The 470,523-nt window shown below is 45.4% G+C and overlaps 11 protein-coding genes across 17 annotated transcripts; 8 read left to right on the top strand and 3 right to left on the bottom strand.

Moving 5' to 3' along the window:
- Positions 1 to 1,840: 1,840 nt before the first annotated feature.
- Positions 1,841 to 443,513, bottom strand: LOC143957207 (uncharacterized). Its single transcript, XM_077467351.1, has 21 exons — positions 443,345 to 443,513; positions 439,311 to 439,429; positions 439,065 to 439,187; positions 438,855 to 438,978; positions 438,633 to 438,730; positions 435,610 to 435,715; positions 395,964 to 396,061; positions 395,780 to 395,876; positions 54,016 to 54,113; positions 50,850 to 50,961; positions 48,300 to 48,391; positions 46,814 to 46,913; positions 39,348 to 40,615; positions 22,172 to 22,205; positions 21,593 to 21,690; positions 21,400 to 21,496; positions 20,202 to 20,297; positions 17,138 to 17,236; positions 15,404 to 15,495; positions 10,352 to 10,463; positions 1,841 to 5,016 (listed from the first exon to the last, which is right to left on the bottom strand). The coding sequence occupies exons 1-21, from the start codon at positions 443,427 to 443,429 to the stop codon at positions 4,184 to 4,186; spliced, it is 3,981 nt and encodes a 1,326-aa protein (XP_077323477.1). The 5' UTR covers positions 443,430 to 443,513; the 3' UTR covers positions 1,841 to 4,183.
- LOC143957103 (uncharacterized) lies at positions 110,203 to 129,719 on the top strand. The gene is made up of 7 exons (XM_077467247.1): positions 110,203 to 110,325; positions 114,111 to 114,809; positions 116,679 to 116,822; positions 119,058 to 119,195; positions 119,282 to 119,405; positions 123,288 to 123,689; positions 126,259 to 129,719. Exons 2-7 carry the CDS (start codon positions 114,117 to 114,119, stop codon positions 127,572 to 127,574), a joined length of 2,817 nt encoding a protein of 938 aa, XP_077323373.1. The 5' UTR covers positions 110,203 to 110,325; positions 114,111 to 114,116; the 3' UTR covers positions 127,575 to 129,719.
- On the top strand, positions 152,880 to 180,419 carry LOC143957108 (uncharacterized). Its single transcript, XM_077467254.1, has 5 exons — positions 152,880 to 152,967; positions 175,452 to 175,578; positions 176,076 to 176,258; positions 176,345 to 176,468; positions 177,633 to 180,419. Exons 2-5 carry the CDS (start codon positions 175,501 to 175,503, stop codon positions 179,579 to 179,581), a joined length of 2,334 nt encoding a protein of 777 aa, XP_077323380.1. The 5' UTR covers positions 152,880 to 152,967; positions 175,452 to 175,500; the 3' UTR covers positions 179,582 to 180,419.
- On the bottom strand, positions 216,528 to 226,990 carry LOC143957112 (uncharacterized). Its single transcript, XM_077467261.1, has 6 exons — positions 226,885 to 226,990; positions 223,018 to 223,163; positions 221,444 to 221,632; positions 221,235 to 221,358; positions 218,287 to 219,958; positions 216,528 to 218,142 (listed from the first exon to the last, which is right to left on the bottom strand). The coding sequence occupies exons 2-6, from the start codon at positions 223,093 to 223,095 to the stop codon at positions 218,136 to 218,138; spliced, it is 2,070 nt and encodes a 689-aa protein (XP_077323387.1). The 5' UTR covers positions 223,096 to 223,163; positions 226,885 to 226,990; the 3' UTR covers positions 216,528 to 218,135.
- Positions 230,380 to 241,832, top strand: MRPL16 (mitochondrial ribosomal protein L16). Its single transcript, XM_077467300.1, has 4 exons — positions 230,380 to 230,542; positions 232,707 to 232,778; positions 236,291 to 236,439; positions 240,649 to 241,832. Exons 1-4 carry the CDS (start codon positions 230,488 to 230,490, stop codon positions 241,132 to 241,134), a joined length of 762 nt encoding a protein of 253 aa, XP_077323426.1. The 5' UTR covers positions 230,380 to 230,487; the 3' UTR covers positions 241,135 to 241,832.
- On the top strand, positions 256,535 to 316,106 carry LOC143957099 (uncharacterized). Of its 7 annotated transcripts, none has more exons than XM_077467239.1 (5): positions 256,535 to 256,679; positions 273,976 to 274,152; positions 284,024 to 284,150; positions 308,659 to 308,772; positions 311,747 to 316,106. In XM_077467239.1, the coding sequence occupies exons 2-5, from the start codon at positions 274,084 to 274,086 to the stop codon at positions 315,178 to 315,180; spliced, it is 3,744 nt and encodes a 1,247-aa protein (XP_077323365.1). In that variant the 5' UTR covers positions 256,535 to 256,679; positions 273,976 to 274,083; the 3' UTR covers positions 315,181 to 316,106. The 7 variants fall into 7 exon arrangements, with proteins under 7 accessions (XP_077323365.1, XP_077323366.1, XP_077323364.1 ...); XM_077467240.1 differs by having other exon boundaries at positions 256,552 to 256,679; positions 273,979 to 274,152; XM_077467238.1 differs by lacking the exon at positions 256,535 to 256,679 and adding an exon at positions 275,985 to 276,160 and having other exon boundaries at positions 273,979 to 274,152.
- On the top strand, positions 342,158 to 347,908 carry LOC143957181 (uncharacterized). Its single transcript, XM_077467331.1, has 6 exons — positions 342,158 to 342,314; positions 343,947 to 344,060; positions 345,297 to 345,382; positions 345,479 to 345,581; positions 345,874 to 345,969; positions 347,805 to 347,908. The coding sequence occupies exons 2-6, from the start codon at positions 344,027 to 344,029 to the stop codon at positions 347,906 to 347,908; spliced, it is 423 nt and encodes a 140-aa protein (XP_077323457.1). The 5' UTR covers positions 342,158 to 342,314; positions 343,947 to 344,026.
- On the top strand, positions 349,564 to 382,838 carry LOC143957182 (uncharacterized). Its single transcript, XM_077467332.1, has 8 exons — positions 349,564 to 350,935; positions 374,000 to 374,145; positions 376,682 to 376,802; positions 377,234 to 377,395; positions 377,482 to 377,572; positions 379,249 to 379,334; positions 379,417 to 379,516; positions 381,994 to 382,838. Exons 1-8 carry the CDS (start codon positions 349,694 to 349,696, stop codon positions 382,626 to 382,628), a joined length of 2,583 nt encoding a protein of 860 aa, XP_077323458.1. The 5' UTR covers positions 349,564 to 349,693; the 3' UTR covers positions 382,629 to 382,838.
- On the top strand, positions 404,494 to 420,835 carry LOC143957136 (uncharacterized). The gene is made up of 4 exons (XM_077467289.1): positions 404,494 to 404,597; positions 411,221 to 411,399; positions 414,535 to 414,633; positions 416,534 to 420,835. Exons 2-4 carry the CDS (start codon positions 411,306 to 411,308, stop codon positions 417,535 to 417,537), a joined length of 1,197 nt encoding a protein of 398 aa, XP_077323415.1. The 5' UTR covers positions 404,494 to 404,597; positions 411,221 to 411,305; the 3' UTR covers positions 417,538 to 420,835.
- A 219-nt stretch (positions 443,514 to 443,732) lies between the features above and the next one.
- Positions 443,733 to 454,815, top strand: LOC143957133 (gastrula zinc finger protein XlCGF66.1-like). Its single transcript, XM_077467287.1, has 7 exons — positions 443,733 to 443,839; positions 448,430 to 448,548; positions 448,947 to 449,135; positions 449,222 to 449,345; positions 449,468 to 449,586; positions 449,708 to 449,798; positions 450,508 to 454,815. Exons 2-7 carry the CDS (start codon positions 448,438 to 448,440, stop codon positions 451,149 to 451,151), a joined length of 1,278 nt encoding a protein of 425 aa, XP_077323413.1. The 5' UTR covers positions 443,733 to 443,839; positions 448,430 to 448,437; the 3' UTR covers positions 451,152 to 454,815.
- Positions 454,816 to 457,094: 2,279 nt separating this feature from the next.
- On the bottom strand, positions 457,095 to 465,811 carry LOC143957135 (oocyte zinc finger protein XlCOF8.4-like). Its single transcript, XM_077467288.1, has 9 exons — positions 465,727 to 465,811; positions 465,204 to 465,337; positions 464,704 to 464,832; positions 464,494 to 464,617; positions 464,271 to 464,368; positions 463,249 to 463,357; positions 462,989 to 463,062; positions 461,748 to 461,829; positions 457,095 to 458,063 (listed from the first exon to the last, which is right to left on the bottom strand). The coding sequence occupies exons 2-9, from the start codon at positions 465,279 to 465,281 to the stop codon at positions 457,492 to 457,494; spliced, it is 1,266 nt and encodes a 421-aa protein (XP_077323414.1). The 5' UTR covers positions 465,282 to 465,337; positions 465,727 to 465,811; the 3' UTR covers positions 457,095 to 457,491.
- Between the last annotated feature and the right edge of the window lie 4,712 nt (positions 465,812 to 470,523).

The following is a 470,523-nucleotide window of genomic DNA, read 5'->3' on the forward strand; positions in this document are numbered from 1 at the left end:
TGATGTAACTTCAGCTCTCCACCCCCTGCTTTTCAGAGCTGAGAGATCCTGTGTAAATTCTGCACATTGAATGGCTGTAGGGGACAAACAACTGTAGACAAACAGATCCAACTTATGTAGGAGGATTTGTTTCATCTCTATGTATCACCTGAGGCCAGTCACTTCAATGGGTATATGCAAGGGGACTTCACTGGTTATATGGAAGGGTTTACAACCATTTTAACCACTTGCTGACCGCCCGCCGTCATTATACATCGGCTGTTTGAAGTGGAATATCCTTGTTATGGCAGCTGCCATAACCCTGGTATCCACTTCTTCAGCAGGCAGACATCTTACATATAAAAGTGGTCTCAGCGGCGGATTCACCGCAGGATCACTTTTATCGGTGATGGGAGAGGGCCCCCCCTCCTGCCGCACTCCAGTGCTCTCCGCCATTTACTGGGGGCCGCAAGCAGCAGCATAAGAGATCGGGTCCTGTCCCCTCTGTGGTATGGAGCTGAGTGAGGGAAAGATGGCCCCCACCTGGCTCAATACCATTGCAGGGCAGAAGCGACGTCAAAACGTCACTTCCGCCCATAGCTCTTAAAACCACATTTTTATATTATTTTATTGCATTTAAGTGTAAATATAAGATCGGAGGTCTTTTTGACCCAAGATCTCATATTTAAGAGGTCCTGTCATGTTTTTTTTCTGTTACAAGGGATATGTCCAGCCATAGTCGTATCGAAAATTCAGCTGGTTTAGCAGGAAGCAGACAAATTTCAATCCATCAGTGGGCAGGCTGGTTGTACTGAAATCAATCTGTCAATCAATTGACTTCAGTATAACCAGCCTGTTGGATTTTTCTTAGGATCATAGCCGCCGGCAGTGATCATTGTTTTCTGAGAGTGAGGAAACCTCCCGCTGTCAGAATACAATAGCTCAGCAGGAGAGATTCCCCCATCAATACTAACTGTTTTGATGGAGGAATTGGGCGATTTTCTTTCCATCAACCCCCAACTGGGGGTTTCATCTAGTTCGGCCTCTATGGTCAGTAGGCCAAGAGGAATTCTAGCTTAACCTTGCATGCAAGAGAGGGGACAGCCTTAGGTGATGGATGTGCCTACATATTTCTAACGATCTCTTTCTTAGCTTTAGTTCCCCTATATTTGGTCTGTTCCTAACACCCCTGATGAGGTAGAGCAGGGCTTCATGCAGATGGGCCGCTACGATCAGTAGGACAAGAGGGCCTGTACCCAAACTCTTGCATGCAAAAGCCCTGTGTGGCGCACCTGCCTAGGAGTGAATTGGGCATGCTGGCCCTGCTAAATGGTTTGGGGAGCTCCCCCGGCCTAGGTGGATCTGGTGGCAATCCCCCGATCTTTCTAGTGCGTGTGGGCAGCTTTTTTGGGCAGGGCACTACACTGCAGTTTTGGCGTTCAAAAGGTGATGATGACGTCATCTTGTGTGTCTGCACCATTTTACCAGCTCCCTTGGCAGCCCCTCCCACCAGCCATGATCTGTCTGTGTTGTATGGAGAAGCATGGGACCCAATCAGTAGGTTCAAAATAAGATGTAATGAAAATGGAAAGGTTTTATTTAAAAATGTCATTAGCATGTTGCTGAAGGTAGAGGAAGGAACCAGGCAAGACAAAATATGAACAGATTAAATATCAGCTTTAAAGTGTATCTGGCCCCCTGGTGTTTGTGGAAGGGTTGGAACCCTTGTCTGGTTTTTAATTGCAGCCTGTGTTCCGTTGGCATACCGCCCAGGTTTGTAAGATGAGAGAGAAAGACACCTTTCAACACAAGAGTCAGGAAGAATTAATACACAATAAAAGCACGTGGTTAAACCCACAAGTGTTTTTTTCACTACATTTTCTTTATGTTGGCTTTTCAAAATAACAAATACATTTTAGAGGTTGGAGTTAGAAGTTTGGTAGAGTATATAGTCCCATCTCATTTAGCACACCTCTACCCATCTTCTCCTGGCACCCGTTTGAGGCTTCTCTGTCCCAGGGGATGTTCTCCATACATTGTGGTCATGCTCTATGCTCTCTAGGTTTTGGACAAAAGTTCTTAAGCTTTTGCAATCATTGCTAACTGGTCCCTTCCCTAGAGATCCGTGGAACTGTGAATCCATACCAGTGCGACGCCCGACTGAGTGGTTATACCAGGATAATGCCAATCCACTTTATTTTATTTTTTTACAGCTGCCCCAGCACTTTCTTGTAAAAGCAATCCCAGCAGCTAAATAGCCTCTGGACTGCCTTTTACAAGCGACGGGAGGGGGTGGTCCTACCTCTTCCTGCCTTTCCCGCCTTTCTCATCCCACCGGAGGAACCTGGGACTGGAGCCGGCTAACCAAAGAGCTGATCAGGGACTGGAACCACCCCGATCATCTCTATGGTCTAAGAAACTGGAAGCGATATCACTTCCTGGTTTACTGATTGTTAAAAAAACATTAATGGTTTGTAAAAAGCATCAGATCACACCGATCTTGTATGATCCAAAGCTTTTAAAGGGCGGAGGAGAAATCTTGGGTCTAATAAACCCTAGATGTTTCAGTAAAGAGGACCTATCACTGCCTATTGTTAGCACAAGGGATGTTTACATTGTTTGTGATAACAATAAGTGATCAAAAAAATGTAAAGGTAAAGTGTAAAAAAAAAAAAAAAAAAAACTTTTTTTTTTTTTTTTACTTTTTTTAAATGTCCCCATACTCGCGCGCAAAGGTGAACGCACATGCCAGTTCCATGTTGTACATAAACAACAACCCCACATGTGAGGTATCACCACGTACGTAAGATTGAGAGAAATAATTCTTGTTCCAGATCTTCTGTGTAAATCTAAAGTGGCAACCTGTAAAGGCTTTTAAAGCGCCACCTATGGATTATATGACATATGTGGTTTGTCGCCATTGCGCGGATGTGCGCAATTTCGAAATATGACATGTTAGGTATCTTTTCTTATCTCTTCTACTCAGCGTAAAATCCTTTTTTATAGTTTACCAAACAGTTTTGCATTAAAATGTAGTGTGTAGTTTTTCCGCTGCACAAAAACCTTGTGACATAAAAAATTGCAACACTCGCCATTTTATGTTTGGGGATTCTAAAGCCCTATACACACTATCAGATTTTCTGCTGATTTTTTCCATCAGATTTACCAAAACCATATAATATGAGGTCAAACCTTAGGGGTTTCAATGTGTATGCAATCAGGAAGGCCCTTGTACTAAATGGTTTTGGTAAACCTGAAGGAAAAAAAATCTGCAGAAAATCTGATAGTGTGTATGGAGCTTAAGTAATTTTCTATAACAAAAAATACAGATTTTTACATGTATGTCAGAAGTGTCAGAAAAAGGCCTGCTCGTCGAGTGGTTAAAAACTTCCATAAAAATGATTGAAAGACAGAAGTTTGGTGGAGTATAACACTTTTGCTAGGTACATAGTACAATTATAGAGGTCCATACAGGAGATGAGCAAAGAGGTACAGAGGGACTTGGTTCCAATCAGGGACAGTTGGGAGCTATGCGTTGGGAGATTTAGCCTCAGTATTGGTACTGGTGACCACTGTCATTAAGACAAAAAGATAAGAAATCCAACATTTTACAGATGTCACCAGAACAGCAATCGAGAAAAAATTATCCAACGGAGACAGATATTCTCATGTCAAATATCTTAGACCAGCCTTTCTCAACCTTTTCAACACAGAGGAACCCTTGAAATAGTTCTCCGGGTTCGAGGAACCCCTGCTAAAAAAATAGAACTCTACAACTCATGATACATTAGTGTTATGGTCACTGAGAGGAATGGTCCTTATACTTGTGGTCATTGGGAAGAATTACCTCCTTGCAGATAGCTAAAAAGATCAATGGTGTTGGTGGGAACTTACTGAGAGGTAGAAATTGCCCAATGCTGAAGGAACCCCTAGCAACCTCTGGAGGAACCCTAGGATTCCATGGAACCCTGGTTGAGAATCACTGTCTTAGACAGTCACTTTGGAGAGATTTCCTCTCTTCCTGTTGTGTCTCCTGGACAGGGAGAGGAAGGTAACCTCTCCAAGGGGCACAGACAGCCGAAAAAAAAACTGATAAGGGTTTTAGCGTTTTTTTGATTCCCACCAATAAAAAAAAAGTCCAGGAGAAGTTGAGTGGTAAAGGTGGTAGGACTTCTGCCAGGCTTCCGTCCAAAGGCACGTCAAGTCACTTGTGAAGCTTCTGATGTTTGATGAGTGTGTATTTTTTTGAAAACCGCTTCCCACACTCGGAGCAGGAATAGGGCTGATACCCCGTGTGGATTCTCCGGTGTCCGGCCAAGTTCGATTTATTGGTGAAGCTTTTTCCGCACTGAGGGCACGAGTACGGCCTGTCACTGGAGTGAGTACTTTGATGAGTCACCAGTCCCTGCTTATCGATAAATCCTTTCCCACACACGGAACACGAGTAAGGCCGTTCGCCCGTGTGAATTCGTTCATGCCTAACGAGAAGCGATTTGTAAGAGAACCATTTGCCGCACTCAGAACAGGAGAACGGCTTTTGGCCCTTGTGCGTATTCTGATGAGCCAGTAGAGTTTCTTTGTCGGCGAAGCGCTCGGCGCACTTAGAACAAGAAAACGGCTTCTCGGGGGCGTGAGTCCGTTGATGGACGGCGAGATAGGTTTTCTGACTGTAGCGCTTGCCGCAATCGCTGCATGCATATGGCTTCTTTTCTACGTGCGTTATTTCATGGCGTGCTAGTCCTCCTTTTTGGGTGAAACATTTCCCGCACTGAGGGCATGAGAACGGCTTCTCTCCCGTGTGAATGGTTTGATGCCTCAGGAGACGAGATCTGCGGAGGAAACATTTGCTGCACTCGGAACACGAATACAGCTTCTTCGTCTGCGAGGTATTGGAGGACGGGTCCGAGCTATCATGTACTTGGAGAGATGGAGAAACAGGGTTTTCCCCTGAAGAGTCAGATGTGATGTCATCATCTATTTCGCCAACTGGAGAAACAGCGGGACGCTGTAGTGTGTTGTTTCTGATGTATTGTCCGTCTGGGGAAAAAAATTAAGGAAGGAGCAGTTAAAGACTTGAATAAAGGCAGGGATGTGCAAATCATATGCCCAACGCCCGGGCCATGTGGTTCTGGGCTTTGGACAGGTGTTTTTTTTTTTTTTTTTTATTACATTTAGCCTGGGCGAACAGCAGGATTAAACCTTAATTCACATATATGCGGTGAGATTTTCATGTCAGTTTTCAGTGCGATTGTCAAAAGTAGTTGTTCAGGTGTGATTCTGATACGATTCAGGGATGCGATGCGATTGACCCTTATCTGTATAATTTAGTGCTGCTGCGATTTTTGCCTTCATATGCTAGCAATGCCATCCATCCTCTTCTCTACAAAATCGCCCTCTATCCACTTCTATGCAAATCTCTCTTTTAGCCACTTCTATGCAAAATCGGCTATGAATCGCATCCTACGTGAACCGGTATCTAGGAATGCCATATACTCTAGGCCAGCCATTCTAAACCAGGGTTCCGTGGAACCCTGGGGTTCCTCCAGAGGTTGCTACGGGTTCCTTGAGCCGTGGATGATGAACCACCTTTTTGATGGTGCCTACATAGTTAAAGGTTCAGCATCAATTAGCAAAACCAGCAGAATGACACCAAATATCTTTTTATCTGTCTTTAAGGGCGGCATTCTGAGGACCACTTTAACCGCTTCCCGACCGACGCACAACAATGTACGTTGGCAGAATGGCACGGACAGGCAAATTGGCATACAGGTACGTCCATTTAAAATTGTTGCCGTGCCATCGCGTGCCGCCGACGGTTGGGACCTCCGTGAGTCCGACCACGGGTCCCGCGGACTCGATTGCCGTGGGGATACCCGCGATCGTCTCACGGGGAGGGAGAACGGGGAGATGCCAATGTAAACAGCATCTCCACGTTCTGCCTAGCAGCAAGTGACATTGATCTCTGCTCCCTGTGATTGGGGCAGAGATCAGTGATCTATAAATCACAGCCACGCCCCCCACATTTAGAAACACGCCCCTAGGACACACTTAACCCCTACACTGCCACCTCCTGGTTAACCCCTTCACTGCCAGTGCCATTTACACAGGAATCAGTGCATTTGTATAGCACTGATTGCTGTATAAATGACAATGGTCCCAAAAATGTGTCAAAAATGTCCAATGTGTCCGCCATAATGACATGCCGTTTCAATAAAAAACGCTGATCGCCGCCATTACTAGTAAAAAAAAAATATTTATAAAAATGCCACAAAACTATCCCCTATTTTGTAAACGCTATAACTTTTGCGCCAACCAATCAATAATTGCTTTTGTGATTTTTTATACCAAAAATATGTAGAAGAATACGTATCAGCCTAAACTGAGGGAAAAAAAATGTTTTTGTATATATTTTTGGGGGATATTAATTATAGCAAAAAGTAAAAAATAATGTGTTTTTTTCAAAATTGTTTCTCCTTTTTTTGTTTATAGCGCAAAAAATAAAAACCGCAGAGGTGATCAAATACCAACAAAAGAAAGCTCTATTTGTGGGAAAAAAGGGACGTCAATTTTGTTTGGAAGCCACTTCACAGGACCGCGCAATTGTCAGTTAAAGCATTGCAGTGCCGAATCGCAAAAAGTGCTCTGGTCTTAAGCCAGCAAAATGGTCCGGGCCTTAAGTGGTTAAGTGGGACATTCATCCTACTGGCCACCAGTATAAGAGGCATTGTTCCTATTGACCCCTGATAAATTGGTTTTAGTAAGGGTTCCTCGAGACCTGAAAATCATTTTTGGATTTCCTCTAGGGTTAAAAGTTTGAGAAAGGCTGCTCTATGCTGCGCGAGTTTGGAAAGCATCGCTCCAAACTTGCACAGGACCTTTTTTTTTTTTAACCGGATCAAAATCGCACCGCACAGATGTAAACCACCTTCACAGAAATCAATGTGTTTTCAGGTGACATGCAAATCTAAGCCTTTTGGATCGCATCTCATCCGCATCAGTGCAAACGCAGACTTATTATTTTTTGCCCCTTAGGCTCCATTCATTGGGTGTTTTGGGGTCGCACGATCCTAAAAACACACTACAATCGCAAAACACAGGTTCAGATGCCATTTTGCAATTTGCACCGCGTGAAGCTTGTTGCCCAAACAGGAGCAGGCGCTTCTTTTGGTCAACAAACCAATGTGCGATAAATTATGTTTTGAAGGGCAGAGGAGGGATCTCTCAGTAAATAGTACCTGTCAATGTTGCTCATCCCTTGTGATAGCAATAAAGTTTATGAATTTTTTTTTTTAAATAAAAAAAAAAAAGAAGTTTAAAGTGCCCCTGTCCTCCATGCTCGCACACAAATGCAAACCACAGGTCGGTCCCGCACCCATACATAAACAGCGATTGCACCACGCATGTGAGGTATCACCGTAAAGGTCAGATTGAGTGCAATAATTCCAACACCATATTTCCTCTGTAAATCTAAAGTGGCAAACTGTAAAGGCTTTTAAAATGTTGCCTATGGATAGCTTAATGTACTGCAGTTTGTACGGGTGTGCACAATTTTAAAGCATGGCATGTTTGGTAACTAACTTCATGGCGTAACATCATCTTTTATATTTTAACAAACAATTGGGATATGTATTGTGTTTGTGTGCACTAAAATTCATATTTTTTCACAAAAAATTGCATTTGAAAACCCGCTGCGCAACTGCCATGTGGCACAAAAAATTGCATCATCCACCATTTTATTCTCTAGGGTCTCTGCTTAAAAAAATTATGTTTGGGGGTTCTTAGTAATTTTCTAGCAACAAAAATACAGATTTTTATATGCATTTGAGAAGTGTCAGAATAGACCCGGGTCTTAAAGTGGTTACCTAAAGGATCAATCCACTCAAATCTGTAATTTCAGCATTTGGTAGATTTCAGGACTCGATTGGTGAGACCTTTGCTCCGAGTTCCTGTGTATGAACAACTGCTGTTCCTGTTAAGTGGAGTTCCCAACATCCTTGCTGGATTTTTATTCATTTTATATAATGCAGAACACACAAAGCTGGATAGCAACAGAGTCAGGAATTCCTATCAGGGAGATCCCACTGCTGAGAGCATAGGCGTGCGCACAGGGTGTGCCAGGTGTGCCTGGGCACACACTAATCACCTTGTGCTACACAGATTCCCCCTGCCGCTTGGCTGCAGAGACCGGGGGAATCTCTGTCCTCAGTTCCTTTCTCGGTCTCAAAAGTGAGACATCAGGGGTCTGTTTAGACCCCTGATATTTCACCAAAGCCCCCCAATTGGGCTCCCCAAAAAATAAAAAGTAAAAATAAATAAATAAATAATAATTGTAAAAAAAAATGTTTTAATGTAAAGCAGGAATAATAAAAAAATATTAAAGATAAACTACTGACGCCGACCACTGCCCTACTGCTGTGGGTGTGTGTGTGTGTGTGTGTGTGTGTGTGTACACACACACAGTATCTCACAAAAGTGAGTACACCCCTCACAAATATTTTCTTCTATCTTTTCATGTGATAACACTGAAGAAATTACACTTTGCTACAATGTAAAGTAGTGAGTGTACAGCTTGTATAACAGTGTAAATTTGCTGTCCCCTCAAAATAACTCAACACACAGCCATTCATGTCTAATACACTAGCAACAAAAGTGAGTACACCCCTAAGTGAAAATTTACAAATTGGGCCCAAAGTGTCAATATTTTGTAGCCACCATTATTTTCCAGCACTGCCTTAACCCTCTTGGGCATGGAGTTCACCAGAGCTTCACAGGTTGCCACTGGAGTCCTCTTCCACTCCTCCATGATGACATCACAGAGCTGGTGGATGTTGGAGAGCTTGCGCTCCTCCACCTTCCATTTGAGGATGTCCCACAGATGCTCAATAGGGTTTAGGTCTGGAGATATGCTTGGTCAGTCCATCACCTTTACCCTCAGCTTCTTTAGCAAGGCAGTGGTCATCTTGGAGGTAGCACTCATGCCGCCCCAGACCATGACACTCCCACCACCATGCTTGACTGTAGGCAAGACACACTTGCCTTTGTACTCCTCACCTGGTTGCCGCCAAACACACTTGACGCCATCTGAACCAAATACGTTTATCTTGGTCTCATCAGACCACAGGACATGGTTCCAGTAATCCATGTCCTTAGTCTGCTTGTCTTCAGCAAAATGTTTGCAGGTTTTCTTGTGCATCATCTTTAGAAGAGGCTTCCTTCTGGGACGACAGCCATGCAGACCAATTTGATGCAGTGTGAAGCATATGGTCTGAGCACTGACAGGCTGACCCCCCACCCCTTCAACCTCTGCAGCAATGCTGGCAGCACTCATATGTCTATTTTCCGAAGACAACCTCTGGATATGATGCTGAGCACTTGCACTCAACTTGTCTTTGGTTGACCATGGTGAGGCCTGTTCTGAGTGGAACCTGTCCTGTTAAACCGCTGTATGGTCTTGACCACCGTGCTACAGATCAGTTTCAGGGTCTTGGCAATCTTCTTATAGCCTAGGCCATCTTTATGTAGAGCAACAATTCTTTTTTTTAGATCCTCATAGTTCTTTGCCATGAGGTGCCATGCTGAACTTCCCGTGACCAGTATGAGAGAGTGAGAGCGATAACACCAAATTTAACACACCTGCTCCCCATTCACACCTGAGACCTTGTAATACTAACGAGTCAAATGACATCGGGGAGGGAAAATGGCTAATTGGGCCCAATTTGGAAATTTTCACTTAGGGGTGTACTCACTTTTGTTGCCAGCGGTTTAGACATTAATGGGTGGTGTGTTGAGTTATTTTTAGGGGACAGCAAATGTACACTGTTATACAAGCTGTACACTCACTACTTTACATTGTAGCAAAGTATTATTTTTTCAGTGTTGTCACATGAAAAGATGTAATAAAATATTTACAAAAATATGAGGGGTGTACTCTGGTTAGATATTGTATAATATATATATTATAAAAAAAAATAAGCATATATATATATAGATAGAGATATATATATATATATCTCTATCTAACAAGAGTACACCCCTCATATTTTTGTAAATATTTTATTATATCTTTTCATGTGACAACACTGAAAAAAAATGACACTTTGCTACAATGTGTAGATATATATATATATATATATATATATATATATATATATATATATATATATATATATATATACACACACATACACACACATACATACTTTGGATGCACACCCCAATGCAATAGACTGCACACACGTATGGTTGGGAGTATACAAGACAAAAAATAAACCAGGGCTCCCCCCATCAAAAAATAAATAAAATATTTGGGTGGAATAACCCTTTAACAAGAAGAATCCATGAACCTTTTGTAAACTTAGCTTTTATTACTCACCTCGGCTGATCTCTGGAAATTCTTCGTCTTTGCATTGCTCGTCGTCGCTCGCATGGGACTCGTAAGCTTCTTCTTTAACTTCAACTTTTACAATAGTAACTAGATTAGTATCCTGAAATAGAGGACAATACAAAAGGTGAGTCAAGGCTAAACAAAATGTTGGTATAGGTAGCAGAAAAAAAGACAAATTCTTATTTTTTTGGCGTATATACACCACAATGAAAAACCAAGAATGGCGCAAAACAATTATTGTAGGTAGAATAAGTCCATAAGAAGTCCCTGTAAGAAGACACAGAGATGTAATGCTGAAAGGAGACCTTCACCCTTAAACCAAACAGACTTGCCAAAGGCCTCTTGCTAAAATTATCAGTGTACATAATTGCCCTGATTATCAGGCCGCGTACACACGCGCGGACTGTTTGCCCAACCTTGTTCGTCAAACAGTTTGGGCAAACAGTCCGCTCAAAATTTGCATGAGCGGACTTGCCCACACACGAGCGGACTGTTTGACGAACAAGGTTGGGCAAACAGTTCGCTCAACTTTTGAAATGAACGGACTCGCCCACGTAAGGAGGAGGCAAATCCGCCCATTTCGAGCGCGTGTACAGGTAGGCGGGGCCCGCGAAGGATACGTCGCGGGCTCCGCCGCCTGGAATGGGCTTAAAGGGGAACCCCAACGCCGAAAAAAATCGGCGTGGGGGTTCCCCCCAAGTCCACACCAGACCCTTGTCCGAGCACGCTACCCGGCCGGCCAGGAAAGGGGGGCGAGCGAGCGCGCCCCCCCTCCTGAGCCGTACCAGGCCGCGTGCCCTCAACATGGGGGGTGCCTTGGGGAAGGGGGGGCCGCGCGGCCCCCCCCACCCCAAAGCACCTTGTCCCCATGTTGATGAGGACAAGGGCCTCTTCCCGACAACCCTGGCCGTTGGTTGTCGGGGTCTGCGGGCGGAGGGCTTATCGGAATCCGGGAGCCCCCTTTAAGAAGGGGGCCCCCGGATACCGGCCCCCCACCCTATGTGAATGAGTATGGGGTACAATGTACCCCTACCCATTCACCTGTGAAATAAAGTACAATAAAAAACACAACACAGAGAAAAAATATTTTATTGCACAGCTCCGGGGGTCTTCTCGCCGGACTCCTCCGCTATGTGTGTGTAGCTCTTTTGCTAGCGGAGGAGTCCGGCTTTCTTCCTCCCCGCCGCCGGCCTCTTCTCCCGACTTCGGGGGTCTTGTCCCCCTCTTCGGTTCTTCTGCCGGGCCACCGCGCCTGGTCCGGTGGCCCGGTCTTCTGTCGCCGTCTTCCGTTCTTCTGTCGCCGCCTTCGGTTCTTCTGCCGGGCCACCGCGCCTTCTTGTAGCTCTTTTACAGGCGGTGGCCCGGTCTTCTGTCGCCGATGTCGTCGTCGCCGCCGCCTTCCGTTCTTGTTCTTCTTCTTCTTCTCCTGGAGATGTTGACTCGACGAGCTCTCCGGCCGGAATGCCAGGGACGCGCTCTGCTGCCACTTATATAGTGACAATGGGGCGGAGTCACATGGTATATGTCACATGGGTTGGTCACATGGGTTGATGTCACATGGGGACTATGACATCGTAAGGGGCGGGGTCACCATGTGACCAACCCATGTGACATATACCATGTGACCCCGCCCCATTGTCACTATATAAGTGACCGCACAGCGCGTCCCCGGCATTCCGGCCGGAGAGCTCGTCGAGTCAACATCTCCAGGAGAAGAAGAAGAAGAAGAACAAGAACGGAAGGCGGCGGCGGCGACGACATCGGCGACAGAAGACCGGGCTACCGCCTGTAAAAGAGCTACAAGAAGGCGCGGTGGCCCGGCAGAAGAACTGAAGGCGGCGACAGAAGAACGGAAGACGGCGACAGAAGACCGGACCAGGCGCGGTGGCCCGGCAGAAGAACCGAAGAGGGGGACAAGACCCCCGAAGTCGGGAGAAGAGGTCGGCGGCGGGGAGGAAGAAAGCCGGACTCCTCCGCTAGCAAAAGAGCTACACACACATAGCGGAGGAGTCCGGCGAGAAGACCCCCGGAGCTGTGCAATAAAATATTTTTTCTCTGTGTTGTGTTTTTTATTGTACTTTATTTCACAGGTGAATGGGTAGGGGTACATTGTACCCCATACTCATTCACATAGGGTGGGGGGCCGGTATCCGGGGGCCCCCTTCTTAAAGGGGGCTCCCGGATTCCGATAAGCCCTCCGCCCGCAGACCCCGACAACCAACGGCCAGGGTTGTCGGGAAGAGGCCCTTGTCCTCATCAACATGGGGACAAGGTGCTTTGGGGTGGGGGGGGCCGCGCGGCCCCCCCTTCCCCAAGGCACCCCCCATGTTGAGGGCACGCGGCCTGGTACGGCTCAGGAGGGGGGGCGCGCTCGCTCGCCCCCCTTTCCTGGCCGGCCGGGTAGCGTGCTCGGACAAGGGTCTGGTGTGGACTTGGGGGGAACCCCCACGCCGATTTTTTTCGGCGTTGGGGTTCCCCTTTAAGCCCATTCCAGGCGGCGGAGCCCGCGACGTATCCTTCGCGGGCCCCGCCTACCTGTACACGCGCTCGAAATGGGCGGACTTTCCGAGCGGGAACAGTCCGCTCATTTCGAAAGTACAGCGGACAGGCCCACACACGGGCGGACTGTTCGCTCAAACACAGTTTCAGCGGACAGTTTTTCGGAATTTCCGAAAGACTTTGTCCGTCCAACTGTCCGCTGAAACTGTCCGCTGAAAGCCCACACACGGGCGGACTGTCCGCCCAAACACTGTTCAGCGGACAGGGTTGGGCGAACAGTCCGCCCGTGTGTACGCGGCCTCAGTGTACATAATTCTTTCAGAGAAGCCAGTTATCGCCTCTCTTCTCCTTTCGCTGTCAGCATGAGGAAAGGAGTGCTGATAATCAGCTTCTGTTTACATCTGTGATCAGCTGTGATTGGACACAGCTGATCACATGGTAAAGAGTCGCATTTTGGCTCTTTACCTCAATCTGTGATCAACAGTAACCAGCTGCGTTGTAGCCGTCATTTGGCTATAGCGCGGTTGGCAAGTGGTTAACAGAAGAAGGTGTCCTGGTCTGAAGCATTAAATGATTTGATGAACACAGCAACCAGTCTGAAGTTTTGACTTGGCCTCCAAATTCTCCATATCTCAATAAAATCGAGTATCTGTGGGATGTGCTGGAAAAACATGCGCGGCCTCACTTCGCAACTTACTGGACTTAAAGGATCTGCTGCTGACAGCTTGATGCCAAATACCACAGTGGACCTTCAGAGGTCTAGTGGAGTCCATGCCTTGTAGATAAATATATATTTGTTCCAAGCACATGTAAATAAACTGTTTACTGACTCAGTTCATCTGCTGAAGGTCTGTTCCAGGCATCAGCTACTCTTTCAGTAAATTAATACTTTACAAATTTTGAACATGCCTCCTGCTAGTTTGAGGCCCCGTGTTTTTTATTTTAGCTCTACACTGAAACTCCTGAACCTGCCCTCCAGAACCTTCTCACACCCTTCATGTTTTTAAAGGTTTTGAATTGGCTTGTTCTGGGGTCAGTATCTGGAGCTAGAAACAGCCAGGCATCTAGCATTCCCAAGAGGAGCGTTCAGCAATAAGCAACCTCAGTAGCTCCTCCACTATAGATTTCCTTTCTACACTTCACCCCTGACATACATTTACCTTACAGGTTTTACAATGGGGTTATGGCTGAAGCTGTTAGCCATAACCCTAGAATTTTTGTCAGTGATTCTCTTTCATATAAAAGCAATCTAAGTGGCTGATTAGCCACTGGATCACTTTTTGAAGCAGCGCTAGCGTTTCTCAGGATTACCATTCTCACCGGTGAGCCTAGGAAACAATACGCTGATTTGTGCAGCTGGACACAGAGGTAAGGAGAGACCAGATCACCTCTCCTCAACTCTATGATCTAGGGCAGTGATGGCGAACCTTGGCACCCCAGATGTTTTGAAACTACATTTCCCATGATGCTCATGCACTCTGCAGTGTAGTTGAGCATCATGGGAAAAGTAGTTCCAAAACATCTGGGGTGCCAAGGTTCACCATCACTGATCTAGGAGGACCGAAGCAACATCATGACATCACTTCGGGTCTAGGGCAGATGTAATTTTTTTCTTTTTTTGATCTCATGCTTTCAAGGGTAAAGGAGAGATTTGGTTGTCTTATAGACCTCAGATATCTCTATAAAGAGGACCTGTCATCCCCACTTCTATCACAGGGAATGTTTACATTTCTAGGAATAAAAAATAAAAATAAAATTTAAAACGAAAATTTTAAATTGATTAAAAAAAATAAAAAAAAAAAAAAAAATAAAGCTTTTCTTAGTTTCTGTCCAAAATTTTTGTAAATAAGGTAATTTTTTTTGTTCACTGATTGGCACGGATAGGCTGCACTGATGGGCACTGATGAGCATTGATGAGGAGGCACTAATTTGCAGCACTGATGAACAGTGATAGGCGGCACTGATAGGTGGCACTTATGGGCAATGATAGGTGGCATGGATAGGCAGCACTGATGAGCAGGCCCTGAAAGGCAGCACTGACTGGCTGGCTTTACTGTTTGACATCACTAATGGGCACAGATTGGCATCACTGATAGGCACAGATTGGCATTACTGGTGGGCACTGTTGGGGCTGCACTGATAATCAGGGCACTGATTATGACGTTGCCCCAGAACAAGAGAGCCACCCTGCTGCCATCATTAGTCTATAAAGCGGGCAGGAGTTGGTTAAAAATTTCAAGGTCAGCCATTTTATTTTCTATGGTCTCTGCTAAAAAAAAAAAAAATTATATTTTATATATATATATATATATATATATATATATATATATATATATATATATATATATATATATATATAAATAAAATGTTTGGGGGGTTCTAAGTCATTTTTTAGAAAAAATACTTTTTACTTGGCCTGATCTTAAAGTGGTTAATACTTTCTTCCCATTTAAACGGGATAAAAGCCGATTTAATCTTCACGTGTCTTTGCCAACCTTCTGTGCACACTGTGTACGTGATAGGATCCTCAGCTCCGCATACCTGATATTCGTCTTCATCATCTTCCTCCACAGAATCCTGGGACTCCGATGGACTAGGACATCTCTCCGGTGTATTACTGTTACTAGGTCTACCTGGAACACACACAGTCATACATACTGGTGGGTCAATCGGAATCCGCCCAAGCTGCTCCTAGCATGTGTGTGGGGTCCCTGGATTGTAAGCTTCTGTGGGGACAAAGATGAATGGGAATGGTTCTAGGTATGCTGTACAGCAATACATGATATGTTAGCGCTATAAAAATCCAAGAAACAAATAGTAATAGAGTAAGGGTAATATGATGTGGGGGTATATAAGACAGCATTTTGAACTGAACTAGCAAATTCCTGCCTGTTCTAGAAATGGAAAGGTTGGGTATATTTAAAATCATATTAAAATGATCTGCTTTGGTAGGTAAGATGTGCGGGAGAGCAGTGCGGAGAGAATGAAAAGGGTTGGTATGAACAGGAGAGGAGTGTGGATAGTGTGGACAAGGGAATGGAGGGTATGGTGGCAGGGGTTTGTATAGAAGAGTGTGGATGGTATGTAGGTGGGTGGGTTGTATATACAAGGTGTGGAGGGTATGGTGACAGGGGTTTATACAGAAGAGTGTGGATAATATGGAGGTTGGTAGTATGGAGAAGGGTGTGGAGGAAATGGTGGCAGGCGTTTGTACAGAAGAAGAGTGTGGATGGTATGGAGGTGGGTGGTATATACAAGGTGTGTAGGGTATGGTGGCAAGTGTTTGTACAGAAAAACAGTGTGGATAGTATGGAGGTGGGTAGTATGGAGAAGTATGTGTAGGGTATGGTGGCAGGCGTTTGTACAGAGGAAGAGTGTGGATGGTATGGAGGTGGGTGGTATGAAGAAGTGTGTGGAGGGTATGGTGGCAGGCATTTGTACAGAAGAAGAATGTGAATAGTATTGAGGTGGGTGGTATGGAGGCAGGCTTTGTACAGAAGAGTGTGGATGGTATGGAGGTGGGTAGTATGGAGATGGGTGTGGAGGATATTGTGGCAGGCATTTGTACAGAAGAAGAGTGTGGATGGTATGGAGGTGGGTAGTATGGAGATGGGTGTGGAGGATATTGTGGCAGGCATTTGTACAGAAGAAGAGTGTGGATGGTATGGAGGTGGGTAGTATGGAGATGGGTGTGGAGGATATTGTGGCAGGCATTTGTACAGAAGAAGAGTGTGGATGGTATGGAGGTGGGTAGTATGGAGATGGGTGTGGAGGATATTGTGGCAGGCATTTGTACAGAAGAAGAGTGTGGATGGTATGGAGGTGGGTAGTATGGAGATGGGTGTGGAGGATATTGTGGCAGGCATTTGTACAGAAGAAGAGTGTGGATAGTATGGAGGTGGGTGGTATGGAGAAGTTTGTGGAGGGTATGGTGGCAGCTGTTTGTACAGAAGACTGTGGATGGTATGGAGGTGGGTGGTATGGAGGCAGGCATTTGTACAGAAGAGTGTGGATGGTATGGAGGTGGGTAGTATGGAGAAGGGTGCGGAGGGTATGGTGGCAGGCGTTTGTACAGAAGAAGAGTGTGGATGGAATGGAGAAGAGAGGAGGTGTATATGGTGGCGGTCAAACAGAGGAAGGCTAAAGTTCCCGACAGCTTTTTATATCTGTGTCCCCATAGGAGATTTTCCCTCACTTCCTCTCTTAGCAACATTATCAAAGTTTTGGCTAAAATGAATCTTTAGGACAATATACATTATCAGGTTTATTACTCACCTCTGCCTATTTCTATGGGAATTTCTTCTTCTTCTATCCTGACACGTGCCCCTTTCTCAGCTTTGAGGTCTCTCGGAGTCTCTCTCATATGTACAGGATCTGTGAATAAAGATGACAGTGAAGCCTCCTGTCCACTTTAAGGATTAACAGTCTATGTTCAGGGTGATTAGGTGTTTGTTGTATGTATTAGGTTAGGTGTATCTAAAGCCCCATACACACTATCAGTTTTTCTGCTGAGTTTTTCCTTCAGATTTACCAAAACCGTATAATATGAGGTCAAACCTTAGAAGTTTCAATTTGTATGCAATCAGGCAGGCCCTTCTACTACATGGTTTTGGTAAATCTGAAGGAAAAACTCAGCAGACAAACTGATAGTGTGTATGGGGCTTCAAGCCTAAAGTACTTAAAAAGCAATATCTTGCACTTTACCAGTCCGTAGATCTGGTGATTGCATTCATTTATTTTTTAGCTTTTTTTTCCTGATGATACTGCCAGCAAAACACTTCCTGTCCTAGGCTGACAATGCTTACTCACTGTACTGTATCTACTGAGGAGCAGCTTGGTCAACCTGGGACAAGAAGTGTGTTAGGACTACAGAACACCTTCTGCCTCCTCATCTCATTAACCACTTGAAGACCAGGCCAATTCTGACACTTTGTTTACATGTAAAAATCAGCATTTTTTGCTAGAAAATGACTTAGAACCCCCAAACATTACATATATTTTTTTTATTAACAGGGACCCTGGAGAATAAAATCACGGATGTTTCAATTTTTTACGTCACATGATATCTGTGCAGCAATTTTTCAAAAGCAATTTTTTGGGGAAAAAAACACTTTAATTTTAATGCAAAACACAATATATAACCCAACTTTTTGGTAAAATGTAAAAGATGGTGTTACGTCGAGTAAACATGTGATGCTTGACACGCTCGTAGAATGGCGACAAACTATGACACTTAAAAATCTCCATAGGCGACGCTTTAAAAATGTTTACAGGTTACCAGTTTAGAGTTACAGCGGTCTAGTGCTAGAATTATTGCTTTTGCTATAATATTCGCTGCGATACCGCGTGTGTGGAACATCATTTACATATGCATGCGCAACCTACCTATGAGTTGGCTTGCGCGCACAAGCACAGAAGGATGGGTTCACTTAAAAAAATAAAAAATAAAATTGTATTTGTTTTAATTTATACACTGTTCCTTTGATGTTTTTTTCAATAACTTTTTTTTTTCTCTATCACAAGAAATGTAAACATCCCTGATAGAAATAAGTAATGACATCGCTTCTGGCCTCCTAGACCAGGGGTCTCCAAACTTTCTAAACAAAGGGCCAGTTTACTGTGCTTCAGACTTCAGGGGGGCTGGACATTAGTGTCAGTGGGAGGAATAGTGCCCCATCATTGGCTTCAGTGGGAGGAATAGTGCCCCATCATTGGTGTCAGTGGCAGGAATAGTGCCCCATTAATGGTGTCAGTGGGAGGAATAATGCCCCATCATTCGATTCAGTGGAAGGAGTAGTACCCCACTGTTGGTGTCAGTCAGAGGAATAGTGCCCAAAGGTTGTTGACACTGGGAGGCGATTTTCTCAAAAAAAAATAAAAATCTGAGTTTTTTTTTAAAAAAAAACCTCGATTCACGATTCGAATCGAGTTTTATTTTTTGATGGACACAGCGCCGGTCCTGAGTAGCTGCGGGCAGGAGTTTTTAGATGAGGCCTCGGGTTCGGCCTAGTCCGTGGCGTCTGGCCTCGTGGACTAGGCTGAAGCCACGGCCTCACCTAAAAACTCCTGCCCGTAGCTCCTCAGGACCTGGTGAATTTTTTTTTTAAAAATCTAAAAAAAAAAGATTCAAATCGATTTTCCCCTGCCCTACCCCATTATTAGTGTCAAGTGAGAGGAACAGTGCCCCATCATTGGTGTCAGTGAGAGGAACAGTGCCCCATTGTTGGTAGTGGGAGGAATTGTACCCCACTGTTGGTGCCAGTGGGAGGATTAGTGCCCCATCCTTGGTGTCGGTAAGAGGACTAGTGCCCAATCATTGGTGTCAGTAACATGAGTAGTGCCCCATTGTTGGTGTCATTGGGAGGAATAGTGCCCCAACATTGGTCTCAGTGGGAGCAATAATGCCCCATCATTGGTAGTGGGAAAAATAACGCCCTATTGTTGGTGTCAGTGGGAGGAATAGTGTCTTGTATCACTGAGAGGAACGGTGCCCCAAGGGCTGGAGAAAGACAAGCAAAATGCTGCATCTGGCATTCGCGCCATAGTTTGGAGACCACTGTCCTAGACCATAGAGACCTTCCAGTCCTTGGCCATCTCTATGATAACCCAGCAGCACCAATGGATTGGATAGAGAGGCACCGGTGGGCAGCGGGAGGGGGACATCCCCTCCCACCACCTGTAAAAGTTAAAAAGTGCTTTAAGGTAGTAGAGCGTCGCCGTTTGAAAAAAAAAAATAAACGGGGTTATGGCGTACAGCTGCAGCTGCAGTGGCATAACCACTTTAAGCCAATCACGTACAGGTACATGATTAAGCAGCAAGTGAATAATAATAGAGGGGGGGGGGGGGTCTGATAATCATTGCTTGAGATAACATTTCAGAATGCACAGGAAATTAGGAGCTCACAAAATTTTGGCAGGATCAACAGGTATGTTGTGCATTTATCAAATAGAAATAAAAATATAATACTGAATGCTTAAAGTGTTACTAAACCTAAAAACGTCGGGGACCCCCAGGAGAGGAGGATCACGGCCACTCCGTGCAATACCACAGCATAGAACAGGTAAGTATGACATGTTTGTTATTTTTATTTAAAAAAAATATATATCTGACTTTAGTAACACTTTAATTTAATGTTAGCCATAGGTCATATTTTAACAACATTTGGAGAAATTTTGCTCTGTATTTGTTCTTGGTGATGTTCTTGGTGATGTTCTTGGTGATGGACATACGAGGGGCTATCAGTGGGCAAAACCAAATATCGAAGTGATTGTTGTAATGACTAAACAATTAGAATCTGGGGCGCTTTAGTGTTTAGTGGATTTAGTCTTTATTTCTCACCTGTGTTGATCTCTGGAGGGATTTCCTCCTCTTTAATCCTTGCAGGTCCTTCTTCCTCCTCCTCGGCTTTGATGTCCCTCTGAGTGTCTCCGGGGTCTGTGAATAAAGATGAGAGTGAAGACCCCTGTACTGAGATGTATGAGAGACCCCAGAGAGTGTGTGTGTGGGGGGAGACTGGTCACGTCTCTTGGCTGGTAACACACAATGACATGATGTGAGGAGGAGAGCCGGAGTCTAATAGAGGCTGATGGCTCCTGACTCCCCCACTGGGCACATACTGTCCCCCCATTACTGCCTACTGACAGAGGAGGGGGGAGGAGATGAGATTGTTGTAGGGACATGTAAGTGGGGTGTTAGTGCAGTAATTAATGCAAACAGTACGGTGGTGCAGGGAAAAACTTGTATTGAAATAATACAGCAACAGTTCACAACAAACCCGGTGGGAAGAATGCCCAACCCAGGGGCGCTCATGATTTTCAGCAATGTGAAGAGAGCGCCAGCCTCTGTTAAGAGGAGAATACGACCTGGGCATCTTGTGCCCAAATGGGAAGAGATCCAGAGGAGATGCTTGCCTACGCTTTCCCTTACCACTAGTCCCTAACAAGCAAGGTACCTGTCACTTCTCTACCAACTCACAAAAGCACGCCAAATCTGGGAGCCAGGGGCTTAAAAAGATGGCTGCCATGGGGTGGAAGTCACATGGGATGGCAGCATCCAATTGGGTGCTTCCCCAAGGACCCACAAAACCATAGAGGAACCCTGTTCCTCTTGACTTCCTCTCCAACAACAGTGCCACTGCGGAAGAGCAACATGGTAGTGATTAGGTGTCCTGGAAGCTGCACACATTGGGAGTAAGCTCCGGAGGGTGAAATTAACCATTTTGAGGGCATGGCCTGGCACGGGTGCAGGCTGAGACTGCCATTCACTATCATACAGCAGGTTTTGACTTGATGTGCCACTCCCAGGACACCTAATCCCTCTCTACCACTGTCTGGAGCAAAGACAAGCTGTATTCCTGGCCAGCACTCACAGCGGTGGGCTCAGGACTTCATTCCCATACAGCCTGAGAGGCTTACACATACCGTATATCTTGGTGCAGAAGAGCGCCACCTGCAGTGGAGAAAGTAGACTGCACCTGCCTACAGACTGAACAAGGAGAATCTGGGACTTTTCTCTGGATTTAGTGTTTATTGCTCACCTGTGCTGATCTCTAGAAGAACTTCCTCCTCACATGGATCCTCACCGCTCAGAGATGGCTCTCCTTCTTCAGATTTGACAACAATCACAACTTCATCCTGGATAAAACAGAAAAGCACATCATTTTACTAGTGTCTGATTTATAATGAAAGGGTAGAACAGCAATTTTGGTTTGGACCCTCAGTCCAATCTACCTGATCCTCCTGAGGGATCTCCTGATCTTCCTGTGTGGAGTCCCGGGAATACAGAGGACGGGGACATCTCTCTGGGGGATTTCTGTTACTGGATCCATCTGTAGGAAACACACACACTGACTGAATACATTGTTTCTATGTCTTTATATCAGAGGATGTGTGTATCTAGGGGGATCATCAATACTCTTCTCTCCTAACCTCTCCTCTTACCCGGTGATGTGAGGGGCGGCCGGTTCTCCATCATAACGTCCTTCTACAGATCCTTGTGTCCTTCTGTATACTCCCACTCCTCCATGGAGAAATAGACAGTGACATCCTGACACCTTATAGCAGGGATATGCAATTAGCGGACCTCCAGCTGTTGCAGAACTACAAGTCCCATGAGGCATAGTAAGACTGACAGCCACAAGCATGAGATCCAGAGGCCGAGGCATGATGGGACTTGTAGTTTTGCAACAGCTGGAGGTCCGCTAATTGCATATCCCTGCCTTATAGGAACCTGACATACTATGTCCATATAATGGGGAATGTGTGTATCTAGGTGGATACTCAATACAAGAAATAAAAGTCTCCTCTTACCCGGTGATGTGAGGGGCGGCCGGTTCTCCATCATGACGTCCTCCTACAGATCCTTGTGTCCTTCTAAAAGTTCTCACTTTTTCCAGATGTTTCAATCTGTACAATAGAGGCTTGTTACAAAAAAACAACAAATAACAAAACAAATATTTAAGGTGGTACAAAAACTATATATGTTTATTAGGGATGAGCTCGGGTGTCTTCAGATGCTCCTCTGAAGCCAGGTGGCCGTGTCCACCGGGAAGCCATCACCTGTGTTGGGCCAATCATCTGCACTGGGAGCAGTCCCTACCCGCAGCCATGCATATATAAGGGGCGTGCATTCGTGCAGCTGTGAGAGTGCCTTGACCATAAACGATTGGCGCGTTACAGGTGTTGGCTTCCTTGCAGACACGGCCACCTGGGTTCAGAGGAGCATCTGAACATAGCCATTGTCTGTATAAAGCAGAGGAAATGAGAACAGTGGGGATTTCCAGACACTTCTACAGCACTAACATATTGTTTGCGGCTTTCTGGAGAATTCATCCCCAGTAACAACACCTCCAGCACAGCCCCCTATCCAATGTTCTACACATCGCAGGACTTGCAGGAAGATGATGATGGGTATAGGTGTCATGATCCCCCCATCCAGTCCACACACAGTGCTGGGACCCCCTTCTCTCATAATAAGAAGACATTATTATTACCTTCTTCTCCTCACTGAACACACATTCTCCAGACTCACTCCCCAACCAGAAGGATTCTCACACTGCTGGAGCTCCTCCCTGTACTCTTCTGTGGGCTACAACAAAATGGCCACCAGCAACCTTCTGTCTGGGCAAAAAACGTAGAATTTTGTTTTCATCCATAATTTTATATCTTTGGTATCACTTTTAAACTTCAAGAAAGATTTTTAAATGCTGGTTTGAAGAAAAAATCCTGTAAAAAGAGCAATTAAAGCAAGCTGCTTGGACTACAAGAAAATGGCCCCCAGTTGCTGCAATGAGGACAATAGTATGGATAGGATTGTCAGCAATGCTTTATTTTTTACATAATATGGGATACATTACTACAGTTTATAATTGGGGGTTTGGAGAGAGATTGCTTTTTTTTTTTCTTCTTTCTTTCACTTTGCTTACTACTTGGGCTACAAAAAAATGTCTGCTTCTCCTTTTTTTTTTATTTTTTTTTTAAGGCTCATTATAAGTTCAAAGAGAACCTGTCTTCAGTTACACATTCATTGCACCTAGGAAATAAAAAATGTTGGTGATGTAAAGAACTAATGCCACACCCCTTTTCTAGTTCCGTATTGTACCCCAAAATGTCCTTTCTGCTGGATGATCCCTCTTTTTTCTGAGAAGTCGCACATTCCGTGGGGCCTGAGCAACGTTCTGCTAACCAGGAAAAAATTCAGACGCCAAAGCCAAGTTTGGACATCCTGCTTACGGTGGCAACTTGTGTGCTCCACTATTTCACATTAAGGAGAATGCAGCAGGAGGAGTGAGACTCTGCAACGGAATTTGCAACTTTGGCAAGGGGATCTCATTGCCATATATGCTGTACATACTGGGGAACAGTTTCAAATCAGAATTCCTGCAAATCAGGGTGGAGCAGGGATGGGGATAATAGTGGCAGGTTTGTGCACACCGCAGGCAATAGTGGGTGTGACAAAACTGTGCTAACAGTGGGAGGGGCTTAAAACTTGAGCCTACGTACAGAGTGCAGGAGTTTGAAGTATGTAACATACATAGTGCAGGGGTCTGGGGTGTGTAATGTACAGTACATAGTGCAGGGGTGTGTAATATACAGTACATAGTGCAGGGGTCTGGGGTGTGTAATGTACAGTACCCTAGTGCAGGGGTGTGGGGTGTGTAATGTACAGTACCCTAGTGCAGGGGTGTGGGGTGTGTAAAGTACAGTGCCCTAGTGCGGTGGTCTTGGGTGTGTAATGTACAGTACAGGGATCGGGTGTGTAATGTACATAGTGCAGACATCCAGGGTGGATAACGTACATAGTGGAGGGGTTTGGAGTAGATATCGTACATAGTGCATGGGTCCAGGGTGGGTAACTTGCATAGTGCAGGGGTCCGGTATCGTACATAGTACCGGGGTTAGGGATGAGTATCGTACATAGTGCAGGGGTCTGGGGTGGGTATCGTACATAGTGCAGAGGTCTGGGGTGGGTATTGTATATAGTGCAGGGGTTGGGGTGGGTATCGTACATAGTGCAGGGGTGGGTATCGTATATAGTGCAGGAATTGTGGTGGGGTATTTTACATAGTGCAGGGGTCTGGGGTGGGTATTGTACATAGTGCAGGGGTCTGGGGTGGGTATCGTACATAGTGCAGGGGTGGGTATCGTATATAGTGCAGGAATTCGGGTGGGTATGGTATATAGTGCAGGGGTTGGGGTGGGAAACTCAGTTAGTGCAGGAGCCTAGGGGAGGTATTGTATATAGTACAGGGGTCAGGGGTGGGTAATGTACATAGTGCTGGGGTGGGTAACGTACAATACATAGTGCAGGGGTCCAGGGTAGATAATATACATAGTGCAGGGGTCTGGAGTGGGGATCGTACATAATGCAGGGATCCAGGGTTGGTAATGTACCTGGTGCAGGGGTCAAGTGTGTAATGTACAGGGGTCAGGAGTGTAACGTACATAGTGGAGGGGTTCAGAGTAGATATCGTACATAGTGCAGGGGTCCAGGGTGGGTATCATACATACTACTGGGGTTAGGGGTGGGTATCGTACATAGTGCAGGGGTCTGGGGTGGGTAACTTGCCAAGTGCATGGGTCTGGGGTGGGTAACTTGCATAGTGCAGGGGTCTGGGGTGGGTATCGTACATAGTTCAGTGGTCCAGGGTGGGTATTGTACATAGTGCAGGGGTCCGGGGTGGGTATCGTATATAGTGCAGGGGTCTGGGGTGGGTATTGTACATAGTGCAGGGGTTTGGGGTGGGTATCGTATATAGTGCAGGGGTCCGGGGTGGGTAACGTATATAGTGCAGGGGTCTGGGGTGGGTATTGTACATAGTGCAGGGGTTTGGGGTGGGTATCGTATATAGTGCAGGGGTCTGGGGTGGGTATCGTACATAGTGCAGGGGTCCAGGTGGGTATCGTATATAGTGCAGGGGTCTTGGGTGGGTATCGTATATAGTGCAGCGGTTGGAGTGGGTATCGTACATAGTGCAAGGGTGGGTATCGTATATAGTGCAAGGGTCTGGGGTGGGTATTGTATATAGTGCAGCGGTTGGGGTGGGAAACTCACTTAGTGCAGGGGTCTGGGGTGGGTATCGTACATAGTGCAGAGGTCTGGGGTGGGTATCATACATAGTGCAGGGGTGGGTATTGTATATAGTGCAGGGGTCTGGGGTGGGTATCTTACATAGTGCAGGGGTCTGGGGTGGGTATCGTACATAGTGCAGGGGTGGGTATCGTATATAGTGCAGGAATTGGGGTGGGGTATCGTACATAGTGCAGGGGTCTGGGGTGGGTATCGTACATAGTGCAGGGGTGGGTATGGTGGGTATCGTATATAGTGCAGGAATTGGGGTGGGGTATCGTACATAGTGCAGGGGTCTGGGGTGGGTATCGTACATAGTGCAGGGGTGGGTATGGTGGGTATCGTATATAGTGCAGGAATTGGGGTTCCTAGGTGGTGAAGGAAACACACCTCTCCCGCACTGTATTCTGGTGTGAACCGCCTTAGGCTTTTAGAGATTAAAAAATAACAACATAGAAAAGAAAATGGTTTGCAGCCCACACCCATTCATGACTACATACAACGAATTTCCCAAAATTCGTTATTTGGTCATGTGGGGCCCAGGAGAACCGTGACATTCGTTCGATCCACCACGATCACAAGGGAAAAATGACAACCTTTATGATATATCTGGAGTCATTAAAATAGAACTAAAGCCAAAACTTTATTTTTTTCCACTTTTGATAGAGTAAAGGAAAAGCCACCTTTGTCCCATTGGAGAGATTTCCCTTCACTTCCTGCGGCATAGACGAAACAGGAAGTGAGGAAATCCCTCCGAAGTGAGGGAATCCCTGACTGTCGCCAGAACTTGTTTCCCTTTTGGAAGATTTCACCTCTGTTCCCTTTTCTGGGGACAACCCAATTTGGGATTTTCTTTTACTTTCACTCTCTTGCTGCGTGCATGCGATTGGAATTTTGGTCAGAAAAAGCTCCGATGGTTTTACCAACGGGATTTCGCTCAAGCTGTCTTGCATACACGATGATGTACAACACATAAGATGGGACTAGAAAAAGGAAGTTCAAAAACCGGTAGCAAATAGCTTCCGTCTCGTACTTGAATCTGAACATGCGTGAGTTTTTTCGCGTCGGTATTGCATACACAAGATTGGAATTTCCGATAGAAAATTTCTCCGTCGGAAAAATTGAGAACATGCCTTTTTGCTGGTGGGAATTCGAACAGCTAAATTACTATGGAGCCTACACACAGTCGCATTTTCAGATGAAAAGCTCTCATCTGTCTTTTCCTGGCCGAAATTCCGATTGCGTGTACATGGCATTAGTGATAATGGTAAGCAGGACCAATAGAGAGGATGAATCCCCCTACTAAGGCTGGATTCGCACCTATGCAGTTTTAGTGCTATTTGCATTTTGCAGATTTGCACTGCAGTCCATTTAACATGGCTTCCTATGGAACACGATCTGTAGTGCAATCCACTCTAAAGGGGGGGAGGACAGACACACAGGCAGCAATGAAAACCTGACAGGGGTTCTAATCCTTCTCCATTCTATACAAAAAAAAAGAAAATGTTTTGCCTTTAGTAACATTTGAAAGGAAGTACACGGCCAGTAACCCTGTAAGGAACTTTGTATGTTCTATTCCCTATTTTCTTATGTATGTGTATTGCAGAAGGGAGTTTGGTTCCTATGATGTTGGGGAATACCACCAAACTGACAGCAAAACAATCCTCTGCTGCCAACTGACTTGAGTGCAAAATTTGGTGCAGCTGTGCATAGAAACCAATCAGCTTCCAGTTTTGTTTTCTTTGTTGTCAAAGCTTAATTGAACAAGCCGAAGTTAGAAGCTCATTGGCTACCATGCAGAGCTGCGCCAGATTTTGCACTCTCCAAGTTTAGTAAATCAATCAAACCAATCTCAGCAAGAGCATGCTATTAAGTTCCTAAAAGACAAATGTGTTTACTGACACACGTGGCAGCCCGAGTCAGAACAATGTCTAATTTTTGTATGATTTAACAGGCGATTTTTAAATCGCGACCCCCCCCCCCAGCGCTAGCACATTACGACAGACTTACCAATAAAACGGATCTCTCCAGCGTGCCAGGGTTTCCATCTTCACCCGCTCTTCCTTCTGGGTTTGCTTGCTCTGGCCGTTTGAATGGCTGAGCCAAGATGACATCACTCCAACGTGACATCACCGGCTGCAGGCCTTGTGAATATTTCCTAAACCAGGGGTGCTCAACTTTTTGAAGAGTGAGGGCCAATTAAGTGATTTAACCACTTGCTTACTGGGCACTAAAAACCCCCTTCCTACCCAGCTTTCAGCGCTCTCACACTTTGAATGAAAATTGCGCGGTCATACAAAACTTACCTATATGACATTTTTATCATTTTCTTCCCACAAATACAGCTTTCTTTTGGTGGTATTTAATCACTGATGGGTTTTTTATTTTTTGTTAAAAAAAAACTAAAAAAAGACAGAAAATGTTGAAAAAAAAACAGGGCTGTGGAAATTAAAGATTTATTCCTCGATTAACCACTTGCCGACCGCCGCACGACGATGTACGTCGACAGAATGGCACGGGCAGGCATATGGGCGTACATGTACGTCCCTGCCTTCCCGCGGGTGGGAGGCCCGATCGGGCCCCCCCCTCGCGATCGCTCCTGACGAATGGAAGTGAAGCGTGACATCACTTCCTCTCCTGTAATGTAAACACAGGCAGAGGAAGTGATGTAATCTCTCCTCCGTGTCGGTATTTTTCGTTCCGGCACCGAGGAGAGAGGATCGGTGAGTTGCACCAACACACCACACGTACAGTAGAACATGCCAGGCATACTCTCACCCCCTCTTCACCCCCCCCAATCACCCCTGCACCCCCAGTCACAGTGACACCAATTGCATTTATTTATTTTTTTTGCATTGGTGTCATTTGTGACTGTAATAACTGTTAGGGCAGTTAGGGTTAGCCCCCTTTAGTTCTAAGGTACCCCCCTAACCCCCCCAATAAAGGTTTAACCCCGTGATCACCCCCCGTCACCAGTGTCACTAAGGCTGGGTTCACATTGCAGCGGTTTATGAGAACGGATGTGATTCGTACCGCACTGCAGTGCAAATCACATCCGATCTCTGTGCGATTCGAGTTCAGCCATACAGATAGTATGGCTGAATTCGCGTCGCACCCGCCGCAAACTCGCACGGGACCCTTTTTTTGGTCCGCAGCAGAATCGGATCGCATGGGTGTTCACACCATGCGATCCGATTCCTGTCCGAGTTTGCAGATCGCACTGCGATATGCGAACTGATCTGGGGGTGTCATTAACATTTCACTGACACTCCCAGCAGTTCGCATAGGGCAGTGTGATGCGGGAACCCGCCGCGGATTCGTGGCGTTCCCGCATCGCTCCAGTGTGAACCCAGCCTAATAAGCGATCGTTTTTCTGATCGCTGTATTAGTGTCACAGGTGACGCTAGTTAGGCAGGTAGGTATTTAGGTTCGCCGCAGCTTTTTATAGCGCCAGGGACCCCCATATACTACCGCATAAAGCCCCCTAATTGCCCCCTAGTTAACCCTTTCACCAGTGATCACCATATAACTGTTACAGGTGACGCTGGTTGGTTAGTTATTTTTTTATAGTTTCAGGGCACCCGCCATTTATTACCTAATAAAGGTTTAACCTCCTGATCACCCGGCGGGTGATATAAGTTTGAGGGTCAGATAAGGTCTGCGTCGCCCCAGGCAGTGTCAGGTTAGTGCCAGTACCGCTAACACCCACGCACAAAGCATACACCTCCCTTAGTAATATAGTATCTGATCAGATCTATATTAGCGTCGCCAGCAGTTTAGGTTTCCCAAAACGCATTGTTAGTGGGATCAGCCCAGATACCTGCTAGCACCTGCGTTTAGCCCCTCCGCCAAGCCCAGACCAGCCCACCCAAGTGCAGTATCGATCGATCACTGTCACTTACAAAGCACAACGCACATAACTGCAGCGTTCGCAGAGTCAGGCCTGATCCCTGCGATCGCTAATGCCCCGTACACACGAGAGGACTTATGTCCGACAGACTTCCAAAGGAGTTCCGCCGGAGTTCCGACGGAGTTCTGACAGACTTTTCGGCCGAACGGACTTGGCCACACACGATCACACTAAACTCCGACGGATTCGAACGTGATGACGTACAACCCGACTCGAATAAGGAAGTTCATAGCCAGTAGCCAATAGCTGCCCTAGCGTCGGTTTTAGTCCGTCGGAGTAGCATACACACGAGCGGAGTTTTCGAAGGGGACCGGGTCCGGCGGAGTTCCTTCGGGAAAATTTGAAGCATGCTTCATTTCTAAAGTCCGTCAGACTTTGGCGAATCAAAAGTCCGTTGCAGCCCACACACGATCGGATAGTCTGACGGACTCGGTCCTTCGGACTTTGGATGTTGAAAAGTCCGCTCGTGTGTACGGGGCATAACAGTTTTTTTTGTTTGTAGCGTTTTGATACAGTCGCTGACAGCCTAGGTGCTTTTTTACCTGTGAGTCTCACTAGTGTACCCCTAAATTTAGGGGTGTCTACTTTCCAAAATGGGGTCATTTGGGGGGGTTTGTGCCATCTTGGCATTTTATGGCCTTCAAAACTGCGATAGGTAGTAAGGAGTAAAATCTAAAAGTTACACCCTTAGAAATCCTGAAGGCAGTGTTTGGTTTTCGGGGCCCCGTACGCGGCTAGGCTCCCAAAAAATCCCACACATGTGGTATCCCCGTACTCAGGAGAAGCAGCAGAATTTATTTTGGGGTGTCATTTCACATATGCCCATGGCATGTGTGAGCAATATATCATTTAGTGACAACTTTGTGAAAAAAAAAAAAAAAGTTTGTAATATTCCCGCAACTTGTGGCAAAATATAAAATATTCCATGGACTCAACATGCCTCTCAGCAAATAGCTTGGGGTGTCTACTTTCTAAAATGGGGTCATTTGTGGGGGTTTTGTGCCATCTTGGCATTTTATGGCCTTCAAAACTGTAATAGGTAGTGAGGAGTGAAGTCAAAAATTCGCCCTTAGAAAGCCTGAAGGCGGTGCTTGGTTTTCGGGGCCCCGTACGCGGCTAGGCTCCCAAAAAGTCCCACATATGTGGTATCCCTGTACTCAGGAGAAGCAGCAGAATTTATTTTGGGGTGTCATTTCACATATGCCCATGGCATGCGTGAGCAATATATCATTTAGTGACAACTTTGTGAAAAATAAGTAAAAGTTTGTAATTTTCCCGCAACTTGCGGCAAAATATAAAATATTCCATAGACTCAACATGCCTCTCAGCAAATAGCTTGGGATGTCTACTTTCTAAAATGGGGTCATTTGTGGGTGTTTTGTGCCATCTTGGCATTTTATGGCCTTCAAAACTGTGATAGGTAGTGAGGAGTGAAATTACAAATGTACGCCCTTAGAAATCCTGAAGGCGGTGCTTGGTTTTTGGGGCCCCCGTACGCGGCTAGGCTTCCAAAAAGTCGACCACATGTGGTATCCCCGTACTCAGGAGAAGCAGCAGAATGTATTTTGGGGTGCAATTCCACATATAACCATGGCATGTGTGAGCAATATATCATTTAATGACAACTTTGTGTAAAAAAAAAAAAAATATGTTTTTTTGTCATTATTCACTCGCTTGAGGCAAAAAAATAAAATATTCAATGGGCTCAACATGCCTCTTATCAATTTCCTTAGGGTATCTACTTTCCAAAATGGGGTCATTTGGGGGGGTTTTGTACTGCCCTGCTATTTTAGCACCTCAAGAAATGAGATAGGCAGTCATAAACTAAAAGCTGCGTAAATTCCAGAAAACGTACCTTAGTTTGTAGATGTGACAACTTTTGCGCAAACCAATAAATATACAGTTATTGACTTTTTTTTTACCAAAGACATGTGGCTGAATACATTTTGGCCTAAATGTATGACTAAAATTGAGTTTATTGGATTTTTCTAATAACAAAAAGTAGAAAATATAATTTTTTTTCAAAATTTGCGGTCTTTTTACGTTTATATCGCAAAAAATAAAAATCGCAGAGTCAGTCAAATACCTTTAAAAGAAAGCTCTATTTGTGGGAAAAAAAGGACGCAAATTTTGTTTGGGTACAACATTGCATGACCGTGCAATTAACAGTTAAAGCAGTGCAGTGCCAAATTGTAAAAAGACCTCTGGTCATTGACCAGCAAAATCGTCCGGTCTGAAAGTGGTTAATCGATACATTTTTTTTGATCAATCGAAATTCTTTTCTCTCCGCCGGCTTCAGGGTCTTCAGGGAGTTCCGTCGGAATTCCGGTGACGTCACAGACATCGACGTCACCGGACTCCTCCCCCTTCCCCAAGTGCCTCCGTCTGCTAATGAAGGAAAGGGAGGGGGGGAGTCTGGTGACGTAGAAGTTCTGACTGAACGTAACGCATACGGGGGAGGAGCTACACATGACGTCACCCGCTGCTGCCCTATGGAACCAACACGATTGTCAAATTTACATGCAGTGTTTTTATCATCTTTATGTGAGTAGTTTAACCACTTAAGGACCGCCTCCTGTACATATACGTCGGTACTTTGAAGAGGGATATCTCGATAAGGGCAGCAGCTGCTGCCACAACCGAGATATCCCTCTTTACAGGAGGCAGTCCTGTATGCGATAACGGTGGTCTCTGCAGGTTCACCGCGAGATCACCGTTATCGGCGGCGGGAGAGGTGCCCGATCGGGTTCTTCTTGCTGCTGAGTATGGAGATGAGTGAGGCTAAGATGGCCCCACACTTGTCTCTATACCATAGGAGGGCGGAAGCGACGTCAACATTACTTCCACCCATACCTCTTAAAAGGTAAAAAAATTTTCAATGTCATTTTTTACAAATGACATTTTATTTTTTTATTGCATTTAAGTCCAAATATGAGATCTGAGCACTTTTTGACCCCAGATCTCATATTTAAGAGGACCCGTCATGCTTTTTTCTATTAAAAGTGATCCATTTTTTTTTTAAAACACTGTAAAAATAAATAAAATCAAGTAAAATAAATAAGAAAGCATTTTTTTAAACCCCCCCGTCTCAACAAGCTTGCGCGCAGAAGCGAACGCATACGTGAGTAGCGCCCGCATATGAATACGGTAGTCAAACCACACATGTGAGGTATCGCCAGGATCGGTAGAGCAAGAACAATAATTTGCGCCCTAGCCCTCCTCTAACGCAAAACATGCAACCTATAGAATTTTTTAAATGTCGCTTATGGAGATTTTTGAGGGTAAAAGTTTGACGCCATTCCACGAGCGGGCGCAATTTTGAAGCATGACATGTTGGGTATCAATTTACTTGGCATAACATTATCTTTCACAATATAAAAAAAAATTGGGCTAACTTTACTGGTGTCTTATTTTTTTATTCAAAAAATTTATTTTTTTCCCAAAAAAGTGCGCTTGTAAGACCGCTGCGCAAATACGGTGTGAAAAAAGGAATGCAATGACCGCCATTTTATTCTCTAAGGTATTAGAAAAAAAAAACAATATATAATGTTTGGCGGTTCTAAGTAATTTTCTAGTAAAAAAAAACTGTTTTAAATATGTAAACACCGAGTCTGAAAAAGAGGCCTGGTTCTTAAGTGGTTAAGAAGCGGTGAGCACTGAGATCTTTTCTTTCTACCCATGACCTGGCGTCCTGCTGAGATCTAAGGAGACGTGAGAGAAGTTTATGGTCCGTGTTAACCCTTTTGATACCCACTTGCATAAGGTGAGAGTGATTAGTTAGACTGGAGGTGGAGGGATTGTCACACTACTGTGGGAAAAAAAATTACTTACATCAGTTTGAATTTAAAATGTATTTGTGTGAACTGTGAAGTTAAGTCATGGATTGTGGAAACCAACCAGTGTCAGGTGATTGTATATAGTGTATACCACATTTACCACTGACTAATGCAGAGTTGCAATGCAAGGAGATCAGCTAAAAGGAGTTGGATCTGTATGTGCCTTATAATTAATCAAAATTAGTTGATTAATAGTTTAAAATAGTAGTTTAAAAATTGATTAATGATTAAAAAGAAAATCGATTAATCGAACACGAAAATTTTAATCAGTAACAGCCCTAAAAAAAATAAACAGTTTTATAATTTTGTTATAAAATTTTTAAAAAAGATAATTTTTCTCCTTCGCTGATGTGCGCTGATGAGGTTGCACTGATAGGTGGCACTGGTGGGCACCAATAGGTGGCACTGTTGTACGATTTATGATTTACGTTGCTGGGCACTGATGGGCAGCACTGCTAGGTGGCACCGATGAGCCACCAATGGGCACTGATTGGCACCACTGGTGGGCATTGATAGGTGCCACTGATTTGCACTGATATGCACTGGTGGGCACTGCCAGACAGCACGGGTGGACACAGATGAGGTGACTGTGGCTCTTCCTCTTCGGGACCGATGTCCCTTTCACAAAAAAAAGATTACCGATCTTCTGTTTACATCATGTGATCAGCTGTCACTGGCTGTCACAGTCGGTGATCACAGAGCACTCCACAGCACACAGGGGCGTGCAAAAGGGAAGACATCATATGACGGCATCCTGGCAATGTAGGTCCGCGCTGAAGCCATCATTCAGCTATAGCGCGCATGCGAGGAGGTTAAAAACTGGTTGAGGGGCCACAATGAAATGGTTCAGAATTTCGAATTTTTAATTTTGAGCAGCATAATGAACGTTTTCCTTTTGCAGCCGCTGAATACCGGAAGGAGGGCGAGAAGGAGAAGCCGCTTTTAGCGGTTGCAGGAGGAAAATGGAGAGGATCCGTTTATGTATATGCCACCCCCACAGCTCTCCAAGTGTAAAACAGAATGTGAGAGGGAGGCCACACGTGATCACCATTGTGACCCCCTGATGCTATGCCAGTGGTTGGGGGGGGGGGGGGTGTTAAAAACATGTCTCAACTATGGGGTTTTACTGCCTCCAAATTGCACATGTAAGCCCTTACTATCCTGAGCCCCTGATAAGGCTGCTTTCACATGGTTTACCTGCACCACGGATGAAGCGCAGTGCACCTGCCGCTTTCCTGCCAGTTAGCTGCACTTTTCCATAAGCGTCTATTATATTTTGCGGGCCTGGTGCAATTTAAAAGTGCACCAAATCTCCAGCATTCAGAAGTTTTGGTGCGCTTTCAGAAAGCACACCAAACCAGCAGGATAAAAGAAGTGCGCTTCCCTGGTTTGAGGTCGAGGGCCACATCAAAGGGCTCCGAGGGTTGAACACCCCTGTCCTAAAAGGTGCACATATAGCAGATATTAATTGTACCTACAGGTAAGCTTTATTATAAGCTTACCTGTAGGTACAAGTGACCAAGCAGAGTTTACTACTGCTTTAATGCCCACCTAGCCAGCATCACATACTCCCCTTTCCTTTGCCCCCATCACTCCGCTAAGCCACCTGTAATAGGCTCTGTAGGGTATTTATTTCCTTTTTTACTTACTAATATTTTATTTTTATTTTTTTTAGAAATATCTTTTATAATTCTATCTTTCTCACATCATAATTGTTTGTTCTACCTTACGAAATTCACGTCTATTAATTTTATTTCAGTCACTTGGTTTCTCATTTATTTTAAATTCATTTTATATATTGCACTAATAGATATTTCGCTGTTATTTATTCACTTCATTTGCATAAGCACATAGCACTTTTGTTTGCTTGGCCTGTTGCAGGTGACGGTGCTAAGCCTGTGTTTTCATGGTTATACTGCAGGCCACAGTTGGCTCTGCAGTGTGTTTACTTTTTTGATTAGTTTGACCACATTGATCTTATTTGTGTATCACGATTACACAAAGTCTATTTTTGGTTTAACAAGCACTATTATTCTTTGTGTGGTGTCCAGGTGAAGACACCCCTGTAGTGTGTTTATTAATTTTTAATTTTCTGGGTTTATTCTATTGTATGGTTGGCAATTTATATAAATATACAGTGCCTTGCGAAAGTATTCGGCCCCCTTGAACTTTTCAACCTTTTGCCACATTTCAGGCTTCAAACATAAAGATATAAAATTTGTATTTTTTGTGAAGAATCACCAACAAGTGGGACACAATTGTGAAGTGGAACGAAATCTATTGGATTTTTGAAACTTTTTTTAACTAATAAAAAAATGAAAAGTGGGGCGTGCAAAATTATTCGGCCCCCTTGCGTTAATACTTTGTAGAGCCACCTTTTGCTGCGATTACAGCTGCAAGTCGCTTGGGGTATGTCTCTATCAGTTTTGTACATCGAGAGACTGAAATTCTTGCCCATTCTTCCTTGCAAAACAGCTCGAGCTCAGTGAGGTTGGATGGAGGGCGTTTGTGAACAGCAGTTTTCAGCTCTTTCCACAGATTCTCGATTGGATTCAGGTCTGGACTTTGACTTGGCCATTCTAACACCTGGATACGTTTATTTGTGAACCATTCCTTTGTAGATTTTGCTGTATGTTTGGGATCATTGTCTTGTTGGAAGATAAATCTCCGTCCCAGTTTCAGGTCTTTTGCAGACTCCAACAGGTTTTCATCCAGAATGGTCCTGTATTTGGCTGCATCTTCCCCTCAATTTTAACCATCTTCCCTGTCCCTGCTGAAGAAAAGCAGGCCCAAACCATGATGCTGCCACCAGCATGTGTGACAGTGGGGATGGTGTGTTGAGGGTGATGAGCTGTGTTGCTTTTACCCCAAACATATCGTTTTGCATTGTGGGCAAAAAGTTTGATTTTGGTTTCATCTGACCAGAGCACCTTCTTCCACATGTTTGGTGTGTCTCCCAGGTGGCTTGTGGCAAACTTTAGACGAGACTTTTTATGGATATCTTTGAGAAATGGCTTTCTTCTTGCCACTCTTCCATAAAGGGCAGATTTGTGCAGTGTACGACTGATTGTTGTCCTATGGACAGACTCTCCCACCTCAGCTGTAGTTCTCTGCAGTTCATCCAGAGTGATCATGGGCCTCTTGGCTGCATCTCTGATCAGTCTTCTCCTTGTCTGAGCTGAAAGTTTAGAGGGACGGCCAGGTCTTGGTAGATTTGCAGTGGTCTGATACTCTTTCCATTTCAAAATGATCGCTTGCACAGTGCTCCTTGGGATGTTTAAAGCTTGGGAAATCTTTTTGTATCCAAATCCGGCTTTAAACTTCTCCACAACAGTATTACGGACCTGCCTGGTGTATTCCTTGGTCTTCATGATGCTCTCTGCGCTTTCAACAGAATCCTGAGACTATCACAGAGCAGGTGCATTTATACAGAGACTTGATTACACACAGGTGGATTCTATTTATCACCATCAGTCATTTAGGACAACAATGGATCATTCAGAGATCCTCGCTGAACTTCTGGAGTGAGTTTGCTGCACTGAAAGTAAAGGGGCCGAATAATTTTGCACGCACCACTTTTCAGTTTTTTATTTGCTAAAAAAGTTTAAAATATCCAATAGATTTCATTCCACTTCACAATTGTGTCCCACTTGTTGGTGATTCTTCACAAAAAATTAAAATGTTATATCTTTATGTTTGAAGCCTGAAATGTGGCAAAAGGTTGAAAAGTTCAAGGGGGCCGAATACTTTCGCAAGGCACTGTAACTATTATACCCATTCTAAGCTATAGGGCAGGGATCCTCAAACTACGGCCCTCCAGCTGTTGTGAAACTACACATCCCACGAGGCATTGTAAAACTCTGACATTCACAGACATGACTAGGCATGATGGGAATTGTAGTTCCTGAACAACTGGAGGGCCATAGTTTGAAGACCCATGCTATAGGGGAAGAGTTCTATATTGTGTTAGTGGATAATATATCCCAAATACCTCTCATACTATTCTTTAGATCTTCTTAGCTCTACATGACCTCCCCCCCCCCCCCCCCCTTCTCTTTTGAGTGAGAAACATAGGGAACCATCCCTTTCCGATTAATACCCCAAACTAGAACAGCGCGACACCAATTTACCCTCACGTTACAATTAAGTAGATATGGTTTGATCCATCTCGGTGAACGCAGCAGTTCCTCGATTTATCTTATAATAGTGGCAGCGCACGAATAACTACCCCTTTATTCTAAAGGAAGGTCTACCCTGTTTCCGGGAAAATAAGACCTAGTGTGATTGTCGGTGATGGCTGCAATATAAGCCCTACCCTGTTTCATTAAAAATAAGCCCTACCCTGAAAATAAGACCTACAAGGACTTTAACTAGGGCTTATTTGGGGGGTAGGGCTTATATTGCAGCCATCACCAATAATCACTCTAGGTCTTATTTTCGGGGGAAACAGGATACTTCAATGATGGTATCCCCAGTCTTCAGTTATGACGAATCATGAAAGGAACCCCAATGCAAGTTCTGAGTTGCTCAAATCTAAGTTTACACAGGGCTAAAGACTCTTTACTGCCCCCATGTGAAAGCACTAGGCCAATCATAGTGTATCAGTATGGACCGAGTCACATGCCCCTCTATACCTGGAAGTACTGTGCTTTCTTTGTCAGATGAATAGACTGTCAGGGAAGAGAAAGAAATCCATGTGCTGCTGGGGTAGGTGGCAATAAAGTGACTTTGATGCTAGTTTAAAAAATATTTAAAAAAGGAAGACTTTCCTGCTAAAGAATTAGTACCTACCCTCCCCACCACCCACTCTGCTGATCTCCACTGTGCGCAACAGCTACTCTGGCTGAAAAATCTTCCACCCCTGCAGGGCCGTATTTAATATTGATTGGACCCTGGGCATTAATTTTCTTATGCCCCCCCCCCATGCAGTTTCGCTCTCCACCTGCTCTGAGACATATAATAAGTAGCAACTAGACTCAAATTCAGTTTACAGAATCAGATCAGACAGCTATTGCAATTGGTTGCCAGTGGTTACAGTGTATCATTACCGCTCACTGACTGGTCGCCAAAGGCACAACACACATTACGGCTCACTGATTAGTTGCTAGAGGTAAAGCACATGATTTCTGCTTGTTGATTGGTTGCTAGAGATTACTGTGGATATGAACTCAGGGGGTCATTATATACATATCAGTGCCCCTGGCTGCCGCTATTTACATATGAATGCCACCGCTATTTACATATGAATGCCACCGCTATTTACATATGAATGGCATCACTATTTACATATGAATGCCACCGCTATTTACATGCAAATCATCTGTACACAGAGCTGAGCAGCATTAGTAGCAGCACTTCACACTGAGATATTGGGACACAGCACAGGACTAAAACCTCAAGGGACAAGGGAATTTAAACCAGGATATTTGGCAAGTATGAGGCAGCTGCATTGGGCCCCACAACAATGACAGGGCCCAGGGCAGCTGCCCCTTTTGCCCTGCCTTAAAAAAAAGCCCTGCACACCTGACACTTCCTGTTCAAGGTTCCCTCTGCGGGTCCCTATGTTATGCCACAACGCAGTAAAGACGCAGGGATCAGGAGAGGTAATTACAGCACCCAGCAGGGGACCAGGAATCTGATCCAGCCTGAAGTGTGTGCGATGCAGAAGTCAGCATAGTGGACAGCGGGGATCTTTTTCTTGGTCGACAGGAGGCTTAAACATTAACCTTGCTAGCAGCTACAGTGCACGACCCTTGCTCTCTGTGTAAAAGCAGTGGTCTCTCTGCAGAGGTCCAACGCTGCCCTCTGTGATGTCAGGGTCAGAGTTCTATGGTCTGCAGAGAACTTTTCTGAGAGGGTGTGTCGGACCTCAGCAGAGAGACCTCTGCTTCCCCACAGAAAGCAGGGCTCCTTTTCTGCAGCTGCTGGCAGGAGGACAGATTTTTCTACTTAGGCTGTGGCTGCTATAGAAAAAAAAAAAAAAATAATAACTAGTACACTGAAGATCTTTTGTTGTGTTTCACTTGAAATGTATTTTAGCGGATTTAAATCAAAGGTTCATTTGGAGTTTTCTTTTTATTCTGATTCCACATCCAAGTACACCTAAGCTTGCACGGCTTCCACATACTCCCACAGGAAGCGCTCGTCACTCATAATTACAGTTATTCCTTACAGTTGGGGTAAGAAAGGGGGATTGCCTGGATCCTGGGCGTGAACTCGTTTAGTATGCTTAACCAGATCTGATTTATCGGTAAAAGCCTTCCCGCAGTAGTAGCAGGAATGGGGCCGATCGCCAGTGTGAATCCTGTGATGTATGGTGAGGTAGGACCGATCAGTAAAACACTTCCCACATTCCAAACAGGCATATGGCTTCTCCCCAGTGTGAACTCGTTCGTGTCTGAGAAGTGACGACTTGCGGGAAAAACATTCACCGCACGCAGAACAGGAAAAAGGCTTTACCCCGGAATGAGTCTTCTGATGCGTGATAAGGTGGCCAATCTGGGTAAAACATTTACCGCATTCAGAGCACGAATAGGGCTTCTCGGCCGTGTGAGTCCTCTCATGGTTGGTGAGGTTCGACCTGTCGGCAAAGCACTTCCCGCACATGGAACAGGAAAACGGCTTCTCGCCCGTGTGAATTCTCTGGTGTCTAATAAGTTGGTACTTCCAAGAAAAACATTTCCCGCACACCAAACACGCGTATGGTTTCTCCCCCGTGTGAGAACTCTGATGTGAAATTAAGGTGTCCTTACGGGAAAAACACTCTCCACACTCGGAACAGGAAAAAGGCTTCTCGGATGTGTGGCTTCTCTCATGGGTGATCAGAGATGACCTTTCGGTGAAACACTTTCCACATTCCAGGCAAGAGTATGGCTTCTCGCCGGTGTGAACTTTTCCGTGCCGAAGGACGAACGATTTCTGGGAAAAACTCTTACTGCAAATGGCACACGAGTACGGCTTCTCTCCCGAATGAGTCCTCTGGTGCCTTACAAGATCTGACCGCTGCGTAAAACACTTCCCGCACTCTGAACATGAAAACGGCTTATCGCCGCTGTGCCTCGTTTGATGTCTCCGAAGGAAAGATTTTTGGGCAAAACACTTTCCGCACTCTGGACATGAATATGGCTTCTCCACCGGGTGCGTCCTTTGGTGCGAAATGAGTTCTACATGCTCTGCAAAGCATTCACCACACTCAGGACACTGGAAGTTTTCGCCCTCTTTATGGGCTGTAGGGTGGGCAATGGGGGGTGAGATGTCAGAAAAGCCCTCCTCACATGTAGAGGGATTGGAGGATGGATCTATACTGTGATGTAATGGGTGGATTTTTGGGGGATTGGATTTTTTTCCTGGATGACCTTCTGTGACATCATCATCTTCTATTTCACCATGTGGAGAGCCAATGGGATGTCTCCCTTTAGTGCACCTTTTGTATTGTCCATCTGAGGGAAAGAAGGCAAGACAAGTTATTTTTATCTTTTTTTTTTAAAACCAAATTGTGAATAATAATTCAGAATTCATGATTTCTTTGCCATTTTTCAGAGAATATGAAAGATAACGCAAAAACTTTTCTTTCAACCATGGTTAGTGTTTGGCTGAAGCCATTTATTATCGGTCAACTGTGTTTACTCTTTTTAAATCATAATGATAACAGAAACTATTAAAATTACATTGATCAAAAGTTTACATACCCCAGTTCTTAATACCGTGTATTGCCCTCTTTAACATCAATGACAGCTTGAAGTATTTTGTGGCATTTGTGGATGAGGCTCTTTATCTTCTCAGATGGTAAAGTTGCCCATTCCTCCTGGCATAAAGCCTCCAGTTCCTGTAAATTCTTGGGCTGTCTTGCATGAACGGCACGTTTTAAAATCTCCCCAGGGTGGCTCAATGATATTGAGGTCGGGAGACTGAGATGGCCACTCCAGAACCTTCACTTTATTCTGCTGTGGCCAATGACAGGTCGACTTGGCCTTGTGTTTTGGATTATTGTCATGTTGGAATGTCCAAGTACGTTCCATGTGCAGCTTCCTGGCTGATGAATGCAAATGTTCCTCCAGTATTTTTTGATAACATACTGCATTCATCTTGTCATCAATTTTTACCAAATTTCTTGTGCCTTTGTAGCTCACACATCTCCAAAACATCAGCAATCCACCTCCGTGTTTCACAGTAGGAATGGTGTACTTTTCATCGTAGGACTCCTCTCCAAATGTAGCGTTTATCGCTGTGGCCAAAAAGATAAATTTTGGTCTCATCACTCCAAATGACTTTGTGCCAGAAGGTTTGAGGCTTGTCTCTGTGCTGTTTGGTGTACTGTAAGTGGGATACTTTGTGGCATTTGCGTAGTAATGGCTTTCTTCTGGAGACTCGACCATGCATCCCATCTTTCTTCAAGTGCCTCCTTATTGTGCATCTTGAAACAGCCACACTACATGTTTTCAGAGAGTCCTGTATTTCACCTGAAGTTATTTGTGGAGTTTTCTTTGCATCCCGAATAATTTTCCTGGCAGTTGTGGATGAAATTTTAGTTGGTCTACCTAACCGTTGTTTGGTTTCAACAGAACCCCTCATTTTCCACTTCTTGATTAGAGTTTGAACACTGCTGATTGGCATTCTCAAATTCTTGGATATCTTTTTATATCCCTTTCCTGTTTGATACAGTTCAACTACCTTTTCCCGCAGATCCTTTGACAATTCTTTTGCTTTCCCCATGACTCAGACTCCAGAAACGTCAGTGCAGCACTGGATGAAAGATGTAAGGGTCTGTCAGGAGTCTGGAAACTCATTGACCTTTTATACACACACATTAATTACAAGCAAACAGATCACAGGTGAGAATGGTTACTTCTAATGGCCATTCAAACTCCTTTGTGTCAACTTGTATGCGTGTTATCAGGCCAAAATCACCAGGGTATGTAAACTTTAGATCAGGGTCATTTGGGTAGTTTCTGTTGTCATTATGATTTAAAAAAAAAGAGTAAACAGTTGATTGATAATAAATGGTTTCAGCCAAACACTAACTATGAGTGAAAGAAAAGTTTTTGTGTTCTCATTCATATTCTCTGAAAAATGGCCAAGAAATCATAAATTGTGCCAGGGTATGTAAACTTATGAGCACAACTGTATATAGACTCAATGGTTGTGTTTTACTACTCCTTCACACACGGCAAATCTACGAGTCCGCCGACTCACTGAAAACCATGCACTCCCTGTGTGGCTGATATCTTAGCAACTCTCAAGCAGGGAGCCAGGAATTGCATGTATGTCCTCCCTCTAATGCATTGGTGGTCAACTTGAAAATACCAGTGGGCCTCCATTGTGGCCCCCCAACAATTCCCCAGCAGTTCCCTATGGTCACACAATAGCAGCGTGTTTTTGTGCATTAGGCCTTGTTCACATTGGGCAGTTTAATCCGTGCCCCATGCAGGACTGTGTTTTACCGGCATGGGGATGCACAGGTCCCCTGACAACATTGGTCACAATGAAACGTGTAGGGCAGAGCCATTGGTGACACCATCACACCCGTCAGCTGAGTGCAATGGTCTTTGTAGGGGTTATCTCTCTGCTTTTCCTTGTGAGTACCCAATGGGTAAATGGCAGACCACGCCCCGGACTGAGTTATGCGAGTGTCCAGACAGTCAGCCTGCCAGTCTGCAGTGCCCAATCCCCTCTGCTTAGCAGTCATTAGTTGCTGAGACTGCTGGTTTCCCAGCAACCAGTGGAGTCACATGTGTGCCCTGCCCCCTGTATCAAGTTTCTCAGCCCAGCTCCTGCCCCCTGCAGCTCGTTTCTTCTGCCAGCTCCTGCCCCCTGCAGCTCGTTTCTTCTGCCAGCTCCTGCCCCCTCCAGCTCCTCCCATCTCCCACCCATGCCTGCCCAGCTACTGGACATATGCAGGTATGCCGTTAACTTGGATGGGATTGATAGATGCACTCTGATGGGCACATATGATGTAAAGGGGCACTCTGATAGTGACAGCAATAAAAGTGAAAAAATAAAATAAAATAAAAGGGAAAGTTAAAAAAAAAATATTTTTTTTTTTAAAGCGCCCCATCCCTCATGAACACATACGTAAGTCACGGCCACATATGTAAGAGATTTGATGAAGATTTTTAAGTACTGTAGCTTGTTGTCATTCCATCAGCGAATGCAATATTAAAGCGTGACATGTTAGGTATCTATTAATTCGGCGTAACATCATCTTTCACATTATACAAAAAAATTGGGCTAACTTTACTGTTATGTTTTTTTTTTTATTCATGAAAGTGTTTTTGCGTTTGAAAGACAGCTGCACAAATACAGTGTAACATAAAACATTGTAACAACTGCCATTTTATTCTCTAGGGTCTCTGCTAAAAATATATCTATCTCTATCTATCTCTCTCTCTCTCTCTCTCATATATATATACACACGGAGATTTTATATATATATATATAATGTTTGGGGGTTCTAAGCAATTTTCTAACAAAACATAACTTGTAAGCAACAAGTGTCAGAAAAAGGCCTGGCCTTGAAGAGGTGGGGGGGGGGACTCTGAATTGGGACACCTGATGCAAGTGGCACTCTGATTGGGACACCTGATGCAAGCGGCACTCTGATTGGGACACCTGATGCAAGCGGCACTCTGATTGGGACACCTGATGCAAGCGGCACTCTGATTGGGACACCTGATGCAAGCGGCACTCTGATTGGGACACCTGATGCAAGCGGCACTCTGATTGGGACACCTGATGCAAGCGGCACTCTGATTGGGACACCTGATGCAAGCGGCACTCTGATTGGGACACCTGATGCAACCGGCACTCTGATTGCATATGGGATCTTTCGTAAATCCAAAGAACTGATCACACCAGCGGCCACTTCTTTCACTCCGTGGCTATTTTCAAACCTGCATCCTGATTGGGACACCTGATGTCGTAACTGAAACTTGATAATAAATGATGTTGCCGTGCTATGGGAATTGTACATGTCTCAGTTTTTACATACAGTGACTACAATCTTTCTGAGTCAAACTTGACTGGACCTCCTTGAATTTTAATTCCATAGCCCCTGCTATACAGCATGGTTGACCTCTAATGATCTGGAGGTCCAAGAGTCCAGTAAGCAGTGTGTGCTACTGTTGGTGTTGGAAGGAATATCTTTAGCTTGGACTATGGCGCTTTACTTTACAAAGGATTTTGTTTATTCACTTTATGCATGTTTAAAATTTTATGTCCTCATTTTTATAGGGACCGTGCACCTTTTTTTTTGTATATTGGAGCACAGTTGAGTATACGGATGGCTTTTCCGTTTTATTTGTGATTTTCGTACTAAGTGCAGAGTCTTTTTTATATCATGCTCAGGTGTTCCGTGCATCCCCGTGCTGGTAATCCCATAGCTGTCAGTTGGGAGGGTGCACGAATGTTACATTGGGACCGGCCACTTTATCCATGCAGCTGCTGCATACCAAATGACAGCTATGGGACTGCGAGCATGGATTGTACGCAACACCTGTGCACCCCGTGCCTGTAAAACATGGCACTGCACGGGGGCACGGATTAAGACGCCCCATGTGAACAAGGCCTATACAGTATGTCACAAAAGTAAGTACACCCCTCACATTTTTTAAATATTTTATTATATCTTTTCATGTAACACTGAAGAAATGACACTTTGCTACAATGTAAAGTAGTGAGTGTACAGCTTGTATAACAGTGTACATTTGCTGTCCCCTCAAAATAACTCAACACACAGCCATTAATGTCTAAACTGCTGGCAACAAAAGGGAGTACACCCCTTAGTGAAAATGTCCAAATTGGGCCCAAAGTGTCCATATTTTGTGTGGCCACCATTATTTTCCAGCACTGCCTTAACCCTCTTGGACATGAAGATCACCAGAGCTTCACAGGTTGCCACTGGAGTCCTCTTTCACTCCTCCATGATGACATCACGGAGCTGGTGGATGTTAGAGACCTTGCGCTCCTCCACCTTCTGTTTGAGGATGCCCCACAGATGCTCAATAGGGTTTAGGTCTGGAGACATTCTTGGCCAGTCCATCACCTTTACCCTCAGCTTCTTTAGCAAGGCAGTGGTTGTCTTGGAGGTGTATTTGGGGTCGTTATGTTGGAATACTGCCCTGCGGCCCAGTCTCCGAGAGGAGGGGATCATGCTCTGCTTCAGTATGTCACAGTACATGTTGGCATTCACGGTTCCCTCAATGAACTGTAGCTCCCCAGTGCCGGCAGCACTCATGCAGCCCCAGACCATGACACTCCCACCACCATGCTTGACTGTAGGCAAGACACACTTGTCTTTGTACTCCTCACCTGATTGCTGCCACACACGCTTGTCACCATCTGACACCAAATAAGTTTATCTTGGTCTGATCAGACCACAGGACATGGTTCAAGTAATCCATGTCCTTAGTCTGCTTGTCTTCAGAAAATTGTTTGCGGGCTTTCTTGTTCGTATTTAGAAGAGGCTTCCTTCTGGGACGCCAATCATGCAAACCAATTTGATGCAGTGTGCAGGGTATGGTCTGAGCACTGACAGCTGACCCCCCCCCCCCCACCCCTTCAACCTCTGCAGCAATGCTGGCAGCACTCATACGTGTATTTCCCAAAGACAGCCTCTGGATATGATGCTGAGCATGTGCACTCAACTTCTTTGGTCGACCGAGGTCCTTTTCTGAGAAGTACCTGTCCTGTTAAACCGCTGTATGGTTTTAGCAACTGTGCTGCAGCTCAGTTTCAGGGTCTTGGCAATCTTCTTATAGCCTAGGCCATCTTTAGAGCAACAATTCTTATTTTCAGATCCTCAGAGAGTTTTTTGCCACGAGTTGCCATGTTGAACTTCCAGTGACCAGTATGTGAGAGTGAGAGCGATCACACCAAATTTAACACACCTGCTCCCCATTCACACCTGAGACCTTGTAACACTAATGAGTTACATGACACGGGGGAGGGAAAATGGCTAAATTGGGCCCAATTTGGACATTTTCACTTAGGGGTGTACTCACTTTTGTTGCCAGCGGTTTAGACATTAATAGCTGTGTGTTGAGTTATTTTGAGGGGACAGTAAATTTACACTGTTATACAAGCTGTACACTCACTACTTTACATTGTAGCAAAGTGTCATTTCTTCAGTGTTGTCACATGAAAAGATAGAATAAAATATTTACAAAAATGTGAGGGGTGTACTTTTGTGATATACTGTCGGTGCAATCTGTTGAATTATACAGCCCATTAAAAATGAATGGACTGCAATGCACTAATGCCTGAAAATGCCCTGCTGTGTTTTTTGCATCATACTGCACTGCGTACTGAAGAGAAAGCTGGAGTCATCATTGGTGTCAGCGGTGCAATAAATCCCCCCAGCAATGGTGCAATGGCAGTACTATTAAACCCTTCACCCCCAACATAGGTGGTCAGGGATAGTTCCATTCACCTCCCTCCTTCCCTAGTGCTCAGTAGTAGTGTTATTTAACCCTTTTCCCCCATTAGTGGTCATTGGCTGTGTTTTTATCCCCCCTGTCAACACCCCCACCACCACTGCATTGGTGATCAGTGCAGGATTTTTTTTTAACATCCCCTCCCCCAGCATTGGTTATTAGTGGCGACGTTTGTTTCACCCGCACAGATTTAATGTTTTTCCTCACCCGTTCCAATCTCTACAAGAATGTCCTTTTCTTTCCGCTGCTCATCCTCCTTCACATCTGTCTCCTCTTCTTTTACTTTAATACAAATGACTTTTTCCTCCTGTATAACACAGAATAAAGAATAAATGACAGGAAGTACGATGAAGTAGATGGTCCAGACCAACTAAACGCAGATATGCATCAGCATAAAAATATCCCTTTAACCAAAGAAATTTGGTGTTAAGCCGGCCATAGATGGATCGAATCTCGGTTGGTTCTGCAGGGACCGGCTCAGATTCATGCTATATATGGGCAAGCTGGTTGTACTGAAATTGATCCATCAATCGACTTCAGTACAACCAGCCTGTCAAATTGGTTATAATGTTTACATTCAGCAGCGCAAATTTTCACTACCCTGGCCACACAAGTGCATAGACTTCTATAGGGCTGTATGAAGTAGAAGGTGCAAAGCCAGCTACTCGTTCATCCAAGAATGATTATTTTATTAATGGAAGTAGAGTACAGCAGATACAAAGGTTTATGCATTTGGCCTATAGCCTTAATCTTAGCCATAGGTCTATGGTTATGATTAAGGCCATAGGTCGAAACGCGTAAGTCTTTGTATCTGCTGTACTCTACTTCCATTAATAAAATAATCATTCCTGGATGAAGGACTTGCCGGCTTTCCATCTTCTACTTCATGCCGTGTCTGGATGTTAGGAAGACACCACAGTTTAGGTCAGATCAGGGAAAAGGAAAAAAAAAAAGGATAAATGTAAGTATTTGGGAGATGTCCCACTACTTCTTCTTTAATGTTATCATTGACGACATGAACAGCAACAAAAACCTGACATCCAGCATATAGTATGCATATAATTGGGTGGATTTACTAAAGGCAAATAGACTGTGCACTTTGCACTCATTTTCCCCGGAGCTTAGTGAATGTGGTGAAGCTCTGCTGTTTTCCATCATCCAATCATGTGCAAGCAAAAATGCTGTTTTTTTTGTCTTGTACCGGATTGGGTATTCCTTACAGAGTGAAGCTTCGATAAGCTCTGGGGAAAATGTCATGTTAATAAATTTGCAAAGATTTCAAACAAACTTCTTTCACGTTGTCATTATGGGGTATTGTTTGTAGAATTTTGAGGAAAATAATGAATTTAATCCATTTTGAAATAAGGCTGCAACATAACAAAATGTGGAAAAAGTGAATACTTTCCGGATGCACTGTATTCTGAGCTGTGCATGCGCAGCTCAGTTTACATTCAGGCACACTTGCTGTGTGCCAGGATGGTTGCATTCCTACGCATGTGTGATGTAATCCTGCATTGGCCAATCAGCATGGCTGAAGACTGGCACCCAGAGGAAGCTGGGGACAAGATGCAGGCATCGGTGAGGGACCTTGTGGGTGTCAGACTGCTGGAACAGAGGTAAGTATCTTTGCCTTTAGTTAAGCTTTATTTGCACACAAAACAAACATGCATAACTTTCCCTACGTCCCATCTACCTGATCATCCTCTGATATCTCCTGATCTTCTTCTGTGGAATCCTGGGAATCCAGGGGACATCTATCTGGGGTATTTTTGTTGCTAGATCCATCTGTAGTGACATAAGGGTAAAATAATAACACTGTATTATGTATTGTAAGAAAATACATGCTGGGCTCTAAGGTGGTGTCATCTTTGAGACCCCAGAGACGTCTCATAGCTTTTATATTCATATCAGCAAAAAAAAAAAAAAAAATTAATTCGAACTGCTCAAGTATAAACTCTCCTGGATTACGATTAATGAGCGAATGTCAGCCATTTTGAAAGATAATATGTGGATGTTTGTGAAAGTTTGAAGGTCAAGTACCTGACTGGAGATCCACGATCCATACCCGATCACGGCAGTTTCAGGATGGTGGGATTCGGTGTGTGAGGTCATACCCTACTTTCCCTCTCCTCTTTCTCTCTTCTCTGTCTTTGCTCTTTTATTTCTTAGGTCTTCTCGCCTAGTCCCTCTAAACCTAGAAAAGCTACTACTAACTCAGAGGGAAAACCGGCTTCTGGGTGACGAGGGATGCGTCTTCCTTTTCCTAGAGGTATAGGTCCTCTTCCAGGAACATATACAGTTAAGGTCCTCTTTGTCAGGGCTGGCTTAGCTCTTCCTCCTCTGGGCGGGCTGCTCAGCTGTCGGCTAATTGCCAGCTCTCATTTCTCTCCACAGTTACCAGCTGTTTCTGATCATGCTCATCTGACCTGCCTACTTAAAGCTGTCCAGCTCACTTCACCTCTGCCTTCACCTTGGTCACATCACAAGAAACCATCTCCTGCGGTTCTGTTTAAAGACTGGCTTGCTGACATCCCTTCTGGCTCCTTATCCTGCTTGCTGTTGCTCTACTTGGATCCCTGACTTCTGGCCTTGCTGATTACCCGATCTGGTTATTGAACTCTGGCCTGGCTGACTACTCTATCCAGTTACTGGAATCTGGCTATGCTTTGACTACGCTTTTTCTATTTACCTTTTTATTTTTATTCAGTAAACAAGTGCGATTTAATTGTACGTCTGTCTCGGGCTGATTCATGGTTTCTGACACTCTTCCACAAAACAAGGGCATCTCCAAGCCAGTATGGTTTACGCTCCCAAGACCTCCTGCTCCCAAACTCCCTTGTCACCTCACCCCATGCTCGCCTTCAAGACTTCCCCAGAGCCTCTCCCATCCTCTAGAATTCTCTACCCCAATCTGTCCGATTTTATCCTACTTTATCCACTTTCAGACGATCCCTGAAAACTCATCTCTTCAGAGAAGCCTATCTGGTCCTCAACCAACAACGGTACATTTATCTTCTCAATCACCACGTCGCCTACAGTTATTACCTCTTGTATCTCTCGAACTTCCCTCTTATGCCCCGTACACACGGTTGGATTTTTCCAACGGAGAATGCTCGATGGGAGCTTTTTGTTGGAAATTCCGACCGTGTGTAGGATCTGACATTTTCTATCGGACATTTTCGTCACACAAAATTTGAGATCTGGTTCTCAAATTTTCAGACAACAAAATCGGAATCAAGCAGAAGAGCCACACTGGCTATTGAACTTAATTTTTCTTGACTCGCCGCATGTGTTGTACGTCACCGTGTTCTTGACGTTCGGAATTTCCGACAAGATTTGTGTGACTGTGTGTATGCAAGACAAGTTTGAGCCAACATCCATCGGAAAAAAATTAATGGATTTTGATGTTGGAATGTCCGATCGTGTGTATGGGGTGCTGGGCAGCGTGGCTCTCTCTCTGGCTTCCGCCCAGCACACTCCTCATTCTTTGTGCTGTAGAACTCTCTCCATCAGCTTTTTTCCAGGCTGCAGTCTCTCATCAATCTCTCTCTTGATCGAGCTGTAGCCTCCTCCCTATGGAAAATGGGGCCGCCAATCTTTGGGACTACATGTCCCATGATGCTCTCCTCTCCTAGTCTCCTTTGATTGACCCTCATTTATGGCCAATAGGGAAGGAACGGAGCGGGCAGGAAACCAGGTGAGAGCCGCCATCTCTTCTTCCTGACAGGAGAAAGGGGGGGTGGGGGCGAGCAGGGGAAACCTCTGATAGCCCGCAGCTTGCCTTTCTCCTGTCACAGCGATGCCAAGTTCTTGGAAAAGAGGCCGAAGTCACACTACACTGATGGGGGGAGGGGCCTTGACAGCACCTTGATGGTGCACCCCGCACCCCGATAGCGACGCAACCGTGCTGAATTTAAGATCCAATCCCTGATTCCGGGGGGGCACTGGACCCCCTTGCCCCTACCTACAGACGCCCATGCTGACAAGCTTGGCTGTGTAAAAGCCCCCACTATAAGGTCCCTACAAGGTACGAACCTAGCAGCTGCTCCCAGCCACCACAAGAGGGAGCTGCAGGGAAGACAAACTACAAATGTGTAGAACTCAACAAACGGGAAATCTGCCGAGTATGGCAAACCTGTGGATAATTTATAATTTATTAATATTTCTATAATCCACAGTGCTGAAAAGTGCAAGTTGGTGGATTTATATCCCATACGTCCAGTGTTTGGTGTTTATTACTCACCTGTGCTGATCTCTGGAGGACTTTCCTCCTCCTTAAAACGATCATCACCCCTCACATTCATCTCTTCTGCTTCTTCTTTCACTTCAACTTTGATGCTGTTAATATCTTCATCCTGCATGGCACAAAATAATACAACTGACACATTAAAGAATAATACACAGAACATTGGTTTAGTATAATACGGCTTTGTAAGAATCATCATAAAGAAAGGAGAGGTATTTTAGTTATGGCTGGAGCCCGGTGGTCTCAGTCACTTACACATGCGGGAGTATAAATACCTGAATTTGGCCTGGCAGTAGACATTTTCGTTTTCGTTTTGATTCGTTTTTTTGCTTTTATCGGAAATTCAGAAATTCTAAAATTTGGAAATTCGGGAATTTCAAAATTTCCATTTTTCGTATTTCCAAATTTAGAATTTTTGAATTTCCGAATTTAGAATTTCCAATTTTCAGATTTCCAAAATTCAGAATTTTCTAATTTTTCGGATTTCCGAATTTTCTAATTTTTGGAAATTCAGGAATTAAAAAATGTGAAAATCTGAAAATTTTGAAATCTGAAAAAAAAGAAAGAAAATCAGTTAAATTCAAAATAATAACCAACTATTAAATTATAGGTATTGGAATTTCCTTTCAGATTTGGCTATTAGTGAGCGTAACGAATACGAATTTATCCAAAGTTACGAATTATCTGAAATAACGAATGCCGCATTTAAACAAATGGAACGAAACAAATTAATAATAAATAATTAATAATAATAAAAGGGTTTTATTAATATTATTATTAGATCGTTACGTTCCATTTGTTTAGATATGGCATTCATTATTTCATATTTGTGACTTCGGATAAATTTGTATTCGTTATGCCGCGTACACACGGGCAGACTGTATGGCCTACTTAGTCCGCCGAAACACATTTCAGCGGACAGTCCGCTCGTGTGTGGGCTTCAGCGGACTTTTTCAGCGTGCAGTCCGGCGTACTAAGTATTTCGGAATTTCCGTAATTCTGTCCGTCATACTTTGGTTTCAGCGGACAATCCGCTCGTGAGTAGGCTAGTTCGACGGACTAAGAATGGCGCATGCTCAGAAAGGATTTACACGGCGGAAGGTTGCATTGCTGTGTATTGGACTTCCTATTTCTAGTCCCGTCGTACGTGCTGTACACGTCATCGCGCAAGCTTTCGACGGACTGTTTGTGCATCCGTGTGTGGTCAAGTCCGTTCATTCGAAAGTATGACGGACTGTCCGTCGGATTGTATGACGGACTAAGTAGGCCATACAGTCCGCCCGTGTGTACGCGGCTTTACGTTCACTAACAGCCAAATTTCAAAGGAAATTCCAATAACCTATAATTTAATAGTTAGTAATTTCGAATTAAACTGATTTTCTTTCTTTTTTTCAGATTTTGACTGAAGGGACATGCTGATAGGAGGAGACAACAGAGTGACAGAGAGATGAACTCAACAGCCTGCTTCCCTTTTTAACATCCAATCACAGGCTGGTATAATGTAAGGAAAATGGAAATTGAGAAGTCACACCACTGTTAAGAGGTCCAGGTACAACTTCATTCCAAAAAAAAGATGACAAGCCAAAGAGTATGCAACGCGTTTTGGAGGTTAAAAAAGCACCCTGTTCATCAAGGCTTGACTGAAAGCAATGTGGATGGACTAGAAGTGAAATGAACCTTTAATGTCATTTCTTCCACTGTAATTACAAGCACAGGCGTGGGTTTGGCAGTCAAGGCCCGTGCTTGTAATCACACAAGAAGACACTTCTCCATTTTATTCACATTGTTTTTAATAAAGGTCAAATCAAGCGATTGTTTTTGGACCCCCTGAAACCTGTTGGTACCTTTTGGATATACTTTTTGAATCGTCTCCTTGACCTTTATTGGAGTAAAGTTGTATCTGGGCCTCTAAGAAGCCGGGTGGCGCTGCAATTTAAAAATTTTCTTCCATTACACAACAAGCCAAGGAGACCGTGGAGATCCTCAGGGGTGTGGAAGCCACCTGCCCGGGAACCAGATCATTTACACCAACATCAATACTTTCAAGTGATTGTAAACCTCAGAAATATGAACAAAGCATATCCCTCTATAGTGTGTACTTGTCTCAATCCAGAGCACTAAGTGATGTTTCTGTCTGCTGCTTCATTCCTCAGCTATCTATATAAGTCACGCTTGACACGTTTTCCTGACACCAAGAGATAAAAGGTGACAGAGGAAGAATCTCTAGCACACAGCCAGTAACTGACATCCTCAGCTCTGTTTCTGTGTGCTGTGTGAAGGGGGGGGAGGGCAGAGACCCCAAAATTTGGCTGCAGCTAGGGGGCATCTAGGAACCCTTAACTACCGAGTTTGATGTTCGGGGGACCTATGGCTGCAAATGGGCACAGCGAGGCTGCAAATGGACATTGTTGACCCTCTTTTCCACTTACATTAGCTGCGCATTTCTCACCCTAGGCTTATACTCGAGTCAATAAGTTTTCCCAGTTTTTTGTGGTAAAATTAGGTGCCTCAGCTTATATTTGGGTTGGCTTATACTCGAGTATATACAGTAATCAGTAAACTTTGAATACATACAAAAGGCGGTACAGTGGTGTAGTGGTTAGCACTCTCACCTAGCAGTAAAATGGGTCGCTGGTTTGAATCCCAACCACGACACTACCTGCCTGGAGTTTGCATGTTCTCCCTGTGCCTGCGTGGGTTTCCTCCGGGTACTCCGGTTTCCTTCCCCACTCCAAAGACATGCTGGTAGATTAATTGGCTTTTGTCCAAAATTTACCCTAGTATATGAATGGGGACCTTGGATTGTGAGCTCCTTGAGGGTAGGGACTGATGTGAGTGTACAATGTACAGGGATAGGGACAATTGTAGACACTCACTCAGGTTGAACTGGATGGACTGGTGTCTTTTTTCAACCTTACTATGTAACTTTATGTAACTGTAAAATAGTTACAAGTCAAACGAAGAGTATAACAACTATTGCAGAATATATTTGAAGTCAAGCCTCCGAAGTCCCCGGGGAACTTCAAAACTGCATTGGTTAAAAGCAGATCTCCACGTGAAATGGAAATTGCCATTGTCATCAGGAGCAAGGATTGGTAGATGTGTGCAGATCAAATAAAGCTGAAGCACTATATTATTTGATAGGACCCTCAACTCAACGTACCGGATCCTCCTGAAGGATCTCCTGATGTTCCTGTGTGGAGTCCCGGGAATACAGAGGACGGGGACATCTCTCTGGGGGATTTCTGTTACTGGATCCATCTGTAGGAAACACACACACTGACTGAATACATTGTTTCTATGTCTTTATATCAGAGGATGTGTGTATCTAGGGGGATCCTCAATACTCTTCTCTCCTTTACAAAAAATTTAAGTCTTCTCTTACCCGGTGATGTGAGGGGTGGCCGGTTCATCAGGACGTCCTTCTACAGATCCTTGTGTCCTTCTACATAATCCTACCACTAGATGTATTTTTTTTTTACCTGCAACTGGGAGAAAAAAATTATTTTTAAGGATTCAAAGTCTACATATACATAAAGGATAAGAGACATAAATAATCCAAAGGCAAAAATGAGCTCTATGGAGATACAAGTAGAAAACAAGTAGGTTTTAGCTTTTAATATCCAATCAGTGAAAGACTTGTCTGATATCATACATATAAAAAAAAATCTGACTGTACAATTTCTAAACAATTCTGTTTAGGGCTCTTTTGTACTGGTGTGTTTTTGCCACACTAGAACGCACCTTTCCTTGGCAAGAAAAGCACATCAAAATGATTCCCCCCCCTAAAATCCTATGTAACTTTTCACATGGCTGTGCTTTTTAAATGCATCTTCCATTTTAAGTCAATGAAAAAGCACTATAAACACACCACGGGAGTGTTCTTGAGGTCAAATGACAATTTAAAAAAAAAAAGATGCCAGTTGCTAAGAAGCCAGCAGCTGCCGGTGTCCTTAACAACCAGTGAATAGCTGGTTTTGATCTGTTTCAGATTGAGAGGTGTTTAGGTCCTGGCTAAATATCAACATAAGTCAAGGGGCTTGCTGTATAGGACCCAGTCAGTCTATTGGCTCTGGGGAAGGTGTACCTGCCAAGCAGGTCCTTCTTATGGAAGCAGCGTGGGTTGGCACAGTTTTGTCTGGAAGCTGGTTTGTCTAGGTCGAGTGCTGTGGAGAAGAATTTGTTGATCCCGAGTTCAAATGCATCTCTCTCCTACTCTCTGCTGGTTGTTAAGGAGCTGCATGTGCCAGCTCCTTAACAACCAGCTATTCACTGGTTGGTAAGGAGGCCAACGGGTGCTGGCTCCTTAACGGCCAGCTATCCACTGGTTGTTAAGCATGCCTGTGGGTGATGGATCCTTAACAATCAACTTTTCACTGGTTGTTAAGATTGCCCATGGGTGCCGGGTCCTTAACAACCAGCTATTCACAGGTTGTTAAGTATGCCCGTGGGTGCTGGCTCATTAACAACCAACTACCCATTGGTTGTTAAGTATTCCCCCGTGTGCCGGCTCCTTGTCAACCAGCTATCCACTGGCTGTTAAGTATGCCCACGGATGCCGGCTCCTTAAGTAACACCAGTGGGTGCCAGCTCCTTAACAACCAGCTACTCACTAGATGTTACATATGCCCAGAGTTGCCAGCTCCATGACAACCAGCTATATAATGGTTGTTAAGGATGCCACGGGGGTCCGACTCCTTGAAAATTAGCTATTTAATGGTTAATAAGGATGCTGGCGTGTGTCAGCTCCTTAACAACCGGCTATCCACTGGTTGTTAAGTATGCCCACAGGTGCCAGCTTCTTGACAACCAGCTACTTAATGGTTCTTAAGGAACTCCGGTGGGTGCCCTGCTCCTTGACAACCAGCTTTTTAATGTACCAGCTCCTTGAAATCCAGCTATCCACTGGTTGTTAACCACATCAGCCCTGGAAAGGATTTACCCCCTTAATGACCAGGCCATGTTTTTTGCAATATGGCACTGCATTACATTTTTATTGACAATTTCGTCGTCGTATGACATTGTACCCAAACAAAATGTCTCCCCCCCCAACAAATAGAGCTTTATTTTGGTGGTATTTGATCACCTCTGCGGTTTTTATTTTTTGCGCTATAAACAAAAAAAGAGCGACAATTTAAAAAATTTGTATGCTATAAAGCATATCCGATAAGAATTTGTAAAAAAATACATTTCTTCCTCAATTTAGGCCAATTTGCATTCTGCTACATGTTTTTGGTTAAAAAAAATCCCAATTAGCGTATATTGATTGGTTTGCACAAAAGTAATCGCATCTACAAACTATGGGATAGATTTAGGGACAGGATTACGAATTGGACATTAAGTGACACTTTTTGGGGACTAGTGACACTAATACAGTGATCAGTGCTAAAAAAAAAAAAAAAAAATGCACTGACACAGTGTAAATGACACTGGCAGGGAAGGGGTTACCATCAGGGGCAATCAAAGGGTTAAATGTGTTCCCTATGCTCTCCCTCAGGTCCCATGTCACTGTGGCTGATGGTCACATGTGCTGTGACAATTATTATGGAGTCCCAGCTTTGGTCTGGCTTTTAGGTCATCGAGAGCACGAGAGATGGTGGGGGGGAGAGAGCACGCCATGCTGGGCGAAAATCATTTGCAGGTCGCACAGCAGATCCATATCACTATATTGGATGTCAGAGGGTAGAAGAAGACACTTCTGGGTGATGCAGCCATTTGATGATTGTAAGAAACAACAATAAATATTAATACAGTGATCAGGCATGTTGGTTGGACTGCCATTACAATATGTTATACTATGATAAGAGGATCATGATCATAATAGGATGTATAAACAATTTTAACAACAATCACTGTCCATTCACACACCACTGTCTGCCTTGTGTTTACATGGCAAGGTCACATGACCCCTACCCCCCACCCAGTCCATAGAGAATGCTGGGACCCCCTTCTCTCATAATAAAAAGACATTATTACCTCCTCCTCATTGGGCATACACTCCTCAGCCTCACACTCCTCCAGGAGGGTTCTGAATTATGATACTGTTACTGCTCCTTTACTCCTCTGGACTACAAAAACATGGCCGCCGTCCCCTCCTTGCACTGAGGACACTTCCTGCTCTCACACATCAGACGGTCGCCCCCTAGTGGATTCACCCTGAAATAGAGGGCTATGGATGTTTGGCCTCGTCTCTATGGCAACCAGCAAGCAGCCGTGGAACGCACACGGCAAGGGTGAGAGCCACAGAGCGGAAGTGGGAGGAGAATAGAGCTAACACTAGTCTGAGCTAGCTTAAAGAGGAAGTAAACCCTTCCAAACAACTTGGACCTATAGGTAAGCCTAGATTAAGGCTTACCTGTAGGTCCAAGCAATATCTCCTAAACCTATATGGTTTAGGAGATATTTGCCCGAAAATGGGCACCGCTGTCTACGGCGCATGCGCCGTAGACAGCGGCGCGCAGGCGCACTAAATGCGGCAAATCCAAGAATGGATTTGCCTAATTTGTCGACTCCCGTGCGCATGCGCGGGAGTGACGTCATCGCGGCTTCGCCGTATGGCAGCGGCGGAGCTGCGAGACGCGACTCCCGTGCGCATGCGCGGGAGTGACGTCATCGCGGTTGCGCCGCTGTGATTCGTCGGAGCTGCGAGACGCCACCAGCAACATGGATGCGGCGGACTACAGGGGACAGCGGCGACTTCGCTGGCTCCTGTGTCAGGTAAGTGACACATAATGAGCTACTATGCGATGCATAGTAGTCCATTATGCTTTACCTTTGCAGGGAAAAAAAGAGGAAGTAAACTCATCAGGGTTTACTTCCTCTTTAATAATTATGAGTGTATTACCAACTTCAGCTCTGGAAGGTTTACCCCCCCCCCCCCCCCCCTTCCTGACCAGGCCATTTTTTGCAATACGGCACTGCGTTGTTTTAACTGAAAAATGCGCCATTGCGCGATGCTGAACCCAAATCAAATTCATGTCCTTTTTCCCCCCCCACAAATAGAGCTTTCTTTTGGTGGTATTTGATCACCTCTGCAGTTTTTATTTTTTGCGCTATAAAAGAAAAGAAGACCGACAATAAAATTTTTATTTTATTTTATATATATATATATATAATATAATATAATGTAAAAATATAATATATATATATATACACACACATACACACACACACACACACATACATACACATATACATATATATACATATATATATATACTGTATATATATATATTACATTCTGTTATAATAAACATCTAACATAAAAATTTAAAAAATCTAATTTCTTCATTAATTTAGGCCAATATGTATTCTGCTCCATGTTTTTGGTAAAAAACAAAAAAACAAAACAAAATCACAATAAGCCTATATTGATTGGTTTGCACAAAAGCCATCGCGTCTACAAACTATGAGATAGATTTATGGAATTATTACTATTTTTTTTTTAATAGTAATGGTGGTGATCAGCAACTTATAACGGGACTGCGATATTGCGGCGGACAGATCAGACACTATGTGACACTTATTTGGGGACCAGTGACACTTATACAATGATCAGTGCTAAAAGTATGCACTGTCACTGTACTATGGTATTCTGCATACCTCGGTTGTAACGAGTAGTTATTTGCGGTACTGTTGCCTTTCTATCATCTCAAACCAGTCTGTCCATTCTCCTCTGACAACAACAGGGCATTTTCCTCCACACAACCGCCGCTCACTGGATATTTCTCTTTAATGGGACCTTTCTCTGTAAACCAGAGAGATGGTTGTGTGTGAAAATCCCAGTAGATCAGCGGTTTTTGATATACTCAGACCAGACCAAAGTCACTTAAATCCCCTTTCTTCCCCATTCTGATGCTCAGTTTGAACTTCAAGTCGTCTTCGCCACGTCTAGATGCCTAAATGCATTGAGTTGCTGCTATGTGATTGGCTGATTAGCAATTTGTGTTACCAAGCAACTGAACAGGTGTACCTAATAAAGTGACTGGTGAGTGTAATTAGATGATGTTTTAAAATAGTGTACAATAGTGATACATTAACCACTTACAGAGCGGAAGATTTGGCTGCTTAATGACCAGGCCATTTTTTGCGATATGGCACTGCGTCGCATGCGTGGGAGTGACATCATCGCGGCTCCGGCCAGTCACAGCACCGGAGCTGCGATACCCGGAAGTCACTCCGGGTATCATGGCGGCGATGGAGGTAGTGACCGAGGACCGATGCGGGGACTTTGATCTCAGGTAAGTAATTCATAATGAGTTAGTATGCCTTTGCCTTGCAGGGTGTCTTTTTTTTTTCTTAACTGGTTCCCGACCGGCGCACGCCGATGTACGTTGGCAGAATGGCACGGGCAGGCAAATGGGCGTACCTGTTCACTAAATGAAAGCCCAGCCCCAACAGTTAGTAACACACCCCTAGGAACACTTAACCCCTACACTGCCACTCACTGGTTAACCCCTTCACTGCCAGTATCATTTACACTGGAATCACTGCATTTATATAGCACTGATTGCTGTATAAATGACAATGGTCCCAAAAATGTGTCAAAAATGTCCGATGCGTCCGCCATAATGTCGTAGTCAGAATAAAAAAATAAAAAATAAAATCGCTGATCGCCGCCATTACTAGTAAAAAAAAAAATTATAAAAATGCCATAAAGTATCCCCTATTTTGTAAACGCTATAACTTTTGCGCAAACCAATCATACGCTTATTGCGTTTTTTTTACCAAAAATATGTAGAAGAATACGTATCGGCCTAAACTGAGGGAAAAAAATGTTTTTTTATATATATTTTTGGGGGATATTTATTATAACAAAAAGTAAGAAATGGCCAGCAAAATGGTCCGGGTCTGAAGTGGTTAAGAGGCTTTACTTCCTCTTTAAATTTACATGTAAGGTTTTCTGATTTACATAAGACAATCATATGTGGAGCACAGGCGCCATCTAGTGTTCTCTTTTGGTATTGCTTCAGTTCTGTTTTATTTGATTACTATGTGTATTACCCTATTATTATTACCCTAAAGTGGACCTTCCGCTCATTGGAACCCTCCCCCCCTCCGGCGCCACAATTGGCACCTTTCAGGGGGGAGGGGGGTGCAGGTACCTGTACAGTACAGGTATCTGCACCCACTTCCGGCGTAGATTCTGCAGAAGGTACGCCCCTTTCCGAAGGTCCCCCGCTGCCTGCTGGGAAACACACGGATCCCAGAGACAGCGGGGACCATCCTTATTGCCCAGCGCGACTCGCGCATGCGCAGTAGGGAACCGGGAAATGAAGCCGAAAGGCTCCACTTCCTGATTCCCATACCCAAGATGGCGGCGGCAGCACCCGAGAGACGATCGAGAGATCGGCTTCGGGTGCCGACATCGCGGGCGCGCTGGGCGGGTAAGTGTCATTATTTTAAAAGTCAGCAGCTGCAGTATTTGTAGCTGCTGGCTTTAAAAAAATTTTTAAAAAAACGGCGGACTCCCGGCAGACTCCCGCTTTAAGGAAGTTGTCAATAAGCAGGGACTTCTGGGTAGAATTTTCACAGGAAGTGAACCAGCCACCATTTTCACAAGATATTTCAAGAAGTAACATATGACTTTCCAATCCATCGCTTTGCACATCTAGTGACATTTTTGCCCATTCTTGTTTTAAAATGATGGTGCTTGGACTCCCACTTGTGTATTTGGAAATGAACTGCCCTTATATGTATTTTAATACATTTATAAGAACAAGGTTGTTTAACCACTTAACAACTGCCCTATAGCTGAATGATGGCTACAGGGCGGTTTCTTAACTCTGGGAGGCCGTCATATGACGTCCTCCCAGAATTCCGCTCCCGTGCGCCCCCTGGGGCACGCACTCGAGAGCATCCGTGACCGCCGGGCCCACGGTAAATGGCCACTCATCGCGGCCGTTTACCACGTGATCGCTCCGTCAAATGACGGAGCGATCACTTGTAAACAAACCGGCTTCATTTTATGACGCCGGTTTCTCCCTCCCCTCTCTGTACCGATCGGTACAGCGGAGGGGAAGAGATCGGTGTCAGCAGCGCTGTGGGCTGCATCTGCATTGCCCACATCGCTGCTCACCGAAATTTAACCCCTCAATTCACTGCCAATACTCTGCAATACCCCCCAATACTCTGCAATACCCGCCAATACTCTGCAATACCCCCCAATACTCTGCAATACCCTGCCAATACTCTGCCATACTCGGAGATACCCTGCAATACCTAGCCATAGACGTCTCCCCCCCCGCCCTCCGGTGCTTCCACCGACTCGCCAATATGATCAAAGCCAGAATCTTTTTTATTTTTTTATTTCAGGCTTCCCAGCCTAGAGGTGACATGCGGGCTCTTATTGACCCCATATCTCACTGTAAAGAGGACCTGTCATGCCATATTCCTATTACAAGGGATGTTTACATTCCTTGTAATAGTAATAAAAGTGACCAAAAAAAATTTTTGGGGGGAAAAAAAATTCAAACTAAAATAAATAAAGTAAAATGAACAATAAAAAAAATTAAAATTTTAAAGTGCCCCTGTCCCCATGTGCTCGCATGCAGAAGCGAACTCATACGTAAGTCCCGCCCACATATGAAAACGGTGTTCAAACCACACATGTGAGGTATCGCTGCGAACATTATAGCGAGAGCAATAATTCTAGCCCTAGACCTCCTCTGTAACTCAAAAAATTTAACCAGTAAAAAATGTTTAAAGCGTCGCCTACGGGGATTTTTAGGTAGCGCCGCTTGGCGTCATTCCACAGGCGTGTGCAATTTTGAAGAGTGACATGTTAGGTATATATTTACTCAGCATAACTTCATCTTTCACATTATGCAAAAATTGGGCTAACTTTACTTTTTTTTTTTTTTTTTTTAAGCACAAAACATGTTTTTTCCCAAAAAAACGCGTTCGAAAAATTGCTGCGCAAAAACCGTGAGTGATAAAAAGTTGCAACGACCACCATTGTATTCTCTAGGGTCTTTGCTAAAAAAACATATATAATGTTTTGGGGTTCTATGTAATTTTCTAGCATATAAATGATGATTTTTACATGTAGGAGAGAAATGTCAGAATTGTCCTGGGTGCTCCAGGACGCCTGATGGCGCTCCCTGTATGTTGGGCCTCTGTATGTGGCCACACTGTGTAAAAGTCTCACACATGTGGTATCACCATACTCGGGAGTAATAGCAGAATGTGTTTTGGGGTGTAATTTGTGGTATGCATATGCTATGTGAGAAATAAACTGATAATATGACAATTTTGTGAAAAAAAAAAAAAAAGGGAGAAAAAATCTTGATTTTGCAAAGAATTGTGGGTAAAAATGACAACTTCAAAAACCTCATCATGCCTCTTACTAAATACCTTGGAATGTCTTCTTTCCAAAAAGGGGTCATTTGGGGGGTATTTCTACTTTTCTGGCATGTTAGGGTCTCAACAATTGAAATAGGCCGTCAGTACTTCAGGTGTGATCAATTTTCAGATATTGGCACCATAGCTTGTGGACTCTATAACTTTCACAAACACCAAATAATATCCACCAATTTGTACTTATTTTTACCAAAGATATGTAGTAGTATAAATTTTGGCCAAAATTTATGAAGAAAAATTATTAATCTGCTAAATTTTATAACAGAAACGAAGAAAAATTCTTTTTTTTTTTTTTACAGAATTTTCGGTCTTTTTTCTTTAACCAGTTGCCGACCGCCGCACGCCGATGTACGTCGGTACAATGGCACGGGCAGGCATAAGGACATACATGTACGTCCCTTGCCTCCCGCGGGTCGGGGGCCCGATCGGGCCCCCGCCCGGTGCCTGCGGCGGTCGGTATTCGTGCGGGAGCGATCCCGGACGAGGGGACGGCCATTCATTCATGGCCACCCCCTCGCGATCGCTCCCGACGAATAGAAATCCCCGGTGACATCACTTCCTCTCCTGTAATGTAAACACAGGAGAGGAAGTGATGTATTCTCTCCTCCGTGTCGGTATTTTTCGTTCCGACACGGAGGAGAGCGGATCAGTAAGTTGCACCAACACTCACACACACAGTAGAACATGCCAGGCACACTCACACCCCCCCTTTACCCCCCGATCACCCCCCCAATTACCCCTGCCCCCCAGTCACAGTGACACCAATGTCATTTTTTTTTTTTTTTTTTTTTTTTTGCATTGGTGTCATTTGTGACTGTAATAACTGTTAGGGCAGTTAGAGTTAGCCCCCTTTAGTTCTAATGTACCCCCCTAACCCCCCCAATAAAGGTTTAACCCCGTGATCACCCCCCGTCGCCAGTGTCACTAAGGCTGGGTTCACATTGCAGCGGTTTATGAGAACGAATGTGATTCGCACCGCACTGCAGTGCAAATCACATCCGATCTCTGTGCGATTCGAGTTCAGCCATTCGCCGCACCCGCCGCACCCGCCACACCCGCCGCACCCGCCGCAAATTCGCACGGGACCCTTTTTTTGGCCCGCAGCAGAATCGGATCGCATGGGTGTTCACACCATGCGATCCGAGTTTGCAGATCGCACTGCGATATGCGAACTGATCTGGGGGTGTCAGTAACATTTCACTGACACTCCCAGCAGTTCGCATAGGGCAGTGTGAACTGCCGCCGGGAGGCATGCGATGCGGGAACCCGCCGCGGATTCGCGGCGTTTCCGCATCGCTCCAGTGTGAACCCAGCCTAATAAGCGATCATTTTTCTGATCGCCGTATTAGTGTCACAGGTGACGCTAGTTAGGCAGGTAGGTATTTAGGTTCGCCGCAGCTTTTTATAGCGCCAGGGACCCCCATATACTACCGCATAAAGCCCCCTGATTGCCCCCTAGTTAACCCTTTCACCAGTGATCACCATATAACTGTTACAGGTGACGCTGGTTGGTTAGTTATTTTTTTATAGTTTCAGGGCACCCGCCATTTATTACCTAATAAAGGTTTAACCCCCTGATCACCCGGCGGGTGTCATTTGTGACTAATAACTGTTAGGGCAGTTAGGGTTAGCCCCCTTTAGTTCTAAGGTACCCCCCTAACCCCCCCCAATAAAGGTTTAACCCCGTGATCACCCCCCGTCGCCAGTGTCACTAAGGCTGGGTTCACATTGCAGCGGTTTATGAGAACGGATGTGATTCGCACCGCACTGCAGTGCAAATCACATCCGATCTCTGTGCGATTCGAGTTCAGCCATTCGCCGCACCCGCCGCACCCGCCGCAAATTCGCACGGGACCCTTTTTTTGGCCCGCAGCAGAATCGGATCGCATGGGTGTTCACACCATGCGATCCGAGTTTGCAGATCGCACTGCGATATGCGAACTGATCTGGGGGTGTCAGTAACATTTCACTGACACTCCCAGCAGTTCGCATAGGGCAGTGTGAACTGCCGCCGGGAGGCATGCGATGCGGGAACCCGCCGCGCATTCGTGGCGTTCCCGCATCGCTCCAGTGTGAACCCAGCCTAATAAGCGATCGTTTTTCTGATCGCTGTATTAGTGTCACAGGTGACGCTAGTTAGGCAGGTAGGTATTTAGGTTCGCTGCAGCTTTTTATAGCGCCAGGGACCCCCATATACTACCGCATAAAGCCCCCTAATTGCCCCCTAGTTAACCCTTTCACCAGTGATCACCATATAACTGTTACAGGTGACGCTGGTTGGTTAGTTATTTTTTTATAGTTTCAGGGCACCCGCCATTTATTACCTAGTCTCACTAGTGTACCCCTAAATTTAGGGGTGTCTACTTTCCAAAATGGGGTCATTTGGGGGGGGTTTGTGCCATCTTGGCATTTTATGGCCTTCAAAACTGTAACGCCCTTAGAAAGCCTGAAGGCGGTGCTTGGTTTTCGGGGCCCCGTACGCGGCTAGGCTCCCAAAAAGTCCCACATATGTGGTATCCCCATACTCAGGAGAAGCAGCAGAATTTATTTTGGGGTGTCATTTCACATATGCCCATGGCATGCGTGAGCAATATATCATTTAGTGACAACTTTGTGAAAAAAAAAAAAAAAAAAAAAAAGTTTGTAATTTTCCCGCAACTTGTGGCAAAATATAAAATATTCCATGGACTCAACATGCCTCTCAGCAAATAGCTTGGGGTGTCTACTTTCTAAAATGGGGTCATTTGTGGGGGTTTTGTGCCATCTTGGCATTTTATGGCCTTCAAAACTGTAATAGGTAGTGAGGAGTGAAATCAAAAAATTACGCCCTTAGAAAGCCTGAAGGCGGTGCTTGGTTTTCGGGGCCCCGTACGCGGCTAGGCTCCCAAAAAGTCCCACATATGTGGTATCCCCGTACTCAGGAGAAGCAGCAGAATTTATTTTGGGGTGTCATTTCACATATGCCCATGGCATGCATGAGCAATATATCATTTAGTGACAACTTTGTTAAAAAAAAAAAAAAAAAAAAAAGTTTGTAATTTTCCCGCAACTTGTGGCAAAATATAAAATATTCCATGAACTCAACATGCCTCTCAGCAAATAGCTTGGGGTGTCTACTTTCTAAAATGGGGTCATTTGTGGGGGTTTTGTGCCATCTTGGCATTTTATGGCCTTCAAAACTGTAATAGGTAGTGAGAAGTGAACTCAAAAATTTACGCCCTTAGAAAGCCTGAAGGCGGTGCTTGGTTTTCGGGGCCCCGTACGCGGCTAGGCTCCCAAAAAGTCCCACATATGTGGTATCCCCATACTCAGGAGAAGCAGCAGAATTTATTTTGGGGTGTCATTTCACATACGCCCATAGCATGTGTGAGCAATATATCATTTAGTGACAACTTTGTGTAAAAAAAAAAAAAAATTTTTTTTTTTGTCATTATTCAATCGCTTGAGGCAAAAAAATAAAATATTCAATGGGCTCAACATGCCTCTTATCAATTTCCTTAGGGGGTCTACTTTCCAAAATGGGGTCATTTGGGGGGGTTTTGTACTGCCCTGCCATTTTAGCACCTCAAGAAATGAGATAGGCAGTCGTAAACTAAAAGCTGCGTAAATTCCAGAAAACGTACCTTAGTTTGTAGATGTGACAACTTTTGCGCAAACCAATAAATATACAATTATTGACTTTTTTTTTACCAAAGACATGTGGCTGAATACATTTTGGCCTAAATGTATGACTAAAATTGAGTTTATTGGATTTTTCTAATAACAAAAAGTAGAAAATATCATTTTTTTTCAAAATTTGCGGTCTTTTTACGTTTATATCGCAAAAAATAAAAATCGCAGAGGCAATCAAATACCATCAAAAGAAAGCTCTATTTGTGGGAAGAAAAGGACGCAAATTTTGTTTGGGTACAACATTGCATGACCGCGCAATTACCAGTTAAAGCAGCGCAGTGCCAAAGTGTAAAAAGACCTCTGGTCATTTACCAGCAAAATGGTCCGGTCTGAAAGTGGTTAATAACACAAAAAAAAAAAAAACCCAGCGGTGATTAAATACCACCAAAAGAAAGCTCTATTTGTGTGAAAAAACGGACAAAAATTTCATATTGGTCCAGTGTTGCATGACTGAGTAATTGTCATTCAAAATGTGAGAGCACCGAAAGCTGAAAGTTGGTCTGGTTATTATGGGTGTTTAAGTGCCCAGTGGTCAAGTGGTTAAGTAATAGTTCTTTCACATGCACTCTTTTTTTATTTTATTTACTGCAGCAGCCACTGATTAATCCTCATCTCATCCTCTGCTTTCCAGGGCTCACTTTCACTCATTTCCTGTTCATAAGATCAGCGTTCAATATGATGTTTTTTTTCCCCCTGGGGGCCACCGGTCCCTCATTAGTTCTATTACACAAGTCAGGCCAGGAGACTCCAGGTCTGTTTGGCCAATCTATACCTGCTTGCCATCTACACTATATTACCAAAAGTATTGGGACACCTGCCTTTACACGCAAATGAACCTTCATGGCATCCACATCTTAGTCCGTAGGGTTTATTTTGGCCACTCTTTGCAGCTATAACAGCTTCAACTCTTCTGGGAAGGCTGGTCACAAGGTTTAGGAGTGTGTTTATGGGAATGTTTGACCATTCTTCCAGAAGCGCATTTGTGAGGTCAGGCACTGATGTGGAAGAGAATGCCTGGCTTGCAGTCTTCGCTCTAATTAATCTCAAAGGTGCTCTATCGGGTTGAGTTCAGGACTCTGCAGGCCAGTCAAGTTTCTCCACCCCAAACTCTCTTATCTACAGTGGGGAGAATAACTATTTGATACATGTAGAGGTCTGTCATTTTTATCATAGGTACTCTTCAACTGTGAGAAACAAAAATCCAGAAAATCACATTGTATGATTTATTTACTTTCAAAGTATTTTATTTTCATATAACAGAGTACAGAGAAACTGAATCAACCAGCCTGACAAATAGTATTTGAATAAATACAAAGTGATGGTGACAGTCATGGTGGCTAACATATCAACCTTCTTGACAATTAAAGAGTGAGGAGAATTTATAACAAAACACATGTGAGAAAATAACAGCTCCAAAAGTAATGAGCATGGTTCCCTTCATCTTAAGGGGGGGGTTTAGTGACCCGGAAGGTCCGCCAGGGTCAATGCATAAATGCATTTTGTCTTAGCAAGGGAGTCTCAAATTCCCAGGTTGGGCCCAACCTGGGTTGGCTATAGGGAGTATCCCCATCCCTGCGCCCCTCTCGGGATCACACTGCACAGCGAGAGGGCCCCCCGCACATAGAGCGGACCCTCCTAGCCACCCCCCCATGGTATTCAAGATCGGTTATTCGAGAGTGTTGTAAAGGTCGACCAGTAACCCTGGGAGAATGGGAGGCTAGCCTTCCAAAGAATCAGAAAGAGGAAAGGAAAGATAGAAGATAGAGAGAGAGAGAATATTCATTAGGTTCCCAATAGTCAATCTTTGCTCAATGCGTGGGCCGGGGGGATCCCAGGAATGAGGGAGATCCCTACAAATTGGGCCAAGGGTTCCCAGGTCAGCTCAAATTTTTGCGAGGAATCATTAAGGGAACGCGCTATTTTTTCTTGGGTCACAATCCATGAGATTTTCCTTATCGCTTGCCTAACGGAGATTGTAGGTTGCTTCCACGCTTTGGCTAAGGTCATTTTCGCCCCCAGTAGGATGAAATGGATCAATTTCCGCTTATATTTAGAAATGTGAGGAAGATGTCCATTCAATAAGGCAATTTGTGGTAGCTTAGGGAGCTCGTATCCTGTCACTTTTTTGATGATGTTGAATAGTGTCTTCCAGTAATGCCTAATTCTGGGGCATTCCCACCATACGTGTGCAATTGTGCCTAACAGATGGCAACCCCTGAAGCACATCAGGGTCGGCTGTCAGGAACATCTTAGCTAGTCATGCGGGGGTTAGATACCACCTAGTGACTATTTTTATATTTGCTTCCATGAGGGAGGCGTTTATGATTCCTTTAAAGGCTGTAGATAAAGCAGAGTGCCAGGACTCAAGACTCCATTGAAATTGGAGATCCTCCTCCCAGGTTAGCATGTAGGAGGACTTTCCCGATGGTTGCGATAGTGAAGCATAGATGAGTGAGATCCCTCCTCTCTGCTCCATGGCCTGGCCACACCAGATTTCGTAAATAGAGAAGCGTGGAGGGTTCGATTTGTCTAGCCAAAGGCTGTGTAGAAAGTGGCTAATTTGTCTGAATCTAAACCTTTCCATTCGTGGAAAGTCTAGTTTGCTAAAGCAATGCGCAAGAGAGATGGGTCCGTTGGTAGAAAAATAATGTCCTATGCGGTACAGCCCTTTGTTTAGCCACCATTGAAAAGCCTGTATATCTAGCCCCGGAGGGAATTTTGGATTACGGAATATGTGGGAAAAAGGAGTTAGGCCTGAGGTGATGTTCGGGTTCAACTTTAATTTGTCCCATAACGAAAAGGAGTGGCAAAGTGTAGGGGCCAGGATTGGGGGTCTACTTTTAGGTGGGGTCCAAAGCAAGAAATCCAGAGTATTGTGTGGGACTGCTTGTCTTTCTATTTGTTGCCAGTCAGGTTTCTCCCCATTAAAGTATATCGCTGAGAGCTGCGCCAATCTGGCCGCTTGATAGTATCTATGAAGATGCGGGAGACCAAAGCCACCTTGTTTGTGGGGTAAGTATAGGATTTGCTGGAAAAATCTGTAGCCTGAGCCTCCCCAGACAAATTTCAAGATTTTGCTTTGAAAAGATCGAAGATGGTCAGATCGTATCGGGAGAGCTCTGAAAAGATATAATAATCTTGGCATCAGGGTCATCTTAATGGCATTGATTCTGCCCAGCCAGGAGATATTTTGTGTGGACCAAAATTTTAGGTCTTGGTCTAGCTTGCGAAACATGGAGGGGTAATTTTTCTCATATAGAGTATCGAATTTGGGGGTAAGGTTTATGCCTAGGTATTTAATGGTATGATCGTTCCATTCAAAACAGAAGTTCAATTTGAGTAGTTCTACCAGTGCAGGGGGGAGAGAAAGTTTACTTCCAGGCCAGATACTTTTGCAAATGAGGACAGGGTGTTACATAAATTCGGTAGGGAAGTAAGGGGGGAGGCGATATAGAGTATCAAGTTGTCTGCGAACAGTCCGCATTTGTGCTCCTGAGGCCCACAGAGTACCCCTTTAATGTCTGGGTTTGTCCTGATTGCAATTGCTAGTGTCTCAATCATTATAGCGAACAGTAATGGGGATAAGGGACACCCTTGCCTCGTGCCTCTAGCTATTTTGATGGGGGTGGATAGGTATCCCTGGGATCTAATAGCAGCTGTCGGTGTAGAATATAAAGCTTTTATGATTCCCATAAAGCGTTCCCCGAACCCCCACCTATCTAAGAGCGTAAAAAGGTATTGCCATGAGACTGAGTCAAACGCCTTTTGTATATCTAAGGAGAGCAGCATGCCCTGTTGTTTGGGTCCCCCCGGCCAATTCGAGTGGAGAATAGAAATGACATCTATAGTACGCCTGGTCTGGTCAGGTCCCTGTCTGCCTGGTATGAAGCCGACCTGATCTTTGTGAATATAAGAACGAATAAAGGAGTTTAGCCTATTTGCGAGGATTTTGGTAAGGATTTTGAGGTCGTTATTTATCAGGGAGATTGGTCTGTAATTACCTACTTCTTCCGGGTTTTTGTCAGGTTTCGGAAGTACGGTTATAAAAGCTGAGTTTAAACCAGGGTGAAGTGGGGAGCCGTTCACTTTTTCATTGAAAAAATTAGTCATATAGGGGGCTAGGATCTCGGCAAAGGACTTGTAATAGGGCACCGATAGGCCATCCGGTCCCGGAGCTGAGCCCCTCTTTAAGTTCTTAATTACCGCTAAGGTCTCTTCTACAGAGATCCTCTCTTCCATGGTGGCCTTGTGAGTACCTGAGAGGGACGGGATGGGTAAAGTGTCTAGAAATTTCGTTATAAGACTAGGGGGACCCTGACGGTCATCTTTGTACAGTTTAGCATAAAATTCCTGAAAAGCGGAAATAATTTTAGTGGGGTCAGAGGTGATTATATGGTCACGAGTCCGAATTTTAGGGATAGTCCTAACTCGTGTCTTGGGGGAGAGTTTGTTGGCCAGCATGCGTCCTAGTTTATCTTTATGAGAGTAGAATTTGGCCCCACTCCATCTTAATTGTTTCTCAGCTCTCACTGTCAGAGCGAGGTTCAATTCCAGCCTGGCGGAGTCCAGTTGGGAAGAGGGAATACTATGTGGATCTCTTTTGTGTTGGACCTTGAGTTCACCATAAGTTTTTTCAAGCTTGCGAATGTCGGCCTCTCTCTCTTTTTTGAGTTGTGATGCTATTTGAATGAATTTCCCCCTAATGGAAACTTTGTGTGCTGCCCATAAGGTCTCTGCAGAGATCCCTTCTGTTCTGTTGCGCTCAAAATATTCAAGCAGTGCGTTATGAACGTCCGTCACCCTAGTGGGTTCTGATAAAATAGACTCATTGAGTCTCCAGTGGTAGTGTTTAGATCTGTGAAGCGAGTTGTGCAGTGTGACAGTCACTATGGAGTGGTCCGAGAGGACAGTATCTATGATTTTGGAGTTTTCAATATTGGGCAGTAATTGCGTGGGCATGAGTACATGATCTATCCTGGCGTAGGATTGGTGTGGATTGGAAAAGTGGGTGAAATCCCTTTTTGTCGGGTTAGCCTCGCGCCATACGTCTGCCAGGCCATAGGTATAAATCAGTTTAGCAAATTTTAGGCTAGCGTTGGAGGGGCGGGTGAGCTTGCTTTTAGCCGGGTTTGACTTATCAAGTCCTTGGTCTAGGGCAATGTTGGAGTCTCCCCCCAGGACTGTGCTCCCCTCCATGAGGGGGTCAAGAGTGGACATCATGGACTGGAAAAACTTGTGCTGTCCCTTGTTAGGGGCGTAGTATGACACGAATGAGTATACTTGGCCATCTATTGTCCCTTTAACCAGAATGAATCTCCCTTTTGGGTCTTTATATTCTGCTTGCCAAACAAAATTGCAGGATTTAGCAAATAAGATTGCCACTCCTTTCGTTTTATTTTCGGTTTTTGCTAGATAAAACTGGGGGAAGTGGTGATGTAAGAAATTAGGGCTGTGAGTTTCTTGGATCAGGACAATGTCCAATCTTAGGGCTTTGTAATTATTAAAGAGCTTTCGCCTCTTGACAGGGGAATTTAGACCCTGAACGTTATGCGAAGCTACCTTGAGTATGGAGCCTGGGTGGTCAGCCATTGTAACATAGAGAGGGGATGCTTTCCATTCCTGCTTCACATACCTCTAGGGAGTCCCCGGAGCCTGCCGTCCTATGGTAGAATCCATCGACCGGGAACAATGAGCTATAAACGACCCTTTGGTGGACCTGGGGGGGAAAAGAGAATAGAGAATGACCATTGAGAACCATTGGATTATTGCGAGAGGGATAGTGAAAAGATCCAAGGTGGAAGGAGGAAAGAAAGAAGAAAGAGAAAAAGTGGAGGAGGCCTTAGAAGACATCCTCGGGTAAGTCAGGGTAACCCCCCGGAGACCATGTCGTCCCCTGGAAGCTACCCCCGCTGGAAGCACCAGCTCCTCTGAGGGCAGACTTCCTAGCCCACTGAACATTAAAGGTCCGTGGGATAGGTGGAGGCGCATGTACCGAGTCCCGCTCCCCGGCATTTTTATAAAACAAAATAAAATTATGCAACAAGCACCAAACATATGAAGGATGTAGTTGAAGCGAAAAATACTGTAGAATGCTCTTCTGAGCTACATGAATCAAATAAAATTCGAAATATTGAGCATGGTTGTGAAAAAACCTGGGAGAATAAAAAAAGAGAATGAAAATGAAAATAAAAACATATTGGAGATATCAGAGTCCAACTGTGGGCCTCTAGGTGGGTCCCGAGTCTTTACCAAGCTGCTTGGGGGTGGTTGTGATGAATTCCATCCAAAAAGTATAAATTCCATCAATAAGCAGGTATGCCTCATGGAGAGGTCTCCTGCAGTCCCGTGTTAAAGAAAAACTTTGCAAAAAACAGAAACTTGGTGCAGTCTAGTCTGAGCCCCCCTCCTTTAGGCAGGAAAAGGCCATCGAATGAACGGGTCAGCTAGAGGGGGGACTGGAGTTGGAGCACACAGTTGGAGGAAAAAAAAAACCTTCAGGAGAGGTTAGTGGAGCTGAAGCTCACATCAGGTGGGGGGAGGTTCCCCGGTTATACTCCATCCTGGAGTAGGAGATGGGTTAGAGAGGCCAGAAATTGTGGGGGGAACACGGCTTCAGGTCTGTGAGCGGTTCTTTGTCCTCTTCGGCAGTTGTTGGTTCCACAGGGGTGTAAGCGGGCTAGTTGGAGGTGGGCGCTTAGCCGGATTGTAATTCGGGTTAGAAGTGTCCATGTCTGATTCCGTTGTGATGAGCTTCAGGGATAAAAGGATCTTTTCTCCATCCTGGAAGCTGGAGGAGGAGTAAAATTTGCCCTTATGTTGGAACTTGACGGAAAAAGGGAAAGTCCACCAGTATTTTATTTCTTTTTGTGCAAGGACCAACAGAAGGGGTTTTAGGGCTCTTCTTCTTTGAATCGTGGAGGGGGAAAGGTCGGCGAAGACCTGGATAGGATGTCCTTGAAAAGAGAGTTGTTTCATTGCTCTGGACTGTTTCATGATCTCCTCTTTGACTAGGTAAAAGTGTGGCTTGGCAATGATATCTCTAGGGGTTCCGTCTTTTCTAGGGGGTCCTAGGGCCCTGTGGACCCTATCCAGCTCCAAACGGTGCTGTGGTTTGTTTGGTATCAAGGATTTAATGATGTCCTGGGTAGCTTGTGACACATCAGAAATGGATTCTGGGAGTCCTCTGATCCGGAAATTATAGCGTCTGGATCTGTTTTCAAGTTCATCAATTCTGAGTATGGCAGTGTCCAGTCTATCTTGCAGAGTCTGGATGTGTTCTGAATTTTGATTGGTCACGGAGACTGTCATGTCTAGTTTGTGTTCTATAGCTTCCATTCTAGCTCCCAGGGTTTGGAAATCTGTTTTTATGTCCCCCGTTATTTTAGCTGCAGTAGAAGCTAAGCCCCTTTCCAAGAGGGCTGACATCTTCAGGAGAAGATCATCAGTGTGGGTGCCAGACTCAGAGAGGGAAAAAGATGGAGAGGATCCCCCTGGTGGTGGGTTGAGGTTCGGGCCTGCTGGGGAGTATGGAGGATCACCAAAGTTTCTGCTGAGCAGAGATTCGGTGGAAGCCGGGGAGGGAGTGAGGTGTTGTACAGGTCCGCTGAGCTGAGGTGGGGTATAAGTGAGAGAGGCAGGGGCGAGTACTTGCCGCATCTCCGGGTGGATCTCTCTCCCTGAGGCATGATGCTGGACCGCGGCGGCCATCTTGGTACACCCCAGCGGCGATGTCCCGTCGAATTGAGGCACTAGATCTCTGCGGGTCGTTTTTCCAGGCATACGGCGGGCTTCCCCGGGTTGTCCGGGTGCCGGATTGCCCCGTTTTCGGGTCTGAATGAGCGGGTAGCGGTGCGCTGTGAATGCCATTGGCCCTGGATTCGGCGGAGCTCCGGTTCAAGCGGCCATCTTGGAAACTCCGCCGATGCGCACCTTGATTTATTTAAGTAATTCATTTGTATTTTATTGCCTGACATAAGTATTTGATACATCAGAAAAGCAGAACTTAATATTTGGTACAGAAACCTTTGTTTGCAATTACAGAGATCATACATTTCCAGAGAGTCCTGGAGCAAAATGCCAGAAGAAATAGGCGCAGGGACGGCATGACAGTGCTGGACTGCACAGTTGCCGCTTTAAACGGTTGGGACACTTTAAGAGAGGGAAAGGGGAGGAACTGGGGGCGGAGCCTGGGCTAAGGAAGTGAGATGGTTAGGGGAAGTGAAGTGCAGTCACAGAGCGGAGGAGGAAGCGTTTGGTCACATCACCCTCACCGCTCTGCTTCTCCCCTAATAAAATGGCGGCGGCGACAGAACTCCTGGACCAGTTTAGAGCGGCATTGCGGGCACGGGCCTTGAATGGGTTAGGCAGCAGGTGGCGGCCATTACAGCGGAAGGTGAGGTGGCAACGATGGCAGGGGGGGGGGGTCGGCTACTCCACGGGCGTGGCGTTTTCCGGCCACCTGACCGCTTCAGCCCTGACACTGGCCCCGGGGGTTCACAGAGGGGGGCGCAGCCGGCAGACAGATGGGCAGAACGGTGCGCGGCTGGGGGGTCACCCCAGGCTGGAGCGAGGAAGGCATCCGGGGGGGCTGATGTGGAGGTCAGGTCTCAGCGGGTGATGGACACAGCACAGCACATGGCTCAGCACCCCCAGCCAGGCACAGAGGTTTGGGGCAGACAGTGGAGACAAGGGGGGGCAGGCACGGAGGTCAGCCCAGCCCATCAGCAAGAAAGCACAGTTCAGCGAGTGGGGGGCCGGTCGGCGGGCAGGCCCCCCAGTCCCCAGCGCTTGGGTGAGACCCTCAGGAGGAGTGCCGGAAGACGAGCAAGTGATGGTGAAAGGCCTGCACGCAGTGTTTGGCAGGGTGACAGGCGCAGGAGCATGTCGCCGCGGGGGCAGAGCAATTCGGATGGACCAAGGACGAGCGGCAAGAAGGGGCAGCGTGGCAGATCCAGGGAGAGCGAAGCGAGCCCGGCAGCAGCTCCGGGGGAGGCAACGCATGACACGGCAAGTGGCGACAGATCTGAGGGCGAGGTGACGGAGTCCGATGGAGGTGACGATCCCGGCCGATCAGCAGCGGTGGGTCCAGTATCGGCGGCTGTCGTGCAGCCTGGTGAGTCTAATGTTTCCTCTACCATTTCTTCATTGTTCCATGCTTAGTTAGGACGACACAGCTCGACTGGGACTCCGGTGGCAGGGGGGTGGCTAACAATGGGAGGGGTGTCTACACCTCCGGTCTCCACTGACCCAGGGACAGGGACAGGGGCAAGCTCGCTGGGGTTAGGGGCCTTGCCACTAGGGCTAAAGGAGTTAGTACAGCGCTTTGAGCCTGCGGTGCCGGGTGGTCCGGCGCAGGCCTGGACACCTATTCCAGTGGTGGTCGTTAGGGACACGGCAGGGTCTGCGGTACCATCGGATACAGTGGCAATCACGGGGGTGGTCGGCGAGTGGGACATGCACGGTGACACCAACAGAGGGCCAGAATAAGACGGGGACAAGGTGGCTGATTCCGTTAGGTTGACGGACTCTGCTAAGAGTGAGGTATTCGTGTGCTTCGAGGGACCGTTGGGAGCGCAATTGAAGGCTGAGGTGAGGAACAAGATTTGGAAGGGCGAATATGTTGAGATATTCACCCTGCTGTCCTTGGAGAAGTTCAACCTGGATAGGTTGAAGCCGGAGAAGAGTAAGAAGGAGGACAGGGAAAAGAGACGATATCGGCTAATTCTGCGGACCTTCTCCAATTGGCTACCAGCCTTTGCGATCTTGGCAAGCGTGATAGGTGAGAATACGCCGGAACATTGCACGGCCCTGTTTGTGTACCTCGAGGCCATCAGTGAGGCTCATGGGACCTGCGGAGGGACGGCATGGCTCAGGTATGATGAGCAGTTTCATCAGAGGATGGTGGTCAGACCGTCACTCCGTTGGGACCGTAAGGACATCAGCTTTTTCAGTTTTGTGTTGTTTGTTTTTCGGGGGGGGGGGGGGGGGGGAAATCGGCGGTTCCACAGCCTCAGGACAACCGACCGAAAAGCGTTGGGTTTATCTGCTGGCAGTTCGATTAAGGGACCTGCAAGTTCGATTTAAAAACATGTGCTCCGGCTGTGGGGGAACGCACACGTTGTCAACATGTTTTAAGAGGGGGAAGGGTCGTCCCGGGGATTCTACAGGTAAGAAGGACGACACCAGTGCGGGTGGAAAGGATGCGTCCTTTCCTCAATAGATACCACGACCGGGTGGCAGATCGCCTGCTGGAAGTCGGTTTTTACTGACAGTTTTCAAATCCCCTGTAAGTTGACTACAGTTCTACCGGTGGCTAGAAATCTGAGGTCAGCCTTGTCCCACCCGAAGGTGGTAACTGAGAAGTTGGGCTAGGAGGTTGCGCTGGGACGTATGGCCGGCCCCCCTTTTCAGGAATTGCCGCTGCCAGATCTGGTGGTCTCCCCATTGGGGGTCGTCCCTAAGAAGGAACCCAACAAATTACAGCTCATACATCACCTGTCATTTCCTAAAGGAGGGTCGGGGAACGATTCGATCTCGCCGGAGTAATGTGCAGTATCATACATGCCTTTGGATGCTGCAGTCGCTTGGGTTAGGCGCTACAGACAGGGGGCGCAGATGGCCAAGTCTAATATAGAAGCAGCCTTCCGCCTTTTGCCAGTGCACCCCGACAGCTTTAGGCTGTTGGGCTGCACTTGGGGAGGGAGATACTATGTGGATAGGTGCCTGCCGATGGGGTGTTCAATCTCCTGTGCGTTGTTTGAAACGTTCAGCTCCTTCTTGGAATAGGCTGTGTGGGACGTGGCAGGCATAAGCTCGGTCATTCATTACTTGGATGACTTCTTATGTGGGGGCCCGATAGGTTTGAACATTTGCACAGTTCTCCTGGGGACGTTGCAACACCTATGGAACGATTTGGAGTCCTGTTGGTGCAGGCAAAGACGGAAGGTCCGGCATCCACCATGACATTCCTGGGGATAGAGATTGATTTCTTTGAGGATGGAATGTGGGCTGCCGGCGGACAAATTGGTTGGGTTGCAGAGGAAATGCGTGCAACCAGGGGGATTGCGTAAACTGCAACTACGTAGACTTCAATCATTGTTGGGTAAGTTGAACTTTGCTTGACAGGGCATGCCCATGGGCAGGGTCTTTTGCCACCGGCTGGCGGCTTCAACTGCGGGAGTCATTTCCCGCACGCATTTGGTGACACTGGGTAAGGAACATAGGGAGGACTTGATGGTGTGGCAGGAGTTCTTGGAATCATTCAAAGGACGAGCTCTCTGGATGTCTGGCCCCCCATTAGCAATTTTGATCTGGAGCTGTTCACAGACGCGGCGGGATCGACGGGGTTGGGGGACTTCTTTAAAGGTCAGTGGTGCGTGGCAAAATGGCCGGTGGAGTGGCAGGAAGCAGGGGTGTTGAAGAACTTTGTTTTGTTGGAGTTATTCCCTATTGTGGTTGCTCTGGAAATTTGGGGGGAATCCTTTCGCAATCGGAAAGTCCGCTTCAATTGTGACAATCTTGGGGTAGTGCAGGTGGTCAACAGGTTGACAGCGGATTCGGGACCGGTAATTAGGTTGTTGAGGCCTTTAGTACTGCGTTGCTTGCAAGTTAATGCATTCATATACGCTGTGCATTTTCCAGGGGTGGAGAATACTCTGGCTGACGCCCTGTCTCGTTTCCAGTGGGACAGGTTCTGGGAATTGGCGCAGAGGGCGGAGCAGTGCGGGGTGCCCTGTCCCGAGTGGCTGTGGAGTGTAGCTTTGGGACAGCAGCCAAATGGATGAGAGCGTCAGTGACTAAGGCCACCTGGAATGCCTATTCTAAGGTATAGAGGGAATGGTCGGACTGCTTAACAAGCATCGGGGTATCTTCGGAGGATCCAGGTATGGCTCATGCGGTGCTTTATTTTGTTAGCCTGGGTTTAGAGGCTGGCTTGTTGCCAGCATCGATTGACCGTAGGTTAGCGGGTCTGGTGTTCCTGTTTAAGTGGCAGGGGCACAGGGATTACACCAAGGACTTCTGGGGGAAGCAGGCAGTGAAAGGGTATAGAAAGGCCCGTCTAAGGGAGTGGCTGGAGGGCTTCTGGCAGGGGAGGTGGAGTGTGGTCAAGACTACATCGGGATCTGGGTCAGACGTTCCAAGATGGACCAAAGTGGACGGGGGGCACGGATAGAGGTGAGGAGGGTTTCTGGGTTTGGTCTCTGCCCTGTACAAACGGTGGCAACCTATTTGGAGAGACGCCCGCAAGGCGGGGGTTCTTTCCTGGTACATGAGGATTGGGGGTCCCTCTTAAAATTCCAATTTATTGCAGTATTCCGCAAATGTTTTGTCGTAGCAGGCTTCGACCACAAGAGTTTTTTCATCACATTCATTCCGAATTGGGGCAGCGACGGAGGCGTCAAAGGCAGGACTGAGTCAGAAGGTGGTCAGGCGCATAGGGAGGTGGGACTCGGACAGGTTTAAGTTGCACGTGCACCCACACATGTTGTAAGGGTTAGCACGAGGGGAGTTTATTGTAAATTTGTTGATACGTTTATGTGTTGCCTTAACGTATGTGTTTGTACTGTTAATCTTTTTTACAGGTCGGGAAGTCGGATTGGTGTGGATACTTGGCCACTTGTATGTGTACTGGCGGGCCAAGAGGTCTGACGTTCGGCCGAACGGCAGGCAATTGAGGATACCCTGGGCAGGAGGCTCTAGTCTGGTGGATCGGGGTACTGGGGATGCGGTGGAATAGGGTGCTGGGGGAAGTTTTTAGGTTCTCCATACTAAACCGTCCTCCCAATGTTTTGGTGTTACATGTTGGGGGGAATGACATGGGAGCGAGATCCATGCGGGATTGGATTAGGGACAAAAAGGATGACCTATTGAGGATAACAAGCTGCTTATCCTCAAATGGTGGTGGTATGGTCGGACATGGTAGGTTAGAGGTCCTGGAGATGGGCGTGGTCGGCTTAAAAGGTTGACAGGGCTCGGTAAAAGTAAATGAAGTAAGCAGGTTTTTTATTCGGAATGGATGTTTGGCGGTTCGACACAGGGAATTGGAGGTGGACACTTGGAGGTATCTCAGGAGTGATGGGGTGCACTTGACTGAGGTTGGTACAGATTTGTGGGCCCTGGGATGCAAGATGGGATCCAGTGGGGCCTGAGGGTTTGGAGGTGCTCGCAAGGGTAAGGGTTTACCCCTTGCGGGCTGTGGCAGCTCTTTGGGTTGCTGGGAGAAGTACATGTGTAAAAACATGCTGTACCCATCCATGTGATGGGAGTGGTTTATGGTACTTCCAGGTACAGGGGGTACCTGGAAGGGTTAAAAGGGGTAGGTCACTGCTAGGTTTGATAATGCCTCCGAGTCAGGGGATTCCGATTGGAGGCATAAGGTTGAAGTTAAAATAGGTGGTAGCAGTGACCAGTGGGTGGGCGTTTCCCCCACCCAACCAGGAACCAGTTTAAAAGTTGAAGTGTTGGTAATGTTAATTTATGTTATTTATTAAAGTTTATATTTGTTAATAAAATAAGGCCGGATGGCCATTTACTCCAAAGCCTAGTTGGGTCTTTTGTAAAGAGGGGTTTTGGAGGGTGGTATGTGGGCATGGGGTAGTAGGCATTAGGTTACTGGGCCTACTAGGTCATGTAGTTCTTGACCAGGTTTGCACACACTGCAGCAGGGATTTTGGCCAGCTCCTCAGTACAGAGATTCTCCAGATCCTTCGGGTTTCGGGGCTGTCGCTGGGCAGTACGGACTCTCAGCTCCCTCCAAAGATTTTCTGTTGGGTTCAGGTCTGGAGACTGGTTAGGCCATTCCAGTACCTTGAGATGCTTCTTACGGAGCCACTCCTTAGTTGCCCTGGATGTGTTTTTCGTGTTGTTGTCATGCTGGAAGACCCAGCCATGACCCATCTTCAATGCTCTCACTGAGGGAAGGAGGTTGTTGGCCAAGATCTCGCGATACATGGCCCCATCCATCATCCCCTCAATACGGTGCAGTCGTACTGTCCCCTTTGCAGAAAAGCATCCCCAAAGAATGTTTCCTCCTCCATGCTTTACGGTTTGGATGGTGTTCTTGGGGTTGTACTCATCCTTCTTCCTCCAAACACGGCCAGTTTAGACCAAAAAGCTCTATTTTTGTCTCACCAGACCACATGACTTTCTCCCATTCCTTTTCTGGATCATCCAGAGGCTCATTGGCAAACTTCAGATGGGCCCGCACATGCACTGGCTTGAGCATGGGGACCTTGCGTGCGCTGCAGAATTTTAATCCATGACGGCATAGTGTGTTACTAATTGTTTTCTTTGAGACTGTGGTTCCAGCTCACTTCAGGTCATTGACCAGGTCCTGCCATGTAATTCTGGGCTGATCCCTCTCCTTCCTTATGATCATTGATGCCCCATGAGGTGAGATCTTGCATGGATCCCAATACAGAGGGAGATTGACCGTCATCTTTAACTTCTTCCATTTTCTAATAATTGCGCCAACAGTTGTCTTCTCACAAAGCTGCTTGCCTATTGTCCTGTAGCCCATCCCAGCCTTGTGCAGATTTACAATTTTATGCCCGATGTCCTTACAAAGCTCTCTGGTCTTGGCCATCATGGAGAGGTTGGAGTATATTTGAATGTGTGGACAGGTGTCTTTTATACAGGTAATGAGTTCAAACAGGTGCAGTTAATACAGGTAATGAGTGGAGAACAGGAGGGCTTCTTAAAGAAAAAATAACAGGTCTGTGAGAGCCGGAATTCTTACTGGTTGGTAGGTGATCAAATACTCATGTCATTCAATAAAATGCTAATTAAAAATCATACAATGTGTTTTTCTGGATCTTTGTTTAGATTCCGTCTCACAGTTGAAGACCTGCAAAGTTGGCAGTGTATTAAAAACTTATTCCCCCCATTGTATGTCTTTTTGGACCTTGTTTGTTCACTGGTTAAGGCATCAGTATACCAAGACATTTGGACAATTTCATGCTCCCAACTTTGTGGAAACAGTTTAGGGATGGCCCCTTCCTGTTCCAACATGACTGTGCACCAGTGCACAAACAAGGTCCATAAAGACATACAGTGGGGAGAACAATTATTTGATACACTGCCGACCAATCACAGCCGGTCACAGAATGTCAACAAACCACGGTAACGAGATGTTACGGGTTCTCTTCCTCACATACAGTGGTGTGAAAAAGTGTTTGCCCCCTTCATCATTTCCTGTTCCTTTGCATGTTTGTCACACTTAAGTGTTTCGGAACATCAAACCAATTTAAACAATAGTCAAGGACAACACAAGTAAACACAAAATGCAATTTGTAAATGAAGGTGTTTATTATTAAAGGTGAAAAAAAATCCAAACCATCATGGCCCTGTGTGAAGAAGTGATTGCCCCCTAAACCTAATAACTGGTTGGGCCACCCTTAGCAGCAACAACTGCAACCAAGCGTTTGCGATAACGTGCAATGAGGCTTTTACAGCGTCCTGGAGGAATTTTGGCCCACTCATCTTTGCAGAATTGTCCTAATTCAGTTACATTAGAGGGTTTTCGAGCATGAACAGCCTTTTTAAGGTCATACCACAACATCTCAATAGAATTCAGGTCAGGACTTTGGCTAGGCCACTCCAAAGTCTTCATTTTGTTTTTCTTCAGCCATTCGGTGGTGGACTTGCTGGTGTGTTTAGGATCATTGTCCTGCTGCAGAACCCAAGTTCGTTTCAGCTTGAGTACACGAACAGATGGTCGGACATTCTCCTTCAGGATCTCTTGGTAGACAGCAGAATTCATAGTTCCTTTTATCACGGCAAGTCTTCCAGGTCCTGAAGCAGCAAAACAGCCCCAGACCATCACACTACCACCACCATATTTTACTGTTGGTATAATGTTCTTTTTCTGAAATGCAGTGTTCCTTCTACGCCAGATATACTTGGACACACACCTTCCAAAGAGTTCCACTTTTGTCTCATCGGTCCACAGAATGTTGTCCCAAAAGTCTTGGGGATCATCAAGATGTGTTGTGGAGAAATTGAGACGATCTTTGATGTTCTTTTTGCTCAGCAGTGGTTTTCTCCTTGGAACTCTGCCATGCAGGCCATTTTTGCCCAGTCTTTTCCTGATGGTGGAGGCATGAACACTGACCTTAACTGAGGCAAGTGAGGCCTGCAGTTCCTTGGACGTTGTTGTGGGGTCTTTTGTGACCTCTTGGATGAGTCGTCGCTGCGCTCTTGGGGTAATTTTGGGCGGCCGGCCACTCCTGGGAAGGTTCACCACTGTTCCATGTCTTCGCCATTTGTGGATAATGGCTCTCACTGTGGTTCGCTGGATTCCCAAAGCTTTGGAAATGGCTTTATAACCCTTTCCAGACTGATAGATCTCAATTACTTTCTTTCTCAATTGTTCCTGAATTTCTTTGGGTCTCGGCATGATGTGTAGCTTTTAAGGATCTTCTGGTGGACCTTACTGTGTCAAGCAGCTCCTATTTAAGTGATGCCTTGATTGTGAACAGGTGTGGCAATAATCAGGCCTGGGTGTGGCTAGAGAAATTGAACTCAGGTGTGGACAACCACAGTTACACTATGTTTTAACAAGGGGGGCAATCACTTTTTCACACAGGGCCATGATGGTTTGGATTTTTTTTCACCTTTAATAATAAACACCTTCATTTACAAATTGCATTTTGTGTTTACTTGTGTTGTCCTTGACTATTGTTTAAATTGGTTTGATGTTCCGAAACACTTAAGTGTGACAAACATGCAAAGGAACAGGAAATGAGGAAGGGGGCAAACACTTTTTCACACCACTGTACCGATCGTGTGTGAGAAGGAGATTGCAGTAACCTAATAAAGAGGACCTGTCACCAGCCATCAAAGTACCTGTCAAAGCCCATCTGAGTACCTGAGTACCTGTCAATGCCCATCTGAGTACCCGAGTACCTGTCACAGCCCATCTGAGTACCCGAGTACCTGTCACAGCCCATCTGAGTACCCGAGTACCTGTCACAGCCCATCTGAGTACCCGAGTACCTGTCACAGCCCATCTGAGTACCCGAGTACCTGTCGCAGCCCATCTTAGTACCCGAGTACCTGTCACAGCCCATCTGAGTACCCGTCACAGCCCATCTGAGTACCCAAGTACCTGTCACAGTTCATCTGAGTACCTGTCACAGTCCATCTGAGTACCCCAGTACCTGTCACAGCCCATCTGAGTACCCGTCACAGCCCATCTGAGTACCCGAGTACCTGTCACAGTCCATCTGAGTACCCCAGTACCTGTCACAGCCCATCTGAGTACCCGTCACAGCCCATCTGAGTACCCGAGTACCTGTCACAGTCCATCTGAGTACCCATCACAGTCCATCTGAGTACCCGTCACAGTCCATCTGAGTACCCGAGTACCTGTCACAGCCCACCTGAGTACCTGTCACAGCCCACCTGAGTACCTGTCACAGTCCATCTGAGTACCTGTCACAGTCCATCTGAGTACCCGTCACAGTCCATCTGAGTACCCGAGTACCTGTCACAGTCCATCTGAGTACCCGAGTACCTGTCACAGCCCACCTTAGTACCCGAGTACCTGTCACAGTCCATCTGAGTACCCGTCACAGCCCATCTGAATACCCATCACAGCCCATCTGAGTACCCATCACAGCCCATCTGAGTACCCGTCACAGCCCATCTGAGTACCCGTCACAGCCCATCTGAGTACCCAAGTACCTGTCACAGTTCATCTGAGTACCTGTCACAGCCCACCTGAGTACCTGTCACAGCCCATCTGAGTACCTGAGTACCTGTCACAGTCCATCTGAGTACCCGAGTACCTGTCACAGCCCACCTGAGTACCTGTCACAGTCCATCTGAGTACCTGTCACAGTCCATCTGAGTACCCGAGTACCTGTCACAGTCCATCTGAGTACCTGTCAGAGTCCATCTGAGTACCCGAGTACCTGTCCAAGCCCATCTGAGTACCTGTCACAGTTCATCTGAGTACCCCAATACCTGTCACAGTCCATCGGAGTACCCAAGTACCTGTCACCAGCCCATCGGAGTACCCGAGTACCTGTGGGGTGTTAGCTTTCCAAAATGGGGTCATTTTGTCGGTGCTCCAGGGCCTTCACAAATTTAATACATTGTTAGGAAATCAGAGATGTAATTTATGCTCCTAGAACCCCTGATGGTGCTCCCTGCATGTTGGACCTCTCTGTGTGGCCAGGCTGTGTAAAAGTCCCACACGTGTGGTATCGCCATACTCAGGAGGTGTAACAGAATGTATTTTGGGGTGTAATTGGAAGTATGCATATGCTGTGTGTGAGAAATAACTTGTTATTATGACAATTTTGTGGAGAAAAAAAAATTCTAATTTTCCCAAGAATTGTGGGAAAAAATTACAACTTCAAAAAACTCACCATGTGTGAGGGCTTACCTAGGTTGGTGACCATGGTGCAGAGATGTACGCTCACCCTTGCAAATACACACAGCCCACGGTAACAAAGAGATAAGCTACCTGGGCTGTGAATCTGTGCACGGGGGCTTGACAGGAATAGCCAAGGGATAATCAAAGTAAAGCCGTAGTCAAGGATTCCGGAAGTTAGAATAAACGATAAGCAGAGCCAGGGTCAGAAGCCGGAGTCAGTCTTGGAACGCTGTAACTGGAGCACAGGAATACTGGAGCACAGGAATACTGGAGCACAGGAATACTGGAGCCTTAGGCAAAACAGGAGACAATGAACTGACCCAGCCCTCAGAGTGAGACAGTGTTTTATACCCAGCTGAATAGGTAACCTGCCACAGCTGATCCAAGAGTGACAGGTACAAACAGAATTGCCCACAGTACTTTATGCAAAACTAGGCATGGCTGGAAAGCAGGCAGAATAGAACTGAGGTGTGGCTCAGAGGTAAAGAAACAGGAGCAAGAACAAACAGTCATTAGTTCAATACCACCCAGAGCCACTTGGGGCACGACCACGCTTGGCCATCTAAAAGACACGGTAGGGAACGTGACAGTTCCCTCCCCTTAGGAATGCCCTCAGAGGATGGAACAGTCTATTTCCTCTGGGCTTTCTTTGTTTTAGAAGTTGCAGCTGGGGAGACTTTGGTCGCTCGCAAGGCTCTTTCGAAAGTCTTTAGGTCCTACTTACGGACTATGGTGCCATTTGAGGCATACGTACAGTCAGGAGGTAGTGGGGACAACGACACAGGAACTTCAAGCGGGGGCACCGGAACTTCGACTGGGGACACCGGCACCAGAACTTCGACTGGGGACACCGGCACCGGAACTTCAAGCTGGATAGCAGGCAGAGATTCAGGGGTAGCAGGAAGGATCCTAGAAGTACCTACTTGGAGAACCTTTGGCCGAGGTGGGTGAATTGGACAGAGAAAGATAAGATGCCCTCTCCCTCCACAGTAAAAACAAAGACCACAGTCTCTCCTCTGCTCTCTTTCACCTTGTGATAGCTTGGGCCGGATGGCCCCAATCTCCATGGGTTCCACGTCTCCCAGGGAAGGTGTGTGTGTGACCTTAGGAGTGTCTAGGCTTTGTGGGGTAAGGACTTCAGCTTCATGGCTTGGAACATACTGTAATGGCATGGAGTCGTATCTGTACCGGGTACTCCTGTCCCTGGATACCCGCAGGCCACGTGAGCAGACTTGGGAACTCTGGTTTTGAAACAGGAATGTAAGAGTCCAGAGCAAACATGAATGCTTCCCAGCTATCCAAGACTGGACTCCTTTCCTATAAAAGCTGATGAGCCCATGTTTTGCATGGTCCAGTGAGCAGGTTGATGGAAGCACGAATCTTAATATAGGTGGCATAGGTCTTAGGCTTAAGGGCAAACAACAGCTCACAATCCATCTTAAAACAAAAGAAGGATGCACGATTACCATCAAACTTCTCAGGCATCAAAACAAATGGTTCCGGACATGCAGGTTCCAGGGTTGGGTGTACTGTGCCTCTAAACAAGCGGACTTCTTGCTGCAGCTCAGCAACGGTCTGGCCCAGGCTGGAGACTTGTAGAGCAAGGGAGGTGAGCATCCTGTACATCTCTGCGGACTCCATGGTGGTCAGTTCATTATGTGAGGGCTTACCTAGGTTGGAGTCCATGGTGCAGAGATGTACGCTCACCCTTGCAAATACACACAGCCCACAGTAACAAAGAGATAAGCTACCTGGGCTGTGAATCTGTGCATGGGAGCTTGACAGGAATAGCCAAGGGATAGTCGAAGTAAAGCCGAAGTCAAGGATTCCGGAAGTTAGAATAAACGATAAGCAGAGCCAGGGTCAGAATCCGGAGTCAGTCTTGGAACGCTGTAACTGGAGCACAGGAATACTGGAGCACAGGAATACTGGAGCACAGGAATACTGGAGCACAGGAATACTGGAGCCTTAGGAAAAACAGGAGACAATGAACTGACCCAGCCCTCAGAGTGAGACAGTGTTTTATACCCAGCTGATTAGGTAATCTGCCACAGCTGATCCAAGAGTGACAGGTACAAACATAATTGCCCACAGTACTTTATGCAAAACTAGGCATGGCTGGAAAGCAGGCAGAATAGAACTGAGGTGTGGCTCAGAGGTAAAGAAACAGGAGCAAGAACAAACAGTCATTAGTTCAATACCACCCAGAGCCACTTGGGGCGTGACCACGCCTGGCTGTCTAAAAGACACGGTAGGGACTGTGACACCATGCCTCTTACTAAATACCTTGGATGGTCTACTTTTCAAAAAGGGGTCATTTGGGGGGTATTTGTACTGTCCTGACATTTCAGAGCCTCAAGAAATGAGATAGGCCGTCAGTGCATCAAGTGTGATCAATTTTCAATGATTTGCACCATAGCTTGTAGACTCTATAACTTTCAAAGAGACTAAATAATATCCACTAATTTGGGTTATTTTTACCAAAGAGATGTAGCAGTATAAATTTTGGCTCAAATTTATGAACAAAAATGACTTATTTGCAAAATGTTATCATAGAAACTAAACTCGTTTTTTCCGCTCTTTTTTGACTTATGTCGCAAAAAATAAAAAACCCAGTGGTGATTAAATACCACTAAAAGAAAGATCTATTTGTATGAAAAAAATGATAAAAATTTTGTTTGGGTACAGTGTTGCATGACTGAGTAATTGGCATTCAAAGTGTGAGAACGCTGAAAGCTAAAAATTGGTCTGGGAAGGAAGGGTGTATAAATGCCCTGTATTGAAGTGGCAGGCTGAGTACGTGCCCTCAACTTGTTTGGTCGACCATGGCGAGGCCTGTTCTGAGTGGAATCTGTCCTGTTAAACCCCTGTATGGTCTTGACCACCTTGTTGCAGCTCAGTTTCATGGTATTGGCAATCTTCTTATAGCCTAGGCCATCTTTATGTAGAGCAACAATAATTTTTTTTCCTTGCCATGAGGTGCCATGTTGAATTTCCAGTGGCCAGTATTAGAGAGTGAGAGCGATAACACCAAATTTAACACACCTGCTCCCTATTCACACCTGAGACCTTGTAACACTAACGAGTCACATGACACCGGGAGGGAAAATGGCTAATTGGGCCCAATTTGGACATTTTCACTTAGGGGTGTACTCACTTTTGTTGCTTTAATGGCTGTGTATTGAGTTATTTTGAATGGACAGCAAATTTACACTGTTATACAAGCTGTACACTCACTACTTTACATTGTAGCAAAATGTAAATTCTCCAGTGTTGTCACATGAAAAGATTTAATAAAATATTTACAAAAATGTGAGGGGTGTACTCACTTTTGTGAGATACTGTAGATCGGTGGTTCTCAATCTCCTGTGCTCAGGACCCGCCAGGTTTGCAAGATAACTGAAATACATCACAGGTGATATAATTTGTGGGTCATGAGGACAGGAGTTGAGAACCACTGCTGTAGATAGAAAAATAGAAATAAAAATTGTGTTGGATAGCGTACTAGGCCAGTGCGCCTTCTGTGGTTATATATCTTTGCAGTGGCTCACTTCTGAGGGCAACCCCAGTCATAGAGGGCAGCAAGGCTGGAAGGTAATGATCCTGTTTCGGCTGGGCTATTACACTTATGCACAGGAGATTATCATTGTAGAAGCTTACTGAACACTGAGCATGTGCAGAGTTGCCACCCCCGCTGCAAAATCCCTGGCTGAATTGGGGGCATGGACAGAAGGGGGAAATAAAGAGCAGCAGAATGAACCATTTTTTTTGCAGAATACAGAAAACAAATCCCATAGTGACTGTGAGAATGGAGAGCATGTAATACACAATTTATTGATATTTTGTTATGATGTGGCACTTTAAATTAAACTTGCCCTGAGTTTGCTATTGAAGACCTCTTTTTGAAAATGCATGTTCCCTGGCTGTTATTGTAAGTCAGATGCTACAGTACAAACCTAGAACATAGGTCAGGAAAGTCATATGTTTTTATCTGTTCACATGATAGACCAAGGTTTCTCAACCAGGGTTCCATGGAAGCCTAGGGCTCCTCCAGAGGTTGCTAGGGGTTCCTAGAGCAATGAGCAATTTCTGCCTCTCAGATAAGTTCCCACTGACACCATTGATCTTTTTAGCTATCTGGAAGGGTGTAATTCTTCCCCATGACCACAAGTGTAATGCCGTGTACACACGGCCAGACTTTGACAGCAAAGGTCAGACGGAACTAATCCAGTGGACAATTCAATTGTGTGTGAGCTTCATCGGACCTTTGCTGTCGTAAAATCAGATGGACTTTTAGATTTAGCACATGTTTCAAATTTTTCCAACAGACTGGAGTCCAGTCGAAAAATGCGTTCATCTGTATGCTAGTCCGACAGACGAAAACCGACGCTAGGGTAGCTATTGGCTACTGGCTATGAACTTCCTTATGCTAGTCTGGTTGTTCGTCATCATGGTCGAATCCGTCAGACTTTGGTGTGATTGTGTGTGGCCAAGTCCGTTCGTTCAGGAAGTCCATCGAAAGTCCATCGGGAAGACCGTCGGACCTAGTCCGTCAAAGTCCGGTGGTGTGTACGCGGCATAAGGAACATTTTTCCCTCTGACCAGCACACTAATGTATCATGAGTTGTAGATATAGTCATTATTAGCACAGGTTCCCTAAGACCGGAAAGTTATTTCAAGGGTTCCTCTGTGTTGAAAAGTTTGTGAAAAGGCTCCAGGTCAGTGATTCAAAGTATTAGACCAAAGGTGACAGCAAGATGTAGTCATGCAAAATTAGCATTGAATAGCTCTTAAAGCGGAACTAAACCCTCCAATTGTTTCAGCCAAGGAAGCTGCCATCTTGACCTCTATTTGTTCTATCAATAGACAGGTATGGTTTGTTTTGTTCCGAATCCAAACTCGGACAAATTTTCGTTATTCAGAGATTCGGATGTTTCCAAGTGACAATAGTAACGAATTTACAAATAAAATTGGGAATGAATTGTGAATTAGAGAAAATCCCCACCCAAGAATAAGTAGGACTTTAATAGTAATGAATTTAGAAATAAAATTGGGAATGAATTAGAGAAAATCCCTACCCAAGAATAAGTAGGACTTTAATCGTAACGAATTTAAACAAATCCAAAATAACGAAACAAAATTGCGGACAAATTTGATTTGAATAGTTTTCAAATCAAATTTGAAATGTTTTCAAATTGAATTAGAATTTCCGAAGAGAATAAAATAGAATAGAAAATAAAGGCATAGAATAGAAAAGAATATAATAAAAAATACGATTATAAAAAAATAGAATAAAAAATAAAGGGATAGAATAGAAAATAAAGTACTAGAATATAAAATAAAAGAATAGAGTAAAACAGAACAAAATAGAGTAGAAAATAAAAACAGAATAAAATAGAATATAAAATAAAGGAATATAATAGAATAAACAAAGAATAGAAGAAAACAGAAAGGATATACCCATCTTCTGAAATTTGAATTTCAAGTAAAATAAATTTGAATAGAATAGAAAACAATAAAATAGAATAGAAATAAACAATAAAAAAGAATTTAACCTTCTTCCGAAATTTGAATTGCGAATATAATAAATTTGAATTAGAATAGAATAAAATAGAAAAGAATAGAATAGAAAAAAACAATAGAATATAATAGAAGGGGGTGATAATATGGATGTGTGACAAGCTCAAAAACGGGATCAACATCCCTGAACTTCAGTAGATACAGAGAGGTTTTTTGAGGGGATTTTTGGGTGCCAGCAATAATTATGAACAAAACGTATTTTATATAAAAACAAGGGTATTTTTTTTTTGTACAAAAGACAAAATAGGTAAAAAAAAAAATTCTAGAAGGACAAACATGGACATGCAATACAACTTGTCTTGTAGTGTGCCATCAAAGGAAAATTGTCTTGTCACATGGAGGATGACAGTTTTGTCTTTATCCCGACATGTTTTGCCAACCTAGGGCTTCCTCAGGGGATATATAATGACAAGACGTAACGCTAGATGGAAAATAGAATACAGTTTAGGACATCTACATTTACATCAACATTAAAGATTAGTTATACAGGGAAAAAAACTATTTGGAATATAGTTTTGCCATATTAATTCCTGCCACCACTCAAAATTTCCACTGTCTCCATCTAAGAGCCGACGACAGAGTAGTGCACACCGAGGGAGAGAAGGAAGAATGCACAAAGCTGCCACAAGGACCCAGGAGAAAATCAAAATGGAATAGAATATAATAAAATAGGATATAACATTTTCCAAAATTCTAATTGATTAAATTTGAATAGAAAAGAATAGAATAGAAAAAAAATAATAGAATAGAAAGTATATAACAATATAACCATCTTCCAAAATTCGAATAGAATGAATATGAATATAATGGAAAAGACTAGAATACAAAAGAAAAGAAAAAACAATAGAATGGAATAGAAATAATATAGGAGAAAACAAAAAAAAACAAAAAATGGAAAAAGACAAAATAGACCCAAACAGAGTTACCTCCAGAACATTTATTACGCCTGAGGTAGGACAACAGGCACATGACAACATCAAGAACCCACAGAGAGAGCTGAGCTATACCTCCCCAACAGCCCCCAGAAAAAGGCCCTAATGACCACCCACCCAGGACCTATGATGTCACCACAGCCCTTCTCTCGGCAATGCCACACCTTAAAGCCACAATGGGCGAACGAGGCACTGCACCAAAGTATTTTTTTAACAAATAAATATCTGAAAAGTGTGGTGTGCATTGTATTCAGCCCCCTTTACTCTGATACCCCTAACTAGGGATGAGCTTCGAGTTCGAGTCGAACTCATGTTCTACTCGAACATTGCCTGTTCGCCTGTTCAGCGAACAGTGAACAATTTGGGGTGTTCGCAGCAAATTCGAAAAGCCGGAACACCCTATACAAGTCTATGGGAAAACACAGTGTTCTGTGAGATGGTCAAAGCTTGGGATATTTTTTTTAACCTAACCCTGCTTTAAAACTTCTCCACAACTTTATCCCTGACCTGTCTGGTGTGTTTTTTTGGTCTTCATGATGCTGTTTGTTCACTAAAGTTTTCTAACAAACCTCTGAGGGCTTCACATGACAGCTGTATTTATACTGAGATACAATTACATACAGGTGGACTCTATTTACTAATTAGGTGACTTCTGAAGGCAATTGGTTCCACTAGATTTTAGTTAGGGGTAGGGATGAGCCGAACACCCCCCTGTTCGGTTCGCACCAGAACCTGCGAACAGACCTAAACTTCATGTGAACTTTAGAACCCCATTAAAGTCTATGGGACTCGAACGTTCACAATCTAAAGTGCTCATTTTAAAGGGTAATATGCAAGTTACTGTCCTAAAAAGTGTTTGGAGACCCGGGTCCTGCCCCAGGGGACATGGATCAATGCAAAAAAAAGTTTTAAAAACTGCCGTTTTTTCAGGAGCAGTGATTTTAATAATGATTAAAGTGAAACAATAAAAGTGTAATATTCCTTTAAATTTCGTAGCTGGGGGGTATCTATAGTATGCCTGTGAAGGGGCGCATGTTTCTGGTGCTTAGAACTGTCCCTGCACAAAGTGTCATTTGTGCAGGAAAAAAAGTCCTTTAAAATCACTTGCGGCTAAATTGTCGGGTCTCCGTAATACAGAGAACACTCAATGAGTGTTCTCTGTATTAGCCGACAATTCATTCATTCATTGATTAAAAAAAGCGTGGGGGGGAAACCTGCGTTACATCAGAGGGGGCGGGGTCACCCACACGTCACTGGGGAACCCCTGGCTTCCCTCTGCAGCGTCAGAGGGGCGGGGTCAGGTGACGGGTGGCCCCGCCCTCCCAATATAAGAAACGTCAGCGCTGTGCTCTCTGCAGTGTCTCCGGAGAGGAGACAGAAGAAGGATGTATGGACAGCGCTGGACTGAGAGATTCCCCCGTCGCTGGATATGATCATCCATCGCTGGACCCCGGAGATTCGTCGCTGGATAGCAAGAGTGGATTAGCACCGCTGGAATCTTTTTTTTTTTTTTTTTTTTCATTTTTAATAAAGGAATTTTTCAAAAGTGTGTTTGTCTTATTTAACCATTTTGACACTTTCTTTGTGAAATGGTAGGGGTACTTTTGTACCCCCTTACCATTTCAAACAGGGGGGGGCCGGGATCTGGGGGTCCCCTTGTTAAAGGGGGCTTCCAGATTCTGATAAGCCCCCCGCCCGCAGACCCTCACAACCAACGGCCAGGGTTGTGAGGATGAGGCCCTTGTCCTTATCAACATGGGGACAAGGTGCTTTGAGGGGTCACAGACCCCCAAAGCATCCTCCCAATGTTGAGGGTATGTGGCCTGGTACGGTTCAGGAGGGGGGGGGGCGCTCTCTCGTCCCCCCCTCTTTTCCTGCGGCCTGCCAGGTTGCGTGCTCGGATAAAGGGTCTGATATGGATTTTTAGGGGGACCCCCACGTCAATTTTTTTTTTTAATTTGATGCGGGGTTCCCCTTAATATCCATATCAGACCTGAAGGGTCTGGTATGGATATTTGGGGGGACCCCCACGTCAATTTTTTTTTTTAATTTGACACGGGGTTCCCCTTAATATCCATGTCAGACCTGAAGGGCCTGGTAATTGAATTTAGGGGAACCCCCACGCTTTTTTTTTTTTTTTTTTTTTTTTTTTAAATCAATGAATGAATGAATTGTCGGCTAATACAGAGAACACTCATTGAGTGTTCTCTGTATTACGAGGAGCCGACAATTTAGCCGCAAGTGATTTTAAAATACTTTTTTTCCTGCACAAATGACACTTTGTGCAGCGACAGTTCTAAGCACCAGAAACATGCGCCCCTTCACAGGCATACTATAGATACCCCCCAGCTACGAAATTTAAAGGAATATTACACTTTTATTGTTTCACTTTAATCATTATTAAAATCACTGCTCCTGAAAAAACTGCAGTTTTTAAAACTTTTTTTTGCATTGATCCATGTCCCCTGGGGCAGGACCCGGGTCCCCAAACACTTTTTAGGACAGTAACTTGCATATTACCCTTTAAAATGAGCACTTTAGATTGTGAACGTTCGAGTCCCATAGACTTTAATGGGGTTCTAAAGTTCACACAAAGTTTAGGTCTGTTCGCAGGTTCTGGTGCGAACCGAACAGGGGGGTGTTCGGCTCATCCCTACCCCTAACTAAAATCTAGTGGAACCAATTGCCTTCAGAAGTCACCTAATTAGTAAATAGAGTCCACCTGTATGTAATTGTATCTCAGTATAAATACAGCTGTCATGTGAAGCCCTCAGAGGTTTGTTAGAAAACTTTAGTGAACAAACAGCATCATGAAGACCAAAAAAACACACCAGACAGGTCAGGGATAAAGTTGTGGAGAAGTTTTAAAGCAGGGTTAGGTTAAAAAAAATATCCCAAGCTTTGACCATCTCACAGAACACTGTTCAATCCATCATCCAAAAATTGAAAGAGTATGGCACAACTGCAAACCTAACAGGACATGACCCTCCACCTAAACTGACAGGCTGGGCAAGGAGAGCATTAAAGAGGAAGTAAACCCTAATGGGTTTACTTCCTCTTTGTCTCCCTGCAAAGGTAAAGCATAATGGACTACTATGCATTGTGTAGTAGTCCATTATGTGTCACTTACCTGACACAGGAGCCAGCGAAGTCACCGCTGTCCCCTGTAGTTCCGAGCGTCCATCTTCTTGGTGGGTCTCGCTGCTCTGGCGCAGTGATTCACCGGTGCAGCGATTCGCCGGAGCAGCGATGACGTCACTCCCGCGCATGCGCACGGGAGCCGACACTCGCGGCATGTCGCCGCAATCTGCGGCTTACCCAGTGCGCCTGTGCGCCGTTGTCTACGGCGCATGCGGCATGTGGCTGTCTTCAGGTAAATATATCCTAAACCGTGTAGGTTTAGGAGATATTTCTTGGACCTACAGGTAAGCCTTAATCTAGGCTTACCTGTAGGTCAAAGTGGTTTGTAAGGGTTTACAACTACTTTAACCAGAGAAGCAGCCAAGTGGCCCATGGTAACTCTGGAGGAGCTGGAGAGATCCACAGCTCAGGTAGGGTAATTTGTCCACAGGACAACTATTGCGCCCCATACACACCTTCAGATTTTCTTCAGGTTTACCAAAACCATGTAGTGCAAGGGCCTGCCTGATTGCATACAAATTGAAACTCCTAAGGTTTGACCTCGTATTATATGGTTTTTGTAAATCTGAAGGAAAAACTCAGCAGAAAAACCGATAGTGTGTATGGGGCTTTGATCGCGCACTCCACAAATCTGGCCTTTATGGAAGAGTGGCAAGAAAAAAGCCATAAGAAGACCTGTTTACAGTTTTCGAGAAGCCAAGTGGAGACACAGCATACATGTGGAAGAAGGTGCTCTGGTCAGATGAGACCAAAATGTAACTTTTTGGACAAAAAGCAAAACGCTTTGTGTGGCGGAGAACTAACACTGCACATCACCTGAAACACACCATCCCCACCTTGAAACATGGTGGTGGCAGCATCATGTTGTGGGGATGCTTTTCTTCAGCAGGGACAGGGAAGCTGGTCAGAGTTGATGGGAAGATGGATGGAGCCAAATACAGGGCAATGTTAGAAGAAAACCTGTCAGAGCCTGCAAAAGACTTCAGCCTGGGTAGGTTCACCTTCCTTTTCTTTTACAAAAGTTTTTATTGCAGAGTAACAATAGTATGGAACAGTACAATAGGCTTACAGTGGGATGTCGGTACAGGTAGTTGCAGTTTAGTACAATTAAAGCAAATTACCAGGTAACCTTGTACACATTCCCTGGATCAAGACAGACCCTGGGTTTTCACATATATGTAACACAAACACGGCCTGGAGTATGCCTAAAGCTTATAATGATCATATCTGGTGTAGTTGAAGGATGATAAAAAAAAGGAGGGAAGGAAGGAGGGGGAAAGTCAAGGGGCAAGAGGAGATTGGAGGGGGCAGAAGGTGTGGAGAGCCACAGAGGGATAGGGGGGTCTGGAGGGAAGAGAGGGAAGCAGAAAGAGGAGGGGGGGCGGTGGGCCCACGGGGTGTGCCCCAGCAGGCTCCTACAGCGACAGCAAGGTGGTATCAAATCTGGGAGAGTGGTGGTACGCTATCCAGGGTTGCCAGACTCTAAGAAATTTGGTATGAGTGTCGGAGAGAAAAGAAGACAGTTTTTCATTGACCATGACATCATTCAGACGGTTTTTGACCGCCTCAAAGCTGAGGGCTGGGGTTCTCCATGCTCGCGCTATAGTCAGCCTAGCTGCGGTAAAAAGATGCTGTGCCAACTGCCGTTCTGAGCGTAGTAGTTCTGGTATCGCTTTCCCGAGAAGAGCCTCGAAAGGATCCCTTTTTAGGTTCACCCGGAGTAAACTACGGAGTAACGCGTAAACCCTGACCCACAATCTGCACACCCTCGGGCACGTCCACCAAATATGGGCCATTGTGCCCTCCTGGCCACACCCCCTGAAACAGAGAGAGGAGCAGGTGGGAACAAAGCGGGCCAAGCGCGTCGGGGTGTAATACCACCGGTATAGGACCTTATAGGCGTTCTCTAGGATTGTGACGTTGCATGAGCATTTTGACAAGGTTAGGGTCATTGCCTGCCAATCCTCCGGATCGAGCTGTTTCCCCAGGTCCCTCTCCCACTGTAGGTGATAGGATCGCACCGGGGGTTTCTTCCCGGAGATCAAGGCTGAGTATATTAAAGAAATCAGACCAGGAGAATGAGGCCTGGATCTGCAGATGCTCTCGAACGGTGAAAACCGGTGAGGGGCGTCCTGGGACTTGATGAGGCTTTGCAGGAAGTGATGAATCTGGAGATATCTAAAATACTCCCTCAAGGGTATATCGTGAGATGAACGCAAGGCTGCAAATGGCAGTATTCTAGTAGGAGTAAGTAAGGAATGAACGTCTACGAAACCATTGAGGGTCCACCATTTAAACTGTGCAGAGTCATCAAGACCCGGGGGGAAAAGGGGACAACGAAGGAGTCGCAGCAGCGGGAGATGGGGAGAAGCCAACCCCGCCGAATACTTCACTGAGTCCCAAACTCTCAAAGTGTGGAGCATGCAGGGCCCCGTAATCGTGGGGCGGTGTTTAGGAGGGAGCCAGGGCAAGGAGGAAATAGGGATGGGGTCCACGTCGAGTAGGTCGATAGCAGCCCACAAAGGGAGCTGGTACGTCTCGTGGAGATGAGAGAGGGGTGCTATGGTGGCTGCTATATAGTAGCTTTTTAGGTTCGGGACTGCAAGGCCTCCATTCGCTCTCTTAGCGAACATGATTTGTCTATTGATACGGGGGCAGGATGACCCCCAGATAAATTGTAGGACCCTACGCTGATGAATGTTGAGGATGTGTGAAGGAATCGAGATTGGGAGGACCCGAAAGTAATATAGTAGCTTCGGGAGATATGCCATTCTGATGGCCGATATCCTCCCGAACCATGAGAGGGGAAAAAATGACCACGATGTCAGCATATCCGATAAGCGCTTGAAGAGTGGTGGGTAGTTAGCCTGATAGAGGGCCTGATATGTGGAGGTGATGTAAATTCCCAAATAGGGTAAGGAGGAGACCCATTGGTAGGGAAAGGCCGCTTGCAAGTCCCTCAGTAGGTCCTGGGTCAGGTTGGTTGACAACGCTTTCGATTTCGACGGGTTGACCTGAAGCCCCGAGAGTGATGCAAAAGTCCTTAGTAGGGCGTGTAAATTGGGCAGGGAGGTTCTAGGGGAAGTGACAAAAAGGAGAATGTCATCAGCAAACAGGGAGATCTTATGGGGAGAACCGGCTATTTCAATGCCTTTGATGTCGGGGTGCATTCTTATCGCTTCCGCCAAGGGTTCCAGCGCCAGTACAAAAAGGAGGGGTGACAATGGGCATCCCTGGCGGGTCCCTCTACGAATATCAAAGATGGGGGATTCAAACCCGTAATATTTTACTCTTGCTCTAGGGGAGTCGTATAGAGCCGACATCCAGGACATAAACTGGGACCCGAAGCCAAAACGTCGCAGAACCGACATAAGATAGGGCCACGACAAGGTATCAAAAGCCTTAGTCATATCGAGAGAGAGAAGCATAGATTCGAGAGAGCGGGTGTGAGCTAGGTGTTGGAGTTGCACTATACGGCGGATTGCGTCGCCAGCCTGTCTCTGGGGGACAAAACCGACCTGATCTTTTTTTATCAGACGAGGGAGAAATGAGTTTAGGCGTGTCGCCAAGAATTTTGTCAGAAGCTTCATGTCGATATTGATAAGTGAGATGGGCCTGAAATTGGCCCAAGATGAGTGATCACGATCAGGCTTCGGAATCATTACTACATTTGCCGTCAAAAGATCCGGGGTAAGAGGACAGCCTCTCTTCACCGAGTTGTACATAGCCACCAGATGGGGCGTCACCACTGGTGCCAATTTTCTATAATATAGCGCGGTATAGCCGGCCGGCCCGGGTCGCTTACCCACCTTAAGTTCTTTTATGGCTTGTAGAACTTCTGAGGGTTGAATGTCCCTATCCATAAGGGTGACATGAGCCCCCGTCAAGGATGGGAGTGACAGGCCCACAAGAAAGTCCGCCGTTCTCTGAGTTGAGGCCCCCCCCAGATGCCGTATACAGCTTCGCTAGGCAGAACCCAAACTCTTCTAGGACATGTTTTGGGTTCCCGGACAGGACGTTATTGCGATCCCTCAGCGTAATCGGGGTCATTTTGGGGGCAAATGTACGGAGTCTGTTGGCCAGCATGCGCGTCGGTTTATTCGCTCTCTGGTACCATCGTTGGCGGGACCAGCGGAGTGCCCGCTCGGCCTCCTCAGTGAGGCACAAGTCAAGCTCAGATCTGGTTCGTTCCAGTAGCTTGCGGTTGCTCAGGGTAGGGAACTGCTTGAACCTCTCGGATATCTCTGCCAATCGGGACTCTATCTCCCTTTGTTTCTTCTCTCTAGTTTTCTTCCGGACCGAGGCTAGGCCGATTATACGTCCGCGCAACACTGCTTTATAGGCCTCCCAGAGGACCACCGACGAGGTCACTGAGCCCAAGTTTTCGCGAAAATAGTCCTCAGAGGCCTGAATAATCTCCTGTGTAGTTTCTAAATGAGAAAGGAGCGAGTCGTTCATGACCCAGGGGGAAAGTTGGGGTCTATCCAGGATAGAACGGCAGACAATCAAGACAGGGTCATGGTCCGACCACGGTACGGCCAAGACTGGGGCCTTTTCCACCAGTGGTAGGTGTCGCCTAAGCATGAACATGTGGTCAATCCGCGAATGAACCTGGTGGGGGTGGGAGTAATGGGTATAGTCTCTGCCCTGTGGATGACATTCCCTCCATAGATCAACTAAGTCCAGAGATTGTAGGGCGCGATTGAATGAAGTGGCGCTAGTTTTTCCCCGGCGGGTGTTTGTCTACTTTAGGGTCAAGAATTAGGTTAGAGTCTCCCGCCAGCAAAAGGGTGCCCTTGCCGTGGGAAGCCAGCATCGCGCAGACATGGGTCAAAAAGAGTCCCGGGCTCACATTAGGGGCATAGTACGTCAGTATAGTCACTTCTGTGTCATGAACAGTGCCTTGAAGCAGTAAATATCTGCCATCAGGGTCAGCTATCTGTTTAGCGCAACTAAATGGAACTGATTTGCGGAACGCCACGAGAACCCCTCGCTGTTTAGTAGCGGCATTCGCCATAAAGACTTGCGGAAAGTGAGCATCAAAATACTTAGGATGAGAGGTCGCAGAAAAATGCGTCTCCTGTAAGCAAGCAATATCAATGTGTTGTCTGCGAAGGTACTTAAATACTTTAACTCTCTTGTGGGGGGAATTCATTCCCTGAACATTCAGGGACAGCCATTTAATCGTCATTGATAGAGTAACAGAAAAACACTTACCTGGAGCCGAAGACCACACCCCGTGCGCCCGGAGGAGAGAGGGAGAAAGGAAAGAAGTACAGAGGGGGATAGAGAAGGGATAAAGAGCATCATTATAGCATGGATGGTAGAGACATGCAGTGCTAGGTACCAATATTTATTACACAGCAAGATTGCCATCGGTCGTGGGAAATAAAACCCACTTCGCGGTTGGGATTTGTCTCGGGCAGGAGTCCGAGCCAAGAACCAACACATGAGGGAGCGGTGGTCCGTCGGAAGCCACCTGACTTAGCATTAACAAATATTGCAAATGTCAAAAAACATGACAATAGTGGCATAACTGCATAAAACAAAAGTACAAACAAGAACAAGAATAAACAGAAAGAAAATACTGGCATAAGGAACATAGAGCCCACAAGCTAAGGCCTGTAAGAAATTGCTTTGGTTAGAGGGTAAGTCCTTGTGCAAACAAAAGGAAAACAAACATGCAACCTAAAGTTAGTGCCGTCTGAGTCCGGCCTTAAAGGCACCTGGACACGTGAAACAGAAAAAAAAAAACCCAAAATAAGAAACCTATAGGCCGGGCCGTGCCCTGTCTGGAATGAAACTCTCCACGCATAGGCCCACAAGGTGAGAGCGTAAGGCCGCGTACACACGCAAGGACTGTTCGCCCAACTTTGTCCGTCAAACAGTTTCGGCAAACAGTCCGCTCAAAATTAGCATGGACGGACATGGCCACACACGACGGACGAACAGTTTGCTGAAACCGTGCTCGATGACGTGAACGGCACGTACGACGGGACGAAAAATACGACGTCCTATACACTGCATTATAACTTTCGGCGTGAAAATCCTTTCTGAGCATGCGCGCAACTTTGTTTGACGAACAAGCCTACACACGCGGGGACTGTCCGCTGAAACAAGGTTTCAGCGGACAGTTTTTCGGAATTTCCGAAAAACCTTGTTCAGCGGACTGTTCGCTGAAACTGTCCGCTGAAAGCCCACACACGAGCGGACTGTCCGCTGAAACTTGGTTTCAGCGGACAGTTTCAGCGAACAGTCCCCGCGTGTGTACGCGGCCTAAGAGCAGGGACATAGTCCCCGGGTGGCCCACGGTGATAGACCCCCTGGACTAGTGATTCCCGGGTGGCAACGGGGGGTCCCGGTTCGTGAGGTTGAGAGTCATGAATTCTAACTGCCCATTACCTTGAGGGACAAAATAGGAAAAAGCAACAAAATAAAATATATAAATAAAAAATGAAAAAAAAGGGGAGGGGGGAGAATAACAAACAAAAAAAAATAAATAAAATAAATAAAAAATAAATAAATAAATATAAAAAATAAAAAAGGGGGGGGGGGTGATATACCGTGGGAAACCTAAGGGGAGCATACAGAGTAATAAAAAATACAAATATACACTTCCAGAAAGGTAATGGATAGACATGAGACTATATGTGAGAGAAAAAAAAAATATAAAAACAAAAGTAAAAAATTGGAGGATTAGGCTTTAGTTGCTGTGGGGGAAAAGAAAAAAGGGCAAGCGCTCCCTGAGAAAAAACAATGTTCATAGAAATGATGGGCTGCAGTAAACTGGAGTTGTAGGAAGCCCTAGTCCATCCAAGGTATAAAGGGGGGGCTCGGTGAGGCTTCCACTTGAGTCTTGAAAAAGAATACACGGGAACCCATACTAATTGCCCGGGCGTCTAAATTGCAGCAGACTCTCTCAATACCGGCCTGCAGGACGCGTGTCGGCAGCGTTTAGAAAAAAAAATGAAGAAAAAAAAAAAAAGGGGGGGGGGCAGTCAAGCAAGTCAAAGCAAAGAGACGGGATCCTTTCTGCCTTCTAGCGATGTCCACCCGAGGAGGCCTCTTGGAATTTCTGAGCCTTGAGGCAACGGAGGGCCTGAGATCCACTCTGAGATGATTGTGAGGAATGCAGTGGGACCCTGGAAGGGCCCGGGCGGGCCATGGCTGGCTCAGGCTGAGAGGGGGGGAAGGTCAAACTGAAGTTCCTGGAATTGCCGTCGCAGGTCTGGCAGGGAAGAAGCATGAAACTGGCGTCCCAGGTGGTAAAAAGAAAGTTTAAAGGGGAATCCCCACCGATAGCGAATGTTCCTGGTTTGTAAGATTTGCAGATAGGGCTTCATATTTCGCCTCTTAGCAATAGTGACCGGGGAAAGATCCGCAAATAGTTGAAGGGGATTGCCTTGAAACGATATGTCTGGTAGTTCCCTGGCGGCTTGGAGGAGTCGCTCTTTGGTCCTGTAGAAGTGAAATTTTATAATAACATCTCTGGGCGGACCCTCTGAGGGCTTGGGAGCGAGGGACCTGTGTATTCGATCGAATTTAAGGCGCTCGGTCGGGATATCAGGTGCGAGCTCCTGAAAGAATGCCGTTGCTGTACCCTGAAGGTCTATAACAGTCTCCGGGAGACCTCGGATGCGGAGGTTGCCCCTGCGGGCCCTGTTTTCAGAGTCCTCAAGTTTATCCTGTAGAACAAGGAGTTCTGCGTTAAGCTTTTCTACCTCCTCCTCGTGACCTTCCAGCACCGTGGTCGTCAGGTCCATCCTCTCCTCCAGCTGATTTGTGCGATGCCCCAGTTCCTTGAGACCTTTCACCAGTTCCGCAGATAATTTACGGGAAGCTGCGGGGATCTCATCCCTTACTATAGTGCGGAATTTCTGCAGCAGGGCTTCAGAGCCGGTGTCCGCCGGGCTCGTTAGGTTTGATGGGAATTGTGACAGACTGTCGTCCGAATGCTGAGTGGTATCGTCAGGTTCTGGGGGTTCGGGCGCCATCTTGCCTTTCCCTTTCTGATGATTTCTGATGTGATTTGTTGCGGGGATGATTCCGGGGCGTATTATACATCCCCGCCGCTTACTCAGTAGCGCACGGCCGGGGCAGTAGTGGCAAAGAAATATAACTGGGTATGCCTTATATGTCAGGTGGTACTTTCCGACGGCGCGACACTAAGGGACTACATTATCATCCTCCTAGCGTCAGCGCAAACACCCCCACACAAGTCCGTCAGTCACTGACATACATTGGGTGCTGTAGGTAGGTTATTGGGGGGGGGGGGCCTGGTCCCAGCCCAGGGAGCATAGGATGCCTGCAGTGATGTGGAGGGTGTACCAAGATGGCCGCCTACCTCTGCTCCTGTTACTGGTCCTCCTTGGCTGTTGTCTTAGTAAGGTGGGGCCGTCACCTCCGGATTGGGGCCTCAGGCCGCAGGGGTCCCCTGATGTCCGCAGCGAACCGATCGCCGTGCTATGGACGCTGAGCGGTACTCCCGGGCGGAGGCTCCGGCGCCGCCGCAGGCCGCAAGATGGCGGCCGGGGCTCGAGGACAAAAGTAGGCCGCAAGCCTGATCGCGGGGCCGGCGGCCCGAAAATGCGCCCAAACCACTCCAGGGATGTCCCGCTGGAGTTAATCAACGGGGCTGAGACTTCTGCCGGCCGAGAAACCGCCCGATGAGGGCGGATGGCGGTGGATAAGGATTCGGCCCGGGTAGGTTCACCTTCCAGCAGGACAATGACCCTAAACATACAGCCAGAGCTACAATGGAATGGTTTACATCAAAACATATTCACCTGTTAGAATGGCCCAGTCAAAGTCCAGACCTAAATCCAATTGAGAATCTGTGGCAAGACTTGAAAATTGCTGTTCACGGGCGCTCTCCATCCAATCAGACAGAGATTGAGATATTTTCCAAAGATGAATGGGCAAAAATGTCACTCTCTAGATGTGAAAAACTAGTAGAGACATCCCTAAAATGAATTGTAGCGAAAGGTGGTTCTGCAAAAGTATTGACTCCACACAATACACACCACACGTTTTAGATATTTATTTGTAAAAAAAAAATCAAAACCATATATCATTTTCCTTCCACTTTACAATTCTATACCACTTTGTGTTGGTCTATCACATAAAATCCCAGTAGAAATACATTTACGTTTTTGGTTGTAACATGACAAAATGTGGAAAGTTTCAAGGGGTATGAGTACTTTTTCAAGGCATTGTAAAGTCCTGGTTTTATCACTCAATGTTTGATGGTGTATATAACGAATCCCCCATATGATTGGATTTTAATGACTCAAAAAGCATATTGGTCTAAAAATAGTATAAATATTATTGCAATCACATAAAAGAGTAATTAAAAACCTTTTCATATATGAAAATACATGAGAAAAATATGCAAGGGTACAATATACGTATACTTGATTATACATAAAAAAAGCACAGTCAGAATCACTTAGAACTTCCGATGCGTTTTGGGTGCATTTGGCTCCTACCTCAGGGATAGTTCTGTGAGTAGTACAGAGTCAACTATAGTAAAATCAAATATACATTAGAACATACTACAAAAAAAACATTTATACAACATCCAATAATAGTGCACCATACTCACAAGGATAGTAGACAGGGAAAAGAGAATCTCCTTTTCTGGGGTTATGAAAAAGTTTCTCCTTCTCTTATGGAAGGAGCCAAATGCCCCATTAAAGTCTCATCATATCGGGGATCCTTTTCATGATATATTTCTGATATAGTGATGCTGGCTAGTACTACAGTGTATTTCTACTTGTGCATGGTTTGATGCTTATCATCATACTGGTTGGTGACTCCATCAATGAAACCTTAGCTCCTCCGCTCTGACCACTTGCTGCAACTAGGTAGTTGCTCTTTCTGTTGGAGTTAATATCATATTTCTCCTTGTCCAATTCCAGTCTTTAAAGTGGTTGTAAACCCTTTCATATACCCAAAGAAGTGACTGGTTTTAGGTGATACACAGAGATGAAACAAATCCTCCTATATAAGTTGTATCTGTTTGTCATTTTCTCTGCTGTATCTGTTGATCTGCAGTCTTCTCTACATCTGTTCAAAGTGCTGAATTTTAAAACTTTTCTTACGAGTTTAAAAAAGGGGGCTGGGAGCTGAAGTTACACTCTGCAGAGATCAGTGAGGAGAGCTCTGAGAGTGGATTGGTGGGAAGGGACACACCCCCCTTCACACAGGACACAGAAACAGAGCCGGGGCTGTCAATCAGCTGGAGGTCCCTCCCCTGTCATCATTTATCTCTTGGTGTCCGGAAAACTTGTTTAGAAGTGATTTATGCAAAAAGCAGAGAGAAATTACACTAAGTGCTCTGGATTGAGACAAGTACACACTATAGTTAGATATTCTTTGTTCATATTTCATGCCTGAGGTTTACAACCACTTTGACAACAGGTTTGGGATTTTTGTCCTAAAGGGAACCCAAGTCAACCCAAGTTTTTGGTAGATGCTGAAGTGTTAAAATACCTTCTATCTCTGGGGGACTCTGTTGGTGTGACCTCTATGATGAGTTCTGCACACCTGCTGTACCTTTTATGTGGTAGTCCTACTCTTCCTGCTGGGTTTTATATTTATTCAATTCAACAGAGAATGTAATGCTTGTGGTTGAAGCCTGCAAAAGTGGACAGGAGCACCCAAAACCCCCAGAAGGCAGGAACAGCCAGGAACTATGACACAGAGATCTCACTGTTATGCCGCATAAACACGATCGGAATTTCCGGCAACAAATGTTTGATGTGAGCTTGTTGTCTAAAAATCCGACCGTGTGTAGGCTCCATCGAACATTTGCTGTCGGAATTTCTGACAACAGATGTTTGAGAGCTGGATCTCAAATTTTCCGACAACAAAATCCGTTGTCATAAATTCCGAATGTGTGTGGATAATTTCGACGCACAAAATTCCACGCATGCTTGGAATCAAGCAGAAGAACCACATTGGCTACTGAACTTCATTTTTCTCGGCTCGTCGTACGTGTTGTACGTCACCGTGTTCTTGAGTCGTTCGGAATTTCCGATAAAATTTGTGTGACCATGTGTATGTAAGACAAGTTTGAGCCAACATCCGTCAGAAAAATCCAATCCAGGGTCCAGTAGCAGATATCAGTAGTCAGGCTCCGAGACCAGTAGCTTTAGCAGTAGAGAGGCACCCACTGACCAGCAGGATAGGTATACAAGCAGATAACTCTGGTGGATGATGTGGGCTCACCCAAGGTCAAGGTCTAAGAACTAACCGTTCTTCAACAGAGCTCCTAATGGTGGAGATGGGTTTTGCTGCATGTTAGTGTCAGGTTGCAGTCTGTAGGATCGCCCCACCGGGAGGTGAGCAATCCAGGGTCCAGTAGCAGATATAGCAGGTAGGGTTCAAGCAGAAGCGTAGTCTGTAAACAAGCCAAAGGTTGGTAATGAATGGTTGCAGGTTGGGATTAAGAGGAAGTGTAGTCAAGGGAAAAACAAGCCATGTCGTGGAAATTCCACTATACACTATGCGTAATCCATGTCTCCTGCGCTAATAAGCGCCCTTTCAGCCTCTTGGTATAATGCATCTTAGTACGACCCTGTTTCCCGTATTTCCCCAAGTAAACAGACATAGTCACCGTCCTCTTACATCTTACATAACAAGAGAGCTTGATGGTCTCACAATCGATCAATCAAGCACAGACATTCCTTCAAACAGGAGGCGTTATACAAATCTCAACCAATGAACAATGACTAGGGGAGTTTATGGGTGTGTGTACATGGATTTCTCACCCCCTGTACCTGGAAGCCAAGCTCTCCAGTAAGCTGCATGGCTGGCTGCAATCAAGAACACTGCCCCCTCACAAAGACTCCCGTTTTCACAGTTGGCGTGAATCCTTATTCTGCGTTGTTCAGAGATTATCTGCAGGTACATCCGCTCATAACCGATAATGTCTTTGCAGAGTGAACACATCCCCCCACATCGCACAGGGGCCCTTCACTGGCGGACATATCCCCACTCTGCAAACACTTCTCTACATCCTCAAGAAGCTTTTTACTACCAGACGGATCTCAACCAGGGTCAGGCTGCCCCAGTCCGCTCTTTAGAGAAGGCCTTGGGTGAACTAATGCCTTGTACACACGGTCGGAAATTTCAGACAGGAAAAGTCCAATCGGATTTTCCGACAACATAATCCGTGTGTGGGCTCTAGCGGGCTTTTTCCGTTGAAAAATTTGAGAGCAGGACCTAAAATTCTCTCACAACAAAATCCGATCTGACTTTTTCCAATCGTGTGTATAGAATTCCGACGCAAAGTGCCACGCATGCTCAGAATAAATTTGGGGGTGAAAGCTATTGGCTACTGGCCTCTACGTAGTCCCGATCTACATGTTTGACGTCACCTCGTTCGGGACGATCGGATTTTCCGACAACTTTGTGCGACCGTGTGTATGCAACACAAGTTTCGGACAAAATCTGTCTGAAAAAATCCAATGGATTTTGTGGTCGGAATGTCCGACTGTGTGTACAGGGCATTACACTGGGAGACACTGTGACAATAGATATTAAATACATCTTCATAAAATTTCCACAACACAAACAAGCCAGTAACGAGAGGTTGCAGGCAGGGCTGCTGTTAGAAACCATGGGGCCCCATACAGACAACCTGACAAGAGGCCCCATACAGGCAGTGCTTCCGTTATGAATGAACACAATGAGTGATCGATACTAATCACTCATTGTGTTCATTCAGGAAAGGAAGGGGCTGGTAAATATTACATATTTACCGGACCCTTCCACAACTCTCAGTCATTAAGGATCCTATTGTGTGCTTGCAGCTGCCCGCAGGAAGCCGGCACTGTGGGGTTGGGGTGGCTGGGCAACAGAAGGAAATTTTTGGTTCACATTGAGGGTGATCGATGTGTTGTGGGGGGGGGGGGGGGCAATTACTGGAACAGATCCTTTGTATGGCTCTCACCAATGGGAGGGAGAAAAGAAGCCAAATTTCAGCTCCTGCAGGGAGAGCCATACAGTTGGTTGAAGTAATTGCCCCCCTGCCACACCGATCACCCACCCTTCCTGCTCACATCCTATTTATCCTGGTGCCTTGGTCCCCCTGCTGGCCCAGGCCCCATACATGAGGACTGGTGGTACTTCCTTATCCACAGCCCTGGGTGCTGGTTGGGATTAAGAGGAAGTGTGATCAAGGATCAAGCCAAAGGTCAGTAATGAGTGGTGGCAAAGACACGGATGGCAGCAGGAGCCCCAAGAGCGAGATGATCGTGGGGTAGAGCACAATAATCTGGAAAACAGGAAGTGCAAAGGCATGGCTTAAATAGGAAGTTCGTGGAAGGAGAAAAAGGTTCAAGTGAAATAAGGCAAGGTTGTCTAAAAAAAAAAAAATTAGGGGTGGGGGGGATGCTGTCCAGCATCTTAGGTGGCTCAGCAAGAAGAGACACCGCCAGACACAGTGGAGGTTGCAGGTTCAGATTTGAGTCCTGACATAGACTTTTCATTCCTCAACAAGTCTATAGGAATAGAAGGAGGTCAAATGTATATTCAAAATAATCTCATAAGCATCTCAAACTGCCTAAGATCTGGTGACTGTGGAGGCCATTGGAGTACAGAGACCTCATTGTCCAGTGGTGAGATGATTGGAGCTTTGTGACATGGAGCATTATCTGCTGGAAGGAGCCATCAGAAGATGGGGACACTGTAGTCATAAAGGGATGGACATGGTCAGCAACAAGACTCGGGTAGGCCGCGACCTTTAAACAATGTTCAATTGGTACTAAGGGGCCCAAAGTGTGCCAATAAAATATCCCCCACACCATTACACCACCACCATCCTGAACCGTTGATACAAGACAGGATGGATCCATGCTTTCATGTTGTTTACGCCAAATTCTGACCCGACCATCTGAATGTTGCAGCTGAAATTATGATCATCAGATCAGGCAATGTTTTTCCAATCTTCTATTTCCTAATTTTGGTGAGCCTGTGCGAACTGTAGCCTCAGTTTCATGTTCTTACCTGACAGGAGTGGCACCCAGTGTGGTCTTTGCCACTGTAACCCATCTACTTCAATGTTCAATGGGTTGTGGGCGTGAAGCACCACCTCACTGAAATGAGTTTACCACCTCCCTGAAATTAGGTTTTGCAGGTTGGGATGTCTGAAATTGGTGCCTATATAAGTATCTTGTGACAGGTCTTCTTATAACATTTCCTAAAATAGGGACTAAAAGCAACATTCGAGCCTTAACCAATTGCTGACCGCCTCACGTAGGAGTATGGCAGCAGAGTGGCTCTCCTGTGCTGGAACATGTACCTAGCACATGATCCGGTACTTCCGGGTAGAGGGCACACCCGCTGTGAAGTGATTAGGCTGATCAGCAGATGCTGGCCAATGGATGACCTCTGACACCCGCTGATCAGCGAGAAGGGAGACAGGACAGAGCTCTGTCAATGTAAACAATACGGAGCTCCATCCTGTCAGCAGGGATGTGCTGGTTTTAGTTTCCTTGCAAAGCAGGGGATTAAAACCGGCACATCCCTTAGTCAAAAGCACCTCACAGGCACACATTTAACCCTTTGATCGCCCTAGATGTTAACCCTTTCCCAGCCAGGGGCAGCCCGTCCATTAAGGGCGCACAAGTGCCGCCCCCCCATCCATGCGTCCAGCCCCCCTGCAGGACGCCAGATGCATGGATTCCAATAGGGGGAGGGGGTTTGAAGCACCTGATTAGAGCCAGAGACTCTAATAGACTTCAAAATAGGGTGGGCTCGGGGCACAGAGCACTGCAAACCGAGCCCACCCAGGTGCGTTACAATAGCAAATTAATATTTATATACTGATCCTCCTCCCAGCCAATCGGGAAGCAGGTCTTGAGACCCGTCACCTGATTGGCTGAAAGAACAGGCGATCCTTTTGGATGCCTAGGTGGAGGGGAAGAGATGCACCGACGCCATGATGGAGGAAAGGACACAGGAGCCTCTGCCCAGTGCCCGCCACCTAGATATGGTAAGTGTTGAAGCGACCAGCAGACAGCAAGTGGGCAGGGTTGGGGTCGGTTGTTAACTGCCCCCTCCCCCCCGTAAAAATAAAACACCAGCCGCCACTGTTCCCATTCTGTGTTGTTAGTACCGTGACGGTGTCACAGTCCCGCTAAAAGTCGCTGATCACCGCCATTATTAGTGTAAAAAAAAAAATTCCAGTATATTGCCCATAGTTATAATAAACCAATCAATATACGCCTATTGGGATTTTTTCTACCGAAAATATGTAGCAGAATACATATTGGCCTAAATTGATGATCAAATTCGATTTTTTTTAAACTTTTTTTTTATTGAGGCTGAAATCACTATGACAAGCCTGAGTTCACAGAGGAGTGGTGGGGAAATCCGCTGGCGATTCAGACAGGAATCTCAGCGCGTTTCTGTTCACATAGCATGTGATTCTTTTGCAGTGCGATTTAAACGCATTCATTTTGTATGAGCGCAAATCGCCCTCCAAAGCACCTCTGCCCTCACCTACCTTCCTTGCCCCTGTGGACCTCCCGGATTCTGCAAAGAGCTTACACAGATTGTGATGCTACTCTGCGGTCAGTTCTGACTCCGGCTTAGTGATGTGCCGCACTGCCGTAGTGGGAGAATACAATTGTTAATTGAAAGTGTAAAAACATACAGCTTAAGAAGCCTATGGACCAGACGTAACGCGTATGGGGGCGGAGCTACATCAGTGAGGTCATGTGGTAGCCATCAGAAACTTTGTATTGATACTCGCTGATAACAAAAAAAAGGGTGTCGGCGGTGCGTCCCTAATAGTTACCATCATCAATGACACCCAACTTCACCACTGTCAGTAATAAGAATCATCACAATAAATACTAACAGATAATATATGATTAATCATTTCATTTTTTATAGCTAATTAAATATCATTATAAAATGAAAGAATGATAAATCCACTCTGATTACCTAAATCATTATTACTACTGATGACTGATCACAGTAATGATTGCTTTGCCATTCATTGTATTTTATTGTTTAGTATTAAAATGAATTTATCATTTATATAAAAATTAAATTGATGTAGAATATAAACTCACTGTCATACGATCATTACTACTGGGGGGGGGGGGGGGGGGGCTTTAATTTGAATCAGTCTATTACATTCAACGCAGAACACAACGCCTCCCCTGTGCATCTGTCAACCACTGACCAATCACAGCCCTGAGCCTTCGAATCCGTAGCGAGGCTTGAAGCGCAAACAAAAAAAAAATCCGGGAGGCCACGCCCACTACACCCAGCGAAGCTCAGCCTGGGCTTGGAAGGCGTTTCCGAAGGATCACTTCCGGTCAGAGAGAGGCTGCAGGACAGAGCTGAGTGGGCGGGGTTTGCTCAGTGCTGGTTCCTGGGGTAACAGGTAGGCTCCCCTCTTTTTTTTTTCTGTCATTATGAGAGGTGGACATGACCCCGATGGGCTCTGTGGAGGGTCACAGCCAGCTGTAATTAAGATCATGAGCTTTGTGCAACTCAGTGCCTGAAAGGAGAACTGTCTGTGCTGCCAGGGGAGCCAATCAGAGTCTTCCTTTTGTTATTTAGATGCCTGCTGGAACATGAATGGGAGAAGCTGATTGGTTGCTGTGGGTGACACAGTTCTCAGGGTGGAAAGTTTAGAATAGGCTGCAGATTGCCTGGGACAGAGGCAGAGCTGTTGCCAATGGCGGTGATGTTGGTGTTATTAAATCAGGGGATCTGGTTGCTGAGGACATCAGCTCCAGTGTTCATCATCAGCTCCAGTGTTCATCAGCTCCAGTGACCCCACAGATATAAAAGACAAAATCTAGCTAATTAAATGTGATCAGCGTACCTGACTGACTTGGTATCAGTCCCTGTACAGCAGGGCTGGAGTGTGAGGGGAAGAAGCAGCACAAGGAGCCAACCAGTTTATGTGCTGCCAACAAGCATGCTGATAAGAAGAGAGAGCAAAGAGATGAGCCAATCACTGTGCTGCTTCTTTGTTCACTGTCCAATCACAGGCTGGGGGAGGGGTCCAGGACAACCTGGGCTCAGAGGAAGTGGGTTGTATTATGCTGCTCATCAGATCGAGGACATCTAGTGGCAAAAAGAAATCATCGATTGACAGGTGAGTATTGCAGCAAGGTAATTTTTATTGCTGGAGTTCAGCCTTACAGTGACCCAGTATTAAATATAAAAAAAAAAAATCTTTTAACTCCCAGTTTGACTGTGTAGATGGTACCATCCTCTGCCGCCACTTACCTTCCTTGCCCCCGTGGACCTCCTAGATTCTGCAAAAAGCTTACACAGATTGTGATCCTACTCTGTGGTCAGTTCTGACTCCGGCTTAGTGATGTACCGCACTGCCATAGTGGGAGAAAAGTGTAAAAAAATACAGCTTAAAAAGCCTATGGACCATAATTTTTAATAAAAAACATCTTTGCCATTCTGAAGCTTCCCTCCGACCACTTTGCATATTATTTTATATATACTGTGATTCTGTACTTGCCAAATATGCTGCAGAAATCTCCCTCCACTGAATCTGGCTGCAGCCATATTAACTGTGGGCAGCTGAAGCTGCTGTCTGTTCTCTTCCTGGATTTACACAGACACACACCTCCAGATCTGCAGTTCTCATTGGCCCTCTTATGACTCACCCCCTCCCATCCTGGCAAACTCTTATGAAAGTGAGAAAGAGAGCTGTGCATGATGTCATAAGCCTAGTCTAATGACCAGACAAACAGGAAGTGGGCTGTATAATTGGACATAGGGCTCTTTTACACAGTAATGTCCATTTTAACGGACTCCATTTGCTCAGCAGGAATCGATCCGCTGATCCCCGCTGAGCCGGCGGATGACAAGTGTGTCTGTGCTCACTGTGCAGGGATGGACCTGTCAGAGCTCCGCTCTCCTCTATGGGGGATCAGAAGAAAACGGATCCGCCTGTCTGTTTTCATCCGATCCGCCAGATGGATGGAGAATAGGGTTTCCATCCGTCTGGATTTAGTGGAGTGGATCAGGGGTCAGTGGACATGTCACCACTGACATCCATCGCTCCATAGAGGTACATGGAGCGTCCGTTCAGGTCCACCTGGAAAACTGACAGACGAACAAGAATGGTCCGCATGTGTGAAAGGACCCTTAGTTCATTTTTTATTGGATGGAAAATAACTGTCATTTAAAAAATAAGTATCCTTAGCCTGGTGTGTTAGCTGACCGTTTCGAGTGGGAATTGATCAAAACTGGATTAGCCATAATCTGGAGCAGCTGTTTATGGTAACCAATCATCATCCAGCTTTCATTTTCAAGGCTTAAAGCGGAGTTCCACCCAAAAAGGGAACTTACGCTTTTCGGGTTCCTCCAGATACCTGTATAATCCAGGTAGTTGCTCCCACTTCCAGCAATAGATCGCCAAAGATTCCACGGCGATCTAGGCCATGTCCGGCCTCTCCTCTGTTCCTCCCGCTGTCTTCTGGGAGACACAGAGGTCCCAGAAGACAGCAGGGACCAGTGAGATCATGCAGCTTGACTCACGCACTCACTCAGTAGGGAACCAGGCTGTGAAGCTTCAAGGCTATACTTCCTGATTCCCTTAGGACCCTTTCACACTGGGACAGTGTGGGTGTCGGCGCTTTACCGTCGTTTTAGCGGCCGCTAGCGGATTTTAACCCCCGCTAGCGGCTGAAAAAGGGTTAAAAGTGCCCACAAAGCGCCGGTATAGCCGCGCTGCCCCATTGATTTCAATGGGTAGGAGCGGTTTAAGAGCGGTAAATACAACGCTCCTTCACCGCTCCAAAGATGTGGCTAGCAGGACTTTTTTCACCGTCCTGCCAGCGCACCGCTCCAGTGTGAAAGCCCTGCGGCTTTCACACTGGAGTGAAAGGGGCCGTTTTTTCAGGCGCTATTTTTAGTGCTGTAGCACCTGAAAAACACCCCAGTGTGAAAGGGGCCTTACTGAAGATGCCGGTGCCTGCACCTGATTGCCGAGGGACGGGTCGGCTTCGGGTGAGGACATCGCGGGCGCCTTGAACAGGTAAGTGTCCTATTATTAGAAGTCAGCAGCTACTGTATTTGTAGCTGCTGACTTTCAATTTTATTTTTTCGGCGGAACTACGCTTTAACTGAACAAGCTAAAGATAGAAGCTGATTGGTTGCCATGCTCAGCTGCGTCAGATTCTTTCTGCTCCCGTTGTGGTAAATTCCACCAGTTGTCATTTGGGATTCTGTCTTTGATTTTCAGATTAGCCTTAGATTTTCCCAGTAGTGTTTTCCCATGGTTGTGGTTACTTCTTTTCTATTTTGTAGCTTCTCACTATGGCAGAGTGTGCGTACCATTGACTGTTACTGAAGCAGTGTATTATGGGAACAAAGATTTACAACGGCGAAGGTAGCATGGGACAGTTGGGAGGAGTTATGCAAACGTCTAGACCAGTGATGGTATACCTGGAGTTTGCCGCAGGTCCCCCCGGCTTCACAAGGTTTCAAATACTGAAGGTGAGACCCCCTAGATGAGCCTAACTTGGTCTCCCAGTTGCTAGATCTAAAGTGGCTGAATTTGGATACACCTGGTTCCGCTGTGTAAGGTCTGAGATCTCAGGAAGAATAGGAGATTCTTGTGCCAAAGACTGTACTTTGAGGACACCAGAACATTATTGCCCTTACCACAGCTGTATGACTACTGATATTGATGAAGAGCTTGGAGGTCATTGAGTTTGGTGGTTATATAGGCTAACCTGCTGACCCAGCTGGATGTTAGTAGATCCACTGCTTCCACTTTTGGGAAGCTTCTCTTGCAGGAATAACTTCCATTCCTGACCATTGAGTTTACTGCCAAGTTAAGATTCGTTGAACTGCTTGTTGGTCTAGGGCAGTGATGGCGAACCTTGGCACCCCAGATGTTTTGGAACTACATTTCCCATGATGCTCATGCACTCTGCAGAGTAGTCGAGCATCATGGGAAATGTAGTTCCAAAACATCTGTGGTGCCAAGGTTCGCCATCACTGCCCTAGACCAACAAGCAGTTTAACGAATCTCAACTTTTCAGTAAACTCAATGGTCAGGAATGGAAGTTATGTATGTAGTTGTAGTGTTCCAAAACATCTGGGGTGCCAAGGTTCACCATCACTGGTCTAGACTCTTATGGTAAAAGTGAAGCTCTCCTTTAAATATTCTGCACCTTCCTTCATTAGGACAAGATGCCGTACTGCAGCGTTAACAACTGCCACAACCAAACGGGCAAGAACAAAATGCTGGATGGTGTAGTCATGCACACTTTCCCTAGGAAGCTCCACCGGATAAAACAATGGCTGCGTTCCATTGGTAGACATCGTATCCGGCAAGACGTGGAAGATTTGGACGCCGTGGCGCAGCTCATACTGCACGGAGGCAACAACAGCTCATTTCGCATCTGCTCCAGTCACTTTGCTCCGGAGTGTTACGTCTCGACGAAAGAGAAAAGGAGGTCTCTCCGACACGATGCCATGCCAACGGTGTTCACTGCTGACAATGAGAAAACAGACTGGTCGAACTTTCCGACAGAGACGGCGGTCCAGCACAATATGGTGAGCGTGGTGCACGCTAGCACATCTACAGACTGTCATGAGAACATGGAGGACAAAGGGGTTCAGTGGCCAGAGTTTGAGTTCAATGAAGGTGGAGAACCATGGAAGATTCAACATGACCATGTCTACCATACTCCGACCCCCACCGCCGCTCCTTCTTGCTCTGGGAAGGGCAGCTCCAAACTGAAGATTATCTGCATGGACTTGGGTCCATTGAATGACCAACCGCTTTCATCAAAGTTTGATTCAGGATATAAATCGTACAGGTCGGGGCATGACGAGGACAGAGATGGTTTCATAGATAGTCATGTGGAGTCAAGTGGGCAGGTAAATTGACAAAGCTTCTTGCTTTTCTTTTAGGTTTTGGTCAACATCTCTGACCTGGAGGAATCCTCAGCACTAGTTGGCTAATAGGCTCTTCTTGGTCCAAGAAGAGTAGTTCCAAACTAAGGGCTATCTACATGGACTCCAAGCCTTAGTGTCAATCTCAATTCCATTACGAGCCGCATCATTATGGTTGCCCTCAAGGGTTGGTTGTATCTGTAAGCCCTTGTACACATGGTCGGAGATTCCGACGGAATGTGTCCGATCGGACCGTTTTGTCGAATATTCCAACTGTGTGTGGTCTACATCGGACTGTTTCTCCGACGGGCCAAGTTTTCCAACTTGTTGGTAAAATTTTCCGACAAAATGCTCCGATCGGACATAGTCCGATCATGTGTAGAGAATTCCGATCGGACAAAGTGCCACGCATGCTCAGATCAAATTCCTACACCAAAGCTATTGGCTACTAGCGTGAACGTAGTCCCGTCCTAACGAAATAACGTCATCACGTTGGATTTTCCGACAACTTTGTCCGACCGTGTGTATGCAACAGTTTCGGACAAAATCCGTCGGATTTGGTTGTCGGAATCTCCGACCGTGTGTACAAGGGCTAAGACTATATAACTGTATTTACTCTTTATGATACCAGCGATGCGTAACCCTTCTTTTCACCTGGCATAGAATTGTATTATTCTCATAATAACTATAAGCAGATGTCCAGACCATCCCTCCCTGTCCCTTACATCAGATGTCAAGAGCCCCCCACGCTTCCTTACATCACAGTGCACCCTCCTTAACTTGTGATGCTGTCAGGAAGAAGCTGGGGGCATCACTGAGAAGCAAAAAGAGCAGGGTCTGGAGGAGGACTATAGGAGGGCTGGAGTCTGCTAAATGGTGAGATCAGGGGAGGAAAGGGTGAGGGGGTGCTGTAGAGAAAGGTGCAAGATTTTTTGTGGGAGGAGTTTTGTCCTCTCTGCTGCCAGCTGCTGAGATGGGGGCAAAGAGATGAGCCTCACTGTGGCTGCACAGTGAAGCATTGGATCTGGGGGAAGAGTTCTGTGCTCTGCTTGTGGAGGCACGGGGGTGCAGAGGTGAGCTTCTTCACGGCTGCATGCAGAAGCACAACATCTGGAGGAATCCTATTGTCTACTCTCTGCTGGCAACTGCTGAGGCAGGGTTGGGGGGGTGGGGGGCAGAGAAGAGCTTCATCGCAGCTGCACAGACAAGAACAGTATCTAGGGGAGGAGTTCTGTCCTTTCTGATGCTGACTGCTGAGATGGGGAGGAGGGGGAAGAGACAAGCCTCTCTGTGGCTTCACGAGGAAGCACAGGATCCAGAGGAGGATTTCTGTCCTCTGTGCTGTTGACTTCTGAGCTGGACGGGTGGGGGGTGGGGCTTGTGAAGAGACGAGCCTCACTGCAGCTGCACAGGGAAGCCCAGGATCTGGAGGAGGAGTTTTATCCTCCTCTCTGCAGCTGACTGCTTTGACAAGGTGGGGGTGGAGACAAGGGTTTTTTGCCACCGCTGGAGGAGAGGTGTGAGGACCACATGAAATGGCCTGGCGGACCAGGATTGGCCCGTGGCCCTTGTGTTTGACACATGTGCCTTAGAATACCCAACAAATTTCCTCAGAGAATGGCTCTTGATATAAACTGTACAGTTTGAAGTGTGCTTAGAGCTGGTTTTGACTGTAGCTTCATAGATGGTCATGAGGAGACCAGTGTTCAGGTAATTCAGCAGAGCACTTTGGTTATCATTTTTATTATACTTGCTATACCCAGTGGGGCCCCTTATTAGTAGACTTTATTTTTCAGTTTCTTCAATTGCACTTTATTTTGATATAATAATTTAAGATCTTATCACTAAACACAGGGCTTTCATGGTCAACATAACAAACTCCATCATCCAGTACCAAAATGTCAGCATCATCCCAGAAGATTGGAGACGGACAGGAGTCACATGACTGAGATTATATTAAACCTCACCCTGGAGATCATCTACCTGCTGACCGGAGAGGTGAGGAGGATTCTGGGAGGTCACATGACATCACTCTTATCTCTATTAATAAAACACAGACCTGACTGGAGAGGTGAGGAGGATTCTGGGAGGTCACATGACATCACTCTTATCTCTATTAATAAAACACAGACCTGACTGGAGAGGTGAGGAGGATTCTGGGAGGTCACATGACATCACTCTTATCTCTATTAATAAAACACAGACCTGACTGGAGAGGTGAGGAGGATTCTGGGAGGTCACATGACATTACTCTTATCGCTATTAAATATTTGCCGACCGCCCACCGCAGATATACTGTGGGCAGGTGGCTCGCCTGCGCGAACCAAAGTACCTGTTCTGACATCTGAGTAGAGAGAGATCTGCTGTTCCTAGTGATCCAGAACAGTGATCTCTCTCTGCTACCTGTTAGTCCACTCCCCCCACAGTAAGAAAGCACCTCCCTAGGGAACACTTAACCCCTTGATCGCCCCCTATTGTTAGGCTTCCCTGCCAGTGTATTTATACATCGATCAGTGCCTTTTTATAGCGCTGATCAATGTATTTGTGTCACTGGTCACCAAAAAGGGTAATTTAGGGTGAGAATTGTCCATCAATGTCGCCATCCCGCTAAAAATCATAGATCACCGCCATTACCAGTAAAAACAATACAAAAAATGAAAAGTCCCTAAATCTATCCGCTATTTTGTAGCTACAATAATGTTTGCGCAAACCAATCAATATACGCTTATTGGGATTTTGTTTACCAAAAATATGTTGCAGAATACATATTGGCCTAAACTGATGAATACATTTGTTTTTGTACATTTTTTTGGGGGGGCGGGGGGGGGGGGTATGTATTATGGCAAAAAATAATATATATATATTTTTTCAAAATTGCCAGCTTTTTTTTTATATAGCGCAAAAAATAAAAACCGCAGAGGTGATAAAATACCACCAAAAGAAAGCTCTATTTGTGAAAAAAAAAAAAGGACATAAATTTTGCTTGGGTACAGTGTCACACGACCATGCGATTGGCAGTTAAATCAACGCAGTGCCGTATCTCAAAAAATGGCCTGGTCAGGAAAGGGGGTAAATCCTTCCGAGGCTGAAGTGGTTAATAAACCACAGATCTGACCAGAGAAGTGAGGAGGATTCTGGGAGGTCACATGACATCATTTTTATCGCTATTAACCACTTCAGCCCCGGACCATTTTGCTGGCCCAAGACCAGACCTCTTTTTGCGATTCGGCACTGCGTCGCTTTAACTGACAATTGCGCGGTCGTGCGACGTGGCTCCCAAACAAAATTGACGTCCTTTTTTTACCACAAATAGAGCTTTCTTTTGGTGGTATTTGATCACCCCTTCGGTTTTATTTTTTGCGCTATAAACAAAAATTGAGCAACAATTTTGAAAAAAACGCATTTTTTATTTTTTGTTATAATATCCCCCAAAAATATCAAAAAAAAACTTTTTCTCCCTCAGTTTAGGCCGATACGTATTCTTCTACATATTTTTGGTAAAAAATCGCAATAATCGATTATTGATTGGTTTGCGCAAAAGTTATAGCGTTTACAAAGGGGATAGTTTTGTGGCATTTTTATTAATAATTTTTTTTTACTAGTAATGACGGCGATCAGCGATTTTTTTTATTGTGACTGCGACATTATGGTGGACACATCGGACATTTTTGACACATTTTTGGGACCATTGTCATTTATACAGCAATCACTGCTATATAAATGCAGTGATTCCTGTGTAAACGACACTGGCAGTGAAGGGGTTAACCAGTGGGTGGCAGTGTATGGGGTTAAGTGTTTCTAGGGGTGTGTTACTAACTGTGGGGGGCTGGGCTTTCATTTAGTGAACACTGATCTCTGCTCCAATCACATGGAGCAGAGATCAGCATCACTAGTTGCTAGGCAGAACGGGGAGATACTGTTTACAACAGCATCTCTCCGTTCAGCCGCCCTGTGAGATGATCGCGGGTATGCCCGATCGAGTCCGCGGGACCCGCGACCAGACTCACGGGGGTCCCGACCAGCATGCGACCGCGCTGCCGCCGGCGCATTCGCGATGGCAGGGCGGCATTAGAGATTGGACGTACCTGTACGCCAATATGCCTGCCCGTCCCATTTTGCCGATGTACATCGGTGTGCGCTAGTCGGGAACCGTTTAATAAAACACAGACCTGACATTTTTCTGTAAGGTGGTCCAGCACGGCCATGTAACTATTTTTTTTCCCTCTGAATTAGGATTTTACCATTTTAAAGAAATCTGGTGAGCGACTGACACCCAATTTAAGCCCCCATGTTTCCAGAAGATTGAGCAGAAATCATGATAAGAAGATCCTAGAAGTCACCAATAAGATCACTGAGATGCTGACAGGAGAGGTGAGCGGTGCCGGGAATTCTGGGACATTATCCAGTAACAGACAAGGGATGTGTCTGGATGGTGACTGTATCATTGTGTGTGTCAGGTTCCTATAAGGTGTCAGGATGTCACTGTCTATTTCTCCATGGAGGAGTGGGAGTATATAGAAGGACACAAGGATCTCTACAAGGACGCCATGATCGACAATCACAAATCCCTCAAGTCTTTTGGTAAAAGAAAGTTTGATGAACTGTTGTTTGTTTATTGTCACTTTGGGGTAAGATGGCCTCTCCTAGCTGTTTCTTAGGTTTTGACCTTCACATTAGGGCTGGAGCAAAACCATTAAAATGTGCTCACCACATGTTTTACTTGTTTGTGTAAAAAAACGGCTATAAATAAAATAACCATAGAACCCTTCCCAGAGTCCTCATTAGCTTTTCTAAGATTAATTCCGCTTCATGGGTATAGTGATCAGTGTGGCCCTTCATACCTTTCTTACACTCTGATGTCTTTTGGGATGAGGTCTGTACATAAATTAGCCATAGCATCTTGCCTAGAGTCCTTTCCTGAATTTAGGCTTTCTAATGCCGCGTACACACGACCGGACTTTTCGAGGGACTAGGTCCGACAGACTTTCGACGGAGTTCTGATGGAGTTCTGACGGACTTTCCGAATGAACGGACTTGGCCACACACAATCACACCAAAGTCCGACGGATTCGAACGTGATGACGTACGACTGGACTAGAATAAGGAAGTTCATAGCCAGTAGCCAATAGCTGCCCTCGCGCCGCTTTTTGTCCGTCGGACTAGCATACACACGAGCGGATTTCTCGGTAGGAACTGGGTCCGGCGGAGTTCTGGCGGAAAAATTTGAAACATGTTCCATTTCTGAAGTCTGTCAGACTTTTGCAAATCAAAAGTCCGCTGCAGCCCACACACGATCGAATGGTCTGCCGGAATCATTCCGTCGGACTTTTGATGTTGAAAAGTCCGGTCGTGTGTACGCGGCATAAGATTAATTCAGGGGTTCATAGGTTTGGTGGTCAGTGTAGACCTTCATACCATTCTTATGGTCTGATATACACTATATAGCTAGGCCATTGTTCATTTTTATTAAGTAGATTCTATTGACTGGCATGATACTAACCAACTAGCCAAAGTTCACGTAGTACAGGTACCAAATAAGGATTGAGATGTATGCCGGGAACTTCAGACCAGCCAGCCTTACATCGATAGTATGTTAAGGTATGGGAAGGCATGCTAAGGGACTATATTCAAGAATCTGTCTACGAAAATTATATCATACCTATTAACCAACATGGATTTATGAATGACCTTCCTTGTCAGACCAACCTACTAACACTGTATAAAGAAGTGAGCAGCAATTTAGAGAGGGGGAGGCCAGTGGACATGGGGGCAGTGTGGTTCCTAAGCCACAACTTTACGGCACATCTTCACACACGCAGTGGATTTCTGCACATTCACACAAATGCCACATTAGCCTTTCTAAGATTACTTTAGCTTCATGAGTCTGGTGGTCAGTGTGGACCTTCATACCTTTCTTAGGGTCTGTCTTTTGGGATGAGGGATGACCTGTTCTGAAATTAGCCTTTCTAAGACTAATTCAGCTTCATGGGTCTGGTATTCAGTGTAGACCTTCATACCATTCTTATGGTCTGATGTACACTATATAGCTAGGCCATTGTTCCTTTTTATTAAAGTGGTTGTAAACCCTTACAAACCACTTTGACCTACAGGTAAGCCTAGATTAAGGCTTACCTGTAGGTCCAAGCAATATCTCCTAAACCTATATGGTTTAGGAGATATTTTTCCCCGAAAACAGGCACCGCTGTCTACGGCGCATGCGCCGTAGACAGCGGCGCGCAGGCGCACTGAGCGCGGCATTCTCAGCGACGGAGCTGCAGCGCGTGTCGGCTCCCGTGGGCATGCGCGGGAGTGACGTCCTCGCGGCTTCGCCGAATGACAGCGGAGGAGCTGCGAGACCCCACCAACAAGATGGATGCGGCGGACTACAGGGGACAGCGGCGACTTCGCTGGCTCCTGTGTCAGGTAAGTGACACATAATGGGCTACTATGCGATGCATAGTAGTCCATTATGCTTTGCCTTTGCAGGGAATGAAAGAGGAAGTAAACTCATCAGGGTTTACTTCCTCTTTAAGTAGGTTCTATCAACATGAATGGTACAAACCAATCGGCCAAAGAACATGTGGTACTGGTACCGAGCAAGAATTGAGATGTATGCTAGTCAGCCATACATCGATAGTATGCAAGGTATGGTAAGGAATGATAATGGACTATATTCCAGGATTTGCCTACGAAAATGATAATCATAAGTATCCACCAGCATGGATTTATGAAGGACCTTTCTTGTCAGACCAACCTACTAACATTGTATGAGGAAGTGATCTGCAATTTAGTGAGTGAGGCCGGTGGATGTTGCTGCCTTATGGGATTGCTACATCACAGTTATCCCAGGAGACAGTGTGGTTACTAAGCCGTAACTTTGTGGCACATCTTCTGCACGTGTGCACAAATGCCACCAGGCGATGTAATGGAAATCCACCAGGAGCTGGTGGCGTTTGTGCATATGAGCAGACTCCATCATCCACTTGAGTAGATAGGCCGCCAGTCTCTGCCAGGTCCCAGATACCTGGAAGACATCCTCAATGCATCTGCACACACACCAGATTTTGTACAATTGTGGTGCAGAAGAGTTATGAAGGGAGGACATACACGTAGCAGTTAAAGAGGAAGTAAACTTCCCTTGCAAACTTTTATTTATTGCTAAGCCTATAATAAGGCTTACCTATAGGTATTAAAAATATCAACTAAACCTGTACGGTTTAGGAGTTATTTCCAGTGCATGCAGCGAGTGACATCACTGGCGCATTCTTTCTGAAGGAACGACCCACGTGTGCCGGTCCTTCTGAGCCTGTGCACGGCAGCTCCCACGCGCATGCGCGGGAGTGACGTCATCGTGGCTCCAGCCAATCACAGCGCTGGAGCCCACAAACCCAGAAGAAGCTCTGGAAAGATGTCAGCTTTGTTCTAAGGTAAGTACTTAATAATGGGCTGGGGGGGGGAGAGTATCTCCCCCCCAGCATGTCAGAGTACTCCCATAACAGAGTCTCCCTTCCCATCAGAGACCTACCTTAGTTCAGCAGGATGGCAGGGCAGGAAGAGGAGCAGGTCTAGACAGAGGTGCATGCCATACTCACCTGATTTCTGGAGGTGGCCTTGAATGGCATCTGCCCTGGATCGGTGTCCTGATTTACTATGGTGTAGGTGGCTGGCTCTAGAGCTTCATTGTTTTTTGTTTTGTTTTTTTGCTGATGATTGGCCCACACTATGGCAGAATATTATGCTGATCCAGGGCAAACTGTGTCCTATGTTCATGGCACCCCTGGGATACCCAAACAGCACCAAAGTCGAGTAACGCCTGTGTAGTATTACTACTCTAGTCATGCCCTGGGCCAGCTTGGGTGAAATGAGCTATTTGGGAGAGTTAACAGAAGAAACTCACAGAAACCCAGGCAGGATATACAAACTCCATGCTGACAGCATCGGTGGGAATTGACCTTGTCATGGCCAAGTGGTTGGGGCTAAGAAATCAGGTTCAGTGATAGTGCCCACCTAAAACATCACATTTGGGTGACTGATAGTATACATTCTGATTTTTTTTTTACCACAAAGACTCATGTCATCATGGCAGTATGGTGGTTTAGTGGTTTTTACTTCTAGCTTGCTGTACTGGGGTCTTCGGGTTCCAATCCCAATCAGGACACTATCTGTATGGAGTTTGCATGTTCCCCCTGTGCTTTCATGGGATTCCTCAGATTTCCTCCCACAATAATTTGATACTGGGACATGACAGAAAGGGAAATTGGCAGCTGCACCAGAGACAGCTGTCAATTTAGCTATTTCCTTCACTTTGAGAAGAGTTGTGACTGCAGGAGAGAAAGTGATGAGAATACCCCTCGATAGGGATAAAGATAGGATTAAAAACTTTCTCTATCCAAAAGCTAGTAAAAAAAAAAGTTTCACAGGTGTCCTACCTTTTGGTATTTACCCATTATGTTTATGTTACAGGAGAAGGGGATGACCATGAAGCAGATGCCTCAGAAGGAGACCATTTTTCGGGTGATGATGATGTGGAGCGATACAAAGCACGTAGTGTGGATGGACGTAGGTCAGATGTTTTCCCTGATGATGGTGATCATGCCTCCATATTTATAAAGGAGGAGGCATTGGATGAGGAGGAGACCAATGTGATGGTGATGGAGGAGCCAGAGATTGAATTGATGGAAAGTCCTACCAACCACAATTTTGACTTAGATCATCACACATATCCTGACGACCTTCCATCCTACAAATCGCCAGATCTTATGAACTCTGACAGTGACATGTGTGATGAAGGCCAGAACCTCTACCGCCGCAGATCACGATGTCAAAGGAAAGATAAGGGCATCAAACAATCAAAGGGGAAAGATGGTGAGACATTTTTTGCATGGAACTTTAGTAAATCCCAGACTGAGGGGTTCAGAGTCGTGTCCAAACTTCATTGCCCCTTACCAAGTTCAGTATGGGTCTGCAGGGGCAGGAAAACATTTGCAGGTTGTTTTATGAACTTCTCGATTATTTTAGCAAGCCATTCCCTTAGGCCTCTTTCACACTGACGTCCCGTTCAGGCCCGCCTGTCAGTTTTTCAGGCGGACCTGAACGGGTGCTCCATAGAGGTCTATGGAGCGTTGGATGTCAGCGGTGACATGTCCGCTGACATCCGACCCGCTCCGATCCGAAAAAGTGTAACGGAGGAAAAAGCTATTTTTCCATCCGTCATCGGATCGGGTGACGACGGGCACTGCGGTCCGTCGTCATCCGATCTCCCATAGGGGAGAGCGGCGCTGTGACAGGTCCGTCCCTGCGCAGTGTGCAGAGACGGAGCTGTCATCTCCCTGCTCAGCGGGGATCGGCGGAGTGATCCCCGCTGAGCAAACGGACATCCACGGGGCGGATCAGAACTGATCCGCCCCGTGTGAAAGGACCCTAAGTAGTATAAACAAGAATCCATGGTTTCCGACACGCGCTGGAAAAAATGGATTGCAAATAGCTTACCCCTGCATCGCATCTAATTAGCAGTTATTACTTATAAATTATTTATTTTTATCACCAGAACAGGAATAATCTGATAACGATACATGTTCCATCCTCCCAGGACAACAATAAAAGGAAAGATTTTTTCTTTATTGTTGTCTTTTGAGAAAGGAATTTTGCATTTACCTACTTACCGCCCTCCCTGTAGCTGTATGCCACCTCCTGTCCTCGGCGTTCGGACCAGTGCTGTGATTGGACACAGCACGAGTTTGGCAGCAGATTTCAGCCAATGATTTTGGCGGAAACCTGATGACCGGCCGTGTGAAATCACACACAGAGTTCTGTGTTTACAAACAGTGATCTGGCTGTTTCTTCTCCCTGAAAAACAGGGAGAAAAAACTGCCAGATCAGACATTACATATTGCTAGACACACAGTTAAAGCAGAGCTCTACCCAAAAGGGGGAGCTCTGCTTGTTTACATGCTCCCCCAACCACTACCACATTTGGCACTTTTTTTTTTGGGTGGGGGGGGGGGGGGCAAGACTCGTGGCCGCTCATTAAAATTAGAAGAAAAGAGGTTTAACCTTAAACTACGTAGAGGGTTCTTTACTGTAAGAGCGGCAAGGATGTGGAATTCCCTTCCACAGGAGGTAATACTGACATATAATCACACACATAGGTTGGACTTGTGTCTTTTTTGACCTCACCTACTATGTAACTATGTAAGTAGAAAACCGGCTTGAAAGCCTGAAGGCTTCACTGCCAGTTTCCCTTACTTACAATGCCGGTGCCTACACCCAAAGCCGATTGACGAATCAGCTTGGGGTGCTTATATTAAAAGTCAACAGCTACAGTATTTATAGCTGCTGACTTTTAATTTTTATTCTTTTACAGACTGGAGCATCTCTTTAATCCTTGACTGCCCCTAGATGCTAACCCCTTCTCAGCCAGTGCCATTAGTACAGTGACAGTGTATAGTATTATGACTGATCACTGTATTAGTGTCACTAGCAATGTCAGTGTCAGTTATTGACCCTCTCAGATAGTGTCTGTTAACGCCAGATTGGCCACCACACTATCACTGTCCAACTATAATTCGCTGATCACTGCTATTACAGTATAGCATTAATAGCTATACAGTATATATACCAGTTTAAAAAATAAAAAACCCAATGGTGATCAAATGGCACCAAAAGAAAGCTCTATTTGTGTGAAAAAATTACATACATTTAATTTGTGTGCAGTGTTGCATGACCTTGCACACAACCGTGCAATTACCAGTTAAAGTAGCGCAGTGCTGAATTGAAAAAAATGCCCTGGTCATGTGGGGGGGGGGGGGGGGACCTTCCAGAGGTCAAGTGGTTAAGCTCAACTCCAGCCATACTCTCAGTCTTGCCAATAACCACAAAAAAGTTTGGATATACAAGCTTTGGAGCAGATCTCACAACATGTGAACTTGGCCGATGATGTCACACACTGGGAGGTGTGAAGGGGCGTGGCTATGAATATCAAGCCCCTGATACACAGCCATGCCCCCTTCACGCCTTCCGGCGTGTGACTTCACCAGCCAAGTTCCCATGCTGTCAGATCGGCTCTAGAGCTTGTATATCTTTTTTTTTTATTGGTAGTTTCTATTTCCTATCATCTTTGCACTACATGTGAGTACCTGTCAACAGAAAGAACCACAATGTGTGGCTTGGGAACTGGTCTTCTACACATTTGAAATTGTGTAAAACACGCAGCGAAGAGGCGGCGTTTCAACATGCTGGAAATATAAATATAAAGTCTGGTCTTTTACAGTCTGTGCATAGCATATAGGTGATCCAGTGGTTACAAGCCCCTTTAAAGTTCTGTGGCTTTACATTTTTCTGTAATTTTTATATATACCCATATACATACAGTATATATATATATATATATATATATATATATATATATATATTTTTTTTTTTTTTTCTGTTACAGTGGAGAGTCGTGATGTAGAATTCTCAGCAGTAGATCATAGAAGTGGAGATAGCAGTGACAGTGATCAGGCTGCAGATTGTACAAGCAGAGACAGTTCCAAGACAAGACTGGGATCTCCAGAACGGGCTATGGAAGATGATCCAGACCAATATCTAAGTCCAGATACCATGCTGGTCATCAAAAAGGAGCCATCTTCCTCTGATGATGAACATTTTGAGACTATAGCTGTTAAAATTGAGGAGGATCTAAATTTGATGGAAATTAGCCCTTCATACTCATATGGAAACCATATGGAAACCATGTCTATTATCAATGCAGATGGTACGGTTACTTATATAAAAAAGGAGTCAAATTTGGAAGAAGATGATGACTACAGCGATGCGATTCCAGCGATTCCAAAAGAATGTATGACAAGCCCTCTAAGACAGGTCTCTGACTCTGGCCAAAAATGTCCTGGAGGTTCCAAAAGTTTGCCAAGTCTTCCAGAGACAAAGTCCCAAGACAATACAGGGTGGTCAAAGATATACCAAAGGGCAGCCGAAGCAGGAAATCCGTTCACGTGCACTCATTGTGGCAAATCTTTCGCTTGTAATTCGGCTCTTGAAACCCACAGGCGCGTTCACACGGGTGAAAAACCTTTCTCTTGTTCCAAGTGTGGCAAAAGTTTCATGAGAATCGCCGGACTGTGTGCCCATGAAAAGGTCCACACTCGAGAGCGGCCGTTTCAGTGCTCTGAGTGCGGGAGATGTTTTTCTTCCAATTCCCATTTTGTAAGGCATCAGGTGATTCACTCAGCAAAGATACAGGCTTCAAGTTCAGATTGTGAGAAAGGTGTTGATAGTGGTCCAGATTTTGTTGGTCAGATGAAGGTTCAAGCCCAAGAGGAGCCATATCCTTGCTTAGAAGGCAAGGCATTGGCCAGCCAGGAGGATTTAACCCGTCCCTGCAGAACTCTACCAGTGGAGAAGCCAAATTCATGTCTGGAGTGTGGCAAATGTTTTGAGTTAAGGTCCTCTCTACTTTTGCACCAGAAAACCCATAAAGAAAAGCAGCAACTGCCATGTCCATATTGCAGTAAATGTTTCCCAAGCCGCTCTCATCTTGAGCGCCATGAACGGATTCATACAGGGGAGAAACCATTCTCATGTTCCTACTGTGACAAAAAGTTTGCCAACCGGTCTTCTGTTGCAGTTCATCAACGAATTCACACGGGGGAGAAGCCATATTCTTGCTTGGTATGCGGAAGGTGCTTCACTGATCTTTCTGGCCTTGTCGTCCATAAGAGGAAACACGACCGAGTGATGGAAAACGCTTGAACTTTTTGAATGCATGAAATGTAGCCTTTAGAGGTGAACTGATCAGTTCACTGCTAATTGGGCAGATCTGATATTTTCTAGGCAAACTGTAACTCAAATATTCTTTGGATAGAGTGGAGAAGGTTTAGACCAGGGGTGTCAAACTCAGTTTCATTGCGGGCTGCATCAACACTGTGGTTCCCCCCAAAGGGCCGGTTGTATCTGGGGAACACTACATACAGAGTGCAGGGTTCAGGAGAGTGTTATGTACAGTGTGCTGAGTTCAGGGTTATGCTACCAACAGAGTGCAGAGTTCAGATTACCCTATGTGCAAAGTTCAGGGTTCAGGATTACGTTACGTACAGAGTGCAGAGTTTAGATTACCCTACGTGCAAAGTGCAGGGTTCAGAATTACGTTGCGTACAGAATGCAGGGTTCAGGAGTGCGTTATGTACAGAGTGTAGGGTTTAGAATTACACTACAATGTGCAGGATTTAGGATTAAAGCGGAGGGCCGGTTATAAAAAAAAAAAAAGTCAGCAGCTGCAAACACTGCAGCTGCTGACTTAATAAACACACTCACCTGTCCAGGGCGCCCGCGATGTCGGCCGCCCGAGGCCGACCCGTCCCTCGGCTCTCGGGTCCCGGCGCCGCCATCCCTTGTAAGGGAAACAGGCAGCGGAGCCTTATGGCTTCACTGCCCGTTTCCTACTGCGCATGCGCGAGTCCCGCAGCTACTGCGCATGCGCGAGTCCCGCAGCGCTTTCTGAATGGGACGCGCTGTGTTCTGGAACACACAGTTCCCAGAACACAGCGCGACTCATTACCCAGAAGACAGAAGACAGAAGATCTCCGCGGAGGAGGAAGAGGAAGATTAGGAGAAAGTGCCTAGCAACAGGCATTTCTGGTAAGTAAAAAAAAAAAATTTTTTTCATTTTTTTTTTTTTAGATTTTTTGTAATTTTTAACATTTTTTTGTTTTTCAGGGTGGCCCTCCCCTTTAAGCTACATACAGAATGCAGGGTTCAGGAGTGCATTATGTACAGAATGCAGGGTTCAGGAGTGCATTACATACAGAGTGTAGATTTCAGGAGTACTCTATGTACAGAGTGCAGAATTCAGGGGTGCACTAACTACCGAGTGCAGAGTTTAGGGCTGTGCTATGTACAGAGTTGAGCAGAGCGGAGGGTGAAAGCCAGAGCCAGACTAGAGTTTCTGACTGCAAAACTGGGTGGGAGGGCCACATGACAATGACTGGCGGGCCTTGTGTTTGATATATGTGGGTTAGGTCCTTCATAGCCTGTCACATTTTTATTGCCAGTTGTGTCTCCATAGGGTCAATCTTTCAATGGAGATACCTGGTTCGGTGTCAACTGTCTTGGAGGGGATTTCCCTCAATTTGGAGAACCATAACTGACAGGATCATTATGTTTGAAGAACGTCACACTCTTGGCCCAATCGGAATATGTGTAGGAATATAGGACAGCCTTAGACAGCTCTGCTCCACAAACCACACCCCCTGACGCACGGGGAAAACACGTCGGTGGGGGGAGACGTGGTTTCTGGAGCAGAGCTGTCCTATATTGATACACATATTCTGGTTAGGCTGGGTGTGCGGTGTTCTTTAAAACCTGACAGGGGTTATAAACAGGGGTGACGGGTTATAAACATCCCTTGCTTTGTCCAAAGCAAACAAGTACATGTTTTGGCTTTGAAATAATCTTTTTCTTGGAGAAACACAGACTGTCAGTACTCATTCTGCAAATTTTGTTTTCCTGGATGTCACACTGATCCTCTGGATTCAAAAGTTCACTGGCAGGCTCAACAGATATTGATAGGACCAAAAGTAGGAGCAGAAGGAGAGGTCAGCCATCAGCATCCTCAATATTCTATCATTACAGGTCCTCTAATAGAAGTGCACACATTTATTAATCTGCTTTCAGTTGTACAGTCTATGCTTGCCAGTTTGGATTCCTTCACATTGTGGTTTGTAAGACACGCCATTCCCAGGAGGGTTGCAGTTTGTGTAGAAGGAACCAGACCTGTCTTATTCCAGATAGATTCTAAATCGAATGTCTGATGTCATGACTGCCCATGTAAATTAAGATGGTAAAAAATATTTTATATAGTTATTAATTTTGTTTTATCAAATAAAATGCACAAAAGTTGGTTTGCAGAAATTATGTTGTTTATATCATTTTAGTTATTGATACAGTGATGTTATATCTTCAGGTAAGAACCAGAAACTTTCTCTGTGTATGTACTGTATATTGTATGTACAACTTGAGGAACACCTTCCCCATTCCTACCCTTGGAGATCTCCCATGTCTCCCCTTAGAGCACATCCTTTATTCCTCCTTTTGGAGTTTCCCCCAATTCCTCCCCTTGGTATACCCTATATACCCTAAACAGCAGCCCCACACCTCCAATTGGAGCTCCCCCATTTCTTTTCTTGGAGCACTACCCCCTTCCTTCCTTTGGCATTATCTTTCCATTGCTCCCTGTGGAGCAACCCCTTCTTCCCCTAGGGACACCCCCTCCCTATACACTCTTGGAGCACACTACCCCTTTCCTATTCTGAAAGCGCACACCCCAAGTTTCTCCCTATGGAGTACATGCCCCCTTTCCTCCTCTTGGACCACATTCCCTTCTCCCCCTTAGACCACACATGCCCTTCTTCCTCCTGGAGCATACCCACCATTGTTTTTTTTTATTGTTTTTTATTATGTGTATTCTTTTTTGGAGTTGTCTTTGGTTTGGTAACATGGCATCCCACATCCTCTTATTCTTGTGGCATCAGTGGGCAGTCCTCTATGATTTAGAGCAGTAGTCTCCAAACTGCGGCCCTTCACATTCCTTTATCTGGCCCTTTGAGCGCCATTCCATTCATTGACACCAATGATGGGGCACCATTCCTCCCACTGACACCAATGATTGGGCACCATTCCTCCCACTGACACAAATAATGGTGCACCATTCCTCCCATTGACACCAATAATGGTGCACCATTCCTCCCACTAACACCAATAATGTTGCACCATTCCTCCCACTGACACCAATAATGGGGGACCATTCCTCCCACTAACACCAATAATGGTGCACCATTCCTCCCACTGACACCAATAATGGTGCACCATTCCTCCCACTGACACCAATAATGGTGTACCATTCCTCCCACTAACACCAATAATGGTGCACCATTCCTCCCACTGACACCAATAATGGGGGACCATTCCTCCCACTAACACCAATAATGGTGCACCATTCCTCCCACTGACACCAATAATGGTGCACCATTCCTCCCACTAACACCAATAATGGTGCACCATTCCTCCCACTGACACCAATAATGGGGGACCATTCCTCCCACTGACACCAATAATGGTGCACCATTCCTCCCATTGACACCAATAATGGGGGACCATTCCTCCCACTAACACCAATAATGGGGTACCATTCCTCCCACTGACACCAATAATGGGGGACCATTCCTCCCACTAACACCAATAATGGTGCACCATTCCTCCCATTGACACCAATAATGGGGGACCATTCCTCCCACTAACACCAATAATGGGGTACCATTCCTCCCACTGACACCAATAATGGGGGACCATTCCTCCCACTAACACCAATAATGGTGCACCATTCCTCCCACTAACACCAATAATGGTGCACCACCATTCCTCCCACTAACACCAATAATGGTGCACCATTCCTCCCACTGACACCAATAATGGGGGACCATTCCTCCCACTGACACCAATAATGGTGCACCATTCCTCCCATTGACACCAATAATGGGGGACCATTCCTCCCATTAACACCAATAATGGGGTACCATTCCTCCCACTGACACCAATAATGGGGGACCATTCCTCCCACTAACACCAATAATGGTGCACCATTCCTCCCATTGACACCAATAATGGGGGACCATTCCTCCCACTAACACCAATAATGGGGTACCATTCCTCCCACTGACACCAATAATGGGGGACCATTCCTCCCACTAACACCAATAATGGTGCACCATTCCTCCCACTAACACCAATAATGGTGCACCACCATTCCTCCCACTAACACCAATAATGGTGCACCATTCCTCCCATTGACACCAATAATGGGGGACCATTCCTCCCACTAACACCAATAATGGGGTACCATTCCTCCCACTGACACCAATAATGGGGGACCATTCCTCCCACTAACACCAATAATGGTGCACCATTCCTCCCATTGACACCAATAATGGGGGACCATTCCTCCCACTAACACCAATAATGGGGTACCATTCCTCCCACTGACACCAATAATGGGGGACCATTCCTCCCACTAACACCAATAATGGTGCACCATTCCTCCCACTAACACCAATAATGGTGCACCACCATTCCTCCCACTAACACCAATAATGGTGCACCATTCCTCCCATTGACACCAATAATGGGGGACCATTCCTCCCACTAACACCAATAATGGGGTACCATTCCTCCCACTGACACCAATAATGGGGGACCATTCCTCCCACTAACACCAATAATGGTGCACCATTCCTCCCATTGACACCAATAATGGGGGACCATTCCTCCCACTAACACCAATAATGGGGTACCATTCCTCCCACTGACACCAATAATGGGGGACCATTCCTCCCACTAACACCAATAATGGTGCACCATTCCTCCCACTAACACCAATAATGGTGCACCACCATTCCTCCCACTAACACCAATAATGGTGCACCATCCCTCCCACTGACACCAATAATGGTGCACCATTCCTCCCACTAACACCAATAATGGTACACCATTCCTCCCACTGACACCAATAATGGGGGACCATTCCTCCCACTAACACCAATAATGGGGTACCATTCCTCCCACTGACACCAATAATGGGGGACCATTCCTCCCACTAACACCAATAATGGTGCACCATTCCTCCCACTAACACCAATAATGGTGCACCATTCCTCCCATTGACACCAATAATGGGGGACCATTCCTCCCACTGACACCAATAATGGGGGACCATTCCTCCCACTGACACCAATAATGGGAGACCATTCCTCCCACTAACACCAATAATGGTGCACCATTTCTCCCATTGACACCAATAATGGTGCACCATTCCTCCCACTGACACCAATAACGGGGCACCATTCCTCCACTGAATACCAGCAACAGGGCACTACTCCTCCCACTTACCGTATTTGGCGGCGTATAAGGCGGCTGGGCATATAAGACAACCCCCTACTTTTCAATTTAAAAAGTTGGTTTTGTGCTGTACTCACTGTATAAGACGACCCCCTTGTGCGGGACTTCCGTATGTTCAGAAACGAAGTTGGCGCCAGGTAACATGCTGTCTCACAGTATACATATAATATACCGCCCTGAGCCAATCACGGCAAGCTATGCCTTCTATTATTGCATACAATGCCTGCTCGGATTGGCAGAGGCTGTTACATCATCAGTCCGCGCCTCTGACTCTCACAGCCAATCCGAGCAGGCTGCAGAGGTTGTTACTCCAATCCGAGCAGGTGCTGTATTCATTAATAGAATACATCGCTCGCCGGGATTGGCTCAGCAGTGTATATTGTATGTATACAGTATAACCGCACACTCGGCGAGTATCCGGAGGGCTTAACATCCAGCGGACAGCTGGCATATGATAACCCCAGCTTTATATCTGGCGTATAAGACGACCCCAGATTTTTGCTCTATCTCTCTTACTAAAACCAAAGATGGGGCATGGTTTACTTCCACTGACGCCGGGGCATTTTTTACTTCTGCTGGCCACAATCTGGTTCCCCTAAAGCCTGCAGGACAATAAACTGGCCCTTTGTTTAGAAAGTTTTGTTTAGAAAAACCCTGATTTAGCGTACAGTGCCATGTAATGATGAAGGGGTCGGCTCTCTGTAATATTCTCCTGTGAGCCTAAGGGGCTTCATAATGCACCCCCAAGAAGTGTGTTCTTGATTCCCTGGGCTCAAAGGAAGTAGACTAAGTGATGCTGGGCATTCCAGGAGAGGTGCTGCAGTTGGGACTGGTGGAGGACAAAAGGCGCAGCACTGGAAAGTGGAAAGAATAAAAAATGCTTTGAGACTTGGGTTGGGTTGGGGAAATAGAAAAAAATTGGTCCAACCAACCCAGTAACACCGTAAAGAAATAGGCACCTCATCCCCTAGTATATATGAAATTACATGGTAGGAAGGGGAAAGGAGGGGAAAAAAGGGCAAGGTGGATTTTTCAGCGGTGCAGAAAATGACAAAACTAAAACAAAATATAATAAAAATTCATATTAATTTATTAATGTACATTAAAAAAGCATGATAGTATCAAATATAGTATACAAAAATACAAGAAGCAATGTGCGCATTATTACTGGACTAGAGGGATCCCAGCAGTAAAAGTTGACAGGCTGATCGCACTTGTTCCCAACATGTTTCGCAATAAGCTTCTTCAGGGGAAATGTGCAACTAACAATAAATTTAATAAAAAATTAGTATACAAAAGACAAAATTGTTATGAAATACATATCAGTGTACAATATAGTTAAAAGGCTACATAATCACAAATAGCAGACCCAGTGTGTGTGATCTAACAAAATGGCGCTTACCGCCTATCGCCAAGCAAACCGCAAACCAGGGATTGACAACAAGATGGAAATATTTGGGTTTATTTTTTTTCCATTCTTTGGAGTTGGACTTTATGCATCCAATGGATCACATTGGATACAGGTAAATAATTGCAGATCAATGTAATCTTCAGCATAATCAGTTGTCCTGAAGAGCTCATTGACTAGCAATGCGACACTGCTGGAGGACACCTCTCCAATAAGTTTGTATATTATATTTCTGTCCTGTTAAGGCCGCCTGAGGTAGGAGTATGAAAAATGAATTGGCCTGCATATTGTTGTGACCAAAACCCAACAGCACACCTCCTGTATTCCCACCATGTGGGAATACTTAAAGTTGGGCTTATTTGCATAACATCACTGGTCACCTCACCCGAAGCCTTTCTGTATCAGCATCAAAGGGTTAGTCAACCCAAAACGGATGTTTCACTCCACCCAACAGAGATGGCATGGTTTGCAGTGTTGAAGCAAAGGCTAAGTGGTTAGCACTTCTGTTTAGCAGCACAATGGTCATCGGTTCAAATCCCAACCACGGCACTGCCTGCCTGGAGTTTACATGTTCTCTCTGTGCCTGCGTGGGTTTCCTCCCACACTCCAACGGTTTGCTGTTAGGTTACACTAGATTACACACACATGAACTTTAATGGCGTCTTAGTCTGTAGGGTTCAATATTGAGTTGGCCAACTCTTTGCAGCTTATAACAGCTTTAATTATTCTGGGAAGGCTGAACTCAACCCAAAAGAACACCTTTGGGAGGAATTATAGTGGAGACTGTGAGTCAGGCCTTCTTGTCCACATCAGTGCTTGACCTTTACAAATGCACTTCTGGAAGAATGATCAAACATTCCCATAAACGCACTACTAAACCTTGTGGACGGCCTTCCCAGAAGAGTTGAAGCTGTTATAGCTGCAAAGGGTGGGCCAACTCAATATTGAACCCTACAAACTAAGACTGGGATGCCATTAAAGTTCATGTGCCTGTAAAGGCAGGCGTCCCAATACTTTTGGTAATATAGTGTATGTATAAATTTGTGTTAGGGATCTTAGATTGGAAGCTCCTTGAGGGCAGGGACTGATCTGAATGTACAATATATATGTAATGCGCTGTGTAAATTGATGGCGCTATATAAGTATCTGAAATAAATAAGCGGGTTCCAGCACTTGGTACCCTGTTGCCCATCTACACTGATTGTTGAATGCTACAGGACAATGTCCAATATCCCAGGACTGCCCCACAGGATCTGGAACAGTTGACAACTATAATAAATATACCACCAAAAGTCTTTTTTGTTGCTTATCAGAATTTACGTCCTGCGATCCTACTGACCGATATTTGCCTCCAAGAAGGGATAGTATAGACAAATAGACCGAAGGCTACCAAAATTCAGGTGCAAAAAAAGTACCGTATTTATCGGCGTATAACACGCACCCCAAGTTTAGGAGGGAATTTTAAGGAAAAAAAACTTTTCGGAGGGAAGTTTAAGGAAAAAAAATTACATTTAAATGCCCATCAATGCAGCCTTATCAGTGTCATTTGCAGCCTTGCATTGCAGCCTTGTCAGTGTCGTTGCAGGCTTGCCGCTTAAAAATGGCGCCCCCGAGATACAGAGCGGATGTCCTGTGTATCTCGGTGGCGCTCGGTAGCTCTCGGCCGTTCTCTTTCAGCTATTTTCAGCGGCATTCGGCCATTCTCGGCAGCTTTTGGCTATTTTCAGCCTTTCTCGGCGGCTTTCGGGCCGAACTCGGCCGTTCTCGCGGCTTTCGGGCCGAACTCGGCCGTTCTCGGCGGCTTTTGGCTTTCTGAAAGCCACCGAAAGCAGCCGAGTGCGGCTGAAAATAGTCAAAAGCCGCCAAGAGCGTCTGAAAGACGCAGAGAAGCTCACAATCAGCGGGGGATCAGCGTATAACACACACCCATAATTTTCCCCTGATTTTAAGCTTGTTTCTGGCTTGAATCAGATCTGAGAAGGAATGCGTCGCCTGCGACATCTTGTGTTCTCTCTCCAACTTGTGGATTTGAACAATCAAGGCGTTAAGAAGTGCTCGTCGTTCAAGTCTACGCTTGGCTGATAGGGCTATGAGTTCTCCTCTCACCACACATTTGTGCGCTTCCCATTTAATTATCTGGGAGGTATCAGGGTGCTCATTTTCTGTGAAGTATTGGCGTAGACATTTTTGTATCTCATTTACCAAGATGGGGTCAGTGAGGAGAGATGGGTCTAGACGCCAGAGTGAAGAGTGGGTGGAAGAATCTGGAATTCCTAAGGACAGGATCAATAGTCGCACGGGAAAGCATTGATAAGTCTTGCTGGAATATGAAAAGGTAATCGAGTCTTGGATGACGTTGGTGTGCGGCTGAGAAAAACGAATAATCTTTGGTATGCGGATTTAGCGTGCGCCATACGCCATGAAGTGTAAGTTCCTTCATGCATGTTTTAATGGCTTGAAGAGCTTTGTAGGGAAGGGAGGACGCACTATTTGACGTGTCCTAAAGTGGATTCAGCGCAGCATTGAAATCGCCCCCCTAGTATCAGGATGCCCTCTCTAAATTATGCAAGCAGGTGGGTAATTTTACAGAAGAAGGTTACTTGGTGTGAATTTGGAGCATAAATATTGACATGGGTAAAAGGCTTCCCTCTTATTTAGCCTTTTAGAAAGAGGTATCTACCTTCTTTGTCTGACAGTGAATCTAATATCGCGTACACACTGTCGGATTTTCCGATGGGAAATGTTCGATGGGAGCTTGTGGTCGGAAATTCTGACCGTGTGTAGGCTCCTTTGGACATTTTCCATCGGAAATTCCCACACACAAAATTTGAGATCTGGATCTCAAATTTTCCAAAAAACAAAATCCATAACGGAATTCAGATTGTGTGTACACAGTTCCGACGCACAAAGTTCCACGCATGCTCGGAATCAAGCAGAAGAGCCGCACTGGCTATGGAACTTAAATTTTCTCGGCTCGTCGTACGTCACCGCATTCTTGACATTCCGAGTGTATGAAAGACAAGTTTTACCCAACATCCGTCGGAAAAAATCCCATGGATTTTGTTGGCAGAATGTGCGATTGTGTGTATGCGGCATAAGGTGTGAAAGGGACAGTTTTTGGCCATTAGTATTGATACTCCATTAGATTTAGAGGCTAAGTTGCATGCACAACTGTGGGGTAGTGGGGATTAGTCCTTTTGGGGACATCACCTTTTTAAAGTGTGTCTCTTGTAGAAAGACTATGTCTGCTTTGTTCCTTTGCATGGATAAGAATAAGCGTGATCGTTTTTCTGGTATGTTGAGGCCAGGGCATTGAGAGAGATCATTTTTAGGTGGAGCTTGTGGTCCTGTTGCTGGGAAGATGCAATATTCGCAGGACTGCAGGGGTGGACTGACCATTCAGCAACTCGGGCACTGCCCGAGGGCCCCGGGCCACTAGGGGGCCCCATCAGGGTTGCCAGCCGCAGTAAAACCAAGGACAGTATGTAAAAATCTGTGTTTTTTTTACATCTGCCATCTGAAATGTCCCTTGCCGACATCCTTTTGGTCTAAAAATCCAGAGATTATAGCTGCTCCACCTCTCCAGTACCTTCTCAGCCAATAGAAACATATCTGTGTATACCGTGTGTACATGTATGTGTAACCTGTGTGATTTTATACTGTGTCTGTTTGTGTATAATGTGTGGCCCCATAATCTCTGATTGCCTGGGGGCCCCATAATCTCCTATTGCCCGGGGGCCCCATGAGTTGTCAGTCCTCCCCTGCAGGACTGTTATGCTCACTGGGTCAAAGTAGTGTCAGAGGCGGGGGGGGGGGGGGTCCCTTTCTATGCTGTGAATTAGTCTTTGTGTCGTCAGAGGAGAATGGAGGGGGGTAGGGGAATGGGGGGGGGGAGGACTTGGAGGTGTGTTAGAGGCGAGAGATTAGGTAGGTGGGAAGAGGGAAGTGTATCGGTAGCGGTGATTACCAGCAACAGGTGAGAACCAACTCACTTGTATGGGTTTTCAACATGGTTTGCGTACGTAGATGTCGGGTAGGATGAGTGGTGTATTCTGAAAGAGAACGTGCCTACTGGATTCACCACTCTGTGGGAAGCAGCCTGGGAAAAGTGGAAAGTCAGTGAGTGATCTCTCCAGACAGATGGTTAGGTTAGGTTAGGTTAGTCACTTAAGTGGACTTTTCATGGGGTGGAGCTAAAATTGTTGCCAGGTAGGGAGATAGTTAAGTTTGCCTACGTATATTACGGGCTGAGAACAGGTATCTACAAGTACAAAGATGTCACACAACTGTATAGAACACAATTTTTTTTGGGTGGGGAGCAAAAATAATCTTGAGTGAGCTCTGGAACTTCGTAACTAAGTGTCGTCATATAACTTTCAGATAACCTTTCAATTAAGAAATAAACAACATTCCGGAGAGGTACCATGTGGAGGAGAGTGGGAGAGCTAAATAAAACCATGTTTTCCCAGGAGGGATGTAGTAGCCAATTGGGGTTTGGTAGTATTGCTTATGATATTAGTAGTGCCCTTTGGTGCAGTTAGTGATAGTTGAGACCATATATATCATGTTACCTTTGTTACAATCTTCTATGGGATCTGCGCTGTGTTCTGCCACTAGGTCTTACAGGTCTTATCCTTGGTAATGTATCACTCCCTAGAGGCTAATAACACAGATGTAGGCTTCCCTAGATCACATGTAGAATTTCATGAGCTAGGCCTTGTATACATTCCCGTTAGGGGATGAAGATAAGTTATATAATATGCATTGCAGATGACTCAGAGGAGTGTACCAGGGTCACATTGTTAGTAAGAAGTAAGTCCAGGTATCTGGAGTGGTATTATCTGGGATCATATGGAGTAGGGTTTGTGATGCAGTAAAGATAAGGCAGGGTATGACCTATGGGTGATGTGTCTGGATAGTGTTTCGGTGTTACCCAGTATTAACTTCTGTGAGTCATCTTGACCGTTCACCACCTGTAAGGGAAGATGTTTACATTAACATATTAGTCTTTGAGATCATTATCCACACTACCAACTGAACGAGGTTCGTAGTTGTGAGGGTGTGGGCATATGGTAGAGCAGCTCTATTTCTTATCGAAAAAAAAAGGGTTGCTCTAACCCCATTTTCAGTCAGAGAAAGAAATATCAGTGGGTTTTGGGTTAAGTTTCTCTAGCACAAGGAAGTGTATTTTAAGTCCCGCAGGTAGTGTCTAAAGACAAGCATCATGTCCAGGAGAGGTGTGCACAGGTGTGAGGAGCACATATGGGTTCTGCTACCAGGAAATAACAGCCCGTGTTCTGTGCCATGTTTGGGGTATACAGGGTGGTCAGTGATAGGACCTGAATGTGGGTAAAATTTGTAAGGGCTTTTAGTTGGCTTAGAGCCCATTTTCAAAGGGTAGGCTGCTTCTGTTTAAAGGTAGGTCAGAGACTCATTTGAAGTGTCAGATTTCAAGTAGGTCTGTCAATGTTAATTTCCAGGGTTGGGTTATTAACAGGCGATATAAGGTACTTAAGGTAAGTAAGGTACTCATCTCATGGTTTGAACACATCAGGGGTTCCATATCAGTATTCTTGGCAAGCCCTTCGAAGTTGCGGAGCTTTCGTCAGGCTTGTACCTGGATATAGGCCTCAACCAAGAGAGATCACGGGTTATAGATGATTAGCGGTGGCGACATGTCCTCTGCTCTTGAGCATCCATAGGTTCTTCTCTAGGAGGAGCGGTTCTCCGGTAGGTGGGTCAAAATGCTGCGTACCAGTTCAGGACCTCTACTAGTGGAATTTTGAGGGTGTCACAGAACTGTGGGATATCTTCGGGTACCCTTAATGATGCTGTTCTGCTTTGGTAAGTTGCGGATAGGCAGAAGGGGAATTTCCAGTTGTAGTGGACTTCTTTTGCACATAGAGTTTCCAGTAAGGGCTGTATGACACTGCGGTGTTGCAGGGTAATAGCAGAGAGATCTTGGTAGATTTTGACGTCGCTGCCAGCATGGGAGATTTGAATTCTATTGTGGGCTTTCTGCAGAATCTCCTCCTTTAACCAAAAGTCCACTAGGCAGCATAAGCGTCTTTGGGTGGGTCTGTGTCTCTGCCCATGGCCTGAGAGCTCTATGTATGTGTTCTAGTGCTATTGTCACGATCAGGGGTCAGACTCGAAAACCAATTGCTATAGCAGTTGCAGGACTACCACTAACCAGCAGGATAGGTATACAGGCAGTCACCCTGGCAGATGACACAGGCTCACCTGAGGTGCGGAGTCTAAGTACTAACCGGTTTTCACCAGAGCTCCTGATGGTGGAGATGGATTTAGCTGCGTGTTAGTACCAGGTCACGGTCCTCAGGATCGCCCATATCCTTCCCATTGAACCAGATATTGCAATTTGTTCCCATAGATCCTGGAATCAAGAATTTTCTCCACTACATATTCTTCTTCACCTTGTACCTTAACAGGTGGAGGGGGTGGAAGAATTCTCTCCGAAAAAGTATTTTCGTGAAAAGGTTTGAATAGCGATATGTGAAACACAGGGTGAATCTTCATTTTGGCTGGAAGTTTTAGGCGAAAGACGAATGGGTTGATCTGGGCCGAGATCTGGAAAGGTCCCACAAACTTTTGTCCCAACTTTGCCGATGGAACTTGAACCTTCAGATTTTTAGTACATAACCAAACTTGATCACCCACATGAAAGGTAGGAAGTGCTCTGCGATGTCTATCTGCAGCCTTCTTGTAACTTTCCTGAGCTTCCCTCAAAGTCTCGATCAATTTATCCTGGATCTCCTGTAAAGCAGTTAATCTGTTGGTAACAGCAGGGATCGGAGTTGAGATAGGGAGATCAGGGATAAAAGCTGGATGATGCCCAGTATTTAGGAAAAAAGAGGTCTGAGAGGTGGAGCTATGTTTAGAATTGTTATAAGCACACTCCGCTGTAGGAAGATAGTCCACCCAGTCATCCTGAAGATAATTAACAAAGCATCGAAGGTACTGCTCTAACATTTGATTGGTCCTCTCGGTCTGACCATTAGACTGAGGATGAAAAGCAGAAGATAGATTGTTACTCCTAGAGCTGAGCAAAAGCTTTTCCAAAATTTTGAAGTGAACTTTACTCTTCTGTCAGAAACTACATCTTCTGGAATTCCATGTAGTCTATAGATTTCTCGAACCATCAACTCTGCAGTTTGTTCTACAGAGGGTACCCCCTTGACCGGTATAAAGTGAGCCATCTTCGTGAAGCGGTCAATAACAACCAAGATAGTGGTAATTTCTTTAGAGGGGGGTAAATCGACGACAAAGTCCATAGTAATTGATCCCCATGGTCTTGATGCGACAGGGAGTGGCTGGAGCAACCCCAAAGGAGAAGCTTGGGGTGTCTTATTGCGAGCACAGACCAGGCACGAGGCTACATAACCTTTGACATCTCTGTTGTACCCAGGCCACCAAAAGGAACGGGATAAAAGTTCCCCTGTCTTAGAAACTCCAAAATGTCCAGCAAGTTTGGAGTCATGAACCAACTTGAGGACTTCAACCTGAGCAACTTCAGGTACATAGAGGCGTTGTGCTTGTTTCCAGAAGTCATTTTTGTACTCAAGGATGATGTCCATAGGAGGATTTTTGAGGAGTGGGTCATTCTCATACCCTTCCTTGAGGAGACTCAAGAGTGCTTTAGAACTTGGAGCACCTAGAAAGTTCTTTTGTGGCAGGACTGTGTATTCAGAGTTGTTTACATTCGTGATAAGGCCTTACCATTCCTTGACCCAGGTCGATATGAGATAATAAAATTGAACCTGGAAAAGAACAATGACCAACGTGCTTGTCTAGAAGACAATCTCTTGGCAGAACGAATGAATTCCAGATTCTGATGATCTGTGAGAACGGTCACAGGATACTTAGCGCCTTCCAGCAAATGCCTCCATTCAGAAAATGCTTCCTTAATTGCCAGTAACTCCTTATTCCCAATATCATAATTTCTTTCGGCTGAAGACATTAAACGAGAGAAGTAAGCGCAAGGATGAAGCTGCATCTTTTCACCACGTTGTTGAGAGAGGATAGCTCCCACGGCAGAGTCCGAAGCATCCACTTCCACTATAAAAGATAATTCAGGATTGGGATGTACCAATACTGGTGAAGAAGTAAAAAGAGTTTTTAACTTTCCAAAAGCAGCCTGCACCTCAGATGTCCACACAAAGGGCACCCCTTTCTTTGTTAGTTGGGTAATTGGAGCTATCACCTTAGAGAAGTTCCTTATAAATTTTCTGTAAAAGTTGGCAAACCCGACAAATCGTTGGATTTCCTTAATGTTTCCAGGGGCAGGCCAATCTACCACTACTTTAACCTTCTCGGGATCCATGCTCACTCCAGCTGGAGAAATAATATACCCTAAGAACTGGATCTGGGCTTGTTCAAACTCACACTTGTCCAGTTTGATGTAAAGTCGATTCTGCCTTAATCTTTCAAAGACAGTGCAAACATGCTTGCGGTGCTCTTCCAGGTTGTCGGAAAAGATAAGGATGTCATCCGGATAAGCAATGACAAATTGGTCCAACAGATCTCGAAAAACATTGTTTATGAAGTGTTGAAAGGTCGCAGGGGCATTGCAGAGACCAAAAGGCATGACCAAGGACTCAAAATGTCCATATCTGTTTCTATGGCGGTTTTCCATTTGTCTACTGGACGAATACGGACCAGGTTATATGCCCCCTGTAGGTCAAGTTTTGTAAACACTTTGGCAGAATGAAGTCTTTCCAACATATCCGAGATCAAGGGCATGTGGATAACGGTTTTTAATAGTGACCTTATTTATGTGCCTGTAATCAATGCATGGACGCAAGGTGAAGTCTTTCTTTTCAACAAAGAATAGGGCTGCTCCTGCAGGAGATGTTGAGTGTCTAATAAAACCCTTCTCTAAATTTTCATCAAGCCACTCCCTGAGCCCTTTTAATTCAGGTTCTGACAGATTAAAAAGGCGGTCGAAAGGTATTTCAGCCCCTGGGATCAGCTCAGTGGGGCAATTGTATGGGCGGTTAGGAGGTAATTGATCTGCATTTTTCTTATCACAGACATCCCGGAACGCATGGTATTGTGGAGGCAAGTTGTGATATGACTGTGTAGTTACCACACCAACTTGCAATTCCTTGACCAGTGGAGAACTTGTTTGGTAAGATTCCCTACAGTGTTCCTTGCAGTGGGAAGATGTGAAATCCGTGTTCCCCAGTTGATAGAGGGATTGTGAGTGGAGAACCAAGGAATGGCCAAAATGACGGGAAATTTGGGTGATGTGATCAACTGAAAGCTGATGGTCTCACGATGGTCAGCCTCAAACTGGGTTACCAGAGGAACTGTTTTATGGGTAACAGGTCCTGAGGATAAGGGGGAACCATCAACCGTCTCCATCTCAATTTGAGCAGATGTATTTCTGGCTTGAATGTTATTGCGGTGGGCAAACTCTATGTCCATAAAGTTTCCTCCAGCCCCAAAGTCCAGCATAGCAGAGCAGTGGATTTCACAGCCCTCAGAAATAAGCTTAATAGGTATGACAAAATGAGACAGTGGAGAATTTACTTTATTTTCTTTGAGAATCAATGGGGAGATAGACTGGGTAATAGAGTTGATTTGTTCAGGCAGGATCACATCAGTCACCGCAATTGTTCTTCTAACCTTGTTAGGACAGTTAACTGCGTAATGCCCAGAGTCTCCACAATATAGACAGAGGTTCTCCGAACATCTTCTTTCTTTCTCCTGAAAAGAAAGGGTTCTCTTAATTGCATCAACCTGCATAGGTTCAGCTGTGTCAGAATCTGGAGAAACTCTGGGATCCTTCTGAACAAATTGACTAGCAGAGAAACGAATGCCACCATTACTTCCAAGCATTCCCAGCCTCTCCTTCCTCCTTTCTGTAAGCCTCTGATAAACTCGGATATATAGTTGGATGAAGCCTTCGAGATCATTAGGAGTCTCTACTCTGGCAAGCTCATCTTTTACCTGTTCAGAAAGCCCTTGGCGGAACTGACTTTTTTGCGCTGCTGGGTTCCAAGTGGTGTCTGTCATCCAACATCTGAATTCAGTTGTGTACTCAGCAACAGAGTGTTTACCCTGCCGTAAACTATGCAACTTTGCTTCAGCCATAGTGCAGCGGTTGAGATCATCAAAAACTTGATTCATTGCATCCTCGAAAGTCTGGAAATTATTCAGCATGGCACTGTCTTGTTCGATATAGGGGGAGGCCCAGGCTAGAGCTTCCCCAGTCAGGAGGTTGATAAACATTACCTTCTGTCTTTCAGAAATGAATGTGGGTCGCATTTGGAAATAGATGCGACACTGGTTAAGAAAACCTCTGTAATGGTGGTGGTCGCCATTAAACTTGGGTGGGTGAGGCATATGTGCGTTAGTATAATCTCGGGAATGTAGATCCAGCAAATGTTTTGTCAGAGCACGGATCTCTTCGTGCTGCTCCTTCACCACACCTTCCAGTACGGAGAATTTTTCTTGGTAAGTGACATCGAACTCCTGCAGCTCTGCAATTTGCTGCCTGAACGGAGCCACGGCATTTGCTATAGCGGCCTCCATGTTTTGGGTCAGGATATTCTGTCACAATCAGGGGTCAGGCTCGAAGACCAATTGCTATAGCAGTTGCAGGACTACCACTAACCAGCAGGATAGGTACACAGGCAGTCACCCTGGCAGAAGACACAGGCTCACCTGAGGTGCGGAGTCTAAGTACTAACCGGTTTTCGCCAGAGCTCCCGATGGTGGAGATGGATTTAGCTGCGTGTTAGTACCAAGTCACGGTCCTCAGGATCGCCCCACCAGGAGGTGAGCATGCCGGGGTCCAGTAGCGGATGAGCAGGTAAGGATCAAACAGAAGCGTGGTCAATAAGCAAGCCAAAAGGTCGGTAATGAGTTGTTGCAGGTTGGGTTTAGGCACAAGCGTAGTCGTGGAACAAGCCAAGGGTCGATAATGAGCAGCAGCAAATATAAACGACAGCAGGGAAGACAGGAGCGAGATACAGGTTGGAGATAGCACAATATTCTGGCAAGGAGGAAGTGCAGAGACATGGCTTATATCAGGAAGTTCATGGGAGGAGCAAAGAGTTCAAGGTTCAGCTGAAATCAAGGTACAAGGCAGGGTTGTCTAAAGGATCTGACAAGGCACTGTCCAGCATCTCAGATAGCTCAGAGAGAAGATTCATTGCGCAGACACATTTGAGGTCCCAGGTTCAAGTCCAGGTTGCATGTGGTCTGTCTAATAGTTTGTTAAATAGACTCACCACTGTTTGCGGCAACTGATCTGGTTCTACTGTTTCAGATAAGCCTCTCACTCTGAGACTGTGACTTCTCCCTCTGTTGTCCAAATTTTCCATGTGGCGGTTCATGTCTCTTAGCTGCAGAGTGCCCACAGCTTGGTGCATGTGTCTCAGGGCTGTTCCATAGTGGGCTCCTGCACTCTGCCTGTCAGTGCTAGAATATCATGGCGGAGGTCTGAGATTACCGCTGACAGCATGTCTTTAAAGTTATCTGCAACCACCCTTAGGTTGTTCAGATTAAGCTATGGCGATTGTGGAGTAGGAACCGCTGGTGGGGAGGAAGGTTGGCGAGAGGAGGTCTGGTGTGCAGAGTCCGTTCCTGCTGTGCTTGTGGCTTGGGAGGATCCGTGATGGGGAGCCGCCATGTTTTCTGTCTGAGTGCAGAAAATCTCCGAGATTGGGTGGCACAGTTGCCGTTGGAGGCAGTGCCCATTGTATCTGGGTGAAAGTCTCTTATTTTACCGAAGAAGCAGCTGTCGGAGAGAGATTTCAGGCTAAGCGGCCATCTTCTCTCAAGGTCAGACCACTCCCCCAAAAACGTAAATGTATTTTATTGGGATTTTACGTGATAGACCAACACACAGTGGCACATAATTGTGAAGTAAAAGGAAAATAGTAAATGGTTTTCAACATATTTTACAAATAAATATGTTAAAAGTGTGGCGTGCATTTGTATTCAGCCCCCTTTACTCCGATACCCCTAACAAAAATCTAGTGGAACCAACTGCAAACCTACCAGGACATGGCCGTCCACCTAAACTGACAGGCCGGGCAAGGAGAGCATTAATCAGAGAAGCAGCCAAGAGGCCCATGGTAACTCTGGAGAAGCTGCAGAGATCCACAGCTCAGGTGGGAGAATCTGTCCACAGGACAACTATTAGTCGTGCTCTCCACAAATCTGCCCTTTATGGAAGAGTGGCAACAAGAAAGCCATTGTTGAAAGAAAGCCATAAGAAGTCCATTTTGCGAGAAGCCATGTGGGGGACACAGCAAACATGTGGAAGAAGGTGCTCTGGTCAGATGAGACCAAAATTTTACTTTTTGGCCTATAAGAAAAGCACTATGTGTGGTGGAAAACTAATTCTGCACATCACCCTGAACACACCATCCCCACCGTGAAACATGGTGGTGGCAGCATCATGTTGTGGGGATGCTTTTCTTCAGCAGGGACAGGGAAGCTGGTCAGAGTTGATGGGATGATGGATGAAGCCAAATACAGGGCAATCTATAGAAAAGGAAACCTGTTATGCTGTGTATACACGATCAAAATTTTGGTCTGAAAAAGCTCTGATGTTTTTCCCGATGGAATTCCGACGGGATTTCGCTCAAGCTGTCTTGCATACACACGCTCACACCAAATTCCGACCGTCGAGAACGACTAGAAAAGGGACGTTCAATAGCCAGTAGCCAATAGCTTCCGCCTCGTAGTCGAATCTGAGCATGCGTGAGTTTTTGCATACACACAATCGGAATTTCCGATAGAAACTTTTTCCGTCTGAAAAATTGAGAACCTGCTCTTAATCTTTTGCTGGCAGAAATTCAACCAGTTTGTAGCTGCTGACTTTTTTCTTTAAAAAAATTGCGGCCGGAACGCCCCTTTAATGGCTACATAACAGTACACAACAGTAGCGCATTTCGGTTACAATAGCCTTCTTCATAGCAAAGGAAACGCATTTGGGTGTTACTGTTGCGTTCTATTATGTAGCTAGTAAAGACTTCCATTTTATGGATGATCTTACTACTACATTCATAAACTGCACTTTTAATTTAGTCTCCGGGCAGACTGTGTTAAAGCTGACCTTGTTGTGCTCTGCATGGTGATATAAAAGCTTACATTTCCTGCGCATGCGCCAAGACTGCGTTTCCACGTGCCCTTGTCATGCATTGATCAGGTGCAGAAAAACGCCAGATGCAGCGCATAGTGTGAACCAGCCCTGACGCCTACAAAAACCATGTAATGTAAGAACCAACTAACCTACCTAAGGCTCAGTTCACACTACTGTGTGTGCGACGGCACGTCTGCGTTTTTGTGCCATACCCAGTGAGGTGACTGGCCTCAGGTGATCCACAGAGATGAAACAAATCCTCCTGCATAAGTTGTACCTGTTTACCTGCGCAGCTGTTCAAAGTCCAGAATTTATAAAGCTTGTCTGAGCTGTCAGAAAAAAAAGGGGGCAGAGAGTTGAAATTACACACTGCAAAGCTCAGCAAGGAGAGGTCTGAGAGCTGATTGGAGGAAAGGGACACAGCCCCCGTCACACAGGAACAGGGCTGAGGCTGTCAATCAGCTGGAGCTCCCTCCTCTGTCACCTTTTTTCTCTTGGTGTCAGGAGAACTCGTTAGAAGTGACTGATGCTGACAGCAGAGGAAGGAGACAGCAGACAGAAATCACCCTGAACTGGTACTAGTGTACTCTTCGGTATGCAAGCAGTACTTTTGGTGTGGACTGATGCATATTTATTTGGATGCACATTGCGCTCTTGTTTTGATACCACCCTGAACTTTTCCAAATGCCGCGACCACGTGGCAGCTGCAGTCTGGCCCCAATCACTTCAATGGATCCTGGTGATCATGCAGCCATGAACCACAGTATTGCAGCCAGAGCATTTACACCCCCTTCCACTTCAGCCGCAGCTAAAGAAGAAGCAGTTTGGGAAAAGGGGAGGTAAAAACAAGGCTCAACCACATGGTTTTACTGCCAACCCCCCCCCCCCCAACTGCAAATGTAAACCAACAAGCCCTTGGGGGTCTGTTGATGAAGCTGTGAATGTGACTTTCACCAAATTTTCTCTTGCGGAGAATCAATCACTGTCCTGTAAAACACATGTACCTGGAAGATTCCCCTGCAGAGAATGTTTGCTGAATGTCACGTTTTCAGTTTTGTACACACAGTGTGTGGCCGCGTACACACGGGCGGACTGTCTGCCGAAACTAAGTTCGTCAAACAGTCCGCTCAAACTTTTGAATGAACGAACACGCCCACACACGGCACTTTTTGAGCGGACAAATACGGCAAACTTTGTTCGTCGTACTAAGTCCGCGCAACTTTTGAAATGAACGGACTCGCCCACACACGAGGCAACAGTCCGCTCATTTCGAGCGCGTGTGCAGGTAGGCGGGGCCCGCGACAGAGACGTCGCGGGCTCCGCCGCCTGGAATGAACTTAAAGGGGAACCCCCAAAGTCCACAACAGACCCTTGTCCGAGCACGCTACCCGGCCGGCCAGGAAAGGGGGGCGAGCGAGCGCGCCCCCCCTCCCGAGCCGTACCAGGCCGCGTGCCCTCAACATGGGGGGTGCCTTGGGGAAGGGGGGGCCGCGTGGCCCCCCCACCTTGTCCCCCATGTTGATGAGGACAAGGGCCTCTTCAATGGGGCGGTGTCACATGGTATATGTCACATGGGTTGGTCACATGGGTTGATGTCACATGGGGACTATGACATCGTAAGGGGGCGGGGTCACCATGTGACCAACCCATGTGACATATACCATGTGACACCGCCCCATTGTCACTATATAAGTGGCCGCACAGCGCGGCTCTGGCATTCCGGCCGGAGAGAGCGACGTGTCAACATCTCCTGGAGAAGAAGAAGAACGGAAGGCGACCGGAAGGCGACAGCGGCGACAGAAGACCGGGCCACCGCCTGCAAAAGAGCTATAAGAAGGCGCGGTGGCCCGGCAGAAGAACGGAAGGCGGCGGCGACAGAAGACCGGGCCACCGCCTGCAAAAGAGCTATAAGAAGGCGCAGTGGCCCGGCAGAAGAACCGAAGAGGGGGACAAGACCCCCGAAGTCGGGAGAAGAGGCCGGCGGCGGGGAGGAAGAAAGCCGGGCTCCTCTGCTAGCAAAAGAGCTACACGAAGATAGTGGAGGAGTCCGGCGAGAAGACCCCCGAAGACGGAAGACCCCCGGAGCTGTGCAATAAAATATTTTATCTCGTGTGTTGTGTTTTTTTTTTTGGGTACTTTTATTTTACAGGTGAATGGGTAGGGGGTACATTGTACCCCATACTCATTCACATAGGGTGGGGGGCCGGTATCCGGGGGCCCCCTTATTAAAGGGGGCTCCCAGATTCCGATAAGCCCCCCGCCCGCAGACCCCGACAACCAACGGCCAGGGTTGTCGGGAAGAGGCCCTTGTCCTCATCAACATGGGGACAAGGTGCTTTGGGGTGGGGGGGCCGCGCGGCCCCCCCTTCCCCAAGGCACCCCCCATGTTGAGGGCACGCGGCCTGGTACGGCTCGGGAGGGGGGCGCGCTCGCTCGCCCCCCTTTCCTGGCCGGCCGGGTAGCGTCCTCGGACAAGGGTCTGTTGTGGACTTTGGGGGGACCCCCACGCCGATTTTTTCGGCGTTGGGGTTCCCCTTTAAGTCCATACCAGGCGGCGGGGCCAGCGACGTCTCCTTCACGGGCCCCGCCTACCTGGAGACGCGCTCGTAATGAGCGGACTTTCCTCCGAGCGGGAACAGTTTGCTCATTTCCAAAGTGGCCTACACACGGGCGGACTGTTCGCTCAAACAAAGTTTCAGCGGACAGTTTTTCGGAATTTCCGAAAAACTTTGTTCGTCAAACTGTCCGCTGAAACTGTCCGCTGAAACTGTCCGCTGAAGCCCCACACACGAGCGGACTGTCCGCTGAAACACTGTTCAGCGGACAAAGTTGAGCCAACAGTCCGCCCGTGTGTACGCGGCCTGTCTCTTAGAGCTTGTTCACATGTGTGTCAGGGAACGCCGCTCCTGTGAAAAGCGATCCACGCTTGGATCTTTTTTCAGAGGCGCTTGACAGACGGTGAGGAGGCAGCCTACTACCGCACCACAATCACCTGCGTCGCAGTAGTTGCATTTGGTGGCGGCACTGCCGGATTTGACTTGCATTGCATTCCCTTTCACACTTGTGTCACTTGTCCTGTGACTTGGGACTGCAAAGTTGCATGACAAATCATACCTCATGATTTCCAATGAGTACCATTCATATCTGTGCGACTTCAAAGTAGTCTCTGCCCTACTTTGGTCCGACTAGGATGCGAGTTGAGGTCCGTAGACCTCAAGTTTACACAGGCGTTCCCTGAAATCGCATCAAAACCGCACAATTCTCCAGTCGTGGCAGTGTGAAAGGGACCTGAGTCGCATTCGGTGGTGGTGCTGCCTGATTTAACCCTATAATCCCCATACTAGTGCGCCACTATCACCTGTATTGCATTCATCAGTGGCGCTGCCTGATTTAACCCTATAATCCTTATACTACCACACTGCTATCACCTGCATTGCATTAGCGGCGTCTGGTGGTGGCTCTGTCTGATTTAACCCTATAATCTCCATACTACCGCGCCGCTATCGCCTGCATTGCATTTAGCGATGCCGCTGCCTGATTTAACCCTATAATCCCCATACTACCGTGCCCCTATTGCCTGCATTGCATTAGTCGCATTCGGCGGTGGCGCTACTTGATTTAACCCTATAATCCCCATACTACCACGCCGCTATTGCCTGCATTGCATTAAACGCATTTGGTGGTGGTGGTGCCTGATTTAACCCTATAATCCCTATACTACCGCGCTGCTATTGCCTGCATTGCATTGGTCGCATTTGATGGTGGCGCTGCCTGATTTAACCCTATAATCCCCATACTACCGCACCGCTATCACCTGCATTGCATTTAGCGATGCCGCTGCCTGATTTAACCCTATAATCCCCGTACTACCGCGCCCCTATTGCCTGCATTGCATTAGTCGCATTCGGCGGTGGTGCTACCTGATTTAACCCTACAATCCCCATACTACCACACTGCTATCACCTGCATTGCATTAGCCGCATTTGGTGGTGGTGCTGCCTGATTTAACCCTACAATCCCCATACTACCATGCCGCTATTGCCTGCATTGCATTAATCGCATTTGATGGTGGCGCTGCCTGATTTAACCCTATAATCCCCATACTACCGCACCGCTATCGCCTGCATTGCATTAATCGCATTTGGCAGTGGTGCTGCCTGATTTAACCTTATAATCCCCATACTACCGCACCGCTATTGCCTGCATTGCATTAATCGCATTTGGTGGTGGTGCTGCCTGATTTAACCTTATAATCCCCATACTACCACGCCGCTATTGCCTGCATTGCATTAATCGCATTTGATAGTGGCGCTGCCTGATTTAACCCTATAATCCCCATACTACCGCACCGCTATCGCCTGCATTGCATGATTCGCATTTGGCAGTGGTGCTGCCTGATTTAACCTTATAATCCCCATACTACCGCACCGCTATTGCCTGCATTGCATTAATCGCATTTGGCGGTGGTGCTGCCTGATTTAACCCTACAATCCCCATACTACCATGCCGCTATTGCCTGCATTGCATTAATCGCATTTGATGGTGGCGCTGCCTGATTTAACCCTATAATCCCCATACTACCACGCCGCTATCGCCTGCATTGCATTAATCGCATTTGGCAGTGGTGCTGCTTGATTTAACCTTATAATCCCCATACTACCACGCCGCTATTGCCTGCATTGCATTAATCGCATTTGATAGTGGCGCTGCCTGATTTAACCCTATAATCCCCATACTACCGCACCGCTATCGCCTGCATTGCATGAATCGCATTTGGCAGTGGTGCTGCCTGATTTAACCTTATAATCCCCATACTACCGCACCGCTATTGCCTGCATTGCATTAATCGCATTTGGTGGTGGTGCTGCCTGATTTAACCCTATAATCCCCATACTACCGCGCCGCTATTGCCTGCATTGCATTAGTGGCGTTCGGTGGTGGCTCAGCCTGATTTAACCCTATAATCCCCATACTACCGCACCAATATCACCTGTGTCTTTACTACCCCTCAGCCGCTACCACCTTTAGCTGCTTGCTTTGGCAAAAGCAGGAATAATAGTCACTTTACGTGGATGGGGCCACTCTGCCACTGCATGCAACGCTAGTGTGGCAATGAAGGGGTTAAAGCAGGCAGCTTTGATTGCACTCTGAAGGGCAATCCGAATGCAAATAGCTCTTTAGAGGCCAAAGCTGGCGTGAAGGAGGCCTTCGTGTTTTATATAAGGAGCGTCTCAGGTCTCTGTCCGATCGATTGAGGCAGTTGGATCGAACTGCTGTAGATGAGCGTAGAACACAAAATGCCTCCAATGGTATATTACACATGGTAGATCATGGTTGGGGTGTACAGCTGCCATATCAATACATCAATCACAGAATAAAAACCCTCTAGCAGAGACTTTGGCGCAGTTGCTGCCAATAAAGAACGCTGGGTGCTACAAAGCTTCTGTTTGTAGGATTCTCACTGGCCCTTTAAATCTAACAAAACTCCAACTCCCAGAGTTCTCAAAGAGCAGCACGAGTGAGAACGAGGCTTGGAACCCGGAAACAGGAAGTAAGGGCTTGGAATGCACCCTCCCAGCTCTCTGATTGGCTGAGAGGGACAGCACCCTGTGACTTCCGGCCATGGAGGGCTCATCCTGAAGAAAGGAGGACAGAGGGGCTGTTTGCAGGTTAGTGGAGGGGGTGGTGGGTGTGTGCTGGTTATATGATGGCTCTGCTGGCGATCTGCAGATTCCTGGTGTCTTTCCCTGTGTCTCCTGAGCCCCCCCTCCATAGAATGTGTGGAAGGGGGACACACATCCTGGTTCCTTCTCCCAGGTCCATCCCAGAGGGACCACTGTGCATGCACAGCAGGATCCTAACCTTGCTCACCATGGAGAGGTGACCAGGAGGTGGAGAGTTGTTATTCTCTTGTGTCCCCATCTCCTATTCACCATCCACTTCCTGGTGGGGGAACAGTTCTGCACCCCTCCCCCCTTCACAGAATGTAAACAGAACAGTGGATCCATTGGCTTCACATGAGCGATGGTGTAGGTGTATATAAATGTGTGCAGTACTCTCCAGGGCGAGTTCATGTTGTCTCCATAAAGTTGCATTGGGGCGTTGACATCCGTCCTGCGTCTGCATCCTCCTCGAAGCTGCGCACAGGACACCTATACAAGTGGATGCAGCAACGTGCATTCGGACCCGTGCACCCGCATGCCAAATCTTGGGCTGTGCGGTAAGGAGTGCTGCTCCACTTTTCAGAGGTTCTTGACAGGCAGCAAGGAGGCAGCATGTCACTCCCGCACCGCCGGATTTAACCACATTATCGCCGTTGTCAGTTGCTTCGCGCCTTCATAGAAGTGCATTTGGCGGCGGCACCGCCTGCTGAAAGTGAGATTCTGTTTGAGTTTTGCTGTATGTTAGTGCGAAGCAGGGGGGGGGACTCTAGTGCCTGGTTTTACTGTCCCCCACACTGGCCGCATTTGTAAATGAAGCCTTAGGGCATGTATGTCAAGCACAAGGCCGAATCCGGCCCTCCAGGTCTGGTCATGTGGCCCTTGCACCCAGTTTTGCAGTCGGAGCGCCATTCCCCCACCTCTGGCTCTCATCCTCCACTCCCCGCTGTCGCTTGTAAACATGGAAGCCTTCTGTGTTTACAAGGGACCACTTTGCTCTCAGAACTAATAGATCCTGCATGCACTCACGGCGGGGACAGATCTCCAGAATCTGAGGGAGAGAACAATCTCCCTGCAAGGTGAGGCAGAGTCACCTACGCTCTGTACTCAACTCACAGCTGAACTCTACACCCTGTATGTAGTATACTCCTGAACTCTGTGCGTAGCGCGCTCCTGAACTCTGCGCCCTGTGCGTAGCACACTCCTAAACTATGCATCCTGTACATAGCGCGCTCCTGAACTCTGCGCCCTGTGCGTAGCACACTCCTGAACTCTGTACATATCGCGCTCCTGAACTCTGCGCCCTGTGCGTAACGCACTCCTGAACTCTGTACGTAGCACGCTCCTGAACTCTGTACGGGCTTCTCCTGAACTCTGGGCCCTGTGCGTAGCGCGCTCCTGAACTCTGGGCCCTGTGCGTAGCGCGCTCCTGAACTCTGGGCCCTGTGCGTAGCGCGCTCCTGAACTCTGGGCCCTGTGCGTAGCGCGCTCCTGAACTATACTTTTTAGCTAGCTCACTCCTGAGCTCTGTACCCTGTACGTAGCATACTCCTGAACTCTGGGCCCTGTGCATAGCTCTGCCCCATGCATTATTGTCTGCTTTGGAGGTCATAGGGCTCTCAGTGGCTACTCTCGGTGCTGGGCTCCCAGAGTTTGTGTTGTTCCAACTGCTACCCCTGGGACTCCCCGCATCTGCGGTGTACCAAGATGGAGCCTAATACTCACACGGGTGCATGGATTTTGCTCGTTTTGATTTGTGCACCCGCTCCTGCTGGCATGTTAAAAATTCACATGTGGCTGTGACCATGCAGCTGCTGCATCTGCTGTATAAGCTACCTGCCTGCAGATCTAAGCCAGATGCAGAAAACAACGACTTGGCATACAGGAGGGCTGTCTGTCAACACCTGTCAGAATGAGTCTTTAGGCTTCATTCAAATGTACGGTTGGGGGGGGCAGTAAAATCAGGAGGTTGAGCTGCAGTTTTTACTGCTCCCCGACCTCCTGCATGAACACTAAACAGCTGCTAATGACTTGAAGACCAGTCTTTTTCTGCCACTTTTTGTTTACGTGTAAAAATCTGTATTTTTTTGCCAGAAAATGATATAATATATATTTTTTTAAAGCAGAGGCCCTGGAGAATACATTGGTGGTTGCTATTTTTGTTATGTCACATTATTTATTTGAACAGCAGTTTTTCAAGTGCAATTTCTTTTTTTATTAAAACATTTTTTATTTATTTTTTATTTTATTGTACAAAAACAAAATGGAATACCCAATTGTTTGGTAAAATATAAAAGACAATGTTCTGCCAAGTAAATAGATAACATGTCACGCTTAAAATTTACACGCGCCCGTGCAACAGCGACAAATTATGTAATTGTTACTATCCATAGGTGACTCTTTGTAAGACTTTACCGGTTACCACTTTAGATTTACACAGGGGGATGGGTGCTAGAATTACTGCCCGTGATCTGACGTTCTCAGAGATACCTCGCATGTGGGATGATTGCTGTTTGCGTGTGAGCAGGGGGGGACAGGGGTACCAAAAAAAAACACATTATTTTTATTTTTCTATTTTTACACTATCTCTTTAAGCCATGACCAGTACTCCTTTATGGAGAGATCTGGGGTCTATTAGAGCTAAAATCCCTCCTCTTCCCTTAAAGGCATCTGATCACACCAAGATCATAGATCAAGATCAACAGATTTTCATGTTTAAAAATGTAGCCATTTACATCTGGGATAACTAAGTAATATACCGTATTTGCCGGCGTATAAGACGACCCGGCATATAAGACGACCCCCTAACTGTGCAGGTTTTTAAAATGTTTTGCCCGTACTCACCGTTTAAGACGACCCCCCATTCCGAGGCTTCCGACGCTTCATATCCCTCTTCTTCGTTCTTGCTGGAGCCATTTCCTTCTTCCTTCTTGCTGGTGCTGGAGCCAATCACGACGAGCAATGTATTCTATTAATGAATACAAAGCCTGCTGGGATTGGCGGAGGCTGTTACATCATCAGCCCGCGCCTCACTCTCAAAGCCAATCGGAGCAGGCTACTGTGTGTAGCCTGCTCGGATTGGCAGAGATTGCTACTCCAATCCGAGCAGGCTCTGTATTCATTTGAATACATCGCTCACTGGGATTGGTTCAGTGGTATATACTGTATGTAGCCGAAGCTACATACAGTATTACCGGACATCCAGAAGGCATCCCAGCAGCTGACCCGGCGTATAAGACGACCCCTCCTTTTTGCTCATTTTTTTTAAGTGTAAAAGGTCGTCTTATACGCCGGAAAATACGGTAAGCTCATCGCCTCTGGTTTCCTTTAACCACCTCAATACAGTGCACTTACACCCCCTTCCTGACCAGACCAATTTTCAGCTTACAGCGCTCTCACAGTTTGAATGACAATTACTCAGTCATCCGACACTGTATCCATATGAAACTTGCGTCCTTTTTTTCACACAAATAGAGCTTTCTTTTAGTGGTATTTAATCACTAGTGGGTTTTTTATTTTTTGTGCTATAAATAAAATAAAACGTACATTTTGTGAAAAAAATGCCTTTTTCTTTGTTTCTGTCATAAATTTTTGCTAATTTAGTAATTTTTCCTCATAAATTTTGCCCAAAATTTATACTGCTACATATCTTTGGTAAAAATAACCCACATTAGTATATATTATTTGGTCTTTGTGAAAGTTATAGAGTCTACAAACTATGGTGCCAATCACTGAAAATTGATCACTTCTGATCAGGCCTTCAGTACATCAGGTGTATCTCATTTCTTGAGACACTAACAAGTCAGGAAAGTACAAATACCCCTCAAATGACCCCTTTTTACAAAGTAGACATTCCAAGGTATTAAGTAAGTAGCATGGTGAGTTTTTTTTAACCACTTCCCGACCAGCGCACGACGATGTACGGCGACGGAATGGCATGGGCAGGCATATTGGCGTACAGGTACGTCCAATATTCAATGCTGCCCTGCCATCGGGAGCGCGCCGCCGGCGGCACGCTGCCGCGCTGGTCGTGAGTCCGGTCGCGGGACCCGTGGACTCGATCGCCGCGGGCATCCCCACGATCGTCTCACGGAGCGGCCGAATGGAGGAAATGCCGTGTAAACAGCATTTTTCCATTCTGCCTAGCAACTAGTGACGCTGATCTCTGCTCCATGTGATTGGAGCAGAGATCAGTGTTCACTAAATGAAAGCCCAACCCCCCCACAGTTAGTAACACACCCCTAGGAACACTTAACCCCTACACTGCCACCCACTGGTTAACCCCTTCACTGCCAGTGTCATTTACACAGGAATCACTGCATTTATATAGCAGTGATTACTGTATAAATGACAATGGTCCCAAAAATGTCCGATGGGTCCCCCACAATGTCGCAGTCACAATAAAAATCGCTGATCGCCGCCATTACTAGTAAAATAAAAAAAAAAAAAAAAAATTATTAATAAAAATGCTATAAAACTATCCCTATTTTGTAAACGCTATAACTTTTGCGCAAACCAATCAATAATCGCTAATTGCTAATAATCGGCCTAAACTGGGGAAAAAAAATGTTTTTTTAAATATTTTTGGGGGATATTTATTCTAACAAAAAGTAAAAAATAATGTGTTTTTTTTCAAAATTGTCGCTCTATTTTTGTTTATAGCGCAAAAAATAAAAACCGCAGGGGTGATCAAATACCACCAAAAGAAAGCTCTATTTGTGGGAAAAAAAAGGACGTCAATTTTGTTTGGGAGCCATGTCGCACGACCGCACAATTGTCAGTTAAAGCGACGCAGTGCCGAATCGCAAAAAGTGGTCTGGTCTTTGACCAGCAAAATGGTCCGGTCAGCAAGTGGTTAAGTTGTCATTTTTTCCCACAATTCTTTGCAAAATGAAGATTTTTTTTTATTATTTATTTTTTTACAAAATTGGCATATTATCAGGTTATTTCTCACACACAGCATATGCATACAACAAATTACACCCCAAAATACATTCTGCTATTCTTCCCGAGTACGGCGATACCACATGTGTAAGACTTTTACACAGCCTGGCCACTCACAGAGGACCAACATTGATGTAGTACATTCAGACGTTCTACGAGCAAAAATGACGCATCTCATTTCATCTATTACACTTTTGAAGTCCCTGGAGTACCAGGACAATGGAATTTCCCATAAAATGACCCCATTTTGGAAAGCAAACACCCCAACGTATAATCTGTGAGGCATAATGAGTCTTTTGAACGGTTAATTTTTTTTCCAGAAGTTTTTGGAATATGTGGAAAAAAATTAAAAAATTTTTTTTACACAAAATTGTCAATTTATAAGATATTTCTAACACATAGCATGTATATAGCAAAAATGACACCCCAAAATACATTCTGCTACTCTTCCCGAGTACGGCGATACCACATATGTAGGACTTTTACACAGCCTGGCCACATAGAGAGGCCGAACATTGAAGTAGTACGTTCAGGCGTTCTAGGAGCATAAATGACACATCTCATTTCATTCCTACCTATCACACTTTTGAAGGTCCTGGACCACCAGGACAATGGAATTACCCACAAAATGACCCCATTTTGGAAAGCAAACACCCCAACGTATATTCTATGAGACATGGGCTGCAAATAGGTACTCGGGTACTCTGATGGGCTGGAGATAGGTACTCTGATGGCCTGGTGACAGGTACTCGGGTACTCTGATGGCCTGGTGACAGGTACTCGGGTACTCTGATGGCCTGGTGACAGGTACTCGGGTACTCTGATGGCCTGGTGACAGGTACTCGGGTACTCTGATGGCCTGGTGACAGGTACTCGGGTACTCTGATGGCCTGGTGACAGGTACTCGGGTACTCTGATGGCCTGGTGACAGGTACTCGGGTACTCTGATGGCCTGGTGACAGGTACTCGGGTACTCTGATGGCCTGGTGACAGGTACTCGGGTACTCTGATGGCCTGGTGACAGGTACTCGGGTACTCTGATGGCTTGGTGACTGGTATTTGGGTACTCTGAAGGGCGGTGACAGGTACTCATATGGACGGTGACAGGTACTCGGGTACTCAGATGAACTGTGAAAGGTACTCGGGTACTCAGATGAACTGTGATAGGTACTCGGGTACTCAGATGGACTGTGACAGGTACTCTGGTACACAGATGGACTGGGACAGGTACTCGGGTACTCTGATGGCCTGGTGACAGGTACTCGGGTACTCTGATGGCCTGGTGACAGGTACTCGGGTACTCTGATGGCCTGGTGACAGGTACTCGGGTACTCTGATGGCCTGGTGACAGGTACTCGGGTACTCTGATGGCCTGGTGACAGGTACTCGGGTACTCTGATGGCTTGGTGACTGGTATTTGGGTACTCTGAAGGGCGGTGACAGGTACTCATATGGACGGTGACAGGTACTCGGGTACTCAGATGAACTGTGAAAGGTACTCGGGTACTCAGATGAACTGTGATAGGTACTCGGGTACTCAGATGGACTGTGACAGGTACTCTGGTACACAGATGGACTGGGACAGGTACTCGGGTACTCAGATGGGCTGTGACGGGTACTCAGGTACTCAGATGGGCCGTGACGGGTACTCGGGTACTCAGATGGACTGGGACAGGTACTCGGGTACTCTGATGGGCCGTGACGGGTACTCTGATGGGCCGTGACGGGTACTCTGATGGGCCATGACGGGTACTCGGGTACTCTGATGGGCCGTGACGGGTACTCGGGTACTCTGATGGGCCGTGACGGGTACTCTGATGGGCCGTGACGGGTACTCTGATGGGCCGTGACGGGTACTCTGATGGGCCGTGACGGGTACTCTGATGGACCGTGACGGGTACTCAAATACTCTGATGGACTGTGACGGGTACTCAAATACTCTGATGGACTGTGACGGGTACTCAAATACTCTGATGGACTGTGACGGGTACTCAAATACTCTGATGGACTGTGACGGGTACTCAAATACTCTGATGGACTGTGACGGGTACTCAAATACTCTGATGGACTGTGACGGGTACTCAAATACTCTGATGGACTGTGACGGGTACTCAAATACTCTGATGGGCTGTGACGGGTACTCAAATACTCTGATGGGCCGTGACGGGTACTCTGATGGGCCGTGACGGGTACTCTGATGGGCCGTGACGGGTACTCAAATACTCTGATGGGCCGTGACGGGTACTCAAATACTCTGATGGGCTGTGACGGGTACTCAAATACTCTGATGGGCTGTGACGGGTACTCAAATACTCTGATGGGCTGTGACGGGTACTCAAATACTCTGATGGGCTGTGACGGGTACTCAAATACTCTGATGGGCTGTGACGGGTACTCAAATACTCTGATGGGCTGTGACGGGTACTCAAATACTCTGATGGGCTGTGACGGGTACTCAAATACTCTGATGGGCTGTGACGGGTACTCAAATACTCTGATGCGCTGTGACGGGTACTCAAATACTCTGATGCGCTGTGACGGGTACTCAAATACTCTGATGGGCTGTGACGGGTACTCAAATACTCTGATGGGCTGTGACGGGTACTTAAATACTCTGATGGGCTGTGACGGGTACTCAAATACTCTGATGGGCTGTGACGGGTACTCAAATACTCTGATGGGCTTTGACGGGTACTCAAATACTCTGATGCGCTGTGACGGGTACTCAAATACTCTGATGGGCTGTGACGGGTACTCAAATACTCTGATGGGCTTTGACGGGTACTCCAATACTCTGATGCGCTGTGACGGGTACTCAAATACTCTGATGCGCTGTGACGGGTACTCTGATGGACTGTGATTGACGGGTACTATGAGGGGTGGTGACAGGTCCTCTTTATTGGGGTGGGGGGGGGGGGCAATCAGTGTGCTTCATGTGTACTGTAGGCGGTAACGAGATGTTACCGCAATCTCCTCCTCACACACGATCGGTGTGTCAGGAGGAGAACCCGGTAACATCTCGTTACCGCGGTTTGTTTACATTTTAGTGATCAGCTGTGAAAGGATCACAGTCGATCACGTGGGTAAACAGCCGGCCAATGGCTGTTTACCAGCATCAGTGATGAGCAGTGTTCCCGGGGAACACGCCGCCACCGACGTGCACGCGCAGCGCGCTCACGATCGCGCGCATGCGCCGTGCACAGTCGGGGTGTGACCATCTGTGATCAGCCGTGACTTTATCACGGCCGATCACGTGGTAAACAGCCTTAACCAATGGCTGTTCACCCCCTTCGGTGGCGAGCGGTGTCTCCGTGACACGCCGCCACCGAAGAAACGGGGGTGCGCGCGCATGATCGCACGCATTCCCTGTTTAAACGGGAGGACGTCATATGACGGCCTCCCGCCACAATAGGTGCGCTGCCTGGCCGTTATTTGACGGCCAGCGGTCAGCAACTAGATAATCACAGAAACGAGCAGAGCCGTTTTGGTCTCTGTTTGCCTCTATGATCAGCGGCAGAAGCGCCGGCTGGTTGATCGGGTCTCCCGGTGGTAAAAGAAAGCTGCGGGAGGGCGACGACGTCTCCTCCCTCTGCTTGTAAAGCAATCCAGGGACTAGTCAACTGCTAGGATTGCTTTTACAAGAGAGCCAACCGTCGGCTGCCTCTCGGTATAACAACATGAAGGCGCGCTAAAACCACCAATTGTGTGTGCGGCGCTACAGCATTTGCAGGGTTAAATCAGGCGCCAAGAAGGCATAGATAAATATGGAGAAAACGATTGATTTTAGTGTGTCCTGTTTACATCATAATGCTGCACTGAGATGGGTCACAGCGTAAAATTGCAGAGATACGACCTTTTTTACGCATCGCAACTTGCCGCATAGACTGGAAGGAAGTGTTTTTTGTTTTGTTTTGTTTTTTTAACAGTAAACAGTGCCTTGTGTTGTAACAATGTAAAGCTTTGGCTCTTACCGCCACTACACAATGGGCTCCCACTCTCGTGTTTTAGCGCGCCGGCTGGTGTGAATGAACCCTTACAGGTATAAGGACTGATGCATGCAGGCGGATTGTCTCTAGCCAGCAAGATCCAACAGGGCTCGGTGATGAAAAAGGAATGTTCCTCTCGGTGTTATTTTTACTCATCGATCAAACAATCAGAATGTATTCATAAAAACGTACTTGCTTATAGCTACATAACAGGAATTACAGGTTCCTACAAGAAAGGCTTCACCTTCTACTTTACCAGGAGGTCAAATGTAAACTACGGGAGTGTAAACACTTAATAACAGACCGCAGTACCCTTCTGGCAGGAGCATTGTAAGGCCCTCAAAGAAGGACCCCTGTGACCCATATTTCCAACTTTACGGGACATAAAGTCACAGATTCTCATCGATCGTCCAGGTATTACAGCGCTTTTATCACCAACTATAGATTCTATATTTAGATATAGATATATATTTCTATGTCTTTGTCCTCTCGATCTAATTTTAAAGTCCTCTAATATAAAGTCCTTGGGCATGCCAGTGCTTCCTTCACAAGTCGGGGAGGAACTAAAAACCCCTCTTACAGGAGAAGAACTAGAGGCAACTATCCCTTTTTTCTAAAACTGGAAAAGCCCCGGGCCCTGATGGACTACTTCTTGGTTATTACAGAACTTTTCAGGAGACCCTCACTCTTTACTTCCTACGTGCATATAACTCTATCGCGACTAGAACCTTCAGGGCCCCGGTGCAAGAAACTGTGAAGGGCTCACTTGTCCTGCTGGTCCCGGGCACCTTTATTAAGGTCCTGTGGCAGGACCTTTTCACCTGCCGTATTAGGGCCCCTCCACAGTGGCAGAACGCCAGGACACAGTCACAAGTGTGACCTTTGTGACCCCAGTACATAGTTACATTGTAGGTGAGGTCGAAAAAAGACACAAGTCCATCAAGTCCAACCTATGTGTGTGTGATTATATGTCAGTATTACCTTGTATCTCCCTGTCTGTTGCGGTCTTTCAGATGCTTATCTAATAGTTTCTTAAAACTATCAATGCCCCCAGCTGAGACCACCGGCTGTGGAAGGAAATTAAAGTCATTTAAAGGGATTGTAAAGTTAATCTTTTTAAATAACAAACATGTTATACTTACCTCCACTGTGCAGCTCATTTTGCACAGAGTGGCCCCGAACCTGCTCTTCAGGGGTCCCTCGGCAGCTGTCTCGGCTTCCCTCCGCAAGTACTTCTCACGTTTATGCAAGCTCCCTCGCATGGTGAGAAGCACTTACAGGTGCACTCCCGTGATACAGCCGGTGGCTAGAGCAGCTTGCTGTATCACTCGGGCCCGCCCCCCAGCATGCCGTGCGAGCCAATGGCTGCGCTGCTTTCAATCCACCCACTCTAACCAATCAGCGGCCAGGCTGAGCGCCGAAGAGGACGTTGGGGGCGAGCGCAGGACTTTCGAGGGGGTCGGGAAAGTAAAACGGGGGGGGGGGGTTGTCAGATGTTTTTTCACCTTAATGCATAGAATACATTAAGGTGAAAAAATATTTACCTTTACAACCCCTTTTAAGGTTAAACCTCTTTTCTTCTAAATTTAATAAGTGGCCACGAGTGTTTTTAAACTCCCTTCCGTAAAAAGTTTTCTCCCTATTGTGAGGTCACCAGTACGGTATTTGTATATTGAAATCATATCCCCTCTCAAGCGTCTCTTCTCCAGAGAGAATAAGTTCAGTGCTCACAACCTTTCCTCATAACTAATATCCTCCAGACCCTTTATTAGCTTTTTTGCCCTTTGTAGTCGCTCCATTTCCAGTACATCCTTCCTGAGGACTGGTGCCCAGAACTGGGCAGCATTCTCCAGGTGAGGCCGGACCAGAGTCTTGTAGAGCGGGAGGATTATCATTTTGTCTCTGGAATTAATCCCCTTTTTAATGCATGTCAATATTCTGTTTGCTTTGTTAGCAGCAGCTTGGCATTGCATTCCATTGCTGAGCCTATAATCTACTAGGACCCCCGGGTCCTTTTCCATCCTGGATTCCCCCAGAGGTTCTCCCCCTAGTGTATAGATTGCATTAATATTTTTGCCATCCAAATGCATTATTTTACATTTTTCTACATTGAACCTCATTTGCCATGTAGTTGCCCACCCCATTCATTTGTTCAGATCTTTTTGCAAGGTTTCCACACCCTGTGGAGAAGTTTTTGCCCTGCTTAGCTTAGTATTGTCTGCAAATACAGAGATTGAACAGTTTATCCCATCCTCCAGGTCATTTATGAACAAGTGAAACAGGATTGGTCCCAGCACAGAACCGTGGTGGACCCCACTACCCACCCCTAAATATTCCGAGTACGCCCCATTTATCACCACCCTCTGAACTCGCTCATGTAGCCTTTCAATCCATGTACTCACCCTATGGTCCATGTCAACGGACCTTATTTTATACAGTAAACGTTTATGTGGAACTGTGTCAAATGCTTTTGCAAAACCCAGATACACCACATCTACGGGCACTCCTTTATCTAGAGGGCAACTCGCCTCTTCATAGAAGATTAATAGATTGGTTTGGCAAGAACGATTTTTCTCAAGTCATCTTCCAGGACGGCACACCTGAGAGATGAGAGGCTCCTCCCTACAGGAAACACAATCAATCGACAGCTGTTTTAAGTCCCCACCCTTCCCCTTGATCCTCAGTTTTTGATTGTGTTTCTCCCTACACAGCGAAACTGTTTGTTTTTTTCCAAATGACCCGAAGCCTGGGGCTGGTGGTCTCCCCCTGGGAGCCGGACCACAAGCCTGGGAAGCCTCTGGGTCTGGTAGGATATTCTTGTCCTTCCTGGGGGGTTCCCCTATCTTTTCCTCAGGGCGGGCAGCAGAAATTGGAAGAGCCCCCCTGAGAGCTGAAGGACCCTGGGTACAGTGGTGTACCCAGAACTTCAGGGGCCATTATCCTGTCTCCCCCCTCCTTACCTGTACAGGTGGCTGTTCAGACGGGGGTGCTGGCCATCGGTTCTTTCCAGGGGGCTTGTCCCCGACTCCTGGGTCCCCGGTAGCTCGCGTGGGCTGCCGGAGAGGGCGTGGCAACAAGCACCCGCGTCATTTTCAAACTTCGGGAAAATGGCAGCGGCGTTCTTACCCAGGAGGGAAGGCTGAGAGTCAGTAGGAGCAGGCGCCCACATCCTCCTTTCTCTAGAGCGAGGAGGCACCAGTTTACTACGGTGGATGTCTGCCTTAACCACCTCAGATATGAAGATGGGAATGAGGAATGGAAGGCATTGCCCCCCCCCCCCCCATGTATATAGACTGACTTCCCTATGGGGACAGCAGTTGGGGGGGGGAGCACTTTGGCGGCTATCCTCCTTGCGTGTGGACCATAAGGATGGAAAAGCAAGCCCGCTGGCTGTGGCAAAAAGAGGAAGACGACAACGGTGAGTACTTTACTTTCCTTTTGCCGTGGGAATTTAGCTGCAAAATCCCCAATTCCAGCCAGAGGGTTCCTGGGCATTTGAGATCTCACCTGGGGTCTGGATTCAAATAGCCCTTAAGCTTCTGCTAAAAACACCAGCCGCAGCTCCCTCTTACATCAGAGAAGCTGTATGGTGGACAGGTGGTGCAGAGGAACGAGTGTGCCTAAACCACTTCAGATGAGAAAGAGGTAGGTAGGCCATTGCTCCCCCTTCCCCGTGTATATACTGACTGGTGCAGTGCAGAACCTGGGGTCGGGATACAAATAGCGCAGACGCCACTGCTAAAACCACCAGCCACAGCTCCCTCTTACAGCAGAGACACTGTGGTTATCGCAGCAGTAGGTTGCCAGCCTCTCCCTACATGCCCAGTTGTGGTACATTTAGTAGGGATGAATATAGCGTACAGAGGGGACCTGGTAGATACAAAGTTACTTACAGGCCAGGTATACCACTGAACAGGTTATTAATTGGGCAGTGGTTGGTGGATTCAGAAGCTCCCCTGGTCAGCAGGTGCACTAGGTTACCGGCCCTATTAGCCCAGCTGCTAGGAATCTGAAGTTGCTTCACAATGTTTAAAAGCTGACCTAACATTCAAGGATGGGCAGAGACCAAGCTACTGTGTGGCACAGTAGGGGTTCCCTTGTCACAGATCCTCCTTTTGGGGGTTGCCTGCTATAGTTAACTTTCATAAGCTCCAACCTCCCACTCCACCTTTACACTGTGTTTATATTATAGTGTAGGAGGTAAGAAGAAACTTTTTTTTTTTATTGGTTTGGGCTACAATCCACGCAGTGGCAGATCTAAAGGCGATTCACCATAGATCGCTCCCTACATCCTTTTAATTGAGGATTTTCTGTGCAAACCTATGCAAGAGCTACATAATTAATTGTTTGAAGCCTGCAAATAGCTATTTACCTCCCAGGCTAAACTGGTAACCACCTCTTCTAGAGAGGTCTTAAATTGGTCTCTAGGGCTGGGCTCATTGAGACTTTAGTTGCTAATCAGCACCACCTGGATATGTGCTGGCTAGCGTTTGCTCAGTCTATGGAGGTAAGGTAGGACAACAACTACTACTAATAGTAGGGTGTCCAACCATTTTAGGATCTGTTCCTTCTCTGGTGGTGAGGTTTAGTATCTACAGCCCAGGCTATGCCTATGAAATAAATTGCCTGTTGGTTATTTCATAAAGGGATAGACCATGACTCCTCATTGGCTGCACACCAGTAGACCTCAGTAGTGAAGGTTTGTGCTTGCTGGGATGTTTTTGTGGCACAGCAGAAATACACATTGAGATTTGTGACATCTCTGCTTATAAGGGCTATATTGCTGTACATCAGAAATGCACTGCACTGAAGCTTGTTTGCTGTCCTTTATATACTAAAGGTACTGCTTTGTTTGGCTACAGATCAGAAGAATACAACAGTGAAGGTGGTCTGTACTTTCTGGTTTTGTGTTGCACAGCAGAAATGCACATCATTGTGTCTGGTGACATCTCTGCTCATAATGGTTATATTGCTGCACATCAGACATACACAAGATTGAGGTCTGTCTGTGGGGCTTTGTGTCCTGTTTTACTGCCTTGTTGGTTACTTATCAGAAAGGCAGCAGTGAAGTCTGATGGTCCTGATTTGCAGGGCGCTGTGCTGATTCAGACAGTGCTATTAACAGCAATGGCTGCCGAGTTTAAACATGCGATTTGACATGTTGAGTCGCATGACAAATCATTTCAATATGGATGTGCTATCTCTATTCATAGTGTTTTATTGTTGCACATCAGATTTGTACAGCATTAAGGTCTGTGAGGTTTTGTGTCCTGTATTACTGCCTTATCAGAAAGGCAGCAGTGAAAATTGATGGTTCGAATTTGTTGGGCTACTTAGTAGAAATACAAATTGAACCCCTGCCAGGTGTAGTACATATACTGCCTTTGGTAATCCATGTAGCACCACAAAGTGGTGTTGTGCTGATTTTAGCCATGCGATTTGACATGTTGAGTCGCAAGGCCAAATCGCTTCAATATGCATGTGCTATCTCTATTCAGAATTGTTATATTGTTGCACATCAGACATATACAAGATTGAAGGTTGTCTGTCCTTTTATGTCTTGCATATTCTGCCTTATTGGCTGCATATCAGGACACAGCAGTGAAGGTTGCTTGTCTTTTTCTGATTTTGTTTTTGCTGCTCAGCTGAGAGACACATTGAGGATGGTGGCCTCTCTGCTCAGTATTGGTATATTACTACACATCAGACATACACAAAGATTGAATGTTTGTGTCCTGTATGTCCTATATTTACTGCCTTATCGTTTGTATATCAGGCTAAGCAGTGTTTCTCATGGATCTACCTTTCTGCATCTTAGGGATACACAGCAGGGGTTTGTTGGCTGCAATCCTCCAGGGAGTCACAGCATTGGGGACCCCTTACTGGTTCGACCTGAAAATTGCTATTTGTTTTTTTTTTTCCCTGCGACCTGTGTAATCTTGAGGTCTGTGGATCCAGGAATCAGGGACTGCTGGTGTCGCACAGACACAAATGGTACCCATTGGAAGCCATAGTATATGACTTCTCATGCGTCTTGCAGTCCCAAGTCGCAGGTTGGGTCGCACGGGTGTGGGAACCCTAAACGTATCTGTCCCTTCTGATTGAGGTTTTGCTACACAGCAGGAATACTCATCATGGCGTTATTGTTTTATTTTGCAGCAGACCAGAAAGATTGCAGCTGTAAAGGCTGTCTGTCTTTTTCCTCAGTGTCTGCTTTTATGTTGTTGCACAGCAGAAATACTCAAGATTGAAGCTGGCTGGTGCTTTCTGTTTCAGAAAAACACAATGCTGCAGGTTGCTCGTGTCCTTTCTCAGTGTTGGTTCTATCTGAACTACACTACAGAAGTGCATGACAGAAAGGATTGTCTTGTGTTCCATATTTTTCCCTGTGGCATAGCAGAAATGCACAACACGGGAGTTGGTGTTCATATTAATCTTATAACTGTGGTGGTTTGTCAGAAATACACAACATAGAAGTTTGGGTCTTTCTGTCTTTATAGCCTTGTTTTGCTGTACATAGGTAAAGCACAACAGTAAAGGGGGTTCCTGTCCTTTCCGTATTTATATATCAGTTATGACCTAGCTAGCTGCACTAAAGAAATACGCAGCATTTAGGGTTTGCTTGAGTCTTAATGTTTTTACGTCTTGGCAGCACATCAGAAAACCAGACTATGAGGACTGTTTGTCTACGTTGAGGTTCAGATTTGGGTCTCTTCCCATATTTGATATATTGGTTTAGCTAGTCACACTCAGGCACACAACATTGTTGTCTATGCTTGTGTCCTTTCTGTCTAAATCTATTGTGCCGTGCCCACAATCTATGATCATTTTATTTGTGATATTAATAATGCATGTATCACCTTTTTGTATTTCAGCCTTCTTTTCCATGGAGGGGCCAGGAGTTCGGGCTGCCGCTGCCACATGTCAGAAAACCTTGACCACTTGCATTCAGGGATGCCAGAACCATTTCCTAGGGTTGAAGCCCTGTAGGGTTATGGGACACTGGAGGAAGGGGATAATGAATCGCCCTGTTTAGTAAGAACTTGGAGAGTTCTGTTCAGAGGAGTATTAGGGCCTGAGGATGAAGTATAAAGATGTATACCCGATCGAATAGGTTTCGGCTTGGTGCATGGCCTTCATTTTGCCCTTTTAGCAAAACTAGACATAGCAATATGGGTAGTCTACTCCTGCTAGGGACTTTAATCTCCTGAAGAAGGCTCTCAGGCGTAAGTAAGGACATAGATTGGGCATGCCTTAAACCCAGGGTTCAAGCTTCTGTTAATCTATTTCCCTTAAGTAGGCTTCCCTTTAGTCTTTTGCTGACATAAAGATAAAAAGGAAGCAGTTTTATTTCCCTCAACAGGATAGTGTTAAGACAGGCCCTCTTATTGATTAATGTAGTGTCCTTGTCTTACACAGGTCTCTTATTTATCTTTTTAGTGGTTCTAAGTAGCACCTACAGGCATAATAGGCCATGGTTGTTAGATGTGTGAGATAGGTAACATTGCTAACCTACAAGTTTAACATGTTTTCTGATTCCATTTTTAAGAGCCCATTTCACCTAGATACTGCATCTGAAGCGGAAAAGGCAGGAACATCTGTGGAGCAGACCTGCAGATCAGCCGCATGATCCAGCTAACATGCCTTCATCAAGCATATGAGCGTATGGAGTGGAGGTAAAGCTCACTGCAGAGCCAAGGTTCGCCAAGAGGGTTTTGCAGTGGCCCCACCCTAAGGTAGGCCTGAGGTACTTGTTTATCCTCTCAGGTGTGCCGTCCTGGAAGATGACTTGAGAAAAGTACCAGTTACTTACCGGTAACTGTCTTTCTGGGAAATCTTCCAGGACGGCAGGCCTACTTCCCGCCCGTTGGAGGAGGGAAAATTCTAGAACACTAGAAGGTGAGTACCTATGAGGAATGATTTCCCTTGTGAACCTGGTTCAGGAGTTACTTCTCTACAAACTGAGGATCAAGGGGAAGGGTGGGGACTTAAAACAGCTGTCGATTGATTGTGTTTCCTGTAGGGAGGAACCTCTCATCTCTCAGGTGTGCCGTCCTGGAAGATTTCCCAGAAAGACAGTTACCGGTAAGTAACTGGTACTTTTCATGAATCCATACATGCATTCTTAAACCATGATATGGGTGGCCAGCAGCCTGTCCCTGGGGCCATCCTTCACCAGTGGCCTATAACACACATACACCTGGGAGCAGAGCCTCACCTGTGGATTCTGACCTCCATCCTGAGCTCTGTCTGGGAACATGCAGCTCTCTACAATCTGGATAGATGGTCGGCAGGTGGCTGGCACAGCTCCAGCATCCTCCCTGGGGTTTACACCCCGGTCACAGCTCTCCCTCCTCCTGGCAATCGCGGACTACCAGCAGACACACACACAGCCAATTCCCCTCTTCCTGCCATTTTGTGGAGTCCCCATGGTGGCCGAATGCCAGGGCCTGGTCACAAGTGCTACCTTTGCGACCCTGTAGTTCCACCACTGTGCTAAGGGCACATATTAGTGTCATTCCAGAACCCCCACAAAAAAAAAAAAAGATCTTAGTGTAGCAACTGTAGACCAATAGCCCTATTAAATATTGACCTCAAGCTGTTTTAGAATATTCTAACGAATAGAATACACAGTGACCAGGTGGGCTTTGTCTCGCAATGAGAAGATGGACAACAGGCATGGACCTCATTCACTTCGCCTGGTCGAGGACTCAACCATTCATACTTTTGTCCACAGATGGGTAAAAGACCTTGGACTGGAAATTTGTTGAGGTGTACTTTGACCTGGAAAGCACATGATGGCATGGATGTCATCCCTGTACTCCACTCCACAAGTGGCAGTAAGGGTCAATGAGCCATGGTCCACATACTGTCCCATTTCCAGAAGAAACCCGTAAGGGATGCCCTCTATCCCCTTTGATTTCTTATTTTAACACTAGAACCCATATTATGCAAAAACAGATCTACCTCATCTATCCAAGGTTTGAAGATGTTAAATACAGAACATAAAATATCAGCTTACACTGAATCTCCTTTGATTTATTTCCAATCCCGAGTCATCCTTTCCAACCCTCTTGGATTCTATTAAACACTATGGGCACCTATTTAAAGGTCAAAATTAAAACTAATTTGAAGCATTGAACATCAATATGTCATTGGATGGGATGACAGGATTGAAACTGATGTACAAATTACTTTGGTCTCAATCCAATCTTAAGTACTTGGGGACCTCAATTACGCCAGATCCAAATAAGCTATTTGGGACCACTGTTGACTAAGATCTGCTCAGACCTCCATAAGTGGCAGCCACTGAACCTTACCTATTTTGGGCGATGTAACTCCTTTAAAATTATAACTTTATGCCAAATCTTCTACCCAATTCAAGCGTTGCTTATAAAGATACCTCAGCCATTCTTTGCACATTTGCGCTAGCTGCTCTCCACATACCTATGGAATAATAAACCTGATAGAACACGAATGTCCTTACGCATGACAACCCAAACACTACTATAAAGCGTTACAGCTTTTCAAGTAGTGACCTGGTGTTCCAGCTGAACAAACTAATTGTGGGCAAAGGTAGAATAACTCATCACTGGTTGCTCGTTGTTCTCTTCCGTGGCTATTGGTCAGAAATTTTAGAATGCCTCACCCAACCATTTGGGGCCACCATTGGGGTTATTCATCAAGTGTTCCACCTATAAATGGTATTTCCTCATCCCTCCCCTTTGATCTCAGTATTAAGTAACCTGGAATAATTCTGCTAGAACATGAATGTCCTTACTCATACTCCTCAAACACCATGGAGGCTTAAGGCTACTCTATATATTACGAATACAAAGCATTACATCTTTCTTGGGTAGTGACCTGTTGTAACAGCCCAACATCCAAATTCTGGGCACAGGTAGAACAACACTCGTCACAGATTGCGCTGTCTTCTTTCCTTCGTTATTGGTCAGGCATTACAGAATTCCACAACCAACCATTGAGGCTACCATTGGGGTTATACATCAAACATTCCACTTATAGACGATATCTCCTCATCCCTCCCCTTTTGATTCCAATATTAAACAACCCAGAGTTTCCCCCAGGAATTGTAAATAAATACCCTTTACACCTCTTAAAAATAGGTAAATCTTGTTGTAGCCATTTGATGACTCAAACTGGCTGGAACAGCAGGAAATACCAAATCTGCTCCACCCTCCATGGGCAGCATACAGAGGTAGGCATTTTTCAAACTCTATACCTGACTATAGAATTTACACCAGCCCCCATCTCCATTTGAGAAATGCTCAGATAGAGGCTAAGTTCCCCGCATGCTATTACTTTCTAAAGTTCTTAAGGCTCTATCTGAGGGCCACCATCGCTAATCACTTTCAGGAACAGGGTTACAAACTACTTTCTCTGTGGTACTGAGTCCCAGTGATGTTAAAATATATCCTCAGGTCCCACAGATCTGAAGTCGATGCCAAAAGGATCCTGGAACTCCCTTTTGCACATCATCCGAGGTCCACAAACTGATCCTCCAATTGATATCTGTAAACCTGGATACAGACCCCATTTGTTACCTATTGCATGTTAAAAAGTTAGATATGAGACACAATAAACCCTCTCTGTTCATCTGCTGAATGCAACCCAAGCATGTATTCCAGACCTATGAAAGCAAACTGTGCCTCCTTCTCTCTGTCAATGGTTTGCCACAATTAGGTTAAATTCCGAGTTACTTGGCTCATGTGGATAGCGTTTAGCAGCCCCTGGAAGTTGGAGGCCATTGAAGTAGACACGTATGCTCCCATGATCTCCACTTGCTTCCAGGTCAAGTGCTGAGCGGCTGAAACTCGTTTTCTAATGGGGGGGGGGGGAGTAAAGCGCTTCTGATTGGATGAGGTGGAGAGGTAGGACAATGACAGGCCAATCACCTGAATGTAACTATGCATAAAATACCCATGCCTGAGATTATTCTTATTCTTATAATGCGAAAATATGATAAAATATATTCCCCTAGCTGAGAAGAACACAAGGACTAAACTTGAATCTATTATTTATTATGAAAAAAAAAAGGAAAATAATTGCGCAAAGAGAAAAATTTGGAGCTGCCAACACTCCACTAGACACAAAGTGCTGAAAAATCTAAAAACCAAATGGTGTGGTGCTCAGTGAAATGAAATAAAATATGACGCAAATATTCAAGGGGAAAACCAGCAATTTGTGAAACAAAATAATAAAAGGATGATTCAACCACAATAAGAAACAACAATAGATTACCAGAAGTCATAAATAATCCATCTTGAGATAAGTGAGTAATAACAGTGATAAAAGTGAAAAGAATCCATCTGTTGTTGATCAAGGTAGATATACTTGGTAATAGGTGAATAGACTTGATGATAAGTGAGCAATCTTGATTGCACCTTTAATCAATAAAAAGTAAGGTTGACACGCTTACCAGATGGGGTGGACACATGTATAGTATAGTAGATGGGGCATTGGTGAGGAGATAACCTCAATGGGATCCTCCGTATGGGAAATGGCGTGTGAACAGTTCCAAGTATGTATATAGAATGATCCGACGTCAATGAACGAAATCCATGGTAGACAGCAAATAGGTCTCTAAGGTTAATAATCCATGGCGTTGAACATGGGGGGGGGGGGGGGGGCCGCACATAGTGTAACTCTGTATAATCAAATTTATTGTAAAAAGGGAGTGCGCACTTGAAAGAAATCCAGCAAAACAGGCTTGTATGTAAAAACGCCGGCGCGCTCCCGACCCGGTCCTGAGCACCGTGGCCACGGGACCAGCAGACCCGATCGCCGCTGGTGTCCCGCGATCGGGTCACAGAGCTGAAGAACGAGGAGAGGTCTGTGTAAACCTCTCCCCGTGCTTCCTACTGAGCCTGTCACTGATCGTCTGTTCCCTTTTATAGGGAAAGACGATCAGTGATGTCAAATGCCAGGCCACGCCCCCCTACAATAAAAAAACACATGACGTCATACATAACACCTACACTGCCCCCTAGTGGTTAACTCCTTCACTGCCATTTACACAGGAATCGGTGCATTTAAATAGCACTGATTGCTGTATAAATGACAATGGTCCCAAAAATGTCCGATGTGTCCGCCTTAATGTCGCAGTCACAATAAAAATCGCTGATCGCCGCCATTACTAGTAAAAAAAAAAATATTAATATAAATGCTATAAAACGATCCCCTAGTTTGTAAACGCTATAACTTTTGCGCAAACCAATCAATAATCACTAATTGCGATTTATTTATTTTTTATAATTTTTTTTTTTACCAAAAATATGTAGAAGAATACGCATCGTCCTAAACTGAGGAAAAAAATGTTTTTTTTCTATATTTTTGGGGGATATTTATTTATAGCAAAAAGTAAAAAAATATTGCATTTTTTTCAAAATTGTCGCTCTATTTTTGTTTATAATGAAAAAAATAAAAACCGCAGAGGTGATCAAATACCACCAAAAGAAAGCTCTATTTGTGGGGAAAAAAAGAACGCCAATTTTGTTTGGGAGCCACGTCGCACGACCGCGCAATTGTCAGTTAAAGCGATGCTGTGCCGAATCGCAAAAAGGGTCCTGGTCCTTTGGCTTCAAATTGGTCCGGGGCTTAAGTGGTTACAATTATTTTTTTTTTTAAGGAAGACATTGTTTTTGTATGGCCAGCATATAATATATTACAGTTCTGTTTGAAAATCTGCAAAACAAAGGTTATTAAAGGTTATTAACCGATTAATCAAAAAAACTAATCAGCCAACTAATCGATTATGAAAATAATCGTTAGTTGTAGCCCTGGATTACTACTTTTGAGACCTTTTTGCTGTCTACCATGGATTTCGTTCATTAATGTTGGATCATTCAATAAATATTTTTATACAGAGTTATATTATGTGCGGTCCTTTTTTTTATTTTTTTTTTTATTTTTACTATGTTCAACGCCATGGATTACTACCTTTTTGGAGACCTATTTGCTGTCTACCATGGATTTCGTTCATTGATGTCGGATCATTCTATATACATACTTGGAACTCGGTGTTCACACACCATTTCCCATACGGAGATCCATTGAGGTTATCTCCTCACCAATGCCCGTTTGACTCATCTACTATACAGTACATGTGTTCATTCCATCTGGTAAGCGTGCCAACATTACTTTTTATTGATTGCACCTTTAATCAAGATTGCTCACTTAGCAAGTCTATTCACCTATTACCAAGTATATCTACCTTGATCAACAACAGATGGATTCTTTTCACTTTTATCACTGTTATTACTCACTTATCTCAAGATGGATTATTTATGACTTCTGGTGATCTATTGTTATTTCTTATTGTTTTTCATTTTTGCGCTTATGTGAGAAATACTCACCTAACGTGGCTGAATCATCCTTTTTATCATTTTGTTTCACAAATTGCTGGTTTACCTCTTGAATATGTGTGTCATATTTTATTTAATTTCAATGTTTTCACTGAGCGCTACACTTTTTTTTTATTTTATTTTTTTATATTATTTATTCTGATTCATGTATGTTAATTTTTTGGTGTTTCACTTTAAGGTCATTGCCATTTTTTACATACTGAGAACATCCGACTGTTTTACTGAGGATGGATAAAGACCCGAGGTGTATAACTGAGATGATACTGAACCTCACCCTGGAGATCATCTACTTACTGACCGGAGAGGTGAGGAGGATTCTGGGAGGTCACATGACATCACTCTTATCTCTATTAATAAAAGGCAGACCTGACCGGAAAGGTGAGAAGGATTCTGGGAGGTCACGTGACATCACTCTTATCTTTATTAATAAAACACAGACCTGACCGGGGAGGTGAGGAGGATTCTGGGAGGTCACGTGACATCACTCTCATCTCTATTAATAAAACACAGACCTGACCGGGGAGGTGAGGAGGATTCTGGGAGGTCACGTGACCTCACTCTCATCTCTATTAATAAACCACAGACCTGACCAGAGAGGTGAGGAGGTCACATGACATCATTATTGTCTCTATTAATAAAACACAAACCAGAACAGGGAGGTGAGAAGGATTCTGGGAGGTCACATGTTATCACTCTTATCTCCATTATTAAAACACGGGGAAGTGAGAAGGATTCTGGGAGGTCACATACCATCACCAGTCATGCATTCTGAGATATAACACTAAAACACATTTTTGTTTAGGATTATGTACCTGTGAAAAAGTCGTCCAACCAGCATGTGACACCCAGCAGCCATAGAAGCATGTCAGAATGGAGCAGAACTCAAAGCCCCATCATGGAGCCTCCACCCCCCTCCCTGAGACCGGAGAGAAACAAAAAGATCCTAGAAGTCACCCAGAAGATCATTGAGCTGCTGACAGGAGAGGTGAGCGGTGCCGGGAATTCTGGGACATTATCCAGTAACAGACAAGGGATGTGTCTGGATGGTGACTGTATCATTGTCTGTGTCAGGTTCCTATAAGGTGTCAGGATGTCACTGTCTATTTCTCCATGGAGGAGTGGGAGTATATAGAAGGACACAAGGACATTTACGAGGATGTCATGATGGAGGATGAAGCGACCCTTAGAACAAAGGGTAAGTGGATATTCGTGAATAAGAAGTCGTTAGTTGCTTGCTTATAATTTTTGTTGTCTATCAAAAAATAAAAATTGTGGGTTGCAATTTGTACATAAGTTGACACCCCTAACCCCCTAGGCAGTAGTATTTGATCTATTGGTGGGAGTTCCTGGGTTTGCATACATGCTGTGGCCATTATGAGGGGCTTCCACCATCCCTGCTGGATTTTATTTATCTTTTGTTATGGAAAAAGTTAAAGAAAGACCTGTAACACACAAAGTTAGGTGCAAACACTTCTAACTCCCAAGTGGACAGGTACAGAGGTGGGAATTATGGTATGGAGATCTCGCTGTTGGGGGACATATAAGGAGCCAGGGACTAACTCGGCCCACAAGGCATCACCTCTATCTTCGTTTTCAGTTGTTCCTAAACTGTGCTTTTACGTAGAGTGCAGAGTTCCAGTAAGCACTAAAATCATGCACACAAAAATTCAACCACTCCAGCGCTCAGACAGTAGAACATCTAAATGTGTCGCCACAATGCTTTGCCCAATGCAGTCCTCCTCAGATCGGGAAATCTTCAACTAACTGCAAAAAACACACAGGAGAACGCAAAGGCCTAGTGCATTACCACCATAAAAATGTATTGGCTCCAAAAGACATATAAATACTCAGAAACATGTTAAGGAACAAGCTTATTCAAATAACAACTCCAGCCGTGAGGTGATGGTGTCTGACCGTATAAACCACCATTGGAAGGCTAACGGGTTTCGGGGGACATGCCCCCTTAGCTCTGAAAAAAGGGGGCATGTCCCCCCCCAAACCTGTTCCAACTATGGTTTATCTAGTCGGACACCATCACCTCACGGCTCGAGTTGATATTTGAACACGTATTTTCCCTATCATGTTTGTGAGAGTTAATTTGTCTTTTGGATCTAAAATGTTTATGGTGCTATTGCACTAGGCGTCTGTGCCCTCCTGTGTGTTTTTTGCTGTTTAATAAAATCATGCAGCCCAAGTAGGTAGAAGTTTGGATAGAGGACACTATAGTTTTATGGTACTATGTCCAATAAAGACTTACACTTCTTGCCCACTGGTGATTTTATTTTTGCCCTTCTCTTATGTAGGCAATGATGTTTTGATTGCAACACAATAACTATTAGCATTCTGTCTTTTCCCATAGAGAATGAAAAACCTGACAGATGCCCTGTTGATATTATGTTATCAGAAAATGGAGGACTTGACAAAGGCTCTTCCAAGACATTCCACCCTGAAAATTTCCAGGGTGTCGGTAAAGATCTAGCCAATATAGTGCACGGTCTGGAAACCGTTTATAATCATAGGAGGAATCCATCACAAGGCCAAAACCTACCTCTAGCCATGAGAGATTCCACTTCCCTGACCAGGGATAGACCAGACACTTGTGTTAAGGAACATGCTCTTTTTCAACCAGGAGAGGAGTCCTCTTTGCTTAACAATGTCACATTTAAGGCTACGGAAGAGATTGACCAAAACTATATTGAGGACAAATTAGCAGACTTGAATTTATATCTAAAAACAGACTCTACGAACGGAGATAATAAAAATGTAGAAGAGGGTCACGATGTTGTAGATGCCGATATGTGCCCAAACCTGGTTAAAAACGAGTTTCCTAGTAACACTGACCCTTTTAAACACATGAGTCTGATGGAGAACAACATTAAGTCATCGCCGGACCGAGACATTGTGGAGTACGAAGATGTGGAAACAGATGAGGATGTACAAGGCCTAGCTGACCCTTATGAGGATCCAAGTTTTGCTGAGTCATCTTTTAACGAGGTGATTGTGTTTAAGCTGCAGGATACGAGTTATACAGGAGAGAAACCATTTGTGTGCAACGAATGTGGCGATTGTTTTCACAAAAATTCACAGCTGGTGGAACATCATCGCCTGCACGCCACAGAAAAACCATTTGCTTGCCCTGAATGTGGAAAACAGTTTGCCAATCGTGCAAATGTCATTGCCCATCAGATGGTACATGTTAAACATCATGCGCCAGCGAGAGAGAATTCCTCCGGAGAGGGCCTTATTGTATGTGCAGAATGTGGGTTGACTTTTGTCAACAGCTCCGCCTTTGAGGAGCATCAAAAAGTTCACCGTCAAGAGAAGGCTTTTGTGTGTCCTGTTTGTGGTAAAAGCTTTAGCAGGAAAGGACATCTTAGTAACCATAAAAAAATTCACAATGGAGGCAAGCGGATTCCCTCCTCTGAAGGGGGCAACAAATGCTTCCCCTACAGCGGCTACACGCGGAAGAGATCATTTTCATGTCCTGAATGCGGGAAATGCTTCCCAAGCCGTTGTCACCTCGACAGGCACCAGCGTGTTCATACCGGAGAGAAACCATTTTCTTGTTCAGAATGCAACAGACGGTTCACTGACCGCTCAGGCTTGGTCATACATCAAAGAATTCACACAGGGGAGAAGCCATATTCATGCGATGACTGTGGAAAACGGTTCAGAGACCGCTCCGGGCTTGTGGTCCACCAAAGAACGCATACTGGCGAGCAGCCATACAAATGCCTCCAATGCGGGAAGTGTTTTCACAACCGGACACGTCTCGAGCACCACAAGAGTACCCATGCTGAGGAGAATGTCTTCAACTGTCCACAATGCGATCAGGTCTTTCTGGACGTCGCTGCCTTTGCTTTGCACCACCGGACTCATTTTGCTCAGCTGCCGCAAGTTGCGGGAACAAAAAACTACCCTCCACATTTGTTTTCCAATCAAAATCATGAAACGCCCCAGTTGTTTTTGTGTCCGGAGTGTGGGAAAAGCTTTGAAGATCCATCTGTTCTCTATCTACACATAAGAACTCACCAGATAAGTCAGACAAAAGGTTTCTCTGAGCCACAACAGGATGAGCTTTACCATCAATCAGAAGCCCAGAAGTCAAGTCAGTTTGCCAGTCAGAATGCTCAGAGGACAGATGGGCCACATTCATGTTCCCAGTGCAGTCAGAGGTTTTCTGATCTTACAAGTCTTAGGGCTCATGAAAAGCAACATTCAGAAGAGAAGCCCTATAAATGTACAAAATGTGGGGAATGTTTTGTGCTGAAGGGCTATTTGATGAAGCACTTGGAGACTCATGTGTGATGGGTGTGTGTGGGACACTTATAAGGCAATTGCTAAATATGTTTGACATGCATGCCGGGGGAAACTGAATCTCAGTTGGAAAGCCAATTGGTGACCAGAGAATAGGTGTAGACAGCCATGGTACAAGCTAGATTTGGTGGGAGCAAGCTCATGGGCCTGGTAGATGTCCACAAACTCAGCCACCACCTTCAGGAAACCAGAGGGTTTGTAAAACTGAAAAAAGTTATGCACTCATTTGCTACTTTTACAAGGGATGAAGTTGTAGGTTGTTCCTGTGCAATAGTGAGGGGCCATGCCAGTACAGACTGTGCAGATGGGGAAGGTTGCCTGTGCCTATTGCAATCCTTATCAGTCTCATTCAAATGGATGGAAAGGCCAAAGCTGCTACCTTGCCTGGGGACCCATTCTGCCTTAATTCATCTTTTGGTTGAGAGTATCTGTATTCCAGAGGCACCCGGCAATGTATAGATAATGTAAGTCTTAGGGCAACAGACCACCCTTTGACTTCAAATGTTCCTCATAGAGTTGTGGACCTCTCTTGTATTTTGTCAAGTTGTCTCTTCAAAGGGCTGCAAGCTGTCCCTTGACTAGTTTTCCATGTAAAGTTGACAAATCCACATACTTGCCCATGGGGGTGGTATTGGCTATTCCTGCTGACAGGGCAACTAATCACAGTGCATTAACAGAGAAATTCATATTAGGGTACTCCAGTATATTAGTAATATCTCAAAGGGAGAAGTATTGATTATTTAATATTCTGTTTGAGGTTTTCTGTAACCTCTTCTAATATGTGTGTCAGGTGTACCAGTAAACTTCTGTTTGGGAACTTTGAGTTTAAAACTGAGTGTCAGGTATCACAATATCTGCAATAGCCTGCTGTCATTTAAATAGGTTGCTCATACAAAGTGTGGGAGAGAGGAAACGCACTAGAGACAAACACTAGTTAGCCAATCAGCCACAAGGCAAGGGTTTGAGCATATGCAATATTAGGGAAAATTGCTTCATGGTTTCTAGAAATAAGTGACTAACACAAGCAAAGATTTAGAGCCAGAAGTGTTGAGACTTTTACAGAATTTTGGCAAGTGACTTGGACATGTTGGAATTCCAGTAGGCCTTATCGAAACCATCTCCAACTTGCTTCTTTTTTTTTTTTTTTTTTTAGAATGAACCTATGTGCAAGCGAGAGAGCTCTAAGCCCTTGTACACACGGTCGGACATTCCGACAACCAAATCCGTCGGATTTTGTCCGAAACTGCTGCATACACACAGTCGGACAAAGTTGTCAGAAAATCCGATCGTACTTAACGTGATGACGTTATTTAGTTAGGACGGGACTAAGTTCAGGCTAGTAGCCAATAGCTTTGGTCTAGGAATTTGATCTGAGCATGCGTGGCACTTTGTCCGATCGAAATTCTCTACACATGATCGGACAAAGTCCGATCGGATCATGTTGTTGGAAAATTTTATAGCCCAGCTGGAAAACTTGGTCCGTCGGATACTCCGGAAACAGTTCGATGGAGCCCACACTGTCGGATTATCCAACAACACGGTCCTATCGGACATTGTCCATCGGAATGTCCGACCGCGTGTACAAGGGCTAAAAGTGGGAGATGTATGTGCCAATGTAACTAGGAAGCTAATTAAAAGGTTAGTCCATCAGGCGCAAGTGAAGTCTGTTAGTCAAAGTCACATGGTGGTGTTTCCAACACTGCTGCTGGCACAATTCCTGCCATATAATGTAAGATAATCTTTGCAATGACCACAACAGATTTGCAAGCCTGGTAATAGCAGCTTGAAAAATACTCCAGAATTCCGGAGAACAATAACAATTGTTCTTTTTTTTTTTTTTTTACTCCAAAAAATGAAAGAGTTTTTGGTGAAGTGCCTGTTATATTGTACGGGGTAATCTCAGCCTTGGGCATACTATTTTCAAACTGTTTAAACTGACCAGAACAACTCTTATCAGTCTAAGTCCTATACTAACTAGCCTATGGAGGAAAGATGTCTACACTCACTGTACCTACTCTAAGGCCACTCCGGTCCGGTCACGTGATCCAGTGCCGGCTTCAGGGGAGAAGAAAGATCATCGACAATGGCTACCGAGCCTGGGCAGTGACGTCACCCATGGGCTTACTATGGGACATCTGTTGTCGGCTGTCCCTCCTCTCCCCTGAAGCTGGACCTGGAAGCCTTACACGTGATCAGACCAGTGCACTCTCTGAAGCCAGCAATGGGAGCTAATCAAGTGACTGGATTGCAGCACCCTGTGAATCACTCCCATTGTAAGTCCTATACTAACTAGCTCATGGAGGAGAAAAGTCAATTCCTATTTTAAGGTTGACCCCCACCCCCCATGATAACATAATCGGCTTTCAGTGTCAGCTTCGGGGGAGAGGAGAGATCACCAACAGCTGCAGAGCCTGGGCAGTGATGTCACCCATAGGCTTACTATGGGGCATCTGTTGTCAGCTGACCCTCCTCTCCCCTGAAGCCGGACCTGGAAGCCTTACACATGACCAGACCAGTGCACCCTGTCAATGAGTAGGTATAGACCTCTTTCCTCTACAGGCTAGTTAGTACAGGACTCCAGTCCTCAAGGCGCCCCAACAGGTCATGTTTTCAGGATTTCCATGATTTTGCACAGGTGATTTGATCAGTTTCACTGCCTTAGTAATTACCACAGCCATTTCATCTGAGGGAAATCCTGAAAACATGACCTGTTGGGGTGCCTTGAGGACTGGAGTTGAGAAACACTGGTACAGGACATAGAATGGGAGTGGGAGCTGGTTTGATACATTTAGACCGGACTTCTACTTAAGGTTGATGCAAGGTAAATTACATACCAGTGACCCACTTTGTTATTGATGGTTGTAGCCTAAATTTGGCTCCTTGCAATCCACAACATGAGATGTTCTACCGCTATGAGAGTCTGTTATGAACAGCAGTTCTGATATATTACTGTAAGAGATAACATTGTGCTTAGCCAGATGTTTTTGCTGCATAACAGTCATCTTAACACTACTGAAGGGACTCTACTCTACCTTAGTTGCTTGCCCTCCACCATGCAGGAAAAATATAAACAAAAGGAGGTGGTTCAGTTAAGCAACAATTGATTTGGTTTAAACCAGGCTAACTTACCTTTCACTTAGATCCATAGCTCTGTTCAAGACTGGCCTCTCTTATACATGGACATCCTGGGTCCTGGCCATTGTAGTCCACCTGCACGCTCCATTAAGAATACGAATAAATGTCAGCCACACACCTCTTAGCTCCTGTTGCAGTATTTTTTTAATAATCAATGAACTGACTACATACAGTAAGGCCCACACCCAAATATCAACCTTCCATGACACGTTTCACCACTTCTGTATTGCTCACAAGGATAGTGGAAGTTCCCTATCCTTCGTGGACACAATTTGACTACATCCAGTAATGTCTCCATCCAAAAACCAACCTTCCTTGACATCTTTCATCACTCTTGGCTTGCTCACAAGGATAGGGAATTCCTCTACCCCTGTGAGCAAGCCAGAAGTGGTGAAACATGTCAAAGAGGTTGGTTTTTGGGTGGGGATATTACTGTATTTAGTAAATTCTTGTCCACAAAAGATATGGAACTTCCCCTATCCTTGTGTGCAAGCCAGAAGTGGTGGAACGCATAAAGGAAGGTTGTTTTTTTTGGGTGGAGACATTACTGTATGTAGTCAACTCATCAATTATTAAAAAATACTGCAAGAGGAGCTAAGTGGAGTGCGGCTGAAATTCCGCTTAGTACTTGAGCCAGTACTTTAGGGTGCAGAGGAACGGATGTAAATTCTCTTACCTATAATGGAGTTCTTCGTGTCTGAGATGCCAAAACTAGTCCCAAGTGCTGCCGCAGGTTAAATGTGTTGGAAAATACAGTGAGGTCTCAGCACTGATCCAGGGTGTTTTAGGCTACATACAGTAAGATGAACCCGTTACTTTGACCACCATGGGTAATGCGGTATCTAGGAGGTATCGTAGCAAACCCATCTAACCTTTTCACATTCATGGCTAGGTAGTTTTTTAACTTTCATATGTGGCATCGGTGCAAGATATTTTGACATGTTCTTAGCCTAGGTTTGTCCTGCAATTGGCACTTTTAGCGCAAAAGGATATTTCAGCACTTCAGTTGTAGTACGGGTAAAACCATTTCACTAAAGACACACTCAAGTCTAAATTGAAAATGAATCCTTGAATTGCACACAACCTACCTACTCAGTACCTCCATTTTTAATCCAGGTGTCATCCTAGTACCACTGTCCATCCCAGTCTCTTTAGTGGTCTGAAAACTTTTGCTTGTGATACAGAAGAGGAGTTCCTAAACAGACCCACTGCAGATTTGTTTTGTTATCTCTTACATGAAGTCTTATGTAAAACAAAATCGGCACTTAGACATTTCTCCTAGTCATCTTTCGGATTCAAACCCATGTTTACCTGTGATCCATTATAACCATTGGAAGCAAAAAGAGAAGGTTGCTCTGCACAGTAATTAAAGGCAAAATGTTATTGTCCCCACTGGAAGATTTCCCCTCTATTAGTGTTCTGCTGTCAACCAATAAATATGTGATTTTACTTTTATTATCTTTCAATAATAACAGTAAACAAGATGTAAAGAGAGAGGAGGAATCTTCATATGGGGGGGGGGGGGGGGGTTAAGCTTCATAAGGGGGGGCCCAAGACAGTAATAAAAACGGACTCTATACAAAACGAAAATAAAAAGTTTTGCCTTTAGTTACACTTTAAAGGAAATACACTCCCAGTGACCCTGTAAGATGCTTTCTGTGTTCTGTCTCCAGTGGATTCAGGAGAACTCTGAAGCTGGCCATACACTTGAAAATTTCCAGTCAATTTTGAACACTTTCCATTATTGGAATTGGATGTTGTTGCCAGAAACAAAGTGATTTTCTACCCATGGGTTTGATCACCCAACCAAAATTTCAGTTCAGTACAGTTTAGTAGGAGATTAAATTAAAAATGGAAAAGAAACCGATGGCAATATTTTCAAACAAACAAATTATGTTTTTCTGCCGTTTTGGGGGCAGTTTCAATTCCATCCCTATGTGGTTTATCGAAAACACCAATTTATGTCTGATTCCTTTGCGATTTCCACAAAACATTTAATCAAACTGCACATACATGGCCAGCTTGATTAAAGTTTTTGATTGTGGAGCATCTCTAGGGTTTCGCTGGATGTCATACGGTGCTCAGTGTATGGCCAGTTTAACCATTCACTCCAAAACAAAATACGAACCCTGGAACTGAAGCGTAACTCTAGGTCAGGGTGCTTAACCTTTTGAAGAGTGATGGCTGCTTAAGTAATTTGTTAGCCAGCTGTGGGCTACAATGAACTATGGGGCTTCTCTGCCCCTCAAACCACACTGATGTGCTGTGGCTTATCCTCTCCATGGGTGAAGTGCACTTGCGGCTTTCCTGTGGGTTAGCTGAGCTTTGCCATAGGCTTCTATTCTTGCAGCTGTGGCACACTTTGTGAAAGGGCACCAAAACTTCTGCATTCAGAAGGACCCGCAGGATATAATACAGGGGTGTCAAACTCCATTTCACTGCGGCCCGCATCAGCATTATGGTTTCCCTCGAAAGGCTGGTTGAATCTGAAACACTAAATGTCCAGAGCACCCCACCCCCCCCTTACATCAGATCTCAAGAGCCCCCCACCATCAGAAGTCTAGAGTCCCCAAACCTTCCACCCTACATCACAGTGCAACCCACTTATCTGCTGTCTGGAAGAAGCTGAGGTAGGAGCTGGGAAGCAAAAAGTGTGTGTCTGGAGGAGGACGGGAGTCAGCTGCTTGAGTCTGCTGAATGCTGAGACCAGGGGAGGCGGATACGAGGGGGTTCTGTGGCTGGACAGAGAGCTGCAGGATCTGTAAGAGAAGATTGGTTGTCCTTTCTGCTGCCAACTACTGAGACACGAGCAGAGAGGACCCTCTCCATGGCTGCACAGGAAAAAAAAGCAGGATCTGGCGGAGGTCTGTTCTCTTCTCTACTGAGACAAGGTGGAGGGCGGCGATGAAAGGGATGCCATAGCTGCAGGAGAGGTGGGAGGGCCACGTGAAATGGCCTGGTGGGCTGGATCCAGCCTGCGGGCCTTGTGTTTGACATGTGATATAATAGAAGTCTATGGCTCAGTGCAGATAACCCACAGGTTAAGTTGATTCATGCACTCTAATGGTAGGTCTGCAACCCTTTGATTGTGATCTGGGCTTGCCAACCCGCCATCCCAGAGCATGGGCATGCGCTTCCCTGGATTGAGGTCACAGGCTGAGCACCCCTGCTCTAGGTCCTTGACCTAACTAACTGAGCCTCAACCCTTGTCATACTCAATCATGTTTTTGTACTATAAACTAGCCATCAAGCAAATCCCAAATTTCCTTTTTTTTTTTTTTTTTTTTGGATAGAACAAACTTATATCGTAATGAATTGACAAACCATTGCTGCTTCCTTGGACTAGGCCACACAATTGTCACTGCAAACCAGTAATGATTCCTCTCTCCTGAATACAAATGATCTGGATCTGACCGAGAAGTACTTCATCTTTTGTTTTGAACACTTCTACAGCTGACAATGGAAGAGGTGTACAGAACCTGACCTTCGTTATGTTTGGTGCTATTTATTTAAGGTCCTCCGACGGATTGAGGTTTGGGGTTTTGGTTATGACAGGGCCTGGCTGTGTATGTTTTGTGTGATAAATGGTGTGCTGGAAAAATAAATGACTGGTTTGCAATGAATAACCTTAAATTAAAACCAGTTAAATGTATTCTGTTTCTGTTTTCTTTTGTCCTTGATTCATCACAAATGATTAGGGTTGCACCGATACTGGTTTTTATTTGTTTTTTTTATTGGCGAGTATGAGTACCTAAACTTTCAATCACGTACTCACCGATACTGAGTTCCGATTAACATGCGGTACGCCAATACAAAATAAATGGGTGCAAATTGCATGCGAATTGAACAGGAATGCGGTGCTATTCCTCCCACTGCTCCTGTGTGTGTAGAAAGGGAGAAGCGCCATCTAGTGGGCAGTTTATTAAAAATGTTAGAACTCACATTTAAAGCAGAGCTTCACCCAAAAGTGGAAATTCCGCTGTAAGCACTACTTGCCCACCCCCCCCCCGCCCACCTCAATGCCACATTTTGTATGTAATTGTTTTTTGGGGGTGGAGCAGGTACCTAGTTTTGACAGGTTTCCACTCGGGCAACTTAGGTGATCCGAGCGGGAAGTTCTCCTCTCCCCCCCCCTGCAATCTTCTGGGACACATAACAGGTCCCAGAAGATTGCCCGACCATTGAGGCGCAGTGCTACTCGAGATGTGCAGTGCACACCTGGCTATGAAGCCGCAAGCTGTCACAGCCGGGTGCCCACACATGTAATGTCGAGGAATGGGAGAGAAGCGAGGGTTTGGGCAGCCATTTTGCTGGATCCTGGGTGAGTGTGTGTTTATTAAAAGTCTACACTTTTTGTGGCTGCTGACATTTAATAAACACAGAAAACGGCTGGAACTCCGCTTTAAGTACATATCTGGCCAAATACAAAATATGTATAGGTGTCCCAGTCCCGCCAATGATAGCAAATCATCATCAGCGGCTAGGGGGTGCTCACAGGGCTAAAGGAGAAGTTCCGGAACCCCCTGGCTATAGGGCAGAAGTGATGTCAGCTTGGGAGTAGACGGCCTATACATCTCTTGCAGTACTTTGAGCACCTCCAGCAGCCGTGATTTGCTATCATCGGCGGGACTGGGACAGCTCTGCAGATTTTGCATTTGGCCAGATATGTACTTGAAGTGTTAGTAAACCAACAACAGTAAAATCTGTCTGTATGTGCAGAATACCATGCTTGTTATACTCACTGTGGGACTTAAGTGATTAATCCTCTGTATTGTGTAAAAAGGCTCTTTGATCCTGTATGGACAGATCCTCCCCCTCCTGCAGGGTCTCGGCAAGGCCAGATAATACACAGTGAGGATGGTACTGCTGTACATGCTCAGTTTGGTCTCTATTGCTGTAGAACAGGGGTCTCAATCTAGCGGCCCTCCAGCTTTTGCAAAACTACAAGTCCCATCATGCCTCTGCCTGTGGGAGTCATGCTTGTAACAGTCAGCCTTGCAATGCCCCATGGGACTTGTAGGTTCACAACAGCTGGAGGGCCGCCAGTTTGAGACCCTTGCTGTAGAGATTATTCCCTTGTTGAGCTGAGCTTTTCAGGTCACATGGTATTGACATCACACATGTGGGCGTGTATACAGATCCTAAATGAGAGCCCAGTCCTTCCCTCCTCCTCCTCCTCCATGCCCATTAATGAAAAAAAGAACACAGTGGGTGGGATGTCACATCTTGACTCATGGATGATCCGCCTCCCATAACAGCATGAGGACACAGGCTATAGCGAAAATCTCCTCCTACCTGAACACTTGGGCAAACCCTGCAGTTTATCATGTGACCGTGGTATATCTCGTCATTGGGAGGAATTATACCTCGTCATTGGGAGGAATTATATCTCGTCATTGGGAGGAATTATATCTCGTCATTGGGAGGAATTATATCTCGTCATTGGGAGGAATTATATCTCGTCATTGGGAGGAATTATATCTCGTCATTGGGAGGAATTATACCTCGTCATTGGGAGGAATTATATCTCGTCATTGGGAGGAATTATACCTCGTCATTGGGAGGAATTATACCTCGTCATTGGGAGGAATTATATCTCGTCATTGGGAGGAATTATACCTCGTCATTGGGAGGAATTATATCTCGTCATTGGGAGGAATTATACCTCGTCATTGGGAGGAATTATATCTCGTCATTGGGAGGAATTCTATCTCGTCATTGGGAGGAATTATACCTGATCATTGGGAGGAATTATATCTCGTCATTGGGAGGAATTATACCTCGTCATTGGGAGGAATTATATCTCGTCATTGGGAGGAATTATATCTCGTCATTGGGAGGAATTATATCTCGTCATTGGGAGGAATTATACCTCGTCATTGGGAGGAATTATATCTCGTCATTGGGAGGAATTATACCTCGTCATTGGGAGGAATTATATCTCGTCATTGGGAGGAATTATACCTCGTCATTGGGAGGAATTATACCCCGTCATTGGGAGGAATTATACCTCGTCATTGGGAGGAATTATACCCGATCATTGGGAGGAATTGTATCCCGTCATTGGGAGGAATTATACCTCATCATTGGGAGGAATTGTATCCCGTCATTGGGAGGAATTATGGCTCATCACTGGGGGGAAATATATCCCATCATTGGGAGGAATTAGACCCTTTCATTGGGAGGAAATATACCCCATCACTGAGAGGAATTATACCCCGTCATTGGGAGGAATTATACTCAATCATTGGGAGGAAGTGTGCCCCATCATTGGGAGGAATTGTGCTCTGTCTTTGGGAGGAATTATACCCCATTATTGGGAGGAATTATACCCAATCATTGGGAGGAATTATACCCAATCATTGGGAGGAATTATACCCAATCATTCGGAGGACTTATATTCTGTCAGTGGAAGAAATTATGCCTCATCGTTGGGAGGAATCGTGCCCTGTCATTGGAAGGAATTGTACCCTGTCATTGGGGGGGAATTATACCCCATCATTGGGAGGGGGAATTATACCCCATCATTGGGAGGAATTGTGCCCAGTCATTGGGCAGAATTATACCCCATGATTATGAGGAATTATACCCCGTCACTGGGAGGAAATATACCCCATCATTGGGAGGAACTATACCCCGTCACTGGATGGAATTATACCCTGTCGTTGGAAGAAATTGTGCCCCATCATTTGGAGGAATTGTGCCCCGTCATTGGGAGGAACTATACCTCATCACTGGATGGAATTATACCCTGTCATTGGAAGAAATTGTGTCCCATCATTGGGAGGAATTGTGCACTTTCTTTGGGAGGAATTGTGTCCCATCATTGGGAAGAATTACGAAGTGGAAAGGAATGTAGAAATGGCGCTTTCCCCTTTTTTCTTGTAATAAAAAAGGTGCTATTCAAAAGCGTTTTTTGTATTGAATCCTAAAATGAGTCTGTGTAAAATAATGATGACTAATATAAAAATTGTAAAAATAGTGAAACCTTGTGTTAGACCCTCAGCCGGGTGTTGGTGGACAGTGATTTTTATGTATTGGACCCTCTGGTGGATTTAATCGACAAATTATCTAAATGGTTTAGACAATCTGTGTACCGTGAACTGTGAAATGATTATAATCATACAAAAAGTGACTGTTCCTTCAAAAACAATACAAAACACCAAGGGCAAGGCATCTGGTGAGTGCAAAATCACCACTATTTGCACGGATTATCGCGCGGGCACCTTCCTTCCAGCATATAGAAGATTAGCCATAGCACTTGTCACTTTGGGCACAAGTCACTTTTTCACGGACTTTAATTTTATTTATTCTTAGTATATTGAATAGATACGTATTTGTCAATTTAATTGTGTATTTTATATTTTGAGTATCTGTGTGTATATATATTCTATATTGAAGTACATTTATACATAATTATAGGTTTTGTTTTTTTTTTGTTTTTTTTCTTTCACAGTTTTATTCACATTTTGATTTCCCAAATTCACACTACTAAGTCACCCCAAATTTTTTTAGGGAAACACCACATAGGGTTTTCTAAGACCCAAAAGAGGGTCAAGCACACAAAAACATATACGCCTTTATTTTTTATATATAAACACTTTTATTAATTTATTTTTATATATATCTTTCAACGTAATCTAATGAGAACAGCTGGGGACACAACCTTCACCCCACAATTATTAAAGGGAAATTATATTTCAATTTCACATGCTATTTGGGTGCCAATTTTATTTAGGTATTTTGTATTGTTTTTGGAGGAACAGTCACTTTTTGTATGATTATAATCATTTCACAGTTCACGGTACACAAATTGTCTAAACCGTTTAGATAAGTTGTCGATTAAATCCACCCAAGGGTCCAATACATAAAAATCACTGTCCACCAACACCCGGCTGAGGGTCTAACACAAGGTTTCACTATTTTTATATTAGTCATCATTATTTTACACAGACTCATTTTAGGATTCACTACAAAAAAAATGCTTTTGAATAGCAACTTTTTTATTGCAAGAAAAAAAGGGGAAAGCGCCATTTCTACATTCCTTTCCACTTCCCGTGGGTGGAACAAACTGTAGAGGCAGCTCCAACCCCATAGTATATAAAAAGGCAATTTCATGGCCATACAAGTCCATAGCGAGGCTTCATTCCCTTTTCATTGGGAAGAATTGTGCCTCATCATTGGGAGGAATTATACACCATCATTGGGAGGAATTGTGCCTCATCATTGAGAGGAATTGTATCCAATCATTGAGAGGAATTATACACCATCATTGGGAGGAATCGTGCCCTGTCATTGGGAGGAATTGTGCCCCATCATTGGGAGGAATTGTGCCCCATCATTGGGAGGAATTGTGCCCCATCATTGGGAGGAATTGTGCCCTGTCATTGGGAGGAATTGTGCCCCGTCATTGGGAGGAATTGTGCCCCATCATTGGGAGGAATTATGTCTTGTCATTGGGAGGAATTATATAACCCATCATTAGGAGGAATTGTGCCCCATCATTGGGAGGATTAAATAACCCGTCATTGAGAGGAATTCATTGGGAGGAATTGTGCTCCATCAGTGGGAGGATTAAATAACCCGTCATTGGGAGGAATTATATACCCCATCATTAGGAGGAATTATGTCTTGTCATTGGGAGGAATTATATACCCCCATCATTAGGAGGAATTGTGCCCCATCATTGGTGTCACTGGGAGGAATTGTGCCCCACCATTGGGAGGAATTATACTCCATCATTGGGAGGAATTATACCCCGTCATTGGCAAGAATTGTGCCCTGTCATTGGGAGGATTAAGTACCCCATCATTGGGAGAAATTATACCCCATTGTTGGTGTCAGTGAATAAAATAGTACCCCAAGGGCCAGATAAAAGCATAGAAAGGGCTGCAATTTGGAGACCACTGCTGTAAACTACAGATAGAAGGTAGAATATATAAAAGCTAAACTCCAGACAAACCGCTACATTTACAGATGAAATATGTTAGTGAGCTGTGTTGCCTGTGATTGGCTCCTTGTGCATTTTCTCCATCTCCCATTCTGAGCTCTGCTGTATGGAGACTGCAAGATGCTGATACCAAGTTAAATTCAAATACTGCTAGAGAGCTCAGAGATGAGGAAGAGGAAGTTTCCTCGAAGCACACCCCGCTGCTGTGCATGCTTCAATGGCGACATCATCAGAGGTGTCGGAACGATTGGGGTTGAGGATACCAAGCTGTTCTCCTGCCATCGGTTTGCATGACAGCGATCTGAACAATGTTTATCTGCTCCATCAATGCGGTCTTGGCTATCAGAAGTGATCTAGTGGCTCCTGTACCTGTCCCCATATCTTTCAATGCTCCTTGATGTTCAATCATTTATACTCAAAGAGTATTCAAAGGCGACCCTACACTATTGTCTTTACGCTGTCTCCCCCTTACACCCTTTGCGTTTTATGTACAGGTGGAGTCCTCTTCCATGGCCGGCAGCAGCATACCTATTAGCAGCAGTTGCCCGTGTTTAGGTTATGTGCTTCCCATGATTTTCCAGGCTACTAAACACTGGCGACAACCTTACCCTGAGTTTAAGCACCGTGTGCTAAGCGCCGTTTTGGCATTAGGCATTTTGGTCAGGTAGATTTCACCACCTGCAGTTGGCCAGCTGACTAGTCTGCAGGGCAACCATTAAAACACATCTCTGATGCTGGCAATGAGATCTGTCCCTGCTTTTGGCAGATACTGTATATCTTCCAAACAATAAGCTCCATTCACTAAAGCATATGTGGTATTTGATTCAGGTATCACATTTTCCCCAAATATTGTGGGGGATACCCAGCTGACAGTAGAATGTAAACAGAGCCAGGATTTAAATAATGTAAAAGAAAAACAGCGTGGGGGTCGCCCCCCCTCCCGATTCATACCAGGCCCTTCTGGTCTGGAGTTTGAGGGGTGCCCCATGCCAAAATGAAAAAAATGGAGTGGGGTCCCCCCAAAATCCAGAGCATGCAGCCTGGCAGGCCAGGGAAGGGGGGGTAATGAGAACCCCCTCCCTCCTGAATTATACCAGGCCACATGTCTTCAACATGGGAAGGTGCTTAGGGGAAGGACTCGCACCCAAAGCTCCTTGTCCTTATGTTGATGAGGACAAGGGCCTCTTCCCCACAACCCTGGTGGTTGTAGGGGTTCGGGGGTAACTTATTGGAACTTGGAAGCACCCTATAACAAGGGAACCCCCAGATCCTGCCCCCCTCCGAACCATACAAGGCTGCAAGCCCCCAAAGCACCCTATCCCTATGTTGATGTGGGCAAGTGGCTCTTCCCCACAATGTAAAAAGGACAAGTTGCGCCAGACTAAATGCAGTGTGAAAGGAAAGAAATGTATTAATATGTCAGCCAAATGGCTACTCACATAATGTCTGTTAAAAATGGGCTTGTAACTCCAAAGAATGTCTGTGGTCACTGTGAGAGTCCCGAACTGGGTCCATAATAGTGTCCCAATGGGCTGCAGTGGTGTGACAGCTAGAAGTTTAGGGAAAGCTGGCCTGATTACTTCATAGTTTCATAGTTAGTAAGGTTGAATAAAGACACCAGTCCATCCAGTTCAACCTGAGTGAGTGTCTACAATTGTCCCTTTCCCTGTACATTGCACACTCACAACAGTCCCTACCCTCAAGGAGCCCACAATCCAAGGTCCCCATTCATATACTAGGGTCAATTTTGGACAGAAGCCAATTAACCTACCCGCATGTCTTTGGATTGTGGGAGGAAACTGGAGTACCCGGAGGAAACCCACGCAGGCGCAGGGCATGCAAACTCCAGGCAGGTAGTGTCATGGTTGGGGTTTGAACCAGCAACCCTTCTTACTGCTATGTGAGAGTGCTAACCACTACACCACTGTGCTTCCTTGTGGTGTACAAACCAGTGTGGAACGCACTCAGGGAAGTCTGGAAACTGGAAGTGAAGACAGGACGTGCCAGTTGATGCGTTTCAAAGCTTCTGCTGCTTTTTCCTCAGGTCTGAGGAAAAAGCGGAAGCTTTGTAACCCATCATCTGACAATTTACAGTAATCCATTGAACTTATGAACTTACTGGGACTCTTTATAATAAAAAAAATTTAACACAATTTTTTTACAAATGTATTCTTATTTACAGTTTATGATTGTTTCTAATTGTATGTCCTACCTCTTATATCATGTATACCCCAATCCCTGCGCCATCTTTCCTTACATATCCCAATTTGCCGACCGTTGGGACTTTCCCCAACTGTGGAGGGGTTATAGATAGGAAGCAAGTCCACATTGTGCCACCACCCCATTTGGGGGTCTTACTATTATAACTATAAGGGGTTTAATAGTATAGTGTTAATGGCGGTGGTGTCAGCACAATATGAGTTCCTCTATGTGGACGTGGGGAAGAATGGCCGGATGTCGGATGGAGGAGTCTTTGCCCAGACAGAGTTTTACCAGCGTCTCCAGACTGGTGGCCTAGCATTGCCACAATTTTTTAAGGAAAAATGCCCAAAATTATATTGCCTCAGTTGGGTCTGAGGGCCAAAGTTCCTATTAAGCCCCTGAAGGGCCTAGACACTGGCTTGGCCCCCCAAAGCGCCCGTAAAGTTCGGCAGAAATATGTAAATTATTTTATGGGTAGGGGGACCATTGCTATGCCAGACAATGTAAAAAAAAAATGTAATAAAAAAAAATATCTGATAAAATCTTGATTTTTCTTTATTGCTTGTGTTTGTTTTTGGCTGTCTCCTAGTGCACTTGTAGTGCCAAGTGGATTTTCCTTTAGTAAATAAGACCCATTGTCACTGTAAACACAAAATGACTTAAAAAATTGGTATTGACCATTTAAATCAGAAGCCACACATTGTTGATGAGCAAAGTTTTTACTCTGTGCACATTCACACGTGTGCGTTTTCAAATTTTTGGGTAAAAATTAGTTTTTGTATTTTTGTATTTTTTACATTTTTTTTGTTTTTTGTTCAAAATAGACATGTTTAATAACATATAAAACTCTGGAACTTACAAAGTTCAACCAGAAAACCAGAAGGCAATATCAGACATTATAGTATGTCCTAAATGTCTGGATATTGCCTTCATCAGATGGGCTGATGTCACCCCTGTAAAAGCCAAATTTTGAAGATGCATACGGGCAGCACAGTGGTGTAGTGGTTAGCACTCTCACCTAGCAGTAAGAAGGGTTGCTGGTTCAAATCCCAACCACGACACTACCCGCCTGGGGTTTGCATGTTCTCCCTGTGCTTGCGTGGGTTTCCTCCCACAATCCAAAGACATGCAGGTAGGTTAATTGGCTTCTGTCCAAAATTGGCCCTAGTATATGAATTGGGACCTAGGATAGTGGGCTCCTTGAGGGTAGGGACTGATGTTAGTGTGCAATGTACAGGGATAGGGACAATTGTAGACACTTACTGAGGTTGAACTGGATGGACTGGTGTCTTTATTCAACCTTACTAACTATGAAACTATGAATTTGGAAGTCAAAATGGATATTTACCTCCTGATCTCATACCTAATGTCAACATGTGCTATCTGCCATCATGGGGGATCAATGGATGTGTTTTGAAGGGGTAAAACACCTACTTCATTTGGGAGGAAGGGGTTGCACCCACAAAACACGTACATTGAAATCCCCTGATGGCAGATAGCACATGTTGACTCACTGTGTGCAACTTCAAAAATGTGGCTTTTACTAATTACAAAAAAAAAGTGTTTTTAGAACAATAATTATAATGTTTGCATTTTTAAGATCTTTTAAATTCTCCCCAACACATCAATCATGTTCTTCATTTGTTGTTCAAGAAAATTTAGTTTATTTCTTATGATGTCAATTTCACAATTCTATGTCATGATGTCCTGGATTAGGAGTTGTGCACTCGCACTTGTGAATTTTGAAGGTTGCTCTTCCACAACCAGCAAATCACCTAAAAATCATGTATTATAAATATGCAGGCACACAGTACATATATTACCTGAAGCTGGGGTGTCAGACACTCACCTGTTGTGGTGACAAGTTCGCCCACTTCCTCCACCTCTCCTTCCTGCAGATCCTTGGGGTGTGTTTTTGGGAGTTCCCCTTCTTTGTCAGGTGGGGGTTTCCTGGTGTCCTCATGAGCGGTGTCCTCCATGTTTTTGGTCCCCTATGAGAATAAAACAAAAAGGTATACTTTAGCACACAGATATTTAGGCATGACCAAATGTATTTAACCTGTATCTGCCCAAAACATTGTATTTAATAAGCAAACAATGTTTCCTACGACCAGAGGCGGCTCTTTAATTAGGCAAATTAGGCGAACGCCTAAGGCCCCGCACTCGCAGGGGCCTCGCGGGCCGCCTAATTTGCCTGTGATCAAAAGCTGATGTCACGGAGCGTCCGATGGCAGCAAGTGTGGGAAGCGGGACAGTGGCCTCTAGGAGGCGGCAGCGGCTGGATTACAGCACCGGGCAGGCTCCAAGGCATGTGTGCGGCATGTCCATGTGGGATCCGCAGCTCCTTCAGCCTGTGTGCTGACCTCTAATTGGTTCAGCAGTGTGGGGGTCACTGAACCTATCCAGCTGAGTTGCCCATGATTATGAAGAAGAGGGAGGAGCTCTGCTGCCTGGCCGACCGGAGAGAAGGTGAGTGTCCGTGCAGCCTCCCTGTGTGCCTGAATAGGAGGAGCGGTGGGGAGACTGCACATAGTGGAATTGATTTTTCCATATTCCTCCTGCAGCCGCTGAATGTCTGCAGGAGGGAGAGGAGAAGTGATCATTAAGCGGCTACATGGAGGAATACGGAAAAATCTATTTTACTATGTGCAGACTCCCCACCGCTCCTCCTATCTAACCTTTTCTCCATCCCCGTGCTAAACGGCCCCTCCGTGTTCTCCCTGGCTCCGCTCCTCCTACTCTCCAGCGAAGTCTAGCCCCTCCGTGTGCTCCCTGGCTCCGCCCCTCCTGCTCTCCAGCCCCTCCTTGTGCTCCCTGGCTCCACCCCTCCTGCTCTGCAGCCCCTCCTTGTCCTTCCTGACTCCGCCCCACTTCGCCAGTACCCACCTGCTCTCCACTCCAATTCTTTCTGCTCCCCCTCTCCAGTCCCCACTCCTCCTGTGCTCTCCACCTTTCCCAATTCTCTCTTGCCCCCAGCACTCTCCGCCCCTGCACTCTCAGCCCTCACCCCCTGCACTCTCAGCCCTCACCCCCTGCACTCTCTGCCACACCCTCTAGCACCCTCCTCCCCCACCCTCCTGCACTCTCCGCCCCCATCCCCCTGCACTCTCCGCCACACCCCCTAGCACCCTCCACCCCCACCCTCCTGCACTCTCCACCCCCACCCCTCTGCACTCTCCGGACCTCACCCCTGCACTCTCCACCCCCACCCCCTACACTCTCCGGGCCCCACCCCCTATCATTCCCCACTCCCTGCACTCTCCATACCCCACCTCCTAGCACTCTCCATACCCCACCTCCTAGCACTCTCCACCCCCACCCCCTGCACTCTCTGCCCCCACCCCTAGCACTCTCCGTCCCCACCCCCTGCACTCTCCAGACCCCACCTCCAGCACTCTCCACCCCCTGCACTCTCCACCCCCCTGCACTCTCCGGACCCCACCCCCTGCACTCTCCACCCCCACCCCCTACACTCTCCGGACCCCACCCCCTATCATTGCCCACCCCCTGCACTCTCCATACGCCACCTCCTAGCACTCTCCCTGCACTCTCTGCCCCCACCCACCCCTTAGCACTCTCCGCCCCCACCCCCTAGCACTCTCCGTCCCCACCCCCTGCACTCTCCAGACCCCACCTCCAGCACTCTCCGCCCCCCACCCCCTGCACTCTCCACCCCCACCCCCTGCACTCTCCACCCTCACCCCCTACACTCTCCGGACCCCACCCCCTATCATTCCCCACCCCCTGCACTCTCTATACCCCACCTCCTAGCACTCTCCCTGCACTCTCTGCCCCCACCCACCCCTTAGCACTCTCCGCCCTCACCCCTAGCACTCTCTGTCCCCACCCCCTGCATTCTCCAGACCCCACCTCCAGCACTCTCCGCCCCCCTCCCCCTGCACTCTCCACCCCCTCCCCCCTGCACTCTCCGGACCCCACCCCCCACCCCCTGCACTCTCCACCCCCACCCCCTACACTCTCCGGACCCCACCCCCCTATCATTCCCCACCCCCTGCACTCTCCATACCCCACCTCCTAGCACTCTCCACCCCCTGCATTCTCCGCCCCCACCCCCTGCACTCTCCACCCCCACCCCCCCTGCACTCTCCGGACCCCACCTCCTAGCACTCTCCACCCCCACCCCCTGCATTCTCCGCCCCCACCCCCTGCACTCTTTGCCCCCACCCACCCCTTCGCACTGTCCTCTCCCACCCCTGTACTCTCTGCCCCCACCCCTGTACTCTCCGCCCCCACCCCCTAGCACTCTCCGTCCCCACCCCCGCACTCGCCAGACCCGCCCCCTGCACACTCCAGCTCCTCCTGCTCTTTGCCCCAGTGCTCTCACAGACCTGGACATGGGGCACAGAAGGGGCTGCAGACAGGGACAAGGCTAGAGATCTCTCTCGTCCCCTTTCCCTCACCCCCTCTTTCTCATCCTCTCCCCCCTTCTCTCTCCCTCTCTTTTTCTCTCTCTCTACCTCTCACTCCCCCCTCCATACCCCTCTCTCTCCAACTCGCTCACCCTCTTTCTCTCCCCCTTTTGCATACCCTTTCTCTACCCCTCTCTCAACCCCTCTCCCTCTGGCTCACCTTCTCTCTCTCTCCCCCTCTCTCTCTGTCTCTCCCTCCCCCTCTCTCTCACAATCTCATGCTCCCCTCTCTCTCTCCCCTCCCCTCTCTCCTCCTTCCCCTCCTTTCTCACTCTCCCCCTCGCTCACAATCTCTTGCTCCCCTCCCCTCTCTCTTCCCCTCCACCCCCTCCCTCTGTCTTCCCTCCCTCCTCTCTCTCTCCTCCTCTCTCTCTTTACCTCCTCTCCTCTCTCTCTCCCCCTTCCTCTCTCCCCCTCTCTTTTTCTCTCTCTCTCTACCTCTCACTCCCCCCTCCATACCCCTCTCTCCCAACTCGCTCAGCTTTCTCTCCCCCTTTGCATACCCTTTCTCTACCCCACTCTCAACCCCTCTCCCTCTGGCTCACCCTCTCTCTCTCCCCCTCTCTCTCTGTCTCTCCCTCCCCTCTCTCTCACAATCTCTTCTCCCCCTCTCTCTCTCCCTCCCCCTTTCTCTCTCTCCCCTCGCTCACAATCTCTTGCTCCCCCTCCACTCTCTCTTCCCTCCACACCCCTCCCTCTGTCTTCCCTCCCTCCTCTCTCCTCCCTCTCTCTCCTCCCTCCCTCCTCTCCCTCTCTCTCTCGCTCCCTCCCCTCTCCTCTCTCTCCCTTCCCCTCCTCTCTCTCTTTCTCCCTCCCCTCCTCTCTCTTTCTCCCTCCCCTCCTCTCTCTTTTTCCCTCCCTCCTCTCTCTTTTTCCCTCCCCTCCTCTCTCTTTTTCCCTCCCCTCCTCTCTCTTTCTCCCTCCCTCCTCTCTCTTTCTCCTCTCTCTCTCCCCTCCTCTCTACTCCCCTCCTCTCTCTCCTCCCCCTCTCTCTCCTCCCCCCTCTCTCTCCTCCCCTCCTCTTTCTCCTCCTCTCTCTCTGCTCTCCTCCCCTCCTCTCTCTCTCCCCCCCTCTCCTCTCTCTCTCCTCCCTTTCCTCCTCCCCCTCCTCTCTCTCCCTCCTCTCCCTCCCCTCCTCTCCTCCCCTCCTCTCTCCCCCCTCTCTCTCCCTCCCCTCCTCTCTCTTCCTCCCCCTCCTCTCTCTCTCCTCCCCCGCCTCTCCTCCCTTTCCTCCTCCTCTCCCACCTCCTCTCTCTCCCCTCCTCTCTCCCCCTCCTCTCTCTCCCTCATCTCCCTCCCCTCCTCTCTCTCTCCCTCCCCTCCTCTCTCTCTCCCTCCCTCCCTCTCTCCCCTCCTCTCTCTCTCCTCCCCCTCCTCTCTCTCTCTCCTCCCCTCCTCTTCCCCTCTCTCTCTCCTCCCCCTCCTCTCTCTCTCTCCTCCCCTCCTCTTCCCCTCTCTCTCTCCTCCCCCTCCCCTCCTCCTCTTTCTCCTCTCTCTCTCCCCTCCTCTCTCCCTCCCCTCTCTCTCTCCCGACCCTCTCTCTCTCTCCCTCCCCTCCCCTCTCTCTCTCCCCTCCCCTCTCCTCCTCTTTCTCCTCTCTCCCTCCCCTCTCTCCCTCCCATCCTCTCTTTCTCCCCCCTCCTCTCTCTCTCTCCCTCCCTCTCTCTCCCCTCCTCTCTCTCCTTCCCCTCTTCTCTCTCTCCTTCCCCTCTTCTCTCTCTCCTTCCCTCTTCTTTCTCTCCTTCCCCTCTTCTTTCTCTCCTTCCCCTCTTCTTTCTCTCCTTCCCCTCCTCTCTCTCTCCCTCCCTCCTCTCTCTCTCCCTCCCTCCCTCTCCTTCCCCTCTTCTTTCTCTCCTTCCCCTCTTCTTTCTCTCCTTCCCCTCCTCTCTATCTCCCTCCCTCTCCTGCCCTCCTCTCCCCTCTCCTCCCCTCCTCTCTCTCTCTTCCTCCCCTCCTCTCTCCTCCCCTCTCTCATTCTCCCTCCCCTCTCTCTCTTTCTCCCTCCCCTCTCTCTCTTTCTCCCTCCCCTCCTCTCTCTCTTTCTCCCTCCCCTCCTCTCTCTCTCTGTCCCTCCCCTCCTCTCTCTCCCTCCCCTCCCTCTCTCCCTCCCTCTCTGTCCCTCCCCTCCTCTCTTTCTCCCTCCCCTCCTCTCTCTCTCCTCCCCCTCTCTCTCTCCTCCCCCTCTCTCTCTCCTCCCCCTCTCTCTCTCCTTCCCCTCTCTCTCTCTCTCCTCCCCCTCTTTCTCCTCCTCCTCCTCTTTCTCCTCCTCCTCCTCTTTCTCCTCCTCTCTCTCTGCTCCCCTCCCTCTCCATCTCCCCTCCTCTCTCTCTCTCCTCTCCCTCCCCTCTTTCTCCTCCTCTCTTTCTCCTCCTCTCCCTCCCCTCTTTCTCCTCCTCCCCTCCCTCTCTTCTCCTTCCCCCCTCTCTCTTCTCCCCCTCCCTCTTCTCTTTCTCCTCCTCCAAGACACAGGAAATTCTTAGAGGGGTTGCCCCCTTGCTGAGTCCCAGGTGCCATTTTTATTGCTTTTATTTTCCTCATTATAGGCGTCGTTTGGGCCTCATGTGTACGTTTTGCCTAAGGCCTCACAAAGCCTAGAGCCGCCTCTGCCTACGACCGATTACTGTGCCCACTAACCTGAAACTTGCCATTTTAAAATGTTCATGAAAACCACATGGTACAGCATGCAAGTAATAATAAGAATTGGAACACACGAAAACTACTTACTTTTTCTAAGCACTTTCTTGATCCTTCTGTACTGATCCAGCTCCCTCAGTTTCAGGTCTGACCAGCGTTTCCTTATTTGTTCCTTTGATAGTCATACCCCAAAATTTGTGTGCAGACTCTTCACAACTTTTGTCATAATTTTGGCCTTTCTCACATTCGTGTTTAGGTACGGTCCACTCTTCCCATCATAGTCAGTTGTCCTCAAGATGTCCACCATCTCACCAAAGGACATATTTGAGGCCTTAAATCTTTGCCTCCAGTATCGGGACGTTTATGCCTCTGGGCTTTCCTCCTCATTACTCCAAATAACAGACACCTACTCTGTCTCAGTCATATCGCTCCTACTGCGCACCCGAAGAGAAGGGGCGTGGAATACACTAGAAAGAACGTCAGGGGCGGGGCGACGCATGCGCAGTGTATATAAAGTAACGCGCGTGTGTTGCATGTACGTTTGGTGTGCGGAGGAAGGAGGGCGAACGTTCTAACGAAGGTAACATTTCAACTTGGGCCATCAGTGGCCTATACTGATTCAAGATTGAGGCCTATATTGGGATAAGATTATGAGAGTTTATGCTGACATTAGTGTTTTGATCTTTGTGTATTGTCTTACAGCAAATATGAATCACTTTAAGGACCCAGAATTTATGGCCAGTTTCATTGACAAGTACAGGGAGATGAGGAATTTGTGGGAGGTGAAACACAGCTGATATAATAAACAGGCTAGGAGGTCAACGCTGGAGAAACTTCTGGAATTTGTAAAGATTCGGCTCCCCGATGCAAACATCATGTTCTTGGAAAAGAAAATTGTGATCTTGAGGAACATGTATAAGAAGGAGCATAATAAGATCCAGAAATCACTGCGATCAGGAGCATCAGCAGCACAAGCGTATGTCCCCAGGCTTCAACAAACTGCGGTTTCTGAATGACCAGACTGAAGGCAGGGAATCACTTTCTACCCTTCCCTGCAGCCTTCCCTCCACCCCAGCAGAGGCTGACGCGGAACAACCTGGGCCTTCCATCCTGGAAGAAGTGGATGTGCCCAGCTGGAGTCAGGTATATTATTTTTAGACATATTTATTGTCATAATATTAATTATGTTAACTAGATGTTATAATTGATAACAAATTAATGATTTAAAAAAAAGTGATGTATATATATATATATCAATAGACAGTAGGGGACAAAAATGTTTGGGGCAAGAATGGTAGTCTTTTCTGTTTCTTAACATTCAAATTGCAATAGTAACATGGTGGGGAGAGGGGAGGGGGAAATTTTGGGACTTTAAATGAGGTCATAGCCTCCATCCCTATCAGATATGAGCCACAAAATTAAAAACAAGAGCTAAGCGGGACTTTAAATGAAGTACGGGGTCTTTTATTGAAAAAAAAGGGAAACATTTTATTATTTGTTTTTATAGTAAGACATGATTACATGTATATTGGAGAGGTGCGCAGACAAACACATTATTAACATTAGCATTTTGCTTTATACAATCTTATTGACCAATACAGAATAGGCTATAAAAGCGCACCTCCATTATAAACATATAACAATCAAATATAATAATAAGTTAAACAAATAATGCAATGTAGGCAACAACTTTGAACCTATGACTTCTTGGTTGTTGCAATAAATTAATAAGAAAAACATAATTGATGCAATGTTTCAAAAATTGATGCTAATTGAAATTGGGGTACCAAAATACACGGCAATTGTTAGCTCTACGCGTTTCGCGGCTTACTACCGCTCGTCAGGAGCAAGCTCATGATTGGTCTGAAAATACAAAGTAATAGTAAATTAGTATTTGCAATGATGGAGCATGGGGAGGTTGCCACTTAATTGATAAAGTGACTTACAAAATAGCCCAAAAATTGGGCAGAACTTCCAGCAATGGGAACTGCTAGAGCTGAGATAAAACCGTCTCATCCGGGGTTGAGGCAGGGTTCAGACCATCCCCCAACAATGTCAGGGGGCAGGCCAGGGGGAACCGAAACAGACATCCTCAACACAGGTCCACTAGGTGCTAAATGTATATGTGTGTTACCCAAATCTGCGAAAGAGAAAAAAAAAAAGGGGAAAAGTGTAATGGGTCATTTATCTCAGCTCTAGCAGTTCCCATTGCTGGAAGTTCTGCCCAATTTTTGGGCTATTTTGTAAGTCACTTTATCAATTAAGTGGCAACCTCCCCATGCTCCATCATTGCAAATACTAATTTACTATTACTTTGTATTTTCAGACCAATCACGAGCTTTCTCCTGACGAGCGGTAGTAAGCCGCGAAACGCGTAGAGCTAACAATTGCCGTGTATTTTGGTACCCCAATTTCAATTAGCATCAATTTTTGAAACATTGCATCAATTATGTTTTTCTTATTAATTTATTGCAACAACCAAGAAGTCATAGGTTCAAAGTTGTTGCCTACATTGCATTATTTGTTTAACTTATTATTATATTTGATTGTTATATGTTTATAATGGAGGTGCGCTTTTATAGCCTATTCTGTATTGGTCAATAAGATTGTATAAAGCAAAATGCTAATGTTAATAATGTGTTTTTCTGCGCACCTCTCCAATATACATGTAATCATGTCTTACTATAAAAACAAATAATAAAATGTTTCCCTTTTTTTTCAATAAAAGACCCCGTACTTCATTTAAAGTCCCGCTTAGCTCTTGTTTTTAATTTTGTGATTCAAATTGCAAGTCATGAGCTGAATTGTGTGTGATTGATGAAGAAAAAACGAAAACTATGTCCCTTTTTTATACACAGGATGAGCTCAGCCAGCAGGAAGGTCTGGAAAGGGTCAGCCAGGAGGAGGCCGTGCCCACTGGCAGCCAGGAGGAGGGAGGGCCCAGTGGCAGCCAGGAGGTGGCTGGGCCCAGTAGGAGCCTTACCTAATCCCAGGTGCACTTGATGTGTGCCCTGAGGGCCAAAAGGCTTCGCAAATTCCTAACGTTTCTCCAGCGTTGCCTTCCTCTTTATTTTTATTACCCAGAATAAATGGAGATTTTATTTTCTGAAAATACTTGCATATGTGTTTTTCTTCAAATATGACAGTTTGTTTGTGAGTAGACAGATACATTTCTAAAATTAACAAGGGACACCAACCTCCTTGGGGTTAATAAAAAATACAAGATAATAATGTTACTGTGGTAACTTGACACACAAAAAATAAAATGATATATGGAGATCACTAGAAAATAATTTTTCAATAATCCAAAAAAAAGGAGATCTTGATGAAATAAAAAGATGACTATAAAAAATAATTGTAAATATTATTATGGAGATCGTGATTAAAAAAAAAAAACAATATTATTCATGAGATCAGGAGAAATAACGAAGAGATAAATTTGTGAGAACTCTGTGTGAATATGAGCAGCAAAACAACTTCATTCTTATAGCATTATAAAGAAGAAAAGAATGAGCTGCATTAAAAGATCACAGAATTTGCTGCGTGAGGAATGTGCTAACTCCATTACGAACGCTAGTTTTACCACACCGAACGCTTCCGTCTCGTACTTGCTTTAGAGCATGCGTTGTTTTCAGTCCGTTGGAACAACATACAGACTAGCGTTTTTCCCGATAGGAATTGGTTCCGTCAGAAAAACTTAGAACATGTTCCATTTCTAGGCCCGCCATTTTCGAAGTAAAAAGTCCGATGGGGCATACACACAATCGGAATATACGATGAAAAGCTCCCGTCTGAATTTTTCTGTCAGACATTCCGAGCGTGTGTAGACTACAGGTAGCTTAAGTCCTTCTACAGGTTTTGCATTTATAGCTTAGCACACAGAAGGCCAACATATTCATTTTATATTTCATATTCCAAAAATGCAGAACAGTGCAGAAATATGTACAGAAGTAACAGTTACAAAATGCAAGAAAGGAAATTACATACAGACACATTAACTATGAAATAAATATTGGGAAAGGTTTCTGTTTGGGCAGTATGGTTTTATCCTGTTGGTGAGAAGCACGCTGGGAAAACTGAGCGAACCACCTTGTTCAAAACAAGCTCCAAATTACACTGCTCATTTTCATGCTACCTAATTTGATAGGGGTAGGGATGTGGGGTGGACGTATTCCTTTTTGCCAACTACCTCTCTCCTGCCGGGTGTAAATGATGTTCTTGCTTCTAAAGTGACTGTAGACTATATGGACCAGCCAGGTTCTGATAGCTACATCAGAGTTAGTAGAATATATGGACCAGCCAGTTCTGATAGCTGTGTCACAGTTAGTAGACTATGTGGACCAACTAGTTCTGATGGCTGGGTCAGAATTAGGATTTCTGACACAAGTGCATCATCCCAAACACAGCAAGTCCAAACACAACATGATTGCCATGAGCAGGATCCATTTAACTGTCCCTGGGTTGCTCTATAAAGCCAGGGCCAGGGCATACCAATTGGTGTTGCATGCAGATCGCACTATAGGACTGAATAACTCTTTTTCTCTTCATGACTAATATGAGGACTGTACTGGAAGTAATACGAAATTGGCATAACTTATTCACCAACTTACATAGGTCATTCAAATTTCACATATTGGCAGAGTAAGTCCAAAAAAAAAGAATACATTTAATTTATATGCTGCATCCCTGAATTTGATGCATCAAAACTATATTTATAGTATAATTATGGGACTGTCAAGGCATAGCATTTAGTATAAAAATAACATTTAATTACCGTATTTATCTGCGTATAACACGCACTTTCCCCCCTAAAATCAGGGGGAAATCGGGGGTGCATGTTATACGCCGATACCCCACTGTCTCTATCCCTTTCTGCTGCTCTCTGCACCTTGCGGGTATTTACGGCTATCTTCGGCCATTTTCGGCTGCACTCGGCGGCTTTCGGGAAGCCGAAAGCGGCCGAGAGCGGCCGAAAATAGCCGAGAACGGCCGAGTGCGGCCAAAAATACCCAAAGGCCACCGAGAACGGCCGAAAACTACCGAGCACCACCGAGATACACAAGACATCTGCTCTGTATCTCGGCTGCGCCATTTTTAAACGGCAAACACACTAACAAGACTGCAAATGACTGACAAGGCTACAAATGACTGGAAAGACTGCAATGGAAGGCTGCAAATGACTGACAAGGCTACAAATGACTGGCAAGATTGCAATGGAAGGCTGCAAATGACTGACAAGGCTGCAATGCAAGGCTGCAAATGACTGACAAGGCTGCAATGCAAGGCTGCAATTGACACTGACAAGGCTGCATTGATGGGCATTTAAATGTAAGTTTTTTTCCTTAAACTTCCCTCCTAAAAGTTTTTTTCTTTTAAACTTGGGGTGCGTGTTATACGCCGGCGTGTGTTATACGCCGATAAATACGGTAAGCTGAATTTAGACAATAGTAGTCCATACAGTAGCAGATTATACTAAAATGCATAATGCCTGGTCAGACATTCCGACAACTAGTTTTGGCCGAAACTGGTCTTGCCTACACACGGTCGCACAAAGTTGTCGGAAAATCTGATCGTTCGGAACGAGGTGACGTTCGGAACGTACGATAGGACTATGTAGAGGCCAGTAGCCAATAGCTTTCGTCTCCAAATTTTTTTCGGAGCATGCTTGGCACTTTGTGCGTCGGAATTCTCTACACACGATCGGAAAAAGTCAGATCGGATTTTGTTGTGGGAAAATTTTAGATCCCGCTCTCAAATTTTTCCCATCGGAAATTCCGACAGAAAAAGTCCAATAGAGCCCACATACGATTGGATTTTCCGACAACGTAATCTGATCTGACTTTTTCTGTCGGAAACAATCGATCCCAAATGCTGTGATAATTGCATATAATAGTCATTCAAGCTCAACGCGTTTCTTGGACATGGTCCTCTTCATCAAGAGCTATCAATGTAGACTTTATTTGTGCCATGTAAATGGAATGAAAAGTTTAATGATATATAAAAAATATAACAAAATTTCACACACTGTGTAATAGCATTTCTCAGGGGATTTCTGCATGTGGACCTGGACAATTCCTATTCATGGACTCACACATATCTCCCAGGGGTCCCACAAACCATTATCTCCCCTTATCATTCTCCTGCAACCTCCAATATAGTTTCACTTCAATCACTTCTGAGTAGTTTTCATATATTATATCATTTACCTTTTGCTTTTATATAAAACAGTGATGATAATTGTAATAATAATAATAATAATGATCATATTAACAGTAATTATTATTCCATAAATGAATCCAATTGTAGATCAGATTTAGTCTAATTAGTTATTTAATCATAGCAGATTTCCTATATTAAAGTTAGGACCTACCGCAAAACAAAGAGGACAATGCCGTTTGCAGATCTTTAAATTCAGCAAACTCCAAAGGTAGCATCATGCTGCTTCATTCAAGCAGAAACTGACACAATCTGCAGGATTAACAGGAAATATACTAGCCATCAGTGACTTAATTAGCCCTTTTCCTTCTAATATTTTTAAAATATATACGGATGTTTTAAAAAAAAAAGCTCTCATAAGTTTTATTACCTGTAGTTTTGTTCTGCCAGACATGATTATTCAGCTTGTTTACAGGCTATCAAGAAGGGAGACAAGGGCCCTGAGACTGCCCAGGTGATATATTTGGCCATGATTACCCAAAGATGGATCCCAGCTGGTGCCATACGCCCTTAACCAAGATGGCCACAAGGGCTTCAGGTATTCTGGAATCGCCATATTGAAAAAGGGTAGATGCCCTGAATTAAACCCCAAAAATACACACCAAACCCAGAGGGAAAGACTCCCAATTTCACAGTGCGATTGAGTCTAATATTGAGATAAAGATAAAGTCTTTTAATGCTGTTTCCTTCCATCACGGTTTCATATTTAAGGGGAACCCTACGTTATCTCATCAATGTGATCCATTGTGGCGGTTAAGGTAAATACAGAAACCATAATGCAAATGGTGGAAGGTTGTCAAAGAAAGGGTACAAGGCTACTCATGTGTGGGGGAAAGGTTTAATTGCTCTACAACAGGGGTCTCCAAACTGTGGCCTGAGGGCCAGATGTGACCCTTTGCTAGCCTTTATCCGGCCCTTGGGGCACTATTCCTCCCACTGACACCAAAAGTGGGGCACCATTTCTTCTAATGAGAACTATGATTGGATACTATTCCTCCTACTAATAGGGGCACTATGCCTACTCCTATTGACCACCAACCCTGAGGCCATATTTATTGTCACTGATGCCGGGACCTGGACATTTTCTGCCCACACTGGCCACAATTTGGCCCTCAAAGTCTGAAGGACTATAAACTGGCCCTTTGTTTGAAAAGTTTGGAGAACCCTGCTCTACAGACTTAGTGACCTGAGTTAGGAAGGCCCAGATACATGGAGAAGATCTTAAAGGGGGAAATTTCTGGGATTTTGATATTAACTTTTTCCTGTCACTTTTCAATTCTTTATTGACAGAGAAAATTGAGTACTGTCCGTGATCCTTTTTTTATTTGCACTAACATTTTTTCAGGACAAACTTTCGGGGTATGTCTTCTTCTTCAATGTCCAAGCAGTACTGCTTGGACCTTGAAGAAGGGGACATACCCCGAAAGCTTGTCAGGAAAAATTGTATGTTAGCGCAAATAAAAAAAGTATCACGGACAGTACTCCATTTTCTCTGTCACAATTGCAATAATACGGCTACAATCACATCAAGTAAAATTCTTTATTACTAGGGTCTGTGGACAGAGGAATCTCATCCGAAACCTTTTCACCCTTCTGGTTTTTACTAAATAGTTGTATGAGATCACGTAAGCCTCTAAAATCGGCCATTGTATAGCCTTCGTATTGATCAGCCTCCGTTTTGTCTGCAATCTTTTGGGTCCGATCTTTGTTGTACAAATATTTGAAAGTTAACTTACTGGTGAACAAGTATAGGTCCTTCACTACTGTGAATTTATCTGTGACCTGGTCCGGACAAAAATTCAAGTCTTGGCGCAGACCCTGTTCATCTTACCTAGTAAGGGTGTATGAGGTCAGGTCAAGACACTAATTGACTCGATTCCTGACTCAGGCAAGCCTCATGATTGTCTTGTGGATCTCCTCCCGTCTTTGAGATCCCTCTTAAAGTCTGGGTTAAAATGTCTATATTTAAATGATTTGCTAAATATTTAGGAACAGTCCCAGGGGTTAAAGGTAGTGCTCCCTCTATATTTGGTGTGGCTTCTGCTCTATTATTTGTGCTTGTTGTGGTTTGTAACAGTGTGCCATACTTAATTAGTGAACTTTGAGTAGTATTTGCTTTCTAATGTCGTGTACACACAATCGGAATTTCGGCCAGCAAAAGACCGATGAGAGCTTTTTATTGGAAAATGCGACCATGTGTATGCTCCATCGGAATTTAGCTGGCAGAATTCCCACCAGCAAAAATTTGATAGCATGTTCTCAATTTTCCCGATGGAAAAAGTTTCTATCGGAAATTCCGATCGCGTGTATGCAATTCTGACGCGCAAAAACTCACGCATGCTCAGATTCAACTATGAGATGGAAGCTATTGGCTACTGGCTATTGAATTTCCTTTTTCTAGTCCCATCGTACGTGTTGTACATCACTGTGTTCTTGGCGGTCGGAATTTGGTGCAACCGTGTGTAAGCAAGACAGTTTGAGCGGAATCTGATGGGAAAACCATTAGAGCTTTTTCCGACGAGAATTCCGATCGTGTGTACGTGGCATTAGAGTTTTGTTTGTGTAATTCTCCATTAGAAAAATTTTTAGGTGAGAAAGGATGTTTCTGTGCGCCACCACCTCTCTTACCCGCATTATACCTACCACCAGTGTTATGATACGTGCATGATCGTTTAGTGTCCGATTGATTAGGCAAACCTTGCGTTGTAGATCCGGTTTGTGCTAAACAAACAGAAGATAAAGAAGAATCTGATTCATTTTCAGTATATGTTTAGTATAATTTCTACTTGCTTGTGCACCTCTCCTTACTGGTCTGTACGTCATTTCATTTTTCCATTTGTAAGCTGAGCCCTCACTAAAGGCAACTGAGTATCTAACAATTTTTCCTTCATTTGCATCTATGGTCTATGCCAGTGATGGCGAACCTTGGCACCCCAGATGTTTTGGAACTACATTTCCCATGATGCTCATGCACTCTGTGGTGTAGTGGAGCATCATGGGAAATGTAGTTCCAAAACATCTGGGGTGCCAAGGTTCGCCATCACTGGTCTATGCTGTTACCTTTTGTACATGTTCCTTTAATTCTTTTTCTTTGGCTAACCATGGCTGCCAGTGAGACCATTGCTAGGTTGTTCTAAGATCTCTTTAATTTGTCCATCTATTGATTCTAATTTTTTATGATAATACTCAATCATGAATTTCATCATTTCTGAGGAACAATCCGAATTATACTGATACTGAAAATGAATCAGATTTTTCTTTATCTTCTGTTTGTTTAGCACAAACTGGATCTACAACGCAAGGTTTGCCTAACCAATCGGACACTAAACGATCATGCACGTATCATAACACTGGTGGTGGGTATAATACGGGTAAAAGAGGTGGTGGCGCACAGAAACGTCCTTTCTCACCTAAAACATTTTCTAATGGAGAGTACTCAAACAAAACTCTAATGCCACGTACACACGGTCGGATTTTCCGACGGGAAATGTTGGATGTGCTTGTTGGTGGAAAGTCCGACCGTGTGTATGCTCCATCGAACATTTGCTGTCGGACTTTTCACCAACAAATGTTTTCTAGCAAAACTTTGTTGTTGGAAAGTCCGATCGTGTGTACACAAGTGCGTGGCACAAAAGTTCACACATGCTCGGAATCAAGCAGAAGGAGCCACACTGGCGATTGAACTTCCTTTTTCTCTGCTTGTTGTGCGTCTTGTACGTCACCGCGTTCCCAAGTTCGGAATTGTTGGCCAACATTTGTGTGACCGTGTGTATGCAAGACAAGTTTGAGCCAACAACCTTCGAACAAAAATACACGGTTTTGTTGGTGGAAAGTCAGACTGTGTATGGGGCATTACAAAACAAATACTACTCAAAGTTCACTAATTAAGTACGGCATAGAGGACGAACTACCTTTAACCCCACCTAAATTTTCAGCAAAGCATTTAAATCATTTGACAATGCAAGACAACCCTGTGGCCTGCCCGAGTCAGGAATCTAGTCAGTGTCTTGACCTGTCCTCATACACACTTACTAGGGAAGAAGAACAGGGTCTGCATAAAGGCCTGAATTTTTTTCCGAACCAGGTTACAGATGAAATTCACTATAGTGAAGGACCTATATTTGTTCACCAGTAAGTTAACATTCAAATATTTGTACAACAAAGATCGGACCCGAAAGATCGTGGACAAAACTTAGGCTTACGAAGGCTATACAATGGCCGATTTTAGAGCCTTACATGATCTTGTACAACTATTTAATAAAAACGAGAAGAAGGGTGAAGAGGTTTCGGATGAGATTCCTCTGTCCACAGACCCTACTAATAAAGAATTGAAAAGTGACAGGAAAAAGTTCGAAAACCCAGAAATTTCCCCCTTTAAGACCAGGCCACTAAGGCTGTAGAGCAATTAAACCTTTCCCCCATACATGAGTAAAAGTTAAATCAAAAGCAGCTTCAGGCATTAACCATAGCCTTGTACCCTTTCTTTGACATCCCTCTACCATTTGCATTGTGGTTTCTGCATTTACTTTAACCACCACAATGGATCACATTAATGAGATAATGTAAGTTTCCCCTTAAATATGAAACCGTGATGGAAGGAAACTCAGCATTAAAAGACTGTATCTTTATCTCAATATTAGACTCAATTGCACTGTGTAATTGGGGGGCTTTCCCTCTGGGTTTGGTGTGTATTTTTGGACTTTGATTTATCTCCAGTATACCTGAAGCCCTTGTGGCCATCTTGGTTCAGGGCGGATGGCCGGATATCCTGTTTCCGGCCACCTGGCCCCAGCTGGGATCCATCTGTGAGTAATCATGGCCAGATATATTACTGAGATATCGTCGAGATAAACCACCACACACAGCTGCAACAAATCTTGGAGGACATCGTTGATAAATTCCTGGAAAACTGCCAGAGCGTTGCAAAGGCCAAATGCCATTATGAGGTACTCATAATGGCCTGTTCTGGTATTAAATGCAGTTTTCCATTCGTCGCCCTCTTTGATCCTCACGAGATTGTATGCTCCTCTCAAATCCAGCTTTGTGAAAACCGTTGCTGCCTTGAGGCGGTCAAATAACTCCATATTCAACTGAATTGGATAAGCATTCTTAAATTGTGAAATGATTGAGACCCCTATAATCAATACAAGGTCTCAGATCACCACTCCTTTTCTTCACAAAAAAAAAAACCCAACACCCAGTACAGGTTGAGGAGTATGAAGTACATTCCATTGTTGACTCCCGTAGGTTCTGTGGGCGCATAGAGTACCTGGTGCATTGGAAAGAGTACTGTCCAGAGGAACGCTCTTGGGTCTCATCCTCGGACGTACATGCCCCTGTCCTCCTCCGTGCTTTCCATAGATGTTTTCCCTTCAAACCTGGTGATCCTCCCTGGGGGGAGGGGTCGTTGAGGAGGGGGTACTGTCAGGGCTGGGCTCAGCCCTTTCTTCTCAGAGCAGGCCACTCAGCTGTCTGTTAATTGCCATCTCCAATCTTTTCCACAGTGACTCACCTGATGATGATATCCTGTTCGTCAGTCCTGCTGGTTACTTAAGCTGTTAAGTTCAGTTACTCTCTGCCTTTGCCTTGGTCAACACATCCAGAGACTCTCTCCTGTGTTCCTGTTGAAGACTTGCTTGGCTGACGCCCCTTCTGGTTCCTGATCCTGCTTGCTGTTACACTACGTTGAGTCTCTGTTTTCCTGGCCTGTTTTAAAGCATGCTGATCTCTGGCTCCCTGACGTCCTGGCTTGTCTGACTATACGTTCCAGTTACCAAACTCTGACTATAATTTCACTACGTTGCTGTTTACCTTTTTCTATTAACAAGTGTGATTTTAACTGCACTTCTGTCTAGGTCTGATTCATGGTTTCTGACATTAAGTCACTGATGGCTAGTATATTTCCTGTTAATCCTGCAGATTGTCAGTTTTTGTTTGAATGAAGCAGCATGATGCTACCTTTGGAGTTTTCTGAATTTAAAGATCTGTAACTGGCATTATCCCCTCTTTGTTTTGCGGTAGGTCCTAACTTTAATATAGGAAATCTGCTATAATCAAATAACTAATTAGACTAAATTTGATATACAATTGGATTACATTATGGATTAATAATTACTATTACTATTAATATGATCATTATTATTACTACAATTATCATCACTGTTTTTTATAGACTGCACTTGAGGAAAGCAAATTAAATCTAGAAAGGGGGCTCATTAATTATCTGCCCCACAGACGCTTTACCACCACACTAGCAATGAGGACGTATACTGTATGTCTTACATCACACCATAAGCTGCAACATAGAAGGTAAATATGACATTAATAATAATGCAGGTTTAAATATGCCAAATGATACTTGCCCCATAGGATATAATAAAAAAAAATACCCTGTTGGGGTCCTCCAACAATAAAATTAGAATTATGATTAATTATTTAAAGCCTTTATATAGAGAAATAGTATATTTTTAAATCTGACAGAATTTCATCATATCAGCTTTAATGTAACTAGGATATAAAATGGTAACAGTTTGTGATAAATTCTCTCTATCCTAGGATAAAGTCAATAAACTCCCACATTTTTTGATATAAAAGGAATTGTGATATTAAAGCAAAAGGTAAATTATATAATATATGAAAACTACTCAGCAGTGATTGAAGTGAAACTATATTGGAGGTTGGAGGAGGAGGATAAGGGGAGAGAAGGGCTTGTGGGACCCCTGGGAGATATGTGTGAGTCCATGAATAGGAATTGACCAGGTCCACATGTGGAAATCCCCTGGGAAATGCTATTACACAGTGTGTTAAATTTTTATGGCTGTTAAAATTAAAGATTAATTCCTCGATTAATCGTTAATTTTTTTGATCGATCAAAATTCTTTTGACCGGTACTCACCTCTCCACCGACTTCCCGGGTCTTCAGGGAGTTCTGCTGGAGATCCAGACTCCTCCGCCCTTCCCCAAGTGCCTCCGTCTGCTAACGAAGGGAAGGGGGGAAGAGTCCGGTGACATTGAAGTTTCCGATTGAACGTAACCTGTACGGGGAAGGAGCTACACATGACGCCACCCGCTGCTGCACTACGTAACTAACACGATTGTCGGCTTTACATACTGTGTTTTTATAATCTTTATGTGAATAGTTTGTGTTTGAACACAAAAATGTAATCTTATACTTAAGCGGTGAGCACTTTGATCTTTTCTTTCTACCCATGACCTGAGATTGTGAGAGAAGTTCATGGTCCATGTTAACCCTTGCATGACCACCTGTTTGCACAGGGGTTCATGCCATAAGGTGAGAGTGATTAGTTAGACCGGAGGTGGAGGGATTGTCACACTACTGTGGAAAAAAAAATTACTTACGTCAGTGCTACAGTTTGAATTTAAAACGTTTGTGTGAACTGTGAAGTTAAGTCATGGATTGTGGAAACTAACTAGTGTCGGGTGATTGTATATAGTGTATACCACATTTACCACTGACTTATGCAGAGTTGCAATGCAAGGAGATCAGCTAAAAGTAGTTGGATCTGTATGTGCGTTATAATTAATCGAAATTAGTTGATTAATCGATTAAAAAAAAATCGATTAATCAAACACAAAATTTTTAATCAGTAACAGCCCTATAAATTTTGTTATATTTTTTATATTTTATTAAAACTTGTCATTCCAATTAGATGGCACAAATAAAGTCTACATTGATATCATCTGATGAAGAAGACCATGCCCAAGAAAAGCGTTGAGCTTGAATTACTATTATATGCAATTATCACAGTATTTTGTTTTACAATTGTAATATTTTAGTATAATCTGCTACTGTATGGACTACTATTGTCTAAATACAACTGAATTAAATAAATGTTATTTTTCTACTAAATGCTATGCTTTAAAAGTCCCATAATTATACTATATAGTTTCAATGCATATTGGTAGAGTAATTCTTCCTCTATAAACGGGGGTCTCCAAATTTCTAAACAAAGGGCCAGTGTACTGTCACCCAGTCTTTAGGGGGGTCAGATCGTGGCCAGCGGAAGTACAAATGCCCTATCTTTGGTGTCATTTGGGAGAAATAGTTTCCCATCATCAATGTCATTGGGAGGAAAAGTGCCACATCATTCTGGGAGGAATATTAGGTGGAAGGATGCCCCGTTGTTGGTGTTTTTTGGGAGGGATTGTGCCCAATTGCTAGTGTCAGTGGGAGGAATATTGCCCCAAGGGCCAGATAAATGCAAGCAAAGGGCCACAGTTTAGAGACCACTTCTCTATAGTAACTCTTGTTTTCATTGCAGGTAAATAATGGATTTTAAGCAGAAACAATGTGCCGTCATTGAGTTCTTGAAGAAGTGGTCAGATACAGAAAATTGATTATAGTAGATGGTTAAAGCCTTCAGACATACTACTGGAAATGGTAAAAGACTATGCTGTCCCACATCCACAGAAGACAACAGAGTGTTTACCAAGATGACACCATTGACAAGAGTCACCAATGACAAGACATTGCTCTTGTCATAGGTGTCATCTCCGTAAACACTCTGTTGACTTCTGTGGATGTTGAACAGCCTGCACCCCTCCTTAGTCAAGCACTCAATGACGACACGTTGTTTCTGCTGCAGAGCCATTCTTTACCTGTAACGAAGAAGAGATACTATAGATAAGGGCTTCTCAACCAGGGTTCCATGGAACTCTAGGGTTCCTCCAGAGGTTGCGAGGGGCTCCTTGAGCAATGAGCAATTTCTGCCACTCAGATAAGTTCCCACTGACACCACTGATCTTTTTAGCTCTTTGTAAGGGGGTGATTATTCCCAATGGCCACAAATGTAAGAAGCTTTCTTCCCACTGACCATCACACTCATATTATATGGTTTTGGTAAATTGGAAGGAAAAAATCAGCAGAAAATCTGATAGTGTGTATGGGGCTTTAGGGGGGTTCCTGTCAGAGACTTAGCAGCAGGGTCCTTAGATGTACAGGCCCAGCAATGCCTATTCCGATTAAGAATTATAAACATATATTTTTACTTTCATTATAGGCAGCCTTTCTAAAACTTTTCAACTCAGAGGAACCCTTGAAATAATTTTCCAGTCTCAGGGAACCCCTGCTAAAAATGACTATATCGACAATTTACATCTACATTAGTGTGATGGTCATTGGGAAGAATGCTCCTTACACTTGTGGTCATTGGGATGAATTACCCCCTTACAGATAGCTAAAAAGATCAATGGTGTCAGTGGGAACTTATTTGAGAGGCAGAAATTGCTCATTGCTCAAGGAACCCCTAGCAACCTCTGGAGGAACCCTAGCGTTCCATGGACCTGGATGAGAAACCCTGATCTAATGTTACACTGATCATCATGTAAAATAGATAACAGACTACATCTCAATAATTGGAGGTGGAACAAGTGATCTACCATGTTTATTTATTCTGTTGGCAGCTGATCCAATGACCAAATACCTAGGCACAAGTCATGTGATCTCGATCTCGAGACGTAAAGGAGATTCAAGCCCAAAGCCAAAAACTTTTTTTTTTTTTTTTAGCTTTCCAGTAGAGTGGAGAATGGTCAGAACTTGGTTAGGTTTCTAATGCTGTCCTTTGTTGAGGAGATTATCCTTCACTTCTTGTGTGGTCACCAGAAATGGAGTGAGAGAAAGTCTTCCCAGTAGGGACAAAGGCAGACATAAAATCCTGATAGGGGTTATGACTTTGCCTTTACCTATCAAACCAGTCTTTGTGAACATTTTTACTCCAAAAAAACACTTGCAATAATTTTCAGGTCTTAGGGAACCCCTGCTAAGATTAGTCCATTGGTTGCCATTGAGAAAATGACCCTAACATTGGTTGTGGTTGGTGGGAAGACTGCTAGTGGTCAGAATGCCACCCTTACAGTCATGACTAGTGGTGTTGAACCTGGAACTATGCAGGCATTATCAAACGGATGGTCAATTAGCCACAGCTCAAAAAACCCCTAGCCAACCCCGGAGGAACCCTAGGATTCCATGGAACCCTGGTTAAGAATGGCTGTATTAAACAAACAAAAATTGTCTGTACACTGCAGACATACAACAGGAGATGATAAGAGACTGCAGCATGATACAGGCATGGTTTCAGGCTGTGGAAATGCAATGGGAGATGGTTAGATACAGAAAATGTATTATAAGAGATGGTTAGGACCTTCAGACATACTACTGGCAAAGGGCTATGGCATGCTACAACTATCGTTGTGTACTGCAGATGTGCTACTATACAGTAGAAGATGGTAAGAGACTGAAATGATACAGGTGTCATTTTTTCAAATGCTACTGGAAATTATCAGAGACAGAGGACATGATATAAGTGGTTGATCACGGGGCACATGCTGCAAGAGATGGTAAGAGATTGCGGACAGGTCAAATGAGACTGTTACAACTGCACTGTTGTCAAAGCTTCTTGGCGAATCAGCACTTCCCTGTTTGTGGTCCCTACAGTTCCCCCAAATAGAATAAATAAACCAAACCCATGTAAACATCACTGGAGGCAAAATGGTGCTACAGAGAGCCCCCAATTAGAACAGAGTGAGGGTTCCTGGCTTTCTTACAGCACATTAAATGACACAGGGGAACTCTGCACCAAAAATACTAGGTGACATTTTTTTTAGGATTGAGAGAATAACTGGATGAGATCTGTTTGCTGGGGTCAAAATAAGTACCAAGGGGCCAAATGCAGTCATTGGGCCACCAGTGGGGTACCATGGTACTGGATTGTCTGTTGTATCCTTCTTATATAAAATGAAGACTCCCAATGTAGCCCAACCCCTCAATAGGTAATAAAAGCTTAGAAAAAATCCAAGTTTATGGCGCATAGAAACTAAGAAGTGATGGGGAGAGAAATGGGAAGAGGAGGAGAGAGGGGAATTTTCTGGATAAGTCCAATAATCAAAGTCCGATATTATATAGTCACTCCTGAATAGCTGCAGCTCCTCTGAATCAGAGTATTGGATAGGTCCTCTGTGCTCATGTACTGAAAAGAGAATAAAGAACAGAGGGCGCCACCATTTAAGTGTAGATGCTTATTAGATCATAAAATTAAAAATAATAAAATTTAATAAAATTAAAAATAAAAATAAAAGCTTTCAATAAAAGCTTAGAAAATGGATGGCTTTACCATTGGGGTGGTGACTCTACACTCTGATATCTTTTGTTGTAAGCAGAATACGAGCTAGTGTCATATATTTTGAGAGCCTGCTGGTTCACCTTACAAGCCACCCAACTGTTCGGCTCATCGTCCCCAATGCTTTCTGTCACTTTTTCAGCACCGTGAGTCCTCGCATGCCGGTTGAGGTGGCCCTTATGGCCAAACCGTTTCCCACACACCAGACAAGAAAAGGGCTTCTCTCCAGTGTGAATACGTTGATGGACAATAAGGTTCGAATTGTTAGTGAAGCATTTCCCACAGACAGGGCAGCCAAAAAGTTTTTCACCAGTGTGAATGCGCTGGTGGATGAGTAGGCTTGACTTGTAGAAGAACAGTTTTCCACACTGCGGGCAGGCCACCTTATTCCCATTGTGGACTGTTTGGTGCCTGACTAAGCCAAAGCTAGAAGTGAAACTTTTCTTGCATACGGAGCAGACGTAGCTAGTCTGGGAGAGTAGGGAGCTTTGGTGGACCAAAGGAGTCGTTTTTTCACAGTAGGTTTTGTTGTAATCACGTGCGTTGGCTATAGACAACTTTTTGCTCCTCGTCTGGCCACGATTTTTACTTCTGTCATTCAGACTCCCTTGAACTAAGGCATAATGAGTGTCTGAATATTCTATAGGGGTATGATCATCATAGCTTTCGTTATCAGAGAAAGCTTCTTCCTTTGTAAGATTGAACTGATCTGTGTTTGGACAAGATCTTGGTGCATGACTTATGGCTGTGCATTGTGTTGGCGAAAACTCTGTATTTATATAATGTCTTGGAGAAGCATTTATGGTTGTACATTCTCTTGCTATAAGATTTGTGGTCCTACCAGGATTAGAGGTGGCACATTGTTTTGGCTTGGGTTCCATGGTTGTACATGGTCTTTGCAAACAATCTGTAGGTGCAGATTCCATCCTAACCATATCAGATCTGTATTGTTCAGCACCTGCGGGGTCATATTCATCAATATGTCCTATGGAAAATAAATCTGGTTCTTCTTTAATACCATTAGACACACACTGTGTATAATATGTGGCTGTGCAGTGATCAGATAGAGAAACTGTCTGTCCTTCTTCATCACATGACACAGGTTCCTCCTTTATAATGTGAGGGGTGCACTGTGGATGATCAGTTGAAGCATAAATATCTGTGTAACAAGACGTCATGTATGAACCAAAGTCTTCATTGACTCCAGATGGAACCTTGCTTTCTATGTATTCTGTAGGTTCAAAGACGTCGGAGGTCATGTGGCCAGGATTGGTGGCATAGGAGGACTCTGATTTCATTATTTTAGATACTGGTTGTGTCTGGGCACACCTATCAATGTTCTTATGGGACAAATGTTCAATCGTGTGTGGGTCAGACAGGCTTCTATTTGCTGGAGAGTTATCATCATTACTACAAGCAGCAGAAGCTGCCTTCAATGGAGATGCACATTGTGACCACTCATGATTCAACAATGTTGACATTTTTTCACCAATGGCAGGTCTTGCTTTGGCCTTTCTTACCCACTTCAGCTTCCGTTTTCTTGGCCATTTCTTCCTACAGCTTTTTAGGCTGCTTTTATTGGGCGTAGGAATTGTATTACTGTTTACATTAGACAATATCAAGGGTATTGTATGACTCTCTACTTCACAATCCTTCAGGTTCAAGTCTGTGAGAACAAAAAATGGAAAATTGTATCAGATACTTACAGTAATTTTCCTTTCCTGGCACCAATCCATGGCAGCATATGTGTGGTAGTAGTAGCCCTGCCTACTACATGTATGCTACCATGTTGGCATCAGGAAAACAGAAAATTATATCAAATACTTATTGTAATTTTCCTTTCCTGGTGCCAATCCATGGCAGCATTCAGAGCTTCTACTATTGCATGTATGCTGCCATGGATTGGCACCAAATAATTGGTACAATATTGTGTCAAAGAATTACAGCTGGGGGTAGAAACCTCTCCTTAGTGTACATTTAAAAGTACTGTATATTTATACCTATCTATAGAATTTGCTAAGTTTTTCATGAAGTAAGATTCACAACCCCTTCTAGTATGCCTAGAGCAGGGTAACACCACCATTGACTTGAGAGAGTAGAATGGAGAGCCAACAACTTGTTCTTCCGAATAAATGACTTTATTATGACGGGCAGAGTGTACAAATGACAGCAGCTTACACGCTTTGGCAATAAGCCTTAGTCATAGCCATGATGGCTATGACTAAGGCTTATTGCTGAAAGGCTTAAGCTGCTGTAATTTGTACACTCTGCCCGTTATAATAAAGTCATTTATTCAGAAGAACAAGGTGCTGGCTCTCCATTCTACTCTCTCAGGTTATGCCTTGGTACTAGGAGGCCACCATGAGATAGAGTTTTGTCTACCTCCTAGAGGAACTTATCTGGGCATTGCTTCCTCCTCTTCTAACACCACCATTTAGTCCTGCAATTTTCTGTGTCCCCTCCCTGGTGCCTACATGATCACCATACAATTAATAGGCCACAATGGTGACCTCCTCTTCCCACAAGCTGTCCAAACCAATCCCCTTTCCAAATCCAAGCATATTATATTGACAGCAATGTGCACTACATAATTGGCTAATGTGTCAGAACATGACAATTTTTGTCTGAGATGGGGTGTTCCTGCCCAACTTTATATATATATATATATATATCCAGCTCTCAAACTTTGTTGGTCAGACATTCCGATGGAAAAAGTCAGATGAAGCCCACACACGGTTGGATTATCCGACAACACGGTCCGATTTTACATTTTCCGTCGGAATGTCCGACCGTGTGTGTAAGGGGTAAGGCAGACCTTGCACTCCTATTTATTTTTTTTAAATAAGCTTTTGATTAATTCTCAGCTGGACCAAACGGTGGGGTTTTTATATTCTCCTGGTGTTTAAAATAAAGCAAACATCACTTACTGGGAGTTGTCTTACCTTTTATTTTGGGAAGTGGCCGGTTCTCCATCATGAAGTCCTTGTAGAGATCCTTGTGTCCTTCTATATACTCCCACTCCTCCATGGAGAAATAGACAGTGACATCCTGACACCTTATAGGAACCTGACACACACAATGATACAGTCACCATCCAGACACATCCCTTGTCTGTTACTGGACAATGTCCCAGAATTCTGGTACTACTCACCTCTCCTGTCAGCAGCTCAATGATCTTCTGGGTGACTTCTAGAATCTTCTGGTCATTGTTATTCTTAGTTATCAGGGAGGGAGATGGAAGCTCCATAATAGGACTGTGACTTATGCCCCATCGTCCTGACACACGGGAACTCATGCTTCTTGTGATATGCACATCAGATTTGCTCACAGGTACATAATCCTGTATATACAAAATGTGTATACATGTTTCCATGGTTAGAACATATAACATTGTTAAAGTAGCAAAATCTGAACACAGCCGTGTCTACAAAGGATTTCTAACAGCTGTATTTTATTAATAGCGATAAGAATGATGTCATGTGACCTCCCAGAATCCTCCTCACCTCTCCAGTCAGGTCTGCGTTTTATTAATAGAGATAAGAATGATGTCATGTGACCTCCCAGAATCCTCCTCACCTCTCTGGTCAGGTCTGTGTTTTATTAATAGAGATAAGAGTGATGTCATGTGACCATAGGCGACGTTTAAAGAATTCTACAGGTTGCATGTTTTTAGTTAAAGAGGAGGTCTAGTGCTAGAATTATTGCTCTCGCTCTACCGTTCACGGCGATACCTCACATGTGTGGTTTGAACACCGCTTTCATATGCAGCGCTACTCACATATGTGTTCGCTTCTGCACGTGAGCTCGGCAGGACGGGGCGCATTTAAAAAATGTTGTTTATTTTACTTTTTTTTTTTACACTGTTCTTTAAAAAAAATAAAAAAAAATTGTGTCACTTTTATTCCTATTACAAGGAATGTAAAAATCCCTTGAAATAGAAAAAAGCATGACAGGACCTCTTAAATAAGAGATATGGGGGTCAAAAAGACCTCAGATCTCAGATTTACATTAAAATGCAATTAAAAAAAATTGACTTTTAAAAAAATAAAATAAAAAATTGCCCTTTAAGAGCTATGGGTGGAAGTGACGTTTTGACGTTGCTTCCTCCCTGCAATGGCATGGAGACGGGTGGAGGCTATCTTCCTCTCACTCTTCTCCATACCCAGCAAGGGGCAACATCCGATCGCCTCTGCCACTGGCTCCGGTAAGCGGCGGAGAGCACCACCACCGATAAAGGTGGTCTTGTGGTGAACCCACCACAAAGACCACCATTATCGGAAAGCGGCCCACTGCCGAAGAAGAGGATACCAGGGTTATAGCAGCTAGTTGCTGCCATAACAACGATATTCCTTTTCAAAGTTAGGACCATATATCAGCGTGCGGCGGTCTGTAAGTAGTTAAAGTGGCAGCTTTAACAAAATCTGGAAACTTTCCTGTTGGTACAGTGGTGGGACTTCAAGTTGTGTGTTAAACTGAACCAGCTATGAGTAAGCACTAGCCTTAGTGCGAAACGCGTCAACTATTAGCATCTTTCACTGTGATGTCATTTGCTGCGTCATAAATATTATTTGAATAAAGCATTGTTTTAGCATTGGAGTGCGGCCGTCCAGAGTTCTGTCATTATCCACATTGTGTGTTAAACTTGCTGACCATCAGTTATACAGCTCTGTGTTTTATTAACAGAGATAAGAGTGATGTCATGTGACCTCCCAGAATCCTCCTCACCTCTCCGGTCAATAGATAGATGATCTCCAGAGTGAGGTTTAATATTTCCTTGGTCATGTGACTCCTGTCTTTCTCCATCCTTAGGTAATGCCGGCAGTGTTGGGGCCCTGTATCCCAATGACACCATGTAGCTGATGCACAATTTACTGGTATGAAATAAACACACAGGAAAGAAATTTTACCAAATTAGTTCAGGTACAAAACGAAAACATTACAGGTGAAAAAAATGAACAAATTTCCCAAATGCAAGATAAAAAAACAAAAAACGTAATTTGTAACAACTGTAATAACATTCCTCAGTAAAGCAAAAGGAAGGCAACTGAAAGCAAAGAATAAAACAACAATACCAAAACCCTCCCCCCTCAGGAAGTACTGCTGCTAAGCTAAAGTCACTGATTCTGAAAGCTTGTAAAATGTATGTGATGGGATTGCAGCTCTTGTCACATGTTTCTGTGCTCCCCATTGTTTGTAATGCTCCAGTGTGTAGAAGTTGCTGTAAAGAGAGAGTGGATCTGGAGCCAGGGAACACGCTAGATTTAGCCAAAGAATAAAATAAAATTATTTTCTGATCTGTGGCATGGACCACGTAACAATCGTATGACGGGGCAGCTGCAGTAAGATGTAAATAAAAAAAAAATAAAAAAACACGCAAAGGTAAATAATAAAATACCTAGACAGCGATATCACCCAAACATGTGCAAATAGTTAGGTCAGGTCTGTTTTATTAATAGAGATGAGTGATGTCATGTGATCTCCCAGAATCCTCCTCACCTCTCCGCTCAGGTCTGTTTTATTAATAGAGATAGGAGTGATGTCATGTGACCTCCCAGAATCCTCCTCACCTCTCCAGTCAGGTCTGTATTTTATTAATAGAGATAGGAGTGATGTCATGTGACCTCCCAGAATCCTCCTCACCTCTCCGGTCAGGTCTGTTTTATTAATAGAGATAAGAGTGATGTCATGTGACCTCCCAGAATCCTCCTCACCTCTCCGCTCAGGTCTGTTTTATTAATAGAGATAAGAGTGATGTCACATGATCTCCCAGAATCCTCCTCACCTCTCCTGTCAGGTCTGTGTTTTATTAGTAGAGATAAGAGTGATGTCATGTGACCTCTCAGAATCCTCCTCACCTCTCCGGTCAGGACAGTGGCTTCCTCTGCTGTCAATTAAATCCAGTGACATGAGAGCCGGGGGTGGGTCCAAGTCCTGCTGCCTGTATCAATGGACGCAGCAGCAGGACTCAGAAACGTGCCCCCACGGGTGCCCAAATGGAATACGGCTCTCCATGGGGGCAAACGATGAGGAGGAGGAGCACCACTGGTGGACCCCAGAAAAGGAGGATTGGGTCCACTCTGTGCAAAAACCCTTGCACAGAGGAGGTAAGTATGACATGCTTGTGTTTTTTTTTTTTTTTTTAAACAAACCTTTATAATAACTTTAAGCCAATATGAATTACCACTATACAAAGTGTCCAGTGCAGTAACAAATAAAAAGTCCTACCATCCACAGATTCATCCATCATATATGTATCCTCCAACACCAGTCAGTCTAAATCACTCCCCGGAAATAACTGTTGGTAATTCGGCACACCAACAAAAAAAGCATATAAACAACTTCACATGCGAACGCCACTTTTTAAAAAGATTGTTGCCTCCTGAAGAGCCTTACAGAATTACTTTGGCAATCTCAGTCAGTACTCAGATCACAGGAGGACAGAAAGGAAGAGAGCTCCATAGCATAAAAACATCACTCCATACACTTACATATCAATGTGCCACAACCCACTCTGGATAAAACTGCAATATTTCTTTAACCAAACTAGCTCCTGCCGCACTTCTTGGCTGTGAGCTAAGACTCAATGTCGCATATAAAGCTCCGCCCTATGTGTTTCGTCTTCCAAGAGCATCTCCTCATCATATTTCCTCCCCCACACGTCTCTTCTCCTGACTTCTCTGCCAAGATCGATAGCACAACTATCAACCCATCCCTGCATGCCAGAGTGCTAGGTGTAATCCTGAACTCTGAACTACCCTTTCAGCCCCACATCCAATCATTGTCCAAATTTTGCCACCTCAACCTCCGCAACATCTCCAAAATACACCCCCTCCTAACCCATGATACCACAAAGCCTTTAATTCACTTCCGGGTTACCTCTCACCTCGACTACTGCATTTCCCTCCTCATTGAATCACCTTTACATAGATTATCCCCCCTTCAGTTTCAGACTGATCCACCTTACCAGCCAGTGTCTGCTACCCTTCTCTACCAGTCCCTTCATTGGCTTCTGCCCACCCAATGGATTCAGTGCAAGATACTAAAAACTTACAAAGCCATCCACAACTCGGCCCCCAGCTATGTCACTAACCTGGTGTCTAAATACCAACCTACTCATCCTTTTTATTTCTCCCAAGAGCTTCTGCTCTCTAGTTCCCTTGTCACCTCCTCCCATGCTTGCCTCCGGGAACTCCTCACCCCAATCTGTCCAACTGTCTCCTGCTCTATCCACTTTTGTGCGAGCCCTAATAACTCATCTCTTCAGAGAAGCCTATAGGTTGGACTTGATGGACTTGTGTCTTTTTTTCGACCTCATCTCCTATGTAACTATCCAGCCTCCACCTAACAATTACTTTTATTTTCTCTATCAGCTCATCCCCAACAATCATTACATTTTGTATTGCTTGACCCTTCCTCTTAGCCCTTGTACACACGGTCGGACATTCTGACGCAAAATGTCCGATCGGACCATGTTGTCAGATAATCCAACCGTGTGTGGGCTTCATCTGACTTTTTCCGGCGGAATATCCGACCGACAAAGTTTGAGAGCTGGATATAAAATTTTCCGACAACATGATCCGATCAGACTTTGTCCGATCATGTGTAGAGAATTCCGATCGGACAAGTGCCACGCATGCTCAGATCAAATTCCTAGACCAAAGCTGCTAGCCTGAATGTAGTCCCATCGTAACAACATAACGTCATCAGATTTTCCGACAACTTTGTCCGACCGTGTGTATGCAACACCAGTTTCGGACAAAATCCTTCGGAAAAAATACGACGGATTTTGTTGTCGGAATGTCCGACGGTGTGTACAAGGGCTTAGATTGTAAATTCTAATGAGCAAGACCCACTGACTCCTTCTGTATTGAATTGTATCTGCACTATCTGCCCTCATTTTGCAAATGGTTGGGGTTATAAGTCCTGTATAATAATAACTGCAAAAAAGGTAGTAAATGCACATTGATCATCGGGTCACTGCTGCTGCATTTATTTATTTTTTGCAAAAAATGTGGACTGTGCCTTTCATTCTGGTCCTCAGGGAAGCACATATATTTGTTTAGCCCCCCTGCTGATCTGTTCACCTGGCGAAGTAGAACAGCACACCCAGTACTTCCAGGTATAGGGGGAGCATGTGACTCACTCCCCTTCTGCCCACATGACAGCACCGGGGAGTGGTGATTGGCTGCCCAGGAGTCCATTGCTGTCACATGAGGGTAGTGAGGGTTACAGACCCAACTTGGAACATACACAAGGCCTTCTTTTCTCAACTTATGAAGGAAAAGGTGAGGGCCGGCAGCTGCTGGGACCACCATGAAGTGAGGCTGTTGCTACACCATGTATGGGTTCATTTTATGGCAAAAGGGCACAAAAACCTAGAACAGCCAATCAAAACTCAGCTCTTATTCCTCTGACTCTAGAAAAAATGAAACCTGATTGGTTGCTGCACATTATTCCTCTAAGCATAACCCTGTTGGTGTCATTACAGATGGAGACAGTGGGAAATGAACATTAAAAGCATCCTTCATTCTATAAACACGTCAATTATCTCCATCATCTTGCACCGCCCCCCACCGTCCATTCATTACTAACCTGCAGCTGTTTCCCCCAAGCCTTGGCTCTTCTATTTAGCAGGCTGGCCGGAAGTCGCTCGCCGGAAGTGCAGAGCTTGCGTTTCACGGCCGCTGCTTCCGTGGCTGCGCGTTCCAAGCCTCCTTATCGCAGCCGAGTTCCTGTGCGGCGATTGGAGACCCGCGGCATCACGTGCTCAGCCGCCCTGGAGGACTCTGGGAGTTGTAGTTTTGTAGCAGGTGCTACCCTAGTTCAGGGGTTTTTCAGTTCATAGGAAATAAGGGGAGTTGACCTAAGAGGTGAAATGTGCGGGGTGAAGGGGTCCTATCTGCAGATTGCATGAGAAAGGAATGAGGTGCTTTGGATTGTAGCCTGGTTCTATAAGGGGCTTATTCTGGGTGGAAGTTTAGTTCTTAGGGGGATACATCACTAAGCAGGTTACTTGTAAGGCCTCACCCATCTATGCGTCAAGGTGTCAAATTCCTCGCCCTCTCTGATGCCTGCAGAGCCACCCGCGCCACATACATCCACCAATATAAGTGAATGGCTTACGCGGCCCTGAATGGGTAAACACAGTTTCTTCATTGGCATTTACCTGCGCATACATGTATGGCACCTCTACCCGCATGCACCACTTCTGTGCTTGGGGAGAACCACCACAAGTGCATGCGTGAGTAAACAGGAGCCATCTTTGTACACCTGAGCACGGCTGTGCCACAAAGTGCTGGGGATCCACCTTGGCTCACATGTATGTGTACGTGAGGCCCAATGGTGTGTGTCATACATCGGGTCTGGATGTAGGACCTCAGTTACAAAGGATGGAGGACCCGAATTAAGAGGGATGAAGGACCAGAGTTAAGATGGATGAAGGACCAGAGTTAAAAGGGATGGAGGACCTCAGTTACGAGAGATGGAGGACCACAGTTACGAGGGATGGAGGACCTCAGGCACGAGTGACAGAGGACCTCAGGTACCAGGGATGAAGGACCTCCAGTACAAAGGATGGGGCACGTTATGAGGAAAAGAGGACTTCAGTTACGAGGGATGAAGAACCTCAGTTACGAGGGATGGAGGCTCTCTGTTACGAGGGATGGAGGATCTCTGTTACGAGGGATGGAAGATTTCAGTTACGAGAGATGGAGGACCTCAGTTATGAGCAATGGAGGACCTCAGTTAAAAAGGATGGGGGACCTCAGGTACGAGGGATGAAGGAGCTCAGTTACGAAGGATGGGGGACCTCAGGTAGCAGAGATGGAGGACCTAATTTACCAGGGATGGAGGACCTCAATTATGAGGGATGGAGGACCTCAGTAACAAGGGATGGAGGACCTCAGTTATGAGGGATGGAGGACCTCAGTTATGAGGGATGGTGGACAGGTTATGAGGGATGGAGGACCTCAGTAACGAGGGATGGAGGACCTCAGTAACGAGGGATGGAGGACTTTAGTAATGAGGGATGGAGGACTTCAGTAACGATGGATAGAGGACTTCAGTAACGAGGGATGAAGGACCTCAGTAACGAGGCATGGAGGACATCAGTAACGAGGGATGTAGGACCTCAGGTACAAGTGACAGAGTACCTTGGGTACTCGGGTACAAAGGATGGGGCAGTTACGAGAGATAGAGGACTTCAGGGATGGAGGATCTCTGTTACGAGGTATGGAAGATCTCAGTTACGAGGGATGGAGGACCTTAGTTATGAGCGATGGGGGGTCTCAGGTATAAGGGATGAAGGACCTCAGTTACGAAGGATAGGGGACCTCAGGTAGCAAAGATGGAGGACCTCAGGCTCGAGGGATGGAGGACCTCGGTTACGAGGGATGGAGGACCTCGGTTACGAGGGATGGAGGACCTCAGTTAGGAGGGATGGAGGACCTCATTTACGAAGCATGGGGGACCTCAGGTTCGAGGGATGGAGGACCTCGGTTTTGAGGGATGGAAGACTTCAGTAATGAAGGATGGAGGACCACAGTTACAAGGGTTGGAGGACCACAGTTACGAGGGATGGAGGACCACAGTTACGAGGGTTGGAGGACCATAGTTACGAGGGTTGGAGGACCACAGTTACGAGGGTTGGAGGACCACAGTTACGAGGGTTGAAGGACCACAGTTATGAGGGTTGGAGGACCACGGTTATGAGGGTTGGAGGACCACAGTTATGAGGGTTGGAGGACCACAGTTATGAGGGTTGGAGGACCACGGTTATGAGGGTTGGAGGACCACAGTTATGAGGGTTGGAGGACCACAGTTATGAGGGATGGAGGACCACAGTTACGAGGGATGGAGGACCTCGGGTACGAGTGACAGGGGACCTCAGGTACCAGGGATGAGGCAGTTACGAGGGATAGAGGACTTCAGTTACATGGGATGGAGAACCTCAGTTACGAGGGATGGAGGATCTCTGTTACGAAGCATGGAAGATCTCAGTTACGAGGGATGAAGGACCTCAGTTATGAGCAATGGAGGACCTCAGTTACAAAGGATGGGGGACCTCAGGTACGAGGGATGAAGGACCTCAGTTACAAAGGATGGGGGACCTCAGGTAGCAGAGATGGAGGACCTCAGGTACGAGGGATAGAGAACCTCGGTTACGAGGGATGGAGAACCTCAGTTATGAGGGATGGAGGACCTCAGTTAGGAGGGATGGAGGACCTCAGTTAGGAGGGATGGAGGACCTCAGTTACGAGGGATGGAGGACCTCAATTACGAAGGATGGAGGACCTCAGTTACGAGGGATGGAAGACTTCAGTAACGAGGGATGGAGAACTTCAGTAACGAGGGATGGAGGACCCCAGTAATGAGGGAAGGAGGACCCCAGTAACGAGGGACGGAGGACCTCAGGTACGAGTGACAGAGGACCTCAGGTACAAAGGATGAGGCAGTTAAGAGGGATAGAGGACTTCAGTTATGAGGGACGGAGGATCTCGTGTTACGAAGGATGGAAGATCTCCGTTACGAGGGATGAAGGGCCTCAGTTATGAGCAATGGAGGACCTCAGTTGGAAAGGATGTGGGACCTCAGGTATGAGGGATGAAGGACCTCAGTTATGAGCAATGGAGGACCTCAGTTGGAAAGGATGTGGGACCTCAGGTATGAGGGATGAAGGACCTCAGTTACGAAGGATGGGGGACCTCTGGTAGCAGAGATGAACGACCTCAGGTTTGAGGGATAGAAGGCCTCAGTTACGAGGGATGGGTGACCTTAGGTATTAGCAATGGAGGACCTTCATTACAAAGGATGGTACCAAGGGATAGAGGACCTCATTTACCAGGGATGGGTCCTAAAATGCCTCCATGATTTTCAGGATCCAACTATACCAGCTCAGTGATGGGACTGAATTTTTCATCTATTGTGAATAAAAACATGCTGAACATCTATGAATGAGTCTTTCTATAAAATAGGATGATGAATATAATGTATTCCTTCCAGTCTACACTGGCACCGCCCCTCCTCTATTCCCCGTAATGGGTCAGAATGGGCGGCATCAGCTCACACGTACTGCGCAGGCGCCGTAGGCGGAGCTTCACAGAATTGACCTTGACCGGTTCGCTCCTCCCAGGTTGGTGACGTCACATCCCGGGTAGCTTGGTGTCCGGGAGGGCTCTGTGTCCGTCTGGCGGGAGGATGGCGCTGCCGTTGTGGAGCCGCCTAACGGGGCTGCGAGGTCTACTGCTGACAGGTAAGGAACACCCGGCAGCATGCCTGCGGTTTACCATATGCTCTCAGGGAAAGTGACAGGGATCACATGGAGAATCGGTCCGCTGGAGGGCGTGGCGGCTCGCCGATTTGTCTCCAGTGTCCTGTGTTACAGCGGCCATTTTACTGTAGTCTTATGTTAGTTCAGCAGTATAGAGCGGACTTCGGCAAAATGGCTTCTATACAGGAGACAGAACTGTATGGCTTGCTGTATATAATGATCTACAACAAAAACCTGGTTTAACAGATTAAAGATTTTTATTTTTTTTGGCTAGCCTGGAGTGTGCTGGGGACATTCCTTGCATGTTTTGCCCATGTGCACCTTTCAATGGAAGTTATAATGAAGATAAAGAGAAACTCCACCTTTTAAGGGACAATTGTGCGGTCCCAAAAAAATTTCCCACAAACAGCTTTCTTTTGGTGGCATTTGATCACCTCTGCAGACAATTTTACTTTCTACGATAAAACATTCTATACAATTTTTAAAAATCAAATTTCTTTATCAGTTTAGGCCAATATGTATTCTGCTACATATTTTTGGTAAAAAAAAACTGGTGAAGAGAGAGTTCTGTGTTCCTGCTTAGCAGAAACACAAGATCTCCCTCTTCCCCCGTTGAGAGAATGGTGGTCTGCCTCTCTCGGAAACGATTGCTGAGTGTTGGCGAGCATCGGGTCCACAGGACCCGCTCATTGGCTCCCGCTGTGTTTGATCGGAGCGGGTCACCAGGGGGTCGTGCCACCATACCCAGAGGAGGCAAACAACGTACAGCTATGTTGTTTTGTGTAGCCGGGGCCGCTCTGTCGCAGTATGTGGGCGGTCCTGAAGTGGTCAAAGCAAATCTGTCAATTTGCCCATTCAGGGTACAGTGACGGGTTCTCATACTGGGACATCCTCTGACACCCACTGAGTGCCATCCCGTCTCTCCATTCCTCTAGCAGAACATTGCGTCTTACCTGTGTGTCATCTCTATGTCAGAGCTTATGGAAGGTCGATGATCCCCTATCCAGTGGCTAGTGATTGGGTAGAAGGTCACACGCTTGCCCATACCCAGAAGTACTGAGTGTTGGTGGACCTCACCAGAAGAATTGAGCGGTGATCGCACACAGCAAAGGCACCGCTGGGCCGGGGGTTGAGCTTTCAGGTTCTCTTTAACCACTTCGATACCGGGCACTTAGACACCTTCCTGCCCAGGGTAATTTTCAGCGTTGTTGTAATTTGAATGCCAATCAAACGGTCATGCTACATTGTACCCAAACTAATTTTTTAGCATCTTTTTTCCATACAAATAGAGCTTTCTTTTGGTGGTATTTGATCACCTCTGCGGTTTGTATTTTTTGTGCAACAAATAAAAAAAAAAAAAAAAAAAAAAAAAAAGACCGAAAATTTTGGGGAAAAAAACAAGTTTTTCTTTCTGTTAAAATTTTTTGTAAATAAATACGTTTTCTTCAATAACGGGCGCTGATATGGCTGCACGGACGGGCGCTGATATGGCTGCACTCGTAGGTGGCACTGGGCACTCATAGGTGGCAGTGGGTACTTATGGCTGGCACTGATGTGTACTGATAGGTGGCATTGCTGGGCATCATATGTTATATAATGGTGCCAGTCAGTGCCCATTTGTGGGCACAGATTGGGCATAATTTGCACACGTGGATGGCCATGGGGTACATACCTGGCCATCCACATGCTGCTCCCTTCCCCGGTGGTCCTGGCAGCTCTCCTGGTGGTCTAGTGTGGGCACCTGAGGGGGGGGGCTGCGCTGATAATCAGCATAGACCCCCCCAACCCAACAACCCCCCCCCCCCCCCGTTAGGAGAGCCGCCGGTTGGCTCTTCTCTACTCGCATCAGACACTATTGAGGAAAAGCTGAGGCGGAAGCCGTTGAGGCTTTTACTGTTGACATTGTGATCAGCCGTGATTGGACATGGCTGATCACGTGATAAAGGGCCTCCGCCGGTGTGTCAGATTGGCACAACGATCCACCGATCGCCATGGCTGTTATCCTGAAGGAACGTCATATGACGCCCAGTCAGGATAACAGAACCATTTCCCGGGCGTCAGTCTGCTATTGACCGGGCAGGAAGTGGTTAAGCTTATCTTTGTTTAGATTTGGTAACACACCATTGTGATCTTTTTCTCTATACAGGCCGTGTATCCAACACATACAGAACCGCCACAGCCGGACTGAAGTCTTATGAACCGCCACCGGATTTTAGAGGTGAGATGCTGAACAAAATAAAAATACCGTATGTTACCAAAAGTATTGGGACACTTCCCAGTCTAGTCCGTAGGGTTCAATATTGAGTTGGCCCACCCTTTGCAGTTATAACAGCTTCAACTCTTCTGGGAAGGTTGTCCACAAGGTTTAGCAATGTGTCTATGGGAATCTTTTACCATTCTTCCAGAAGCGCATTTGTGAGGCCAGGCACTGATGTTGGACGAGAAGGTCTGGCTCGCAGGCTCCGATCTAATTCGTCCCAAAGGTTTTCTTTTGGGTTGAGGTCGGGACTCTGTGCAGGACAGTCAAGTTCTTCCACCCCAAACTCGCTCATCCATGTCGTAGACCTTGTTGATCCCCAAACTGTTCCCACAAAGTTGGGAGCAGGAAATTGTCCAAAATGTCTTGGTATGCTGACGCCTTAAGAGTGCCCTTCATTTGAACTAAGAGGCCAAGACCAACTCCTGAAAAACAATCCCACATCATAATCCCCCCTCCACCAAATGATCTGGACCAGTGCACAAAGCAAGGTCCATAAAGACATGGATGAGCGAGTTTGGGGTGGAGGAACTTGACTGGCCTGTACAATCCAATAGTTATATAGTAGGTGAGGTTGAAAAAAGTCCAACCTATGTGTGTTTTTATGTCAGTATTACATTGTATATCCCTGTATGTTGTGGTCGCTCAGGTGCCTATCTAATATTCTTTTTTTTTTTTTTTTCTTTTTTTTTTAAATTAACAATGCTCCCCACTGATACCACTGTGCATGGAAGAGAATTCCACATCCTTATGGCTTTTACAGTAAAGAACCCTCTTCGCAGTTTAAGGTTAAACAGCTTCTCTTCTAATTTTAGTGAATGTCCATGTGTCTTTTTTTTATTTTATTTTTTATTCCCTTTTGTGAAAGTTTTATCCCTATCGGTGGGGTTACCAGTACAGTATTTATACATTGAAATCCTATCCCCTCTGAAGTGTCTCTTCTGCAGAGGGAATACGTTCAATGCTTGCAGTCTTTCCCCATAACTGAGATCTTCCAGTCCCTTTATTGGCTTTGTTGCTTTTCTCTGGACTCTCTCCAGTTCCAGCTCCTCCTTCCTGAGGACTAGTGCCCAGAACTGGACGGCATACTCCAGTAGGGCCAAAACAACTAATCGATTATTAAAATAGGTGTCAGCTATTTTCATAATCTGTTAATCGGCCAGCCAATTAGTTGGCCTGCATACAGAATTCATTATTTGTTTACATATCAGGAAATACAGTGCAGCACACATACAGCTCAGTACATCATCCATACATGTCAGTAAACTGCCTGAGAACTTGTGAATGTGTGAGGAGCAATGCCTCATGGGACATGTAGTCCTGGGCAGGAAGTGAGTGGTTCTAAAGGCAGAAGGTGTTTTTTTGTTTTTTTTTTACCTTGCTATAGGGGCTCTCTATACTATAGTTTTCAGCTTACTATTGGGGCACTCTGAAGGCAGGAGGAGCCAGGAGCAGGCAAGAGGGACCCCAGAAGAGGAGATTCGGGACTGCTCAGTGTAAAACCATTTCACAGAGCAGGTGAGTATGACATGTTTGTTAAAAAAAAAAAAAAAAAAAATCACTTTTTAAAGGATATCTAAAGGTAAATTAAAAAACAAACCTCATACTCTCCTCCTCTGTGCAGTTGGTTTTGCATAGTGTCCCCGATCCTCCTCTTCTGGGGTCCCTCAGCGGCGCTCCTGGCTCTTCCTCTCCTGGAGTGCCCCGTTAGAGAAGTGCTCTCCCTCAGGGCACCTGTGTGGGCGCGCTCCCGTGTCCTGCTGCTGCGTCGATTGACACAGACAGCAGGACTCGGCCATGTCTCTAACTCCCAGTTGAATTTGATTGACAGCAGAGGGAGCCAATGGCTGCGGTGCTATCAGTCTATCCAATTAGGACACGAGACACCTGGAGTGCTCCTTCCCGGCGCGGGAAAGACGGGGTTCAGGAAAGTAAAAAATAGGGGCACGGGGGGGGGCCTGCTACACTAAAGGAGGTTTTTCGCCTTAATGCATAGAATGCATTAAGGTGAATAACCTCAAGGGTTCACAACCCCTCTAAAACCACTTCCAGATGGCCCACCATCGTTTATGTTGGTACTTTGAAGTGGAATATCATTGTTATGGCAGCAGCTAGCTGCTATAACCCAGGTATCCTCTTCTTCAGTGAGCGGTACGGTTTCAGATAAAAGTGGTCACTGCGGTGGATTCGCTGCGAGATCACTTTTATCTAATTTTTTTTTTTTTGCATATTAGTGTAAATTATGAGATCTGGGGTCTTTTTGACCCCAGATCTCATATTTAAGAGGTCCTCTCATGCTTTTTTTTTCTATTACAAGGGATGTAATAGGAATAAAAGTGACACATTTATAATTTTTTTTTATTTTATTTTTTTGGTAAAAATAAAAAGTTAAATAAGATTTTTTTTTTTTTATATTTATTTTAAATGCGTCCCGAGGAGTTCGCGTGCAGAAGCTCCCGCCCATCCTGAGTACTCCCCATTTATCACCACCCTCTGAACTCGCCCTTGTAGCCAGTTTTCAATCCATGTACTCACCCTATGGTCTATGCCAACGGACCTTATTTTGTACAGTAAACTTTTACAGGGGACTGTATCAAATGCCTTTGCAAATTCCAGATAAATCACATCTACGGGCCTTTGGCAACTCGCCTCCTCATAGAAGGTTAATAGATTTGTTTGGCAAGAACGATTCTTCATGAATCCATTCTGATTACTGCCAATGATACCGTTCTCATTATTAAAATCTTGTATATAATCACTTATCTTCCCCTCCAAGAGCTTGCAAACTATTGATGTTAGGCTAACTGGTCTGTATTTCCCAGGGATATATATCGGTCCTTTTTTAAATATTGGTGCTACATTGGCTTTTCTCCAATCTTCTGGTACCATTCCAGTCAGACTGTTCTTGAAATTAAGCAACAATGGTCTGGCAATTACTTGCCTGAGTTCCTTAATGACCCTCGGGTGCAAGCCATCTGGTCCTGGTGACTTATTAATGTTAAGTTTATCAAGTCTATTCCTATATCTATCCTCAGCCATGAGGGTGGTTCCTGCGACGTGTCATGAGGATAAACAGTACAGACTTGGTTACTGAATTCCCTCGTGAAGACTGAGGAGAATAAATTCGCAATGGGTGGAGCAAACAATGTTTACATATGCATGCGTTTACCTTTTTATATACTATTTATCACAAGGATAATTATCTTAACTTTTTCTTTTTGCCACATGACTATTTTCAAATCTCATTTGACTATACTGAAAAATAGCCGTATGTTTTGGAAAGGAAAGCTCCTTTTTTTTTTTTTTTTTTTATTCCTGGTGATTTTTATTAATTTTTTTTTTTTTTTTTTTTTTTAATGCGTAAAGAGCGGACATTGTGCAGTACCTGCAGCTGGCAGTTATAAGAAGTTTTCTTTATTTTTCTAACCCAAGGGGCCTACATTACAGACTGAATAGTTGTTCCTGTTTCTCAGGGATCCAGATGAAGGAGAAACCTAAACTACGGTTTCTGAACAGGGCACCGGACCTAGTGAAAGTGGTGAAAATGCCTAAGAACCTAGGAGACATCCGCGGCCCTGCGACCGAGGGACGGGACTTCCGAGAAGGAAAATACGGCATCTTGGTAACAATAACTTATCAGTAATATAACGGACTTAAAGTGACCCTAGAGCACAGGGTCAATTTGTATGTTAAAGCCTAACTCTTTACTGTGTGTGTGTGTGTGTGTATATATATATATATATATATATATATATATGTGTGTGTGTGTATAATAATTTTTTTTTTTTTTTTTTTTGCTCTAAACGAAATTGCTTATAATGCAATATAAAAGTCCAACTGTAGAAATCACAGATCTGTGATAATGCAGGTAAATCCAACAACCCTCCTCCCCGTGTGTGTGCACCATCACCACAGGCAAACTAGACTCTTACCAGAGAGCCTGGACCCTTTATTATGAAGGGTCAAACAGGTTTGATGTCGCTTTCTTTGCAGGTGTCATCAGCTGTGGAAATGTGTCCACAGATCAAAAAGTACAAAAATTATATTTATATTTATCCTGCAAGGCTAGTTATAAAAATACCTGAACATATTCAAAAATGTGGGGGTTTGGTCACACTATATGGTAATATAGTGCTAAGCCCACTTACTGCGACAAAGTGCGCCAAATTAGTGGGTCCTACCCTAGTAATAGAATGAAAGTACCTGTATCTCAGATCAAAAAGGGCATTGGCCGGATAGTCAAACCGGACTCCATCCACCCCACGAACAGATCATTCCTGCCACTCCTCGCACCTACATGCAGCTCTGCCGCACCTCCATCCTTGTCCCCTGCAGAAGCAGGCTCGGCTCCGGGCCAGGACAGTGTCCCAGGTCCAGGGCGGACAATGAGGACGCAGAGGCAGCTGTTGAAGAAGCGATGACAATGCTGCTCCTGGTCCCTAGAGACTCGCCACAGACAGCGCAATTCGCTGCTACTAGAAGACCCCTTGTCAAGGGATCTCCTAGTAGCAGCGAAGTGCGCTGCCTGTGGTGACTGTGCATGCACGAGGTGGAGGTTGGGGGTTTTTTTTTTTTTTTTTTTTGGATCTACCTGCATTATCACGGGTCTGTGATTTATACAGGTGGTCTTTGATATCACATTATAAGAAATTTTGTTTGGCGCATCACTCACTTTTTCTTGTATGTGCTGTTATTGTGATTATATCTCACTTTAGTGGTGCTTCTGGACTATATATACTTTAATGGTTTTGATTGATATGATTTATTTTCCCCAGTTGTCTTCCAGGACAGCCCAGAAGAGAAGCCCCTCCAACAGGAAACACATCACCAATACGCTTTAAAAGGCAGTCCCTTTGCTGAACTGGTCAGTTTTTTTTTTTTTTTTTTTTTTTTTTTTTTTTTGCTTCCTCCGGACGGAGGAGATGCATTACTTGCAACCAGGGTGAGGGAGGCCTCTGTTCTCTGGCTTTTTTTGTTCCACCCACATCTTTACCTACTTTTCTCCACTGGGAGCAGCTAGTAGGATTTTCTTCAAGAGGGCCCTCCAAGACCACTCTGGAGAGGAAGGTGGTAGCTTGGTTCCCTTTCTCCTTCTGTGCCTGGTGAAGGCATGACTTGAAGTGCCATACCCCCTTGACAGGAACCGACACAGGCAGCGTGGGTTTCCAGTCCAAGTGTATGGTTGCATGCACTGTCTGCTCTATAGGACATTTTTGGGCGAGGGCTCGCGCAGTAGCTACGTTAGGAAACCCCCCCCTTACCGCTTAGTCTTTTCAGGTATCAGTGCTGTCTCCATGTAACAAATCTGTTGTACATACGATGTTGTTCATGGAACTTTAACATGGGTCCCTGAAGGGATAATGCATGTCTCAAGGCACAAGCTGTGTCATATTTCATATATATATTCATGTAGATGGGGGGGCGGGGAAGAGAGTCAGAGTCTTGTTGGGTCTTGTCTCTTGAGAATTTAAGATAACTAGGCCCACTATATGTATGAAAATTGCAGTATTTCCAAGGTCTTTGGACTTTTAATGACCCTCCCCCACAGTAAGTTCTTGCTAATCCTCTCATGGACTGTCCTGGAGGATGACTGGGGAAAACCGGCGTTAGACTTGCCGGTAACTCTGTTTCCAGGACGGCCAGGTTCTCGCCCTTTTGTTAATGGTTGTTATGTTTGTATATGCTTTAAGGTTTTTGTTTTTAAAACTGACCAGTTCAGCAGAGGGACTGCCTTTTTTTAAAATGTATATTGGTGATGTGTTTCCTGTTCCTGTCGGAGGATGAGCTGTCCTGGAAGACTCTTGCTCTTTGACCCCCCCCCCCCCCCCCCCCATACTCTACTCCTTTTTAGCAGAGGCCCTAGAGCAATAATGGCGAATGTTGGCACCCCAGATGTTTTGGAACTACATTTCCCATGATGCTCATGCACTCTGCTGTCTATTTGAGCATCATGGGAAATGTAGTTCCAAAACATCTGGGGTGCCAAGGTTCGCCATCACTGTGCTAGAGAATAAATTGGTGGGTTTTGCCATTTTTGTCACACAGTGCGCAGCAGTTTTTCGAACACAAACTTTTTGGAAAAAATAAAATAAAATTTTTATTGCACACAAACACAATATAGTTAATTGTTTGGCGAAATATAAAAGATGTTATGCTGAATAAATAGTTACCTAACATGTCACGCTTTAAAATTGCTCACGCTTGTGGTATGGGGACAAACGACTCTCCGTTGAGAGGGGATAGCCTGAGAAGTCAGCGTGAGGGGTGGACCCCCTTCACCCACATTTAAAATCTTTTACATCATAGAGCATTGCCGGCCGAAAAAAAATGATGCCAGCTGCAGCCATGACCCTGGTATAACCGCTTCAACCAGAGGACGTACGGGTACATCCTTTTTGAGGGAAGGGGTTATTTAAATTTAAAGACCAGCCGCCGTCGTTATAGGTTGGTACTTTGACAGATAGCTGCAATAACCCTGTTTATCCTCTTAAACGGCAGCTGGCTGGCTTTCAGATAAGTGGTCTCTGCGGTGGATTCATCGCAGGATCACTTTTTATATCGGTGGCAGAAAAGGTGCCCCTTACCGGAGCCATCGGTAGCAGTGGAGACTATCTTGTACTCTTCTGTGAGATTGGATGCCGAGTGAGGAAAACATGGCCCCCACTTCCAGTCCAATCATGTCATTGACTTTGAGTGGGGGATATCTGAATGATGCCTGCAGGCATCCTTTAGATGGATATCATCTTTTAGACCTGGCGATTCTGTGCACCATAAGAACAGTCAATGATAGCAGCAGTTCAGCAAGACAGGCCTGTGTGATCAGCAACCCGGAGAAAAAATCTGCCGCGCTGTACAGTGATCATAGAGATTTCCACCAACCAGATGGTCCCCAGTCATCTCTGACCGTCGGAGGCCCGGAGACGTTATAATGTCACGTTCGGCCGGCGGAAGTAAACAAAGCCGCAATATCGGCTGGAAAGAAAGAGATCAGTCCTTTTTTATCTTATTTATTTATTTTCTCAATCTTTCCAGCCTGGAGGACAGATGTGGGACCCCACATCTCTCCATAAAGAGGACCTGTCGCACACCATTTCTATTACAAGGGATGTTTACGATCCTTGTAATACGAATAACAGTGACCCGTAAAATTAAAGAAAAATTTGAAAGCGCCCGTCCCGCCGAGTTCACGCACAGAAGTGAACGCATACGCAAGTCGTGCCCCGCATATGAAAACTGTGTTAAAACCACACATGCGCTATCGCCGCGATTGTTGGAGCAATAATTCTAGCACTAGACCTTCTATGTGACCCAAAACTGGTAACCTGTAAACATTTTTAAATGTCCCCAATGGAGATTAAGGGTAAAAGTTTGGTGCAATTTTGAAGCATGGCATGTTGGGTATTAACTTACTCAGCATAACATTATCTTTCACAGTATAGAAAAAAATTGGGCTAACTTTACTGTTGTCTTCTTATTTGTTTTTTAATTCAGAAAAGCGTTCCGCTTGTAAGACCACTGCGCAAATACATTGTGACAGTTTTGCAACAACCGCCATTTTATTCTCTAGGGTGTCTGAAAAAAAACTCTGGGAGTTATAAGTAATTTTCTAGCAAAAAAAAAATGTTTTAACTTGTAAACAAGAAATCTCAAAGAGGTCCAGAAGTGGTTAACAAAACTAATAAACAATTTTTAGGCTCCAGCTGGCACCTTTTTATAGCCTTATAAGCTTGTACAGAATATCGGGTCACTTTAAAGTGGCTGATTTGAGTTGATGTTGCCTGCTAATGTGAAGTTACTCTGTCTAAACGCCTCTGATATTTTTTGTTCTTAGGCTCTGGGAGGCGGCTACTTACACTGGGGCCATTTTGAAATGATGCGTTTGACCTTAAACCGTAAGTTTGACGCTCGCACCACCTTCAGCCTGTGGATGGTGGAAGCGCCCAACAAGCCCATTACTCGCAAAGGACTTGGCCAGCGTATGGGTGGAGGGAAAGGCGCTGTGGACCATTATGTCACCCCAGTCAAAACCGACCAGCTTATCTTGGAAGTGGGGGGTCACTGCGAGTTTGAAGAGGTCCTGCCGGCCCTGGAACAAGTGGCCAAGAAGCTTCCTTTCCCAGCAAAGGCCGTTAGTCGGGAGAGCCTAAAACAGATGCGGGAGGAGTTGGAGGAGAAGAAAAGGAACAACCAGAATCCATGGACATTCGAACGCATTGTGACTCGCAACATGATGGGATGTAGGAAGTATCTAAGTCCGTATGACCTTAATTTGAAGGGCAGATACTGGGGTAAACACTACCTGAAAAATCGTGTGTGAGGCTGGTTACCTTACCTGTTAGAAATTGTGGAGGCTCTTATGGTCTGTTAAAGTGGTTATAAACCTCCAAACATGAAATCTGAACAAAGCATATCCCTCTATAGAGTGTACTTGTCTCAATTAAGAGCACTAAGTGTCATTTTTGTCTCATTCCTCCTCCAACATGAGTCACAAGTTTTCCTGACGCCAAAAGAAAAAAAGGTGACAGGGGCGGGACCTCTAGCTGATTGACAGCTAGTTTTCCTTCCTCTTTGCTGAGCTCTGCAGAGTGTAATTGCAGCTTTCCATCCCATGTTTTCAGACCGCTCAAACGAGCTTTATAAATTATGGATTTGAACGGATGTAGAGAAGAGGGCAGATAAACAGGAACAACGTATGTATGTGTATCACCTGAGGCCAGTCACTTCACTGGGTATATGTTGAGGATTTACAACCACTTTAACTTCTATGGCTCCGCATAATTCTGTAAAATGGGGGCTGTTTTGTTTCCAGTCCAAATCCATAATGTGGTGTCATCCTGTGACAAAGTGGAGTCTGTTTTATGCAATTCGTCATCTAGCATCTATCTCTGCAGATCGAACCTATAAAATTAGCAATGAAACCACAGGCTGAAAATGATGAAATTAAGTTGTTGAATTTGTACTTTTTTTATGCCAACAAACTTCATTGGGATTTAAATAAAGATTATTTCACAATGAGGAGTTGCAGTGATCACTAAATATCTATCTGGTAAAGCCACAGACAATACGGTACTGTTCAAAAGTCTTAGGCGTAAAAAAAAAAAAAAAAAAATGCTGTCAATGAAGAATGCTTTCAGAAATAAAAGTGATTAATAGTTTACTTTCCATTTTATTAAATGATAAAAATAAAGAACGGAAGGAAAATCCAAATCAAATTGATGTGACCGCCCTTTTCCTTCAAACTAGCATCGGTTCTTCTAGGTACACTTGCACACAGTGTTTGAAGGAACTCGGCAGGTAAGTTGTTCCAAACATCCTGGAGAACTAACCACAGATCCACAGGCCAGCCTTCCTTCACCATGTACATCAATGAGCCTTTGCTGGTTTGTCGGTTTTCCTGTCTTGGTCCACTGCTAATCAGTCCTGACCACTGCAGACCTGGAACATGCCACAGGAGCTGCAGTTCTGTAGTACCTCTGACTGTCGAATTTGCTGAAATACTTACGCTGGTCCAATCTTTTTCTTTTTTTTTTCTGCTTTCAGCAACATGTTTACTTGCTGTCTAATATGCCCCACCCACTTTCAGATGTAATTTTAACAAGATAATCAATGGTCATAATGTTATGGCTGATTGGAGTGTTTATCACCTGTATCCCTTGTATGCATATCACCTGTACTATCTATCTAAGTTTGCCCACTTATAAAGAAATGAAGGGTCTATATAATTGTTATAAGTGTATTTTAACCACTTTCCGCCCGTCCACCGTCAAATGATGGCTGAGCGGTGCGACTCTTGTTCTAGGTGGACGACATATGACTACCTCCCAGAATGACGCTCTCACGTGCCCCCGCCGTGTTACTAGGACACGGTGCGACCCCAATCTGTGTAAAGAGCCATGGCTCTTTAACCATGTGATTGGCTGTGCCCAATCACAGCTGGTCACAGGTAAACGCAGGGTTGCCGGTAATCTACGATCCTCGCCTCACACTGACAGGGTGGGAGGAGAGGAGAGCTGATCAGCAGCATCTCCTCACAGGGGACAGCTAGGTATGTAATCGGGGCACTGATCATCAGTTCCCTGATTACAATTAAGTGCCAGCAATCTGTGGCCATTAGTGCTGCCCACCAGTGCTGCCTATCTGTACTCATAAGTGTGGCACATTCATGCCTCCTCATAAGTGCCACCTCATCAGTGTAGCCTATCAGTGCTGCCTGGAGAAAAATGATTTATTTACAAAATTTACTGACCAAGATTAAAACTTTTTTTTTTTTTTTTTTTTTTTAAATTCTTTGGTCTTTTATTCACCTGGACAGTTCGGGTTTGGAATTTTGCATTTGGGTTTCAGACCACCTGCAACCCGGACATATTATTCAGACCAGACTATGGCTTCCCAGCAGGGTTGCTGGCTGCAGTTGTGTAAGCTGAGAGTGTCTGTTAAGCCGCGTACACACGGGCGGACTGTCTGGCCAACTAAGTCCGTCAGACAATCCGACGGACAGTCCGTCCTACTTTTGAATGAACGGACTTGACCACACACGATGAACAGACAGTCCGTTCAAAGCTTGCGCGATGACGTGTACAGCACGTACGACGGGACTAGAAATACGACGTCCAATACACTGCAATGCAACCTTCGGCCGTGTAAATCCTTTCTGAGCATGCGCCATACTTAGTCCGTCCAACTTGCCTACTCACGAGCGGACTGTCCGCTGAAACCAAAGTTGGACGGACAATATTACGGAAATTCCGAAAGACTTAGTCCGCCAGACTGTCCGCTGAAAAAGTCTGCTGAAGCCCACACACGAGCGGACTGTCCGCTGAAATGTGTTTCAGCGGACTAAGTTGGACAGACAGTCCGCCCGTGTGTACGCGGCCTTTCACTCTCTTTCACACTGCCCAAAGCCAGCATTAACAATTAACCTTCCCCCCACACAGATGGGAGAAAAGAGAGGGCTTGATCTGCTTCTCTTCCTCCTGCCCCTATCCCTCTTTGTCTGCCCACACTTCAACCCTTGGCGCTGTGCCTCAGAGAAGGAAAATGGGGGCCAGAAATTTGAAGTTCAGCAGTCTCAGCTACATCTAGATGAGAAATGCTGACTGCCAAGGGGTGAGTGAGCTCACCATCCATCCCTGTCTGTGACTGAAGTCCCCCCCCCCCCTTCTCTCTCCTGCCTCTGAGTGAGTACAAGAAGATAAATCGGGGTTCTCTGAGCACCCCTTACATCGGAGTTCCCCTTTACACCAGAGGCCACACCTCACCCTTACATCAGAGCCCTCTCCGTACATCAAAGTTCTCAGTGTTCCCCCTTAGATCAGGGTTCCCAGATCATCCCTTATGTCAGAGTCCCCAGAGTTCTCCCTTACATCAGAGTCTCCCCTTACAGTTAAAGGAAGTCCATGAGTTCAGATGTAAAAGAAGAACTCTGTGGACTCTGATGTAAAGGGGACTCTTGTGATTTAACTTCCTTTTGATTAGAAATGTTATTTAATTGCAAAATATATGTATAGTCTATACTATAAAAAGATTGCTGTGTGCTGCTAAAGTGGTCGGATTTGACTTGAAGAAAAGGTGGCAACCCTACGCGCAAATGTCATTCAAAGTATGACAGTGCTGAAAAATGGCCTGGGCAGGAAGGGGGTGTAAGTGCCCTGTATTGAAGTGGTTAACTACTTCCTGCCCAATGCCATCATATGACGTCCTGGACTTTGAGTGGAGATATTTGAATGATGCCTGCAGCTTCAGGCATCATTCAGATATTACTGTATTTATCGGCATATAATGCGCACTTTTTTTCCCCCTTTTTAAAATAAGGAGGAAAATCATGGGTGCGCGTTATACACCGATCCCTGCTGTCTCTGAGGGGAGAGGAGCAAGCGCCACTGAATTACATAGAGCCGGGATCTCCTGTATACCCGGCATTCCGTCACTCACAGCCACGCCTCCTGGCACCGCATTGGGCCACTTTTCTGTCTATCAGGAAGTGTGACTGTGAGTGACGGAGCTCCGGGTACACAGGAGATCATGGCTCTATGTAATTTAGAGGCGCTCACTCGCTCCTCTTCCCTCTGAGACAGCAGGGATAATCCAACATGGGCGAGGCTGCTGATGGGCACTGAACAGGCTGCATTGTTGGGTAATTTAATGGCTGCAGATTGGCACTGAGCAGGGTACATTGATGAGCTGTGACCCTAATTTTGCTTCAAAGTTCTTTATTTAAAATGTAAGTCTTTTTTTTTTTTTCCCCTTAAACTTCCCTCCTAAAATTGAGGTGTGTGTTATACACTGATTAACCACTTCGGTACCGCGCTATTGCCAAATGACGGCATTAGCGCGGACCTACATTTCTATTGACGTCGTCCCGTGTACGAGCGGCCTGCGCGCGCCCTGAGGGGCGCGCGTGGCGCGCTCTGTGATCGGCGAGTCCATGAGACTCGCCTGATCACCGATCCGTGCAAGGGGTTGATCCCGACCCCTTATCACGTGATCAGCTGTCAGCCAATGACAGCTGATCATGTGATAGAACGGAGCCGGTAATCGGCTATTATTCCTCCTCGCGCTGACAGCGCGAGGAGAAAAAAAAAAAGCCGATCACCGGCGGCCGTGATCGGGACATCAGTCCTGATCACGGCCAGTAATGTAAGCGCTCACCTGCCCCCTGCCAGTGCCCACCTGCCCCCTGCAGTGCCAATTTAATAAAAGTTAGTGCCCCCCGTCAGTGCCACCCAGCAGTGCCCACAGTGCCACCCAGCAGTGCCACCCACAGTGCCCACAATCTGCCTCAAAGGTGCTGCACCGCAGTGCCACCTATCAGTGCCAATCAGTCCCATCTATCAGTGGTACCCATCCGTGCCAGCCATCTGTGCCCATCGGTGCCGCCTTATCTGTGCCTATTAGTGCCGCCTTAACTATGCCTATCAGTGCCCACCAATGCAGCCCATCAGTGCCCACCAATGCAGCCCATCAGTGCCCACCAATGCAGCCCATCAGTGCCCACCAATGCAGCCTATCAGTGCCGCCTAATCAGCGCACTTCAATGAAGGAGAAAAATGACCCGTTTGCAAAATTTTAGAACAAACTATTAAAACATGATTTTTTTTTTTTATTTTTTTGCATCTTTTTTTGTTTGTTTAGCAAAAAATAAAACTCCGAGCTGTAACTAAATACCACCTAAAGAAAGCTCTATTTGTGGGAAAAAAATGATAAAAATTTCATTTGGGTACAGTGTTGTATGCCCGCGCAATTGTCATTCAAAGTGCATCAGCGCTGAAAGCTGAAAATTGGTCTGGGACTGAGGGGGGTTTAGGTGCCCAGTAAGCAAGTGGTTAAATATGGTATTTTCAGCCGGGGATTCCTTACACCGTAAAAACAGATATAGCTGCTGTTCAGCCGCTTGATTGTTTTTTACAGGTGGAGGGATGCTTCTACCAGCTCGCTCATGTAATTGCGAGCTAGAGAAGGAATCCGCCGGTGGCACAAGTTGACTATAGAGAAAACCACAGACCGGATCGTCCCTAGCAGTGTCTATGGCCTTCGGAGGCCCAGGCGTGACATTGACATCATGTCCAGCCTGGCAGATGTAAACACTGCCGTGTACTTGGCTGAGATCATTATGTGTGTGTGTGTGTGTGTGTGTGTGTGTGTGTGTATATATATATATATATATACACACACACACACACACACACACACACACACACAAAAGTGAGTACACCCCTCACATTTTTGTCTATTTTAGATGTTTTCATGTGACAACACTGAAGAAATGACACTTTGCTACAATGTAAAGTAGTGAGTGTACAGCTTGTATAACAGTGTAAATTTTCTGTCCCCTCAAAATAACTCAACACACAGCCATTAATGTCTAAACTGCTGGCAACAAAAGTGAGTACACCCCTAAGTGAACATGTCCAAATTGTGCCCAAAGTGTCAATATTTTGTGTGGCCGCCATTATTTTCCAGCACTGCCTTAACCCTCTTGGGCATGGAGTTCCCCGGAGCTTCACAGGTTGGCACTGGAGTCCTCTTCCACTCCTCCATGATGACATCACAGAGCTGGTGGATGTTAGAGACCTTGCGCTCTGCCACCTTCCGTTTAAGGATGCCCCACAGATGCTCAATTGGGTTTAGGTTTGGAAACATGCTTGGCCAGTCTATCACCTTTACCCTCAGCTTCAGTGGTCATCTTGAAAGTGTATTTGGGGTCGTTATCATGTTGGAATACTGCCCCCCGGCCCAGTTTCCGAAGGGAGGGGATCATGCTCCGCATGGTTCCCTCAATGATCTGTAGCTCCCCAGTGCCGGCAGCACTCATGCAGCCCCAGACCATGATACTCCCACCACCATGCTTGACTGTAGGTAAGACACACTTGTCTTTGTACTCCTCACCTGGTTGCTGCCACACACGCTTGACACCATCTGAACCAAATACGTTTATCTTGGTCTCATCAGACCACAGGACATGGTTCCAGGAATCCATGCCCTTATGCCACGTACACACAACCGTTTTTTCCTTCAAAATAAACTCCACAAACTGCTTACACACGATCACACCAAAGGCCAATCGTTTAGAATGCGGTAATGTACGACAGGACTAGAAAAAGGAAGTTTCTTGTTTTTGGTCCCTCGGAACAGCATACAGACGAACAGTTTTCCCGATAGAAATTGATTCCGTCGGAAAGATTTAAAACCTGTTCTATTTCTAGGTCTATCAGAATTTTCAAAAGAAAAAGTCCGATGCAGCCCACACATGATCGGAATATGACTATGACCCTGACCTCACAAATGTGCTTCTGGAAGAAGGGTAAAACATTCCCATAGACACACTACACACTTCTAATCCTTGTGTACAGCTTTCGCAGAAGAGTTGAAGCTTGTATAGCTGCAAAGGGTGGGCCAACTAAATATTGAACCCTACATGCTAAGCCTAGGATGCCATTAACCACTTGCCACCCGCCCACCATCAAATGACGGAGGAGCGATGTGGCTCTCGTTCTGGGAGGACGTCCTATGATGGTACCCCCAAACGACTGTTCTTGAGTGCCCGCTAGGGCGGGGATGAACATGGCGCGACCCCAATCTCTGTAAAGATTCAGCATCAGCGAAGGAGAAAAATAACTTATGTTCCAACATGTACTGACAGAAACTGACATTTTTAATTTTATTTTTCAAAATTCTCTCATTTTTTTCTTCCTTTTTTTTTTTTAGAATTATTTTTAAAAACCCAACGGTGATTAACCACTTAAGCCCTGGAAGATTTGGCTGCTCAATGACCAGGCCATTTTTTATGATACGGCACTGCGTTGCTTTAACTGACAATTGCCCGGTCGTGCAACGTTGTACCCAAACAAAATTGCAGTTCCTTTTTTTTTCCCCCACCAATAGAGCTTTATTTTGGTGGTATATGGGTTTACAAAAGAGTGGCAATTTTGAAAAAAACACAAGGGGGCCGATTTACTAAAACTAGTGCAAAATCTGGTGCAGCTCTGCAATAGAAACCAATCAGCTTCCAGGTTTTATTGTCAAAGCTTAATTGAACAAGCTGAAGTCACAAGCTGATTGGCTAATATGCACAGCTTCACCAAAAAAAGCTCAGTTTAGGCTAATATGTATTCTTCTACATATTTTTGGTAAAAAAAACAAACAAACAAAAAAAAACCGCAATAAGCGTATATTGACTGGTTTGCACAAAAGTTATAGAGTCTACAAAATAGGGGATAGATTTATGGCATTTTTATTTATTTATTACTAGTATTGGCGGTGATCTGCGATTTTTATCATGACTGTAATATTGTGGCAGACAAATTGGACACTTTTGAGACCATTGACAATTATACAGCGAACCGTGCTATAAAAATGCACTGCTTACTGTATAAATGTCACTGGCAGGGAAAGGGTTAACTGTGTGTCCTAGGTGTGTTCTAACTGTGGAGCGGATGGGATTGACTAGGGGAAGAGTGGAATCTGTGTTCATACTGAGTATGAACACACGATCTGTCTCCTCTCCCCTGAGTGAACTGGGATCTGTGTGTTTACGCACACAGATCCTGGTTCTCGCTCTGTCACAAGCGATCACGGGGTCCCGGCGGGCACCGCGCCCGCCAGGCACTCGCATAGGTTCTGGGCAATGGCTGCATGCATGTGGCTCCAGTGGCATCTTAAAGGAGCAACGTACAGTTACGGCAGCTCACCCAGGGCAGCCAACCTGCCGCACTACAACTGTGTCAGCTGGTTGGGAACTGGTTAAATACCACCAAAAGAAAGCTCTGTTTGTGTAAGGAAAATTATAAAAAAAAAAATCATATGGGTATAGTGTTGTATGAATGTGCAATTGTCATTCAAAATGTGACGGTGCTGAAAATTGGCCTGGGCAGGAACAGGATGAAAGTGCCTGGTATGGAGGTGGGTAAAGTTCATATGTGTATAAAGGCAGGCGTCCCAATACTTTTTGTAATATAGTTAGTGTGTGTGTGTGTGTGTGTGTATATATATATATATATATATATATATATATATATAGCTTTCTTAATTCTTTGTGGAATAGATTTAACAAGGTTTTGGAAACATTCCTAGGAGATTTTAGTCCATGTTGACATGATAGCATCACGCAGTTGCTGCAGTTTTGCACATCCATGATATGAATCCTCCGTTCCACCACATCCCAAAGGTGCTCTATTGAATTGAGATCTGTTGACTGTGGAGGCCATTGGAGTACAGTGACCTCATTGTCATGTTCAAGGAACCAGTGATGAGATGATTGGAGCTTTGTGACATGGTGCATTATCCTGCTGGAAGGAGCCATCAGAAGATGGGGACACTGTAGTCATAAAGGGATGGACATGGTCAGCAACAATACGTAGGTAGGCTATGGTGTTTAAACAATGCTCAGTTGGTACTAAGGGGTACAAAGTGTGCCAAGAAAATATCCCCCACACCATTAAACCACTACCATCCTGAACCATTGATACAAGGCAGGATGGATCCATGCCTTCATGTTACTTCCATCAAATTCTGACCCGACCATCTGAATGTCGCAGTTGAAATGGAGACTCATCAGACCAGACAATGTTTTTTCCAATCTTCTATTGTCCACTTTTGATGAGCCTGTGTGAATTGTAGCCTCAGTTTCCTGTTCTTAGCTGATGGGAGCTTCACCCGGTGTGGTCTTCTGCTTCAAGGTTCGATGTGTTGTGCATTCAGAGATGGTATTCTACATACCTTTGGTGTAATGAGTGGTTATTTAAGTTACTATTGCCTTTTTATCGTCTCAAACCAGTCTGCCCATTCTCCTCTGACATCAACCAGGCATTTTCCTCCACACAACTGCTGCTCTCTTTTTTTGGAACATTCCCTGTAAACCTGAGAGATGGTTGTGTGTAAAAATCCCAGTAGATCAGCAGTTTTTGAAATACTCAGACCAGCCCATCTGGCACAACCATACCACGTTCAAAGTCACTTAAATCTTCTTTTCTGACCCACCTCACGTCAGCAGACAATGGGTTTACACCTCCCCTGGAGCCTCACAGGACCACCTCTTCCTAGCTAAATAAAAGACAACACCTCCCACAACATAAGTGTTCTTTTTTGGTCATGCTCCAGGCCACCTGTCGATTTTAGTTGGTAAGTACTTTGTTTGCTGCAGTATATTTCCCCCCGTCTAACCTACCCCTCCATGTTCAGCCTTCCAGGGAGTTGCAAGACCCTGAATGTTGGACGGTAAACCCTCCTAAAAACTGCGTGCCGGGCCACGGGTAAAATTATGCTTAAACAGCATTGACATTGTACAGGTGTGATATTATAAAAGCTCTGCAATGTGTTATCATTGCCTCTCCCTTGGGCTTTTTCCCTGTTTTTTATATGCAGCTCATCGCACTGCTCTCCTGGCTTTATTGTCAGTCTGAGAGTGGCTGCGAATGATGTCACGGGGGGTGGGGAGTTGGGCAGCACGGGATGATAACAGCCAGTTGCCATACACTGACGTAAATGATCTTGGAGGTCTGCAGTTGGGAGCGCTTCTCTCTCTCCCTCTCTCTCTCTGCAGTCCAGCCAGGTAAAGGACTTACCTTAGACTCTGACTGTATCTACTGTCTGTCTTTGGAAATGCTGCCTGAGCTCACCTGCTGCTGCTTCTGAAGCGAGTGGATGATGGCAGATGGGTCTTGAAGAGACAGTATACCTGTTTTTTGGTGAGAGGTAATATGATTTTCTCCATATATTTTGTGCAAATATAAGCTTGCCACATCTGTTAGTGGCACAAAAGACTAGCAAAGGTAGGAGGGGACAATGTGGGACATGGTTTTTAGGAGTGCTCAAGGAATGTAAATTAACGTGTTTTGCATTATTTTAGCAGCAGAGACCCTGAACACAAACGCTCCAAAAAACATAAGACCCTCAAACGATCATCTTATCCTGACCAGGCACAGAGTCCTCCACAGGGTGGCTTTCGTGCTCCACAAACACTCCACGTGGCACTGGCTCACATGGTTTTATGTCAGCATGATAGGAAGTGCCTCGCCAAACTCAGGGTGCATTTTGGGCCTGCATGCAGTCTGCAATGGCAGAGAAATTAAATTGCACAGGTTGCCTCACAAGGATGTGGTTGTGCAAAATTTTAAGCCCTATTAAGGCAGCTATAACAGAAAGTGTGCTGCAAATATCCACGCCACAAGCAACACCCATAATGATAGAGCATAGAGAGCTTGTTGATGAAGGATGGCGTAGACCTCATCAGAAGACCAATTTACAGTAACAGATTTTCCAAACTTTATCCATAAAGGATGGCTGATGCATGTTTATGCACTGCACAGTGATCTAGATATCAGGCTTGTAAAGAATCTATACAGTGACAGGTTTTGCCTGTCAACCAGCAATAGCATTAACTTCGATATGTAAACTGCAGATTTGGCAAAATTTCTGGAAGAGTTGAACTTGGCAGCTGACTTTAGGTGGTTGTTTTGATAGGCCCAGTACAAGCACTGGCGCACTCAGTCACCACCATGAGAGCATTGTGGTTACGCCACACTCGCTCAAGCTAATGCCGCGTACACACGATCAAATTGTCCGGCGCACTTAGTCCGCCGAAATGCATTTCACCAGACAATTTGATCGTGTGTGGGCTTCGGCAGACTTTTCCAGCGTAAAGTCCAGCGGACTTAGAAAGTATTTTTGCAGTCCAATCTTTCCGCCGGACTTGGGTTTCAGCGGACAATACCTTTGTCAGTATGCTAGTTCGGCGGACTAGGAATGACGCATGCTCAGAAGCAAGTATGAAAATGAAGCTATTGGCTACTGGCTATTGAACTTCCTTTTTCTAGTCCCTTCGTACGTGCTGTACGTCATCGCGCTACCAAACGCCAGACTTTCTGTGTGTCCGTGTGTGGCCAAGTCCGTTCGGTAGAAAGTCCGCTGGACTATCCGCCGGATTGTTTGCCGGACTAAGTACGCCGGACAATTCGCTCGTGTGTACGTGGCATAATTGAACTTCAGAAGGGTGCAGGAGGCCAAATCTTTTAGGCCAGACTGCAGATTTAACAGATCACAGTGGAGGTGCCTCAAAGTTACATGAAATCAAGTCCAGAGTAAATTGCTAAGATGGCTGGAAAGTCTTTTGAAGATGCGCCCAACCAGGCTCTTCCAGTTGGGGGTCAGGGGGCCTGAGTGAAGTTGATGATTGTAGCCTCCTTCTGGAGGTTTTGGACGACAATCATTGAAGACCAGTGGGTCCAGAAGAAAGTTATGTGGGAGTACAATGGAGAATTCCAAAGTTGACCACTGAATCCATTTCATTTATGGCCAACAGATCTCATAAGAGAAAAAGTTTGCAAAGATTAGATTTTATACTGCTACAAGGCCATCATGCCAGTGATGCCGAAAACATAGAATCATCTGGGGGCTGTACTCCTCAGTTTTTTTTGTATCTAAGGCAGAATTCTTCTGGCCTGTTTCAGTTTGAAGGAATCAAATGTGTACATACCCACCAGGACTGCACTCTGTGCAGACAGTCACAGGGATAGTTCAGCAGGAGGACCAGTTAGTGTCAACTGACCTGCCGAGCACCAGAGGCATGTGAGATGTGCGGTGGCCAGATGTCGCCTCTAGTTCAGGTGCCTTTTACAGAATTGGCACAGTCCTAGGAATCTTTTGAGGATCTTGTTGGCAGTGTTGATACCTTGGGCCAGGTGGCAAATAACTGTTTCAATTTGCCTTCTTTAGTCTATGAGCTGGGCTTTCTATGGATCAGAAAATCTTTGTGCCTATACAAATTCAGTAAGAACTGGAATTTTAGACATCGCCACTGTGTTTCTTTTGGGGCATGCTTGTCAGCCCAGAAGATAGGATGATTCCGAAGCCAGATGCCAGTCTCTGGGACTGGGGAGTCCACAATCTGAAGAATTAGGACCAGGCCATTGGAGCATGGTGGAATGCAGACTCCCCAATCATCTTGAATGGAAGGAAGCTTTTTATAGCATTGCAAGCCTTTCAGGATCTCCTTCAAGGGGGGGGGTCTAAGTAAAGTTGATTGACAACAATACAATAGTAGCCTACATTGCCTGCCAAGGAGACACCAAAAGTTGTTTCCTGTTACATCTTGCAAAGAAACTTTTCGCTGGGCAGAGAACCACTTACAGCCAGGTAAGGTTGGTCTTCTTGCCAGGAAAGCAAAATTGGTTTAGCCACTATTGGTTTAGTTAGGCAGAATTTTTTGCAACAAGTGCCCCAAACCAATATTGGCCCTATGGGGCTTTCCAGCAGTAGTTCTCAGGAAGACTCCACTGAACACACAGCTTCTGATATTTACAACAGGATACCAATGCTAAGACTCTCATACAAGGTTCACAGTGCCGTGGAATTTTCTGTTTGATCTCCGTCTCTCTCCAGTATCCTTGAATATAAAGCCTTGCACACATGGTCAGATTATTGGACGAATTTTCATCAGTTTTTTTATTTGATGCTAGTCTCAAATCGAAAGTGAAGAGGGCACTCGCCCATCAGAAAATGTTCTGAAGACAGAATTCCACGTCAGAAGTGACCTAATGTGTTGAATTGTTTTGTATGTGTTCTTTCATTTCTGAGCATGCCTAGTCTTGCTCCTCAGATTTTTTTTTTTGCCCAAAAAACTGTAATAAAAAGAAAAGCGGACATTGTGGGCACATCAGACAAAAATTTTCAAGCCTGCACATCCAGTTTTTGTCTGCCGAAAATTTGTAATCAGCTGTCAAAAGCAGCGTACTAACGATCAGAAAATCGACAGACTGTTCATCAGACAAAATTTATCCAAGACCGCCCATTCATATGACGGCGTCCCAGAACGAGAGCCGCCCCGCCGTCATTTGACGGTGGGCAACTAGTTAATCTCAGTATTAATGCAGCTGTTCTGTGAAGCTCTCATAGGTTTGTTAGAGAACAAACAGCATCATGAAGGCCAAGGAACACATCAGACAGGTCAGGGATAAAGTTGTGGAGAAATTTAAAGCGGGGTTAAGTTATAAAAAAATGGAGTTCTGTTCAGTCCATAATCTGAAAATGGAAAGAGTATGGCACAACTGCAAACCTACCAAGACATGACCCTCCACCTAAACTGACAGGCCGGGCAAGGAGAGCATTAATCAGAGAAGCAGCCAAGAGGCCCATGGTAACTCTGGAGGAGCTGCAGAGATCACAGCTCAAGTGGGAGAATCTGTCCACAGAGCAACTATTAGTTGTGTTCTCCACAAATCTGGCCTGAATGGAAGAGTGACAAGAAGAAAGACATTGTTGAAAGAAAGACTTAAGAAGTCCCATTTGCAGTTTGTGAGAAGCCATGAGAGGGACACAGCAAACATACAGCCAGAGCTACAATGGAATGATTTAGATCAAAGCATATTCAGGTGTTAGAATGGCCCAATGAAAGTCCAGACCTAAATCCAATTGAGAATCTGTAGAAAGACTTGAACATTGCTGTTCACAGATGCTCTCCATCCAATCTGACAGAGCTTGAGCTACTACTTGTATACAGATCACCTGTACCCCCTGTATACAGATCACCAGTACCCCCTGTATACAGATCACCAGTACCCCCTGTATACAGATCACCTGTACTCCCTGTATACACATCACCTTTACTACTTGTATACAGGTCACCTGTACTCCTAGTATACAGGTCACCTGTACCCCCTGTATACAGATTACCTGTACTCCCCTGTATACAGATCACCCGTACTCCCCTGTATACAGATCACCCGTACTCCCCTGTATACAGATCACCCGTACTCCCCTGTATACAGATCACCCGTACTCCCTGTATACAAATCACCCATACTCCCCTGTATACAGATCACCCGTACTCCCCTGTATACAGATCACCAATACTCCCCTGTATACAGATCACCTGTACTCCCTGTATATATATCACCTGTACTAGTTTTATACAGATCACCTGTACTCCCTGTATATAAATCACCTGTACTAGTTGTATACAGATCACCTGTACTCCCTGTATACAGCTCACCTGTACTCCTAGTATACAGGTCACCTGTACCCCCTGTATACAGATCACCTGTACTCCCCTGTATACAGATCATCCGTACTCCCCTGTATACAGATCACCCGTACTCCCCTGTATACAGATCACCCGTACTCCCTGTATACAAATCACCCATACTCCCCTGTATACAGATCACCCGTACTCCCCTGTATACAGATCACCAATACTCCCCTGTATACAGATCACCTGTACTCCCTGTATATATATCACCTGTACTAGTTGTATACAGATCACCTGTACTCCCTGTATATAAATCACCTGTACTAGTTGTATACAGATCACCTGTACTCCCTGTATACAGCTCACCTGTACTCCTAGTATACAGGTCACCTGTACCCCCTGTATACAGATCACCTGTACTCCCCTGTATACAGATCATCCGTACTCCCCTGTATACAGATCACCCGTACTCCCCTGTATACAGATCACCCGTACTCCCCTGTATACAGATCACCCGTACTCCCCTGTATACAGATCACCCGTACTCCCCTGTATACAGATCACCCGTACTCCCCTGTATACAGATCACCCGTACTCCCCTGTATACAGATCACCCGTACTCCCTGTATACAAATCACCCGTACTCCCCTGTATACAAATCACCCGTACTCCCCTGTATACAAATCACCCGTACTCCCCTGTATACAAATCACCCGTACTCCCCTGTATACAGATCACCCGTACTCCCCTGTATACAGATCACCAGTACTCCCCTGTATACAGATCACCCGTACTCCCCTGTATACAGATCACCCGTACTCCCCTGTATACAGATCACCCGTACTCCCCTGTATACAGATCACCAGTACTCCCCTGTATACAGATCACCAGTACTCCCCTGTATACAGATCACCTGTACTCCCTGTATATATATCACCTGTACTAGTTGTATACAGATCACTTGTACTCCCTGTATATAAATCACCTGTACTAGTTGTATACAGATCACCTGTACCCCCTGTATACAGATCACATGTACTCTTTGTATACAGATGAGTCTCTATGCAGTGTAGCTCTGTCAGCTCTCCTATGATCGGTCCCTTCAGCTCACACTCCCAGCAGTACACATAGCGGTAGACACAAACAATTGAACCCCTAACTAGGCCCGTTCTCAGTATGGCCGAGAAGACTCTCCGTTGGTGACGTCACGGCAAGCATCCCCGTCGCCTCGGTAACTCACCGCTCTCCTGCTCGGAGACCCTGCGCTTGCGCACTTCGCTCATAGCTCGGGCTGCCTGTGTGGTCCCCAGCACATGCGCAGTGGAGCCGCTCTCCTGTCCGGACCAGGACAGAGAGAAGAACAGTGCGGGGGGGGTGTGATGGTGCGGGCTGTATATAGACAGGTAAGTGAGAGGGGGCGGGGAGGCCTTCTGTGATAGCTGAGGGGTCCAGGGCGGGAGATGATGGGAGGAGGGGGATGGTAGAGGCCTGCATAGGTGCTCCATTAGTCAGCCTGCAGGTAGCCTGCCTCTGGCCTGCAGCCCCATCCTCATCTCCATCCCCATCCCTGTGTTAGGAGCCCCCAGGCACAGCTATGACAGGGCCTCATCCACAGCCTGACCACACTCCTCCCCTCAGGGGTGGACACCAGGAGAGGACCACAAACTTATCTCACTTCTAGAGTCATCACTGACCGATGAGGGTCCCGGGGTCACCCCATGCCCATCACTGACCGATAAGGGACTCGGGGTCACCCATCACTGACCTATGAGGGTCCCCCGGTCACCCCGCACCCATCGCTGACCAATGAGGGTCCCAGGGTCACCCCACACCCAACATTGAACAATGGGGGTCACCCCACACCCGTCACTGACCTATGAGGGACCCGGGTCACCCCGCACCCATCACTGACCAATGAGGGTGTCGGGGTCACCCCACGCCCATCACTGACCAATGAGGGTCCCGGGGTCACCCCACACCCAATACTTCATCACTGACCTTTGAGGGTCACTGATCACTGACCAATAAGGGTGTTGGGGTCACCCCACACCCAACATTGACCAATGAGGGTCCCGGGGTCACCCCACACCCGTCACTGACCTATGAGGGACCCGGGTCACCCCACACCCATCACTGACCAATGAGTGTGTCGGGGTCACCCCATGCCCATCACTGATCTATGAGGGACCTGGGGTCACCCCGCACCCATCACTGACCTAATGAGGGTCCCGGGGTCACCTATCAGTGACCTATGAGGGTCCCGGGGTCACCCCATAACTGACCAATGAGGGACCCGGGGTCACCCAACACTAACCTATGAGGGCCCGGGGTCACCCCATAACTGACCAATGAGGGACCCAGGGTCACCCCACACCCATCACTGACCAATGAGGGTCCCAGGGTCACCCTACACCCAATACTTCATCACTGACCTTTGAGGGTCCCGGGATCATCCTGCACCCAATACTCCATCACTGACCTACGAGGGTCCCAGGACCATCCCTCACCCAAGGCTCCTTCACTGACGTTTGAGGGTCCCAGGATCATCCCACACCCAATACTCCATCACTGACCTATGAGGGTCCCAGGATCATCCCGCACCCAATACTCCATCACTGATCTGTGAGGGTCCCGGGATCATCCCGCACCCAATACTCCATCACTGACCTGTGAGGGTCCCGGAATCATCCCGCACCCAATACTCCATCACTCACCTATGAGGGTCCGGGATCATCCCGCACCCTATACTCCATCACTCACCTACTGTATGAGGGTCTCGGGATCATCCCGCACCCAATACTCCATCACTGACCTATAAGGGTCCCGGGATCATCCCACACCCAATACTCCATCACTGACCTATGAGGGTCCCGGGATTATCCTACACTCAATACTCCATCATTGGCCTGTGAGGGTCCCGGGATCATCCCGAACCCAATACTCCATCACTGACCTATGAGGGTCCCGGGATCATCCTACACCCAATACTCCATCACTGGCCTGTGAGGGTCCCGGGATCATCCTGCACCCAATACTCCATCACTGACCTACGAGGGTTCCATGACCATCCCTCACCCAATGCTCCTTCACTGACCTTTGAGGGTACCCTGATCATCCTGTACCCAATACTTTATCACTGACCTATGGGGGTCCCATGATCATCCTGCACCCAATACTCCATCACCGACCTATGAGGGTCTCGGGATCATCCCACACCCAATACTCCATCACCGACCTATGAGGGTGCCAGGATCATCCCACACCCAATACTCCATCACCGACCTATGAGGATCCCAGGATCATCTTGCACCCAATACTCCATTACTCACCTTTGAGGGTTCCCGGGATCATCCCGCACCCAATACTCCATCACTGACCTATGAGGGTCCCGGGATCATCCCGCACCCAATACTCCATCACTGGCCTGTGAGGGTCCCAGGATCATCCTACACCCAATACTCCATCACTGGCCTGTGAGGGTCCCGGGATCATCCTGCACCCAATACTCCATCACTGGCCTGTGAGGGTCCCGGGATCATCCTGCACCCAATACTCCACTGGCCTACGAGGGTCCCATGACCATCCCTAACCCAAAGCTCCTTCACTGACCTATGAGGGTCCCATGATCAGCTCACACCCAATACTCCATCACCGACCTATAAGGGTCTTAGGATCATCCCACACCCAATACTCCATCACTCACCTATGAGGGTCCCGGGATCATCCTACAGCCAATACTGTATCACTGGGCTGTGAGGGTCCCGGGATCATCCCACGCCCGATACTCCATCACTCACCTATGAGAGTCCCAGGATCATCCCACACCCAATACTCCATCACTGACCTGTGAAGGTCCCGGGATCATCCTACACTCAATACTCCATCACTGGCCTGTGAGGGTCCCGGGATCATCCCGCACCCAATACTCCATCACTGACCTATGAGGGTCCCGGGATCATCCCGCACCCAATACTCCATCACTGACCTATGAGGGTCCCGGGATCATCCCACACCCAATACTCCATCACTGACCTATGAGGGTCCCGGGATCATCCTACACCCAATAATCCATCACTGACCTACAAGGGTCCCATGACCATCCCTCACCCAATGCTCCTTCACTGACCTTTGAGGGTCCCCTGATTTTCCTGTACCCAATACTCCATCACCGACCTATGAGTGTCCCAGGATCATCCTGCACCCAATACTCCATCACTCACCTATGAGGGTCCCTGGATCATCCCACACCCAATACTCCATCACTCACCTATGAGGGTCCCAGGATCATCTTTCACCCAATACTCCATCACTCACCTATGAGGGCCTCGGGATCATCCCACACCCAATACTCCATCACTCACCTATAAGGGTCCCGGGATCATCCCACACCCAATTCTCCATCACTGACCTATGAGGGTCCCGGGATCATCCCGTACCCAATACTCCATCACTGACCTATGAGGGTCCCGGGATCATCCCACACCCAATACTCCATCACTGACCTATGAGGGTCCCGGGATCATCCCACACCCAATACTCCATCACTGACCTATGAGGGTCCCGGAATCATCTTTCACCCAATACTCCATCACTCACCTATGAGGGTCTCGGGATCATCCCACACCCAATACTCCATCACTGACCTATGAGGGTCCCGGGATCATCCCGCACCCAATACTCCATCACTGACCTATGAGGGTCCCAGGATCATCCTGCACCCAATACTCCATCACTCACTTATGAGGGTCTCGGGATCATCCCACACCCAATACTCCATCACCGACCTATGAGGGTCCCTGGATCATCCCACACCCAATACTCCATCACTGACCTATGAGGGTCCCTGGATCATCTTTCACCCAATACTCCATCACTCACCTATGAGGGTCTCGGGATCATCCCACACCCAAAACTCCATCACTGACCTATGAGGGTCCCGGGATCATCCCACACCCAATTCTCCATCACTGACCTATGAGGGTCCCAGGATCATCCCGTACCCAATACTCCATCACTGACCTATGAGGGTCCCGGGATCATCCCACACCCAATACTCCATCACTGACCTATAAGGGTCCCGGGATCATCCTACACCCAATACTCCATCACTGGCCTGTGAGGGTCCCGGGATCATCCTGCACCCAATACTCCATCACTGACCTATGAGGGTCCCATGACCATCCCTCACCAATGCTCCTTCACTGACCTTTGAGGGTCCCCTGATCATCCTGTACCCAATACTTTATCACTGACCGATGAGGGTCCCATGATCATCCTGCACCCAATACTCCATCACCGACCTGTGAGGGTCCCGGGATCATCCTACACCCAATACTCCATCACTGGCCTGTGAGGGTCCCGGGATCATCCCGCACCCAATACTCCATCACTGACCTATGAGGGTCCCGGGATCATCCCGCACCCAATACTCCATCACTGACCTATGAGGGTCCCAGGATCATCCTACACCCAATACTCCTTCACTGACCTACGAGGGTCCCATGACCATCCCTCACCCAATGCTCCTTCAGTGACCTTTGAGGGTCCCCTGATCATCCTGTACCCAATACTACTTCACCGACCTATGAGAGTCCCAGGATCATCCTGCACCCAATACTCCATCACTCACCTATGAGGGTCCCGGGATCATCTTGCACACAATACTCCATCACTCACCTATGAGGGTCTCGGGATCATCCCACACCCAATACTCCATCACTGACCTATGAGGTTCCCGGGATCATCCCACACCCAATACTCCATCACTGACCTATGAGGGTCCCGGTATCATCCTACACCCAATACTCCATCACTGGCCTATGAGGTTCCCGGGATCATCCCACACCCAATACTCCATCACTGACCTATGAGGGTCCTGGGATCATCCTACACCCAATACTCCATCACTGGCCTGTGAGGGTCCTGGGATCATGCTGCACCCAATACTCCATCACTGACCTGCGAGGGTCCCATGACCATCCCTCACCCAATGCTGCTTCACTGACCTTTGATGATCCCCTGATCATCCTGTACCCAATACTCTATCACTGACCTATGAGGATCCCGGGATCACCCCACACCCATCACTGACCTATGAGGGTCCTGGGTCACCCATCACTGACCTATGAGGGTCCCAGGGCCACCCCAAACCCATCACTGACCTCTGATGGTCCCAGGGTCATCCCACACCCAATACTCCATCACTGGCCTATGAGGTTCCCGGGATCATCATGAGGGTCCTGGGATCAACCCACACAGATCCCTGACCTATGAGGGTCCCGGGATCACCCCACACCTAATACTCCATCACTGACCTATGAGGGTCCCGGGATCACCCCACACCCAATACTCCATCACTGACCTGCGAGGGTCCCATGACCATCCCTCACCCAATGCTCCTTCACTGACCTTTGAGGGTCCCCTGATCATCCTGTACCCAATACTTTATCACTGACCTATGAGGATCCCGGGATCACCCCACACCCATCACTGACCTATGAGGGTCCCAGGGCCACCCCAAACCCATCACTGACCTATGATGGTCCCAGGGTCATCCCACACCCAATACTCCATCACTGGCCTATGAGGTTCCCGGGATCATCCCACACCCATCACGGACCTATAAGGGTCCCAGGATCATCCCACATCCATCACTGACTTATGAGGGTCTTGGGATCATATCACACCCATCACTGACCTAGGAGGGTCCCAGGGTCACCCCTCACTCAATTTTTCATCACTGACCTTATGAGGGTCCTGGGATCATCCCAAACCCAATACTCCATCACTGACCTATGAGGTTCCTGAGGCTCATCCCTCACCCAAGACTCCATCGCTGACCTATGAGGGTCCCGGGATCATCCTGCACCCAATACTCCATCACTGACCCATGAGGGTCCCAGGATCATCCTGCACCCAATACTCCATCACTGACCTATGAGGGTTCCGGGATCATCCAACACCCAATGCTCCATCACTGAACTATGAGGGTCCTAGGATCATCCTGCACCCAATACTCTATCACTGACCTATGAGGATCCCGGTATCACCCCACACCCATCACTGACCTATGTGGGTCCCGGGATCACCTATCACTGACTTATGAGGGTCCCATGGTCACTCCACACCCATCTCTGAACTATGAGGGTCCCAGGATCATCCCAGACCCATCACTGACTTATGAGGGTCCTGGGATCATCCCACACAGATCCCTGACCTATGAGGGTCCCGGGATCATCCCACACCTAATACTCCATCACTGACCTATGAGGGTCCCGGGATCACCCCACACCTAATACTCCATCACTGACCTATGAGGGTCCCGGGATCACCCCACACCCAATACTCCATCACTGACCTATGAGGTTCCTGAGATCATCCCGCACCCAATACTCCATCACTGACCTGCGAGGGTCCCATGACCATCCCTCACCCAATGCTCCTTCACTGACCTTTGAGGGTCCCCTGATCATCCTGTATCCAATACTTTATCACTGACCTATGAAGGTCCCATGATCATCCGGCACCCAATACTCTATCACTGACCTATGAGGATCCCGGGATCACCCCACACCCATCACTGATTATGAGGGTCCCAGGGCCACCCCAAACCCATCACTGACCTATGATGGTCCCAGAGTCATCCCACACCCAATACTCCATCACTGACCTATGAGGATCCCGGGATCACCCTATACCCATCACTGACCTATGAGGGTCCCGGGGTCACCCATCACTGACCTATGAGGGTCCCGTGGTCACCCATCACTGGCCTATGAGGTTCCCGGGATCACCCCACACCCATCACTGACTTATTGTATGACAGTCCTGAGATCATGCCACACCCATCACTGACCTAGGAGGGTCCTGGGGTCACCCCTCACTGAATACTTAATCACTGACCTTATGAGGGTCCTGGGATCATTCCACACCTGATACTCTATCACTGATCTATGAGGTTCCTGAGGCTCATCCCTCACCCAGTTCTTCATCACTGACCTATGAGGGTCCCGGGATCCTCCCACACCCAAGACTCCATCGCTGACCTATGAGGGTCCCGGGATCATCCTGCACCCAAAACTCCATCACTGACCTATGAGGGTCCCAGGATCATCCTGCACCCAATACTCCATCACTGACCTATGAGGGTTCCGGGATCATCCAACACCCAATGCTCCATCACTGACCTATGAGGATCCTAGGATCATCCAACACCCAATACTCCATCACTGGCCTATGAGGTTCCCGGGATCATCCCACACCCATCACAGACCTATGAGGGTCCCAGGATCATCCCACATCCATCACTGACTTATGAGGGTCTTGGGATCATATCACACCCATCACTGACCTAGGAGGGTCCCAGGGTCACCCCTCACTCAATTTTTCATCACTGACCTATGAGGTTCCTGAGGCTCATCCCTCACCCAATACTTCATCACTGATCTATGAGGGTCCCGGGACCATCCCACACTCAATACTCCATCACCGACCTATGAGGGTCCCAGAATCATCCTGCACCCAATACTCCATCATTCACCTATGAGGGTCTCTGGATCATCCCACACCCAATACTCCATCACTGACCTTTGAGGATCCTGGGATCACCCTATACCCATCACTGACCTTTGAGGGTCCCGGGGTCACCCATCACTGACCTATGAGGGTCCCGGGGTGACCCATCACTGGCCTATGAGGTTCCCGGGATCACCCCACACCCATCACTGACTTATTGTATGAGAGTCCCGAGATCATGCCACACCCATCACTGACCTAGGAGGGTCCCGGGGTCACCCCTCACTAAATACTTAATCACTGACCTTATGAGGGTTCTGGGATCATTCCACACCCGATACTCTATCACTGACCTATGAGGTTCCTGAGGCTCATCCCTCGCCCAGTTCTTCATCACTGACCTATGAGGGTCCCGGATCATCCCACACCCAAGACTCCATCGCTGACCTATGAGGGTCCCGGGATCATCCTGCACCCAAAACTCCATCACTGACCTATGAGGGTCCCAGTATCATCCTGCACCCAATACTCCATCACTGACCTATGAGGGTCCTAGGATCATCCTGCACCCAATACTCTATCACTGGCCTATGAGGATCCCGGTATCACCCCACATCCATCACTGACCTATGTGGGTCCCGGGATCAACTATCACTGACCTATGAGGGTCCCAGGATCATCCCACACCCATCACTGACTTATGAGGGTCCTGGGATCATCCCACACAGATCCCTGACCTATGAGGGTCCCGAGATCATCCCGCACCCAATACTCCATCACTGACCTATGAGGGTCCCAGGATCATCCCACACCCAATACTCCATCACTGACCTATGAGGGTCCCGGCATCATCCTACACCCAATTCTCCATCACTGGGCTGTGAGGGTCCCAGGATCATCCTGCACCCAATACTCCATCACTGACCTATGAGGGTCCCATGACCATCCCTCACCCAATGCTCATTCACTGACCTTTGAGGGTCCCCTGATCATCCTGTACCCAATACTTTATCACTGACCTATGAGGGTCCCATTATCATCCTTTACTCAATACTCCACTGACCTATGAGGGTCTCGGGATCATCCCACACCCAATACTCTATTACCGACCTATGAGGGTCCCAGGATCATCCCACACCCAATACTCCATCACTGACCTATGAGGGTCTCGGGATCATCCTACACTCAATACTCCATCACTGGCCTGTGAGGGTCCCGGGATCATCCCGCACCCAATACTCCATCACTGACCTATGAGGGTCCTGGGATCATCCCGCACCCAATACTCCATCACTGACCTATGAGGGTCCCAGGATCATCCCACACCCAATACTCCATCACTAACCTATGAGGGTCCCGGGATCATCCTGCACCCAATACTCCATCACTGACCTACGAGGGTCCCATGACCATCCCTCACCCAATGCTCCTTCACTGACCTTTGAGGGTCCCCTGATCATCCCCTATCCAATTCTCCATCACCGACCTATGAGGGTCCCAGGATCATCTTGCACCCAATACTCCATAACTCACCTATGAGGGTCTTAGGATCATCCCACACCCAATACTCCATCACTGACCTTTGAGGGTCCCAGGATCATCCCACACCCAATACTCCATCACTGACCTATGAGGGTCCCGGTATCATCCTTCACCCAATACTCCATCACTGGCCTATGAGGTTCCCGGGATCATCCCACACCCATCACGGACCTATGAGGGTCCCGCGATCATCCTACTCCCAATACTCCATCACTGACCAATGAGGGTACCGGGATCATCCTACACCCAATACTCCATCACTGACCTATGAGGATCCCGGGATCACCCCACACCCATCACTAACCTATGAGGGTCCCAGGGCCACCCCAAACCCATCACTGACCTATGATGGTCCCAGAGTCATCCCACACCCAATACTCCATCACTGGCCTATGAGGTTCCCGGGATCATCCCACACCCGTCACGGACCTATGAGGGTCCCAGGATCATTCCACATCCATCACTGACCTAGGAGGGTCCCAGGGTCACCCCTCACTCGATTTTTCATCACTGACCTTATGAGGGTCCTGGGATCATCCCACACGCAATACTCCATCACTGACCTATGAGGTTCTTGAGGCTCATCCCTCACCCAATACTTCATCACTGATCTATGAGGGTCCCGGGACCATCCCACGCTCAATACTCCATCACCGACCTATGAGGGTCCCAGGATCATCCTGCACCCAATACTCCATCACTCCCCTATGAGGGTCTCTGGATCATCCCACACCCAATACTCCATCACTGACCTATGAGGATCCCGGGATCACCCTATACCCTTCACTGACCTATGAGGGTCCCGGGGTCACCCATCACTGACCTATGAGGGTCCCGGGGTGACCCATTACTGGCCTATGAGGTTCTCGGGATCACCCCACACCCATCACTGACTTATTGTATGAGAGTCCCGGGATCATGCCACACCCATCACTGACCTAGGAGGATCCCGGGGTCACCCCTCACTAAATACTTAATCACTGACCTTATGAGGGTCCTGGGATCATTCCACACCCGATACTCTATCACTGACCTATGAGGTTTCTGAGGCTCATCCCTCACCCAGTTCTTCATCACTGACCTATGAGGGTCCCGGGATCATCCTGCACCCAAAACTCCATCACTGACCTATGAGGGTCTCGGGATCATCCTGCACCCAATACTCCATCACTGACCTATGAGGGTTCCGGGATAATCCCACACCCAATACTCCATCACTGACCTATGAGGGTACCGGGATCATCCTACACCCAATACGCCATCACTGGCCTGTGAGGGTCCCGGGATCATCCTGTAACCAATACTCCATCACTGACCTGCGAGGGTCCCATGACCATCCCTCACCCAATGCTCCTTCACTGACCTTTGAGGGTCCCCTGATCATCCTGTACCCAAAACTTTATCACTGACCTATGAGGGTTCCGGGATCATCCCACACCCAATACTCCATAACTGACCTATGATGGTACCGGGATCATCCTACACCCAATACGCCATCACTGGCCTGTGAGGGTCCCGGGATCATCCTGCACCCAATACTCCATCACTGACCTGCAAGGGTCCCATGACCATCCCTCACCCAATGCTCCTTCACTGACCTTTGAGGGTCCCCTGATCATCCTGTACCCAATACTTTATCACTGACCTATGAGGGTCCCATGATCATCCGGCACCCAATACTCTATCACTGACCTATGAGGATCCCGGGATCAGCCCACACCCATCACTGACCTATGAGGGTCCTGGGGTCACCCATCCCTGACCTATGAGGGTCCCAGGGCCACCCCAAACCCATCACTGACCTATGATGGTTTCAGGGTCATCCCACACCCAATACTCCATCACTGATCTATGAGGTTCCCGGGATCATCCCACATCCATCACTGACTTATGAGGGTCTTGGGATCATCCCACACCCATCACTGACCTAGGAGGGTCCCAGGGTCACCCCTCACTCAATTTTTCATCACTGACCTTATGAGGGTCCTGGGATCATCCCACACCCAATACTCCATCACTGACCTATGAGGTTCCTGAGGCTCATCCCTTACCCAATACTTCATTACTGATCTATGAGGGTCCCGGGACCATCCCACACTCAATACTCCATCACCGACCTATGAGGGTCCCAGGATCATCCTGCACCCAATACTCATCACTGACCTATGAGGGTTCACCCTATACCCACCACTGACTTACTGTATGAGAGTCCCGGGATCATGCCACACCCATCACTGACCTATGAGGGTCCCAGGATCATCCTTCACCCAATACTCCATCACTCACCTATGAGGGTCTCTGGATCATCCCACACCCAATTCTCCATCACTGGACTATGCGGTTCCCGGGATCACCCCACACCCATCACTGACTTACTGTATGAGAGTCCCGGGATCATGCCACACCCATCACTGACCTAGGAGGGTCCCGGGGTCACCCCTCACTAAATACCTAATCACTGACCTTATGAGGGTCTCGGGATCATCCCACACCAGATACTCTATCACTGACCTATGAGGTTCCTGAGGCTCATCCCTCACCCAATTCTTCATCACTGACCTATGAGGGTCCCGGGATCATCCCACGCCCAAGACTCCATCGCTGACTTATGAGGGTCCCAGGATCATCCTGCACCCAATACTCCATCACTGACCTATGAGGGTTCCGGGATCATCCAACACCCAATGCTCCATCACTGACCTATGAGGGTCCTAGGATCATCCTGCACCCAATACTCCATCACTGACCTATGAGGATCCCGGTATCACCCCACACCCATCACTGACCTATGTGGGTCCCGGGATCACCTATCACTGACCTATGAGGGTCCCATGGTCACTCCACACCCATCACTGACTTATGAGGGTCCTGGGATCATCCCACACAGATCTCTGACCTAGGAGGGTCCCGGTGTCACCCCTCGCCCAATTATTCATCACTGACCTTATAAGGGTCCCGGGATCATCCCACAACCAGTACTCCAAACCTGACCTATGAGGGTCCCGGGATCATCCCTCACCCAATACTCCATCACTGACCAATGAGGGTCCCGCGATCTTCCCACCCCCAATACTCTATCACTGACCTTTGATAGTCCTGGGTATCATCTCACTCCTAATACTCCATCACTCACCTATGAGGGTCCTGGGTCTCATCCTTCACCCAATTCTCAATCACCCAGAGGGAAACCGGGGGAAAGTACTCCAACCTATCCACCACATCACATCACTGCCCACAATAATAACAATAATATTACCACCACCACTAATATTAATAATAATAATTAGAATAATAATACCATCACCACCACCAGAAATAATAATACTAGTAATCATTATAATAAAAATAGCAATACCAATAATAACAATATTATTTTAAAAGGAATAACAATACCAGCACGTCAACATTAATAATAAAAATAATTATAATAAGGATAACAATATCGCCACCACCAACAGTAATAAGAATAATAATTTTAATAAGAATAATAATTTCCTATCAAATACTTACCATAATTTAACTTTCCGGATGGACTCCATGGCAGCGTACGTAAGAGTTAACCCCATCTCCACTATAGGACCCCACTCACATAAATCTTTGCTCTAAGCCAGAGGCCACGTTCCATAACTAGCCTACTCAAGACAATGGGAGGGAACTCCTGCTGCCATGGAGTCCATCAGGAAAGGAAAACGTTCCGTTTTCTTGACAGACTCCATGGCAGCGGATATATGGGGACTTACTAGCTGCAAAGCTTCCCAAGATGTAGACCCACTCCTGGTCGAGTGAGCGGCCACTACCTCCAAAGGAGCCAAGCCCCCGGCTCTTTGAGCCTGTCAGATGTCGTAGACAATCCATGCCACATTCGTCTTTGATGAGGCACGCTTTGTCCTTTCTGGCCAAAATAATGAACAGGCGTTCTGAAGCCTGAAGGAAGCTGTAGCTTGTAGATATAACTACACAATATCTGAGAGATTCCTAGAACCAAAGGAAGGCACTGCTGAGAGTCAAACTCAGGATTCCCTGTTTACTAGATATGCTCTTTAACCAGCTAAGCCACAACACAACCTCTCCCACGTTTAAAGGACGCAAGTTAGTACTCTAAAGGTTGGCAGAACAATCTCTTGGTTCCCATGAAAGACTGATGCACCCTTGGGAATTGAGTCAAACATAGGTAACAGTACCGCTTGAACTGGAAAGAACGTTAAGAAAAGTTCTCCATGAATCCATCTCTGAGGCTTTTTATGCTGATGTGATAGCCAAGAGAAAGGCTAACTTGGCAGAGAGGCCTTCAACAGAGACATCCCTCGAACACTCCACACCAATTGTTCAACATAATCTTGTGAAATTGACAGCCCCGCCTGCCTTGAGCTATCCCCGACAGGCAGCAAGCCCCCCCATCCAGTATTGCTGGCATCAGACGTGATTGTGAACTAGGAAATGGGGCAATGGGATGGCAAGTGAGCCAATTTCTCCATTGCAGCCACCAGGGGACTCGCTCTCATGACTGAGGTCAGATGACCTGAATTCTTCTTCCTGGCTCCCACTGCGGGAGAAACCCCTTCCAGAAGGGCTGCTTTCTCCAGAGCGTCCACTTGACCGTTGAATCCAAAGACACCATAGTGCCAATCATTTTAGACACTGAAAGGCATACAGATGGAAAGAAGAGAGGGCCAGGAGTATTCTGTTCCAGAATATCAGGATCCAAAGACAAATCAATGTTCCTCTTGATTATATTGAACTAAGCCCCGAGGCACCCAAGAGACTGACTGGGCTCCAGGTGAATCTTTTCCAAATTCAACCGCCAGCTGAATTTGAGGAGCATTGAAAAGACCAGAGCTCTGGGCTCCAGCAGCTGCCTTATCTTGGGACAGTAGTTGAAGGACATCCAAGTAACTAAGCAAGTGTATGCTCCTTGTTTTGATAAAGACTATAACAACCAATAAGACTCTGAAAACACACAGGGTGATGTTGAAAGCCGAAATGGTGGACAAGCGAGCTGGAGAAGGTCTTGACCTACAGCGAACCAAAGGAACTTATGGAAGTCTTCTACAATGAGCACATGAAAGTAAGCATCTTTAGATCTTTTGGAAACAAGCCAGTCACCTGGCTGGACCCCCTATGAATCCGGGACAATGTCTCCATCTTGAACTTCTCCTTTTTCTGAAAATTGTCTCAGGTGCGCAAGGTCTAAAACCAGCCTCCGCAAGCTGTTCCACTTCATGACCATAAAAAGGGACGAGTACATTCCTTGAAATCTCTTGCATTCTGAGACTGGCACAGCGGTACTTTGGACACCAGTAACTTTACGTAAAACAAGAGTATATGCTTATATTACCTCAGAGTGAGGCAAACTCTGCAGAAATGAATCCGAGATGAGGAGGACTTCTGATGAACCATGCGTGTCCTGAAATGATCACTTTGACGTTCCAATAGTCTGAAGCCCAAACTCTTTAGCTTCTTGGATACCTGAGGTCAAGCTTTTAGCATACTTCTGAGGGTATATCTGGCTTCTTCACCAGTTCTTCCTAAAATCCGGACCTGGTCTGTAAAAATGTGCGACCCTCGCACGCTCTGAACTTCGATTTCTAGACTGTCATCTTCCGGCCTAGCAGGACCCGATTTGCCAACTGTGACCTGGGTTATGATGCTATCCAGCTTGCCAAAAAATGAAGCTCCCTCAAAGGGATGTTACACTATGCCTGTTAGAGGCGGAATCAGCAAGCCTAGGCCCCAGCCATAGCACTCACTTTGCCTTAACTGACGAGAGCATAACCCATGCTACTATGCGAATTATGTCAATTGGAGCCTCACCATGGAAACTGACACCAGCTCCTGAACTACAGACTTTCTAAAAAAGCTCTTGAACACTGCATCCACATTCTCCATCCACATTTTCATCACTTTAAACATGGCCAAAAGACCCCAGGTGGACTTTCAGGCCATTCACTGCATCTTCCAAAGAAAGCGCAACATGCTTGCCTCACCAAGGCCTCAACAACTAGAGAGGCAGACTTTAGATGCTTCACATCCTTATCTCCTTAATGGATAGACTTTGGCCATCTTGCTCAGAAGGGAGGTATATCTCACGATATATCAAGCTACAGTGCCTTGCGAAAGTATTCGGCCCCCTTGAACTTGCGAAAGTATTCGGCCCCCTTGAACTTTTCAACCTTTTGCCACATTTCAGGCTTCAAACATAAAGATATAAAATTGTTATTTTTTGTGAAGAATCACCAACAAGTGGGACACAATTGTGAAGTGGAACGAAATCTATTGGATTTTTGAAACTTTTTTAACTAATAAAAAAAGTGGGGCGTGCAAAATTATTTGGCCCCCTTGCGTTAATACTTTGTAGAGCCACCTTTTGCTGCGATTACAGCTGCAAGTCGCTTGGGGTATGTCTCTATCAGTTTTGCACATCGAGAGACTGAAATTCTTGCCCATTCTTCCTTGCAAAACAGCTCGAGCTCAGTGAGGTTGGATGGAGAGCATTTGTGAACAGCAGTTTTCAGCTCTTTCCACAGATTCTCGATTGGATTCAGGTCTGGACTTTGACTTGGCCATTCTAACACCTGGATACGTTTATTTGTGAACCATTCCTTTGTAGATTTTGCTGTATGTTTGGGATCATTGTCTTGTTGGAAGATAAATCTCCGTCCCAGTTTCAGGTCTTTTGCAGACTCCAACAGGTTTTCATCCAGAATGGTCCTGTATTTGGCTGCATCCATCTTCCCCTCAATTTTAACCATCTTCCCTGTCCCTGCTGAAGAAAAGCAGGCCCAAACCATGATGCTGCCACCACCATGTTTGACAGTGGGGATAGTGTGTTGAGGGTGATGAGCTGTGTTGCTTTTACGCCAAACATATCGTTTTGCATCGTGGGCAAAAAGTTTGATTTTGGTTTCATCTGACCAGAGCACCTTCTTCCACATGTTTGGTGTGTCTCCCAGGTGGCTTGTGGCAAACTTTAGACGAGACTTTTTATGGATATCTTTGAGAAATGGCTTTCTTCTTGCCACTCTTCCATAAAGGCCAGATTTGTGCAGTGTACGACTGATTGTTGTCCTATGGACAGACTCTCCCACCTCAGCTGTAGTTCTCTGCAGTTCATCCAGAGTGATCATGGGCCTCTTTGCTGCATCTCTGATCAGTCTTCTCCTTGTCTGAGCTGAAAGTTTAGAGGGACGGCCAGGTGTTGGTAGATTTGCAGTGGTCTGATACTCCTTCCATTCCAAAATGATCGCTTGCACAGTGCTCCTTGGGATATTTAAAGCTTGGGAAATCTTTTTGTATCCAAATCCGGCTTTAAACTTCTCCACAACAGTATTACGGACCTGCCTGGTGTGTTCCTTGGTCTTCATGATGCTCTCTGCGCTTTCAACAGAACCCTGAGACTATCACGGAGCAGGTGCATTTATACAGAGACTTGATTACACACAGGTGGATTCTATTTATCACCATCAGTCATTTAGGACAACATTGGATCATTCAGAGATCCTCGCTGAACTTCTGGAGTGAGTTTGCTGCACTGAACGTAAAGGGGCCGAATAATTTTGCACGCACCACTTTTCAGTTTTTTATTTGCTAAAAAAATTTCAATTATCCAATAGATTTCGTTCCACTTCACAATTGTGCCCCACTTGTTGGTGATTCTTCACAAAAAAATTTAAATTTTATATCTTTATGTTTGAAGCCTGAAATGTGGCAAAAGGTTGAAAAGTTCAAGGGGGCCGAATACTTTTGCAAGGCACTGTATATCCACACAAGCTATAGTAAGTGCTCAGATCTTTTCGGAGTGCATAAAAAAAAAATCCAAAAGCTGCTTTATTACCCTGTTTCAATGGGAATGGGTAAGAGCCTCTTTGACCTGCAGAAACAACAGGGTAATAAAGCAGCTTTTGGATTTTTTTTTTATGCTCTCTGAGAAGATCTGAGCGCTTACTATAGCTTGTGTTATATCACCAGATTTGTGTGGAGCATTATATTCGATCAGCTGCTATTCTGTTATATACAGTATAACACACATATACACAAATCAGCCATAACATTAGGACCACCGATAGGTAAAGTGAATAACATTGATTATCTTGTTACAATGATATGTGAAAGTAGGTTGGATATATTAGGCAGTAAGTGAACATGTTGTCCCTGAAGTTGATGAAAGCAGAAACAATGGGCAAGTGTAAGGATTTGAAGGACTTTGAGGGGACAAATTTTAATGTCTAAACGACTGGGTCAGAGCACCTCCGAAACTGAAGCTCTTGTGGGATGTTCCCGGTCTGCAGTGGTCAGGACCAACCAAAAGTGGTTTAAGGAATTAAAACTGGCGAACTGGTAACAGGATCATGGGTGGCCAAGGGGAGCAAAGAATGGCCCTTGTAGTCCAATCCAGTAGAAGAGCTAATGTTACTCAGATTGTTGAAAAAGTTAATGCTGGTTCCATTAGGTGTCAGAATACATCACAGTTTGTTGTATATGGGGTTGTGTATCCTCAGAAAGCCAGCTACAGTGGAGGCACTTGTGTGGGCGCGCTCCCAAGCTGGGCTGTGTATGTTCATAGACACACTACCATATCAGCTAAAATCAAGTTCCCCAATAATCAGCCTCCACACACAACACTAATAGTCTGTTTCTCTCCAACAGTAGAAGAAGATGTATGCAGAAATACAGAAGCCCCTTCCACCTTCCACCGACAAGCAGAATGTAACGCCCTGACTGCTCATTAGGAATTTGTTGTAACATCTCGCAAACATGGACAGTCTGCGGACAGTTGTGGATTTTCTTGGCTCCACCTCCGACATGAACCACCTGACTGGAGAGGTAAGTGGTGAATGACCGTAGACTCACACAGTTGGTTGACCCTTACTGCTTACTGCTGAACACGGCAGCACAGAGTATAATTTATGCCTACAGGCCAGTGCCAGGAAACTGCTTTCTGCCCTTGGGTTTTTTTGGTGCAGTCACATGACCACTATCAGTTCATGGCACAATTCCTGTAGTCTCTTGGTACAGATAAAAAAAAAAAAATTGGGAGCATACGAAGATAGCAGTGATTGCACAGTCAATGTGATTCTGTGCTCCTTTTTAAACTCCAAACAAAATGTTTTTTTTCCCCCCATGCAGTGAGGCTGTGCCCGCACTGCTGGGGTTAACTTCTTGTTTTTGTCTAGGGCAGTGGTATCCAAACTGTGACCTGCAGGCCAGATGCAGCCCTTTAGGCACTATTCCTCCCACTGACACCAACAATAAGGCACTATTCCTTCCACTGACACCAACGATGGGGCATTATTCCTCCCACTGACACCAATAATGAGGCACTATTCCTTCCACTGACACCAACAATGGGGCACTATTCCTCCCACTGACACCAAAGATGGTGCAATATTCTTCCAACTAAAAACAATGGGACATAGTCCTCCCAATGACACCAAGGATAGTGCATTGTTTACTAAAACTGGACGGCAGGAAATCTTCTACTCCCACTGGCCCTAGTCCAGCCCCCCTGAAGTCTGAAGGACCGTAAACTGGCCTTTTGTTTAGAAAGTTTGGAGACCCCTGCTCTAGGGGGTTGGAGAGCTCCTGCCTTCCTCCCCCCTGCAGTCTAGCAGATCTGCTGTGGATGTAAAGACACCGGGAACAGTCCACCGCTGGATGGTGGGGGAGCTCCGTTTTCCGCTGGAGCAATGGATTGGGTGAGTATAAGGCTTTCTGGTCACCCCTTGACAAAACGAGCAGTTAGCCTATGCAGCAGGCTCACTGTTTCTAACAGCATGTCAAACAACATGTCCTGCACTCTTAACCCCCCGCAGTGCTGCACAATGATAATGCTCCTCCTGCTGATCATGCCGTCAATCTGCTCTTTAAAGCGGTTTGCTGACAGCTTTCCTCCATAGATAGAGCACTGTTTTGCTTTCAGCCGCCTCGTCGGAGGGGGAGAGAGGGGAGAAGAGTACTGGGGTTGGATGGGGATGCTCCACCCAGGCCACGGCCCATTTTCGGCACGGTTATCAGCGTGATTTCCTTTCCAGCAAAATGTCGAGAAGGCCATTTTCGGCCGATATGTTTCGGCGGCCGAAATTTCGTTGCATCCCTAGTTTGTATATACATCACAGAGGAGTACTTGGAGCTTTAATCCTGCATTGGCAAAGCACAGCTTTATTCTAACTCAGGACAAAGTCTTTTAAAAGCCCAACCCTAACCCAATTATACTCAGTTTTCTGCTCTCTCGAAGATCTTACAATATGTCTGGTCCTGCCAGGTATGGGGGAAGGAGGCATGTGATCTCCTCCCAGGACGCAATGCTTAGAGGTCAGGGCCAATCACCAGGTCCTTATATTGTCACAATAGGAGGACATCATCAACCCTTTGCAAGCCCCAATGCCAGCTGACATGGAGGTTGCACAGTGCTCCCAGCTCCAATGGAGGAAGGAACGGCAAAGGATCATGGCAGAAGTATGAAGGGTGGGCTTTCCATGAGCTTTCTAGAGACTCTGTCACTTTGCCCTTTAAAGGCTAACTCTGGCGAAATGAATAATCTACCTTTGCAGTAGCACTGCACCTGCCCTGCAAGGGCTAAATGCTCGTTTTTGTTTTTTTTGCCTAGGCCACAATTATAAAGAATTTTTTATTTACCTTATCTTTCACTTCTGCAGGCTTCTCCTCTGCATGCAACCGACAGACAACACTCTGTCTGTCAGTCCCACTCTGATGTCATCAGATACAATGCAGGACCGGCAGTCCTGCCTTGTATGAGAGGATGCCGAGGGTCCGCCCACATTTCAGAACATCGGAGGAAAGTGGAGCATGCTGTTTGCCAGGAGAGCAAGGGGTAAGTAAAGCCGCATTACAGTGCTACCCTAGACAAAAATAAGCATTTAACCTTTGCCGTGAGGGGGTGGGGGGTTGGGGTTTCCACTGCAAGGGTATATTTTTAATTTCCCTGGAATTCAGCTTTAATGCACAAAAGGACGGAGTTTCTCTAAAGTGCATGTCAAGCCAAAAATGTATTTTCTAGTTTTGAATATTTAAGATGGGATTAGAACCCTTTTTCTGCTATTCAGAGAGATTTGTCCTTATTTCCTGTCTTGCTGACAATGATTTCATCAGAGGTCAGTGAAAATCTGCAGCAGAGACACAGACCAGGAAAAAAAAAGCTGACAGGGGTTCTGCCCTTCCCTCATTCTACTAAATTACCCACTTGCCAACCACCTGCAGTTCATTTACTGCTGATGGGCGGCTCCTCCAGGCTCAGCAATGTACCATCTGCAATGTCGCGATCTGCAACAGCTGTGTCCATCAAACACAGTGGACTGCGGTACTCGGTATTGGGCAGCTGTGAGTGGCCCATATACCATGTGATCACTGCGCGATCACATGACACCTAGTAAACAATAGTCATGAATGGAATCCATTCATGACATCATTGTTTACTACTGTGTGTGATCTGTGATAGCTAGAGTTAGGCTGAACACTCCCCTATTCAGTTCGCACCAGAACTTTAAAACATTGCAAATGTTCAGACCCGAACTCTATTAAAATCTATGGGACCCGAACTTGAAAAATTAAGTCCACATTTTGAAGGCTTATATGCAATTTATTGACCATAAAAAGGGTATAGGGTCCCAGGTAATGCCCTGGGGGACATGAAATAATGCAAAACATTTTCTTTAAAAAGGTTGTTTTTACAGGAGCAGTGATTTTAATGATGCTTAAAGTGAAACAATAAAAATAAAAAATTCCTTTAAAAATGACATTACCATTGCAATACAAACATGTAAAAAAAAAACAGCGTGCCCCCCTCCCAAATTCATACCAGGTCAAGTGGCTCTGGTATGGATTTTAAGATAAACCCAATGCCAAAATAAAAAACAGCATGGGGCCCCCCCAGGTCAGGAAATGGGGGGACGAGCGAACCATACCCAGCCACATGCCCTCAACATGGGGTGGTGCTTTGCTGGGTTGGTGACTTCACAAGGGGCAGTGTCACCAGGTGATGTAACCGGGTGGCCCCATCCCTTATCTATTTAAGAATAAAATGTCAAATGGCAGAGCGGTTAGCGTTCATCATGGGCGGAGCGTTTTTATTTGAATTTTTTTCGGGTCTTGTGGTGTGGCGGGCATCGTGATTGACGATGGATCTACATTGGGGGACATTGTTTTCATTTTTTTTTAATAAAGGAATTGTCAAACACTTTCTCCAGTTTTAAATTATTTTTGACACTTTTTTTAGTGAATGGGTAGGGGTACAATGTACCCTATAATCATTCACATTGGGGGGGGTCGGATCTGGGGGCCCCCTTGTTGGGTTGCTGAGAAGAGGCCCATGGGGACAAGGTGCTTCGGGGTGGGGGTGGCCAGACCCCCCCGCCCCAAAGCACCCTTCGTGTTGAGGGCATGTGGCTCGGTATGGTTTAGGAGGAAGGGCGCTCGCCCGTCCCCATCTTTCCTGTCCTGCCAGGCTGCATGCTCAGATAAGGGTCTGGTATGGTTTGTGGTGGGGGGTTAAAGTAGCGCAGTTCTGAACAGCAAAAAATGCCCTGGTCATGAAGGGGGTAAAACATTATAGAGGTCAAGTGGTTAAAAACCTGACAAGTGTCATAACTACTCCATACTCTATCCAAAACTCAGAAAATAATTGGGCTTGACAAACACTTTAATTTTGTCTACCTCATTTTTTAGTTTTTAAGAGGAAGGGGGTTTACAAATACTACAGGCTTGGGGATAAATCTATATACATTATAGCCCATTCCCCCCTTTTTAACTAATTAATTTTTTTTTTTATTCAGATTTTATTTTGTACATTTGTATAACAAATAAGTAACAACAAAAACAAGCAATAAAAAATAAATAAAATAATTATTAATTCTTAACAATTTTTCTGCTGGGTTTCTGTCCGCTTTGGTGCAGCAGGGGATACAATTACTTGCCGCAGTTCCAGAGGAGACATCCTGGTCCTTGGGGTCTTGGTAAGATATTATTTGGCTCTGCTTCTTCCCCGAGTTACTGTGTTTCATAGAAATAATTCTCCTCTCGTAGAATTAGAACTGATCCCTGCTGCGAACATTAAAAAGCTTTTCCTATTTTTGTTTTTTAAAGAAATATTTCAAAGTAATTAAATAAAAAACCTAGAAGATGTAATGTGTGTGTATGTGTGTCTCTAAGGCCTCATTCACACTGGCGTACTACAGTGTACGATCATGCGAGCGCTGGGTTTACCCACATAGGGATGCACAGGTGTTCTGTGTGGGTGCGTGTGCATGGCCCCGATTGCTGACACTATGTGTTAATTTGGGGGCCATACAGCCCCACCATCACAGATGTCTGATTGGCAGCAGCCTCTACATCCCAATTATCATGAACAGGACTGCTTGCACTGTAGCATGCTCATGTGAATGAGGCCCAAAAGAAAGATATTGTTTTAAAGCTCAGTACACAATTAAAATATACACACGTGATCTTTCATAGGGTCCATTCACACCGGGTGTGGCGGAACTGCATTGGGAGACAATTCAACCCCCTCGCACCAATTAGCCTTGACAGCCAATAAAAATGAATGAAATGTCATTGTGTGATATTTCAATAAAGTTTGTTAAAAAAAAAAGTGAACAGCCGGATGACTGCACAACAACTGCTATGTTGTAATACTGATGTTATTGGCTAAACGTTTTGTAATTACATTCAGCCTCTCTTTTTATCCAAACCACCACTTTTCCAGATGTCCCTGACCTCTCTTTTCTACCCTGCAATTAGGCAGCAAAGCTTGATCAAGAATGTACCAACATGGATCTGATTGGACAGTAAGGGAGAAGCCTCACAGTGATGGTGGTGTCATCATCAGGCTGATGAGGTCATCACTTTTTCCTACTGGCAGGCATCGAGTATTAAACCGATGGCACGGTGCCATGCAGGAGATCCTTTTTCGGTTCACAGTACTGGTCATCCATTTCCCAATGTTGCTGTGAAATGAATTACAAAAAGCTAATATAAATGTAGATTTGGCTACTTATACTAGCTGTCCTTAAAGTGATTGTAAAGCTTCAATTATTTTTTTTAAAATAACAAACATGTCATACTTACCTCCACTGTGCAGTTCATTTTGCACAGAGTGGCCCCGAACACCGACTTCTGGGGTCACTCGACGGCTCTCGCTGCTCCTCCCTGCATCAGATAACCCCCTAGGAGAAGCGCTCTCCCGGGGGGTTACCTTGCAGGCGTGCTCCCGAGTCCATCATTCGGCATGCATAGCCGCCAAATGTATGACTCGGCCCTGCCCCCGGCACTTGCGTCATTGGATTTGATTGACAGCAGCAGGAGCCAATTGCTTGGCTGCTATCACTCTATCCAATCAAGTGCCGAGAACCTTGGGCAGAGGGACAGCGCGTCCTCACTAAATTCCCGGGCTCAGGTAAGTAAAACGGGGGGCTGGGGGGGCTGGTCACTGCTGCATAGGATACATTAAGGTGAAAAAACCTGAGGGTTTACAACTCCTTTAAAATACAGTTCATGATATTGTTAAAACATAACTGGTTTGAGTTTAAATATCTGCCTCGATGATGATGAATATGGATACATTAACAACTGGCAATATCAGTGTCATCGTCAACATTTTCATCAACAGCTTTTTTAACGTACTCAGGTTGATAACGGTGAAGATGGATATATAGATGATTGCCAACATCATGATGATGATGAATATGGATATGTTGACAACTGTCAATATCAATGTCATCATCAACATTTTCATTGACATCTTTGTTAATGTACTCGGGTTGACAATGGCCAAAATGAATATATAGAGGATTGTGAACAGCATTGTCAAGATAATGGTTTTCATCAACATCTTTGTCAGTTTACTTGGTTGATGACAATGAATATGGATATGTTGATGACTGTCAACATGAACCTCATCATCAACATTTCCATCAACATCTTTGTTAATGTACATCGGGTTGACAATGGGGAAGATGGATATATACAGTCAGGTCCATAAATATTGGGACATCGACACAATTCTAATCTTTTTGGCTCTATACACCACCACAATGGATTTGAAATGAAACAAGATGTGCTTTAACTGCAGACTTTCAGCTTTAATTTGAGGGTATTTACATTCAAATCAGGTGAACGGTGTAGGAATTACAACAGTTTGTATATGTGCCACCCACTTTTTAAGGTGGGAGGCACATAAAAGTAATGGAACAGATTAACAATCATCCATCAAACTTTCACTTTTTAATACTGGGTTGCAAATCCTTTGCAGTCAATTACAGCCTAAAGTCTGGAATGCATAGACATCACCAGACGCTGGGTTTCATCCCTGGTGATGCTCTGCCAGGCCTCTACTGCAACTGTTTTCAATTCCTGCTTGTTTTTGGGGCATTTTCCCTTCAGTTTTGTCTTCAGCAAGTGAAATGCATACTCAATCGGATTCTGGTCAGGTGATTGACTTGGCCATTGCATAACATTCCACTTCTTTCCCTTAAAAAAACTCTTTGGTTACTTTCACAGTATGCTTCAGGTCATTGTCCATCTGCACTGTGAAGCGCTGTCCAATGAGTTCAGAAGCATTTTGCTGAATATGACCGAAACAGCAGTCACATCATCAATAAATACAAAAGAATCAGTTCCATTGGCAGCCATACATGCCCGCGCCATGACACTACCACCACCACGCTTCACTGATGAGGTGGTATGCTTTGGATCATGAGCAGTTCCTTTCCTTCTCCATACTCTTCTCTTCCCATCACTCTGGTACAAGTTGATCTTGGTCCACAGAATGTTGTTCCAGAACAGTGAAGGCTTTTTTAGATGTTGTTTGGCAAACTCTAATCTGGTCTTCCTGTTTTTTAACCTCACCAATGGATTACATTTTGTGGTAAACCCTCTGTATTCACTCTGATGAAGTCTTCTCTTGATTGTTGACTTTGACACACATACACCTACATCCTGGAGAGTTTTCTTAATCATCCACCACAGTTGTTTTCCGTGGTCTTCCGGGTCTTTTGGTGTTGCTGAGCACACCGGTGCGTTCTTTCTTTTTAAGGATGTTCCAAACAATTGATTTGGCCACACCTAATGTTTTTGCTATTTCTCTGATGGGTTTTTTTTTTTTTTTTTAGCCTAATGAAGGCTTGCTTCACTGATAGTGACAGCTCTTTGGAACTCATATTGACAGTTGACAGCAACAGATTCCAAATGCAAATAGCACACTTGAAATTAACTCTGGACTTTTTATCTGCTCATTGTAAATGGGTTAATGAGGGAATAACACACACCTGGCCATGGAACAGCTGAGCAGCCAATTGTCCCATTACTTTTGGTCCCTTAAAAAGTGTGAGGCACATATTCAAACTGTAGTAATTCCTACACCGTTCACCTGATTTGGCTGTAAATACCCTCAAATTAAAGCTGGAAGTCTGCAGTTAAAACACATCTTGTTTGTTTCATTTCAAATCCATTGTGGTGGTGTATAGAGCCAAAAAGATCAGGATTTTGTTGATGTCCCAATATTTATGGACCTGACTGCAGATGATTGTCAACATCAAAATCTGTGTTTTCATCAACATCTTTGTCAATTTATTTAGTTTGATGATAAGGAATATGGATACATTGACAACTGTCAATATAAATGTCATCATCAACTTCGTCAATGGCCAAAATGAATATATAGATTAGTGGTTCTCAGCCTCAGTCCTCAAGTCCCCCCAACAGGCTATGTTTTGGGAATTTGTCTTAGATAAAATAGCTGTCCAAAATACCAAGCCACTGACTCTGATTTAAAATACCTGTGCAAGATAAAGGAAAACCTAAAAACATGGCCTGTTGGGGGTAGTTGAGGACTGAGATTGAGAACCACTCATATAGAGGATTGTGAACATCAATGTCATGATAATGGTTTACATCAACACCTTTGTCAGTTTACTTGGTTGATGATGAAGAATATGGATATGTTGATAATTGTCAATAAGAACCTCATCATCAACATTTCCGTCAACATCTTTGTTAATGTAGTCAGGTTGACAATTGCGAAGATGGATATATATGGATAATTGTCAACATCAACGTCAAAATCTGTGTTTTCATCAACATCTTTGTCAACTTACTTAGTTTGATGATAAGGAATATGGATACATTGACAACTGTCAATATCATTGTCATCGTCAACATTTTCATCAAACATCTTTGTCAACATACTCAGGTTGACAATGGCGAAAATGAATGTACAGACGATTGTCAACATCAACGTCAAGATAATCGTTTTCACCAACAACTTGATGTGCTACAAAGTACACTGTAATCACTGAGGGAAAGAAGACTGATTACATCATCTCAATCACCTGGAATCACTTCTCAGCCCTGTGGCTAAGATCAGGTTAAATATCTGTTCTTATCACTTTTCAGGAGGAATAAAGTTGGTTCCCTTTTCCAGTTGGGGGCACCAGTTAGTATTTTTCTGACGTAATAAGGTGGGTGTGATTGGGAGGGCTCTTTTCCTTCCGAGTTGAATCTGACAAGGTTTGCCAAGCTTTTCCCCAGTTGAAGGCAGTGCTCTGCCTTAGTACTGATGCTTTTCTGGTAGGGATGGTGCTGCATTTTTTTGGACAGGAGTCGGGCTGAGAAAAGCCTGCAGTGCTTGCGTACCTGGAGTGGCAGTTAAGGGATATCAGAAACACACACAGAGGGAAAGCTCACATTTATTTTATTATGGCACCTTGGTCAGATCACCCATTGCACACTTTTTTCCACACCTGCCTCCTGGACTGGGCCTTCTGGCTGTGACCAGAGTAACCTGAAGGCCTGCCATTGTATTGCACATTGGCACTAAAGTACTTTTCCTTTATCCTCTTCCACTTTTTGATGTTTCCGTATTTTCCTTTGCACCTTTTGCACAGCATGATTCACTTTAACTTACTCTTGATAAGTTGGGTATAGGTCCTCAGACTTGACCTGAAATTCTTGGGTGGAAAGGCACGTGACTTTTGGTCGGGTTCTCCCCCACGCGTGGGATCCCCACCTCAAGGGAGTTCTACCTACTACTTGATTGGAGTATGGGAGATCTGGGAGAATGTGCTTCAACAGGTACCCTGAAGAATAGAATAAAAATGAGTGAATGGTAGGTGAAAGTTGGATAAATCTTGGGTGAAAACATTGATAGAGAGACCTCCAATGCTGCATACACACGATCGCACATTCCGACAACAAAATCCATGGGGTTTTTTCCGAGAGATGTTGGCTCAAATTTGTCTTGCATACACATGGTCGCACAAAGCTGTGGGAATTTCCAAACGTCAAGAACACAGTGACGTACAACGCGTACGACGAGCCGAGAAAAATGGCGTTCAATAGCCAGTGTGGCTCTTCTGCTTGATTCCGAGCATGCGTGGAATTGTGTACACACGATCGTTATTTACGCGAACGAATTTTGTTGTCGGGAAAATTTGAGAACCAGATCTCAAATTTTGTGCGACGGAAATTCCGATGGAAACTGTCCGATGGAACCTACACACAGTCGGAAATTTCTGACAACAAGCTCCGATCGCACATTTGCCATCAGAAAGTCCGACCGTGTGTATGCGACATAAGAGTTTAATGAATTCACTTTATGGGTTTAACAATTGCGCCGGTTGCTCTCAGAGAGAAGGTCACCTCCTTTAAGAAACCATTACATTGATCATAGAATCTTCTATTGCAGGAACAGGCTACATTCGATGACATCGCTGTCTACTTCTCCAAGGATGAGTGGGATTACCTAAATGATGAAGAGAAAGATCTATACAGGGAGGTGATGATTGAAAACTATCAGACCCTCCAGTCACTAGGTAAGACAGAATTAAACCTTTTTCCTTTTTTTGTCCTATGTTCAGGTTTTATTACAGGTCTTCATTTTGAAATCACATTGCTGGTAGGTATTTAGGACGTTAATTCTAGACGTGACTGGTATATGTGTTTGTGGATCTCTCTCTTCAGCTTTCTTTGTAGCTGGTCATTGTCTGGCCTGTACCAACAATCCTATACAGATGAGCCAAGGGAGAGGGAGAATGCTATGGACCAAACAGCTGATGTCCAATCAGAAGATTAAGCAATGTGCAGACTAGGCAACAGTACACCATATGACCAAACGTTTGTGGACACACCACCTTTACAATTATCCATATGGCAGCAAGTATGTGGAAATCCCTGCAAATTATTGAGTTCCAGTGAAGGCTGCTATTAATGCTACAGCATACAAAAACATTTTAGTCAGTTGTGTGCTTTCAAGCTTGTGGCATCACTTTGAGGAAGGCTGTGTTCTGTTCCAGCACAACTGGGCTCCTGTGCACAAAGTCAGATCCATAAAGATATGGTTTAAAGTAGCCTTTCTCAACCAGGGTTCCTTCAGTGGTTGTTAGGGGTTCCTTGAGCAATAGGCATCTTCTGCCTCCCAGATGTGTAACCACTGGCAGCAATGATCTTTTTAGCTATCAGTAAAAAGGGATTCTTCCCAATGACCACAAGTGTAATTAGCATTTTCCCCTTTGACCATCACACTAATGTACCTTGAGCTGTAGATATAGCAGTTATTAGGAGGGTTTCCCTGAGCCTGGAAAGTTAATTAAAGGGCCCCTCTATTTTAAAAAGGATGTGAAAGGCTGGTGTAATTCAGTCTTATTTTATTCAGATTTTTGCATTCAAAAATAACAATTTAGACAGATAAAATAATTTACAGAGAGATCAAGGATCAGTTCTTCCAACACTGTTGAGGTCTATACACTGAAGGTGTTCTAGAAATATACAACTTGCAATTGGGAAGACATATTATACCAAACATTGGGCACCACCATCTCGGAGCTTCTAGTGGATACCCAAAATGGGTAGTGGCTTTGTCAGGTAAATTAGGTTTCTCCCTCCTCTGGAGTCAAAGTATCAGGTGTGACCAGTTGGCTGACAGATTCGCTATTTGGCAAGGAGGTCGTAGCTAAACCACTATGGCTGGTGTCTCAAATCGGAATAGAGAACGGCGACAAAAGAAGTATTTAGGGGGGGGGGTAGTAGGAACGACGGGAAGGAGATGAAAAGGGACATGGAGGGGAGCATTGGGGGTGGCTGGTTGGTGAGGGGAAGTGGCTTACTAGATGCTGTGGGAATATGGGAATTTCCTCCAAGATCCAATCCTGGAGTGCTGCAGAAAAACCAAACATAGACCACGAGGTTCAAGCTCATTTAAACTGTACTTCCCTATCATTTTCCTGCAACAGCAGATATTCCAGGTCCCTAATAGAGTCCAGTTCATTTGCTCATTCCACAAGGGGAGGCTTGGTGGTTGTTTTCCAATGAGAAAGGCTGGATTAAAAGTTTCGTGTGGGAGGAGCTTAATTGGTCCGCATTGAGCCCTGACCTCAGCCTTACTGAACACCATTGGGCTCAATTGTAATGCCATTCAGGACCAGACCTCACAAATTTCCTTTTGGCTGAATGGACACCAATCCCCACAGAAACACTCCAAAATCTTGTGAAGGCTGCTGTGGTCACAGAGACCCATTTAAGTCCATGGTTTTGGAATTGAATATCAAACAAACTCAAAAAAAGCTGAGTGCTCAGGGGTCCACAAATCTTTGGCCATATGGTGTATATGAGGGAGCACTCTCTCTGCACTCAAGACCTCTTGTATTTTAGCTGAAACATAAAGAAAACCATATGTTTTCCAAGCTGGCCTGTAATGCAATTAGGTATAATAAAGGGTCTACCACAAAAGCTAAGATGTCTCCACCCCAAAAAACACTGACAAAGAAGTCAGAAAACGGTTGCCCCTGGGATTTTTTAGGGGGTCATATAAGTGATATACATTTCAAATATACAGTATCTCACAAAAGTGAGTACACCCTTCACATTTTTGTAAATATTTTATTATATCTTTTCATGTGACAACACTGAAGAAATGACACTTTGCTACAATGTAAAGTAGTGAGTGTACAGCTTGTATAACAGTGTAAATTTTCTGTCCTCTCAAAATAACTCAACACACAGCCATTAATGTCTAAACCGCTGGCAACAAAAGTGAGTACACCCTTAAGTGAACATGTCCAAATTGGGCCCAACGTGTCAATATTTTGTGTGACCACCATTATTTTGTAGCACAGCCTTAACCCTTTTGGGTATGGAGTTCACCAGAGCTTCACAGGTTGCCACCGGAGTCCTCTTCCACTCCTCAATGATGACATCACAGAGCTGGTGGATGTTAGAGACCTTGCACTCCTCCACCTTCCATTTGAGCATTCCCCACAGATGCTCAATAGGGTTTAGGTCTGGAGACATGCTTGGCCAGTCCATCACCTTTACCCTCAGATTCTTTAGCAAGGCAGTGGTCATCTTGGAGGTGTGTTTGGGGTCGTTATCATGTTGGAATACTGCCCTGCGTCCCAGTCTCTGAAGGGGGGGATCATGCTCTGCTTCAGAATGTCACAGTACATGTTGGTATTCATGGTTCCCTCGATGTACTGTAACTTCCCAGTGCTGGCAGCACTCATGCAGCCCCAGACCATGACACTCCCACCACCATGCTTGACTGTAGGCAAGACACACTTGTCTTTGTACTCCTCACCTGGTGGCCGTGACACACGCTTGACACCATCTGAACTAAATAATTTTATCTAGGTCTCATCAGATCAAAGGACATGTTTCCAGTAATCCATGTCCTTATTTTGCTTATCCTCAGCAAACTGTTTGCAGGCTTTCTTGTGCATCATCTTTAGAAGAGGCTTCCTTCTGAGACGACAGCCATGCAGACCAATTTGATGCAGTGTATGTATGGTCTGAGCACTGACAGGCTGACCCCCATCCCTTCAACCTCTGCAGCAATGCTGGCAGCACTCATACATCTTTTTCCCAAAGACAACCTCTGGATATGACGCTGAGCACGTGCACTCAACTTCTTTGGTCGACCATGGCGAGACCTGTTCTGAGTGGAACCTGTCCTGTTAAATCGCTGTTTGGTCTTGGCCACCATGCTGCAGCTCAGTTGCAGGGTCTTGCCAATCTTCTTATAGCCTGGGCCATATTTATATAGAGCAACAATTGTTTTTTTCAGATCCTCAGAGGGTTCTTTGCCGTGAGGTGCCATGTTGAACTTCCAGTGACCACTATGAGAGAGTGAGAGCGATAACACCAAATTTAACACATCTGCTCCCCTTTCACACGTGAGACCTTGTAACACTAATGAGTCACATGACACTGGGGAGGGAAAATGGCTAAATGGGCCCAATTTGGAGATTTTCACTTAGGGGTGTACTCACTTTTGTTGCCAGCGGTTTAGACATTAATGGCTGTGTGTTGAGTTATTTTGAGGGGACAGAAAATTTACACTGTTATACAAGCTGTACATTCACTACTTTACATTGTAGCAAAGTGTCATTTCTTCAGTGTTGTCACATGAAAAGATATAATAAAATATTTACAAAAATGTGAGGGGTGTACTCACTTTTGTGAGATACTGTAAATGATTGACTTTTATATTTTATAAATATATCTATATATGCAAAAATATTGCTAAGACACTCCTATCCATTACTTTACCACCATCACAGGAGTGAGCTCTCAATCCCCTGCACGTTTTTGTCTACTATCTCCTCTGTCACAGCATTGCTGAGCACTGAGCTACTGCAACTGGGAAGACAGAGCAGACACAAGGGGGTTTGAATCGTCTGGGAGTGTCTTAGCAACGTCCTAGCAACAAGGCAGGACAGGATGATGCCATCTCTGGTAGTTTTTTGGCCAAGATTCGGGTGGCACATAAATGACCTACACCTATAATAAGAGCATTGTTTAACTTTGGCCAAAGCTGCACAGTTTGCTTTTATCTGCTGACACTTTTTAGTTGCATAGGCAGTTTTTGATAAAGGTGAACTAACCCTGTAAAGATTGTTAGTTATGAAAATATTGGAATCTGATTTGTAGACACTGGTCTCAGCAGAGTTGGTTTGAATGCAGTTACCGGCAACCCAAAACAGCAACCACGTTTGTGGGAACAATATTAATGTAAGCCGCTAGCATGCTATGAGATATTCTTCACAGAAAAACAATATATATATAGTTTGTGCTATTTATACACAATAAAGTGAAAAAAAACGGAAATCTCAAAATTAAAGTCCTTATTAAAGTGTTCCCAAAAAGGAATTCAGTCTTCTAAAATGAATAAAATTACAGATAAAAAAAATGGACAGCACTATATGTAAATCAACGTTCTAGTGAAAAACTCAGATCTACCGCCTCACTTCCGGTAAAGCATGATGCCACTGAAAGGGTTAATCCTGTGTCTAGGGTGGTCCCTTCAACCTCTCAGACCTTAGATCCAATGTATTGTATAAATTCAGAGCGCTCTGGAATCAATTCTCGAAGGACAAATAAAACCACACACACACCATGGCGTCCTTCAAGAACTAATTGTATTGAGTTATTACAAAGTGATTGATATAGTAAATTTCGCGTCACACAGAATAAGACATGCGCAGTAGACATCAAGACGATTACAGCTGATCAAGACAAAACACTATTGTTCTTTGTTCTTAAGCTAGCTAAATTAATATGAGAAAAAGATAAGAGACAGTACATGATTTCTTCAGTAGCTAAAGGAATGCTGAGAAAATGTGTGAAAGTTATAGATAAGTGTGTGAGAACAAATGAGTTAGAAGAATCTCATGTTGAGACAGTTATCTGAGAAGTTAAAGGGGTGTTCAAACTATACATATTGTAAAATGGAAGTTTGTGAATATTAAGATGGCTGACAGAAACAAGATGGATGCTTAACATAACCTTTCAGCCACAACAGGCTCTGTCCTACGCGTTTCATCACAAATTACATCTTCTGGGCCATGCCTGGGATTTTACATTGCAGAGTTCTCATCCCACCATCCTCTCACCCATCATTGCGCCCTATTACCCATTCAGCTGTTATTTTAAAATTAAATACCTTGCAAAACTTTTTAGTCCTGCGCTGTCTCTGTGCCTTACCGGTGTTGCTTTCAGGAGTGAGCACTGGTGGATCCAGTGCTGTATTCTGGATCCAGTGCTGAACGGTCATCTCTTCATGTCATTACACCACTGCAACCTTTTGAACAATGAGAGGACTTAACTTGTGGACATCCAATAGGAAATGTCCTTGTCACTCGTGAACAAGGACCCCTCTGCTCTTTAAACCTGGGATCTCACATGACCACAGCTTTTGGTGAGAATTTTGGACATTTGGATTAGGTTTTCTTTTAAACTAACTCAGCAATTAGTTGGAGGAAAGGGGGTATGACTAAGTACAGTGAAAACTTGACTCCATAGATCTAAGAGTTCCTAAAGGAATTTGGTACACTACCTCTGATGTGATGACCACTGTGCAACACAGACTGCATGATCTAGGTGTTGTAGCCCTCTCAAGACTAATGCTGGCCATAAACTATATGAAAAATTGGGTGAAATTTGGTCCTTTGGCCAGTTTATTTGTTTTTCGGACAGTTAAAGGGCACAAAATCGATAATCGTGGGGACATTTTTTGAGCCGAAAAAACGAAGGACAAGTTCGGAAATTTTCTAACAAACGATAAATTGAAAGGTTAATGTGTTTTCTGTCCAAACTGTTTGCACTAGGTATATGTAAAAAAATTAACAAAAAAATTATTAATTTATGTCTATTGAACGATTTATCGGTCATTACATAATGGCACTATCGTTTGCTCTCACGGCCGAATGTTCTATTCTGGAAAATGGGTCCAACTGATTTTAAGTATAGTGTATGGCCAGCATTAGACAGGCCATCAATGGTGCGAAATTTGCACAATTCCCCCATCAACACAGACAGTTCTGACAGGGGAAACCCTCCTGCCGAGACATTGTATTCTTCCCGGGGGGGGGGGGGGGGGCAGGTCCCACTGTGAGAATACAGTGATTATTACTAGGAGCTATAGCAACCACTAACGGTAATCACAAGTAAATCCAGCAGGCTGGTTGAACCCAAGTCAACTAGGTAAATTCTGCTTGCCCATACACGATTTGAACCATCTATGGCCAGCCTAAAAATTATTGTGGCTGAACAAACAACAGAGGGAGCAAATGCACAAATTAGAGTATAAAAGATACATGCTATATCCGCAAAACCAGTGTGAGTCATAACATTTTATAAAACTCAGGAACCAGAAGCAAACCCATCTTAGAACTCCTCAGGTTCAAAAGGATAATAGTACCAGGCTGATGTGTTTCGGTGGGGAATGCAGCTTCATCAGAGCAAAGAGTCTAGCTTTAAATTTCTCAGCATTTTGTAGAACCATTGACATCATTTCCCACCCATGAGTTTAATGTCCCTTCCTAAATCATGTACAGTTTAGGCATTTAGAGGGAAACCTACCAGTGTATACCTGGGCAGGATAGAGCACTTGGAACCCAAACAAATATGGGGAGAACCTTCACATTTGCATATACAAATCTCTCAGGGTATTTCAAGGCAGCAAAGGTGTACCTGAACATTGTGTTGGGATTCAGCTGTATGAGTCGTAGGGGTGGCACAGTGGTGTAGTGGTTAGCACTCTCACCTGGCAGTAAAAAGGGTTGCTGGTTTGAATCCCAACCACGACACTACCTGCCTGGAATTTGCATGTTCTCCCTGTGCCTGCATGGGTTTCCTCCGGGTACTCCGGTTTCCTCCCACACTCCAAAGACATGCAGGAAGGTTAATTGGCTTCTGTCCAAAATTGGCCCTAGTATATGTATGGGGACCTTGGATTGTGGGCTCATTGAGGGTAGGGACCGATGTGAGTGTGCAATGTACAGGGATAGGGACAATTGTAGACACTCACTCAGGTTGAACCTTACTAACTATGTAACAATGAGTCTTTATGCAAAGGTACAATCAGTTAAATATGAGGAATACAGTGACAGCTTTTTTTGCTGTCAGAACTTTGGGGGAAAAATTAAAACTTAAAAACTGGTCACGCCCCATTATCCAGTTGATACAGTGCCAGTCAGTCTAAAATTATGATTTCTAACCAGCGTATTGTTGCTCACTGCAAAGTGCCTTTCTAATCCCAGCTAGCCAATTATGGACTAGTCAAAAGAACATCTAAAGCAATCCAATGTAGTCTTTGATATAGCTCTATTAGCAGCAAGAACAGTATTCTGAAGAAAGTAATTCAAATCAGGAGGCACTGGGCCCCTCCAGTTGTCCCTGTGGAATTATTACTGGGATGTGGAGCATGGGAGTAATTCCACCAGGAAGATTGGACGGGCCCAGTGCCTCCTGATTTGAATGGGTCTACCTGGTCTGGCCATGGACTGGGAAGGCAGAGAATCTGCGTTGTCTGTGCCCCCTGGGAGTTGGTCACCCCACAGGTGCTTGTAGTATGTAGTAAGAATGAGCATATGGCCACGGCACTAAAGCTTTTTTTCTGAACTGCGCTTCTTTGTGTTAGGGCCTTTTGGCTAAGTCTGGGGAAATTCTTGTTACCAGGCCTCAGGGCCTAGCGTATGCACTATCACGGGCACTTATTTTTTGTGTGAGGTTCTTTTTCTTTTTTTTTCACGTTTTTATCACTTGCACTTTTGTTTCCTTCCTCCCCTGAAGCGGGAGTCTCTCTTTGGGAGAACCCCTCACCTAGTACTCATTAATCAGCTTCGACTGACCATGAAGAGAGGTGTATGCCAGGCTTTTTGGTTAGATGAATCAAGTTGAGCCTTGCCCCTGTCAAGAGCCGTGTGCCCCAGGGTTTAATGCCTTCATGTGGATGGACACCCTTAAATGCACTTTTTGTGTGTGTTTTTCACATTCACTTTTTTTGTACACTTATGCCACGTACACATGATCGAATTGTCCGGCATACTTAGTCCGGCAAACAATCCGGCGGATAGTCCGGCGGATTTTCTACCGAACGGACTTGGCCACACAGGGACACACAGAAAGTCCGGCGATTGCTAGCGCGATGACCTACAGCACGTACAACGGGACTAGAAAAAGGAAGTGCAGTAGCCAATAGCTTCCTTTTTTTTTGTACTTGCTTCTGAGCATGCGTCATTCTTAGTCCGCCGGACTAGCATACTCATGAACGTATTCTCCGCTGAAACCCGGCGGAAAGATTGGGCTCCAAAACTACTTTCTAAGTCCACTGGACTTTACACTGAAAAAGTCAGCTGAAGCCCACACACGATCGGATTGTCCGGGGAAATGCGGTCCGGCGGACTAAGTACGCCGGACAATTTGATTGTGTGTACGCGGCATTAGGTGTTTTTGTTTTTAAGAACCAGTGCAGATTTAAAAATTAGTAGTATCGTGAAATCTAGAATGAAATCTGAATTGTTAGGAACCTTGATGGTCTTAAAACAGTTCTGTAAGCACAGTAAGAGAAGAGTGAAAAGTTGTATTTGCAAGTTTGCTTGCTTTGGCTTGATATTTTTAAAGGTGCTAAAGGTAATAAAACACGCCTAGTCTTGAAACTTCTGATCAATGTTATAACTTATATCCAAATTAAATGAAACAAAGATGATTTCAGTTTCTGTTCATGGGGTAAGAATTTAGAGAAATTTAAGCACTCACTATCTGATACTTTTGAATCTATGTATTGCATATTGTTAAGTTATTTCCTGAGACGATGATCATCCCACCGACTTTGCAGATGAAGTAAATTATTTTCTGAATACTTTATTTTAGATCGGTGTCGCAGCTTGCAGACCAAATTCATACACCATATTTTTTGATGAAGGTGGTTATAGATGAAACGTTGATTGGTACAGTATATTAACTAAATGTTTTTAGAATAGATCTAGAGTGCTACTTGTGTTTACAAGCATAGTTGTCAAAACCTAATAAAAACATGAAAAAATAATCATCAAACTTTGTCTTCATTGGAGCCTTTGATCCGATTTTTACCTAGATCTAGAAAATCACAGGTGGCACCCTACAGTCTCTCAGAGACTTTATTCTTACTACTGAGTGTCAAACAGGTGTTGATAAAAGGGCAGAGTCATTCTTTGTTCATGTCTGCGCATGCTGCTCGCAGCCGCTTGGGCCACATCACAGGTCCCAGCAGGCTGTGGCACCATTCACACAGTGCAGCGCGGCCTTTATATATACACAGTGGCTAGCCGGCTGTAAAGCTGCAAGGAGTTACAGCCGGCTTCCCACAGTTAGCATGGTGGTACCAGCGACCCGAAGTCTAGCAAAGAACCAGCCTGGATGAGGACAGCGCTGGATTCCTGGACAAATAAGTGTCTTTTTTTATTATAAGTCAGCAGCTACAGCAGCATTTCTCAACCTTTTCAACACAGAGGAACCATCAAAATAACTTTCCAGTTTCATGGAAACCTTGTTAATATTTACTATATCTACAACTCATGATACATTAGTGTAATAATCAGTGGAAAGAGCTTGTTACACTCATGACCATTGGGACAAATTGCCCCCTTACAGATAACTAAAAAAATCAATGGTGCCTGTGGAAACTTATCTGAGATACAGAAATTGGTCATTGCTCAAGGAACCCCTAACAACCTCTGAAGGAACCCAGGGGTTCAATGGAACCCTGGTTGAGAAACCCTTAGTTATAGTATTTGTAGCTGCTGACTTTTATTTATTTTTGATGGGGAACTGAAGAACCGCTTTAAATATATTCTCCTTCTTTATCCATTCTAATTTTCAGATAGATGCTTATTAATCATCATCGTGTTAGGTCAAGTGGCTAACCTTTTCTTCTTTGGCCTTCTCTGCATGTTTAGATAAAACTGTATCTTTAAAATACACCTAATTATTACACTTCCAAACACTTCTCCAACTCAGGTTCAAGTAAAAATATATTGCAATTGTTATTACCACCTTTTTTTACAGGTTCAAGATCTGGGCTGCCTATCCCCAGACTTGCTTTATTATCAAATTAGCTAGTGACCTGGAACAAGAAATCAGCCAGTTAAATCCTTTATACTTGTTCCCAGCTCTAGCTAATTTCTGGAGGACTGAAATTTTATAGCTCTGAAAGCTCCAACTTCCAAAATGCATTAAAAAGTGGCAAACAGTAGCAAATATCTAAAGTTGAACTCCAGGCAGATATAGAAAACTCAAATAATACAGCTTTATATTAAGTATGGTGGTCGTATTCACAGAGACACCAACTCCCTGTTGCATAAATGTGAATGAGATGGGTAAAGATGGCTTCAGCTCCTGCTCTCCACCTGTAGAGAACTCCTCAAATGTGTTTCGCCCTCTTCGGTAGCTTGCCTCTATTGTTAAGCCCCAAAAAGGGCATTGGTGGAGTTCTCTACGGGTAGAGAACAGGAGCTAAAGCCATCTTTGACCCATCTCATTCATAATTATGCAGTGGGGAGTCGGTCTCTGTGTGCAGACGACCACCATTTTGTTGAAGTATACTGGAGCCTGCCAAGCCTCTTCTGTCAGTCTTGCACCAGTCTTTTCAAATGCTGATCTGACTGACACTTGTTTGGGGGGGCGGGGGGGCATACGAGCGGTACTATTTTCATTGTTTTGGGCTACATCTGTAATAAGTATGTCTTTACCTAAATTTGACTTGATATAAAATCTTGCAGTACCTGTAGCTTAGACCGGAGGAGAGAGAAACAGTACAAGGAGCCAATCAGCTGTTCTGCAGTCCTCATGCATTGCTATCAAGGAATATGCTGATAGGAGGAGAGAGACAGTGTGACAGAGAGCTCATCAGTCTGCTGCTTCTGCCTTCACTGTCCAGTTGTAGGGTATGTAGGGACAAGAGCAGAGAAATATCAGGTCTCCTGCCCTGCCAGGGCTGTGCTGTCTCACAGCTGTGTAAAGCTCAGGAATGGATGGCCAGAAAAACAAAACCTTTGGCAGGTAAAACTGCTCCTTTATATGTAAATCATCTGTGTATTTAGCCGTTTGTCTGAAGGTCATCTTTAAATGGGAATACGGTGCTTACTCAGAATATTATTTTATTTCAATAAATTCATACCACCCAACCTTCTTCTTTTCAGTTGTTCTTTGTGTGTCTAATGCCGCGTACACATGATCAAACAATCCGGCGGAAAAATCGAACTCGAGTCCGCCGGACAATACGCCCGTGTGTGGGCTCCGGCGGACTTTTTTTACCCAAAAGTCCAGCGGACTTAGAAAGGAGTTTTGACTCAAAATTTGTGTGTTCTTCTTGAGATGTTGACTCTTCGCTGTCTCTGGCCGCAATGATAGGGACGCGGCGTGCAGCGACTTGTATAGGGACATCACTGGGTGATGTCCCCGCCCATTATGATGTCACAGTCCCAGAGGATGCTGGGGCTGTGACATCATAATGGGCGAGGACATCACCCGGCGATGTCCCTATATAAGTCTCCGCATGCCGCGTCCCTGTCATTGTGGCCAGAGGCAGCGACGAGTCAACATCTCAAGAAGTACAAGAAGAAGAGAAGGCGGCGGCAGCGATAGAAGACTGGGCCACCGCTTGTAAAAGAGCTGGAAGAAGGCACGGAGGCCCGGCAAGAAGAACCGAAGAGGGGGATAAGACCCGCGAAGAGGGGGGTAAGACCCCCGAAGTCAGAAGAAGACCCCCGGGCGGCAGCGACGACGAAGAAGAAAGGTGGGCTCCTCCGCTAGTAAAAGAACTAGTAAAAGAGCAGAAGATAGCGGAAGAGTCCGGCGAGAAGACCCCCCAAGACGGAAGAAGACCCCCGGAGCTGTGCAATAAATTATTTTTAACCCTTGTGTGTTGTGTTTTTTTTACATTTTTTTCACAGGTGAATGGGTAGGGGTACATTGTACCCCATACTCATTCACATAGGGTGGGGGGCCAGGATACGGGGCCCCTTTATTAAAGGGGGCTCCGGGATTCCGATAAGCCCCCCGCCCGCAGACCCCGACAACCAACGGCCGGGGTTGTCGGGAAGAGGCCCTTGTCCTCATCAACATGGGGGCAAGGTGCTTTGGGGCGTGGCCCCCCCTTCCCCAAAGCACCCCCCCATGTTGAGGACACACGGCCTGGTATGGCTCGGGGGGGAGGGCGCTGGTCCCCACCCCCTTTCCTGACCGGCCGGGTTACGTGCTCGGATAAGGGTCTGATATGGACCTGGGGGGGGACCCCCACACCGTTTTTTCGGCGTAGGGCTTCCCCTTTAAATCCACGGGGCCAGCGGCGTGTCAATGTCGCCGCCTTGACTTCCTTCGCTAGTCCGGGCTACTTGGAGCCGCGTTCAAAATGAACGGACTTTCCTCCGTGTGGGGGCAAGTCTGTCCGTTCATTTCAAAAGTATGGCGGACAGTCCGGCGGATTATACAGCGGATGGTCCGTCGGAAATGTCCCATGTGTCGGCAGGTCCGCTCGTTCGGACAGTCCGGCGGTCTTTACGAAGGTTTGTCCGCCAGACTAAGTCTGCTGGATAGTCTGATCATGTGTACACGGCATAAGACTTCGAAGGTCTAATTTATTGTCTAAATTGTTCTATGTGAAAGAAGAACTCAAGACCAGATCAATACAAAATGTCTATAAAGTATGGGCTATTATACTTTTCTGTAGTTCCATCCCGACAGCTGTCATAAGGAGAAGAAATAATATGCAATTTAGAAACTTTTTAGGTCCAGACGTTATAGCGTTTATTTGTACTTTTTGGCAGAACTCCCGGTCATTTCATTTCATAATATGCTTGTTATCAAATGGGTAGGCTTGTCATGGTTACGTGGCACAGATCAGAGCAGGGATGGTTCATGCAGGAATGCAGTGAGCGTGGCTACTTAGTTGATATGTGGAAGTAGGAGAAAATAATATCCAGGTGGGAAAGTTAAAAAAATAAAACATTGTTTATGGGTAGTTTCAGGGCATGGAACAACACAAAATTATTGAACATAAATGTTGCTTTCGATAAACTGCAGCCATTTATTTGGGTATGCTTGGTTTCTTGGTTCAAATATAGAGCTAGTCACGTTCCATTCAACATATTTATCAACTAATTAGGTTGCGGCTAATTTTTAAAGAAGCTGAAGATTGGGGATACTAGAGACAATCATGATTAACGTATGCACTAAGCATTTGATATGCAAAACTCTGGCTAAAAGGTGGCACAGAAACATCTTGTTCTCTAGTCATAAAAACAATTCCTTCTTCAAGCCTATGTACCATGTGCCACAAAACCTCTGCACCTCATTAATATGCAGCACAGAACCTATCGAACCCCTTTAAAACGTGTTGCAGAACTTATTCATTCCAGTAAAATGATCCCTCTAACCTTATACAACCCCAGTAACATTTGGCCCAGAACCTATCCCACTGTCCACACATATTCCCCACCAGTAATATGTGTCCCAGAACCTATCCCACCCCAGATTTATATGCCCCAGAACCTTTACCCCTCAAGTAATATGTGTCACAAACCTATCCCACTACAGTAATATGTGTCCCAGAACCTATCCCACCCCAGATATATATGCCCCAGAACCTTTACCCTTCAAGTAATACGTGTCTCAAACCTATCCCACTACAGTAATATCTGTCCCAGAACCTATCCCACCTCAGGTTTATGTGCCCCAGAACCTTTACCCCTCAAGTAATATGTGTCTCAAACCTATACCCCTACAGTAATATCTGTCCCAGAACCTATCCCACCCCAGGAAGCATCAGTAACATATCCCAGAACCTATCCGAACCCAGTGATATGCGCAGCGCATTATAAAAAAAAGGGGGCCAGTAAAGTTGCAATACCATTCAAGACAAGAGGGTAAGGAGGGCCCTGTTCATGATACAATCCAAAAGGGAAGGGCAAGTGATACAAAATTTAATAATTGTGAGGAATGAGTTCATCGAAAAATTTTAATCCCACTTGTTAGGTGGAGGAGGGATAGGTTTCTTTGCAGAGATTCGTTTTCAAGATTTACCTAAAGGCAGACAGAGTAAGGAGATAGCTGCACATGTTGAGGTAGGGAGCTCCAGAGGGTACAAGAGTCTCCCGAGAAGTCCTGAGAGGAGGGGATGAGAGAACTAAAGTGCAGGAGGTCTTGGGAGAAATGAAGAATATCTTTTATCCAGTGAACCAACACTCTATATGGGACCATAACAAACATTGGAGTACACAAAAAGTATTTTACAAATATTAAAAAAAAATGTATTTATATGAATACAATATAAAAGAGTAAAAGCACAAATACGTGGCTTTGCTTTTACTCTTTCATTTTGTATTCATATGAATAAAGTTTGTTATTGTTTGTAAAATAATTTATGTGTACTCCTATGCCCTTTATAGTCCCATATAGAGGGTTGGTTCACTGGATACTATTACTAGGGATCAGGGCAGTCTTCTAAATCACCAACAAACTTGCCTTAGCATATTTCTGAAGAATATCTTTTGGGTGATATTTTGAGACAAGGTTGATTGTGTATCTGGGAACAGAGTTGTGGATGACTTATTGTTAGCATTTTTACATTTATTTTCTGGCTGATTGGAAGCCAGTGGAGGGATTGGCAGATAGAGGTGGCAGACACTAAGTGTTTGGCAAGGTGGATGAGTCTGGCATCAGCATTCATGATAGAAGTGGGACTAGCCTGTGTAGAGGTTAGAGTTGCAATAGTCAAGGTGAGAGATAAGCGAGTGAATTAATAGCTTAGTGGTGACATTGGTTAAGAAGATACAAATTTTAGAAATGTTACAGAGGTGAAGGTAACAAGATTTAAACAGTGGTTGGCTGTGGGGCTAAAAGGGGAGTTCAGAGTTTAGGATTACACCTAGTACCCTGGCATGGGGGAAGGGGAAGGGTGGTTATGCTATTGATCTTGATGGAAATGTTTGGGGAAGGGACATAGGGCAAATAAATATATTATTTCAGTTTTTTAAAACTTTCGTTTTAGAAAGTTGCGTGACATCCATTACTGATAAGTCAGTTAGTAAATTAGTGATGTGCAGAGAGAATAAAGATTTAAAGAGGAAGTAAACCCTGTTGAGTTTACTTCCTCTTTCATTCCCTGCAAAGGTAAAGCATAATGGACTACTATGCATCGCATAGTAGTCCATTATGTGTCACTTACCTGACACAGGAGCCAGCGATGTCACCGCTGTCCCCTGTAGTCCGGCGCATCCATCTTCTCGGTGGGTCTCGCTGCTCCGCCGCTGTCATTCGGTGAACCCGCAATGACGTCACTCCCGCGCGGTTTAGGAGATATTTCTTGGACCTACAGGTAAGCCTTAATCTAGGCTTACCTGTAGGTCAAAGTGTGTTGTAAGGGTTTACAACCACTTTAAGCTGAAGCCATGCAAGGTTAGCAACTGACCTAGAGAGGTGGTGTAGATAGAGAATAGAAGGGGTCTGAAGACAGAGCCTAGAGAGACTCCTAGGGGAAAGGAAAGAGGAGAGAGAGTTTTAGGGTACATTGAAGGAGTGCTTAGGAGTAAAACCAAAGAAAGCAGAGTCTTGAAGACCAACCATAGTTGGAGGAACTGGAGTACTGGAGTTTTTTAGAGGTGGAGTGGATAGTCGACTGTGTCAAAGGCAGCAGAAAGGTCTAAAATTTAGAGTACTGAGCAGTGGCCATTGATTTTAGCAGTTCGTAAGTTGTTAGTAAGTTTAAGGAGGACAGTTTCCGTGGAGTGTTACAGGCTAAAGCCAAACTCTTAGGGGTCAAAAAGATTGTTATTAGTAAGTTAGCAGCTTGGATGGTTGTAAACTAGATGTTGTAGAAGTTTGGAAGTAAACAGGAGCACTGAGAAGGGTCTTAGGTTGTTCAGACTGGTGGGGTCCAGTGATGGTTTTTTTATGTATGGTGGTTTAGCAACCTCCTCTGTAATTACAGGGTCATATGAGGAAACTATTGAATGTGTTTTTAGACACGGTATGTTATTTGGGGAAAATAACCGGACAGTGGAGATCTAATTGCATCTACAGTATCTTGTTTTTGAAGGGATTGGCGATATCCTGGGCAATAAATGATTAAGTGGGTGGTTGCAGTGGTGGATGAAGTAGAGAGTTAAAGTTAGAAAATAGTTAACAAGAACTGGATGAGAGGATGTTAGAGGTCTGTTGGCAACATTCAGGAAGGATTTATATTATATTTTAAGAGGGCAGCTTAATACAGGGCATAATCTTGCAGGGACCTAGTTTTATGCCACACCTGTTCAAGAGTACAGCTATGTCAGAGTTCTGGGGTCACCTGTTTGCCAAGGTTGTTGTTGTCATTGCCTAATTTTGTGTGTAGTGAGAGGTGAGCAAGTGTGTCCAGGGATGAAGAGAGTGAGCTGTTGTAGACAGTAGTGGCCATGACAGGAAAGGGGTGTTGTTGTAGAGGTAGTCAGTAGTTGAATAGAGCAGGTAAGGTAAAAGTAGCAAAAGGTGCTACAGGTAACTGTTTGCAGGTTGAAGAGATACATAGTTGAAGATAGAATGAAGATGTGCAAGATTTTGTTGTAGAGTTAGTCAGAAGCAGAATAGAAAAGAGAAGGGTTAAAGTGGCAAAGGTTTCTACAGGTAACTGCTGGTTAAAATAATAGGGGGTTGAAGAGAGGGTGAACAAGAAACTAATAAGTGTGTGCTCATAGAGAGGAAAAGGAAGTTTATCAGAGGTAGCAAGGAGAGCAGAGGTGAGATTATGCAAGGTCAGGAGTTCTTGCTATCAGAGCAAATACTGTAGCAGTGTGCGCCCATTGTGTTAGGTCAAAGGGTGAGGTTAGGTTGAGAAGCCGAGAGGTAGCTGTGGTGGTATAAGTAACATGGATGTTAAAGTCACCAGATATGATAGTATGTGTTTCAAAGAATAGAATGTAGGGTAACTAGGTAGATAAGTAATCAAGGAAGCATGATACCAGTTCAGGAGGCCGATAAAGCACAGCAATTTTCAAATAAACTGGAGAAAAAAGATGAATACCTTGATCTTAAAAAGAGGAGAGGGAAAGAGATGGAGATGTAGGAAAAACTTGAAAACTGCTTTGTGGGGAGGAGGCATACCCCCTCCTTTTCATCGACTGGGTCTGGGTAAGTAAGTCCCGTGGAGGCCACCATGTAAGCCCTTGTACACACGGTCGGACGTTCCGACGGAAAAGATAATCCGACTGTGTGTGGGTTCCATCGGACTGTTTCCGTCTGACTATCCGACGGACAAAGTTTTAGAGCTGGGCTATAAAACTTTCCGACAACATGATCCGATCGGACTTTGTCCGATTGTGTGTAGAGAATTCCGATCGGAGAAAGTGCCACGCATGCTCAGATCAAATTCCTAGACCAAAGCTATTGGTTACTAGCCTGAACGTAGTCCCGTTGTAACGAAATAACGTCATCATGTTCTGAACGATCAGATTTTCCGACAACTTTGTCCGACCATGTGTATGCAACACCGGTTTCGGACAAAATCTGACGGATTTTGTTGTCGGAATGTCCGACCGTGTGTACAAGGGCTTAGAGAGCGCTTGGAGACACAGAGTAGGATTCCTGAACCAGATTTCACAAACAGCAGTTAGGTTAAGGGAGTTGGAGATGAAAAGGTCATGGGCAGAGGTAAGCTTACAGACCAGATATTCCAGAGGGCAATTTGTTCCACCACAGAAATTTGTGCCACAGAATCTATCCCACCCAACTATTATGTGTCCCAGAACCTATCCCACACCAGTTATATTTATTTATTTCTCGTACTTATATAGCACCATCAATTTACGCAGTGCTTTACATATACATTGTACATTCAGATCAGTCCCTACCCTCAAGGAGCTTACAACCTAAGGTTCCTAACACACATTCATACATACGTATACTAGGACCAATTTAGACAGGATTGGATTAACCTACCAATATGTCTTTAGAATGTGGGAGGAAACCCACGCAGGCACGGGGAGAACATGCAAACTTTTACATGTGCCCCAGAACCTGCCCCACCTCAGTAATTTGTGCCTTAGAACCTGCTCCACCATAGTAATATGTGTACCCGAGAACAAACCCCAGTAAAATGTTCCCAAAAACTGTCCCATCCCAGTAATATCTTTCCAGAGCCTATTCCACCCCAGTAATATTTATCCTGGAACCTGCCCCATCACAGTTTGATGTGCCCCAGAATCTATCCCATCCCAGTAATACTGTATGTGGCACAAAGGCCCTCTCACTTAAATAATATGTGGTTAAACCTGACCACTTCATTTTTATTATGCAAAAAAAACCTTAACCCAGTAATATGTAGCACAGAACCATGCCCAATGATAGGCTGCATAAAATCACTCATACTCCAAGTAATAAGATAACACAGAGTGTGCCCCATGCCGATGGTAGAGGCCCTTCTAATGCAGTGATATGTGGCTTAGACTCCAGTAATATTTGGCATAAAACTCCTCTGACTTTAGTAATATCTAGTAAAAAGTCCATCGTACACCAGTAATGCATGACAATTTCTCTTTTCCCAGTAATGTGCCACAGAAACCCTTTTATCCATTTTATATTAAGTACTAGGTAACAGCTCTTATATCTCCCTCTAACGTCACCTGTAATGCCGCCTACACACGACCGGACTTTTTTCGACGGACTTGGCCCGACGGACAATCCGACGGACTTTGCAGCTGAGGTCCAAACGGACGGACTTGGCCACACACGATCACACCAAATGTCCGACGGATTCGAACGTGATGATGTAGAATAAGGAAGTTCGTAGCCCATAGCTGCCCTAGCGTCCGTTTTAGTCCGTCGGACTAGCACACAGACGACCGGATTTTTTGACTGCACTCGAGTCCGTCGGAAAGATTTTAAGCAAGTTTTATTTCTAGGGAAGAAAAAATCAGCTGGAGCCCAAACACCATCAAATTGTCCGATTGATTCCAGTCCGCCGGACCCAGTCCGTCGAAAAGTCCAGTCCCTCTAGGTCCCTCACTAACGTGAGTCTTTTTAATGCGCTGCACAAAATGTATGTAGCTGAGGCTTCCTGTCTCATATCCAGAACACAGTAGAGTCTATCTGATCGCCGCTCAGCCATTCAGAGAAAGCAATGTATTCTAGTAATGAACACAAATTCAGATTGGCTGAGTCAGAGAGGCAGGCTGATGATGTCACAACCTCTGACTCAGCCAATCAGAGGAAGCTTTGTATTCATTGTAAGAATACATTACTTTCTCTGAATGGCTGAGTGATCAGATAGACTCTACTGCCTTTCAGGTATGAGACAGGAAGGTCTCGGCACGCATCCGGAACACAGTGTGGTATTTTGTATGTAGCTCCAGCTACATACAGTTTATACAACACATACAGTGGCCGCACATGTTAGTGAGGGACATAGTCCATTTGGGCCAGCTTGGCCCAAACAAACTATGCAAAGTAAATCAAAATCTGGAGTTCAGCTTTAATGGCTCAGGTAAGCCATTCTCACCTAGGGTTCCATTGAACCATAGGGTTCCTTAAGAGGTTGCTTTGGGGTTCTTTGACCTATAGCTGATTGACCTCCCATTTGAGGGTGCCTGCATAGTTTCAGGGTCAACGCCACTAGGCAGAGCCAGACACAAGACACTAATGATTTTTTTTTTTTATCTCTCTTTAAGGTTACCTACAGTATCTTAGCACCATTGTAAGGGTTGCATTTCTCCTGACCACCAATGTAAGGGGCATTTTCCCATTTGACCCCTGATAAATTGGATTTAGTAAAGGTACCCTGAGACCTAGAAATTATTTTAGGGCTTCCTCTGGGATGAAAGTTTAAAGCGGAGCTCCACCAGAATTACAACTGCTATGCCCTTAGGATTTTATTATGGTCTAATTGCATGATATCCCCATTACCTTGCTGCTGGCATCTTATGTCTTTGTTTATTTTTGAATTTCCTGGTCCTGGAGTCTCCGGATAGGGGCGGTGCAGCTGCGGATATGGGTGGGGTTTAAGCGGCAGGTCTGCACTTCCTCTTGGCCACACTGTCTCCTGGGATCATTTTTTCAATTTCCCAGGAGTCTGTGCGGCGCCCAGGAGGGAGTTCTCACGCTAGGCAGAAAAAGGAAGTGACATCATGAGTTGTTGTCAGTGCTCGAGTTGTTTTATCTGCGCATGCGCGAGATCGGCGCTTGAACGGGCGGTGCATGCTGGGACATCAGCAGCACAGTGTCCCGGAAGAAAATTGCCTGTGGGCTTCACATGCCCACAGGCCAGATGGAAAACGTCATGAGAAGATTTTATAAAGTCTTCTGAATCAGGAAAAACGGCAGCATGAGAGTTTTAAAACTGAAAAAGTAAGTGAAACAATTCTAAATTGTACTCCTTGGCATTTCCCCCAGCAAAAAAAAAAAAAAAACGGCGGTGGAACCCTGCTTTAAGTGCTATTTTAGCGGCGCTGTGGTGTGAGAGGTGGCTTACGCTTAAAGTAATACATGTCTCAAACCTATCCCACTACAATAATATACATATGTTCCAGAATATATCCCCCCCCCCCCAGATTTATATGCCCCAGAACCTTTACCCCTCAAGTAATATAGTTACATAGTAGGTGAGTTGAAAAAAGTCCATCAACTGGGATTTTATGTCAGTATTACATTGTATATACCTGTATGTTGTGGTCGTTCAGGAGGTGCTTATTGAATCGTTTTTTGAAACTATCGATGCCCCCTGCTGAAACCACTGCCTGTGCCAGGGAATTCCAAATTCTTGCCACTCTTAGCCCTTGTACACACGGTCGAGATTCCAACAACCAAATCCGTCGGATTTTGTCCGTCGGATTTTGTCAGACGGATTTTGTCCGAAACTGTTGTATACACACGGTCGGACGAAGTTGTCGGAAAATCCGACGTGATGACGTTATTTCGTTACGAGGGGACTATGTTCAGGCTAGTAGCCAATAGCTTTGATGTAGGAATTTGATCTGAGCATGCGTGACACTTTGTCCGATCGGAATTCTCTACACATGATCGGAGTATGTCCGATCGGAGCATTTTGTCGGAAAATATTTCCGGCAAGTTGGAAAAGTTGGTCCGACGGATATTCCGACGGAAACAGTCTGATGCAGACCACACATCCGACAAAACGCTCCGATTGGACACATTCCGACAGAATCTCCGACCGTGTGTACAAGGGCTAACAGTAGATGCAATGCAATATGTGTCTCAAACCTACCCCACTGCAGTAATATGTGTCCCGGAACCTATCCCAACCCTGGAAACATCAGTCACATGTCCCAGAACCTATCCCAACCATTGTAAGGGTTGCTTTTCTCCTGACCACCAATGTAATTTTCCTATAAATTCGATTTAGCAAGGGTCCCCTGAGACCACAAAATTATTTTAAGGGTAGGAAAAGCTGGCTTAGGTACCGTATATACTCGAGTATAGGCCGACCCGAATATAAGCCGAGGCCCCCAATTTACCCCCAAAAAACTGGAAAACGTATTGACTCGTGTATAAGCCGAGGGTGAGACATGGCTGTCCATCCCTGTGTGTCCGTCCATCCCTGTGTGTGTGTCCGTCCATCCATCCCTGTGTGTGTGTCCATCCATCCATCCATCCATCCATCCATCCCTGTGTGTGTGTCCGTCCATCCATCCCTGTGTGTGTATCCATCCATCCATCCATCCATCCCTGTGTGTGTGTGTGTGTGTGTATTCATCCATCCATCCATCCCTGTGTGTGTGTGTGTGTGTGTGTGTGTATCCATCCATCCATCCCTGTGTGTGTGTGTGTGTGTGTGTGTGTGTGTGTGTGTGTGTCCGTGCAGCCTTGTGTGTGTGTCCAGCCTACCTGTGTCCCAAGCCTCCGTCCCGAGCCGCCGTCGTCCCGAGCCTCCTCCGTCCCGTGCCTCCTCCGTCCCGTGCCGTGCCTCCTCCGTCCCGTGCCTCCTCCGTCCCGTGTCGTGCCGATGGATCGCCGCTCCAGGATCGCCGCTCTTCTCGGCGGCCATTCTACAATTCAAAAGCCGCGCCTCCGCCTCCGCCTGTGATAGGCGGAACACTCAATTTCCCAGCAGCCTGTGTTCCGCCTATCACGGACATCCTCTCATACTCGTCCGTAGTATGAGAATGAGCGGATGTCCGTGATAGGCGGAACACTGACTGCTGGGAAATTCAGTGTTCCGCCTATCACAGGCAGAGGCGGAGAAGGAGGCGCGGCTTTTGAATTTTAATGTCCGCCGTCTGTCTGCTCGATACGCTGATCGAGCAGTCAGACAGCGGTGACTCGAGTATAAGCCGAGGGGGCACTTTCAGCCTCAAAAAAGAGGCTGAAAATCTCGGCTTATACTCGAGTATATACGGTACTTACAGTAGATAGGGAGAATAGAAAAAGAAAAAAAGCTGTCTGACCAGTGACCAGAATAAGCACTAGTCATGAATGAGCACAATCTGCTGTCCAGCAATTTCCCTAGTTATTCTCAGAATCTAAGCCCTGAAAGGAAGAAGGGGGGGGGGGGTGTTAGGACCCCAAAACACATTGTTTTTTATTTTTTGTTTTTTTTGTGACTGTCTGTCATGTACAATAAAGATTTGCTGGACTCACAATAGAGCTGCCTCTTAGTTCTCTGGATTTTTAATTCTCTCCTGTTTTGGGTACAGCACTCTATTAAAAATCGAACTCCTCTCCTACCTTTCCAAAACTAAGAAAAATAAGTTTGGCCGACATACACTTTAACATTTAGCCCTTGTACACACGGTCGGACATTCCGACAACAAAATCCATCGGATTTTGTCCCACGGATTTTGTCCGAAACTTGTGTTGCATACACACATTCGTAACGTGATGACGTTATTTTGTTACAACGGGACTACGTTCAGGCTAGTAGCCAATAGCTTTGGTCTGGGAATTTGATCTGAGCATGCGTGGCACTTTGTCCGATTGGAATTCTCTACACACAATCGGACAAAGTCCGATCGGATCATGTTGTCGGAAAGTTTTATAGCCCAGCTCTAAAACTTTGTCCATCAGATATTCCGACTGAAACAGTCCGATGGAGCCCACACACAGTCGGATTATCCGACAACACGGTCCGATCGGACATTTTCCGTTGGAACGTCCGACCGTGTGTACAAGGGTTTAGAGGTCCAGGCTGCTGAGAATGAAATTATATCTGTAGATGGAAGATAACTTAAACGCACGCGGCACTCATGGATATAAGCCTGAAAGTCAGCCGGGTAGATCTAGAGTCTCTCAAGGACTGTCCTACAAAATTGGTGCAAGTTGCTTAAGGCTGAGGCTGGGGACACAGTTTAGCTAAAGCAACAGTAACAGGATCACAAAGAGGTTACCTGTTTTGCCTCTATGGAATCGCGCTCCCTCTGTAGTTGAGGCAGCGAGATATCACTACCATCATTAGAGATCCAGATTCCGCAGCATTGAGGCCAGCTTCAGAGTGACATCTTGGTGCGTGTGACTACAGACGGAGCAATTCCACAGGGGAAGGCTTTGCTCCAGTATGTCACAGTACATGTTGACCTTCATGGTTCCCTCAATGAACTGTAGCTCCCCAGTGCCAGGAGCACTCATGCAGCCCCAGACCATGACACTCCCACCACCATGCTTGACTGTAGGCAAGACACACTTGTCTTTGTACTCCTCACACGCTTGAAACCATCTGAACCAAATAAGTTTATCTTGGTCTCATCAGACCACAGGACATGGTTCCAGTAATCCATGTCCTTAGTCTGCTTGTCTTCAGCAAACTGTTTCTGGGCTTTCTTGTGCATCATCTTTAGAAGAGGCTTCCTTCTGGAATGACAGCCATGCAGACCAATTTGATGGGTGGCGTATGGTCTGAGCACTGACAGGCTGACCCCCCCAACTCTTCATCCTCTGCAGCAATGCTGGCAGCACTCACACCTCTATTTCCCAAAGACAACCTCTGGATATAATACTGAGCATGTGCACTCAACTTCTTTGGTCGACTATAGCGAGGCCTGTTCCGAGTGGAACCTGTCTTGTTAAACCACTCTATAGTGTTGGCCACCGTGCTGCAGCTCAGTTTCAGATTATGTAGAGCAACAATTCTTTTTTTCAGATCCTCAGAGTTCTTTGCCATAAGATACCATGTTGAACTTCCAGTGACCGGTATGAGAGAGTGAGAGCGATAACACCAAATTTAACACACCTGCTCCCCATTCGCACCTGAGACCTTGTAACACTAACGAGTCACATGACACCGGGGAGGGAAAATGGCTAATTGGGCCCAGTTTGGACATTTTCACTTAGGAGTGTACTCACTTATGTTGCCAGCGGTTTAGACATTAATAGCTGTGTGTCAAGTTATTTTGAGGGGACAGCAAATTTACACTTTTATACAAGCTGTACACTCACTACTTTACATTGTAGCAAAGTGTCATTTTTTCAGTGTTGTCACATGAAAAGATGTAATAAAATATTTACAAAAGGGGTGTACTCACTTTTGTGAGATACTGTATACTGAGTATTTTCTTCATGCAAACATTGATCTGTTCTGTTTGTATCTGTAAGGATGGGACAGTGTAAAGCCTTCTGTCGTATCAATGATTGAGCGGGGAGAGGAGCCATACTTGAATGAGATGTGGCAGTCTGAGAAGGAGATGATTCTGGAGAGTTATAATGCAGGTCAGTCACTTGGCATGGAAAATGAATCTCCTATCTGTTTAGTGGTAGGACGCTGCTCTCTTGTGACAGTGACTTAAAGTACAGCTATGTAGTTGCATAATTGATATTGTGAAGAAGGAGAATATTGCAAGTAGACACTTATCTTTGTTTTCCTGGGGTGAAGAAATAAAGCACAGCTAAATCTATTGGAGGAACTAAACCCTTTGCATAGTAGTCCATTATGTGTCACTTACCTGACACAGGAGCCAGCGATGTCACCGCTGTCCCCTGTAGTCTGGCGCATCCATCCTCTCGGTGGGGTCTCGCTGCTCCGCCGCTGTCATTCGGTGAAGCCATGATGACGTCACTCCCGCACATGCGCACGGGAGCCGCCACGTGTGGCATATCGGCGTTGACGGCGGCACGCTCAGTGCGCCCGCGCGCGCCGCTGTCTACGGCGCATGCGCCGTAGACAGCGGTGCCTGTCTTTCGGTAAATATCTCCTAAACCGTGTAGGTTTAGGAGATATTTCTTGGACCTACAGGTAAGCCTTAATCTAGGCTTACCTGTAGGTCAAAGTGTGTTGTAAGGGTTTACAACCACTTTAAAGCAGGGGTCTCAAACTGCTAAGCAAAATGCTAAGCAAAAAGCTGTTGCAAAATTACAAGTCCCATCATACCTCTGCCTGTGGGTGTCATGCTTGTAACTGTCATCCGTGCAATGCCTCATGGAACTTGTAGTTTCGCAACAGCTGGAGGGGGCCCAGTTTGAGACCTCTGCTTTAAGGTCAAAGAAGTTGCCATCTTAGCCTCTGTTTGATCTGCAGTTGCCATGATGTTGCACATGTGATCAGTTATGGCACAAGACATTTGATGGCTTGACAGGTTGGTTAAGATTGTAAGCAATTGTGATAGTTATCATTCATGCTATTACCTTGAATGTTACTATTTTGGGAAGCAGTTAAATTGATGGGTTTAGTTTTGCTTTAAAGCAGAGTTCCACCTTGGGACAAAAAATTACAAATACTGTAGCTGCTGACTTTTACTACGGCTTCACGCCCGGTTCCCTACTGTACATGCGTGAAGCTCGCTGTGCTTTCTGATTGGCCCGGCGGCGGAGGAAGGAGGAGGGGGCCGAACTTCCGGGAGACCGGCCCGTGACCCGGTCTCCCGGAAGTGGGGAGGGGGACCTGTCAAAAACAGAAACGAAGAAGCAATTAAGCGGAAGTTCCACTTTTGGGTGGAACTCCGCTTTAAATTCAAGGCATGAGAACTGTCACATTTGCTTGTGCTCTCAACCAAAATGTCAAGCTATCAAATGGTTGGTGTCATAACCGATCACATGTACAGCACCATGGCAACTGCAGATTAAACAGAAGCTAAAATGGCAGCTTCCCTGGCTGTAAAGGATAGGAGGGTTTATTTCCACTTTAATTTCATTTTTGAAATGTAAGGGCTGCTAAGCTATTACTTGAATGCCCCATGCAGGGATGTGTTCTGCCGGCCCAGGGATGCACAGGTGTTGTGTCCTTCCCCCGTGCCGGTGTTCTGTCAAATAAGCTAACTCATCAAAATCTCCAATTACGTAATTTCTGGTGACTCTCCAGCAGCAGTAATTGCAGATTTCGGACAACTTGTCTGTTTTCACAGAACACCGACAGGGTATACACTACGGTACCCAACGAATTGGCTGTTTTGATAGAACACCAGCTAAGGGGTTATAAATGTGGTCGCTCCCTTGGAGGTGGCCATGTTGTTGGTTACTAGTGGGCGGACTAACAATGTCCACTCATTATATCGTGTACCGTAGTGTATATGCTGCCGATGTTCTGTTGAAATCTGCAATTACTGCTGCTGGAGAGTCAACGGAAGTGATGTCGTTGGATATTTTGACGAGTTGGCTCTTTTGACAGAACCCCAGCAGTCCCATAAATGTCTGTTGGGACATGCAGGTGCATGGACACAGCCGCTGTGTTCCAATGGGATATCCGTGTGCATGCAGGTGTGTCCCCCTGAACTTACCTTAGGTGGACATGCAAGTAATCACTCTGTGTGAATGGGGCCTAACATGTAATGGGGCTGGCAGCTTTCTTAAAATAACTCAGAGCTGAAGGCAGAAAGTGATATGAAGGTGGACACCAGGTTTCAGCTCAGGTTTTCTATTTCCTTCCACGATTTAGATCATCAGTGATGACAGTGTTTCGTTTAAAGCTGACCTTGCACCCAAAAGAAAGGCCCCCTTATTATATAGTGTCCCTCCCCATCTTAAATAGCTGAATTAAAGCATGTAAAAAACATTTTGAGAACAAACTTTACCCCCGTCCTACACCCATGGTTCCTAGGCAAGGGTGATGCCATGATTCTTCCAGTTGAATCCAGGGAACACTGAGGTTTCAAAATTGTGGTAGATGATGCTCTTGCACTGTGCGAGCGATAAGGCAAATACATTTTTTTTTTCACAGGTGTTTTTTTTGTTCACAACTTTAATTCTACTGTTTGAAAAGCATGAAACACTATGTAATATGCCTGAAATCAGACCTTGCTTTTTAGTTCAAGGTCTGATTTAATCTTTTAGATCTGCCAGGGTAATATGTAAAAAGAAATTCAGTTGTGGGGAGCTTAACAGGCTTGGTGGAATTTAATAAAACAATTCCTGTTTACATCAAAAGTTTAGGGCAAACCTGTAACTTTAACAAAATCCCAAACTCACCCACCGTGTAAGTGACCCTCAAGTGACTATACTTCTAGACTATCCGTCTTTATAATCAAGTTGAACCTCACTGCTGATCTGTGAACATCCTGGTACTTCTTCTGAGTATGGCCCCGCTGTTGTCACATGGAGGCAGAGGTGTGACATTCATTATGCAATTGTTAACAATTCTCAGTTTGGAATTTTATTAAAGTGACAGTTTTTTTTTAGGAAGCAGAGAAAGTGATAAATGACAGCCTTCTTCACTCTTACCCTTTGTAACATAGTCTTTTTTTTTTTTTTACAGATGAAGCCTTCAATATGACCCTTTCAGATATTAGCGATTTGCCTGTTCTCCCACTAGACTGGATTGCAGAAGATGGTTTTGTCCACCCCGATTATTATACCACGAGGATTACTAGAAGTATGACATCAGGCACCCCCTTTCGAATAAAGTTAGAGAAGCCGAATGGAATCTTCCCATTTCATGTCACAACACAAAGACTCGATACCTGGACAGAATATTCATCATCTCACTATAACCAAAGAACCATACATGAAGAGAAACCTTTGAACTTGTCTGCTGTGAACACTAATTTTATCAAACACGAGAGCCTTTTGTCCTGTTTTGGTGGTGAGCATCCATTTAGTTACGAGTCTGACCTTTTCCAAGATGAAGATATCCGTAAAAAACAGAAACAGTTTGTCTGCTCAGTGTGCGGTAGTGTCTTTATCTCCAAGTTAGGTTTCATCAAACATCAGAAACTTCACAAAGGGCAGAATACGTTTTCCTGTGCCGAATGTGACAGATGTTTTTCAAGTGCCTCGGACCTCGTCGTCCACCGGAAAGTTCACACAGAGCAGAAACCCTTTGTCTGTTCCGAATGTGGAAAGTGCTTTATCACGAGCCTCCATCTCACCAGACATTTAAGAAGCCATGAGAACGAAAAGCCGTTTCCTTGCTCTGATTGTGGAAAATGTTTCAGCAGCACAGGCAACTTGGTGGTTCATCAGCGAATTCACACAGGCGAGAAACCTTTTGTCTGTTCTCAGTGCGGCAAATGCTTTTCCCAAAAAGCTAGTTTCCTTTCCCACCAGAGGATTCACACCGGGGAAAAACCTTTTGTTTGCTTCCAGTGTGGCAAACGCTTTACTCAAAAAGCTAGCTGTATAGTCCACCAGAGAATACACACAGGCGAGAAGCCTTTTGTTTGCTTTGAGTGTGGGAAATGCTTCAGCTCTAAGGTCTATTTGGTTCGGCACCGACTGGTTCACACGGGTGAAAAGCCCTTTGCCTGTTCCCACTGCGGCAGGTGCTTCACACAGAAAGCTAGCTACCTGGCCCACCAGCGCATTCACACGGGTGAAAAACCCTTTGTCTGCACCCACTGCGGCAAACCTTTTTCTCAAAAGGCTAGCTGCATTGTGCACCAACGAATTCACACAGGTGAAAAACCTTTTGAGTGTCCGGATTGTGGCAAATGCTTTAGCTCGAAGATCTACCTGGTGAGACACAGAGTGGTCCACACCGGTGAACGACCCTTTGCTTGTTTTGAGTGTGGAAAATGCTTCACGCAGAAGGCTAGCTTTAATGCGCACCAGAGGATACACAATGATGAGAAACCCTTCAAGTGTGAAGAGTGCGGTAAATGTTTCGCGCAGAAGGCCAGCTTCCTGGCTCACCAACGGATCCACACCGGTGAAAAGCCTTTCTTGTGTACTTTGTGTGGAAAGTGTTTTACCCAGAAAGCCAGTTACCTCACTCATCAGCGAATCCACACAGGGGAAAAACCCTATATGTGTACGCTGTGCGGAAAATGTTTTACGCAGAAAGCCAGCTACCTGGCTCATGAGCGGATTCACACAGGGGAAAAACCCTATGTCTGCTCCCATTGTGGGAAATGTTTTGCGCAGAAAGCCAGCTGTATTGTCCACCAGAGAATTCACACGGGGGAAAAGCCCTTTGTCTGCTCACAGTGTGGCAAGCAATTTGCCCAGAAAGCAAGTTGCATTGTCCATCAGAGAATTCACACCGGAGAAAAACCCTATGGTTGTGCCGAGTGTGGCAAGTGTTTTAGCTCAAAGATCTACCTGGTGAGGCACCAACTCATTCATCGTGGAGAAAAGCCGTTTCAATGCGGGCAGTGCGGCAAGTGCTTCACCCAGAAAGGAGGATACTTGGCCCATCAAAGGATTCACACAGATGACAAACCTTTTAAGTGTCATGAATGTGGACGGGGCTTTGCCCAGAAGGCAAATTATCTGGCCCACCATAGAATACATACAGGAGAGAAGCCCTTTGAGTGCACGGAGTGTGGCAAATGCTTTTCCCAGAAGGCTAGCTTTATTACACACCAGCGGGTTCACACTGGTGAGAAGCCTTTTGTGTGCACGCAGTGTGGCAAATGCTTTTCACAGAAAGCAAGCTACTTGGCTCACGAGCGCATTCACACAGGGGAGAAGCCGTTTGTGTGTACGCAGTGCGGCAAGAGGTTTACACAGAAGGCCAGCTGTGTCGTACACCAGAGAATTCACACAGGTGAACGACCTTTTGAATGTGGGGTGTGCGGAAAATGTTTCCGACTGAAGAAAAGCTTTGATGAACACCAACGGACTCACACAGGAGAAAAACCCTTTCCCTGTTCTGATTGTGGCAAATGTTTCACCAACGCTGCCAACCGAATAATACACCAACGGATTCACACTGGAGAAAAGCCTTATGCCTGTTCAGTGTGTGGGAAATGTTTCACTCAGAAAGCAAGCTTTGCATCCCACCAGAGGACCCATACTGGGGAAAAGCCTTTTGTGTGTTCCCAGTGTGGAAAATGTTTCACCAGTGCCTCTAACCTCATAGTCCACCGGCGCATCCATACCGACCAGAAGCCGTTTCTTTGTCCAGAATGTGGAAAATGTTTCACCTCCAAGATTTACCTGGTTCGTCATCAGATTATCCACACAGGCCAGAAGCCCTTTGAGTGCACAGAGTGTGGCAAGTGCTTTACGCAGAAAGCTGGCTACGTGGCACACCAGCGAATTCACACGGGGGAAAAGCCTTTTGTGTGTACACACTGTGGAAAATGCTTTACCCAGAAGGCCAGCTGCATTGTTCACCAACGAATTCATACTGGTGAAAAGCCTTTTGAGTGTTGCCAGTGTGGCAAGCGGTTTAGCTCCAAGGTCTACTTGGTACGGCATCAGTTGATTCACACCGATATCAAGCCCTACAAATGTTCTGAGTGTGGCAAATGCTTCACACAGAAGGCCAGCTACAATGCACACTATAGAATTCACACAGATGAAAAACCTTTTAAATGTTCAGAGTGTGGTAAATGCTTCACTCAGAAGGCTTCTTTTGTGGCTCACCAACGGGTCCATACCGGTGAAAAACCATTTGTTTGCAACCATTGTGGCAAGTGCTTCACTCAGAAGGCCAGTTGCGTGGTCCATCAAAGAATTCATACGGGAGAGAAACCTTTTGGCTGTTCAGAGTGTGGTAAATGTTTCAGCGCCAAAGTCTACCTCGTCAGGCATCAGCTGATCCATGCAGACGAGAAGCCATTCAAATGCGCTGAATGCGGGAGGTGCTTTACTCAGAAAGCTGCCTATATGGCGCACCAGAAGCTCCATGTAGATGAAAAACCATTTGTTTGTTCAGAGTGTGGGAAGTGCTTTACCCAGAAAGACAGTTATGTGGCCCACAAGAAGGTCCATATAGATGGGAAGCCCCTTGCATGTACCTGATTACTGCATGTAGATGCATCTTTAGCCTTCATCGTATGTATACTGTCACCGTAGCAATTGTCGCATCCAGGGGTGGATGTGTTGCTGGAAGTTCGGAAACCAGTATGCCAAATACAGCAAATGTTCCGATTGTTTGATTGGCCAGTCCACACACTATTGATATTTCAGTGTTGGCTAGATAATTTGAGTTTCCAGTTAAACTTTTTTGTGGAAATACGTTTTTGAATTTTTGGCTCTTCCTACTTGCCACAGTTATAGCAAGAGTTTTAAAATACCTACGGCTATTGCAAATTGAATTGGGGAATGTTTGTAGGTCCCTTCACACCTCTGGCTGGTGCTCCCTGGCTGAAGCAGCTTGGGTAAAGATGCTCAACCAGCATCGGTTTACACTGGCTGATACTCCCAAGACAAGCCAACGTCTGCAATGCTCACTCCTCCATAGGCTCAAGTCTCACTTCTCCTGCTTCATTCTCTGTACTGTATATCAAATGAAAAGCACTTGCAGCATGAGTGAAACTACTGGTGGGTGGAGTTGAGATTTTCTGGTGTACATCCAGTTCCTTATCACTATATATACTGAGAAACGTCAGTGTAATTTAACTCATGACCATCCACTCATTTCTTAAATATCAATTTTGGGTGGACTGACACTTATAAATATCCAAGTTAGATGTGCATCCATTAACCATAGTGGAAGCCATGCCAAGGTGCCATCGGTATTATTATAATTTTTTTAGTAAAGCTGGCAACCTGGCTTCTGGGATGGGTCCAGCTCTGATGCGACATATGTAACCTTTTGTAGTAGAAGAGAGGAAAAATATTATTAGTATATCACAGTTCTTTTCCTGTAACCTGGTTATTCAATTTTGAGTGTTCTGGAAATGTGTTATTTGCAAATAAACTCCTAATCTTCCAACACTACATAATAGTTAATTTGCCTTCATTACAAATGTTGCCACATGTACTGTCTTTTGAAGGGCACTTGTCAAGAGGGAACTACAAAGAACAAGGCTGCTTATCTCAGTCTGAAAATATTCTAGGTCAGTGGCTCAGAAGGAATTTAAGATGGCATCTACATGCCAACCAAGCAACTGTACCTGAACACAAAAAGTGAAGATTTTCTATATTATAGGGCAGCGATGGCAAACCTTGGCACCCCAGATGTTTTAGAACTACATTTCCCATGATGCTCTTCTACCCTGCAGAGTGCATGAGCATCATGGGAAATGTAATTCCAAAACACCTGGGGTGCCAAGGTTATAGGGCATGATTCAGCAGGGGTTTGTTGAAACTCCACCTCATTTAGGTCAATGGGAGCCAAATCTCTCAAATTAAAAATGCCCATTTTTTGGCTACCATGCAAGGGGGGTGTCAAAAATAGCATGGGGATGGCACTGTGCTGAGGGACATGTATTAATGCATTTTTTGATTTATATACCACACATTCAGAAAGTGATTTTGTTTTTTTTAGCACTGACATCTGCAAAGGAAAAAAGTTTTAAATTGCCAGCAAATGATGTTGACAGCTGTCTATGCCAGCTCTTTGTGTGCTGTGTAATAGGAAGCTGGCAATGAATGTAATTTGATAAAACTAAGATCAAACCATAAAGATGTCTACTCACGAACATAGATGTCAAACTCCCTCTGCAAGCCACATGCATGGCTGATCTCTCACACAATGCTTAGACTGCCTGGCCAAGGAGCCTAGGCTCTGAAGAAGAAGGTTGGTCCTTTGAAACATGTCAGCCATCTGGGTCCTATTTAGGACCCCCTTCCTTGACTGGGTAGTCTAAGCATTGTGTAAGAGATTGGCCATTCATGTGACTTGCAGAGTGAGTTTGATGTCTATGTTTGTGAGTAGACATCTTTATGGTTTTGTCCTAATTTTATTAAAGCTTTTGGATAATGCGCTAGGCTAGAGCACCCTCTTTTTTTCTTTTAGCAAGAATGGAAAAAATTTCCCTCAAAAATGTATACCAGATCCTTTTTAGCTGGTGTGGGTTTTAAGAGAATACCTCACACTCAAAAAATACACGAAGCCCCCTAAAAATCCATACCAGACCCTGAATCTGAGCATGCAGCCTTGGCCATATGCCCTCCTGAACCACACAAGTCCTCAAAATGGGGAGGTTGCCTTGCCATGTTGATGAGGACAAGGGGCCTCTTTCCCACAATCCTGGCCCAGTGGCTGTGGGGGTCTGTGGCCGGTTAGTTTATCTGAATCTGGGCCCCCAAATATTGCCCATCATGTGGATAAGTATGGGATACATAGTACCCCTACTCATTCACAAAAAAAGGGTTGTAGCCTAGAAATAAAGACACTTAAATGTTTAACAAGTCCTTTATTTTAAAAAATAAATATCCCTAAAAGATGTCCCTGGTTGTAATAACATTATCAACTACAATGCCTGCCGCTGCCTCCCTGCCGAAAAAAAAACCTGACAACCTACTGCACACGACCCATCCTCAATGGTGACACCAGCTGAGTGATGGCTCCCCAAGCTGTCAAAGGCTATATAAAGAAAGAGGCAAGGATAGTGGTGACATCATTGCCTAAATATGGCCATGTGGCTTTGATAGAAGGACGAAGGTTAGATCTCCAATATCTGGGTATCACTGTTCTGGCAGTTATAAGGAAGAAACTAAGAAGGCCTTTCTTGGCACTTGAAATTGATGCAAGGGGCATGGAGAGGTGGGCAATTTCTGGAGTTCATCAGATGCAAACGCTTCTCCCCTGTTCATGAATTGTAGAGATTAGCATTCAGAAGGGATGAGATCAAAAGGCAGGACCACCAGGTTTGTAGCATAGTACCGTTCTCATTCATGCAACGCCAGCAGCTATCCAACACTGAGGCTATTATTTTTTATAGGAGGGAAAAACTAGCGTGTCAGAATCCTAAATTTTTTTCCTTAACCCTAACTGCAATACTGAGTTTATGCATATGGGTATTCCTGTGTCAAAAGAATGGCATAGAGTCGGAGGATAAGGTGTGTAGGGGTCTGGGATTGAAGGCAGAGAGGTTCAAAGGGCATGAAGTCTCTATGAATGTCTCCTATTTGGTTGAGATGACGTGATCTTTCAGCTGAAGGTAAGGGAGCTAGAGGCATGGTTAAGGGGTTGGTCTACAACTAAATTAGTGAGAGGCTCCAGTTGGTCAACTCACAATGCCATTGAGATAGGGGAAGGGCTCCCCCTCAACCACTTTTCCTTGGGGGAAAGCCGGATTGCCTAGAATGGTGGTCATTTGGCCTTTATAGGAGCAGAACTGAGTCCTTTTAAGTTGTCCGACACTCACATAAAGGATATACAGTTTGAGAGGGTAGTTACAGAGTCAATCTTGAGGGGAAGACTAGGGTAAAGAAAGTAGAGAGGTCAGGGCAGTCTCTAAGCAACCCACAATTTGTACTTGCCATGAAATTTACAATCTAGGACAGTGTTTCTCAACTAGGGTTCCGTGAGAAGTTCCAAGGGGTTTCGCTGCGATTCAACATTGTGGTGGATGTATATCTGCCCAATGTTGTTTTCAGTGTTACCAATGTGCGCTGACAGTGAGTACTGTCAGCGCACATTGGTACTCGATGCCCTCTCTATAGTTCCGGCTCAGAGGGTGGAGGGGTTCCGAATTCAGAGCATTGAGGCAGGGAGCTGAGAATGGAGGCATCAAGACAGGGAGCCGTGTGAGCCCAGAATGGAGACCACGGAGATGGGGAGCCAAGGGAGCTGAGAATGGAGGCATGGAGCTGAGGGAGCCAAGAATGGAGACAATGTAGACAGGGAGCCGTGGGAGCAAAGAATGAGGACTGGAGGCAGGAAGCACCAGATCAGAAGGTGAGATTCTGTCTGAATGGTAGCAGTGATGCACACTGTGGATAGCAGAGAAAAGGAGCACATGGCTGGATTGGGAAATGAAATCCTGTGTACAAAAGGGGTGAATGCAGACTGCAGGGGGGGAGCAGAGAACAGGAGGTGACATTGTGTGTATAACAGCACTGAATTCAGACTGCAGTGGGGGGTGGGGGGGGGCAGAGAGTGGGATTTGTCATGTCACATTCGGCTACCCATCACATTTTGCTACCCGCTGGAGTGTGCATGCGCGATGCCGCCATATGCAATCCAAATGTTGTAAGACACCACTTTACCACAGGGCCCCTCACAGGCTTGCTTCGCTTGGCATAATTATCTAACTCTATTTCCACTTGGATGGTGGAGCTTGAACCTGGACTCAGGGGTGTGGGCACAAAATTCTGCGCAAGCGCAGATGGCCACAGTGTTGGAACGCATATGGCGGTGTCACGCATGCGAAGTCCAGCGGGTAGCCAAATGTGATGGGTCACCATATGTGACGAAACAGGGGAAAACAACAGTACCTGCTGTCAGTGCACATTGAAAACATTGGTATCATGTGTATATTTTTTCTGCACAGAAATATGCAACACATATGCATCTTTTTGCAGAGTATAATACTGAAATGACACCAACATTGTGGTGTAAACAGGGCACATAGAAATCAGTTGTTTTCTTTATGTCCTTGCAAAGACCTGCGTTAGGAATATGCACGTGAACAAGACCAAAGTATTCTTCGCAGGTCCAATCTGCACTATTTTCCATCAATTCTTATGTATGTATGTTGTGAACAAGGACCAATGGCAAACGTTCCCATCTATGCGACTTTGAAAAGGTGCCTGCACTACGGGTGCCACTGAAATCAATGGGCTGTGACTTGTCATGCGACTTTATGTATCCAAAGTTGCATGACAAATCATACTAGTGGAAACGGAGCCTTATTGTTGTTGCCTGTACTATGATCATTGTAGACTGTGAGCTGAGACCCCAGAGCACTTACAGCTACACTGACGCCCCCCCCCCCCCCCCGTGTCCAGCTCCCTATTCATGTGCTAGTCTTCACTCAAAGCCCAGCACAGCTATGCTGTATGTGTGCCCTGCACCCCCCCACCCCCCTGTGTGGATGGGTCTTTTTTTATTTCTTAATTTTCTCATTAATTAGGATGTACAATGCATCCTTATTGACTAGAGAACACTGGGCAGGAACCTATGGTCAGCTAATCCCATCCTGTATACACCCGCTGGCTACACAGGAACAGTGTCCCTCCCTGGAAGTGATGTCACTAGCTTTCAGTAGCCACGCCCACTTGCTGCTTTTAGACTCAGAAGGAAGAAGAATTGAAGTCATGTGACGCACTGGATACTGCAAAATAAAGGCAAAAAAAATTTTTTCTTTTTATTTTGAGGCATTAGGCAGAACTTAACTCGCATTAATAATTGCAGGGGAGAATTTAAGTGTTAGGGTGGAGTTCCACTTTAATCCAACCACAAATAGAATCTAAATTTTTAGCTCAAGTGGGTGATGACCAAAGTCTGCTGGCAGGGAATGGGAGACCCACAATTCCCATTTATTTTTGAATGTGGGCAGTACTGTGAAGTTCAAAGTATCCAATTTCTAACTTATTCCTATGTTTTCATGCATAGGACAAGGTAATAAGGCTAAGCGATTTATCTATGCATGAAAACATAGGAACTGGGGTGCAGAAAAATGGTATCAGCTGCTCTGGACTGATGAGTCAAAATGGTCAAGATTTGGTTGTAGCAGGAGGCAGATTGTTGGCGAAGGCCTGGAGAGCAGTACAATAATGAGTGTCTACAGGCAACAGTGAATCATAGTTGTAGGTTCCTTGCAAGTTTGGGGCTGCATTTCTGCAAGATGGTCAGGATCAATGATATCCCCAATGCTGAGAACTACAGGCAGATACTTATCCATCATGCCATACCATCAGGGTGGAGTGTGATTTGCCCCAAATTCATTCTGCAACAGGACAAGGGCCCCAAACATACAGACAATGTCATTAAGAACTATCTTCAGCGTAAAGAAGAACAAGGAGTCCTGGAAGTGATGGTTTGGTCCCCACAGAGCCCTCATCTCATTATCATCATCCGGTCTGTCTGGGATTACATGAAGAAGCAGAAGGATTTGAGGCAGCCGACATCCACAGAAGATCTGTGGTTAGTTCTCCAAGATGTTTGGATGAACCTACCTGCTGAGTTCTTTAAAAAAACTGTGTGCAAGTGTACCTAGAAGAATTTATGCTGTTTTGAAGGCAAAGGGTAGTCATACCAAATATTGACTCGATTTGGGTTTCCATTTTGTTAAAGAGGAAGTAAAGGCAATATTAAAAAAAAAAAAGCACACACCCTGTAAGGCAAAGGCATAATGAGCTAGTATGCATAGCATACTAGCTCATTATCAATAACTTACCTGAGAACGAAGCCCCCGAAGCGGTCCTCCGTCTTCCTCTTCGCCACTGCCATGTATCCCGGAGCGACTTCCGGGTCTCGCTGCTCCGGTGCTGTGATTCGCCGGAGCTGCAATGACGTCACTCCCGCGCATACGCACGGGAGCCGACACAAGCGGCATATCGCCGCGATCTGCGGCCTGCCCAGTGCCCCTGCGTGCCGCTGTCTTTTTGTAAATATCTCCTAAACCGTATAGGTTTAGGAGATATTTCTTGGACCTACAGGTAAACCTTAATCTAGGCTTACCTGTAGGTCAAAGTGGTTTGTAAGGGTTTACAACCACTTTAACTGATAAAAATAAACCAGTGCGAGGCCTGAGAAGCACAACTTAAATAAATTGAAAATGATGAAGCCATCAAAACATATAGATCCCAACTCGTAAGCACGATACTTGGATCCAGTGTAGTACATCATAAACATAATATACAGTATATGCCAACAAATAAGATGTCAGTAATATATAAAGTGTCTTGAAAAAGTATTCATACCCCTTGAAATGCTCCACAATTTGTCAGGTCACAACCAAAAACAGAAATGTATTTTATTGGGATTTTATGTGATAGACCAACACAAAGTGGCACATAATTGTGAAGTGGAAGAAAAATGATAAATGGTTTTCCAAATTTTAGAACCTCCTTTTACTGCAATTACAGCTGAAAGTCTTTTTGGGGATGTCTCTACCAGCTTTGCACATCTAGAGAGGGACACTTTTGTGCAAAATAGCTCAAGCTCTGTCAGATTGGATGGAGAGTGTCTATGAACAGATATTTGCCACCGATTCTCAATTGGATTTAAGTCTGGACTTTGAGTGGGCCATTCTAACACATGAATATGCTTTGATCTTAATCATTCCATTGTAGCTCTGGCTGTATTATTATTATTATTATTATTATTATACAGGATTTATATAGCGCCGACAGTTTACGCAGCGCTTTACAACATTGGGGTAGACAGTACAATACAATACAATTCAAGACAAGGGGAATCAGAGGGCCCTGCTCGTTAGAGCTTACAATCTAGGCTGTATGTTTAGGGTCATTGTCCTGCTTGAAGGTGAATCCCTGTCCCAGTGTAGACTCTAACAGGTTTTCTTCTAAGATTGCCCTGTATTTGGCTCCATCCATTGTCCCATCAACTCTGACCAGCTTCCCTGTCGCTGCTGAAGAAAAGCATCCCCACAACATAATGCTGCCACCGCCATGTTTCACAGTGGGGATGGTGTGGTTCAGGGTGATGTGCAGTGTTAGTTTTCCACCACACATAGCGTTTTGCTTTTAAGACAAAATTTTAAATTTTGGTTTCATCTGACCAGAGCACCTTCTTCCACATGTTTGCTGTGTCCCCCACATGGCTTCTTGCAAACCGCAAACAGGACTACTTATGGCTTTCTTCTTGCCACTCTTCCATAAAAGACAGATTTGTGGAGCGCACGACTAATAGATGTCCTGTGGACAGATTCTCCCACCTTAACTGTGGATCATGGACCTCTTGGCTGCTTCTCTGATTAATGCTCTCCTTGCCCGGCCTGTCAGTTTAGGTGAATGACCATGTCTTGGTAGGTTTGCAGTTGAGCCATACTCTTTCCATTTTTGGCTGATGGATTGAACATTGCCCTGTGACATGTACAAAGCTTGGAATATTTTTTTATAACCTAACCCTGTTTTAAATTTCTCCACAACTTTATCCCTGATCTGTCTGGTGTGTTCCTTGGCCTTCATGATTCTGTTTGTTCACTAAAGTTCTCTAACAAACCTCTGATGGCTTTACAGAACAGCTGTATTTATACTGAGATTAAAGTACACAAAAGTGTTACTAATTAGGTGACTTCTAAAGGCAATTGGTTCCACTAGATTTTAAATAGGGGTATCAGAGTAAAGGGGGAATGAATACAAATACACACCACACTTTTCAGATATTTATTTGTAAAGAATTTGGAAAACCATTTTTCCTTTCACTTTACAAATATGTGTAACTTTGCATTGGTCTATCACATAAAATCTCAATAAAATAGCTTTACATTTTTGGTTGTAACATGACAAAATGTGGACAATTTCAAGGGGTATGAATACTTTTTCAGGCCCCTGTAAAGTGATTTTATACAAGTCTAGAAGCTCAACATAATCCACAGATTGAGAAAGATATTAGGTGGTAGATAAAATGGAAAATTATATACTTACCTGGCGGTAATTTTCCTTTCCTGATACATAAGTATGACAGCATACACATATGGGTTAGGCTCTGCCCCTCCCCAATCAGGACTGGTTATACTATATATAAATGAGTAGCCTTCCCCCAGGCGGCATTCTCGTAACTATACTCAAATGCGAAACCCACAAGGGTGGAACCTGTATGCTGTTATGCTTATATATCAGGAAAGGAAAATTACCGTCAGTTAAGTATAGAATTTTCTGTTTTCCTGACACAAGCATGACAGCATACAGGTATGGGATGTAGCACACCCACAAAGCCTATAACGGAGGGCCATGCCAAAGTGTTTTAACCAACATATCATTAGATTAATTTAGAACTGAAGTCAATTCCCCTGCTTCCAATGCTTGATTATCTTTTCAATAGGCAAATTGTTTGTATTATATGACCTGGTTGGTATCCTGTAAAATTCTGGACCTCTAAATTTTGCCCATGAGAACGCCACCCATCTGGTAAAGAGAGCTCTCCACTGGATTGATGAATTTGTCTTTTTTCTATAAGCCCCTCAGGCTACTTTGACCGAGATAATGCCATTATCTTAATGGACAGTGACAACTCTTCTGATACCGCTAGGCCTGAAGAGGCCACTGTCTGACCTCCTAGAGAAGGGCCACTTCCATGTATTTCTTCCATATAGATTTCATTACCCCAGCTTGTGGTGACACAGAGATTTCAGTTTGGACATGGCGGAAGGGTGATGTCTTTACCCAGAAGCAAGGATGCAGATCTATCTGTGGTGCTGGAGAAGAAGAAATCAGAGCTATTTTGTTTAATTATGGTAGTAATAAGGGAGTTTACTGCTTGACGCTTGGATATCTGAAAGCCTTCTCCCCGACATAATAGCCTCAAGTAATTTTGCTTTGGTGTCACTGAACCTATTGAGGAAGTCTTGTTCAGAAGAATGGAAGAGTGGGACAACATTTCCAACACTTGTTGCACTGCAAGTTCTAAGGGGAAAGGACAGTCTGTACCAGCCTTTCGAAATTGGTTTCCCAAGATGTGCGGTGGTCACTGGATCTCAGGGGGTGAGGACTTGGCCAAGACTTGGCTACCACTCAATCCCTTATCTTGCATTACTTGCAGACATCTTAATCTTTACAGTTGGAAGCAGAGGATTCAATCCTTAAATTTTGCAAGATTTCCCATGTTCTAGTATACCTTGAGTTTGCCGCAGGTTCCCCCGGATTCACAAGGTTTTAAATACTGAAGATGAGACCCCTAGATGAGCCTTCCTAACTTGGTCTCCCAGTTGCTAGATCTAAAGTAGCTGAATTTGGATGCACCTGGCTCCGCTGTGTAAGGTCTGAGATCTCAGGAAGAATAGGAGGTTCTTGGGCCAAAGACTGTACTTTGAGGACACCAGAACATTATTGCCCTTACCACAGCTGTATGACTACGGATCTATATGAAGAGCTTGGAGGTCATTGAGTCTGGTGGTTATGTAGGCTAACCTGCCGACCCAGCTGGATGTTAGTAGATCCACTGCTTCCACTTCTGGGAAGCTCCTCTTGCAGGAATAACTTCCATTCCTGACCATTGAGTTTACTGCCAAGTTGAGATTCGTTGAACTGCTTGTTGGTCTAGGCAGTGATGGTGAACCTTGGCACCCCAGATGTTTTGGAACTACATTTGCCATGTTGCTCATGCACTCTGCAGTGTACTTGAGCATCATGGGAAATGTAGTTCCAAAACATCTGGGGTGCCAAGGTTCACCATCCCTGGTCTAGGGACTCACCTTTGACATCCAAGGCTTAGTATTTTACCATGTCTGACAGGAAGTTCTAAGAAGCCAGAACACAAAGAGCAATGCGATGAGACAGGTTCTACTGTTGGCAAACCTGAATGGAAGATACCTAACATGAGCTGAATAATCTTGTCCTTCTTGCCATGATGATAGGAGATTACCTATTGCCATTTGTATGGAGCATAAATGAGGCTTCCTAGGCTGTGTTGTCCAAATGACTTCACCACTTGGGAATCACTGCACCCCTAATGTTAGACACTTCGTCCTCCATTGGCCTATGTCATTGACCTTGAGCTAGGAGGTCACTAAGGTGGATACCAAGAAAGTGAACAGACTTTGATGATTGGTATGCCTGGAAGCTAGGGATGAGCTTCGTGTTCAAGTCGAACGTAAGTTCGACTCGAACATTGGTCGTTCGGGCGTTCGCCAAATTCCGAACGTTTGGGCCGTTCGCGGCAAAATTCGTGTGGCCCACAATGCACTGCGATGGCGCAGTGCATTGCTGGCTCATGATTGGCCAAGCATGCACTGTGACCCCGCATGCTTGGCCAATCGCAGCGCCAGCAGCGAGGAGAGCCATGGTTGGCCACAGGCATCCTGCCTGTGGCCAATCATAGCTCAGGCTGTGTAGTGCACGCCCCACACTATATAAGGCCGCCTTTGAGGTGGCCTCGTGTAGTGTGTTAGTTAGCATCTGAAGCAGTGGGTGTTCTGTGTACTTTCAACACAGTTACACACCAATCGTTTTTGGCTGATTTCCTATCTTGATCTTGTGTAGTGGTTACTGTCTGTGCCCTGACCGCAGTATACACCACTATATTCACCTCACCTATATAGCTAGTGATCTAGCTTTAATACTTTAATAATAGAGCTTGCAGTCAGTAGTGTTAGTGCGTGCTGTCTGCGTGCTCTGTACCCAGTACATACCACTATATCCACCTACATAGCTGTTCTCTATTTGAGCCCAATTGCCATCTGCAGGAGTTATTGGAAGTTGTGTGTGCTTCCAGCACAGCACAGCACAGTATACATCTGTATATACCCCTTTAACTCTGCTGTTTTCTGGTTATTGTCTGCGTGCCCTGACCGCAGTATACACCGTGATATTCACCTCACCTATATAGCTAGTGGTCCATCTTTAATAATAGCGCTTGCAGTCAGTAGTGTCAGGAGATAGTGCGTGCTGTCTGCGTGCTCTGTACCCAGTACATACCGCTATAATCCACCTACATAGCTGTTCTCTATTTGGGCCCAATTGTCATCTGCAGGAGTTATTGGAAGTTGTGGGTGCTTCCAGCACAGCACAGTATACATCTGTATATACCCCTTTAACTCTGCTGTTCTATAAAAAAGGCATCTGCAGGAGTTAGTGGGTTTTGTGTGCCTCCAGCACAATATAAACTACCCAACTACTGTTTTACCCAACTCCCTTCAGGCCATTACCATGTCTGGAAGGCCAACAAGGAGAGGCAGACAGGCGCGAGCCAATAAAAGAGGGCAAGCAGGCTCTGTGTCTAGAGACAACAGTGCTGGTCGTGGACGCGGTGCATTGTCATCAGCACGTGGCCATGGGACATGCTTGTCCTTCTTTTCTGCAGCTGGACATGTTGAACCGCAACATGGCAACGACTTGGTAGAGTGGATGACCAAGCCCTCTTCATCCTCCTCATCCTCTCTCACCCAGTCTCAGGGTAGTAGCAAAGCAGCTGCCAACGCATCGTCTTCCCTCCTCTCAATGTCATCATCAGTGACTCCTTCCCTAGACCCACCACGTCCTCCTGAGGAGTCTCCTGAACTCTTTGAGCACAGTGTTGGGTACATGCTCCAGGAGGATGCCCAGTGTTTGGTGGGCTCTGATGATGACACTCAGCTAGAGGAAGGCAGTAGCGTGAGCGCAGAGAGAGAGGATGCTCAAGAAGCACAGCAATCTGGCAGTCATGTTCCACAAGCTGCAGCATACTGCCAGGTTTGCTACAGCGATGAAGAGGGAGGGGATGATGAGGGCACTGACTCCACGTGGGTGCCTGGAAGGAGGGAGGAGGAGGAGGAGGCACATGTCCAACGAGGCAGGATGCCCTCCGGGGGCCAGCTTAGGGGCAGCACACCGACTGAATCACACCGCAGAGCTCCGCCTGCGCAGAGCGCTTCCTCTGCGCGTTATTCTAAAAGTTCTTTGGTGTGGGCCTTTTTTGAGACGAGTGCATCAGATCGCACCGCTGCTATTTGCAACATATGTCTCAAGCGTATCTCACGTGGCCAAAACATCAGCCGCTTGGGCACCACATGCTTGACCAGACATATGTTGACCTGCCATGCAGCTCGTTGGCAAGCGTACCTCAAAGACCCACACCAAAGAACAAAGCGGACCTCTCCTTGCTCCTCATCAGCTGGCATCTCCAACCCCACTAGACCTTCAGTCCTCTCTGAAACCTGCTCTGAGAGGAATGAAGGTGTAGAATTAGGTGTGTCACAGCCAAGTGCTTCCGGGAGCTAGTGGTACATCCACGTCCGATTATAGCAGGCAAATGTCCCTGCCCCAGCTGCTGGACCGGCGGAAGAAATTTACTCCCAGCCATCCACATGCCCAGTGGTTGAATGCTAGCTTGGCTAAATTGCTAGCACTTCAACTGCTGCCTTTTCAGTTGGTAGACTCGGCCCCCTTCCGTGAGTTTGTACAATGTGCGGTTCCTCAGTGGCAGGTCCCCAAACGCCACTTTTTCTCACGGAAGGCGATTCCGGCTCTCTACCGGCATGTGGAAGGCAATGTCCTTGCCTCGCTGGACAGGGCGGTCAGCGGTAAGGTGCATATTACCGCTGACTCATGGTCCAGCAGGCATGGACAGGGACGTTACCTGTCTTTCACGGCCCATTGGGTCACTCTTCTGGCTGCTGGGAAGGATGCAGGACAAGGTGCAGTAGTGTTGGAGGTTGTTCCGCCACCACGCCTCCAAAATGCTACTATTGGTTGTGACACACCTCTCTCCTCCACCCCCTCCTCTTCTTCTTCCTCCATGGCCTCTTCCAGTGCTCTGTCCTCAGAACCAGCGGTGCTCCGTAGGCGTTCCAGGGGCTACGCAAGTACGCAGGCAAAACGATGCCATGCCGTGCTTGCGCTGGTTTGTTTGGGGGACAGGAGCCACACTGGGGCGGATGTTTTGTCAGCTCTGCAGGGGCAGGCCGAGAGGTGGTTGATGCCACGCCAGCTTAAGCCAGGAATGGTGGTTTGCGACAATGGCACCATCCTCCTCTCCGCCCTCCGACAGGGACAACTGACCCATGTGCCCTGTGTAGCTCACGTCCTTAACCTGGTGGTGCAGCGGTTCTTGGGCAGGTACCCCGGCTTACATGATGTCCTGAAGCAGGCCAGGAAAGTCTGTGTGCATTTCCGCCGATCATTTAATGCCTGTGCTCGGCTGGCTGAGCTCCAAAAGGAGTTGAACCTGCCCAAGAACCGCCTTATATGTGACATGCCCACCAGATGGAACTCAACATTGGCCATGCTGCAGCGGCTGCACACGCAGCAGAGGGCCATCAATGAGTACCTGTGCGACTACGGCACCAGGACAGGGTCAGGGGAGCTTGGTTTTTTCTCACCACGCCAGTGGGGCATGATCAGGGATGCATGCACTGTCCTGTCACCGTTTGAGGAGGCCACAAGGATGGTGAGCAGTGACAGTGCATGCATCAGTGACACTGTACCTCTTGTCCACCTCTTGGAGCATACGCTGCGTGGAATAATGGACAGGGCACTTGAGGCAGAACAGAGGCAGGAAGAGGAGGACTTCCTTGCCTCTCAAGGCCCCCTTTATCCAGACAGTGTTCCTGCTGTGCCACCCATCACACAGGAAGAGGGTGAGGAGGAGGAAGAGGAGGAGGAGGATGATTGTGTCAGCATGGAGGTGGAGGCTGGCACTCAGCATCAGCATCAGCAGCAGCAGTCTTATAGGGATGATTTACAGTCCCAAGAAACACGTGGACTTGTACGTGGCTGGGAGGAGGTAGCTGCGGATCATGTTGTCCTTAGTGACCCAGAGGACTCCGGACCGAATGCCTCAGCTAACCTACGCTGCATGGCCTCCCTGATCCTGCAAAGCCTGCGGAAGGATCCTCGTATTCTTCGGATCAAGGAGAGGGACCATTACTGGCTGGCCACTCTCCTTGATCCACGGTACAAGGGTAAGGTTGCCGACCTTATCTTGCCATCGCAGAGGGAGCAGAGGATGAGACATCTCCGGGAGGCCTTGCAGAAAGCTCTGTGCAACGCGTTCCCAGAGACTGGGAGGTCACAAACTCCTGGTCCTGGACAACGTGTTGCTGAGGCATCAGTCAGAAGGAGCGGTGGAGAAGGTGGCCGTCTGACTGATGCTTTCAGACAATTTTTTAGTCTGCAGCCCCAAGGTATGATTGGTTCCAGCACCCATCGCCAGCGTCTAATTTACATGGTGCAGGAATACCTAGGGGCAAGGTCAGACTTGGACACCTTTCCCACTGAAAATCCTCTGGCTTACTGGGTCTTGAGGATGGATCACTGGCCAGAGCTTGCACAGTATGCAATTGAGCTACTGGCCTGTCCTGCATCCAGCGTTCTTTCGGAACGCACCTTCAGTGCTGCTGGTGGCTTTGTTACCGATCACAGGGTGCGCCTGTCCACCGAATCGGTTGATCGACTGACCTTCATCAAGATGAATCAGTCTTGGATCACCCACAGCTACCAAGCACCTGAAGCTGATGTAACCGAATAATTTTTTTTGAAATACCACATCCCTTCAAGACTGCCTATGCTGATGCTGAGTGACTGTCCTGTTATGTTGATTGTCTATCCTCTTCCTCCTCCGCTGATATGTTGGAAGAACATTTTTGGTTCTGGGTGATGCCAGCAGCCCAATTTTTCTGCCCCTGTTTAACAGGGGCGTTTAATTACAATTTTTGATGCAATTCTTTGCAGCAGGGCTAATTCCTGCAATAAAACTAGAGTATATGGCAGAGGTTGGAGTGTGGTGGCACCAGCACCAGTGTGTAAGGCCCAATTTTTCTGCCCCTGTTTAACAGGGGCGTTTAAGTACAATTTTTGATGCAATGCTTTGCAGCAGGGCTAATTCCTGCAATAAAACTAGAGTATATGGCAGAGGTTGCAGTGTGATGGCACCAGCACCAGTGCCTAAGGCCCAATTTTTCTGCCCCTGTTTAACAGGGGCGTTTAAGTACAATTTTTGATGCAATGCTTTGCAGCAGGGCTAATTCCTGCAATAAAACTATAGTATATGGCAGATGTTGCAGTGTGATGGCACCAGCACCAGTGCCTAAGGCCCAATTTTTCTGCCCCTGTTTAACAGGGGCGTTTAAGTACAATTTTTGATGCAATGCTTTGCAGCAGGGCTAATTCCTGCAATAAAACTAGAGTATATGTCAGAGGTTGCAGTGTGATGGCACCAGTGCCTAAGGCCCAATTTTTCTGCCCCTGTTTAACAGGGACATGTAATTACAATTCTTGATATAATATTTCACAGGAGGGCCCCTTTCTGTGCCCACCCAGAGTAACGGTGAGGACTTATAGTGTTGTGGCACCAGCACCACAACCACCAAAGGTCAATTTTTCTACCACTGTTCAACAATGGCATGTAATTACAATTCTTGATATAATCGTTCACAGCAGGGCGCTCCAGCGCCCACCTCACTTTGAGGGCTTACAATGTTGTGGCAAAACCAACACCTTGTTCCGCCATTTCTGCAGAGCAAATAGGGCAGGCCCCTACTTTCAAACATCCAACTTACAAACACCAGACAGCAGCAAGTGAGATGAAAAAAGATGGACGACAAAACAAATTATACAGGGGTGATAACCCTTCCCTATGTTTTCCAAAAAGCTTAAAAATAGTTTTTTTGACTGGAGCTACACTTTAAAGGAACAAATTACCAATTTTCCTTTGGGGAGTGGTGCTGGTTAGTAAGGGCTGGAAAGTTTTACCATCCATGCTACCCATGCACTTTTTTTTTTTTTTTTTTGGATAGCATACCTACTTGACTCTCACCTTATTGATCGTGGCTGGTCTCTGGTTAAGGTCATGACTCAAGATTTAAGCTGCAGGTTTGTGGTCATAATAAATACCTGGAAGTACTGGCTAGAACATAACCTTAATACGATATCAGTGGCCATCCACACATACATTTGCAGACATGGAAGCAGCAAATGGACCTGTTTGCTAGTGTGAGCAAGGGTTAAACCCTTAGACAAAAGCAATTACAGATAGCAGTGCAATAAACCAATTACTTAAGGCACTGTAATTAAGTAGAGCACTGCATTTCACTATGGCATTTAGACATAACAGGTTAATGCATAGCAATCATTAAACACGTTGCACCCAAAAGCAGACACTAAACGCATAGCAGCAACACAATGCATAGCAGTGTCATCCATACTGAACTCTGCCATAAGCAGTGCAATGAAGGGTTAATATACCTGGCAGGATCACCTACCCTAGGTCACTAACCTGTAAAGGTTAAAAACAGCAAATCCAAGCCTTATGCTGCGTACACACGAGCGGACTGTATGGCATACTTAGTTCGTCATACAATCCGACGGACAGTCCGTCGTACTTTCCACTGAACGGACTTGACCACACACGGATGCACAAACAGTCCGTCGAAAGCTTGCGCGATGACGTGTACAGCACGTACGACGGGACTAGAAATAGGAAGTCCAAGACACAGCAAAGCACCCTTCCGCCGTGTAAATCCTTTCTGGGCATGCGCCATTCTTAGTCCGTCGAACTAGCATACTGACGACCGTACTGTCCGCTGAAACCAAAGTACGACGGACAGAATTTCGAAAAAACCGAAATTCTTAGTACGCCGGACTGCACGCTGAAAAAGTCCGCTGAAGCCCACACACGAGTGGATTGTCCGCTGAAATGTGTTTCGACGGACTAAGTACGCCATACAGTCCGCTCGTGTGTACGCGGCATTAGAGCATTAACACAGTGATCCCAAAACTGCAAAGCCAGGCCTTGCTGAGTTATTAGGAAAGACTCAACTTTGCACAGCAAACAACTGTATATCATGCAAGTTTAACCTACTTTGGCAGCTTGTATATTAACAGCATAATGATCCAGACACACCATGACAGCCTCTGGATAGCTTACCTTCCCTGACTGGCTCTAAGGGGATGGAAGAGGCTCTATTCCTGAACAGGTGGCCACCAATCCATCCCCTGGCAGCCACCTGGAGCTCCCAGCCACTACTACAATGGGCCAGAAGTTACCCCAACATTATTTTGCTGCTCCCTGCCAACTGGAAGCCCGGTCGGGCACCCCAGCCACACATCCATCAAGAAAGGGCAACCCGCAAGCCAGCCACAGGAAGCAGACAAGAAGCCATCTTGGAAGGGGGCAGCCCTGACAACAACGCCAGCATTTTTGCAAGGGAACCCAAACATACCCAAAGCCAGACTAACCAACAAGTGTGTGTGGGGCCACAACTCGCCATAAAGGAGAGATTGGATCAGTCCCAACCAACCACAAGGCAGAACTGTTTTAACTGCATCCAGAGACCAGTATCCCAGCCCTCCAGTATCCGGGCCAGGGGGGACTCTCTCTCATATGGAAGTTTTACAACTGAACGGAGGGCCTTTGTCACAGGAAAGAGGCTGAACCTGCGCGGCTGGCCATATGAATCCGGCAAGGTAAGGGCAAAAATAAAAATGTTCTTTGTTTCACAGCTATAACCAGTTGAGTGTCACAGATCAGCTGTGTCTCACCTTTACTGCAGTGGGTCGGCTGGCATCTGTTGTTCCACTGTCAGGTGTTCAGCTCTGTGCACTCTGCAGCTATGGGTGTCGCCGCCCTTCACCTGTTGCCTAATATATGTTTCCTTCCTGCTACTTCCTGCCCAGCCCCTCATGTGCTTCTCTATTTAAGTCCCTTCCTAACTATCTACCATTGCTTGAGCAACGTTTGTTTCTGAAGCTCCCCTGTGTAACCTGTTTTACCTGACTTCTCGTGAACTGATCTTTTGTGTACCGACCCGGCTTGTTCTGATTACGTTGTCTGCAGCCCGCCCTGACCTTGGCTTACTATCTGGCTCTCCTTGCTTCATCCATCCATCCTTGTCTACAGTGTCCTCTGGTACTTCCCTAGCAAGCAGGGTGAACCTGGGGGTCGTGACCTGGGGTCAGCACTCAGCTAAGTCCAAACCTTCGTGAGAGGGTCCCTGGCGGAACACCGGCTGGCTCTTAGATTCCATGCCCTGGGGGATCCCGTGTCACCTGCTCGCCTGTGAGTTCGCTGTAAGTAGTACCGTGACATTGAGTATTTGAGGAACAAAAAGAGAATGCCGCCTGGGGGGACGCGATTCATTTATACATAGTATAACCAGTCCTGATTGGGGGAGGTGCGGAGCCTAACCCATAGGTGTATGCTGTCATGCTTGTGTCCGGAAAGGAGAGTACCTTCTCAAAGAATAAGGTGTCTATGGTCACACCAGGGATCCCATTTATTATCAAAATGTGACATTTAGCCGAGTATAAAAAATTCTCTCCATAAGCATGATCGAGTCTGTTCTGGTTTTAATTTGTAGGATAGAGATATCAAGGGTCTGCCAATGGAGCGCCACGACCCACTGAATAGCTACACACATTGTATGGATGTGAAATGAGGTATATCTGAAATAGGAGCAAAGAGTAGACAATTAGCCATTGTTAGCCTAATTATGCTCATTATCACGGAGCAAAACCTGCCAAACTGGATGTACAGTAGCTTCTCACAGGACCAAAAAATATGAAAGAGAAACCTTTTAAACAGGTAGGTGCTACAGCAGGAAAACTGTATCCTTGGTGAATAAAAGGTAAAGAGGGGATAGCCTAAAAAAGAAGCCTGAGGTGATGTGGAAGAAATGAAAGCATATTTTTTTATAAAACAACCAAAGGACTGTGCAACCAAAAAATTGAGAGGGGCTATATCTTTCCCTGTGATGCCCTTATGCCACGTACACACGATCGGAATTCCGTCCAGAAAAAGACCGATGAGAGCTTTTCATCAGAAAATGTGACCGTGTGTATGCTCCATCGGAATTTAGCTGTCTGAATTCCCGCCAGCCAAAAATTGATAGCATGTTCTCAATTTTCCAGACGGAAAACTTTCTATCGGTAATTCCGATCGTGTGTATGCAATTCCGACACGCCAAAAATCACACATGCTCAGATTCAACTACGAGACAGAAGCTATTGGCTACTGGCTATTGAACTTCCTTTTTCAAGTGACGTTGTACGTGTTGTATGTCACCGCGTTATAAATGATTGGAATTTGATGTGACCGTGTGTGGGCAAGACAGCTTGAGCCGAATTGCGTCGGAATTCCGTCGGGAAAACCATCAGAGCTTTTTCCGATCGTGTGTACGTGGCATTAGACCTAAGTATTTCCAGGAGGAAAAAAGGAGAGATAGATTCACGTTCAAATTTAACCCAAAGAACTTTGGAGTTGTTGATGGTCCATTGAGCAAATAAATCAGAGGGCTTACAGGAATGTTCTTTATGGGATCTACTCCATGACATCCTTAGGGTTCTGTGGGGTGTAGAGTTGCACTAACAAAAATAACAAGGATTGCCTGGATCAACCTAAATTTAACTATAAATTTAGATATTGCAGATACTACCATTCATATCCAATGATAGAATGTAGTTCAGGTGACCGAAAAGCATAAAGAAAAACCAAGAGAAACAGAAGTCTCCAACAGAGGTCACCATGGAACACATACGTAAATGCAAATTTAATTTTATTTGAATTGTAACAAAATGACCAACTACTTAAAATTAGTACAACACCAAAAAAGGAAGGGAATTTTGGCTTCAGCCAATCACCCACCTAATACGCCAGAAGTATCATACGTGATTGATCAACTGAATTCAATAAAGCGCCCATATGGACACTATTAGCGTATTGGACTAACATTAAGAAGTTAATACATGGCAAGTGTGGTGTGTATGTGATGAGTGCAGTCGCGGCGCAGTTTGTTTGTTTTTAACTGATGTGACAACGTTGTCATATTTTTTAACGAGTCTGTGTTAAAAGATTCCCTTCCTTTTTTGGTGTTGTACTAATTTAAATAGGGAGGACTCTACTGCCGCCAACATATATTTTTTACAAGCACTTGAAACACTTTTAAAATGTAAGTGTGTTACTTTTTAATCCATTTTTCGTTGTTATATGGAATTACGCTATATGGTCTTCTCTATCCTTTTACATTATACCGGTTGAAATGTGATCCCTGTGTGGAGACGGACCCCTTTAGAAAGGTTCGGGGACGCAGTTCCGGAAATCGCATCCCATGTTGCCAGATGACACTTCTAAGCTCTTTTGACTCATAGACATTCTTGTGGGTCTGAGCCAGGGCTGGCCTGGGACAAAAATTGGCCCTGGACTTCATCCAGACCACTTTAATTTTGCAAACAAGCACAAAAACAGTTTATAAAACTAAATATTAATATCTGCATGGGTTACCAATGTGTATCACTGATTATACTCTATGTGCTTTTGAATTTGACATTATCATATTTTTTTTGTAATTTTATTTGATATCTTTCTAGTACAGGCCACCACATTATTTTTCTTTGCACTTTTGTAAGTTTGGGGGTCCTGGCACATTTTAATGAGATTATCACATTTAGCGCTACACTTTATATACCAATTTAAGTAGTTGGTCATTTTGTTACAATTAAAATAAAATTTAATTTGCATTTACGTATGTGCTGCTGGGAGTTCAGGAGAGCCAGAGCTAGCTATTCATGTGACTATCTCTCAGTGCATCTAGGCCATGCCCCCATCACCCCCATTTTTTGTCCTGAAATTATTATAGCTTTTTAAGCTTTTTATAGGTTTTCAGTAATTGACAATTACATTTAGCACATAGAAATTTGTCTTAAATATTGCATAAATAGGTCTAAATTGTCACCCGAACCTTTTTTACTGCCAGCATCCCAACACTCAATGCCAGCACGCCAACATTCTTCACCACCAGCAACCAAACACTCCCTCCTTCTCAGATCCCTCTATACCTTCTGCTGATTCCTGACATTTCCATATGCTGATGGAAGACAGGGATGACCTTCTGTGCAGGTAGGTGTATGGCCTTCTTGGAAAAATAATTGCAGCTGCGTAGGTGACACTGTGTTGTAGCACAAGCCACAAAACTTGCTTAAAAAGGCAAAGCTGACATTAAGACGCCGGGCATTGCTGTGATTATGGAGTTTTTAATTGTATTTTTGTTCAGGTTTTATTTTATGCATTTTTTAAGCCAACAATGCAGAGTTACTTAGAATATATTGTAATTTCAGAAAATTTGAGTTTAAAGCAGAGTTCAGCCTGAGTTCCACCCGAAGCTGATCTATCCCTCGGCTGTCAGGTCCTGCCGCTGTAGTGTCATATTTTGCTCCCCATCATAGAATGCTCCGGAAGTGACGTTGCGGACAGAAATTTTGCACTGCGCATGCGCGATGCTTTCCAAATGATTGCACCATGCGTTCCAGATGATTTCCTACAATTTAGTTCAGTGAAACCGTCAGATAATGTCACGGGAGTGAGGGGAGGTAATGGTGACATTAACTTTAGACAGAGCAGAGAGCGGCGGAGAGAGAGCGGGTAACTGTGGCTCAGGGAGGGGATTACCTCCCCTCACTTCTCTGACATTATCTGACAGTTTCACTGGTCTGCATTGTCGCAAATCATTTAGAACGCATGGCGCAAGTTTTTGGAACGCATCGCGCATGCGCAGTGCTAAATCTCTGGCGGCAATGTCACTTCCGGAGCATTCTATGATGGGGAGCAAAATATGACACTACATCGCCTCCATCCTTGGAGCCCTGCGGCTTAACTTCTTGGTTCCCTACTGCGCATGTGTGACTTGCGATGCGCTATCCCACTGGTCCCTGCTGTTTTCTGGGACCCGTGTTTCTGCCAGAATACAGCAGGGGGGGACGGGTAGTGGCATAGATACCCATGGGTGGCTCAGGTATCTATGCCTGGAAGTGGGAGCAAAATACCTGTATTAGACAGGTATCTGCTCCCCCTCCCCCAAAAGGTGCCAAATGTGACACAGGAGGGGGGGGGAGGATTCCAAAACGCGGAAGTTCCATTTTTGGGTGGAACTTCGCTTTAAGGATCAGGGTCCAAATTCATATTACAGCCTCATTACAAGGAACATCAGTGAGGAATGCATATGATCTAGAGCAGGGGTCTCCAAACTTTCTAAACAATGGGCCAGTTTACTGTCTTTCAGACTTTAGGGGGGCCGGACTGTGGCCATCTTTAATCGTATTATATATGGTTGATCTACCCACTGTCAGGGCTGGGCTCAGCCCTTCTTTCTCAGAGCTGGCCACTCAACAGTTCGCTAATTGCCAGCTCCTACCTCTTCACAGTTACTCAGCTGTTGATGATACCCTGCTTGTCAGTCCTGCCTACTTAAGCTGTCCAGCCCAAAGGATCTCTGCCTTCGCCTTGGCCAACATCACAGAGCCTATCTCCTATGTTCCCTTTTAAAGACTTGCTTTGCTGACATCCCTTCTGGCTTCAGATCCTGCTTGCTGTTCCACTACATTGATCCCTGAATTCTGGCTTAGCTGACTATGCGTTCTGGTTACTGAACTTTGGCTATGTTTTGACTACGTTTGTTTGTTTTTTAGATTTATTATTAAACAGGTGTGATTTAACTGTACTTCTGTCTTGGTCTGATTTCATGGTTTCTGACAGATTCATGACCCAGCCCTTAACCCTCCTCATTTCTCAGCACGGACTTGGGACCGGCTACGGTGGAGTTAACAAAAACACTGTACACTGAATATGATTCCCTCTCCATTAGGGATGAGCCGAACACCCCCCTGTTCGGTTCGCACCAGAACCTGCGAACAGACCTAAACTTCATGTGAACTTTAGAACCCTATTAAAGTCTATGGGACTCGAACGTTCACAATCTAAAGTGCTCATTTTAAAGGGTAATATGCAAGTTACTGTCCTAAAAAGTGTTTGGGGACCTGGGTCCTGCCCCAGGGGACATGGATCAATGCAAAAAAAAAGTTTTAAAAATGTCAGTTTTTTCAGGAGCAGTGATTTTAATAATGATTGAGGGTATGTGGCCTGGTACGGTTCAGGAGGGTGGGGGGGGCGCTCTCTCATCCCCCCCTCTTTTCCTGCGGCCTGCCAGGTTGCGTGCTCAGATAAAGGGTCTGTTATGGATTTTTAGGGGGACCCCCACGTCAATTTTTTTTTTTAATTTGACACGGGGTTCCCCTTAATATCCATGTCAGACCTGAAGGGCCTGGTAATTGAATTCAGGGGAACCCCCACGCTTTTTTTTTTTATCAATGAATGAATGAATTGTCGGCTAATACAGAGAACACTCAATGACGGGGAGCCGACAATTTAGCCGCAAGTGATTTTAAAATACTTTTTTTCCTGCACAAATGACACTTTGTGCAGGGACAGTTCTAAGCACCAGAAACATGCGCCCCTTCACAGGCATACTATAGATACCCCCCAGCTACGAAATTTAAAGGAATATTACACTTTTATTGTTTCACTTTAATCATTATTAAAATCACTGCTCCTGAAAAAACGTCCGTTTTTAAAACTTTTTTTTGCATTGATCCATGTCCCCTGGGGCAGGACCCGGGTCCCCAAACACTTTTTAGGACAGTAACTTGCATATTACCCTTTAAAATTAGCACTTTAGATTTCTCCCATAGACTTGTATAGGGTGTTCCGGCTTTTCGAATTTGCTGCGAACAGCCCAAATTGTTCACTGTTCGCTGAACAGGCAATGTTCGAGTCGAACTCGAAGCTCATCCCTACTCTCCATATTCTTTGCCAACTTTGTCCATCCCATCCTGCAGCACTTTACTAGTCAATTTTATTCTATGCTTGAGCGTGTACCATCATACGAGACCACTAGATTGCAGCTTAAAGCCTGTGACATTGGTGGCTCAGCCAGCACGTTCAGCTGGTTGATCCTGTGCACGATGATAATGATGTGCTGCCATCCAGTCTCTGCAAACTGGGGGAAACTCAGGACTTTAATAGGCCCTTTTCTTCCTTTATGCTCAAGCGTGCACCATCAAACGGAACCAGTATTTCTCAGCTTAAAGCCTCTGACTTTGGTGGCTCAGCCGACACATTCAGCTGGTTGATGTTGCTATGAGGCTGGATTCATGACCCAGCCCCCAACCAGTGATGTAACTAACGGAGTAAAAGTAAACGGCGTTACTTAACGCCGTTACTTTAGAGGGTAAGAGTAATCTGACTGATTACTCTTCCCCTCATGGTAACGCCATTCCCATTACTTGGGCGGCGTTACCGCAATTACATCTATCGCCACTAGGGGCGCACCTGCCGCGATCCGCGGAGCGCTCTGCGGCCTTAGGAGGGGCCGCGGCTTCGGCCTAGCTCCAGAGCAGTGGCCATCTTGGTGCAGCCGCCGGCCGTTTACAATGTGATCGCTCTGTCAAATGACGAAGCGATCACTTGTAAACAAACCGGCGTCATGATGACGCCGGTTCCTCTCTCCTATCTGTGTACAGATCTGTACAGTGGAGGGGAGAGATCGGATGGCAGCAGCGCTGTGGGCACCTGCAATACCCTGCCAATACTCTGCAATACCCTGCCAATACTCTACAATACTCTTCAATACCCTGCCAATGCTCTGCAATACCCTGCCAATACTCTGCAATACTACCTTGCCAATACTCTGCCATACCCAGCCAATACTCTGCCATACCCTGACAATACTCTGCCATACCCAGCCAATACTCTGCCATACCCTGACAATACTCTGCCATACCCTGACAATACTCTGCCATACCCAGCCAATACTCTTCCATACCCTGACAATACTCTGCCATACCCTGACAATACTCTGCAATACCCTGACAATACTCTGCAATACCCAGCCAATACTCTGCTATACCCAGCCAATACTCTGCAATACCCTGACAATACTCTGCAATACCCTGACAATACTCTGCCATACTCTGCAATACTCGGTAATACCCAGCCATACTCTGCAATACTCGGTAATACCCAGCCATACTCTGACATACTCTGCAGCTGTCTAATGCGCGTAGACAGCTGTGACTGTCTTTGGTTTAGGAGATATTTCTTGGACCTACAGGTAAGCCTTAATCTAGGCTTACCTGTAGGACAAAGTGGTTTGTAAGGGTTTACAACCACTTTAATTGTATTGCTTAAAGTGGTTGTAAACCCTTACAACACACTTTGACCTACAGGTAAGCCTAGATTAAGGCTTACCTGTAGGTCCAAGAAATATCTCCTAAACCTACACGGTTTAGGAGATATTTGCCAAAAGACAGGCACGCAGGCGCACTGAGCGCTGCACCGTCAACGGCGAATATGCCGCACGTGGCGGCTCCCGTGCGCATGCGCGGGAGTGACGTCATCGCGGCTTCGCCGAATGACAGCGGCGGAGCGGCGAGACCCACCGAGAAGATGGATGCGCCGGACTACAGGGGACAGCGGTGACATCGCTGGCTCCTGTGTCAGGTAAGTGATACATAATGGACTACTATTCGATGCATAGTAGTCCATTATGCTTTACCTTTGCAGGGAATGAAAGAGGAAGTAAACCCATCAGGGTTTACTTCCTCTTTAATTCAGCATTGATAGGCTAGGTGAAAATAAATGCGTGCTCTATTCGCCCTCTAGCGTCTGATCAGGATATAACAGCCTATAGAAGAGCATCTCTGTCAGGTGTTTCATCAGATTAGGCGACCCATCGGAATGTGTAACGGAAGTGTTTAGTCGCCGCCATTTTGCTGCACCCTGCGCCCGTCCACAGTAAGGATACACTCAGAAGGGGGTGTAGTGTCATATTTTGCTCCCCATCATAGAATGCTCCGGAAGTGATGTTGCGGCCAGAAATTTAGCACTGTGCATGCGCGATGCGTTCCAAACACTTGCGCCATGCGTTACAAATGATTTGCGACAATGCAGACCAGTGAAACCATCAGATAATGTCAGAGAAGTAAGGGGAGGTAATCCCCTCCCTGAGCCACAGTTACCCGCTCTCTCTCCGCCGCTCTCTGCTCTGTCTAAAGTTAATGTCACGATTATCTCCCCTCACTCCCGTGACATTATCTGACGGTTTCACTGAACTACATTGTCGGAAATCCTCTGGAACGCATCGCGCATGCGCAGTGCAAAAATTTCTGGCCGCAATGTCACTTCCGGAGCATTCTATGATGGGGAGCAAAATATGACACTACAGGGGCAAGCAGACATCTTGTTACACCCAACGGAGTTTTGCATTTTACACTTATTTTTAACAGTAAACTGAGATTATATAGTGAAATACAGTGCTTAGAACTCAATCTGACTGTTTAGATGTTGAATTTTAAAAGCAGCGACAAGCATGCTGATCTCACAGGTTTGCCAATCGGGCAGAACACCGCTGCTTTTAAAATACAACATCCAAACAGTTACACGTAGTTGTAAGTACTATATTTCACTATATAAACTCAGTTTACTGTTTAAAAAAAGTGTAAAATGCAAAACTTCGATGGGTGTAACAAGATGTCTGCTTGCCCCTTTCTCACTGTATACTTACTGTGGAGTGCGCGGTGTAGCAAGATGGCGACGACCGAACGTCACTTCCTTTACACATGCTGAGGAACGCCCACTTCCGGTCCGTGGTTTCTCTGCGTTCCACGGCCCCTCAACTGCTTCCTGGTTGCAGAGGAGAGAAAATGGACTTTCGATAGGGGGAGGGCGGAAGCTATTTTCTTGCAGCCCAAATGAGGAATTCAGATTTCACAGAGCTTTTCTTTATATCTAGCGGCTGAGCATAGCTGGGTGAAGGCTGCACAGTGAGGAGGAGGTAATATTGTATTAATATTATTATTATAAAAGTATTGGAGGATGGATGGGGGTACCATGACTGTTAGGGAGGTGTGGTATGACACCCCAATATATAATAATCTAGATGAAGGTGACAGCACAAGTCAATCATAAAATCTCCTATTCTGCTCTGCTGTTGGTTTTAATCTGACCAATCAATGATCACAACGACCGATTGTTGCTGGAAGCAGCTGGAGTTTCCGATTGGACGGGACATCTGGTCGGACAAAATATTCCTTGTGTTATCCGCTACTATTTGAAGCTCATGCAGTTTGTTCTGATAAATTGTTCCCACGCCTGAGACGTATGACCCGAGGATAAATCCACTGTCTTTTCTCTAATCCCAAGAATGATTGGATTGGTTTAAAAAAGGACAAACATCACACGCATAGGCATGAACACTAACATAAGGACCATGCTGTGAATAGAAGGGTCAGTGTTCACTGGAGACTCCACTGTCTGTGGCCAACCTAAAAATACGGATCTCTGGGACATGGACACTGTAAATCCTCGGGGAGGGACATCTGGAGACACCACCGTCTGTGGCCAACCTAATAAAACGGATCTCTGGGACATGGACACTGTAAATCCTCAGGGGAGGGACGTCTGGAGACACCACCGTCTGTGGCCAACCTTATAAAATGGATCTCTGGGACGTGGACACTGTAAATCCTCGGGGGAGGGACGTCTGGAGACACCACCGTCTGTGGCCAACCTAATAAAACGGATCTCTGGGACGTGGACACTGTAAATCCTCAGGGGAGGGACGTCTGGAGACACCACCGTCTGTGGCCAACCTTATAAAATGGATCTCTGGGACGTGGACACTGTAAATCCTCGGGGGAGGGACGTCTGGAGACACCACCGTCTGTGGCCAACCTAATAAAACGGATCTCTGGGACGTGGACACTGTAAATTCTCGGGGGAGGGACGTCTGGAGACACCACCGTCTGTGGCCAACCTTATAAAATGGATCTCTGGGACGTGGACACTGTAAATCCTCAGGGGAGGGACTTGTGTTGGAAAGTCCCAGTGTTCCATGATGGCCACATTCCGACGCTCATATGTGCTCAGAGTGAACATGGTACACAACTGTCGCAGGTAGAGTTGCCACCTCATCCCTTTAAAACCCGAACACATATGAATTACAAAGGATCTGAGGCTAATTAAATGCAGATAAGGCACCACGTGAGTTTAATTACCACCTTAATCGGCCACAGAACCTGTGGAATTAATATGTGTTTGGGTTTAAAGAGATGAGGTGGCAACCCTAGTCGCAGGTAAAGCGAAGATTAGCCTGGTGGAAGGTTTCCGTTGAAGAATGGATCTGAGTTTTAGTAGGGTGGTTCTCTACCAGGGTTCCTGAGCCCCTAGTTGGCAAACTGACCCACCCATGAGCCAGTTTTCTGTGGATTTACCCTTTATTATTCTCTGTCAATAATCAGTCTTAGTAACTGAATACACCATGTTAATCTAGGAATAGGAACGAGCTGATGACGGGATACAGTTCTATCTTCAAAGATCTAATGAAGATAAAAAGCGTTCAGTTGAGACCTTTGTGTGTGATCTTTTGCTTAAAATATTTCTTTCAATCTCATTTTTTTTATTGCAGCTCAATCCGTGTATTGTCTGTGTGCTGGCTCAGACATATGATAAAGTTGGAGTACTTTCAAGCACACAAAAAAGGACGTGATGATGGAGAACCGGCCGCCCCTCACATCACCGGGTAAGAGGAGACTTTAATTTCTTGTAAAGGAGAGAAGAGTATTGAGGAATCACCTAGATACACACATCCTCTGATATCCACTTCCAGACCGGACCTTTTCTGGCACTTTTGTTTACATGTCATAATCAGTATTTATTGCTAGAAAATACCTTAAAAAAATAAATATAAATATATATATATATATATATATATATATATATATATTGATTACATTATATTTTTTTAAAGCAGAGGCCCTAGAGAACAAATTGGTGGATTTTGAATTTTTTTTACATCACATAATATTTGTGCAGCGTTTTTTCAAAGGCATTTTTTGGGGGAAAAAATACACTTATTTTAATTTCTTTATGCAAAAAAACACAATACTTAACCCAATTTTTATTTTTGTAAAATATAAAGATAATGTTATGCCGAGTAAATAGATAGCAAACATGTCTCTCTTTAAAATTATGCACTCCAATGCAACGGCGAGAAACAACGTACATTTTATTATCTATAGGCAACACTTCAAAAGCCTTTTCAGGTTATCACAGAGGGGGTCTAGTGCTAGAATTACTGCCCATGTTGTTTGCATGCGTGCGGGCCCAACACGTGCATTAACACAGGATGGAGGGGGCACTGTAACTTTTTTTTATTATTATTAATGTATTCTCCTTCTTTTTTTTTTTTTACGCTGTTGCTTAAAAAAAAAAAAAAATGATCACTGTTATTGCTGTCACAAGGAATGTAAACATCCCTATGACAGCAATAGACATGTGACAGGTCCTCTTTATGTAGAGATCTGCGGTCTATTAGACCCCAAATCACTTCTCTGCCATTAAAAGCATTCATAACACCAAGATCATTTTACTTTCGAATGCTTTTAAATAGATTTTTTAAAAATGGCGCTGTTTAGATCCGGGTAAACTAGAAGTGATGTTGGGTCATCACTTCCGGGTTACCATACCCGAGAGCCAATCAAAGCTGATCCGGACTTTGTTCGGCCCTCCGACCTGCCAGTGGGTGCGCCAGCTGGTCGTTTGGGCCTCATGGTGGGACGGGAGGACCTGAGAAACCACGGAAAGGTGACAGGAGGGGCCGCTAGGATTGCTTTTACAAGAGCGCCGACCACCGGCTGCAGGCATCATCCTGGTATAACCACCCAAAGTCCAGCAATGCATGGGTATGTCGCTGGTCCGAAAGTGGATATAAAGACATAGAAACAATGTATTCAGTCAGTGTGTGTGTTTCCTACAGATGGATCCAGTAACAGAAATCCCCCAGAGAGATGTCCCCGTCCTCTGTATTCCCGGGACTCCACACAGGAAGACCAGGAGGAAAAGGTAGATAGAATAGAGAGTCGTCTTGGATAGTAGTATAATAGTAGAAAGGTCTGTATGGTTTAACATTGTCTGTTTATTTATTTATTTTTTTATTAGCGTATAAATTTGACCACTGTCAAAGTTGAAGTTAAAGAAGAAGATCTGTATGTCAGCAGTGATGAGGCATGCAAAGAAGAAGATCCTCCAGAGATCAGCACAGGTGAGTAATAAACACTAAATCCAGAGAGGAGCCCCAGATTCTCCTTGTTCAGTCACTACAACAATCTCTTCTCCTCCCCCCTCCTCTGTCAGTAGACAGTAATGGGGAGACAGTATGTGCCCAGTGGGGGAGTCAGGAGCCATCAGCCTCTATTAGACTCCGGATCTCCTCCTCACATGATGTCATTGTGTGTTACCAGCCAAGAGACGTGACCAGTCTCCCCCCACACACACTCTCTGGGGTCTCTCATACATCTCAGTACAGGGGGCTTCACTCTCATCTTTATTCACAGACCCCGGAGATACTCAGAGAGACGTCAAAGCTGAGGAGGAGGAAGAAGGACATGTGAGGATTAAACAGGAGGAAGTTCCTATAAAGATTGGCACAGGTAGGATATATATTTACTAAGACATTTATTCACACTGAAAAGATTTACAGATCTTTATTTAGTCTGTATGATCTTCTTCATCTGTAGAACATAAATGGCCTTAGGACTGGATGCCTTAACATTTTCAGATACACAGACTCCCCATCTACAATCTAGCCACCACAGAACTGGCCATTCATTGTCTTCTGATTGTTTGGCTGCATGCAGTGCTGTAAATACACAATACAGTGGTCTAGTGTAGGCCTATAGCTCATAAATGTTGACCTTGAAATACTATCAGAAGTCTTAGTAACTGAATGAAATAACATGTGGGCCTAATGACTTTTAAGCATTAAGTGGACTTTGGTGCTAAATGATTGAGTCAGCATCTGGTGTGTCAAAATCAGAACCTGGGACAGTGCACACAACTGCCTGGATGAAATTAACTTCACATCAGAGGTTTCCCTACTCCCCATCAAATCACAGGTGCCCTTCCATCACACCAGAATCCCACCTTCAGGTCCCCTATAAGGTCAAAGGTCTCCCATCACATCAGAGGTTTCCCCATTCCCCATCACATCACATCTCAGGTTTCCCATTACATCACAGGTCACCCTCCATCACATCAGAGGTTTCCCCATTCCTAATTCCATCACAGGTTATGCTCCATCACATCACATGTCTCCCATCACATGAGGGGTTTCCCCATCACATCACAGGTCTCTACATCACATCAGAAGTTTCCCTATTCTCCATCACATCACAGGTTTCCCATCACATCACAGGTCACACTCCTTCACGTCAGAGGTTTCCCCATTCTCCATTACATCACAGGTCCCCCTTCATGTTAGAGGTCTCCCCATCACATCAGGGGTCTCCCCGTCACATCACAGGTCTCCTGTCACATTAGAGGGAGTTTCCCCATTCACTATCACATCAGAGTCCCCCCTTCAGGTTAGAGTTCCCCCCATCAGGTCAGAGGTCTCCCATCAAATCGCAGGTCTCCCATGATATCACAGGTCAGGCTCCATCACATCAGAGGTTTCCCCATTCTCCATCACATCACAGATCTCCCATTACATGAGGGGTTTCCACATCACAGGTCTCCCCATCACATCACAGGTCCCCCCCCCCACCCCATCATATCAGAGTCCCCCTTCATGTTAGAGGTCCCTCATCGGATCAGAGGTCTCGCCATCCCATCAGGGGTCTCCCCGTCACATCACAAGTTTCCCATCGCATTAGAGGTTTTCCCATTCCCTATCAGGTTAGAGGTCCCCCATCAGGTCAGAGGTCTCCTCATCACATCAGAGGTTTCCCCATTCCCTATCACATCACAGGTTACCCTCCATCACAGTCATGTTAGAGGTCTAGCATCACATCAGAGGTTGCCCTATTCCCCACCACATCACAGGTTTCCCTATCACATCAGATTCCCCCCCCCTCCCCAATCACATCAGATTCCCCCCATCAGGTCAGAGGTCCATTGTCGCATCAGAGTGCCAGCTATACAGAATCCCCTCTATAGCTCCTCAAGCACACAGTCTGCCCCTCCAATCATACAGCCCCCCCCCATTACAGAGCCCCCTCAATCATACAGTTCCCTCTTCACATCTGAGCCTTACCTTTTGACTTCAGCGCTCTTTTTTTCTGTAGCTACACTGAGTAAGTAATCACAGTTTGAATGGAGGACACAGTTGTAGCATCCAGCCTATCCTGCAAATTGCAGGATGGAGGGAGATCAAGGAACGAGGAGTTTTCGCAGAGAGGTCCACCCCGCAGGGTCCTAAACAAGTTGTGGACTGATGCCTGCAAACACATTTGAAATAATTATCTCTTTTTTTTTTCGTGCACAGATCAAAAAGACCTCAGAGTGATTGAGAGGACATTCAAAGCTGAGGAGGGAAAAATACTTTTGAAGATTAAAGATGAGGAAACTCCTCCAAAGAGCAGCAACTAAATCCACAGATTCTCCTTGTTTTGTCGCAACAAACTCTTCTCCCTTTTTTTATACCTGCTGTCATCTTCCACCATTTGTCTCTCACTTCTTATACCTTCTGTCAGCAAAAGAGTGTGCATTGTGCAGGGTGTAAAATGTTTTAATTAAATGTTGCAATAAAGAAAACACAAAAACAAGAACATTACAATAAAAATCCCAAACAGTCAGGACCTCTTATTTTAGTGTATGGCAAATTGGTGTTACAAAAATGGAACCTAGAGTAAATCCAGTCTCCTCGGATCTTGTCAGTTTGTTTCATATTCCCTCTAAGCACATTAATTAGTTTATAAAAGCATAAATTAGTGTTAATCCTCTGATACAAGAAGCCCGTTACTCAGGAACATCCATTGGAACAATTCTTTGTTGGCTACATAGCATGATATAGCATGCTATGAGTAAGGATTTGGACGAAACGCATTAGCACATTACTGCTGTATCTTGTTAGGTAGCCAAAAAAGAATTGTTCCAATGGATGTTACTGAGTAGCCAGCTTCATGGTATCAGAGGAATATTGGTACATTTCAAAGGCATTTGGGCCAGAGTACCGGTTCCCAGTCTCCCAGGTAATCTGCGGTACAGCATGCTTTCTTTGTGGAATATAAATTCGTGTTAATCAAGGAAAGCTATTTGACAAGGTAAGCAGGTATGGTCTATTCCACAGAAGAATAGGTTTCTTAGTATAAAAGTGTAGGACTCGTTTGTGGGCACATGAGAGGTCAGATCCTCCACTAAGCACACATATTGTGAGGTCATTTATGTTGGATATTGCTAACTGGCATTCCATGAAGACAGTAATCTCAGAACTCGTGTGAGCATGTTTAGGAAGCTACAACACACTAAATTGCTGTAATTCCTTCTAAGATTTGGAACCTTAACCATTTTAACATTGCAGTATCGCCGATATTTGGCTACAGCATGGCTTCTCAGTCCTCCAAAGGCGTCCCTGGACGTCCTCCTGAGAACGCACTTCCCACAAGCCTCCTGGGGTGTGCATCAGCAAATGTCTGTGATCTCTTTATCCCTTGAATCACAGATCAGGGTAAAGGCCAAACACACAGCCGTCCTTTACCATGTGATCAGCTGTGTCCAATCACAGCTGGTCACATGTAATCAGACTTCCCGGTTATCGGCTCTACTTTCCTCACACAGAGACAACGTGTGAGGAAAAGAGAGCTGATCTATCAGAGCTAATCATCAGTGCCCTAATTGTTAGTGCTGCCTATCAGTTTCCATTAGTGTCTCCTCATCAGTACAGCTTATCAGTGCCACCTTATCAGTGCAGCCTCATCAGTGCACATCAGTGAAGAAGAAAAACAACTTATTGTTATAGTTATTGTTAAGTTTACAAAATGTATTTTAGCAAAAAAAAAAAAAAAACTGTGCTGATTAAATACCACCACCATCTGTGTATTTTATTTGTTTTTTAATAAAAATCGAATTTGGGTACATTGTTGCATGACTGAGTAATTGTCATTCAAAGTGTGAGAGCACTGAAAGCTGAAAATTGTAAGGTGGTGAAAGTGCCCAGTATTGAAGTGGTTAAAATAAAAGGACTTCCTATCTCTTCCAGATGAACCAAACACAAAGTGCAGTTTGGAAGCACCAGACGGTATTACAGGAAGATCGTCAGAGGGAAACCCCACTACTCCAAGTCTCCATCCAGTCTATCAAAGTGCAAGTCCATCAGCTGATCCCTCTACACATGGTTTTCCAGAGTTTTCCCTTCCCACTCTTAGCGGGGCAGAAATGTTCCAATGTTCCGAGTGTGGGAAGTCTTTTAACCAGAGAGCAAAACTCATTACACATCAGAGAAGTCACACCGGAGAGAGGCCATTTTCCTGCTCTGAATGTGGAAAAGCTTTCACCCAAAGGGGGAACCTTCTCACGCATCGAAAAATCCACAAAGGAGAGAAGCCATACTCCTGTTCGGAATGCGGGAAATGCTTCCTCTTGAAGGGCGGTCTCATTAAGCATGCAAGGTTTCACACAGGGTTGAGGCCATTTTCCTGTTCTCAGTGCGGAAAAAGCTTTCCAGATAAAGGCTGCTTAGACCGGCACGAGATAACCCACACAGGGCAGAAGCCCTACTCTTGTTCTGTCTGCGGGAAATACTTTTCTTCTAAATCCTACGTCAGCAAGCATGAAAGGAACCACAAGCGGGAGCAGCCATATTCCTGTTCTGAATGTGGAAAAGGCTTTCCAGATGCAGGCCGACTGGAGCGACACATAGTGGTGCACACGGGGGGGAAGCCCTATACGTGTTCTGAATGTGGAAAAAGCTTTTCACAAAAGTCCAACTTGAATGAGCATGAAAAGACACACACGGGAGAGAAACCATTTTCGTGTTCCATGTGTGGGAAATGCTTTGCCTATAAGTCAAACCTGACAACACACGAAAGGGCACATGCGGGGGAGAAACCACATTCATGCCCTGTGTGTGGGAAGAACTTTGCCCAAAAATACATCCTGGCTATGCACGAAAGGACCCACACGAAGGAGAAGCCATTTTCCTGCAGCGTGTGTGAGAAACCCTTCGCTCACAAGTACACCCTGGCTATGCATGAGAAGGCTCACTCCGGGGAGATGCCGTATTCATGTTCTGTCTGCGGAAAGAGCTTTGTACAAAAGTATGTCCTTGATGACCACGAAAGGACTCACACGGGGGAGAAGCCATACTCCTGCAGCGTATGCGGGAAGTGCTTTGCGCACAAGTCCAATCTTATTACGCACAGGAGAACTCACACAGGGGAGAAGCCCTATGTGTGCTCCATATGTGGGAAATGCTTTGCACAGAAACCCCACATGATTACACACGAGAGGTCTCACACAGGGGAGAAACCTTTTTCCTGTTTGGATTGTGGAGCGAGTTTCACGAGGAAATCAAAACTTGTCACTCATCAGCGTTCACATGCAGGAAATCCCTCTGGTGTCCAGTTGCAGCACCTAAAAATTCGAATTAAAGAGGAACTTTCTGACACGGTGGATGGATAAGTTGGTGCACTTGCCAACACAGCAAGGACTGTCTTACAGAAAAGATAGAAAAATGTGGTAACACCTCTTTGGCTTAGGTCATGAGCAAGTCTACACGCCTATCATATATTGACTCCATCAGATGAAAATGATTTGGAATTTGCCAGCAAAGCCCTCAATGTTCACCCATCTTGTACATATCAAACTTCGTCTTCAGATACATATCAAAGAAGGACCTTTATTTACCCCCATGATCTGGTGCTCTAGTTTCCTCCTTCTCTCACTTCCCTCGTGCTTCCCCCTTCTTAAGATCTCTCTTTCTTCTGTTGTACCAATTCCCCAGACCTGATTTCATAGGGCTTTATAACTCCCAACTAATGTCACACTAGCAGCTTCTTGGCCCCACAAGGGTTCACATCGCTAGTAAAGGCCTAACTTATGTTTAAATGTGCCAAAATAGATGTAGAAGAAGCCAAATGAGCTTCAATACATAATATTCCACCAGGTAGAGGTGACGCTTTAGCTTAAAGCGGAGTTCCACTTAAAAAAAATGAAAAGTCAGCAGCTACAAATACTGCAACTACTGACTTAATAATCTGACACTTGCCTGTCCCAGGAACCACTCGTCTCCCCCTCTGCTCTGCGGCACCAGCATTGTTACTGGGCACCCGGCTGTGGCACCACTGCGCATATGCGACTGTCCACGCAATCATCTGGGACCTGTGACGTGTCCCAGATGATTGCCTAGAGGGAGGGGAAGAGGTGATCTTCCTCCGGTGCCGAGGGTGTGCGGCAGAAGGAAGTGGGAGCTGGAACCTTCTGAAAAGAGGGTATCCGCCCCCCCCCCAAAAAAAAATAACATGCCAAATGTGGCATGTCAGGGGGTCACCTTCTCTTAAAGCAGAAGTTCCATTTTTGGAATCCTATTTGGTGGCACTTTTTTGTTTTCATCCCTTAACAATAGTCTATGTTATCCCCTGATTTACATTAATTGTTCCCTTGACTAATTTACTCTACACTGGGTCAGTTGATAGCCTCCCTCCTCATTCACAAAATACAAAGGCTTCTCTGAATGGGCAGGGGAGGGACGGGCATAGCTGCTCTATGTGCCTCCCTCTACTCTCCCACAGCCCTGGCAGAGCCATAAACTTGTCAGATATAAATAATAGAGATAAAGGTAAATAGAAAAAAGCATAGTCAAGCATAGCCAGAGTCCTGTAGCCAGATCGGGTACTCAGCCAGTCCAAAGTTCATTAACCAGATCGGGTAATCAGCCAGGCCGGAATTCAGGGTTCCAAGGAGAGCAACAGCAAGCAGGATAAGAAGCCAGGTGGGGTGTCAGCAAGCCAGTCTTGAAACAAACAGTAGGAGATGGTTCCCTGTGATGTGACCAATGCGAAGGCAAATGAAAAAGTGAGCAGGAAGGCTTTAAATAGGCAGGTCAGACGAGCATCATCGAGGACAGTTGGTAACTGTGGAAAGAGAAGAGAGCTGGCAATTAGCCGACAGCTGAGCGGCCAGCCCAGAGGAGGAAGGGCTAAGCCAGCCCTGACAGGACCCCCATGTGGGACTTTCTTGGTGTGAAGGCTCAAACTCTCCCCTTGTTGTGCCATATAGCCACAGCCGTAAATGTCTTGTCACTACATTTTGGCTCCTGAGGAAGTGGACTGTCCAGGAAACGCTTTGAGCCCTGTACCACCATTATATAGTTTTGCTGAATGGATGCGTGGCTGTTCATCATGTTCATCAATAAGTTGTTGACCAAAGCCCAAAGTTAACCAAAAAAATTGAAAATGTCTATAGTGGAAAAGTACATGGGGGCACAATAACATGATGCAGGCGATCCTAAAAGAAATAAAGTGCTGTTTTTTCTGTATATTTATTGCATTTTTGCAACATTATTAAAATATTATTGGACTTTATTAGAAATGTCTTCTAATGTCTTGGTAGGTTTTCAGTTGCGCCATACTCTCCATTTTGATGATGGATTGAACAGTGCTCTGTGATATGTTTAAAGCTTGGGATCATTTTTTATAACCTTACCCTGCTTTAAACTTCTCCACCACTTTATCCCTGACCTGTCTGGTGTGTTCCTTGGCCTTCATTATGCTGTTTGTTCACTAAACTTCTCTAACAAACCTCTGGGGGCTTTACAGAACAGCTGTGTTTATACTGAGATTAATTTACACACAGGTAGACTCTATTTACTAATTAAGTGGCTTCTGAAGGCAATTGGTTCCACTAGATTTTAGTTAGGGGTATCCAAGTAAAGGGGACTGAATACAAATGCACGCCACACTTTTCAGATATTTATTTGTAAAAACATGTTAAATTAAATATATTTACTTTTTTGGTTGTAACATGACAAAAATGTGGAAAATGTCAAGGGGAATACTTTTTCAAGGCACTGTAGGTAATGACATGTAGTATACTTGTAATAAAAATGGATCTGGAGACCTGTATATCAGGGAGCAGGAACTGCATGGTCATAAACATATTTGACATCCCTTGGCCACTCCTCAGACCTCAAAGCTGGTCAGCAGGGCCAGGACTAGGGATGGGCAAGAGGGGCGGCTGCCCAGGGCACGGTGGTATTGTGTAGAAATATTGACAGCAGCATTACTCCATTGGAGTTTTCACTAAAATCTCAGTCCTTCTGGGTATGGAAGGGCATGTTACTAACTCCCAGGCTGCAATGCTCAGGCTTGAGCAGCCAATCACCAGGTCCACACAGTGTCAGGTAAGGTGTAGTAGTAAAAGGTTAACCCGGCTTCATGTCACTTTAATTCAGTGTTTCTCAAATAGTGGGGCCCGTTTGACCTCGCTGTCATCTGTCATATTGGATCCGATCATCCGATTCACTCACTAGTGACTAGCGGCGTCCCACACGGCGTTGGTTGCCTAGCAACCTAGGATTCGAGAGGGGTCAGCGCAGTGCGAACACTGGAGATTGTCCCAGCGCAGCCCCAGTAGCAGCCCGACGCGGAGGACCTCGTGACACATGCAGAGGACACGAAGTGTAGCAAGTGACTGACATAATGGAAAAGTTTTTAACAGGGATGAGAAGACAGGCGGAGAGAGAAGGAGATAAGGGGATAAAAGAACGTCTTCCAAAGGCTAAGACAAGGAAATATGACGAGGCGTATGTAGCGCTTGGCTTCACTGTAACTACAGTGGGAGACGAGGAAAGACTGGTGTGCTTACTATGTCTAAAAATATTGGCAGCAGACAGCATGAAGCCAAATAAATTAAGTTGTCACTTAAAGACATTACACCCCAATCACGCTAATAAGCCGCTTGAGTTTTTTCGGCGAAAACGTGTCGAATATTGCAAACAATCATCCCACTTTCTGACTGCTACTTCAGTAAACAAGCGAGCATTGTTGGCATCATATAAGGTGGCGGTACCAAATTTCTCCGTGCAAAAAACCCCACACCATAGCAGAAGAGCTGATACTGCCTGCAGCATTAGACATGGTCTCTGTCATGCTAGATGACGCAAGTGCTGCAAAAATAAAAACTACGCCTCTGTCAAATGACACCGTTGCTAGACGTATAAATGACATTGCTGACGATCTTAACGAACAGCTGGTAGATAAACTCAAGGATAAACGTTTTGCCTTACAATTTGAAGAAACAATTGACAGCAACAAAGACTGTTTGTTTATCGCTTATGTACGTTTTGTTATGGCAAATTCCCTATGTGAGGATCGACTTTTTTGTAAATATGTCAGAGACAGAGCCACGGCTGAAGAGCTATTCAAAATGCTAGACTGCTTCCTGATTGAGAATGGGCTAAAGTGGGAGAATTGCATGGGTGTTTGCAGTGATGGTGCACAGACCATGGCAGGGATGAGAAAAGGACTTCGGACAAGAAGGTCTCACCTAATGCTGAGTGGACACACTGTATTTTACATGTAGAAGCACTGGCATCAAGACACCTTTTCTCTGAATTAAATGAGGTTATGACTGACATTATAGGAGTAGTCAATTTAATAAAGACCAGACCACTAAAAACAAGAGTTTTCTCTGCTATCTGTCAGGAGATGGGAGCTGAACATCAAGCTGTGCTGTTTCACAGTGAAGCAAGGTGGCTGTCACGAGGAAAAGTCTTGTCCCGAGTTTTTGAGCTCAGAGAGGAGATAAGAATGTTTTTGGAGCAGGAGCACAAGTATGACGTTGCAAGAAAGTTTAGTGATGTGAACTTTCTGATGAAACTTGCTTACCTGAGTGACATATTTGGAAAGCTCAATGAACCAGTGGCGGCCCGCCCATAGGGGGCGCCCGGGCGCCGCCCCCCCTCTCCCTAGGTGTAAAAAAAAAAAAGGAAAAAAAAAAAGGAAAAAAAAAAAAACGGGCCCTTTAAGACATTTAAAAAAAAAAAAATGTCATTTAACAATTTAACATAGTGTACTGTGGCGCCGGTCACAGTGCACTATGAGAAGCGCCACGTCGATGCAATCACAAGATTGCATCCATGGCGCTTCATTTGCGGGTTAAAAACCCGCCTTGCGGCGCACCGCAGAATGCCGACTAGCTTCCGCCCGTAAAATCACTGTGATTCTACGGGCGGGAGCATTGTCAATCTTAGACAGGCAGGTCACTTCCGGCTTTCGGCTGCTTCACGAAACCCGGAAGTGACGTCGGCAGCTCCGTTCCTCAGCCTGAGCGGAGCTGCAAGACAGTCAGGCAGGAGGTGAGTCACCGCATAAAGGCTTTCTAGTTTCTACTTTGTTGAGAATGTTCATGCATTTAGCTGAATGAATGGAAAAAAAGCTTTCACAGCCAGAAAGTTTTCCCCAGGCCAGGCGACTTTTGCCGTGGCCAATCAGAGAATGAGCTCTGAAGGGGGAACTCCACGCCAAATTTCTGAAAAAAAATTTGACGTGGGTTCCCCCTCCGAGAGCATACCAGGCCCTTAGGTCTGGTATGGATTCCAAGGGGAACCCCCTACGCTGAAAAAACGGCGTGAGGGTCCCCCCCAGATCCACACCAGACCCTTATCCGAGCACGCTACCCCGGCCGGCCAGGAAAGGGGGTGGGGACGAGCGGGCGCCCCCCCCCCTCCTGAGCCGTACCAGGCCGCGTGCCCTCAACATGGGGGGGTGCCTTGGGGGAGGGGGGGCGGGCGGCCCCCCCACCCCAAAGCACCTTGTCCCCATGTTGATGAGGACAAGGGCCTCTTCCCGACAACCCTGGCCATTGGTTGTCGGGGTCTGCGGGCGGGGGGCTTATCGGAATCCCGGAGCCCCCTTTAATAAGGGGGCCCCGGATACCGGCCCCCCACCCTATGTGAATGAGTATGGGGTACAATGTACCCCTACCCATTCACCTGTGAAAAAAAGTACAAAAAAAACACAACACAGGGTTAAAATATTTTATTGCACAGCTCCGGGGGTCTTCCGTCTTCGGGGGTCTTCTCGCCGGACTCCTCCGCTATCTTCTTGTAGCTCTTTTACTAGCGGTGGAGTCCGGCTTTCTTCCTCGCTGCCGGCCTCTTCTTCCGACTTCGGGGGTCTTGTCCCCCTCTTCGGTTCTTCTGCCGGGCCACCGCGCCTTCTTATAGCTCTTTTACAGGCGGTGGCCCGGTCTTCTGTCGCCGCCGCCGCCGCCCGTTCTTCTTCTTCTCCAGGAGATGTTGACTCGACGATCTCTCCGGCCGGAATGCCAGGGACGGGGTGAGAGATCCTTTTAATGCACCAGCTCCTACTGGTTTCAGCCTTGCAGAGGAGGAGCAGTTTATAGAAATCACATCTGACTCCATGTTGAGACTAAGTTTCACATCCCAGACACTGAGTGAATTCTGGCTGAGTGTGGAGAAGCAATATCCACTCTTAGGACAAAGAGCTGTGCAAATTCTTCCATTTGCAATTTCTTACTTGTGTGAGATTGGCTCCTCTGCTGTTGCTGCTCTGAAAAGCAAATACAGGTCTCGGCTACACATTGAGAAGGAGCTGAGAGTTGCTGTGTCCTGCTTCAAACCCCACTTCGAAAAGCTATGCATTGAAAAACGTGCTCATTCTAGCCATTAATCCACCTCTGATTAAAATTTTTTTTTTAATATTGTGCTCCGTTAAATCCTGTGCTCCTTTAACCACTTCAGGACCGCCGTATTGCCAATGTACGTCAGCACAATGGCACAGGCAGGCACAATCACGTACATCTACGTGATTGCCTTCCAGCGGGTGGGGGGTCCGATCGGACCCCCTCCCGCTGGTTACGGCGGTCCGATTCGGTCCAGGAGCGCTCCGTGATGAGGGGATGGCCGTTGGTTTTCGGCCACCCCCTCTGGATCGCTCCTGGCCAATGAGAAGCTTCCTCCCCTGTGTATTGTTTACACAGGAAGGAGGAAGTGATGTCATTCTCCTCGGGGCGGTCTTTTTGACTGGACTACGAGGAGAAGACAGAAAGTAAGTGTGCACCAACACTACACTGACATGTAGGTACACACAGGCACACAAACCCCCCCCCGATCCCCCCCCCGATCGCCCCCCGCCCCCCCTCCCCCCCCAGTCACAGTGTCACTGATTGCATTGATCATTTCTTTACTGATCAATGCATTCAGTGTCAGTTGTGACAGTAAAAACTGTCAGGACAGTTAGTGTTAGGTCCAGGGTAGCCCCCTATCACCCCCCAATAAAGATTTAACCCCCTGATTGCCCCTAGAGTTAACCCTTTCACCCCCTTTTGCCAGTGTCACTAAGCGATCATTTTTCTGATCGCTGCATGTGTCGCTAGGTAGCTAGTTATTTTTTTAGGTTCACCGCCAGGTTTTTATATCGCTAGGTACCCCGATATACTACCCAATAATGGTTTTAACCCCCTGATTGCCGCTAGTTAACCCTTTCACCCCCTTTTGCCAGTGTCACTAAGCGATCGTTTTTCTGATCGCTGCATTAGTGTCGCTACAGTCGCTAGGTAGCTAGTTATTTTTTTAGGTTCACCGCCAGGTTTTTATATCGCTAGGTACCCCGATATACTACCCAATAATGGTTTTAACCCCCTGATTGCCGCTAGTTAACCCTTTCACCCCCTTTTGCCAGTGTCACTAAGCGATCGTTTTTCTGATCGCTGCATTAGTGTCGCTACAGTCGCTAGGTAGCTAGTTATTTTTTTAGGTTCACCGCCAGGTTTTTATAGCGCTAGGTACCCCGATATACTACCCAATAATGGTTTTAACCCCCTGATTTCCGCTAGTTAACCCTTTCACCCCCTTTTGCCAGTGTCACTAAGCGATAATTTTTCTGAACGCTGCATCAGTGTCGTTAGTGTCGCTAGGTAGCTAGTTATTTTTTTAGGTTCACCGCCAGGTTTTTATAGCGCTAGGTACCCCGATATACTACCCAATAATGGTTTTAACCCCCTGATTGCTGCTAGTTAACCCTTTCACCCCCTTTCACCAGCGATCACAGTATAAGTGTCACTGGTGACGCTGGTTAGCCAGTTAGTTATTTAGGTTCCCCGTCAGGTTTTTATATAGCGCCAGGGACCCCCATATACTACCTAATAAAAATTTGAACCCCCTGATTGCTCCTAGTTAACCCTTTCACCACTGATCACCGTATAAGTGTTACGGGTGACTCTGGTTAGTTTGTTTTTTATAGCATCAGGGCACCCACCATTTATTACCCAATAAAGGTTTAACCCCCTGATCACCCGGCGGGTGATATCAATTAGGTTTTAGGGTCAGGGTCTGCGTCGCCCCAGGCAGCGCTAGGTTAGTGCCAGTACCGCTAACACCCACACACAAAGCATACACCTCCCGTAGTGGTATAGAATCTGAACAGATCAATATCTGATCTGATCAGATCTATACTAGCGTCCCCAGCAGTTTAGGGTTCCAAAAAAACGCATTGTTAGCGGGATCAGCCCAAATACCTGCTGGCACCTGCGTTTTGCCCCTCTGCCCAGCCCACCCAAGTGCAGTATCGATCGATCACTGTCACTTACAAAACACTAAACACATAACTGCAGCGATCGCAGAGTCAGGCCTGATCCCTGCCATCGCTAACAGGTTTTTTGGTAGCATTTTATATTCAAATCCGGAAGGCAGTGCTTGGTTTTCGGGGTCCCGTACGTGGCTAGGCTCCCAAAAAGTCCCCCACATGTGGTATCCCCGTACTCGGGAGAAGCAGCAGAATTTATTTTGGGGTGTAATTTGACTTCTGCCCATAGCATGTGTGAGCAATATATCATTTAGTGACAACTTTGTGCAAAAAAAAAAAAAGTTTGTAATATTCCCGCAACTTTTGGCAAAATATAAAATATTCCATGGACTCAACATGCCTCTCAGTAAATAGCTTGGGGTGTCTACTTTCCAAAATGGGGTCATTTGGGGGGGTTTTGTGCTATTTTGGCATTTTATGGACTTCGAAACTGTGATAGGTAGTGAGGAGTTAAATCAAAAATTTGCACCCTTAGAAATCCTGAAGGTGGTGATTGGTTTTCGGGGTGCCGTGCGCGACTAGACTCCCAAAAAGTCCCACACATGTGGTATCTCCGTACTCAGGAGAAGCAGCAGAATGTATTTTGGGGTGTCATTTCACATATGCCCATAGCATGTGTGAGCAATATATCATTTAGTGACAACTTGGTGCAAAAAAAAAAAAGTTTGTAATATTCCCGCAACTATGGCAAAATATAAAATATTCCATGGACTCAACATGCCTCTCAGTAAATAGCTTGGGGTGTCTACTTTCCACAATGGGGTCATTTTGGGGGGTTTTGTGCTATTTTGGCATTTTATGGCCTTCGAAACTGTGATAGGTAGTGAGGAGTTAAATCAAAAATTTGCACCCTTAGAAATCCTGAAGGTGGTGATTGGTTTTCGGGGGGGCCGTGCGCGACTAGACTCCCAAAAAGTCCCACACATGTGGTATCCCCATACTCGGGAGAAGTAGCGGAATATATTTTGGGGTGCAATTCCACATATAACCATGGCATGTGTGAGCAATATATCATTTAGTGACAACTTTTTTTTTTTTTTTTTTTTTTTGTCATTATTCAATCCCTTAGGACAAAAAAAATGAATATTCAATGGGCTCAACATACCCATCAGCAATTTCCTTGGGGTGTCTACTTTCCAAAATGGGGTCATTTGGGGGGGATTTGTACTGCCCTGCCATTTTAGCACCTCAAGAAATGAGATCGGCAGTCATAAATTAAAAGCTGTGTAAATTCCAGAAAATGTACTCTAGTTTGTAGACGCTATAACTTTTGCGCAAACCAAAAAATATACGCTTATTGACATTTTTTTTACTAAAGACATGTGGCTGAATAAATTTTGCCCTCAATGTATGACTAAAATTTAGTTTATTCGATTTTTCTTATAACAAAAAGAAGAAAATATCTTTTTTTTTCAAAATTTTCGCTCTTTTTCCATTTATATCGCAAAAAAAAAAAATCGCAGAGGCAATCAAATACCATCAAAAGAAAGCTCTATTTGTGGGAAGAAAAGGACGCAAATTTCGTTTGGGTGCAATATTGCATGACCGCGCAATTACCAGTTAAAGCAGCGCAGTGCGAAATTGCAAAAAGACCTCTGGTCCTTAAGGTATTTATTGGTCCGGAGCTGAAGTGGTTAAATCTTTTCTGCTACAGTTAATAAAGCAATTTTTTCTTGTAAATTGATCTACATTTCTTTCTTTTTTTATTCTCATATACGTTAATAAGGATACAGTGTTATGTAGAGGTGTACTTAACAATTTTATAGACAAATGATACTATTTACAGTCGCGCGGGGGGGGGGCGCAAAATATTTTCTTCTTCCTAGGGGGGGGCATGACAGAAAATAATTGAGAAACACTGCTTTAATTACACAGTGGTTACCCGGTTAGATTGGAAAAACAATCGAGTTCAATCTAAAAATAAGATATGACCTTCTTAGTCTGCTGCTGCTCCTTCACTGCCCAATCACAGGCCAAGGGTGAAAAGGTAACCTGGCTGTATTGTATAACTACACTGGTGAAAACTCAGGTCACCAACCTGGCCTTGCTGTGTGTGAATCTAAGGACTGGGTGAGCAGAAATACAAATCCGTTCAAAAAGCAATTCCAAGAAAACAAACGTGAAATTTAAAAACCTAAATAGACAAGCCTCTCATGATAAATATGAAAAGAGAATTCTTCGATCTTCAAATAAACCTGATATGCTCCACCGCCACCACTAAGAGACTTAAATCTGCTTACCAAATGGCTATGTCTCTCATATTATAAAGAGTAACATAACGCTTTATAAGAAGTTCATACTAGGGCACAATGAGTGCTCTACAGACCTTCTCTTTAGATGACCCCACTCCACTAGGAAAAGCCACCGCAACTTCCACCGACTCAAAGGTCAGTGCGTGCAGGTAAGTACCCAAAAACAAAAAAATCACATGCTCCACATAGTGTGAAAAACCATAAGAGTTAGTAAAAGTAGCTAAAAAATTGCACTCACAGAAGATTAAAAGGTGAAGCCTGGGCATGCTCCGGGGGACGTCAGTTGTAACACGTAGGGCGGAGCCTGTTGTGACATCATCACGTTTTACTGGAAGTGAGCCGGAATTGCATGGTCTGCTCAAGTTTTGGTATTCAAACACCTTTTAATCTTCTGTGAGGATCATTATCTAAAGAGAGGGTTGTCTGTAAAGAGTTCATGTTGCCCCAGTGTGGACCTCTTATAAAGCATGATGTGACTCTTAATTAATATGAGAGTCATGACCATTTGGTAAGCAGATTTAAGTCTCTTTGTGGTGGTGGAGCACATCAACTGTGTTGTTTTTGAAGATTGACTCTTCTCTTTTCATATTGATCACGAGAGACTTGTATATTTGGGACTTTAAATTTAACTTTTTTTTTTTGTAAACCCTTACAATCCACTTTTTACTAGAGGTAAGCCTATAATAAGGCTTACCTGTAACTATCCTGGATATCTCCTAAACCTGTTTAGGAGATATCCCCTGTATCAGCATGTGCCAATGTCATCAGCACATGCGCACTGAAGCAATAGCTCGTTCGTGCCGTTTCTTCAGCTGACGTGCCGTTATCGGCAGCTCTCACGCGCATGCACAGGAGTGTCATCATCGTGGCTTCAACCAACCACATCGCTGGAGCCCACGATACCCAGAAATAACTCCGGGAGCGTTGTCGCCAGCTGGACGAGTGTATGGGGACTGCTGCGGGGGCTTCAATCTAAGTGGACTATTTCATTATGAGCTAGTATGCTATGCATACTAGTTCATTGTGCCTTTGTCTTGCAGGTTTTTATTTAGTGGAATGGGTTTACAACCACTTTAAGCGCAGCACATTTAGTATGAATATTCATCTCATAGTGTGCTGGTAGCTCTTCTGTTTGTTTTTTGCTTTTCACAAGTGCGGTAACCACCATATTAAAATGATATTGACTTTTGAGAAATACAAATCCATTGACAGGTCGTTGCCCTTTGCTCGGCTTTATCTGGTCCTTGGGGCACTGTCCCCCCCCGCTGACACCGACAGTGAAACACTATTTCTCCCACTGACACCAAATGAAGAGGCACCATTTTTCCCACTGAAACTAATGATGATTGGGCACTACTTCTCCCACTGACACCAATAAAGAGGCACTATTCCTGCCACTGAAGCCAATGATTGGGCACTACTCCTCCCACTGACACCAATAAAGCAGCTCTATTCCTCCCACTGACACCAATGATGGAACTATTCCTTCTACTGTCACCAATGATGGGCCACTATTCCTCCCACTGATACCAATGATGGAGCACTATTCTTCTCACTGTCACCAATGATGGGGCACTATTCCTCCCACTGACATCAATGAAGAGGTACTGTTCTTCCCACTGACACCAATGATGGGGCACTATTCTTCATAATGACACCATCAATAGGGCTCTATTCTTTGCACTGATATCATTTTCTACTGCCATTGGCCACCGTCTGGCCCCCCTAAAGTCTAAAGGGCAATAAACTGGCCCTTTGTTTAGAAAGTTTGGGTTAAACCAATGGGGTGTGTTCTAACATCAGTCAGAACTTATGCTACTTCTCCACGCTATGATGCTTTCTCACTTGTGTGAATGATGGTGGGTGATCAGATGCATCCTCCTGGTAAAACTCTTCCCGCACTCTGAACAGGAAAATGGCTCCTCCCCTGTGTAAGTTCTTTCTTGTGTAGACAGATTGGACTTCTGGGTGAATCATTTTCCGCATAAGGAACATGAATATGGCTTTTCATCATTGTGAATGCTCTGGTGTGTGGCAAGAAAATACTTCGGGGAAAAGACCTTCTGAAATATGGAACAGGAGTGTGGCTTTTCCCCAGTGTGACCTACTTTGTGCCGGTCAAGATGGCCCTTCTCTGTAAAGGATTTTCCACCATAAAAGCAGGCGTATGGCTTCTCTCCTGCGTGGATTCGGAAGTGTTTGAGACATACTCCTTTATCCGTGAAGCATCTCCCACATTCTGAGCATAAATGTGGCTTCTCCCCTGAATGGCATTTTTGGTGGCGGATGAGAACGGCCTTGTATTAAAAACACTTGGAAAACTGGGAATGGGAATACAGTCTCTCAGAGTGAATTTTTTGGTGCATGACCACATCACCGTTTTGCGTAAAACACTTGCCACATACATTCCAAACAGGAGTAGATCTCTCCTGTGTGAATTTGCTTGTGGGCCAGAAGCTTGGTCCTCTGGGAAAAACACTTCCCACACTGGGAACACGGGAACCTTTTAGGACGGCTATGAGTGGTAGAATGGTTGACAGGAGATGAAGCTTCTGGAATACACCCCGTGTGTGTAGAGGGGTCAGATGGTAGGTCTGCACTGGGAGGTGATGGGGACTCCGGTTGATGGGGTTTTTCTCTGAATCAAAGGTAATGTTGTCAACTTCTGCTTCACTCACTGTGGAGGGATTGGGATGTTTCTTTGTGATGTACCTACTGCATCTACAATCTAGTGGAAATAAGTTGTTGAACAAAGCCCAAAGTTGACCAAAAAAATTACCAACAAATGTAGAATCTGTCCTATATCTCATTTTTATTTATTACCTTTGCAGATCTTTGGAGGAGCTTCCTCCTCTTTCACCTTTATGTTTTTTCCTCCTCAGAATTAAGGTTCTTCTGAGTGTTTCTGGTGTCTCCAGGGTCTGTGAATAAATGAGTGAAGCCCCCTGTACTGAGATGTATGAGAGACCCCAGAGAGTGTGCATACCTCCCAACTTTAAAGAGAGACACTAACCATCGGTTCGCAAAGCGCACCACGCCAAAAAATGGGGGTGGTTGGATTAAATTGAAAATTGGGTATGGCTTAACAGATTCTGATTAGAAACAATAAACGTGAGATTTAGCGCAAATTAAATTTACTGACTGCTCTATTCTGTAAAGATCCCCTGTACACACTATCCCCCTTCCCACCAGTACATATTGCCCCCTCTGTGTAAAAAATGCCCTTGTAAGTTTCACTTCCTGCATACATTGGGGATTAAGGGTGATAGAAGGGAGGCAAGGTGTAATTGTGATCTGTCACCCCTCTCTCATTCCTGCAGAACATCACTCCTGTCACCTCACTCCCAGCCCTGCAGAACATAACTCTTGTCACCCTAGTCCATGTACTGCAGAACATCACACCTGTCTCCCCTCTCCCTGCAGAACATCAATCCTGTCCCCCGCTCTGCTTAACTTCACTCCTATCCCCCGCTCCCAGCTCTGCAGAACATCACTACTGTCACCCTAGACCATGTACGGCAGAATATAACACCCATCTCCCCTCTCCCTGCCCTGCGGAACATCACTCCTGTCCCCCGGGGGGGGGGGGGGGGGGGAGATTGTGGTAGTGACTAAACAAGGAGAATTTGGGACTCTATTACTCACCCGTGCTGATCTCTGGATGGATGTCCTCTTTACATGAATCATCACTCATCAAAGACATGTCTTCTTCTACTTCAACTTTTACACTAATCAGAAATTCACTCTAAATAAATCCACTAATATTCTGAATACTATTTCTTGTAGTTCTAATTGATTATTACCATATTTGTAGGCATATAACACGCACCTTAATTTTAGGAGGGAAGTTTCAGGAAAAAAAACAAAATTTTAAATAAAGAACTTTGAAGCTAAATAAGGGTCAGTGCCCATCAATGCAGCCTCACCATTGCCCATCTGCAGCCACACCTTTGCCCATCTGCAGCCTGATCAATGTCTATCTGCAGCCTCCCAATTGCCCATCAATGCAGCCTGAATAAAGCCCATCTACAGCCTCACAATTGCCCATCAATTTAGCTTGATCGATGCCCATCTGCAGCCTCACCATTGCCATGAATGCAGCCTGATGAATGCCCATCTGTAGCCTCAACTCAGAGTACTGCTGCCTCAGAGGGGACAGGGGGGGGGGGGGGGGGGACGAGCGCCATCAGATTACATACAGCGAGAATCTCCTGTTAAATCGGTGGCCTCTTTAATACAAAGTCCCACCTCCTGGACATGCTTCTATGATAGACAGAAGGGACTTCCTATGACAGAGGCTGCTGAGTAAACAGGAGATTCTCGCTGTATGTAATCTGATGTCGCTCGTCCCGCCCCCTTCCCGGTTCCCTCCTAGGCAGCCCAAATTGCAGTGAGTGAGTGATTTGTATAGCGCTACCTATGCGAACTGAATCTCCTCAGGGCACTTTCTTGCCACCAGAGTCCATCTGCGGCTTTGCGTGGTCCTTTACCCCGTAAGGTCCTGACACACTTACAAACACATACAACATTGACATACACATACACATATTAAGGTCTAATTAAAATACCAGTATGTCTTTGGAGTATCGGTGTAAAACACACACACTATTTGCACCCAATTTTCAGGGTGAAAAGGTGCGTGTTTTTACGCCAATTCTACAGTAGTTTATAATATCAACAAAGCAAGATATATTGGAATTTTTTGTTATTCATCGTAAAATCCCTTTCTCTAAGTTCATTGACACACACAGCTCCTTCATATTCTTGACCATAGGGTTTATGGCGCTACCTTCAGGAGTAGGCACTAGGCAGAAAAATGAACACATCTCTGCCTATGGGTAGTCCTAGCTGTTATTAAACACCCTTTCTGCTACAGGCAGCTCAGTTTGTCAAAAAGCAGTACAAGGGGCGGGTGCTGTGTCCATCAATTAGCTCAGAAAAAAAAGAGATTTTATATTGAGTAACAAAAAATCCTGTTTTCTCTTACGTTCATTGATGGACACAGCTCTTCCATATTTTTGACCATAGGGACGTCCCAAAGCAGTACCTCAATGAGAGATGGGAAACCAAAACAGGAACATGCAACACCACCCAGGAACCCCCCCAGAAGTGGAACAAGAAAACCTCAAACAGTTGTCTGCAAAACCTTGCGGCCGAAACAAGCATCTGAAGATGCGAAAAAAGTCAACTTTGTAAAGGCGTGCACAGACAACCAGGTCGCCACCTTGCAAACTTGAGGCAGAGACACAGATGGCTGAGGTTGAATTGCCCAAGAGGCACTAATCCCCCTGATAGAAAGTTCCGTAAGAGAAAGGGAGGTGCCCTGGATGGCATAAGCCTGGACATCAGTCAGCCTGAGCCACTGAGAAATAGTGGCAGAAGATGTCAACAGGCCCTTTCATGAACTATCCTTACACAAATAGAGAAACTTGCCTTAGGCAGATACACCCGAACCACATCCAAGGAGTGTAGCGCCACCCCTTAGGATGTGAAGGGCATGTACACAGGAAAGGAAGAACCTTCAGTTTCAAGTAGGGACAGCGATGGGAAGACCTTATCACTGTGTAAAAGCAAATGGACTTAAAGGAAAAGGCCACCAGATCCAACATGCCATGTGTGGAAGTGATAGCAACCAAAAGTCAACCTTCTGGGAAAGAGTAAGCAAGGGAATATCCCTGATATTGTCTAAAGGAGGTTTTTTGGAGAACCAAAAGAACCAGGTTCAAGTCCCCACAGAGATCACACTGAAGGAACTACATGCCGAACCCTTTGAATGAAAGTATGAATCAAACAGTGCGTAGACAGAGGGCATTGAAAGAAAACCACAACAGCAGAAACGGGCCTTTAATGGTACTCCAGGCAAGCTTTTGATCAATACTCTCCTGGAGAAATGCCAAAACCTGAGGCACTGAGAAGGTACGTTGATGAAAACTCACAGACTTGCACCATGAAATGTAGGCCTTTCAAGTTACATAGTTACACAGTTGGTGAGGTTGAAGTCCATCCAGTTCAACCCATGTGCGTGCGTTTATATTAATATAACATTGTATACCCCTGTATGTTGTGGTCGTTAAGGTACCCATCTAAAGGTTTTTTGAAATGATCAATGCTCCCTGCTGATACCACTGTTTGTGGAAGAGAATTCCACATCCTTACCACTCTGACAGTGAAGAACACTCTATGCAGTTTAAGGTTAAACCACTTCTCTTCTAATTTTAGCGAATGGCCGTGTGACTTTTTAAATTCCCTTTCACTGAAAAGTTTTTTCCCTGTGCTAGGGTCACCAGTACAGGAATTATACATTGATATCATATGCCCTCTCAAGCGTCTCCTCTCCAGAGAGAATAAGTTCAATGCTTGTAGTCTCTCCCCATAGCTGAGATCCTCCAGTCCCTTAATTAGCTTTGTTGCCCTTCTCTGGACTCTCTCCAGTTCCAGCACATCCCTCTTGAATACTTGTGCCAAGAACTGGATGGCATACTGCAGGTGCGGCAGGACCAGAGTCTTGTATAGTGGGAGAATTATTGTTTTATCTCTGGAGTGAATCTCCTTTTTAATGCATGGCAATATTCTGTTGGCTTTGCTTGCAGCAGATTGGCATTGCATGCCCTTGCTGAGTCTGTCGTCTACTAGGACCCCCAGGTCCTTTTCCATCCTAGATTCCCCCAGAGGTTCTCCTCCTAGCAAGTAAATTGCATTCATATTTTTGGCACCCAAATGCATTATTTTCCATTTTTCTACATTGAACCTCATTTGCCATGTAGTTGCTCACCACATTAATTTGTTTAGATCTTCTTGTAAGGTTTCCACATCCTGCATAGAAATTATTGCCATACTTAACTTTGTATAGTCTGCAAATACTGAGATTGAGCTGTTTACCCCATCCTCCAGATCATTTATGAATAAATTAAACAGGATTGGTCCCAGGACAGAACTGTCCACACCAGACCATTCCGAGTACTCTCTTTGGACTCGCCCTTGTAGCCAGTTTTCAATCCATGTACTCACGCTATGGTCCATGCCGACAGACCTTAGTTTGTACAGTAAACGCTTGTGGGGAACTGTATCAAATGCCTTTGCAAAATCCAGATACACCACATCCACAGCCCTTCCTGTATCTAGATGGCAGCTCACTTTTTCATAGAAGGTTAATAGATTGGTCTGGTAAGGAGTCTTCATAAATCCATGCTGATTACTGCTAATGATGCTGTTTTCATTACTGAAATCTTGTTATACCCCTATTTGTGGCAAAAAAGGGACGTCAATTTTGTTTGGGTACAGCGTCGCACGACCACACAAATGTCAGTTAAAGCGATGCATCGCCATATTTCAAAAAATTACCTGGTCATTAAGCAGCCGAATCTTCCGGTCTGTAAGTGGTTAAGGACCCTTGGGCGCAAGTCATCTGGTCCCGGCGACTTATTTATGTTAAGTTTTTCAAGTCTATTTCTAATTCTGCCCACTGTTAACCATGAGGGTGCGTCCTGTGACATGCTATGGAAGTTAACATTACCATCCAGGTTACTGTATCCCCCGTTTCCCTTGTGAAGATTGAGGAGAAGAATATATTTAAAACCTTTGCCATTTTTCTGTCTTTTGTAACCAGATTCCCTTCATCATCCCTTATGGGGCCAATATGTTTTGGCCTCCCTTTCTTACTATTTATATATTTAAATAATTTCTTGGGATTTTTTTTACTCTCCTCTGATATGTGCCTTTTGTGTTCGATCTTAGCTGCCGTGCTTTCACCCTTACATTTCTTATTGCATTCTTTTTAAAGTTGGAATGCTGACAATGACCCCTCAGCTTTGTATTTTTTGAAGGCCTATTCCTTTTTTTATATGCATTTTTATGTTGGAGTTGAGCCACCCAGTATTTTTATTAGCTCTTTTAAATGCACTGGCCAATACCTTTATTTAGTATGCTCTTAAAGCACTTAAAGTGTTCTTTGTTCCTAGGATTTTATCCTATTTAATATCTGCTAGTGAAGAGAGCAGTTTAGGGAAGTTGGGTCTTTTGAAATTCAGTGTCTTTGTATTACCACTGTGCTTACTATTTCTGTGGTTTACACTGAAACTGATTGACCTGTGGTCACTGTTTCCTAAGCTGCTCTGTATTTCCACATCCACGATCAGGTCTGGATTGTTAGTAATCAGTAGGTCTATTAATGCATTGTTTCTTGTTGGTACATTCACCATCTGACCCATGAAATTAGCCTGCACGAAATTTAGGAAGTGACAAGCCTTAGACAAATGCGCGGTTCCTTCCGCCCAGTCTATATCTGGATAATTAAATTCCCCCATGATAATGACACTTTCCATTCTTGCCGCCATTCCAAACTGTCATAAAAGGTCTCCTTCCCCCTCCTCCCTCTGGTTAGGGGGCCTATAGCATATACCCAGTATTACTTTCCCCTTAGTTTTCTCCCTTTGAAGCTCTACCCAGAAGGATTCCACCTCCTCCCTTGCTCCATTAGTGATGTTGTCCCTCACATTCACTTGCTCATCATTCTTGATATACAGGCATACCCCTTCCCCTTTCTATCTCTGCGATATAGGGAATACTCCTGAATGGTTGCCAGCCAATCGTAAGAGCTGTTAAACCAAGTCTCTGAAATTCCCATAAAATTGAAATCCTCCTTGTTCATCAGCAGCATCTTGTCAGCCAGACTTCTAGCATTAGTGTACAAGCTTCGTTGTTTTGCTTGGTCGCATACTATCTCCTTGTTGGTTGCTATGAGGCTGCAATTTGGATTTGTCAGCTTATTTACAATGGTAATCTGCCACGAGGCAGATATTTGCGCCTTTAACCACCTCGCGCCCGCCCTATAGCCGAATGACGGCCGTAGAGCAGGCGCTTTCGTCCGGGAGGCCGTCCCTGGACGTCCTAATGTTTACTTCCGCAATGCGCGCCGCCGTGGGCACGCATCGGGGAAGTTCTGTGTTCGCCGTGTCCCCCGGGGACAGGCAAACACAGATCGCTGTAAACGGCCAATCACAGCGGCCGTTTACAGCGCGATCGGCGTGTCCAATGGGAGATGATCTCATATGTAAACATATGAGATCATCTCTCAGCGCCGCTCTCCCTCCTCACACAGACAGAGTGTGAGAGGGGAGAGATGAACGGCTGCAGCGGCAGCCGTTCTGCTTTGATTTGATTAAAAAAAAAAGTTTAAAAAAGTGCCATCCTCCCCCAGCAGTGCCATCGTCCCCCAGCAGTGCCATCCTCCCCCAGCAGTGCCATCCGCCCCAGTGCCATCCACCCCAGTGCTACCTGCCCCCAGTGCCACCTGTTGTCAGTGCCATTTGTCCCCAGTGCCATCTGTCATCAGTGCCACAAATAAGTGCCATCTGTCATCAGTGCCACGTGTCATCAGTGCCACATAGTGCCATCTGTCATCAGTGCCACGTATTAGTGCCATCTGTCATCAGTGCCACGTATCAGTGCCATTTGTCATCAGTGCCACCTGTCAGTGTCATGTGCCATCTGTTGTCAGTGGCGCGCGTCATCGGTGCCATGTATTAGTGCCATCTGTCATCGGTGGCACGTATTAGTGCCACGTATTAGTGCCATCTGTCATCAGTGCCATGTATTAGTGCCACGTGTATTCAGTGCCACGTATTAGTGCCACGTATAAGTGCCACGTGTCATCAGTGCCACATATTAGTGCCATCTGCCATCAGTGCCACATATTAGTGCCATCTGTCATCAGTGCCACGTATAAGTGTCATCATTGCCACGTATCAGTGCCATCTGTCATCAGTGTCACGTGTCATTGTCCTGGTGCTTCAAAAATGTAATAAATAGTCAACAAGTTAGATGTGTAATTTATGTTCCTAGAACACATGATGGCGCTACCTGCATGTTGGGCCTCTCTATGTGGCCAGGCTGTGAAAAAGTCCCACACATGTGGTATTGTAATACTCAGGAGGAGTAGCAGAATTTTTTGGGGGTGTTATTTGTGGTATACACATGCCATGTGAGAGAAATAACCTATTACAATGACAATTTTGTGGAGAAAAAAAAAATGAAAAATCTTAATTTTGCAAAGAATTGTGGGAAAAAAATGACAACATCAAAAAGCTCACTATGCCTCTTACTAAATACCTTGGAATGTCTACTTTCCAAAAAGGGGTCATTTGTGGGGTATTTGTACTTTCCTGACTTGTTCGGGTCACAAGAAGCGAGATCGGCCGCCAGTACATCAGATGTGATCAATTTTGTGCGATTCGCACCACAGCTTGTAGAGTCTCTAACTTTCACAAAGACCAAATAATATCCACTAATTTGGGTTATTTTTACCAAAGATATGTAGCAGTATAAATTGTGGCCAAAATTTATGAAGAAAAATTAATAATTTGCAAAATTCTGTCACAGAAACAAAGAAATATGCGTTTTTTTTCAAAATTTTCGGTCTTTTTTCATTTATAGCGCAAAAAATAAAAACCCCAGAGGTGATCAAATACCACCAAAAGAAAGCTCTATTTGTGGGAAAAAAAGGACAAAAAATTCATTTGGGTACAGTGTTGCATGACTGAGTAATTGTCATTCAAAGTGTGAGAGCACCGAAAGCTGAAAATTGGTCTGGGCAGGAAGGGTGTTTAAGTGCCCAGTAAGCAAGTGGTTAACATGGTGTAAAATCCAAACTCAACAACCCCCTGTCTCTCAGCACCTGGCTATCAAAAGCCAGGCTGTCAAGCCAGCAACAGTAGCAGGGTGGAAGAATGGCCCTTGCAACAGGAGATCTTCCTGTGGGGGAAGCTGTCAGGAGGCGATTGCAACCAGCAGCACCACATCTGCGTATCAGGATTGACAAGGCCAATACAGAGGCACCAGAATTAATAGAATCTCTTTGGCCTCTATCCTGCGCAGCAGATGATGGAGAACCTCTACCCAGAGCTTGGCATGAGAGCTTAGCCAGTTCAAAGAGCAGTTGGACCATGGCCAAAAATCGGGTGAAGAGCCGAGCCAGTGGCTCGCATAGAGTGGGCGACCGATGCTGCTGTCCTGACTGCAGAATCCTTGAGGGTTTCTGGTATCATGGTTGCCTAGATCAGCCCAGAGTTGGGAGTGTTCATGACAGGAGGAGAGGACTACTTCTTCCGAAGGGCCTCTTCAAAAGAGCCACAGACTGAAAAAGCATTAAAGGACCACAAGGGGACGCTTTGGACATTCCCAACCCTATAGGCAAATTCAGTGAAGCAGGCAGGGCAAGGAGAAACCTTAGGGGACAGCAATATCCTCAGCAGCTACAGTAGTACCCTTAATCTGCAATGTTATCTGCAGTGGGTGCCACTAGTGCCTTTGCATGCACAGCAATGGAATCCAATAGGGAGGCAGACCACACCACACAGCAGTGTGTGCCAATCAGTGCCTCCTAGCAGTGCTGCCTATCAGTGCAGCCTCATCAGCGTACATCTATGAAGGAGAAAAATTACCTGTTTTCAAATTTTATAACAAAATATAAAAAAATATAATTTTTTTTTTTAAATTCCGTCTTTTTAACTTTTTTTAACAAAAAATAAAAACCGCAGAGGTGATCAAATACCACCAAAAGAAAGCTCTATTTGTGAAAAAAAAATTTGGGTACAGTGTTGTATAACCACGCAATTGTCATTCAAAGTGCCCATTACTGCCACCCATCAGTGCCACCTATTAGTGCCACATCTCAGTGCCCACCAGTGCCACCTATCAATGCCCTTCAGTGCCACCCATCAGTGCCACCTCTCAGTGCACACCAGTGCCGCCTATTAGTGCCACCTTGTTGGTGCCCATCGGTGCCGCCTATCAGTGCCCACCAATGCCGCCTTATCGGTGCCCATCAATGCAGCCTATTAGTGCAGCCTATCAGTGCAGCCTCATCAGCGTACATCAATGAAGGAGAAAAATTACCTGTTTGCAAAATTTTATAAAAAAATATAATTTTTTTACAAAACAAATTCCGTCTTTTTAACTTTTTTAAACAAAAAATAAAAACCGCAGAGGTTATCAAATACCACCAAAAGAAAGTTCTATTTGTGGAAAAAATTATAAAAATTTTATTTGGGTACAGTGTTGTATGACCGCGCAATTGTCATTCAAAGTGCATCAGCACTGAAAGCTGAAAATTGGTCTGGACAGGAAGGGGGTTTAAGTGCCCAGTAAGCAAGTGGTTAATAATGTGTCCGGGTTTCAAGTGGACTGAAACCCAGACACATGATTCAAAACCCGGACCGTCCAGGGGAATCCTGGGCAGGTGGCAACCCTAGTTTGATCTGAAACTGCCATGATTCTGCACATGTGATCAGTTATGCCTCCAGCCATTGGATGGTTTGATTGAGGACACAAGCGATGTGACAATTAGCATTCCTAGCTTGCTGGGAATGTAAGTGTTGTTTGAAACCATTATATTCATGGGTTTAATTCCCTTTTAAAACTTTCAGTGCCTGTCCTCTATATAGTGTACATGTGACCTTGACCACCCCCTCCCCATCCTGTCAACAGCCAGTGCTAGGACCCCCTTCTCTTTAGTTTAATAACAATCTAATATTATTATGATTACCTCCTCCAGGCTTACAGTCCTTATCATGGGGATTTAGAACTGTGGGATACAACAATATGGCCACCTTGCTGCCCCTAGTGCCGAAAACTGTATCAAATTATACGGCATCAAATTTTAAAGTATTACATTTTATACCTACATAACAGCAAATAACACGGGTTAACTTGAAATCCAATCAGTGTATCATTAATTATAACTTTTTAAAAGATAATTTGGTTAGGTTTAACTCTGTGTGCTACAAAAAAATGGCCGCCGCCCTCATACACTGAGGGAAGCTTCCTCCTCTCATATGGTGGAGCGTCGCCCTCTAATGGAGGCTCTCTGTCACTCTTCTGGCTTTCAGTCACTCCGCAGGGCGCCGCTATGGCAACCAGGAAGCTACAGGGCGGCCGTGGAACGCACACAAAGGAAGTGCTGGAACCACTGGGCGGAAATGAGGAAGGTGTTTCCGGTATTGATAATAGAGAGGAGACAGCGAGCTTCTAGGGGGTGAGTAACATTGTATGATTAGTATATATTTGTTGTTACTGGTATTTATTTATGTATTGACTTTTTTTTTTTTTTAAACAAGTTATATAAATTTCTTAAACTTTGTATATATAAGGGAAGATGCTTAGACTCACTGCTGAAAACAACTGTAGAAATAAAATCATTCGCTGTGCGTTGTGGAGACTGGAGGGATGGATGGTGCTCGGTGTGGGTGGGGATGCGTGCGTTCAGGGCTGCCATCAGGGGGGTACAGACATTACACATGTAAGGGGCCTGCGTGTCCCCGGGGGGCCCGGCCGTCACCCCCACCGAGCACCAATCATCCCTCAAGTCTCGACAACGCACGCATCTCCACTCACGCCGAACACCAATCATCCCTCAAGTCTCGACAACGCACGCATCTCCACTCACGCCGAACACCAATCATCCCTCAAGTCTCGACAACGCACGCATCTCCACTCACGCCGAGCACCAATCATCCCTCCAGTCTCCACATTGCACGCATCCCCACCCACGCCGAGCACCATCCATTCCTCCAGTCTCCACAACGCACGCATCCCCACCCACGCCGAGCACCATCCATCCCTCCAGTCTCCACAACGCACGCATCCCCACCCCCGCCGAGCACCATCCATTCCTCCAGTCTCCACAACGCACGCATCTCCACCCACGCCGAGCACCAATCATCCCTCCAGTCTCCACAGCGCACGCATCTCCACCCACGCCGAGCACCAATCATCCCTCCAGTCTCCACAACACACGCATCTCCACCCACGCCGAGCACCAATCATCCCTCCAGTCTCCACAACGCACGCATCTCCACCCACGCCGAGCACCAACCATCCCTCCAGTCTCCACAACGCACACATCCCCACCCACGCCGAGCACCATCCATCCCTCCAGTCTCCACAACGCACGCATCCCCACCCACGCCGAGCACCAATCATCCCTCCAGTCTCCACAACGCACTCATCCCCACCCACACCGAGCATCAATCATCCCTCCAGTCTCCACAACGCACACATCCCCACCCACGCCGAGCACCATCCATCCCTCCAGTCTCCACAACACACACATCCCCACCCACGCCGAGCACCAATCATCCCTCCAGTCTTCACAATGCACGCATCCCCATCCACGCCGAGCACCATCCATTCCTCCAGTCTCCACAACGTACGCATCCCCACCCACGCCGAGCACCATCCATTCCTCCAGTCTCCACAGCGCACGCATCCCCACCCACGCCGAGCACCATCCATTCCTCCAGTCTCCACAACGCACACATCCCCACCCACGCCGAGCACCATCCATTCCTCCAGTCTCCACAACGCACGCATCTCCACCCACGCCGAGCACCATCCATTCCTCCAGTCTCCACAACGCACGCATCTCCACCCACGCCGAGCACCAATCATCCCTCCAGTCTCCACAACGCACACATCCCCACCCACGCCGAGCACCATCCATTCCTCCAGTCTCCACAACGCACGCATCTCCACCCACGCCGAGCACCAATCATCCCTCCAGTCTCCACAGCGCACGCATCTCCACCCACGCTGAGCACCAATCATCCCTCCAGTCTCCACAACACACGCATCTCCACCCACGCCGAGCACCAATCATCCCTCCAGTCTCCACAACGCACGCATCTCCACCCACGCCGAGCACCAACCATCCCTCCAGTCTCCACAACGCACGCATCCCCACCCACGCCGAGCACCATCCATCCCTCCAGTCTCCACAACGCACGCATCCCCACCCACGCCGAGCACCATCCATCCCTCCAGTCTCCACAACGCACGCATCCCCACCCACGCCGAGCACCAATCCATCCCTCCAGTCTCCACAACGCACGCATCCCCACCCACGCCGAGCACCAATCCATCCCTCCAGTCTCCACAACGCACGCATCCGCACCCACGCCGAGCACCAATCATCCCTCCAGTCTCCACAACGCACGCATCCCCATCCACGCCGAGCACCAATCATCCCTCCAGTCTCCACAACGCACTCATCCCCACCCACGCCGAGCATCAATCATCCCTCCAGTCTCCACAACGCACGCATCCCCACCCACGCCGAGCACCAATCATCCCTCCAGTCTCCACAACGCACTCATCCCCACCCACGCCGAGCATCAATCATCCCTCCAGTCTCCACAACGCACACATCCCCACCCACGCCGAGCACCAATCATCCCTCCAGTCTTCACAATGCACGCATCCCCATCCACGCCGAGCACCATCCATTCCTCCAGTCTCCACAACGTACGCATCCCCACCCACGCCGAGCACCATCCATTCCTCCAGTCTCCACAGCGCACGCATCCCCATCCACGCCGAGTACCATCCATCCCTCCAGTCTTCACAACACACAGAATGTTAGGGTCGGGCCCAGGCCTAAATCTGTGTAAGGGGCCCCAAAATTTCTGATGGCTGCCCTGGATCAGACCATGAATATGGAGCTGGTCTTATCCAAATGTATGGCGAGAGATTGTAGAGGCCCCCTTTAACCTGTCACCTGGTCTTCTTTGCAGGGAGTCCATCATGGTCAGTCCCTTCCCGGTGTCATCACTGAGGATGGAGAAGGAGTGCGGTCACATGACCGAGAGGATGCTAAACCTCACCCTGGAGATCATCTACCTGCTGACCGGAGAGGTGAGGAGGATTGTGGGAGGTCAGATGACATCTCTATTCATAAAACACAGACCTGACCGGAGAGGTGAGGAGGATTCTGGGAGGTCACATGACATCACTCTTATCTCTATTAATAAAACACAGACCTGACCGGAGAGGTGAGGAGGATTCTGGGAGGTCACATGACATCACTCTTATCTCTATTAATAAAACACAGACCTGACCGGAGAGGTGAGGAGGATTCTGGGAGGTCACATGACATCACTTTTATCTCTATTAATAAAACAAAGAGCTGACCGCATAGGTGAGGAGGATTCTGGGAGGTCACATGACATCACTCTTTGACCCTTTTGCAGAAGTGACGCATATTTAAATGCCATTCATTTTAACATTCTGAGGATGTTTAGTTCCCTTTCTATGGTGGCATCTTGTCGTTCTTCTTTTAATTATAGAATTATATTGCTTTCAAGTTATGTGATGGCTTGGTTGCACCAAACCTGAAGAAGACCGAGATCCCCTTCACAGTTCAACCGCCCCCCCTAACACCTGAGAGAAACAATGACAAGAAAATTGAAGAAGTCACCCAGAAGATCATTGAGCTACTGACAGGAGAGGTGAGCGGTGCCGGGAATTCTGGGACATTATCCAGTAATAGACAAGGGATGTGTCTGGATGGTGACTGTATCATTGTGTGTGTCAGGTTCCTACAACACATCAGGATGCCAGTGAAGAACACAAGGATCTCTACAAGGACGTCATAATGCAGAAGCAGCCGCCCCTCACATCACCAGGTAAGAGGAGATTTTCATATTTTTATAAAGGAGAGAAGAGTATTGAGGATCCACCTAGATACACACATCCTCTCATATAAGAATATAGAAACAATGGGGGTCATTTACAAAGAGTGGTGCAAGATTAATGCTTCTAAATTTAGAAAATGGATACGGCACAGAAAATAGTACAGCTGGAGTTGCATGCTGTGGATTCCTCTGCCCAGCCCTCCTCCTCCCTCCAGATCTCAGCTGAGCAGGGGGTGGTGTGTGTGTGTGTGTGTGTGTGTGTGTATATATATATATATATATATATATATAGTAATAAAAAAATGTTTTTTATTATACAGGTTTTATATAGTGCCAACAGTTTGCTCAGCGCTTTACAACATGATATGCTAAAATGTATCCTGCTACATGCCTTTGGTAAAACAAATCCCAATAAGTATATATTAATTGGTTTGTGTGACAGTTATAGCCTCTACACACTATGGGATATATACTGGAATTTTTATTTATTTTTTTACACTGGTAATGGCGGAGATCATTAGAGGGAGGAGGAGGGCTCAGCAATGTGAGCTGTCTGTTGACAGCTGACATCTCATATGCCAGGTCCAACCTGGTGGGGATCAGTGGAAGTTTTTTATACTGAACTGCCGCAATCTTTTTAACCACTTAGCGACTGCCCTATAGCAGTTTTACTGCGACAGGGTGGCAGCTGTGCGTAGGATCACGTATATATACATAAGTAGGGGGGCGGGAATGTGTGCCACTGGCAGCTCACTTCTGCTGTGTGTAATCAGCAGGTACCGTGGACTCGATATCCACTGGCACCCAACGATTATCAGCCAGAGAGACAAAACTGCAGTCTGCCTATGTAAACAAGGCAGATCACCGTTCTGACAGGAAGGAAGGCATGGATCCTGTGTTCCTGCAAAGTAGGGACTAGGATTCATCTCTTCCCCCTGGTAAAAGCACCTCCCAAAGTTTAGTAAAGCAGAGGCTAGGTATACAGTTAACCCTTAGATGTTTAACCCCTTCCTAGCCAGTGTCATTAGTACAGTGACAGTGCATATTTTTAGCTCTGATCACTGTATTAGTGTCCAAAAAAGTGTTAGTCCATGTCAGAATGTCTGCTGCAATATCACAGTCCTGCTATAAGTCACTGATCGCTGCCATTTACTAGTAAAATAATTACCAAGTAGCAGAATACATATTGGCCTAAATTAATGAAGAAATTACATTTTTTACTTTTTTTTATAAGATATAAGCAAAAAAAAAATCGCAAAAAAAAAATTACAGTTATCAAATAACATTTAAAAAAAAGTTCTATTTATGGTAAAAAAAGGACCTAAATTTTATTTGTGTACAGTGTCGCACGACTGCGAAATTGTCAGTTAAAGTAAAGCAGTGCCGTATCGCAAAAAATGGCCTGGTCATGAAAAGGGGGGTAAATCTTCAGAAGGACAAGTGGTCGTGTCCTTCCTTAATTTAGTTGCAGGGCCCATGCCAATTTCTTTTTCAGTCTTATGTAAAAACTGTCTCGCCTGGTGAAGATAAACCATAAAATAAGACTTAAAATCGGCCTAGTTAGTATGGGACATGCCACTCCAGACTCCAGCACCGGTTTTCTGGCCCAGAAAGCTTTATTTTCCCCCACAATGTATTCAGTCAGTCAGTGTGTGTGTTTCCTACAGATGGATCCAGTAACAGAAATCCCCCCGAGAGATGTCCCCGTCCTCTGTATTCCCGGGACTCCACACAGACGCATCAAGACTGCCAGGTAGATGGAACTATCATTTTTTACATGTAAAAAGATCTGAATGGATCAGAAACTGATGAATGGTGTCAACAATTTCCTATAGGCAAACAGTGTCATGATCAAAGTTGAAAAGGAAGAAGATCCATATGGGAGGAATGATGAGCCACATAAGGAAGAAGAAGATCCTCCAGAGATCAGCACAGGTGAGGAATAAACACTAAATCCAGATAAGAGCCCCAGATTCTCCTTGTTCAGTCACTACAACAATCTCTTCTCCTCCCCCCTCCTCTGTCAGTAGACAGTAATGGGGAGACAGTATGTGCCCAGTGGGGGAGTCAGGAGCCATCAGCCTCTATTAGACTCCGGATCTCCTCCTCACATCATGTCATTGTGTGTTACCAGGCCCCCACCCCCACACACACTCTCTGGGGTCTCTCATACATCTCAGTACAGGGGGCTTCACTACCATCTTTATTCACAGAAACACTCAGAGAGACCTCAAAACTGAAGAGGAGGAAGAAGGACATGTGAGGATCAAATAGGAGGAAATTCCTCCAGAGATGGGCACCAGTGTGCTTTTATTTCCATCTGTGACCTCATCAGGAAGTGAGAGGGTATCTCCCAAGTGGAGACATGAACTGCAACAAAAATCTGACATGGGTTCTAACCCTTTCATACTCTAAAGCTAGTAAAAAGAAATCTGACTTTATATACACTTTAACCACTTCACCCTAAAGAACATACCCATACGTCCTCTGGTTGAAATGGTTATTCCGTTGTCATGGTCATAACCCTGGTATTGCTTTTTTCAGCTGGCAATTCTCTATAATGTTCCCCACTCCTGCCGCCTTTCCAGGCTCTCCCTGCCCACCAGTGAACCCGGGACTGAAGATGGTGGTTCCACCAGCTTACCGTAGAGATGACCGAGGACTGGAACTTCCTTGATCATAGCTTTGGTCTAAGACAGTGGTCTCCAAACTGTGGCTCAGGGGCCCTTTGTTTGCCTTTATCTGGCCCGTGGGGCACCATTCCTCCCACTAATGCAAATGATGGAACACTATTCCTTTCTCTGACACCAATGTTGTGGCATTATTCCTCCCACTGACACTAATGATGGGGCACTATTCCTCCCACTGACACTAATGATGGGGCACTATTCCTCCCACTGACACTAATGATGGGGCACTATTCCTACCACTTATACCAATGATGGGACACTATTCCTCCAACTGACGCCAATGATGGGGCACTATTCTTCCCACTGGCACCAATGATGGGGCACTATTCTTCCCACTGGCACCAATGATGGGGCACTATTCCTCCCACTGACACCAATGATGGGGCACTATTCCTCCCACTGACACTAATGATGGGGTACTATTCCTCCCACTTATACCAATGATGGGACACTATTGCTCCAACTGATGCCAATGATGGGGCACTATTCCTCCCACTGACATCAATGATGGGGCACTATTCCTCCCACTGACATCAATGATGGGGCACTATTCCTCCCACTGATACCAATGACGGGGCACTATTCCTCCCACTGATACCAATGACGGGGGCACTATTCCTCCCACTGATACCAATGACGGGGGCACTATTCCTCCCACTGATACCAATGACGGGGGCACTATTCCTCCCACTGATACCAATGACGGGGCACTATTCCTCCCACTGATACCAATGACGGGGCACTATTCCTCCCACTGATACCAATGACGGGGCACTATTCCTCCCACTGATACCAATGACGGGGCACTATTCCTCCCACTGATACCAATGACGGGGCACTATTCCTCCCACTGATACCAATGACGGGGCACTATTCCTCCCACTGACACCATTGATGAAACATTGTTTATTGCCACTTATACCACCACATTTTTATTCCCACTGGCAACAGTCTGGTCCTCCTGAAGCCTGAAGAACAGTAGATTGGCCCCTTTGTATGGAAAGTGTGGAGAGCCCTGGTCTAAGAAACCGGAAATGATACATATTTTGTCACTTCTGGTTTTGGTCCCTTGTAACCAGGCTGTTACTGGTTTGTAAGAGCATTGGATCAAACCGTTCTCAGTTTAATCAAATGTTTGTAAGGGCAGAGGAGAGATCTGGGGTCTAATAGACCCCAGATGTCTCAGTAAAGAGTCACTGTCCATGCTATCACAAGGGTTGTTGTTCATCCTTTGTGATAGTAAAAAAGTAGATGACATTTTTTTTTTTTTAAGACAGCGTAAAAATAAATAATTTTAAATAAAACACAAATACAATTTAAAAAAAAAACGTTAAAGTCCCCCCGTGCTTTTGCACAAAGGCGAACGCATATGTAGGTCACGCACGCATGTATGTAAATGGTGGTCGCACCACATGTGTGAGGTATCCCTGCAAACGTTATAGCGAGAGTGTAACATCTTTTATATTTTTCCTGATAATTGAGTATTATATTGTGTTTGTGTGTAATAAAATTCACTAAAGAGTGTCCGTCCCCCCCCCCCCCCCCCGCCAAAAAAATTTGCATTTGAAAAACCGCTGTGCAAATACCGCATGACATAAAAAATTGCAACACACACCAAATTTTCTAGCAAAAAAGGCAGATTTTTACACTTATGTGAGAAGTGTCAGAAAAGGCCGGGAAGCAAGTAGTTAAATGTTGATGTTTTGTTCCTTTCTCCTCTAGTTGGGCTGTACAGGCAGTACAGCATGGCGAAATGTTCTGAAAGCTCTCCAGATAACGAAGAGGTTGATGATTTCCCTGCAGATTCTCCTGAGGACTCTATCACCAACGATCTCCATCCATCATCTCACAGTGCAGATCTTTTAGATCCCACTACTCATGAAGGGAGCCCCAGCGGTCCCTCCCCTCCCATAACATTTCACGCAATCCATGGGACGTCTGAGAAGTTCCCATGCTCCAGCTGTGGCATGTTCTTCACTCAGATAACGGCGCTCCTCGCCCACAAGCAGACTCACACGGGAGAGACGCCGCATTCTTGTCCTGACTGTGGCAAACATTTTGCCCTGCAGAATGACCTCCTTAACCACATTGCGAATCACGCCACCGACCAGCCGTACTCTTGCTCTTATTGCAGAAAACACTTCCTGAGTAAATCCCGCCTGGACCGTCATGAAATCATTCACACGGGGCACAAGCCATATTCCTGCTCCATGTGCGCCAAACGCTTCACGCAGAAGGCCAACCTGGCCCGCCACGAAAAGACTCACACGGGGGAAAAGCCCTTCGCCTGTCTGGAGTGCGGGAAATGCTTCACAAGGAAAGCCACTTTGATCGAACACCAGTATTTGCACAGGTGACTATGCACCATGGCTCGGACAGTGATGGTTATCTATGTACATGCCTGTGGCATGGCATTGCCGAGGAGCTTTGTTATTGTATAACTGTTTGAAGTAACTCATTTTGTTGATAAGAACCATTAGGTCAAATCTCTGATGGACATGTCAATGTTGGTTGAGGGTGCCGCCATGAATAACCCTGCGAAAGTAAAGAACTTTTTTTTGTGTCTACCTGGTGCTTATATCTTGAGGGAATGGAGGGCAGTTGAGTTTCAGGCCGATCACATTGGAGTGGATTCCAGCAAGGTTGTTGAGATACCCTCATTTGGCTTCAAAGGGCATGTGGGTAAGTAAACAGATGCCGGGAAGGAACGCCTCACCAACGCAGCCACCAAAGTCTATAGAGAAGGTGGGTGACCCAATTTCCTGCCACCTTTCCAGAGCTATAGGCACGTGCACGTGGTTTTACAGATGTGCATAGGCACAGCCTAATCGCCCTGTGTGATGCATATTTCCCCTGCTGCTCAGGCCCCCTGTAGTGCCCCCCCCCCCCCCCCCCACAGCACTGCTGGCTTCCATCCTCTCCTCTTCCCTCCTGCTGGCTGCTGCAGGGGATAGTTTGAGGATGGGAAGCGGGGAAGGGGCCGGTAAATATTTAATTTACTGGCCCCTTCCTTTTCTGAATGAGCACAGTGAGTGACCGGCACTGTCACCCACTGTGTTCATTCATAATGGAAGCATAGTAAAGGTACAGTTTGTGAATAAACAGGAAGCCACTCTGCACAGAGCACTTCCCATTCATTCACTGTCTAGTGCAGCTGAGGGAATATTTGCCCCTCAGTCCCTTTCTCTGTCTCAAAACTGAGACATCAGTGATCTCTTTAAACTCGAAAAAAAAAAATTTGTAAAAATAATAATAAAAACAATAAAATTGTAAAGAAATAATAATAAGTAAAGAAAAAAAATACTGACACTATCTACTGCTCTACTGACACCGTCCATGTTTAATACAATTTAAAATGTTATTTTACATTTATTTCTATGTATGTATGTGTTCTGATCACCCTCCATGGCCACAGGGGTAAAAAATCAAGCACCTAGGCCTGCAGACTCCTCCTACAAACATTTGTGAAAGAATGGGTCGCTCTCAGGAGCTAAGTGAATTCAAGCATGGTAGCGTGATAGGTTGCCACCTGTGCAATAAGTCCATCCATGAACTTTCCTTGCTACTAAATATTCCACGGGCAACTGTTAGTGGTATTATAACACAGTGGAAGCAATTGGCAACAACAGCAACTCAGCCACGTAAAATGATAGAGCAGAGACAACGCATGCTGAAGCACAATGCGCAGAAGTCGCCAACTGTCTGCAGAGTCAATAGCTATAGACCTCCAAACTTCACGTGGCCTTCAGATTAGCACAACAGTGCGTGGAGAGTTTCGTGGAATGGGTTTCCGTGGCCGAGCAGCTGCATCCAATCCTTACATCACCAAGTGCAATGCAAAGCATCAGAGGCAGTGGTGTAAAGTACGCCGCCACTGGACTCTAAAGCAGTGGAGACGTGTTCTCTGGAGTGACGAATAACACTTCTCTGTCTGCCAATCCGATGGACGTGTCTTGAGTTTGGCGGTTGCCAGGACAACGTTACTTGCCTGATTGCAGTGTACCAAGTGTAAAGTTTGGTAGAGGGGGATCATGGCGTGGGGTTGTTTTTCAGGGGTTGGGCTCGGCCCCTTAGGCTGGAGTCACACATATGCAGTTTTAGTGCATTTTGCAGATTTGCACTACAGTCCATTTAACATGGTTTCCTATGGAACATGTTCTATAGTGCAAATCTTCAAAATGCAAAAAGCACTAAAAATGCCATAGATTGTGAATCCAGCCTTAGTTCCAGTGAAGGGAACTCTTAAGGCGTCAGCATACCAAGACATTTTGGACAATTTCATTCTCCCAACTTTGTGGGAACAGTTTGGAAATGACCCCTTCCTGTTCCAACATGACTGCGCACCAGTGCACAAAGTAAGGTCCGTAAAGACAGGGATGAGCGAGTTTGGGGTGGAGGAACTTGACTGGCCTGCACAGAGTCCTGGCCTCAACCCAGTAGAACACCTTTGGGATGAATTAGAGTGGACACTGCGAGTCAGGTTTGCTTGTTCAACATCAGTCTTTATGGACCTTGCTTTGTGCACTGGTCCAGATAATTTTCTGGAGGGGGGATTATGATGTGGGATTGCTTGTCAAGGGTTGGGCTTGGCCCCTTAGTTCCAGTAAAGGGAACTCTTAAGGTGTCAGCATATCAAGACATTGTGGACAATTTCATGCTCCCAACTTTGCGGGGAACAGTTTGGGGATGGCCCCTTCCTGTTCCAACATGACTGCGTACCAGTGCACAAACAAAGGTCCATAAAGACATGGATGAGCGAGTTTGGGGTGGTGGAACATGACTGGCCTACACGGAGTCCTGACCTCAACACGATAGAACACCTTTGGGATGAATAAAGCCCCATACACACTATCAGATATTCTGCTGATTTTTTTTCCTTCAAAATTACCAAAACCATATAATATGAGGTCAAACCTTAGGAGTTTTAATGTGTATGCAATCAGGCAGGCCCTTGTACTACATGGTTTTGGTAATTCTGAAGACAAAAATCAGCAGAAAATCTGATAGTGTGTATGGGGCTTTAGAGTGCAGACTGTGAACCAGGCCTTCTCGTCCACATTAGTGCCTGGTCTGAATGGACAATTCAAAATTTTTAACAAAACGTGTTTTTAGTAGGGGAATCTTATAATTCAATATCAACCCAGTTGATTCAAATTGGCCCAGGGGATAATCCTAACCTAAAAATGGTACCCTGGTGGCGGCACCAATCCCCTGCCAACTGCCGCCCCCCCCCCCCCCCCCTCCAATGAGATTGCTTCATTAATCACAAAAAAAAAAAAACACCCTCATTGGACAGGGGGATGGTAGATGGCGCTACATCCTAAAAGTCAGGCCCCGGTAACAAAGTGAAACGAAATCAGAAATGGGCACAGAAGACGCCTTTTGTGATTAATACAGCAATAACGGGTATCTTGCAATTTCTGCTTTTAGGCAGGATGTTTTTCTTTTGGTGTAAAGATTTGGTCACACATTACAATTTGAATATACAACCTCTTTTAGATCCACCAACAACTACACCGATCAGCCATAACATTATGGCCACTGCTGGGTAAAGTAAATAACATTGATTATCACACTACAATGACATCTGATAGTGGGTGGAATATATTAGGCAGCAAGTAAACATGTTGCCCCTGAAGTTGAGATGTTGAAAGCAGAAAAAAGTGGAAAAGCTTAAAATGGTTTTAAACCTCAGACATGAAATATGAACAAAGCATATCCCTCTATAGTGTGTACTTGTCTCAATACAGAGAACTAAGCGTCATTTCTTTTCTGTCTGCTGCCTCCTTTTTTCTGCTATCAACATGAACCACCTCTGACAAGTTTTCCTGACATCAAGAGAAAAAAGGTGACAGGGGAGGGACCTCCAGCTGATTGACAGCCTCAGCTCTGTTCCTGTGAAAGGGAGGGGGGGTATCTTCCCTACAATCAGCTGTCAGAGCTCTCCTCACTCAGCTCTGCAGAGTGTAACTTCAGCGCTCTATTCATTTTTTCCTGACAGCTCAGGCAAGCTTTATAAATTCTGCACTTTGAGCAGGTGTAGGAAAGAGAAGACCTCAGATACACAGGTACAACTTATGTAGGAATATTTGCTTAATGGCTAGACAACAGGATCAGAACAACTCCAAAACTGAAGCTCTTGTGGGATGTTCTTGGTCTGCAGTGGTCGAGAACAACCAAAAGTGGTCAGAGGAAGGAAAACTGGTAAACCTGGCAACAGGGCCAAGGGCAGCCAAGACTCATTGGTGCACATGGGGAAGGTAGGCCGGCCTGTGTAGTCCGATCCAATAGAAGAGCTCGTGTAGCTCAAATTGCAGAAAAGAATGAATGACGGTTCCAATAGGTGTCAGAACATCAATTGGTTATATATGGGGCTGTGTAGCCGCAGACCAGTCAGGATGCTCATGCTGAATCGTGTCCACAGCCTAAAGCACCCACAATGGGCATGTGAGCATCAGAATTGGAAGGCAAGCCAGCAGATGCAGTGATCTGCTATTGATATCTTGGTGCCAGATATGGGCAGTCTATATGCCTGTTCAACCTCATCAGGGTCACCTCATCTGTTTGGTTCCTCTCTGGCACTGGAGCAATGGAAGAAGGTGGCCTGGTCTGACGAGTCAAATTTTCTTTTACATCATATGGATGGCTGGGTGCGTGTGCGTCACTTACCTGGGGAAGAGATGGCACCAGGATGCAGTATGGGAGGGAGGCAAGCTGGCGGAAGCAGTGATCTGCTATGGACGTCTTGGTACCACAACATACCTTCAGAGGTCTAGTGGAGTCCATGCTTTGACAGGTCAGGGCTGTTTTGGCAGCAAAAGGAGGGACCTACTCAATATTAGGTGGATGGTCATTATGTTATGGCTGATCAGTCTATATTGTGTGAAGGACAATTTTAATGTGTAGCCGGGCCCTCGTGGTTAACAGTTCTGGTAAACCTAAAAGAGGTTGTCAAGGGTGTGACTGGCTTTAGCCTATACAAATCAGACTGGCCCTGAGGGAACCTCACCTCTGCACCCTTCCTATGCCGCGTACACAAGACTGGACTTTTCGACAGACTAGGTCCAACGGACTTTCTGAACGAACGGACTTGGCCACACACGAACAGACTAAGTCCGTTCATTTTGAATGTGATGACACAAACAGGACTAAACAAGGAAGTTCAATAGCTGCCCTTGCGTCGTATTTGGTCTGTCGGACCAGCACACAGACAGTTTTCCAGATTTGTAGTCCATCGGATAGATTTGAAACATGTTCTATTTCTAGGTCCGTCTGATTTTCTTTATAAAAAATGGTTGGACTAGCCCACACGCAATCAAATTGTCCGACGGGGAAAAACCCGTCAGACCTAGTCTGCCGGAAAGTCCGGTCGTGTGTACGCAGCATTACATATCCTCTTCTGGGCATGTAGGTAAAGAAATAGATGGACTTTAATAAAAAAAAAAAACATAGGTAAGTTTTGTTTTTACTTACCATTCCAAAATGACAACCTAATATTTGCAAATGTGAAATAGTAAAAACGAATTGGGATTTTTGAGGCGCAACCCTTTTTAAAACCATCATATTAGTTCTTTATTAGATCACCTATTCATATAAAAAGTATTAAGACACTGATTTCTTTCAACTCATTTAACATGTAGGGCTGAACGTGTTTCTGGGATGTAGGCCTCTTTGTTTAGAAGCCACATACGTGTACCAAATTGGAATAGCGTTCTCTAAATGGAACCATAAAATATCTTGAGCTAGGCGAGGGAGGAGGGGAAAGAAGGCAGTAGACGGATGTCCTCCTCCCTCAGACTATTTTATGGTTCCGCTTACAGAACGCTATTTCAGTTTGGTACATGTACTGTATGTAGCTCCTGAAAAAGAGGACTACGTCCTAGAAACATGTTGAGCCCTCAGAAGAAAAGAATATCCTATGTAGGACATGTGTTGTTTCCTGGTGTAGTGATGTATCATGGTTATTATTAAAAAATCGTAATACTTTTTATATGAATAGCTGATATAATAATGAAATATAGTATGGTTTTAAAAAAAGTGTTGTGCCTCAAAAATCCTATTTTTTTTTTTTCACGATTATTATGGACAGTGGCACTCGTTAGCCAACATATAATCTTTTATAATATAACATTGGCAGTTGCAGATCTGAAATTCATATCGACGGTCCCGGGGTAGTTTAAAAATGTAGTGAAGGGACACAAGGCTGACACTCACCCCGAACCTCTCAACCCCTCCCTTCCCCCAATTCATATTAATAAAGGGGGTGCACGGCTGAAAATTGTGGTCCTCGATTTTTTAGGGCGACCTTTCTGGACTAGAAGATGCTTCTCACAATATGCATTAGAAGAAGCAAGTCAGAGCTCACCTTATTCCCTGGCTGGAAGAAGTCAAGACTCATAAAAAGCTCACAACATTTCTGGCAGGATCAACAGGTATTGTTTGCACTCATCATACATACAGTGCCTTGAAAAAGTATTCATACCCATTGCAATTTTCCACATTCTGTCGTTACAACCAAAAACGTAAATTTATTTTATTGAGATTTTATGTGATAAACCAACACAAAGTGGCACATAATTGTGAAGTGGAAGGAAAATTATAAATGTTTTTTAATATTTTTTACAAATAAATATGTGAAAAGTGTGGGGTACATTTGTATGGCGCCCCCCTGAGTCAATACTTTGTAGAACCCCCTTTCACTGCAATTACAGCTACATGTCTTTTTGGGGATGTCTCTACCAGCTTTGCACACCTAGAGAGTGACATTTTTGGTCATTCTTCTTTGCAAAATAGCTCAAGCTCTGTTAGATTGGATGGAGAGCGTCTGTGAACAGCAATTTTCAAGTCTTGCCACAGATCCTCAATCGGATTTAGGTCTGGACTTTGACTGGGCCATTCTAACACATTGATATGCTTTTATCTAAACCATCCCATTGTGTCTCTGGCTGTAGGTTTAGGGTCGTTGTCCTGCTGGAAGGTGAACCTCCGCCCCAGTCTCAAGTCTTTTGCAGACTCTAACAGGTTTTCTTCTAAGATTGCCCTGTATTTGGCTCCATCCATCTTTCCATCAACTCTGACCAGCTTCCCTGTCCCTGCTGAAGAAAAGCATCCCCACAACATGATGCTGCCACCACCATGTTTAATGGTGGGGATGGTGTGTTCAGGGTGATGTGTAGTGTTAGTTTTCTACCACAAATAGCGTTTTGTTTTTAGGCCAAAAAGTAAAATTTTGGTTTCATCTGACCAAAGCACCTTCTTCCACATGTTTGCTGTACCTTCCACATGGCTTCTCACAAACTACAAAGGGACTTCTTATGGCTTTCTTCCAACAATGGCTTTCTTCTTGCCATTCTTCCATAAAGGGCAGATTTGTGGAGAGCACAACTAATAGTTGTCCTGTGGACAGATTCTCCCCCCTGAGCTGTGGATCTCTGCAGCTCCTCCAGAGTTACCATGGGCCTCTTGGCTGCTTCTCTGATTAATGCTCTCCTTACCCGGCCGGTCAGTTTAGGTGGACGGCCATGTCTTGGTAGGTTTGCAGTTGTGCCATACTCTTTCCATTTTTGGATGATGGATTGAACTTTGCTCTGTCAGATGTTCAAAGCTTGGGATATGTTTCTTATAACCTAACCCTGTTTTAAACTTCTCCACAACTTTATCCCTGGCCTGTCTGGTGTGTTCCTTGGCCTTCATGATGCTGTTTGTTCACTAAGGTTCTCTTAACAAACCTCTGAGGGCTTTACAGAACACCTGTATTTATACTGAGATTAAATTGCACACATTGTGACTATTTACTAATTAGGTGACTTCTGAAGGCAATTGGTCCTATTGTATTTTACTTAGGGGTATCAGAGTGAAGGGGGCTGAATACAAATGCACACCACACTTTTCAGATATTTAGTTGTAAAAAAAATTGAAAACCATTTATCATTTTCCTTCCACTTCACAATTCTGTGCCACTTTGTGTTGGTCTATCACAAAAAATCCCAATAAAATACATTTACATTTCTGGTTGTAACTTGGCAAAATGTGGAAAATTCCAAGGGGTATGAATACTTTTTCAAGGCAGTGTATTAAACAAATGCTTTTTAATGGCACCTTTAGCAGACCAAAGTGGACCAAATAAGGCCGCGTACACACGCGGGGACTGTTCGCCCAACTTTGTCCGCTGAACAGTGTTTCGGCGGACAGTCCGCTCGTGTGTGGGCTTTCAGCGGACAGTTTCAGCGAACAGTCCGCTGAACAAGGTTTTTCGGAAATTCCGAAAAACTGTCCGCTGAAACTTTGTTTCAGCGAACAGTCCCCTCGTGTGTAGGCTTGTTCGTCAAACTAAGTTCCGCGCATGCTCAGAAAGGATTTACACGCCAAAAGTTATAATGCAGTGTATAGGACGTCGTATTTTTCGTCCCGTCGTACGTGCCGTTCACGTCATCGCGCACGGTTTCAGCAAACTGTTCGTTCGTCGTGTGTGGCCATGTCCGTTCATGCTAATTTTGAGCGGACTGTTTGCTGAAACTGTTTGACGGACAAAGTTGGGCGAACAGTCCGCGCGTGTGTACGCGGCCTAAGAGAAACTCGTGGTAGGTTCTCTGTGATCCACTGCAGCCAGAATTTTGACAGCTACCTACATTATCACTGGGAGTGTACTTGTACAACCCAGGCTCTCTCTGCTCCGTGTATCAGCAATCAGATTCAGGCTTCCACTTTATGATTGATGGATGTGGTGAAAATGGTTCCCACCAGCACTTCTATACATCAGGTTTTATGACAAAGTCATTAAGACACCTGCAGCGGGTGTGATCTGGAATATCTTCCCTACATCACATACAGGGAAGAAATAGGTGTTCCCAGATTACCCAATGCTGCCAAATAGGAAGTGGGGTGTATCGATCCACTACATCAATGTCTACTTGTCCATTTGGCCGAGTACAACCAAGTCTTCGTGATCTGGAATAAGTTATAAAGATTGGCTGTCCACATTTGGTCTGGATCCTGGAGATCTAAATTATTATATAGGCTACAACAGCTAACACAGACTCTACATTCCATAATTCTTACACCCCACACCACTACTGGCCCCGATACGGCCAATCTATGTGCCTCTTCAACCTCATCTGTCTGGTTTCTCTGACACTCAATGCCTTCTAATGTTCTGAAGAACAGTAGAGTCCAAGGGCTCGTTTACACTTGCTTTGACTTTAACACACATTAAAGTGCCTACCGCTTCAACATGCCTTTCTGATGTGTTTTTGATGCTTCAGTGATGTCTTTTAAAGCTTTAATTAAGCTTGGCAAAGGCCCTGTGTGTTTTGATTTTCTATTTGTTTTAAAGGGGCCCAATACCCCCACTCAGCAGATCCGGAGCTCATTAGTACCCCCAGCTCTGCTTATCCCCTGCTCAGTATTACCCCCAGCTCTGTTGATCCCTCATTCAGTAGTAACCCTCAGCTCTGCTGATCCCCCACTTAGTAGTAACCCACAGCTTTGCTGATCCTCCTCTCTCTCCAGTCCCTGCTCACCACGTGAGCATGGAATTGTCTTTATTTTATATGTATATGCCCTCCATGGGCTCCTCACCGTGAAGGCCAGTTATGGGTGTGGGCAGTGGCCAGTTTTTTGTTACTGTTTGTATTTATGGTCCGGGGGACACACTGGGCACCTTCGCTGCCATTGTGCTCTTGCTGGGTGTCCAGTGTGCTCCTGGTCCTTTAAGGTGGGCTTGGGCAGTCTCCAGGCACCTGTCCCACATCTATTCATTCCATGTATGTGCTTCCACTGTGGAGACACTTATATATTTGTAGTGTTAGGACTACAAGCAACGCAGGGTGCCGTGACGAGGCCTTGCAGCTTTCACATGCGTTTGCAAATGTGTGCTTACTAAACCCCTGCTTTTAACAGACGGTTAGACAGGTTAATTTGGTTGGTCAGCAGACTGGTTGGTGAGTTGAGCTATGGAATTGTCTTTGTTTTATATTTATAAAAGCGTGCCCAATGCCACATTTTTAAGCAAGTGTAAACAAGCCCTAAAAGATCTTGGAATTTAGGTGCTGAGGTCTTGGACTTCAAGAAATGCATGAAAGAGAGACCTCATTGGGCTCTACACCACAATGTTGATTTTGCACAGACTGGTGCTTCAACTGTTGGAACAGTTCTGTTTGTTATAATCTGCTGCTTCTTCTGACTCCTTCCATCTTCCGGCCCAGGAAACCAACATCTGGCATTTTTGTAGACAAAAGGCCTCTTTCACTGATGCGACTGCTGATGAGAGATGAGATTTCCTCTCCTGGTAAAGGCCCTTCCACACTCTGAACAGGAATACGGCCTTTCGCCAGTGTGAGTCCTCTCATGTGTGGACAAGTTGGTCTTCTGGGCAAAGCATTTCCCGCACACAGAACATGCAAACGGCTTCTCGTCAGTGTGAGTCCTCTGATGTGCCACCAGGACAGATTTCAGGGTAAAAGCTTTGCCACACACAGGGCAGGAATAGGGCTTCTCACCCGTGTGACTTCTGGCGTGTTTGACAAGATCGCCTTTGAGGGTGAAGCATTTCCCGCAGATGGAGCAGGAATACGGCTTCTCACCCGTGTGAATTCTGCCATGTTTGATGACATCACCCTTTAACGTAAAGGATTTGCCGCACACGGAGCACGAATACGGCCTCTCTCCAGCATGGAATTTTTGGTGCTGGACAAGGCTCCCCTTTTCTGCAAAGCATTTTCCACATTCCGTACAGGAAAAGGGCTTCTCCCCGGTGTGAATCCGCTCATGGACGAGTAGCTTTGTTCTTTGGGAAAAACACTTTCCGCATTCAGGACACAGAAATTTCTTAGGACGCCTGCAAGGCGATCGATAGGTGATGCCGTTGAAAGGATCAGGAATGCTACCACCTTCTGTAGAGGGCTTAGGGTACAAATCCGCATGAAGAAGTGCCGGATGCGGATGTAGAGCATTGAGTTTTTCTTCTGAAGAATCGGAGGTGGCATCATCATCTGGAGGGACACCGGGACAATTCTCTGTGCCATCTCCTCTGTATCGTCCATCTGTCAGAAATCAGAATTGATCATCTCAATATCTTTTCAAGCACTGAAAATTTACGGTCATTTATTTATTCATTTTTGATGACCAGAAAATCATCATGACATCATGCAAATCTAGATGCCCAGATCCAATTCAACAGCTTTAGGATGTGTCAGTTAACTTTACATAATGATGACATGAGTCTTTTTTTTCCAGTCTTCTTGGTAAACCTCAGGCATGAAAAATGGACAAAGCATATACCTCTATAGTGTGTACTTGTCTCAGTCCAGAGCTCTCCACCTCCCCCCCCCCCCCCCCCGATTTTCAGAACTGAGAGATCCTATGTAAATTCTGCACTTTGAATGGATGTACAGGAAAGACAGCTGTAGATAAAACAGGTACAACTTGTGTAGGAAGATTTGTTTCATCTCTGTGTATCACTCGAGGCCAGTCACTTCACTGGGTAATATGTAAGGGTTTACAACCCATTTAACAGAAGTCTCTCCTATACTATGGTAAAATGAAAGTAGAGGAGGAATGTTAAAGAGGCAATAGGTATCTTTGATACATTTCCCTCCTGCTGACTGTTCACAGTAAATATACTGAGAGTGGTTGGCAGGTAGAGGCTCGGCAATGTACGTTGCTGGTTTGCTTCTGGGTTTAGGGTGCGAATGTGCATGCGCTCGCCCCTGCCGTGATTGGACACAACACAAGTTTGGCAGCAGATTTCAGCCAATGATTTTTGCTGAGACCTGCTGTTTGGCTGTGTGCAATCACACACGGAGTTCAGTGTTTACAAACACATAGATCTCTGTGTACAGAGAACATTGATCTGGCTGTTACTTCTCCCTGAAAAGCAGGGAGTAAAAGCAGCTAGATCAGAACGTAAAAGCAGAACACATTACACTTGTTAGGACCACAGTTAACCCTTTGATCAGCCTTATATTAACCCCTTTCCACCCAGTGTCATTGGTACAGTGTCAGTGTACATTATTATCACTGATCTCTGTATTAGTGTCAGTTAGTGACCCTCTCAGATAGTGTCTGTTAGCACCATATTGCCCACCACCCTATCACAGTCCCACTACAAGTCGCTGATCACCACCATTACAGTATAGCGTCTATAGCTGTGTAAATTCCAGTATATATACACTATAGTTTGTAGACGCTATAACTTTCACACAAACCAATAAAACATTTTTTTTACCAAAGACATGTAGCAGAATACATTTTGGCCTAAAGTTATGAAGTAATCTGATTTTTTTTTTTTATTGGATTTGTTTCACAACAAGAAGTAGAAACAAAAAGTCAATTTTTTTTTTTTATATAATAAAATGTTCAGTCTTTTTTCATTTATATATAGTAATAAAAAATAAAAACCCAGCGGTCAGCAAATACCACCAAAAGAAAGCTCTATTTATGTGAAAGAAAAAAAAAAAATGAATTTTATTTGTGTACAGTGTTGCATGACCGTGCCATTGCCACTTAAAATAGCGCAGTGCTGAATAGCATAAAAATGCCCTGGTCATGGAGGGGGTAAATCCTTCTGGAGGTCAAGTGGGTAAATATACCACCAGGGTGTTGCCCACAGTAAAAAAAGACCTGGTGTCCCGGATATTTTTAGTCCCCCTGTTATATCAGCTGTTGGAGGCTACCTGAATGTGCAGAAGCTAAGGTAGGTCTTCCCATCACCAGGAAGTGCCCCACTAGCTAAAGATGGCACTGCAAATGGATGACTAAACCATGGAGAGGAAGAGGTATGGTCCATGAGAAAAGCAAAAAAATGGAACAGTTGCAAAATAGGTGAGACGGAAGACAAGGTCTTGACTGGCAGCCAACAATCAGAGCTAAGAAGCAGTTGGACATGGATGCAGACAATGATGGGTTGACGGAATTCTGAAGATAGGTTTCTATTAGAAGAACAATGACCATCACCTAACAAACAACATCCAGAACCCTTCCACTTACAACAACAAGCAGATTTACCTTTAACTGTCTTTCTACTCAACTGTTGGTGGTCCAAGTCATCTCACACATCCAACACAACACTACAATCAAGGATTATATTTTTATTTGTGTTTATTTTTTGAATTTTCTACTCACCTGTACCAATCTCTGGAGAAATTTCCTCCTCTTTAATCTTCACTTCTCTTACTTCCTCAGCTTTGATGTCTCTCTGAGTGTCTCTGGTGTCTCCGGGGTCTGTGAATAAAGATGAGAGTGAAGCCCCCTGTACTGAGATATATGAGAGACCCCAGAGAGTGTGTGTGGGGGGAGACTGGTCACGTCTCTTGGCTGGTAACACACAATGATATGATGTGAGGAGGAGAGCCGGAGTCTAATAGAGGCTGATGGCTCCTGACTCCCCCACTGGGCACATACTGTCTCCCCATTACTGTCTACTGACAGAGGAGGGGGGGGGGGAGATTGTTGTAGTGACTGAACAAGGAGAATCTGGGACTCTTCTCTGGATTTAGTGTTTATTCCTCACCTGTGCTGATCTCTGGAGGGATCTCCTCCTCCTTACATGGATCATCATCCATCATAGACATCTCTTCTTCAACTTTAACCACAATCAGGCCATCATTCTAGATAAAACATAAAAAGATCTGATGATTTGAAATAAAGCAGATGAACATTTTTTATTCTTTTTAAGGCCTTCTGATCTCAACTACCTGATCCTCCTGAGGGATCTCCTGATGTTCCTGTGTGGAGTCCCGGGAATACAGAGGACGGGGACATCTCTCTGGGGGATTTCTGTTACTGGATCCATCTGTAGGAAACCCACACACTGGCTGAATACATTGTTTCTATGTCTTTATATCAGAGGATGTATATCTGTATATAGGTGTGTATCTAGGTCAAGCTTTCTCAAAGTTTTTTTTTTTTCTCAATAAAAAGGTTTTATTGAAAACAAAGTCAGGTTTACATTCAATGTTTGAATACACGTATCATTGCAGTCAATCTGTAAACAATAAAAACATATAAATACGTCTCCACTGTGTTCTGATTTGGTTAGTGACAAAGTATGGGGTGAGTACACAATTGAAGACGGTAAGTAGCATACAATATTTGGGGACGGGTGAGTATAGAGTGGAGGGTATGGGGGAGGGGGGGGAGGTGGTGGTAGGGGGTAAGGGGAGGGGAATGTGGGGCGTGATCAGCCCTTTGCTATAGTATATAACTCTGCATGTTATAGATACTCTATGTTGGTCTGAGCCTTGCTCCTACCATGTTGAGGGTCAAAAGATGCTGGAGAGTTTAATCTTTAAGTGTACGGAATTCGGGGGGAAAGTGTGAAGGCCAGCCATGGTTGCCATGTTTTGTTAAAATTTGTTATTTTCATTTTCATGTTTGGTTGCCACGATCTCCTCCATCTTGTAGATATATTGTACTCTATTAAGCCAGTCTGTAATGCCCGGGGCTTTGGTTGTTTTCCAGTGAATTGGTATCAGTGTTTTAGCGGCCGTGAGTAGGTGTCGGGTCAGCGATTTTTTTGTAACGGCTTAAATTGATGGGGACCAGATTGATCAAGCATGTGGCCGCATTCAGTTCCTTCTCAACCTTTTAACCCTAGAGGAACCCCAAAAATAATTTTCAAGTCTTGAGGAACCCTTACTAAAACCAATTCATCAGTGGTCAATAGAACAATGCCCCTTATACTTGTGGCCAATAGGAAGAATGTTCCCCTTTAAAATGGTGCTCAGAATGCCACCCTTAAAGACAGCTAAAAAGATATTTGGTGTCATGCTGCTGGCTTTGCCAAGTGATGCTGAACCTTGAACTCTGTAGGCACCATCAAATAGGTGGGTTATCAGCCATAGCTCAAGGAACCCCTAGCAACCTCTGGAGGAACCCCAGGGCTCCACGGAACCCTGGTTGAGAATGGCTGATCTAGGTGGATCCTCAATACTCTTCTCTCCTTTACAAGAAATGAGAGTCTCCTCTTACCCGGTGATGTGAGGGGCGGCCGGTTCTCCATCATGACGTCCTTGTAGAGATCCCTGTGCCCCTCTATATACTCCTTCTCCTCTCTGGGCTTGGAGGATTTTTAAACTCTAAACGCTGCAATTAATAAAAGTAAACAGTCAAAGTATTAAACAACATTCACTTAAAGTGGTTGTAAACCCTCCACTACAACATCAGCTCATTCTAATCTATATAGAGCAGTTAGCTGATCGCTGCCTGTGAAAGTTTACTGACTCTTTCTGTTGCCTTAGAAACCGTGCTGCAATCTTTGGTGACGTCAGCCACGCCTGCGCATTCCTTCGATTCTTTAACGGCACAGATGCTATCTGTGCCGTTCACTATCCTCTGCATGCCATTCACTTTCATTGGAAAGGGCACAGAGAAAGAAGTCTTGCGAATGCTGGGATCTCATCCTCTCCTTCCTGGTTCTCCCCCTTGTGACTGTACAAGACGTCACACAGGGGGGAGGGAACCAGAGCAGCACAGAGAGGGATTTGCTGTCGTTGATGGCTTTGTTCGGTTCCCGTAGTAACAGCAATCGAGATAGAGGCTTGGTTTAGTCTTGGAAAGGGAAACGAAGTAAGGGCGGAAATGACATCAACAAAAGTTTCATCGATCAGTAGTAAAGACGGCGCGGCCAATATCAGGAAGAAACAACATCTTAAAACAGTGAAATAAGGGATTTTAAACCCTTGTTTTTTTCATATTTAAATGTGTTTGTCTTACCAATACATTGCAGGATCATTATATATGAAAAAAAAAATGAAAAAGGGACAGAGTGTACTTCCTCTTTGAAGGGGTGTTCCACCCACAAAAAAAAATGCTTAGAATTCTTAAAAAAATAAAATAAAAAACATTTGGAAAAAAACATTTTTTAACTCACCTCTAAATGCCTGTTGCTAGGGGGTCCCTCGTAGTCTGCCTCCTTCAGTGCCTGGGCTCCTGATGTCACTTCCCCTTGGCGCAGGAAGGGCTCAGCTCCGCCCCCTCCCTCCTGTCAGTCATCTGGGACACGTAACAGGTCCCAGGTGACTGCGCGGCCAATCACGGCGTGCGGCGCCGTGAAGTCACAGACAGGTACCCACAGTTGCAATGGGGACGAGCGGAGCTTCATTCCACCTCATCGCTGGATCCTGGGGCAGGTAAGTGTCCGATTATTAAAAGTCAGCAGCTGCAGTATTTGTAGCTGCTGACTTTTCATTTTTTTTTTTTAGGGGAAACTCCTCTTTAACCACTTACCGACCAGCGCACGACGATGTACGTCCTATTTTTGAAGAGGGATATCTCGGGAACGGCAGCAGCTGCTGCCACAACCGAGATATCCATCTCTTCAGGCGCCGGTCATCTGTACGATAACGGTGATCTCTGCGGCGGATTCGCCGCGAGATCACCGCTAACGGCGGCGGGAGAGGTGCTACCCCCCCTCCCGCCGCCCTCCCGCACCTTCCGCCGCTTACCAGAGCCGTTGGTAGCGGCGGAGGCGATCGGGTCCTTTCGCTAGCTGGGTATGGAGACGAGTGAGGCTAAGATGGCCCCCACTCGTCTCTATACCATAGGAGGGTGGAAGCGACGTCAAAACCTCTTAAAGGTATATTTTTTTTAAATGTCATTTTTTCTTTTTTTTTTGCATTTTAGTCCAAATATGAGATCTGAGGACTTTTTGACCCCCAGATCTTATATTTAAGAGGACCTGTCATGCTTTTTTCTATTACAAGGGATGTTTACATTCCTTGTAATAGGAATAAAAGTGATCCATTTTTTTTTTTAAAACAGTGTAAAAATAAATAAAATCAATTAAAATAAATAATAAGAAAAAATAATGTTTTTAAAAACACCCCGTCACGACGAGCTTGCGCACAGAAGCGAGCGCATATTTGAGTAGCGCCCGCATATGAAAACGGTGGTCAAACCACACATGTGAGGTATTGCCGCGATCGGTAGAGCGAGAGCAATAATTCTAGCCCTAGACCTCCTCTGTATCGCAAAAAATGCAACCTGTAGAATTTTTTAAATGTCGCTTATGGAGATTTTTGAGGCTAAAAGTTTGACGACATTCCACGAGCAGGCACAATTTTGAAGCGTGACATGTTGGGTATCAATTTACTCGGCGTACCATTGTCTTTCACAATATAAAAAAAATGGGCTAATTTTACTGTTTTCTTATTTTTTTATTCAAAAAAGTGAATTTTTTCCAAAAAAAGTGCGCTTGTAAGACCGCTGCGCAAATACGGTTTGAAAAAAAGTATTTCAATGCGCGCCATTTTATTCTCTAGGGTGTTAGAAAAAAAACAATATAAAATGTTTGGGGGTTCTAAGTAATTTTCTAGCAAAAAAAACTGTTTTAAACATGTAAACACCAAATCTGAAAAAGAGGCCTGGTCCTTAAGTGGTTAAGTTATGGGCTTTAAGAAGTCAAATGCTTTACATATGTTTCCAATCAGAAACAAGGCATCTGAAACGGATGACCTCCTTATGAATATACAAGCCGCTAGGCAATATTTTGAGTTGCTGACCCAGAAAAAAGTATAGTGCCCTGTACACGCCGTCGGAAATTCTGATGGAAAAGGTCCGATCGGAATATATTGTCGAAAAATCCGATCGTGTGTGGGCTCTATCGGACTTTTCCCGTCGGAAATTTTCGGAGAAAAATTGAGAGCAGGATCTCAAATTTTCCAACAAAAAAATCTGATTGGACTTTTTCCACTCGTTTGGAAAACTAGAGAATTCGGACAAAGTGGCATGCATGCTCAGATCAAATTACGAGACCAAAGTTATTGGCTACTAGCCTCAGCGTAGTCCCGGCGGAACGACGAACGTCATCACGTTCCGAACGATCGGATTTTCCGACAACTTTGTTTGACCGTGTGTATGCAACACCAGTTTAGGACAAAATCCGTCAGAAGAAAATCAGACGGATTTTATGGTTGGAATGTTCGACCGTGTGTACAAGGCATTAGGCTGCTTTCATACTTGGGTGGGCAGGCGTTGACGGTAAAACAGCGCTAGTTTTACCAGTGCTTTACCGTCGTTTTAGCAGCGCTATTCAACCGCCGAATAAAAGGTTAAATGCGCCCGTGTATCGCTGCTGCCGAAGCGCTTTGTAGGCTTTTTCGGCATTCATTTTAATGGGCAGGAGCTGTGGAGGAGCGGAGTGTACAGCGCTCCTCCACCGCCCTTGCAGGACATTTTTTTAACGTCCTGCCAGCACATCGCCCCAGTGTGAAAGCCCTCGGGCTCTCATATTGGGACTGCAGGGGAAGTGTTTTTCAGGTGCTTTACAGGCGCTATTTTTTGCCCAAACGCGCCTGAAAAACGCCTCCAGTGTGAAGTCACTGGCGCGAGTCAGTGGGCAGGCTGACACACGCTGCGCGCCTGCTTGGATCCAGAGTTCCGGACTGTCCCCCCCCTCCTCCCCTCTACCCAGTGCCAGTCAGTCCTGGCCTCCTGGGGCCACACGCTGCACTTTTCCAGTTTACTTCTCCTTCTCTACCAGGTTAGTCACTAGTGTGTAAGTTGCACTCTGCAATACCCTGCCAATACTCATCAATACTCTGCAATACCCTGCCAATACTCATCAATACTCTGCAATACCCTGCCAATACTCATCAATACTCTGCAATACCCTATCAGTATCAATACTCTGCAATACTCTGCGAATACTCTGCAATACCCTATCAATACTCTGCAATACCCTGCCAATACTCTGCAATACCCTATCAATACTCATCAATACTCTGCAATACCCTGCCAATACTCATCAATACTCTGCAATACCCTATCAGTATCAATACTCTGCAATACTCTGCGAATACTCTGCAATACCCTATCAATACTCTGCAATACCCTGCCAATACTCTGCAATACCCTATCAATACTCTGCGATACCCTATCAATACTCTGCGATACCCTGCCAATACTCTGCAATACCCTATCAGTATCAATACTCTGCAATACCCTGCCAATACTCTGCAATACCCTATCAATACTCTGCAATACCCTGCCAATACTCTGCAATACCCTATCAATACTCTGCGATACCCTATCAATACTCTGCGATACCCTGCCAATACTCTGCAATACCCTGCCAATACTCTGCAATACCCTATCAATACTCTGCAATACCCTATCAATACTCTGTAATACCCTGCCAATACTCTGCAATACCCTGCCAATACTCTGCAATACCCTATCAATACTCTGCAATACCCTGCCAATACTCTGCAATACCCTGCCAATACTCTGCAATACCCTGTCAATACTCTGCAATACCCTGCCAATACTCTGCACTACCCTATCAATACTCTGCAATACCCCGCCAATGCGCTGCAATACATACCCTATCAATACTCTGCAATACCCTGCCAATACTCTGCAATACATACCCTATCAATACTCTGCAATACTCTGCAATAAATACCCTATCAATACTCTGCAATACATACCCTGCCAATACTCTGCAATACCCTGCCAATACTCTGCAATACCCTGCCAATAGTTTGCAATACCCTGCCAATACTCTGCAATACCCTATCAATACTCTGCAATACCCTATCAATACTCTACAATACATACCCTATCAATACTCTGCAATACGTACCCTGCCAATACTCTGCAATAAATACCCTATCAATACTCTGCAATACCCTGCCAATACTCTGCAATACATACCCTGCCAATACTCTGCAATAAATACCCTATCAATACTCTGCAATACCCTGCCAATACTCTGCAATACATACCCTGCCAATACTCTGCAATACCCTGCCAATACTCTGCAATACCCTGCCAATAGTCTGCAATACTCTGCCAATACTCTGCAATACCCTGCCAATAGTCTGCAATACTCTGCCAATACTCTGCAATACCCTATCAATACTCTACAATACATACCCTATCAATACTCTGCAATACATACCCTGCCAATACTCTGCAATACCCTATCAATACTCTGCAATACCCTGCCAATACATACCCTGCCAATACTCTACAATACTCTGCCAATACTCTACAATACATACCCTGCCAATACTCTGCAATAACCTGCCAATACTCTGCAATAACCTATCAATACTCTGCAATACTGTGCCAATACTCTGCAATACCCTGCCAATACTCTGCAATACCCTGCCAATACTCTGCAATACCCTATCAATACTCTGCAATACCCTGCCAATACATACCCTGCCAATACTCTGCAATACCCTGCCAATAGTCTGCAATACCCTATCAATACTCTACAATACATACCCTATCAATACTCTGCAATACCCTGCCAATACTCTGCAATACATACCCTGCCAATACTCTGCAATACCCTATCAATACTCTGCAATACCCTGCCAATACATACCCTGCCGATGCTCTGCAATACTCTGCCAATACTCTTCAATACATACCCTGCCAATACTCTGCAATACCCTGCCAATACTCTACAATACTCTGCCAATACTCTTCAATACATACCCTGCCAATACTCTGCAATACCCTATCAATACTCTGCAATACCCTGCCAATACTCTTCAATACTCTGCCAATACTTATTCCTGTTTGTGGGATATTTTCTAATGGGCTGTGTAACAGAATTTGGAACAGGGTGTATTTGTGGTAGAAATTCCCTGCGAGGGAAAGATCATCACCCATTGTGTTGATTGTTTTGTTTGACACGTTATTTTGTTTTTGTAAACTGGCACTTTACAATAAATGTTGTACTGTATTTTCTGTGAAGTATATATGCATATGAGCATACCTTTTTTTTTTTTTTTGGTGGGGGAATGGATCTTGGGTGGGAGTTCCCACACTTTTTTTCCCAGGACTTGACCCCTGTCTACATACATTTAAAAAATTTACACAGGATCTCTCAGCTCTGAAAGGCAGGGGGAGGAGAGCTGAAGTTACGTCAGTAAGGAGAGTTCTAAGAGCTGATTGGAGGGAAGGGACACACCCCCTTCACACAACACACAGGGACAGAGCTGAGGCTGTCAGTCACAGGCTGTGTGTTGGAGCATCCTCCCCTGTCAACTTATGTCAATCACATAATAAGAGTAACGCTGACTATGTCTGGTCACATGACAAGAGTCATGAGAAAAGTAACTTTGACCATGACCAATCACACGACAAGAGTAACGCTGACCATGATCGGTCACATGACAAGAGTAACGCTGACTATGCCTGATCACATGACAAGACTAACACTGACCATGACCAGTCACATGACAAGAGTCATGGGAAGAGTAACTCTGACCATGACCAATCACACAAGTGTAATGCTGACCATGACCAGTCACATGACAAGACTAACGCTGACTATAACCAGTCACATGACAAGACTAACGCTGACTATGACCAGTCACATGACAAGAGTAACGCTGACCATGACCAGTCACATGAAAAGAGGAACAGTGGCCATGACCAGTCACATGACAAGAGTCATGAGAAGAGTAACTCTGACCATGACCAATCACATGAGAAGTGTAATGCTGACCATGACCAGTCACATGACGAGTAACGCTGACCATGACCAGTCACATGACAAGACTAACGCTGACCATGACCAGTCACATGACAAGACTAACGCAATGTTGGGACTTGTAATGCCTATCCAGAGCAACCTGTGGTGATCAATGCTGCAATGCTGGGATAGGATCTATCATAGGCACTACAAGTCCCATCATTGCAGGATCTATCACTACAGGTTGCTCTGGATAGGCACGCCGCACTACAAGTCATAGCAATGCAGAACCTAACACCACAGGTTGCATTGGGTTGTAGAGGGACAGCTGGTAGTTCTGGAGACACTAGGTAACAAGGGAAGTATCAGTCTTGGAACGCATAGCCCAGTGTTTGTATTGTCTGTAATGCCACTTCCGTGACATTATCTGACGGTTTCACTGGTCTGTATTGTCGCAAATCGTTTGGAACACATCGCGCAAGTGTTTGGAACGCATTGCGCAGATCAGATGCTGCAGCCAGGCTAAAAGTCGTTCAACTTTCTTAGATTCTAATTGTGAGCTACGAAAAAATGTCCGCCACTGCTTCCTCTTGAAGGCTCCTCAAGCTAAGGGAACATGGTCGCTGCTGTTCTGCAGACAGTGCTTTAGGGAACGTTCGCCCTCTAGCGTCAGCTGCTGAAGTGAAGCTGGTTGCAGACACTTCCGCCCGGTACCTGTGGCTCACGGGCGTTTGGTTGATATAGCAACGCGCGCTCTAGCGATGGGACGTTTGGCTCGTAGAGAGGCGGCCATTTCGTTGTAGCCTAGAGAGGAGGAGCTGCAGCAGTGGAAGAATCCTCCCGGTGGGGGTGTGAGGCTGCAGAGGGGTTGCACAGTGAGGAGGAGGAGGAGGTAATAATGTCTTCTTCTTCTTCTTATTATTATTATTATTCTATTCAAAGAGGATGGAAATGAGGAAAGAGGGTCCAGCTCCCTTTGTGGACTGTATTGGTGGGGGGGGGGGGGTCATGTGACCTTTGGAGGCTTGTCACATGTCAAAGCACTGGCTACTCTCAGGCCCTGACAGCTGGACACCGGGGTGGTCACCAGTGTCCTGTTTGGCATTTCTGATGCCCGGTAGCCACCCCTTTTCTATGGAGAGAAGAGCGAAGCGTGTGCACACACCGCCTCCTACCATAGTGCAGCTCCCCCCATTGTGGTTGCATAGTTTGGCCCATATTGGTCAGCTTGGAAGGCGTTGTTGGTTCGCTGCACCAAGTGTTGTCTTATGACCTGGCAACCTTAACGAGAAGACCAGCAAAGTCACAGCATGCAACAGCTTTAACACGCCAATGTCTATGCCTTCAAGAAAAGTCAGACTTCCTGGCGGCCGCCATGTCTCGTTGACCAACAGCGCCCCCCTGATGGGGAGACTGGGGGCAAGTTAACGTTAAGCCTGTCTTCCAAGCTAGCAGAATTTAAGTTCCCGGGCCCCCAGGACAACTCTTCCAGTCAGTGTAGAATGGTGGTTCTCAACCCTGTCCTCAAGTACCCCCAACGGACCATGTTTTGGGAATTTCTATTAGATAAAACAGCTGTCCAAAATACCAAGTCATTGACTCTGATTTAAAGCACCTGTGCAAGATAGAGGAAAACCTGCAAACATGGCCTGTTGGGGGTACTTGAGGACAAGGTCGAGAACCACTGTTGTAGAAACTAAAAGAGCAGCTCAGACTGCCATACTTGCCTCCTCTCTGCTGTACCTCTGGTCCACCTCAAGATTTCCTCCAGTACTCTGAGTTAAACATTTATCTTAGAAAACTGAGAACATACTCTGAGTACAGGAAGTCATGGACCGGGGAACTCAGCATAGGGATGGTGGGAACCCCTCGTAATGGGCACAGCAGGTGTACAGACCCGGGAACTCAGCATAGGGATGGTGGGAACCCCTCCATAATGGGCACAGCAGGTGTAAAGAACTGGGAACTCAGCATAGGGATGGTGGGAACCCCTCGTAATGGGCACAGCAGGTGTACAGACCCATGAACCTTGCACAGGGATGGTGAAAAACCAACATAATGGCCACAGCAGGTCTACAAACCTGGGAACTCAGCATAGGCATGGTAGGAACCCCTCATGAAGGCCACTACAGGCATACAGACCTGGGAACCCAGCATAGGGATGGTAGGAACCCCTCATAATGGGCACAGCAGGTGTACAGACCTGGGAACCCAGCATAGGGATGGTGGGAACCCCTCCATAATGGGCACAGCAGGGGTAAAGAACTGGGAACTCAGCATAGGGATGGTGGGAACCCTTCGTAATGGGCACAGCAGGTGTACAGACCCATGAACTCAGCACAGGGATGGTGAAAAACCAACATAATGACCACAGCAGGTGTACAAACCTGGGAACTCAGCATAGCTATGGTAGGAACCCCTCATAAAGGCCTCTACAGGCATACAGACCTGGGAACCCAGCACAGGGATGGTGGGAACCCCTCATAATGGGCACAGCAGGTGTACAGACCCGGGAACCCAGCATAGGGAGAATGGGAGCCCCTCCATAATGGGCACAGCAGGTGTACAGAACTGGGAACTCAGCACAAGGATGGTGGTAACCCCTCATAATGGGCACAGCAGGTCTATAGACCTGGGAAATCAGCACAAGGATGGTGGTAACCCCTCATAATGGCCACAACAGGCGTACAGACCCAGGAACTCAGCACAGGGATGATGGGAGCCTCTCATAATGGGCACAACAGGTAGAAAGACCCAGTAACTTAGCACAGGGATGGTGGTAACTCCTCATAATGAAACAGCAAGTGTACAGACCTGGGAACTCGCTGCATGGATTGTGGGACTACTTCAGGAAGAGTCAGTTCCCTAGCGCTCTCTATCATACGCTTTTCCTTTTCTGGTAGTGTCTAATTTCATTCTGTGCTGGCCCAGCTCCTCCACCCCTCCTCACCTCGTTGCATATCTTTTTATATAGCCTCTGGGGAGGAAAGAAGAAGAATGTTACAGATTGTCACTTGAGTGTACCGGGGCTTCTAAAGGTTGGAAGGTTGTTGCTGAAATGAATGATCTGGTGACGGGGTCTCTTTAAAGCCAGAAAATGGATAGAATAGAATTTGCAGGAGGAGTTTAGCGGGGCAGCCATAAGTATTTCTCTGATGACATATTCCACGCCATCATCTCCAAGATCTTACTATAGTTCTCATTTCCATGTTATTATTTCCTTTGAAGACTGAAATAGGATCTGTTGTAGGGAAAACACCGCCGTGGGTCCAGTTGTGTGAGGATTCCAGCAAACACCGGCAGACGTTGTGTCACTCGATGCTCCCTCAGAAGATTTGCCTGTCTGTTGTCACCCTTCTGCCAGCCATTTACATTTTGTTTGGGGTGGACTTGCATTTTAACCTCCAGAAGGTTTTACCCCCTTCAGAGGTTCACACTGACAGTGTGAATGAAGTTGCACAATTTCATTCCCGCATGTCTGTCCCGACTTGGGGGGTGATTTCAGAAACTACCTACAGAAACGACTTTTGCGAATCCGTGCGGTGCTGCACATGTGGCGTCACCCCGATTTTGATGGGGGCATTGCCAGCAATAGCCGCCGATTTGACATGTCAAATTGCTGCAATGTGAACCAGGGCTAAATGATTTTTTCCTCCCCAAATTATACTTGCCTACCATAGGTGGATGTAGCATTGGTCCCCCGGCACCTCTACACTGAGAACTGAGCGATCAAACATCGCCGATCACTCAGTTCTGACAGCTTCCCTGCCAGTGACATTTACACAGTAATCAGTGTATTTTTATAGCACTGGTCACTGTATAAGTGTCAAAAGTGTCCGATCTGTCCGCCCCAATGTCGCAGTACCGCTAAAAATCGCAGATCGCCGCGATTACTAGTAAAAATAAATAGGGCTGTTACTGATTAAAATTTTCGTGTTCGATTAATCGTTTTTTTCGATTAATTATAACGTACATACAGATCCAACTACTTTTAGCTGATCTCCTTGCATTGCAACTCTGCATTAGTCAGTGGTAAATGTGGTATACACTATATACAATCACCCAACACAAGTTAGTTTCCACAATCCATGACTTAACTTCACAGTTCACACAAATACGCTTTAAATTCAAACTGTAGCACTTATGTAGGTAATTAGCGTGACAATCCTTCCACCTCTGGTCTAACTAATCACTCTCACCTTATGGCATGGGCCCTGTGCAGACAGGTGGGCATGCAAGTGGGTATCAAAAGGGTTAACACAGACCATAAACGTATCTCTTGTCTCCTTAGATCTCAGAAAGGACGCCAGGTCATGGGTAGAAAGAAAAGATCTAAGTGCTCACCGCTTAAGTATAAGATTGAATTTTTGTGTTCAAACACAAACTACTCACATAAAAATGACAAAAACACAGAATGTAAAGCCGACAATCGTGTTAGTTCCGTAGGGCAGCAGCGGGTAATGCCATGCCTAGCTCCTCCCCCATACGCGTTACATTCAATCAGAACTTTGACATCACCGGACTCCTCCCCATTTCCTTTATTAGCAGGCGGAGTCACTTGGGGAAGGAGTCCAGTGACGTCGATCTCCGTGACGTCACCGGATCTCCAACGGAACTCCCTGAAGACCCGGAAGTCAGCAGAGAGGTGAATACCGATCAAAAAAATTTTGATAGATCAAAAAAATGAACAATTAATCGAGGAATTAATCTTTAATTTCCACAGCCCTAAAAATAAATAAATGAAAATGCTATAAATCTATCCCCTACTTTGTAGACACTATAACTTTTGCGCAAAGCAATGAATATATGCTTATTGCAAATTTTATATTTTTTTTTTACCAAAAATATGTAGAATACATATTGGCCCAAACTGATGAAGACTTTTTTTTTGGGGGGGCTTTATTATAGCAAAAAGGTAAAAAATATTGTGTTTTGTTTGCCGCTATTTTTTATATTTTTTTTGTTTATAGTGCAAAAAATAAAAACCACAGAGGTGATCAAATACCACCAAAAAAAAGCTCTATTTGTGGGGGGAAAAAAGACATACGTTTTGTTTGGGTACAACGTCGTACGACCGCGCAATTGTCAGTTAAAGCGACACAGTGCTGTATCGCAAAAAACGGCCTGGTCATTGAGGGGGCAAATTGTTCCGGTCCTTAAGTGGTTAAACAATGAGCTGCGCAATATAAGAAATGTTTCGGATAAAGACCCAAGTGAAAAATGAACCGATAAAATTGAGATGCCCATTTTACAAACCAAACCCGCCAGGTAACAATGGCGTTCACCGTCACTTTTGGAATAGACCATGACATAGACATGCTGCTCCGCTCTACGCGTTTCGTCACCAAGTGGTGGTGGTCCGCAACCTATAGTGTGACAGGAAATCTGGTGCTTACTGACACTGGCTGGGAGGGGAACAAACTGACACTGATGTCACCAGTAACACTAATACAGTGATCAGTGATAATACTGTACTAATGACGCTGGCTGTGTGACAGGGGTGGTCAGGAGGACAATCAAGAGGTTAATGGTGTTCCTACCAAGGGTATGCAAGTGTGTTTGTGCTGCACACAAAGTACAATAAAACGCATTAATTTCTTCAGAAAGTATATGGTCACATAATCGGAGATAAGCATTTATTTAGTCACATATGTAACTTTTCAACACACAACAATTTAAATATTCTCTACCGCTATGAAAAAAACGAATGTAGGTGCATTAGGTTTAAAAGTGCAATTATCCTAACTTAAGCATCACATTCAAAACTTTGGTAAAGAGTATCTACTATTCCAATGATCATGAAATGCCACGTACACACAACGAACTTTCCGGCAGACTAGGTCCGACGGACTTTCGGCGGAGTTACGATGGACTTAACGAACGGACTTGGCCACACATGAACAGACTAAGTCCGTTCGAAAGTCCATTCGTTCTAAACATGATGACGTAAGACGGGACTAATAATGAAGTTCAATAGCCAGTAGCCAAAAGCTTCCTTGCGTTGTATTTGGTCTGTCAGACCAGCATACAGACGAACGGTTTTCCTGATAGGAATTGAGTCCATCGGACAGATTTGAAACATGTTCTATTTCTAGGTTCGTCGGATTTTTTTTTTTAACGAAAAACTTTCGGATTAGCCCACACACGATCGGATTGTTCCGACGGACTGATCCCGTGTGTACGCGGCATTAGTGTTCACCGTGCTTGTATGGGAATACTCCATAAAACCTTAAATACTATATAGTTATGCTCCAAAAACCATAACTTGGTATCTATGGATATTTATGTCTCAATGTCACCAGAAACCGAAGTGATCCATCCGGACCATAGCGTCTCAAACTTTTTTGGGCATTCTCTAGAGCAGGGGTAGGCAACCATTTGAGCAAGAGTTTAAGAAATTAACATCCTGCACTCTCACGCCTCAGTTCAGCACCAATTCCTGCAACGCCACACTTCAGATCAGCCCCAATTCATGCACCTTCACATCTCAGACCACTGTTCCCCCCCCCCCCCCCACCCTGAAAATCTCTCACACCACTGTGCCCTCCTGCACATCTGTCCCACCACTGTGCCCTCCTGCACATCTGCCCCACCACTGTACCACCCTGCTCTTCTGCTCTGCTGCCATAACCCCATTCTCTTTTGTCTCACCACTGAACCATCGGCTCATCTATCCTAACACTGAACTTATCTGCTCATTTGCCCCACCACTGTACCTCCTGTATATCTGTCCCACATCTGTCCCCCCTGCTCTTCTGCCCCACCACTGTAACCCCCTGCTCTTCTGCCCCACCACTGTAACCCCCTGCTCCTCTGCCCCACCACTGTAACCCCCTGCTCTTCTTCCCCACCACTGTAACCCCCTGCTCATCTGTCCCACCAATGCACCTCCTTTCACATCTGCCCCGTCGCTGTATCGCCCCGGCTTTTCTGTCCCACCGCTGAACCCCCTTCTGATCTACCCAAACACTGAACCCCCCCTGCTCATCTATCCCACCACTGTAACCCACTTCTCATCTGGATCAACACTGAACCCCCCCCCCCCCCGCTCATCTACCCCACCACTGTAACCCACCTGCTCATCTGCCCCATCAATGTACCTCTCTGCACATCTGCTCCACCGCCATATCCCCACGCTCTTTTGTCTCACTATTGAATCACCTTCTCATCGTTCCTAACATTGAAACCATCTGCTCATCTGCCCCACTACTGTAACCCACTTTCAGGGGGAAAATCCAGCCAGATCTGTGGGTTGTTTACAAACCCACAGATCTGTGCTGTCATTAGTCACATCCGGTCAGCAGGTATACAGCCAAAATGATTGGCTGTTACCTACTGACAATCACAGCACAGATCAGCAGGGAGTGCACGCATGTGTGCCTCTAAACCAGAAAGTACACAGCGTCGTGTGGGTACATGGAGGTTCCTGAGGCTGCCACCCTCTAGCGGTAAATGTACTGCTGGTGGCCGGCAAGAGGTTAAAGGGTGAAATGTATTATTATTTTTTGATTGCAGCTTGATCTCTAGCAAAGTGGCACCTCCAATGTCCTGAGGGGCTAGGAAGGCTTAAAGGTGGTACGAAGATCTTTCTGAAGACGCCATGATGGAAAGAGACGGCCTGATTGTCATCAAAGTAGAAGATGATGAAGATGCGGTGAGCGATGATCCATGTAATGAGGAGGACATCAGCACAGGTAAGGAATACACACTAAAGCTGGGCATACACATCTAGATTTTCCAATGAACATTCACAGGAATATTCTCAGTACATTTGATGAATTGATGAATGCATGGCAGTAGGGGGCACTTAAAAAAAAATTAAGTTTACTATTTATTTTATTGAAAAAAAAAAAAAAAAAAAAAAAAAAATATATATATATATATATATATATATATATATATATATATATATATATATATATATATATACTGTCTCTATCACTTATATTGCTATCTCAAGGGAAGTGCACCATTCCTTGTGATAGCATTGGAGCTGCACTATTATTCGTTAAATTGTAATCTCGATTCACGATCTTAATCCGGCGATTCCACGATTTAGTGCAGAGCCGTTCTCTGCTCACAACTGTCATATACATTTTTTTTTTAAAGTAGCCTGCAAAGTTTATCACAACATTGCTCAGCGCTAAGCTAAAAAGAAACATTGTATCATTTTGGTTATTTTAGATCTAAGAGATTACCTTCCGTCTGTAAATGAGGGCAGTTTAACCACTTGAAGACCAGACACTTGTTGCTCAGTATTTCTGGCTAGAAAATTACTTAGAACTCCCAATATATATATATATATATATATATATATAAAAAAATAATATGCGCAGTATCTCACAAAGGTGCGTACACCCCTCACATTTTTGTTAATATTTTATATCTTTCATGTGACAACACTGAAGAAATGACACTTTGCTACAATGTAATGTAGTGAGTATACAGCTTGTCCAACAGTTTAAATTTTCTGTCCCCTCAAAATAACTCAACACACAGCCATTAATGTCTAAACCGCTGGCAACAACAGTGAGAACACCCCTTAGTGAAAATGTCTAAATTGGGCCCAATTAGCCATTTTCCCTCCCCGGTGTCATGTGACTTATTAGTGTTTCAAGGTCTTAGGTGTGAATGGGGAGCAGGTGTGTTAAATTTGGTGTTATCGCTCTCACTCTCTCTTACTGGTTACTGGAAGTTCAACATGGCACCTCATGGCAAAGAACTATCTGAGGATCTGAAAAAAAGAATTGGTGCTCTACATAAAGATGACCTAGGTTATAAGAAGATTGTGAACACCCTGAAATTGAGCTGCAGCACAGACTATACTGCGGTTTAACAGGACAGGTTCCACTCAGAACAGGCCTCGCCATGGTTGCCCAAAGAAGTTGAGTGCACATGCTCAGTGTCATATCCAGAGATTGTCTTTGAGAAATAGATGTTCTGCCCGCATTGCTGCAGAGGTTGAAGGGGTGGGGGGTCAGCCTGTCAGTGCTCAGACCATACACCGCACACTGCATCAAATTGGTCTGCATGGCTGTTGTCCCAGAAGGAAGCCTCTTCTAAAGATGATGCACAAGAAAGCACAGAAACAGTTTGCTGAAGACAAGCAGACTAAGGACATGGATTACTGGAACCATGTCCTCTGGTCTGATGAGACCAAGATAAACTTATTTGGTTCAGATGGTGTCAAGCGTGTGTGGCGGCAACCAGATGAGGAGTACAAAGACAAGTGTGTCTTGCCTACAGTCAAGCATGGTGGTGGGAGTGTCATGGTCTGGGACTGCATGATTACTGTCAGCACTGGGGAGCTACAGTTCATTGAGGGAACCATGAATACCAACATGTAATGTGACTACTGAAACAGAGAATGATCCCCTCCCTTCAGAGACTGGGCTGCAGGGCAGTATTCCAACATGATAACAACCCCAAACACACCTCCAAGACGACCACTGTCTTGCTAAAGAAGCTGAGGGTAAAGGTGATGGACTGGCCAAGAATGTCTCCAGACCTAAACCCTATTGAGCATCTGTGGGGCATCCTCAAACGGAAGGTGGAGGAGCGCAAGGTCACCAACATCCACCAGCTCTGTGATGTCATCATGCAGGAGTGGAAGAGGACTCCAGTGCCAACCTGTGAAGCTCTGGTGAACTCCATGCCCAAGAGGGTTAAGGCAGTGCTGGAAAATAATGGCGGCCACACAAAATATTGACACTTTGGGCCCAACTTGGACATTTTTACTTAGGGGTGTACTCATTTTTGTTGCCAGCGGTTTAGACATTGTAGCAAAGTGTAATTTCTTCAGTGTTGTCACATAAAAAGATATAATAAAATATTCACAAAAATGTCAGGGGTGTACTCACTTTTGTGAGATTGTGTGTGTGTGTGTGTGTATGTATGTATGTATGTATGTATGTGTATATATATATATATATATATATATATATATATATATATATATATAATTATAAAAAAAAATGTCAGCGACGCTAGAGAATAAAAGGGCGGTCTTTCAAAAACTTTTTGGGGAAAAATACACTTCAATTAATTAAAAAAATAAAAAAAAAACCTAAACCATAAAGTTAGCCCAATTTTTGATGATGTTGCACCTATAATTGTGATCTTTATTCTAAGCAAAAACACAGTGATTCTCATTTTATCCAGAATCGTGCAGCACTAGATAGTATGGGCCGTGACAGGTCCTCTTTATGGATAGATGGGGGGTTTATTAGACTCCAGATCTCTCCAATGACCTCCAATGCAGCCAATAGGACACAGATTGGTCTGATTGACTGCTTCACTGGCTGGTAACGGGCAGTTAAACAAATAACCAAACCTGGAAGTGACTAAGTCCTTGTCGCTTACGGTTAGTGATATCCCACAGTGGGAGGAATGACGTCCGGGAACCGGATGCCACCTGCAAAAGTGACGGGGGGCTTCCTGTAAAAGTGATCCAGCAGCACTTTAGCCGCTAGGATTCCTTTTGCAGTGAAGGGGATCGCTGGCTGAAACAAAAAAATGATCACCCTCCCTATCCTGCAAGGTACCGGTACGTCGCTGGATGGGAAGCTGTTATAAGCAGTCCACCAGGGATTGCTTTTCAGAAGGGTGGCAGGAGTCTGCACACGCATGAACAGCCCCTTAGAGGTTCATTAGTTCGAAAAAGTTTCCATCCTTCTCTTTCGGGTTTTTCGCATCACTGCGGTCAAAAAGGAATGCCGATTTGACCCCACTAGCAATTAGAAAATTGAATGAACGTGCTTGAAATGAGAAAATTTCGAACCGGATTCTGCTAGTGTATGGCTAGTGAATGAGTGAATCTTTATTCACAGACCCAGAAGACTCCAGCGAAACTGCAGGAGACTTTCAGGATGAGGAAGATGAACATGTGAAGGTTAAAGAGGAGGAAGTTCCTATGGAGATCAGTACAGGTGAGCTGTTGGTGCATACCATAGTGCTTGGGCTTTCAACCACTCGACCTCCGGAAGGTTTTACCCCCCCTTCATGAACAGGGAATTTGTTGCTATTCAGCACTGCGCTACTTTTTTTTTTTTTCGTCAAAAGAGAAATTCAAGCATACAGTTTCCAGAAATGCTCCTGGTACAAAGTTGTGATACACAGGAACATGTAATCAAAGGTAGCTAGACCAATCTCCTGCACTTAAGAGGAGTGCACTGTCCAAAGACAGTCCGGTACACTTCAACAGATCCATTTTTTGCACCAATGCAGGCTGGGGGGAAACCTAAAGGAAATACTACAAAAACCAGGAACATAGGGCGCACCAACCTAGTGCATTACCTTTTGTGATAGCTTTATTGTGTTAAAAAGACAAATGTATACTTATAAACAACATCAGCAATAAATCACATCAAAGTCCACTGTGTACTAGAAGCGGCCTGTTCACCTAGGCAAGTCCCAAACATGAGGAGGCCGTTCAAACGGCTGACACGCTTCGAGAGGGGATCCCTTCTTCCTCACAGCCAACCTTTGATAGTGCAAGAGTGGTCTTTGATACCCCAACTAAGCTCCCCCCATCAGTGGGTGGGTATAGAAACATAGATGGCATGGGATATTACACTTGTTGGAGCTTTGTATATACACATGCAAAACCAAAGAAATTCCCGGCTCAACTTACTGACTAGTCTACAACCAGTGGAATTGTTCTGTCTACGAATATGCGTTAAAAACAGGGGTTTAGTTTGCACACATTTGCAAATACATGCGTAAGCTACAGATCCCGGTCGAGGCACTCTGATATTTTCTGTAGTCCTAACTCTAAATTGTGAAAGCCTCTTCAGTGGAAGCACATGCATTATAGTGGATAGGCAGAGGTCTGGTAAGCCTGGATGGAGCTCACCCCTCCTTAAAGGCACAGGGGCACACTGGATACTTGGCACATAGCACCATCGCAACAAAAGGTGTGCAATGCATCCCCCTCACCAATATTTCAATGGTACAAATGGCCACTGGCCTTTTCAGCAAGGAGCACATGGAAGAGCAATGGATGCAAAACAAAACCAAAGATATTCCCAGCTTAACTTACTAGCCTGCAACCAACCGAATTATTCTGCCAGTATGCGTGAAAAACAGGGGTTTAGTTTGCACACATTTGCAAATATGTGCATATTTTGGTTTTGTTTTGCATGCGTTGCCCTTCCATGTACTCCTTGCTGCAAAGGCCAGTTATAGGTAAGGGCAGTGGCCGTTTTTTTGGAATACTGGTGAGGGGACACACTGGACATCCTTGTTGCCTTAGTGCTATATGCTGGGTGTCCAGTGCGCCCCAGTGCACCCCTGTGCCTTTAACCAGGGGTGGGCTCCTTCCAGGCTCACTTGCTCTCTGCCTATCCATTATAATGCATGTGCTTCCACTGTGGAGGCTCGCAGAATTTAGAGTTAGAACAACAAAAAGTACTGGGGAGACTTGACTTGGCTGTGTAGCTTACGCATGTATTTGCAAATGTGTGCAAACCGTTTTTTAATGCATACTATTAGACAAGATAATTTACATATATATAAAACCAGGAAGCGTCCGCCACCATGATCACAGTTATCTGCCATGTCCACCGGACACAGCAGTCATGGAACTGTGCCGCGGTACGCCAGTGCACATGGGCTCGGTGACAAGTATGTCAATGAGCCTGTAGCTGCCACCCGCTAGCGGTAAATCTACAGGCAAGTGGTTAAACATCTGGTTTATTGTCCTTGGATGCCTCTCCAGGTATTGCTTGCCACCAGCAACTGAGGACTATTTGTAGAGTATCAATACACATAATTAGCTGGGAAAAAATATACATTTTGGTGTCTGCTAATTCTTATATTCTTCTTCAGATGGACGATACAGAAGATTCAATGCGGAAGAACACCCAGTGACTCCTCCAGAGGGTGAAACAAAAGATGGTAGCTCCACAGTCAACACTACAGTAGGAAATTCAGTGACCCCAAATCTCCAGCCGGTGCTTCCTGCTACGTATCTCTCACCCGGGCCCTCTACGCAAATTGCTTTCTATTTTCCCACCCCTGCCCCCGTTACCCACCGCAAATATCGCAAACGCCCCAAAAAGTTTCCATGTACCGAATGTGGAAAAAGCTTTGACCAGAGGACGAAACTTGTTGCACATGAGCGTTCCCACACAGGGGAGAGGCCCTTTTCCTGCTCTGAGTGTGGCAAAGACTTTGCGCAGAAAGCCCACCTAGTTTCACACCAGAAGATCCATTCAGGGGAAAAGCCCTATTCGTGCTCCGAGTGTGGGAAGAGTTTCATAGAAAAGGCTCTCTTAAGCCGCCACCAGAAGTTTCACGCTGGGGTGAGGCCGTTTTTGTGCGCCATATGTGGCAGGCGGTTTTTCCAGAAAGGTGATGCGCTTAAACATGTGCGAATTCACACGGGGGAGAATCCCTATCCCTGCACCGAATGTGGTCAATCCTTCCCATATAAAGCCCGTCTCGACCGACATTTATTAAGCCACACGGGCGAGAAGCCTTTCTCCTGTTCCCACTGTGGGAGGGGATTTGCTTACAAAGGCCTTCTTCTGGCACACGAAAGAACTCATACGGATGAGAAGCCTTATTCATGTGCGGTCTGCGGGAAATCCTTCTCCCAGAAGTCCAACCTGGCCAGCCATGAAAGAACTCACACAGGGGAAAAGCCGTTTTCCTGTTCGGAGTGCGGGAAGAGTTTTACGAGGAAGGCGACCCTCATTGGCCACCAGAACACGCACAAGAAGAAACGGTTTGTACAGCTAAGGATGCGGGAAGAGAGTGGCTCTGAAATAGGGGAAAATACGAACATGTCCGCCACACAGAGCTGCCCGCCACAGCAGGCTGAAAAGTAATTCCAGAGCACTATTTTAGTAGTATGTGTACATCTCTGAAAGGAAAAATGAGGATCTAAATGCTCGTTCTTGATACAGTGAAGGTTTTAGAGAATTTCCAAGAGATAATGGGGCTGCCTGAGTCTTGTGTGCTATCTTCAGTCTTGTTAGTGTGGTGGCCATAACAGGTTAGGACATGATGTCTTGAGTGCTTAATTGTGGGGTAAATAACATACTGGCTTTGTATGTGTCTCAAAGGGTCACTCTAATGCCCCATACACACGGTCGGAAATTCAGACGGAAAAAGTCCGATCGGATTATGTTGTCAGAAAATCCGATCGTGTGTGGGCTCTATCGGACTTTTTCTGTCGGAATTTACGACAGAAAAAGCTTGAGGGCTGCATCTAAAATTTTCCGACAACAAAATCCGATCGGACTTTTTCCCATCGTGTGTAGTGAATTCTGACGCACAAAGTGCCACACATGCTCATAAAAAAATTGGCGACAAAAGCTATTGGCTACTGGCCTCTACGTAGTCCCATTGTACATCACCTCGTTCCGAACGATCGGATTTTCTGACAACTTTGTGCGACCGCATGTATGCAAGACAAGTTTCGGACAAAATCCGTCGGAAAAAAAAATCTGACAGATTTTGTGGTCGGAATGTCCGACCGTGTGTATGGGGAGATTTTGTCCAAGGGATGGTTTTGGTGACATCAAGTTCTCCTACAATTTAACCTACTTATGGTGCCACATTAACAAACTTAATTGAAAGGGCAAGACTTCCCAGATGCACGAAAACCAGAGGCAGTGCCCATTCCCCCCTCTCCTCTACTATAGCGTATTGATTGTTACAAAAAGGCATATGCACTTGAATAAGACACAGCTACCTTGCTACACAGATTGCAGTAGACAATTGTAACCAATAAAATCTTCCTTTTTGAAGGGTGAGGGCCATCAGATAGGGGATCGGTGTTATGGGTTACTAAACTCTAAATATTGCTCTGTGCTTTAGATATTGTAATTACAGGTGGAGTTTGATGGGTTCATCACCCAGTGGCTTCTTAAATTGCCTATGGAATCCAGCACCAAGATCTTTCTGCCCTGGTTCCTTAGTCTTTATCTGACCACCTCCAATAAGAACAAAAACTCATGTCGGATAATGGCAACCTTTCATGTTGGACACGGCAGGTGTGGAGACCTTAGTCTTTGTCTGACCACCTTGTGGTGTTCCAATAAGAACCAAAACCCATGGTGGATGATGGCAACCCTTCATGTTGGACACAGCAGGCGTGGAGACCTTAGTCTTTATTTGACCACCTTGTGGTGTTCCAACAAGAACAAAAACCCATGGGGGGGGGGGGGGGGGGTGGCGGCAACCCTTCATGTTGGACACGACAGGTGTGGAGACCTGGGAACTCAGTGCAGCACTCTTAAAAATAGAGTTTGCAGCAGATGTAAGAAGGCATTGTATGGTTTATCTATCATCTACCAGAGACCGATTTATTTTTCTTCTGTCCTCCAAATGGTCTTATTCAACAGGTAAAATTATAGTTGTTATTGTTCATGTCTACCTAACCTACTTAACTTAAATTCTTTTAGTCGAAGATAGGTACTTTGATTACCGCTACTAGGCTAGTTTGTCTTGTAATTGCTAGCAAAAGCTTTTAGCAAACTAACAATAAATTGAACACGACCTAACCGTGGGAAGTTAGTCTCAAATACACGCCAACACTTTTGACAGTCTACAACCTGTAGAGGGTCAAACCACCCTAAAGAGTACACAGCTTAATTGTGGGACTTTAGTTACAAATACCCGCCAACACTTTTGAGAGTCTCTAAGAACTGTAGAAAAACAAACCACCCTAAGGCTACTTGTTCAGACAGGCATCGGTGGAAAAGCACCACTATTTTAAGCGACACCTTACCGCCGTTTTGGCTGCTGGCGGGGCGCTTTAAACCCCCACTAGTGGCTGAAAAAGGATTAAAACCACCCGCAAAGTGCCGCTGCCCCATTGATTTTAATGGGCAGGGGCGCTTTAGGAGCGGTGTATACATTGCTTCTACTGTGCTGCAAAGATGCTGCTTGCAGGACTTTTTTTTTTACCGTCCTGCAAGCGCAACTTTCCAGTGTGAAAGCACTCGGGCTGAGTTCACAGTGGGTCATTTGTGTGCTTTAAAGAGAGGATCTACTCATCACCTCTGCCCCAAGCATGACCAGCATAAAGGAAGAGGACAGTTGGTCATTCTCCCGCCACCTTCTTCCAAGAAACAGAACTCCTACATGGCCATCAAGTATTGTTCCCCTTAATTCTTAGAAAAATTAATAACCTTTCACTCAAAGTGTTTGTATGCTTGACCTGGGGAGTCCCAGCTGGTTGGGGATTGCCCCAGTAAAATATCAAAAGGAAGGTGAGTTCTAATGGCCATCAAAAGTTATGCCCCTGGGTAGCTATTGACCACAGATGTCTTCCACAAATTGTTTCTTGAGACCTGTAACTAGTAAGGGGTTTGTAATAAGCTATGTTAGATTGTTTCTTTCTGGGAAAACTCCTAGGCTGACGTATGAAAGGTTGACCTGAAGCCATCAATTAAGCCACCTGAGACGACCATATTCTTGAAATTGCCATAGTATTGGGTAATCGGCTGGCTATTGATTGGCATATCTTGCAGGCATCTCCACAATCTGCTCATGCAGGAGATGATTGCCTATTGCAAGGCGACACTTCCTGCTGTGGTTTTGTGTCCCCGCATGCTTAGAGGTGGAAACATGGTTCCCAGAAGTGACTCCTCCCTCCCCCCCTCATGCATGATAACCAAACATTTTAGATAGTTGTCAATGTGTCTTTAAGAATTTGTGCATCCACTTCATTCATCCCGATTGGAGGAATACAGTTTAAAGGATGACTCCGACAAGAGGAACAAAAACAACCTACATGATCAATCTGCAAAGTGAAAATTTTGTTTACAGGTGTCTGTGATAATGTTTCATATGTGAAAGGCTGCTAAGGTGGGAGCTGAATGTCAGACTTACTATCACACACAATGGCATTCCATTCAGTTATGACTCCAACCTCCATCAGCGCACCGTCTTCATTAGAAATGTGCCCTCAGTTACAGAAAACGACTTGTATCTTTTTGTGCTGGCAAATGGAGTTGCTGCAGATTTAAATGGCCTGGCTCATAAGCTTGCACGTGTTATTTAGCCAGGCCAGTGCTATCCTTTACTCTGCAATTCAGCTCATTGGATGGTTTCCTCCAGTCACCAGCTGTTGTGTCTCTGATTGTTGTTAAAAAATAAAGAGGACTTGTCTGTGTTTCTATTTTTTTGAGTCTGCTCCTTTGCAAAGGTGCTTCCTAACCTTGGGAATTTTATTAGTACAAATGTCCTCCTATTATTGGACCCCCCTAAAAATGCTAATTTTTAGTCGTTTTCCGACATTACTGCGCTACATTAGTGATTTGGTATTGAATTTAGAGGTTCGGGATAACACTCAGGCAAAAAGCATTTTTGGAGGTTAGCCAATTCATCTATGTCAAGGCCAGTTCCTAACTTTTGATTTGATAGGACCTTATGTCCCCTAGTGGTCAGATATGGTGTTGGGATGGGAATTAGTCTGTAATATATATATATATATATATATATAGTCATTTTACCATGCCCCTAGTGCTCAGGTCTGGTACTGGGGTAAAAGTGGTTTACTATGACATGAATTTGTTGACCAACACTCACCATAGTACTGCAACAATGTTGTTTTTTTTTTTTTTTTTTACAGTTTTAGCAGTAGAAGGTTTAGGTATTTTTTTTTATATATAAATGTACCCCCCCCCCCCTCCCTTCTAGATATGCCCATAGCCCCCATTCAATGGGAGCAGTAAGTGGCACAATCCCTATGTCATATTAATACTAGCTTGTACACTCCTCTGCATATGAAGGAAGTGACATGAGTGAGAGCCCTAGGTTATTTAGTACCCCAAGGTGCCCAGGATGCCAGCAAGTAGGAGATTTGTATTGTGCCACCTACCCCCCCCCCCCCCCCCCAGCAGCGGTCCCAAAAAAAAAAACATTGTGTAGGTGGGGCAGAAACAGTCAAGCCCATCACAATTGAAAAGCAAATGCACTGTTCTGTTTGCCTTCCTAGTTCCTGCAGTGTCAAAAATGGCAGCTCTCCACTACAAGAGCCCAAAATAGGGAGCAGAAGTCAACACACATTGCAATGTTTTAGGTGATACTGCACCAATTCCCATTACTCCCCTCTCCTGGTCACCACTAACAACTCACCCGGCACAAGTGAAACCCCACATTATAATCCCCCCCCCTGTTGCTAATATGCACCCCTCCATCATCTGGATCCGCTAGACCCCCTATCATCTGGCACTACTGACACTGCACCCCTATATCACATAGTTACATAGTTAGTCAGGTTGAAAAAAGACACAAGTCCATCCAGTTCAACCACAAAAAAAAAAAATATATAATAATATCATACCAGCCCATATACCCAATTCTATATCCACAGTTGATCCAGAGGAAGGCAAAACACCCCAGCAGAGCATGATCCAATTTGCTAAAGCAGGAGAAAAAATTCCTCCCTGATCCCCCGAGAGGCAATCGGATTTTCTCTGGATCAACTTTACCTATAAATGTTAGTACCCAGTTATAGTATGTACACTTAGGAAATAATCCAGGCCTTTCTAAGGCTGCTTTCACACTGGGGCGGGAGCGGCGTCGGCGGTAAAGTGCCGCTATTTTTAGCGGCGCTCTGCGGGCGCTAGCGGGGTGGTTTTAACCCCCGCTAGCGGGCGAAAAAGGGTTAAACCCGCCCGCAAAGCGCCGCTGCAGCGGCGCTTTGCCGGCGGTATTGCCGCGGTGTCCCATTGATTTCAATGGGTAGGAGCGGTGAATACACCGCTCCTTCACCGCTCCAAAGATGCGGCTGGCAGGACTTTTTTCACCGTCCTGCCAGCGCATCGCTCCAGTGTGAAAGCCCTCCGGCTTTCACACTGGAGTGAAAGGGGCCGTTTTTTTTCAGGCGCTACACAGGTGCTATTTTTAGCGCTGTAACGCCTGAATACCGCCCCAGTGTGAAAGCAGCCTTAAAGTAATCCACTGAGCTGGCCAGAACCACCTCTACAGGGAGTCTATTCCACATTTTCACAGCTCTTACTGTGAAGAAACTTTTCCGTATTTGGAGATGAAATCTCTTTTCCTCTAGATGTAGAGTGCCCCCTTGTCCTCTTTGTTGACTGTAAAGTAATTAACTCGACACCAAGTTCACTATATGGACCCCTTATATATTTGTACATGTTGATCATATCCCCCCTTAATCTCCTCTTATCAAGAGTAAATAACTTCAGTTCCTCTAATCTTTCCTCATAGCTGAGCTCCTCCATGCCTCTTATCGTTTTGTTGCCCTTCTCTGCACTTTCTCCAGTTCCCCGATATCCTTTTTGAGAACTGGTGCCCAAAACTGAACGGCATATTCCAGATGAGGTCTTACTAATGATTTGAACAGGGGCAAAATGATATCTCTCTCTCTGGAGTACATACCTCTCTTAATACAGGAAAGGACTTTGCTCGATTTGGAAACCGCAGCTTGGCATTGCATGCTATTATTGAGCTTATGATCTACCAAAACCCCCAGATCCTTCACCACTATGGATTCCCCCAGTTGTACTCCCCCTAGCGTGTATGATGCATGCATATTCTTAGCCCCCAAGTGCATAACTTTACATTTCTCAACATTAAACCTCATCTGCCACATAGTCGCCCAATTAGACAGAGCATTGAGGTCGGCTTGTAAATTGGAGACATCCTGTAAGGACGTTATTCCACTGCATAGCTTGGTGACATCTGCAAAGACAGAAATGTTACTTTTGATCCCAGACCCAATATCATTTATAAAGATATTAAAAAGTAAGGGCCCCAGCACTGAACCTTGGGGTACACCACTGATAACCTTAGACCATTCAGAGTAAGAATCATTAACCACTACTCTCTGAATTCTGTCTTTTAGCCAATTTTCTATCCATTTACAAACTGATATTTCCAAACCTGTAGACTTTACCTTACACAGGAGCCGTGTGTGCGGAACTGTATCGAACGATTTTGCAAAATCCAAGTATACCACATCACCTTGAACCACAGACAACACAACCCCCATAATCTGGTATGACTGACGCTGCACCCCTCCACAATGTGGAATTGCTGACACTGCACCCACCATCACCTGGAACGAATGACACTGCACTCACCAATACCTTGCATCAATAATACCACACCCCCCTATTACCTGGAACCAATGACACTGCACTCACCAATACCTGGCATCAATAACACCACACCCCCCTATTACCTGGCATCAATAACACCACATACCCCATTATCTGGCATCAATAATACCACATCCCCCATTACCTGCCATCAATAATACCACACCTCCCATTACCTTTTCATACTTGCAGTGTACCAGTGCAAAAAAACACACACATCTTATTTCATTTATATTTATCACATCAATTAAGTTGTCAGCATGCCTGATTGAAGAAGTCACGGATGTCAATCGCAAGGCAAGTACATATTATGTATGTCATTGTCCACTTGCCACATCACCTGCCACAAGTTGTGTATTGTCCACTTGCCATGACACCGCCCATGAGTGCCACGTGACCTGCCACGAGTGCCACATGACCAAGTTGTGGATTATCCACATGCCACATCACCTGCCACAAGTTGGTTCCTAGCACCAAGTGACCCCGAGATATGGACAATATGTCAAGTACTTTTCTGCAGCAGAGAATGACATTTTGCGACCTGATTTTGGGGCCTCGTAACTCGGGGTCACTTGGAGCTAGAAACCCCAAATTTGGAGATGTTGTAGTGCTAGTTCTACTGTGTTTGCATACCAAATTTGGGGTTTCTAGCTATACGTGGCCCCAAATTCGGGTTGCAAAATGTCATTTTTCGAATTTGATTTAAATTTCGTTTGAATTCGTTACCATTGTAATTCGGTAATTCGGATGAATCTAAATGTCCTAATAATGAAAATTTGTCCGAATTTCGGAACGAAACAAAAAACATGTCTACCTGGAACCACTCACACTTCCCGACTAACCTGGGACCACTGACACTGCACCTACCATCACCTAACAGCACTGCAACTCCTCCTCATTATTGGCTATCTCATAAAATTCATATTTTTATTAATATTTAATTCAGACGTCATAAAAATACACTGCTGGGGGGCGTGGTTTCAGGATGAAGCAGTGAGTACGCTTCTCCTGAGAGCTCTGATGCCGACACCCATAATAATAACCTTACCTCAATATCAGACAGCTATCTCTGCGCGGTCACCATAGGCAAGAGAACAGGTAAGACCCTGCCTAAGAAAAACACACCTACGGGCTCCATTAAACGCTTCCTGGCCACGGAACTGGACGACTTCATTGATACAGATGGACTAGGCCGCTCTCCACGTGGCACAGGCTCCGCCTCCCGACACAGGCCTGAACCCAGACACCGATCTCCAGCTTCCTCTCTCAGCTCGGACGGAGACAGGAGCTCACCCAGGCTATCGGAAGTCGCAACACTGGTAAGCGGACTGCCTACTAAAACAGAGCTGGCCTGCATGCTGTTTAGCCTCGAGAGGGCCATAAAGAAAGAAGTCTCCACGGTAAGACTTATCACAAGTGTTGGAACAAGTGGAGGAAACAGAATAGCACTTAGATCGCCACACTGTAGCCATTAGAAGCCTGCAGACAACCACCCGCAATCTCACTATTGCTCACAGAATGGCCTTGTACAAAATCGAAGACCAAGAGAACCGTAACAGGTGGAACAATATCCGGATCAGAGGCCTACCTGAGGCAACCAGGGACGATGACCTCCCCGCCTCCATGCGTGGTATCTTTAATAGCCTGCTGGGCAACCCGGGAGATCATCCATGGAAACTGGACAGAGTCCACCGACACCCTGCGAGACGTAATCTGCAGGGTCCACTACTACGAAGAAAAAGAGCTCATCATGCTGAAGGCAAGAGAAGTGGCCACCCTGGATTTTGATGGGTCTACTCTGTCCTTCCCTGATTCGGCTAGGGAAAAACCTGGAGCGTCATAGGGCCCTTAAGCCCCTGACAGATAAGCTGCGCTCTGCTTCCATCAACTACTGATGGCTGCACTCAGCGAACAGAGAGACAAGTTCTGTATGGACCTCAACATCAACCCTTCGAGAACTTCGAGGCTGGCAAGATGTCATCCCTCCACTCCCTAATAACTCAGAGGTACGTTGGCAGAAAGTGGATCGGAAACGCTGCTTTACCACATTAGCTCTTCACCACAGATGGGGTAAATCCCCTATAATGTTGTCTCATGGCCCTTATGTGAGGGTATAGCCCCTGATCACCGCATGCAAGTATCATATCAATGGATATGTTTGTTTTTTCAGTCATTACAGACTGGTTGAACACTATTTTCTCTGCCTAACAGCGGTTTAGTTTCGGTTCACAAAGAGTTATAAGCTTTTGTTACTAAGCTATGGTTTTTTCTGTGGACACATCAGGGTTATATGCACAGTGCCCACGCCGGAGCATCCAGATGGTGCACACATCCTTTTTGGTATGCACTGTCTGTTGTCCGTGGGCTGCACAACAGAAGGGACTCTGTAGACAGTAAACAAAGAAGAGAGCAGCGTGATAAAAAACATTTTAATATAGGACAGACAATTTTAAACTCACAAGATTGTAGAGATTACAGCTCATGTGAAATGGTATAGGAAGTTCATCCACTCCTGTAGGAAGCGGTTGTCACGCAGGTGGAGAAGCAGCTGATGTTCCCAGCTGTGCTGGTGGCTTCCAACGCTTCCTGGTTTTCAGATTCAGCTCAAGGGCAGTAGGAGACGTCACTTCCGGATGGTGAGAGAGTGGGGAGGAGCGCGTGTTCGGAACATGTGTGTTCCTTCATCAGGCATGTTGGAACAGGAAAGGGCCATCCCCAAACTGTTCCCACAAAGTTGAGAGCATAAAATTGTCCAAAATGTCTTGGTATACTGATGCCTTAAGAGTTCCAAGAGTCTCCAAGCCCAACCCCTGAAAAACAACCCCACATCATAATCCCCCCTCCACCAAATGATTTGGACCAGTGCACAAAGCAAGGTCCATTGAGACATGGATGAGCGAGTTAGCGATGGAGGAACTTGACTGGCCTGCACAGAGTTCTGACCTCAACCCGATAGAACACCTTTGGGATGAATTAGAGCAGAGACTGCGAGCCAGTCCTTCTCTTCCAACATCAGTGCCTGAACTCAAAAATGCGAGTCTGGAACAATGGTCAAACATTCCCATAGACACTCCTAAACCTTGTGGACAGCCTTCCCAAAAGAGTTGAAGCTGTTATAGCTGCAAAGGGTGGGCCAATGCAATATTGAACCCTACAGACTAAGACTGGGATGCTAATAAAGTTCATGTGCGTGTAAAGGCAGGTGTCCCAATACTTTTGGTAATATAGTGTGTGTGTTTGGCCTCAATTTATGAAGAAATTAGATTTATCCATTGGATATGTTTTATAAAACTTTTTTTTTCAAACTTTGTGGTTTTTATTTCGTTTATATAATAAAAAAACCCAGTGGTGATCAAATACCATGAAAAAAAAGCTCTATTTGTGTTTAAAAAAATTATATCAATTACATTTGGGTACAGCACAATTACCAGTTAAAGTAGCGCAGTGCCGAATAACTAAAAATGCCCTGGTCATGGAGGGGGGTAAAACCTTCCTGTGGTCAAGTGGTTAATGCCTAAAAAAAAAACAAAGGAACTTTTTACTGAAAGCGCTGGCCATGTTTAAAGTGGAACTTTAGTTAGAAAATTTAGTCCCGCTAGAACACTTCAGGCTGGCCCATTTTGCAGGTATAGCTACTCTGCTGATAGCCTAAAGCAGGGCTCGACAAAACCCGGGCGCCAGGTCGCATTTGCGACTAGAATTAGCGAACTGGCGCCTGGGGCAGCACAGCTGGGGGTATGCTGTCTCCGCGGACCCCCCTGGCGCGATCGCGTCGGGCCGCGCCGCCGGCGGCCGGTAATTTAGCCCCCGGCTTTGAGGCCTTCTACGATCCTATGGTTCCTTCTGGAATCTGGCGCCCTCTTGTGGTGGCCGTTGGAATTACAACCAGCAATGCTAATGGATGCAATGCTAATTTTCCCTGCCTGCCAGCCTATCTTCCTTCCCTTTACTCAGAACCCCTAAAAATTATATATATATTTTATTCTAACACCCTAAAGAATAAAATGGTGGTCGTTTCAATACTGTCTGTCACACCGTATTTGCACAGCGGACTTACAAGCGCACTTTTTTGGGGAAAATGTATTTAATAAAAAAAAAAAAAAAATAAGACAACAGTAAAGTTAGCCCAATTTTTTTTAATATTGTGAAAGATAATGTTGCGTCGAGTAAATCGATACCAAACATGTCATGCTTCAAAATTGCGCCCGCTCATGGAATGGCGACAAACTTTTACCCTTTAATATCTCCATAGGCGACATTTAAAAAATTCTACAGGTTGCACTTTTTAAGTTACAGAGGAGGTCTGGGGCTAGAATTATTGCTCTCACTCTACCGATCGCAGCGATACCTCACATGTGCGATTTGAACACCGCTTTCATATATGCGTTCGCTTCTGCACGCAAGCTTGGCGGGACAGGGCGCGTTTAAAATATTTTTTTTTTTATTTTAACTTTTATTTTTATTTTTTTCACTGTTCTTTAAAAAAAAAAAAATGTGTGTCACTTTTATTCCTATTACAAGGAATGTAAAAATCCCTTGTAATAGAAAAAAGCATGACAGGTCCTCTTGTATATGAGATCTGGGGTCAGAGAGACCTCACATCTCATATTTACACTAAAATGCAATTTAAAAAAAATTTGTCATTTGAAAAAAATAAATAAAATGTCCCTCTAAGAGCTATGGGCAATGACTTGGAGACAGGTGGGGGGCTTGGGGCTATCTTCCCCTCACTCGTCTCCATGTCAGGCCAGGGACAGGTCCAGATCGCCGTCACAGACCCGGCTCCTAACTTTTTTAGCTGGCTCCTAGATTCCAAGCAAATTTGTCAACCCCTGGCCTAAAGATTTACTACTGCTCAGGGGCTCTGGATTTCGGCAAAATGGCAACCTCCAGCAAGAAGAAACAGGAGCAATCCTGGAGGCAATTTACAGTATACAATAAATTTGGTAGCATAATTATTATTGTAGAATGTACGTTCTTTACTCATAACAAATTGATACAAATAATGTTCTTTAGCAAAGTTCTGCTTTAAAGAAAAAGAAATTCAAATTACTTGAAAACGTAATTGTTATCTTTATCTATATCACATAATTATTCTATAAATCTGGTTAAAAGAAAAACAGTTTTAAGGTTTGTTATTCCTTTTGGCGCAAAAAAAGGATCATGGCGCCTCCTAAATCAGAAATGCCGGCACTGGAATCTGCGAGTGATCTGTCCGCCCCGATATTTGGCCTTGATGACATTTCTGGTGACTGACAAGACAGTGTTTCCAAGTGAAGCTTCTTCCACAATCTGCACAAGAAAACTTTTTCTCGCCTGTGTGAACTCTTTGATGCCTGACCAGACCCGACTTTTGTGTGAAGCGTTTAGCACATTTCGAGCATGAGAAGGGCTTCTCTTGGACTCTATGTGCTTTCTGGTGCTGCAGCATGCTGTATTTGTGTAGAAAGCCCTTCCCACAGTCAGGACAGGAGAAGAGGCTATTGGTGTGAATTCTCTGATGCGAGGAGAGGGATTCCTTCTTCACAAAACTCTTCCTACACTCTGAACACGAGTATGGCTTGTGCTCTATGTGGGTCCTCTGGTGGATAACCAGCATAGCTTTGCGTGTGTATCCCTTGCCACACTCCGAGCAGAAGAAGAGGTTGTTGGTGTGGATCCTCTGGTGGTCAATCATAGAAGACTTCTGCACAAAGCGTTTTCCGCATTCTGGACATGAATGTGGTTTTTCCCCGGTGTGCCTCCGCCGATGAACAATCAAGTTTGCCCTGTAGGCAAACTGTTTCCCGCATTCAGAACAGGAATACGGCTTCTGACCCGTGTGGATGGTCAAATGGTCTTCAAGGTATGACTTTCCAACAAAGGATTTCCCACATTCCTTACAGAAATAAGGCTTTTCCCCCGTGTGCCACCTCTGGTGTACAGTCAGGTGTGACTTCTGTGCAAACCGTTTTCCACATTCCAGGCACAAAAAAGGCTTCAGCCCAGTGTGGGTGGCCTGGTGGAAGATAAGGGAGGTCTTGCTGACGAAAAACTTTTCGCACTCTGAACAAGAGAATGGCTTTTGCCTTAGGTGGACCTTCTGATGGTTGGAGAGAGTTGACCTCAAAGCAAAACTTTTTCCACACTCAACGCAGGAAAATGGTTTTTCACCAGTGTGGAGTCTCTGATGACCGATAAGGTACGATTTGTTCACAAAGCATTTTTCACATTCGGAACAAGAATAGGGTTTTCCCTGCATGCATGTTCGTTGATGTTTGACGAGAAACACCTTTTTGTGGAAGCTTTCACCGCACTTGGTACAGGAATGAGGTTTCTCCTGGAAGTGTGTACCCTGATGGTAGATCAGAGCAGCTTTCTGAGTGAAGCTCTTCCTGCACTCGGTACAGGAATAAGGTTTTTCCCCTGAGTGTGTACCCTGATGGTACAAAAGAGAAGCTTTCTGGGTGAAGCTCTTCCCACATTCCCGGCAGGAATATGGCTTCTCCCCCGTGTGGAGTCTTTGGTGTACCACAAGGTGGCCCTTCTGAATGAAGCATTTCTTGCAATCAGAGCAGGAGTATGGTCTCCCAGTCTTGTGTAATCGAAGATGTCTGAGTAGATGAAATCTTTGTGTGAAGCATATCCCGCATATGGGACAGGTGAGAGACTTTGTGGATTTGGAAGTTTCCTGAGAAAGAAGAAAAAAAAGGTTTAAGGTGTTATTAAACCCAGTCTAAAGCCACACTTACTGTCATTCTTCTATGCTGTGTCATTAGATTATTAGCACCGTCCGTTCAGCTAAAGATACCCTTTAAAGATTATTTCAGTCTACCTTTTCACAGTCTCTACAATCACTTGCGGTCTCTTTGGTATCCCATTGTTGCAACCACAATGTCCACACTTTCCCCCAGGGACTACACACCGATGTGTTGCTGCTCTGCACACGAATGGCTGCTGGGTAAGAGAACGTATGCTCCGGCCAACCTTTCCACCCACCTAAATTTTCTTTTTCTTTGATCCTTCAATAAAATGTATTTATTCCTTAGGGCTAGTTTACACTTGTTTCAAAGCATGGCTTTGGACAGGCTTTGTTAAAGCTCTCTGAACGCCAGTTAAAGCCCCTGTCACTAAATAAAATGGTTAGCTTACAGTCCTGTTTACACCTTGCTTTTTCTTGGGGCTTTGATGGGGCTTCAATGAGGCTTCGATGAGGCTTCAATGGGGCTTTGATGGGGCTTCGGTGAAACTCCGTGGGGCTTCGGTGGGACTTCGAACGAGCTTTGCCATAGATTTCTATGGAGGCCTTGAAGACGCTTTGAAGCACCACTAAAGCTAAATGGGGTATAATTTTTGAAGCAAAGCCGAAGCAAAGCAAAGCAAAAGAAGGTGTAAACGGGACTGTAAGCTAACGATTTCATTTCAATGACAGGGGCTTTGACTAGCGTTCAGAGAGCTTTAACCACTTGCTTACAGGGCACTGTACAACCCCTTTAAACCCCCCTCCTATCCAGACCAATTTTCAGCTTTCAGCGTTGATGCAATTTGAATGACAATTGCGTGGTCATACAACACTGTACCCAAATGAAATTTTTATAATTTTTCCCCCCCAAATACAGCTTTCTTTTGGTGGTATTTGATCACCTCTCCGGTTTTTATTTTTTAAAAATTGAAAATTGTTAAAAATTTAAAAAGACCAAATTTTTTAAAAATAATATTATTTTTTATTTTGTTATAAAATTTTAAAATGGGTAATTTTTGGCCGTCATTGATGTACGCTGATGAGGCAGGACTGATGGGCACGGATAGGTGGCAGTGATGGGCACGGATGAGTGGCAGTGATGGGCACTGATGGGTGGCAGTGATAGGCAGCACTTCTAGGTGGCACTGATTGGCACCACTGGTGGGCATTGATAGGTGGCACTTGTGGGCATTGATAGGTGGCACTTGTGGGCACTTTCAGATGGCATGAATGAGGCATAATTGCCTCTTCCGTTTCGGGACCGATGTCCCTTTAAGGTGAGCCGTTGATCAGCTTTTTTTTTCTCCTCCGCTGTCAGCGATCACTGAGCTTTTATTTTGATCATGTGATCAATCGCTTATAAGTGTTGGCCAGCAATTTATCTAGCACTGAGTGTTTTTTTATTTACTGTATTTAGATGGTGCCGATTGATCACTGTTACATTGTTTTATATATATATTCTGAACGATTGGATTTTCCGACAACTTTGTGCGACCGTGTGTATGCAAGACAAGTTTGGGCCAAAATCCGTCTGAAAAAATCCGACTGATTTTGTCATCGGAATGTCCGACCGTGTGTACAGGGCATTAGAGGTATTCTTATCTGGACCTTCTGTACCTGGACATCATTACATTGCAGCTTACCGGATGGAGGTTCAGATGGATAGGGCTTCCTGCTGGCAGGTCATCGGATGTGATGTCATCAGCTTCATTTTTACCATCTAGAGGGATAACTGGAGAGCCCTCTGTAGTAATCCCACTGTGCTGTCTATCTAAAGCAAGTAAGAAAAGGAGAGATTAACAGTGCCTTACAGTGGAACTAAACCCATTGATTTAATGGTTTCAAAAAAACAAGGCAAGCCGGGAATGTAACTATCAAACCATCATATGGCTGGAGTCAGAACTGATCACATGTGCAGCATCATGGCAGGGCAGACCAAACAGAGGCCAAGATGGCAGCTTCCCTGGCTGAAAAGCATAGTTCCACTTTAAGACAGATCTTTTTGCTGCTAAGCTGTTAAATCGATGGGTTTAGTTCCGCTTTAAAATGGAACTTTAGGCAGAAAATTAAGTCCTGCTAGATCACTTCAGGCTGGCCCCTTTTGCAGGTATAGCTATGTAAAACATTAGAAATAAGTATCTATACTGTTAAAACTCCAGTAATATACTGTCACCCTGCTCTGCACATGCTCAGTTTCTCTCCATTTTTAGGCACTGACGAGTTTGTAGAGGCCGATCTGCTGACAGTCTTAATGGTGCTGCACATGCGATCAGTTATGACACCAACCATTTGATGGTTTGACAGTTTGGTCGAGGGCACAAGCGAAGGAGACAGTTACCTGTAGAAATCCCAGAATTCAAGAAATGTTTTTTTTAAACTGTTAAATCGATGGGTTTAGTCCCCTATTATGATTTACTGCTGTTCAGGGGCTCTGGGATTTAACAAAATGGCAGCCTCCAGCTAGAAGAAACAGGATCAGTGCTGGAGACATCATTTGATAGCAGAATGATTAATTTGGAATGTATTGTTCCTTGCTAAAGAACATTGTTTTTATCAAGTTGCTATGATTAACCACTTCCCACCCGGCCAATGCATATATACGGCCGGGTGGGAGCCGTCTACTCCTGATAGGCCATTCAGGAACGTCCTTCAGGAGTAGCGGGATCGCGCGCGCGCTCGCGCAGCGGCGCGATCCCGATGTGCTCGTGTCACCCGGACACGGCACATCTCAGATCGGCAGGAGGGCTCTGTGATTGGCCCTCCTGATCACATGACGGCCGTGTCCAATCACGGCCGTCATGTGATTTAAACAAACAGCCGGTTGCTAGGCAATCGGCTCTCCTCTCCTCACACGGAAGTCACCGCTGAGGAGAGGAGAGCAGAACGCTGCAGCCGGCTGATGATCAGTGAGTATGGGCTGCTTTTTACAGCTTTTTACTCACTGATCACCAGTCTAGTGTAATACACAACACACCACACAGTACAAACACAGTCCCCACATATGTCCCCAAAACACACATGTCCCCAAAACATACATGTCCCCAAATAATAAAAACACATGTCCCTAATAATAAAAACATGTCCCCCACATATGTCCTACTAAAATCACATGTCCCAATGATTATCTGCACACATATGTACGTGATCACCTGCACACATATGTACATGATCATTTGCGTACATATGTCCGTGATCACACAAACCAATTATACACTTAACGGAATTTTTTTTACCAAAAACATGTAGCAGAATACATTTTGGCTTAAATTTATGACAAAATTTGATTTTATTGGATTTCTTTTCAAATAGAAAAAAGAAAATATTGTTTTTTTTCCAAATTTCCGCAATTTTTGTGCTTATATCGCAAAATAAAAAAAACGGAGTCGTGAATAAATAACACCAAAATAAAGCTCTATTTGTGCGAACAAAATGATAACAATTTCATTTGGGTACAGTGTAGCATGACCGCGCAATTGTCACTGTAAGCGCTAGAGCGATGAAAGCTGAAAATTGGGCTGGGAAGGAAGGGGGTGAAAGTGCCCTGTATTGTAGTGGTTAAAGTTCACATTAAAGGATAAATTAAAGGACACTCTACCAATTACACAATTTCCATGGAGACTACTCTGCTAGGTCCTAGATATGAGACAGGACATAGAGAAGTAATACACATGATATGAAGATGTCACAGGCTATACCACTACTGAAATGATGTGTTCCAATCCTTTTAACCAGACAGTGGGATCTTGGGTATGCTAGAACCAATAGACGAGGACCCCTGAGTAGAGTTGGCATAACAAGAACGTCATACTTGATCAGGAACACAATAATGCAGTACTGGCTCTCTCCCAACCCAACTACTTCAATATGTACACAGAGAAAGGTAATAGCACCCCATACCTTGAAAAGCTGACATACGGGTGTATTATTAATTATTACAGGCATTTGTATAGCGCCGATAATTTAGGCAGCATGTTACATACTGTACATTCCCACAAGTCCCTGTTCTCAAGATGCTTAAAATCTATGGTCCCCATCTTACACACATCATGGCCAGTTTGGACAGGAGACAATATCTAACCAGCATGTCTTTGAAGTGTGGGAGGAAACCAAATTACCCAGAGGAAATGTGCAAATTGCATGCAGATTGTGTCCTGGTAACTCCCAAAAATTTGAGTCTTACACCCCCTGACTTGGTTTGTACAAACTCCTTCCTGTCCAAAACTTCAAAAACATGGATATTCATTTTTTAAATTTTTTTATTGATTGTACATACCTCAACTTATGTAAACCATTGTGAAATAACAGAACACACATCGTGAAATGTTTTGGACTCTGCTATTTTATGGAACACTAGAGCTGTAAGGGGTAGAAATGCTGTATGGGTACAATGTTGTACGGGTAGAAATGTTTACAATTGCTGATTAAATGTCTTAAAAAAGGCCCCAAGAAGCCTTCTTCTCCTTTGCAGGCCAATCCATACTCCCATAAGCATCCTACAAGCTTTAGGGCTATTTTAGCTTATGCCGTGTACACACGATCGGAATTCTCGTTGGAAAAAGCTCTGATGGTTTTCCCATCGGAATTCCGAAGGAATTTCACTCAAACTGTCTTGCCTACACATGGTCACACCAAATTCTGACAGTCAATAACACCGCGACATACAACACATTCAACGGCACTATAAAAGGGAAGTTTAATGCTTCCGAGCATGCGTCGAATTGTTTCCGAGCATGAGCGGAATTTTGCCTGTCGGAATTGCATACACACGATCTGAAAATCTGATAGAAAGGTTTTCCATCTGAAAAATTAAGAACAGGCTCTCAATCTAAAGTCCGTCGTAAATGTCGACAGAAAAAGACAGATGGGCATACACACGGTCGGAAAATCCGATGAAAAGCTCCCATCGGACTGTTTCTATCGGAAATTCCGGCCCTGTGTACGCGGCATTAGAGAAAAGAGACTCCTGACTCCCCCACTGGGCACATACTGTCTCCCCATTACTGTCTACTGACAGAGGAGGGGGGAGAAGAAGAGATTGTTGTAGTGACTGAACAAGGAGAATCTGGGGCTCTTCTCTGGATTTAGTGTTTATTACTCACCTGTGCTGATCTCTGGAGGGATTTCCTCCTCTTTACATTGTTTGCTTTTCATACACTCCTCATTGTCACCCGCATCTTCTGTTTTAACGACAATCAGGTTGTCACCCTAAAATCCAAGGAGTTTTAAAAGACACTCTGAAAAGCACACCCAAGTCAAAACTGGAAATCTATACAGAGGATATAGGCTATCAACTCAGAACATCATTTTTTTTATTCACGGAAGAGGCGGTACAGTCCGTCACTTAAAGTCGTTGTTAACCCACCCTGAAAAAGTCATATAATCCTCTGTGTCTCCTAATTAAAGGTGCTCCTGACTTATAAAAAAAAATGCCGGCTATACCAGGTTTCAGAGCGCCACTAGGCACTCACGTGACTGACTGGCTCCCCCCTCCCCCCCAAGTCTGACAACTGCAGTTGGCAGGGCTGAGATTCCCCCACTAAGGTCAGTCAGGAGGAGAGGAGAGAGAGAGAAGTGGCTGGTCACGAGAGCGGCGCTCTGAAATCAGGTATAGTCGGCATTGTTTTTATAAAACACAGAGAAAAGAGCACCTATCATTAGGAAGGATTATATAAGAAATGAAATGTTATTTCAGCATCAGGAGGGGAGGGGCGCTTGACACACAGCAGACAGGCAGAGAGGGGAGGGGGGAGAGAGGACAGGAGAGCTGCGGATGACAGAGGCACATAAACTGACCACGGTTTCAGGGCTCAGCAGCCATGATAAACCATGGTCAGTTTACAGAGGGGAGTGCAGAAACTGGCAGGATCAGCCAGGTATTTCAGGTGTTTCAGGGGGCCAAATTACATAGCACAAGCACTGTGCTGTATAACATGCTTTATAGGAACAGAATCTTTTTCTTTTAGGGTAACATAGACTTTAACTGTGTAAGAAGCTTCTTAGTGACCAACAGCCAGATGTCCTTGGAATACTAACTGCTGAGCTATGTGAAACATCAGGTCAGATTGTCCCAGCCCTGCCCACTTTAAGACTTTAAGATCCTTGCTATCTCTCAGGAGGGTCATGTGGATTCATAGCGATCCGAGCATAAGTGAGAGCTGTTACCTGTCAGAAAACACGGCGCTTCACAGTACAGATGGACAATCCAAAACACACGGCAAACGCAACACAGGAGCTTTTGAAGGAAAAGAAGTGGAATATTCTGCAATGGCCGAGTCAATCTCCTGATCTCAACCTAACTGAGCATGCATTTCACTTGCTGAAGGCAAAACTAAAGGAAGAAAGACCCACAAACAAAGAACAACTGAAGACAGCTGCAGTTAGAGAATGGCAAAGCATCAGAAAGGAGGAAACCCAGTCTTTGGTAATGTCCATGGGTTCCAGACAGTGATTGTCATTGTCAGGCAGTCATTGCCAGTAAAGGATTCTCAACAGAATATTAAAAAATAACATTTTATTTATGATTCTATTCATTTTCCCAGTTACATTTGAGCCCCTGAAAATGGGGGGACTGTGTATAAAAATGATTGCAGTTCCTAAAATTTGTATTTGATATTTATGTTCAACTCCTTGAATTAAAGCTGAAAGTCTGCACTTCAAATTCATTTGGATTGTTTTTTTTTATTCTGGTGGCATACAGAGGACCTAACTGTATATATATAGGTTTTCTGAATTATATCAGCACCATTTACTCTTTCTTTGTTCTCCTCCTTCTTCTAAGATCTTCTTCACCTACAAGTCCTATATCGTTCTCTCCTCTTTCCCCCAAGGCTCTGATCTTATACCCCGACTATTCTTTATCTCAGGGTTCCATGGGTCCCCAGCGGATGCTAGAGGTTCCTTGAGCAATGAGTAGTTTATATCTCTCAGATAAGTTCCCACTGACACCATTGATCTTTTTAGCTATCTGTAAGGGGGAAATCATCCCAATGACCACCAGTGTAAGGAGAGTTCTTCCCACTGACCACCCCACTAATGTACAATGACTTGTAGATATTGTTATTTTTTAGCAGGGGTTCCCTGAGACCAGGAAGTTATTTCAAGGGTTCTGTGTTGAGAAAGGCTGCTTTATTTATAGCTCATCCTTTGGCAGTTGATTGCTTCCAATGGCTTCCAATAACATCTCTTTGCTGTCGACACCTAAATCTGCTTCTCAGCTTTCCCCATTAGTTTCCTCGAGCATCACTAATTCACTAACTAACATATCCGTATGGAAGTCACACCAGTTATTCAATCTTTTCAAAACCAAGCTCATGATATTTCCTTCCCCCCTCCCCCCAACTTTTCTATCAAGATCTATAGTACAACTATCCTTCCCTCCCCGCATGCCAGGGTGCACTGCTAGGTATAATCCTGGACTCTGACCCGTCCTATCAGCTTCACATCCAATCACTGTCCAAATCTTGCTGCCTTCACCTCCATAATACGCCATTTCCATAATACGCCCCTTCTTAACCAACAACCCAAACCTACTAATTTGCTTCTTTGTTATCTCTTGCATCAACTATTGCAACTCCCTTCCTGTTGGCCTACCTCTACACAGGCCATGCAATCTTCAGTCTATTATAAATGCTGCTGCTAGAGTCATCCACCTTACCAACCGCTCCATGTCCACCACCCGTCTCTGCTAATCCCTCCAACGGCTTCTGATCACCCAAAAAATAACATTCAAAATATTAACCACAACATACAAAGTCATCCACAAGTCTGTCCCCATCTCCATCGTCAACCTTGTACCAAAATATCACCAGAATCATACTTTCCGCTCCTCCAAAGACCACCTTCCCCTAGCTCCTTTATCACTTCCTGCCTTGCTCGCGTCCAAGACTTCACCAGAGCCTCTCCCATCCTCTGGAAACTCCCTACCCCAATCTCTCTCTGGCTATCTCCTACTCTGTCTGCTATCCCTGAAAAATCATCTCTACAGGGAAGACTATCCCACCTCTAACAACAGAATCTTTACTTTTCTCCATTAGCTCATCCCTCACATTTATCACATCTTACTTATTACATTTTTGTATAACTTATCCTTAGGTTTGGTTGGATGAAGTATAATTTTAAGTACCTGATCATCCTGGAGGATCCCATGTGGTTCATCCATGGAGTTCCGGGAATACAGAGGACGGGGACATCTCTCTGGGGGATTTCTGTTACTGGATCCATCTGTAGGAAACAAACACACTGACTGAATACATTGTTTCTATGTCTTTATATCAGAGGATGTGTGTATCTAGGTGGATCCTCAATACTCTTCTCTCCTTTACAAGAAATGAAAGTCTCCTCTTACCCGGTGATGTGAGGGGCGGCCAATTCTCCATCATGACGTCCTTGTAGAGATCCTTGTGTCCTTCTAAATACTCCCACTCCTCCATGGAGAAATAGACAGTGACATCCTGACACCTTATAGGAACCTGACACACACAATGATACAGTCACCATCTAGACACATCCCTTGTCTGTTACTGGATAATATCCTAGAATTCCCGGCACCACTCACCTTTCCTGTCAGCAACTCAGTGATCTTTTGGGTGACTTCTAGAATCTTCTTGTCATTTTTCTCAGATGTCAGGGAGGAAGTCTGAAGCACTGTGATGTCACCAGATTTCACAGGAGGAAAACTCTGTATAATAAAACAATTGTGTTATATGGCCCTCCCAGAATCCTCCTCACCTCTCCGGTCAGGTCTGTGTTTTATTAATAGAGATAAGAGTGATGTCATGTGACCTCCTAGAATTCTCCTCACCTCTCCGGTCAGCAGGTAGATGATCTCCAGTGTAAGGTTTAATATCTTCTCAGTCATGTGACTCCTGTCCTGGTCCAATGAGCTTTGCTCCTTTTGGAAGGAACCTATCATGATGGAACCTGTGCAAAGAAGAAGAAGAAGAAAAAATATCTTTAATATAAAGATTATATGAACTCAGTAACAATTCTAGTGTGAATGGGCCCTAAAGGCAGTAAATATATATAAACAAAAATGCAATATAATCACTTGCAAACCAGTTTAACTATTACTGCTGGTCATCGCTTCTCAGCCTTTGAGCTAAGATCAAGTGTAGTATCTGCTCTTACCATTTACTAGTGGAGGAGCTGTGCTACTGTCCCGGCCATAGGGTGAGGTTGGGGTGGCGGTGGCTATGCAAATCCACTGGTGTGATGGTAGCCTGGAAGGTTAGTATCTGTAGGAACCGAAACCAGAGCGCCTGAAGGTAATTGGGGGCCGGGAGTAGGTTCTCCCTGAGAAAGCCGGATGGGTTACTCCTGGTAGGGATGGGGCTGCACTGGTATGGCCGAAAGCCAGTCTCCAAAAGAAGCCCCTGGTGTATGTGCCCCTGAAGTGGCAGTCCAGGTGTGCTGTAACTCTCAGTGTGTTGGGTACACTTTGAGTTTTATTGGCACCAAGGTCACTGCACTACACACACTTTTTTCACATCTACCTCTAGGGCTGAGACTTTTTGCTCGGACTAGAGAAATTTTTTATTCCTGGCCGGAAAAACTTGCCATTGTATGCACTTTCTCCTCTATCCTTCCCCCCACTTTTATGTTTGTTTGTCGTGTTTGTTTTCTTTTCTTGTTGGACTGTACAAGTTTTTTCATGTTTGAGTAGTAAGGTATAGCTCCTTGGGCCTGCCCTTAAAGTCTTGGGAGGGACATGGCATTTTGGCTTAGTTCGCCCTCTCTCATTGGGTCTCCCTTTGGGGGAGCCCCACCCAGTACTTGGGTTGGTCTGTTTTTCAAGAGAACGGGGTCCGCCTGGTTTCAGCCAGGTGGACCAGTGAAGTCCCCCCGTCCTGGTCAGGATCCTTGCACCCCAGGGGATCAGTGCTAGGGTCCTTTCTCTTCGGAGGAGGACCATGTGTACACCCTGTGCATGTTTTGTGTTTCGCTTTTTTTTTTGCACCGGGTGGAGTCTGAGTGCTTTCCGAAAGAATAATTACTGCTGCCCATCGGCTTTGTTGTTCTGGGTTTACACTGAAGCGCGCACGCCCCCTGTCTCTTGTGCTGCACTTGGACACAGCATGATTTCATCAGCAGGCTTGAAGACAATGATCTTGGCTGTGAACCTGCTGATTGCTGTGGCCAATCACAGCACAGATCTGTGTTAGTAAACACACAAGCTAGAACTGGATGTTTTTTTCTCCCTGCTTTCACTTACCATTCAGAGTCAAAATCAGGAAGAAAAGCCAGCCAGTCTATGAGCAAAATCAGACACCTACTTAGGCACACAGTTAACCCTTTGATTGCTCTCTTGATCACCCAGCCAGTGTCATTAGTACAGTGACAGTGTACAGTATTATCACTTAACACTGTATTAGTCTAGGTTCACATATGCGTGGCTGTGCGGACCACGGCTTGCGCGGGCACAACAGCCCATTCATTTGAATGGGCTGCTGTTCCCACTGTGAAACGTAGGAAAGAAATCCCGGCACAACTTTGAAAATCGCAGCCCGCATGGGAACCGCGAGTACAGCGTGGTTCCCAGTGCTAGTGCGATTTCCAGTGCGGGTGGCGTGCCATTCAGACTAATGCCACCTGCGGGTCCCGTGTTTTACTGTGCGGGTGGTTGCAGCTACAGGAATTTGTGCAGGTCCCACAGCAGGACCACCCACACAGGTGTGTACCTAGACATAAAGCGGAGTTCCAGTCTGTGAAATAAAAATGTAACGTTTTTTTAAAGACTTTTATTATAAGGACAGGTATCCTGCAATGTCAGCACCTCTAGCCTATCGGCTGTGGGTGCAGGTGTCAGAATCTTCACTAAGGGAAAAAGGAAGTGAAGCCTTCTGGCTTCATAGCCTGTTCCCTACTGAGCATGCATGAGTGGCGCTGCGCTTTCTGAATGGTCCCGCCGTCCTCTGGGAACAAGCGGAGCTTCTCCTATTGGATGGAGCTCTAGCGACATCAGATAGTGTCAGTTGGCGTCCCTCCCAGACAGTGTCAGTGCCAGTCCTTGATTGCCCGCCACACTATCACAGCCCCCCTATAAGATGCTGATCAGATCTATGCTAGTGTCCCCAAAAATTTGGGGGATTTGTTACCAAAGACATGTAGCGGAATACATTTTGGCCTAAATTTGATTTTATCAGATATGTTTTATAACAGAAAGTAGAAAATATTGTTTTTTTTTGTAAGTTTTTTGTCTTTTTTTCAGTTATATAATAAAAAATAAACCCAGTGGTGACCAAATACCACCAAAAGAAAACTTTATTTGTGTGAACAAAAAACACTAAAAAACCAGCTAAACACTAAAAAAGGTGATGTTTTCTATCTGGCGGGTGGGCTGGGCAGGCATATGATGTAAATCATATTCCTAATAGATTATAGACTGTGATTAGTAGAAATAGTGTTTCCAGATATGAAGGACTGCCCGGGACAGTCCCGCATTTTGCAGGTCTGTCCCAGGTCCCGGGCATCTTCATTCTGGGACAATACAGTGTCTCGGAATACAGTGGGGATCCGAGCTGTCACTGGAGAGGGGCCGCCCGCTGTGTGCCAGCTAGAACTATTACTTCCCTACACAATACATGTAACTAACACCAAGCAGCCACACAGCCCTACCCAGGACAAGCCCTCCGCTCACACCCTCTCCAGCCATAGCAAACACTAGTAGAAATAGTGTTTCCAGATATGAAGGACTGCCCGGGACAGTCCCGCAATTTGCAGGTCTGTCCCAGGTCCCGGGCATCTTCATTCTGGGACAATACAGTGTCTCGGAATACAGTGGGGATCCGAGCTGTCACTGGAGAGGGGCCGCCCGCTGTGTGTCAGCTAGAACTATTACTTCCCTACACAATACATGTAACTAACACCAAGCAGCCACACAGCCCTACCCAGGACAAGCCCTCCGCTCACACCCTCTCCAGCCGTAGCAGAGCCGCCGTCCCGCTGTATGACACCTCAGCCCGCCGTTCTCATCCCTGGCCTGCCAGGCTTCGGTGCCGTCCACCCCAGTGTGTGTGCCCTCTTTTCCCACGGGGCTTTCTGAAATGGATGGAGACTCCATAGGCGTGGCCTCCGATTCACTACTGGAAATAGAAACCCATGGCTAGACGGACAGACATCACTCCAGATGGCAACAGAATTTAGGTGGGAATAGAAAATTCTGATGTGACCCTCCCCCCCAAATGTGAAGGACTACAGGTCCCAGCATGAACCCCTGAAGATGTGACACCCCCCGCTGCCCCAACTAAAGAAGAACTATGGTTCCAGCATGAATCTGTGAAATCTAAGGGGTCCACATCCTTAAATCTCAGGGGTTCATGCTGGGAATTATTGTCATTCAATTTTGGGGGGATTCCCATCTTTAGATCTCAGGGGTTCATGCTGGGAGTTGTAATCCATCACTTTTGGGGGGGGGGGGAGTCACATCCTTAGATATCAGGGGTTCATGCTGGAACTTGTAGTGCTTCACTTTTGGGGTATGCAATCCCTAAAAGTAAAGGACTACAAGTCCCAGCATGAACCCCTCAGATCTGAAGATATGACACCCCCGCCCGCCGCCCCAACTAGTGAAGAACTATAGGTCCCAGCATGAACCTGTGAAATCTGTGGGGTCACACCCTTAAATCTCAGGGGGTTCATGCTGGGACTTGTAGTCCTTAAATTTTGGGGCCAGGCCCCAACATGTACCCCTCAAAGCTGAAGATGTTACCCCCCCTCCCCAAAACAAAATGGTATAAAAGGTATCAAAAATAATTTTGTCCCTGAATGGCAGTTTGCAAATGTGGTCCCCCTAAGCACTCCCCACCCAATCATAACAATGCACAGGTCACACATTACCTCCAACACCCCACAAGGGCTCTTCGCCTTCTTGCATTCTGGGCCACCACAAAATGGCGGCCTCCTGTTCAAAGAACAGCACCATAAATATACATTATTTCCAACGTTTCTTAAATCTTTCTGTAACACCACAGCGCTGAGCGACGCCTGTTGTCCTAATTTCTTTCTTTTTTTATTACCTCCGGTTCATTCTATAAAAGGTTTTACAGTAGTTGGTAAATTCGCGCTACAAGAAAATGGCCGCCGCTCGGCGTTGAGCTTCTGTTAGTACAACAGACTGGAAAACCGGAAAGATAGAACTTTTACTTAGGAAAGGAGCTATAATCTGACGGAACAACCCACTTTTCTGATGTAAAAAAAAAAAGAATAAAAGATAAGTAGCGAAAATAACTGTTTTGTGGAGTTGTCCTCTACATAGGGGGCCGCCATTTTGTCGTGGCACACAAAGCAGAGGTTGCTGTTGGCGCTGGGCTGTTGGAGCTGCACAGGTTGGAGGTAATATGTGAGCTCTGCATTGTTATGGTTGGTCAGGGGGTGCTGTGTGTTCTTGGGGTGTGTGTGTTCTGCCCAGTTGTGCTCCACTTATACTCTAGGTTTAGGGTCCATCTAAGTGGACCTGTTATAGGGTTCAGTAGTCCTGGATGTTAGTACTATTGTTATAAGGACTTCTTTTTTTAATGTCTAGGCTGGGATTGGGTGAGGCTGACCATGCTTTGCATCCAGATGCTTCAAAATAAACTGTGACTCCAGACAAAACTGTTCTATTGTAGGGTCAGGGGCCCTTGTTGGGTGTTTTGTGGCTCCTGGGATCCAACCTGACTTCCTGTGCTTTGTAAAAATGCTGTACACAGGAGGTATAACTCTCCAGCAAAAATAACTCTCCACCTAAGTCTGAAACATCATGTTTAGGTCATGCATGCATGTGGCCGGGACCTTATTTTTGTGTCTTTTCTGGTGCTGTATTCAGGGCTCACGTGTACATCATAGCCGGGGTCCCTATCATAGTGTCAGCTCTGGTGCCATGCTTAGGGAGCATGTGCAGTGCAGCGAGGGTCCTTAGCATTACTTTCCTACTCGGGTGCGGTGCTTAGGCCCTTAGCACTGGGTGTGCTCAGGGCACGTATGCCCATTGTGGCCTAGGTCCTTAGCACTGGGTGTGCTCGGGTGCTTTGCTTAGGGCACGCATGCCCATTGTGGCCCAGGTCCTTAGCACTGGGTGATGCTCGGGTGCTTTGCTTAGGGCACACATGTGCACTGTGGCTCAGGTCCTTAGCACTGGGTGATGCTCGGGTGCTTTGCTTAGGGCACGCATGCCCATTGTGGCCCAGGTCCTTAGCACTGGGTGTGCTCGGGTGCTTTGCTTATGGCACAAATGCCCATTGTGCCCTAGGTCCTTAGCACTGGGTAATGCTTTGTGCTGTGCTTAGGGCACAAATGCCCATTGTGGCCCAGGTCCTTAGTACTGGGTAATGCTTGGTGCTGTGCTCAGGGCACAAATGCCCATTGTGGCCCAGGTCCTTAGCACTGGGTGTGCTCGAGTGCTGTGCTTGGGGCACGCATGCCCATTGTGGCCCAGGTCCTTAGCACCCAAGTACACACATGAGCATTGTGACCCACTCCTTTAGTGATGTGTTTGCTTGGGTGCTGTGCTTTCTGTAAGGCATGCGTGTGACCCAGTTCCATAGTAATGTGCTTGCTTGGGTTCCATGCTTAGAGCACCCATGCACAGAGTGTGTGTGTGTGTATATGTGTGTGTGTGTGCTGGGGGGGGGGGGGGTGTATGGTACTGTTCAGGCTTCTTCAGACTATTCCTTTCAGATCTGTACCTTTTGGCACTGGAGACAGTGAACCTTGGACTACAAAAGGGGTGCTGTCACCACAATTGTGCTCGATTCAGCAGTACGGATCACTCTACCATGATGGTAGATGGGATCTGTAGTCTACTATGAATAGAACGATTTGAAAGGATGATGGCGCTGTACAGGATGAACCATACACAACCACACTGAATTATGGGTGTAACATGAAACGTGGACAGAAAGGTGGACTTAGCCTTTAACCCCGGGCAGAACACAGGTCCACCATTAAGCTCAACTCCAGAAATTAGAGAAAATTTACACGTGCAGTGGCTCCCCCAGCTCATTCAGTCTGGGGGTGTAAGGATAAGGTGTAATACTTATTCATCACGCTAGAAGGGTCCTTCCAGAGCTGCAACTGGAGCCTTCTCTTTAGGGTGCTCTCGGCCATAGTTGCTTGTACAGTATAGAATTTATAGCCCTGCATTGTGCGTGATATCCCAGAGGGAGCACCACTAGCGTGAGAGGTGGTGGCGCCGGAGCCAGCTGGTGCGGGGATAAAGTAACGCAAATATAGAAAATGTGCAGCGCTAACAAAATATTATATCAAAAATAAAATTGACGTGAAAAATTAACATGTGAAAAATGAATAACGAATATAAGAATACATAATGACATATATTCAATAGAAAGTAGTGTCCATATATAAACATAAGGGGCCATAAGCAGGTCCTGGTGTGTTCCAAGGTGTGTAATCCAAAAGTGAACAAATAACAGTCACAAAAATCTTGAATGAGCATCCAAAAGTGATAAGTGTCATAGAAGATCCACCACCAGAAGCACCAGTTGCTTCCCAGAAAAATTGGACTCCTACAGGTATACACCTGATGAGTAGTACAAGCTTTGTAAGATGACCAGAAGGTTCAGGCTCGCTGTATGGACACAACCTCCAGACGGACATTCCAGGACGCTAGATACAGCAGATTAGTAGTACATGGGCAAATTAGCCCAATCGAGAGTATAAAAGAGAGGAAGAAGGGGGCACATAGCATAATTCAGTGGGGAACATTTATTAAATAAACATAAGAGTTACACTTACATTATCAAGGTAAAAAAAACAAGCGCTTCAAATAGGACTGCAACAAAGGGATCAGCGTGACAATCCAACGTGTTTCGCCTCAATAGGCATCATCTGGGGTGCTGATCCGTAATGGTTACCGTCTATATATAGATATGAGAGCGCCCCATAATGAACAACAGCTCTGGTGTTTGTTCTGGGTATTTACAAGGTTACTTCCGGTTTCAGGTAAGATGGCACCGCCACGTGCGTCTCAAGCCTCGTTATGAAAAGCCGGAAATTTAACCAAGTAATTCACAGGCCGTTTCCAGTTATAGTCAACATGGCGTCAACGTATGTGTCTCAAGCCTCATTCTGAGATACCAGGACAGGAAGTGACCTAATATACAATACGGAACGGCCTGAATGTAAACAAAAAGCAATGGCACTAACGCTGATAGGAACACATAACTACAAAGTGCTGAGTAAAATAACAGCGTGCAAAGATATAATCTAAATGCCAGATTATATTAATACGAATATTAGCTGGAATGTCGAATGAAAACTACAACGTAATAATAACCAAAACAGCGGCGCTCATCATAAAGGGGACATAAGTCTCGATTATACATGTTAAAGGTGACCTCATATAAAATTAAGTATATTAAACTACAATATTGTATAATGATAGTTCTGGTGGGAAATTATGAAAAATTAAATGGAGTGTATAAAAAAATCTAGAGCTGGTGTTCAGAATGGTTGCTCCTACTGTAATGTCAACAATACAATCATATTTGAATTATATACAAATAACTATAAATGTAAATGAACCATAAACAAGACATTAAAAAAAAGAACGTTAATAAATGTGTTAAAGAGATGGTAAAAAATAATTGATAGAAAAAGTATCGATTGCACCTGGGTAACCAACCACAACTAAAACATATTAGCCTTGATGACTAAAAGCATTCATTTCCCACTCTATGTTTAAACCAAAGGGGGGAATAAGTCTGTAGCTGGTATATCCAGTAGGTTTCCAAACATGAGACCCCCCTGGTCATAGCCCCCGACTCCATGGGGGAGTATATTTTGTCAATGACAAATTGGGTACCACTGGGGTCTCTACCGTGATTTTATTTAATTTTTTCTATCGTGCCTAGGCACTTTGTTTAATATCGCCACCCTTGATCCTGGCAATATGTTCACCTACCCTTTTGGAAAAGGAATGGATGAAAGGTCCCACATACTGTTTTCCGCAAGGGCAGGGGATCACGTACACAACATGTGTAGTGGCACAAGTACAGAATACTTTAATAGGGTGTACCTTGTTGGTAACATTAGACCTAAATTCCAGACTTTTACGTCTCCCACATGAATTGTGCTGGCAAACCACACATTTCCTCCAAGGAAAGTAGCCAACCATGTTGTGGAAAAAGGAAGGACGTGTAGGGGGTTTGATAATATTGGGGGCAATTTTTCCTCAAAGTGATGGTGCACCTCTAAAAATGACTTTCAGTTGTTTGCAGTAACGCAGCCTCTCATCACCCTCTAGATCAGGGGTCTCCAAACGTTTCAGAATAAGGGCCACATTGCTTTACAAATACGCTTGGGCCAAAAAAAATCCCCATCAGAGTCCCCCCCCCCCCCCCCCCCCTTTACAGGGTCCAGGTCTGAGTTGGAGTGCCATACCATTGGCAGCCTCTGCTGACCTTAGTCCTCAATCTCCAAGGTTTTACAATTGACCCTAGTTGAGGGCCAGATGTGGCCCCCAGGTCTTAGTTTGGAGACCCCTGCTCTAGATCTAACATGCATTTAACCCTTACAATGCTGGTGCAACTCCGCAGATTCTGCTTATTTCCCAGAGTTGGTCTTTAAGGTATATACAGACATTAGAGAATGTTTGTTTCCAGACCCCTCCATAAGTGCTGCTGCCTCTTCCAGGTGGAGCCTGCTTAGGTTGTAACCTGTAATCGTCCTATCTCTTTGCAAGAGCACCAAACGCTCCCCTATGACTCTGCTTCAATAACCAGCTAAAGGAACCCTTTTACAGACGGTTTCAAACATTTAGATTCAGATAAAAACAGTTGCTCATGATTACAAGTATGTTTTGTGGTCACAAGGCACGCCTGTAGATTGCAATCCTAGTTTAATCTGTTGATGTTGTAGAAAATGCTCTCAGTTACCAAGTCCATATAATCTTTGCATCAAAGTTCATTTTACTCCTCTGCAAAGGTATCATCATGAACAGTCCCTTCCAAAAGGAGAAATGCTCATTGGGCAAGGACAGGAGTCACATGACTGAGAAGATATTAAACCTCACCCTGGAGATTATCTACTTGCTGATTGGAGAGGTGAGGGGGATTCTGGGAGGTCACATGACATCACTCTTAGCTCTATTAATAAAACAGACCTGACCGGAGAGGTGAGGAGGATTCTGGGAGGTCACATGACATCACTCTTAGCTCTATTAATAAAACAGACCTGACCGGAGAGGTGAGGAGGACTCTTGGAGGTCACATGACATCACTCTTATCTCTATTAATAAAACACAGACCTGACCGGAGAGGTGAGGAGGATTCTGGGAGGTCACATGACATCACTCTTAGCTCTATTAATAAAACACAGACCTGACCGGAGAGGTGAGGAGGATTCCTTTAGGTCACATGACACACAGACCCGAGAGAGGTGTATTGTATTAACATGGAATGTTAATTATTCATGAAATAATGTGAAGTTATCTTTTTCAAAGGACTATATATTAGTAAAAACATTTGGTGAGCTTGTGACACCCAGCAACCGTCCCCGTGTTGTAGAAGGATGGAGCCGGATCCACAGCCCCATCACAGTGCCTGCACTGCCCTCCCCGACACCTGAGAGGAACAATGACAAGAAGATTCTAGAAGTCACCCAGAAGATCATTGAGCTGCTGACGGGAGAGGTGAGCGGTACCGGGAATTCTGGGACATTATCCAGTAACAGACAAGGGATGTGTCTGGATGGTGACTGTATCATTGTGTGTGTCAGGTTCCTATAAGGTGTCAGGATGTCACTGTCTATTTCTCCATGGAGGAGTGGGAGTATATAGAAGGACACAAGGATCTCTACAAGGACGTCATGATGGAGAACCGGCCGCCCCTCACATCACCGGGTAAGAGGAGACTTTAATTTCTTGTAAACGAGACCAATATTGAGGATCCCCCTAGATAAACACATCCTCTAATATAAATACATAGAAACAATGTATTCAGTCAGTGTGTGTGTTTCCTACAGATGGATCCAGTAACAGAAATCCCCCAGAGAGATGTCCCCGTCCTCTGTATTCCCGGGACTCCACACAGGAAGATCAGGAGATCCTTCAGGAGGATCACAGCATCACACAGGTTTATAAGGTAGGCCAAATCAACATATTAATACCAAAGGTGACTTGTATACAGTATACTGATATTCTCTTGCATAATTTTAAATAATACCTAAAAAGGCATCACCCATATTGCTTTTTTCCTTATCTAGGATGAGAACCTGTTTATCATTAAAGTTGAAGAAGATGAGGGGAATAATGATCTAGATAAAGAGGAGGAAATCCCTCCAGAGATCAGCACAGGTGAGTAAGAAAAACACTAAATCCAGAAGAAAGTGAAAAATTCAGGCTATCGATCCATCAAAAATAGTTTGTAAATACCTGACCATCACACTGTTGGATATCTCATTCTGGAACCATGGATATTATTACAGAGATAACCAAGGCTCCACCTTCTACATCTATAGAAGTCTTCATTCTTTTGGAAAGGCTTTCCAAAAGATTTTGGTGCATGCCTAAAGCCCCATACACACTATCAGATTTTTTGCTGAGTTTTTCCTTCAGATTTACCAAAACCATGTAGTGTAAGGGCCTGCCTGATTGCATACACATTGAAACTCCTAAGGTTTGACCTTGTATTATATGGTTTCGGTAAATCTGAAGGAAAAACTCAGCAGAAAGTTTGATAGTGTGTATGGGGCTTTAGGGAAACTGTGGTTGTTTAGCTAAAAGAACATGTGTGAGGTCCGATACTGATGTTCGGCGTACCAATTCATCCTGAAAGTGTTCAGTAGTATTGAGATCTAGCTTTTGTGCAAGGCCTTGAGGTCCTCCACACCATACTGGTCAAACCACGTCTTTATAGACAGGGGTACATCCATGTTAGAACATAAAAGGACCTTCCCCAAACTGTTGCCGCAAAGCTTGAAGCACACAATGGCCATACAAAGAAATTTCAGACAATATAGTGTACCTAATCCTATATCATATCTATGTCTTTTGTTCTCTCCAGATGGTCACAAGCTCAGGAATAAATACCCAGTTTTCTCTCCAGAGGGTGACATAGATGAGGACGTCACGGCTGAAGAAAACCGAATAGCCCTGCCCCACCTCCACCCAATTCTCCACGGGCCTAATTTGTCTTCCAATTCTGATGCTTATAACTCCGCTCTCATAGGAGGCGCAAGTTTAATTTCACAGCAAAGAACTCACAATGGGAAGAAGCGGTACTCATGTTCGGAGTGCGGAAAGTGCTTTGCGCAAAAATCAGGCCTCGGCCGGCATGAACGAAACCACAGGGGCAATTACGACTATACCTGCTCACACTGTGGGAAGAGCTTTACGCAAAAAGCCTATCTGGTGGTCCACGAGCGGATTCACACCAAGGAGAAGCCGTTTTCCTGCTCTGTGTGTGGAAAATGCTTCAACCAGAAGCCCAACCTCTTGATCCATGAGCGGATCCACTCAGACGTTAAGCCGTATACTTGCTCCGCCTGCGGCAAATGCTTTAAATACAAGTCTAGCTTTACCCTGCACGAGAGGCTTCACACGGGGGACAAGCCCTTTTCCTGCCCTATCTGCAGTAAGCGTTTCTCCAAGAAGTCATCCCTTGTCTCACACGAGAGGCGCCACATAGGCCAGAAGCCTTTGCTTTGACATAGATTGCTTTGCTTCCTTTCAAAAGAAGCCTGTCGTTTCCACATGGCTGATAGCAGGTTGAACTCTGCCAAGAACACTAGTAACAACACCTCCAAGCTGTTGACTTCATCCCTGATTTATTCTCCTTATTGCAAAAGAAAACAAGTGGGAGTCTGGATATAAGAGAATGGTGACTGAAAGTGGGGTGGGAGCCTCGGGAGCGTTCAAGAGCTGAAGAGCAATATAATCTACTTGTGCCCATCTAAAACTGATATGTCTCGGGTGGGGTTGGCTTTGAAAGCAGGACATTTTTGTATACAGAACAGCCAATTATGATTTTTACAAAAACTACAGCCCCCAATATTTTTTTTTAGAGTTCACAAGCTATAAAGAGCCAGGCATATAGCCATGCCCGATCTGCAAGTCTCAAGATGCCATGTAAGCTTCCCGTGGTCTATTCTTGGGTTGGTTGTGACTAGACTTGAGCAGTTTGATTAAACCCAACAGGATGGTCATAATCGAAACCTAATAACAGCCATAACTATACTTGCTCTGCAAGTCTCAAGATGCCATGGAAGCTTTCCATGGTATACGCTTGGATTTGTTATGACGGACTTGAGCAGTTTGACAATGACCATCCTGTTGGGTTAAATCAAACTGCTCAAGTCTAGTCACAACCAACCCAAGAATAGACCACGGAAAGCTTATATGGCATCTTGAGACTTGCAGAGCGGGCATGGCTATATGCTGTTGTCATAACTGATCACATGTGCAGCATCATGGCAATTGAAGATCAAACAGAGGCCAAGATGGCAGCTTCCTTAGCTGAAAACAATAGGAGGCTTTAATTCAGCTTTAAGGGTTTACACTTTCTTCAAAATGTGGCATTGGACACACTTTTTATTTTTTTTTATTTTTTTTAACAGCACTCTGAATGCCAGTCAAATCCCCTCTTACTAAATAAAATGTTTACTTACAGTCCTGTTCACACATTGTGTTTGCTTTGCTTCAAAAATTATACCGCGTATTGCTTAGGCTGGATTCACACCTATGCATTTTTAGTGCTTTTTGCATTTTGCACTACAGTCCATTTACCATGGTTTCCTATGGAACACGATCTGTAGTACAAATCTGCATAACGCAAAAAGCACTAAAAATGCATAGGTGTGAATCCAGCCTTAGTGCTTCAAAAGATCTCCAAAGAAGTGACAATGCTCACCTTCAGCACCTGAAGCTTCTGAGGGGCTTTTATTCAGCGTTAGCTTCACTTTGTTTTGGAAGTATTGCAAGTATGAGGTATCCCAGGATGCATCGGGAAACCAAGAAGCGAACCAGAAAGACGTCATCAGCAGTCGCTTCCAGTTCATGTGTATATGTTCTGGCAGTGCCTGGTGCAGACATCACATCTGATGTGCAGTGTGGAGCAGCAGGAAGGTGAGTGGGGTCCGGAATGGAGTAGAGCAACTAGCAGATGGCACATGTGGTGTAAACATGGCAACACTCTAGCAGAAGGTAAGCAGGGACCGGAAAGAGAGGACTGAACAGCAGAGGATCAGCAGAGCTGGGGGACTAGAGCAAGAGAAACTAGAAGATTTCACACATGGTGAGCAGCATGGGAGCAATATAGCGGTAGGTGAGCAGGGACCAGTGAGAGAGGAGGATCAGCAGAGCCGGGGGTTACTACTACGTGGGTGATCGGCAGAACTGGGGGTTGCTACTGCGTGGGTGATCGGCAAAGCTGGGAGTTACTACTGTGTGAGGGAACAGCAGAGCTGGGGGTTACTACTGAGTGAAGCATCGGGAGACCTGGAGGTTACTATTGAGCAGGGATCTGCTGAACAAGTGTACTAATAAGCTGGGGATCTGCTGAGTGGGGGTACTACTCAATTGGGGTTTTACACGGCCCCTTTAAAACAAATGGAAAATAAACGCACACAGCATTTGCGAAGCTTCATTAAGGCCCCATTCACACTTGTGTGACTTGGGACCTCAAAGTCGCATGGAAAGTCATATCCCATGATTTCCAACGAGTAGCATTCATATCAGTGCGACTTCAAAGTAGTCCCTGTAATACTTTGTACGAACTTTGATGCGACTTGAGGTTTATGGACCTCAAGATTACACAGGCATTGCTTCAAATCCTGCGACTTTTTCAGGTTGCACAAGTGTAAAAGGGGCCTAAAGCTTCAAAAAAGCATCACAAAAGCATAAAAAAAACATGTTTTAGCGGTAGGCACTTTGATGTGTGTTAAAGTTGAAGCAAGTGTAAAGGAGCTCTAAGAGTGGAGAGGGCGCTGTTATGCCGTGTACACACGATCGGAATTTCGGCAGCAAAAGACAGATGAGAGATTTTCATCGGAAAATGTGACCGTGTGTATGCTCCATCGGAATTTAGCTGGCCGAATTCCCGCCAGCAAAAATTTAAGAGCATGTTCTCAATTTTCTCGATGGAAAAACTTTCTATTGGAAATTCCGATCATGTGTATGCAATTTCGACACGCAAAAGCTCACGCATGCTCAGATTCAACTACGAGATGGAAGCTATTGGCTACTGGGTATTGAACTTCCTTTTCCGAGTCCTGTCGTACGTCTAGTACATCACCGTGTTCTTGGCGGTCGGAATTTGGTGTGACCGTGTGTATGCAAGACAGCTTGAGTGGAATTCCATTGGGAAAACCATCAGACCATAATTCAGGTCATGTGTACGCGGCATAAAATTCTGATAGCTTACTACTCCATCAGTTGCCTGACCTCAGGTTTTCTTCCAGTTCCTGAGCATGCGTAATAGCAGAGTCCTGTAGATGTTTACATTCCCTTCAATTCCAGGGCTATGCTTTTTGAAACCGTTGTGCGCATTTAGGAGCTGGGTGACAGTGAAGGTCTAGGCTCTGTTACATCAGCTGTCTGCTGGTAATACATGTCACCTGTGGAGTGCGCACAACAGTATTACATCACAGAGCCCTGTAGGTAGGAGGAACGTTAACAGCTACAGGGCATTGTGTAAAACTGGAGCACTTGGAATCTGTGCATGGCTAATCCGCTTCTTACTTCAGCTTGTTTAATTAGGCTTTGACAGAAAACCTGGCAGCTGATTGGTGAGGCGCATCTGATTTTGCACTCTCCAGTTTTAGCAAATTTTCCCCTATGTGTTCTCAGCATGGGGGAACTGTCAGACCTCCTGGAATGCTGGCTCTCAGCTGCAGCATTGTCTGGATTTAAATGGACCTGACAAATATGGAGGTGCTGACGGCCTTCATTTAATTGTTCAGATTTTTTACACCAGCTTTGTGTAGACTGGCTCCTTTAAACGCCATGCCATGTTATGGTTTTGAGGCTGGACTCCTCTGGGACCACCCTTTGCCTGCAACAAGGGTCTTCTGCCATTTGCAGAGGGCCAACAGCGAGATAGTGATGTCCCTTCTGCATATAAAACCAGAGGTGACATCATACTACAGCCTCTGTTCCAAGCCAGAACTGCTGGACAGATCCTGCGGGGGCGGGGCAAGCAGCATAGCATCCTCCCCTGCCTTTCTTGGCTCCAGCCCTCCTACGAGGGGCAGCTTTGGGGGCTATTACTGTTTTAGTGTCTCTTTAAAACCCACCAACTATCTATGAAAATTTTATACTACAAAACTATATAATAATGAACACATTTGTAATAAAAAATGTACAAAAAAATCGATTCAACGGTCTGTGTCGCTTTTTTTCGGTTGTGATATCTGGAAGAACATAATCAACATTTTGGGATGAAAACCATGAATGAGAATTGTCTCTAGTAGCCTCCTGCTTTTGGAAGTTCAGGATGGAGTCTAGCCATTGTAAACAATTCAGTTCCATGGAGGGGCCCCAAAGAAACTTCCCCTGTGCTGGAGGAAAGGCTCTGCAACTTTCAGTGCAGAGATGATAGTTTATCCACATGGTGTGCTTTGTCAGCAAAGGAAACACAGGCAGTCAACATCTATGATTTATTGATTGATAAGGGAATGGTGGGGGGGGGGGGGGGCTGGTGAGTCTGAGTTTGTGGTGGGGGGGAGCACTTCTGATTTATTATATTAATTGAATCCCCTTTAATATATGCAGTATGGCGAGTGATGTGTCGGCTTAAACCTTTTAGGCATTTAGTGATGTCTCTGCCCCAGAACCAGCCCACCCAATGCATTTCACCACCCCGACTTGCCCACAAGGACTTTCCTTATCCTTGTGCGCAAGCCAAGGGTGGTGAAATGCATCAAGTAGGGCCTGTTTTGGATTAGAGACAGCGCTGTATGCAGTCGATGTAATGGTTATTAAAAATACTGCAAGAAGAGTTCATTGGAGCGCGACTGATTTTTTTTATTTTAATTTTTCTCCTGCTTTCAATGAAGAATGGAGACGGAGAACCCAGGCGCCGGCCACAGCGGTCCATGTGCAGGAGAGGCCAGTTTTGAGTGGAGATATTGATTTGTGTGTTTCCTCTTACGCCTTTACCTCTCCAAGAGATCATTGTACTCCTTTTGACAATGCCTTCATCTGCTTTTCTCTCCAGAAGGCCAGCGCCACCATTGTTCAGGCTCCATCCAGGGTCACCATCTACTTCCTGGACTGAGATGCCACCTCAGAAATGACAGTCATACAAATCCTGCTTCCTGTGCAGTTTTTGTGTCTGACATAATTCAGCTCCTACTGCAGCCTCTCACCTTGTGACTTGCTACAAAGTTACATCATGGGTGCTCAACCAATGGCCCTCCAGCTGTTGCAGAACTACAGGTCCCATCATGCCTTATGCCGCGTACACACGACTGGACTTTCCGGCAGACTAGGTCCGACGGATTTTCGGCTGACTTTCCGAACGAACGAACTTGGCCACACACGAACGCACTTAGTCCGTTCGAAAGTCCGTTCGTTGTGAACGTGATGACATAAGACGGCATTAAAAAAGGAAGTTCAATAGCCAGTAGCCAATAGCTTCCCTTGTGTCGTATTTGGTCTGTCGGACCAGCACACAGACACAAATGGTTTTCCCGATAGGAATTGAGTCCATCGGACAGATTTGAAACATGTTCTACTTCTAGGTCCGTCGGATTTTTTAAACGAAAAACGATCGGATTAGCCCACACACGATCAGATTGTCCGATGGACTGATTCCATCGGACCTAGTCTACCGGAAAGTCCGGTCGTGTCTACGCGGCATTAGCCTTTGGGAGTCATGCTTGTAATAGGGCCTTGCAGTGCATCATGGGACTTGTAGTTCCATCACTTCTGGCGGGTCACAGGGTGAGCACCCATTATGTACAATCTAATCACTAGGGAAGAGGAGACTGAGAAAAGGTTTCCTCCTGCTTGCAGCAAACAGATGATGTGATCTCAACCTAGGCAAAGCCAGGCAGGAGCTATGGGATGACTTTTTATTGATAAAGGGTGGAGCTTTTTTGAAAAATGATACTGTTGCTGTATAATAGGACGTTTCAGGAATGTATCCATACAGATATGTAAGGTACATTTTAAGTGATTCCCTCATTTGCCCATTGGACCCCTCCATCCTTATAGGTATGTGAGAGCATGTACCTCTCTCCCCTTCCCCCTATATTGCATATTGTGGTGTATGGGTGGTCAAGCATTGGTGTTGTCACATGAGGGCGGGTCTTACCTCTCCGTAAGCTCCAAGTTACACCAGACCTATGATAGGATTTTTATATGGCTCCCAGCGGGCGGCAAGTGAAGTACCATCAGCCGAGGGGTCATGTAGCATCCAATCAAAGCATTTTGATATTTGCATGACTCATCCCAAGAGCCAGCCCACCAGGACTGAGCGCTCTTCGGAGGAGTACTCAGGCAGGGTGCTGTGATGTTTTCAGGAAGTAATGTACAGCACCCTGCCAGCCATGATCTGCCTGCATTGTATACAAAAGCACAGAGATCCACCAATGACATGACTGGGTGTAAAATAAGGTACGGTATGTAATGAAAACAGGATTTCAGGTGTAAAGTTTATTACCTGCAGATGTTCTTTATAGGGTGTTAACACACTTTATGTCAGACCCTTACCTGCTTCTGTTCTGTAGATACTAGTTAGCACATAGTTATAGCGCTGAAATCTTTCAAAATGTGTGCTAAACAGAAGTCCTGCCATTGCCTCAATCCCATGATCAGACGATAACAGTGTTGACATAGGAAACAGGATCCCCCAACAGCCCCATAGACTCCTGGTACAATAAACCAAAGGACATTGAGGAGGGATGCCACAAGGCCCCGGGATAGTTCACCTTGAGTCCTGTGCAGACTTCCAGTGGAGAGGGTACAGAAGTAGGGGGACAAGTCCTGCCCCAGAAACAGAGGTCTGCATTGGCAGCTAAATCTGAAAAAAAAAAGGTCCTGACCTTTAACTTGTGCCTCCACTCCGCCCATACAAGGCCTTCCCTGTGTGCACCCTGGCATGCTTAATGAGCGACGTTTTGTAGTTGTAGCTGCGGCCGCAGTCAGTGCAGACGTACTGTGCCCCCATGTGGACCAGCTTGTGTTTAATCAGGGTGGAGCTGTCTGAGAAGCACTTCCCGCACTGCTCACACAGGTACGGCTTTTGCCCGGTGTGGACCCTGCCATGCCTCACCAGCTTACCCTTCTCTGCGAAGCGCTTGCCACACTCTGGGCACTGGAACGGCCTCTCGCCAGTGTGAGTCCGCTGGTGGACGACCAGCTGGCGCTTCCTCAGGAAGCACTTGCCACATTCGGTGCACTCAAAGGGCTTTTCCGAGGTGTGGATCTTCATGTGCGCCACTAGATTGCAACTCCAGACAAACGACTTGCTGCACACTGAGCACTGAAATGGGTTCTTAATGATCTGCTTGCCAGTCTTCAGTCTGCAGTCTGCCAGGTTTGGGTCTCCACCAAACGTCTTGTTGGGCATCTTCCTGGTGTGGACATTCCGGCTTGTGAAGACTCCGGTTCCTTTGCCTGTGTGGTTGTAAATAGATCAGGTGTTAGCAACAGGTCCGTCACAATCCATCCACAATCCTGGTCATGTGACAAGTAGATCATGTCCCTGCTGTGCCGACCATCCATCAGACATGCCCCCCACATATGTAGAGCGGCATTGGGAAGCAGCAGTGAGGCGTAGCTACCTATTCTGTCACTACATACTGTACAATGCCTGGGATAGACACGAAAGGTGAATGGGTGGGGAGCCACATGTCAGAACAGGTAGTTATGTCTCATTGCCGCTTCCCTGCGACACTATGCATACAGGGTGAAGGAAGAGGAAAGACTCTGACAGAGGACATTATGGTGGCACGGGGGTAAGAGGATGAATGAACTGGAGGTACTTATTAAAGCCAGCCATAGATGGTTAAAATCTCACCAGTTCATTTTTTTGAAAATTCTTTTGGGTTTCAAGTAGGGCCGTGGAAATGAAAGATGAATTCCTCGATTGACTGATTCATTTTTTTGATCGATCAAAATTCTTTTGATCGGTACTCGTCTCTCCCCTGGATTCCGGGGCTTCAGGGAGTTCCGTCGGAGATCCGGTGACGGCACGGACATCAACGTCACTGGACTCCTTCGCCCTTCCCCAAGTTCCTCCGTCTGCTAACGAAGGGAAGTGGGGAGGAGTCTGGTAACGTCGAAGTTCAGATTCAGCGTAACGTGTATGGGGGAGGAGCTATGCATGGCGTCACCCGCTGCTGCCCTACGGAACTAACATGATTGTTACTTTACATGCTGTGTTTTTATCATCTTTATGTGAGTAGTTTGTGTTTGAACACAAAAATTAAATCTTATACTTAGGCAGTGAGCGCTTAGATCTTTTCTTTCTACCCATGACCTGGCATCCTTGCTGAGATCTAAGGAGACATGAGAGAAGTTTATGGTCCGTGTTAACCCTTTTGATACCCGCTTGCATGACCACCTGTTTACACAGGGATCCATGCCATAAGGTGAGAGTGATTAGTTAGACCGGAGGTGGAGGAATTGTCACGTTACTGTGGAAAAAAAAAATTACTTATGTCAGTGCTACAGTTTGAATTTAAAACGTATTTGTGTGAACTGTGAAGTTAAGTCATGGATTGTGGAAACTAACTAGTGTCGGGTGATTGTATATAGTGTATACCACATTTACCACTGACTAATGCAAAGTTGCAATGCAAGGAGATCAGCTAAAAGTAGTTGAATCTGTATGTGCGTTATAATTAATCAAAATGAGTCGATTAAAAAAAAATAGATTAATCGAACATGAAAATTTTAATCAGTAACAGCCCTAGTTTCAAGTTTAGATACAAACCAGAACCTGGTTTTCGGGCATACCGAGGCCCGGTCCATATACATCACAAAGAAAACAAACAGTATAAAAAAATAAAACCTTAAGGCTGCGTTCACACCTAATACTGATGCGGCTCCCAGCAGGGGTCCTGTGTGTTCTGGTTCACCATTTCAGGTCCAATCTCAGTCTGAATTTTTGGCTGAATTCGGTCCTGAAACGGACCAAAAGATGCACAGGACTCCTGTTCAAATTCACACCAGAGCCTGCATTGGAGATAGAGAGCCGGTCAAAATCTCCTGCTATTGTGAATTGGATGTGAGGAACTCGCATCAAATTTTCAATGGTGTGAACCCAGCCTAACAGTACTGCCGCTGTTGGCACCAGAACTAAACTACACCTTCCAGTAAATTTTGAGATGGTTAGTATATTGTAGGTATCGGCTACTCAGGGGCAGTATTAAGCAACCGTTAACAAAGAAGTAAGTCACAACTCTTAAGCTATGTACACACGATAGGATAGAACAAAACCATGGATTTTTTTTCAAAGGATATTGGCTCAAACTTGTCTTGGATACACACGTTCACACAAATGTTGTCAAAAATTCCAAATGTCAAGAACACGTACGACGAGCCGCGAAAAATAAAGTTCAATAGCCAGTGTGGCTCTTCTGCTTGATTCCGAGCATACATGGACTTTTGTGCGTCAGAATTGTGTACACACGCTCAGAATTTCTAACAACGAGTCTTGTTGTTGGAAAATTTGAGAACCCGCTCTCAAAAATTTGTTGGTGGAAATTCCGACAACAAATGTTCTATGGAGCATACACACAGTCGGACTTTCCGACAACAAGTTCACATCCTACATTTGTTGTCGGAAAATCCTATCGTGTGTACGGCCCATAAGTCATGTGGATTGGACGTGGGTTCACCTACGTATACATGTTCGCCTAGTCATTTGTAAGGTAATCCACTAATTAAGAGATTGAGGGTCAGCATTAGTAGACAGGTCCTCTACCCAAATGTCCCAAACCTTGTGGAATTTTTTAGGGCATACTCTCGCCAAATAGGTGGCCTTGTACACAGGAAAATTAACATTAATTAACTTTTTCCACAAGGTATGGGTTGGAAAGGATGAGGATTTTCACTGGAGAAGAATATTTTTGAACAATAATAATCCTATCAGCGTCCTAGAGGCCCGAAGATGAGCCAGAGTGTCCACCAAACCCATCAAACAAACCTCCACTGTTCCGGGGTACATGAATAGTGGTCACAGAGTGTATGACCAAGACCACCGCTTCCCAAAAAGTTTGAATGAAACGGCATCGCCAAAAGATGTGGATAAAGTCTGCTGTGTATGCTGCACACTAACACAGGAATGGAGGGATATTTTCTGTGTAAACGTGCAGGTTTGAGATAGATCCTATGTAGGAGTTTGTACTGAATCAACCTGTCAACGGCAGAAATCAGCTGTAAAAAGGCGCACTCCCATATTTCTTCCCAACCTTCATCATCTAAGCTAGGGACATCCAGTGCCCATTAAATTTTAAGAGTTTCCAGCCCCGAGTGGACAGAGAGAGACATGGTCTTATAAATAGTGGAGAGGGGTTTAGTGAGGGTGAAATCTCGCCAGTTTAGGCTGAGATTCAAACCATCTATGAGCAGGCTTATTGTAACCGCTTCCCGGTGCCCCTATGCATCCAGGGTGAAGGAAGAAGAAAGCCTCTGACAAAGGTCATACTGGTGGCACTGGGGTAAGAGGATCAATGCACTGGAGGTGCTTACTGGCTGATTTTATCCAAATTGATCCATTGATCAACTTGGGTACAACCAGCATGTCAGATTTTTACATGCAATTATTGCCAGCGGCTATAGCCACTAGCAATATTCACTGTTTTCTCCTGCCAGTGACAGCTCCCCGCACGCTCCCCTGCCGGGAAAACACAATAGCTCCATGGGAGGGATTCCCCCATCAACACTGACTGTGTTGATAGGGGAATCAAGTGTTATTTTTCCCTGCAACCCGTGATTGCAGGAAAGAATATCACATCATCTATGGCCTGCCATAGAGCAGCACCATAATAGGAAGCCATATAATGGAGATACAGCAATGGAAGTCGGTATAATGGGGAGCATTTTAATGGAGGCTCATGGACCACCACAGTAAGAGAGGATGTTACTGGAGCTTCCATCTGATCACCAGTGTAAGGAAACCCTATAAACACACACATCCCTCATGTAATCTTTGGTAACTTCTATGTTTTTAAAGAAAGTCTCCACCTCTCTGGGGTTGCATACACTCTAAACAGATCATATTGGCAAAATTGATGTAGTGACTGAACAAGGAGAATTTGGAACTCTTCTCTGGATTTAGTGTTTATTACTCACCTGTGCTGATCTCTGGAAGAGTTTCCTTCTCCTCTTCCTCATCATCAACAGGTTCAACTTTAATGACAACCAGGTCCTTACCCTGGATAAAATAAAATAAACTATTTTAACCCTTTCGCTTCCCAAGCCGTTTTTGCAAGTTTTTTTGCACACACGTTTAAAAAAAATCATTTTAGGCCTGAAGATTGTATAAACCCCTAAAACATGATATCGTTTCTGAAAGCAGACATCCCAGAAAATAAAATAGTGGTAGTTCCAATTTGTTTTATGTTACATGATATGCAAGGTCCAAGAAATGCAAATTTTTTGTAAAAAATACTAGGACACACAAACACAATAAATTACCCAATTTTAAGTAAAAGATTATATCACAATGTTTTCACGCTTAGGCACCCCCATCAAGTGCGTTTACGTTCATATGTGCATGTATGTGCAGATGGGGGGACCTCAAAAATCTTTGGGGAGAGGAATTAATGTTCTTGAGTGTTGATGGCATATATTTCATATTTCCTTATTTAAGTCGCCTCACAATATCTAAGGAAGAAAGCCTCTAATATCCTGGTTACTGTAGCTGACTTCATACCAAAGGAATTTCATTGCAAACTGACCAAGTCTTTAAAACAGGTCTCAATCTGGTGGCCCTCCAGCTGTTGAAAAACTACAACTCCCATGAGGCAGTTACAAGTTGTGGACTTGTAGTTCCACAACAGCTGGAGGGCCACCAGTTTGAGACCCCTGCTTTAAAAGGTTATATTATTTGCAGGGGAGTTGGCGAGGAGTTGACCATTTCCTTACACACAAGTCCTATATACTACAGCTAATCAGTACAGGAATATTCAGTCACATCTCAGAACTTGCTATCATACATGCATCCCTGATCATCTGTGCTAAGCCATGCAAGCGGGCGGGACTCCATGGTAAAACAGCATCTTTAGTATTGTTATATTTTCCAACATTATTATATTTGTTATCTGTATCTGTCATTATTTAATTAGATGTTATACCTAAAAGTGTTTATGTGCTCTCTTTGCACATCTGAAATACAACCCCAAAAATGTAAACTATCACGTAACTGTGATAAAATAGGTGTAAAGGTTTTACAATTTAATTTTTTTTTATCAAATAGGGGATAAAAAGTCCCTATGTGATGATTTTTTGGAGAAAAGTTCTCTTTAATGGGACATCTGGGGTCTTCAAGAGCCTTCTGCTCACAGTGTCATTGGCAACCTCATTTTACTTACATGGTAATCCTGTGAGAGGTTGTGTTCTTCCTGTATGGAGTCCCGGGAATTCAGAGGATGGGGACACAGTCTAACTGTAAATATACAAATATAAAAACTGGAACTGTACCATTTCTTAGACATCCATACTTCATTGCAGAATATCATCCAGCCCAGTCAATATGTAATCTGGATTACCAAAAACAGGGCAGCCAGTGAACTAAGTGGGAGAAACAAGGAGAATCTGGGACTCTTCTCTGGATTTAATGTTTATTCCTCACCTGTGCTGATCTCTGGAGGATCTTCCTCCTCTTTACACTGTCTTACATTCTTCATATACTCCTCTTTGTTACCCGTATCTTCGATTTTAACAACAATCAGGCCGTCACCCTGGGTAAAATGTAAAGGGCTTTCAAAAACACTCCGATCAAGACTGGTAATCTATGCAGAGGGCATTGTCTACCCCCCCCCCCCCCCCACCAGAACATCAGGTTCATCTAATGAGAAAAGTGAAGCAACACGTCACCTTACTGACTAACATGATCGGAATTCCGGAAAAAGACCGATGAGAGCTTTTCATTGGAAAACGTGACTGTGTGAATGCTCCATCGGAATTTAGCTGTCCGAATTCCCGCCAGCCAAATATTGATTGCATGTTCTCAATTTTCCCAACGGAAAAACTTTCTATCGGTAATTCTGATTGTGTGTATGCAATTGCGACACGCCAAAAATCACGCATGCTCAGATTCAACTACGAGACAGAAGCTATTGGCTACTGAACTTCCTTTTTCTAGTCACATTTTATGTGTTGTACGTCACCGCGTTATAAACGATCAGGATTTGGTTTGACCGTGTGTATGCAAGACAACTTGAGCCGAATTCCGTTGGGAAGACCATCAGAGCTTTTTCCGACGAGAATTCCGATCGTGTGTACGCGGCATAAGAAGCTCCTTCATTAGGATCTGGAGACACCGTCTGCTGAGACGTGAAATAGCCGGTCAGATATTCCCAGCCCCGCCCACTATATGGTAAGGTGTAGAGGACAGATTCATATGTCCTCAACAAGCAAACCCACTGAGAAGTATATGGAGGAACTTCATGGATTAAATAAAAGTTATATGAAAGATAATTGATTGTAACTTCATCTCCAAGGAAATAATTCCTTGACAGAAATGGCAAATCACTGACTGACTCTACTTCCCATCTGGATGTGATATTTAGAGTCTGATTCAGGAACCATCACCAAACCATTTTAAGGCACCTCCTCTGTAGATTCAGGTGGATGAAATGTAATTTGTGGTACCTGATCCTCCTGAGGGATCTCTTGATCTGCTTGTGTGGAGTCCCGGGAATACAGAGGACGGGGACATCTCTCTGGGGGATTTCTGTTACTGGATCCATCTGTAGGAAACAAACACACTGACTGAATACATTGTTTCTATGTCTTTATATCAGAGGATGTGTGTATCTAGGAAAATCCTCAATACTCTTCTCTCCTTTACAAGAAATGAAAAGTCTCCTCTTACCCGGTGATGTGAGGGGCGGCCGCTTCTCCATCATGACTTCCTTGTAGAGATCCTTGTGTCCTTCTATATACTCCCACTCCTCCATGGAGAAATAGACAGTGACATCCTGACACCTTATAGGAACCTGACACACACAATGATACAGTCACCATCCAGACACATCCCTTGTCTGTTACTGGAGAATATCCCAGAATTCCCAGCACCGCTCACCTCTCCTGTCAGGAGCTCAATGATCTTCTGGGTGACTTCTAGGATCTTACTGTCTTTGTTTCTCTCAGCTGTTGGCGAGAGAGGTGGAGGCACCTTGATGTTATCCAGCTTCTTTATTGGTCCATAATTCTACACGAGATATTACAATAATTATTACCACATCATTCACTACATGTGATTTAACAAATATCTCATGTGACCTCCCAGAATCCTCCTCTCCAGTCAGCTCTGTGTTTTATTAGTAGAGATAAGAGTGATGTCATGTGATCTCCCAGAATCCTCCTCACCTCTCCGGTCAGCTGTGTTTTATTAATAGAGATAAGAGTGATGTCATGTGATCTCCCAGAATCCTCCTCACCTCTCTGGTCAGCTCTGTGTTTTATTAATAGAGATAAGAGTGATGTCATGTGACCTCCCAGAATCCTCCTCACTTCTCTGGTCGGCTCTATTATTAAAAGAGATAAGAGTGATGTCATGTGATCTCCCAGAATTCTCCTCACCTCTCCAGTCAGCAGGTAGATGATTTCCAGTGCGAGCTGCAGTATCCTTTTGGTCACGTTCCTTCTCTTTTTCCCCATCCTCAGTGAAGACTCCGGGAACAGACTCCTCGTGGGAGGGACCAACTAATGTTTCTCTGCAATAATAGTAAATGTATATACTTAGTGAAACACCCACCAGTATCACATGATCTGTCTGTTGCCATGAGATGATGGCAGACCCTCAGCAGCCGTATGGACTGACATCATAAATCGTCACATAGGTGTGTAATGAGGGCTGAACTCTTCTAAATGGAAAAACGGAGGACCGAAAGCTCAGCCCCAATCTGATCAGAGCCCCACCCCCTGTGGGGACAAATAAGAGGGACAATTTACTAATAATACAAAATGATGAAAACATTTTTAACGACAAACTTATGTATTATTAACAAAATTAATTAAACAGATTCATTATAATTATTAACAGTGATAATATACAGCCCAAGCCCCAGTAATAATAATGAATAAAATATGGTCACTGTCATACATTGTTAGCTGTAACCAGCTGCCTGTCTACCCTCCATCATCATTATTCCCCCCCCCCCCCCAGCACCGGAAGCTTCCCTCTCACGTCTGCCCTTTGGCTACAGCACTTCCGCAGTGTGCGTTCCACGGCCACTCAGCAGTTTCTGGGTTCCCATAGAGACGGGATGCAAGGGGTGTTCCGTCAGATTAGGCGACCTGTCAGATTTTGTAATGGAAGTGACGTTCCGTCATGGCCATCTTGGTACACCCCGCACCTGGCCACACTAAGCCTACAGTCCGAAGTCGCCAAGCAGACATCTTTTTACACCCACCGAATTCTTGCATTTCACACTTATTTTTACCAGTAAACTGAGCTTATATAGTAAAATACAGTATTTAGAAGTCTGTGACACTGTTTTGATGCTGAATTTTAAAAAGCAGCGGCTGCAGCAAGCCTGCTGATCTGACAGAAGACCACTGCTTTTAAAATTCAACATCAAAACAGTGTCACAGACTTCTAAATACTGTATTTTACTATATAAGCTCAGTTTACTGGTAAAAAGAAGTGTAAAAAAGCAAAATTTGGTGGGTATAAAAAGATGTCCGCATGGTGACTTCAGACTGTAGGCTTACTGCAACCGAGTGCGAGGTGTACCAAGATGGTCGTGATGGAACGTCACTTCCCTTACAAGATTTGATGGGTTGTCTAATCTGATGGAACAAGGGGTCTGGCTGCAGAGTGGAGCTCCACCGATGACATGGAGCATGTGGCCTCCACTCCACTTATTTTTTTTTTTTTATTTAGCTTTTTTTACTGAACTTTATTGTGACTCTCTGCAGCTGGAGCTCCACTATCACATGAAACATGTGGCCTCCACACAATTCCACCTTTTTTATTTTTAAATTAACTTTAATGGAACAAACAACAAATAGGCAATAACAAACAACAAATAGACAATGACAAACAACAAATAGACAATAACAAACAACAAATAGACAATAGTACAGGAAGTGGAGGTCACATGATTTCTGGAGTGTAGTGGAGCTCCAATGACTGCAGTTCTGTTGGGATTTTCACATATTTTTAGGAGTTTTTGTACTTTCTGTTAAAGTGCTGTCCTTACGTTAGCTTTGTAAACTGGACTTCTTTGTAAAAGCAATTGTTTAACATTTACCAATTTACATTTTTGGTGATCATGGAAGTTCATGTTTATGGTGGAAGAAGAATGCAATACCTTGGATTCCGAGCATAATTTGTTCCAGAAGCATGCTTGTAATCCAAAGCACTTGTATATCAAAGCGAGTTCCCCCATAGGAATCAATGGAAACTCAGATAATTCATTCCAGTGCCACTGCTAGTAAGTGCAGTACTGCATGTGGCCAGAGGTGGAGGGGTGCCAGAGACACTCGGAGATGCTCAGAGACACTTGGGAACGGAGTGTTTTCAAGTGTCTCCAAGCGTCACCAGCGCTCCCTGCACCCCTGGCCAAATGCACTTCAGGCGGCAGGGGGGACCCTCCAGGACCCTTCCCAGGCTGACTGGAGTTAATGGACATCAAACCGGCACTCGGGCCGGCCACAGACCAAGGGGTGGCCGGCCGGCAAAGTCCCCGGCTGTCCGCGGCTCCCCCGAGCTTCAGGCGGCAAGCGGGACCCTCCAGGAACCTTCCCTGGCCGACCAGAGTTAACCGGCATCAAACCGGCACTCGGGGCCCGCCACAGACAGAGAGGTGGCCGGCCAGCATTGTCCCCGGGCATTTGTCTTGCGAGACAACGCTTACAATTGAGTCAGTATATATTTTTTTTAAAAACAGCTCATAAACTCTCGGAAACCACATTACTCACAATCAGAGGTTTTACTGTACATCTTTCTAAGCACAATCTCATTGTCCTTTTTGGCCACCTTCATGCCAACTAACAGGGTCAAGATTGAGACACACATCGATCTCCACGCAAAAAAACATGTTTTTATGGTTCAATGGTATGTCGACATCAAACCTCTTCTTCTTGAAAATCATATTATACGCAGACTAGATATGGAAAGGCATTTATTGTTGAGTGAAATTTCTGCAGTGCCGAAATCGCTACCCCCTACACCCTCTCCAGTGCTGTTCCCATCATCTGCTGCACCCTCTCCAGTGCTGATCCCATCATCCGCTGCACCCTCTCCAGTGCTGTTCCCATCATCTGCTGCACCCTCTCCAGTGCTGATCCCATCATCCGTGCACCCTCTCCAGTGCTGATCCCATCATCCACTGTACCCTCTTCAGTGCTGATCCCATCATTCGCTGCACCCTCTCCAGTGCTGATCCCATCATCCGCTGCACCCTCTCCAGTGCTGATCCCATCATCTGCTTCACCCTCTCCAGTGCTGATCCCATCATCCGCTGCACCCTCTCCAGTGCCGATCCCATCATCCGCTGTACCCTCTCCGGTGCTGATCCCATCATCCACTGTACCCTCTCCAGTGCTGATCCCATCATCCGCTGTACCCTCTCCGGTGCCGATCCCATCATTCGCTGCACCCTCTCCAGTGCTGATCCCATCATCCACTGCACCCTCTCCAGTGCTAATCCCATCATCCGCTGCACCCTCTCCAGTGCTGATCCCATCATCCACTGCACCCTCTCCAGTGCTGATCCCATCATCTGCTGCACCCTCTCCAGTGCTGATCCCATCATCTGCTGCACCCTCTCCAGTGCTGATCCCATCATCCACTGCACCCTCTCCAGTGCTGATCCCATCATCCGCTGCACCCTCTCCAGTGCCGATCCCATCATCCGCTGTACCCTCTCCAGTGCCAATCCCATCCCATCCTCTCCAGTGCCAAAGCTGCTGTTCCTGATGACGCTCAAATGCGAAACGCGTAGGAGTTGTGGGAGACATACGGTCCTTGAATACAAGCCAAGAACAGGTTGGCCCAGTGGAGGGAGACTAACACCACCTGCGGAACATCAGTGGCTTGCCCGATTTTAGAACTGTTTTCTCATTGCTGGAAAGGCTTGGTGTCGGCCAATAGACACATTGAAATGTGAGTGCAATACGTTTTTTTATTGATTTTTCCATTAAAGTTAAAACGGTTTTACGCTATATTGGTTCCATTTAATTTTGTATGAATATATGGACGTTGAGGAATTTCTAACGGGAGGAATGCGTTGTGGATTGGTTATCCGTTGAATGAACCGAAGGCTTACTGATTGGGGACATCTGGTGAGTGGCCATTCTGCTTGGTGACGGTGGCACAGTTTTGGTTATTTTAGTTGACACAAGTGGACTTTTGATTAGAAGATGATCGGTGATTAAGACGGCACAGTTGGAGCAATCGAATTAAAATATCGCACAATAAGGACGCTATATTTTTTGCAATTATAAATTAATTTTTTGTGTATATATTTTGGATAATATGGGGGCACAGTGATTATTTAGTGAATATAAATATTATTAAGCATACTCTATTGAGAAGGGGGTAGTATAAATAGTGAAAGGGAGGCACAGTCCCCTAAAGATATATATATATATATACATCATTTACCCTGGTTTTTCTGGGGGGGGGGACTAGGACTGGGATTGCAGCGGACCCTCAAGCACAGCAAGGGGGAGGTTGAGCACCGGTACAACTTGGTATTTTTGGTAGGGAAGCATGTGACCTCTCCTCTCTCCCAAGTTGCAGTGCTGGGGCCTATCTCAGTCGCCAAGCCCAAAAACTTAGGAGAGATGGAAAGGTCCTTAACCCCATGGAAGTAATGACACATACTGACATGATGATGGAGAAAGGTAGTGGAGTGGAAGCACAGGTAAGGGTCTTAGAGGAGTCTTCAAGCATATGCACATGAAAAAGCCAATGGACACAAGAGAACTTCAATCTATCCAACCATGCATTGTGTGAAGGAACCTCTAAGGTGGTCATAGACCTCAGATGAAACCTCTTCCATTGGTAAGCCCAATCATGGCTACTTGTTCTAAAGAGGACAAAGTTCATTGAAAATATATGTTATAGTAACCTATCACCATAAACTTCTATTTCCAAACAACAAAACTAGTCACCCACTCAGGGTGGTCTTATGCGAAGATGAAAGAAGTTAATTTTAGTCTTTTTTTCTTTCTATTTATTGTAACCCAACATATTCTCAGTCTACAAGCATTGACATACAGGTCACATCAGTTAAAAATATCCCTTCCATGGAGGATTGGGAGTATATAGAAGGACACAAGGATCTGTAGAAGGACTTCATGTTGGAGAACCGGCCGCCCCTCACATCACCGGGTAAGAGGAGACTTTCATTTCTTGTAAAGGAGAGAAGAGTATTGAGGATCCACCTAAATACACACATCCTCTGATATAAAGACATAAAAACAATGTATTTAGTCAGTGTGTATGTTTCCTACAGATGGATTCAGTAACATAAATCCCCCAGAGAGCTGTCCTCATTCTCTGATTTCCCAAGATTCCACACAGGAGTATACGTTCCCTCAGAATGACCAGGTATGGTGACTCCAAACGAAACCTCAAAACAAAAAGAAGTCTTGTTTTTCTTAACCACCAGAGTGCCAATCCCATCAAGGACTTGTCCACAACCCCAAGATCAAACATGGTATGCTCGGTGTCCAAGTGCTGGTCTACGGGACTCAATGGGTCTATTATGAGGCCCAGGGGGGAGTTCTCTTGGTGTGCTTCATGCTCTTTCAAGTGATCGTTTTCAAACAAGTTAAGCACTGACACCGCAAGACATGAGGGCCAAGAGCCATTTTGGTTTTAGACTGCCTAACTGGAGAGTACGTTTGCTGTTATTGGACAGGACAAATGGTGACTCAGGACAAG

The sequence above is a fragment of the Lithobates pipiens genome, unplaced genomic scaffold (assembly GCF_037356315.1).
Source record: "Lithobates pipiens isolate NorthernLeopardFrog02 unplaced genomic scaffold, aLitPip1_a1.2 Scaffold_51, whole genome shotgun sequence".
Taxonomy (NCBI): Eukaryota; Metazoa; Chordata; class Amphibia; order Anura; family Ranidae; genus Lithobates; species Lithobates pipiens.

Excerpts from the sequence above, each read along its gene's own strand:
- LOC143957103 (XM_077467247.1), top strand. The coding sequence starts at position 114,117 with ATGCCGTACTGCAGCGTTAACAACTGCCACAACCAAACGGGCAAGAAC. Across the intron at positions 119,196-119,281 it reads CTGAGATGCTGACAGGAGAG|GTTCCTATAAGGTGTCAGGA; the intron begins GTGAGCGGTGCC and ends TGTGTGTGTCAG. Across the intron at positions 123,690-126,258 it reads ACAATCAAAGGGGAAAGATG|TGGAGAGTCGTGATGTAGAA; the intron begins GTGAGACATTTT and ends TTTCTGTTACAG.
- LOC143957108 (XM_077467254.1), top strand. The coding sequence starts at position 175,501 with ATGGATAAAGACCCGAGGTGTATAACTGAGATGATACTGAACCTCACC. Across the intron at positions 175,579-176,075 it reads TCTACTTACTGACCGGAGAG|GATTATGTACCTGTGAAAAA; the intron begins GTGAGGAGGATT and ends ATTTTTGTTTAG. Across the intron at positions 176,469-177,632 it reads AGCGACCCTTAGAACAAAGG|AGAATGAAAAACCTGACAGA; the intron begins GTAAGTGGATAT and ends CTTTTCCCATAG.
- LOC143957112 (XM_077467261.1), bottom strand. The coding sequence starts at position 223,095 with ATGGAGAAAGACAGGAGTCACATGACCAAGGAAATATTAAACCTCACT. Across the intron at positions 221,359-221,443 it reads TTGAGCTGCTGACAGGAGAG|GTTCCTATAAGGTGTCAGGA; the intron begins GTGAGTAGTACC and ends TGTGTGTGTCAG. Across the intron at positions 219,959-221,234 it reads GCCACTTCCCAAAATAAAAG|ACTTGAACCTGAAGGATTGT; the intron begins GTAAGACAACTC and ends TTGTTCTCACAG.
- MRPL16 (XM_077467300.1), top strand. The coding sequence starts at position 230,488 with ATGGCGCTGCCGTTGTGGAGCCGCCTAACGGGGCTGCGAGGTCTACTG. Across the intron at positions 230,543-232,706 it reads GCGAGGTCTACTGCTGACAG|GCCGTGTATCCAACACATAC; the intron begins GTAAGGAACACC and ends TTCTCTATACAG. Across the intron at positions 232,779-236,290 it reads ACCGCCACCGGATTTTAGAG|GGATCCAGATGAAGGAGAAA; the intron begins GTGAGATGCTGA and ends CCTGTTTCTCAG.
- LOC143957099 (XM_077467238.1), top strand. The coding sequence starts at position 276,089 with ATGCCGAGGGTCCGCCCACATTTCAGAACATCGGAGGAAAGTGGAGCA. Across the intron at positions 284,151-308,658 it reads TCAGACCCTCCAGTCACTAG|GATGGGACAGTGTAAAGCCT; the intron begins GTAAGACAGAAT and ends TGTATCTGTAAG. Across the intron at positions 308,773-311,746 it reads TCTGGAGAGTTATAATGCAG|ATGAAGCCTTCAATATGACC; the intron begins GTCAGTCACTTG and ends TTTTTTTTACAG.
- LOC143957181 (XM_077467331.1), top strand. The coding sequence starts at position 344,027 with ATGATGGAGAACCGGCCGCCCCTCACATCACCGG. Across the intron at positions 345,383-345,478 it reads AGGAAGACCAGGAGGAAAAG|CGTATAAATTTGACCACTGT; the intron begins GTAGATAGAATA and ends TTTTTTTATTAG. Across the intron at positions 345,970-347,804 it reads TCCTATAAAGATTGGCACAG|ATCAAAAAGACCTCAGAGTG; the intron begins GTAGGATATATA and ends TTTCGTGCACAG.
- LOC143957182 (XM_077467332.1), top strand. The coding sequence starts at position 349,694 with ATGTTCCAATGTTCCGAGTGTGGGAAGTCTTTTAACCAGAGAGCAAAA. Across the intron at positions 376,803-377,233 it reads TCTACCTGCTGACCGGAGAG|AATTATATTGCTTTCAAGTT; the intron begins GTGAGGAGGATT and ends TTTTAATTATAG. Across the intron at positions 379,335-379,416 it reads AGACGCATCAAGACTGCCAG|GCAAACAGTGTCATGATCAA; the intron begins GTAGATGGAACT and ends AATTTCCTATAG.
- LOC143957136 (XM_077467289.1), top strand. The coding sequence starts at position 411,306 with ATGATGGAAAGAGACGGCCTGATTGTCATCAAAGTAGAAGATGATGAA. Across the intron at positions 411,400-414,534 it reads TGAGGAGGACATCAGCACAG|ACCCAGAAGACTCCAGCGAA; the intron begins GTAAGGAATACA and ends CTTTATTCACAG. Across the intron at positions 414,634-416,533 it reads TCCTATGGAGATCAGTACAG|ATGGACGATACAGAAGATTC; the intron begins GTGAGCTGTTGG and ends ATTCTTCTTCAG.
- LOC143957207 (XM_077467351.1), bottom strand. The coding sequence starts at position 443,429 with ATGGTGCTGTTCTTTGAACAGGAGGCCGCCATTTTGTGGTGGCCCAGA. Across the intron at positions 396,062-435,609 it reads CCCTCCAGAGATCAGCACAG|ATGGATCCAGTAACAGAAAT; the intron begins GTGAGTAATAAA and ends GGTTTCCTACAG. Across the intron at positions 10,464-15,403 it reads ATGATGAAGACGAATATCAG|GATACTAATCTAGTTACTAT; the intron begins GTATGCGGAGCT and ends CCTCTATTTCAG.
- LOC143957133 (XM_077467287.1), top strand. The coding sequence starts at position 448,438 with ATGAACAGTCCCTTCCAAAAGGAGAAATGCTCATTGGGCAAGGACAGG. Across the intron at positions 448,549-448,946 it reads TCTACTTGCTGATTGGAGAG|GACTATATATTAGTAAAAAC; the intron begins GTGAGGGGGATT and ends TCTTTTTCAAAG. Across the intron at positions 449,799-450,507 it reads CCCTCCAGAGATCAGCACAG|ATGGTCACAAGCTCAGGAAT; the intron begins GTGAGTAAGAAA and ends TGTTCTCTCCAG.
- LOC143957135 (XM_077467288.1), bottom strand. The coding sequence starts at position 465,281 with ATGGGGAAAAAGAGAAGGAACGTGACCAAAAGGATACTGCAGCTCGCA. Across the intron at positions 464,618-464,703 it reads TTGAGCTCCTGACAGGAGAG|GTTCCTATAAGGTGTCAGGA; the intron begins GTGAGCGGTGCT and ends TGTGTGTGTCAG. Across the intron at positions 463,358-464,270 it reads AGATCCCTCAGGAGGATCAG|GGTGACGGCCTGATTGTTGT; the intron begins GTACCACAAATT and ends CATTTTACCCAG.